General features: G+C 44.2%; 5 protein-coding genes, 2 non-coding genes and 1 pseudogene across 9 annotated transcripts; 3 read left to right on the top strand and 5 right to left on the bottom strand.

Moving 5' to 3' along the window:
* The first annotated feature begins 9887 nt into the window (after positions 1–9887).
* FRAT2 (FRAT regulator of WNT signaling pathway 2) lies at positions 9888–12273 on the top strand. The gene has a single exon (XM_054581707.1). It carries the CDS (start codon positions 10228–10230, stop codon positions 10909–10911), a length of 684 nt encoding a protein of 227 aa, XP_054437682.1. The 5' UTR covers positions 9888–10227; the 3' UTR covers positions 10912–12273.
* An 8815-nt stretch (positions 12274–21088) lies between these two features.
* On the bottom strand, positions 21089–23420 carry FRAT1 (FRAT regulator of WNT signaling pathway 1). The gene has a single exon (XM_054581706.1). It carries the CDS (start codon positions 23258–23260, stop codon positions 22427–22429), a length of 834 nt encoding a protein of 277 aa, XP_054437681.1. The 5' UTR covers positions 23261–23420; the 3' UTR covers positions 21089–22426.
* A 16205-nt stretch (positions 23421–39625) lies between these two features.
* Positions 39626–98444, top strand: ARHGAP19 (Rho GTPase activating protein 19). Its single transcript, XM_054581300.1, has 11 exons — positions 39626–39689; positions 63859–64124; positions 65125–65205; positions 66714–66923; positions 69466–69692; positions 71456–71542; positions 77361–77426; positions 80650–80841; positions 86081–86179; positions 90094–90204; positions 98034–98444. Exons 1-11 carry the CDS (start codon positions 39634–39636, stop codon positions 98148–98150), a joined length of 1512 nt encoding a protein of 503 aa, XP_054437275.1. The 5' UTR covers positions 39626–39633; the 3' UTR covers positions 98151–98444.
* On the bottom strand, positions 68046–68152 carry LOC129077375 (U6 spliceosomal RNA). The gene has a single exon (XR_008529833.1). It is a non-coding gene; the product is annotated as a U6 spliceosomal RNA (small nuclear RNA).
* A 32045-nt stretch (positions 98445–130489) lies between the features above and the next one.
* Positions 130490–283933, top strand: SLIT1 (slit guidance ligand 1). Its single transcript, XM_054581705.1, has 37 exons — positions 130490–130686; positions 148752–148823; positions 150963–151034; positions 155837–155908; positions 234627–234698; positions 235744–235815; positions 236391–236462; positions 236962–237125; positions 239932–240079; positions 240465–240536; positions 241097–241168; positions 243428–243499; positions 244170–244313; positions 249404–249567; positions 250256–250279; positions 250444–250588; positions 251438–251512; positions 251693–251836; positions 254260–254403; positions 254704–254870; positions 255747–255879; positions 258211–258279; positions 259651–259722; positions 261243–261314; positions 262083–262154; positions 269829–269992; positions 271686–271810; positions 272076–272173; positions 275074–275213; positions 275395–275488; positions 276835–276972; positions 278290–278527; positions 280147–280277; positions 280716–280870; positions 281985–282273; positions 282616–282827; positions 283695–283933. Exons 1-37 carry the CDS (start codon positions 130490–130492, stop codon positions 283931–283933), a joined length of 4605 nt encoding a protein of 1534 aa, XP_054437680.1.
* A 15542-nt stretch (positions 283934–299475) lies between these two features.
* Positions 299476–430595, bottom strand: LCOR (ligand dependent nuclear receptor corepressor). Of its 3 annotated transcripts, none has more exons than XM_054581297.1 (8): positions 430470–430595; positions 429400–429473; positions 363423–363488; positions 363009–363088; positions 337101–337227; positions 332121–332408; positions 329268–329361; positions 299476–304586 (listed from the first exon to the last, which is right to left on the bottom strand). In XM_054581297.1, exons 6-8 carry the CDS (start codon positions 332356–332358, stop codon positions 299669–299671), a joined length of 5250 nt encoding a protein of 1749 aa, XP_054437272.1. In that variant the 5' UTR covers positions 332359–332408; positions 337101–337227; positions 363009–363088; positions 363423–363488; positions 429400–429473; positions 430470–430595; the 3' UTR covers positions 299476–299668. The 3 variants fall into 3 exon arrangements, with proteins under 3 accessions (XP_054437272.1, XP_054437271.1, XP_054437273.1); XM_054581296.1 differs by having other exon boundaries at positions 430474–430588; XM_054581298.1 differs by lacking the exon at positions 337101–337227 and having other exon boundaries at positions 430474–430588.
* LOC129077077 (forkhead box protein H1-like) lies at positions 382216–383385 on the bottom strand (annotated as a pseudogene).
* A 34185-nt stretch (positions 430596–464780) lies between the features above and the next one.
* On the bottom strand, positions 464781–464888 carry LOC129077373 (U6 spliceosomal RNA). Its single transcript, XR_008529832.1, has one exon. It is a non-coding gene; the product is annotated as a U6 spliceosomal RNA (small nuclear RNA).
* Positions 464889–475930: the final 11042 nt, after the last annotated feature.

Genomic DNA, 475930 nt, shown 5'->3' with positions numbered 1-475930 from the left:
AAGGGAAACGTACGAGTGATGTATTTTAAATGTCATGGAGGCAGAATGGCTCTAGGGGGAAACACACCTGCCCACTGGGCCCCCCTTTATTCTGGTTAATGCCGCAGAACTGGCCAGATCCTCCCTCTCTGGTGCCTTCTAGTCTCTGGAGCCATTTACCTGCTGTTGAGAAGCTTTTCAGAGATTTCATTCGGCTCTTGCTTCCTTCACATGCAGGCATGCCTGGATTGAATTTCCAAGCCCTACTCTTGTGGCTTTCACCAGGGAGATGTCCTGTTCCCTCTGGGACCTTGTATAGATAACCGAGTCTACCATCACGTGTGGACTTGAAGGGTTTGGCTTCTAGAGGGCAGCTTGATTTTCAGATTCCAGGGATGTCACCCCCTAGACCCATAGGTACCAGTTAGAAAGCTGATAGTATTTTAGATCAGAATTTCAGGGAGGATCTGAGGCACTGATGACAGGGAGATGGACTTGTGAATGGTGCCAGGAATAGCCTGTACAGTCCCTATGGCTCCTCTGCAGGTTTTGCAGGCTCTTGAAAAGGCTTGCTTTGAACCAGGACAGTTGCTATGCAATAGATCTTGGACTTGAGGCCACTGAGCCTGAAGTACATACCAAGCCGATAACCTGGGACAAGCCCTTGGTTGTAAATATGCTCATAAACATAATGAGGTGCAGTACTCCTTGAGCCGATTTTACACGGCCACGTACAGTGATTGTATCGTTGTGAGGTAATACTTATCTAAAACTCTCTGCCTTAATCATTCCGGGAGTTATTTCAACTCCTTGCAAGTAGGTGGGGTACACCTCCAAAACAAATAATAATCAGCCAGCAAAGCTGACATCCAGTGTTTATTGTAACAAAATCCTTTCCTGCCCACAAAAGGACTATCACGTGGACCCCTCAGGACTTCACACGGGTACAGTCATACCTGATCCACACCTATCAGATTCAAATCCTCTGTGCAGGTACCAAAACAGTGACAACTTGGGCTGTACAGAGCCCTCCAATTTGCTAAACACAGTCACATGCATCATCTCTTGATCCCCGCGACTGTCACATTATGATTGTGGTTTTTAGGAACATGATCCCACTCGACAGCTGAGAACCGAAAGACAAAGTTAAGCAGGTGCTGTAAGGTGGCTCCCAGGCCTCCAGAGTTCAAGCCCATGTGGTTGTACCCTAAGCAACCAAGCCCCAGAGAACACGGTGTTGCAAAGAGGCTTGGCTGTGAATTTCAAAACACCTGGTTCAGTTGGGACACTGGAGGCTATTCCCCTTCCTGTTCATCCCCTTGCAGGCTCTTCATCCCTAAAACCCTGCAACAGGCACTAAAGACAATTACAGAACAGATTTCTTTCGTATTTGGTGAGAGGAGGGTGAGGAGTTCCAGGACTGACTTTCTTAAGCACTTTAAGGGGCTGGGCCGCAGGGTAGGGCAGGGCAGGGAAGGGTGGGGCTGCTTGCTGGGTATTGGTTTCTCTTTCCTTTCAAGGAGGAGTATGGAGCTGGCCTGCAAGTCTTTCCTTTCTTCCTTTATGTCATTTTCTCCCAAATGCTTTATCCACCCCTCCCCCCCAACACACACACATACTTGCATTTTGCATTTATTCTGAGCAAAGGACTCCTTTACAGAAAACATTTTGTGAAGTACGGGAAATACAGTAGTAAGCAAATCAGACAGGATCTTTGCTTTCATGAAGTTTCTGAGGAGAGGACAGATAAATAAAACACATGAGTGGAATGGTGCTGTGAAGTCCTAAGTGCAGGTGTCAGGAAGGGACCCGATCTGGACAAGGGGGTGTGGTGGGAGGGCCTCTAGACCGGAATGGTGAGCAGGCTTTAGGTTTGGCTGTCTGCCTCAACACCCAACACTCCGACATTTCCAGATCCGCAGGGCCTAAGGGCAGTGATCTGGTTGGAAAGTGGGCTCCAGCAGGGACCTATCCTGCCGCCCTGTTGCATACTGAGCTCACTGTTTTTACTTCAATTGTATGTTTGGGTGGGGCGAGGGCACTGCTAAAGCTCCTCTCACCCACTTTGGACTATGCTCCAAACTTAAGGAGTAGCAAGTACGGAGGCCCTGGAGCCAAAAAGAGTCTGTCCTCTCCGAGAACTGATGGGAGGCTCAGTACACGGCATGTTATAACTACAAATAAATGTTAGTCATCATTCCCTACATTCTTATCTAATGTAACAGTGCAGGGTTGGTTTGTTCTTTGGGGGAGGCAGCAGTTTTTATTTAAATACATAGTTGCATGGTCCATCTGTAGCCACAAGTTTATAAAATAAAAGCCAAATATATAGCAAGACTGCTGGAAAGGAGAATATTAAAACCACATAGCGGAAGAGAGAAAAGAGTGAGCCCCCAAACCGAGGCTAATTGGTTTCTACAAGAGTGCGTGCGTGCACACGACGGGCCTGGAGTCAGCGGGCCGGGCCACTGTGTGCAGGGTGTGCTGAGGGCAGCTCCTGAGCGAGGAGTTTCTGTCACGTCCATCTTACAGAGCTGGGAACAGAATCAGTCTCCCTGTCATCGTGTCAGCTTTTTCGGGACTGGCCATCCTAACTGTGTGATAGTAACATTAGGAAGGGCTAGAAATTACAGGCCTGGATGTAACAGCCAAGCCACTCTCCCAGCATCTTAGAGCCAGGGCAGCCTTCTGGACAACTTTGCAAACGGGGACACTGAGGCCCACGAGGGGGACTGCTGTTCCCAGCATCTGGGGACCAGAGGAACCAGAACTAAAACCGAGGTCCCCCAACTCCCAACCCAGTGGACCCTCTAAAGTTGGTCAGGAATCTACAGGAAGGCTGTGGGCCACAGGCAGCTTGCTAGGTCTAAGGTCAAAAGCCTGTGATGGGTAAGAATAATGTATTCAATGTCCTCAACTCTGCATTTCCAAATGGCTAGTTAGGTGGGAGGGTTTGCGCTTCCCCAAATGAGGTCATGTGGTTCTTCTCTGGCTGACACCGGCACTGTCTCCAAGGAGATCCCTGGTATCTGCCTGCAAGAGTCTGAAATGAGAAAGAGAGGCCTCAAGTGTACCTGCTGGTCAGAATCTACGGATTCGTGGACTCGCCTATCCATTCCCACCCCCAAGAAACCAGAAGCAACACTACTGGGGGAGGAAAACTCAGAATGATCTCCTGGAAGCCACCTGCCCTCTCTAGGGCAAACTCACTAAGGTTCCGAGAGGCAGAGGGCCTGTGAGGCTTGGGAAAGAGCTGTGGACAGCTGAGGAGGTAGGCAGCCGGCGGGGCAGCCAGCAATAACTGAACGCACCTGCGGCCTGTGGGAAGGGATGTGCGGGCTGCGCCCCATCAGACCGCGGAGCCCTTCTGTTTCAAGGAGGCCTCTATTTCACCACCAATATGAGCTGGCTTCTGGCCGCTGTGTTCACTTCTTTGGGGTTTGCCTCCTCTGGACCATGGTACCCCTGGGGTATGGCTCTTTTTAAAATGTAAGTCAGGTCCCCATGCCCACCCGTGCTCACACTCCAACCTAGTGTTTGGAATTACCGGTGCAGCTGACCCTTCACCCCTGTCCTTCATACACCCCCCTTCCTCTCCCCCCAGACGCTGTTACAGTCACACTGACTCTATCCATTGCTTTGGCATGCTACTCTCTCCACTTCTTTTTTTTTTTTTTTTTTAAGATTTTATTTATTTTTTTTTTTAGAGAGAGGGGAAGAGAGGGAGAGAAACATCAACTTGAGAAACATTGATCAGTTGCCTCCCACAACCGGGGACCCAGCCGGCAGCCCAGTCATGTGCCCTGACCAGGCATTGAACTGGCAACCTTTCGGTTTGCAGGCCGGCATTGAACCCACTGAGCCACCCCAGCCAGGGCTCTACTTCTTTTTCCCCTGTTAACCTTTCTCCATCCGTATTAGCGTTACGTTAGATGCTATAACATCTCAAAATTGCAGTGCTCAACTCAGCTATTTTCAGACTCTAAGACTCTGTACCGGTGTTCCTAGATGTTATGCAATGGTGGTGGGGGTGGGGATGCCATCTTCCACAGGAAGCTTCCAAGATCGCCCTGAGCGTTGACACCCCCGTGGCACAATAGGAAAGAGCACTGGATGATCATAGGAGGTTTTTATGGATCAGCATGCACCAGCTCTGCTCACATTTCACTGGCTAGAAGTCAGTCACTTGGCAGGACTTAACTGCAAGGGAGACTGGGAAACATTCCAGTTGTGTCCCCAGGGAAGAGGGAATAGGTTTTTGTGAAAACGTTTCCATACCATCCTTGAGGTGTCAGCCTGGGTCACTTTCACAAAAAGTATTTCCCAACTCATTATGACTGGATTGAGTTTGTTCTTTCTTGTTTGAACCATCACACTTGGTACCTAATCCTTTTATAACCCATGTTTAAGGTAGGGCCCAATAATTGCCTACTTTATACAATTTCTGTATTAGACTATGTATTCATTTACTATTGCAGCTGTGAAAAAAATCACCACAAACTTCGTGGCTGAAAACAACACAAATTTATTATCTTACAGTTTTGGTGTTCAGGGGCTTCAGGTGGATCTTGCTGGGTTCTAGTCAAGGTGGCTCAGCAGGGCTGTGCTCCTTCCTCGAGGCTCAAGGGGAAGATCAGTTTCTGTACCTTTTCCAGCATCCAGGGGCTTTCTACATTCCTTGGCTCGTGGCTCCTTCCATCTCCAAAGCCAGCAGCCGCAGCACCCTGGCCTCTGCTTCCATCATCACATCTTCTCTGACTCTGACTTGACTGCCTCCCTCTTATAAAGACCCTTGTGATTACATCGGGCCCACTTAGTAATCCAGGATCATCTCCCATCTTAAGATCTTTATCTTAATCATGCCTGTAAAGTCCCTTTTGCCATGTAAGGTAGCATTCACAGGCTCCCAAGATTATTAGACCGCAGACATCTTTGGAGGGCCATTCTTTTGCCCACCAGGGACTGTGAAGATCTGTGAGGACAGCCTCCATTGTTTGCTGTGGCCTTAGAAGCAGGCACAGATCCTGGGACAGTGCAGGTGCTCTTCAATGTGCTGGGTGATAGAATGAGTGGATTTACAGCCCCCCACGCTGGGTCCCTGACAGGAAGGACCTCTCTCCCCATGAGGCCTGGTCTGGCACGTAGCCAGCAGCCCATTTGTCATCTCTCCTACTTACCCAAATGATATGACTCATAGGGCATCTGTCTTTCATGTTTCAAGGCAAATTTTAAAAAATCAGCTTTATTGAGGTATAACTTACAAATAATTAATTCACCCATTATAGGTGTTCATTGAGTTTTTTCTTTTTCTTGTTTTATACATTCACTGAGTTTTGATAAATGTTACTCACCTATGCAACCACCACCATTATCAATATATGGTGTGTGTGTTTAGTTTGTTTTGTTGCGTCCATGTGTAGTTCTGAGTTTTAATGCCTCAGACTGAGTCCTTAAATCCATAGTCCTCATAGATAAGGCCTATAGATTGTGTGTCACCATCCCCACAATCAGATACTGAACAGTCCCATCACCTCCCCCAAATTCACCTGTGTCTCCCTTTGTGACCACAGCCTCCCCGACACCCTTAACCTTTGGCAACCACTAATCTGTTATCTGAACCTATAGTTTTCTCCAAGGCAAATTTTAATCATGATTACCTAGGTAGTAATTTCATTAAAAAGAATCCCTTTCCCTTTACACGTTACATTGCAGCCATTTACCTGACCTACATCCTTAGCACAAGGGAGACGGGCAGGTGACCAGAAGAAAACGTTGGGATGGGAAATATGACTGCAGGTCTTCCTCAGGCCCACTGAGCCCCTGGCTGCCTCAGGGCCAGCCTCCACTTCTATGTTGGGGGAAAGCAACGACCCCGTCCACCTCATCCAGAAAGCCATGTAATGGGAGTGAAGGAATCAGGTGACCTCAAAGTTGAGAAATCGGCGAGCTGCATTGGAAGCATGATGAAGACATGGTTCTTCACCTCAGCAAATAGGTGACAGTCGCAATTACAAAGAGAGAAAGAAAAAAACGAGATCAAGTAGTAGATCCAGCATGGAATATTTCTTACGGAGGTGAAATTCACATAACATGTATTAACCATTTTAAAGTGTACAATTCAGTGTCATTTAGTACACCCAGAATATGTGTCATTTCTAACAAGTTCCAAAACATTCCAACACTCCAAAAGAAACCTTATCTCCGTTAGCAGTCCCCTTCCCCCATTCAGGCCCCCAGACCTAAGCAAACACCAATCTGCTTTCTGTCTCTATGGATTTACCTATTCTGGATATTTCATATGAATGAAATCACAATACAGGGCCTTTTAGTGCCTGGCTTCTTTCACTGAGCATAATGTTGTAGCACATCAGCATTTTATTCTTTTTTTATGACTAATATTATAGTGCATGGGTATACCATAGTTTTCTTTTTTAAATCCATTCATCCACTGATGGAACACAGCATAGAATTTGCCTTTTTTGGGACTTGAACATCACTAAAACTACTTCTACTTCCCAGAACCTAACTCTACTATCATCCTCTGGGTCTGTGTGATAAACCTTCTCATACATGTTCTCATGTAATTGAAGAGTTTTGTAAAGAAGGGAATTTACACCTCCCCATTTTATAGATTTGGAATTTGAGGCATAGAAGTATGAAGTGACTGGATCCAGGTGGGATTCCAAGCCTAGTGTCCACCCCTCTTCACCCCAGCTGGTGTCTCTGAGTGCAGGTCATTGAAAAACAGCCCTGGCTAGTGTGGTTCAGTGGACTGAGTGCTGGCCTGCGAACCAAAGTGTCGCCGGTTCAATTCCCAGTCAGGCACATGCCTGTGTCGCGGGCCAGGTCCCCAGTGCGAGGTGTGAGAGAGGCAACCACACATTGATGTTTCTCTCCCTCTCTCTTTCTTCCTCCTTCCCCTTTCTCTAAAAATAAATAAAATCTTTAAAAAGAAAGAAAGAAAGAAAAACAAAGTGCTCACAGAAAGAAAACTCCTTGGGAAGGATTTCAGTGCAGTCTAAACAAATGCAGAAAATCTTTGAATTCTGTGTCCTTCCACCGGTGCTTCTGAACACGCTCTGTGTCTTTCCAGGGAGGCAGCCAGAACGCCAGGCACACAGCTCTTGTCGCTTCCCTTCCTGCTACCCTCTCATTGCTTTTAATTGCCTCTGAGCCTCTCTAGCATCTTATATTTTGATTCCTAATCCAGGCCATTTCTCTGCCTCCCACTGGTCCAACCCAGCACTTCTCTCTCTCTCTTAGAGCTCCCCAAAGAAGTGCCCCCATAAAATGGAGTTGGTCTTCTGTAATGAATTCATCTCTATAATGAATAGTATAATATCCAAGTTCCGGGCATATTTACATAGCAATCTCCACACACAAGCAACATAACAAAGGCAAGACTTTTAAAAGAATGCCATCTCAAAGCTCCATTTCCTATAGTACTAAGAACACTATGGGAATTACCCTGACAAGAAGACAAAAACGACTTCCAGGGATGCTGGGTTAGAGACAATAACACCAGCCCCATTAATGTTTAAAGTCAATGGAGCATAAAACTGCTTTTCTCTACTTACAGGCAGCATCATCTTACAGAGGGGAAGAAAAAAAATTACCATTTAACTCCGCTGAAATCCATAGACCTCCCCTAATTTTCATTCCCCTTGAAATTCTTCAGTAAGTACCATCAGAATGAAAATGAGAATCACTCTCTCTGGGGGGAATGACTTCCAGTGCTCATCAGTAAAGTGTGTGAAGAGCCCTCCACGGAGATGGAGGAGGAAGGCTGCCTGTCAGGAAGGGATCTGTCACCAAAACCTGCAGAACTGGTTGTAGTGACACCTTGGGACTTGGGAGCCCGTCGGCTGACTCCAAGAGGGCCTTCAGCAATCGCAGGGCAGGGTAGACAGGAGGCCGAATACAAGACAATGAGCAAGTTCAAGGAAGTAATGCCTTTAGGATGTGTTTTACGCAGTGGGCTGCAAGGGGGGACCGTCATAGTTACTGTATTAGCTGTTTCCCTGGGGGAATCCTTGGAGTTGGGCCAGGCCTCTGTTAGTAAACCATGGACCTAATCCCACATTACATTTGTGTAATGCCTGACAGAGCCTGTTCCCATTATCTCATTTGATCCTGAAAACAATCCTCAGGGGGAGGCAGGCCAGGGATTATTTTTTCCATTTTACAAGTGAAAACACTTGTAAACTGATTTGCCAGGAGCCACACACCCCAGACAAGGCAGGAATGAGACTTGAATCTAGGTCTTTGTACAACCTGTTCAGTGTTCTTTTGACTCCACATCACAGCCCGATCAAAATATTCCCAGCCCCACCCAGTCCTCACATTCATCAGCTTCACAGCAGCTGGGAGCTGGCCACCACAGAGCTTGTGTTTATACTGCCCACACACGCCTCTGTCCTAATGAAAAAATACAGCTCTGAGTGACAAGCTCTCCGTGGGGAAAAAAAAATTGTATCCTCTCCCTGCACCCAAGAGCAAAATTAATCCAGATGGATTTGAAAAAAATCAAGGCATTAGAAAAAAAATCTTTAAAAAAATTGAACCAAGTAATAACTTTCTGGAGGCAAGAAGACTCTAAATTTAGCACTGTGTTATAAGTCTCAAAGAAAGGGATTTTACAGATTTGACTACATCAAAGTTTGTTAAGTGTTCTTGAAAAAAAAACCTGTACAGGGGCAGCAGAAAGACCTGAAATGTTCATGCCAAAATATGAAAGAACAGAGTTAACTCATGGGACCTAGAGGAGTCATACAAATAGGAAAAACTTAGGAAACAATTCACAAAAAAGGGAAATGCAGTTGGTTAACATTTCGAAAGCCGCTGTACCTAAGTAAAAAACAAAACAAAACACACACACAAACACACAAAACCAACCCTGAAAGGAGCTATCAGTTTCATCTATGAAACCAGCAAAAAAATTTTTAATAGTACTCAAATACTAGTGAAGTTGCCATGAATAATGTGTGTGCCCACACATTAACGATGGGAGGGGAAATTTACCCAACTGGGTAGCAATTTGGCACATTTATCAGAAAGCTTAAAATATCCGTATTCTTTGACCTAAAATTCCATTCGTGGGAATATGTTCTTAGAAGAGTCATCGACACGGAAAGTTTTACATACAAAAAAGTGAGTCACAAACTCATTTACAACGGTGAAATCAGGTAAACAGCAAACGTTAAAGGAATTGTTTAATAATTTATGGTACAGCCACTTGATAGAACCTTACGTAATCATTATGTTCTCGAAGTGCATGCAATAACAAGAACACCGTTTATGGTGTAATACCAAGTGCAAAAGTGTACACCATTGTATATGTGGCTGTTGTGTAACTCTTCAATAGAAAAAACTAGAAAGGAAAAAAATGTTTTAATGTGAATCACATTTGAGTCCTAGGATTATGATTTTTTACATCGCCCTATATTTCTATTTGAATCTTTTCTTTTTTTAATGAACAAAGTAAACTCTTCAGCCATGCGGTGGCGCGTCCTTCTCGAAAAGAGCTTGAGGACTGGGCGTAAGGGAAAACCCCACCTCGGGTCGATTCCGCCCCCTTTTGCGATGGCTACTCAGCACCCCCAATTCTCTCCCCTTCCCCCGCCCCCACCTCTCGGAAGTCGGACCGGGCCCCGCCCCTCCCCCACCTCCCCTGGGTCTGTGTGACGGCGGGTGCGCGGGGGAGGAGCAGGCTGTCTCAAGCGTTGATGACACGTGGGGAGGGAGCTAGTGTCGGAGGAGGAGGAGGGGTTAGGCGTGTGGGTGGGTGTGTCTGCGAGTGGCAGAAACCAAACCAGGTCGCCTCAGAGTCTCCATTTTTTGTGTGTGGCTCATCCTCCCGGGGACCGACGAAGGTCTCTCCACACCCAGGATTCTCGTACAGGCGGATGCCGAGCGCAGACAAGTGAAGGCTCAGGCCACTGCCCTGCGCTGCCCCCGAGAGCCCGTGACGCGGTAGCTCCCCGCACGTCTCCTCCCGCCCCGGCGCGGTGGTTGGGCCCGGCCGCAACGTCACCCATTGTTTACAAATCAACTCGAGCCGGTAGGATTCCGGCTAACGCGGCTGCAGCGCGCGGCACGAGTGGCAGCCGGTCTCCGGCTTTCGCGTCATTCCCAGCCCCGGCCCCGGCCCCGGCCCCGGCTTCGGCCTCAGCACTGCACCCGGCCCCGCCGCGGCCCACAGGACTGCCAGCGACGCCCGCAGAGCTCCGGATTCCCGGGCTGGGGGCCATGCCGTGCCGGAGGGAGGAGGAAGAGGAAGCCGAGGGGGAGGAAGAGGAGGAGGAAGACAGTTTTCTCCTGCTGGAGCAGTCGGTGACCCTCGGCGGCTCTGGCGAGGTGGACCGGCTGGTAGCCCAGATCGGCGAGACGCTGCAGCTGGACGCGACGCAGGACAGCCCTGCCTCCCCGTGCGCGCCCCCCGGGCCGCTTCTGCGGCCCCCGGCGGCGGCGGTGCGGACGGATAAGGCCCGGCCCCCTGTTCTGCCGCTGCTTCTGCCGCCGGCGCCGGCCGAGGCGGTGGGCCCAGCGCCCCCGGGAGCGGTCCGCTGCGCTCTCGGGGACCGCGGCCGCGTGAGAGGCCGGGCTGCGCCCTACTTTGTGGCCGAGCTCGCCGCAGGTCACAGCGCCCTACCCGGGCCTTGCCGAAGAGGATGGTTACGGGACGCTGTAGCCTCCCGCCGCCTGCAGCAGCGACGATGGCCCCCAGCCGGGGCGCGCGCCCAGGACGACGACCCGCATCGGCTCCTGCAACAGCTCGTGCTCTCGGGGAACCTCATCAAGGAGGCCGTGCGGAGGCTTCAGCGAGCTGTCGCCGCGGTTGCAGCCACAGGCCCGGCCAGCGCCTCCGGAACTGGGGGTGGCCGCAGCGGACCTGACCCTGTCGCTCTGCAGCCCTCGGGCGCCTTGCACTGACCCGGGGCCCCTGAAGTAGGAAGAGAAGGCCGCTGCACAGACCCATCAGCGCCCTGCCCTCACCCACCCTGAGCTGAAGCCACCGTCGCCGTTGTGGGAGCGACTGCTTAGGCAGCAGGGAGGTTTTGGGGGAGACATCCAGCCGAGAAGTTACCGGCCCCAGCGAGGCTGTCCGAGAAAACTTGAACGTGGAGAAATACACGGGCCAGGACACGTCTGTGCCGCGTGAGAACTTCCCCGGCTACCTTGGGGCCAAGGACCTGGGATAAACTGGGAGAACTATGGCAGCTACTTTTATTGACTTGTACCTGGCTTAGCCCTTGGGGGCGTCGTGTTCTTGGATTGTTTAAAGATAGGGCCCCAAGGGGCGGGAATTCGTGAGGGCTTTAGAACAATACTTGAAAACTTAATGACACGAGTACATTTTATTTTCCGGTGGAGGAGCTTAGTGAAAATGGTGCTACAATTGCTGTGCAAAGAAGTTCCGGAGGGGGGAAGAATGTAAAAGCGTGGTGGTGGCTGGTTGGCCCCTTCCTCCCACCTAATTGGGGGCTGATCGAGGTGGGAGAAGTGAAGTCCAGTTAGGGGGTGGAAGGGAGGTGGAGAGTTTTGACGGTGGGTAGAACCGGAGTTGAATTCGGACTTTTAAATGACTGACCTTGCCACCTGTGGTTCAAGGTCACGGTTTGCTGTACGTGGAAGGCGGTGGGGTTCCTGGGAGAGCTAATTCATCCCCCTGTCCTTTCTTTCTCTTGCTCCAAGAAGAGCCAAGTCTGTGCTTTCCTACCTTTTGGGAGTCTCCCTGAGAGACAGGCAGAGTGGCTTTGGGGAGAGTGACTTGTTTTTTCCTGCGCTTTCCTCTTTCCAGAACTCCTCCTCTCATGAGGCCACTCTTGGCCATGCCATGAGCTTTCTCAGAAACGGTCATAAACAATCTCTTGTGTCTCTCCCGTTCTCCTAGTCCACCTTTATTAATCCTCCCGTTCTGATGTCTGCAAGGGACGATGAGACCCTGGTTGTTTTCCTGCCCTGTTCTGGCCCTCTGTGGATCTGTGGGCCTGAGCCTCCATGGGTCCTCACCATCAGTTTCCTCCTGCCACTAACTCTTCTTTGTAAGTGACTGAAACCGTTTTTAAAATGTGACTCTCTGAGAGGAGAAATCTCTGGCTTTACCCTTGTGAAACTTGATGGCACTTTAAGTGAAGTGCCACCCCCCACCCCAGACTTTAAGGTAGCTAAACCCGTTTTTTTAAAAAAGATTCAATGGCTTGTTCATCCTCCAGATGTAGCTATTGACGTACACTTCGCACCGGAGTGTCTGAAATTGTGGTGGTCCTGATTTCTAGGATTTCTTAATTAAAATGTCTGCTGAATAAATTCAGTTTGTTTGTTTGTTTGTTTTGGAGCATGGTTTGGCTTTTTGATGGGAGGCGGGGGAAAGAAAAGAACTTGGGGATACATTTAATAATGAAGAATGCACCTGGGGAGACTTGGGCTCAGCACAGAATACTGGTAACCCTGCAAGACTTTGGTGGTTCTGGAGTGATGGCCCACAGGATCAGAAAAGTAGGTCCAGGTTTTTAAAGCCGCTAGGTGGGCTTCCACTCCCTCTGTGAAATGAGAATATATTCCAGAAACACTTTCTAGGCTGGAGGGAAGAGGCCAAGAATTTGTATCTGGAGAGGTATTGAGGGAGTGTTCGCAACTGAATTTTTTGTGTAAAGAATGGGAAGGGCACAGGCAAAGCCAGCCTGTTTCCTGCTAGGAGACTGACCCACTCGTGAGCTGTGGTCTGTGGAAAGGAAAACGGTTTTACAGCGAAGTACTGGTATTTGGTAGGAAAATGGCTGGGTTTTATTGCAGGGGTTAGATTAATTGAAGGAGCACCTCCTCTTTCTCCTGCCCGCAGCCCCAACTTCCCCTCATAGAACTCTTGTGGAGCCCCCTCCTGTTTGCTCCCTTGCCCTTTTTAAGGAAGCTTTTCTTGGCACAGCCTGCTAGCCAGCCCCCTGAGGGACCTCTCCTGCCCAGCCCTTCCCACCCTGAAGCTGCAGGGGAAGGCTAGTGCTCAGTGACTCTGTTTGAGTCAGACCTGCTGCTCACCAGCTGTGTCATATGGGGCAAGTCACCGCTCTGTGCTTTTCCCTTTTCTCATTTATAAAACAATACATAATAAGGTAGTCGGGAGGGTCACATGAGAATCTGGGTTGTCCAGGATACTTAAGTGCCCCAAAAGTGAGAGCTGCTAATTCTTTTTTAAAAAAGATTTTATTTATTTTTAGAGAGAAGGGAAGGGAGAAAGAAACACTGATGTAAGAGAGAAACATCGATTGGTTTCTTGTGTGCGCCCAGTTGGCGCCTGAACGCACAACCAAGGCAGGTGCCCTGACTGGGGATGGAACTGGTGACATTTTGCTTTTTAGGATGACACCCAAGCAACTGAGCCACACCAGTCAGGTCTAACTGCCTCTTTTTTATTTTTTTGTTTTAAGATTTTATTTCTTTTTAGAGAGATGGGAAGGGAGGGAGAAGGAGAGGGAGACACATCAACTGGCTGTGAGAGAGACATCAACTGGTTCCCTTTTGTACACCCCCAACCAGGGACCTGGCCTGCAACCCAGGCATGTGCCCTGGGTGGGAATTGAACCCGTGACCCTTTGCTTCAGAGACTGATGCTCAGTCCGTTGAGTCACACTAGCCAGGGCATAGCTGCTGATTCCTGATACCACCATTGGTCCTTCCTCCTCCAGGGGACCCATATATGTCTCCTAAATGTGTCCTACTTGCCCTAACACTTCAGCCTCCCCTTCTCTTCCACCATAAGCACAAGCTGTTGCTTCCTTTTTTGCTTCTGTGCCCTTCAAGTCCCTTTTCCTGAGCTCCTTCCAGAAAGCCACCTCCATACACCTTCCAAACAGTCTGTCTCTCTGCTTTCAAAATACTAGGCAGATAGCATTTACTGAGCGCACATGTACCAGGTACTCTTCTAGGTGCTTTAAATTATTAGATCATCTCATTATGTCATGACTTTGCCATGAGGCAGGCACTATTGTTTTTTAGTTATTTACTTATTTAAAGTGACTTTAGATAGAGTGGACAGGAGAGAGAAACATTGATCTGTTAGTCCACTTACTTACGTATTCATTGTTTGATTCTTGTTTGTGCCCTGGCCTGGTATCCAACTGACAATTTGGTGTATCGGGATGATATTCTTACCAACTGAGCTACTCAGCCAGGGTATTAGAGAGTATGTTTATTAAAGCTGGGGACAGTGTAACAAGGAAGGGCTTAGGATAGGATAAGCAACAGGAGACAGCCTACATGGGGCTGCTTTGGCGCACTGGAAAGTCAGAGAAAAGAGGACCTTGGATACAGGTTCAGGGAGTTAGCCTGGGATGATCTGCTGCTGCCCATTGCTCCCCTGGTTGCAGGTCTTGTGGGGACCCTTGGAGTTTAGGAGATACACTTTTGTAGGGGAAGATGTGGGCGTGCTCCTGGGAGGGAGTGCATGCGTATTTTGTCCATTTTATAGATGAGGGCACTGAGGCCCAGAAAATTAAGTTGCCTGAAGTTACCACATTTTAAATGGTGAAGCTGGGCTTTGAACCCAGGCAGTCTGGCTCTAGGATCTCCTTCCCTCAACCAGATCTTCCAGTCATGCTGTACCATGTACATGAGATTTTCCTGACATTTTCTCCTATGTTGGATTTATTAAAGTTATTAAGTACATCCCACAAACGTTGACCCACTAAATACCTCAACACAATAGCCTAAGCATTCTCAAACTTTTCTTGTATACCAGGCACATAGGCAGAAGGTGCTGGGGATCCAGGAAGAGGCAGGGTTTCGCACATCCTGGAAAAACCCACAAGCAAGCTTGTGGCCAAAACCTTCACATAAGGTAATAGGAACTGCGTAAGAGAAGCACAGATAACAAATGGCATGTGGCTGCTGCTTTTAGACTCTCAAGTCCTGTAAGTTGAGGACATAGGACCAAGTTGGTAAGGTGTCACCCAGTGTGGATGACCTGTGGGTCTGCGGGATGGCCAGAACAGCACTCAGGATGAAGTTAGGATGGTGACTGTAGACAAGAAAGGGAAGGGAATGGAGCCCTGTTATAGGCAGGCACTCTGCAGGCACATTTCACAAGATGTTGCTCTTCAAAGTGGAGAGGTAGGAAATACTGGTAGTAGAGCAGGATCTGAACTCATGGCTCGTAAGGTAATCTTTTTGCCACCTGGCTGATTCTACATATACCTTTCTACCCCTATCCTAGCCCCTGGTACTGATCAGACATTTGCCAAGGCTGCAGAGAGCCTAGCTCTGGGCCTGGGCTTAGGGACGGATCTCTGTGTCAAGGAGGCAATGGTTCTTTCCTAGGTGTTGCAGCTTGGGATAGCAGATTCCTAGTACTTGGCCCAGGAATGACTGCGGCTGGGATATCTCTAACCCCTTGGAGCGGATAGGCACAGAACTAGGGGCTTGGGTGTGGGCAGAGTTGAGACAATTCCATCTTCTGAAGGAGCTGAGGCCTGGGTTTCCCTGGTAACATCTGCAAGTCCTGATCCCAGAAGGACTAAAGGAATAAGGAGGCGGTAAAGAGAGGCTGATTGTGTCGAGTGTGTGTATGCATGTGGCAGAGGCACAGTGGGGCCTGATTAGGAGTTTCAGTTGGAAGTTACTCGGACAGCAGCCTGCTGCCACATGAATGACTAGAAGCTGGAGAGAGATCGGGGTTGGAGATCAAAGGTTTGGCGTTTAGAGCTAAAGAGCGAAGAGGGGTGGAGTGAGCCTGGGAGATGCTGTCAGTTGGGAAGTAGTAACACCACCAGCTAATGTACAGAGCGCTTACCTTGTGCCAGGCTCTGGTCTAAGTACTTTACAAAGACTAGCTCATTCGATCTCTGTGGGAGGAAGAAGAAGAATAAACGAAAGGACTAGACATAAAGTGAGAGCAGAATCAAGAGAAACCAAGGGAGGGGCTAGAAGGTGAGCTGAGGGATGTTGGGTATGTGACTCTATCTATAAACATAGAGCTGTGTCTTTCTGTATTATCTCTGTATGTCCTCTGTGGTCAAGTCCAGGATATTTAAAATCAGATCTTGCTCACGGACTTTTTTTTTTTTTAAGTTTACACTTGATTATATTTTCCCCCCATTACCATTTAGTTCCCTTTTACCCCTTTCTCCCTCTCAGTAACTTTCATTCTCTCTTTTGAACACTGAAGTTATGCAAATTCCCTTTACTAGCACCATTAAGGGGTATGTTTTGAACATCTGCACCCTGAGTTCTTCCTCTCCTTAACCCACCTGAAGGAAAAGTACAATTTCTGGTGCATCCAGAGAAAGGTGATTATGAATCCTGTGTCTGGGGGAGATTTTCAGGAAAACCTAGGAAACCGTGTTTCACCCTGTTAGGCTATGGAATCTGATTTAGACAGGACAAAAGAAATGGGCAAAAGGCAGGGCAAAGGTAACAAGATGAGATAATGAGCTTGTGACTTTTTTAACCCACCCAGATCAATAAGTCAAATAAACTGCCTGAGTAGCTTATCAGTTGGGGGTTGTGAATTTTACCTCCTATGAGTCAGTTCATTGATAAGGGGGAGCATTTAAAAAATTCCTTGGTATCAGATTTAGTTTGTATTCTATTGTAGTATAAGGTACAGAGAAGGATTCCTTCACACAGGAACAACAGAAACAGCCATTCTGGGCATGAAGGGCTCTCTAGATTGTTTCACCAGTCAACCAACTACCAAGGTCCCAGGCTTTGCTGGAGTATCACAGTTTGTGACATAAGATGTTGCCACGTGAACATTTACCCTTACAACCTCTCTGAACCCTGTCCAGCTCAGGGAACCCCCTCCCTTCCCCACTCAAGGAACGTCATCCTTTATAGCATTTTCTCTTCAGTTTCTCATCTACCGTCGGACAAACACACGTCTCTCCTGGTTGAGCAAATCCTTCCTTCGGCCCTGTTTTCCCTTTTCAGCAGTTACCCTCCTTTTCTGTCTTCGTTGAACTTCTAGGCACCACAGCTCATCCCCTCTGCCCCGAGTACCCACACCCTTTGCTTCCACAAGTCTGTTTAAATTGCCCAATTTGTTTGCCCTGCAAATATTTACTAGATACCAATACCCAGGTGTTGTTACTAAACGAAGCTATGTTTCAGGCAGTATCCTAAGCATTTTTCCTAGTAGTAGCTCAATGAATCCTCACAGCCCTATGAGGCAGGGACTTTATTATCGAACTTTGTGGATGAGGAACGTGAGGTTAGACAGATGAAGTGACCTGCCCGAAGTCACAGGAAAGAGCTTTAAAGGAGAGAGCCAGGATTGTGACCCAGAGAGTTGGCTCCAGAGCCAGGATTTTGTACTGTACTGAGGCCTACCGTGTTTTCTTTTCAGAATGTGTATCTTGTTGTGTCCTCTCTCTTCCCACCCAGGCCCTTATCACCTGGTGCCTGGATGTTTTAACAGCTATCCCGCTGATCTGGCTGACCATGAATGTTTGCTCTCAACCTCCATCCATCCCCCAAGCTCTGTGGCCTGATAATCTGCCTAAAACATCCTCTTCATCTTGTTACCCCTCTGCCATGAGAGAATATATAATCTCTTTGGGAAAAGAAGACACATATGAGCTCCTGAGATAAACCTATAATGATAGTAAATAAAGAGAACAAAATAAAACAAATTTGAAAACCCCTTCCTGGGAAGAAATTGCACAATTTTCTCAGTACCGATTATAGAGGGGAATGGGCAGGGCAGGCACGCAGACTTCAGGTGAGCACTGAATCTCAGTAAGGAGGGGATGGGTTTTTCTGAGAGGAAATGGGGGAATAAAGAGCCAGGGCCCTGGGATCACCCTCACCCTACGCCCTCCCCTTCGCAATATGCCCTGCTGCCTCTCTGCCGGTTCCAGTGCTGAGCTGCTTCCAAGGCTTGGCCTGAAGGGACCTCCACCCTTTTCTGATTAAACCTTTTCTAGACTGATTACTCCCTTCCTGTGCACTTTCCTGAGAGCTTACCTCTAAAACAGGGATGTAATGCTCAAGAAAGTGGTCTGATCTTCAGAGGAAACAGATTGAAGACATCATTAAGAGGCAGGACTTAAAGTATTGGCCTTCATTCAAGAGCTTCCAGGAATGATGTTTTATTACTTGAATGTTTGTTTGTTATTTGCTTCCCACATGTTATCTAATTTAATCTTCACCCAATTCTTCAAGGTAGGCTCTATTCTTATTCTCTATTTTGCAGGTGAGTTCATTGAGATTATTGCAGAGAAGGACCCTGTGCCAAATCACGTGGCTAGCAAAGGAGGGCTGCCTGCCTGCGGAGCCCACACTCTTATCTATTATGCCTCCTGGGGAACACTGTTATGGGCAGGTCACTTGTTCTCCCTTCAGTTAGGGATGGAAATCCAGGAGGAAGTGCAGCTGCACAGGAGAGTTTTTGCCCCTTTGCCTGCACCAGCCCTCACGGTGTTCAAATGAAGTACCCCTCCGCCTAGAAACGTCTCTGGGGTTCCATCTCTAAATGAAGCGGTAGCGCTAGACCAACGAAGGCTGAGTTCTCCCAGGGCTGACATTCTGTGATTACTGAGCATTGGTGGAAGAAGGGGGAGCTAATTGAGTGAGTTAGTAATTTGGTTGCCAGGGTAACTCTTTCCTGATTGGAAGGAAGGGATCACAGGGTTCAACGCAGACCTTGCTGGATAGGGAAGTGGTGTCTGATCTTCGCTCCATGTTTCTGCTTCTGAGATGGAAAAGGAAAGAGCAAAAGAGGGTAAAATTTGAATCCAAACATTATAGCATTTATGCCTAATTTAGAATAAAATCCTTGGGTGGCTGACTCTGGAGTTCTCTGCGAAGTGTGGCGTTCTTTTGTTTAAATCATTTGTTATTTGACAATTTCTGTGCTTATGTTGTGTGTTTTATTGAGTGTATAGTCTTGGCCTCTTATCTCACCCAGGCCATCTTCTGTGGCCAACTGTCTTCATAGGATGCTGCACATTTTGAAAGAAAATGGTTACAGCTTTCACTAGCTCAGCCTGGGGGTCTGGAGCACTGTTTTCCAGAGTTCTAATGGCAGGGCCACCCCCTTGGACAACTGCAGGGGTGTTGTTCACATTGTAGTGTATGTGTGGAGTTGTGCAGTAAACAATATTGAACTATGTATATTGGTATCAGGCTATTGGAAAGAGGCTTGGGTTCTACACTCAAATGACTTCAGAACTGACATCGGTCGGTCATTCTGCCCTGACCCCTCCTGGACTATTTTTCCACCTATAAAATGGTCTAATAACTTTTAAAAAATCAGTTATGTAAACCTGTTTTCCAAAAAAGGATCTTGTGGTGATTAACAAGACCTTGTAGGACTTTTAAAAAGGTGGACAGCTACAGGGTTACAGTGCACTTAAAATGGCTGATGCCCTGGCCAGCAGCTCAGTTGGTTAGAGTGTTGTCCTGATACGCCAAGGTTGCAGGTTTGATCCCTGGCCCGGGCACACACAAGAATCAACCAATGAATGCATAAATAAGTGGAACAACAAATCTATGTTTCTTTCTCTCTCAGATCAATAAAACATAAAAAAGTAAGTGTCTGATAGTAGGCATGAGTTTTCTCCAGTCTTCCTTTTGTATAAGGGGTTGTACTGTGTGAGTCCCATGGTTTGGTCTAGCTTTTTAACCAATCATTACAAGAATCAGGAGAGCTGGTGCAGTGGTGTCGAATCATGACCCATGCCGCCCTGGATCGCTCCTAAACCACTGACCTCTGGGAAATCCCACCCTAGCTCAGAAGCAGGCCAAGGATGTCAGGGCTACTCCAACACCAGGGCAAATTAGCACCACTTTCCCCTGCTGCTCAGTGCCCAGGGACGACAGACCACCGCACTGTTGGAGGCTCTCTGCCTCAGTTTGTTAGAGCCTCCATAACCCCCCTTCCCTTGCTGAGCGGCACTGGGCTGAGCCTCCTTCAACATTTCCTGGGCAAGTAGTGGGGAATGGCTGGCTCGGTGCCTTCTGGAGGTACTTTTCCAAGACCCTTGGGGTCTGTGTATTTGAGAGAACGGGGAGGTACAAACAGGCATTGAATGCAAAAGGAAGTTAGAAAGGATCTTAATCCATCCAGAAGGGATTTAGGGAATCACGGCATGTCTTTGTTTCACGAGAAACGGGATCATTTAGCCACTCTGGAGTGTCCTGGGAAAAAGGGGTAGGGACTAAAGACGTTATCTCCAGAACGGGCCAGCCACCATGAACCCTTTCTCTCATCTCACTTCTCATCTGTTGTACAGGTGAGAAAATGGAAGCCCACAGTTGAGCAACTTGTCCAAGGTCCCCATTTATGAAGTGAACTTGAACCTGAATGAACACCTGTCCCCAGCCTGGCTCCTTCCTTTAGGAAACAGACCAAAGTAACTCAGTCTGAAGTAACTAGAGGGACAGAGATGGGCCATGTCACTTCTTAGGGAGAGAAGGGCAGCAAACAAGCCAAAGGGAGAGAGAGCAATCCTTTGATACACTCCCAGCCAGCTTTCCCACCACAGGCTTGCACCCTAAGCAACCCCTAAACAAGAGCTGCTCAGCCTTAGGGCCACCTTGTACAAGTACACATAATGAATGACCACAGCAGGAAGAAAAAAAAGATAAGCCTCCCTGTCTGCAGGGACTGATGTGATGTTCTTTGCTAAAACAGTCAGAAGCAGCTTCAAAAAAAAAACATCTCCATCACCGACTAGTCATCCAAAGGCTCCAGCAAGGGTGTCCAACCCACAGCCAGTGGGTCACATGCGGCCCAAGACGGCTATGAATGGAGCCCAACACAAAATCGTAAATTTACTTAAAACCTTTTTTTTACTCATCAGTTTCATTAGTGTTTGTGTGTTTAATGTGGGGTCCAAGACAACTCTTCTTCCAGTGTGGCCCAGAGATGCCAAAAGCTTGGACCCCTGGATTTTGGTGAAAGGGATTAGTCCAAAACCTGACCTCACTTTCATTTCATTTCATGCCAGCACCAATACACACCCAGGCATGCAGACCCTGTCTAACTAGTGAGCTGCTCAGACACAAAGGCACTCTAATTACCATCTGCAAGCTGGGCTGACAAAGATTTCAAGTGTTTTCATGTTTATGGAGATCAGAGAAATGTGTACTGTGCATCTTTCCCACCGACAGCAAGTTTAAAATAAAACCAAACAAGAAACGCCTCACATTTATTAAAAACAGACATTTCAGTTAAGTTAAAATCCTATAATCAGGATAGCCACAATTCCAGACACTCCGGTACGAAGTGCAGATATGTCAATAGCCACATCTGGATGATGAAGAAGCCATTGAATCTTATAAAACTAAAACACCAACTAAAAGGTCTTCAAACCCTTCGAGTGAGTGAACAGTGTGTTACAAACTTCACGATGGTTTACAATGGCAAAGCCTGCAGCTTCTCCATTTGGACGGTCACATTTTCTACTCGGTTTCCTTCACTTACAAAGGCGAGCTGGCATGGCTGGGGGAGGGGCAGAGGGAGGAAATCAACTCCGTCTACCCAGGGTATTGCAGCTGTTATTGCAAATGGCCCCGGAGAGCCCATTATGAGCTTCTGTGCGAGGCTGGTTGTCCCTGGAGTGCCCGTCACGTGGCGTCTCCCCAGCCCCCAGGAGCACCCGCACCACCCTCTTGAGTAAAACAGCAGAGCTGAGGGGGAGAGGAGGGACCCGAGGCCACGTCTCTGAACTATTTCCAGGGGAGCCCGGAGTGCAGCGGCCCGCGGGAGGTGCCGGCGCCCAGCACGTCCCCGCCTCCCTACACCGAGGTGGTAGCGGTGCGCTTGTCCTCAGGAGACTCCAGCATTTCACCACCCTCCTATCCCCACCCTGGGCGCACCGCGGCTTTCCCCTCCACTCGGGGAACCGCAGCCAGTTGCAAAGCAGGGACAGAGAAAAGGTCCTTTCATGGTACCGTGTGTTTTAAGAACCAGCACCCCTAGACACAAAATGGGTTAAAAAAAAGTGTTGTAAATTTTCAAGTCTAGCAGTTTGAGGTACTCCCTGAAATGATCGTCTACTCATGTTCCCCTCTCCCAAAAGTGAACCAGGAACCAATCCTGAAAAGGTGAAACAAGTAACTGGAATCACCCTCGTCCTTAGGGCGCACGGCGATCCTGAGAAGCATGAACTGCGGCCACATGGTCGCCGGGCTGGACGGCCCGGGGAGGCTGCGTGGAACTGGACGCGGTGCCTCCGAGAATGGTCGCGCCAAATAAGGAGCCCTATTGACTGTGAGCTTGGTGCGCCCTGTAATATGCCTTAAATAGGGCCAACCGAGTCCTGTTTTTCAACATCAGGGCTCTAGACCTCAGTTCCCCGCGAAAACATTGGCGATTTTCCGATTCCTCGTCATTAGCTTATTTTCCCGCTTCAAAAGCGTGAGTTCACCAGTTCCAGTAAAGATGCAGCCCTCAGGAGAACCCCTCGTCCTCCAGGCAAAGGCTGGCGCAGCGGCCACTCCCCGGGTATTAGCTGCCAGGCACAGGAACGCCGTCGCCCGTTCTGAGTAGCGCCCTCCTTCCTGTCGCGCCAGCGTTGCTGCAGGCCGTGCGCGGGCTGGGGGGCGACGGGGGCTTGTGCACTGCGGCCGTCAGAGGCCTCAGGACCGGGCGCTGGGGAAGCTTTGCGTGTAGCTGCAGCCGTCGCGAGTGAAGCCTCCGCACGGCCTCCTTGATGAGGTTCCCCGAGAGCACCAGCTGCTGCAGGAGCCGGTGCGGATCGTCGTCAACGGTGTGGACTTCCGGCTGGGGCCCGCGTCGCTGCTGCAGGCGCCGGGAGGCGGCGGCCCCCCGCAGCCATCCTCGCCGGCACGGGCCCGACAGCTGCTTTGGGACACGGCGCTTGTCGTCTCCCGATGGCCCATCTAGGCTGGACTGAGGGGGTCGTGGGGACAGGGCACTAGGGCCTGCAGGGAGCTCGGCGACAAAGTAGGGCGCAGCCCGGCCTCTCACGCGGCCGCGGTCCCCGAGGGCGCAGCGCAGGGCCCCCGGGGGCGCTGGGCCCACCGCCTCGGCCGGCGCCGGCGGCAGAAGCAGCGGCAGAACAGGAGGCCGGGCCTTCTCCGCCCGCACCGCCGCCTCCGGGGGCCGCAGAAGCGGCCCGGGGGGCGCGCACGGGGAGGCAGGGCTGTCCTGCGTCGCGTCCAGCTGCAGCGTCTCGCCGATCTGGGCCACCAGCCGGTCCACCTCGCCAGAGCCGCCCAGCTTCATCGACTGCTCCAGCAGGAGGAAGCTGTCCTCCTCCTCTTCCTCCCCCTCGGCTTCCTCGCCGGCTTCCTCTTCCTCCTCCCTTCGGCACGGCATGTCTCCCAGCCCGGGCACCCGGGGCTCTGCGGGCGTCGCTGGCAGTTCCGTGGGCCGCGGCGGAGCCGGGTGCGGTGCTGAGGCCGGGGCCGGGGCCGGGGCTGGGGCAGACGCGGAAGCCGGGGACCGTCTGGCACTCGTGCCGTGCGTTGCAGCAGCGGTAGCCGGAATCCTACCGGCTCGGGTTGATTTGTAAACAATGGGTGACGTCGTGGCTGGGCCCAACCACCGCGCCGGGGCGGGGGTGCACGGTACCGTTGCGGAGCTGGTCGTCCCTGGGCAGGCGTCCAGGGTGGAGCCTTGCTCCCTCTGAGCTTTGTAATCTTGAATACTGTCTGCGGGGGCGCAATGGGGAGCTGCTTCTCGCTCTTTTAGGCGGCCGTGATTGGACTTTATGGCAGATGGACACCGGCTTGGATTCTGTTGGTTTCTTCCACACACAACACCTACAACTTACACTCACACGCCCACACACTCCCCTCCTCTCAGCGCGTCAACTCGTTTGGTTTCGGCATGTGCGCTTTTGAGGTCCTCGATGCCAGTGTCTGGGCAGTCGCAACTCAGAGTGAGGCGAGGATGGAGTAGAGAAGGACTGCGGCCAGGGGTTTGGCATCTGACATGGACTACGGGGTGGGGATAGACTGTGGGAGCAGGGGGTGGGGCGGGGGCGGAGGAGGGCGAAGGGGGGAAAATTGGGACAACTGTAATGGAATAGACAAGAACAAAATGTAAAAATAAATAAATGAAAGAAAAAAGAAAATAAAAAAAAAGAACTAAACATACACGCATCCTATGATTCAATTGCAATCCTAGATATTTACCTACAAGAAATAACAGATTTGCATCTAGGCCTACGGGCAGATAATCATAGCAGCTTTATTAATAAAATCCATAAACTAGAAACAGCTCAAGTGTTTAGCGACCGGGGAATGAATAAACTATGACACATTCATAATCTGATAACAGAATACTGTCTAGCAACAAAATGGATGGAAATAGTGCTACATTCAATACCATGGATGAATCTCAAAAACAGCACCCTAAGAAAAGGAAGCCAGAGAAAACAGAGCACACACTACATGATTTGTTTATATGGAGTTCTGGAACAGGAAAAATTAATTTATGGTGGGGAAAAAAATCAGAAGACTGGTTGCCTTTGGAGAGGGTGGAGTCAGGGCAAGGGCCGAGTCAGAAGAGGCCTGAGGGAACTTTAAGGGCGGTGCCCATGTTCCGTAGTTTGGTAGCTCCATGTCGGTTTCACAGGTGGATGTGTGTGTTAAAATTCATTGTATTTATTGCTCGTAAATTTTACATGAAAAGAAAAACCTAAACAAATATTAAATTCTGGTTAATGGACAAGCTGATGAATTTAGGGGTGAGGTATATTAATGTTTGCCATTGATTCTCAAGTGCACAAAAATGAGATGGGTAGAAGAAAACATAAGACAGGTAGACCTATGATAAAGCATACATAATAAAATGTTAATGTTATTGTATGACCCAGCAATTCCACTCCTAGGTTCATACCTGAGAAAATTGAAAACATATGTTCACAGAGAAATTTGTATAGAAACATTCATAGCAGCATTATTCGTAATAGCCCAAAAATAGAACAACCCAAATGTTCATTAGCTAATAAATGGATGAATAAAATGTTGTCTATTCATGCAATGGAATATTATTCACCATACAAAGAAATGAAGTACCAGTGTAGCATGGGTGAATCTTGAAGACATTATGCTAATTTAAAAAAATACACAAAAAGCCACATATTGTAAGATTCCATTTAGTTGAAATTTCCAAAACAGACAAATCTGTAGAGACAGAAAGTAAATTAGTGATTGCCAGGGGATGGGAGGAGAGGGAAATCAGGACTAACGGTTAGTGGGTAGGGGGTTTCCTTTGGGGTGATGAAAATGTTTTGGAATTAGATAGTGGTCATGTTTATACAACAGAGCAAATATACTAAAAGCCACGGAAGTGTATGCTTTACAATTCACTTTATTTTTCATTTTTTGTTGGTATAATAGTTTTATTAGTTCAAATAAAGACATCACATGTTCTGGCCCATCACGATGATGCAACATTTAGCTCTTCTTTGTAGCTGGAACTCAGTTAATTCATTTCATTCCATTCCAGTGATTCCTGAGATGGCGTCATGGACTGCAGTCTCTCTGGGTGGTCATGTTCTGTTTGAGACTTGCTATAAATAATTTCAAACTCCTGCCTCCTCGTCAACACACTAATCATATTCAGCATACTTATTATTGTTGTTGATCTTATTGCCGCTGCGCCTGACACGCTGGGGAGAGAAAAGAGCTCCCCGACAGCCTCGTTGCCCTGCATGCCTCACAATAAAACCTTTCTTTAGATCTCGGACTACTAAGGTCTTCAAAGAACCATTCACCACACACGTTTCGTCTTCCAGCTCACAGTCGTCTGAATCGCTGGGAAGCACAATGTTCAAGGCAGCATTTTTGTTCAAATACATTGTCTTTTGATTTAAGAATATGCTTCTGGCCTGATTTAATTTCCTATTCCTGGACTTTTTCCTCGATCCCTTTGTTGTGCAGTCTGGTGATGACTCTTTATTTACCAAGGGCACTTGCTCAGGGTACCTGTCCAGCTCTGCATCCCGTCATCTGCTCATATCACACTGGATGGTTTCATCAACTTGGTTAAACCAGGCCAACCAGGCAGCAGAGGGAACAGGCCCCTGGCGGTAGCTGTCCCCCTCTCCCACTTCTCCATCCAGCTCCCTTACACAGCATTGACTCTTCCCGTTCCCTTTCTTCCTTCTGGTGATGACTCAGCAGGCCTCTTCAGCTCTGCATCCTGCCACCAGCTCATATCACACTGGATGGCTCCATTGACTTTCTTAGATTGGGCCAGCAAGGCAGCAGAGGAAACGTCTCCCCTCCCCCCGCCCCGGGGGAAGTGGTCCTAGTCTCCCACTTCCTCTTGGTACATTTTATCCGGGGAGGGGTCTTCACCCTCATGAGGGTTGCTGAGAACACCCCTACTTTCCTAGAAACTCTGTGAATTCCCACTGTGCTGCACCTGCTGAAGTTCAGCCTGAGTCCCTTTGGTTCTCATTTTCCTCCCACGGCCACCATAGTACTGGAATTGTGCTGGATTAGAAGACACAGGGAATGTAGGTCTTTGTTAAGTGTAGTGGGCAATGAGGGTTGGGGTACGAGGAAGCGCGGATACTCATTGGGCACCACGGACCATAGAAAATACAGATTTCCATTTCTGAATCCCGCCTCCGGAACAGAGAATGGATTATAGGCAGAATTCTGGTACCAGAACTTGGGGAAGGCTGCCGGCCATGCTACATATACAATAAAAGAGTCAGGGCTTATTTACTTTAGAACATGGGTTTTCTTCTGAAGAGTTCATTTTCTGGGTTGCTCTAGTTCAAAGTCTACTACCAGCAGAGTCTGAGGTGGCATGCCAACCTTCTTGTGGCCTACCTTTGCAACATGGAATGTTTATGGTCTTTAAAATTCACTTTAAAGTGAATTTAATGTTATGTGAAGTATATCTCAATTTTTAAATGCTCACACATAATGGTAGCATCTAGATGTTGGGTCATAGGGTAGTCCATTCTCAAATCCTTTCTTTTGCTGACTGTTTGAAAATGTTTAGAATAAAATGTTGGGGGGAAATGAGCAAGCTACCAAAAAGAAGTGATTCATTTTGTGACTTCTTTCAAAACTGCCCAGGGCATGGGGTGCTGAGGGCTGACTAGTGGGAAGGAAGGGAGGAAGTATACACCCTGCTGGCTGGTTGATGGGAATTCTGTGGACCCATTTGCTGGTTCTGAAAGGAGGTAGACAGTCTGCTGTGTGCTGACTTAATTCTTGCCCACCGTGCAGGATTTCAAACTGATGGCAGGAATGAGGCTTGACCTCTTTAGAGGTGAGCAGCCTCCCTGAGTGATGGGCCAAAGAAGCAGCAGGGTGGACACCAGCCGGCCCCTCCGCTAATCCTGGCCTTGCCCCCCAGCTCCCAGATAGGAAGGCTGCTGGAGCTGGGCTGGTTGAGGAGGAGGCCTTCGTACTGAGAGAACTGAAGAGATTAGGAGATTCACGCTGAGATGCAAAGAGGTGCTAATGAGGTATTAAACACCTCTCAGTAGAGAGGCAGGAGAAAGTTGGAAACCTGAAGGTGGAAGCTGAAAATGTCTTGAGGCTGTTGATAGGGTGGGAAAGACAACAGGCCCCTGGTTAAACAGGTTTTTAGGGACAGGTAGGTCTGTAACTGGGTAGTTAACTAACTGGCTTTGGGCTAACGTGGATGCAGCAATGTAGAATATTTTGCTACTTGTAAAAGTAGAAAGGTCTCAAGAGTGGGGCGGAGGTTCTGAGGAATGTAGCCCCAGAGGTGGAGACTTGAGTAGTGTACTGAGCTCAGCAGTGTTTCCTCTAAATTCCTGTCCACGGGGAACCTCTGCATGTGATCTTATTTGGAAATAGGGTCTCTGCAACTATAATGAAGTTACCTTGAGGTCAAACTGGATTAGGGTGGGCCCCAATGCAGTCTCTGGCATCCTTGTTTGAAAAGAAGGAAATTTGGGCACAGAGACAGAGAGGGAGAATGCCACGTGTCTGTCAGCGGCAGACATTGGAGTGGTGCTGCCACCAGCATGAAACCCCCAAAAGATGGCCGTCAGTCACCAGAAGCTGAGAGCATGGAGCATCTTTTCCCGCGGAGTCTCCAAGGAGCCAGCCCTGCTGAATGATATCTTGCTATCAGACTTCTGGCCTCCAACACTGTGAGAGACTACATTACTGTTGTTTTAAGGCACCAAGTCTGCAGTAATTTGCTACAGCAGCCCTGGAAAACTAGTGCTTATTTCGAGGAATGTTTTTGAACTGTGTTCTGGAGCAGTTCTGAGAATCATTGGAAATACTGAAGGGCTGAGAGCATCTTTGATTGCTGTGCTAGTCCCAGCGAGATCCACCGTTAGAACAGGAATAAAGAAGGAAGAGATGAAAGACAAGGGGCCAATAAAGCTTTGTTGCATGTCGATCACAGGTAAAAAAATGGCCACGTCAGTAAAGCATCTTCGCAGGGACATTTAGATAATCCCGTATAGGCTGATACAGTTAGTGTTCCCATTTCTGGGGCTGCAGAAATGACTGTCCTGCCCTTGCCAGGTGACAGCAGTGGAAATGGAAGAGTAGATGCTCAGACTTGCAGAATGATTGAGGTGTCAAGGAAGGCAGTCTCATATCTGTCTGTCTGGATGCCTGGGACCGTGGTGGTGTCAGCAGGAATGGAAACCAGGAGACATGTGGTCACGTAGCATAATTCAGTACTTTTAAAGATTTTCATTTTATTTATTTGAATAGACATATGGCTACATGGTTCAACATTCTAAAGGTCAAAATGAGTAATAAGAAAGGACTTCCCTCATCTCTGTCCCCCCCCACCCAGTTTCCCCTCCCTGAAAGCAAACTATACTACTATTTCCTGTGTATTCTTTTCAAAGATATTTTATGCATTTACATGCTATTTTGTATTCTGCCTTCCTTTTTAAAAAGTCGTTTTTTAGTCCTGGCTGGCTAAAAATGAGCATCAGCCTGCAAACAGAAAAGTCACCAGTTTGATTTCCAGTCCGGGTACATGCCTGGGTTGTAGGCCAGGTCCCTACATTTGGGGGCATGTGGGAGGCAACTGATCAATGTTTCTCTCCCTCTCTTTCTCCTTCCCTCCCCTCTCTAAAAATAAATACATAAAATCTTAAACAAATAAAATAATTTTTTAGTTTTCAATTACACTTGACATACAATATTACATTAGTTTCAGGTATTCTCCCCTGGTAGTCTGCCCCCTTTTGTTAAATAGTAACTAAAACAGAGGTTGCTGTTTGTCTCCCAATTACCACTCTCCCCTTCAATACACCCCAGCTGTAGCAGCACCAGAGCCACAGGACCACATTTCTCAGCTTTTCTTGCAGCTAGATGGGACCATGTGATTAAGTTCTGGCCAATGAGATGTAAGTATAAAGTGCTGAGTGGTACTCTTCGAAAGCAAGTTCTTCTCTTTTTCTTTAATCGTATTACCTGGAATGTGGATGTGATAGAGCTTTAGCAACCGTAATAAAATATGAAAGAGCAGTGGATTTGAAGGAATCTCAATATCTGAAGACTCAAATACAGTCCTAGACTGCCTGCCTCTCTCTTTTATGAGAGAAAGAAATAACATTCTTTCTTATCTTGTTTATGCCAACCAGGAACTTTTAAAAGACAATGCTAATATAATCAGAAAATCCACAAAAATAGTTTCGAGAGCGATGCCAGTTAGGCTTCTCAGGAGTACTCAGGTCAAGAAATGAAGCAGATGACAAGAGTCATACTGATTATTTTTAAAAACTTTTTGTTGAGACATAGTTTACATACAATAAAATTTACTCATGTATTTACAGTTCAACAGTTTTTATTTTATTTTTTAAAAAGATTTTTATTTATTTGTTTTCAGGGAAGGGGGAGGGAAGGAGAAAGAGAGGGAGAGAAACAGACTGGTTGCTTCTTGTACACCCCAAACCGGGGACCCAGCCTGCAACCCAGGCATGTTCCCGAACTGGAATCAAATCAGCAACCCTTTGGTCCACAGGCTGGAACTCAATCCACTGAGCCACACCCGCCAGGTCTTCAACAGTTTTTAGTATATTTACAGAATTGTGCAACCATGACCATAATCTAATTGCAGAACTTTTGCATAGTCCCAAAAACCCATGAACTGTATTGAGTATTTAACTCTATGAGTGGCACTCTGAAAAGGTCTTTATAGATATTACGTCCTTTAGTTTTCCAATGACCTCTGAACTAGGTGTTATCTCCTTTCACAGGTGAGAAAACCAAGGCACAGAGATGAGAAATTTTGCCTGACATTATACAAATGACCAGTGCCAGAGCCAAGATTCAACCTGGTTTTGGCTGCTGACAAAACTTGCCGTTTTCAAACCACGACCCAGATGCGATTACTCAGGCTTTGCAGTCTGGTCTTTGAACTCTGCCTAGTTCTTATTCCCCAAGGTCTGTTGATTCTTTCCTTCGGTGCCTCTGCCAGTAGTCATGCCCTATTTCTGGTCCCATTGCCAATGCCCTTCATGTTTCCTTGGCTGGGCTCATGCAGCTTGTGTCTGGGCCCTAGCCTCTTTCCTTTTAATCTACTCTTCTGGCAGATCAGCTTCCTAATGCCCAACCCTGCTCAGGTTACCTACCACCCCCACTCTGGGTAGGCCCACATTGCCTCCTGAGTAAAACCCTCAGCTCCTTAACACAGTATCCAGAACTCTCAGAGGCCTGGCCCCAGTCCACTCTTCCAACCCTATCTTGTCCTGCCACCCCACACAGAAGACCTTTGCTCCTGTGAGACGGGGCACTTGCCAGCTTTCAAACTCATCTTACATGTTCCGAGCTCCACATGTTTGGTCCTGTCCTTTGTGCAGAGAATGACTCCAACCATTGAAATCTTAATCCAGCTATAAACCTCCCCCATGGAGCTGTCTCTGCTCTCCCCAGTAGGCTGTGGTTTCTCTTCTCCTCTGCCCTCCCACCCCATTCAGTTGCCCCAGTGGGGTTCTTACTGCAAACTGTACTTACTATACTACAGTTATCTATACTTGGACCGGTTTAGACTGTAAGGTCCTTGCTTCCAGAAGGTCCTTTGATTAGCCGGGTCTGAGTTGTTTGCCCACCCCTATATCCAGAGATAGGGTCAGTCCCACCCAAAATGCAAGGACTGAGGGAAGGGGAGCAAAGGATCCCTAAAGCGATGCTGGATGAATTCAAACAAAAACCTAAGTCTAGTGGGGGACAGCGTGTAGTTTTTCTGCAGGGCCCAAGTAACCTCATTGTTTCACTTATTCTTTGACTCATTTTTTTTTATTCATTCAAAAAGTGGTTAAACAAAACCAAAAATAGTCCTTAACCCAGAGAGCCTGCAGTCTAGTGAGAGAAGCCAACAGTATAATCAATCATATCAACAAATCTAGACACGCAGCAAATGTGAAACAGTAACCTGAGACACAACTATTGAGTCCCCAGAAGGTTTTCAAGTTTCTCAATCCAAATGACTGTGTGAAATTATTTTAACTGGGTGACAAGCCTTTTATTTCACAACGAGAAATAGTCCTTTAAATTCATATTCCAGAAGAGGTAACCTTGGATTTAATTCACAGGGAAGTGTGAATAAATGAGCACAGCAGCTCTTACTTCCTACATTTTTTTTAAAATTTATTGATTTGAGAGAGAGAGAAACATTGATTTGTTGTTCTACTTATTTACGCATTCACTGGTTCCTTCTTGTATGTGCCCTGACCAGGGATCAACTCTGCAACCTTGATGCATGGGGACATTGCTCTAACCAACTGACCTGCCTGGCCAGGGCATTGCTTCCAACATTTTTGAAAGAAGATGGATCCTGTGGGTAGGGATGACTGGAGACCTACAAGGGGCCGAGGGACAATTTCCTTTACTTTCAGGGTTTGAGTAGGGGACTGAAACTGACTCTGAAGGCTCCCGTGTAGAGGATGGAGAGGTAGGGGAAGGCTTGGGGCCTTTCCTGACCTTTACCCTACTTCCTAATAGCTCTAGAGACTTCTGTGCAAAATTTCTCTCCATACCAAAACACCCTCTCTGAGGATGGGTCATAGTGGCAGAAAGAAAGAATCTATCCATTCCTCAGCTCATATGACCACGGAGATAATCCTCAACACAGTGAGCTCATTTTGTACCACTCATTCCTGAACATCACATGTACGTTACTGCTGTGAAACTTACCATCGGCCCTGGCCAGGTAGCTCAGTTAGTTAGAGTGTCATCCTAATATGCCAAGGTTTTGGGTTCAAGAATCAACCAAATGAATGCATGAATAAGTGGAACAACAATTCTCTCTCCCTCTCATCAATAAATTTAAAAATATTAAAAAAAGAAACATTGTCAGCACCTGATGCCTCCTCACCTGGGTGTTTCTGATTAGAAGGCCAGAGAGATTCCAATTCTAAATGATTTGGTGGGTTTGCAGGCCTTTCAATTCACCCCGTAAGACTCAGTTCTACCCTCTGCCTCTCTCAGGCCTGGCTGCTTCGAAAGAACTTGAGGTTTACAGAGAATTTCGTCCTTGCCTCTGTTGCGGCCCAGGCAGCCTGGTCCCCGTTCCCACCAGCTGTGCCTAAGCTTTCTGAGGGTAGTATTCAGGGCTCACTCAGCGCCCCAGACCCAACACTGAGCTCAGTGCCAGTGCCAGAGAGATGGTGAACCCCACCCACAATTGCTCCACGACTGCATGTGCTTCTAGTCCTCCCTTTTCTCTGCTAGCCCCTCGCCTGCTGACCTGGCTGCTGCCCCGCTTGTTCTCCTCGCTGGGGAAAACAACCTCCAGAGTTTTTACCTGAGGGATGCAGCCCCAAACTCGGTTGTTTTTAGCTGCACAGAATTGGTTCCCCTTCCCTTAGCCTCAGTGAGTCCTCTCGCCCAGTCTCTCACCCTGTGGCAGCCAGTCTTGAAGAGGGTTTCATAGCAAAGCTGAAGACAGTTTTCTTGTTTCAGCTAATGGAGTAAGGTAGATGTTAGTCTTTGGTGTATCTGAAGGAGACTGAAGGGTTAAGCTTTGCCCCGGCCCAGAATAAACAGGGGCTCCAGGAAGCAAAAAATTAGGAATAATTTGTAGCAGATTTGTCTTTTAATTTTTTCCCCTTTTGGGGCTAATTTCCCACTTTGGTGGGAGACAGGGCCTTTCTCCTGGCACAAGTGTGGAGGCACACGACCTGGGCCCAGCCCGATGTTCTCACTCATGACTCTGGCACAGAGACCCAAGGCCACATGGGAAATCAGCGAAGGGTTACTGTGCTGAAAGTCAAGTGGTAGTGAATGGTGTGACCTTGGCTGGGATTCTGGGTCCTTAACCCCCTTCCTTTCTGCCAGTTTTTCAACCCACTATCCTTCCAACAAATCCAGTTTCTGTTAGTTAGCCAAAGTCAGTTTTCAGTACTTGTAGCCCAGGCTGACATAAACCTAAATGTGCCACTGGAGGGGGTGGAATAAATAAACCAGGGCACATCTGTAATGTGGAATACTACGCAGCAGTTCAAAAGGATAATGGCTGTGTTCTGACGTAGAGCAATCACCAATACCTCCGTATAAGGATGTGTATAGTGTATCGCCATTTAATCTAAAAATAAAGGAACATAATGTGTTTATTTATGTGCATGTGCGTTATCAGTAGAACGTAATGTGGAATGTAATTTAATGTACCTGAACGAGCCCGTGCAAGTGGAGCAAGATACGGACATTTCCGGGGAGATCACACTGTTGCCTTCCCGGGACAACCCCCGGCTCCTGCGCGTGCAGCTGCGCTACAAAGTGGGCGACCAGGAGAAGACGGAAGACTTTGCCATGGAGGATGAGCGTTGCCTTTTCTCCCAGCGACCTCCGGAGGCGGCCAGACCTGCGTGCTAGAGGTGGAAGGGGGTCGCTGGAGACCGCAAGTAGGGGGCATTAGCATCTCTCTGCTGTTTCCCTCAGGGATCCTGGGGAGGGAAAGTCACTTCACTCTTCACTTGGAGGAGATTCTTCTGGCGACATTGATTTAAAAAGTGACCCCGATGCCCCCAATGATGGAAACAGCGTGTTTATTAATAGGCTTTTGAGCCTCAAAAGCATGTGGTACCAAGCACTTGTATTTTTGTTGTTGTTTCACGGAAGAAAGTGTCCGTTTATGAAAGTTCCATGCACACTCACCCCTGATACCTCACACCTTATCTAAGCCTGAAGCCAGGGAGGGGGGGTACAAGTTTGGAGTTAGACTCCGTACATTTCCAGTACGACTTGACTATCTCTCCAAAGCCATATTCTTTCATTCTCTGAACCCCCTCCCTTCCCAGTTGCCTTTAGGCTACAGCACTGTCTTCCTCGTTTTTCAAATAAACTTTACTACTGGCCATGAGAGGGAGAATGAGGAAGCAGTTTAAATAACCTTACTGTTCTCATTACTCTTACTGCTTCCATAGGGTGCTGAAGTTCGTTAAGTAAAATAAAGCATACATAAATGCCACAAGAGAGGGACTTTGTTTTGCTTATACCTCTATCTCTAGGCCTAGAACAGTGCCTGGCACATAGTAAGTATTCAATCAATATTTGCGGAATAAGCGTATTGTATAGAAAAGGATCTGGAAGGATGCATATCAAATGAAAATACTGGCTTGTAGAATTAGAATGTAGGGGTGGTAGACAAGAAAGATTTTACCGGTTTTTGAAATTGTTTTTAAAAGGTTGTATTTATCTATTTATTTTAGACAGAGAGGAAGGGAGCGAAACATCGATGTGGGAGAGAAACATCAATTGGCTGTCTCTCACGTGCCCCGAGCTGGGGACCTGGCCTTCAGTCCAGGCCTGTGTCCTGAACAGGAATCAGACTGGCAACCTTCCACTTTGCAGGAAGATGCTCAACCAACTGAGCTATGCTGGTCAATTAAAATTTTTTTTAACAAGGAAAATGCCTTCGTGTATTACTTGTGTAATTAAACAATACAAACATAAAAGAGCTAAATAATTTTTCTTCTTTTCCCTCTGTAATCATTTATTTTATTTTTTATATTTTTCCTCTTTTCATTGTCATCACTATTACGGATGTGCCCATTTTACCCCCCCTTTGCCCACTTCCACCCAGCTCCCTCCTCCCCGCCCCCCTTCCCTCTGGCCGTCACCACACTGTTGTCTGTGTCTATGGGTCATGCATATGTGTTCTTGGGCTAATCCCTTCACCTTCTTCCTTCTAGTCCCCCTCCCCCCAACACCTGTCTGTCTGTTCTATGTGTTCATGCCTCTGACTCTATTTTGTTCACTAAATTCTACATATAGGTGAGATCATATGGTATTTGTCTTTCATCTGGGCTTATTTCACTTAGCATAATAATCTCCGGGTCCATCCATGCTGTTGGAAAAAGCAAGATATCACTAATCTCAATATATGTGCTGCCGAAGTGAGCACAGACCTCAGTATTAACAGATGATGAGAAAGTCATTAAAATGATGATTTCAAAGACTTCAACATAACAAACACAAGTTAGCTGGCAAAGAAAGGGGAAGTGGATATTACATGTGAGGAAGTGATATTTTGGTGGGCCTATTGGCCATTTTGACAAGATAATGAACTATTAAGTTTTTAGTCTTTAAAAAAAAATGTTCAGTAGGCACCCTCGCCGCATTCCTAATCAGTCTCAGTGCAAGGTTCAGAAATGCTCATTGTGCACATGATAATTTTATATTTTGGTGCGGGCGTCAAACTATCCTGTTTTAATTTAAGCAGAGGAAACAGCAAGAAAAAAAGTGGAAAACAGAACGAGTCCTCCGACTGCAAGTCACTTGCATTGTTGGAGGCGTGGTCAGAGGGAGAGGTGGAGAGCATGATGTTGGGGTGGGGGTCATGGGCAGGTCCTCCTTTTCTGGCTTTCCTTCATTTTGTCCTTTCTTCTACTTCTCTCCCGATTTCTTCCCTTTTCCCCCCTCCATCGAGGATAGGGCCAAGAAACACAAAGATGATTAGAACACTACCTCTGTCCCCAAAGCTTGAAGTCTGTCTTGGTAGGTAGATGGACCTGCAGTGTGACCGGTGTGGCGGACTGAAATCCACGCCGTTGCTCTTAAACCATCCCTGAGAGCCCTGGCCCTTCTTCCCTTCTCCACCCTTCTGAATTCCTAGGAGCCTGCTCCCTACTTTGATATTTAGCCCTCCACAGTTTTAAACTGTCTTCCCTTGTATGTGACTTAGGTGTCCATTTTGTCTCCCAAGTCTATTAAAAAACTCCTTGAGGGCTGGGGCCACTTCTCTGTGACCTTTTGTTCAGCCAGGTAGTTACAAACAAGATGACTTTCTGAACTTTCATGAATTCCTTCTGTACAGCCATGCCTATCACCAGGCTGACAAATAGTGCCTAGTGGGAGTCAGGATGGTTTCAGGGGAGCTGAGACACCCTTGCAGAACCAGAGCGTGTGGTTTTGTCAGCTGGGGTGTGTGTAAATTTAGGGCACTCAGCAATGTTACTCCTTTTAATCAGAAGTCACAGGAGAACCGTTGGTTTTGAGGAGAAACACCCCCCTCTCCAGAGTAACTGATTAAACTGTAACTACAAGGGTAATGTAGGGTCCTTATCACATAGCAATGGACATAGAAGTCTAATGTAAGAAGGGAGTTTAGCACTCCTTATTTTTTTATTTTTAATTTTTTATCCTCACTTGAGGACTTTTTTTTTTCACAGCTTTTAGAAAGGAAGGGAAAGAGGAAGGGAAGAAGGGAGAGAGAGGAACATCAATGTAATGTGAGGGAGAAAAACATGGATCAGTTGCCTCCTGGATGTGCCTGGATCAGCGATTGACCCTGCAGCCTAAGATATGTGCCCTGACTGGAAAGCAAACTCACAACGTTTCCATTAGAGAATGTCACTCCAACCAAGTCACACTGGCCAGAGTGGGTGTTTAGCATTCTTAATATTCATCATATAACATGAACACTTATCTAGTCTTGGTATGTGTCAGACACTGCTGTTAAGCAGCTTTATAGAGATTATCTCATTTAATTTTCACAATACCCCTGTGAGAATTATTACTATCTTGATTTTGTAGAAAACAAAATGAAATCAGAAAGTTAAGTCACTTGCCTGGGGTCACATAGCTAGAAGTGATAGAGTTAGGATTTCAACCTAGGCTCTCGAGCTCCAGAGCCCTGCTCTTAACTACTGTGCTGTATTTCCCCAAACACTGTATACGAGGGGAGACCCCCAAAAAACTCTGGAATTATCTCCTAGAGGGTGGGCCCCTTATAGTACAGGCTTCCCCTGCTAGGCGAGTGCTCTAGGAACCTGTCTGTATCAGTGGTCCAGCTCGAGTTGTTGTGAGAGGCTGTGTTTGGCTTCAGTGAATTTTTTTTTGAAGACTCTTTCAAGGCATTTGCCCATTTCATGATGGATAATTTACCAGTGCACCTGCCCACGCCGCACTGAGTGTTCAGCAGTTTTTGACCAAAAGTCGCATAACCCCAGTGCTCCACCCTCCCTATTCACCCATCTCAGATCTCCACTGAAGTGACTTTCTTTTGTTTCCCCGATGGAAAAAGTCCTCAAAGGGAAAGGTTTTGCTGATGTGGAAAAGGTGAAACAAAAAATGACGTAAGCAGTAAAAGGCATCAGAATCGATGAGTTCAAAAACTGTTTTGAGCAGTGGAAAAAAAGTCTCGATATGTATATTGCATCAAATGGAGAGTGCTTTGAAGGTGGCTGAAATTTAAACATGAAAGAATTAATACATACTTTTTTTATAAATAGATTCTGTTTTTGGGAGGTCTCCTTTCATATGGCATCAGAACAGATGAACTAAAAATATAGTTGTGTGGTGGTCTTCCTAGTTGTGGTAATACTTTAAAGTTTTGAATATTTTCTTGAGTGAAAGCATCAATTTAATTCAATTAGTCAATCAATTGATGTGCTGGGCGTCATGGAGCAGGAAAAAAAAAAACAACAACTTTGTTTCTACTTTGAGGAAAGAGCAGAATTTGAGGCTTTGGTTCCCGGCATTGTGCGTGTGTGTATGTAAATTACATAGATATGTAAATTATGAGGCTGGGTTTTCCAAGGCTATTGGGGTTCAATGAAAAATTTCACTGGTACATGTTTGTTGAATTTAGTGTTTCTTTTCATGTATTTGTTCAATAAAAACAATTTGTTAAACATAAAACTAAATGCAATTTTATTTGATACTTTTATCAATTTTTTTTACTTTTTTAAAATTGAATTTATTGGGGTGACATTGGTTAATAAAATTATGTAGTTTTCAGCATTTGATACTTTTATCAAATTTTAATATGAATTCTCATCAATTGAAATAATCTATTAGAACATGTGAGTCAATTTTTGGCTTGGATAATATAGTCTAAGGACTTGTCTGTTAATTTGTTAAAAAGATCATGGGGATGTAAAGTACAATATAGGGAATATAGTAAAAAATATTATAATAAATATGTATGGTACCAGGTGGGTGCTAGAATTATCAGGGGGACTCACTTCATAAATTATATAATTATCTAACCATTTGTACACCAGAAACTAATATAAAATAATACTGAATGTCAACTGTAATTGAAAAATAAAAAAAGGCAAACCCTCCCCACCCCAAATTTGTTCAAAAGATATCTACGAAAGTCCACCATGTGCAAGAGGTCCTGGTGAACACAATAGATGTAGTCTCTGCTCACTTGTGGCAGGGAGTCCAGCTGGGAAACTTCACATGAAACAAATGATCACACAACAACTATAAAATTATAAATTGTGACAAGAACTATGAAGGATGAATACAGAGTGCTATGTGAAAGTTTAGCAGGGGAGCTGATTTATACATGGGGGGCCATGGAAGGCATTTGAACCAGTGACATTTAAGCTGAGAACTGAAAGATAATTGAGTAAAAATTGGGTTAGCCACTACAGGCAACATGGGGCAAAGGCTCTGAGGCAGGAAGAGTTTGTTGGGAAACTGAAACATGTGGGTAGAGCTTAGTGAAAGAGGGGAGGGCTGGGAGAACCTCAGGTCAAAGGATGTCAGAAGGAGCAATAGAAAAAAATATTCCTAGAAAAATCTAGCGTAAAAAGAGAATATAGAAAAAAAAATGCTTTAAGTTTACAAAGTTTCATATCTGTTGCTCCAGTTAATATTCAGCAGAAGCCCCTGAGGCAAGGAGGGCAAGCATAATTATGGTTATTTTGCCATGGAGGATTAAAGCTCAGTCAGGGACAAAGTTTTGCAGGTTTTCGTTCCATGATTCAGTCTTGGGATGCAAACTCTGTTGGATCTCTGGGAGGCCAGAAGGGAGCAGTTGGAACCTACTGCTACGCTGTGTGTGACTATCTGCAGAAAGAAGGATGTGAACTAAATTTAATAGTATACACTTCTTGGTTGCCACACTGTACCTACCCTTCTAGGTTGTTTTCTCCGTGTAAAGACAGAAAACGAAATCTTGCATTTTGGAGAATGACTTTTAAATTCGACAGTCTGGACGAAATTTGAGCATAGACTATCAATATCTGACTTGAACCTAAAAATCGGTACAGCCCCAAGGGTTAATCAAAACGAAAAACTGCAATTCCTGGCAGGCCTCCGGGCTGGCTCCTCCCCGCCCCAATTCATCTCTATTCCGCCAGGGCAGGAGGAGACCAATGACGGTTAGTGATTTGAATAGACCAATAATATAATGAAACTGTTCTGCTTTAGAAGGGGCGGTCAAGTTATCCAATCGTATGGAAGAGGGGGAATCACCTTAGCCAATCCAAAGGCGTGGGGGCGGGGCCGGGCGGTGAAAGAAGTTTGCTGACTAAGATGGCGACTGAGGCGCAGAGTGAAGGGGAGGTGCCAGCTCGCGAATCTGGCCGGAGGTGAGCCGAGTTTTTGGTCCAGCTGCCTAGGAAACGAGGCCGTGGGCTGGTCGCACTGACGCCTTTCCTTTGGGTCATGATGACCTAACAGAGCCGGACTCTGTGCAATCCTCCCACGATACTTCGCACTCTTGGCGTCTGCTGGGACTGAGGCGCGGTGGTCCCGCCTGGCGCTGGGCTTCAGTCGGGCCCCCTTGGCCGTGCTTGATGCCCGTTGGAGGTCCATCCGTGGCATTGGCTGCAAACCGACCAGTTGGTAGTGGCAGCGCTGCTTGCCTGGCTGCCTTTAAGCTGAGACTCATCCTGATGGCGAGGAATCTCAAGCCCAGAGCTGTTAGGCGAATTCCCCAACGTCACACAGCATTTGGGGAGAACTGTGTCGTTACTTTTTGCTGGGCTCAGAGTCAGTGTTTGTGGTTAAGTCAGAGCAAAGATTTGGGTGTCAGTGAGAAATGGGTTTGAATCTTTGGGCCAACTTATTTTTTTTAAAGAAAATCTTATTGTAAGAATACTGAAGAGATCTATGTGCTAAGCAAATTTTTAAGTGTACAATACAGTATTTTGACAGTAGCTACAATGTCGTATAGCAAATCTCAAGAGCTTATTCATCTTGTTTAACTGAAACTTTGTTAGTAATTCCCCATTTCCCAATCCTTCCAGCCCCTGGCAACCACCATCCCACTATTTTAATTTTATGACTTTGACTATTTTAGATACCTCATAAATAATATAATGTAATACTTGTCTTTCTGCAATAGGCTTTCTGTAATTAGCATGATGTCTTCACATATGCAGAATTTTCTTTTTAAAATTTGAGTAATATTCTATGTGTTTACTACATTTCACTTATCCATTCATCTGTCCATGGACATTTAGATTGTTTCTACATCTTGGCTAGTTTAAAAAAAAAATTCATTTATTTTAGAAAGAAGGGAAAGGAGGGAGAAAGAAGGAGTAAAACATCAGTGTGAGAGAGAAACATCATTGATTGCCTCTTGTACATACTCTGATTGGCAACCTGGCCTGCAACACAGGCACATGCGCTGGCCAGAATCAAACTGGTGACTTTTCACTTTGCAGGGCAATGCCCAACCAACTGAGCTGCACTTGTTAGGACCTTTTATTGCTTTTTTGTTTTTAAAGGTTTTATTTATTTATTTTTAGAGAGAGGGTAAGGGAGAACGAAAAAGAGGGAGAGAAATGTCGATGTGTGAAACGTAAATTGGCTAGCTGCCTCTCACCCTGACTGGCAATTGAACTGGTGACCTTTTGTTTTTCAGTTCATTGTCCAACCAACTGAGCCACGCTAGTCAGGGCTTGGCTCTTCTTAATTGTGCTCAGTGTACACGGGAATGCTAATAACTCTTCAAGAACCCAATTTTAATACTTTTGGGTAAATACCCAGAAGTGGGATTGCTGGATCATATGGTAGTTCTATTTTCAATTTTTTGAGGAAGCTCCATACTATTTCCCCTAGCAGCCACATCATTTCTTCATTCCCACCAACAGTGTACAAAAGTTCTAATTTCTCCACATCCTCACTAACACTTGTCTTTTTTTCCTTTTTTTGATAATACTATCTTGACAGGTGTGAAGTAATATCTAATTGTGATCAAGAACAAGACATGAAAGCCCACTCTTGCCACTTCTATTTAGCCTAGTACTAGAAATCGTAGCTAGAGCAATTAGGCAAGGAAAAAAAGGCATTTAAATAGAAAGGAATAAGTAAAATCATCTCTGCAGATATTTTTAAAAAAGATTTTATTTATTTTTAGGGGGGAAGGGAGGGAAAAGGAGAGGGAGAGAAACATCACTGTGCAGTTGCCTCTCACAGGCACCCTACTGGGGACCTGGCCCTGATTGGGAATCAAACTGGTGACCCTTTGGTTCGCAGGCTGGCACTCAATCCACTGAGCCACACTAGCCAGGGTGCAGACATGTTCTTATATATAGAAAACCCTAAAAATTTTAACATAAAACTTGTTAGAAATAGTAAATATAGTAAAGTTGCAGTATGCAAATCAACATAGAAAAATCAGTTGCATTTCTATATACAAACAATGAACTATATGAAAAAGAAATTAGGAAAACAATCCCATTTATAATAGCACCAAAAAGACTAGAATACTCGGGTCGATTTTTAAACCCCTCTTAGCTTCATTTTTTTTCATCTGTAAATGGATGTCTATTCCAGAAAATGTCAGGATTAAATTAGACAGTCTTTCAAAGCTCTTAGCACTGAGCCTTGCAGGTAACTACTCAACACTTGATAGATTTTCTATTTCCTAGAGCAACTAAAAGAACAGATTAGAGGGATCTGCAGTTTAGGAAATCATTACTTTATTTCTACAGAGTATTCTTTCCTAAGCAAGTGCACCAAAATTCAGCGTTTCTGAGAAAGATTTTTCAGCTGGCCTTGGCCCAGCCTTGAGATCTTAGCTGTCTTAATTGATTACATATACAGGGTCTGGCACAAATAATACCACTTTTTTATTACAAAATCATAAGCATGTAATTCTGTTACGTAACAATATCACACTCAAGCACACCGTATGACATTGTAGGTGAAATGTTCAAATTAAAACTAAATTTTTACACCCGTATTATTACCCTACCAACCATATTCAAGCAAGCTTGAATACTTGTGTACTTCTGCCGGACCCTGTATATTAGAATTCAGTAGAGCTGCGGTATTCAGCCTTTTTCATCTCATGGCACACATAAACTAATTACTAAAATTCTGTTGATCTGACAAGAAAAATTGGTGTAATTTTGATTGAATTACCAAAAAAAAATTAGTAATCACCTACCCTTTCTACTCCAAAGTGACTTTTTAATTTATTGATTTTTTTTTTTGTTAGAGGAAAGGAGGGGGATAGAAAGTGAGAGAGAAAGAGAAAAAAAATTGAATTACTTTTGACCTAAGTTATGCATTTATTGGTTAATTCTTGTATGTGGCCTGACCTGAGATCGAACCTGAAACCTTGGTTTATTAGGATGACACTTTAAACAACTGAGCTACCCAGCCAGGGCTCCAAAGTGACTTTTTAAAATTTAGATGCCTACATTTGTATATAAGCAATTCTGGTACCAAGAGTTAACTAATCAGATACAACCTTGTTATGTGACATGACCAATAAGATGCAACTCTTGTTATATGACGCATATATATTTGTGCTTCAAACAGGGCATTCATGCGGGACAGCTATTGCTGTGTTGGCTGTTGTCATTTTTTTATTTGACAGCCTAAGGGAAAAGAGATCAGTGACCCTGACTATGTAGTCAGGTACTGCATGTTTTAAAAATTCTTGCAGGCACTCCCGTTGAAAATCACTGCAGTACAGTGATCTTATTTACATTGTGTCAGTGTAAATCGGTTAACTCTTTAGTTTGGTGTCTCTTGGTGCTGGTTGTACTGAATAGGAGATTCCAAGTCTTGGGAGGCTAGAGTTATGAATGGGGACCAAGCTCCTTCTCTAGCGGAGATGGGAGTGGTTGAATGGGTTACTAACCATTTTATAGGGGCCCTGACTGGTGTGGCTCCATTGAATTGGGTATTGTCCCGACACTGGTTCTATTCCCCATCAGGGCACCTGCCTGGGCTGCAGGCCAGGCTCCAGTTGGGGGTGTGAGAGAGGCAATTGATCAGTTGATGTTTTTCTCGCACACCGATGTTTCTTTCCCTCTTTTCCCTCTCCCTTCCCCCTCTCTAAAAATAAATAAATAAAATCTTTGAAAAATAATTTTATAGAGAAGGGTTTTCCACTTTTGAAGCTATCTCTAAGTGGTTGACCATTTTTTACCCCAGAAACCATAGAGGGTATCAGTAAATTTCATTAGATCATCCAGTATCCTGTTGTAAAATCTTGAATTGTGATGAAAACCTGAAGACAAAATACTATTCTGTGGCAGAAATAGTTAGATTTCTGAAAAGATGTTAGCAACTGGATTAAATTTTGGTATTAGTATTAGTTACATGATCAGTAGGTATTCACAGAGTCTTTTCTGAACCTGAAACCGTTTTATTAATTCCATATTGTAAAAGAGAAGTTAGATTTCTGTAAGGCTTTTGGAGGGCAGGACACATGTATATTATTATTCATACTCCCAACTTAGCTTAGTTTTCTGTAGGTGGCCAATAATGAATGAATAATAGTCTTTATCATTTTTAAGATATAAAATATGACTTTGTGGTGATAAATACCCTATGAATTCTTGTTTGCCCTTCAGGTATTAACCTTTCTGATGTTCTGTTGATGGTATGGCCCCTTGTATTTCATAAAGAAGAGGAAAGCCTTGTCTGATTTGTGCAGATAATACATATTTGTATATTTTTAATTTTTAAATTATTTAGTTTTTATTGGTTATTTTTTATTTTTTCTCAAACAAGTAGTGTCTTTTATTTTTTATATTTTTAAAAATATATTTTATTGATTATGCTATTACAGTTGCCCATTTTTTTTCTCCCCTTTATTCCCCTCCACCCTGCACTGCCCCTCCCACCAGGATTCCTCCCCACCACCCCGACATCCCGCCTCCTTAGCTCATGTCCATAGGCTGTACATGTAACTTCTTTGGCTTCTCCGTTTCCTATACTATTGGTAATCTCCCCCTGCCTGTTTTGTACCTACTATTTATGCTGCTTATTCTCTATACCTTTTCTCCCATTCTTCCTCCTCCCCTCCCCTCTGTTTCACTATTGATAGTTTTTAATCTTTTTCTTAGATAAGTCCCTTTAACATTTCATATAATAATGGCTTGGCGATGAAGAACTCCTTTAACTTGACCTTATCTGGGAAGCACTTTATCTGCCCTTCCATTCTAAATGATAGCTTTGCTGGATAGAGTAATCTTGGATGTAGGTCCTTGCTTTGCATGACTTTGAATACTTCTTTCCAGCCCCTTCTTGCCTGCAAGGTTTCTTTTGAGAAATCAGCTGATAGTCTTATGGGAACTCCTTTGTAGGTAACTGTCTCCTTTCCTCTTGCTGCTTTTAAGATTCTCTCCTTATCTTTAATCTTGGGTAATGTAATTATGATGTACCTTGGTATGTGTTTCCTTGGGTCCAACTTCTTTGGGACTCTGAGCTTCCTGGATCTCCTGGAAGTCTGTTTCCTTGGCCAGAGTGGGGAAGTTCTCCTTCATTATTTTTTCAAATAAGTTTTCAGTTTCTTGCTCTTCCTCTTCTAATTCTGGCACCCATGTGATCAGATGTTGGAACGTTTAAGATTGTCCCAGACATTCCTAAGCCTCTCCTCATATTTTGGAATTGTTTCTTCATTCTTTTCTGGTTGAATGTTTATCTCTTCTTGCTGCTCCAAATCGTGGATTTGAGTTCCGATTTCCTTCCTTTTACAGGTGGTTCTCTGTATATTTTTCTTTATTTCACTTTGCATAACCTTCACTTCTTCCTCCATTTTGTGACCATACTCACCCAATTCTGCGAGCATCCAGATTACCAGTGTTTTGAACTGTGCATCTGATAGGTTGGATCTCTGTTCATCGCTTAGTTCTATTTTTGGAGCTTTGATCTGTTCTTTCATTTGGGCCATATTTCTTTGTCTCAGCGTGCCTTTTACATTGGAAGGGGCAGAGCCTTAGGTATTCCCCAGGGTGGGGCAACCCACGTCTTTGAGTTTGACCTTGTCTGTTGGGGAGGCGTCCGAGAAGGAACAGTGCCGCTTGCTCGGCTCTTGGCCCTTGTCTGGCTTTCAGTCACTTCCCGCACTGCCCACAAGCAAATTGGGCCCTTCTCGTGCTGATTCCCAGGTGGGTGGGTTTTGTCCATTCTAGGACCCCGTGGGTCTCCCCATCAGACTTCTCTGTGAGTCTGGGAGTTTCTCCTGCCACCGCAACCCCTACAGGTTTTTATCTCCAGAGGTTTTGAGGCTTTCTCTTCCTGCGCTAGAGCCCTGGATTGCTGGTCTGTATTGCTCCCCAGCTGTCCCTCTGTTTTATCCACACGCAGATGTGGGTACCACCTGGTCTGCCAGCCGCTGCCTTGGCCCATGCCCTCTCAGCTGGGCTGCCCGTCTCTGCCCATCCCACCAGTCTGGATGAATGTTTCTTCTTTAGCTCCTTGGTTATCGGACTTCTATTCAGTTTGATTTTTCTGGCAGTTCTGGTTGTTTTTTTGTTTTTAAATTTGTTGTTGTCCTTCTTTTGGTTGTGCAAGGAGGTAAAGTGTATCTACCTAAGCCTCCATCTTAGCCGGAAGCCCGTATTTGCATACTTTTTTTATTAAAATGTAGTCAACATACAATTTTATATTAGTTTTAGGTATATAACATAGTGATTCGACATTCATATTCCTTACCGTGTGATCACCACAATAAGTCTAGTAATCATCTGTTACCATACAAGTTATTATGATAATATTGACTATAACGATAATATTGAGTATGATGTGCATTAATATTTGCATGTCGAATATGTGATCATTGTTTAGAACCGTCTAGCTTTCTATTTCCTCATTATTATTTTAAGCCTGTTCCTAATACGTAGAAATGCTTTAAATTGTTTTAATGGAAGAATTAAGTAAGAAAAATTGCTCTATGAAGATTTCCAGGTTATATTTTGACCTGTTGATGATAAACATCCCCTTCCCTCTATTTCTGACCATTGTCAGCTAGAATGATGTTTTAAAAATTAACTCCATTTACTATACCTTCAAGTTACCCTTAAGTGGATTATACTTAAGGGAAATCTACAAATAGAAGCCATCCACGCTACCAGTAGTAGTATAAAAATAACGAAACTATTAATGGTCAAAGAGAGAAAAAGCTAAAGTAGGAAATATACCCACCTCCCCACAAAATTGGCAGTAGGAAAATACAGCTTCGTGTTTTTTGAATCTAAAAGAGGCATAAAAAGAAAGTGCTATTATTAGATGAAGAGAGGAAATTGATAACAAAGAGTCACAAACTTTTTAACCTCAATATTTACTGGGGAAAACCCCACGGTGAATTAGAAAAAGCAAACAGGAACATATAGGGGTGGAGGGAGGCAAACCAAGCTGTGGTAGTTATAGTATTTGCGAAAAGTTGGTGACGTTAATATGCCAGCGGTGTCCAAGTTTTGGGGCCCAAGCCTGCTCTTGGAGCTTAGGAGCAGCAGGAAGCTTAGATGAAGACTACAAGATGCTTGCATCCCTTTTTGGAAATGTTTTTGGAGGATAAGGAAGGTGCCTGAAGATGGGGAAAGGGTCGTGTATCTTGTATAATTTACATGCACTTTAGAATATGGAATATTGGTGACTAAACATATGACTTCCTGAAGACTTTTTAATTATATTGTTCTTCCTCTAATAAGACAGCAATGTGGTACTTTAAGAAAAGTGATAGATGGGACCTTTATTGATCTTAGGAAGGCCTTTCTGGTCTCACATAAACAAGTTAAGTGAGATAATGTGGTTTAAATATCTAAATCCAGTTTTGTATTTCTGCTGTCAAATTCTATCTGACAGCTAATTAGGAGTAGATATTTCAGGGGTCCTTCTTGAATCTGAATCTTATATTTTATTTTTTTATCAATTATCTGACTTAGAGAATTTGATCGTTATATTTGTAGATAAGGCTAGTCTTGGTGGAAAACAGGGTACGGGGAGAAGAAAATAGAATTATAAAATTAATCTGCAGAAACTGGTAAGTGGCTCGCCTTTCTTTGCCTCTAACTTTTGGTTGTAGAGCCAAAATCACCTGATAGGATGAGATTTTCTTGAAATTAATGATGCTCACATATCCTTTTTTCAGAGGGTTTAATGTATTTAGAACTAAATGAATCTGATACTGAACAAAGTGGGAAGAATAATGATTTTAAAACCTTCACAAGAGAAAACCAAAAAAAGAAAAAGGATAGATAAGGGAGGTTGCCAGTTGGTTGTGTGGAAGGTCCTCAGAGAGCGGCAATCTTTTCTTTTTTAATTTTTAAAATGATTTTATTTATTTATATTTAGAGAGAGGGGAAGGGAGGGAAAAAGAGAGGGAGAGAAACATCGATGTGAGAGAGAATCATTGATCGGTTGCCTCTCACATGCACGCTGACAGAGGACCGAACCCACAACCCAGATGTGTGCCCTGACTGGAATCAAACTGGCGACTTTTCACTTTGTGAGATGACTCCCGACCAACTGAGCCACACCAGTCAGGACTTTTCTTGTTTTAATTGGAAGCCCAGAACTATTGTGTCTGTTAGTTGGGTTTGGGGGGACTGACTCCATTCAGGCTCGTAGGAAGCCAACTGATATAGGTAAATTTGGTCATTTGCATGAAGACTAAGCCAGCAGTATATGCCACATTGCTAGCGCATTTTATCTTTGGGAGAGATACGTTACACTTGATTAGATTATTGGCTTTTTCTTTTAAATCAGCACTTTACCTTCTAATTTTTTTTTTTTTGTCATTTACACCTTAATAAACGGGGGTAAAAAGAATCAGCTATAATTCTTAGTGGTGAGATAGAATGGGCAAGAAAGAAGTCCCCTAGGGTAGAGATCTAGACCTTGTTAGAGAAGGCATGATGGTGACTCCCTGAATGGCAAAGAAGTTGCTGTGATGGAACTTGTTGGACATTTACATTATGGAACTTGCTAGAAATGTACCCTTTTAGGGACTGGGGAAAGCTGTTTATAGGGAGGAGCCTTGGGAAGCTACTGCCTTGTGTGTGCTGCTGATTGTTGTATACGCTGGAGTCCATCACTGGAGAAGCTGCCCGTGCTGCCCGGGCTGGGCGCCGGAGAAGCTGTGCAGGCTGCAGGAGCTTGCCTAGGGCAGCCCCCTGGGAGCAGACAGGAAAGGCCCTTCCTCCTGCAATGTCTTGTCAGTGGCCTTTATTATAATGCTTAATATTGTACCAGCTGGAAAAGGAAATCTATTTAAAGCCTCTGGTTCCATTTTTGCAGAGTAAGCAATGACACGTAAGAGGGAATAAATTGGTAACTGGAGCATATGAAGAATCATCTTATCTCCATGCTCAAAGCTTCCCTTTCTGTAGCACTTACTAAGTCTAATTATAGCAAAGTATGAGATGGTCTGTAAGATCTTAATGAACATGAGGGATAGAAACAAATCGGAGAGGACAAGAAAATAATTTGTGATTAAATTTGCACTGAGACACTTATTTACATGTAAGCTTGTAAAAGTCTGTATGCATCAACTACTCCCTACTCTGGTCCCAATAATCGGTAGAGCCCATGACCCCAACTCCTTTAGCCACCATGATTAATGATTTTTCCCTTATAACTCATTCTCCAGAAGCCACTGGGGAGCCAGGTCTTTGAGCACTAGCTTACCTATGACTCTGGGCTTGGTGCCATTTCCTCAACTAATAAACCCATACTTTCTTAGCTGCCAAAAAAAAAAAAAAAAAAAAAAAAGGCCAGCCCTGACTGGGCTGGGCATCATCCGCAAACTGAAAAAAACTGAAAGGTCTCTGGCTCTATTCCTGGTCAGAGCACGTGCCTGGGTTGTGGGTTCAGTTCCCAGTTGGGATGCATGCGAGAGGCAACCGATCAATGTTTATCTCTTTCTTTTTCTCCCTCCCTTCCCCTCTCTCTAAAAATAAATGAATGAAATCGTAAAAACAGAAACCCCTCTATATGCATTCCAAATGGAATGACAGTTTTCTAGAACATTAAACCTGAAACAAGACTATTAAATTATATTTAACTTAACAGCTATTTATATATATGTATGTTTTGTTTTTAATTTATTTATATTTTATTGATTATGCTATTACAGTTGTCCCAGTGTTTTTCTCCTCTTTATTCCCCTCTACCCTGTACCACCCCACACCCCAGCATTCCCCGCCCCCCTGTTCATGTCCATGGGTTGTACATATAAGTCCTTTTATTTATATATATTTTTTGAGGCATGCTGATGTTTAAGATACATAGTATTTACCTTATTGATCCCCACAGTTTCAAACTTGCAAAGATTCTGGAGGGTGTGTTTATTGATAATGTTCCTGCAACTGAAGCAGTATGTGTCTTTGAGCAAGCTACTTTGACATTTCATGTTTCCCTATTTTTTCACGTGGGGTTACTGGTATGTAGTTATATGAAGTTTTAGAAATCTGTGCTTGTAATGATCTTGAAATATATATATATAATTTTAGAAGAGTTACTACATTTGTGCCTAGGGCTGGGTATTTATTGCACATGAATCTTTTGAACAGGGTAGTTTTTAGTTATAATTATCAGTTAGAGTAATACTCTCTTATTCTTCATTTAGATTTAATAGCAGCATCAGTTATTTGGCATAACAAAGCATTAAGCTTGGAAGTTTTATTTTTATTTACTTTTTTATGAGAACCTTTGAATAATGTGAACAATGAAAATAGCTGAGATAAGTTGAGCTGAAGAACTAAACACTGCTTCTGTGTATGCTGTGAATGGGGTGGATTTGGCTGAACTGAAGTTCACATTTGTAAGAAAAACCAAGACTAGTTTATGAAAAGCTAAGAAGCATTTGAATAATGGTGTGGAAGGGGGAAGCCCAAGAGATAAGACACAAAATTAACAGGAAAATATAGAGAAGAGAAGGAGACTTTCTAGGAGAGGCTGCCAGCTACAGCCACAGAGTCAGGCTTCGGAGGCAGTGGCGATCTTGAGTCTAGCAGGAAGTGAGACTAGGCCAAGAAGGAGGTAGGGAGGAAGGATACCCAAGATGACTACTCTGCTCTGAAAGTGAAGATGAGGAAAGGAGGGCTCAGATTCCTATCAGAGGCAGTTTTCTTTTTAGAAAAGATGTTTGTTTATTTTTAGAGAGAGGGAAAGGGAGGGAGAATGAGGGAGAGAAACATTGATCTGTTGCCTCTTGCACATGCCTAACTGTTGACCTGGCCCACAATCTAGGCATGTGTCCTGACTGGGAATCAAACCACTGACCTTTCAGTTTGTGAGATGATGCCTAATCCACTGGAGCCACACCAGTCAGGGCAGGGGCAGTTTTATGTATTTATGTTTGTTAGGATTCTTTCAGTTGTATATGACACAGACTTAAACTCAAACTAGCTTAAGTAAAAAGAGACATTATTGATTGGCTCAAGAAACTATAGAGTCCAGAGGACAGATCAAGCATAGCTTAAACTGTATTGATAATCTCAAATGTCAGCGTCACCAGGCATCTGCTTCTGGCTCTCTTAGGTCTGATTTCCTCTGTTGTTGCTTCATAAGAAGGCAGGTTCTTCATGAAAGGTGGCAATAATGGACCACCAACAGCTTCATTCATACATTCCACTGGTTAAGAAATCAGCGGCATCTAGCAAGAGTTTTGGAATTGAGTCCTTTTGTCCTGATTTGGCTTGTGGGCCTTTGCTTCAATCAATGTGGAGGATAGAACATTTTGGTTAGTTACACCTGGGTCATATGCTCACACTTGGTTTCCAGGGGGGAAGCATCAATTCACCAAACCACATAGACTGAAAGACGGAGAGAGGTTAATGCTCAAAGGAGAATAGGGGTGCTGCTACCAGAGGAAGAGGGAAGTAGATGTTGGGGAGCACAAACAACAGCTGTCCACTGCTATCTCTTTAACCCTGCTATGCACTTCCCTTTGTTTAAGGTTCATGTCACGAAAAGGGCTTCCACTAATATGTGGAGAAAGCATTTTACGTTTCTTAAAAAAAAAAAACCCAAACAAAAAGTCCCTTATTTAGGCATTATTATTATTATTTTTCACTGTCCAAATTTTACTCATTTTTAAGACAGCTCAATCCTCAACTCTTGTATACGGGTGAAAGATACTTTCCTACTTCTGAATTCTTAGAGCTTTTATTGTCTGTACAATGCATTTGGCAGTTAACTCTTTTGTTATGGTCTTTACTGTTATTTAAATCTTGTGGGAAAACCATTGTTCTTTTTCAAATTTTCTTTATTAATAAAATAAATTATGATTTTTGAAGAAGGTTAAAAATGTTCAGCCTTCATATTAACATAGATTAGGCCATCCACCAATACTTTTTTTTGTAATTAAATATAACGCTGTCATGGGGAGGGTTAGAACAATTTTGTCAGATGCTGATAAGTTTTGTGATCTACCTTATAAATAATTATTCAAATATGGAGTGGGTTAATGACAGTTAATGACATTTTATCATGGGAAATGTGTTTGTATCAAATTCATAACTATAAGTCTGTATGAAGCCATAACTTTTTTAATTTTTAAATTAGTGTTTTAAAACAATTATTGATTAGAGAGAGAGAGAGAAACATCGATTTGTTGTTCCATTTATTTATGCATCCATTGGTTGCTTCTGTATGTACCCTCACTGGGGATCAAGCCTGCAACCTTGGCATATTGGGAGGGTGCTCTAACTGAGCTACTGGGCCAGGGTAGCCATAGCTTTAAGATAATCAAATGAAAACATAATAAATAATAATATCAGTTGCTAAATTAAGTATAGGTAATTTGTCAAGCTGAACTATTGCCTAAAAGCTAGATACCAACTTTTGTTACTGTGAGAATGAAACAGAACCACAGATAAAGAACAATTCAGACTCCTGCCAGCTGAGTTTAGTTATGCCGTAGTGTTAACCCTTGAGCTTTTAGAGAATTAATACCTAATTAAAATATTGTTTATATTCACAAGGATGAAAATTAGATGTTTTCCTTAAAGGCATATTGATCAGTTTCAAATAAAACTAATTAAGTTTAGGCTTTATTTTTTTTTTTGCTTACTGACCAGAGTGTATTACATAGCATAAAACTAATTTCTTGGCACTCAGTAAGATTTCAAAATACAACAATGAACGTAGCCAGTCTATCTATACCAGATAAACTTTCTCCCAGTTCAACAGAAAATGTTGTCTAACATAACGTATAAAGCTACATCCACTTCAGAAAGGTTCCTGATTATATGTTCCCAATTTTTTTGTTTTCATTTTTCATCAGAGGAAATTAAAATGATTTGGTTCATCTTTGTCCAATTTTCTGAAATGTGTTGTAATAAAAAAGTAAAACAGTATTTTGCATGATTTAAAATAGTATGTTATCTGATTAGAGATAAAGGGGTCTCATCCAGGTTCTATCAATACAATAAAAAAAGGGAAAAAATCATGAATGAAATATAGAAATCACATAGTTCTTAATATTAAATTTGTAATTGCATGTCACTATAATGACAACTACACTTGCTATAGTGTTTTAATTTTACCTTTGGGGAGGAGAGAACCTCATTATTTAGAAACTAACTAAAGGATGACATTGGGATTATATATATAATGAAAGTTGTTTTATTTTCATACTGAACATAATTACAGAAGTAAAACCAAGTAAGTAGTAACAATGAAGCTAAAGAAAAAAACTCACCAAATAACAGGAAACTAAGAAATAGGGGAAGATCAGAAACCAAGAAAGTGAACAATATAATTTAGTAACATTTTACTCAACATTATCATTATATACTTTTTACTCTCTAAAAAATCCTTTATACTTTAGTCAGAGATCACTACATGTACTGTATAATGAGCCCTTTGAAGTATGGCTAGCTTTTGTTTACTCAAGCCCATTTATCATTTTAAAGGTTTCTGAGTTGTAGAATCCCTCCTATTTCTCCCTTGGTTGCAATAATAGTTTCTTCATTCAAGTAACAAGGTCTACTTTTTTTTTCCTCTTGGTAAGGTCATTCTGTGGCAGCCATCCTTGTGACTAAGCTCTTTTCAATTAGATGGTGTTCAATCTGCTTTAATTGTTAGGATGACGCCAAGCGAGAAATCAGTTGTTTTTCAACCGGTGCTTTTCATTAAATAAACGTGGCTTTTAAATATTAAAAATAAATCCACTGATGGGAAACATACACTTACATCAATGTGTTAACAAATTTTTATTGAGAGCTTGAATCTGGGTTATGTGTTAAAATCGTACAGAGGCTAAAGTCTAAATTTTATTAAAGCATAATAAACGTTTTAACTGACAATAGAGTCTTTTTAGGTGTTAAGAAATAAAATGTTGAAAGAAATTGGAATATTTAAATTTTTAAAAACTTAGTTACAACATTATTATATAATTTATGTACCATAAAATCTTATATATTAGAACTTATCTTTTCAGTATTACATCATTTCAGCAGTTGGTGTCCTTCAGAGAGCTGAGTGGGAAAGTGTATGTATCGTGTTTACCCAAGGTGGCGGTTTCTTAAGATTTACTACAGGGAAGAAAGTCTCACAATACCTTCCAGTTTCAGAGGAGTTTGGCAAATGTCCAAAGATCTCTTTAAAATACTGATGCTTAAAAGGCTAATATATGCAAAGGCAAAAAACCAAAAATTGTTTGCAACATAATTTTCAAAGTCATCTTATTGGGCCTCCTAAATGCCATGTGCTAATGGCCATTTGTATTTTTGAAAATAGAGGTTGTGGAAAAAAACAAATAGATTCTTGTAGTGCTTAGTGGATTTTAACCTTTGGAGGCCAGAGACTTACTTTGGTCCCTTGTTCCTGTGCCTTATAATTTCTTAAAATTACAAGCATTCAATGGATCATGGTTAGTTTGATTTTAATGGCACATGAGTGACTGTGATTTCTTGTTTGGCTACCATGTGTCTCAGAAAAGCAATTAACCTTCTTATGCTAGTTGATGAAGAGACTTTTGATTATGTTGATAGAATATTGACTCAGAGAACTTCTTAAGAGTTTTCAGTATGTAAACTTGTGTAGATATGAACCAGTCATGTGTCAGAGCAAAAGTGTTTATAGTCTCTTGGATACTATCACGCTGAACTTTGGAACAAGTGGATTTAGTAATAGCCTTTTAGAACCTAATGTGATCATATACAGAAATACTTTGAGTTTTAATTGCCTGAGGCTCATGACATGTAAAGTCCGTAGAAAAGAGAGTTTCCTGAATCTTTGACTGCATTTTTGAGGGATAAATAGATTTTTTTTAACCCTCACCTGAGGATATGTTTATTGATTTTAGGGGGAGAGGAAGGGAGAGAGAGAAACATGGATATGAGATAGAAATGTCAATTGGTTGCCTCCTGTACACACCTCAGCCGGGCATTGAACCTGCAACTTAGGTATGTGCCCTGACCAAAACTGAACCTGCAGCTTTTTGGTGCGTGGGACGATGCTCCAACCAACTGAGCCGCTTGGCCAGAGCAAGGGGTAAATAGCTTTTATGCATAGATAACAAAGCACTGTACTGTCAGCAAAGCATCTAACAGAACTTTCTCTAAATAAATAGGATATTTGGTGTTACTTTTCTAATACAAGTAAACTACCTATTGCACACCACCTGTGGGCAGCAACAGAATCGTAGTCGCCCCTTGGTATCTGAGAGGGATTTGTTCCAGGACTCCCCCGCCTCATACCAAGATCCATGGATGTGCAAGTCCCTTATATAAAATGGTGTAGTATTTGAATATAACCTGCTCAGTCCTCCTCTATACTTTAAATCTTGTCTAGATTGCTTATAGTACCTAATGCAATGTAAATAGTTGTTACGCTGTATTGTTTGGGAAATAATGACAAGAATAGAGGTCTGTACATGTTCAGCACAGATGCAAACACCAGTAGGCCTAGCTGTTGATATATAGTACAGGTCAACAACAATGTAACATTTTTTAAAATGTTTTTTTTCCTGCAACAAGCAGACACGGAGGGGTGACTGTAATACCAATTCTTGTGACACCCAAAACGATAAAAATTGACAAGTAAATATATATCAATAAATTCGTGTTATTGATACTCTGAAGAAGAGTAATTAGCCTTTTTGACTGAGAACATTACATTGTTACTCCATAGGGCAAAATCTCAAGTCATGTTTCTAAAAAAGTTTAGGTTAAGAGATAAGCAATAAAGAATTCTTTTGTTCTTCCTGAAAGTGGCCTGAGGTGACCTCTGAAAATGGTTTGCTATTCCCTTGACCCAGAAAACTCCACGAAGTCATGCAAATCAAGAGGTTCAAATCTTCGTTTCATTTTAAGAACAATCCTGAAACTGCCCAGGCCAAGTCAAGGTTATGCGTATTTGAAAAGACACCAAGTATCTGAAGGATGATACTTTACAGAAGCAATGTGTGCTGTTCCATCATTACCATGGTGGCGTTGGTAGGTCTGCTCAGGCCAAACAGTAGGGCTGGACACAGGGTCGGTGGCCCACAAAATGCTGAATTTTTGCTACATGTGCTTAAAAATGCAGAGAGAAATGCTGAATTGAAGGGTTTAGATATAGGTTCTGTGGTCATTGAGCACATCCAAGTGAACAAAGCTCCCAAGATGTGGCACAGAACTTGCAGAGCTCATGGGCGAGTTAACCCATACGCGGCGGTCCCGGCCGTGTTGAGAGAGCCTACTGAAAAAGAGCAGATTGTTCCTAAACCAGAAGAGGAGGCTGCACAGAGGAAAGAGATAGCCCAGAAGAAACTGAAGACCCCAAAACTTATGGCCTAGGAGTAAATTCAGCATAAAATAAATACTAAAAATGTAAAAGCAAAATGTTGGTTGTCTTTAGTAAATATAGTTCAAGTGATGATACAAGTTTTCTTCTGATTAGAATTAAAAACAGATTACGACATTTTGCTGTGTGTAATACATGCTTTTTTGGCTAAATTTTTGAGGGAAAAAGATGTGCATTATACATGGGTACATTCACTTTGTTTCTAAATATAAATATATAAAAAGTTGAATTAAAAAATTAAAATGAAAGTTTTTTTCATGAAAGTTTCGGCCAAAAATGTGGGTGTGCATTATATATAGGAGTGCATTGTACGCAGCAAAATAGGGTGTTCTGTTTGCCCTCTGTCATTAATTTTGGTTCATAAAGATGCTGTTTTGAAAAGAACATTCTTTCCTCTCTACATAGTTTTCCAGTTTAATTCAGATCAAGTTACTCTAGTACTTTGAATTTATTGAATAGTTTAAGTCGAGACCAAATATAATGGTCAAATATATTTTTGCAGACTAATAAAGATAGGAAGTTCATAATACAAAACCTTGGACAGCTACTCATAAGGGCAGACCTTAGGATGTAAATATTTCAGAATTTTTGTCTCAGAAATTGGATATTGTTCCCTGAAATCTTACGGTACTACTTCTCAGTTTTGAACTGTTTTTGTTATTAAAAAACCAAAACAAAACCCTCCCAGTGTAGGCACGTGGGGTCTGTTTTATCCTTTCTCTTTATGCACAGTACTTATGATATCAGTTTAAATTTGATGTGTAGAAAGGAAAGAATAATATAGCCTCTTGCTTAATGCTTGTATGTGTTCCTGTCTCACAAAGGAACTGTTTAAAAGCCATGTTTTAAAGCCATGTTTCAGGGCCATGTGTCAGAGGGTTGAGAAGCAGTAAGAGAGTGCATACTTCTCTCAGGGCGGTAAGTTAGGTTTAGACAACTTTAAATATAGCTCATATTTTGATAGATGTTGCCAAGGCTGTGGTTCTTGGAGAACAAATCAAGTTAAGCAATTCACTAGGGAGGAAACATTTAGTTTTGTGTGTATGAAGTTTTACCAGTAGTCAGCCAAAAGATACATCTGCAGGTACAGATTTTTTTCCCTTGGATTTTGCAGATTCATGGTTTCAACATGCCTCAAAAGCACGTGCATTTCATTTTTTTGTAATTGATTTTTTAGCTGTGGGTTCTGTTTCTAGTGCTTTCACTAGGCATATCACCTTTCATGTAGGGTTCCATCTAGTGGTAAAAGTAATCATTGCAGACCATAAATAGGTTATAAAAATTATCCTTTTTGAGGGGTAGGTCTTGCCTTTATCACTCTTTAGGATAGTTGCCTGGTCTATGCATTTAAATACTGAAGCCATTTACTATCTCTGTGCCTACATACCTAACCTAATTCTCCTGGTTCTGGCTATCTAAAACTTTTATGATGAGGAAATTAACTTTTAGTATATACTTTGATTTTCCATGATATGTACATCAAGTTATAGCAAAATTTAGGTTGGAACTATTTGATTTCTTAAAATAATTTGTCATGAAAGATGTTGATTATACATATGAATATATAGAATAATATCAACACTCTTTTCCTATCACTCAGCTTCAACAAATCCTAACATTTGCCATATTTACTTCAAATGAACTCCTCCCTTTTTCACATTGCTCAGTGATTATCACAAGAACATTTCTAGCATCCTGGAAACTCCTCTTATGTTCTCATGCCTCCTCTTAAGCACTAATACCCAAATGTAATCATTACCCTAAAATTTATGGTAAATAAATCTTTGCTTCTCTTTACAATTTATCACTTAAGTATCTCTAAACACTATAGTTTTGTCTGTTTTTAAAATTTGATATAAATGGCATTGTATAGTAAATAGTTTCTGTGTATGTGTGACTTCTTTTGCTCATCATTATATGTGAGATTCATCCATACGGTGCACGTAACTGGAATTTGTCCATTTTCCTTCCTGTAAGATATGCCCATTATATATGCTACAGTCTTTATTTTTTTATTTTTAAAAGATTTTTATTTATTTATTTTTAGAGAGAGGGGAACAGAGGGAGAAAGAGAAGGAGAGAAATATCAATGTGTGTTTGCCTCTTTTGTGCCCCCTACTGGGGACCTGGTCTGCAACCCAGGCCTGTGCCCTGACTGGGAATTGAACCGGTGACCCTTTGGTTCGCAGGCTGGCACTCAGTCCACTGAGCCACACCAGCCAGGGCTATGCCACAATTCTTAAACCCTTCTGTTGAACATTTTGCTTCTAACTTTGGCTGTTTAGAAGTTAATGTTTCAGTGAACATTCTTGTTTGAGATTCTTGGCAAACATGTGGCTGCACACGCCAGGTATAGAATCGAGCTGTTGGACCATAGGTGTGCACTGTTGTGTAACTTAGCAGATAAGACCAGTTTCCCAAAATTTATAGCCCCACTATCAGTATAAAAGCCTTACTGTTACTTTCTTTAAACCTTGGTAATGTCAATATCTTCAATTTTAGCCATTTTGTTAAATAACAATATGTCATTGTTTTTTTTGATTTGCATTTCCCTGATGACTAATGATATTGAGTAGTTTTTTCCGTGAATATATTGGCCATTTGGCTATTCTTTTTATAAGATCTTATTGAAATCTCATGACAGTTTTTCTGTTAGGTCATTATTTTTTTCTTATTGATTAGTAGGGATTCTTAATATAGTCAAGATATGAGCCCCCCTTTTTTTGGCTATATATATTGCAGGTATACTTTCTCATTCTCTGTGGCTTATATTTTCACTTTTTTAATGGTATCTTTCGATGAAAGATAAATAAGTTTTAAAAAATAAGTTTTTATTTTAATGAAGTGAAATGTATTAATGTTTTTCTTTATAGTTAGTATTTTTTGTATTATTTAAAAATTATTTACCCACCTTAAGTTTTAGAATATATTCTTTTGTATTACCTTCTAGCAGGTTTATCATTTTGCTATTCATCTTTAGATTTACGATTCACTTGGAATTGATCTTTGTGTATAGTGTGAGATAGGTGTCAATTTTCATTTTTTTCCTTCCATCTGGTAAAAAGGTTATCCATTACCCACTCATTGGCAGTGCCATTTTTATCCTGAATCCAGTAAAGAAAGTAGATAAAAGGAAGTAAAAAAGAAAAGCAAAAGCTAATGAAATAAACAACAAATGTAATAGAGGGATTGAACAAAACTTTGACAAAGCTAATAAAATTGATAAACCTTTAATAACGTTCATACATTAAAAAAAGAGAAATCATAAATTTCCAACGTCAGAAACAAAAAGGAGGACATCACTGTGGAACATAAACACGTTACAAAGTTCCTAAGAGGATATTATAAATAAGCTTATGTCAGTAACAGTTGAAAATTTATGTGAAATAGACAAATTCCTAGAAATACACAATTTACCAAAATTAATGTGAGAAAGAGAAAATTAAAAACCTCACAAAGAAAACTCTAGGTCTACATGGTTTCATTAGAGAATTTGATCAAACATTTAAATAAAAACAACATAATAACAAGAAAAATTAATGATTTGGGAAAACATGTAATTGTTAGAGTTGACAAACACAATGTCTGAGAGGAAAAATTAACTGGATGGACTTAGCAGATTAGAGACTGGACAGTAAAAGATTAATGAAATTGAAGACCTAGCAATAGAAATGCAAACTAAAGTACTGAGGGGAAAAAGCTGAAAAATAAAGAGACCCTCAATTACCGGTGGCATAATTGGACTTCCTCCGAAAAAGAGGAAGACAAAAAGGAATGGTCAAAATTTCTCCAAATTATTATTATTTTTTAACTTTACTTTTATCATTTGACCCTATTATGTATCCCAATCCCCCAGCCCACCCCCCGGCTGCCGTTGCCCACTTCTGCCCTGCCCCTACCTTTTGACAGCTGTCAGTCTCTTCCATGGGTCCATGCCTCTGTTTCCGTTTTGTTCATCAGTTTATTTTGTTTGTCGGTTTATTTTGTTCATTAGATTCTGCATATAAATGAGATCATATGGTATTTGGCTTTCTCTGACTGGCTTATATCACCTAGCATAAAGCCAGTCAGAAAATTGAGTGTATTTTAAAAATAAATTTTAGGCATACTGATCAATTCTGAATGCTCATCCTTTTAAATGCATGGCAAATTATTTTTTCCAGTTTATGGCTATCTTTTATTATTACTTTTAAAGTTTGAAATTTATTTTTTATTTATTATGAGTGAATACGTTCACATGAATCAAAAATCCAGAAAGCACAAAAGAGCATGCAGTGAAGTTTCTCTCCCACTCCTTTATGCAGTTCCTCTCTCCAGAGGCATGTGACTTTATTTTTTAAGAACTTTGTTTATAATGGCATTTGCTATAGAAATTTTAAATTTTAATGTAGTTCAATGTATTAGTCTTTTATTTGTGGATTGTACTCTTTATCTTGTTTAAGAAACCTTTCCTCTGCATCATTAACTTGTTCTTCTGTACTCTTTTCTAAACTTTTTTAAGATTGGCCTTCCATATTTAGATCTTTTTTCTGTCTAGAATTTATTTTTTTGTGTGTGTATGATGCGAGGTAGGGATCACCTTTCCCCCCATTTTATAAAACTGCTTGTCCTTATATTCCTACATTATGTGATTGTTCCATCTAATATAACCTTCAAATGTGATGGGAGACTACTGTTGAATTTCGTCTATGTGTTGACAAGTACAATTAACTGGTCCAGTTTTTAATTTCTGTTTTGTTCCTTTTTGCAGATGAGCGCTTAGAGTCCTAATAAGTACTGCCTTTCAGGCCCCATAATGTGTCCTTGTGCCCTGTAACATGCCTGGAATTTGTGTAGGCTGTAATGGGGCAGGGAAAGGAGGGTTCCTTTGTCACAGCAAACAAGGAGAAAGCTTTTTCCTGTCTCTTCCATTTACCAATGCCTCATCAGAAGCTTTCAGCTCTTATGTAAGAAATTTATTTTTCTTGAACTTGAACAAACTTAGAATTTGTTTTAAAATAAGATACTACAGAGTAGGAAGTTGTATTTGCTTAAATGTAGTATTTTTTCTTTATTCTTAGAAATCTCTTAAATTCTTAGCCATGCTTTTGGATACTCTCTGCTTTATATGGTGGGATCATGTATTCTGTGGAAAGGGATTAGCAGGTTTTATGATATGGAGATAATTTAAGAACATAACCCACTCTACCGGTCTTTTCCATCTCTCACTTTCCATTTTACTTTTTTTTAAAAATTATTTCTCTCTTCCATCTTACCTTGCCAGATGCTCTACTAAGAAAAAGTGAGGGGGGGCGGAAATTCAGTTAAAGAAATCAAAGTGTGGCAAAACAAGAGTGAATGATCATGGGGAAGCAGGGGCAGAAAAAGCAGGAGGGGAAAGGAAATGGAGATTGCCTGTTACTTGTGTGTTAAGATTCCCAAGGTATCTTTTTCTTGTATTTTTTGTGACTAAGTCGGGGAAACCTTGAACTTATTTATTCTTTTACCTGTTCTACCTATTTAGGAAGGAGGGGATGTGGGGGTGATGGCCAGGCAGAAAGGATTCTTTTGAGAAACACTTAAGCTGGGACTTTAGTGCCATAGGGTCAAATGTAATGTAAGTTTTAGACTCTTAACTGACCCTTGCTCCAGATAGTAATAAAGATCTAGAGGTTATATGTGAGTATGTGCTTATATTTTAGGAATATAATGGATGCTATTTATATACATTTATATGGTAGAACTAATTTGATCTGAAATCTGTTTTTCAGAATTAAAAGGGAAGTGAAATCTGTAAAATGATAGTTTGAGTCGATGAATTGTAAGACTCTCTTCAGTGCTAGCACATTTCATGATTTTCTGGCTCTGTCAGTAGAGTAGTAGTTTATCATTGGCAGTGATTATAAACAGTAGTTTTATGTTGACTTTTGTATTTTGACTGAAATAAGCTGACATTAAAAAAAGGGGCATTGTGACCAATTTAGGATAAAGTTACTTTTGATTTTATTTGGCTTATATTATAATCATTGGCATCTTTAAATGTATACAGGAAAAATAACCTACCTTAGTGTGTAGAAAGGTTGAGGAGATAAGCATTTTAAGTTCTCTTTCTTTAATGACTTTTTGGCTTGAGAACACATTCATAATTTTTAATTTTTATGTCAATTCTTATTATATATTATCATTTTAGAGAAAAGAAGGAATTTAGTAGTTACCAACTGAAGATTTGGGCTGTTGATTAAAATTATGTAATAATTTTTCAAGGAAGTAGAGATGAACTTTGAAGTTTACCCATGCTTTGTTTTCATTATACCATTATTAAAAATTATCCATGAAATGTTGGCAAAGTGTTATAGATGAGTTATGTTTATTATTTAGAGGAGTCATCTTCCTGGAACAGTGCTTTGGTGCCTAGGTGTTGTGGAAGACTTTTAAGTTGTGGTTGTTTTTATTGTGGGAATGTTTGTATGAGTCAGGTGAATTTCGACCTTGTTTGACAGATGTGATTACTTGTCCTCTCTGGCTTGCGTTATAGCTACTCATCTGTTATATAATAGATTACTGTTTATATAATAAGGATTAGAACAAGCCATTAAAGATAATTGGTAATGGGTACAAACAAGCGGTAATGGGTCTGCTAAAAGAGATGGAATAACACAGTTCTTATATGTAACATATTAAAAGTAATACGTACAGTAGTTAGGCATTAGAAAACAAAGAACAGGGAAGGAATTATTTCTGAGAGTCAAAGGAGCTTTGCCAGGAGTGTAACCCAAGTGATGTAGGAGGGCAAAACCAGTGAAGATCAGGGGCCCACAGAGTGTACCTGCTGAGTATTACTCAGTGAAAGAAGAGTGAAATTAGAAGCAAAACACTACAAACTTTTTCAAGTACCTTAGGGAGAAGAATCTCTCTGAGAAAAGGGCGAACTGATGATGGGCCAGAGGCATGCAGGATTGAAGGATTTTCAAATAAAACCTATTTCTGGACCTGAGCAAGACTGAATTAATATCTATATTTTATGTACCTGTGTCTTGCATTTTAGTGAAGGTTTTTTGGTTATCAGAAACAGAATCCAAGAGGGCCCAGCTCAATTAAGGGGAGTTGATTATAAGGAGATACCTTCCTGTGTAGGGACCCAGGAGCCAAAGAACCCTATGGGTAGTCGTCCTTAAAATGTCTACTACACTATTTAGGTTTAGTTTTAGCTCTTAAATAGTATCATGCTTATTGTCACATGGTTCCTGTGGTGTTTGAGACTAGTCTGAACACAGTGCCAGCAGCAGTTGATCACTGCATGGGAAATACTGTCTAGTGTTGGCTGTGTTCCCAAGAAGGCCTTATTTAGATGCTTAGCCGTTGCTGTACTAGGGGGACATCTGCGGGTCTGCTGTTTTACAAGTAATAATTCAGTGTTTCACTGTCTTAATAAGGAGCTGTGGTCTGTGTGACTACCAACTCTAATATGTCATTAGATTTGGGAGGCTGTAAGGGTCTGTATCTTCCTATGTTATGTCCTTGAAATTAAGAGGCAAATTCAGATCATATAATAGAGGCTATTTGGTGTCTTTTTTTTTTTAAACTAAATTCCTGAGTATCTAGGTGGGTGTAAATTAAACAGCAATAAGTCCAAATTGCCTTCTTTGGTGCAGTGAACACATTAAGAATAAGGTTTTCCGGAAGACCAGTCTGTAGATTAACCCATAGAAAGAGCGAATACTTATGTGACTGAGAACGCATGAGAAACACATAAAAATGATCCCCCCAAAGATTCTTCTGTTTCTTTTTTTTCAGTGATGCCATCTGCAATTTTGTTATCTGCAATGACTCTTCCCTTCGAGGTCAGCCCATTATCTTCAATCCTGACTTTTTTGTGGAAAAACTCCGGCATGAGAAACCTGAGGTGTTCACTGAGTTGGTGGTCAGCAATATCACAAGACTCATTGATCTACCTGGAACTGAGTTGGCTCAGCTGATGGGAGAGATGGACCTTAAGTTGCCTGGTGGGGCTGGTGCAGCGACAGGATTTTTCCGGTCTCTGATGTCTCTCAAGCGAAAGGGTAGGAGATGTGTCTGGGAAGAGTGCACCTGCCTCAGTTGCTTCCTGGGCTTCACTCTTCACCTCTGCATATTCATTGAGGAGCTGCTAATACCTCCTTTTTTTTTTTTTTCATTTTCAGAAGGATTAAAACAATAAAAATTATAGAAACAGTCTAGATAAAGTAAAGCAAATATATATCTGTCCTTGAGGGATGACATATTAGTTTAGAAATTTATCAGGGGCACCTGGATTTTCATGCTCCATTAATACTGTACTAAAGTAATACTTAAGAAAACAAAGTTACACAGCTAGCGGTACAGTAAAGACAGTTTGAAATTCTTTATATTTCTTTTTTTTTCTTTTTGTAATGTAGTTGTTAGTTCCCAAATGTTTTCATTCCATGGAATGCTTTGAAAAGACAAATACCTATGAATCAGCCAATAAATAATTTGTAATGCTGCTTTAGATAAGATATTAAAGAGATACTATTTTATTTTATTAACTATAATGAAATCATTAAGGTAGCAAAGAGTTTAAACATTATAACAGATCAGACCCTGTACCGACTCTAGCAGATAATCTGTCATGCTTTGACAATTACTATTATGATTATTTTTTTTTATTGTTCAAATACATTTGTCTCCATTTTCCTGCCACCACTTTCCCCTGCCCCACCCTCCTCACCTCCCACCCTCATTCCATGCTTTGATAATTATGATCTAAGTTCTATTATTTGTTTTTAAATTAAATATCAACATTTAAGGTATTGTTACTTAAATGAGAAGATGGTCTTTGCCTTCAAGGAACCTAAAATCTAATATTAAACTTGCAGAGTTGATTGAGAGTTGTTTTGATTGCATTTTCTGGCACACTTTCAGCTCCAAGGGTTTTGTTTACTGACCTTGTGAAAGCATTTGCTGAACTGTAACATAGGATGCTTGAGCAGTTTTCAGTATGCTGATTTTGTGCTATTTCTGGAAAATATGGTCCTGTCCTATTGTTTTGTTTTGTTTTTTAAGAAAAAGGCGTAATATTTGGATCCCCACTGACAGAGGAAGGCATTGCCCAGATATACCAGCTAATTGAATATCTACACAAAAGTAAGACTACTTGAAATTTTGTTGTTTTTTAATAAAGAATTGTCAGTTTTCTACTGAGAGCTAATGTCCTTGAGTTAGTAGGTGCCAATTAACCATCAACAAAGACACTAATCAGTGATACTTTCAGGTGGCGTGTTTCTAAATATATTCTCTTTAAAATTTCATCTCATGTATTGATTTGCTTTTATTTTCAAAGATGTATATAAATTAGATAGTGTCTATGAAATCACATCTTCCCCTTGACTCAGAGAGACATTTTTTCTGGAAAAATAGACTGTCCCTAGAGAATTGTAACATTTATTCCAGGGAGCATGATTTATCACTAAAGATACTTTGGTTTTTAGAACTCCATGATTATAATGCACTCTTCACTTAATTCCCACTGTCTTTTTGTGGTCATGCTGGTTATGTCGTTGCTGTAATTGCTTGGCACAGTTGAGTGTATGTGAAATGCGTGGCATTATATGACCCTTCAGTGAGTCCAACACAAACACTTAGGGCTTGTTCTATGTGGGTTGCTGTGCTAGGAGCTGGGGCAGAGGTTGCAAACTGGCAGCCAGAGTGCTCGCTGTCCACACTCAGGCGTTGTTTGGCTGGCAAAGGATTAAATTGAAAATAAAATTAGTTATCAGTGCTTTAAAATGGGGAAAATCCAGGTTTTTAATTTCTTGGGATGATAGGAAGATCCAGCATCCTTGGGCCCGTTGCCACTTTGACACAATCAGCTAGAGCACAGGTGTGTGCTCTCCAGTTGGTTATAGTTCCTGCTCACTTGTTTACTGTTACCTGCCTGGCCTTGTGGGCGTTTGAACTTGGTCCCCTCAATTAAAGAGTTATATGACGATAAATACGTACCCAAACTGAAAACATGAACTCTCACGCTTCTTCCAGATCAAACCCAAACTATACGTTCCATCTTTTTTATCCCTTGAGATTAGTTTAGAACCTAGTTGGGAGGGAAACATAGTTCAGGTGGGATGATGTGAAGAATCCAGGAATCTTAGACTGAAAGGTGATCTGATAGGTTAGAGTTCCAATTCCAGTGGAAACACAGAGGCTCTAGATTTATTTTGGGCTGGGAAACTGTTTATAGGAGCAACAAACCTGCGCATATGAACTCAACCCCTTCAAGCAATGTCTGGGATGGCAAAGGAAAGGGGCCCTCTGGGAGATTTGTCTTTTCTTCCAACTTATTTTTCAGGCTCACTTCTGTTGTTCAGATTAAAGTCAGTCCCCAGATATGCCTCAGGACTTTGAGTGACTCCGGGGTGGACTTCGGTCTGGGAGATCTCCAGGTGCCCAGGGATGTTTAGAATGTCCCCTCAGGGCCTACTGGGTTCTAAACCACTCTGGAAAAATGGGAAAAAACATTCTTCAAGGACTTTCTAGTGTAAAGTAGCCTTTTAGATGACTTACTTTCTTTTTCTTTTTTTTAGATGACTTACTTTAATCATACTTTCTCTTTTTGCTTCCTTTTTGCATATCCCATTTTCTTTAATGCTAAACAGACTTGCGAGTCGAGGGTTTGTTTAGAGTACCAGGGAATAGTGTCCGACAGCAAATTTTAAGGGATGCTCTCAATAACGGCACTGATATTGACTTGGAATCAGGGGAGTTTCACTCAAATGACGTTGCCACCTTGCTGAAGATGTTTCTAGGAGAATTACCTGAGCCCTTGCTGACACATAAGCATTTCCACGCGCACCTCAAAATTGCTGGTGAGTAAAGGAGGTGAGCTGGAGATGTAAATACATTTCTTTCAATTTAGTAAAATCCTTTGGAATTTTCTTTTGTTTGTAACCCATAGCAATACTTCTGCTAGACGAAAAAGAAAGAAAAAAGAAAAAAAAAGAAAAAAAACCCAAAATACTTCTGCTAACATTGTTTAAAACTTCATGGTATTTCTGGGTTTTTCTGGGTACTTTTAAGTATTGGCCAGCTAAGTTTGATTTAATCAAATGTTTTTCTTGCTAAATTAGCTTCTTTGAAGATAAATTCTGAGTTTTAATTATTTTTTATTCCTCAGGAATCCTACTATAGTGCTTTGGATATTTAGCTGCTTAATAAATGTATGCTTTCATTGCATCAATTCACATTACCGAGATGGTTATAGGTTTGGTACATTTGCCTTAGTTTGAGGCTTTTGCTAAGTATAATTTTGCCTCAGTTGAGAACATCTGTACTCTTGGAAATTTTTTTTTTTCTTTTCCCTAGGATTTTTAAAATTAAATTTATTAGGGTGTCACTGGTGGATAAAATTATATAGGTTTCAGGTGTACAATTCTATAATACATCATCTGTATATTGTATTGTATGTTCACTACCCCAAGGAAGTATGTTTTTTATTTTATTTATTATTCAATTTTTTTATTGTATCTTTTTCCATTCCCATTTATCCTCCTTGAAGTTTGTTTTTTAAAAATAATTTTATTTGCTTTCTAAATAGTCAGTACATTCACATGGTTCAAATTCAAAGTGTCCAAAAGCGTATACAGTGAAAAGACTCTCTCCCACCCTGCTTCCCCAACACCTGCTTTTTCTTCCCAGAGGCAGACAGTGCTATGATTGCTAATGTATCCTTCCAGAGGTAGTTTATAGACTTACAAATACTTAGATATATTCCTTTCCTTCTTTTTATGTGATGGTAGGGCGTTAGATTTATGGTGTTTGGTTTGTTTTTTTTTAACTTAATGTATCTTGGAGAATGTTCCGTTTTCAGCTCCTAGTTTCCTCATTCTCCCGTCTGCCTATGTGGCAGAGAGTTCATTCTTCAGTTGCACAGCTGTTATGCTGCTGTGGTTTTCCCACCCACGAGCATTTTTCTCTTTCTTATAATTTTTTTTTTCATGGAACGCATCACGGATTTGTGTGTCACCCTTGTGCAGGGGCCGTGTTAATTTTCTCTGCATTGTTCCAATTTTAGGATAAGTGCTGCCGAAGCAAGCACTTCTTGCTTCTAATTTGAAGAAAAGTAAACATAAGATTTTTTTCTTTTCAATACGTTTTACTGTTTAAAAGAAAACCAAGTTTGAATTTCTAAAATTAAATAAGATTAGATCTTTTTAGCACTATCAGTAATAATCCAGATGATACAAATGAGGAAATACTACTAGAATATTATATAACTTTACAGTTATTTTGGAGAGAAATAAAATCGTTGAGTCTTTGAAAAAGGTATGGAAAATATTGATAAATTCTTTTTATAAGGGTAACATGAAGAATATCTTCTGTTTGCTTTCCCATTGAATTAATTTAGTACAGTGTTTGAAATCCTCCCCTCCAACATCCCATGATTCACTGTTCTTTGAGGTTATATTGAGGTGTGGCACAGTTGTAGTATTTGCTATGCCTTGCTGATAACTAGCGGGGATTTTTTTTTTTCCAATTTCATATTAACAGTGAACAGTTTCTAGAAGTATGATCTGTCTTTCCTAAACCTGGATTTATTATTGCAGTTCAACAGCTTAAACAACACAGTATGATCATTTTCAGGTCTATATGCATTATACCCAAATAGTTATCTGTGTCTTTTGAAAGTTCCGTTGTCCAGGGGACTGTTTTTATTGATAAGCTGTGCAGTCTGTTAGGGGAGAAACAATGATTCGGACCCCATGAGGGGCTGCCTGGATTTGGATTGTCCTGTTACCAGGGCATAATTCATTCTCATGTTTCTTTTAGCAACAAAATACCTGGGTGAGGAAAAGTGAAGGAGTGGAATTATGAAACGTATGTGTGGACAATATTTTTATTTCTCTTGGGTGTACGCCTAGGAGTAAGATTGCTGGGTCTTATAGTAATTCTATGTTTAACTTTTTGAGAAATTCTCAAGCGTGTTTTCAAAGTGGTTGTGCCATTTTACATTCTCACCAGCGATGTGTAGGAGGATTTAATTTTCTCAGCATTCTTGTTAAAATTTTTTATTGTCAGTATTTTTGATTATAGCCATACTAGTGGGTATGAAGCGTATCTCATTATGGTTTTGATTTACATTTCCCTGATCGTTAATGATACTGAGTATACTTATTGGCCATTTGTATATCTTCTTTGGTGTTTTTTGCCTATTTTTTTACTGGGTTTTTCTTTTGATTGGGTTTTTATTATTGAATTGTAGTGATGTTATTTTGTTATTATGCTATAATCTCTGTTTGTTCCTGATTCTTTTTTTAATTGGAGTTGAGGGGAGGATAATAGTAAGGACAATGATTTTTTTTCTTGCTTGTATTTTATCCCTCCTTTGCAATCATCTCTTTTGTTTTCAAGATTTGATGCAGTTTGATGATAAAGGAAACAAGACCAATATACCAGATAAGGCACGGCAAATTGAGGCTCTTCAATTGCTCTTCCTCATTCTCCCTCCACCCAATCGTAACTTGCTGAAGTTATTGCTTGATCTCCTGTACCAGACGGCAAAGAAACAAGACAAGAATAAGATGTCTGCCTATAACCTAGCCCTTATGTTTGCACCCCATGTCTTGTGGCCAAAAAATGTGAGTGCTGAGGGGAAGAACAAAGACTGCTAGGTGTTCTTGGGCTGGGCCTTATCCTGTGACTGTACCTTGGTGAAGTTATCTAGGGTCCAAGGTCTAGTCTTTTATTTAACTAGTTTAAGGACTAACTTTATTAGTTCGTTTAAGAGTTACCCAACCTGAGGGGGGCAATTCTTGTTAACCTCACTTATAAATTAATCTCTGATAAACCTGAATGGCACTTTATTAGTAGAAACTCAGTGAAAAATTATAGCTACTAAATAAACAAGAATACTCATTTTGACTGGTTAATGTAATTTCCTTCTTAACATGAAAGCTATCTTGGGGAATCAGATTGATTCCTGAAGATTGCGTGGTATAAATTTAGAATGGAGCTGTTAGACCTGGGCTGGGTAGCTCATTTGCTTAGAGTGTCGTCCTGATACACCAAAGTTGCGGGTTGAATCCTTGGTCAGGGCACATACAGAAATCAACCAATGAATGCATAAATAAATGGAAAAACAAATCAATGTTTCTCTCTTTCTCTTCCCTGTTCCTCTTCCCTCTTTCCTTTCTCTAAAAAATAAAAAAAGAAATAGAGCTGTTTGATCTTACAGGATAATGCCACTAAGCTTTTAGATGACGTACAGAGCCATCCTGGTTTGTCCTAACCTTCCTGAATGTGCTTCTTATTACTGAGAACATGGCCTTCTCAATGACTTACATGAAAAATAAATTATCTAAAATCTTTTGACTTGATTCTTGGTCTAGAGGTATATAGGTTCATGTTCCTGACCATTCATAATACAGATTTTACTGTATGATGGAATTGGGAGCCAGGATACTTGGGTTGGAAGCTGTAAGCCAACTGTGGTCTGTATTCTTTACCCTTTCTATGCTTAGCCTTCTCTGCAAACTGTGTATAATAGTATACTTTTCCCACTTACCTGACGAGGTAGTTGGAAAGATAATAGAAATAGAGGGATATAGTTGACTTATAAAATATTTGGGGGATATAAGAAATGAGACAAGGAAGGCAAAGAAGGGGTTATGTGTACATTTTACTTAACAAGTAACTAGTGAAAAAAATACTGCAAAGTCCTGGGCCAGGAGGATCCCCTCCCCAGAGAAAGGTTGGTAGGGGGTGAGGACGAGGGTGGGAGGGTGGTTGGGTGATGAGAAGAAAGCGCACGCCAACGTTTGTCCATATTAAGGATTTTAGAACCAGTTAACTGAAACTGTGAAAAGGAATGAGTGATCTGTGCCTATAAAGAAAAGTATGTAAGAAGTCTTGCCAAAAACAAAACTTAAGTAATAAAGATACATGTTGAGGATGAAGGCTTTGGCATAGCAGAGATGCTTAAGTGCTTAAAACATAGGCAGGAGAAACAGGAGAAGGGAATCAATGACCATTTGTGTTTTTAAGAAACAGATGTCACCTTTGGTGTCATTTAGTAGTGACAGTCTCTTGTCTTTGGAGAAGCTCCTGTTTGTCTGAAGAGGCAACCTCCTTGGTGGTTGGTACAGATTCTGTTCTTCCTGACCCTTTTCCCAGACTAGATCTTTAGCAACTCTGCTTGCATGTCTAATTCTCAAGCAGAATCAGAAAATGAAGATTGGTTCGTAAGGATTTCCTGGTCACTTCAGAGACACATGGTTCCTCCTAGATTATGTCATTCCAGTGGAAATCTCATACCTTTAAAAGAATAAGCTTATTGGTAAGTAAATGGAGTATCTGCCAGTTCTTAATCCCCCTTTTTTTGTTTTTGTATTTCTCTGAATAGGTCACTGCAAATGACCTCCAAGAGAATATCACAAAGTTAAACAATGGGATGGCTTTCATGATTAAACACTCCCAGAAACTTTTTAAGGTAGGTAAGGAATGGGGTTGGGTGGTAGCAGACGAGGAGGATGGAGCAAGGTGGGATCCTAAGGAGGGCTATAGAAATGAGCAGATAAGAAAGCCCCTGGTTCTGAAAAGCAGATTAGGCAGGGGCAAAACCTGGAGGGAACGACCGGGGTGGGGAGGATAGCAAGGTACCTCGAGGCTGAGCGGGGGCTCTGCCCCCTGGGTAATGGGCTTCCCTGTCTGACACATCCTTCCCTTTTCCTGAAGAGCAGCATATGTTAGCCAGAGGCGTTTTATCCTGCCTGCTTCCTGCCAGTAAAATATTGAGGGTCTGGCAGCCTCCTTTCATTTTGAACTCTGCCCCTTTTAGTTCAAACTAGCAGTGTTTCTGCCAACATAATTTTCTCAAGAACTTTGTGGGTCTTCTGGGAATTTTAGTGGGATTTACTTCATTAGTCCAAAGCCACATATACAAATCCTTTGAAGATAAACCATTCTCTACTTGATCTCTTGATGAGAAGGCTGAGGAACAATACCTTTAAGCCTCCTAGAGACTCTCTGGTTTGATTGAGAGGATCTGCCTGTGAGGCACACCTTTACTCTCTTGAAAGGGCCCTTTGTGTCACTGAATATCGGACCTTTCGATGTTCGTAAGAATTTATAAAGGTTGCACAGTCACATCCTTGGACTTGCCTTTAGTGCTCACTTTTCTGATAGTGAATTTCTTAATTTTAACATCTTTTGCCATCTGGAAAGGCTGAGAATTTTCCAGATAATCCAATTCTGGTTTCTTTAAATTTTTTTTATTGTGGTAAAATACCCATGACAAAATTTACCCTCTTAACTGTGTTCAGTGGCATTAATTTGTCCATGTAAGTAGCGTCCAAACCTGTAGAGAGTCTTTATGAGTTTATTTGAACCAAACTGATGACATATGCTGAGGAGCAAGATCTCAAACTGTTCCAGAGAATAACTGTTTTGTAGCTTCTTTTGTGCATTTGAAATTAAGGAAGGAAAGTAAGGAAGATTATATGGAGGTGGGGAGAAAGCAAGGCAGGGATTGGATCACAGGATAGTGAACAAGATTATGTGCTTTCTTGAGGGTTAATACCATTTCAAGGGGTGTTGCTTCTGCTATTTCAAAGATATATTAACCTAGACACAAGGACAATGGACAGGGCTTGCTTAAAAACCTTTTAGTAAAGAAGATATAGGCCTTGGTCGTGACTACCCACCTTGACTTTCCCAGTTAGAAATTTACAATCAGATCACCCAGTGAGGTTCCTGTCATAGAACCCCCGTTTTTTGTTCACAAATTACACACATATTGTTGTGCAATGATTACCACCCTCCATCTCTAGAACTCTTTTCATTTTGCAAAACTGAAATTATATACTTGGGCTAAAATCAAGGTGTTGGCAAGGTTGCATTTTTTTCTGGATGTTCCAAGAGAGACTCTGTTTATTTGCCTTTTTCCCCTTCTAGAGGTTGTCCACGTTCCTTGGCTCATGGTCCCCTTTCTCTGTCTTCAAGGTCATGAATGTTGCATCTCGCTGACTGTTCTTCCATAGTCACATTTCCTTCTGGCTACTGCTGGAAAAGGGTCCCTGCTTTTAAGGACCCCTGTGATTTATATATTGGACCCACCCTGATAACCTAGGATAATCTTCCCACTGCAAGGCCCTTAACTTAATCACACTAGCAAAGTATCCCCCCTCCTCCGCCCCCTGCCCCTGCCTTTTTTTTTTTTATCATGTAAGATAACAAATCACTGTAGAGGATTTTGAGAGTACAGTTCATACAAACTTTAGAGATAAAACTAGAGAGTAGTCTCCTAGATGTTCTTCAGCTTGGTACTAAATCGAATGATTAGAGTCTTTCAGGCTCTGTTTTTACTCTTTTTTTTTTTTCTTGTCTCCTGTGATTCCTCTTTCAGCTTCTCATCCTTGCAGTTTTGATTCTTGTTTGCTACTTTATCTTTGTTCCCAGTCTATTATGAGCACTGTTTGAGCCTTTGTTGATCACTAAAGGAGAGACAGTAAGTTTTTTTGAGATTTATGTTAGTCTTAGGTCTCTTCTCTTTCAATCTGGGTCAGAACTGGTATCCTTGTAGGCGCGTGCTCTACCACTTTGGCCGATTATGTCCTTCCCTGAGCTTTTCTCCTGGATGAAAAATGGTTGCTTGTTCTGTGTGCTCTGTCACTTATTCTGGGCTCCTGTTTTGCTCCAGATTTGTTCTTGTGCTCTGTTGCGTCTTCTTGTTCTCAGGCTTCTTTGTGTGGACTTTTTACCCCCTTGATCCTTCTATCCTGTTGCCTCATTCTGTGTTCTTTTTTTTTTTTCCTGCTCTACCATTTCCCTAAAATTCCGTTAGCTATTTGTAGTTCTGTCCTCTGTTGTGTGACGCAGTCTAATTTTATCACTCTCCAACATGAGCCACCACATCTTTTCCTAGGGGCCCTCATGTACGGGTAAGGCCAATTTTCATTTTATCTGGGAAGTCCTTTTGTTTCCTATGAATTATAAAATGCTTAAGACCCCCAAATTTTAATTGAAACCAATCCATTTCTGGCTCCCTTTCTGTATTTCCCTTCAGCTGTATTATCTTTTGGGGACAGTGTTTTTATTTGTTTTTTTATTTTATTTTTAAAAAAGATTTCATTTATTTATTTTTAGAGAGAAGGGAAGGGAGGGAGAAAGAAAGAAAGGGAGAGGAGCATTGATGTGCAAGAGATACATTAATTGGATGCCTCTTGCATCCCCCCAACTAGGGACCTGCCTCACAACCCGGGCATGTGCCCTGACTGGGAATCGAACTGGCTACCTTTATGGTTTATAGAAGTTTATAGAATAGGTGGTGTGGGTTCTGTCATATCCTTGTTTGGAGGAAGTTACTTTTAGTCTTTAGCTCTGTTTTATAGTTTTCAAGTTAAAGATTAAACTGTAGATATGTTAGTCACAAGACTTTTTTAAAAACAATTCAAATATAGAGAGAAATACAAAGAATAAAGCAGTGAACATTCATATAACTCTCCCTCAGATTCAGCAAATGTTCAGCTTTATCTCTATATTTTTATACATTTTTTTTTTGCAGTTGAACCACTGATAGTAAATTGCAGACATCATTGTACTTTAAATACTTAAGCATGCATCTCCTAAAGAATAAGAATATTCTCTTGTTAGTCACAATACCATTTTCACATGTAAGGTAATTAATAATAATTTCTTATCAGCTAATATTTAGTGCAAATTCAAATATCTTCATTTGTGTTCAGATTATATTTTGTAGCTGCTTTTTAAAAACATAATCTAATTGAGGTTTATGAATTACTTTTGATTATTGTGTCATTTTAAAAATCTGAAACAGTCATGCTTTTTCTTCATGTCATTGATTTGTTGAGGCATTCAGGCCAATTGTGTTTTAGAATATTCCACATTCTAAAGTAGTCTTATTGTTTTCTCAAGGTCACGTAGCTTGTTCCTCTGTCCTCTTCTATATATCTGTAGTCCCTGTAAACGGAAGTTAGATTCAAGTTAAGCAATTTTGGCAAAGATATTTGTATATATTGTATTGTATCATATTGCATCAGATTACAAAGCACAGAATGTCAAATTGCCTCACCCTTAGTGACACTAATTTTGCTAGCTGCCGCATATCTCAATGTAAAGATACGTATTTTTCCCCATTGGTACAGTAAGTAACCTGCAGGGAGATTGCCTAATATAATGATTTTAGAATCTATTGATAATCCTGCTGGACTCTATGATTACATTGTGTATTATAAAATAGTGATTTTCTAATTCTATTATTTGATCTTATTAGCTGACTTTCTTCTTTTGAGAAGAGTTTTCCTTTTTTCTGTCTAATTCTCTTTTATCAGTGTCACTATAGACTCACGTATTTTTAGTTATTCAAAGTGTTTGTCAATTTCGCACTAATTTGGAATATCAGATTGTCCCAAATTTGGCTAGTGATTGTCCTTGAAAGCTAGTTCCTGTTGTGTCTCTTTGACAGGACCCCGTTACTCTTCGAGTGTTTCCTTTTTGGCATAAAATGTCCCCAGCTGCCTTGGCTGGGTGGCTTAGTTGGTTAGAGCATTGTCCTGGTAAACCGAGGTTGTGGGCTCTATCTCCGGTCAGATCACATACAAGAAGCAGCCGATGAATGCATAAATAAGTGAACAATAAATCAGTTTCTCTCTCCCCCACCTTCTCTAAAAATCAATCAATAAAAAAAAAGTAAAAGGAAAGTATCCCCGGCTCTCTTTATTCTTGCCCTACCATGGGCCTGAAATCAATAATTTTCTGTAAGGAGCCTTGGTTTCTTCAACACTTCATTTTTTTCTGTTTGTTTGTTTCTGGGGGTGTTATTGGCTCTTTGAGGGCAAGGAAGTAGATTAAAATTTTAAGCAAAAATCAGTTCATTTTAATATTTCCAATTTATATTTAATATTACAGAGCTTTCTCTTGATTTGTTTACCTTATATTTGTATCTCTTTTATTACATCGTAAATTCCAGATTTTCATAGCATTTATGTGTATTATTTGTTTTATCCTGTGATGTACATAAATTAGTATCAAAGTAATACAACTGTTACTACTAACAGTAAACCTCCATAGACCTACTGATGGAAGTTTAAGATTTCTCTGCAGTTTCTTTTCCCTTGGAACTGTCTCACTAAGGATGTGTAGTTAAAATACAGTTTTCAAAATTTAGGTGAGCTCATCCTTTCTCCGTGCTTGTATTATCAATTTGATATACAAATATATTCATTTTTTTCTCTTTGTGTTCAGTTTTAGGGTTTACCTTTTTTCCTTTGGATTTAATTTTATTTTTTGAATATATAGTATATTGCATGGTTGAAAAGTCAAAAGTATATGAGAAGGTATACTCAGAGAAATCTTAATTCTTTTCTTTACTATTTGCATTGTTTTCTGGTTTATCCTTAGTGTTTCTTTTTGTAAAACCAAATAAATGTGTATATTCTTATTTCTTCTTCATTTTTTCCCCAAGTCCTTTATACACTGTCACAACAGTAGATCCTGGAAATCACTCCATGTCAGTTCACAAAGTATTTCTTCCCTTCCTCACTCCCTTCACACCTTCCCTTCCTTCTTTCATTTTTAATGACTGCATAGGACTGCATTGAATGGATGTATAAAAGTTCATTCAATCAGTCCCCTGTTAGTAGATATTTGAGGTGTGTCTACTCTTTTGATTCATCGTACCCAAATGTATTTGTGTTTCTGAAGTTCTATCTTCAGTATAGATTTGCAGAAGTGAGATTTCTGGGTAAGTGGTAAATGCAAATGTAATTTTCTTAGATGTTGCTAAAGTCTCTTCCATAGTGGTTATATTATTTTATAATTCTACTAGGACTGTATCAGGTTTCTTATTATAGAATTTTGAGCAATATATCGGTAAGCTAAGTTCTTCCATATCTGTTGTTGCCGCATAGGAATTCCAAATGGTATTTTCTATACAGTGATATTAAAATATGACCATTTATACTTTGTAAGAATTTTAGGAGTGGCTTTGGTTAAGTATAAGCATTACTACAAATATCTATATTTTTGTTTCTGGCTCATTTGAGAATGTTCACGCCATATTTGATTCTTAAAACAGAAACAACTATAGTGGTATCTTCTCACAGTTTCCCATCAGATTTGTTGAAATTACCTTTTTGGTGGAATCTATAGAATAGGGCATTTTGAAGACCTTTTGTTTTCCAAAGTACTCTGGCAGTCAAATTATTTTGAGAACCACTGTCCTTGAGTCTTAAAAGAATTTTAGACACTACTAATTATTTTGTCTTGGATTTCTTTTATAACCTGCCCAGGCCCCTGCTTACATTCGGGAGTGTGCCAGGTTGCACTATTTGGGCTCCAGAACTCAAGCATCAAAGGTAAGAATAGGAAATTGCTCTTAGACCAAACAAGGAGAATATTAATTAAAATTAATGGAATTTTAGTGTGCTCTCCCTCCTGGGAACATACCTACACCTTTCCCTTCCCCTTCTTCCCCCCTCTCAGGGGTGTATCTCCTAAACTCTAGGCATCTCTTAGCACCGCACCAGACTTGCAACCAGGGGAGCAATGGGCAACAGCAGCTTGTCCTGGGCTACCCCCTGAACCTATCTCCAAGACTCCTTTTCTCTGGCTTTTCAGTGAGCCAAAGAAGCCTCACCTAGGCTCACTTCTTTTCTTTTCTATTTTTAAGATATTTATTTTTTTAAATGATATTTTATTGACTATACTATTACAGTTGTCCCAATTTCTTCCCTTTAGTTCCCCTTCATCTAGCACTCCTCACTCCTTCAGGCAATTCCCACACCATTGTTCATGTCCATGGGTCATGCGTATATCTTGTTTGGTTACTCCATTTCCTGTACTGTACTTTACATCTCCATAGCTATTCTGTAACTACCAAATTGTATTTCTTAATCCCTTCACTTCTTCATCCATTTCTGTACAGCCCCCTCCCATCTGGCAACCATAAAAATGCTCTCAGTATCCATGATTCTGGGCCCAAATGAAAGAACATATCAAAGCTCTAGCAAAAGAACTAAACAAAATGGAGATAAACAGTCTATCAGATGCAGAATTCAAAACACTGGTTATAAGGATGCTCAAGGAACTCAGTCAACATAAAAAAGGATCCAGTCAGAAATGAAGGATGCACTAATTGAAATAAAGAACAACTTACAGGGAAACAACAGTAGAGTGGATGAAGCTGAGAGTCAAATCAACGATTTGGAACATAAGGAAGGAAAAAACAACCTATTAGAACAACAAGAAGGAAAAAAAACCCCCCAAAATGAGGAAAGTGTAAGTAGCCTCTGGGACAACTTCAGTAGTCCAACATTCACATCACGAGGGTGCCAGAAGGAGAAGAGAAAGAGCAAGAAACTGGAAATCTACTTGAAAAAATAATGGAAGATAACTTTCTTAATTTGGTGAAGGAAATAGACATGCAAGGTCAGGAAGCACAGAGAGTCCCAAACAAGATGGATGCAAAGAGGCTCACACCAAGAGATATCATAATTAAAATGCTAAAGGTTAAAGATAAAGAGAATCTTAAAAGCAGCAAGAGAAAAGCAGTTAGTTATCTGTAGGGGAGTTCCCATAAGACTGTCAGCTGATTTCTCAAAAGAAACTTTGCAGGCTAAAAGGGATTGGCAAGAAATATTTAGTTATGAAAAGCAGGGACCTACAGCCAAGGTTGCTCTACCCAGCAAAGATACCATTTAGAATTGAATAAAGGGCAGATAAAGGGCTTCCCAGGCTAGAAAAAACTAAAGGAGTTCATCATCACCAAACCATTATTATATGGGACATTAAAGGGACTTATTTAACAAAAAGGAGAAGACCCAAGCTATGAACAACAAAGTGTCAATAAATACATATGTATCAACAGCTGAATCTAGAAAACAAACTTCTTTTCTATAACATTTCTAGCGAGCCAAAGCTGCCCCGCCTGGACTCTCTCCTGTTGCCACTTCTCTCCTATGCCCTTCCTTGTTTCACTGCCCCCAGCTTTAATAAACATACCTGAAAATAGAAAAAACATTAATGGAGTTTTAAAGTATGAAATCAAATTAAAGCCATGGAAAATAAAATGTTTTTATTGGAGTTTAAAATTATCTAGTCAAGAACCTTGTCTGACATTAGAAATAGGAATGCTAGTGGCCAAGTTTGATTATTTTGAAGTCATGGGAGGGGCCTCATTTGCCATTTTGAGACTCAGGGTGTAGCTTAAGTAAATCCTGATGAATTGGTTGGTTTCTTTCTCAGGAGATTTAATTTGAGATAAGAAAAAAGACTGAGAATAAAGTTATATGTTGAAATAAAAATGCTCCTACACATGGTCTGCTTTCTGAGGAGCTCCACTGATGGCATATGCTGTATGTTTAAAGATTTTCATAAAGCCTGCATGCATCTTTATAGCATATGGTATAAATAGTCTGTAGATGGCAAATGTATTAAATATTTTATGGTAATAAAAGTACAATTTTATGTAATACGGTTTTATTTCAGGTTCACTGGTAAGGTAACAAACACTCTACCAAATAGCTAAAAGACTTGAGACCACATGAGCTTAGAAAGCAAATGTGTGGTGTTTATTAACAAGATTACATGTGATTATTGAACTTTAAAAGTGAGAAGTTAAAAAAATTTCACAATTACTTTTTGGTAATTTTTGTGTAGTCTGCCTGGTTTAGAAACTAAAGCTGTCATCTTACACTTTTTTCTGCTCCTGTTTGTTTCTGTGTCTCATTTAGCAAATAGTCAATGTGACCAGGAAAACAGTACTTGATTTCAACTTGTTTAACTGGGGTGTGACTTTTCTTAGAGAGTTGTTTTTGTTCCTCTGCTACTGCTGTGTAGTTGTTACATCATACTGTCATGTGTGGGAAAGCGCACCAGCCCACAGTCAGTTCACTTGGGCTCAACGATGGGTCCGTCACTTTAGTATCCAGCGGGGTTTAAACATATGGCTTAACTTCAGTTTTTTTCTTCCATCAGATGGGAATGATGACACTTGCCCTGTTTACTTCATAGGATAGCAGTGAAAATTACATGAGAGTAAAAGATGCTTTGAAAACTGAACTCTTGTATAACTTTTGGTTGTAATAATCCTGCATGAATTTAGGTTCTCTGGGCAGGTCATGGGATTGGCTATTAATATAGTCTATGATTATAGGTTTCTCTTTATCTGATAAGAGTTTTTATTTTTTAAAAAATAAAATTTATATAAACTCTGAAGAGATGTTTATTTCTCCCCCAAGAACATGCTTAGGGAGAATTAAAGGGAGGGAGGGAGAGAGAGAGGGAGAGAAACATTGATCAGTTGCCTCTTGCATGTGCCCTTCCTGGGGACCAGATCCTCAACCCAGGCCTGTGCCCTGACCAGGAATTGAACCTGTGACCTTTTGGTTTATGGGACGATGCTCCAACCAATTGAGCCACACTGGCCAGGGCCAATAATAGTTTTTACACTTTCCTTGTTCTTGGGTGTAAGAATATACCATGTTCCCCATACCCCTACCCTTCTTTTAGCTCCAGGGTTGTGGGAACCTGAAAACAAAGCTCGTAGGATATATTAATTTACTTTTAAATTTTATCTAGGATGACCTTGATCTGACAACTTCATGTCATTCTACACCCTTCCAACTGGCAAAATCTCAGAAACGGAACCGGACGGATTCCGGTTGTCATCAGGAAGAGACCCAGCAGCGCACGGAAGAGGCACTGAGAGAGCTGTTCCAACACGTTCACAATATGCCAGAGTCGGCAAAGAAGAAACAGCTTATCAGACAGGTGCCCGAAAGCAGGGAAACAGTGACAGGGCTTCAGGAATGTGATCATGGTTGTAGAATCACTGGGGAATATTGTTAAGAATCTCACTTTAGTTTTTGGCCTTTGCTGGCCCAAGTTTTGGCTCAGCAATGAAAGCAAACCTCTATGAAACCTCAATGTGATCTCTGTACTACTCCCCCATTAAAGAGAGGAGAGGAGGCTCTGGGATTTCTCCAGGTAAACAGAAGGCTCCAAGTGAGGTTAAAGTTTCTCCAATTTGGTCATGTACCAAGTTTGCTGAGAGAGAACCAGCAGTTAGAATACAAGTATATCATCCCAGAGTTTAAGCCCTTCATATTTTTTGGCAAATAACCTTTCTGAATTTCAGCTTGCTTCTTTGTAAAATGGTAATTGTAATGCCCATGTTGTAAAGATTAGAGGAAATCTATGTAAAGTGGTTGGCATAGCAGAGCAAAAGTGGAAGTTCTTAGTGAGTTGTTTGCAGTTAGAAAACACTGTTAGCCAAGGGTCTTGTCTGATATTAGAAATAGGAATTGTAATGACTAAGTTTGTTTATTTTGGAGCTATGGGAGGTCTCTCATTTGCCATTTTGAGACTCAACGTGTAACTTGAGTAAATCCTGATGACTTGGTTGGTTTCTTTCTCAGGAAATTTATTTTATCTCAGACCCTCTTGAATTGTAGCTGAACAGGCAAGGTTAGCCTCTTGACTTCTTTTTTTGAAATTTATTTTTATTTTTATTATTTAAAGATTCTATTTATTTATTTTTAGAGAGAGGAGAAGGGAGGGAGAAGGAGAGGGAGAGAAACATCAATATGCAAGAGAAACATCTATCGGTTGCCTGTTTCATGCCCCCAAATGGGAACCTGGCCTGCAACCCAGGCATGTGCCCTGACTGGGAATCGAACCAGCAACCTCTTGGTTCTCAAAACGATGCTAAACCCACTGAGCCATACAACCCAGGGCATTCTCTTGATTTCTTATTCAGCTGGGACCTTCTTGAGGGAAGAGTGTGTTTTTAATTTTTCCTTTAACCTAATCTCAAGCATAAGGGCAGACATAAACAAATGCTCAGAAAATGTTGAATTGAGCTCTTTTTAACAATTGACACAGCCCCTTAAGAGAAATTTTCTGTCATTCTCTTTGAAATTACTTTAATGTCTAGCAAATTGTGGTATGACTGAAATTTTAGAGGGTGTTGGATGAGTATTATTACAGATTCAAAGCATTGTAGTGATTTGGTTCTTGGTAGAGACTAAGATAGCAATTCAGGTAGGATGAGTAGGGAGGGTGTCTTATCAGGAGCACTGGGGCTTAAATATAATACAAGGGAAAAATCTTAACATTATTTTTGCTTGTTCTTTTTAATTTTTTTAAGAAAAATAGGAAATTATAGAGAAGGATAAGAAGAAAATAAAATCACTCACCCCACCAGTGTTTACATTTTGGCTATTTCTTTCAGTCTTTTTTGTATGGATATATTTTTATATAGTTTGATTTTACCATATGCTTTCTTTTATTGTTCCCTTTTCAGTTACTATTACAGCATAAGCATTTTCTTATACCTGCCTGCAAACTCCTGCCTGTATTAAAAAGACTGCTACTTGCTTTTTTAAAATATATTTTATTGATTATGCTATTACAGTTGTCCCAGTTTTTTCCTCTTTGCTCCCCTCCACCTGGTACCCCCATTCCCTCCAGCAGTCCCCCCACTTAATTCATGTCCATGGTTCATGTATGTAAGTTCTTTGGCTACTCTATTACCTATTCTGTTCTTAAGATCCGCCTGTCTATTTTGTACCTACCAGTTTCTCCTTCTTAATCCTTGCACCTTCCCCCGCATTTTCCCCCTTCCCCTTCCCCACTGATAACCCTCTAAATGAACTCCATATCTATGATTCTGTTCCTGTTCTGCTTGTTTGCTTAGTTTGTTATTTGCATTCAATTATTGATAGTTGTGAATTTATTGCCATTTTATGTTCATTGTTTTGATCTTCTTTTTCTTTTATAAATCCTTTGAGCGTTTCATATAATAATGGCTTGGTGATGATTAACTCCTTTAATTTTACCCTCTCTGCCTGTCAATTATAAATGATAGCTTTGCTGGATAGAGTAATCTAGGTTGTAGATCCTTGCTTTTCACAACTTTGAATACTTCTGGCCAGTCCCTTCTTGCCTGCAAGGTTTCTTTTGAGAAATCAGCTGACAGTCTTACGGGAACTCCTTTGTAGGCAACTCTCTGCTTTTCTCTTGCAGCTTTTAAGGTTCTCTCTTTATCTTTAACCTTTAGCATTTTAATTATGATGTGTCTTGGTGTGGGCCTCTTTGGGTCCTTCTTGTTTCAGACTCTCTGTGCTTCCTGGACTCTTACGTCTATTTCCTTTACCAAATTAAGGAAGTTTTCTTTCATTATTTTTTCAAATAACTTTTCAGTTTCTTGCTCTTCTTCTTCTCCTTTTGGCACCCATATGTTTCGGATTTTGTTGGTACGTTTAAAGATGTCTCAGAGGTTCCTAAGCCTATCCTTGTTTTTTTAAATTCTTTTTCTTCCTATTCTAATTGGATGTTTTTTCCTTCCTTGTGTTCCAGATCATTGATTTGATTCTCGGCTTCTTCACTCCACTGTTGATTCCCTGTAGATATTTTATTATTTCCCTTAATGAAACCTTTTTTCTGCCTGGGTCTTTTTTATGTCATTGAAGCACCCAGTGAGTTCCTGGAGCATCCTGATAACCAGTGTTTTCAACCATGCATCTGATAGGTTGCTTATCCCCATTTCATTTAGCTCATTTTCTGGAGTTTTGTTCTGTTCTTTCATTTGGGCCGTATTTCTCTGTCTTTCCATTTTGGCAGCCTCCCTGAGTTTGTTTCTCTGTATTAGGCGGACTACTTTGATTTGCTGTCTTAGTAGTGTGGTGTATTGTAGAAAAGTACTCTTGTTAAGTTGAATGGGGCAGAGTCTTTGGTAATTGCCAGGGTGGGGCAACCTGTGTCACTGCTCTGTTGCTGTGTGTTGGGGAGGGCTCGCAGCGGTGACAAATGTCACTTCCAGGCCTCTGGAATTTTGCCCAGGAGGAAGCTCTCTCCCAGCACTTATACCTCACTTTTTCCCCATATGCCACTGGTGCCCTACCAGGTGTTGTCCTGGTGCTGAGTCCCGGTGGGGTGGTCCGCATAAGTACTAAGTCTGTTGCGGGCCCATTAAGAGGAGTCTGCTGAGAATCCCACAGTTTCTTTTGCTGCCCCAATCCCCACTGGTTTTTACAGCTAGAAGTTATGGGGACTTATCTTCCTGGTCCTGGAACCCTGGGCTGGGGGGTCTGGACTGGGGCTGGCATCCCTCACTCCCGAGGTATCCCTTCCATTTTTTACCTACCACAGGTGGAAGTGCGACTGCCCATTCCTGTCTCCTGGCCTCTCCATGCCTCTCTGCGCCTCTTCATGCCTCTCCAAGTCTCTCCACGACTCTGCCTCTCCTACCTGTCTGGGTGAATGTGGCTTCTTTAAATCCTTGGTTGCTGAACTTCCACACAGCTTGATTTTCTGACACTCCTGGGTGATATTTGTTTTGTGGTCTAATTGTATTTTTTGCTCTAGTTGTGTACAGAGGTGAGGTGTATTTACCTATGCCTCCATCTTGACCGGAAGACCTCTAAAATACAGCCATTTCTTATAGAAGAAACTGTAATTTTACTGTTTCCTAACTTTTCCTCCATAATTATAAAAATAATAAATATTCACTATAGAAATATTGCCAACTCCAGAAGTCTATAAAGATGAAAATAAAAACTATTTATAATTCAGAGATAACCACTGATAATTTTAGAGTATTTTCTCCTAGTGTTTCTTGTGTATTTCAAATTTTTTCTGCTTAATTGAGATTATAATATATATTTAATTTTTGAATATCCTACCCTTTTCATTTAAAATTATATCATGGCCCTGGTCACTGTGTCTTAGTTGGTTGGAGCGTCATCCCATAAACTGAAAGGTTGAGGGTTCAATTCCCGGTCAGGGCATATGCCTTGGTTGTGGGTTTGGTCCCCTGTCTAGATGTGTAGAAAAAGGGAGAGAAATATCAATGTGAGGGAGAACTGGTTGATGGTCGATGGTTCTCCCTCACATTGATATTTCTCTCCCTTTTTCTTTTCTTCCTTTCCTCTCTCCCTAAAAAAAATCAATAAGTGAGTCCCTGGGTGAGGATTTAAAAAAAATGAATAAATAAAATTATATCACGAACATTTTCTATGTCATTAAAAGGCTGTACACCTTTTAATGGTTGCATAATATTTCATCATATATCACCTAATGTATATATAGTTTAACTTCTGTTGGGCATTTTGGGGAAATTAGGTCATTTTTTAGTTTATACATTTTTGTTATAAGTATTTCATTGCAGATTTTTTCCTAGAGATGGCCTGAGGGTATTCATTTTTTTGTTGTCGTTGATACATCTACTAGGTTTCTTTTAATATATACGTCCCTCCTTCTCTCTCATCCCTCTTGTTCCCCCCTAAAAAAATTGTCAAAGTTTCTTTATTTAAATAAACTCTTGAATTGGACATAGTTTACAATTAGAGAAAAAATGCAAAGATAGTACAGAGAATTCTCACATACCCTTCACCCAGCTTCTCCTAATGTTAACATTATCAAAACTAAGAATTCAACAATGGTACATTACAATTAACATTACAGACTTTATTCAGATTTTACCAGTTTTCCACTCATATCCTTTTTCTCTTCTGGGGTCCAATCCAGGATACTGCATTACCTTTAAATACGCACACACGTATTCTCTCTCTCCACCCCCTGCCCCCACACTTCATTTGCGAAAGAAATCAGATTGTTTATCTCCTTATCTTCCACAGTCTGGATTTTGCTGGTTGCATCTTTGTGGTGTTGTTTAAGATGTCCCTCTGTCCTCTGTCTTTGTCATAAACTGGTAGTTAGATCTAGTTCTAGAAACTTGATCTGATTCCAATTAGATTTTTTTTTTTTGGTGTGTACTATTTAATTTAATTAACCATCAGTTAATTTAATAAATTTGGACTTGTTTTTGGTAGCATCATTTCTGCCTTTCTGCTTTGCTCGTCACCCTATTTACTAATTGGCATATGCACAGACTCACTTATTCCTTGACTTTTCTTGGTATTTACACTTAGCTATTCATATGGTTGTCACAGAATGCTATCTCTTGATGGGAGAATATTAACAAAATGTTCCCTACGTTTTCTTTTAGTTTAATAAGCAACCTGTGACCCAAACGCCAGGGCGAGAGCCTTCTACTCCTCAGGTACAGAAGAGAGCCCGTTCACGGTCTTTCAGTGGCCTCATTAAGGTAGGTGTGTTTTCGGCTTCAGCCTTGACTGAGAAAACTGGACACTTGGAGCACTCTTATGCATAAACAGTTTTCTCCTATTCTCTGGAGTCCTGTCAAGGGCTCATTTGTAAGGGGATAAGGATAGAATTTGGAAAGACTTATTTTTCATAGCATTTGCTGTGCTTCAAGTCAGAGAAACTCTGTGACTGGAGAAGTGAGGAATAAAAGAAATAAAGCCTCATCCTTCTCTTTTGGGGTTGAGGACAGAGTCCTTATTCCTGAGCTGTGTAGAGAGTCTCTTTTGCTTCATGACCTGCTTCGTGCTACACACTTCATTATGCAATTTGCTGAAGTTACGGAGGAGTGAGAAGATTGAGAGAGACTAGGAAAACTGTTAGATAATGGATTTTGTGAGTTTTAGGTAACTCAAATTTTTGTGAGCTTAATATTTGATCAGTTGTTGTATACTCTTACTTTGTGTCAAATTCATTACAGATCTTGTTTTTAAAACAAATACAACATGTACTTCTGAGCTGTTGCTGCTATCACTGTTCGCAGATTCAATTTCCCGGTCTTTGTGGGCTACTGGACCCGCAGTTAAGGGATATTGTCATCAGGTGGCAGTAGATAACTTGGTGATGGGGTTCAAATTTCCAGACATAACTAAAATAAGGCAAGGTTCTGGTTAACTTGGAGCAAGATTAGCACTTTTCTGTATTCTACTGTTTTTCTTTTAAATATTGTTTTAGCATTATTAAAATCTATAAATCTAGCAACAATTAAGGAGCTCCTTGCTTAAAATTAAAAACTGTGCCCTAAAAATATGTATATACCCTGTAATATATATATTTTTTTCCAGTAAGCTGCAATTGTTAACAGTTGCAATTTCATCTAACTCTAATTTTGGTCCTAAGTAATATCATTACTAGAAGTTTAGAACTCACTCTCAGTCCTGATCCACTGGGGCCAATAGCCTCTGGAACATTAGGTTTGCTTGACATTAAAATTTCCTTTTCTATTAACAGAGTGAAAAGGCAACAAACAGAATGGGAGAAAATATTTGTAAAACATGTATCTGATAAGAGGCTAATATTATCCAGAATATAAAAGGACTCTTATAATAGCACCCCCTCCAGAACAAAAAACAAAACACCAATTACAAAATAGCCAAAGGACTTTAAATAGACATATCTAGAAAGAAGAGATACAAATGGCAGACAAACACATGAATATATGCTCAATATCACGTATCATTAGGGAAATGCAAATCAAAACCACAGTGAGATACCAACTGATAACCGCGAGGATGGCCGTTCTCAAAAAAGACAGAAAACAAGTGTTGGTATGATATAGATAAACTGGAATGCTTATGCACCATTGGTGGGAATGCAAAATGGTGCAACCACCATGGAAAACAGTATGGTGGTTTCTAAAAAAATTAAAAATAGAATTACAGTATGATCTAATAATTTCATGTCTGGGTATACAAGTATATTCCCTCCCCCCGACTCCCAAATTAAAAATAGGGATACTAACAGATATTTGTACACCTATATTTATAGTAGTGTATTTATAATAGCCAAAAGGTGGAAGCCACTTATATCCATCAACAAATAAGCAAAATGTGACATATACACACAGTGGGACATTATTCAGCCTTAAAAAGCATGCTGACACATGCGACAACATGGATGAAACTTGAAAACATTATGCTAAGTGTTATAAGCCAGCCACAAAAGAACAAATGTTGTATTATTACACTTACATGAGGTACCTAGAATAGTCAAATTCATTCAGGCAGAAAGTGGAAGGGTGGTTGTCAGGAGCAAGGAATGAGGGAGCTGGGAGTTACTGTTTAACGGGTACGGGTTTCCGTGTCGGGTGACGGGAAGGTTCTGGAGATGGATGGTGGTGAGTGTTGTACAACAGGGTGATTGTGCTTAATGCCACTGAACTGTACATTTGCAGGTAGTTAAAATGGCAGATTTTATGTTATATATATTTTACCATAATTAAACAAATTCCTTTTGCTAGAACCCTGGAAGTGCATTCACATGCTAGACGTGGCAGGTAAAGTGAACATCCTTGGTTCATTTTACTTGGAAGGCTATCATTCCCGCTGACTTCCCTGTCACGGAGATGATTGATAACCAGAAAAGCTAGAGTCAAAGAAAAGTTTCTGTCAGTCAAACCAATGTTTCTTTCACTGAAGTTAGGTGGGTCTAGTTTTCTTTTCATGGTGAGCGCTTCTGCAGTTGGTTTTACATGTGTTGCTAATTGTTTGAAATGTAAATATATAGTATCCTCTTGGCAGCTGTCCACTTTTTTATTGAGAGGGAATTTAGAACCTTAGAATTATAATAGTCTATATTTCTATCAAGATGAAACATTTTGGAAAAATTTTAAACACAAATGTTAGTCAGTTGGGTAAAAGGGAGGGTAAAGTGTTTTCATTATAAATGAAGAGGCTTTAGAGCCAATAATAGGTATAGGTTTCAGCTCAATGCCAATGGAATGAGTCTTTTAAAAAGTTCACTGGAGGCTTTACATCCAGTCCTTTGGCTCTTGGCATCCCTAATTCAGCTTGCCCTGAGGTGCTATCTGACTTCTGAAGAGTCAGTCAGCCAAACATTTCCATTTTAGCTGTTTTATTTCTGTCCTACTTTGATTCCTTTTTTTTTGGGGGGGGGGCAGACTTTTTTCCTCTAAAATTTCCCTCATGTAAATAATTTATCACATCAGAACATTCTGAATATTGCCGGTAATATTTTTTTTTAAAGATTTTATTTATTGCCCTGGCTGATGTGGCTCAATGGGTTGAGTACCAGCTTATGAACCAAAGGATCACTGGTTCAATTTTTAGTCAGGGCACATGCCTGGGTTGCGGGCCAGGTCCCCAGTCATGGGTGCGAGAGTGGCAACCACACATTGATGTTTCTGTCCCTCTCTCTCCCTCCCTTCCCATCTCTGTAAAAATAAATAAATGAAAAAAAACACAAACAATGATATTTCATTTATTTTTAGAGAGAGGGGAAGGGAGGGAGAAAGTGAGGGAGAGAAACGTTGATGTGAGAGAGAAACATCAACTGGTTGCCTCTCTCGCGGGCCCCCAACCAGGGACCTGGTCCAAACCCCAGGCATGTGCCCTGACTGGGAACTGAACTGGCGACCTTTCAGTTTGCAGGCCAGTGCTCAATCCACTGAGCCACATTGTTGGTAATATTTAAATTGCAGAGTTTAATGTTTAGTTTTCATAGGTTCTTTTTTGGGAATTCAAATTATTCTCTAAGAAGAAAAAAGGGAAGATTTCTCCAAAGATGATGGAATTGTCACTGTCAGCTGTTACATTAGGTTACATCAGCTTCTAAGCTGTTCAGAGATGAAAGGGCATTTAGTCTTCCTCTGTATGTCCCTATAGTCATGTGTCCCTCTTAAGAAAACCTGTACCCTCTGTGGCTCTATTCGAAACTTGTATAGAATTCCTCCAAATTTTCCATTACTGTGTGAGGACATGACAGGAAAGCAAAGACTTAGTGTGGACCCAATGTAAATACTCTAGTTGGGAGGGGAGGAGAGGACTCTTTCTCTTAACAAGTAAGTAACTGGTATTTCTTTTATGGTCTCAGAAGCATACTGTAATTGCCAGTATTAGTGAGTTTAAATCAACTGTAAAGTTGCTTCTAACACTACAGTCTTTTTAAACATAGAGGTAAAGTGATCACCTAAAGGAAGGCCATAATTTCAGGGTTTTCTTTTTCTTTTTTTCTTTTTTTGTAACGTAGTTTTACTCTCCTTTGTATGAGATGGCCTGGGAGAACTTATCAGAAAGCTGAGATTTTTTTAACCTAAGAAACTAGCGTTGATGGCCAGAATAGCTATAATATAGATGTAACAGATGTTTATAAATCAAATATTTTCTCTTCCTAAATCAGCGGAAGGTCCTGGGAAATCAAATGATGTCAGAAAAGAAAAACAAGACCCCTACTCCGGAATCTCTAGCCACTGGTGAATTGAAGAGAGCCAGCAAAGAAAATATCAGCTTAGTAAGATACAATTCTGTATACTTCCTCTTTGTATGTGTACATTTGTAGAAAGGAGGAAAATTGATATACTGTCATCTCTTTGTGTTTCTCAGTAAAGTATGCTTTTTTCCTCAATTAATCCTTTCATTTATGCTGTCATCTTTCTGTAGGTTTTTATTGATTCATTCAACAAACACATTTTGAGTTCGAGGAAGATAGGGCCAGTCATAAGCAGAGAAGACAAATACCATGAAAGAGCTCCATGGACATAGTGCTGGAGGGAGCGCTTTTTACTAGGAGATTCCACAGGATGGGTAGCATTTGAGCCAGGCTACCTGGCACTGCATTACCTGTGGAGGAATCCTCCAAAGTATCCCAGGCGTGTTTACTTCGTTAAGCCAGCAAGAAAACCAGTTAAGGTTAATGAGATATAAATATGTCAGTAAAACTCCTCACATTGAAATAGAACCAGTAAATAACTCCTCTGTTAGTAAAGTCTATCTATAGGAATGACATAGGATATTTAAGCCACTATAAAATTTTCCTGTTACAGCTCTTTTCTGGATCTCCAGCTGCCATGATGACTCCAACAATATTGAAATGGCCTGAGGGGAAGAAAGAGGGGAAAAAAGGTACTAATTGTATTTTTTCTGTGTTCTTACTGAATGTGGTTCCTTTCTGCATCTAGACAGTCAATAGCATTTTTAAAATTCCCAGTGTAGTGGTTGTAGTTAGAAGCAATGAAAAATTACAAGGCTGGGCCCTTGCCCTTGAGTTCATTTAGCAGATGGTTATTGAGCATCTACTCAGCACTGTCCCAGGTGCTGAGGGGCCAAGCTGGGAACATAGACCCACCTGGTGCCTGTATTCTTGGACAGATGGGACGCGTGTAAAGTATCTTCAGAGTACTTGTTAAGCAAATTAAAAACAAATGTTAACTCATTTGTGCCACCAAGTATAGATATGCTCCGTGAACATGGAATAGTTACACTCCTTTTGGTCGTAGACTTCAGCTTTGTTTATTCAGTGAAGCTTTCCAGATAGGTAGCTCATGTTGACAGACCCTGGCAATCATACACAGGATGTTTTTGAAGGTTTAGGACAAAGAGGATTAGTTAGTGCTGGGATTGCTGGTTGCCCAGGCTTTTCTGGTAAAAGGCAGTGGCTACTGAGCTTTCCTCTGAGGAAAGACCAGGGGATTTGTAGTTAGACCTGATTTGAGTCATCATTCCTCTGGCCGGGGAAAACCATCCATTCTCTCTGAGCCCAAGTTTCCTCTTCCGAAAATGAGGATAGTAGTTATGTGTACTTGAGATATTTCTTAAGAGGCTCAATTGAAATAACATTTTGGAAGCACATTGTGATTATTAAAGGATAAACAAGTGGTCCTAATTGTTAGTAAGGAAAATTCGATGAGACTTGGTCTGTTTTATTAGGCTTGCATGGCAGCTGAAGTGATCTTTGGTTTGACATGCTCATTTTTCTCTGAGACGGGAACATAATTACTATCGAGACATCAGCAATAGAAAGAGAACAAAAGCTCAGCCTTTATGGATAAATCTTTATAGTGCTCTAAAAGATTAGATTTCAGTACAATCTCCTTATCCTTGAATTACTTACCTGAACTTTTTTCCTTCCATCTTGCTTCTGATTTCTAGGCTGGGCTCTTTGGCTGAGGCATGATTGGTGTTTGAGTTATGTGTGTCTAAATAGTTTGACTTTAATCCATAAGTCAAAGTCACGTGTAAGGTATTTTTGAAGGATACATTATTTTGTACCAATTACACCTTTTGTTGCTTTCATTTTTTAAGATAATCAAGAAATAGTTAAGTCTTTATTATTGAGAGCTCTGCTTTTTGAAGAAATACATTTAAAAAATAAGCTATTTTAATGGACTAATTTACCAAGAAGTTTTAGAGCAGAGATGCTTGACCTGTTAACCGTGGACTTTATAAAGCTCCAATAAAGTTCCTGGTATTGTTGATGCAATTTTACATGTAGGCACATGTGTGCATTTTTCTGGAGGAGAGAATATTTTTTATTAGATTCTTAAAAATGTTAGTGATTCAGAAAAGTGGAGGCCCACTGATAACGAATGACCTTCCACTGGATCAGGCGATGGCATTTGCATTTTACCTTTGCCGTGGTCACTTCCTCTGTCTTGAAATGCTTTCCTTGGCTGCCATGATGTTACACAAGATGTTACACTATTGTTCTCCTCCTTCCTTTTTAATTCTCTTCCTTCTCTGCAGTAGCTTACTGTCATTTGCCTACCCTTCCACCTCTTCGTATTTTTCAGCACTCTATCTTAAGATCTCTGTTCATTTCTGCTCTTACTTTTCCCCCTCTTAGCAGCTTGGCCTACTCTAACAGCTCAGCTCTGCTCTCTGTGTGATAACTGCGTCCACACCTGCATCTCCAGATATAAACTTTCTTCAGTCACCAAGCTCACAGATTTAATTGTACCATCTTTTTTTTTTTTACACAATGAATACAACCCTCTATTTTATTGATGGCGATTTTAGAAAAGGAACAAATATTTTTGAAGATAATGCAACTTATCATCATTAATAGTACTCCAGAAGACATTTACATAGCACAGGGTTTCTCTAACTGGCACTCAATAATTCTGTGCTGTGGGGCTGTCCTGTGTATTCATTGTATGATATTTAGCAGCATCCCTGGTCTCTACCCACTAGGTGCCAGTAGCACCCTTCACCTAGTTGTGACACCAAAAATTCCTCCAGACATTGCCAAGTCTGCTGGGGGGAAGGGAGCAAAATCATCCCCAGATGAGAACCACTGAATTAGTACCTGCTTATTTATTTGAGCAGCGACGGGGAGTGTCCCTGTTTAAAGCAAATTGCTGATCTAGTGGGTCATGGAGTTGATTCTGGGTGACAGTTTAATTAAGAAAGAGGTAAAAGGTCTCTCTATACCTGGAGGCCAATGTGCTGGGTTCTTAAGCAATTCTTGCAAGTTACTACTGAAGACCTTTATATTTATTTATTGTGGATCTCTGGTATTTGAGGTATAAAGGTATGTGTGCGTGAGAGTGTATGTGTGAGTGCAGGTACCTACTTATTAATTTCAGTAGTCAGAGTCTTATCCATTCTACCCTTCTGGTCAAGACGGTGCATAGGTAAACACAGCTCACCTCCTCACACAACTGCATCAAAATTACAACTAAGTTGAGAAAACTATCACTCAGAACCATCAGAAATCGAGTTGAATGGAAGTCCAACAACTACAGAACTAAAGAAACTACATCTATCCAGACTGGTAGGAGGGATGGAGATGTGGAGATGTGGAATGGGCTGGTCCCACACCCACATGTGGTGGATAAAAAATCAGAAAGGATATCTCTGGAATGAGGGGTTTGAGTACTACCACAGACCCCCCAGCCCAGGGTTCCAGTGCCAGGAAGATAAGTCCCCATAACTTCTGGCTGCAAAAACCAGTGAATCAACAGAAGAAACTGTTGGACTCCCAAGCAGTTCCTCTTAAAGGACCCATACATGGACTTACTCAGAATCACTCCCTCTGAGCTCTAGCACCAGAGTAGCAGCTTGAAAGGCACCAGTGGCATACAGGGAGGAACTGCTGTGTCTGGCTTCAGAGCGAGAGCTAGGGGACACCTTTCTCCCAGATAGAATAGCAGTCAGAGGTCATTGTTCCTTTTCTGAACCCTCCCCCTGCAGAGCCACAGAACCATAGAGCTAGCAGGTGGGGGCTCTACCTGAGAAACCATCAACCTGGCTTACACTGTTTGCCCTGCCCTGGTGGTTCCCTAAGACTCTGTACCAAGCTATTTATGGGCCAACCCAAGCTGTTAACAGTGGTTTTTCCATGTGAATGGCTTGTCTTAGCTCATGCTTCACATCTTCCTAAATGAAGGGGCACCCTGTCCCACAGAGTCCCCCTGGCCGCCGTGGATGAAGAAATAAACTGTACCAGACATGAATCATCTGTCAGGTGAGGGGGTGGAGATTCCCTCCACTGGAGAATGCTCCAAGCCCTTCTCTTGAAGGGGCTTTTATTGAGAACAATATGCACAGGGGTTTCAGCAGCATGCAAAGCTTATTAATCAATTCCTAAAGGCTGTATTTACAGAAAACAGATAGAGATCATAGATAACAATTGAAGGAACACAGAGATTTGCCTCAGGTCAGGGTCTGGTAGACAGGATGAGGTATATTCAGCCCTAAAACCTGGGAAAATAAACTCATCCTATGCTCAGACCCCAAACACCAGTACTCATTAACTTGAGGGCATTCTTAGCAAAGAGGTTTCATAGGATTTAATGCATTCCTTTTCCAGGCCTAATTGCCCCCTGAAACTGCCTGATCCAGATCAGGACTGTATCTGCCTCTATTGTTGTATCATTGGCCCGGTTAGGCGGGTGGAGCAAAGTAGCCAAGAGATAAGAAGACTTCTTTCAGATAGAATGAGGACTCTGGCCATGATAAAGTCAAGAGGTGAGGGTCTTTTGCCCCTTCTCTGTGTACCCAAAGTCCTTCCCTGATGGCCCCTATGTGACTGTGCCTGTCTTAGAGTGCCCCTGCCATCGAGGGGTCTTACCTGTTATTGACTAACCAGCCATCCTCTGGAGCCAACCAGGGTGATGTGAAGGCGCAGCCCCTGCCAGAGGAACAGGTTTTGTCTCCTCAATGGTCTGTTTTCCCAAGGTCTCCTTGCTCAGCTCCAGCCTTTTGGCTCTCTTGCCTGTTGGTGAGGCTACAGTCTCTGAAACCAGGTGGGATGGTTCCCAACACCTAAATCTTCTTAAATAGGCAACAGCTAGCCTCAGCAAGCTCCCGGCCTCTGTACCTCTTGCTGAGTGGCCCCAGGCCTGGCACTAGCAGCAGCCAGCCTAGGTTCACAGCATGGCTTCACCTGGGAACCTCCAAGCCCAGCACAAGTAGCAGTCATCTGAAGATTGCAGCTCATGCTGGGTGACCCTGGGCAAAACAAAGGTGGTGGCTGACCTTGGCCTGCGCCACCTAGGGAACCCAGAGCCTACACACCCAGTGGACAGCTACAGATATTTCTTTTTCCTTTGGTCTCTTACTGACAAACTATATATAAACTAAAATGTGTACTTCACCTGTATTACCTGTAACCAGTTTGTCTTCTGGAAGACAGAGGCCAGACTTAAGGATATATTTGTGGCCTCCTGTTAATTTGTTTTTCTCTTCCTCTAAGTGATAGTGCCTTGTGTCTAGTAGATACCAGTACTGTTTTGTACTGGTCTCAGCCTATCAGTAACCAATGTTGTGGTTGGATTGGCCATCGTGGTTCTTATTATGATTGCAAGATGCCCTTCAGGTATTACCATCAGGAAATTTTTTTGGGAAAAAAAAGATGTATTACTTACAGGACTTGGAAATCACACAGCCCACCTCGGGCCACATAGCAAGGTCATGGGTAGAGAGAGAGTGCACTGGCCTAGGGTTCTGCTTTCATTGGGGCCTAGGGTTTTGTGGGTTCAGTCTTCATTGGTGAATTTAAAACATGTGAGTGGGAGTTTAAAGTGTGAGAAGAGAAAAAAACAAGTGACCCAAATGGTTACTTACTGAAATCAATATCTCTAAAGCATAGGAGCCTCATGGGGAAGGGGCCTAGCTCTTTATCTAGTCATTGTGGCTTGGCCACATGTTTATTGGAAATAGCTGTCTTTGAAGTGGATGTTTCTTTGAAATGGATGCCTCAGCAATCAAAGCTTAAGTCAGACACTTGCATTACCGAAAAGAAAAACAACTGTCAGGAATAACATTACAGTCCACTGTGATGCTGAGGCATCAGAGTTAATGGCAAGGACTTGAACAGCCTGGGTAGCTGGTATGTAAAAAGTCAAGGGTAGGAGGGCATATTGTAACCCACAAAGTATACATCTAAATAGGATTATAGTAGCAAATTCTGTAATAATTACACAGGCAAAAGTTTGAAGTCCAGTCTGTAGTCATTGCGCCAGACTTGAGGAATCTTGCATTGAAACTGAGTCAGTGATCTCAGGGGCCATAGGAGTCAGTTCAAAAATTTAGGTAATGTGAAATAATTTTAATATCTTGAGCTATCTGCTGGAAGCAGGTTTGAACCTGTCCTGAGTTGATAGATCACTTCAAATGTCATCTAAGTGGTCTCTTAGTTCTGAAAATAGGTCATTATAGTTCAATAATTGTGTTTCATGTTGGGAAGTGGTGTTGCAGGTGGGTTCTCTACGTTATGGTGTAGGCATTCAACAAGAGGCACATCTGTTGAGACAAAAAAAGAGAAAAGAACAAAAATTAATGATTAGAGCAGATTATAATCCCAGTTTCCGAGTTTTGAAGGCAGCCAGTCGGGAAGATTGCTAGATGTCCAGCTCAAAGCATCCTCAGACAGAGCGAGGGCAGGCAGTGGCAATCTGGTAGGTTTTCCTGGTTTGCAGTGTGAATGCCTCTGGTGATCTTTCTGAGTAGCCCATACAACAGGAGGCATGAAGGTTGTCCATACAGGAGCTGTTGTGGTCATGTCTCTGTAGTTCCCATCAAGTTGACCCACTTTCGCTTGCAGGGTTCCGGGGGGAGGGCTGTTTTGGTTCTCAGTGATGCCCAGTCAGAAGGGTAGGAGAAAAACTGGAAATGTTAGTTTGCAGAGTTGTAGTCAAATATTGCAGGAAATTAGAAAAATTGAGGCTATAATCCAGTTTACAAGTATAAACACCAAACCTCAAAAACAATTAATAGCAAAAAAGAAAGAAAGAAAGGAAGAAAAGAAACAATAGCACTAGAATCTTGTATCCCCAAAGGTGTTATACGGAAACATATTTAATGTTGATAACCCTGAAGGCATATCTATTTTAATTAAACCAAACGTCAGTTAGCTTTATTTACCAAAGGTTATCCCACGTCATGCAAATTTGAAAAACATTTGGGTTAGTGTTGATATTTGGGGCATATTAACCTGTGTAGGCTTCAGATTCTTCACCTGTAAAATGGCAAGTGCATCACCTCTTGCACAGGTTATTGTGAGGATAAGTGATATGTACATAAAGAGCTTAGAGTAGTGTTTGGCACAAAATCAGCACTTAGTAAAGTGGTAGCTGTTGTTGCTGTTAAGATGATGTATTCATTGCAGTGTTATTACAGTCGTCGACATTTGGAAGCAGCCCAAGTGCCCATCAGTAGATGAGTGGATAAAAAAGCTGTGGTGCATTTACACAACAGAATACTACTTGGCCATAAAAAGAAGGAAATCTTACTTTTTGTGACAGCAAGGATGGACCTAGAGGGTGTTACACTAAGTGAGATAAACCAGTCAGAGGAAGACAGATTCCATATGATTTCACTTATATGTAGAATCTCATGAACAAAATGAACAAAATAGGAACAGACTCATAGTACAGAAGACAGACTAACAGCCGCCAGAGGGGAAGGTTTTGGGGACTGGATGAAAAAGGTGAAGGATTAAGCAGTACGAGTTAGTAGTTGCAGAACAGCCACAGAGATGCAGATTGCAGCATGGTGATTATAGTGAATAATGTCGAGCTAACCGGGTCTGGGGCCAGGTGGGTGCTCGGGCAGCAGGGGAGCACTCTGCAGAGGGCATGGTTTCCTGGCCACTTTGCTGTACACCTGAAACTGGTGCAGAATGATACTGAGTGTAAACTGTGGTTGAAAAAAAAAAGATGATGTAATGAACTGAAATTAGAGCAAGTGGACAAATTGAGGTTTACTTGGTAGAGGTTCATCAATTCTCAAACTTTGCTAGAAAATACTAAGTATAGATCCTCTGGCTTTTAGGTGGGATGTTTGCAAAAAGAAATATTTCTGAACGTGCTTAATGCTCTTGTTTCTCTTTCAACCTAGGATTCCCCTGAAGGACCCAGAGTTCTGCCGTTTACCCAGGATTTTCTCTGCAGCGGGGCTGGTGTCATTCCTGCCTGCAGAGCAGCTCGGACTGGCAGCTTGCTTGCTGCGTTTTGAATTGTGACAGTTAATTAATGCTGTGACTTGACTGATGCCACTAACCCCACTCACTGGATGTCTTCTGCAGCCTCTGCCTCTGCACCAGTGCTAGCAGCTCGCTCTCTCTTTTTTAATATTGTGGGGAAACCACTAACCAGGCAGCCAGCTTACACAGCACACGGACAGTGGGCAGAACCAGGCAGACTCCAGTGCTCATCCCGTGTATTTGTGTAGGCATATTTTATTTTTTAAAAATACGAGGTTTGTGCTTAACTCTCAGTTTTTTTTTTTTTTTGTAAGTACTCTCAATCCTAGTGGATTGATGTTATTTTTTAACTGCTTTTTGGATTTTTCTGTTTTGATAGTGTTGGGTATTTTTGTTGTCATTTCTTGTTTATTTGTTGTTTGTTTATTTTTTAAAGCTATTTGTTTGTACCTGTAATCTAAATGGGCTCTAAGCCAGATGTCCTTTCCCTCTTTCTCACCTTTAGCTTTGGGAAAGCTCTTTCTCTCATGAGGCTGTGTTCTTCAATACCTTATTTGTGTGCAAGGAATTCATAGCTTTCCTGGAAGTTTCTCATTGTTTCTTGGGCCTGAGATTGCAAGGTTTTTGGAGAAAGGAGAATTCAGAATGATATAATATTTTAACAAGTTGTTGTTTTTGATCTTTTTTTCATTTTTTTATTGTTGTTCACATACAGTTGTCTCCATTTTCCCACTACCACTTTCCCTTGCTTAACAAATGTTAATTATTAAATTATGTCCCTCCATCCCTCTGTCCCGCCACTCTCTCTCCCTTCCCCGATCCTCTTTCCTCAGTGATGCCAAATAATTGTGTGATTCCTGGGCTTGTTTCCTTTGTTCAGTTTCCTCTTGAACCTAGAACGTCTCTGGTGCCCACGTGGGGCCAGTACCTCTGTGCCAGATCACTGTGCCTCAAGGAGAGTCTCTGGCTGCTGAGCAGAGGTTTGCTGAAATATCTGCATGTAGTGGAAGCTCAGAGTGTGACTAGGATGGGGCTGGCTGTGTGATGTCCAGGATGACTCCCTCGGGGCGGGATTATATTGTGCCCTCCTAAGGGATCAGGTGTGTGGGCTAGACTGTCTCCTGGGAGCCAGCCGCCGGAATCGGGGAGAAAGTGAGCGGCAGCCTCTGCAGCGCTGAGAGGGTTTAAAGGAGAGGACATTCTCCTTTGGAGGCAGCGGGGCTTATCACCCAAGTTCTAGGAAGGAGCAGCATAGCCCCTCTCCTTGTCATAATGGGCACGGGGAGGGCGTGGGGATGGGCCGCAGCTGGAGCTTTGACTGGGTTAGCTGTTCACCAGTGTTTGAGGTGAGCAAGGGCACGGCTTTGGCCTCGTGTAAATACTGCCCGGCGAGCAGCAGGTGCCAAGAGAGAATGTTCCTTTTGTGCCTGCTCAGTGGAGCTGTGGAGCTGTCCCCACCCCGTGTGCTGGAGCTGCCAGGCCTTCCATGGGGAAGCAGTTGTCCAGCAAAGTATGGTTGGCTGACCTGTTTTTAAACTATTGAAAATGCTGCGTTGTTGCTGAAAGGGAAGGGGACCCTGGGAGGAGAGTTGGGTTTTATGTCCAGTGTCAACCCTCTTTTCCATATGTACTGGAGTTTGGTTTTTTTTTTTTTTTTTTTTGCAGCTGTAACAGCAGTTGTGAAGAAGGAAAAAACATTTGGCCTTCCAATTTGATAGATTATGAACAATTGATGGTTAGGAATATAAACCTGCTTAGAAGCCCCTTTTCTCTAGAGCAGTTTTATGGCATTCTTAAAAGTCCTTATTACAAATTCATTTGTGCAGGTTTCTATTTGGCTTTTTTCCTTTTTTCCTTACTGAGAAAAAATAAAATTCCTTGCACCAGCTATCAGTGAATCCAGACAGAAACCCCTCTTGGTATGACCAGGCCGAAGGAGCGTTCTCCTCCACCCCTGCTTCGTCTGTGTCACCTGGAGCAGTGTGGGCTGTCAAACAGGGGCTGGCCTCGGGTGGAGGGAGCAGAGCCGCGACCCGATTCCTCCTTGTCAGCGAGGCTATTCTGTGGTTCTGTTTGCGGGAGGCACCTGAGAGTTAGGAGACGCTCTCTGGTTGTGTGGAATCGACAGTGTTCCGGGGCCGCAGTGCTGAGAGAGACGCCTGGCGTGCGCGCATGCTTTTCTGTAGCTCGCCCCTGGGGCAGTTTGTGTCCGTATTTGGGTATGTGTGTTTCATTTAAGTTATTTATTAAATATGCTTTCCCTTGCTTTAAGGGTATGATAGGTCATTTTTTAAATAGAAGCTGTGATCCAGTTGGAATTTGAGAAATAAATAGCGTAACCTTCTGCCTTGTAATATGTAACTGTTCTAATCCTGTGGAACCTTATGGGGAACTCAAAAACAAAAACCCTCTTCATTTGCCACAGAAGGGTACTGTCTCCCTTCTGACTTGATGGGCGGGTATTTTTGAACCAGTATTTAACAGTTTCTTAAATCTATCAGATTTTTAAAAATGTTGTATTTACTTTTCAAGTTGGAACAATCTCTTTGGAAACACCTCTTCTTCTGGCTTGTAAATTGCACTTCTTCCTGGGGGCAGCTGAGAAGGGCTTGGCTGTGGTGTCAGTACGAGGGCGCAAGTGCGAAAACGCAGACTGCCTCATCGACCCCCATCTGCGCCGGGGGAGCTGCACTGGTTCAATCAATGGAAACCAGTTTCTCACCTTTTACAAAGATGGACTTTTGCACTGGGGCCAGTGAATCTGGTTTGAAAAACTCCACTGCAGCATTGAAAGGATTAGGAGATACTGATTATGTCTGAACAGCCAACGTATTAAAGGAGCTGGTTCTTAATCCTAAGTGAAACCACAGTTGATCCACCACAAGCTCTTTACCTTGAATGCCCTCCCAGAGTCCGTCAGCCGTGGCAAGGGAGTGCCCTTGGGAAATGGAGTAGCGCAGGGCTGCTGGCTGCAGCGACCGACCGACCACTGGGTGTTCCGAGGTGGTGGATTTGTTGGCCTGTAGGGAAGCCCGCTGATCCCGGAGGGCCAGACCAGAGCCATTCTCTCCTCCTGAGTAGCTGTGTTTCTGTTCAGCTCCCCTCACAGGAGCCTCTGTTAGAACATGGTTTCAAATACAGCCTTCTAGGAGAGCCTGCGGTCCTGGGGCTGTGCCCCACAGCGACCATCTGTGCGGCCGTGCCTACCTGGGGAAGCCGTCTCTGGGATCAGACTTCCCTAGAGCTTACTTGTGCCCTTACTTCGTACAGGGCCTCACACAGATCCTTGAAGCTGATGGCTCCAGCTCTGGAGTCTTTTCTAAGTAGAACACCTTTCCCCAGGGGAAAGCCTCCTCCCTGCCCTCCTCCACCCCGAAGTCTCTGTGCTGAGGACAGTACCCAGTCCCAAACCTGGATGCCAGCATCTGGCAGGATTGCCCTAGATTCAGGGGAAGATTTGGGTTGCTAAGATGCACAGGCTTTTCAGACTGATGGTAATTAACCCAATCTAAAACTGCTATAAAAACCTGGCTTTCCTAGACAACTAATGCTGAGAGTTGATGGAGGGGCTAGCGAGGAGGTGGAGTACATAATAGCCTGAGTGCTTGGTTACCATGGAAACTGGAGTGTGCGAGGCCACAGCCGATGCTAAAGAGCCATTGAGCACTCCCCCAGACATATTTGGGACCAGCGGAACCTGTTGGGAAAAACTCTCCCGCCCCAGCGTCCTTTTTTCATAGCAAAGGCTGCTTTTGCGCGTATCCCTGAGCACTCATAACAAGAGAAACAAGGTTTTTTTAACTGTCCCCATTTTTTTCATTCTTGTTTGACTATATATCCTATATATATGTAACTGTAAAGAAATAATCATATGCATTGTCTTTCTTTTATATTCATGCAATATTCTGAAATTAAATTCTCTTTGTTACATACCCATAGGCTTGGACTGGTTTCTTAATTCACATTTTGACTGAGGGATTATTTTAAAGAGAGATTGCCTTAAAAAAAAAATTCCCCCCAGTATAACTGAGGTATTTTTGACAGAGAGGCTGCTTCTTGTTCTGAGGAGCATGAAACCTCTAAGAAAAGCTTCAGCTTGTTTTCCTGCTGGGTGGGTGGGTGCGGGGGGCGTGAGTCTTTTGGCTGAAAGGCTGTGAGATTGGAACCTCCCAAATTCAGAGCTTCCTGATTTTCCATGGCTGGGTTTAGAATGCTTTGCATAGATTTCAGTTTCTTCTATAATTCTTATTTCCTCATTGAAATATAAAGAGTGATATTTACAGTAATGGTAAAAACCAAGTGATATTTTCATGTAGGGCGGCAAGTTGCAGTGTTCAGACAACTCTGGTGGAAATGTTGTTTCTGCCACTTGGCATGTCTTCTTGTCCGCAAGGTGGGGACAATGGTGTCTAGTCGCAGTAATGCCACACTCTCAGATGGGACGGCTTAGCACAAAAGGTTTTAATTTGGGGTCTGTGGTTGTACTTCAGGATGTCGCCGGCCCCTGTGATTCCAGGTAAAATTTTGTGTCCATTTGCGTTTTTCTGAGAGAGATTTTACAGCTTCCACAAGAATCCCAGAGGAGCCCTCGACCACGGAAGCACTGAGAGCCGCCAGCCTTCTGCGGTGCCTGGCAGATGGCAAGTATTCACTGCTTGTTCTTTCTCTCCCCGCCGAGGGTAAATTTTATAATCAGCAGGCTATTGATGCTGACATCGTTATTTTTGATAACAAAAGAGTTACTTAAAAAAATCTGGCATAGGAAAGAAAAATAAAAAAATCAAAGCTCTGCAGCTGCTTCTACTCCATTGCCTACCCATCCTACCCCCTTCAGCACGTTGGCCCGCCAGGCGCTGCTCAAGACCGCTGGGCCTCTGTCTGCACCCCCACGGTCCGGCTTGCGTTACTTCCTGAAAAGAAAGGAGCCGGTCCGTTCCTCGAAAGTGAAGCACGGAGAGACTCTTAGAGATGGTACACGAGAAACGGCGTCATGCAGAAGAGAGAAATGGGTGGAGGGACAGGGCTAATTTTGAAAAATAGGAGGATTAAAATGTCTAGCACAGTGTTGACCACATAATCATTAATAACTGAATCACAGAAAGGAATCAAGAAGCAGACATGCATTAAACAGCAGAAAGAAAGGTGGGAAAACTGAGAACTGGGAAGAATTTTCCTTGGTCTCCCCTTCCTCCCAGGCCAGTTCTGTGGCCTTTGTCCCTCGTGGTGGGCTGCCCACTTTTGTTCTTACCTATATTCCTGCATTAGAAGCAGATGGGATAGAAATGGTGAAGAAGCCTGAATCCCATTCTAGGGGGTTATGGTGCACAGTATATGATGCTTCTGTAGATGCTTTTAAGTCCCAGCCTCTTGATTTCCCCATAACAAAAAAAAAAACTCCAAAAACAAAAATGGGTTGAGCCATGGCCAAGCGTTGGTCCCAGTGGATCATTAATACCTTATCCTTTATTAGCAGCATCCAGTGCTGAGATCCTGAGAGAGAGTCTTATGCCTTGGAACCAGGATGGAGGTTTGCAGGAGGGGCCATTGACTCATTGCCTGTTAAAATTTTCAGCACCTTAGTGATGAGTAATGCTTAATTCAGTTGAACCATATGTGTGGACAACAGAAAAAGGGAACAGGTTGTCTAAAAATTGTGAGTATGGAAGCCATGCCTCAATGCCAATCTATGGAAGTGGGGGTTACTTTATCATTTTTAATTTTTAGTTTTAAAAGATTTTATTTATTTACTTTTAGAGACAGGGAAGGGAGGGAGAAAAACATCGATATGACAAACATTGGTCAGTTGCCTCTTACACATCTCATCCAGGGACCGAACCTGCAACCCAGGCACGTGCCCCGACTGGGAATCAAACTGGTGACCTTTTACTTTGCAAGACGACGTCCAACCAACTGAGCCACACTGATTAGGGTGCGGGTTGGCTTTTAAGAGCTCCTTCTGTCTATGTGCTTCCCAATTTTTCAGTGTTGAAAGAGGAATTATGATAGGGCCTCTAACGAGTTCAAGTCTCCTGTGAATGAAAAATTCATACCATAGTTTACCGAGTACTTACTGTGTACTAAGCTTTGTGCTAGCCAATTAATTCCTGTGTCATTAAAGTGATACATCTCTGTGGAGAATTGTTATCTCCAATTTTATAGTAGAAGACACACATGAAGAGTTTAATGTATCCATTATCAGCTAAAAAGTGGCAGAGCCAAGATTAACGTCCAGGGCCGCCGGACCTGAGGAAACTGGTTTTACGCAGGAGTTACATGCCCCAGCGTCCTCAGGAGCCAGGAAGGGAAATGTAAGGTCATGAAAACAACAACCACTTGACGAGATTGAAAAGCACCATGGAGCCAAACATAACTCCCCCGCGGCCTGGATTTGGCTCATAAGCCCCACTTGGCATCCTCTGCACAGCGCTGTGCTGCTCGTCTCCTGGCTGGGTCCCCAGTCCGCACAGCGTGTTCTCCAGGGACGCTCCGTGCTGGCTCGGGGTGGCGGCCCCAGCGTGCCTCCCGGGATGGCGTTCCAACCCAGGAGGGCGGGTGACCCCCGGCTGCTGGGAACCACTGAGGGAGGATCTGTCCTCCCTTCTTCACTGTCCCCTGTGTGCTGCCCAGCCCGGCAGCCTCTGCCACACGTGGGTCTGGAAACATGGCCAGTCTGAACTGAGATGTGCGCTAAGTGTGAAGTACACCCCAGAATTCAGACCCAGTAAGAAAAAGAGGATGTAAAAAATGTGTCAATAATTTTTTATACTGATGATATATTTAAGGGATATTTTGGATATATCAGTAATTAAATTATGTCACTAAAATTAATTTTACCTGTTTGTACCTTAACATGACTGCTAGAAACTATTACATTACATGTATGGCCCATGTTCTGTTGCTCTGTTCCAGAGCCTCTGGGGCTCTAATCCCAGACGTTCTTTCTGTCCCCAGAAGCTACTCCTCCGCTCCTCCGGCACCTGTGGTCACATCTCTTCTTTTTCTTTAGTGCCCAGACCGCCCTGAAGAAGGGAGGGGAAGTCGAAAGAGAAGCAGCCAGCTAAAGCTTTACCCACGGGCTCCTCTGCACCGGGCCCGCCTGCCGCGCTGGCTGCGGGGGTGCTGGTGCGGCGCAGCTCACTGGGGCCCGCTGCGGGCCGCGGCCCTGGGGGCAGCAAGCCCCCGCAGGGGACTTGAAGTCAGGGTGTGTCAAGTGCTGGCTGCCCTCGGAGGGGGCACTGCCCTTCAGTATCTGTCCATGTTGTGATCTATCAAGGTATTTTCAAGTAATGGACTCATAATAGGTTGTGTTTGTGTATATGGCCTGTATTTCCCATAACGGATAAAAATGCAACTATAAAGTATGGAAATTGAAATTTGTGGGTGTTAAGAGGGGTCTTCATATTCCCAAATGCAGGGACCTATTGATACAGTTCTCTGAAAACAGAAGGGGAAGCCAGGCTGGTCAGAGGAGAGAAAAGAATAAAAATGTCACCTCCCTCCCCTGTGACCCACTGTCCGGGGCATGGAGGCCCAGGCCTGGGGCCTTCTGCGTCTCCCTGATGCGGAGTCACTGACATTCACTGGAAACCTCATGACTCGGAATCCAGGCTTTATTAAGTACTTTAAGGTTCTGGAAATTGGCCATTGGCGACAGGTCTCGTCTGAGCCACTTCTGGAACGCTCGCTGTGTGTTCAGTGTTGGATGGTCCGGGCAGAGGGAAAGAACAGAGGGGAGAGGCATGGCTCTGCTCCTCGTCTCTGCCTCTCCCTCCCGTGGGAGCACCGAAGCCTACTTTTTCCAGAGGAATCTAGAAACCATCTGGTGTGGAGGAAAAGGGGATATATTTAGCCCAAAGCAAATCCTCAGCAGAGACATAGGATCAGAGCCAGTCACAGCTCTTTGGGATTTAGAGCCGATGTGCAGAGAGGAAGGAGTGAGAAGGACACCCCCAGGCTCCCGGGGCCCACGTTAACCAGGGAGCCCCCTTAACTCTGGTTTAGAGTCAGATATGGTTTAAATAAGGGGACTGAAAACCATTGAACTAGCTCCCAGACGATGTTTTACGGACAGAAATGGAGATTGGAAAGACGGCGACTTAAGCCTGTGATGGAACGTCCCGAGTGGCAGCGCGGGAATCTGAATCCACCTCTCCTTTAAAGTCAGCTCTGCTAAGAGCACAGTTGGATGTGTTTTGACAGATGACTGCATCCCTGGAACCACACTCCAATTAAGACGTACAACCTTTCCGTCACTCCAGAAAGTTCCCTCATGCCACTTGACAGTGAATCCCCCTGTGCCTGCCCCAGGCCACCATCTCATTTCTGTCACTGGAGGTTCCTTTTGTCACCCATTCCATCTCCACCTTGCAGCCGGTGCGTTGACTCTGCCTCCTTCCACTCCCTGGCGGGTGCGTTCCGAGGTGCTGGAGGGAGGACCCTTGTTACACGTTTCTGTGTTTCTGGGACCAAAGGCAGGAAATGAGGAGAGTGATTGTGGCTCATGGAAACCTGAGCCCCTTGAAGGCAGGAGCTGTTCCTTCTATTCCGTTTCCACAACACCTAGAACAGTGCCTGGCACACAGGAGGCCCTGAGTAAAGTACTGAACTGCATCAGACCTGTCCAATGATGGAACGGTCACGTCTCAGAGAAGGCATTCCGTTCCTTCCTGGCCTGGGTGAAAATATACTGGGCGTGGTGGTCCCTGTCACTGACAAACACCGGTGCATTTGAGCTTTTTGGCCTTGAGTGATAGGGCCGGAACCATGTCCCGTCGTCTTGATTCTGTCCCAATGCAGTGGGACAGATGGGGGATTCTAATATGACATGACAGGTGGCACAGCAGCGCTGAGTGCTGTGGAAGCCAAGGGCGGGGCGCAGAGTCCAACCGAGAGACCTAGGGGACCTCTTTGGGGGGCACATGCCCTGAAAGATGTGGGAGAAGCCTGTGGAAAGGATTTTGGTGCAGGAACGGTAGCCTAATGAAAAGCACAGCGCCATGACAGACCAGTGTGCATGTGACAATAACTGCTCTGACTGGGACCCCGACGTTGCTGTCATTATAAGATTAAGTACTAAGATTGTTGAATGGCCACAGGTGCCCATGGGTATCCATACAAATTTGAGGTTCAGTCAGAAAATGGCCTGATTTTCTTCAACATTTTGCACCTGGGAACAGAAATGGACATGAATGGGTGGTTGGGGTGAAACATGGTTGGGTCCTGCAGACATGAAGAAGGGCAGAGTGGCAAGGAAGTCTCTGACGTCAGCAAGAGCCACAGGAAACGCCAACTGTTGCAACATGGAGCACAGCTGTAGTTCTTACGTGGCAGGTGCAAGTGTTCTATTGGTTCATTTGCTTTGGAAAAAAACTGGCCGCATCTACTAAAGCTGAACATTTAGGTTACAATCCAGATATTCCACTGATGTATCTATACCCAGCAGGAATATGCTCACCAACACACTCGTAATGGAACTACCCAAATGCTCATCAACAGCAGAGCAGCTACAAGCAGGGTAGGTGGGGTGGGCAGAATAGGGCCCTCTCCCCGGTGGACACATCCTATGAGTATGCTATGTTACCCAGCCAGGGGGAATTAACACTGCTAATGGGGGTTAGGGGTTAATCAGCTGACCTTGAAATAAAGAGATTATCCTGGATGATTAATTAGGGTGATCCAAGTGCATCACAAGTTCCCTTAAATGGGGAAGAGGGAGACTGGAGACAGACCAGAGAGATGGCAGCATTAGGAAGACTCAGTGCCCACTGCTGGCTTTGAAGAGAGCTGGGGGGCCGTGAGCCAAGAAAAATGGGCCGCCTCCAGAAACCGGAAAAGGCAAGGGAACACATTCTTCCCTAGAGCCTCTGCTCTGCTGACATGATGATTTTAGCCCAGTGAGACCCATTTCTGACCTCTGACCCCCCAGAATTGTAAGATGAAAATTTGTATTGTTTGAAGCCACTAAACGTGTGGTAATTTGTTACAGCAGGAATAGGAAGCTCCTAGTAGAATACTACACAACAATGAGAATAAACAATCTATGTCACATTGCCTATAAACAATATGGCTGAGAACCACACATAAAAGTACATACTGCATGATTTCATTTATATACTGTAAGTACAAAAATGGGCAAAACAAATCTCTACTATTAGAAAATCAGAGAGTGATTACTGCGGGTGGGAGTAGACAGTGGGTAGTAATTAGTTGCAAGTGGCCATGAGGAAGTCCTGAGGTGCTGGTTCCACAGGTATCCTCAGTTTGTGAAGATTCATTGAGCTGTCAACTTACAATGTGTGTACTTTCCTCTATGTGTAGTCTACCTCAATAGAGTGTTTGTGTGTTTTGTCCAGATCAACCTGATTTTTGAGGAGCAGGAAAGGGATTATTTTTTCAACTACGTGCCAGTTATTGAAGTATTTAGCTCCTGGTCTTTGCCAGCATGGAAAAGTAGGGTGAAAGGGTAGGTGGGTGGCTGGAGGGCTGGAGAGACGGTGGAAAGACCGGGGTGGGGGGCAGCAGTGGGCAACAAGGGTGCCCAGAGGCAGTCATTCCATACACGTTTGTTGAGCTGGTGGTGCTTTGTGGCGAGTCCTCAGGGAGACCTGAGTCATTTCATCAGGGTAGATGAAATGAGGGTGCTAAGTGGTCCAGGAAGGCAGTACTGACAAAAGCGTGGCGGCCAGGGGAAGCTGAGGCTCTGGGGGATGGACAGGGTGGGTGGAGTGTGTTCTGAGAAGCCAGGCCGCACTTAGAGCATGGCTTTTATGTGGTATGTTGGATGAACTGTTCAAATTTTAATAGTATTTGTTTTTAATGTGTAATGAAAACATGTAACTTGTATACTGAGGCTGAATTTATAGATTCTTTAGGACTAGGCTGACGTATATATTTAGGTTAGTGCCCAGTTTAAAAATGTTGAGCAAGAACTTGGGAAGTGGTCTACCTGTGTGACAAAAATACTGAAGGTTTGCGATGACCGAGGTTTACTTAGCATTAGAGTAGGTGAAAGGAGTGAAAGGGAAGAGTATAGGATAGTTTTAAGCCCTGGGAGAGTTTCTTTGCAATAGAATAGGGGTCCCTGGATTGAGGGGGTGGCAGGGGGGAGGCAGGAACTGACAGCAGGAAGTTGAGAGGGAAGGGCCAGGTGGCTGGTGGGGGCTTTATAGAATCAGCCAGAGGATGTCTTGCAACATTGTGGACCTTATCCTTGGAGTTGCTGATTTAGCTGGTCAGAGGCCCAGGAATTCACGTTTCTAACACCAGTTCCCAGGTGATGCTGAGGCTGCTGGTCCAGGGACCATGGTGAGAACCACTGATGAAGAGGTGGCGGTGGGTGAGCAGCTTGTGCCCAGTCATGGATGTGAGAGGCAGGGGACACCCCGACGGAAGGGCAGGGTGCAGAGAGCTGGTGCTGGGCGCTGGGCTCAGAGTTGGGGCCAAGAGAGGGGGCCCGGGAGGGTCCAGCTGGAGCTGGTCCTCCACAAGGAAGAAGGTGATTACCTGGGCAGGGCACCTGCAGCAATAACTTGAGAAAAGGGAAGTAAATCAAGACCCTAAGCCAGTGCAGGGGGAGGCCACGTGCTCTAGTTTTCCTGTCATTTTGATCATCTCAGAGGATGAAAACCAGCTTCTGCCGAGCGCCCACTGAGTCTCAGGAATTTTATATGCGTTATCCCATTGAGTCTTCATAATCCTGTGATGCAGATGTCATTAGTCCATCGTAAGGGTGAGGAAACTAAGGCTCAGGGAAGTGAAGGAACCTGCTCATTGTTATCCAGACAGATATGGTGTCCAATCAGCTCTGAGGCTGATATGTCTAATGAAATCTTTCTGTTTCCCCACCCTCTCCGCCCTGATATCATTTGAGCATGTAATCAATAGAAAATCAATATATAATCAGTATAAACAATTGTTGGTGAGATACTTCATTCTATTTTTTAGTATTAAGTCTTCAAGATATAGTATGTATTTTACAACTGCAGAACATCTCAATCGGACAAGCCACATTCAAGTGTTCAGTAACCGTGTGTCACTCTTACCTTTGTGGGCAGAGTTGCCTTCCCTGATGAGAAAGTCCAGGTCCCTGTACCTGTAATCACTGTTTCTGCCACTAGATGGCGCAGTTGACCTTTATTCTAGTTAAAGCATCAGGTGTTTGGGTGGGTGGGGACCTCTCTTACATCTCCCTGTTTTTAATTTGTTTAAATTTTAGCCAGAACTAAGCTTGAAAGATGCCAAACCATTGCAAACTTACTCCAGAAATAAACATATGTAGCTGGGCCTGTGTGTGTCTGGGGCTGATTACATAACCAGGATTTCTTCAAGTTTACATTCCTGTAAAATATAATGTTTGTTGAAAGACAAGTAGTAAAATGTGCTAATTTAAAACTTACCCATACAATGGTAAAACTTAGCTTACACATATATTATTAAAATAATAGTAATGGTATAAAGTTGTTTAGAATTTAGGCAAATAAGACTTGTTTGGTAAGGCGTATTCTGTCACTGACATTCTGTAGAATTGCAGGCATAGAGTGATGATAGAAAGCAGACTACTAGTTGATTACTTAAAAATTCTTCATAGACAACTGACTCCCTTGTTGCCTACACCTGGGGGAACCAGTCTGACCACTGTACCCTTGTCTACCCCTGGTACCTGCTGTCCTGGGACTTCTGTTCTCTTTCAAGGATGCGGAGACTGAACCTAGCAAGCAATGTGCCTCCTTTCACGTCACATGGGTGCTGTGCTGGGGGCCAACCTAGGACTAGAATCAGGTGCTTTGGACTCCCTGTCCAGTGCTCTTTTTGCCAGGCCACTCTGTTTGAGAACTAGTGGCGGTTGCAGCCATCTCATTTCTCATGTCTCTGCACAAAAACCCTGAGCCAGACACAGTGGCCAAGAGCCCAGCCCTTACTTGTGCCACTTACACGCTGGACACAGGGCTGGGCCCAAGGGCCTCAGAAAATTATTGAATGAATGAGGGAAGGAAGGAAAGAAATGCCCTCTGGATATTTTAGAGACTTAACATTCCTGTAGGTGGGTGGACCATTCAGCCGGCCATCTGGTGGCAGAGCGATCACACTGGACCCCTTCCATCATGAAGAAGCCTCAGTTTGGTCCTCATTGGCACAGACACTAATTCTGGATATGGACTTGCCATTCCTTCCTGAAATACTTCTGTCAGCCCGACCACTCGTGTGTTTGTGGACTATCTCATTCACTGTCCTAGTATTCTACACAATACTGCTTCTGACCAGGGAACTCATTTCAGAGCAATATAAGTGCAGCAATAAACCTGTGCTCCTGTGGGAATTCACCAGCCTTACTACATATCCTATACACCAGAGGCAGTTGGCTTGATGGAACTGTGGGATAGCCTACTGAATACTTGGTTACGGGGTCAGTTGGCCTGAAAGTTTGGGGTTCTGTCTATAGAGTCCAAAGAACAAAGCACTGTGTTCTTTAAATCTGTGACTGTTTCTCCCAGAAATCAATAGGTGGAAGTGGGAAGGGTTCCTCTCATTTTTACATCGAATAACTTATCTACAGAATTGTTTCCCCTGTCTGTGCAACTCTGAGCTCTGCTGGTTTGAAGGCTGGAGTTTTGATGGAGGACTGAGTGCCGCCATCGGGGAAGTTGCAATGATGCTGCTGAGTTGAGACCGCCACCCGGCCATGTTGGGCTCCACAGTCCTCTGAGCCAAAGGGAAATGGGTCGCTGCTACACAGTGTGGCAGAAGAGCTCTGTCTGCAACTGTGGGGCATCTCTTAGGACTTCATAAAAGTTAAAGGAAAACTTTAGCAACCAGCAAAAGGTAGGGCCAGTGAGGAATCAGACGATATAAAATAGAAGGTTTGGGTCACTCCTTCAGGTCAAGGACCCTGAGTAGCTGAGATACTTTAATTATACCAGCTATATACATTTTTAATATACATTGGAGTCCATTTTATGTTGGTACACAGGCAACTACCTCATCCTTTTTAATGTCTGCGTGATGTTTCATTGTGTGGACACACCACATGGTTGACTGAATAATGCCCCCTAAATGATGTCCACCACGTAATCCCTGGGACCTGCAAATGCTAAGTTTATGGCAAAAAAGGACTTTTCCGGCATGATTAAATTAAGGATCTTGAGATGGGGAGACTGATCCATGTGGGCCCTACATGCAATCGTTTTTGTCCTTACGAGGACAGAAGATTTGACACAGAAGAAGAGGAGAAGTACCACAGAGGCAGAGACGGCAGTAATGTGGTCACGAACCAAGGAACACCAGCAGCCACCAGAAGGTGGAAGAGGCAAAGCAAGGATTCTCTCTTAGAGCCTAGGTCCAGTCATACTGGCTGCAGACTTCTGGCTTCCAGAACTGTGAGAGAATAAATTTTGGCTTGTTAAGCCACCCAGATTGCAGTAATTTGTTACAGCAGCTGCAGGAGACTAATACAACTCTCTCATACCAATGGATATTTGGATTATTTCCAATCTTTTGCTTTGCAAACAGTACTGTAGTACGTTTCCTTGAACATATGTTATTTCACATACAAGTGAGTGAATCTATGAGTTAAATTGCAGGATCAAAGAAACACAAGGCACTCTTTTTCTGCTTCTGTTTGTAATTTAGTTCCACAGCTGTATCCAAAGAACATTAATTCATGTTGGATTCATGGGACTATTTTCCCTACCTTGACTTACCCCGGTGTCATCCAAGACCCAGCTCAAAAGACACCTACCCCTAGAAGCCTTCTGTCTCCTGGGCAGAGCCCCCTGCTATTGGCAGAATTCCCACAGCAATGTGAACGCATCTTTCCTGGAGCCCTGACCACATTGTGTTGTGTTTATACGACTGTCTCAGCGTGCTTACATGACTGTCTCGCTCGGAGACCGTTAGCTCCTTCAGCGTAGTGCCTGGGACTCGTTCACCTTTTCATCTCCTGGGAGAGGCACAGTGCCTGGAGCATAGCAAGGGCTCAGTAAGTGGAGGGAGGGCCTGGGAGAAGGCAAGCTGCCTCCTTTGGCGGCTGAGGATAGAAAGCTGTACTTAGAGGTCTAACCTGACTGGATAAAAGCCAGGGCTCAGAAAGATCAGGCAACTGAGCAGAGTTCTAGAACTGCAGATGCCGCCCTCTTACCACATAGGATGGAGATGCTCTCTGAACCTGGAAGCCCATCTACATGGTTTGTAAATTTTGTGTGTTCCTAGTATCTGAGTGAACATGAGGCCAGTGATTCACTGTGAACAGGGAGGACAGTTGCGAGGAGAGGCAAGGCAGTGAGTCCCCAGGTTTCAGCTCAAATAGGAAACCCTTGTAGGCCTGAGGGTGGTGTGTTGGCGGGGAGACCTGACCGTGGAAGGGAGTGCCTGGTGATCCTTCCCTGTCTGTTTCTATTGGGTTGTTTCCGGAATCTCTTCCATCCTAAGGAAACCCTTTTTCTCCCACAGAGCTCTGTACTTGTCCTTTATAAGACTTATCGGAGTTGTATCCAAGTGGAGATATACATCCACATGTTTATTTGTTTAATGCCTGCCTTTCCTGCTAGACTGTAAACTCCATCAGGGCAAGGACTGGGTCTGTCCTCTACTGTTGCTTCAGCATCGGACATATTTCCTGACGCATAGTTGGCAGGTACTATTTGCTGCGTAAGTGAATGACCTGACTCAGCAGCTGGTGAAGCAGGCACTATTATTTTCCTTGTTTCAGGAGAGTCAAACTAAGACATAGAGAGGGTAGGTTGCCTAAGCCACAGAGTCAGGAAGTGGCACCCAGGATCCAGTCTTAGGGTGAGCAGCCCAAGGAGTGAGCATGTGGCCCAAGCTTGGCCGATAAAACTCCAACTGGGGAAAGTAAGATCCCTGTCTTTTTGGGGCCTTGGCATTTGGCATGTGAGCCTAAGGCTGTTGGTGGCTGTGATTTTAGCACAGCGGGCAGCTGGTCTGAGGGCATGCTATCAGAGGGAAACAAAGATGGCGGGCGCTAGGAGAGGTGGAATTTGAGTTCCCAGACACAGCCATCCCTTTGCCTTCCCCACACTTGGAAGTGACTGCCAGTATGTGCCCTCTTGAGCTTGGACTGGCCTGGGTCACATCCCTTATCCTTGTAATGAGTGTTTCTATGAACACGGTGATCAAACCCACCTCCACTGTCAATAGAGTGGACAGAGGGCCAAAGACCTGCGTTCCAGTTTCAACTGCACCAGGCACCCAGTGTGTGACTGAGCCAGTTCCTCTCAACCACTAGGTCTCAGCTTCGTCTGTGTAAAATGGATGTAATGGTTTCCATCATTAAGATTTGTGACTCAGGGCCTGGGATCCAGCATTTGCTTAGGAAGTGTTAGCTGCCTGCCCTGCCCTTGTAGGTGGCTTTCAGCTACCAGTGACAGAAAACTCATCCAGGATCAGCTTAAATAATGGGGGCTCATTCATTGCACGCCACAGGAAGACCAGGGGCAGGGCAGTCCCAGGGTGGTGAGTTCAAACGCTCAGCAGTGTCATCGAGGATTTAGGTTGTTTCTATCTCTCAGCTGTGCCATTCTCAGTGTCATCTATTTCCCTCGAGGTCACAAGGTGCTGCCCCAGCTCCAGGCATCACCCAATGGAGGCCTGAGGAGGAAATGTTTCTTCTTTGTCTCTCTTTGTAAGAGTGAGAAACATCTTCCCATAGCTCCCCAGCAGATCCCCCCTCAAGTTTCATTGGCTAGAATTGTCCTATGCCCATCATCAAACTGAGCACTTAAAAGTGGAATGAAGTGCTGTGGTTGGTTTGGAGTGATTAAGAAAGACTCCAAGGGGGTCTGAACAAAATTGGTTTTGTTGGCAAGGAGGAAAGGGAGAATGGCTGTTGGGCTGTGCCTGCCATGTTTGTTCAGTGAGGTGCCCCAAGTGTCTCACACAGTGCCTGAGACATAGTAGGTGCTCAATAAATACTCACTGAACAAGTGACTATGTGTAGTGAGCCCCCAGCACTAGCCAGCAGGGCAGAGCGGGTGGCGGAGGTTCTTGGGTGGAGCAGTGGTCTTCAACTGCTGTGGCCAGGTCTCTTTCCCTGCTCTTACCCAAACTCACAGGCTTGAGAGGGACCGGGCAGGGACCTGCAGCAGGGGTGTTGCCTCAGAGGGGCCAGGGGGGCCAAGTTTTCATGGAAAACATCGTGATCCAGGTCCGCCCTGGTTGGCCTAGGGGTTCCGAGGAGTGGGCAGGAGGGTGAAGGGCAGGGGGGACAGGTGGAGAGAACTGATGTGGCATCTATAGAAAGGGCCCCCAAGGCCTATGGAAGGTGCAGGCTCCCTTGGGCGTAGGTACGTAAATGGAGGGACCCCGCTCCTTTGCAGTCTAACATTTAGTTCATTCTGTGTCTCTTCACTGAACACCTGCCCTGTGCCAGGCCAGGTGCATGCTAAGTGAAGCAGATTCAATGGTGAGTAACGTAGGCATGTCTCCTACCCTCTGGGAGCTTACAGTCTAGTGGAGGAGGCAGATAACAATCCAATAATCACAGAAGTACATTTTTAAAAAAGATTTTTAAAATTTTACTTTTAGAGAGAGGAGAAGAGAGAGAGAGGGAGAGAAACACCAATGTGTGGTTGCCTCTCATGCTCCCTCTACTGGGGACCTGGTCCGCAACCCAGGCATATGCCCAGGTTGGGAATTGAACCAGCGACCCTTTGGTTCACAGGCTGGCACTCAGTCCACTAAGCCACACCAGCCAGGGCTGCAGAAGTAAATTTAAATGGTGACTTGATGAGAACGGGAGGCTTGTGTAACCCCGGGGACCACCATTCCCATGGTGTCCAGGGGAAAGATGGGGAGATGGACACAAGCGACTGACTTTGTGATGTAATTAGAAGGTAAAGTAGGTCTGTCATGATGATAGGTCAGCAGTGAGGTGAGGAAGAGGAGGAGTAGAGGGTGCTGCTTAGGTTTCTGGCTCATTCAGAGACACAGAAAACACAAAAGGAGGTTCAGGGTTCGAGGGCGGGGAAAAGATGCTCACTAGTTGGGTTTTGGCCACGTTGCATTTGAGGTGTCACACAGGCAGCTGGAGAACATGTCTTGGAAGCCGCAAGACTTCTTAAGCTCTCCCATCTCCAAGACACAAAGAATCGTTGGTAGAGGCCTGCCCCTGCTCCCTGGTTTTTCTCTCTGGTCATTGTGGATCTGGGGCTGTGTCCTTAAATGACGTAATAGTAAGCACTGATTCCTTACTGAGTCAGGTTCTCTTTTAAAAGACTTGATATATTTCAGCTTACTGAGGCCCTGTAACAACCCTATGAAATAAATAGTGTACAAACCAAACCACACTTTGCAGGAGGCCCAGAAATCATAAGTAGCCTATTGTCCCGCTGGCCCAGGCCATGTAGCAGACAGAGCTAGATTTGAACCCAGGGAGCCTAAACCAGAAGCTGGGATATTTTTTAAAAAAATGTTCTTTAGTTCAATTTTTAAATTCTGATTTTAGAGACAGGGAAAAGGCCTGCCTCTAAGAGCACTCCTCCACAGCAGCCTCCTGTGTATGTGGGAGGCCGTGTTTGTATGAGCATGAGGGACGTGGTGTTGGGACCCTCATCGTCATAGGCTAACAGAAAGCTCTTGCAGTCCTGACCCAGCACATTATGGTGGCACAGGATTGTAGCAGAAATGACATTAGAGAATTCGGGGACCAGAAAATGAAATTTGACAGCTGACAACCAAGGTGTCTGAGCCTTATTTTCTGCACTCGTGTGTGTGAGACCCGGGTTGGTCATGCTGCGGAGTCCTGCTTCCCTCTGTGGCCCCAGCGGAGCTCAGCCGTGTTAGCTCTGTGAGGCTGTCCCTCGCGGAGAAGGCTGGCTGTGCGCAGGACTGGGGTTCACGTGCAGCGAGGAGGCACGGGGCGGCGTGGGGGGTACGAAAGCACTCAGCAAGCCCGAGGCGAGGTAGGCCCAGCTCCAGGCTACCTCGCTCTCCAATTCTCCTCTGTTAATTTTTAGGTGAAATGGATATGTTCACTCACAGTCAGGATTGCAGCAGCTTTCTTTCTTTTCAGCTTTTTTGTTACTTTTTAATAGTATTTAAAAAAGGAAACAGGAAACTGCAGAAGACAAACGCGTAGCATAAAGAATTCTTATAAGGTGACCACCTGGTAAATCAGCACTTGGATGGAGAAATGCAGCTCCAGGAGCCTGTATGTTCCCTGCCTCAAACTCAGCTCCTTTCCTCCCTGCAAAGTAGCTCCCATCCCGACTTTTATGGTAATTATTTTCTTGCATCTCTATGTGATTTTATTACCCAAGTTCCTTCTCAAACTTACCATTTAGTCTCACTCACATTTTAAAATTAAATAAAAAATTTTAGTTGTAGTAAAAAACACATAGTATAAAATTCAGTCTTAACTCATTTAAGTGTCCAGTATATTCACGTTCTTGTGCAACATATCTCTAGAACTTTTAAAAAAAATTTCAACTGAGGATATGAGAAAGAGAGGAAGTGGGGGCGGGTAGAGAGAAGCATCAATGTGGGAAAAAAACATCACTTGGTTTGCCTCCTGTATGTGCCCCGACTGGGGATTGAACCCACAACCTGGGTATGTGCTCTGACCTGGGATCAAACCCGCAGTCTTTTGGTGCATGGGATGACTCTCCAACCAACTGAACCACCAGGCCAGCGCTGGAACTTTTTCCTCTTGCAAAACTGAAATTCTATATCCACTAAACAACTGCAATTTTTAACTCCCACAGGCCCTGGAAATCACTGTTCTGCCTTCTATCTCTATGAATTTGACTACAGGTACCTCATATCATACAATATTTGTCTTTTCATGACTGGCTTATTTCACTTAGCTTTATATCCTTCATCCATGTTGTAGCATTTGTCAGAATTTCCTCCGTTTTAAGGCTGAAAAATATACCACATTGTGTTTGTCTACTCATCCATCAATGGACTTTTGAGTTGCTTCCACCTCTTGGCTGTTGTGAATAGTACTGCTGTGAACATGGGTGTACACTTACCAACTTTTTTATTTGTACGTCTTTTAAGTCTCTTTTAATCCAAAGATTTCCCTCGGTCCCTTTCCCCCTTTCTTCTCTTTTAATTTGTATGTTGAAGAACCCCTGGCATTCGACCAGGGACCTTCCCCAGCCTATGTTTGCCGACTGCATACTGATGGTGCAGTTCAGCATGTCCTCCGTCCTCTGTATTTCCAGTAGCTTGGTAGCTGGATCTGGAGGCTCGATCAATTCAGGGTTTGACTTTTTGGTAACAATAGAGGGTGTGTTCCTTCGTCGAAAGGCACACATGATGTTCTGTTATTGCTTTGTGTGTGTGCATGTAGGGGGTGATTTTATTTTATTTTATTTTATTATTTTTAATTTAATTTATTTATTTTTAGAGAGGGGAAGGGAGGGAGAGAAACATCAATGTGTGGTTGCATTTTGCGCACCCTGGGCTGGGGACCTGGCCTGCCACCCAGGCATGTGCCCTACACTGGGAATCAAACCCGTGGCCCTTTCGTTCGCAGGACGATGCTCAATTTGCTGAGCCACACCAGCCAGGGCGTAGGGGGTGATTTTAACAACTGCTGATACTGAATGTCTAGATCCATTCATTATTTTATGGGTACAAAGTGGTGCTGTTCTAATTTAATCATTCTCTTTTCCTTAATTAGCTGTGGCAACTTCCTCCATAGTTAGCCAGTGGAGAGAAGCCATACTAGAACCAGTGCAATGTTGCTTTTGTGGGCCTTAGCTATTTGTATTTTGCATAAGATTTTGTTTGAAAGGTCCATTTTTTACAAAAATGCATAAAATAACAGAGAATTTCTGGGTAATGATGATTGATTGAATCCACCTGCTTTCACTCTCTCAAAATCATAGTAAATTGACAGAAAAGGGATTTTTCTGAGGGTCCAATACTCTCCAGGGTAGGGAGAATAGACACAGGCCAACAGCAACACAATTTTAGGTAAATTGTAAAGGATTGACCATCCTCTAATGGTTTCTTGAGAGAGGATACGTGAGAGGTCACTGTTTTGAGACTTTTCATATCTGAAAATGTCTTTATTTCACCCTCACATTTGATGGACCATTTGGCTGTGTAGAGAATTTTAAGTTGGGGGTCATTCTCATTCCAAATTTTAAAGGTATTGCTCCACTGGCTTCTGGGCTCCAGAGTTGCTGTTGAGATGACCAAGACCGTTTTGTTTCCTAACTCTTTGAAGGTGACATTAATTTTGCTTTTCCGAAGCTTGTAGGATCTTTGTGCCCCCAGGATGCTGAAATTCCACAGTGATTCAAGTTGGTGTGGATCTCTTTTCATACATTGTGGAGATAAATTCTAATACAATCAGTTTAAAGAGGTGGGAGTTGTTGGCCTCAGTGAGGGAAAACGAGGTGGGCGACTGCTGTCTTCGTAACGAATCTTATAGAACGATTTGATCATTTTGTGCATGTATAGCTTTGATGTAAAGATAAAAACTAAAAGGAAAAGACAAAGTAGGAGCAAGGGCTTAGGAGTAAGGCAGACGTGGACTTTTGTTTGTTTGTTTGTTTGTGAGTCACACAACATCTCTGGACCTCATTTTTCTTATTTAAAATGGGGTGGGAGCCCTGGCCGGTGTGGCTCGCTTGGTTGGCGCTTTGTCCTGTACACTGGAAGGATGCGGGTGGACCCCGGCTAGGGGCAGGTACGGGGCGGGGCCGGGGGGCGGGCAACCGATTGCTGTTTCTCTCACATCAATGACTCTCTCTTTCTTTATTTCTTGCTCTGTCTCTTTCTCTCTCTCCAAAAAACATTGAAAAAAATGTTCTTGGGTGAGGATAAAAAATAAATACATACATGCATAAATAAAATGGGTTGGGGGTGTATTTCACTCTATCCGGATCTGTCTATGCCGAGGGATATAGAAGATTTTGTAAGCTGTGAAGAGTGAACCCACAGAAGTGTCAGCCTCCCTGAGGAGACGCAGAGGAGCCTGGGTGAAGGCTCAGGCAGAGACTGTTTCCAGCTGCCAGAGGACGCTGGGTAAATCAGGAGGGTGTCCTTCCTGCGGTCCCGCTTTGACTTCCGTCCTCTGCACCCTGCATTCCCTCCTGCTCGTAGAAAACTGTTCGGTGTGGTGGGATGTGGACCCCATCAAACTCTCGCCTTTGCTGGGCCGCGCTGCTACCCGTAGGTAACGCTGCATTAATCCCCCAGCCCTCAGCCAGGGGCTTCCCTCCCAATCGTGTGCTCCTCCTGCTCTCATTCTCCAGTTTCCCAGTCTGCTCTTCCGAGGCCACTTCCTCCAGGTCCCTAGTTGTGTGACAGAGGACGTAGATTCAGAAATCCAAGGAAGCTGCCACGAGTCAGACAGCTGAAGCCTCGTTTGCCCGAAGCATGGCTACACAAACTGAAGACAGTAACGCGTCTCCTCTTAGTTAAGCTCTTCATACACAGAAGGAAACACTGTTTTTGTCTCAAAGCAAACTGGCTGGAGTGCTGGATGGGGAATGATTCTGAAGCTGAGTTTCATGAAGGGAAGAAGGTGATTCATCAGCAATGTGTGCCATAAGCAAGAGGGCGGAAAGTGGTAGTATGCCCACCAGGCGCTTGTCATCCCTGACAGAAAGTTTTTTAAATGGGCTGTAACTATCATAAAATACCCTGATTTTAAGTGTACAACTTGGTGTATTTTTACGCAACACACACACACACACACACACACACACACACACACACACACTCCTACCACCACCTAGATCACGATACAGGATATTTCCAGCAGCCCAGGAAAATTCCCGTGTCCCTTTCCTGTCACTACTCTCTTTAACATGACCCTTATTTCGATTTCTATCACCATAGATTAGTTTTGCTTGTGTGTTACTTCATGTAAGTTGAATTAGACGATATGTACGCTGGTGTCTGGCTTCTTTCACTCAGCCTAATGCCGGCGTGATTCATTCGTACCGTCAGGGGTTGGTTCTCGCTCATTATTCTGCTGTACGGCAGCACCACAATTTGTTTGTTTATTCTCCTGTGGATGACTGTTGCCATTGTTTCCAAGTGTGGGCTATTGTGAATGAGGCGGCTAAATATTCGTGTACATGTGTTTTGGTGTTCTAAACTTGTCATTTCTTTTGGGTATTATTACAGACCAAATGTGTCCCTCCGAAGTTCCGATGTTGAAGCCCGAACCCCCAATGTGATAGTGTTAAGGAGTGGGGATCTTTGGGAGGTGATTGATTAGGTTAAGACAAAGTCATGAGGGCAGAGCCCCAAGAATGGGATTTGTTGTTATTCCCATTACTCTTTGTAAGAAGAGGAAGAGACACCAGACCTCCCTCTCTTTGCCATGGGAGGATAAGGCAAGAACGCAGACATCTGCTGGCCTGGAAGAGGGATCTCACCAAGAACCTGACAACGTGGCACCTTGATCTTAGGCGTCCCAGCCTCCAGGACTTGAGAAATAAATGTCAGTTGTTTAAGCCATCCATCTGTGGTAGTTTGTTATAGCAGTCAGAGCTAAGACAGTCTGCCTACCTGTCTGTCTGTCTATCTATCTATCTATCTATCTATCTATCTTCTGTCTATCTTTCTCTTGGCAGGGACTGGCTGGGTCATTGGGAAGGTGAACGTTTAGTTGGATTTCTACTCACGAAGCACTGAACTGCACTAAACGTGAACAGTCTCTATTCACCTCAAAGACAGTGCTGGGCTCCAGGTCCACCTGGAGCTGTTGGACTCGGACTCAGACTCGGACTCTGAGAGTCTACGTTATATCAATGTAGGGCAAGACTTTAATAAAAGCAAACACCTGTACAACCAGGCAGCTCATTCTCTAACCTTTCACTGTTTACATATTTTTGCAACATTTTATATTTTCAATTAATTGAACTTCGGTTTTCCTCAGACTTGAAGAAATCTGGAATTCCCTCTAACTCTTTCCCGACTTTTCAGGGGCTGGCCCTGGCTTGCTTTGCTGGCGTCAAGTCTCCAGCTTTCTTTAGTTATCCAAGAGCGCATCTTGTCTGTGTTTGCTGGAAAAAGTCTTTGGATGCCTCCCCAGCCACTCCTAAGTTCTCCAGGCTTGGAAATTGTTGTTTTTTCCATCAGGAAGGGAATAATTTATCCAAAAAGTGAACTCTTTTAAACATAGCCCCCTGCTTTTTGAAATAATAGCTGCCTTGAATGCTTTGTTTGCATTAAATGCTTATGTTTGCTTCCTAAATGCATCGGGCTGTAGTAAACTCCTAACTTAAAAACTTACTTCTAATTTTAACAAGGATCACACTTCTTGTTTCAGCAATATGCGGCCTTGCTCATGGTGGATGCGCAATAATATTTATTGAATGAGCTTAATGAAAATCATTTCAGAAAACATTACATAGACTGTCGCTAGAGGCTGTGGAAGTTTCCTTCCAGCCCTGAGATTGAAGGTACAGCCTAGGGTGATCCCTCACCCTTGCTTCTGGGGTGGGCAGTTGGAGGAGGGAGGGGTAGCTCATTCTTTCATAGCAGAAAGGGGTGGAGCATCCGCCTCTGGTCCCTGGGTTGGGTCTATTTATCCCGGCTCCAGCTGCTCTGGCTCTGAACAACCGTTACTATCTCTGGACTTCTAAATTTGTTTTTTTCCTCAAAGATTGGGAGTTTTCTGCTCCTATCCCAGTTCATTTTGGTTTCACACACATTTATTGAGCATCTGCTAGGTTCCTGACGGCGGGCTCGTCGCCGGACTGCCTACAGGAATGCCCCGGAAGCTGACAGCCAGCCAACCAGCTCTGTGATCCTGGGTCAGTTCTTTGTCCCCTAGGGGCTCCCTTCCCTCGTCTGTAAAGTGGTGGATTGAAAGGCTTATCTCTGGAAAAGCTTCCAGCTGTGCCCTGCAGGGGTGCTATGCGTCTGTCCTCTCGAGAAAAACTGAGGATGCTGTGTGTCTGGGCAACTGGATTGGTTACAGAGCCCGACCGACCGACTCTGTACTTCTTGGGGTGTAATTCTGCCCTCAGACCCTCGAAGGTGGCGCCTGAAGTCTCCATAGGGTCTCTGCGCCGTGCCCACCCCATTTGTCCAGTGGTGCTGTTTTGAGTCATCCAACAAAAGTGTGCGCTTCCTGTTTGCTAGGACACCCTCTTAGCATATGACCCCCTCCCCTGTCCCCCGTGGGGGTCCAGAGGGCCCCACCCAGCCCCAGAAAGTCCAATGCCCTGGCCTCCTCTCTGTCTCCTGGGACCCCCAGCAGCACTCCATACCTGTAGCGCCTGGCAGAGCCCGGTGGGCGAGTGTCTGTGAAACCATGCCCCCCTCTCTGCCTGCAGGGACCCTGGGTTTGAGCCCTTGCTCCTGCCAGTGGATGAATGTTTGCAGAAGAGGATGAGACACCTTCCAAACTGGCTTGGCCGAAGCCCAGAGCAGCCTAACAATAGATTTTCAATATTCTTCCTGCCCTCTGCAGTCAGTCGTTTGCACCTTATCTGACCTCTCCTGGCCGGCTGGCTGGGGTCTGAGAAAGCAACTCAGCCACCTTCCCCCGCCCCCGCTGCCCATGCCCCTGCCCCCCCAGATGGATAACCCGCAGGCAGCTCACTCTGAGCCTCAAATTTCTGCTCATTAATGGGGACAATAGCACTTCCTTGCAGAGTCACCTACAGATGACCCATGTCATAGAGGAAACCTACAGCAAACTGTTTTGTCATTGTGGAGTACCGTGACATGGTTAAAGGTGTGACATTTGGAGCCAGACTCCCTGGGTTCGAATCTCCTGTTCCTGTCCCGGGGGCAATGATGAGCAATTTATTAACCCCGGGGGGTGGGCAGTCACTTCTTGTGAGTGATCACTATTGTGTTCTTCACTTACGGGCCCAGCCTGGGTGGCTGGAGAGAAAGATCACATCTTCTCCCTTACGGAACCATCACTTACTATTACTATTTTTTTAATTGTATATTTTTAATTTATATTGCCATTTTAACAATTTTAAGTGTGCAATTCAGCGGTGTTAATTCCATTCACAGTGTTGTGCAACAATCACCCTTGTTTCCAAAACTTTTCATCACTCCAAACAGAAACTCCAAACAGAAAGGGCTGAATTAGAGGTTAGGTAGAGGAGAGAAAATCATCACATCTGCTCAGCTTAGAAGCCCCTGCGGCTGAGGCCCCGGCCTTGCTGGCCAGCGTCAGGGTGCCCGCCGGAGTCGCGTGACCGTCTGCTTGCCTGCCTCTCCCTAGCACACTCGGAGTGTTAAGACAGTAGAGTATTGCTAAAAATCTCTCACAAATTTGTGTTTCTGTCCAAGATGGAGTAATAGACCAAATTTATCATCCTCCCTTAAACAATAAATAGCCAGAAAAAAAAATATATAAAAAGACTGTTTTTAGACATTGGACAACTGGTAATGTGGGATGGCGATTCCTTCCAGAAGGAAAACAAGTGTGGTGAGCACTGTAACTGCCCTAGTTTACATACAGCCTGGAGAGAAGTTCCAGGCCAGTGAGGCCCCCACGGGAGCCCTGCGGGAAACTGAGTTGCAGGGCTGACGCTGAGGGTTGGGAGGCCAAGATGGCTGGAATCCTCCTGGAAGAGGAAATTGCTGCAGCCCAGGACTTGCAGGTGGCTCCTGACTGCGTGCCCCATCCCACCCCCTGTCTTCCATGGAGCACGCACCAGGACAGGCTCTCAAGTATGGGAAGCCCGGAAGTTCCACCCAGAAGGAGCTGGCAGAACAATCCTCAGCACTTGCACAGAGTTGGGAAGCCTTGGTGTTCCCCCCAGCCAGAGCAGAAAGCCTCCAAATTCACAGGGGATTAGTGAGAATATTCAGAAGCATATTGCCTCAGTAATGAGGAAACCAGCCCTAGACTAAAGGCTACTCTGGTCCTGCCTAAGAAAACTTAAAAGCAAGCCTCAGAAGGACCAACTTGTTTCCAAGTGACTCGACTCTGTTCCAGAACGAAGCCCCAAATTATTTTTTATAAATACAAGAATATCTAGCACCCAGCAAGGTGAAACCCACAATATCTGACATTCATTCTGCAATTACCAGGATATAAAGCGGTAGGAAAATATGACCCCTAATGAAGCAAAAAGAGCAATCAATCAAAACTGACCCAGAAGTGACACAGACAATAGAATTCATAGATCTAGTTATTACAACTATATTCGATATGTATGAGAAAATAAAAGGAAACATAGGCATTTAAGAAGATATATGGAAGATGAAAAAAAGACCTAAGTGGATCTTCTAGAGATGAAGAGACCACAGTGTCCGAGATAAAAATGGCTTTGGTGGGGGGGCAGGACAACAGATTAGTCACAGCGGAAGAAAAGATAAGGAATGTGAAAACACATCCGCAGTAACTCATCAAGATGAAACACAGAGAGAAACAAGACTGAAATCAATGAACTATGGGACAACTTCAAGTGGCCTAATACAGGTGTTAGTAGTGTCCCCCAAGGAGAGAAAAAAGAGAAGGGGACATAGACATTTTTGAAGAAATAATGGTTGAAAAATTTCCAAATTTGATGACAACTATAAATAAGGTATAAGAAGCCCAACAAAGCCCAAGCAAAAATCTCTTACTTTACTAATGCCTGGGGACAGTTGGCATGTAATCAATGTTTGATAAATGAACGAGCAAACTGCTACCTGCACAGACTCTCTTGCCCTGTTTTCTGCTTTTCGTTTTCCTTTTTTATTTCCTCTCTCCTCTTTGCTTCTCTCTTGCTCCCAGTGCTTCTGATCTGCCAGAATTGTCCTGGACACATATGGTGGAACTTTGTCATTGAGATTCTCAAGCAGTCCATCCTTCTCCAAATTTGAGGACATCATGGGGTTTAGAGATTAAACCTAAAATATCCCGAGTCTTGCTGGCACGACCTCCCAGCTATTCCTCGTTTCTCAGTCCTTATGGGGGTGGTAGGTCCTTGGTGGGTTAGATGCTGTGTTCTACCCAGGCATGTAGCCTAGGGGAGCAAGACCCAGACTCACTCATGGCTCACCTTGACAACTCCTTTGCCGAGTGGGCTGGTTGCTCCCCTTCTGTGGGCCACCGGCTGTATGGTGGTATTTGGATTTGTTCATTTCTTTATCCCCTTCCAGCCCTGACATCTTGTGATTGAAGTTACTGTGCACCAGTGTCACATGGCTCTGTCCCCTCCTCTTCATTCCCCGCCCCCTCCCCGTGGCTCTCTTTCTCTTTGATGCATCTCCTGCTTGCTAACAGTGTGTGGAAACTGGAGGAGAGGAAGGCAGGCAGGCCTTAGACCTCTGTCCCTGCCAGGCCTCTTCCTTCAAAGGCTCCCCAGAGTTTTCAGGTTCAAGTTGAAACTCATTAACTCAGCCTACCAGGCCTTGATTCTTAGAGCGTGGTCCCTGAAACCACCCCGCCTCCCTTCCAACTTGCTAACTGAAAATTCTGATTAAGAAGGTCTTGGTGTGTCCTGGGAATCGGCATTTACAATAAGCACTCCAGGGGATGTTTTCAAATGTATTGGTGGTTGTGGGGACTTAGGTCATACTATAGGTGTAAAGAAATCCAAACGACAGGGAAAAAGTGTATGCTGAAACGGTCCCCCTGCCACCACTCAGTCCCTTCCTTGGAAGCCACCACTGTCACTGGTTGTGGGGATACTGCTTTGTAAGTGCACACATATGCAGGCATGTGCTTGAGTGCGGGGACAGACCAGGGGATTCTACAAGTCTGGCAAAGGCAGAGAACGGTTGCACCAGACCTCTGGGATGTGCCCTCGTCACCTCTCTGACCTCAGCCCACTCCGTCCACCCGGACCCCTGCCTTGCTGACCTCGGCCTCTGAGGATGCTGCTGCTGTCCCTGTGCCTTACCTCCTGCAGTTCTCTTTGCCCAGAAAGCCTTTCTTCCTGTTCTGCTATCCATCCAATGCCTGCTTATCCTTCAAGACTCAGCTCAAGTGCTTCCTCTTCCCAGGAGCCTTCCAGCCCCACACAGAGCCCCACACGGAGCCCCACGTTCTGATTCTCTGCAAGCCTACACTCCCTGTTACCGAACTAATTGTGTTGAGTGGCTTTCTTTCTTCTGTTTCCCTGTGGGACTATGAGCTCACTGTGGGCCAGGTCTGTTTTTATTCCCTGTGCAATCCCAGCACAGTGTATGTGGTACATAAATACTCAATAAATGGTGTTGAACAAATGCTCAGGTGCAGGCGTTTTGTCTCATTCTTGCCTTTTGCAGTTTAGAAACTAAACCACATTACTCTGCAGCCTCGCTCAGGCCCTCTGTGTTCCTGGTGCTTCAGGAGGGCGGCGGAGATGGAGGAGAGGACCCAGAGCAGGAGGCTGGGAGGAGGGCAGCGGTTCCCGGAGTCGCCGGCAGCAGGCTGCCCACGGAGCCTGGCTGAGGGAACTCGGGGGAGGCTCGTACCCATGGATGGGGAGACCCAGCCCCAAGAATCCTTCTGGGGGGGTGGCCTGCTGGTGGCCAGTGGGCAGAGTGGGGCTCGGCGGAGCACTCCCGGCAGATGCAGTGTGACAGGCCCGCCTCTTCCCCACCCCTGCAGAGGGAGCAGGTGGCCCGGCTATAGGGAGGGGGCAGGGAGACCCCACAGAGGGAGGGGCATGGGAGAGCCAACTGAACATGCAGGGGCGGGGGTTGGGGGAAGGTTGGGGTGTGCGGCTGGCCAGGCCGTTGTTTATCGAGTATAATGTGCTGGGAACGCTAATGAGCTGCATCCATTCATGGCGAGCTGCCTCCCAAATTGGGGAGCTGGCCAGATTCTGGGGTGGAGGAACTGGAAATGGGAGCCAAGTTGAGAAGCTGCCCGGCTGCTGGGGCAGGGCCTCCCCGTGACGGGCTGGTGGGGGAGTCCTTGTTCTGGGTTTGAGGGGGACTTCCTTCCTTCCCTACTTTAAAGCAAAGGCCAGGCCTGGCTAGGCAGTGACGACTTGGCTTCAGGCCTGCTTGGGACTCACCGTCCAGGCTAGTCTGGAAGGTTCTAGGGCAGTGGCTGGCTCTCAGGAGCCACAGGCAGGGCCAAGGCTGATGATGCAGCCCCCTGCCCAGTCGACCCCCCCGCCCCCCGCCCCTTCACCCTGCCTCTCTGCACCCCCAGGGTGTATTGCCAGGTTAATCAACACTTTCCCTCTTCCCCACATGGGTCCTGGCTTCCAGGAGATTTCTGAGGTCATGGGGCGAGGGAAGCACCCACCACTGGAGCAAAAGGTTGGAGACCAGCCGTCTTCCACAGTCCAAGTGCCGTCTGTGACAGGCCTACTAAGTGCCAGGTGCTGGGTTAAGTGCCTCAGTGAGGAAGTGAGGAAGCCATGTGTTGGAGGCTTGGCCCCAGGAGGGGTGTCAGGGAAGGAGCCACGTGTGTAAACAGAGCCCCAGCTAAGAGGGGATAAACGAAGTGGCAGCCTCCGAGGAATGAGGATTTAACTTGGCCGAGGCAGCTGGGGGGGATGGCGGGGTGGGGGCTGAGTGCCCTGAGTAGGAATTTGTGAGGGACAGAGGAGAGCAGGCCCTGGCAGGCGGGAGCTCTGGCTGGATTTGTGGAAAGCTCCTCTAAGACCACACCCACAGAGACCCCTGGGGGAGTCCCTTCCTCCAACACCCCCAGTTGCCACTGAATTGATGCTTAAGAGCCGATGGCCCTGGATGGAGGCTAGGGACAGCAGTATGTGAAAACTTTCAGAAGGACTGTCCAAAGCCCACAAAGTCAGCCACAGTAGCTGCGACTTACTGGCCACACGGTATGTGCTGACAATAGAGATACTGCAAAATTTTCATCAGGATGGCAAAGAAAAACCCAGAGCCTCTACTGATTTTGCACAGCCCCATCAGCATCACACCACCCGCCTCAGGCAAGCTGTGCGGACCCCGGCACCTCTGGGACCAGCCGCCTTTCTTTCTGGTTTCTCCGAAGAAGAAACCCCGGGAAGCCAACTCCTGTGAGGGGAGGCGGTTCTTGAGCTGCTCAGCTGTTTCTTCTTGCCAGGCTGTAGGCGGCCTGGAATCGGGGTGCCAACCGACGGCCAAGAGACGCCTGGGTCCTGTGGACTACCAGGAAACCACAGCTGTCCTTGGTTTTGGGAGGTCCTTATCTTTTCTGACTTGAGGATGATTCTCTCCCCACCTGGATTTTCTGTTCACACCTGCTTTAGACTGATTAAGTCCCTGCCCAAAGGGAGTGTAGGGCCTAGGGTCTGACAGGGCGGCCCTGTGGTGCTTCTCTCCCAGGCAGGCCGTCCAGGCCCCTTCCATCCCTTCCTGCAGTCCTTTGCAGACAGGACTGAGTGTTTTTATCTGTTGGAAATGGGAGAACACTGGGGTGACCAGAGGAAGATAAATGGCAGATTTCTAACTCCCACTGATAACCTGCTCCCTACCACCTGGGAAGCCATCATAGCCCATTGGCCATTCTCATTGGGAGGTGGGGGTGGGGGCAACTAGCTGTGTGTTCCACCTTGGCAGAGAATGTGGATATGTTGAGGGAAGGGAGGAGACTGTACTTGGTCTAGGCCTTCTGAGTCCAACCACGCTCTGTCCCAGCCACCTGGCTCCCCGCCCCGCCCCCCCACCCCACTCTGCCCTCAGTAAGGTAGGTGGCTTGTAGATAACCACCTGGGTGTGCGGGGCTTCCTTTCACCGTGAACTGACAAAGCAAGTTCCATAGGGCCTAGGAGCAGTTTCTGCCGTCGAGGAAAGCTTGTGTCTTTGGCCCAGGGGAAGGGGGCCAGGCGGCAAAATAAAATTCCCGTCCCCCTCTGGACCAGCAGCAGGGGCCGCGGGTGCCCGGTGCTCGCGACTAAGTGTGCTCGCGTGTGCGTGTGTGTGTGTGTGTGTGTGTGTGTGTGTGTGTGTCCGGTGAGGTTCAGGACCGGCAGGTCGAACCGTGAGTCAACCCCCCCAAGACTCAGCCCCCTGCCCTCTCGCGGCGCCTTGTAGATTCCACCTTTGAAACTGTACGCTGCTGGCAGCAGCCGCGAGCGCAGCGGGGCGGGGGCGGGAGGGGGTGTGCGGGGGAGGGCGGGGAGGAGTCTGGCCCTGATGTGTGCTTTTCGATTGATGGATGACTGCTGGGTGGGAGCGAGCGTGCGGGTGTGAGACTGTGTGACTGTGTGTGTGTGACTGTGTGTGTGTGTGTGTGCGCGCGCGGGGTGCGTGAGCGCGCGGGGCCTGCCCATTTTCCTCCTCTCAGCGGTCTGCTGGGAGCCGGAGGGAGGGAGGGAGACGCAGCCAGCGAGAAACCGGAGAGCAGCCGAGAGCCCTCTGCACAGGCGCCGTCGCTTGGAGGAGCAAGGTGCCTCCCAGCCCGCAAGGGCGCAGCGCAGTAGCCGGCAGTCTCTTCGGTGGCTCTGCCCCGGGACTGCACCTGGAGGCCGCCCCAGACGGGGATGGTCAGCGGCTGCCGTCGTCTGGCACGCTGGAGGGACGCTGCGAAGGCACCATGGCGCTGATGCCCCGGGGGGTGTGCTCAGTAGGGCTCGTCCGGCCGGAGCTCTGGCTGCTGCTGTGGGCAGCCGCGTGGCGCCTGGGTGCCACAGCATGCCCTGCCCTCTGCACCTGCACCGGTACCACGGTGGATTGTCACGGCACGGGGCTGCAGGCCATCCCCAAGAACATCCCACGGAACACCGAGCGCCTGTGAGTATTGCACTCGGCCCTAGCCCGCAGGGAGCCCCGACGTTGCCCTCCCACCCAGACGCAATTCAGGGCTGCCGGTGGGGGCAGGACCGTTGGGTCCGGGCTCCGCAGCCAGTAGAAGGGTCAGTGCCTGCCAGGGTCCTTCTGGAGCCAGGAGCCAGGAGAGCCACTGTTTTTCTTTCCCGGGATTCAAAGGACCCTCTGCGGGGCTGTCAGCGCCCATCCTCACACCTGCACAGCGCGTTCAGCACTGGCAGTCCTCCCCGCTGTGCCCGCACTTTATTCCCCCAGGGTGCCTGCGAACTGGTGCCAGAAAGCCTTCCTGGCACCCAGGAGGGAAGCTCCTCACTCTGTCAGGGACCATGTCTCCTTTTGGGCACGTGTGGCTTGAGCTGTGTTCTGAGAAGGGTGCGTGGATGTGGGCTCTGAGAGCCTGCAGGCTGCTGATGGGTGGCAAGATGGGATGGAGCTGAAATTTTTCGTTTTTCCCTTTCTTCCCATTGTTTGCCCCGGAGCCTTAAGAATTCTTCCCTGGCAGGTGCCCAGCACTGGCCCCCCACCTCACATCCAGTGAGCCCCAACCCTGTCAGACAATGGGACCCAAGAGATTTGGGTTTGGGGCTCAGGGTGTGTTACGTTAAGCACCCAGAGAGCGGTAGGTACAACCTGGGCCAAGAGCCCCATGAATCATGCTGAGAGGTCAGGGGTTTGGAGAGGGAGACATGAGGTTGCAGACATTGACCATGACAAATCGCAAAACACCATTTCTCTTCCCGTCTCTCTTAGTTCTGAATTCTTTCTAGACCCTCTGAGATTTGTAAGGGGGTGTGTGTGTGTGTGTGTGTGTAGATGGTTAGCGTGTGTGTGTGTTTACAAACCTATATAATTTGTTTTCCTGGATTCCCTGCAGAATGTGTAATGTGTATCTGTGTGAATTCCTAGTGTAGTGGTGTCGCCTCAGTGCAAGAGTCCCTGTACATGGCCGTGTGTATAGATTTTGGTCACATGCAGGGCCTTTGTGCTGTTTGCAGAGGTGACAGACTGGGGAGATTTTTGAACTGGACTTTGGAGAAGGCTGCCTTTGGAACCTGCCTACTCCTCCTTCCCACATCCTGGGCAACTGCAGTGGCTCCCAGGAAAAGCATACATATTTCGCTAACTTTTGAGCACATTTTTCATGCCTCCCAGCTGGTCAGAGGCAGAAACCAGACCCTGGGGAGAGCTGTCTCCTGCATCAGAGTCTGTACCGAGGTCAGCAATTAGTGAGCACACTTTGCTCCAGACTCTTCCTGGCCGAGTCTGAAAGATTCCCATGGAGGCTTCAGAGAATTTGCAATCTAGATGCAATCTAAATGGAATCAATGTGTGTGTGAGGGCGTGTGTGGGGGCCTGGGAAAGATGCTGCTGTGGGGATAAGTTGGACCAAACTGTGTTTGCTTGGGGCACCTGTGCATTATTTTGTGTGGCCCTGGAGAGGGGCTGAGAGCCAAAATCTGCCCAGAAGACCCCTGAGGTTGCAGGGCCACCCTCCACACCTGTTCCCTCTGGGCCGACTCTGTTCCTTGGCTGTGTCCGTGGGGCATTTCTCCTGCAGCTGTTACCCTGGTAGCAGCTTAGGGCTGAGACACAGCAGCCCCTCTGCTTTGCTTTTGGATCTGAATCTTGAAGTCATCTCATTCCTTGCTCTCTCTTCATGTTTAGTTTTGAAGAGAGTGTTTTGACTTTCATGAACTCTTGAGCTCTTCTTCTGTGATTAAAAGAGATGTTAAATTTCCCAGTGCAGAGGAAGGTGTTGGGGCTGCAACTGCCTAGGCCGGCGCCCCAGCTCTGTCAGTTAGTTGCTTTGTGACCTCGCACAAGTTACTTAACTTCTCTGAGTTTCAGTTGCTTCCTATGAAGAAAATGCGGCTTCTGGTACATAAGGTCTCTGGATCTTGTGAGGACTGAAGGTAACGTGTGGGGAGTGCCTGGCTCACTAGGATGCTTACTCAGTGAGAGCCATCCTTGCAGTAGGATCCGGGGAAGAGTCTTGTAATTTAATTCAGCACATCTTTACAGAGCCAGAAACTGCCCTGGGTGCTAGAGCTCCAGCAGAGAGGGAGCAAGTCCCTGCCCTCAGGGAGGTACAGTTGAGGGGACCTGGCAGGAGACACCTCACTGTGAACCTTTGGGAGAGGGCCGGGCGCACGGCTCATGGGGCTGTAGGCAGCAGCATTGAGATGAGAAGCCCTTTATTGGGGTAAAGGACTTCTCAGAGGATAGGCCATTTTATCAGGGCACTTTGGTTCTCGGCAGTGGTTGGGTTGGATTCTGTCAAGCAGGAAGGGCAGGTGGCCAGACACAAGAAACGCACAAGCAAAAGGCCCGCGGGTGGGAGCGTGCCGGGCCTGCTGGGCCAGTGGACTGGCTGTGCCCTGGGGCTGAGACAGGCGGTGTCCGGTGGCATGTGATTGGACTTGAGGTTGGGAAGGCTGGGAAGGGTCAGAAAGGCCTTTCTCTACCTGGACTTTTTTCTTTGGGGACTTCAGTGTTGGAATACAGGGGTGAGTTATCTTAGGGGGAATCTGATCTTTGTGGGGCAAAACTTCTTGGACTGGGAAAGGATGTAGAAAGCAGAGAGAGCCTGCCTTGTCACCAGGCAGGCTGCAAAAGGGCCATTTAAGGAGGAGAAGAACACCCTAAGAACAGGCCTTGGGCCGAGCCCAGGTGGACACTAACTTTGGCAAATGCTCTGTAGTCAATGTGAGTATCGTACAGCATCAGAACGTTAACCGCCAGCTTCTTCTGAGGCTGCAAAATTTTAATAAATGGCAGCTGTGCATTTGCCTGTTGTCCTCTGGGCAGTTTCCACAGCAGCCCACGAGGCCAGCAACTTTATGATCATATAGTCCATACCTCTCCCCCAGGCCTGTCCCCCAAAGTGGGGAGAAATTGTCAAAGGTTTGCTGCAGGGACTTCTGCGAAGAGGCTGTGCGGGCAGGTCCCCAGGCTGCTGAGGACATTGCTTGAGCCAGCGGGGCTGCGGGGCTGCGGGGCTGGTGGGCTCGGTGGGGGAGAGTGCTGAACGGTTCACTGCCATGGAACAACTAAAATACCAAGCAAGGTTTGGGGGGTGGGGGCCGGAGGAGGCCTGGAAGCTTATCTCTTTGCAGAACTGAGGCTCAGAGAGACCCAGCCACGGCCACTATTGTCTTTCCTTCCGCTCGAGGACCTCGACTTTCACTTCTTTTGGCTTGGAGTGTTCAGGAGAGGGTGGTGAGAGAGCGTGCATGGACACAGCTTCTCCTTTGCTCCCTGGGCAATCGTATTTGAGGCTTGCCCCAGACCCCCCTTAAAGGTGCAGGGCGCAGAGAGGGGCGAGTCCCGCCTGCCGGCTCCCGTTCTGCCCCAGGCCCTGCATACTCTGTTGTTCCTCCGGCCAGGGGTGCCCACTCTACTGCCTTCTTCCATATGTCCCTTTGCCTCCCGGACAGTTTGTCCACTGCCCTAGCTCTCTGTCTGCTCTAGAGGCCTGGGGGCGCCGTGTCTTCCCAGCTCAGCCCCCTGAGTCTGGAGGCACCGTTCAACAAGGCTGGGTGGTCGTGCCCAAGGAAGACTGACCAGGACACCCAGGCTGATTGTCTGGGAGCCTGTTTGGAATTCCGGACAACGATCAGATGGTGTCTGTAGTGAGAGGAATCAAGGGGCCACATCGGGGCTTGATCTGGGATCTCTGAGCGGGACTCTGTGGTCTCCTACCTCAGAAATGCATGCTCTGCAGGGGGCTTGCTTCCTGGTGGGACACATGTCTCTGGTAGCAGGTAGCCTGGGCTTAGTGCTGAGCTCTCAATGGCCGGTAGTAGCGCCCCGGTGCTGCCCTTCATCCTTTCTGAGACCCAGTTCCCCATCTGTAAAAGGGGACGATGACAGTTTTGCAGGTTGACAGGCGAAGATTAAGTGCCTCGGCTGAGTGAAGAGTGCTGGACAGAAATCGAAACGGCCCCCCTCCCTCTCAGTTTTTGTCCAGCAGGGGAGATACAGATGAATGACACAGTATGAGAATAAATGGTAATTGCAAACTGTGGTGAGTGCTCTGGAGGCAAGTGACTTCCCAGGACCCCCACTTCCCTGCCCCGAGAGCGGGGATGATGACAGGGCCTCCTTCCAAGGGAGACTGAGGATTAAATGCGGCGATGCCGGGTAATGCACTTTGCACTGGGCCGGGCACCCAGCAAGTGCCCGATAAATGGTTTTATTATTGTTATTAAGGTGACAGAATTGCAGGGACGTAAAAGAAACTTGGGCACCCTCAATGCTGGGTCCCAGCAGGGCCCCGCTCTCCCGTCCCTCATCACACAGCCACCCAGTGCTCTGCAGCCCCTGGGAACCCTGGAGCACTTGGAGGTGGCGATGCCCCTTCCTCGGTGCCCCCTTTCCGAGGCAGGGGGCCGGCGGGGTGGCCCAGGCCGCAGAGGCTGCCAGCAGGGGCGGTCGTGCTCTTTTGGGGCCGGACGAGGGGCGGCAGGACAGGCCGCTCCTGCATTATTGGGAGCAGAGCGAAGCTTGGCGGAGTTGCCGCCTCCAGTTCTGTGCCGGCATTAGCAGCTCGGCAGGGCTCTTGCTTAATGGGATTTTCTTCCCAAATGCTGTAATTATCGCCATACAAATACTTATTACCCAGAGCAGATGACGGCCGGGGCTTTGGGCAGTCGCCAGGGAGCTGGGCTGTGCTGGGGGGTGGAGAGGTGGGGGTGGAGAATTGGCTCTTCCTTTTGGCGGAGCTCACAACCCCCTCCTCTCCTTTCTGGAACCCAGCCTGTGGCGTACAAACAGCTGTTGGGCACCTGCTGTGTGCAAAGTGTCTAGAGAGGTCAGGGTGTGGGCCCACTCTTTTGGGAGCTTGCGGCCTGGTGGGGGGAAAAGGTCTGTCTGCGAAAGAACAAATGTGTAAGGATGCCCTTCGGGAATAGAGCGCAGTGGCTACCAGCGCAGGCTTTGGTGCGAGAATGGCCCCGTTTGAATCTTGCCCCCTAAGTGATCTTGGGCAGCTCACTAGAGACTTGGTTTCCTCATCTGTAAAATGGGGCCAACGATAGCGCTTACCTCGTAGGCCTGTGCATTCAGATGCAATATTCTGTGTAAAGTGGTTAGAATAAGGTTGGCATGTAGAAAGGACTGTCATTGTTAGAAATGAGATGGGAGTGAGAGGGGAAGGAGGACTTGGATCCCTGAAGTGACGAGGAGGTGGGATTTGAAGGTTTGGGCAGGACTTAGGTAAGTGGAGAGGTGAGGCAAGGGCAAGGAAATCCGGGGGCCCTCAGAAGCTGTGCGCCGTGTATTTGGGAAGGAGAGGAACCGATCCAGCTGATGGGGTGAACATATGTGTTGCTGAGTTCTGAGGGAAGACAGGAAGGTAGTGGGTGGGCACTGGGCCATGGGGCTGGGAAATGGGCAGCCATCAGACAGGATGTGGGCGGAACTTTATTATAATGTTTTCTTTTTTAACTATCCAATGTTTTAATAACTCTACAGAGTTGTGTAAACATTACCACAATCCAATTTCAGAATATTTTTATCACTCCAGAAGACCCTTTGTTCTTATTTTAACCTTTTATTTTGTTATAACTTCAAACTTATGGAAAAGTTGCAATGGAAGTACAGGTATAAGGAACTCCTGTATATCTGTTTTCCAGATTCAGTTGTTTATATTTTGCCCCATTTGCTTTATCGTATATTTTACACACACACACACACACACACACACACGTGTGCGTGCGTGCACACACACATGTCTTTTTTCCTGAGACCATTTCAGAATAGTTTGGACACATTGTCACCTATTCTGAAGTATTCTTCTAAATACTTCTGTGTATATTTTCTAAAAACAATAAGGCTGTTAAAATTAGAACATTTAACATTGATATAATACCATTATCTACCCATGTATATTTATGACTAATTAATACACATAAGTTAATGTATGAATTTCATCGGTTGTCCCCCAAATGTCTTTCATGGCCATTATTTTTCCTAGGTCCAGAATTCTGTCCAGGACCAAACATGGCATTTTCTTGTCATGGGTCTTTAGTCTCCTTCAATTTGGACTAGTTTTTTAGCCTCTCTTTGTTTTTCTTGACCTTGACGTTTTTGAAGAATACAGGCCATTTATTTTATAGAATGTCCCTCAGTTTGGCTTCATCAGCTCTTTTTCTGTGATTGCACTACGTATTTTTGGCAGGAGTGCTAATTAAGTGAGGTTGTGCCCTTCTCAGTGGGTCATGTCAGGGGAAGACACATGATGTCAACTTGTCCCAATATTGGTGATTCTGGCTTTGAACACTGGGTAAGCTGAAAGCTACTATTTACTCTTAGTTATTAATAAGTCATTTGTGGAGAGATACTGTGAGGCTACGTAAAGATCCTATTCCTCATCAAATTCTTATTCACTAGTTTTAGCACGTACTGATGAGAAATTTTTAACTCCATCATTTCTTCTCTCTCAGGTGGCCAACTACTGTCAGAAAGAACTTCCCTTCTCCTCCATGTTTGTTTGCCCATTCATTTATAACAATATGGACCCGTGGATTATTATTTTGTTCTTTGGTTACAGTGTGTTACTATCTTTATTTATTTCGATATTCATAGAGTTCTGCATTTGGCCAGTGAGAGACATTTCAAGCTGCTCCTGTGTCCTTTTGACAAGATCCTTCGAGCACTTACCCCCAGGGGTTTTGAGTGGAGAGTAACAAGTGCAAACTGCTGTCTTAAGCCGTTCTGTTGCCCTGGCTTTGGTGTGAAGAATAAGCAGAGGGTGAGACCAACTGGTAGTGGGGGACCAGCCGGATATGACTGTGGTTTCTAGCTTTTCTGTGACAGTGGTTTCGCTATCATTGCTGTATTTTATTTTTTAAAAAAATTAAAACAACTTATTTTAAATAATTTTAGACTTAGAGAAAAGTTGTAAAAATAGTACAGGGAGAGCCCCACACATGTCATCCAGCTTTCTCTAATGTTGACATCTTTGTTAACCATAGCACGATTCTCGAAACTAAGAAATTAACATTGGTACCATACTCAGCTACAGACTTGATTCAGATTCTGCCAGTTTTTCCACTAATGTCTTTTTTATATTCCAGGATTACACATTGGATTTAATAGTCATTTTTCCTTAGTTCCCTTCGATCTGTGACAGATTTCTTAGTTTTTTTTTTCTTACTATTCATGACCTTGACCCTTTGGAAAAGTAGTGGTCAGTTATTTTGCAGAAGATTCCTCAGTTTGGGTCTGCCTGGTGTTTTTTCATGATGGGTTGAGGTTATACATTTTTGTCAAGAATGCCTCAGAGGAGGTGATGTGTCCTTCTCAGAACATCCTACCAGGGGGTGGCTGATATCAATATGTCCCGTTACTAGTGATGTCAACTTGGTCTCCTGGTTGAGATGTTGTCTGCCAGGTTGCTCCACTGTAATGTTACTATTTTTTCATTTGTAATTAATAAATATTTTGGGGATATACTTTGAGATTATATAAGATCCTTTTTTGCCCGCAAATTCTCACCTACTAATTTTAGCACTCATTAATGGATCTTGCCTGCAACCATCATTATCCAATTTTTATTTTCCTATTTCCCTTATTCCTTCTGCATTCATTAATTGGAATTTTTCTGTAGGGAAGAGAATTTTATTGCTTTTAAAGAAGGTGGTTTGTTAGATGGGTTCCTTGGGTTTTGAGTTTTCAGAGGGCAGGGACCATGTCTTATGCTTCTTTGTGTCACCTCACCTGGTACATAGTAGGTGTTCAAAAAAAAAAAGAGTATGTTGGGTGAGGTTTTTTTTTTTTTAATAAACTTTTGGTAAGAACCATGAAATCATGGTTCTGATCTTTGCTTTAAGAAATATGGTCCTTGCGGTGGGCTGAATAATGGTCCCCAAAGATGTTCATGTCCTAGTCCCTGGACCCTATGAATATGTGATTCTCAAGGGTAAAAGGGACTTTGCAGATATTATTAAGTTAAGGATCTTGAGATGGGAGATGATCCTGTATTATCCAGGCAGGACCAAAGTAATCACAAGGGTCCCTATAAGAGGGAGGCAGAATCAGTAAGTCAGCAGTAGGAAATGTGACGATGGAAGCCAGGGTTTGGAGGGATGAGAGAAAGAAGCCACGAGCCAGGGAATGCAGGTCACCTCTAGAAGTTGAAAAGGCAAGGAAACAGAGTCTTTCCTAGAGCCTTCAGAAAGGAATGCAGCCCGGCCAACACTGTGACCCAGTGAAATTGATGTTGGACTTCTGATCACTAAGCATGTCGTAATTTGTTATAGCAGCGGTAGGAAACTACTGTAGTCCTCACAGAATTAGGAGGCTGCGGCAGAGGCTGAGACAGGAGAGGAGCAGGCCTGGGCTGAGGAAGAGAGAACAAATGGGAAGGCCGCTTAGGGGGGACCCCAAGGCTTGAGCCTGAGAGGATGATCTTGCAAATAAAGTTGGGGAAGGTGGCTGATCCTGGAGAAGTCATGCATGCAGTTGGCTTCTGCCTCTTTTGCTTAAGTTGACAATAAATAACTACATGAAAAACATGACTCCAGATATTGGAGCATGGGAGGGTAACTCTGCACAGTGTTCAGGCTGGAGAGGCAGTTGGGAGGGCCTCCTGGGGAGGCGCTGGAACTCACGAGGGCAGTGGAACAAAACTTCAATGGGAATAGGAATCTCCTGGGCGCTGGCGTAAAACGCAGGCTCCCAGGCCCACCGCAGAGATGCTGATTTAGCGACCTTTGGCCACTGTGATTCAGGTGATTTGGATGCAGGAGATGCTCTTGGTGCTGGGGTTTCCTGGCAAGGAAGGTCTGTCTGTTGAAGGCTCATGAGGCCTGCCTTTGGCCTCCACCCACGTGAAGAGGGCTAGGGGAGCTGTGGGGAGGCAGGGAGGCCTGCCCTGTGTTTCACGTGGGGAGCATTGTCTGAACGTTTGTGGCTCCCAATCTGGGTAAAGAGTAGTTACTGCCAAACCAAGAAGGCATTTGGAAATGGGGAGGAGAGCCAGACGTGTGGACAGCAGCCGGTCTGTCTGAGGATGAAGGCCAAGGAACACTCTGGAACTGTGATGGGGTCACTGCAGAGCCAGGCAGAAGGGCTTCCTGGGAGAAGTGGAGGAAGGAAGGCAGATGGGATGGGAGTGAGTAGGTGGTGAGGAAGTTTGCAGGAGGAAGGAACAAGAGCAGGCGCTCCAAGGGGCAGCTGTTTGCAGCGTTAGGGGCGGGTGGCCTGGAGTCTGCTGGGGACAGAGGGCAGGCGAGGGGGGAGGTTGTGAAAGGAGGAGCCAGTGCCCTTGGGGAAGGGGATAGGGTGGGCTGGGGGGGAACCTAGGACAGGCCAGAGGAGAACTGAGGTGGAGAGGCATGCAGAGGGAGTGGCGCTGGTGCTGGTGGTCACCATTTAGAGCCCCGACCTGTGCCAGGCTCAGAGCGAGATGCTTTACCAAGCCTGCACACCTGTTCCTCATGGAGCTGTCCTGTCCTGTCCTGTGAGGAAGGTATTACTTACCCTTCTTTGCGAATGTGGAGAATTTCCGAGAGCTGGAGCTATCTGCCTGGGTCACCGGTGGCTGGGAAGTGGTGTGCCCAGGGACCCTGAGTCTTCAGGCTCTGAGAGGTGTTTGGGTTTTGTTTTTGAATTTGCTTCTGCTCCACGCAACTTTATAAGGCCTGGCTTCATGCATTCATTCATTTATCAGACTTTCATTCAGCCCCGACAAAACCCCTGTCAGGGCTTAACCCTGGGGCTAAAAGGCGACTTGGCCACGGCTGATTCCTGCTTGTGCCTCTTTACAGGGTGGAGCCGAGTTGCAGGCTGGTGGAAAGCGGGGGTGTCCAGCCTGGGGGCAGGGGGTGGTGAGCAGAGCCAGAGGACTCAGGGAGGGGGTTTTGCAACCAGAGGTCAGTGCCAGGGAGTTAGTTGGCATGTGGCCTCTCGGGGGCCTGGGCTGGGCAGTGAGTAGCTGCCTGTACCTGGAGGCCTGGTGGCTAACAGTGGGGCCCTGGCTGCAGGGCTGTGGTTTTGGGGTGAGCCCCAGCCTGGGAAGGGGATTGGCAAAAGTAAGACCAGGCCTCAGTGGCGAAGAGACTGGAGTGCTGTTGGGGCCTTAGAATAGAACACATCACTGAGTTGGGGTTAAGAGCTGGGATCGGACCACCTCACACCCATCAGGGTGGCTGACTACTATTAAGAAAACTGGAAATAATAAGTGGTGGTAAGGAAGTGGAGAAATGCAAACCTTTTGTGCACTGTTGGTGGGGGTATAAAATGGTGCAGCCACTGTGGAAAACAGTATGATGATTCCTCAGAAAATTAAACATAGAATTACCATATGATCCAACAAAGTCCACTTCTGGGTATATACCTAACAGAATTGAAAGCAAGGCCTCAAAGATATTTTGTACACCCATGTTCATAAGCGGCATTACTCACAATGGCTAAAAGGGTGGAAGCAACCCACGTGTCCACTGATGGATGAATGGGTGGACAAAGTGTAGTGTAGCATACAGTGGAATATCAGTTAGCCTCAAAAAAGAAGGACATTCTGACAAGTGCTACAACACGGGTGAACCTGTAGGACATTATGCTGAGCAAAATAAGCCAGTCACAAAAGGACAAAGATGGTATGATCGCACTGACACGCGCTACCTAGGGTAGTCTAATTCGTGGAGACAAAAGTAGAATGGTGGCCACCAGGGGCTGGAGGAGGGGAGGAATGAGAGTTAGTGTTTAATTGGCAGAGAGTTTCGGTTTTTCAAGATGACAAAGTTCCGGAGACCTGTTGTACCACAATGGGAAGGGTACATTTTACGGGTATTTTTCCGCAATTAAATACTAGAGGAAAAAAAAGACAGGGAGCTTAGCCCTGAAGTCAGATGTGTCAGAATTCAAGTTTTGCCTCCTTCACCTGCCTCTGTTTTGAGGCTTCAGTGAGCTGGCTTGGCTGTGATAGTACAGTTGTTGCTCGTATTCAAGCCAAGGGAACCAGACGGTCCCCAGGAGCCGGGGCAGAGCTGGACGAGTAGCAAGATCTGCTCTGGCGCGGTCCCCTGATAACTCAGCCCTGGGCCCTCTTGGCTATCACAGGGTTTAGGACTGTGCTAGCGCTGGAGTCGGTGTTGGGCCTGTGGGCTCTGCTGGGGAGTTGGAGGAGCCTCTGGACTGAGGCCTGAGGCTCATGGGGAAGGCCCAGCAGGCTGTCTGGAGCATGTGTTGGGCCTCAGGGGTGATGTGCCCGCAGGGGCCCGGCTCGGTGGGCAGAATTGCTCACTCAGCCTATTTTCACTGTATTTAGTGAACACCTACTGTGTGCCAAGGAGCCTCACAGGTGATGGGCATACAGCAGTGAGCAAAACAGATGTAGCCTCGCCCCTCACAGCCTGGCAGGGGAGACTGGCCCTTAACAAAGGGTCTCATATTGAACATATCTCCAAATCACAATTCCAGCAACTCTGGAAAAGGGGCTCAGGGGACACCCCCGGGGAGGCTGGTTTAGAGGAGGGGACATTTAAATTGAGGCCTGAAGGATGTTGCCTGTAACAGCGAGCCAGGTGTATGTGTGGCTGGGCAGGTGAGGGGGAGAGGGCTGTTCTGGGCTGAGGGAGCAGCATGGGCCAGGGTCCTGAGGCAGAAGCGCTGCCATGTTGAAGGAAGTAGAGGAGCAGAGCATTTTCCTATGAAGCGCACTCAGAAAAGAAAAAAAAATCCATTTTTTTTTTTAACCTGTGGGCCCTGGGAGGTTGTTAGTAATACAGCAGTGTCCTCTGTGTGTAGCTTTTCCTGGCGGATGTCTGTTTGGGGACAGCCTTTCTTAATTAGTGTGTTTTAGAGGGGGCGAGCAGAGAAACATGGAAAACATACTCGACGCCATGCTGTTTAGAATATGCCAGTTTCAATGCAAATGCATTCATGCATTCAAGAACCATCTAGCAGGTGCCATGTACAGTGTTAGGCCCTAGGGATACATAATGAGAAAAAACCGACAGTCTGTGTCCTCAGGGAGCTTATAATCTTATTCAGGGGCTGAGACGTCACTCAAGGAAGCCCTGAAATCCATGTAAAAATGCTCCAGATTCACGCTGCAGAGGGGAGGGTAGTGATGCTTTGCGGGCCTGGGCAGGAGGCCTGACCAACTGGAAGGAAAAGTAGGAGCGAGTTAGACAAAGAGGAAGGAGGGAGCATTCCAGGCAGAGGGAATGATGAGTTCAAAAGCTCTGCTCTGGGAGGGAGCGAATCAGAATGCAGTGCGGTGTGGGGCGGGCTCCTCGGCCTTGTTCACGTTAAGACTTTTGTCTTGATTCCAGGAGGAATGGGGATTCACTGAAGGGCTCAAGTGGGGAATGACATGATCACATTTGCATCTTGAAAAGATCACTCCGGCTGTGGCTTGGAGCACAGATTGGAGGGGAGCCAGCGGGAATGTGGGGAGCCTCAGTGGGGCTCTGCGGGGCTCCAGGTGCAATGACAGGCGTAGGCACGCAGCCGCTGGCCTGCAAGTCGGGGTGTTTGGCCTCGACTGTGGGCCTAGCCGTGTAGGGAAATTCTTCCTTCCCTCAGTTCTCTGGTCTGACTCTGCACACACTCAGCAGTGTGGAGTTGGCCAGGCTGGTTTCAAAGGACAGAGAGCCATGGTATACAGACCCCCAGCCCAAAGGCTTGGCTCAGTCACAGGCAGAGCGTGCATGTTAATTTTTTGGAGACTCCACAGGAAGCAATTTGGAGGGCAGCCCAAGATTCCCCGTTGCCACAGCAAGCCTGGGCTGCTGTGTGAGTGTTCTGGTCTGTCAGCCAAACAGCACCGGAACTGCTGGAGCCCCAGGGCAAGGAATGCTTGCGAGGCAGTGGGGCCCCCAGAACACCCTGCGAGGGGGCCAGGGTGTTTATTCCTGCAGCTCTAGGAAGTCCGAGGGTTTCTTCTGGTTTATGACGAATACCCAGATGCTGGGGATCAGATTCTTGTTTCCTGAGAGGACTCAAGAAATCCTGTGCTTTTTTGTTTTTTCCTCAGTCACATTGCTTCAGAGGATTTTCTCCAAAATCTTTTACTACTGAGGTTTCCCTCTCAGGTTTGTACCGCACAGGAGCTGATGGAAATCAGGGTCATTTGCCACCCTAGTGTATTTCCTCCTGGGAGACAAGAATGGCTGCAGACCCATCACTCTTGGAAGAGAGAGACTATCTTAGGGCGTCTTCCTGGGGCCTTGGCATCTGGGGGCCTGCAGGGCCTGAGTAGCCGGTCCCTCCTGCTCCGCACGCACGGCCCTGGCAGGCCAGCCCCAGCCCCAGCTGAGCCTGGGCACCGCCTCCTGGTGGGGCCATCATCCTTGAGGAAAACAACGACAACAACAACAGTAAACACAATCTCAGCAGGTTATACTGATTCAGAGAGCACTGCTCTTGGTGCTTTAAAAATCTAAACTCACTTAAACCTCACCTTACATCAAACAGGCAAGTAATACCATTACACTCATTTTATGAATGTAGAAACTGAGACACAGAGAAGTTAAGCTCCGTGCCTTAGGTCACACAGCCAGTAATGGTAGAGCAAGAATTGGAGGCTGGGCAGTTTAGTTCCCAAGCCCAAGCTCTTAGCTACTAAGAATGCACTTTACTCAGCCAGCTGGGAAGCTCCCCTGATCTTGCTCCTTAGGCAGAGCACACGGTCTCATGACAGGGCCCCAGTGTTTCCTACCCAAAGCATCCACGTGGTTTCTCAGCTCCCTCCAAGGCATGAGCACGTGGGGAGAGGGGTGGGCTTGACAGAGCCCATCGACATGAGGCATCAGGAGGTGGGGAACGAACATGGAATCACACCGGCCTGGTTTTGACCCTGGTCCTACCACTTCTTGGCTGTGTGGCACTGGGAAAATTACTTCATCAGTCTGTGCCTTAGTTTCCTTGCCAGCACAATGGAGAGACCATGACTCGCCTTGTAGGTTACTATGAGGGTGCAAGGAGATGAACCATGCTTGACATGAGGCTCGGAGCCTGCACACCGTAGGTGCCTAATAAGAAGTGCTGGGTGTGGGCTCTGGTGGCAAGAAGCTCAAGGTCCAGTGTTCTTCTTGAGGAATGAGGCTGGGAACTGCTCCATAGGGCTCCTCTGACTTGGCTGCTTGGCTGCAAAGGTCTTAAGGTCACAGCAGCTTCTCCCATTTTTCCTAGACGGATCTCCCCCGCCCGCTGGAGAGTGATCACCATGACAACACACAAACACCACCTGTTGGAGGAATTAGGTGCTGGAGAAAAACGACCTCTTTGCCTCATTCCTCAGGCTCTGCTGAGGGCTGAGAGGAAGTGGCTGGTGCAGGTTGGAAACTTGATCCTGGTGGGCCGCCCTGCAGAGGGGGAGAGGGCCCGCTACGCAGTGGAGGTCATTTTTTCAGCCTAAGTGCTGATAATGCCTCCCTAAGTGTGATAAAGCCTCCTTAAGCAGTCGCCCTCAGACGGGATGGCCTGATGAGCCTTGCAGCCTGCCTTCTCAAGGGCTGTCCCCTGAGAGGAGGCACTCAGCTCTGGGGTTAGAGAGCGAGGCTGACGGGGGCAGGCGTGGGGGGCTGGGGTGGCTTGGGCCTCCTTGGGCATTTTTGCTGAGAAGCCACCAGCAGGGGCTCCTGAGGGGCTATATTTGCTCTGCTGTCTGCATATTGTCCTCTTCTGCCAGCCTGTCCCAGGTCTTCCCTTGATTGGGAGTGGAGTGAGGTGTAGGAAGTGCGTGTGGCAGGGGAGGAGGCTGGAATCGACTGATGGTGGGCTAGGGAATTTGTCCCCATGTCTGCACAGTGGGGCCTGCACAGTGCAGAGGGGCCAGAAGAGAGGGGTGTCAATGGGAGCCCCCAACACTGCACCCCTGCCTGCCTGATGGAATCTCATCCTCAGAGTTTCCCGAGTGCCTGGTTGGGTCCTGCCTTGTTCAAACAAGAATTAGCCTCAGTGTTGCCATCTGTAAAATGAATAATTATTGTAGTCAAATGCGTCATGAATTGTGGTTGCCATGAAAAGGAATGGGAGAATGACTGTAAAGCTCATCAACTTGTTCATGACTTTTGACTGAGTAGTTCCGTGCCCACAAAACTTTATGCAATAATATTTGTAATAGAACAATATCAAAACAGCCCAGGTGTTCCAGTAACAGCGGATCACTGAACTACCTAGGAACTTGATTTATCCAAATGAAGGGACACTTCACAGCTAGTCAAAGCCACAAGTGGGGGACAAACGGTGTGACATTGTAGGAGTGCATACCACTTATGTCTCACGCATCCTCGTGTTTTCGGAACCTTGTAGAACCCTTATAAATAGTAAGTCTTCAGTACATATTTATTGAATTATTTCTACTATATAAAAATTGTGTCCAAAGGAAACAGGCATGGGAGAAAATATTTCAGAATGTTAACAGGTGTTACTTTTGGGCAATGAGTTTATGTGTGATTTTAGTTTTTTTCCCTTTATTCCTCAGGAAATCGAAAAAATTCAATAATGTGCATCTATTACTCTTATTTTAGAATTCAATAGCTTGAATGTTAATGTTGGCTTATACAAACATAGATTTTTTTAAAAAAATTCAAAGAGTGCAGAAAAGTATAAAAAAGAAATAAAGTCACCTCAAGTCCCACCGCGTGGCGGTAACTGGCGTTAATACGTGGCACACATTCCCCTGGGAGCTCACTCTGTGCATGTACCTGTATGGGTATGCGTGTGAGTCTTTACATAGGCGGGCTCAGAGAACACAAGCGTGTCAGAGCCCTTTTCCACGCACTGGGCCAGGGACGGCTTTCCTTGCCGATCCAACTGGTCTGTACCATGCCAAGTGGCTGCCTAGTATTTGGTCTCACAGACGCACTACAGTCAACTAAGCACCACCCTGTTGGTGTCCATGTAAGTGGAACATTTTGCTCTTAGAATCAGTGCTGATGTATCTTTATCACCGAAAAAAGTAAAACAGCTAACAATCCCTTGTGGTCTTGGGTTTGGACATGAAAGTTTCAGTAAGACAGCCCATTCATGTGGCAGAAGAAGATTGGGAACAACACAAGTGAAGCTCAGGATTGGTTGTTCCAGGGAAAAATATTTAATTCAATAAAATGAGGCCTTTACATTGAAAGGTGCCTGCCCCTCAGAGAGAGGCATCCTCTCGGCACTTAGGGCGGGAAGTGGCTCAGTCTGGGACTCTCACCAGCAGCCTCGTTACATTAGAGAGGCCTCAAGCCCCTCTGAGAGATCCTGTTAGAGGGGAGACTGGAGCAGGGAATGAGTTTTTCCAGCTGTTCCCAAGGATCAAGAGCCAGGTGCAGGAGGAAGGGCAGAGAGAGCGATGAGCTGAATGAATTATTGGCTTGTCAACTTGGGAAGGCAGCCTGGCCTGGTCGGAGAAGCCTGGGCTCACATCCCTGCTCAGTCATTTACCAGCTGCTGACTTGGGGAAGGCAGCTAATTTCTTTGAGCCACTCTTCTCTCATCTCTAAGATGGACACAGTAACTACTTCCCGGCCCAGGGTGAGGATGTGGGCAGAGCTCAGAGCTGAGAGTGTGTGGAAACTAATAACAGATGTTATTCTTAGTGGATGCAATTCTAGAATAGCATCTAGTCCAAACACACTTCCAAAACACTTTTAGGAAAGAAAGCTTGCTCTTCTTAAAAGTGGCTTGGGCTTGGGCTGACCAAAGTGGGTAAGGGATGAGACTGGGCTGCAGGGGAACATGGTGCGGGCACAGTGAGGTTGTTGCCAAGCACGTGGTGACGATGGCAGTGGTGAGAAAAGAGGAAGCATTGTGGCTGTGAACTTGGAGCTGCACAGACAGGTTAGATGCATAGGTGACCACTAGGTTTGGAGCGAGGCTTGGGGTGAGGTTCTGCTGCGTATGGCTCCGTGGAAGAACTTCGCAGAGGGTGGAGTGCCTGGCTCCTGGGAGGGCTGGTCTCTCTGAGGCGTGCTGGCTCCCTGTGAAGCAGACTGGCCCGGCAGGGGCTGAGCAAGCTTCCCTAGGAGGTCAGCTGGGGAGGTGGGACTGGACAACCTCAAAGGTGGGCTCTAGGTTCTAGGTGCCCAGGGCGGGACTGGGGAGGGCCGAGGGGAAACACAGGGGCCTCGGAAGGGAGGAAGGGCCAGAGGCTACGGTGTTGTGGGGGTGGGAGCCACTGCCATTGCAAGCCTGGCCCTAGGACCAGGACAATGGGCTCCCTCCCTTCTTTAGCCCTGCCCTCCAGTCGGCCCCCCTCCCCCTCGCCCCCCTTCGCCCCTTCCCTTGCTGAAGGACTGACCTCATGGCAGGCTCCTGCCCAGAGACCTCACTGGCTCCTTGCCTCTCCTCTACTTGCTCCCTCAGACCCTGTGTGATCTCGACCCACCTTCCCCCCACCCTGCTTCCCCTGGCTTCCCACTCTTAGTCTGTCCCCTCCCCCACCCCAGGGATTTGCTGGGTGTTCTCCTTCTCTGGACCGGCCCCCTCCAACCCTCCTGCTGTGCAGATCTCCCTTGTCCTTTAGGTCTCAGCTTGAGTCCCACTTCCTCAGTTTCTGTGAATGGCATGGCCCACTGTGCTCTCTCCTGTTCAGAGTATGGACAGCTGGGAGGAACCTGTGCCACCAGATGATAACAGCAGCGCCTGCAAGGGGGCCTTAACAACCGCAGGCCATGCCCTTTCCTTGTCTGTGCCTCCTGCGAACCCTGTGAGGTAGACATGGTTACTATCCCTATTTCATAGACGAGGAAACTGAAGCTCAGCAAGGATTTCACCTAAATAGCCTCTAATTGGCTGGTTTCCAAATTCTTTCCTGCATAAATGTCTCGCCTCTCCAACTAGACTGAGTTCACTCAGGGCCAACTATGTGAGCCCTGTGTCTTCTTGCTGGTGGGACATCTGCAAACAGGCCCCAGCGTGCTGCATCTCCACACAGACGCGGGGGTCCCGGGGACTGTGAGGGAAGCACTGAGCCCTGTTGGTCAGATGACAGGCTTGAGCCAGGTGGAGAGGGGGGCCGAGAGGTGAGCCCCTGGCCTGGGGCCCACCCTGCACATCTCACCATTTCCTTCTCTCCTTTCTTCCACCAGGGAGCTCAATGGCAACAACATCACTCGGATCCATAAGAATGACTTTGCGGGGCTCAAGCAGCTGCGGGTGCTGTGAGTATGGGATGCTGCTCCTGCTCATAACCTCCCTCCTGCTCCCACCCTTGGCGATGGCCTTGTGGGTCCTAGGCAGAGCTCTGGCTCTGGGTTGTAGGGCTGTAGGGCGGTAGACAGGTTGTGGAGTCAGTCTCGGGACGCCCTGGCTGGGGGGTGGGGTGTGGGGTGGGAACGATCGTGAGGCCTGACCCAGAGTGGCCACCGCCTCCAGCGTGGCTAAGAATTGGGGGAGGCGTAGGCACCCGTGGTGCTGCCTGGCAGGACCTGGGCTGGGCGCATGGGGCCGTCTTGTCCACTGGTTGTCTCCTGGTGTGACAGACGACCAAGTGACCATGAGGAATCTTTAGGTGTCTGTCTTAGTTTGCTCAGTCTGCTGTAACGGAATACTACAGAAATTTATCTTCTCACAGTCCCGGAGCCTAGAAGTCTAAGATCAAGGTGCCATTAGGGTTGGTTTGTGGTGGGGCCTCCCTTCCTGGCCACCTGCTTGCTGTGTCCGCATGTGGTCTTTTCTCTGTGAGTGCACAGGGAGAGATCTCTGGTCTCTTCTTATACGGACACCAGTTCTGTCAGATCAGGGCCCCATCCATATGACCTCATTTAACCTTAATTACCTCCCTAAGGGCCCTATTTCCAAATACAGTCACATTTGGGATTAGTGCTTCAGTGCATTAACATTTAGGGGGACACAATTCAGCCTATAACTGCCTCCATAGTTCTTTAGAACCTGTGGCCAGAAGACTCTCCAGCAAGGGGCTATCCTGGCTTGAAAGGGTAGGTGAGTGGGAGCAGCTGAGAACAGAGGTGACTTCCCTGGGCTGCCTGACAGTGGCAGATACTGAAGGTGGTGGGCGTGACCCTATGGGGAAAGGAGCCATCAGCTGCACCTCCTGTGTCATGCTGGGCAGGGCTGAGGAGCGAGGGGAGGCTGAATATTCACATGCCCTTCATCTTTCCTTCTCTGCTGATCTTGATGCAGAAGCAGCCTGCCATGCATGCATCTGATGCATTCAACATCAGGCAGCCGCGGGTCCCTCACCCCCTATTCCCAGGGTAGTGCAAGGGCTCTGGGGCCTCAGTCCTTTCAGAACTACTGGCTTTGCATTTCCAGGTCTTTGGGGAAGCTGGGGACCTTGTGGCCCCATCCTCTCTGGGGTCACAGCTATCAGTCGCTCTGCAGGGATCTCTGCTGCTCCAGAACCCACAGATCTTTGACCCCACTCCAGGCTCCAGGCATCTCTTCTGAGCCCGAGGAAGGCCTCCCTCCATCCCTCTTTGCATGCCCCCTCTTCCCACCCAGGTCTACAGTGCGAGCTCCTCAGTAGAACAGGCCTTTGGAAACAAAGTGGAGAAGTGCGTGGTGGCAGCTTCTGCCCCCTGGCCTGTCTCCAGCCTCGTCTGAGGTCCATGCGGGAGCACATAAGCCACCTGCTTGAGCGCGGAGAAGGAAAAGTATGGGGAGAAAACATGCTTGACAGTCTTAAAAATTACCATGCAACAGGCGATCAGTGGTGAAGGCTGCTGCCCGCCAGCTGGACGCCCGGGGTGTCAGGGCGCACTGGCGATGAGGAGGTACCCAGCCCCACGGAGCCAGGTGGTTCAGCTGGCGGCAGATGGGGCCAGGCGGACTGGGGGTACAGACGGAGGGGGCGTCGTCTGCCAACTGCAGGGTGTGCTGCATGTGTGGGCTCTGCCCAGCTGGCACAGGCTCCCCTCCCCCCTGCCACTGGCCCATTCTGTCTGCTTTGCCCCTTGGAAATTCGCCCTCTGGGCCAAAGAAGGACGCATGCGCCAGCAGCCCAAAGTCAGTCCCTGCTGCCTGGGTCCTGGCTTCCCAGAGCGTGCCTTGGAGCGATGACCTGGTGCTCTGGTGTCCTGTGGCCTTCTGCCATGCAGCTGGCTTCAGAGGGATAGGCATGGGGCTGGAGCCAGAAGCACATCTTGCTGTCAGGGCTGGGGGGCCGAGGAGCCCCTGTTGGAAATCTGCAATGTCGTGAGGAGATTTTGTGAGCTCGGGCCAGGACTCGGGTCTGTATGCGTCTCGGGCATGGCTCCCGTTTCACTCCCTTGTGCCAGCTGTTTCTAGGAGTCCTTGTCCAACAGCCTGTAGCTGTCTTTGTCTCTTTGCTTCCCCAGGCAGCTGATGGAGAACCAGATTGGAGTGGTCGAACGGGGGGCTTTTGATGACATGAAGGAGCTGGAGAGGCTGTAAGTACAGTGGTGCAGGCTCAGGAGGGTGGCGGGGGCTGGCCCTGTGGGGACACGAGCAGGCTCAGCCTGGCGGCAAGGGCGGGGGTGGGGGATGGTGGCTCAGGGACAGGTCGGAGCCAGGGGCAGCTGCAGCCGTGGAACTGATTGCGGCACCCTCATGAGGTCACGGCAGAGAGAAGGCTGGAGACTGTCCTCACCCCACGTTCTAAAGGCAGCTATTTTTAATTTTTTTGCCCTGAAAATTCATTACGGCAAAAAAATCCACACAGTACAGAGGAAGTGAGATTTCTTCCTATAATCTCACACTGCAGGCGTAACCATCATTTGTTGATTCATGTGGCCTTTAGGAAGTATTGGTGCATAGAGGGGGCCACCAGGGAAGCCCTCAGGGCCACCTGGGGAGCCATGTTGTGAGTGCTCAGGCCCGTAGCACAGAGCCTGGAAGGTGGAGGCGTCTCCGATTTGCGTGGTTTGTTCCTTACAGGGCTTTCTAGCTTGCAAATGTGTCTTGATCCACTTTTGCATTCCAGATGGGCAATAGTGGGGAAAAAAAGGCACGTGGTGTGGGTGAGGCGGGGGATGGGCACTCGCATCCAGAGTGGCCGCCGACCTCATTTTTCTGCAAAGCTTTGGATGTAAGTGTCAAGAATTCTAAATTTCATGCCTTTTGAACCAGAAATAATCAGTGACATGGCTAAAAAATGTATTTATCAGGATATTCATTGCACATTATTTAAATACAATAAAAATCGGGAACAGTCATTCTGGGGGAGACATAAGCAATAAAATCACACTTTGGAAGAACAATTAAGGCCATGGGAATATACACACAATATAATGTTAAGTGGAAGAGGCAGGGGGTGACATTTGTATAAATAAAATCAACTTAGTGTGTGTACAGAATACAGGAGGAGGAAAATAATTGGAAATATTAACTCTCATTGCATTGAATGGTGGAATAACATGTAACTTTAATTTTGTTCTGTGTGCTTTTATTTTTTTATGGATTTTCTTAAAATGAGTTTATAATTACAGCTGCTACTGATTGCCTTACTGTATGCCAAGCACTGAGATAAGCTCTTTACCCAACGCTCCCTTTCACCCCCAATATCTCATTTAATCCTTGAAACAACAGTGGGTCAGTGGTATCTTACAGATGGGAAAGAGGTGCCCAGAAGTTAAGGCACTTGCCTTATTAAGTGATTATTAAGTGATTATGTGCAGGAGAGGGGATTAGAACCCGGACCATTTTGCCTCCAAAGCCTGAGCTCTTAATGGCTATGTCCTAATACCACACTTTTCTCTTTTGCATCAAAGAAAATAAAGCATTAAATACAAGGGAAAGAATATGGTTGTCTCATTGCCTTCCTGTGGCCTGGAGGAAAGTCAAGGTGATCATTCTTTGACCTTCCTTATCTGGCCTAAAACTGAGTGATGAGAACGTTTAGTCCTGGGGTTGTGTTCTTTAAAAGGCTCGTGACAAAATATACTAGATTCGTGTCCTGGCTCTGAGGGGCTCGTTGGGCCTCCCCCAATTCCAGCTTCAGCTCTGGGACTGCTAAGCCCTGGAGGAGGAGAGAAGGTGGGGGTTGGGGTTCAGGTACGACCCGGTGGCCCACATCGCGCCTGCTTCTGCCACCCAAGGCTGGGCAGGGCCCTCCTTTTAGAGTTACGACTTACCATTGTAGACTTTGTCCCTTCTGTCCTCTTCCAGTTCCTTTCTTTGCGACTGCTCTGTCCCTGGGTCTGTCCTGCGCTGGCTGCCAATGACCGGCAGCTTCTCCTCTGACTTGTCAGAGGCCGGTGGTGAATCAGTTAATCGTAAGAGTTGGGTAACGTGGGGAGTCGCAAACACCATACATACTCTAAACGTTTTATTTTAAGGTAAAACACACAAGTGAACATTTATTGACCTCCCCTCCCCCCGCGCCCCTCAACCCCTGCCCCTTTTCTTTGCCAAGACCTTTCTTTTTATTGTGAGATGCTGATTGGAGTTCTGTATTGTTTTCCTCAGCTAAACCATACACGCATACTTTGTTTATGATTTTGGGTTTTGGCTTTGTTAAGATGGAGTGAGGTTTTTGAAGGGCCCTTGGAAGACATCTGAGTGGTTGCATTTCTTTTATGGTCCTCCTGCCTCCGTGCCCGCGCCTGCGCACACTCCGCCCCGTCTTTTACATAACCCCACAGCCCTTTAATTAGCAACTTTCCTTTTATTGCCCCTTCCCAAAGCATTCAGCCTAGTTTTCATGGAGACAACTCTCTCTTTTCACACTGGCATTTTGTTTGTTTATGTAACAGTTAATTAAATTATATAATTATAATTGTAAGTACCTCTGGCTAAACAGGTTTGGAACAGACGTAACTGGTTCTTGTAAGCAGTTACACACTTGAGCGCAGAGCGGCAGTGTGCAGGGTGGGTTCTGGGGCCGCAAGGATCGCCGTGCCTTTGGCGCCGGTCGGTCTGATGTTGGGGGGAGGTGGAGCGCTCAGTCGCCAGCTGACTGAGTGGGGTCGGGTGTGTAAGGCGGAGGCAGGCAGGATGGGGAGCTGGGGGAAGGCAGGCTTCAGAACCCCACCGCCCCCACTCAGAGGTCGCTTGAGGGAGTCGCTCACTTCAGGACGTCCTAATCCCCTCAGCTATCAAAGAGACGGTGCAATGTATCCTGAGCATCTAGTAAGAGCCAAGCTGTGTGGCGAGATGGTGGTGGTGAAGCCTCCCTGGGGGTTGCTGCCAGGAGCAGGTGGGAGGGTGTGTGCATGGGTAAGGCCTCCTCACACTCAAGAGAAAGGGACCCACTGATTTACCCTGCTTTCCCTCGACAGTGAGGTGATGCCTACAGAACATTCCTCCTGGTGCCTGGCGCATAGTGAGAGGCACCAGGGACTGGCAGCCTCCACTGCTGCAGTATCATCCTTAGCTACCTGCAGGCCCTCATCGTGCTGGGGCCCTTCTTCCGTGCCCTTCGATTTCCCACTTTAACTAGCTATTGGGTCCCTTTTCCTTTTAAGTGTTTTTCAGAAATCGGAGCCAGAAAAACAAAACCATCTTGGGGGAAAACAAAACAAAGGAAAAACCAATGATCACCAGGCAGTGTAAATACAGGATTAATTTATTGGACAAGGTTAAAGAGCTTGGAGCCATGTGATGTATCCTTCTGTTGCTTTAACGATTTTATTGGTGGTTCCTTTTTTTTTTTTTCCCCTAAGGCAGTGATGTGTTTCCCTAGGAGCTGGTCCTTTAGATAACGCTTCTTCCAGCTGACTAGTTGTACCGTGCAGGGAAGTGGTACCTTTCTTACACAGCAGATGAAGGGCGACCTCCTAGGAGGTAAAGTAACCACAGACAGTCACTGCCAGCCACATAGAATTACATTCCTTCCTCCCTCCCAGCAAAAGAAAGCTCTTGCCGAGCGGGTTGATCATTGCCTAGAACTGTTAAAGGAGAGGTTGTGTGAAGCTCAGACTCCACTGGTGCTTCTCCAACCTGGACTAGTACACGGGTCACCTGGGGATCTTGCTGAAATGCAGACCGACTCAACAGGCCTGGGCTAGAGCCTAGGATATGGAGGCTCTTACCAGTTCTTAGGTGATGCCCTGAAGGTGGTCCACGGACCACTGTGTGAGTACCAACATTTTATAGTTCATAGGAGTCACACCCCCTAATGCGCTGGAATCCTGCACTCTAGTGTCAGAGAATTAGTTACCTAGTATTCATGGGGATGTAAAGTACAGCATAGGGAATATAGTCGTTAATATTGTGATGAATATGTATGAATGTAATGACTAGACTTATTGGAGTAATCATCTTTGTAAGTTACATAAATGTCTAATCACTATGTTACATACCTGAAATGACTATAATATTGTATGTCAACTGCAATTGAAAAAAAATTAGGAAAAAAAATAGAGCATTGGTTGCCTAAGTCTGGGTAAACTTTGCTGCTTTCCTAGGATAAGTCCAGGCTCTTTCTGCATTATATCTTCTCATCAGGCCACATTCCAGCACCAGACTTCCCGCTTCTGCCTGTGTTTGTAACCCCGAAAGGTTGTCTGTCCACCAGCAGAGGAATTAAAAATGATGAACATGCTATTTGGTCATTAAAAATAAAGGGAGTTGTCTGTTATTTCACATGGAAAGACATCCACAAATTTTTGAGTCAGAAAAATGCAGGTGGCAGAATAGTTTTTCTTCTATTATTTGAGGCCTAAAAAAAAAATTAAGACTGCATTTCCATAAATAATTTAAAAAAATCAATAAATCTATTTTTGTTTTGACAAACAACCTAAAGCAAACAACAAAACTTGCCACTGAGCCAAATGTGGATGAAAGCAATAAAGAATCAAAAGCATGTGGCCAGTCCTACTCCATTAGGATAGATCTCACATTTCAAGTGTCGTCGGAGATCCAATTCACGAGCTGAGATAGCCTTTGAATCAGTGCCTTATAAGTCACACAGAGTCTTGTAAATGTAAGTGAAGATGATGACGAGTATGGAAGGAAATAATGGAAGGAAAGATGCTGTGCTCATCGATGGCCCAGTCCATGGTGGTCCTTGGGGAGGGACTTTCATAATTATTTTGCTCTTATCCTCCCCAAGTGTTGGGTGGCAGACCTCCTGTTTTATAGATGAAGAAACTGAGCCCCAAAGACGGTGATTTCCTTGGAGTTACACAATGACCCTGTTCGGATTTGAATCCTGAACTCTCAGACTCTGAATCCAGTGCTTTCTGAGGGTCCTTTGGATTTCCTGGATTTCCTAGGCAATTTCCAACTCTCCCTCTCTTCTCTTTTGTAGACGACTGAACCGGAACCAGCTGCACACGCTCCCAGAACTGCTGTTCCAGAACAACCAGGCTCTGTCGAGGCTGTGAGTGATGCCCGTGGCCAGAAAGCTCTCTGTGTGCTCTCATCCCTCACCCTGGGCGGGGGGGCTGTGCTTGGTCAGTGGGGCGTGAACTTTCCCGTGACCCCCATGTTCCTCACTGGGGAGGAATTGCTCAGGGTAACAAAGGTCAGGCCTTTTCTGCAGGAAGGTGCAGTGTAGGGCATTTCTCCATGGCAAGCACCTGACGGAATCTGAAGGTCAGTGATTTCTGCCTGCTGCTGCGGACCGTGCCGGGGTCTGGGGGTGGGCCCGACTTTGCAGGGAGGACCATTCCTCCGCGCCTCTCGCTGCCTTTGGTGATCTGCCCTTCTTGGGCCTGTTTCTACCTTCAGCTCAGAGTAATAAGGTCTATAAGCTTATTAACTGTGTGTAATGTGATACTCTTTATTATAAATATACTTCTTTCATGTTTTAAGGGCTGTGGCTAATTCTGCTGCTTTATGATTTGCCAAATGTGCCTGTAATTGTTCTACCGTATATTTCATCCTGTGGGTTGGACAGGATCATAGAGATTTTCTAAGAAATCTCTTCTGTAGCTCCTTAGCAAAGGGTCCTTTTGCCTTTGCTTGTCTACCTCTGGTGGTGGGAAGTTCACCACCTCCTGGAACAATCAGTTCCATGATTGGAAAGGTCTGCATTTAGAAACACTTTCTTAACTTTGAGCCCTGAATCTACTTTCTGATCATTTATGTTTTTTCCTAGCTTTGCTTTCTGTAAGTACCTAAAACAACCATAAACGCTTGTTAGATTTTTGAAGGGTCGGTCATTAGGTTTTTGAATTTTGAGTTGGGAGGTTTTTGAACCCTCTTAGTTTTGCCACTAAAAACCTGAAAAACGGCTGGTATGGCTCAGTGGCCTGAGTGCCGACCTGTGAACCAAAAGGTCGCCAGTTCAATTTTCAGACACATGCCCAGGTTGCAGGCTTGGCCCCTGGTTGTGGCCGATCAGTGTTTCTCTCCCTCTTTTTCTCTCTCCCTTCCCCACTCTCTGAAAATAAATACGTAAAACTTTTGTAAAAAAGTTAAATATAGAATATTTAGAAAATATGACAAACATTAAAAAAAACCCCACAGCCCTGACAAACCACGGTGAGCCCGGCCTGGGCCGCAGGGCTGCCGGCTCTTCCCTGAAGCACCTCGTGGAGGGAGAGGCAGCAAGTGGTGCTGGCGAGACTGGGGGGCAGGGGCTGGGGGGGAGGTGGCGCCGGGGGCCTCCTGCATGCTGAGGGGTCGGTCAGTTCTCGTCACCTCTGTCATGACTTCCAGACCTTTTGATAAGCCCAGTGGTCTCCAGGCAGCGCCACAAATTGTTGCCCGATCCTGCCTTCCTGTTTTTGTCTTTAAGATGAACTCTAATTTTTAGTTTAGATGAACTCTAATTTTTAATGTTTAAATGGTCTCTCTGGTCACTTCCCGTTTCTTCCTCCTCCTGGCCTGGAGGCCTCTCCACAGTGACCCAGTGATGGCCCCTTCTGCTGGTCTCCACCACACTGGGCTAGAGTTGGGCTGCCTAAAACGCGGTGTCAGGTGCACGCAGTGGGTGCTTTTCTTTTCTTTCTTTGACTGCTGAAGGTACAAGTGAAGTGCATCCACCCTGACCTCCCTGTACCCCGTGGTCTGTGCGCTGGCCCACGAGGCCCATGCTGCCACTGGTTACGAGCGGGAGGCTGGCCTTGCCTGACTTGGCCCCGGCAGCTCCCGGGCCTCCCGTCCTTTCTCTCAGCTGGCTGTGGCAGGGGTTGTCACAGAGCTCTTTCTCTCTGCGGAGTTCATCCTGAATGTCTCTTCTCTTGCTCTCCTTCTGCACTTGTCTTTCCCTTCTCCTGAGACCTCTTAGCCGTTCAAACTGTGGCCCTCACTCCTGGCATTGTTTGCCAGCTTGGGTTCCCTTTCCCTCTGTCACTTCCAGGGTTCAGACCATGTGTGTGGTGGATGGTTGCCAAACTCTGGACCCCAGCTTTGACCCTCTTCATTTATTTTATTTAAAATTTATTTATTTAAAAATTCTAGCTTTATGGACGTATAACTGACAAATTAAATTGTAAGCTATTTAAAGCATACTTTGTGGTGATTTGATATATATATATTGTGAAGGATCCCCCTATCTAGTTAATTAACACATTCATCACCTCACATGTTGTTTCCGCCCCTGCCACCCACCCCGCTACTCTTCTTCTTCCTCCTCCTCCTCTTCTCCTCCTCCTCCTCCTCCTCCTCCTCCTCCTCCTCCTCCTTCTTCTTCTTCTTCTTCTTCTTCTTCTTCTTCGGTGAGAACACAAAGTTCTGTCTTAGCAGACTTCAGTTACATAATACAATGTTACCAACCATAATCATCGTGTTATACATTAGAACCTCAGACCTTTAAAAGTTTGTACCCTTTGACCAACATTTCCTGTGTCCCTCTCCCCAGTCCTTAAGACTCCATATATAAGTGATACCGTGTAGTATTTGTCTTTCTCTATCTGGCTTATTTCACGTAGCATTACGCCCTCAGGGTTCAGCCATGTTGTCACAAATGGCAGGACTTCCTTCTTTCTCATGAATACTATTCCATTGTACAGTATATACAGTATATATGCCATATCTTCTTTTTATAAATTATATTTTATTGATTATGCTATAACAGTTGTCCCAATTTTTCCCCCTTTGCCTCCCTCCACCAGCACCTCCCACTCCCTCAGACAATCCCCCACCTTTATTCGTGTCCATGGGTCATGTGTGTAAGTTCTTTGGCTACTCCGTTTCCCATACTGTACTCTACGTCCTCATGGCTGTTCTGTAACTACCTATTTGTATTTCTTAATCCCCTCACCTCCTCACCCATTCCCCCACATCCCTCTCCTATTTGGCAACCATCAAAACACTCTTTGTATCCATGATTCTGCCTCTATTCTTCTTGTGTGCTTAGCTTGTGTTTTAGATACAATTGTTGATAGATATGTATTTTTTTGGCCATTTTATTGTTCATCGTTTTGATCTTTTTCTTAAATAAGTCCCTTTAACATCTCATATAATAATGGTTTGGTGATAATGAACTCCTTCATGTTTTTCTTGTCTGGGAAGCTCTTTATATGCCCTTCAGTAGAAATGATAACTTTGCAGGGTAGAGTAGTCTTGGCTGTAGGTCCCCATTTTTCATAACTTTGAATGTTTCTTGCCAATCCCTTCTAGTCAGTAAAGTTTCTTTTGAAAAAAATCAGCTGACAGTCTCAAGGGAATTCCCCTGTAGATAACTAGCTGTTTCCTCTTGCTGCTTTTAAGATTCTCTCTTTATCTTTAACCTTTAGCATTTTAATTATGATGTGTCCTGGATTGGACCTCTTTGCATCTATCTTGTTTGGGACTCTCTGTGTTTCCTGACCTTACATGTCTGTTTCCTTCACCAAATTAGGGAATTTTTTCTTTCATTATTTTTTAGAGATCCGATTTCTTGCTCTTTCTCTTCTTCTGGCACCCCTATGATGTGAATGTTGGGCCTCTTGAAGTTGTCCCAGAGGCTGCTTATACTTTCCTCATTTTGGGGGGTTCTTTTTTTCTTCTTGTTGTTCTGATTGGTTGTTTTTTGCTTCCTTATGTTCCAAATCATTGATTTCATTATTGGCTTCATCCACTCTACTGTTGTTTCCCTGTAAATTGTTCTTTATTTAAGTTAGTCCATCCTTCGTTTCTGACTGGGTCTTTTTTATGCTGTTGAAGTCCTCACTAAATTCCTTGAGCATCCTTATAACCAGTGTTTTGAACTCTGCATCTGATAGATTGTTTATCTCCATCTTGTTTAGTTCTTTTTCTGGAATTTTGACCTGTTCTTTCATTTGGGTCATGTTTCTTTGTCTCTTTATTTTGACATCCTCCCTGTGTTTGTTTTTATGTATTAGGTAGAACTGTTTTTACTCTGTGTCTTGGTAGAGTGGCCTAAAGTCGTAGGTGTCCTGTAGGACCCAGTGGCACAGCCTCTCCTGTCACCCAAGCTGGGTACTCAAGGTGCACCCTATGTGTGGGCTGAGTACACCCTCCTATTGTAGTTGAGCCTTGGTTGTCATTGGCAGGTCAGTGGGAGGGATTTACCCAGGCCAATCAGCTGCAAGGATTGGCTATGACCACTTACCACCAACCTCGCCCTCTGTGTAGGATCAGTCGTGCAGGGACAGGGTGGTGGTACTCTGACTTGGTGTGTCTGTCCACTAGGTGTGCTGACCCTGGGGTTTCCTGGGTGGTGCAGGCCAAGGTCAGCCCCCATCTATTTTTGCCTGTGGCCACCCTGCCTCAGGAATAAGAAATTTGAGATGGCTGCTACTTGTGCTGGGCTTGGAGATTTCCAGGTGAAGCCAAGCTGTGAATCTAGGCTGGCTGCTGCTACTGCCAGGCCTGGGGCTCACTGGGGCCAGCTATTGTTTGACAAAATAGGAAGATGTGAAGCATGAGCCAAGACCAGCCATTCATATGGAGATGCTGCTTGGGTGGGCTGTAAGTTGGGTGGCACAGAGTCTCTAGGGATTTTCCAGGTGGGTGAAATGGTGTTAGCCAGGTTGATGGAGTCTCAGATATGGCACCAGTTTGCCAGCTCTGTAGGGGGAGGGTTTAGAAAAGGGACAGTGGCCTCTGCTCACTTTGATGCCAGACACTTTAGCTCTTCCCTTTATGCCACTGGTGCCTTTCAAGCTGCTACCCCAGTGCTGGAACTCAGAGAGAGTGAATCTGAGAAGATGAATCCATGTGTGGGTTCTTTAAGAAGAACTGTTTGGGCCTCCAGAAGTTTCTTCCACTGACTCAATCCTCACTGGTGTTTGTAGCCAGAAGTTGTGGGGACTTATCTTCCTGGCACTGGTACCCTGTGCTGGGGCTGGGACACCTCACTCCAGAGGTACTCCTTCCAAATCTTTATCCACGACATGTGGGTGTGGGACCAGCCTGTTCCACATCTGTGCCCCTCCTACTAGTCTGGATAGATGTAGTTTCTTTAATTTTGTAGTTGTCAGACTTCCATTTAACTAGATTTCTGATGGTTCTGAGTGGTGGTTGTTTTATATTTTAGTTGTAAGTTTGATGTGGTTGTGCGAAGAGATGGCCCATGCCTGCCTATGCCGCCATCTTGACTGGAAGTCTGCCGTATCTTCTTTCTCTATTCATCTTTGCCTCACACCCTCCACCCTCATTTTATTGAATTGGGCATCAGGCATTCCAAAACATCACTGTTAACACTCCTAGTTGGTCTGGCTGAGGAGCAGTCAGTCCTTCTTGGTTCATGAAACAGAATCCCCCCCACCAGGAGGCTGGTGACAGTAAGGGTGGGGTTGTGTATTATTGTAAGGCACAACAAGCAGACTCACTAGCTCCCCAAGACAGGAAGTGAGATACACCTGGGACTGGGAGTGAGTGTGAAGGAAGTTTCAAGTTCTTTTAACATCTCTACCTTATTGTTTTACTCCTGCCTGCAAACCAATGTCCTGGGCTTATGGGCAACTTCCCAGTTCCACCATGCCTTTGGTTGGCCTCGGTGCTGACTACCTCCTACTTTCTGTGACCTCAGAGCTCAGATCCCACAATGTCTCAGGCCTAACTCCAGATTTCTGGGGAAAAGAATCTGCTTGGCTCACTTTAGGTGAGAAGATCACCCCGGGGCCCATGAGCTGTGTAGGAGCTTGTGGGATCACCTGAGGTCAAATTATGGAGCCTACCCTTCCCTTAGGGGGCAGGGTAAAGGGAAGGCAGTGCTTGGCCTTTCCAGTCTGTCACCTGTTGACCCCCCCTTTGCTTTGAGAGATCCATTACTAATTCTTTCCATCTGGAGCAAACCATGGACTTTCCTGCAGAGGCCATTATGCTAAATCAGCATGAAAACGCATTTGAGAGACCAATTGTGCAGGGTAAGGTGTGATCACAAAGTCTGTCAGGTGGTGAGATCCACATTTCAGTTGCTTTTGTCTATGTAGCTTCCAGAAGTTAAAATCCTGTAACTGGTTATTCTTCACTAATATTGCCCCTGGTATTGGGTTAGTCTGCTCATTTCTTTCCTTATGCAGGACCTGTGATCAAGAGAGGTGATTTGCTTTGGACCACAGAGCAGTTTTGTGAGAGGACAGGAATTAATCACCAGGCCTTCAAAGGCCCTTAAGGAGCCCGAAATGGACTTAAACCTTGACCTGGACATCTTGTTTGGGAATACATCCTGGGAAATATAAAACCTGGGTGCAAACTTGTTCTTTGCAGCATTATTTAGAATATTGAAACATAGAGTATTTCTATATTGAAATATGGAATATTGTAAAGAACATAGAAACAATCCAAATGTCTAACCTTGGGAGAGTGGCTAAGTAAACTATACTATATCTACTTGATGGAATCTTTATATCATCATAAAAATGGCCTTTATGAAAGATATAAAGTAATGCATATAAATGTTTGTGATATGAAAAACCAGGACGCAAAATTCTATTGACAATATGACCACTAAATAAATCACTCTAAAGAATGCACACATGCACACACACACGCACACACAATGACTGTAAATGCCAACAGGGGTTGTTGCTGGGTGACTTGTCTTTTCTATGCTTTCCAGATGTTCTGTAAGAAACATGCATTATTTTTATGACCGGAGACCTCCTTGTTTTTAAAAGCAATGAAAAGCCTCTGCAGTTTGAGTTCAAGTGAATGCTAGATTTGTGATATTGGTAGCCTTCCTTGAACCCCATTGGCTTTTTTATCAGATAAAGATAATGTCTACCTCACAGGCTGTTGTGGGGGTTAAAGAGGGGTACAACCTGTTCTTACATCAGGTGTAAACATTGTGGCATAGTAGGTGCTCAGAAAGTGTTAGGGGAATCCATATGGGAATTGCTTCAGAGGGCGGCACATCCGCTCACCGAGGCGGCCCACGGTGGCCCCGCACTGCCCCTCTGAGCATTTGTCCTCTGCCAGTGTCCTGTCCAGGCCTCCACTCCCTGTGAAGATTCAGCTTCACCTTTCTTAACCAGAGCCATCCCCTCCCTTTGCTGGGACCTCCCCCAACAGGTTTTTGGTTTTTTGTTCCATGAGAGGCTTAGGTGTACCTGCGGAGGCACCTGCTGCTGGTGTGCGGGCAGCAGCTGGAGTGTGGCTGGGCACAACCATTGCACAGACTCAGGAAGTTGACAAAGGACTCTGCCAAGCTCAGAGGGTTCAACCTGCTCAAGGGACTGAGCCAAATGTAAACTCTGGTCTGTCTGAGGCTAAAGCTCATGCTTCCATAGTGTCCATCCACCTCCTACTTACCACCCATTCACCTCCTGCACCCGCTCCCCACCCATCTACTTATCTACCCACCTGTCCCTCATCCCATCTACCTATCTACCATCTACACACCCCCCATCCAGACTCCCTCTCATCTGCACTCCGCTTATCTACCTACCAACTGCCAGTCAATCCACATATCCCTCCACCCTCCGTGTCCTCCCATCCTTCCCCGCACCTAACAACCCCCACCTACTCATCTGCCTACCCATCCACTTTTCCACTGATTTACCCACCAACCCCCATTTACCCATCAGCCCCCCACCCATTCACCCTTCCCTTACCTACCTACCAACTCACATATAAACCTACCCATAGACCCAGCTCTCCCCCCATTCCACAACCACCCTCCCACCCCCTCACCTAGCCCCTCCCCGCTTTCTGTTTGCATACCCACCACCTGCTTACCCATCCATCCATCCACTGGTTACCGGGGGCCTGCTATGGGCCAGGCGCAGTTCTAGGCGCTGAGAACTACTGGGGTGACCGCTGTGTGAGAGACTGGTGGGGCGCTGTCTTTCCAGGACGTGAGGGCTGTCTGCCATCCCCTGACCCACCAGCAGCTTGGAGAAGAACGAGTGGTCGGCTCCCCTGCTGGAGGCGGTCACAGCCCGTCGGCCGGCCACTTGGGTGTGGGGTCAGCCTCATCGCCTGAGGATGTGGAGATCCTTATGGATGCCCAAGGGGTCAGACATGTTGGAGCCTGACTGCTTCTCTTAGAGCAGCAAAACCCAGTCTTCACCCAGCTTCTGGTGCAGGGCACAGTCCCCCCCCCGCCCCGCCCCCCGCCTCCGCCCCAGACTCTGTCCTCCCAGGTGTGAGGAAAGGTCTCTCCTGCTGCCTTTCAATCTCTCTTCTTGCTGATTGTATTCCCTTCCTCATCCACAAGCCGCTTCTGGAAACCCAGTTCCTTTGGGCTTCTTTTTAGCCTTGAAACCAATATGTGTCCTGACAAGATCAAGCTTTTGTGTCTGTGCTGGGCCTGGAAGGGTTGGGGTGGCTGATGAAGGGCAGCCCAGGGCATTTATTTCCCCTTATTTATATCCCTGTTGGAGGGCCCGGGATAACTCATTAACAGGGCCCTGGTGGCTGGAGAGGCGCGGATGAGGTGTTCTGCAGGAGCCCTGTTGAAGAATGCCTGACCCCGCCGACCCTGTCTCGAGCTGGGTTTAATTAAACTGTCAGCACTGGTCAGAGGAACAAAGCCTCCCTTCCCATCCTGGTCCCCAGCCCCCACCAGAGGCAGGAGGGCGTTCTCTGCTGAAATGAAGGGCTGTTAAAAATGGATGTCTTGCCTCCAAGGGAAATTACCCGAGGCAGGAAGGTGACCTCGCTATTGTGACACGTCCACTCCAGGCAGCCGCTGTGCGGAACTGGACCCGCCGAGGACCCTGAGCATGAGGAATGGGGCGCCTGTGGCCTCCCCTCCCTCGGCTGGGGCCTCTTTCCTGCCAGAATTGCTGCCTTAAGAGGCTGCTGCTCACCCTCTAGACTTCTCTTTTCCCAGAAAAGTATTTTATGAGCTTTGTCTCACGAGACACTAAGTCTGCGGGATGTTTCTGGCGCTCGTAAGGAAGGAAGTCTCCTTGGTTCGCCAGTTTGGGAAGGTGCCAGGTCAAACAGGCTTCTTTGCCGGGGGAATTTTCAGCCCCTTTAACCCATCTACGTGCATTATAAATCCCATAGGGGACGTGGAGGGTGTTGCATCGCCCACACTGATTTGACCTGAAACTCTTGACAGTGTTTTTAGGGAACACCTAGATCTTGAGGGTAACTTGCCGAGGTCTCAGGCAGTAAGGGTCAGAGCTGAGACTTGAACCTAGGTCCCTGACCCAGACTCACACACCCACCTCTACACCCTCAGAGCTCAAATTAGTGTGCAGGAGAGTCAGCTGGGGGGAGTTTATTAAAATGCAGATTCCAGGGCACTAACATCTGAGCGCCTGAGTGAGTAGGTGTGAAGGGCCCAAGAATCTGCATTATTATCAGGGCCCTCTCTATCTGGGTCACGCTTCGAGGAGCCACGCCCCAGATGCCTGGTGAGTCCTCAGAGGGGCCCCTCTTGGGGCAGAGCCCATGTTTGCCTCCGCCCTGCCTGATTTGGTGTGAGTCACACTGACAAAGACCCTCCCGAGGGCAGAAGCTTCACCTCTCTCATGGATGCAGAGAACAATTTGGGGGTTATGAGTGGGCAATTATGGAGCACTCTGGATTCTCACAGTGCTTTCCAATCATTAAAGCTGTGCCTGCTGTCAAGGCTCAAGTGAAAAAGGCAAGCGTCCCACTGGGCCGGCCTCAGGACCGCTGCAGAAGAGGGTAGCCGGCCTCAGATTGACATTCGCCGCGCCAGAGCGGGCGGACGCCCGCAGTGTGGACTAATGTCCTGACCGCAGCCCCTGGCCCTTGGCTTCCCCCACCCCCACCTGCTGCCTCCGAACCGCAGAGGCCTTCACAAATACTGGGGCTGCGGGGTCCGGAGGCGCCCGGAGGGATGGGCAGTCGGTGGGTCACCCCCAGAGAGTCGGCCCTGCTGCGGGGACTTTACAGGAGCTCGAAGGGATGAAGAGCCGCCCGCCCTCTCCTACAGCATTGCAAAAACCAGCGTGGGACAAGGTGAGTTCCTAAGCATCCAGAAGATTCTGAACAGAGAGGCGTGCATGTGTCGGGGGTAGGGGTGGGGGGTGGAGGCAGGCTATTGTGAATAACTTTTAGGAGAGTGAGGGTGTCTTAAAAACTACTTCAAAAATCACATAAATAATTTCACTATGATATTGAACATTTGGCAAACAGAGACAGATAAGATCATTGCTGGCCCAGCACAGACCTGGAAAGCCCTGAGCCCAGAAACCAGAGGAGGGAGGCAGGGACTGGTGAGCCCGTCTGGGAGGGGAACAGGGAAACGATTCTTCTGTAATCACATCTGCAAAGCCCCTTTTGCCATGTAAGGTAATGTTCACAGGTTCCAGGGATTAGGACGCGGGCATCTTTGGGGGTCACTGCTCTGTCTACCACATTACGTCTTCCATTGGGGGACAGGTGTCCGGGAGCCCCGCCCGGCCCTTCCCTGCCTGGGACAATGGGGTGATGCACACACACACCACGGAGCCCCGGGAGCCTGCCCACCAAGAGTGCCTCTGGGCACGTCTCCCAGCTCTTTCGCTGGAGTCAGGGCCCTTGGCACTGAGTCCTCTCTTTTCTTCCAATGATCACAGTTACTGCTCAGCTGTGGGACTGCAGGCAAGGGATTTCACCTCTCTGTGTCCATTTCCTCATCTGTGAAATGGGGCGAGGGCTGTTGTGATGATTAGGTGGTTTGTATGGTGTACCCAGGATAGGTGCTTGGAACACACCCTCAGCACCCAAACCATCACCCTGGAAGCAGTGGAGGGGATGGGCGGGCATGCCCCGTCCAGCCATAAAGGACATAGAGGACAGTCTGCTGTCCTGGACATCTTCATGGGTCGACCCAGGCTGGTGAGCTTCTCTGGCTCCTTTTGGCTCACAGCCTCAGCAGGAGGTTCCAGGCTAAGCAAGGGGCGAGGGTCCTGATTGCCGCGGTCTCCCTGTCGCTGAGCAGGGCCTGCCTTCAGTTGCACCACCTGTCTTCTCTGCATGAGACAGGGTTTCTTACCTCATTTTGTTTTGCCTGAGCTCACTCTGAATTTGGCAGGCTGCTTAGCCTGTTGCCGGAGGGTTTTGCTCCTGCAGTCTCTTCTTTCTTTGGTTTTATAGACGGGAGATCAGATGATGACTTCATACAAGTGGAAGGAGAATTTCTACAGCCTCTTTCTCTGAATGCCTTCCTCAGGAGCTGACTGTAATGTAGAGTTCTTTGTTAGATTAATTTGGCAGGAATATTAATGTGAGTTATAACTCATTACATTTAGACTCATGAACTATAAAGAAATAAATGCTTGGAGATGGTGCATTAACTTCTTTATTAATTCTTTATCAGTCTCTACTTAATCTAATCTTAACTTTAATGTTGCGCTTCTTAGCATCAAAAGCCCTTCCTAGAACACACACGCATGGTCTTATTACTTTGGGACATCAGGCTGTCTTGGCATCAGAAGCTCGTAGGGGCAGCAGAGGATGCCAAATGTAAATAATGGTTGGTATTGTTATTTCTAAAGGCTCCTGAGCTTTTGTGGATATATCCCTAGCTTGGTTCTGCTTCATCGAAGTCCAGGTTCCCCTTTGTCCTTCCCAGTTTGGGGCTTCCCTGTCTCTTAACCATTTTTAAGTGTACAGTTGAGTAGTATTAAGTGTACTTACATTATTATGAAACAGAGCTCCAGAATTTTTTCATCTTGCAAATCTGAAGCTTTATGCCCATCAACTATTCCTCATTTCCTGCACCCCAGCCCCTGCTAAAGATCATTCTACTTTCTGTCTCTGAATCTGTGTATTCTAGGTACCTCATATAAGTGGAATCGTGTAGTATTTGTTTTTTTGTGACTGGCTGGTTTCACTTAGCATAAAGTCCTCAAGGCTCAGCCATGTTGCAGCATGTGACAGGATTTCTTCTCCTTTTTAAGGCTGAATAATATTCCATTATATGTATACACCACATTTTGTTTCTCCGTTCATCTGCCATAGACACTTGAATTGCTTCTACCTCTTGGCTATTGCGAATAATACTGCTGTGAACAAGAGGGTGCAACCTCTACAAGACCCTCTTTTTAACTCTTCTGTGTGTATTTCTAGAAGTGGAATTGCTGGATCATATGGTAGTTCCATTTTTAATTTTTGAGGGACTGCCATATTTTTTTCCCTAGTGGTTACACCATTTCATCAATACTTACTTTCTGTGTGTGTGTGTGTGTTTTATAGTAGCTATACTAATGTGTATGAGGTAATATGTCATTATGGTTTTGATTTTCATTTTTCTGTTGATTAGTGATGTTGACCATCTTTTTATATGCTTGTTGGCCATTTTTATGTAATGTTTGGAGAAATGTCCATTCAAGCTCTGACTGGTGTGGCTCATTTGGTTGTACATCCTACTGCAAAGTGAAAGGTCACTCGTTTGATTCCCGGTAAGGGCATATGCTTGCATTGTGAGTTCGGTCCCAGATTGGGGTACATACGAGAGGCAACCGATTGATGTTTCTCTCCCTCTCTTTCTCCCTCCCTTCTACTCTAAAAAATATATAAATAAAATCTTAAAAACGAAATGTCCATTCAAGTCCTTAGTCCATTTTGAAATCAGGTAATTTGATTTTTTTGTTGTTGAGACATGAGTTTTTAATATATTTTGGATATTTTCTTGCATATCATGGTTGCCTTTTCATTCTGTTGATTGTGTCCTTTGATGCACAGAAGTTTTAAAGTTTGATGTAGCCCCAAATGTCTATTTTTGCTTTTGGTGCCTGTGCCATATCCAAGAAATCATTGCCAAGTTCAATCTCACTAAGTTTTCCCCATATGTTTTCTCTTCGGAATTCTATAGTTTTGGGTCTTACATTTAAGTCTTTGATCTATTTTGAGTTAATTTTAAATATGGTGTAAGATAAGGGTCCAACTTCATTCTTTTGCATGTGGGTATCCAATTTTCTGAATACCAGTTGTTGAAGAAACTGTCCTTTCACCATTGGATGGTCTTGATATCCTTGTTAAAGATCATTTGACCATATAGGTGAGGATTTATTTCTGGGCTCTCTGTTCTATTCCATTAGTCTATTTGTCTGTCTTTATGCTGGTACACACTGTTTTGATTCCTGTATCTTTATAATATGTTTTTGAATCAGGAAGTGTGAGTCCTTCAACTTTTTTTTCTTTTTCAAAATTGTTTTGGCTCTTTGGAGTCCAGTGATGGCATTTTACTTGGAAGGACAAGGGACCTGTCACAGTAGAAAAGAGGGTATAGGACCTTATATTTTTTTTATTCAAATGGCACAAACCTGTGCATAAACACATTGGTGATGATGGGGAGTCTGCTACTTCCTAAGATAGGCGGTCTTGTTGGTGAGTAGCTTAGAATGTTGGGAATCCCCATACTAACCTTGACCTGTTTTCTTGGCCTGTTCACCCAGTGATCTCAGTGTGGCTCTCTAGAATTATGTTCAGAGCAAGGATGTGTGCTAAGGCCAGCCCTGTAACTGGTCGTTATGCATGTGTCTAAGACAGACCTGAGAGATTTGTTTCTAAGAAGCCATAAGGCTGAAACGGTCTGCCCACAGATTTTTCCTAAGGTTCAGAGCTATCCCCAGAATCTCTGTGGGCCCCCTTGTTCTCTCCCATTTCCCCCAGGCAGCTTGGTGAAGGAGTACCCCAGGACCTCCTTGTCCACTCAGTCCTGTTTGGCCTGGTTGGCTGGGTGGGCTACTCAAGAGACTCCCTTGAGAAGCACAGGGCCATAGCTGCAGGAAGCTGCTCCAGTTTAACAAACTGAGACCCTCCAGCTGGGTGGCAGTGTCCCCATCTGCTTTCCAGGAAGCCAGGCTTTCCTGTCTGTAATCAGGGCCTCTGGGGATGGACCAGTAGGAAGTGGGGGTAGGAGAGGGCTGGGGAGAAAGTGCTCTGAGGGGCTCTGGGGCTTTTTGGCACAGTGTGATGGAAATGAGGCTGAGAGCCAGGACACTTGTGTGCTAGATTTGGCTCTGTCCCCATCTGGCTGTGATGCCTTGGACAAGTCATTAGTGTCTCTAGACCTGTTCGCTCATTTTTATTAATGAATTGGATGCGCAGACAGAAGGGATGCTCAGCACATTTGCAGGTGGCACAAAACTGCAAAGGGGTGGCCACCGAGCCAAGGTGACAGAAGTAAGATTGAGAAAGAGCTCCATGAACTGGGCTGGAATCAATAAGGTGAAATTAAATGCTGATAAATATGAAGACGGCTTTGATAGTGCGGCAGCAGGGAGACCTGGTTTGGCAGCGCTGGCTACGACAAGGGCCTGTGACGTCAAGCAGAGGATGGGCCAAGTGTAGTCAGGTGGCTCCAGGAGTGAAGGTAGCCTTGGGCTGAATTAATAAAGGCTACGTATCCTCCCAGGGGAGGGGACAGGCCTGTTCTAATTTGTGGCGATGTGAGCACACCCAGAGAACAGTGTTTGGTACCGGGATCTGCGTCTTATTGTAGGTGGTTGTGGGGTGGTTGTAGCATGGACGAGGGCAGCTAACGTGAGGAGCCGTGTGGAAACCATTTTATATGAGATGCAGTCAAGGGGCCTGGGGCTGTTTGGTGTGACAAAAACAAATACAGATGGCCTCTGAGAGCAATTTTCAAATCTGTGTTTGTTCCAGAAGCAGAACTGGGTACTGTGGGTGGACGGTGTGGGGAAATGGATTTTGTTCTGAACACGGCAGGCTGCCTGAAGGGCTGGCTGCCAGGCGGTAGGCTGCTCTGCTCGTCACCTCACCCCTGGGATAGTTCAAGGAGGGGCTGGACCCCGTGTGGCAGGGCTGTGTGCCTGGGATGATGGGGGGGCCTGGCTTTGATGGGCTTGGGTGGTTTTAGATGCAGAGCTGTCTGTCTAATCAGGGATGCTAGGAGGGCTTGTGAGCGGGAAGAGGCCCGACCCAAATGGCGTTTGGGATGGATAATCTGCTCGCAGACACAAGGAACCCGGCAGATGGTGAGAGCCTGGAAGGCCCCAGCCCGAACCCCCGTGTTGGAAGCTATGCTCTACGGCAACGTGCTTCCAGCAAACTGTGTAACAAAATATTTACCAGACCCCAGATTCTGGCTCACATTTTTGAGTCAAATTTGGAACAATAAAAATCAATGAATAGCTTTGGAAATAACGTCTGATCTGTAAAAAGACGCAGAAGGTTTGTCCTTAGCCAGAGGTGCTTGGAGGAGTGGCTCTGCCCCGGAGCCCCCACCCCATCGATGAGCAATGACTCATTTCTCCTTTGAAGTCCAGGCGTCGTCTTCGGATCCCTGGTGTTTACACCCTCTGCTCCTTCAACAAAGGGCCTTCTGTCGGTAGATCTAGGAGGCCAAGCAGGGAAGGGTCAGAAAAGGAAGGTATTGACTGAATACCAATAAGGAGGGGAAGTGTGTTCACGGAGGATGAGGGGCGCCAGGCAACTGGGGGCCCACTCGTGCTGTGCAAACAGAGCGGGAATGCCCTTTGGTGGGTGCTTTTTACTAAAGGGCCTGGGGCCCTGGAAGAGGCAGGAAGGGGGGACAGGAGAGCGGGAGGAAATATTTCACAATTCGGGGTTTAAGCTCAGCCCCTTGTTGGGGAGGGGCGGGCCAGAACGTTCAGGGTAACAAAGAGGCAGTGTGGACGGGTGACAGTTAGGGGAAAACACATGGCAGCTAATGGGGCAGTAATGGGTGGGGAGGGAACCTGGGAAAAGCTGGTACAAGAAAGCGGGCACATAAATTCTGGTGGCGTGACATCCCCTTGGCAGGGGGACAGGGGCCACTCTTTCACCCTCCTCGTCGATGTCCCTGCTCCCAGGACTGAGGCCAGGGTGAGGGATGGATGGAAGGGGACATGCCCCTCAGGGCCCGGGAGAGGGGGCCATTCTTGGTGGAAGCCAGCGCCCCAAAGCAGAGGTTAGAGGCTCCCATGAGCAGTAGAGGCGCATGAGCAGTGGAGGGGTGATGCTAGCCCTGTGGGAACCTCCCATCCCTGCCTGCGTGGCTGGTGTCACCGCAGGGCACTCACCTGTGGGGGGCTTTGCACCCAGGCCAACTCTTGGGAGTCCCCAGCGGGCCGTTGCAGCCCGGGGACCAAGGCCACGTACGCACACAGAGACCGAACCCCGAGGTCCCCCGAGGCGCTCGATGGAGACTCCCAGACCCCAGGGTTTCCCGTTCACTGCCCCGGAGCTCTGCCCACCTGTTCTCGGAGACACCAAGGGCCATGTCAGCTCTCAAAGGGGACAGTATTCATTACCTGGGGGCTTCTGGGGGAAGCTGCTTAGCAGTTTGTAGTTGGACTTTTATGGCTTCTCTGAGATTCCTAAACAACCAGGGGCATCCTGGAACCCAGAATGGTGTTTTGTTGGTGGAAGTTTGAATTTTTTGTCACAGTCCAACCATTTTTGATCAAGTGAATACACTTTTCTTAGAAAACAAAACAGCCCTGGCCTGGTGGCTCAGTTGGTTGGAGTGTTATTCTATACACCCAAAGGTTGCAAGTTCAATCCCTGGTCAGGGCACGTACAGGAGACAAATGATTGATGTTTCTTTCCCGCCCCGTCTCTCCCTCTCTCTCTCTCCCCACCGTCCCCACTCAAATCAAGAAACATCTTCAGGTGAGGATTGAAAACAAAACAGAACAGCAAAATGACTTTTTATCTATTTCTTTGTGTGTGTGACCAGTTGTCCACTTTATAACCTTTAGGAAACATTTAGGAAAGGAGAGAAAAGCAGCACATCTGTTCCCAGTTGTGGATCTAGGGTGTTATTAAAAAGTAGCCACATTGGATGGGAGCACATCGGGAGCCTCTCTTTCTAGGCTTCTGCTGTGGGCGGAATTCTTAATCCGATTCATGGCTCATGTTTGCAAAGCAGCAGCTGCTTTTCGGCACCTGAGTACTTGCCGTTTCCCCAAGTGACCCCTGGAAGGGGGTGGGAATTCTGGAGGCTGTCCCAGGCTTGCTGCCTTGCTGAGAGGCAGCCCTCCCTGAGTGCCACTTTCCCCAGCTTGGCAGTGGGGACCAAGGACCTGGCGTCTTCCCCTGGGTGAGGGATTCATTCATTCACCCAACCAGCTTATCACAAGCCTGCTGCGTGCAGTCCTTTGTTGGGTGCGGGGATATCAGGACGAACTAGATATGGTGAAGGGCTTGGCTGGAGTGTTGAGTGCTGGTTCTGTGGTTGCTGATTTCTCAAGTGGGTGACAGGCATAAGCTGTGAGAATCCGATGGCTGGTTTGCAGCCTGGCTTTTTCCCTCCCAGTGCCCATGAAATGAAAGAAAGAAAACAGAATGTGAATAGAACTAACAGAAATGAAAAATCATATTTCATAGGGACAAATGCTCATATATCAATCACACAGATGTTCAAACATGAATGTCCCCATGCTATTCATCTTTGGTTTCAGATATGCTGAAATGGGGTCACTACACCTGTGAATCTCTAAAGGCAACTGGAAAACAAATCAGTTTCCTACAAATCATTAACTTCATTGATGGGAAACAAAGAACAAGAAATCGTTTTTGGCAGGTGCTTACAGTAAACTGTGCGAGCCAAGGCTGGAACTCATTTATCGATGATTTTTAATAGCATCTTTCACAGACAGCTGGACATGGTGTGAGACATCAGTGGTCCCTGTGGACAACGGGTTGCTTGAATGTTGACCACAGACTGCAAATGGGTCTCTTGCCTGGGCTCCCTGCAGGAACACGTCCCTTGCTGAGGTGCGCCATCTGTTGATGGTGGAGGTGCATGCAGGTGTCAGCGGTGCGTTTCTGAAGGTGCAGGTGACCCTGAGGCCTGTAGGGGACTGGGGGAGTCATTGTGCAGTTTCCATGTGGACTTTCCAAATGGATAAACGGAGTTGAGGATCAGACATATGACAGAAGTTAAGAGTTTGCACTCTGGAATCCAACAGCTCAGCTACTTACTGCCTGATTGACCTGGGCCAATTGTTTAATCTCTTGTAGAGAGACTCAGTTTTTTCTCATCTGGAAAAAGGGCACAATAGGAAACTATTTTAAATTGTTGAACCAGGAATAAATAAGAATTCTGCCCACACTTGGTGGGTAAACCATGAAGAAATGTTATGCTTATATTTTTCCCGATAGTTAAGTCCTAGTCCTCTAACAGTAGGGAATACTTGGAAGAAACGTGAAACACCCGCGTTTTCATTACCCGGTAACCAATGTCTTAACCTCAATCTGTTCTTGGAATATTTTAAATCAAAATTCGCAAAGATGGCTTTTTGATCATTTGTAGTGTGATTTTGTTGTTATTTCAAACAAAGATAAGCGGACAACCGAATGGGCCTGAGGTTCTGGAAATGGGGTCTAGGTAGCGAGCACGTTGGAGTTGTTCCCAGCGAGGGAAGTGAGGCGTGATGACCCAGCGCTTCAATTAATACTTAATGCTTCCTGACTGCAGGGCTCTGTGAAGAGTTCCTTTTATTATTTAGGAGGAGGAAAACATTATTTTTAAAGAACAAAATTAAAATGTGCTAGTTTTTAAGGCTGACCAAGGGGACTGGAGCTTAGTCAGCAAGAAGGCTCCTTTTCCTCCTGTTTGACGTCGCCGGGCATCCATTTGGTCCGGGTTGAAAGGATGCTGGTCTTTACAGCTCATTTAACTCGAGAGCATCAGGCTTTGTCGAGGCTTTGACAGTTATCCATTTTGACTCTAACAGGGAGGGCTTGGCCCTGTTCAATCTGTTCCAATCCCCGACCCCATTGTGAACATCAGCTCACCCGGCGGTGAGACACCTCTCTGAGCCACCGCCCCCGGGCATGTCACATTATACCCTGAGGGTGCGATGTTGCCTTTTATAGACCTAGAATATGCATCCCAATCTTGCAAGCTCAAAACTAGGGTCTTTGTTACTGTGGGAGCCTCAGTCCTTTCTGCTCCTTCTGCAGCTCTGGCAGCCCTCAAGGTGTGCGCGTTGTGCCTGCCACGCTCTGTCGAAGTCCAGCAGCATGGTTTGTTTTTAATTTTCACTTAAGGAGGAGATAGATGTTTTTCTTTTTCAGCATATGGTTTTATTAGTGTGTCCCCATGCCTATTCCTCACCAATCCCCAGTGCAGATGCTGACACCTCAGGCTGGACAGCCCTAGTATTCCATCCAACATTAAATCCCGTCACTCCAGGGACCGCAGAGATTCGGAACCCACCCAAGGGTCTCGAGTGTCTCTTCAGCCACCGCCGCCCCAGGGCACAGAGCATCAGTTCACAGGGGGTTTTTCTTAAGGGGAGGCAAAATAGGATTATACATTGAGATGCCTAAGGGAAACACTTTCAGCTGAAGACCCTCTCCCAACCGGGTCCCAGGCATTGTCATTTTCAGAAGGAGGAGGCAGGATGCATCCATCAATGGTGTTAAAAGTGCTTCTGCAGCCCTCTCTCCACTGGGCCAAACAGCCCCTCTGGGGACAGAGCCTGGCAGGGCGAGGCGGAGCACAGGGCCCAGCGACAGCTGCCGAGAAGCGGAAGGTGCTCTTGAGCTAAGGTACTGCCTGCATCCCACCTAGATTTACCTCTGCTCAGATTTCAGATTTGAGGCCTTTTGCCTCCCAAGGCTTCCCAGCTGCCCCCTAAGAAACCGCTGTGCCTCCTGGGCATCCTCATTGTTGCTCCCCTTCCCAAGGCATCAGACTCACCCCGGCCCCCTTTGCTGATTACTGTTTGTCGTGGGATATCTGCTTCTCATTCTCTACCTCCTAGGAAATCCTACATGTAAGCCCAGTGCATTGGGGTGTTGAGAGAGGGCTTCAAGTTCAAGTCCCGCTGCTGCCATTTCTAGCCATGTAACTGCAGACCTGCAATGCAACCCTTGAACCTATTTCATTTGTGGAATGGGGAAAAAGCAGACCTGTGTTGGGGGGTGGGAGCGAGGATTAGAGAAGGCAGTGCCTGGGTCTCTGTCAATGTGGGTTCTATCATGAGCAGTGGCTGCTCGGAGGCCCTGGCCCTTCAGGTCCACTGCTGTCTTTAAGGGGCTTCCCTTCTTGGGAGGAGGATGGGATCTGTGGTCCCTCTAGAATGTCCCAGGGAGAAGGTGATAGGGTCATACAGTGCATGGACATTGGCCTTCAGTATTTCAGAGACATGTTAACTGGCTGCCATGTTACCAGCAAATGAAGACATTGGCACTCAAGGGGTGGGGAAGGGAACAAAATCCCAAGCAAGTTATTTAGACAACGTGCTCCCCAGGCTGCTTTGCCATCCGCAGTGAGTGCCGTTCAAATGCACGCTGGTGAGTCTGCAGACACAGGGCTCTGTGGGCCAGCTGTTGGCCTCTGGCTTTTTTGGGTGTGATCTTTAATCTTTCATTGATAACGCACTCAACAAATATTTCTGTGCCTGCTTTGTTCCATTCCCGGGGGCGGGGGGTGGGGGACAGCGGTGTAAAAAATATAAGGATGTGGTCTCCACTTTCCAGAGCTGGTAAATCCTGTTGGCGGTGGGGGTCAACGCGCGCTAGAGAAAGAGTTCCAATCAAAACTTCAGATGGCCGATGGTGTATCACCGAGGTCAGAGATGCAGAGGATCAGTCAAATGCTTTAATCAGTAACAAAGCAGCCAGGCGCGCAGGGAAGGGAAGGACTGCAGCTTTCTGGGAGCTGTCGCAGAGGCGCTGGGGTGGGGCGGGGCTGCAGGGAGGAGCCAGGAGGTGGACGCTGGAGCCCAGCCCTCTACCCTCCTGTTCCCTGGAGCTGCTCTGTCTGACAGTGCGCCTGACTGTCCAGTATTGGGAGGTCACATCTGAGACACCTGGGGTTCTTCCCACCTTCACCAGCACCCAGGGAGCCCGCTGCCCTCCTGCTTCACTACATCCCTGGCCTTGGTGTCTTCTGACTGTAGCTCATTTGCTGCCCGTCCTATCCTTTGTCTGTGATTTGGAATTAGGCTTGTGCCTCTGGATCAGGTACCCGCGGCCCCCCTCACCTGGGCTCTGAGCTCCTGCCTCTGCTCCTGGCCCCCTCTGCCAATAGGACGGCCAAGCCGTGAGCGCACAGCCATCTCCCGGTCCTGGCTGTGACGTGACCTGTCTGTGATACTGCTGGCCTTGACTCTCCTATACTCCAATATGCCATCTGCAAAATTGGGGCCAAATCCCTTCCTCCCTCCCTGACCTCCCAGGAATGGGAGGCGATACAGCATTCCAAGAACTAAACCAAAACAGAGAAAAAGAACATGACTCAAAATTCAGTTAATTAACATTGCAGAAGTTGCCTTGGGGGTTTCAGGCAGAAGGGATTTTTCGGATCATCAGTACTCGAGCATATTAAAAAAAAAAAAAAGTGATTCCCTTTTCCTAGTATGTAGGCAAGAGTTATTTCACAAATAGCAGCCTTTGCTACATACAGGCTTTCACTAGAGAGTTCCCGGTTTTGAGGGGAAGTTCCTGAGGTCCTCTGCGAGGTTCCTTGGGCCTGAGGGGGCCTGGGGCCATGACTCCACACCACGAAGTTCAGCCCTCCTGGGTGTCTGCAGTTTGAAGGGCACGTGGTGAAGGGCCCAGGTCAGCCCTGGGGCCTCCTCAGTCTCTCTCGGGTCACTGTGCTTCTCCGCTTCCTCTGGGACACTCCAGAACCCAGAGAGCGGTCTGGAGAACAGCTGCTCTCTGTTGAGCACCTGCACACTTGTTAATCCTTACAACACCCTTTCTGGGTATTCAAAGGGGAAAGAGAATGGCACTTTTGCAGGCAAAAGGTGACACGGAACGGTCACCAGAACAGAGGTCAGAGCATCTGAGTCAGCCTGGGGAACGAAGGGCAAGTCAGGCTCCGGGTGGAGGGCCGTGGAGGGGCAGGGAGAGGCAGCGAGTCCTCTCAAAGGGGCTTTTGTCTCATTAAGAGGCCATTAATCAAGCCCCAGGTGGGTGAGCTCCAGCTCGCCTGGGAGACTTCCTGTGGCTCAGGGGTAGGCTGGGGAGGTGGGCATAGCCTCATGGCTCGGGTTTCCCTCCAGACTCGGCCTGTAGAAGTGCAGTACTCCCCATCCTACCCAGGGGTGCAGAGAAAAAAGGCTGCCCTTTCCCAAACTGTGTGTGCTTTTCCCAGGGGCCATTGTTCCCTGTTGCCAGGAAACTGGGGCCTTCAGGTGTCACCCGGGAGACTGGGGCCTGGGTATTTGGGTTTAGGTCAGGCACAATAATGCCTGCAGAATGAAATGGCGTCCCCAGGACCTCCTCTGTCATTTGTCACACAACTGTGGTTCCCAACGACAGTGGAGAGACACGGGGCCTTGGGGGAGGAGATGGATGGGGGCAGGGTGAGGCAAGAGGCAGGAGCTGGGGCAGGCTAATGATGCCCCCCACCAGGGCCGAGCAGACGCACCCCTTTGGGGAGAGGAAGCGGGGCCGCCCTGGCCTCTCGGAGACTTTGGAAGGCCTGTGAGGGGTCAGGCCACGGTGCAGGCCCACCCGCTGGGAGCTGGGGGCCTGCCAGGCCTCAGGCCTCATCGTGCTTCAGGAAATGCTCCAGGACTTGATGGGACAGACCGCTCCCTGGCCAGATGGCCCCAGGGCACAGCGAGAGCACAGCGGCTGTTCACATCTAATATAGCCGGGACACGGAGCTGTCCACATATGATGGCAAATCAGAGCGACTCAGGGCACCCCGCAGGGAGCAGGGGTCAGGAAGCCTGGGGGCAGGGTGGAGGTGTCACTTTTTAGCAGGTCCGTGACTTAACCAGTTGCTTCCCTCCCCAAACAGCTTCTCATGAACAGATGTAGAGTGAACCGAGAGAAGATAGATAACACGTAATCCTACCTGTAAATGGCTCTCTTCCACTCCTGTTCTCTTTTCTAGCTTTTTAATTGCAGTAAAACACACGTGAAAGTTACCATCTTAATCACTCTTAAGTGTACAGTTCAGCAGTGTTGAGCGCACAACGCCATTGAGCAACCAATCTCCAGAACTTTTTCATCTTGCAAAACTGAGACGCTACCCATTAAACAACAGCTTCCCACTTTTCACTGCCTCTGGCCCCTGGCAACCACCATGCTTTCAGGCTTCATGAATTAGACTGCTCTGGGTACCTCATGTGAGTGGAATCATACAGTATTTGCCCTTTTGTGACACACTTCTTTCACTTAGCATAGTACCTTCAGGGTGTATCCATGCTGTGGCATGTGTCAGAATTTTCTTCCCTTTTAAGGCGGAATAATATTCCATTCTATGAATTTACAACCTTTTGTTTATCCACTCATCGGTTGACGGGTGGCTTCAGTCTTCTGGCTGTTGGGAATAATGCTGTCGCGAACACTCCTCTCCCCACTTTTGAGGCTCACTCGGATTCCCTTTATGACCTGGGGACATGAGCTGGTGACATGACCGTTTTCCTCTCTTCTTGTCCGAGCACCCAAGGCCTCTGGAAGGGGGACTGCTGGCGATTCTGTTCCCGTCCACCAAAGAGGCTCATCTTTAGCTGTTTCCTTCTGTCTGACAATGTGGCCATAGTCTCTTGTGAAGACGGTCTTCGTTCAGGTAGGGCAGGGGTGGGCTGGGAATTCGGCGCCCTGCGCCGTAGGCAGGTTGACGAGGTGCAGCCTCTCAGCGGCACAGGGCTCCCCAGCGCAGTGTGCGGGGCACTGGCCAGCCCAGTGGTACTAGGCCCTCCATCAGGCAGGCGAGTACTCAGTGAAAAACTGCGTGTGTGGCCCTTGGAAGTACAGTAAGGGGGCACTTGGCATGTGAGGTTCTGTGCAGTCGTAGCGTGGAGTTTAAGGATAGGACCCAGGAGTCAGACGGGAGGAGGGAATGACCTGGTTACTGGGTCGGCAGCCTGGGCCGGGAGCCATGGTGAAGTGCAGATGGACAAGTCAGGTGCAAGGCTGTGGGAATGTGGCAAGGCCCCTCTTCTATGGGGGCAGCTCTGGAGGTGGCCTGAGGTTCAAGGGACCATAAGTGCTTTCCGAGGCCTGGGTTGGGAGGGCATCCTGGGGAATGTAGGGGTCAGCCTGGGGACCCCAAAGCGGGCAGCCAGCCAAGGCATGCTGCAATTCTAAGTTCTTCCACTGTGGAGGGAGGGGGGCTGAGATTGCAGGGGTCCCTCGAATCAGCTTTTGTGGGGGCTGGGGTTACTTGAGCCTGCAGAGGGGCCAGTCTGGCAGCTGCAGGGGGCAGGATCTGGGAAGACAGAGGAAGGAGATGTGGTTGGTGGAGGCAGAACTTAGGCCACAGTGCCTAGAGCCTGAACTCAGTGGAATTTGGTGCCCCTGGCATTCAGTCTGGGCATGCAGCCATGGAGTGAACTGGGGCAACCATCCTGGCATTTTAAGTTTCACTTAAAATGGGTGGGGGGGAGATGGGGAATGGGGAGTGAAGGGGTTAAAACAGTTTTGTGTGTTACACTTACATAGCAGTTGATGGTGTGCACTTGGGGGCCAGGTTGAGTTCCTGACTCCAGCCGTGCCATGGTGCTTAACCTCTCTGCCTCAGTTTCCTCATCTGTAACATGGGAGTACTAGTAAGACCTACCCCTTAGGCTTGTTATAGCAAATGAAGTGATTAATGAAGAGCTCAGAGGAACACCTGAAACAGGGCAAGGTCTCAGTGTGTATTAATTGCTGTTACTATCATGACTGTTGGTAATAGACTAGAATGTTTAAAATGAGAGACCTCCAAGAAGTTCTGTGTTTTGGGCCGTTGTTCTCTGCCTTTGAGGTACTTTGGTGGAGCCGTTCCGGAGACGTCACAGGCTGCAGAGGGCAGACTGGCATCTGTTGTCCACAGGGGTCCCCAGTGCCTGGCTCACGGTGGAGTCGCCGTAAATGCTCATTCAGCGCGGTGAGTGCGTGGTCGGTGCGCCCACCTGACTGGCAGAGGCGAGGCCGTGCTCCCCGAGCGCTGCTGCTCCCCCTCCCTCCAGCGCTGGGTGGGCGCAGCCTGGACAGAGGCCTTGCTTGCGTTTTCCTGTCCCCAGGGGCGGCCAGCGCCCAGGCAGCATTTGTTTGAATTAGCTGCTTGAATGGATCTGTTTGTGATGAGAGTGTGTGTGGTGAGAGATGCTGGCAGAATCTGAAAAGGGCGTTTGGAGGTCCCGCCTGGGCCCAGATGGACAGCTGTACGGGAGGGAAAGGCTGTTTCTGAATGGGCAGCCCCTTGGGTGGAAGGACGGGGAAGGTCGCGATCACCGACACGCCCTCACCTAGCCTGTCCATGCTATGGTCCCCGCCTGCCAGGACCTACCTGGGCTCCGCAGACTGCAGTCCACGTCCCGGCCACCTGCAGTCTGATGACCAAGACTGCGTTTGTCCACATGGCTAAGGCCCCGTCTATGCGGGAAAGTTGGGCTCCTTGGTTGCAGAGGGGGTTCCGGACCACAGGGTATATTTCCTGGGCAAATCCAGGTAAGAAGAAAGAAGGAAATGTCCTTAGGCACCCAGACTCTGGCAGAATGCCCATAACCTCAGCTTCGTCACCAGTCACAAGAGCCGTGCTGATGTGGGGTTTCCGTGTCTACATTGTCCTACGTTGTTCTAAATGCCTGACATATATCAACCCTCCGAAGTGAGGCAGTTATCCCTATTTTACATGTGGGGAGACCGAGGCGCAGGGAGGGGAAGTAACTTGCCCAAGGTCACACACTAGAAGTGGGAGAGCCAGGATTTGAACCCAGGCGGCTTGGCTCCACAGTCTGTGCTCTTTACTGCCACTTCATGTTTTCTCTCTTTATTTCTTTAAGCTTCTTAACACTTCCACAGAGCTGGGGCCGTTATCCCCAGGTTTCCGACTAAGAACCCAAAGTCCAGGGGTCACTGACCAGTGAGGTCGCATGGCTAGGGATGCAGGACGTTTGGGGCCCTGCCTGCGTGGAGTCTCCTGGTGGCACCCGTGCCCCAGCACCCACGGAGCTTGCTCAGCCAATGACCTGTCATCTCCCCTGCTTCCTTGTCTCACCCATCAGTGGCCGCTCAGGGTGACGTGGGACTTGGGGACAGGGCACCCGGTAAGCTTTATTCAAAGGATGTTTCTTGAAAGTTTCCATTTCACAGCTGACAGCTCACTCTCACGGATTTTTTTGTGCTGCTCCCAAATGTCCTGTTATTTTACTCTTTTCAAGGAGGGTACTGTGCTAAGTGTGCAGCTAACAGCGATTATGTTGAAAACGATTGCTAGGCTATTTTTTGCACGTGAGATAAAATATATGTAACATAAAATTTACCATTTTAAACATTTTAAGTGTACAGTTCAGTGGCATTAAGTTTATTCACGTTGTGCAACCATCACCACCACCCGCCTCTAGAACTTCTGTATCTTCCCTAGTTCTCTGCCCATTAAATAACAAAACTCCCATTTCCCGCCATACTCCTCGATCCTGGCAACCACCATTCTGCCTTCTGCCTCCACGAATTTCACTTCCTCTTATAAGAGGAATCCTACAATATCTGTCTTTTTGGATCTGGCTTATTTCACTTAGCATAATGTCCTCAAGGTTCATCTGTGTTGCAACATGTGACAGGGTTTTCTTCTTTTTTAAGGCTGAAGAGCATCCCTCAGTATGCACGGGCTGCGTTTTGTTTATCCCCTCATCTGTCAATGGATGCCTGGGCTCTTCCCATCTCTTGGCTACTGTGAATGATGCTGCTATGAACATGGGTGTCTAAGTGTCTGTTCGCACCCCCGCTTTCAGTTCTTTTGTCTGTGTATCCAGAAGTGGGATTGTTGGATAAAATGGCAATTCTATGTTTAATATTTTGAGGAACCACCATATTGTACCTGACTTTTTACATAAATATATCCACGCGCCATAAATGTATCGCTGCCTGATCCAGAATTTAGAAGGTTTGCTCATCTCCCTGCTTGAGGTGGTACCCAAACTGTCTCCCTTTCCCTATGACCTCTTCCCCAACCTGCCTCCTGCACTCCTGGGTCACTTTGTTTTCTCCTCTTTTTTAAAAAAGATTTTATATATTTACTTTTAGAGAGAGGGGAAGAGAGGGAGAAAAGGAGAGGAACATCAGTGTGCAAGAGATACATGATCAGTTGCCTCTGGTATACCTACCACCAACTGGGGACCTGGCTTGCAGCCCAGGCATGTGCCCTGAGTGGGAATTGAACCAGCAACCTTTCCGTTCGCAGGCCGGTGCTCAGCCCACTGAGTCACACCAGCCAGGGCTGTCTTCCCTCTTTTTATTGCCTTCATCGTCTTTGGACTTAGGTGCCAAGCCCCCCAGGCAAGCCTGTGCCTTGGCCACAGGGCCTGAGTGAGGAGAGGCGGTTCTGTAGTTTTGAGGAGACAGGTGGCGTTAGTCCTGGCGGAAGGTCTGACTGGCATTTGAGGGTCTGAGCCTGCCCCCAGCTGTGAAGGGACATGTTTGGGCATCATCAGTAGTCAGATTGGGGGTGGGGAGTAGGGCTGAGTCCCCGTGTTCCCGTGCCATGCCCGGGCCTGATGTGGTGCCGGCTGGGTGGGGCGTGCTCAGGGCCCTTGAGGGAATGAAGAGAGCAGAGAGGCTGAGGTGATGGTGGCTCAGGGTTACCTCCTTGCGAGCCTGCTGCCTCTCCCAGGGGACGGGGGAGAGAGATGGTGGGATGGCTCCCAATTTGAGTCAGCCATGGGACTCCTGGTTTGGACCATTCTCAGCTCAGATTCCTTGTCTTACAATAAGGAGCCCTGGAAAACCTCGCTCTGACAATCCCCAGTTAGTGAAAGTGAACACCTGTGGGTCCTAACCTAGAACCAGGTGCTGTGCTAAGTACCTTACATGGGTTACTGGGCTGAATCCTCGTCACACCCTATGAGGAATTTGTGTTAGCTCCATTTTATGTAAATTAAAACCGAGGCATAGACGGGTTAAGTGACTTGCTTAAAGACACAGAGCAGTAAGCTGAGAAGCTCGGACTGAAGGGCTATGGTGTGAGCCCCCGGGTTGGACTTGAACTGCCCCTCTACAACGCTGCCCCTTAGAAAATAGAATGGCTAACTTTTATTCTCTCTGAGGATATTTTGTGGCTTAGTTTTTCAGAGCATATATTTAAGGAATAGGAAAGGAGTGGGGCATGTAGCATTTTCTGCTCCAGAAGGCTGGAGAGAACATCGAACATCGTTGGCTATAATCCTAAGAGAGATCTTTCCTCCCTCTGGCAAGATCTGGTGGAGGCTGAAATTCATCACAGAAAACATGTCCTCTCTTCCCCTCTTCATCTTGCTCTTGCACAAACAAGAAACCTCAGTCACGATTCCAGCTGGGCATCCTCGGTCTCTTAGCAACTGCCATCAGCCATGGGCTCGGGGCTCTGGGCTGCGGGCAAGTCTTTCTTTGCTGTAATACTCTAGGTGGCTCCTGCACACACAATGCAGGCTGTGGGCTTCAGGGAGGAGGGAACATGCTGACTCCGAGTCGGAGAGGTTGGGGGGACCCACCCTGGGAAGTGAGGAGACAGAGCTTTGGGTGAAGCGAGCTGGAGGATGCACACTGTTTGCTGAAGAGGCATGTGCACATGTAGCCATCGTGGCTTGAGCTGCCCGAGGCAGGCATTGTGCCAGGTGAGAGAGAACACTGCTGGGCCCATCCTCACAATTACACATGCTTGTTCAAAAGGCTTGTTTCTCAAATGCGATGAAGAGCCCCGTGGGGCACTGGCTCAGACTCTGCGTAGCAAGGGAAGGACGGGGTCTTGGACTGTGGAGACCTGCTGGGAGAGGGCGGTATGGACTGAGGACTGAAAGAAATGACCAGGGCTGGGGCGGCGGGGCCTGACCTCACGGGGGGTGGGAAGGAGGAGTCCACTGGGGGGCTGACAGCAGGGTGGTCCAGAGCACATGGCTCTTCCAGACACAGCAGGGCGGGTCCCCAGGGGCTTTTTGTTTGGCGTGTTTGAGGCCCGTGTGGGAGTTGGTATGTTCGAACTGTTGCTTCTCAGTTCATCAGAAATCTTTGCCTTTGGGGTTCACCTCTGATGCCCGAGAAATCATGGTTTTAGTCTTATATGAACTAGAAAGAACCTGAGAGAGGTTCTAAGACTGGTCCTGACTTTACAGATGAGGAAGCGAGGCCTGAGGAGGTGACAGGGCTTACTCAGCGTCTCCCAGCTATGGGCGAGCCTGGTGGGGAGCTGCTCCCGGGACCCCGGTGTCCCCTGTATAAAGTGGGGCTTGCATCTACAGAAGTGGGCTGACGGAGCCCTGGGCCACCTTTGTACCCAGAGGACAGGGTTTCGGATGAGACCCTTGCAGGGCTGTGTCCACACAGGGGGAGTGATCTGACCCGTGGGGGAGGCCTTGAGTCCATCTCCTCAGCAGACAGTGAGCTGCCCCTCCTGGCTTCTGGAAGGGACTGGATAGATATCACCTAACGAATGGACAGTGGACAGCAGCAACGGGCCTTTCCTTTCTTTTTTTAAATTACAAGTGTGGGTTGAAGTCTCTGGTGGGTTGGGATGCTCTACAAAAATGTCAGACGGAGCCCTGACCAGTGTGGCTTGGTTGGGCATTGTCCCACAAAGCGAAAGGTCACCGGTCTAATTCCTGGCCAGGGCACACGCCTGGGATACAAGTTCGATCCCCAGTTTGGGGCATGTACAAGAGGCAACTGATCGATGTTTCTCTCACATTGATGTTTCTCACCTTCTCTGTCTCCTCCCTTCTCCTCTCGCCAAAAATAAATTTAAAAAAATGTCAGGCAGAGACAAACTTAAAAAAATCTTTAAAGCCTGAGATGGGTGGTGATGGAAGGAGCACTTGGCAGCATGTCGGATCTGGAACAACGTGACTTCTGCGTTTGCCCAGGGAGCGAGCAGGGGAGGGAGCACAAGGCGTCGGTCATAGGGGTTGGGTTGGAGTCTTGCCTCTTCATCCCTTCTTCCCGTGGGCCTTGAGCAAGTTGCATTTGTACATGGGGCTCAGGAGCTTTCAGAAAGTCCTTCCAGTCCTTCCAGAGCCAACAGTCTGAGAGCTCCTGGGCAGGTTCCCATCCACAGCCAATCACTCATCCATTGCACACATGTTGGCTGAGTGGGCCCTGAGATAGGTATCGGGGAGCCCAGGAACGAACGATGCCTGCTCCAGCTGTGTGGCATCGCAGACAGCCTGGTGTGGCATCTGTCAGTCAGCAAGACAAAACCCTGAGCTGTCTCTTCGCCCTGCTCTTTAAGTGCCAGCTTCTGTCCTAGAAGTGGGCTCATCAGATGAAAATATCTCTGAGGAGTTGTTGGTTCCCCACCTCCACCCTGGACCTCTTAGAGAAAGGCCAGTTTTAACGCTGCCATTTTCAGTGGCTCCCAAAACACCTCTGGGAAGACTGTGGTGCGAACACTGGTAAGCAGGGAGCTCTGCGTCCCGGTTCGTTGCTCACCCAGACCTTCAGGTGGCTTTCTGCTCTGAGAACTGCCCGTGTTGCAGGTGGGAATTTGCACTAAGAGCACTCTGCGCGGGCGTGATCCTACAGTTTACAAAACACTCTCACATCGCCTGCATTTGATTTTTACACAGGCAGGATGTTTCCCATCTAAGCAGAACAAAACCTAGTGTCTCAAAGTTATTGAAAATTTAATATCTGGTTTAAAAAATTGATTAGTCCAAAATCATATAAAATAAAAAGAAATCTCCAGATCTCTCTCTCTCCCCTGCAAAATGGGAGCCTGTCTTGCTCTTTTCATCCCATCTCAGCACGTTTAGAGTAGTTTCTTAACACCATAGGCCCTCATTGTATATTCCATTGAGGGTCATTAAATTGTTCTTAGTCCTTTTGCTCTTTCATTTTAAAGGAATTTATTTATCTTTAGAGAGAGGAGAAGGGAGGGATAAAAAGAGAGAGAGAAATATAAACATGAGAGAGAAACATTGATCCATTGCCTCTCACATGCACCCCAACCTGGGACCGAACCCACAACCCAGGCATGTGCCCTGACCAGGAATTGGACTGGTGACCTTTCGCTTTGCGAGATGACGCCCAACCAAATAAGCCACGCTGCCCAGGGCTCTTTTTGTTCTTTAAAAAGCCAAAACAACCCTGGCCTGGTGACTCAGTTGGTTGGAGAGTTGTCCTATAAACCAAAAGGTTGTGGGTTCAATTCCCTGGTCAGGGCCAATGCCTAGGTTGCAGGTTCAATCCCCAGTCAGGACACTTACAGGGCAGCTGATTGTTGTTTCCCTCTCATCTCTCTCTCTCTCTCTCTCTCCTTTTCTCTCTCTTGCTTTCTAAAATCAATAAACATATCCTTGGGCGAGGATTAAAAAAAAAGCAAAAACATTGCTACAAAGGAATATCCTGGTGAATCTGACTCTTGCACTTAATCATCTTTAGGTCTATATATAGGATCAACTCCTTGAGCTGGAAGCACTCAGTTAAAATGCATTTTATTTTAGGAGGCTATCACCAAATTGCTGTCCAGAAAGCCTGGACCATCTTCACAGTAAATGAAAATCCCTATTTTTTCACAGTATATGAAAATCACACATTTTTCATTATTGGGCATTATTAATAGTTTTATTTTTTGCCAATTTGATGGGCTAAAAAAAAATCATGTTTTAACTTGTATTTCTTTAATTATGAGTGTGGCTGAACATCCCTTTTTAATGTTTTTAAAGCTGTTTGTGTTCCTTTTTTGTGGACCAGACCACTTGAGTCTTTTTCCCATTTTCCTAGGTCATCTCCATTTTATATAGGAGTATGCTGCAGCTCAGAGAGGTTAAGCCACTGATATGAGGTCACACAGTGGGCACCTGGCAGCTCTGGGACTAGAACCCACTCTTCTGATTCTTGGTCTAGAAGTGATCCTTCTAGAGCCTATGGTGACTTCCTGTGCAAGGGTTGGAGTGATGTCTTTGTTCTACCCCTAGTGCTCTTGGGGAGTAAATGGACATCATGCCGGCTGTCCTTGGGAATCCCACTAACCCTGAGAGGAATGTGGGGCCTCTGAGAGTGTTTCCAAGACTAAGTCCTCTCAGGCTGGGACTTGATTCTTAAAGTGCTTCTAGGTCTTGTCTTTCCCAGGTAGGCTGGGTCGGGGCATGGGTGGAAGTTTGCTTCTAAATGATGAGAGGTCCCTCCCTGCCCACGGAGGGGATCCAGCTGGCCTTCTTGTTTGTACTCATGAATTATTGATAAGCATTAAGTGGCCTCAGCCTCAGACGAGCAGGACTTGAGGGAGGGCAGCACCACTGGGGCGGAGGGGGGCGGGTCACAGGGCTGCAAAGCCCCCACGTTCCCAAGGCCAGCGGTGCTCTTCGGATGTCAGAAGACTTCATGGACCTCCCCTGCACTGTCCGGCTACTCATAGATGCATCATTTCAGAAAACGTGCAAGGACAAAGCTACCATGAATTTAATACCATTTTATTTAGATTCCCAAAAATGTATGAAGGTTATACACATTTGTTACCAAAACTCCAAGATCTCAGAACTATACCATGTAGAAAGTGAAGCCTGTGTGGTCTCACCCCGAGAATTCCACTGCAGTTATGCTTTTAAGTGAGTTTGTTTTTGACTTTTCCCTCTGGGACTGTATACACATGAGAGGCACACTGTTTATTCAGGTGACAGTGTTTGAGGGACGCCTTGAAGTCTGTCTGATGCTGCCTAGGGTTGGGTTGGAGGACTGCTGGTTGGCTTGGCTTGGCTTTGGCACGTAAGTATTTCTTGTGTGCCTGTTGCTAGCTGTTAACTCCTCATGGACAGGGACCCCGTGCTAAGCTCCTTCTCTGCCTCCACACGTGCCTGGAACTGATTTTGGCACCTCGTAGGTGCTTGTTCTGGATTGTCTGGGTTGTTCAGATGTTCTGGAGAAAGCTAGTTCTTCAATATCCCCCCAGGGCACACCCGTCACCAATGGAAGGATAGCGCCTCCACTTCTCTGCTCGTGGCTCATGCTTTTGCACGGCACTGACCCTGGGAAGGAGCCTCGTCGTTGTGCTGAAGTGTGGCACACTGATAAAAGATGTCAGGTTTTTAGGGAGAAACTGCTTGACATTTGTGACTTTTCAGCTGTCCCTTCAGGGAGGACAGGATGTTGACTTCTGAGGATCATTTCTTTGGGAAAGAGGGAGCAGAGAATGCTGGGAGAATGACCAGCTCTGTGGCATGGGACAAATGTCACACAATTCCTTAGCCTCATTTCCTCATATGTAAAATGGGGATGATAACAGGACTTACAAGGATGTTGTGTGGGTTCACTGGAGGGTGTGAAGGCCCCTGGCACAGGGCTGGCTTCACAGACATCAGACCCACTCCTTTCCTGGAGTCAGTGGCTGTGGCATCTGTTGACAAGGACCAGAGCTGATGTGCCAGGAGGTGCTGGAGGGGGCAACCCTCGAGACAGAGACAGATGAAGCAGACTTCAGGGAGAGCGGGTGAGTGGGCAAGGCACAGACTCAAGAGATTGGCCGAGGAACCCTGAAAGTGAGGCCGCTCCAGAGCTGACTCCCAAAGCCAGCCAAGTTTGCTGGCCTAGCAAAGCAGCTCCCAGACGAGGGATCCCCAGGGAGCATCCTTAGCACTCGGTGAATGTCTGCTGAGCGAGTGAAGGACTCCTCCTCCACAGCTTTCCAGGTGGTGCGGCCTCCCTGAGCGCCTCCGACGCATGGTCTGCATGGTCCGCGTGCTCAGCCCCAAGCTTGCACCTGCTGCTCTCTCAGTCTGGGACAGACACTGCCCTGAAGACATGCACACAAGTGTGCCTGTGTGTACCACACACACATCATCGGGACAATTCTATCATCCTCAGGGTCTCAGCTGAGACAGTGCTTCCTCAGCGAAGCCGTCTCTCATCACCTCGTGGCCTGGGTGGGGCTCCTCTGCTCTGTGCCCCTCGATGCCCTGCCTCACTTTTTTGTGACACATATCAGGCCTAAGGCACTTGTGATGATCTGTTCAGAGTCTGGGCCCCTGGAGGACTAGATGGTCATCTATTATGTTCTCAGAACCCCCAGCCCCGGTGTGGCCCTTGCTCTTTAGTGGGTGTTCAGTAAATATTTGTTGAATGAATTTCCTGACCGGTATTGTTCACCTGAAAATAGGGTTTCATTTGTCTAAAATGGAGCTGTAGGAGTTGGTCTGCGCTCACCTTCTAACGTGTTAGACCTGTTTCCCTTATGGTCCGCATCCCTATGTGTGTAACAGCCCCTCTGAAACATAGTTGGCTCTTTCCTCTTGGAAGAGGATGTCATAGGAGTCTGTGAGGTCAAAGCCTGGCTTTACGTTTCAGCTCTGTAAGTCGCTAGCTGGGTGACTAAGGGCAGTGGCTCAATCTCTCTGTACCTCAGTCTTCCTTCTGTGAAATGGGTATAGTCACTCCCATAGTCACCTGCCTTCTTATAACACCTGTAGTGTTGTGTGGGTTAAATGAGATAATCCAGGCATTTAACAATTATCACATAGTGAGTGATCAATAAACATATCCATTCTTTACATTATTTCATGTGCGTCCACCCTCTCATGTATCCGGCATCTGTAAAGCAGTGGAGGCGGGACTGTAACTGTAGCTGACGAGGCAGGAACGGGTGGAGGCAAAGGGCTGCGTGTCTGAGAGCCGCTATAATGGAAAGCAGGAGGGAAACTGGATTTAACAAAAAGGCAGGGCATGGGCTTGCAGGATGTGCTACACTCAGCCTGAGGTTTTTCTGGAGTAGACTTAGGACTTGAGTTCAAATCTTGGTCCCACTACTTGAAAATTATGCATTCTTTTGGGCAATTTGCTACATCTGTCTGAGCCTCGGTTTCCTTATATACAAATAGGTTCATGATTGTAGCCTCACAGAATTACTGCAGGCCTATGTACGAGAAGGTATAAACAGCAGCCACACTACATCTGGCACATAGTATGGACTCAGTAAGTGTTTAAGGAGAGAGAGATGTTGGGCGCTCTATGTGTGTTTGAAAGGATGGCAGCACCAAGACCGGGGTGGACAAATCCACTTGTCCTGGTGAGAGAGCATGTGAGGCTGAGGAAAGGAGGGGTCAGCTGAGTGCACCGAGCGTGGCTTCACAGGGTGATGCCGCTTATTGTGTAATTATGGAACAACGCTCATAAGAGTGAAACCACGGGTCCAGATGGCGGGCCTTCCAGGCTGTTGAGAGGCAGAGCTAATGAACTTAACAAATCACTGATAATTAATTTTCAAAAGCCAAAGGGAAACGGGGGAGTGATGAATAGGTCTGCAGAAGGAGAGAATGCCAACTGTCAGCCGGGGGAGAGGCGTGAGATGCTGGCACTTCCAGGCCAGTGAGACGGAGCTCGACGTCTTCTAGCCATGGAAGGAAGGAAGGAAGGGAGAGAAGGTTTACAGCTGATACGAGAGTCCTGGCACCACTGGCCAACCTTGATCGAGCTATTCCCCACGCCAGGGACCATGTCAAGCGTTTTGTTTGGACCTGCTCTCATTTCAGATAGGCAGCTTCCCCACTGGGTGGGGATGGGAGGTGCAGAGGGAGGACCAGAGCCCAGGGGCAGATGGGGGCCTTTACCTGAGCCCTGTGGAGCAGTGAGGCGAACAGCGATGACAGGTACCGTTTACAGAGCACTTGCAGTGGGCCGAGCGCTTCAGTAGGTGCTCTTAGATCACCACCATCCCCGGGGGGAGGCGCTTGCCTCGTCTGCGCTCTTAGCAGGATGCGGAGCCTGCAGAAGCACGGTACCAGGGAAGGGCCGCACCTGTTCAGCACCACCCCCTGGGCTCATGCAGGGCTGGGGTCGGCAAACCTGGATTTCAGCTCCAGCCCTTCAAGATGAGTTACTGTACCTCCCTGGATTTTTGTTTCTGTTACTTGGATGTGAGTGCTGGATTTGAATCAGCAGGACACAGACTATGATATAAAACAGACACGAGTGGACAGGGGCCCTGTTCACTCGTTCACTGCCCCTCGGCCTCAGGCCGGCCTCCAAAGCCTGTGGGACACACTTGGATGCCACTGGTGATCCCTAGGGCTTCCTCAGCCCTAATCATCAGAGATTCTTTGACTCCAACACTCCTTCCTTACAATGGTCACATTGAAATGGCTGTAGCGAGGGGCGGGAGGAACAGGAGCTGTGGAGTGTGCAAACAGGGCACTGGTAAACCTTCCTCAACCCTAGACTGTAGTCTGGCCTGGCCTTTGCTAGCTGTGCAATGCTAGGCGACTAGCTTAGCCTCTCTGGGCCTTGTTTTGCTGAACTGTAAAAAGGAGGCAGCACTTCGTTGGGTCGGGGTGAAGACCAAACGTTGTAATGTATGTAAAGCCTGGTAAAGGATGAACTATAAAAATGACCTACTGATAACTGATTGTTAAATAAGTACTTGTGTGTACGTGTGCCCACGCGTGCGCGTATTTACTTTCAAATATATATATAATATACATATTTACTATGTGAGGCAGTTTCAAAGCCCAGAAGGGGTAACAATGTGCCAGCACTGGGCCGGGAGGGAAGGGAACAGCCAATCTGGCTGATGGGGCTGAAATGTCCGTGTCCCTTTGTCTCCCTAGCTGGCTGCTGACACTGAATGGGCATCAGCCGTGCCCCTCCCAGCTGCTGCGGGACCACCTCCCGCCTGTCCTCTGGGGGTCGGATGACAAAGCTGGGGAGGATGGGTGGACTCAAGGCGCCATCTCCCAGTCCTCTGGACACTCCCGGTGACCTCCGAGCACCGCCCGCCACACACCACCTTCTGTGCGCGTCAGCCGGCTTTATCCCTGACTGCGCTCGGATCTGAGCCTTTGTCAATTCATGTTTCCAGATTAATTAGCGAGGCCCCATGTCAGATGCTGACTGAAACCCAGATGTCGGCTCGGTTCCTCTCATCAAGTCATTTTGTACCAGTAATTGAAGAACACAGAGGCAGTGGTTAGGTTGGCCAGGACCAGCTCACTCTCCCCCTCCCCTTTCCATTAACAGATAAATAGACCCCCACCCCCCAGAGGATCATGGAAGGGGGATTTGCCTGCCATCTCGTGTAATAATAAAGATGGTGATGAGCTGACGCCCTGACCTTCGTGTTGAAGGTGGGGTTCCCCAGAGAAGTTTCCTGTGGGTTTACAAGAAGATGGGGAAGGGGAAACTCTTTCAAATTTTAACATCAGCCAGAAACCTGCTTCCCAGTCTAGAAACTGGTCCTGTGGGAGAACAGATGGAGCCTAGCACGGCCCCTGCCCATAACGGTCCTGAGAGCATCATTGGTGCGTATGCGGACGCTTCCAGCTTCTGGGTGAAATGGATCCATCAGAGCAGGGATTTCCACTTCTCTGTAAGCTATATCTGGTGAATCTGGGGTAAGGCTTTTTTTTTTTTTTTTTGAACTATTGCTCTTTGAGTACTTACCCCCAGCCATCAAGGTGAACACCTTACGTATGTTATCTCATTTAACCGTCACAGCAACTCTATGAGGTACAGACTTTTTTTAATCCCCACTTTTCCAAAGAGGCCACTCTGGCTCAGAGAGGGTAAGTAGCTTGCCCAAGGTTACACAGCTGGTGGGGGACAGAGCCAAGCATGCTGCTTCTGTCTGTCAGGTAGTTGTAGGAAAGACTAGCCACCTTTTCTTTCTCCTGAGGAAATGCCCACTCTCCTGGGCTGATGAGGTGCGCACAGCTTTTGGCTGTACCCTCACCTTTCTCAGTTGAATGTCAAAACCTACAATGATCATTTCTGAGCTAGAGATATGCTTTCTTAAAAAAGTTATTTATTTATTTTTAGAGAAAATGGAAGGGAGAACGAAAGAGAGGAGAGGCAGGGAAGCATCAGTGTGTGAAAGAAACATCAATGGGTTGCCCCTCAGCCCCCAGCCCTGACTGGGAATCGAACTGGTGATGCTTTGGTTCACAGCCTGACACTCAATCCACTAGGCCACACGAGCCATGGCTAGAGGTACGATTTGATGGGTGGCACAGATGCTCATCTTCTGCTAGTTTGGGCTAGAGTTTGAGGTTCATCCCTCAGGGATAGAGATAGCCTTTGGGAGTTGGGACTGGGCCCTGAACTCCATTGCTTCGTAGGGACTTCAGCCCCACTGCACTGGGAAGTAAATGAGTCAACAAGGCTCTGGGTTCCCTGGGAAGTGGAAGCGATTCCACAGATGAAGGTGTAGATAGGCCCAGCTGCTGCTACTCAGCCTTGTGACCTTGAGCTGCTCATGTTTCCTCTTTGAGCCTTAGTTTCCCCAACAGCGAAAGGGGCCTAAGACCATCTTACACCCTAGGGTCCTTATGAGGCTGTATTGGGTGTTGTGTGATATTTAGGCCTTCCTCAGGAAATGTTAAGGTCTGTGATAGACGCAGATATCTCACATTTTCTAGATTTAATAAAGCAATATCTTAAATATTATACACAAGGACTTGGGGCATAAAGTCTCAAACATTAGAGAAACGAGAAGCTGCTTGTTAACAATGTGGATTTCAGAGCCCTACCCAAGACCTTCTGGTCCAGAACCTGGGGCTGGCACCAGAAATCTGCATTTTGACAGACTCCCTTGGGGATTTTGAAATACATTTTTGGAACTTTCAAAGGTCAGAGCCAAGAGATCTTTTAGGCCCCTCCCTTCATTTTATAGAGAAAAAACTAAGGCTTACTTTGCAAATCAGAAATGAGTTGCCCTCAGGGGGCTGGGAATGCACCTTAGTTTGCTGATTTTTAAATGATTTGATTGACTTTTTCAAAAGAGTTGCTGGTAACTGAGGAGTGACTTGCATGTGGGTGATATGACCAAAGCCCCATTCCTTTTTCAGATTCAGCAACCCAAGAACTTCACATACATCTCATATTCTATCCCTTCAATTTAGGTACACTGTCACCAGGTGGCAGTAGTGTGCTATAGAGGCTCAAGGGTTAAATTCCTGGAAATCCACACCCTCGTGGATTTATTTATACATGGAATAATCACATCTGCTTTTTCTTCTTTATTTTTTCCACACAAAAATAAATATCTTTATTAAACTAGCTAAATGAAGCAAACATCAATCAAATATTGAAGTGGAGAGTATGTTTAGAGCAAATTTTATAAGCAAAGAGATTATTAAAAGTAAGAAGCTACCTTTCTTTATGATTTTTAAATAGATATTGTCCCTAGTCCTTCTCCCTGTATTTGATCCGCCCAGCCCCCCCTCCGCCTTCCCCTGACTCCCGACCGGCCACACACACACTTCATGTGCTTTCTTCTCAGAACTTCCAGGGTAGGATTCCTTGATGTTAGGGCCTTTTTAGCTTTTCTCCATGTCATGTGTTTTTCTTTCAAGTCTGTCTCTCAGAAGCCACAGAGATAAAATTGCTTTTTTCGTGTACCTTTCTGATTCCATCTTTTCTCTCTGTGAAGTAAGGCATCAGCATGTCTCCGCTGTCCACTCAAATAGTAAGGAGACAGGAAAGAGAAAAATCAGCACGTTATTGGGTACTGACTGTGGACCGAGTTCTAAGCCACATGCTTTCATGTTACCTTGTGACAATGTGGGGCTGAGTGTGTTGTCATTTTATAGACAGGTAGCAAGCTGGGGCCATCAGTGACTCCTGGGTCTTTCCAGCTCCAGAGCTCACCCACCCTCTTGTCTCCATGGTGTGCAGGTCACCGAGGGCTGCAGGGTGCTTCACCCCCTCGCCTCCCCCGACGCCCCCCACCCGGAAGCCAAGATGCCCTGGGGTGGGGGCTTGGCCTGGTGGCAGGCCCTCTGCAGGTGCCAGGCCACCCCCTACTCTGCAGCCCCCTCCCCCAGCCTGTACCGGAGAGGAGGCAGGAACACCTGGGCCCCGTTCCCTGGGGAGCCTGGCTGCCACCACAGCTGCTCCACTGGCATTCTTGAGAGTGTTAATTGGGCAGGGCGCCCAGCCCCCGGGCCCACTGTTCCCAGAAATGAGCTGGGCCGGGGAGAGAAGCCTCACTGTTTGCCACACATGAGGGAGCCAGGGCAGGCCGTGCCGGTCAGCAGCACCGAGAAGTCTGGGGTGCCAGGCCCCACCTGTACGCACAGTCCATGCCTTGTTAGCAGCTCCCACTCTTTCAGCCTTTGTGAGGTGGGAGAGGGACAGTGGCCCCAGGTGTCAGGACAGCTCATGGGGAAGTGGAACCTGAGATGCTTTCAAGGGACTTCCAACAGCTCAGAAGGGGGATTCTCTCTGGGTTGAGGGGATAGGGTGTAAGGGTGTGATGATGAATTATTATTTCTCTTCCTCCTCCTCCCCCTTCTTGTTCTTCATCATCATCCTCATCGAAGACTATTATTCAGCACCGGCCCTGGCTCAGGCCAGCTGATGACTTTCCATACAATATTTCATTGTATTCTTCCAACAGCCCTGTGAGTTATTTTTTATTGATTCTCCTTTCACATTCAAGCTCAGAGAGGTCAGGCAACTTGCCCAAGGTCACACAGCAGGCGAGCCGACACAGCCAAGGCTTGAACACAGGTTTGACTCCAGGGCCCGTACTCAGCCTGCTCGACCCATGCGTCCTACACCCTGCCTGGCGCGGACACAACCCTCTGATCTTAGTGAAGGCTCCCTTTACTCCAGCTGCTCCTCAGTCTTTGTGGGAAGAGTATATGTTTCCTTAGTTTTCAAAAGACTTGCAATCTGACACAGGCTTCTTCTCTGAGCCTTGAATCCTTGGAAGGAAGACAGAGAAATACTGTCTCCACGGCACCATCAGAGGTCAGGGCGGTTCATAGGTGGGGCTGGATTTCTAGGGGAGAAGGGCTCAGCACACTCAGGTGCCCAGTGATGGGGCTTGCTTATTGGCCCTCCCCTCAGCTATGACAGTAGACCTCCACCCTCACAGAAGGATGGGAGAGACTTAGGGATCTTAGAAGTCTCTTAAGGAGAGACTTCCCAGGGGTCTTCTGGCTCTGGGACTGGGGGTCAGAAAGGGCCAGCAGGGGAGCTGAGGGTTGCCCAGGACATTTCTTTGGAATGGGGTACCAGGCTCCACACTCCTGGACTAGAGAGAAAGTTTGTTAAACCCAGAATCAGCCCCTAGACCTGTGAGGAGTCAAAGAAGAAAGTGGAGATTTCAGCCAATGAAGAGAAGGTGGGGTGGTCCTCAGTGCTCTGAGAGCGTGGGAAGGTGCAGGAGGGAGGGGCTGACTCCCAGGTAGTAGGATGGCACCGATAGGCGGGCTTTAGGTCAAGTGTAAGGAAGAACAGCCAGGAAGTGTAAGGCTTACTGTGGCCGGAGGCCCTGGATGTGTGCAAACAGAGCCTCACAGGGAAGCCAGAAAACCCAGGAGGGACTCCTGGGCTGGGCCAAACCCCGTACCCTGTGATTGCATGTGTCCTCTCAGCCCAAATGGCCTCTGACACCCTGATGGTTCACTCTGTTAGCTGCTGTTTGCTGAGCACCTATTCTGTGGCCAGGCCTCCAGTGGCTCTAAGATAGACACAGCCCCTGTTTCATGCAGCATGCAGCAGAGTTTTGCATGCAACTGCAGAATCATCGAACAGTAGGAGATGCCATTTATCAGGTGCCTCCTGTGGGCTAAGGATGTGTCCTGGCCCTGCTCTATGTCCCTGTCTTGTTTAACACTTTCAGCAGCCTCATCAGGTTGGGATTATTATTCTGTCCATTTTATAGAGGAAAAAATTGTGTCTCGGAGGAGCCAAGCAAGGGTTTGCCTAAGATCCCACAGCTGGTGAGGCTCAAAGGAGGCCGGAAAGATGAGCCTCCCTGGGTCTGCTGCTGAGCTGAGGCGTGACTCCAGGTATCTGGGTAGTGTACTCCAGGGCCTTTGATGTCCTTCCTGGGAAGACTTGGGAGTGTGGAGTAATGATGAGCTCCCATGGGGCCCCCTTTAGGCTGGGTGGCTTCCCTTGGGCAGGCCCCAGAGTTGGTGCTTCTGAGGTGCACACCCCACTGCTTCCTTGTCCCTAGTGCACACTGTGCCCAGCCCCATTCGTTCTGTGGGGAACTCAGGGCCTCCTTGGCTGCCCCATGATGGCCCTGAGAATTGAGGTGAATTGTTTTCATCCATCCCGTTGGTCCCCTGCTTTATATTGTTGCTGCCATGGACAGTCACAGTGTGGAGAAGTGATCAGGACCTGGGCAGATGGTGCCCTTTTGCTGGGCCACGCATCTTCCCTGCCGCCTTACTAGGAAGCATTCTCTAGGAAGGTGTGGGAGAAGGGGTGCATGGCCTTAGGCTGAGGGCCTGACAGGCTGGGTGAAGCGGGTGCTGTCCTCCCCTCCTCTGTTCTGCCCGGGGTGCTTATGAGATTCTTCATGGGTTTGTAGGCAGGTCTATGTATATACTAGGTCAGATCACCCTTGGGACAACCCATAAAATCCACCATAAAAGTCTTCAAAGAGTCCTGGCTGGTGTGGCTCAGTTGGCTGGAGCATCATACCCTAGACCGTAGGGTTGCAGGTTTGATTCCTGGTCAGGAGACATGCCTAGGTTGTGGGTTTGGTCCCCAGTCAGGGTGTGTGAGAGGCAACTGATCGATGTTTCTCTCCCTCTCTCCCCCTCTCTTCTCCTCTCTCTAAAATCAGTTAGCATGTCCTCAAGTGAAGATTAAAAAAAAAAAAAAGTCCTCCAAGAAAAATTTTCAGAAATGCTGATTTACATGGAAAAATCCTTTGAAATTTCAAGGTGCTGTACAAAATCTGTGTTGTCATTAGTGCGTCTTTGCAAATGGTTTTAAAATAAAAATTCTCAGGGACCCAAAAATGACCACTAAACATTATTTCCTCCCATGATGCTCTCCAGGTCTTACCTCGTCTGATTTCTAGATTCTGAGAGTTTTCAATTGTTTATTCAAAAAATTAATCACAGATGATGGGCTTTGGAGTCTGACAGGCCCGGCTGACAAGCTGTGCGGTCTTGTTTCTGTCTCTGGGCCTTTCTAACACTCAGTTTCCTCATCTCTGAAATGAGGATAGTAGTTACTCATGGAATGGTTGTGAGAATTACTTCAGACAGTGCTGTTAGGGCTTAGTGTGGTCTGGTGCGGGACATTAATGTGAACTGTCTGTGCCAGCCCACCGCTGTCTTAAGTGGCCCAGGACATGCTCCTCAGGCAACAACCTGCATTTGTTCACAGCAAGCTCTGCATTCATGTCTACCCAGCCTACAGGCTGGAGATGCAGTAAGAGGAGCTCAGGGTCTGTGGGGAGAATGGTCAAGAAAATGCAGAGCTGGTGGGAAGGGATGAGTAGCAGGGGTCAGTTTGTGCGGGAGGGACAGGAGCCCAGCAGGGAGGCTCGGGAGGCTCAGGAAGCTCCCTGGAGGAGGAGGCACCACGGCTGGGCTCTGAGAGTGCAGTGGCATCAGCCTGGCCAGGAGAGACGCGAAGAAGGGAGGGCAGGGAGAACAGCCTGTGTAAAGGCAGGCAGCGAGAGCGAGAGCGAGCAGGATGCGTTTGCGATCCTGCCAGGGGGGCCGAGCCTTCCGGCCAGGCTGTGCGTGTGAATCGTGACTGGGGTGATGCGAGCCGGGAGAGTTGGGCCAGGATCCGTCAGTCTGCTGAGGGGTTTGGAGTTCATCTGGAAAGCAGTGGGGAGCCTCTGGCAGATTTTAGGCAGCTGAGAAGCACAAATTCCCTCACAAACATAGCACCCTTTGGTCCCCGAGCTCCCAGTCTTATTTTCATGGTGTGTTAAGTTAATGACGATGAGTAACGGGGCAGTGGGCCATCTGGGTACAGATGTGAGCGCCGGCAGACGTAAGTGTGCATTCATGGAGATGAGCGAATGTTCCCAGGTGAGCTGCAGCCTGTTCCTGCAGTAAAAGCCCTGTCTGTCTGACGCCAGGCACTTCAGAGAATAGGCCTTATCAAAGCAAAACATTTGGTTATAAATATTTATAAATATGTGTTGGATTGAATTGCGCTTTGGTTCATTCACCATTTATGTCTATAAATATTTGAGAGGCTGCTTGGCGTCGCGGAACGGCGCAGCCTTTGCAGGCACGGAGGGACGGGGTGCCTTCGGTCTCTCAGCAGCAGGACCAGCCTGGCAACTTTGGCCGTGCCACTTCACCTCTCAGAGCCACCTTTCCCGTGGTGATAATGACAACCCATCTTGTACAGGTACGAGCTAGAGTGACCTATGTAGAGAGCTTAGTGTGTGCTGATGACATGGTGGGCACTTAGTAAGTGCAGCTTTCATTCTTGTTCATTTGTCTCTGTGGTTTTTAATGACTTCAGTGGAAAGACACTAGAGGCTGTCCCCTCTGGCTTCCGCGTTCCTCAGGGTCCCAGCCCCCTTCTGCCTGCAGGTGTCTCTACCAATATTATGGTCAGCCCTCTTCCTGAAAATGAGTTTTTAAAATGAATTTTTGGTAATACAAAAGAATATTTACAGGGTACTATAAATAATGTATATTTATATGTGTTAGTGGCACAGCATAAGAATAAGATGAGTGTCCGTGAATACACTACCTACTCGAAGGGCCCTGCCCTGCCCTGGCCCCATCCACACCGCGCTGCACCCCGCCCCCGCCCCTGACCTCCGCAGCAGAGGGAACCCCTGTGCTGATTTTTGTTTGTAATGTCCTTGGTGTTCTTTGTAGTATTACTACATGTAGATGTATATGGAAGCATTAGTTGAAGTTTTGCTTATTCTCTAACTTTTTCTTAGAAAAAGAACCAAACTATGCCCATTCTTCTGCAACATGTTTTCTTTTTTAAACTCAGTATTACATTTCAGAAATTTGTCCGCGGTGATGTGGGTGGCTGCGGCTCATGATGCCACCATCCAACAGAATTCCCACAGTGTGTCCATGTTCTTGCAGGTGTATCTTTGGATTGTTTCCAGGTGTTTCAGCTGCAAGCGGTGCTGCTCAGAACACCCTCATGTGGGCTTCTGAGTGCACATTGAGGAGAGCTTCTTAGGTAAAGACGTGGGAGTGGGATCGTTAGCTAGGTCATGGGCATGTGCGTTGTTGACAGTGTGGCTGATGGCAAATCATTTTACAGAAGGGTTGTACCAGTCAGTTTGTCTGTCTCCTTTCCTCCTGTGTGGTTCTCAAGGCTCTCAGGAGTGTCTGTGTCACCCTGAGTGTTTTGACTACGTGCTGATCGAGGGGCTGACTGGCACTCAGTATGATTGCAAGCCATGGAGCTGCCCCGTGTCTTTTCCCTAGGCTTCATTTCGACAGGCAGAGAAAGAGCCAACAAGCAGTTCCCAAGTAAAATCTAATTCCCGTGGTTGTTGGATGGCCAGTGGATCAATGAACAAGCGAGGGATGCTTTTCTGTGCTTTGTTTGGGCTGGCCTGGCAGGTCAGTAGCTGTCTGACCTCATGGCTGCCTGGGTGGGTACCCTTATGAGTAAACTTGGTTGAATACAATGTTCTCTTCTTTCAAATCTGGCCCATCCAGTTTGAGGTCTGCAAGATGAGAGGAGGCCAAAGGTTTCTCCATCTCTTCCTGGGTCGGGCAGAAGGGGCTGTGTTTGAACGCTGGCTCAGCCTGGCTGGCTGGGTTTGTCGGCAATGTTTCTCTTTAATGTGCTGCAGAAGGAAAATGAGAGATGACCGAGCAGGCACGAAAGCTGGGGGGATCACACACGTCCGATCTGCCCCTGGGCCTCCTCTGCACTGGGGCTCCCGCACATGCCCGTCGGGAAGCTCCAGGCGGCAATCCTCCAGTATTGACTTTGAAATGTTAATTTCCAGGCTCCATCCTTTCATGCCTTCCTCTCTGGGTGATGAGGCTAACCTGTGAGGAGGGAAGGCAGCAGAGACAGAGAGAGAAGAGACGTGGAGAACAGCAGGGGCCCACAGCTTCTCCCCAGGAAGGGTCCCTGCCGGGAGGTTTCCAGAATCTTCTTCTGATCCAGGCCCTGAAGAGGAAGGCGCTTCTCCTCCCCTCACATCTCAGAGGCAGCCCTGCTCTGCTTTCTTCCTTTAAGTACCTTTTAAGAGAGCAGCTGTGGCTGCAAATGGCCTCCAGGCACTCACAGCGAGTTGTTGATGGGAATGACAGGACCCGGTACATTTTTTTGAGACTTGCCATGTGCCAGGTGCTACACACACCTCTAGAAACATCTTCTCATGTACTTCTTACAGCAACCCTGTGAGGGTGTCCTTTTTTACCACAGGTTCAAACCTGAGGCTCAGAGAAGTAAGAGGGTTTGTCTTTCTTTAGTCACTGTACCTTGACCCTGGACTCCCCTGGGATCCAAAACTGCTGAGTCCAGAGCAGGGTCTTAGCTGTCACCAGTATCCCTTACTCCATTTTGGATTTCTTTAAAAAAATATTTATTGATTTTTAGAGAGGGAGAGGAAAGAGTGGAGAGAGAGAGAGAAATTTCTTGTTCCACTTATGTCTGCACTCATTGGTTGCCTCTTGTCTGTGCCCTGACTGGGGACCGGACCCACAACCTTGGTGTGATAGGACGATGCTCCAACCATCTGAGCTACCTCGCCAGGGCTGGATTTCTCATGAAGAGCATGTGGAGTCATTGTCCCAGGTCGCCACTGGGGAGGTAGATTTGGGTGTGCTGGGGCATGGATGGGGTGACACAGAGCCTGGGCCCCTGAGGTGCTCTTGATTCGGTGGAGGGAAAGGACAAGTTGAGCCCTGGCTCGTGTGGCTCAGTGGATTGAGCACCGGCCTGCGAGCCAAAGAGTTGCCGGTTCACTTCCCAGTCAGGGCACATGCCTGGGTTGCAGGCCAGGCCCCCAGTGCAGGACACGTGGGAAGCAACCACACATTGATGTTTCTCTCCCTCTCTTTGTCCCTCCCTTCCCCTCTCTCTAAAAATAAATAAAATCTTTAAAAAAGAAAAAAGAAAAGGGTAAGTTGAAAACACGGGTGTTCACGTTTATTGTATGAGCCAGGTGCTTGCTTCCCATGAACGGTTTTATTTAATCCTTAGCATCATTTTTCTCCCTACTTTACAGGTGAGGAAACTGAGACGCAGGAAGGTTAAGTGACTTGGTTAAAGTGACAAAGTGGTGGCAGAGCCAAGATAGGAACCTAGGCAGCCAAGGAGAGAGCCCACTCTCTTACCCCTCCTTCCACAGCTTCTTATTTTCCAGAAGGTGCTTCACACAGGGTACCTGCAGGGTGCTGGTATGGTCCAGAAGGCATGTCCATCTCTACTTGTGGAGGGGGCCAGGGGTGCATGGAAGGAGGAGAAGGGGGGTGGTGTGGAGGACTTCCCAAAGGAGGTGTCTCCTGGGCAGAAGTGGGGAGGTGGGCACTGACCTGGGCGGGGAAGACCTGGCTTCAAGGATTCTTACTTCCTCCCAAAGCAGAGGCTCATCAATTGATGTGTCTTCACACAGTGGCCTCCTGCCAGCGACTCCTGTTCTGTGTGGGTGAAGGGGGCAGGGGTGTGGGTAGGGCACACAAAGCCCCCTCCCCACCCCAGCCTGGGTCCTGCTGTATCCCAAGTGCTGGCCCTGCCAGTGGGCTCCCCATCCTCTGCCGCCATCCTGCTCTTGGCTGGGATGGCAGCCTGCGGGGCGGGGCAGGGTGTCCCCGCATTCAGGGGCCCTCCGCAGGGCGGGGGCCTGGGCCTTCCCAGCTAGACCCTGGATGAGGCTGCTTGAGCGTTGCCTTACTCTTTCATTCATTCTTTCTTTTTTTCTTTTTTTTTTTTTTAAGTATTTTATTGCCTTCGAATATTTTTCTCTGGACAGTGAAGAGAGACGGAAACTAGTCCCTGACCAAATGGGCTTGAATAACAAGGGGCATCAGCGGACTTCGGGGGCCGTGTGCACAGCCGGGCCGTGCGGCAGTGAGAGAGAAGGGAGGCCTGGGCCAGAGGGCGTCCTGGGCAGGAGCCACGGCTTCCGGGGCCGGGGGTGCGGCACTAGGGCTTCATTTCAACAAAGGAGGCTGAGTTTTCACAAACTGAGCGTGGAGTTAAATACCACTGTGCTGTCGGGCAAACACGTGGCCATTGGCATTTCACTCCCGCTCACAGACTGAGCCCACAGGCAGGTGACGGGAAGGTGAGCGGGCCCTTCATCCCCAGTGTAACAGGCTTTGTCTGCTGTTTCTGACACCTTCCTGATGTTCTCACTGCTTTGCGGCTTTTCTGGCTTTGGGCCTCCGTCCCTGGCAGTCACCCTGGAGGACTCTCAGGGCTCCCGCTTGCACCCTAACTGATGGCTCAGAGTCACTGCTGTTCAAGAAGTTTAGATTGTCGTCCCCTCTGTACAGATTAGCCAGGGCAACTATGTGCGGTGACATTTATCAGCTGCTCCTCTGTGGGTTTCTGCAACTCTGAGAGACCGTTCTGAAGCCATCCCAGCAGACATGGCATTTCTCTCCCAAAAGAGCATTGTGCCCGTTAGTCCCTTGAGCAGACATTTCGCTGGCAGCCCCTTTGGGCTCAGTTATCAGAAAGCGAACTCCCCAGGCCCCCGCCCCTCAGGAGCTCCGGCCTGCGGGCAGGGAGAGCGCCCCGCACAGAGACCAGGGCCTTGGGGCGACTCCAGGTTGGTTTCTCCGGTCGTGAATCGGAGGACCTGCGCCAGTTACAAAACCTTTTTAACCTCAGTTTCCTTATTTACAAATAAAGATAAGGGGGAAATAAAGCCTGCTTCACAGGGTTATTGTAGGGATTAAATACAGTAACATTTGTTTTGAGCTCTGCAATAAGCACTCCGTACCCATTAACTTCCTACCTTCTTTTGGGATCAGGGAGACCTGAGCTCGAGTCAGATGAGGTCTGATCAGGGGCTCAAAAGATGATACCCGGGCCCAGGCTCAGCCACCCACCCACCCACACCCATCTCTCCCTGCCTGTCTTCCTCTCTCCCCTAATCTCCTCCGTGATGACTCAGTTCTCGGCACTTTCTCCATTCATGTTAGGAGGTGGCTGCAGTAGTTCTAGCCTAATACCCCCTTAGCTCCAAGTCCACCGGGAAAGAACGTTCCCTTCTGTACCAAAGTCTCACACCATCATATTGGCTTGGACGGGATTCTGTGGCCACCTTTAACCGCCACTGTGGCCAGAGGAACGGTGGGATGGCCCCGGAGCTGGGAGTGGACCCTCTGCCATTTGATCAGGAGAACAGAGTGGGGAGGGATGGCTCCCTAACCGAAAGTCGGGGTTATCACCGGGAAGAGGATGAGCAGAGGCTGCAGACAAAAGCAAAACAGAACACAACCACGGGCTGTTCACGATAGGCGCCGTTTATGGGACCTGGGCTCCAGCCCACCGTGCCCTTGGCAAAGACCTTTGATCAGGTTCTGGACGCTGGCTGCCTCTCTGGCTGGTTGCTCTGTTGGGTTCTTGGCCCTGGGAAGGGATAACCCGGTGAAATGGCTTGAGGAAGAGGAGCCGAGCCTCCCTGAGAGGCCTAAGTGACAGCAGGTCATGAATCCTGGCCCCGTTTTCACGTTGAGTTCCTTACTTCAGACCCTGCGGAGGCTGTTCTGTGGTCTGTGATTTATCTGCATCTGGTTAGGCGGTCATCTAGAAGATTCTGTCCCCCGTTTGATCTGTCATCTCCTCTGCCTGCTTCAGAAGACCAGGTAGGAGTTCAATGTTCTTTAATATGTTTTCTATAAAGACAGGGGCAGCAATTTACGTTCCCTGACCTCATTACGCCATGGTGGTTGGAGGTGTCTGTGAAGTGGCTGAAGTGCTCCCCACCCTGGCTTTGCAAGGACGGCTTCAAATTCCTTTTCATCTGCTTCCTCCTCCCTGGCTGCTCCAGGGCCTCCTGGATGTGTGAAAGATGCCCGTCCCCCAAACACAAGCCTGAACGTGGCCGCATGCCTGTGTGTGGTGCTGGGCAGAGGTTGTGAATATCCTTGTCTTCTTTGTCATGGCCTCATTTTTGTCTTGTGAAATACTCACCTGTACCTCTGGTCACAAAGCAACAAAAGTCTTGGGCTTCATTGGTGCACAGAACTGAGCAGGCATTCGATGGGTTTTTGTCGGTTGAGTTTTTTTTGTTGGGGAGGAAGAGCGCTCCCCACTCCTTTTTCACTTCTAATTGCACCAGTGCCCTGAATGGCCCGGGACAGGCGGACTCTGCCCCCTTCACGGCTGGGCTTTCGGGAGGATGGGGGAGGGGTGAGGATAGAGGTTGTGTGTTTATTGTGTTATTCTGCTGAATTTTATCATGGCTTATTCAGTGCCACAGCTAAGCCCTGTGAAGTGGCTCAGTAGGTCAGTATCCAGTGGGTGGTGGCAGGAGCCGGAGGCAGGATTGGTGGGGGGAAGGGACCAGCAGCGAGGATGAGGAGGTCTGGGAGTGGCCTGGTGTGCTCCACAAACGGTGGAGATCTGACATCTGTCTGGGGGTGCACGAGGGAGGGAAGCCTTCCTTCCGATGGGTGTGACATTGGGTGGGATGTTGGGAGGTGCTGAGGTGGGGGAGGCTTGGGGAGGAAGTGAAACGCACAGGGGAAGGCAAAGAAGAGGGAAGATGTGCAGACCTAGGGAGGACGAATCTGTAGCTGGCACAAGTGTAGGGTGGTGGCTGGAAGTGGGACTCGGGCCTTAGTATAGTGGGGCTTGAACCCCAGGTGTCAGGATCCAGACACCTCAGTAGGTGGAAGGGTTTTGAGTCGTGTGAGCATCTCCAGGTGGGGGTGACCAGACAGAAATTCGGGGGCGATGTATGATGATAGCTAACGTTAACTGAATACTTACTATGTGCAAGATATTTGTTCCTGGCACCTTAAGCGCATCATCTTCTAAATCTAAGTTGCTCTCTAGGCAGAACCCTCTGCTGGCTTCCTGTATCCTTCAGAGTGATAGTCCGTACTCTCCCCTTTCCCACGCCAGCCCACCGCCTTGCTTTTCCACGAACACCACACATACCCCTGCCTCAGGGCCTTTGCATCGGCCACTTCCTTTCTTCCAGGGAGTGGCATGGCTTGCTCGCTCCCTTCCTTGAGCAGCTAGGAATGGCTGAAGCCTGCCCGCCTCTGAGCTGCTCACGTAACCCCCACTGTACACACCCCCTCCTCGGTTGTGACCAGGTGACTAATGCTTTGAGCCACCATGAGGGCTTTTCTTCAGCTTTGTTTGTTAATGGTGTCTTTGTTAGCAGGAACTTCATTCCCAGAGGGTTCATTAATCGCGGGTGTCGTACCTTGTGAAGAAATCGCTGTCTAACTGGGTTTGGAAATCACACCATGTTCTGCCCAGATGTGTTAAAATGAATGTTTAGAGGAGAAAAAAGAGAGCATGATTGTTGTAAAAATTAAGCAGTCTGGGGAGAGAGCTGGGAGCTCGTTAAAATCATTACTGCGGAGCCTTGGAAGTGGTTACTAAGGAGACCACTGGTGCCTTCCTTTTTGGTTACCTGGTGGGTGTTGCTTGGAAGCTGCTGCTGGGAAAAGTGTGTTGGGGGCTTTCCCAAGGTTTGTGGCATCCACTCCACTGCAGCTTCATCCTTGCTTGTTTTGCTGAAAGGAAAGAGGAAGAAGGAGATACCTGTGTGGCTGTTGGGGAAGGCTGGCCCCCTGCGTTAGGGCAGCGGAAATGAGGAGAGGAAAGGACCTTATTCTCCATCTCACAGCCCCTCCCGCCAATGCCTCGCTCCCTCCCCTAAACTCTTACCATGTACTATGCTTGCACCCACCTTTGCTGAGCATTTGCTGTTGGAGAGCTCACTGCCCAAGGTTCTTCATGTGCTAAGCCTGTCGTCCGGGGACTTGCAACCAGTGGCTACCCATCCCAGGTCTACCCCCTTAGGATATTTGGAGCAGTGGTCAGTCTCCCTAACCCCCCAAACTATAATCATAGCTGTGACTACTCAAGGGCACCTATTGGGGACCAAGCCAGTGCCAGCTGTTCACATCCAGGATCTCCTCCCATCCTTACATTACAGTGGAGACATGGAAATGAGTCCTGGAGACCTGCTGGACTTGCAACAGGTCTCAGAGCTGGTGAACAAAGAGGAGGCATGCAGACCCAGGTCTGTGGGACCCCAGAGCCTGGACCCCCCAGACACTATGTAGAGCAGGTTTTCTAACTCGGTGGCTGGCTGCATCATGGTCTCTCACATTAAACTCAGACCCTCCCCAGACCTGAGCTGTAGCCAAGCCTGGCCAGTGCTCCGTCCTCCGCTGGGTGAGATCAAAGCAATGGTGGTATTGTGTTACAATCACTCTGTGATGGACAGTCCGTGATTGTCTCTGATGGCATGCAGAGCATTGGCCTTTCTCTAAGGGCATCACCTCCAACTGTCTCCACAGTGCCCTAGACCAGTGCTTCCCAAGCTTTAATGTGCATCTGAGTCACCTGCGGGGCTCGTGTCATGCAGATCCTGGTTCAGTAGGTACAAGAGGGGCTTGATTGTCTGTCCTTCCCGCAAGCTCCTAGGTGACATGAACCCTGCTCATCCCACGCTTTGAGGGACAACAGCTGAACCCAACAGAATGAGGGCGCCTTGAGGGCAGGCTCACAGGCATGTCAGGGGCAGGTAGTACTTTCCAAGCCCCTCGACACTCCTGAATTTAATGGTAGCTCAGGCCAGTTCCAACGGTCCTGACTGCATCCTAGGAAGCTACCTGGTCTTATTGGCTGTGATTCAAGGGGTGTTGACTGAAGCACTCCATAAACACACAGCCACATCCACCCCCAAGGCAGAGCTCCTGCTGCCCGGTGCTGGGGTGCTTCTTCGGCTGCTCATGGTCAGTACAGTTGCCAGTCCGGGCCACTATCTGAGGCCAGAAAACCTGTGTGGCGTGTCCCGTGCTGCCCAGCTGTAAGTGGGGAGCAGTGACTGAGCCCATAGCCTGCTGTGGTACCTGAATGTGGCCCAACAGCATGTGGGCAGGGGGTGGAGAAAAGCGCCAGCTGAGCAGCTGAATGACTCTGAAGTCTCTGGGCTTTTTATCCCTGGTGGGAGAGAGAGTTGAACTAGGCCATGTTTAAATTCCCTTCCAGGCCTGTTCCTTCAAACATACACTCCCTGTCTGGAGTTTCATTGGCTTCTTTAGATGGGGAGAGAAACTTCCAGGAGGGAAAATGGAAGTGCAGCCTTGTGTTCTCAAAGGCTGTCCTGGGTCACGAGGGAGAAGCAGTGTTGGGTTGTCAGAGGCTCCAAGCAAATGGCAGGAGGACCTGGACGCCTCCTCTGTTATTTTCTCCAGATGCTCCATCTGTGTCCCAAACTGGACCCTCCACGGCTCTCTCCCCGCTAAATCCGGTCTCCTTTTGGAGGCTTCTGTGTGTTTCTTTAGGGTTTGTCCCCCCACCAGCTCTGCACAACCCCCACAGCCTTCCCAGGGACACTGGCAACATTGCGGCCCTGCCACAGTGGGATGGGGTGCGGCCTCTTCGGACCACACAGAAGTCACCTGCCCATTGTGCCCTGCTCCTGCGGGGTGGACAGAGCGTACCCGTGGGGCCGAACCCGGCCTGTGCCTGTCTGTCTTGTAAATAGGCAGCTCACCTTTCCTTTCCTCCCTCCAAGGCGGTTTCTTTTCTGTGGCCCCCTCCTTCCTCGGGGACAGGCCGGGAGCCCTGAGCCTCCCAGGCAGTGGCTGGGAGATGGGCGCCCACAGGAGCCTCCTCCCCCTTAGAAGGAGCTGCGTTTGATCTGTGATTTTCTTTAGAATTGTCTGTGCATGGTGGGAATAATGAAAAATAGACCGACTTACTGTGACTTCTATTTTTATTTTATTTTTTAAGATTTTATTTATTTATTTTTAGAGAGAGGGGAAGGGAGGGAGAAAGAAAGGGAGAGAAACAACAATGTGTAGTTGCCTCTCGCACCCCCATCTGGGGACCTGGCCCGCAACCCAGGCATGTGCCCTGACGGAATCGAACCGGCGACCCTGTGGTTTGCAGGCCAGCTCTCAATCCACTGTGCCATACCAGCCAGGGCTACTTTTATTTTAATAAATGCTTTATTATTTATTTTATTATAATTTTAACTTTTTGCTCTACAGACAGTGCACCCCGTTTGGCTGCACTCAGGTGAGCCGCTCCCACTGCCCCACTAGGCTGAGGGTCCCGTTCACCCACTCCTTGCTCGCCCGGTCCCAGCTCAGTGGCTTGTGAAGGGACATATTCATGTCAAGCTGTTTCTGAGTCGGAGTGTCTGTGTGAATCAATCCAAGAGCCAGGAGGAAGAGTCCCGCTGATGCTGGAAGACTCCCAGTACAAATCGCGTGACATAATGTCACTTACTGTCAACGGGAGAGATGCCTAGATTCAAATATTGTGTCTTACAGGGTGACGGAAGTGAGAAAATTGGTTCTCTGGCCACACTCTAAGTATATGTTGTCAGAGAAATTTAAGTACAGATAAGACATTTAATTATTAAATGGCTCTTCAGCGTGAGGCTCCAATGGAGCTCTCTAATTAGCTGTCAGTCCTGTCATAGCCATGGCGGGGGTGCCCGGGGCCGCTTCTCACCTGACTTCCATGTACGGATTCCACTCCATAGCAGCAGCCGCTGCGGCAGGGCCACCGCCCCTGTCTACGGTCTCCCTGCCGGGCAAGAGTCCACGGTCTTGCTGCCAGGCAAGAAGTGGCCACAGTTTTCCTCTCCTGGGACTACCTTTCCCCACTCCTGGGTCAGGGCAGCCTCCCAAGAACTGTCAAACTGGATTGGCTTGAAAAGGAAAAGCCTGGGAATGCCACCTCCCTGCATGGCTAACACCCCTGTAGGTATGCGTGCAGATAGGGGCCAGGGCCAGGCCATGGGCAGAGGTGGGCAGAGGGTGAGCCAGAGGCAGGGGAGACAGATAGGCAGACACCTGCCGACATGCACAACGGATTCAGTAACTTCTGGCCTCTGCCCCTGGAGAGCCTCAATCCCTCCGTGCAGCTTTTGTGTTGGGGGCTCCCAGGTGGCAGCGGCCCCACGGAGCCGTTGTTGAACGTGCTGTCAGAGGTGGCGCATGTGCTGTGATCCTTCGGCAAGCTCTGTTGGGAGATCTCATGCCCTTCTCTGGCTTCAGCCTTCCCTTTCCCACCTCGGGGCTCCTCTCCGTAGCCCAGTGTCACGCTCCCAGTTGCCTGATGGAGGTGCGGTCTCGGCCCTCCTCTCCCCACACCGACTCTGTGTTTCTCTTAGTTATAACAGCTGACGATGACCCAGGGGTTCCGCGAGTGGGCCCTGGGCTAAGCCCTTCACCGGCTTATTCAGTCAGTGAATAGCTTAATCAGTCGATGAATAGCTTATTCAGTCCTTCCGCAGCCTGATGTGGGGATCTAGAATATTCCTGTTTCACTGCCCAGGAAACTGGGGATGAGGAGCCAAGTGTCCCGCGCGGGGCCACTCAGCTGGGCTGGCTCCAGAGCTGATGCTCACGGCCCCGCTGATCCTTCCTAGACTGTTCCCACACCTGGGAGGACTCAGGGCCTCTGAGTTGGGGGCCCCGCCCCTAGTGCTTTAAGGACTACTGTGGCTTCCCTGGCGTCCTGCCTCCCCTCTGCTGCCCTTTCCCCCTTCCGGTCATCCTTTGGGGTACCAGGTGTCATCTTCTCAAGGCGTCACTTGATCTGGTGGCTTCTGTTTTCAAAAATGTGCAAGGGTCCTCGCTGCTGTTGGCTCCAGTCCACCTTCCTCACACCGGCTTTCCGGGGCCCCGTGGCGCCAGGCCCTTCTGGGCTGGTGTCTGCCCGTACACCGCTCGGGGGCAGCCAGGCTCTTCAGCTCTGCCCCAGCGCACCCTCAGTGCTGTGGGCGTGGCTCCTCCCCTGCCTTTCCCAATCCTCACTCTGCCCACGGGAGCCCTCGCCTCGCACCGGGACGCCCTTTCAGGCCACTTCTGCCCGGGGGTTTCCTTCTCTCTGACTTGCCCTCCATCATCGGTCTGTTTGTGTCGCCATCTCTGTAGATCCGGTCTCTCTCAGGGTCCTGTCTCTCTGTGTTCAGGGTGGTAGACATGCATCATTGTTACAACTTCAGTTCTAGAGTTGGAATTTGAAAACCCAGCCTCTGCCTCCTTCCTGTGTGGCTTTTGTCCAAGTCACCACCCCTCTAAGCTTCTTCCCCCGCTGTGAAGTGGGGACAGTAATGGCACTGCACCAGAGGGCTTTTGAGGAGGTGAAATGTGATGGTTAGCTGTTGGAACCCTCACTGTGACTGCATCTCGGCACTCGGCAGTGAGCTCCGGGAGGGCAGGTCCGTGCCTGCGTTCCGGCTGCACCCCTGACACGAAGCAGCCACAGCTTTTCCTGTGGAAGGCACCTGGCCAGTACAGTTCCTGCTGTGATAGTTCAAGGCTGTTGGTTTGCCAGGCACTTGATAGCTGGCCGTGTGTCAGAGTTTTGCAAATTGAGCTATGGACGGGGCTTCCTGATTCACTTGGATGGTAGTATCGAAATGGTAATACGAACAAAATAATTGGGCTGGTGATCGCAGCTGTGTGTGGGGACGTGGAAGGCAGTGCTTTGAACAAGCCAAACACAGGGAATGGCAGAGAAGGACAAGGCCAATGGCTGCCCATGGACACTGTATGTCTGGGGAAGGTCTTCCAGATTTGATGTTTTGCCTGAGGTGCGGTGGATTGCAGGCCAGACCACACAGCCAAGTGCTGCAAGATTGCAAAGCAATCGTGAATGATCAGAGTGGGGTAAAACCGGGAAGGCTTCCTCGCGGGGGCCCCTTGAGATGGGTGGGGCTTTTTATTGTTTTTAAGATCTCCATTATCAAAAATTTTAGATTATTTACTTTTTATATCAGTCTCTATATAGCCAAGGCAAGACATCGTTGATAAACAAACAAGAAATCTAAATTGTGGGTATTTTGTCTCTGCTTTTCACGGAGAGTTTTTCCCGCTGCTGGAAAAGCATCCCCATAATGCTGCGTCTCACCCCCCGCCCCCCGCCCCCGGCTTAATGAGCTGACCTCTGAGTGCCTTGACTCAGAAACGCTTTCTCTGTGAAAGTTATTGCCTCTGTGACCCAGAAGTCAATTATTTAGTGGTCTTTGAGACCTTCTACAACTGGAGTTTCAAAATGAGTCAGATGCATTCCCGTGAACTCCGACCCTGCTGAGCAGACATTAAACACGACCATGAATTTCTTTCAGGGACAGCGAAGTGTCAAGGCGCGCCTTGCTGTCACGCCTCTTCTTTCCGAGGCTCAGTAGGTCAGTACCTGGAAGGACGAGATGCGGCTGTAGCACCTGAAGTCTGAGGTGCAGGATGAGGGGGTTCCACGGAGAAAGGCCCACCCATGGAGGGTGCGGTGCGGGCGCACACTCTGGCTGTAGGCCCCGGCCTCGTGCTGAGTGCCCGGTGCCGCCGCTCCTCATTTCACCCTCCCAGCTACCCTTGGAGGACGGGAATGACTAACCCCTTTTCAGAGATGAGAAAACTGGGCTTTGGGTATTCCAGAACTCCAGAGAGGCGCAGGAAGGCTCTCAGGTCGTCAGAGTGACGATTGGATGGTGTGCATTTGTCTAAATGAGGATAAAGCCGCCAAGGAAGGGCTTGGCTTGTTGGTGGCTCTCATTAAATACACAACTAAATGGGATTTAATTTTTCTGCCTCTATGAGTCTTTTCATATTCGTGCATTTATAAATGACACCACGTGTCCTGATTCTTGGGAGAGAGAATGTGGTCACTGGAACGAGAAACCACTGGCTGCTGGGCGGGGGGGGCGGGGGGGGCGGGGGGGCGGGGATGGTGTCCCTGCCTCCCCCATCATCTGGCCAAGCTGTGCTGTGGGGCAGGTGGTGAGGCAGCTCCGCAAGAGGCAGGAGTGCGGAGCCGCTGACATTTCATTCCTGGCCCCTCCTGCTCTACGAAGCCTTTTGAGCTTGGCTGCTGGAAGCTTCGAGCTGATAATGATGAGGGAGTGTAAATGTCAGCAGGGTCCTAGCTTCAATCAGAGCTGTTAAAATAATCCTGGCAAGCCAGCTCTGCCAGAGGTGAGCTCAGAGAGTGGCAGAGAGGGCAGGAGGAGTTGGGGGGACCTTGTCAGAGGAGGGGCGATGTGTGGGGGCCAGGGGAAGATGATAGGAAGATACCAAGGCTAGTTTCTGGCAACTGGTGAGTGGGGGTGGGAAGCAGAGATGGATAGGGAGGAAATGGTTGTTTTCTCAGCTGTTCTGTGATTTTTAAAAGTGACATCTCAAATTTTGTTTGGAAAGGGAAAAGCAGAAGGCAGCTGGCTGGGTCCCTGGGCTCTGTCGGCAGCTGGCTGTTTCGTCTGCTGGACTGAAATTCTAACAGGCGCCAGGAGAGGGGCCAGCTGCCAGCCCCGCTCAGGGCGAGGGCTTCTTTCTCTGCTTGGCTGCTGGGGAGGAGGCAACGCACCAGGCTTGTCAGAATGCAGATTCTCAGGCCCGTCCCACACCCTGAGCCAGAATCAGCCCGTGAACGAGACTCCGGAGGAGGGCCTGCCTGCGCACCACCGCTTGAGAAGCACTGCTTTAGAGATGAGTCATGGCCTTCACTTTGCAGGTGGGGACAATGAGGCCCAGAGTGGCAGGGGGACTCACCCAAGGTCAGACAGCAGGAAACAAAGGCCTCTGAATCAGGGTCCAGAGCATTCTTCCCTGTCAGCCTCATGCCCATTATGGTGCCCAGCACATATGCGGGTTCAATAAGAACAGCTGTTGCTTCTCTTCCGGACACAGTGCGTGGCTTGCCTTTGTTCCGGGGGCCTAGTCCCAGGAACCGATCAGCACTGACAGGTGAGCTCCAGTTCTTCTCACTAAGAATCTCTCTGGCACCTGATTCAGTCTCGCCTCTCCCGTCATCTGGTACATGCTCATTCCTCCTCTCGTCCCAGAGTTGGCACATGAAGGTGCAAGGGACTGCGGGGGTATGTACGCAGGGCCTGGGGAATGCCTCAGAGGGACCTTCCGTGGGAAACAGTGGAAGGTTTGCGAGAACAGCATTAATATGTGGTGAGGTCAATACCTAGACCCTGGCTGGAAGGCAGGGATGCAGTTTATTAGTGTTTTTTCTTTTTTTGGAGGGGGGAAGGGGGTGGGGCAGGTAACTAAGGTAGGAACAATTTGTTTATTGAGATATATTCATTTGTATTATTTTATGTTTAAAATAATTCCGTAAATTGTAAAAGTTCTTCCATCCCTCCAACAGAAAAGAAAGTAAACCAATAAAATGACATAAAGTAGTTTTAATTTATTATAATAAAATCCAAAGATATTCATGCTCCCATTTATTTTGTTGTGCATTGATGCAGTCCACAAATTTTTATTAGACTCTGATCTCTCCCTGGGCACTGTGCTTGGTGCTCATCACACAGTGGACAAGAGCTACAGTAACTCCTGGTCTGAATGTAGCTGTCACATGCTCCACACCTCTGCATTTTCCTTATGAATGACAGGTATTAAAGACAGGTGCTCAAACTTGGCATTGCATCTTTATTTAGGGTAAAATCCTTCCTGCCTTATTTTTTCCTTTTTGGAGCTATAGATCTATTTATTTATTAATATAAATTTTATTAAGTTTATTGTAGAAACTTTGGTTAATAAAATTATATAGGTTTTGCCCTGACTTGTGTGGCTCGGTTGGCTGGGCATCATCCCCCAGAGGGAAAGGTCGCTGGTTCGATTCCTGGTCAGGGCACAGGCCTGGATTGGGGGTTTGGTCCCTGGTCAGTGCATGTATGAAAAGCAACTGTTTGATGTTTCTCTCTCTCATGGATGTTTCTCGTCCTATCTTTCTCCCTCCCTTCCTTTCTTTCTAAAAATAAATAAATAAAACCTCTAAAATTACATAGGTTTTAAGTGTACAATTCTACAATACGTCATCCGTATATTGCATTGGGTGTTCACCATCCAAAAACAGATCTTCTTCCGTCACCGTGTGTTTGACTCCCTTTCCCCTTTACTCTCCCTCCCAACCCCCTTCCCTCTGATAACCGCCCTGCTGCTGTCTGTGTCTATGAGATTTTGTTTGTTCATTTGTTGCTTTCAGTTATATCCAACATATGAGTGAAATCATATGGCTCTTGACTTTTTCTGTCTGACATATCACTTAGCAGGTATTCTCAAGATCCACCCATGTTGCACATGTCTCCTGCCTTCTTAATGAGGGTCCACGTGGCCTCATGTAATTATCACTCAATAAGTCTGCGACACCCTTAGGAGCCCAGCTTCGCCAGTTTTGGAGCTGTGCCGTCAATGCCATTGTGGCGGGAGCAGGTAGATATGCAATGTCACCGTGTATAGAAGTGCAGGCTGTGCACCGTCCAAAGGTATCATTTTTAAGGGACACCATTCACACCATAGAGATGAATTTGTATATTTCCTTTGACAATTTCCAAGGCAATCAAAGTGCCTCGAAGAAGGGGCACCTTTTACTAATTCCCACAAGGGTCCCCTAGAGCCTAGCAGGGGTCCCAGACGTTCTAGCCCTGGAACTTGCTGCCTAAAATTATTCCTACAGCTCAACATGCATTGGGGGACTCGGCCTTTTTCTCAGATGGAATAAATGGGATCCTCTGGGGCGCTGTGACTCAGCTGCCTTTCTGTAATGGGAATGAGAGTTAGCCCTGGAAGGGTCTCCTCCCAGGTGGTTTTTGTCGCCTTCTGAACATCCTCATTTTCGCAGTCATCAGATTCCCTGGCATTCACTCTCATTTGAACATCACTTTTTGTCTGTGTCCCCTCACTGTCCTTTGTCACCTTCCCTAAGAGAGAGGGCGGGGCGTGAAGGAGGCATCGTCCCCTCATCTCAAGACTCTGCTTATCTGCTGTGGTCAGGCCCACAGTCAAAGCCCGCAGGTCCCCCATTGCCTTGGCAAGATGACGTTTCTGCAGACGCAGTGTGAGACGTTGCCCTGCTCTGCTGTTCTTCCTAAAGTTGGGAGCATTGGAATTGACTCTATGTAACAGAAAATTTAAAATAAAAATACACCTTAAACTAGATACTGGAGTTTCTCGCTCATGTAGAAGTATGGCAGCTCCAGAGTCACCCAGCTAGTAAGGGGCAGAGCCAGGATTCAAACCCAGACAACCTGGCTCCAGAGCCTCTGCTCTTAAGTCACATTTAAAGTATTTGTTGGGTTTGTGGAGTGCAAGAGAGAGCATGAAGCGTGCACCCAACACACTACTACTCCCCAGCGATCTCCAGCCCTCGTGATGACAGCTTGTCCCTATTGGCCTTGTCCCCTAGCCTACAGCCAGTGTACAGTTTCTTCTCATTGAGAAAGCCTTCCCTCCCCAGCCACAAGTGAGGACAAGACCTCCTCCTCCCTCCGACACACACAAACACGCACAGAGATTTGAGCCATCCAGGAAGAGGGTGCAGTGGCTGGAACTCCATTCCCACCTCTGCCTGGTGATTAGTCACACAGGACATGTCCCTGCGGGCAGATCGCCTGAAGACTTCACACTCATCATCAGCCTGACACCTCCAGCCAGTGGCAAATTATCCCCTGGCCACCAGGCCTGCCCAGCAGCGGAGGGGATGGCAGAGCACAGGGCCCAGTGCAGAGGGCCCCAGCAGGCTCGCATGCTACGTTCTTTTCATTTGCACCTTCGCTGGCCGTTAGGTGTGACACAGACTCACTGCTGTGAAAAGCCAAGTACGCCTGGTCTCTGCCTCAGAGTGTCATCCCCAGTCATGGGGGTCTTGGCCTTCTCTTTCTCAATCTCTTTTTGTCTGCCTCTTGTTGTCTTTTTCCTCTCATTTAGCTTCTGTTCTTCTTCATTCTCTCTTTCATTTTAATTGTTGACGCTATTCCAGAGGTCCCCCGTTTCCCCTCCTTTGCCCCGCTCCATCCAGCCCCCCCCGCCCCCGCTCCCACCACCATCTGGCCTTCACTGCATTGTTGTCTGTGTCCATGGGCTACACTTATATGCATATATGTTCTTTGGTTAATCTCTTCTATTCCCCCCAGCCCCTCCTTCTTCATTCTCTTTTGCCTGTTCCTCTTCATTGGTCTCTCATCTCCATTTCTGTCTCTGGGCTCCTTGTCTTTCCACCGGCTGGCTTTGCCACGGACCCCGAGCCTGTGGGGCAGCCGCTGCTCCCACAGAACTGCAGCCCGAAGCTCTCCTGCAGTGTCCTCCTCCAGGGTGCTGCCCAAGGGCACCCTTGTGGGCTCAATGTGGCTGGGATTCTGGCTTCCGTTAGGGGCCCCACTGCTGATCTGATAGATAAGCTGGGTCCTGCTTTCCCCCCGGCTTGGTCTCTGGGCCATCCCCATGGCAGCCTGTGGGGGTGAGGCGTGTATATTTGTGCAGGGCCATTGACACCAGAGTCATCATGAAGGTGTGGCAGATATAGCACTTTGTTCCTTTCATGGAAATCATCACCTTCTGATCCCTCCGCCTGCACCTTGGCCTCCAGCCTCTGCTCCTGGCTCCTAAGGCAGCCTCTTACTTTCCCCTTTCCTTCTTCCTCATTCCTACCAAAACTGGTCTGGATCAGCCCAACATCAGTATAGGTATGTTTGCCTAACCATCTGAATTTAGTGGCAAATTTTCACCCAGGCTATAAATAGCTCTTTTCCTGTATAGTAAGCTTGGCTGTATAGAAATGGCTCGTTCCAGGGCCACTAGAAAGGCCCTCTCTGCCCAAAGTGTTTTGTTTATATTCCTCAAACTGATCAGATGTTGCCAATGATGAGGGCTGTGTCAGGAATGCTCCTCCTTTTACAATGGCAATCAGGGCTGTCAGTCATTCACCATCTAGTATGAACTATCCTTCCAGATCCACTCTCCTTAACACCTGATTAGCATCGGTTACCCGGGAGACTAGACGGACTGAGAGAGACAGGGTTGGAGAAGGAAGCAGCACAGTAAGGGGGTGGGTACTGGGTGGGGTAGGACAAGGAGAGGGGTCTGAGGGGCAGAGATAACAGGGTTGAAGGCGACATGTGCAGAACAAGGATCCTCCATCCTGGCGGCACATTGGGATCCCTCGGGGAACTTTGAAAAACCCCAATGCCTGGCAGCCCCACCCTTAACCAACAAATCAGAATCTCAGAGGTGGTGCCAAAGCATCAGTATTTTTTAAAGCTCCATAGGTGGTTCCAATGTGTGGCCAAGTTTGAGAACTACTGCTCTATCCAGTGCGTCACAACTTGAATGTGCATATAAATCACCTTATTAAATGCGGACTCTGATCCCATAGGTCGGGGATGGGGCCTGAGACTCTGCATTTCTGTCGATGCTGTTACTGCACATCGTCGGATCCCACTTTGAGTAGCAAGGCTCTGGATCATCCTGCTTGTTCTCCAACTTGGCTTTGTTCTCAAACAGGGAAAGATGAGAAACGGGAAATGCCGGCCTGGCTGACTGACACGCCAGCCTCCCAGTGCAGAGCTCTGGTAAACCTGAGCCAGAGCACAGGTTGTAAATGAGGCTCGGGTTCCCCGCGCTGGAATCAGATCCGCATGTCATAGCCTCCTGGCTAGATGCTTGGCACAGGGACTGAAAGCCATGGCCAGCAGGCTCAAGCGGGGGTGGGGGCGGGAGTGTGGAGAGGGGTGTTTTTCGGGGTGTATTTGGGTGCGTTCTGCTGTGGAGTGGCTGTGCCCACTTGTAGACGTGGCCCAGGTGACAGAGAGCCTGCCTGTTTCCTTGTGTTGGTGTGTCTTTCCCCAGGAGGCAGGCAGAGGGCAGATGTATCCTTTTCAACAGCTGTGCTGTCATTGTTATCAGCAGGTGAGAGACTCGCAGACAGGCAATGTGACAGGCGCAGTGATGCAGAGAGTGGAAGGGATTGTGATACATGAGGAAGCGGGGAGGTAGGTGGTGGGAAGGATGGATCGGCGTGCTGGACCAGGGGAGCGTGGAGAGGGCTTTCAGCCCAGGGGCTGTGCCTTTCCGCTTGACACTGTCACCGAGGCAGCCTGGGCCCGGCTCAGGGCCTTTGCCCTTTGCTGGAGAACAGGCCCCTTGGAGGAACAGCTGTGTGTTAAGGGGTCACGGGCAGGGGGTCTCAGACCTCTATCCCATCTCTGAGGGGCACCTATTTTTAATATCAAAATGTCACCCCCTCCTAAATGCTCGTTTGACCTTTTGAGTAGCCAAAATAATCAAATATTTAATGAGTCTCACCTCTTTGCTAGGAGTGCAGTAAACAGACGGGATAGACAGTGATTAAATAATTCCACAAATAATTGATTGCCTGAAACCGTGGCCAGTACTAAGAAAAAAGCACAGCAACAGCTATGAGGTGACTGAAGAGAGTGACTGAGGAGACACACCAGGTTTTTGAAGAAGACCCTCAGCAGTGCTTTTAATTGACTATATCTCATGTATCAACAGCATCTCCTCTGACCAGGGAGGAATAAGAAAAAGAGCAGAAGCAACAGTCCCCATGTGTTGGGCCTTAAGCTGCCAACCCGCCTATCTAATCCTCAGGGTACCTTCCTGAGATAATGACATTTACAGTACCCATTTACAGGCAAGGAAAGCAAGGCTCAGAGAGGCGGGGCCCGGAGTCCTGCCACACTCATTCTGTCTGCAGACAATGCTAGGGATGAATAAACACACCCAAGTGTTTTCACGAGTGTATCGCCCTCCAGACTCTGCAGCCCAGTGGGGACCTCTAGTCTGGGTGTGGAGGGGATGGGGACGGACAGCAGGGAGCCTGGCAGCACCAGCCATTTGCTGGGGAAGGGCAGGGCTGGAGCTGGCCTCCTAGAAGCTGAGAGTGTTTCCCTCCCTCCTAAAGAGTCAGGAACTGGGCCAGCTTTGATGCTCAGATGAGAGCTTCTGTGCTGAACATCAGTTTCTAGTGTTCACACGGGCGGCCAGGGCCCCCGACCCCCTGCCTGTCTCTCCCGGGAGCTGGCCACGGCGGCCACAGCAGCAGGAGGTCTGAGCGCCCTCTGTGCTCCAGGTTTTGCAGAGGTAAACTCAGGTCCACACGAGGGGACGGCTGAGGGCAGGCATCCTGGGGGTCACTCATTATGCCGGGGGCTCATGTAGGGGAGGGGCAGGGGGTGTGCCGAGTCTCCCTGAGAAGCCAGTGGTTGAGGACCTGGGATCCTCCCCTCAGGTTTCCCCCACCAGGACCCCTTCATTCTCAGAGGTCCGGACGTGCTGCCTCTTTGTACTGGCGCAGGCGCAAAGCTCCTCAGCACAGGATTCCCAAACTCACTTCTTTGTCTTTCAAGCCTTGGGCGGCTTGGGTGGCGTGATGGTGTCTGAGGTACTTGTAGGAATCCAGGCATAGGGAGAAGTCCCCGGACAGGGCTCGCCTGGCTGGGGCCCCATCCCTCTCCCCCTGCAGCACGGGTGCTCAGAGAGAACATGCCAACCTCATGCTATTTTTGATGAGACTATGTCTAAAATTCATTATAACATTATCTAAATTCTAAAACAAAGGGTCCTGCATGTAATCTTTCTCTTGATGACTTAATGTCAACATTATGAATGTTCATTATCATTCTCTGCTTTTTAGGTTTTTATCTCCTCCCTCCAAGTTCGCCTATCAAATGTCACTGGTGACATGTGGATGCTTCTAGTTACCCGCCCCCCGACCTGCCCATCACCTTGATGATTCTAATGTGCTGAGCCCCTGTAGCAAGGTGGGTTAGTGGGGGCTCTGCAGTCAGACAGCCTGGGAAAGTTACTATGCCTCCATTACATTATCTGGAAAATTGGTATGGTGAGAGTATTTTTTAAAAACTAACTTTATTTGTTAGAGCAATTTTAAGTTCACAGCAAAATTGAGCGGAAAGCACAGAGAGTTCCTACACATGCCCAGCCTCCCCCACGGCCAGCACCTATACCAGTGTGAGAGGAATACTTATCTCAGAAGATGATTTTAAGGATTGACGAGTTAATATATATAAAACATATAAAATACCTAGCACAGTGCCAGGCACATAATACATCTCTATATAGCTGTCATCGTCATCATCGCTATCATGAATAAGAATGGCTGTGTCATTTGAGTCAGTAATGATCAGTAAGCTCCTATGGACGGCAGGGAGAGGCTTCTGTGTGCGGATCCGGGGGAAGCTACCTGGGGCAAGGCCAGGCGACTTCTCAGGGCCTCTCAGTGCCTGGGTCTGTGTCCAGCAGTGAGGAGCCTGGCTTTTGGAGAAGTGCGGCAAGATCCAGTTTTACCCTTCTCTAGAAGTAGCTTAGTAACACCGTACATGTCTCTCCTAAAGAGTCAGAGGGTGGGTACCTTGACGCTCATAATGGTGCTTTCCTAACCTTTTGTGTATATGCTATAATCCAGATTGCCTGTGAGCTTGTGAAGGAAAAGAAAGCTAAATAAACTAGGTGTGGTGTGTGAGCCAGATGGGCAACCTCGAAGGTGGCTAGGATCCAAGGCGTGCCGTCCGCCCTGACCAGAGGAAGAGCCCCGCGGGGTTCAGCACCACGGACAGCTCCGCAGACCGCCGCTCCGGCAGGCCTTTCCTTGCGGTTGCCGCCTGCAGATCTCATTCAGCCAACTAGAAACCTTCCTTGCCTGCTAGCATGGCAGAGCTCTTTCTCCTCACCTGGGAGGAAGTTAGGGGCCTTGTGCCCTTGGGAACCCCTGGGTGCACATGTGAGGGGACATGGGGGGCTTCAGATGTGCTGGAGCTGACCTTTTGCCATTCCAATCCCTTAAACTCCACTTCTCTTCTGAGAAACTCTGGAGACCAAATTTAGGCAGGGCCTGGATTGCTCTGCAGGACATCGGTGGACAATGGGCATGGTGTCTGGTAAAAGAAATGGGCCCCATTCCCCTCTTGGAGCTCAGGAATGAGGGGATTGAGGACGCCCCAGGGACCCCGTGATACTCTGCTGGCCCCCTTGGAGGACCATTCTTGCCGTGGACTTCAGTCAGATGTCTGTTCCAGCATTAGCGGTCCTGTGCGTTGGCCAGCGTCCCTGACTTTTCCCTGCAGATGCTCAGACTGGCAACTTGGTCACATGCCTTTGGTGGAGCCCCCTCCCCAAGCGCAGCCTGGATTCTACTTGCCCAGCCCTCCTCCTTGCCTCCTCCCTGGTTCTCTCTCTTCCCAAACCACATTGAATCCTGTCCATTTCCCTGCTGGTGTTTACCAGGCAGAAGCTAAAGATTCTTCCCTGAGTCTAGATGAGTTTAACTGAGAAAAATAACATGGATGAAGGACGGTTTGCATGTTGTGTAGCATATGCATTGCTCAAAATATTCTAAACTCCACCCAATTTTACGGCAGCCCAGTGAAGAGCAGTGTACTGGATGGGGCGGGGCGGACCCGTGTGCAGAACGGCCTCTTGAGCTCTGCCACCAGGCTGTGCCGGTGTAAGTAATTGCCCTGTGAAACACGTCGCCGTGTCAGAAGCAGACCAATTTACCAAATGTCATTTTGCTAAAAGCCATTTTGCCAAAAGTCAATTCACTGAATGGCCAATTTGTCAAATGACCAATTCATCAAATTGACTTACTTCCTTTAACTATTTGGTGTGAGTCGACTGGTTTGCATTTTATCTTTATTACAGCATTTGTCTCTGCCCCGCCCCCCTCCCCCACTCCCTGTGTGAACTACTGCAAAACCACCCCAGTCTCTTCCTGTGACTGCAGGGAGCTGGGGCTGGGACAACCCAACCAATCCTGAAAGGCTGTTGTGAAGACAAATGGGAAACCATCCAACTAAAACCAAATTGGTAAAGAAAATAAAGAAATCTAGCAAATTAATCCTTTGGAAAACTGGCTGGTCTGTGACTTGGCTTCTGGGGAAGAGTCTTGCGAGGGGTCCCTGGGCCCCCTTCAGGGATGCTGCTGAGGGTCTTGCTTTCCCATCCTATCGCCTCCTCTTCATGGGACCTGTGGGAGGCCACCTGTGCTTGGTTTTAGAACCAGGAAAAGCCACACCTCCCCCAAGCTTGTTCTCATCTCTGGACTTGGTAAATTGTAACACATCCCCCGGGGCCTGGAAGCGGCCCAGTGTCACTCAAGCAGATGCAAAGGCTTTCATAGGGTGTGTCTCTCTTGTTTGAGGTTTCTACCCACTTTTGTCTTTATTTATTTATTTTTTACTCTTCCTCTAGTTCCTGTTATCTTATTCCCTTCTTTAAAAAAGATTTTATTTATTTATTTTTGGAGAGGAGAAGGGAGGGAGAAAGAGAAGGAGAGAAACACTGATGTGTGGTTGCCTCTTGCACGCCCCTGGCTGGGGACCTGGCCCGCAACCCAGGCATGTGCCCTGACTGGGAATTGAACCAGTGACCCTTTGGTTCGCAGGCCATCACTCAATCTGCTGAGCCACACCAGGCAGGGCCTCTTTTGTAATGTACCCTTAAAACTGTCTAATTTCCTCTTGAAATAAGGCAGAAAAGGAATTCAGACCAGCTCTGAAGGCTGCTCCGTTTCTTTCACTCCTGTGTTCTCCTGCCTCCAGCACCAGCATCTCAGCCTACCCGCTTGATCCTGAGGCCTCGTCCTGGAGCAGGGCGGTGCCCCTGCTCTTCCAGGAGACGTGGAACCCAAACAGACACCCATGCGGGGGCAGAGAGCATGTTTACCCGCACAGTCAGAGTGCTCAGGGGCCCACAGCGTCTGCTTTCCCGCCTCCGCGTCTGTGTGTCGGTGGGTTCCCTCTCCTCGTCCTCACCACTTAGGGGTGGGCATTGTTTTCTCCACACTGCCCTCTGGGCAGTCTCCCCTCAGCCTGGCTACTTCCTCATGGCTTAAAAGTGTGAGCCCCATTCTTCTGGCATTTGTCACCTGGAGGATTTTTCCCCTATTTGTCTCCTCTTTGGTGGGGGCTCGGGGAGGGAGGGCACCGGCAAGTGTTGCTCGCCTACCAAGTGCCACACTGAAATCAGTGTTTCACCTTTTTGCTGTGGTATAACATATACGAAAAGCACAACTTTTCTGTATGTGTGTTATATATTTTCATATGTAGAACTTGCTGAACTTTCACAAAGTGAATGCCCTTGTGTAACCAGCCCCAGATCAAGAAGTAAAACATTACAAACACTCAGAAGTGAGAGTAACCAGGACCCTGACTTCTACTAGCACAGATTCGTTTTGCTTTGTATAAATGGTACATGTGGTATAATGTCATCACCTTAACTCAGCAGGAAGGAGCTGTGATTAGTCCTCCTTTACACATGAGCAAGCAGACTCAGAGAGGTTGAGTAACTTGCCCAAGGTCACACAGGCAGTAAAAGGTGGAGCATGGAGTCAAACCCAGGCTTGTCTGGCTCCAAAGCTCATGTTCTTTCCTCTGTATCTTGATTCTTTCTCCTGCTGCACCCCAACCCCTTGCCCCTACCACTATGTGTCTGGGCTGGGAATCTCTGCAGTAACTCATTGGTGTCTAGGATAAGAGCCTTGTTTCCCCCTGCTCAGCACCCAGCAGTATGCCTGGGCCTTTCTGGGGCCTCAGAACATGTGATCAAACACAGCAAAGGCTGTGCCTGGCACTCAAAGTAAGAGGGGCCTGCATCACAGCCCCCATCACCTGCTTCATCCACCCCATTGTTATCACAGTGCTCCTGCCATGGTGGCTGAGGCCAGCGCTTGCTGCTTTTGTTTCCTGTTTGTCCCCAAGTCACTCACTCTGCTCCTGGGCAGCTTTTCCTTGGCAGGGCCCTGTGGTTGCTTTGTGGGGTATGCACATCTCATCTGATATCACTGTCATGGGAATTGATCGTAGCGATGCTCGGTAGCTGCATACGAAACAGTCCGGTGAGGAAATGTTACCCATGGTGGCTTTATGGTGCTGCGATCCAGGGCTGCTTGATGTCTCTTCCTAATGAGGTTTCTGCAACATTAACTCTGCAGGGCTGGAGGGAGGGTTGGTCACAGGAGGATGCGTGGCTTCGGGCCATAGCGTGGGCAGGGGAGGGAGGGCATCTCTGCGGCCGACAGCACCTGGCATGCACTGGTGCTCAGACCAGCCCACTTCTCCTGAGGAGTTCAAATCCCGCCACCCATGGTGTCAGCCTCCAAACCCCCGAGAGGGGTTTGGACATCAGGAGTTCCCAGGGAAAATGGTGGATGTTCAACATTTTTAAAAATCTCAAGACCTCACAGAGCGTGTGCGAGCTCTAATTCCATGAATCTCATAACCAGCCTAGGAGCGGGAGAGGTGGTGGAGGAGAGGGACAGAGCTGGAGCGCTCGGCAGTCAGGCCAGGTAGTTTGAAGTCTTGCCAGAACTACAATTGATTGTCACCTAGTGTGTGCCAGACAGCCTTCTGGATAGTCTCACACACCTTCATTTATTTACTCCTTTTATAAGCTTATGCTACAAATGGGAAAATTAAAGCTCGAAGAGGCAGCCGGTTGGGCTGAACTCACTTATGAACCCAGGTCACCTGGCTTTTCTCCCAGGCTGCCTCCTGCCCGGCCCGCGCCCTGCCCCGATGGGGGCCCCCTTTGAGACGGGGGGCTTATCTGACGGCCTGCCACTTACTCCAGGTGGCCTGACTCTGGCTGTCAGAGAAGCAGAGGAGAGGGGTCAGGAGGGCACACAAGGATTAGCAAGGGGAACTGTCCCCTTAGGAGAACAGCCAGGCCCCAGGAGGAAGCAAAGGCAGCTCCCTGTCCTTCGTTCCTTTGTTGTGACAACAGCAGGGGGCGGTCCTCAGACCAAAGGAAACTGGGCCTGTGGCTGGTGGGACCAGTCCCCCTTCACCCCACCAGTGTGTCCCTTTGGTACTATTCCCTGATCTCTTCTGCACTCTCCCCCTCCCACTCCCCAAACTTCTGGAGATGATGAAACAAACACCATTCACAAGAGACTCACACCAAGAATCAGCCACTATAAGGTGTCAGTTTGTATATCCTGGGAGCCCCTGAGATTTGTGAGTGTACACATCCCAGTCCTTGCGTCGAGGTTGGAGCTCAAGGCTGCCCAGTTCTGGTCGTCATCACCAAAGAACCGGCTTAAAGTCGTCTAGAGGCGCGCACGCACCTGTAGTCTGCCCACACAAGGCGGACCTGGGGCACCTGAGGGTCGTCCTGTGGGCTGGGGAGAGCTGGGCAGGGAGGGGTAATTGTAGAACTACTTTCTCTCCTGGTGGGAGAGGGAGGATGTGAGGTGGGCTTGAAGGACAGGCAGAGGGAAGGGAGGGAGGGTCCCATCAGGCCCAGGAGCACCTCAGGGGGTGTGCACCCTGGCACCCCGCCTAAGAGGTGCAGCAGCCTCTCTCCTGAAAGTGCATCCTACAGCCCCTGGCCTGGGGCGGCGACCTCTGATTCCTCAAAAGAGCTGACTAGCACAGCCTGCTTCTCACCAGCGCCTTCTCAGGCATGTCCCGCTGCCCCCAACCCCAGAAGGAATCCAGGGAGGGTGCTGGTGCTAACATGGCGATCACCCCCTCCTGTGAGTGCTGCCTCTGTTCCCTATGCAGGTGGGCGGTGGCACGACACAGGTGACAGGTGAGAGGCTGCTCTTCCCCGCCTCCACCCACTGGGGTTGTCTGTGTCTGAGTCTCTCCCTAATGTTGTGCCCCCCCCACCAAGAACAGGAGTTGGGGCCTCAGCTCCCTGCTTTGACATTCTGGCCTGGAACAGGGGTTACAGCCCAGTTTGTTTTAGCCCTAGCCGGGGCTAAGAACACGTGTGTGAACTTCGCTCTGTTCGATGCAGCGCTTCTCAAACCTGAACATGCTCAAATGCAGAATCTGATTTGGTAGTAGGGCCAGGAAGTCATATTTCTGACCAAGCCCCAGGTGACTCAACTGCTGCTGGCCCAGGTGCCAGAGACGTGGGTGTTGAGTCACCTGCTCTGGGACCCTGGGCGGCACTCACTAGCAGCAGCAACGTCAGGCTGCTCGTGCTCGGTGCCCACGGTGATGCACATCGTGTGTAACTTAACCCTCCTGACTGACGTCCCAGGGATGTCAGTGTTGCTGAAAGGGGAGATGGAGGTGCAGGGAGCTAACTGCAGGCTGCGTCCAACATCACAAAGTAGCTGGTGTGAGAGCCGGCCTTGAGCTGCACCCTCCTGAGTCCCAGTCCTGGGTTCAACTCCCCTTCCCCCACCTTAGAGCCCCATAAAGATAATTAAGATATGGCAGCTGACTCTGTCACCCTGCTGGGAGTACCACACACAGCCTCGTTCAGCCCCATGACCCCATGATTATTCCCACTTTACAGAGGAGGAGACTGAGCTCCAGGGGTTGGGAAACTTGCATGGGGGCCCTGGGGAGGGGAACATGGCCAGCTTTGTCTGCTCCAGGTTGAGTCCTTTGTCCGACAGTCTCACGACAGGAAGTCCCAGGTGAGGTGGCCTGGAATGGTCAGGCCACAGATGTTCCCTCCTGGCCAGGCCCCATATTGGGCAGGCTCAGGGTAACCAGCCAGACAAGGGGACAGGACAGGCTGCCGTGTGGCTTGTGAGGCACACGGAACAGGCCCTGAGCTCTGTCTGCAGTGGGGTGGCCGAGCAGGCGGTGGGAACCCGAGTCCGGCCTTGGCTGGGGCCCAGCATCCCCGGCTGAGTCCCCCGCTGATCCCCTTAGAGGCCCATCTGCCAGCAGGGTCCAATCTGGTTAGAGCGTGAAGGGGGATTAGCAGTAAGAACATGGGGCCCCGACCTCAGCTTTCCAGCCGCTGCCTCCCCTAGCCCTGGCAGAGGCTGGAAAGATTGGCAGTGTTCGGGAAGAGGGGAGGTGGGAGTGGGGTGCCTGGGATGGTGCCCAAGTCAAGGGGTGGCTCTGCTGCCCCCTTCTCTTCAGGGGGAGGACCCTGGCCAGGGTCTCCCGAGTGTTCCCAGAACGGGGCGGGGCAGCGGGGGACTGCTATTGTCAGCAGCTTGCCTCTCAAGGTCCCTGGTCTTGGGTGGCAGGGTTCAGGCTGGGGATCTTTGCCTGCAGACCCTCTACCCTGAGCCCCCCAGAACGGACTTCTACTCCCTTTCCTCCCACGAGAGTCACTCGCCTTCCTCCAGGGCTGCCCACACTGTCCGGCTGATGCTTCTGGTGCCACCTTGGGACCACCCGAGGATGTTCAGTTATTAATGTTCCCTGAGGACACGTGAGGGGATGGGCAGGGTGGATTGTAACAACATGGGCAGCAGCAAGTGCTTCCCCAGCACCTCCCTTCCCGCTCAGAGCCCTCATCCCCAAGCCCCCGCCCACTCTTAGCCACACGGCCTGGGCTGACTCCTAGTTTGGGTCAGGAAAAGGCAGAGGGATTGGAGCAGGAGAATCGTGTAAGGATCCACTTGAGTTCAATTCAGCTAAAAATGACTGAGCCTGTGCAATGTGTCAGGACCAGAGAGACAGTGGGAAGCAAAAAAGACAGTGTCTGAGCTTGGGTGATTATGGTCTGGAGGGGGCAATGGATGTTAATTAACCCAAAATCAGAGTTTCATTAATTTCAATGCACCGGTATTCCATTACAACTCTGGATTAGTGCTAAGGAGGAAGAGCATGGGGTCCTAGAAGCCTGGGGCAGAGGGAGCTGCCAGGGCAGCGTTTGTAGACTGAGGTGTGAAAGAGGAATAGAAGTTTCCTGGGTGAAGAGTGGATGAATATTCCAGGCAGGGGAATGGCAAGTGCAAAGGTCCTGTGGCAGAAAGATTTGAGGAACTGAAGGGACATCAGCATCAGTGGAGGAGGAGGTAGGGGCAAGATGCACAGTGCCTCTCACATCAGATCCTGAAAAGTAGGTGCTACTCCTCACCCTCTTTTGTACGTGAGAAAACTGAGGCCAAAGAAGTTGATTCGCCTAAGACCATATGATTTAAGTGGGCAAGTCAGGGTTTACTGAACCCATACTTTTATTGTGACTCTCAGCTGCAGGCTTTCTCCTGCCCCGCCCCACCCGCGCCACCTGCCCGGCTTCTTAGTGTGTGCTTCCTGGGCCAGCCACGTCAGCATCCCCTGGGAACTTGTCAGCAATCCAGGACCTTGTCCTCACCCCAGAATCTGTCCCCAGGCCTGTGTTTCTCTCTCCAGTCCTGTCGCTTGTCTGGCAGCTGGGTCCTTGCTCTGCGGATCTGCTTTTTGCTGCCCTGCCTGGGACTTCCTTCTGAGCCTCTGTCTTCCCCATTACTCTGTGCCTTTTGCTTTCCCTGCCAGGACCAGGCCCCCAGCAGCTGTCCTTTGAGCTCCAGAACCTTCCCTCCTCCAGGATGGCCTCTCTCAGTGTATCTCCTTCTGCTCTGACACACCCTGGCCACACTCCTCACTTCCAGACCTGTGACAAGGTCATCCTGAGAAGAGGCTTGAGGACTGGTAAAATGTGATGGACAAAGATGTAGGTGGCGCCTTTTGGGTTTTCATGCCAACTGGGTGAAAATGGAGATGAGAAACTTTATTTCAAGTGGTTGTGGAAATACAAAACAATTGTTGACCAGGTAGGAAGTCAACTGGAGCAAAAAAAAGTAAATAAAAAGAAAGAATAGCTTTGTTCTGTGTTGCGGTGAGGCGAGAGGATATCCAAGTCCAGGGAAGGCATCTGGCGCCCCCTAGAGGAAATGCTGGAAACAATAGTCAGAACCTATGGAAAGCGTTGGACAGACTATTTGGGGCCGGACAACGGCCAGCATTTCTTAAATTTTGCCAGAGGTAAAAGGATAGAGGCTTAAATACATTAACTCAATCTTCTCCAAAGCCCAATGTGGTAGGTATTTTTATCCCCATTTTACAAATAGGGAAACTATAGCTCTCAGGTGCATAACTTCCTGGGTCCCACGGCTGATAAATGGTAGAAGCAGGAATAGAACTTAGAACCTTGTCATTGCAGAGTCAAGCCCTTTCCACCACCCGCTCTGCTGCCAGCGTGCTCCATTTTCCTCAGACTGCCAAGGCTCACCTGCTTCCTGGTCGAGAGGCCGGCCTCTTCCAGGGTCTCAAATTCCTTTTCCTTTCATTTAAACAATGTGAGCTGCTCATTGCTGTGGCTTGGCCCGGGGCTGGGCCTAAGGTCCCAGGTCAGCTCAGCTCCACTCCGTCTCTGGATGCTCACCTCTTGGACTGTCCCTTGGTGTTGTACCGCCTCTATGCCCAGGGCCAGCGTCCTTCCTCTGTAAGCTTTTGGGCCCCAGCACAATGTCTAAAAGATCGTCGGATACACCCTCTCTGGTCTAGTCTGTTGCTGTCCCTGGCCTGCAAGGCTTTTTTTCTGTCAACACCTCTCCCCGGCACCTTCCTCTCCAGGCAAATCCAACTGCTCCTGGATCGTTCAAGACTCTACCGTGTCGCCTTCCTTTGCAAAGAGTGTTCCTGCCCCTCCCTGCCCACATAGCTCCTGGTGTGAGTTTTTATAGAATTGCTTTTCCTGAACTGTACTTTGATGTGATGCTGTTGTAAGAAGCAGACACTTGAAACCCATTTATTATAAGGATCTAATGTTATTGATTAGACCACACTGTCATTTTTTTTTACAAAGACCCCTGGGGAAATTCTTGTCTCATCTTAGTGCCTCAAATAGCTATACTCTGGAGAATCTGGTCCTTTTAAGTTTATCTATATATTGGGGGCCATTAACTGGCCAGTATGCCCTTTTCACATGCTCTGCCTGGGCCTGGCAGGGGTGTGGGTCACCCGGGGCTGCATCCTTGGTATGTCCCATCGATTCTCTCCTTCTCTTTGTCCCACTTTTCACTCCTGCTCTCTTGCTGTTTTAAAAATCCCTATAAACTACCTCAAAGCCTTTCTGGAACAAGGTTGGCCTAAGTCAATAAAATAATCAATACAAATAGAAAAACCTCCCTTGCAGGGTTGTTGTGAGGATTAAACAGAATAATGGATGTGAGTTCCAGCCCAGAGTTCCCTCCCAGGCTTGGCCGAAGGGCCAACGGCCAGCTGGGGCCACGTCGCGGGTCCCACAGGAGGTCCTCGCCCCCTGGGCGGCCTCTGTCTTCCTGATTCTGTCGGTGGCTCTTGGACGCCGTCCTCCCTGCCCTTGTCTTGCCCTCACCACATGGGCTCTGTTCTCCGATTCCCTGTGGGCAGGAGCAGGAGGGTAGCTGTGTCTGTCCTCTCTCATCCCACTCCTCTCAGAAGCCATGCCGTCAGCAATGGGCCCCCCTGCCCCTCACCCCCTCCCTGGAGCCTCAACTGCCCCAGGAGCCGAGAGCCTCACTTGCCATGTCTGGGAGTATTCGGTGTGTAGTGCGCTCCCACTGGTGAGGAGAGTAACATCATCTGGTCCAGCCTCTGCATGTGACAAAACTGAGGCCCAAAGAGGGACGTGATGGAGCCAATCCTTAACATATTTCAGCCCAGTCATGCCGCGTCTAAGCGTTGCCCTGCCCTCCTCAGAAGCTCCCAGGGGTCCTCATGCCCTTATGCCAGGACCGTGCTCTCCAGCACAGTGTCTAAGCCTCTCCTCTCTTAGGTCGTTCCCGCAAAGCACCCCTGCTTTAGTCTTTGATTGTTGTAAAGCCAAGCATCTCAAAATATAGTGGCCTAAAGGAAAAATAAACGCGTATTATGTCACAGTTCCTGCAGGTGGCTGGGTGGCTCTGGCTTCATGAGATTGCAGTCAAGATGCAGGTGGGGGCTGCTGTGACAAGAATCCCAGAAACCAGGTAGTTTATATACAACAAATATTTATTGATCACAGTTCTGGAGGCTGGGAAGTGCAGGATCCAGGTGCCGGCAGATTTGGCCTTCGGCGAGGCTTCACTTCCTGGCTGCGCCCTCCCAGGGAGGAAGGGGCAATGGCTGTCTCTCAGAACTCTTTTACCAGGGCACTGACCCCATTCACGAGAGCCCAGCCTTCATGACCTGAGCTCCTCCCAAAGCCCCTGCTTCCCACTGCCATCACATGGGGCATTCGGATTTCAACATCTGAATTGGGCGGGGACACAAACAGAGAGAAGGGGCTGCCTCATCCTGAGACTCTCCTCCCATGATGACTCACTCACCTTGCTGGCCAGCCGGTGCTGGCTGCCGGCAGGAGACCTCGGGTCCGGGTCCGCTCCACGTGCGCCTCTCCAGGGAGCCGCTTGTATCCTGGTGACTTCGTGGCTGGCTTCTCCCAGAGGGAGCGAACTCCCAGAGAGTAAGGAGGAAGCTACATAGCAGGATCTTTTATGATATGATCTCAGAAGTTGTCCATCGCTTCCGTCATACTCTATTCTTCAGAAGTGAGTTGCTCAATCCCACCCACAATTTATGGGAGATTTAAGCTCCATCTTTTGAAGAGACGGATATCAAAGAATTTGTGGACAAATTTTAAAACCACTGCAAAATTCCCATAGACACATGCCAGTGTACCGAACTGTGTGATCTCCCCCACCCCCACCCCCACCCCAGCCCACCTGCCTTGATCCTTTGTGCCCTCGGGCTTTTGCAGTTGCTCTTCCCACTGCTCAGAGATGCTTCCCTCATTTCCCTTTTCTGTCTGGTAAGCTCTGACTTATTTTTCAGGATCCGCTTCAGAGTTCCTCTCCGCCCCCTTCAGATAGAGCGCGTTACGCGCTTCTCTGAGCTCGCACGTCTCTTTGGAAATACTGCTGTTCCAATGATTATTGTAAGCTGCAGTGTGAGTCTTTGTAGTATCCGCAGCAGGCAGCCGGCTCCCAGCACACACTTGCTGAATGACGGAATGGAGATTTCGTTCACTGGTTTCCTGTGTGCCCCCCTAAGGCTGTGGGTGTTTTAGGGTACTCAGTGCACCTGTGGCTGCCTGTGCACATGTGAACCCAGCTGTCACGGATGTGTAGAGATGCTCCATCAAGGCCGGTTTGGTTCTGTGTGAGGCTCCCACGTCTGCCTTGGTTCTTAATTACTGTGGCTGTGAGCCCCTGGGTGCGGGCCATCTTGTTTATCTCGGTGGCCTGCTCAGTCCTTGCTTCCAATTAAGTAATTTACCTGTCAAATGACCCCGCCCAGCATCCCGCTGAAGAAGAGAGAGAGAACAAGCCCACATACCAAGGGACCAATAGAGCTGGTATGGGCTGTGGGACAGTGGTACGGATTACTTGCATAACACAGAGGAACTGGGTTGGCCGTAGGCGCCCAGCCAGGAGGTGGGGGAGCTGGGGGAGCTGGGACTCCCACCGGCCTTTCTGCGCTCGGGGCCCTGTGCGCTCTCCCGCAGTCCTTCTGTTTCCTTGTCTCAGCAGAAAAACCCAGACAGAGCAATGAAAGTTCCCGCAGCTCAGGGGACAATGCTGGGGGCCCTGTGGGCGTGTTCTCAGGGCTCACAGCGAAGCCTGAGGCCCATGGGAGGGATGGGTGATGGGAAGAAGATGATCAAGCCCCGAGCGTCTGGCCCAGGAGAAGGGGCTGGGGTCTGCGGGATGGCCTGACATGGGGTCCCCTGTGAGGACAGTCAGCCCTGGTGGCCTGCAGTGTCAGGTGTTGGGCTCTCTGGCAGACTGCCTGGGTCCCCGTCCTGGTCAGCCTGGGGTAAAATACTTCAGTTCCCTCCTCTGCAGAGTGGGTGAGGTAACAGTGTCCACCCCCAGGGCTGCTCGGGGTCTGCCTGCCTGGGTTCAGATTCTGCAGCCACCTCCCCCCTGCCCCGCCGGCCTGCTGTGTTCTCGAGAAGAAGCTGCTTAACTCCTCTGAGCCTCCCTTTCCTCCTTGCGAAATGGGGATGGCAACAAATAGCATTTGCCCACAGACAGTGTGAGGGTCAGGTGCACTCACGCATGTGAAGTGCTGGCAGTGTGGCCTGGGCGACATCCTCAGAACCCATGGCAGCTGGTGCCACTGCTGTGGGAAGGAAAGGGACATTTGTTCATGTCTGCAGTGAAAAGGTCCCTCGCAGTCTTGAGAGGGAGGGATCTGGAGGCAGACCCAGCCTGGAGTTCAGACCTGGGTGGCCACCTACTGGCTGGGTTGCCTGAGGCACAGAGGTGCTTTTTTCCAGAAAGTGAGCTTTCGGAGGTGCACTCCCCACAGGCCCTGGGGTGCCTGTGGGCCCCTCGGGGAGCCCTCCCCCGCTTTGCTGTCTCCTTGCATCCCTGGGGCTGAGCTGACCTCTGTGGGGTCTGCCAGAGCTGGGCACCCATGCCCCACGCTTCTCCCTCCAGGTGCAACCCTTCTGCCCAGAGACTGGGAGATGGGTGGGCACCAAGCTCCAGCTCATTCATTCATTCATTCATTCAACAAACACGCAGAGCCTTTGTGCGCCAGGCACCGTCGCAGGTCCTGGGATGCAGCTGTGACCGGTCCCTCTGTCGGCCACCCCTGACCCCCCTGGCTCATCAGGGCCCTCTAGAGAGGTCTCTTCTGACCAGTGTTTCTCCCTTTGGCTCAATCCTCACAGGGACCTGAGTGAGAACGCCATCCAGGCTATCCCCAGGAAGGCTTTTCGTGGAGCTACAGACCTCAAAAACCTGTGAGTACGGGCCTGGGATGGAGAGGGGCTGGGGGCTGCAGGGCCACCCTGGCAGTGTCCTTGTGGGTGTCCCCGAGCCCCGGGGTCCAGGCAGCCAAGGAGCTGCTGGGCTCTGAGGTGGCTGGTGCCAGCATGGTCTTCTGGAACAATCTGGATTTGGAGGAAACAAGCAGCCTTTGAAGACTGGGCTGAAGGGAATGTCTTGAACAGCGGGGTCCTAAGGTGCTGTTCTTGGCCCACCTGAATGGGCTGTCTCCGTGCCCTCGCCCTTCAGTGCGTTCTCTTTCAGACACTTGTGGTATAAGCTGCCGCAAGTCAGCGATCTCCACGATCTCCACGGAGCCTCAGAATATTGTTCTGTAAAATGAGGATCTCACACTCACTCCCAGGCTTGTCCTGACGTTTAAATGAGATAAGGCCTGGCACATAATCAAATGTGATTTAAATGTAATGGCTTATTCTTATGCAAATTTATTCTGGTCCCAGTTTAGTACCTCCCTGAAGCCTGACTGCTGCAGGGATGGCAAATGCCTGGCTGCTGGTCGCTCCCTGACCCCGCCCCCAGGCCTGCGGCCGACACTGGTAATTGATCTCAGCATTCTTTCCCAAGGAGCCCAGATCCAAGCTTCAGTGTATTCAGAGCCGCGCTCCAGGTAGCCACAGCTAGTCTGCCTCACTTGGCACTCAGGCCGGAATCTGCCTGCCAGCTCTGGCTGCCATCGCTCCTGTGACAGACTCATTTTTCAGCTGCCAGCACCCTCTAGGTGGTCTCCAAAACGGGGCAGGGTGCCTGCTCCCCAGGAGATATGCAAGGTTATGTAAAGGAATATAATAAAGCTTTTATTTACATTTATTGTTTTAACTAAGAGTGAAGAATAATTTAAGCTATGACCATTCACTGTTTGGATTGACACATTTGGGCTGAACAAATGATGAGGGTCAGGACTCTGAAAAAACAAAGCGAATGGAGTGCTTGATAAAAACGTCTGAACATTCCTGCCCTCAACAACATGCCCCCTCTCTGCACCCTTCCTTTGCTTCACAGACAGCTGGACAAGAACCAGATCAGCTGCATCGAGGAGGGGGCCTTCCGGGCTCTTCGGGGGCTGGAGGTGCTGTAAGTAAAACCTGGGAAGGGAAGCAGAGGCTTGGAGAGTCCAGCCAAGGCAGGTGCCAGGGCCACGCAGCTGGAGTTGGGGCCCCGGAGCAGCACAGGTGGCAGGAGACCTGGAGGCAGGTAGCAGGCCCTCCTAGAGGCATGCTCACGGAGCCCTTGTGCCTGCAGGGGCGGGACCCGGGTTTATCTGGCCTGTGCTGGCCCCCAGCGTGAGGGCTGCGTCTTCCAGGAGTTCCTGACACAGGGCTATCTAAACCCCACCCCTTCTTTAAGCCTGCACTGGTCCTATTCCTCTCCTTGCTCCTTCTCCCATGTCCTGCCGGACTTGGAGCTGCCTCCTAAGCGCTGCCTCCACTCAGGGCTTTCCCTGAGGGTGGCTCTGAATCTCATGCTCTTTGGCATAGCCCCCCTGACCCCCGCCCCGGGGCCAGCCCAGCGCTGGTCCCCAGCACAGCCTGAATGCAGACCATGGGACACAATGGGAGAGTCTGCCTGTTTGTCAGAGAGAAGGTCTGCTCTCCCTCCACGTAAGTCCCTGCTGGACAGAGGCTAACTGACTCTGGTTTCCCCGTCAGGACGCTGAACAACAACAACATCACCACCATCCCCGTATCCAGCTTCAACCACATGCCCAAGCTACGCACCTTGTGAGTCAGCCGCGGGTGGCAGGGAGGGCAGCTCCAAGCGTGGCCGGTGCCACGGCAGTGGGGACAGGGGCTTGCGGCCTCCACAGGCAGAGGACTGGCCAGGCAGGGAGTGCTGATTGGAGCTGGAGTCAGGGGAGTTAATCTAAAATGAAAGGATGTTGGATGTCACTTACATTTGATTTTTCCTTGGAAAACAAGTCATTTCTTTTTGTTGAAAATGTGTTACGTGGTTTGGGGCAGTGGGTCTGTGTGAGTTCAGACTCACACAGCCAACATCCAGCCGCGGGGGCGCCCCGAGCAGGCCGGGAGGGGGCGGCAGCCGTTGGGGAGCTCCCTGCGGCTGTGGAGGGTCCCCGAGTTGGAGCTGCAGGTGACGGCGCATAGGCTGCGCTGGCGTGAGTGCAGCACAGGGCTTGGCCCCCCTAGGCAGAGGGGACCCTACTTTTTGGCCAGGGTCTTGGGGCTCAGGTGGGTTGTGAGCGGCCCTGTCCCCCTGCAGCCGCCTGCACTCCAACCACCTGTTCTGCGACTGCCACCTGGCCTGGCTCTCACAGTGGCTGAGGCAGCGGCCAACCATCGGGCTCTTCACCCAGTGCTCGGGCCCCACCGGTCTGCGCGGCCTCAACGTGGCCGAGGTCCAGAAGAGCGAGTTCAGCTGCTCAGGTGGGTGCAGGCCCGCCGGGGCTCTCGGCTGCCCATCACCTGCTTCCCTCGGCCCCTTCATCTTGTGCTCCCGCCGTTACTTCCTGTCACCACCTCACATTACCATGTGGCCCACCCAACCTCCTGCCCTTATTCAGCACCCCCTGTCCCTACGCACCACCTCCTTTCTTTACCCATCAGGTCCTGTCCTCGTCTGCATTTCCGGTGCCCACCTGCCTCCCCCCCCGCACCCCCCACCCCGTCCTTCTAGTCTCTCCCGTTCTCACCCACCCACTGCCTTGGTCTCCGCATGTCGCCTCTGGCCTGCACTCTTTTTTGCTCCTGCCCCAACCCATCCTCTCTTCCTGCCCGCCATTCCCTCCTCCCCTCGCTGCCCCCTTCTGTCCCACCTACTTTCCCTCCTCCCATTACCACGGCTTCCCTCCTGCAATCGCCTCACCCCCGCTCCCCTGGGAAGTCATTGACTTGGCCCATCTTGCCTAGGCTTGAGATGAGGTGGGCTCAGAGCCTGTGCCCCGCACCTTCTGCCTGGGCTCCCGTGAGAGCCTCCTGCCTGCCCACCCCATTCCTCTCTGGCCCCTTTGATCTCCATACTGCGGCCAGAAAGGCCTAAAAGGACCTCCGAGGCTGGGCCAGTCACTGCCGCCTTGTTCTCACTGGCCCCCTGGTGCTCCTGGGAGAGTCCAAACTGCGCTCAGCCTCCCCTGCCACCCCTAGGCCTTCCACTCAGTGTGTCCCGCCTGACCCCGCCGCCCCTTCCCGGAGCGAGTGCCTCCTCCCGCCCGGCCTCCCCGCAGGCTGCAGCCCTGTTGGCACAGCCTCTGCCCCATTGCCTGCTGACTCCCCCTCCCCTGCAGAGCTCAGGGAGCCTTCTCTGGGGTGTCCCTGACCAACTGTAAACTCCGCAAGCACATGGAATACACGTGTCATGGCTTCCGGCCATGTCCCCAGCGCTTTGTCTGTGCTTGGCAGAGAGATGCTCAAGAAATGTTTGCTGAGGGAGTGAACGGCTCTCAGGTTCACAACAGAGGGTTGGGGGCTGCCCAGTTCTCCCAACCCGGCGGCCTCTGAGCCTGCCAGCCGTGCAGAGCTCCGAGGGCAAAGTGCGTCCAGGGCCCGGCTTCCCTGCCCCCGTGTGAGGCTCACCTCCCACGGCCGGTGCGCAGCACCTGCGACTGCTCGGAACCCTGCTGTGCTCGGGGCTGCTGTGTGTGTGTGAGTGTGTGTGTGAGAATATGAGTGTGTGAGCGCGAGTGAGTGTGCACCTGTGACTGTGTGAGCGTATATGTGGAGGGAGTGTGTGAGTGTGTACACGTGACAGGGTGTGAGCATGTGTCTGTTCACCCTGGCAACCCCTCTTCTGAGAAGGCCACTTTCTCTGTGTGTCAGAAGTCCTCATAGTCTTGTCTTCTTTGATCTGAGCACCCACCATCTGGGGGAGCTAAGGAAAGAATTAGAGATTAAAATTCTGGTGGGGCCTGGCTGGGTGGTTCGGTTGGTTGGAGCATCGTCCTGTACACCAAAAAGCTGAGGGTTTGATCCCTGGTCAGGGCACATACCAAGGTTGTGGTTCAATCCCTGGTTGGAGTGTGTGCGAGAGGCAACAAATAGATGTTTCTCCTTCACATTGATGTCTCTCTCTCTCTCTCTCTCTCTCTCTCTGAAATCAATAAACATATCCTCAGCTGAGTAATTAAAAAAAAAAAACACTGGTGGGAGCGTAAATTGGCTCAGCCACTTCCCACAGCTGTTTAGCAGCATCCACAAAAGCCCAACATATGTCTCCCGTGACCCTGCAACTCCACTGCCAGGTACCTGCATATGCTCTGTGAACACGTGTGTCCAAGAATAGCCAAGGCAGCTTTCTCCGTAATAGCCTGGCGTCGGAGACAGCGCAGATGTCCACCAGCCAGTGAGGGGATTAACTCATTATGACTTATCTATACAATAGAATACTAGTCGGCGTTAAAAAAAGAACAAATAACACAACATGGGCGAATCTCAAAGATTTTATATTGAGCAAAAGAAGCCAGATACAAGAGAACCTGCTGTCTGATTTTGTTTATGGAAAGTCCACAAACAAGCAGAACACATCTTTGGTGCCAGATCTCAGAATAATGGTTACATTGGTGAAGGGGCAGATGAGCCCCCTTGGGTGATAGAAATGTTCCCTGTTTCGGGGAGAGCTCTGTGGGTGTATCCATAAGTTGGAGCCCAGCTGTACACTGAAGATGGTGCACTCTGTATAACTTAGACGTTAATTAAAGTGATTTATCAGACACTGGGCTTCATCCTGGTTTTAGTCTATCAGCTGTGTGTTTTCCACAAATTAATTAATAGCAAGGGCTCTGTTTTCTCACCTGTAAAATGGCCACAATAATACCATGCTTCTCCTAGGCTGAGCAGTAGGATTAAAGGAGAAACTGCAACTCTTATCACAGCATGTGGCACAGAGTAAGGGCTAAGCAAACGTAGTCGCTGTCATCCTTCGGTGATGGACGAGGAGACAGGTGTAACAGTGCTGTGTGGCTTGGACGAGAACCCAGAGCTTCAGAACTTAGGCTAGAGTTTCCTATGAATCACAGTTCAGTGTACCACAGTTAAGTTGAGATTCAAGTTCAGCAAACATCTAACAAGTACCCATCTGTGCCAGGTGCCCACAGAGTTCCATCGGAGTTCTTGGTGATCTCTGGTTCATCCTCACCCGAAGAAGCCCCATGCGCCCTGTCCCTACTCATCAGCATGTGTCTCAGGAGGGGGGTGCTGACAAGGGACACCCCGAGGTCACAGCCCACTGTTTCCACAGGCCAGGGGGAGGCAGGGCACGTGCCCTCTTGCACCCTCTCCTCCGGCTCCTGCCCGGCCATGTGCACCTGCAGCAATGGCATTGTGGACTGTCGTGGCAAAGGCCTCACCGCCATCCCTGCTAACCTGCCCGAGACCATGACAGAGATGTGAGTACAGGGCAGGACACGCTCGGGGACACAGGCCCTGGGACCGGGCCGGGCTCTGGTGGTCCAGTGAAGAGCTGGGCGGCCACTGCCCAAGGCTGGGCAACTCTGGAGGGCTGGGCAGGGGGCGCTCCTCTGTGGTCCATCTGTCCAGCCCATGAGTCTGCTAGAATTGGCTTCTTAGTATTAGCATCATTCATGGGCACCTTTCAGCCATGGCAGCCTGGGATAAAGGGGCTCACATCACAGCAGCCCCTTTTCTCTGCCAGCCCCCAACCCCATACAGTGGATGGGAACAGGGCAGGGGGACAAAGGGCCTGGTTCGAGCCCAGCAGACAACAGCCGGGATGGACTGATCTGACGAGCACCTCCTCTGGTCTCTCTGCAGCCGCCTGGAGCTCAACGGAATCAAGTCCATTCCCCCAGGAGCCTTCTCTCCATACAGAAAACTGCGGCGCATGTGAGTGCCTCCCACTGCCTCCCGAGAGCTGGCACGGGGCAGCAGGAGGACCCTGGACCTGACATACCACAGCCCTGGGCAGGTCCTGACCCTGCCTCTGATGGCTGAGAGGCCCTGGGCAAGGCCCTGCCTGGTGTTCCTGCCCCTTAGGTGGCTCGCCTGCGATGTGAGGATGACCTCCTTGCAGGGTTGTCCTGAAGCCTAAGTGCGGAGCCCGAGTCTGGCATATGACCAGAATTAACTGTCATCCTCCCATTTCAGCTTAGGCACCAATAGGAGCCACGGTGGACATTAGAGGGGATGTAGGAGACAGCTGGGAGGTGAGGGAAGCTTTGTCAAAAGCAGACCAAGCCTGGAGTGTCCCTCCCGTGCACGACCCTCAGACTGCACAGGGCGATAGTGGCCATGGGTTTTTCCGATGGATGGGAGAACAAACCCCTCACTTTTCTAATTTCAATGAAGCCCCTGCTCTCCAATAGCATCTGGGAAGTGGAGGGGACCAGGCAGGGCTTGGTGGCCGCTGACAGATTCAGCCACCCTCTCTCCTGTTCTCTGTGCAGAGACTTGAGCAACAACCAGATCGCAGAGATCGCTCCTGACGCCTTCCAGGGCCTCCGCTCCCTGAACTCGCTGTGAGTAGCAGCACCAAGGCTCCTGCAGGGGACCAGGTGTCCCCCAAGGAGGCCAGGAGAGTCTGAGCCCCTCGGCCAGGCGCTGGAGGGGGAGCACAGGCCCCGCTGACGCCGGCCTCAACGGGCTTCCCTTTGGCTGCGAAGCCCAGGGTTGCTGTGTGTCCAGCACCCGCTTCTTCACCAGTGGACCCTCTGCAGCTGGGAGGGGGCAGCGAGTCAGGGACCGAGTGCATGGAAAATCTAGGCAGAGCTGTTGCCCTGGCAGCTGGGATGCCCTCTCCACCACATGGAGATCTTTCCAGCATTCTTTGCAGCGGCCACCTGATCCGGCCCAGCTTTCGCTTGGCCCTGCCTCCCCACAGAGGCCAGCACCGCGTGCTCTGGGCCTTCCCCAGGGCACCTACAATGGCAGCAACCGCCCGCTCCAGCTGTGACATCTGTCACACCTGTATCTTTCATCCCAAACGTGCTCTGATCCCAAGTTGTGGTGGGTGATACAACGCAGCATTTCCTCCACCTCTCTCCAGTATTTCTCTCCCTCAAGGGTTTACTAGTTGGGGGGTGGTGGGGTCTGTCAATCCACAAAGCATCGTACAGCATCAACGATTTATCTCAGAAAAATAAAAATTAAATTTAGCAACACCAAAAAATTCATCTTGGAAATGTGACTTCATCTCTCTTTTTCCAAGAACCCTTCACTTGCCTCCTCCCCCCAACCCCTATTCTCCAAGCCCCTCACTCTTGGGGGTCCCACCGCACTTTGTCTATACAGAGAGTCACTCAGGGTGCCCTGATGTGAGGCAAGCTCCCCAGTGGCAGGGCCCTTTGCTACCCTTAGGAGTGGTGCTTTCACCTGTCCCTCGGCAGCACTGGCCACAGGCCTCGCGCAGATTAGGGTGCCGGGAAGCGGAACAGGATGGAACTCCCGTTGGTGAGAGCAGAGGCAGCCGGACCACGCCTTCTGCGCGCACCTTCTTCCCTTGGAGTCGAGTCCGAGGTAGTGGGCTCCTGTGAATGGCGCCACTCCCGGTGTGCAGTGTACGACCTCGACAGCAGTGCGCGGCTGCGCGGAGATGGGTCGCTGTCCTTGGCGGAGGAGGTCAGGCGCTGGAGGTGGCCTGCCGCAACGCAGGGCTCTTCCTCGGAGAAGTGAACGGGACTTCTTCTAAATTGGACAGGACAGTAACCCGTCTAAGTGGGTTTTGTTGCTCCTGGGCACCTTGTCACAGCCATCTCCCCATCATAGGGGAGTTTTCATGTGAGGTCGTGCAACCAGAGCTCATGGACAGTGTCCACTTGGGGCGACCCCAACCTTGTCTCCTTGCATCCACCCTTGTCCCCTCCACACCTTTCTCCACACGGCTGATGGAGGGAGCTTTCCAAATGGGGACCTTTTCATGTCTCAGAGGCTTCCTGGTGCTGGGGGGGCGAAATCCAAGCTTCTGTCCCATTTGTTTCCTCCACTTAAGCCACACGGGGGCTCCCGGCACTGCCAGCCTGGATCGCACAGCAGGGACTTTGCTCTCCTCCAGGAATGATCTGGAAGCCATGTTTGAAGAGAGAGCACACGCTGTTTTTGCTCAAACTGAATGTGCCGGTGGTGGGGGGAGGGGTGTCGTGGGGGCTGCTAGCGATATTAAGAATGAAATACCCCCCACTCCCCAACCCCCTTGATTCTTTCGTCGTCTGCATGAACTCACTCTGCCTGCATATCTTTTTTGAACCTCTGCTTTTTTTCCTTGTTATGCGGAATTCACACTCAATGTCTAGAATTGAAAATACAGAAGCATAAAAAGCCCACTTGCAAGCCCACCACCTAGATCCTAGCACAGCTAATGCCTTGGTCTGTTTCTTCCTGGTGGTGTATCTGTGCTGGACAGACTTGCTTGACATGCTAGAGCTCCTACGTTAACTATTCCTGCCCATGAGATTTTTCTCTTCTTTGAACGGCCTCCTTTTGGATCCCAGATCATGATAATTTCCCATGAGGTTCCCTGACGGGTCCCTTTTGCAGGCTTCTGTGGGACCCATGGGTGGGGGCAGAGAGTGAGGACCTTGCCTGCAGTCACGGGGGCGACAGCCGGCCACCGCTGGCCCATAGGGTGCTTTTGTGCAAACCAGGAACAGGCAACTTAACCACTGTACTGCCCTCTGCTGGCAACTTGTTACAACAAACCCACACCGCTAGGGTGGCTCCGTGGTGGTGCGCGGCCTGGCGGGCTGTCCTCTAACTCTCCCTTTCTGCTGTCTTTTCTCCAGGGTCCTCTATGGGAACAAGATCACAGACCTCCCACGGGGTGTGTTCGGGGGCCTGTACACCCTACAGCTCCTGTAAGGACCCAGCCGAGGGTGTGCTTGGGCAGGGCCCTGGGAGGGCGCCGGTATCCCTCGGGCCTTTCAGGCTGGCCTTGTCCACCTCTCTGGGGTGTGGGACTCACTTGCGAAAAGAGCCTGGAGGATGGCAGGCATAGTAGAGCTATGACAGGTTTGGGGGCTCTGCAGAGGCCAGAGGTGGGGGAGGTGATCAGAGCTGATCGCAGGATGCCTGAGCGGAGAGGCTCCTGTCCCCAGGAGGTCTGCCTGGCTGGGAGAGAGCTGCCTCCTGCCTGGGGACACCCAGCCCCGGCTCAGCCTCCTCAAGCCATCAGGGTTCAGGCACGGGTTCTCCCTCAGAGCCCAAGGGGCATGGAACCCAAGCTCCCCCTCAGCTGCCTGGGGAACCCAGCTGACCTGGGGGAAGGAGGCCTTGCCGCTGTGCCCTCTGATTCCCGAGAATGCCAGGGGGCACTGCAGGCAGTTCCTTGAGAGAGAAGAGGGGGTGGCTCGGTCAGTCCCTGTGCGTGGAGAAGGCAGGTGGAGTCCTCGGCCCCTCTGCGTGGAGTGGACGCCCGGGGGGCCGATCCCCTGCACCTGCTCGGCACCTAGGAAGGTGCCCAGGTCATGTTGGTGAGTCTGGTGCTGTGCGTGTCCCCTCACCACCTGGCGCTGGCTCTGCCTGCAGGCTCTTGAACGCCAACAAGATCAACTGCATCCGGCCTGATGCCTTCCAGGACCTGCAGAACCTCTCGCTTCTCTCCCTGTACGACAACAAGATCCAGAGTCTCGCCAAGGGGACCTTCACCTCCCTGCGGGCCATCCAGACCCTGTGAGTGCCCTCTGCCCCCTCCCCTCCGCCCCAGCGAGTGGACCTAGCAGGAGATAACAGCCTCCTGGTGCAGAAAACTGTCTTATCCTGTGCCTTTTGCTCACCGGGAATGGGTTCTTAAGGAGGAACGAGCACAGGCTCGGGGTTAGACAATCCTGGGTTCAAATCCCAACTATGCCTCATGGTGGCTGTGTGACCCTGGGCAAGTTAATTTGCTTCTCTGGGCCTCAGTTTACTCATTCATAAAATGAGGATATCACCTTCTTCATAAGATTGCTACGAGATTAAAGAGGATGTTTGCACAGAGCTTAGCTCATTGTAAGTCTTCTTAAATGCTGGCTACAGTTAATAATAATAATAATGACATAATAATAATAATGATAATAATAATAATAATGTTCATTGATTCTAAGACACAAGTTGTTTCCACATTAACACTTCTGACATTGGGATGCATTTGCTCATCAATGGCATATCACTTAATTGACAGCATGCAGTTCTTTTTTGATAATGCATAAAATAATAGTACTTCTTACAACTGAGAAGGTCTTAAACCAGATGAAATTTAGTAATGGCAATGATGATTATAAGTTAAAAACTAGAGAGCAACAGCTCTAGGAATTTGTTTTAGTTTTTTATTACAAAATATCGCAAGCATATTAAAAGTAGGACAGCGACCCTCCCAGTTCTCCTCACCCAGCTCTGACTCCTGGCCAGTCTTCCTTCACCTGCACTTCCCTGCTTCCATGCCCCCAACCCACAAGTGACCCGTCCATCCACTCTTTCCTTGCAATTTCTTTGTTGAAGGCACCGTGCCGTTGGCTGCATGGAGCCTCCCCGACTGTGGGCTCTCCTGGCTGTGCCCCGACGGTGCAGTCCCCTCACGCCTCTGTCCTGCCCACGCCCTGCAGATGGAAATTCCATCCAGGAGCTTCATCAGGTGCCAATTTCCTTCCTTTCTTTTCTTGGCAAGGTGACATCATTGGTAGGATCCTGTACTTCCGTCAGGAGGCCCATGATGTCTCACTGTCTCCCTTTTTGTAATCGACACAGCCATTGATCTTAATGCCTGGACCCATCCATTCATTCGGGATCCCGAAATGCTGATACTTGAATTCTAACCTCCCTTCTTCATTGGACAATGTGGTTGTGGTTATGCTTTTCTAAAAAAGCATATGTTTTAGCTGGAGTGCTTCTTTATAGGGAAATTTCCTGTCATCTACTACTCGGTTAAACCTAGGCACTTACGTAGTTTTCTTCATTCTACATTTTTAATTCTGGGCCCTGTAGTTTGACTTGATGTGTTGACCTGTGGGTCCAATGGTGTGTGCTTAACGGGCATTTATTATTAATATTGTCAAAGCCATTGTTGCCCTTGCCGCCCCTGCCGCAGTGGTCCTGCACCGGCAGCGCTTTCCCTCGGGTGCTCTCTGCCCGGAGTGCTGGGGTAGGTGCGGCTCCTGCTCCTTGGGGACGCTGCACGTCAGCCGGGGTGTCGGCCGCGAAGACAAACTCATTAAAGCCCCCGGACCCGCCTGCAGCCCACTCCTGCTAATTAACCTCCCTACAGCCAGAGAGAGGAAGGTGGCGCGCCAGGGGGAAATCTTGCCAAGTACGTGAAATCAGAGGTTACAGGCCGACGCGGCAAAGCGGACTACTTTACGCAGCGGGCAGAGTGTTTGAGAGAAACACACTAAGGGGGTTTCAAGGCTGGGCAACCCCCCCCACAGGAAACTTGGGGCGGGCAATGGCACCGACAGGCACATGAGGAGCTGCGTCCCGCTCGGGCAGGAGGAGAGTGACTCAATCAAACAGATGCGCTCGCTGTAGGTGGCCTCCGTCTGTGTCCTTTTCCCTGGCTGGCTCTCAGAGAGCACCTCCGCCCTCCAGACCCCGCGCCTGAGGTCTTGGCCGCTGCCACCAGGACAGAAGGGCACGAAGCTGGAGCAGAGTGTTAAAAGAAGAGAGCTTCCCGTAGGCGAGATACATTATATGCCACATAACAATATATCCTATATTATATGTAATAATGAATGTTAGTAATGCTGGTAACAATAATCGCTGCTCTTGCTGGTGCCAGACCACTGTTCCCTGTGTGTGTTACCTTACTAAGTGCTTTCAATGGCCCATGGAAGTAGGTGCTATCGCCCCTGGCTGTACCTATAAGGAAACTGAGGTGGGGGTAGGTTACATGACTTACCTGAGGTCACGCAAGGATGTTGTGTGACATCCCAACAAAAGCAGGGGTTTGGTCCCAGGCCTCTCTTCAGCATCACTAAGAAAGTAGTTACCTTCCCCCTCAATTGTGAGAATAGACCTCATTATTTAAGGCAGTAAAACAAAACTGAACTTTCATGAATAACTGTCGCCTATTCACAACTGCAGGACAGATTGAAACAAGGATAAAAGAAACACAAATCCAAGGCAGAGTCAGATATCCGTTTTCGGCCTCGGATGGCTAACCCCCCAGACTGAGTCTGAGGTCAGACCTGCGTAGTTTAAGCGCACCCGGCCTTGCCTGACCTGCCCGCCGCCCTGAGTCCGGGGCTGAGCCTTGTGCCACAGGGTCGATTTGGCTGCAGTTTTACTTGCTTCAGGAGATTAAAAAAGTTCTTTTAACAGCTTTCATAAGGTATAACTTGATTACTAGGTAATCACCTGTTTTACGTGTACAGCTCAATGATTTTTACTCAATTTGCAATGGTTCAACTGTCCTCACTATTCCAGTTGTAGAACACTTTCCTCAGCCCCCAAATCCCTTGCGCCCGCCCGTCAACAGCCTGTCCCTATTTCCAGCCCACCCCCAGGCAACCATTAATCTAATTTCTGTCTCCATAAATTTGCCTTTTTTGGACATTTCACACAAAGGGTATCATACAATATATCACATTTTGTGACTGATTCTTTTGCTTGATGTAATGTTTTTCAGGTTCATCCATATTGCAATATGTATCATTACTTTGTTTCTCTTTATTGCCACATAATTCTCCATTGTATGGGTGAGCCACATTTTGTTTATCCATTCTAGTTGATGGGTATTTGAATATCCATTATGAATAATGCTGTCATGAATATTCATGTACAAATCTTTGTGCGGACACGTTTTCATTTCTCTTGGAATTTCTAGGTCACATGGGGAATTTTAACACTTTAACAAACTGCTGCTGTAGGCCAAAGAGGCTGCACCAGTTTACATTCCCGCCAGCAAGGTATTAGGAGGGTGCAGTTTCTCTGCATCTTTGCTCACACATTTTTGTCTTTTTGATCATAGCCATCCTAGTGGATATGAGGTGGTATCTCATTGTGGGTTCAATTTGAGGAATGAGGTTGGGCCTCTGGCCCCAGAGATTTTTAGTTGTAAATTCTTAATGCGTATTTCAAGAAAGGCACTGAGAATCAGTCTTTCCGTCTGCCTTCCATTGTCAAAGTGTTCACGGAAATAGCCGCACGCCTGCACGGCGCCCCACACTTCCGGGTGTGCCTTTATTATGTTTCACTTTTCCCGAATGGATAGTTTTTCTTCCTCCTGAGCATTTTTCCTCCCCAGCTTCATGCCCTTTGCAAAATTGAGATTTTGTTTAGAAGTTTGTTTAAAATTTGAATTTGTGTCAAATACTTAAGTTTGTACAGAGGTCACTTGCCCCTGTGGGTGGTTCAAATGTTACAGCTGGTTTTAACACAAATAGCCTGTTCTTAAAAAGGATATAAACTACTCTGTACCCCTTCAACATGCCTAAGCAACATAATCGAGCTGACTTTAAACAAAACTTTCCATCCAGAGTGTGATAAAGGGCCGCAATCTGTTCAGGCGAAAGCCAGGCACAAAGGCACAGATAGAGGTGGGCGGGTGGCCGGAGGATCCTGGAACAGTCTCCGAATCCCAGTGCATTTTAAATAAGCTACCGACTCTGCCACAGGGACTCAGCAAACGCGTTTTCTCTGTGCAAACTGACCGTTTCAGTCAGGAAATTAACATTGAACTGGATGCAGAGGGGGTGGGAGGGGCCTGGCACACCTCAGGGAGCGGGGAAGGGGCCAGAACTCAGGCAGGAAAGCAGGGCCTCTGCAAAGGGGAGAGGCAGGGACAGCTGCGCAGGCACGGCTCTGACCAGGGGCCATGGGGCATATCCCAAGGAGAGGGCGGCCAAGGTCTGAGCTAAGCTGGCGCAGGTGCTGTGCAGGGCAGGGCCTCTGCTTTGAGAGCTCTGCAGCGCCAGCATGGGATGTGGCTGATGCCAATATGTCGCCCAAATGGACAGCAGTTGATGGAGAAAATGTGGCCACGGCACAGGGAGTCCTCTGAGCGGGCCCCGCCCTGTCTCCTGGTATTTTCACGTAGAGGCATTGGCTCTCAGGGATGGCCGTAAGGACAGGCACTGGAGTCCTCTGCCCTGGCTGTCTCGGCTTGGGCAGCAGGGCACACCCAGTGCTGTAGTGGCCCAGACACAGGGGGTCCAGCTGGCTGCCGGGGTGACTCAGGTGTGACTGCTCTGAGCGTGCCGGGGCGGTCAGCGCGAAGGGCCAAGGCAGCCGTGCGGTGGCTCTCCGCAGCCAGGCTCCCCCAGTCAGCATCCCCTCTCAGCTGCACCCCCCACTGACCCTGCTGGTGACACAGGTGGCCCGGCAGGAGAAGAGGAGAGCTCCCCCAGTATGTGTCTGTTCTGTGGTGCTTTCTGAGTTTCCTTTTTGTGTCAAGAGACGGCCTGTAAAGTGTCCAGAAAGAGGCAGCCTGGTTCTAGTGCCTGTTCTGTCCCCTCACCTGTGGGCGGGCAGGCTGCCCAGGCCCATATCCAGGCCCTCCCCACTTCCATTCGTGTTTGTGAACTGCCTCAGGGCAGAGGGAGGGGGCAGGGAGGCTTGAAGGGGGAGTGTGGCAGGGACAGCTGGAAGCTCCAGAGCCTGCGGAGGTCCTCCTCCCTGTGGTGCTGTGGTGACCTGCAAGGACAGGGGGTGCACCCGGGCGGTGCCAAGGGTGGTGTAGGCTCCCCAGGGCCAGCCCCAGGCTTCCAGCTGAGAGCCTCATCCAGCAGCGAGCCTCATCCAGGTGGAGGTCCGCGCAGACACAGCCCTGACCTGCCCCTTTTGGACAGGCATCTGGCCCAGAACCCTTTCATCTGCGACTGTAACCTCAAGTGGCTGGCGGACTTCCTGCGCACCAACCCCATTGAGACGAGCGGAGCCCGCTGCGCCAGTCCCGGGCGCCTCGCCAACAAGCGCATCGGGCAGATCAAGAGCAAGAAGTTCCGGTGCTCAGGTAGCTGCCTGCCCACCTGTCTGCCTGCAGTCTGCTCAGGGACAGTGGTGTTCCCTGGATGGCCCCAGCACAGATGTCCCCGGGGTGCCAGCCCCAAACTGTGGACTTGGACCTGAGTGATGTCCGGGTCCACCCTTCCTTTTACGGAGGCCTGGGGAAGGGAGGGGCTTGCTGAAGGTCCCGTGGGAGGACCCAGGACCTCCGCTCCCAGGCCAGTTCTCTATGGTGCTGCTGCTTTCAGCCCTTTTAAGACACCTGGGAGGCCTGGGACCCCTCCTCAGTGAGATAGTTGCCTCCTCCAGGCTCGGAGGCAGGAGAAACAGCATGTGGCTGGCGATGGTGCGGGTCAGCCTCTGAGCCTGGATCCTGTCGGAGGCCTGATGCCTCCCTGCGCCATCTGCATCTTGTGCCGGTGCACGTGAGAGTTCCTGTGGCTTGAAAACTCCCTGAGCGGTTTGATTGGGTGTGGTGCTGTCCCCAGCACTGGCCTGGGCCAGGAACAGCCATGTTCCCTAGAAGGCCTTCTCTGCACAGGGGCTGGGCCGATGGGCTCTGGGGCCCTGATCTGGGACCCCAGCCTTGTTCCTGGGGTGCCTTCAGCCGGGCAGCGGAGCTGGGGTCTGGGCTCTTCTTGCAAGGCCTGGACGATCCCACCAGCATCATGCTGTTTGTCTACTTCCCTTTGCAGCCAAAGAGCAGTACTTCATTCCAGGTAGGAGGAGAGGAGGGGAACCAAGGGCAGTCTGGGTGGGATGGTGGCAGTGGGTGGTAGGGGGCTGGGGCAGTAGGTTGAGGGCCCCCTGCGGGACCCTGGGCGGGCAAGCCTGCTTGGAGCCTGCCCCAGCCCCTCAGCCCCGGCCTCTGCCATCGGAGCAGGCACGGAGGATTACCAGCTGAACAGCGAGTGCAACAGCGACGTGGTCTGTCCCCACAAGTGCCGCTGCGAGGCCAGCATGGTGGAGTGCTCCAGCCTGAAGCTCACCAAGATCCCCGAGCGCATCCCCCAGTCCACGGCCGACCTGTGAGGCCCCAGCCCCTCCACACCCCTCCCTTGCCTCTGCTCCAGCTCCCCTCCCTGGGCCCGCTCAAGGTTTTCTTCTGGTCAGGCTCCTTGGGGGACCTCTGGAGATACCTGTGTGGCAGCTGCTGGCTTTGCAGGAAGCAGCCCCCTGTGGCCCCTTTGCTTCTGACTCACAGCCACACTGACTCTTGAAGCAGAATCTGGCATCCAGGGCAGGTTGCCAGCCTGAAAAGGGGTGCCTTTTCTCCATCATGTTTTTTCCATCTTGGGGGGACAGATTTCATTCGCTCAAGTTGGGGCTTAAGCTATCTTTTTTTTTTTTTCCGAGATTTTATTTATTTATTTTTAGAGACAGGGGAAGGGAGAAAGAGAGGGAGAGAAACATCAGTGTGTGAGTAATACATTAATTGGTTGCCTCTTGCACACCCCTAGCTGGGGAAGTGGCCTGCAACCCAGGCATGTGCCCTGCCATGGAACTGAACCAGCGACCTTCTTGTTCAGAGGCTGGTGCTCACTCCACTGAGCCACACCAGCCAGGGCTAAGTTACCTCTTAACTATTTCTTTTCTCTATCTAAAAATATAAATTGGTGTGGATACCTACACACACATCATTTATGCATGTAAATTTCCATAGCATTTTTAATGTTAAAAATATCCCCATTCATAGCTGCTCCTCCCCCCAGCTCCAGCACTCAGCCTAGACTGCCTTTGAAATAGGGTCAATCTGCCTTGCCACGTAAATTCTTCTGGGAGTCCCCTTTGTTTGAAACTCAAGTATTCCCAGTTTGGAAGATACTTCAATGTCTGTCACTTACGGATGTGTAAGTTCCCTTGATTGCCTCTTACAGACGATTAAACAACAATGAGATTTCCATCCTGGAGGCCACTGGCATGTTTAAAAAACTCACCCATCTGAAGAAAATGTGAGTTACCCATTAGCGGGAAGGGTGCAGTCAGGACGCTGGCCCAGGTGGGAGAAGGAAGATTCTGGGTGTGGGGGGGCTTCCAAGGGCAGGGGGTGGGCAGGGCTCCCGAGCATGGGCGTTGGGGGCAGGAAGGGGATGTCCTGAGCTCCATCATTTTCCCACCACCTCTTCTCCCAGCAACCTGAGCAACAACAAGGTGTCAGAAATCGAGGACGGGGCCTTCGAGGGCGCTGCCTCGGTGAGCGAGCTGCACCTGACGGCCAACCAGCTGGAGTCCATCCGCAGCGGCATGTTCCGTGGCCTGGACGGCTTGCGGACGCTGTGAGTGTGGGGGCCGGGGCACAGCAGGGATGGCAGGTGTGGGCACCTGCATGAAAGGGACAGGAAGAGGGGGTGGGGCGGAGGCCCGCTCTCCCTGGGCCCAGCTTTCCGGGGAAGGGGACAGCTGAGGCTCCTGACTGCTGTGGGCGATGGAATCCGATGCTGGCAACTCGGGGGGAGGCCTGTTTCCTTGTTCTCTGGGGTGTGGGGTCAATGCGCGGAGAAGGGGTGGAGGGAGGCAGGCCCGTCTGGAGGTGCCCTCTCGCTGTTCAGTTCAGGAGCGGCTGGCACCACGGCAGCCAGGAGGGGCAGGGGGCCCCAGGGTGGGGACCCTGCAGAGGCGATGCACATGGGTGTAGGTGCAGGGGGGCAGCAGCGGCCGGCCACTTCTGGGATTCTGGGTCCCATGACCCAGAGCCCAGCCAGAGCTAAGCAGACATCAGGACCCAGTGGGGTCCTGGGGTCACCTACCCCTCCTTGAACGGTGCAGTGAGCCACGCCGGTGGCCGGACAGCACGGGCTCCTCGGGGGTCCGGCTGACCTTGAGGGCGTCCAACGACCAGTCAGACTTCCCACGGTGACGGGAATGTCCCACATCTGTGCTGTCCAAACTGACGGCCACATGTGGCTATGGAGAGTGCTTGATGCCTGGCTAGTGCTGCTGAGGCACTAAATTTTGAATTTTCATTTCATTTTTGTTACTTTAAATCTAAACGCCTGCAAGTGGCTGGTAGCGTCTGTGTCGGGCAACACGGCTCCGGAAGCCCTGCCTGGCCGTCGGGCCCAGCCCTGCAGCAGGGCTCTGGGTTGGTTTGCGGAGCGCCCATCTGGGAGTTGGTGTAAGGTGCATGAATGTGTGCAGGGACTCTCTGGGGATTTTTGTTCATTTTACAGAAAGGGGATTTTATCGTTTGCTGTGTGTTGCGGCTTGCTTCTTCCCTTGTGAACATAGTGTGACCACTTTGCCAGGCTGTTCACACAGGGCTGCTTTGTTCTTGTTTATCCTTGCCTTGTCTTTCCGGAATGTGTGTGCCATGGGCTATTCAAGCAGCCTCTTGGGTTCTTTCCGAGGAAGACTTGGATGAGCACAGAGGACGGGGAGGACTGGTGCTGGGACAGAGCCCGCAGGAGTGGCGGTGCCGGCGCGGGGAAGGAAATGCCCGTAACCCCTCCTCTAGGCAGGAACAGTGTATGTGTGTGCACGCCTGCCTGCGCGTACCTACACGTGCAGACGTTCAGATTTTTAAAAACGGATCCTATGATACGTTTTATTTTGCAACCTGCTTTCTCCTGAAACACAATGCAAGCACCTTTACAAATGATTAAAATTTCTTTTACAACATCATTTCCAATGACTATGTATCACTGGACATTTAGACTATTTCTAATTTTTAAATTATGAACAATGTGATTAATGTATTTATCATGCAAATCTGTGCCATCCTAGACTACTACCTTGTGATGGATTCCTAAAAGCAGACTTGCTAGGGGACGCATAAAGCACCTTCTTAGGGACGTGGTGCATCTCACCGATGCCCTTCCGGGGAGGTCCCCAGGCACGGCCCGGCCAACAGGGTGTGACGTGCCCATTCGCCCCCACCCTTGCTGACCCTGGGTGGCGTTACTATTACTATTACTATTACTATTACTACTAGCATTAGTATTACTATTACTATGTTTTAAATTATTTTGTAGTTTGGCAGGTAAAGATATAATATTGCCCAAATGTCTTGAATTACTAGTAAGTTGAACATTTTTTATGACTGCTCATAAACCATTTTAATTTCTTTTGTGAATTGCCTATTCTGTGTCAGGTCTGGTTTTGGTTTTGGTTGGGGAGGGGAATTGAGCCAGGTTTTTGAGGTGAACAGAGACTTTTGCAGATGTAAATGAGAAAGGTCATGCGGGGAGGAAATGGTGGTGGGGAGGGGGCGTGGTGGTGCCGGCCTGGGAGGCATGTCCGCAGGGCGGGGTGTCCGGGGTGTGTTGCTCTCCAGGGGGAGGGCAGGTGCTGGTCTGGGGCTGGGTGGACAGGCTCCAGAAGGTCACAGTAAAGAGTTTAAACATGATTCTGGGGGCAGTTTGGAGGCCATTGTGGACTTCAGGCTGACTGCTGGGGTTAGGTTTTAGGCAACACTCTGGTGTTGACTGGGAGCCTGGCCCCGAGTGCGGGGAGGCACTGGGCATCCAGGGAGCGAAGGTGGTGGCCAGTGCGGGGAGCCCTGTGGGCAGGAGGCCAAGGAGGGCATCTCAGAGGCAGGGAGGCCTTGAGGGGAGCGCCGGGTGAAGGATTCAGGTGCTGCGTGTGGCTCAGTGCCTCCCGAGGAAAGTCTGTGAACTGGCTGGTGGTGGCCAAAGCGCCTCTCAGGCGGATGGCCACAGGGCGCAGCGTGGGCTTTCCCTTCCCCGTCCCCCACCCCCAGGATGCTGAGGAACAATCGTATCAGCTGTATCCACAACGACAGCTTCACGGGCCTGCGCAATGTCCGCCTCCTCTCGCTGTACGACAACCAGATCGCCACCATCTCCCCAGGAGCCTTCGACACCTTGCAGGCCCTGTCCACGCTGTGAGTCCAGCCACCGCAAAGCCTGGGCTCTGGGTCGACCTCTGTACCTCTGCAACACCCCCACCTGCCATCCCAAGACCGTGCGTGGTCTTCCTGTTGGTTTCTTTAAAGGACAAACTCTGGGGATGTTTGGGTCCCCACGGTTTGTTGAAACAGGGGTCCCGCCACGTTGGAATGGGTGGCTGGTTGTCTGGGTAGTGTGGGTGGCGGCGTGGACGGCACGCGCAGGCAGGAGAGGGCTTTGATGGGACAGCTGGGACCGGCAAGGTGTCTTCGTGTCACACAGATCTCCTCTTCCAGAAACCTTCTGGCCAATCCTTTCAACTGCAACTGCCAGCTGGCCTGGCTGGGCGACTGGCTGCGGAAGAGGAAGATCGTGACGGGGAACCCGCGGTGCCAGAACCCCGACTTCCTGCGGCAGATCCCCCTGCAGGACGTGGCCTTCCCTGACTTCCGGTGTGAGGAAGGTAACTCGTAGGCCCCTGGGTGGCAGGAGGGAGGGTGAGCTGGGCCAGGCCAGCGGGCAGGGGGTGGGCGGCCAGCACCCGGCACTTGCCCTTGAGAGGAAGGGTGGCGGGGGAGGGGCAGGGACACCAGCTCTTAGTCCTGCACCTACCCCTGCCTGGGGGTGCTTTTGTGTCACCATGAGAGCAATAATGGGCTTAGTGTTTAAAAATGGGAAAATATGGGTAAAAAAAGAAAATAAACATTACCGATGATTGTCACTGAGAAAAAATCGCAGTTCACATTTTAGTGGATTTTCTTTCTGTAAGTACGTGTAACCCAAAGATCTGCTTCCTGGCTGTCTCTCAGTGCTGCAGACTTCATGCTGTCCCAAATATGCAGTGGGGACAGACCCCATATTGCTTCTAACCTGTCTTCTGACCTGAGCAAGTCACTGAACCTCTCAGATCTCAGTAAAATAGAGATTCATTCATTTAGCTGATCTGTTTTGAGGGCGACTGTGTACCAGGCCCTGCTCTGGACACCAGACTTCTTCAGTGAACAAAGAGACACGTCTCTGTCCTCATTCTAGGGGTGGGAGTGGCACCCTCACGGCACTCACTGTTAAGGAGACTGTTTGATAGAGTGTCCAGCAATAGTAGGTGCTCAAGCGAAGGTGCAGCTGCTGTCTTCTGCGGTGCCCATCTTGGGTCTCAGGTGGAAGAGATCAATCCAAGACCTATTTTAACCTCAAAACAGGTCCAAGGGGCTTTGTCCCTGGTGGGGGAGGGGTACAACCAAGAGGACACTTATGGGAGCCTGATGGGGGGTGGTCGAAGAGGGGCTTCTGGCTACAGGAGGCCCTGAGAAGGCCTGTCGCTTCATGCCTTCCTCACCAGGCCAGGAGGAGGGGGGCTGCCTGCCCCGCCCCCAGTGCCCCCAGGAGTGTGCCTGCCTGGACACGGTGGTCCGATGCAGCAACAAACACCTGCAGGCCCTGCCCAAGGGCCTCCCCAAGAACGTCACAGAACTGTGAGTAGCCCGGGCCTGGTGTCAGAAGGAGGAGGTAGCCAGAGCTGACTTTAGCTCACCAGCAGCTGAGTGTTAGGGCTTTGCAGGAGACACTGGTCCAAGGAGTCTCTGTGCTCCGCTGTGATCCCCCTCTGCCGCTGCCGGATGGCATAAGTCACCCATGGTGAATGCTTCGTCTCTTTAAATTAAGCTCTGCCTTTAAAATAGGCAATAATATTGCCTTTTTTTTTTTGCTTCAATCATCTCATGAGCATTCCGCTCTGCAATGAAAAGTCTCACAAAAGTTACTTTTACTGGCTGCATAATATTCCATCACATGAATCTCCTATGAACTATGTAACACATTGCCCGTTGTTGGATATTTAAGTTGTTTCCAGTTTTTACTGTCATAAATAGCACGGAGGTGAACATCCCTTCATTGAAACTGCTAGTCAAGAAGCGGTGCCTTGTTAGGACCCTTGCTGCCTTGTGCCTGACGGCCTTTCAGCAAAGTTCTTTCCTTTGTCCTCCAACTAGCTGTATGTGGCGATGGCCTGCCTGCCCTCCTATCAGCCCTGGGTGCTGTGGTCTAAACGCTTTGTCGATGAGGGTTTGGTTTTGAACTCGTGTGGGGTGTGGATGTAAATGACAGACATAGGGACAGAAAGCGGGGCTCCTTCAACAGGCCCTTCCAAGGCAAAGGCTTTGGTCAGTCCCCAACTCTGCCTGTCCCCTGGGATTGGTCCCTCCAGCCTCCAGAGCCAAGCTTTGCTTTTCCCTGTGGGCAGTGGATGAAGTTCTCATTTTATTTCATTGCCGGCAAGGCTGGCTGTTTCTTCCCAAGCACATCAACCCCGCAGTCCCTGTCCAGTGACTCACCTGTCCCATTTTCTGTCACAGTGTTAGAGTCCCTGTTTTCTCCTTGGTGCCTCACAGCAACCCTGAGAACAATGAGACAGGCACGACAGCCTGCCTTCTTTGACTGGGATGCTGGGAAAGCCATCTGACTTGTCCAAGTCTCAGGTTCCTCAGCTGTAAAGTGAGGCTACAGGGGTGCCCTGAAGGGCTGCTGGGACAATCAAAAGAGATGGGGGAGAAGTCGCTTTGAATGACAACAGAGTGATGGGCCAGGGCCAGGGCAGCCCTGGTTTGCTGCTCCCTGGGTCTGTGCGTGAGGGGGGCATCCTGAAGGCTGCAGCTGGTGAGGGCGCTGTGCGGGAGCCCAGCTGGGGCTTCAGCCCTGGCCCTTGGGCCGCTGCTTAGCGAGGATGGCAGGCGGCGGTGGGCGAAGTGGGCAGGTTCACAGCTTCTTGAATCCCAAGCTCTACCCTGCAGGCATGGGGAACCTGAGGACGTTTGGGGAGCATTTTTGATGGGCTTGGCCTTAAGGACTGTGACTTGGGTGGCAGGGTAAAGAGTGGGTCCCAGAAGGGTGACCAAGGTTGGGAGGACAGAGGGCGGCTGCACGTGTCACATGGGTGACACGTGGTGTGCACTCAGGGGTGATGTGAGAACAGAACGAAAGTAGATGACGAATAGTCAAGAATAGTGTAGTAACTGTGTATGGCGCGTATGGTGCCAGATGGGTACTGGAATTATTGGGGGATCACTTTGTAAAGTATATAATTGTCTAATCAGCATGCTATACACCTGAAACAAATGTAAAATGATACTAAGTGTCACCTCTAATTGGAAAAGCAAATGATGAGAGACCAATGGGTAGGAGAAGCCACTGGTCACGGGACTGGCTGCAGGGGGCGCCGGAGAGTCGCCGTCGGGTCCAAGAGCCTAAAGGCTAGGCACAGGGAGCGCGGTGCTGAGGGAGCCAGGGCAGCCCGTTAGGTGTGAAAACACAGAGCTCGGGTGTGGACAAGTTTTGGTGTGGGGCTCCCGTGGTCCCACAAGACTGGCCTCACACACTTGCCAGCAGGCAGAGAAGGGGCCTCGGTAGCAGGTGGGAGGTTAGGGGAGCTGGCAGGTGGGCCCGAGAGGCGTCCTCATGCAGATCAGATCTATTTGGCCAGGAAAACTGCATAGCGAGAGGGAAGGACGGGGCGCAGGCTTGAGCCGCGGTAGTGCCCGCAGACAGGGCGGAGAGGCTGAGACAGCGGGCAGGAGGGCAGCCAAGGGAGCTTAGTGTCTCAGTGGCTCTTACCAAATTTTTGGGGTGGTGCCTACCCAAACAACCTAAGAAATATATGTATTTTCTTCCCCAGTTAGCAGTTCTGGGCTGTTGGGTGGTCTACAGGTAGGAGAAGAAATGAGCGACAAGCGCCCTGTGGCAGGGAAAGGTTCCCCCAGCTTGGGGCAGAGGCGGGGATGGGGCACTAAGTGTTGTGTTTTCTCCTGTAGCTACTTGGACGGGAATCAGTTCACGCTGGTTCCAGGGCAGCTGTCCACCTACAAGTTCCTGCAGCTTGTGTGAGTACCCAGGTGGCCTGAGAGTCCCAGACCTGCCGCAGAGGACAAGAGGGCCGTTGGCATATGACTCTTGTGGCTCCAGCTTTCCTGGGATTCCCTACAGACTCCACTTGTGGCTGATTCCTTTTTGTTGCTGTTTGTTTTTGTTTAATTTTCTCCTCTTCCCTCTGGAACATCTGTGCATAGAACTGCTTTGCCACCTAGTGGCCATGCTTAGAAGTTGCATTGTTCGGCCCCCTTGGGTTGGATCCTGTCTACTTCTGCCCGCAGCGTCTCCCCAAGCCTCCCTCTGGGCTGATCGTTATTGTTGTTGTTGTTTAAAGATTTTATTTATCTATTTTTAAAGAGGGGGAAGGGAGGGAGAAAGAAAGGAAGAGAAACATCAATGTGTGAGAGATACATCGATTGGTTGCCTCTCATGTGCCCCCTATTGGGGACCTGGCCTGCAACCCAGGCACATGTGCTGACGGGGAATTGAACTGCCGACCTTTTGGTTCACAGGCCGGCACTCAATCCACTGAGCCACACCAGCCAGGAAAGGCTGATAATTATTGTTAATGCAGGTCAGCCTTGCAAAGGTAGGAGCCAGGTCAGAAGTAGAGGGTGATGGGAAATTTCTCAGTCCAACCATAGCCCCCAAATCAAATATGAAATATGGCAGCTACAAATAAGTATCTGTAACAAAGTTTTTCTTTAGACTAATATCTGCTTTTCTGTTATTTCCACCTCATGGTAAAACAAAAAATAAGCCTCAGAATATGTTAGCTCCTCTTAGCCTTCCAGCCTAATTAACACCCCACTTCAATTGTCTCTATCTGCTCATTGGTCTGGACCAAAAAAGAAGTCCAGAGTGTGACTTGTCCAGTGCTGCTCGAAGCATGTTCTGTGGACCAATGGCAGCCTGAGAACTGGTTGTGATAGGTCTGCAGTTAGATAAGGAACTTGAACCAGGACCTAAATCCACATATTGCTTTCTTCCTTAAGGAAGTCTTGGCTATGAAAAAAAGTTAGCCACAGTAAGTTGTGTTTAGTATTATAGGTGATTACATTTTGGCACAAGGTCCTTGTTGTATGGGATGTTCAGTTCAAGGACTGGCTACTTTGAGTATCACTGGCTTCCAGAATTGTGAAGCTCCACTTTATCTGTCTTTGCTAATAATATAGCAAATGTGGGGTGGGAGTGGGGGTGTGTGCAATGATTTGGTGGCTGGTGACAGTACCAAAGAGAGAGACAATCTTTCTTTGGTCTAATGTGGAACAGCTCCAATAAGACCTGGCGCACTTGAGAAGGAAAGGGAGGAAAGAGGACTAATGTTGGGCCACCTCCTGCTATGAAACCGTCTGTCGGGGGGGGGGCTTTGTCTTTTCCAGGGACCTAAGTAACAACAAGATCAGTTCCTTAAGCAACTCCTCCTTCACCAACATGAGCCAGCTGACCACTCTGTGAGTCCCGTGGGGCGGGGGTGGGGGGTAGGGAGTAGGGGGGGCCCGCACTATGTCTAATGAGATTCCCCAAGGCCTGGTCGCTCGCAGGTATCACATGCAGATTCTCTCATCTGCCAGGGACTGTGCCAGGGCCTGCCAGCCAAAAACACTTTTAAAAAATATTTCTTAAGGTGAAATACAGCACATATACAGAAAAGTGCAACAATTACAGACGTGAAGCTTAACAAATAATCATAAAGCTAGCACGCATGTGTCAATATGTGAGGCAAAAAATTAGAACACAGGCAGTACCCCATAAGTCGCCCTGTCCCTTCCTGATTATTATTCCTCCCTTCTCCACTCAAGGCAGCCCAGGCCCTGGCTTTTGTGATGACCTTTGGTCTTTATAGTGCTGCCATCTACAAGTTCACTTCTATACAATGAAGTATAATTTTGCCCACATTTTAACTTTATATAAATTGCATTATATGGAATATATACTTTCATTTACCATGATGTTTGTGAGATCCACTTGTGTTCTGTGGAGCGGTGATCTGTTCCTTTTCAGTGCTGTATAGTATTCCTTGTAGAATATACCATACTTTCCTCATCTATTCTACTGTTGATGGATATTTGGGTTGTTTCCAGTTTGCTCCATTGTGAACAGTGACCCTCTGGACATTTTTGTGCCCATAATTTAATGATTGCTTTAATTATATTCCAAGAAAGCATTAACAAGTATCCCTTATTTTTGCCTGGAGCTTAAGACTGTATCTCATTCACCTTCCTAACGCCTCATTTTACATATAATATGCCAAAAACTTCTGAACTTTTCTTTACATTCTTCTGCAGTCAAACTGTAGAGGCAGGACAGGGTCTTGAACTTGCCAGGGCCCAGGAGCAGAGTGTGGGCCCGAGGCATTGAAGTGAGGTTCCACCCACCCGCACTGCTCCGCCCCAACCTCCGCTTACTAGTCAACGTGCTCCCTTTTCTAAGTCTTCATGAGCCTGTGTGTGAAGCTGCCATGGTCTAGGGTCGTGGTTCTCAACCAGGGGCGTGTCTGCCCTCCTGGGGGCATTTGGCAATGTCTGGAACATTTTCAGTTGTCACAGGGGGAGGTGGGCAGGGGGAGCTACTGGCATCTCATGGGTAGAGGCCAGGGATGCTGCTAAATACCCTACAGTGCACAGGACAGCCCCAAACAAAGAATTGTCAACAGTGTGGAGGCCAAGAGATCCCAGCCTGTGGCCTGGCTGCCGTCTCCTGTGATGGACAGGAGTGGCTCCTTTCTCTTGTTATTATTTCTAAACTAGCTTTATTGAGGTACGATTAATATACAGTAAACTTCACGTACTTAACATGTACAACCTGGTACATTGTGACTTATGCTCACACCCATGGAACCACCCCCACAACCAAGATAGTGTCGGGTACCCTCGCAAGTTTCCCTGTGACCCTTGATAATCCTCCCGCTTCGCCCAGCCCTGCAGCCCCAGGCAAACACCCATCTGCTTGCGTGCCTCCTTCCTTCCTGCAGGATCCTCAGCTACAACTCCCTCCAGTGCATCCCTCCACTGGCCTTCCAGGGGCTGCGCTCCCTGCGCCTGCTGTAAGTCTCCCACTCCCCATTCCTCCAGGGGAATCTGCCCCGCTGAGGGCCCTGCTGCCCACCCGGTGGGCAGAAACGTCCCCGCATCTGAGGCCCCCACAGGGCCAACTGTGTCCGGAGGTGGGAGGCCAGTCCGCTCCCATGTCAGTCCTAACAGAGTCCAGGGAATGACTGGGAAACCAGCTGAGAAATGGCGGTTGCTCTCTGCCCCACGTTGTGTTTGTGGTGTGTGTGTGTGGAGGCCATCCAGGAGAAGGTAACCCCTAGTTTGCATGTGAGCCTCCTGTTCAGATGGAGTATGTTGCAAGATTCTTGAACTTTTCCTAAGAATTCCCACCATGCGGTTGTTGTCCTGTGATCAAAGCCCCCTGCCATGCCTGTTAGGATGGCCCGTGGTGTATCTATGAACCCGAGTCCTCTGACAGCCCATCTAGGGCCAGGTGACATTGTTCACCCCTAATTTATGGCTTGTGTATTAACTTCCTTACCAAGAGAAGCCTGTGCCTCAGGTTCCTGATTGCACGCATCTCATTTGTCAGTAAACAGAAACGGCGCTTGAGTTATTGATGACGGAAAAAACAGAGTCCCAGGAGGGCTGAGGGGCAGAAAGGTCTACTGGCATGGTCAGGGGCTCCCTCTCCCGGCCCGTGGCCAGCAGGGCAGGTGCATCTCTGAGGTGGGGGTTGCCTCCCTCACAGCGCAGGCCCTTCTCCTCAGGGGGCCCCGCCCACCCTCCATCCGTTTCACCAGCAGCCTCTTCCTCCTCAGGTCCCTGCACGGCAATGACATCTCCACCCTCCCGGAGGGCATCTTCACAGACGTGACCTCCCTGTCTCACCTGTAAGTAACTCTGACCCCTTCTTGGGGCCTCTTTGGATTTAGACAGAATCGGGGTTCAGAGAAAGACCTTACCTCCTGAGACTCTCAGAACTTGTTGCTTTTACCCTGAAACAATTCAAAATTTAGTGTGTGACCTTCATGTGCTCCCCATCGCAGACTCTTACACATTTGGGGTTTCATCAGTCGCACCCATGGAATTTGAGAGCAATTCTTCACAAGCAATAACCAAAGCGGTAGGGACCATTGGTTGGTTGCGGAGCAATCTACCTGCATGAGCTGTTCTTAATAAGCAGTGTCCTTGATTCCTCAAAAAGCTAAACGTAGAATTACCATATGATTCAGCAATTCCATTCCTAAGTATATGCCCAAGAGCACAGAAAGCAGGGACTCAGACACTTTGACATCGATGTTCATAGCGTAATTCCCACAACTACCAAAAAGCAAAAACAACCCAAGAGGCTATCAACAGTTGAATGAATAAATAAAATGTGGCATGTACCTACAGTGGGATATTATTCGCCATAAAAAGGAAGTTCTGACACATGCTACCACGTGGATGAACCTTGACGGCACACAAAGTGAACTATCCCAGACATAAAAGGACAGATGTTGCATGAGCCCACCGATACGAGGTGCCCAGCATAGTCCAGGTCATAGCTGCAGAGAGGAAAATGGCAGCCGCCAGGTGCTGGGAGGAGGGGAAATGGGGCATTTTTGTTTAATGGGGCATTTTTGGAAACGGGACATTTTGTTTCTGTTTGGGGTGATGAAAATGTTTTGGAACCAGACAGTGGTGATAGTCGCCTAACACAGTGAATGTAATTGATACGACCACTGAATCGTACACTTAAAATGGTCCACGAGGTAAATTTTATGTTACATGTATTTCACCACAATAAAGAAAGTGGAGAAATGAAGAAGCAGGGGGCTGATTACGGCGGGGAGGCCGGACACAGCGCGTTCTCTCCTGGAGCCTTGGCTACGGCCCGGGCGGCGTTCAGACCCGATGGGCTGCGGCCGGGGTCCTGAGGGTCACTGCGCCCTGTTGCTCTCTGCCCGTGTCCGAGTGCCCAGGGCCAGCGGGGCGGGCACACCCAGGTCAGAGGGGCCTCTGGGGTCCCCAGCATCTCTACTTGAAGTTCATTAACTCAACAATCTCACTGGATTTTCTCAGTTCTAGGACTCACGTTTTCCACATTTTAATCTCTGAAATCCGAGTGTACCTTACAAGTGATCTGTATATCAAATATAGTAATACTTCTCCACCCCTCCCAAAGCATGGGAAATCAGTAGTGCATCTAACAATCTTAGACTTGAGGAAATAAAATGATAGCAAGTGCCATTCACTGAGGGTCTGCTTGGGACAAATACTGTCCTACGTGTGAATGCTTTATCTGCGGGGTATTGTTTACTTCATGACCAAAATGAGAAGTAGGTTTGATGCTGTATGTCAGCCATACTAATGTGACAGGGACACCCTGAGCCCACACCAAAGGTTCCAGCGCCTTTCTGGACGCAGTGGGAAGAGTGCAGTGACGGATCAGCGGTGGCCATCACGGGAGTGGGCTGGGTGAGGGGTTCTGTCCTAGTCGGTAGGATTTATTATTTCCATTTCACAGTCCCAGGTACTGAAAAGGTAGGCGGCTTCCTTAGGTCATAAAGCTAGGAAGTGGCAGAGACAGGAGTTGAACTTAGGTGTGTCTGATTCTGAAGCTCCTTGTTTAATCTTAATTGCATCAATAAAAATGTCCTGAGAAACCACAGTGAGTCAGGTGCTGAAGAATTTACTAACATAAGCTCCTGCCTTCGGCGGCCATCTGGGATATTATAAAATGAATTCAAAGGCAGCGGTGACTAACTCAGGGGACTCTGAGGCGTTTCACAGAGCAGGTGCCCTTTGTGTTGCCATTGGAAAGAGACGAGGAGCTTGCCATTGGGAGAAGGTGGGGAAGGACACCCCAGAAAGAGGGAACAGCACGTACAAAGGCATGGAGGTGCGAAAGTAAATGACACCTTCAAGGATGCTGTGTGTCCAGCAAAGGACAGACAAAGTTTGGTTGGGTGAGGAGTGTGGGGTGGGAAGAGAAGACTCTAGAAAAGGACATTGGGATTCCACTGTGAAGGGCGCGTGTGCCAGGCTAAGGAGTTTGGACTTTATTCTGTAGGTATAAGGGGATGGGAGAATTAAGTTACAGGAAATTCCTGGGAAGCCAGGGGGCACACGGAGGCTGGAGAGGACAGGGTGCGGCCGCAGGGAGCCTGGCTGGGGGTGGTGGCCCCAGACAAAGGCCGGGCGAGGGCGCTTGTTCCTTGCCCAATGACTCCCAGTCACAGTGGCCTGTTTCCTTCTGCAGTTGGTACATTTTGGTTGTGAGGTCATTTTGGGAGACGCTTCTCTCCAGAGAGAGCCTGCGCTTGCCTCCGCCGGGCGCCAGGGTCCACGGCCGCTCCGGGCCCACGCAGCCCCCTCTGCTTTCCCCGGGCGATGCCGAGTGTCCGCGTCCGTCCTCCGCCCCGCCGGGCAAGGCCTTTCCAACCATCTGGTCCACCTTTCTGGACACCTTTGGGTTCCCCCTATTGTGTAACTCTTATGCTTGGGGTTTAAATGTAAAGTTGGCTACCCTTCCTCTTTCCCCATGAAATAGGAATGATACCTCAATACATTCTGATCTTGTCTCCAGCTCAAAATCTGGAGGCTTTGTTCTTCAAATGGGAAGTGAAAAAAATGACATATTTTGCACAAACAAAAACCAAAGCTTCCAAAACAAAATTTGAACTCATACCTATCTATAAATTCAGGTTTTCTTTAGGAGAACAGTGACACTGGGTCAGATCCAATTAGTAAGAAATAAACAAATAAGTAAAGATCAATTTAGCAGTCATTGTAGAACAGCACACTGGCGTTACCGATTAGATGTGTTAATTGCTTCTAAGCCCCATTTCTCTACAAGACAGCATTTATGTGGAAGAAATCTTTCTTTTAAAAAAAAAATTTTTTTTATTTATTTATTTTTAGACAGAGGGGAAGGAAGGTAGAAAAAGAGGGAGAGAAAACATCAATGTGTGGTTGCCTCTCGCGTGCCCCCTCCTGGGGACCCGGCCTGCAACCCAGGCATGTGCCCTGACCAGGAATCGAACCCTTTGGTTCGCAGGTTGGCGCTCAGTCCACTGAGCCACACCAGCCAGGGCTGGAAGAAATCTTCCATTGTTATGAAGCAACCTCCTGAATGAACTCTGCCCTTTATACCCAAGGTTTTGAATGGAACTTGTTATAGCTTGGGAAATGGACACGTGCTTGTGTTCAGGCATGTGCACATGCAATATTGATGGAATATATGGGTAAGTGCATGTGTGTATCATTATCTCCTTTGTGTGGAAGAGTGGCAACTACTGCATAAGGATTTCTTGAATGCTTACAGGGAGTCAAGGAATGGCGAAAGGATGGCTTAGACTCACCACATTCAGCCTTGGCTTCTCAAAGGCCACGTGCTGCCTGAAGGGAGGAACATGCTCAGGGCTTCATGACAAGTGAGGGGTGCCCAAGAGTTAGCACCCAGTGGTCCTGTTGCCCGGAGGTGCCCTCTGTTCCTCCTGTGGCTCCGGCCTGGGCCTCGCCCCTTCACTGGCAGTGTGTGTGTGCGTGTGGGGGGGTCTAGGGTGTGGTGAGGATGAGGTTCACCATATTTAAACCCGTTGAACTCTAGGAATCAGGATGTGTGGCATTAGGTCCTTGTTCTGCCATCAACTTGCAGTAGGATCTCAGTTTATTCCTCTCTTCAGGCCTCTTTCCTGGCCTGTACACAGGTATTTCTAATGTCCACGGTGGTTCTAACATGCTGTAGGGTTGTGAGCACTCATCGCTGCCCTGGGCCTCCGCACCCTGCACCTCTCTCTGCTTCTGCTTGTTTTTGTATTTACTTTGCAGTTAGCTCACCTTTCGTCCACTTGTCTATCCATCCATCCATCCATCAGCAAATATTTACTATGTGTCAGGTCCTGTGCCAAGGTTCCCAAACACCATTCTTCGTTTCTATAACCTGAGATTTTGTTGCCTCTAATTTGCTGCACGCTGAAAAGTTAGATTTCTGAATTCATTAAGAATTTGGTATAAAAAGTAAATATGCAATGATTAAAGAATGCCCCTATGACAGAATAGCCAGTAGTTGATTATAATTATGACACTGTAATTTATTATTTGATGAAAATATCTAGAATAAAGAAGATGGTATACTCATTTCAAAGATGGACATACACACACAAGAACTGGAAGGGAATGGGTGAATATTAAATTAGTTACACATATGGGATGGTGGATGATTCTTTTCTCTTTGAATTTGCTTTCAGACTGAGGTTTGTGCATTTCTCATGCTTTTCAGCTGGCGTTCACTCAGCAAATGTTTACCGGTGCCCGCTGGTGTCGGGCGTGGCGGGGATTTGTGCTTCCTGCTCCCCTGAAGCTCTGGTCCAGTAGAAGGAGTCTGGGGTGCACACGGATGCATTGCGGGGAGGAGGACGGGCTCGGGTGGAGGAGAGCTTGTTGTTTTAGCGCTTGCTAAAGGCCACAGTGGCACCTGTACAAAACAGCCCTAGGAAAGCTGTTTTGGTCCCAGCCACATGAATAGGAGCCTGGCAGGGTCTTGGCATGAGCACACCCACTATCTACTGTTTCAACTCCTTCCAAGCTATGCCAAAGATAACAGCACAGGGTTATTTATATGTTGGTCGGGGACCGAATCCACAGTCCCTCCGGACTGACGAGTGGCCCAGCTGCCATCCCCAGGGCTGTGTCTCAGCTGGACCAGTGGCTCTTCACTCCCCACTAAGTTCACAGTAGTTTTTTGGGGGGGAAAGTGGTCCCTGGGTGAAAACGAGCTACCAGTACTACTGTATGAGCCACAAGAACCTGGCCATTGGATAAATTAAAGCTTGAAATATTGAAGTCAGCGGTGGCTCTGAGTCTGCTTCATATGGAACCATGGCAAGCACATGCCCATCAAACCATAATTTAGAATTTTGATTACCTTTATATTGACTTTGGTCGTTTTTATTCTTTACTATTTTTATATTAGGAGTTGAAAAGGGACACTTCCATTTGAGGTGCAGCTTTGTTGCCATTTATGGGGTAATAGATGTGGGAATTGGGACCTGGGCTGCTCCTACAACCTGTCCAAGATGCCCACGCCCACAGCAGCCTCAGAGGGTCTCTTTGCGTTTTCTGTAAGGGAGCTACAAGGCTGAAAGCAGCAGCCGTTCATAATGAACTTGGAGCTTCTGGCTCATTACCAGACCGCACTCCCACAGCAGACTACAAAAAAATATTTTAAAATAAATTCTGTCTTTATCTTAGGAATAACATAATTACATTTCTTTATACCTGTTATGTTAAACATATTAATCTGGTAAATGTAAACATCTTAATATACCACAATTTTTGTACTCCGGTTATTTAAAAGTCTTTTTTTTTTTTTAAACCACACTGGCACTTCAAAAACTCAGAGTCTGAGCTTCCTCTACCTCTGAGAAGCCCTAGTTCTGTTCAGCGGAAAGAGGAAAGTGTCTCCTGTCCCATTAGCCAGGATGGATGCTGTCAGCAAATCAGGAGAGAAAAAAATGAAATACATGTCGAGGTTGCACTGGCTTTCTTTTCCAGGCTGCATTATTCCCTGGGCGCCTGTTGTAGGTTATATGCGCTTGTCTTTCCCCCTCTCCAGACTGCAGGCTCTTTATCGAGACATAAAGTGAGCCCCAGAGATGGGAAGCAAGCCGCTCAAGGTCGCCGGGCCAATGAGCGACTGGGCCGGGGCCGGAGTCCAAGCCTTGTTCAGCCTGCTTGTTAAGACGCACCATCATCAGATGTGCTATTTGGGGGAATTCTGCTCAGAGTCGCTGCCGCTTTCCTCAGACCGCTCTCATCGGAAGGGGAACCGCTTCCTCTGCATTGCCCAAGCACGGGTGGAAGATGGCAGCGCGTAGCTACTGGTTACCTAACGTGGGCTTGTTCTCATCGACCTTATACAGCCTTACGTTCTCAAAATAATGGTGCTCTCAAAAACTGCAGGCGTGAAGCTCTGATTTTTTCCTCTTTGCTGGATCAAAGAACTCTGGCCCCTTCTTGTCCCCAAATCCCTGTCTTGTTCATCTTTCAGCCTCGCTGCCCACCAGCTTGGTAAAACATGAAGAGGCTGGGCATAGACAGTGTTGGGATGGGGATGTGAGGGGCGGACGTGGCCTTCCATTGCTGGTGTGTGTAGAAAGCCCTTACGACCTGTTTTGGAGGGCAACTGTTAACATTTTTTTTTTACGTTCACTTCCTCTGCAACCTGAACCCTCCTTCTAGGTATCTGTTCTAGAGAAATGCTCATTTCACAAAGAGGCATGTACAAGAGTGTTGGCCATTGTTGGAAATGACCAGAGTGCCTGGCTACAGGGAGGGGCTCAATAAGCGCAATGAGGCAACCCTTTCTCTGGGGTGCTGTCAAGCCATTTGACAAAATGAGATGGATTCATATACTCTGGCCTGGAAAGATCTCTTAAGACATGCTGTTTAGTGACAAGAAGCAAGCAGTTTGGGTGGATATAATGTGTGATATGATACTTGTAAATATAGGGAAGGACCGGAAGGCTACACGCTTGAGCATGGCAACCACGTGTCCTTCTGTGGCTGGCAGGGACTGTGGGTGTAGACTTTTTTGAAATGTGGATATATCACGGTTTATTCAAGCACTCCCCACACTGATGAGCACTGGGAATTTCTGGTCTATTACAAATAACACTGCGATTGATACCATTGCACAGATGTCTTTATGCACTTTGTGCAGGTAGATCTGTGAGATCGACTCCCAGAAACAGAATTGCTGGGTAAAAAGGCAACTGCACTGGTAATTTGATAGAGATCACAAAATTCCCCTTACCAATGTTATTCCATTTTGCATGCCCTCCATGACATGGGAATGTGCCTTTAAAAAAATTGAGGTAAAATTCATGTAATAGAAAATTAACCATATTAATGTGTATAATCCAGTGGCATTTAGTTCCTTCATGATGTTGTGTGAGGCAGAGACTTTGGGTCTGTGATGTTTGAAAGAGGTTTATAATGAGAATGCATTCGTGTGCTCCCTAAAGAGAATGGGCCTCGGAGTCCGACAGCTCTGCATCTGCAGCCCGGGTGGCCCTTCACTAGTTCTGTGACCTCAGGGAAGCGACCTATTCCACGGGAGGCTCAGTTCCCACATTTTTGAGAGGGAGGGGAAAAACCTACCTTGCGGGCCTGACGAGATGATCAGATGCGCTGCCGTGGGAAGAGCAGCTGGATTTCATCGCAGTAGTAGGTGTTGGTCCTTTTCTCACCGTGCCCCGGGAGGCGATGCATTCGTAGGCTTTGGCCTCAACAGCCCGAGTTCAAGCCCCGCCTCCCCCTTTCTTGGTGAAATCTCAGGCAAGGGCCTCCACCTTTTGGAGCCTCAGTCTCAACACGTCAAATGGGGATAGTAGGGTGTGATGAGGACCAAGCAAGGCAATGCATGCGAAGGACTTGAGACTGTGCTGGTGACACAGTACATGATCGTGAAATTAGGACTTTTGCCAGGCCCTGGTGTGGTACCCAGCACCCTAGGCACCCATTGGTGGAGGAGCTATGAAGCTGTAATGCCTGCTTCTCTCCATTCTCTGACCCAGGGCCATTGGTGCCAACCCCCTGTACTGTGACTGCCACCTCCGCTGGCTCTCCAGCTGGGTGAAGACAGGCTACAAGGAACCGGGCATTGCCCGTTGCGCTGGACCCCCAGACATGGAGGGCAAGCTGCTCCTCACCACGCCTGCCAAGAAGTTTGAATGCCAAGGTGAGCCAAGGAGCATGAGAAAGTGGGGGAGGGTTGCGGGTTGTACCCCCTCTCCCGCCGCTGGCGGCCCACGGGACCTGCTTCACCCTGGCGGGGCCTTCCAGATGTGCCTGTGCTGACCAGCTGGGCTGAGGGGCCAGGTGGCAGGATTGAGGCACCTGCAGCTTGTTAGCATGACTGCCTTCTAGTCCTGACATAACAATGAAGGGCGAAAAAAAACAGGCAGAAAATTCTCAGGCTGTAAGGGCTTTAATCTCTCCCTGGGGTTATGTAAGGAACGTAAAAATAGCAACCGCATTTCTGGAAGCTTCAAGCCTCTCAGCACTGCGAGCACTCAGGCCTCCCTTTGGTAGGAACTGTGCTCAGCAATTAGCTAAAAATCCCTGAGCCGCTGAACCCGGGGGCCACTCTCCTGACATTTGTAGAAAAACGGGGGCGGGCCGGAGGCTCCTCTGGGTTTGCTCTGAAGGCGCCTCACCCTGGGTGCCTGTAAACACTCCTTCAGGGACTGACTGACTGACAGCTCGAGCCCCGCGAACCCTGCTGAGCCGAGTGAGGCTGCGGAGTGGCTTCCCCCGGCTCGGCTTTGTGCGCTGGGGCTCCGCTGGGGGAGCGCACCAGAGCTCCTGGAGCACGGCCCCTGCCCTCTGCAAGCTCACGGACCACCATCGGAAATGAAACTGACAGCCGTAGGTTAATGGGGAGGCCCGGGGCCACCCTGCGTGCAGGACGCTGTCACGGGGGTAGCAGTGCCAAGGGCCCGATCTGGGGCTTAGCTCCCAGCTGCTGGGAGCAGGCCAATTTGTGTTGAAACATTTGCTCAGGATTTATTTACTCGGGTGTTGTTGGGACTAGTGAGAATTTTTTTTTTAACTTTTTATTGAAATACGACATGCATAACAGAACAGGACACAGGTCGTAAGTGAATGGCTCGCTGAGTTTTCTCAAACTGAGCACACGCAGGTGGCCAGCATGCGGATCAAGAAGCAGGATCCCACCTGTACCAGGGAAGGCCCCTCATGCTTCCTTCCAGTTATTATGGAAAATTGTTTCTGTTTCTGTGTGTGCGTGTGCCTTTGAGCAGAGGTGATGTTTCTCCGCTTCCAGGAGTCTAAGTGGAAAACTGAGTTAGCTGGCTGCTCTCACTGTTTATTCTTGTGGGGTCCTGCTGCCCCTCTTAGGCAGTGCCCAGGGAGCCTGGCTGCCAGCTCCCTGTCCACCTCCAAGTTCAGGGCAGGGCGGCCTGGGAGTCCTGCAGGGGCCGGAGAAGGCCATCCTCGTAGCTAGAGAGGTGATGGGAGAGGCTCCTTCCCCCTTTGGCCTTGAGAGAAACAACTTCAAGGCACGTGGCCCTTCTCCTAAGTGTGGCCTCCTCACAGCTGCGCCTCATTCCTGCCGAGGTGGCCACGCTTGTTATCTTCGTTGGCGGGTGGCAGGGCTGGGGGCAGTTGCCTCAGAAGGGTGTGCGCAGACTCACATAAGGCCATCTGGTCTCAGTGGTAGCGACTGGCGTTCTCACACTGACGGCCCTGCCCCGGCCACCACAAAGCGTGCAGCACTAGCCTATTAAGCGCTTTTGGCAGAGGAGCTCATTTAGCCCTTACAGCCCCATGGGGCAGGGGCTGGGATACGGCACGGGGTCGGAGCTGCTCACCCCTGTCCTCCCCGTTCTGACGCCCTCCCTTTGCCTCAGGCCCCCCCACTCTGGCTGTCCAGGCCAAGTGCAATCCCTGCTTGTCTAGCCCGTGCCGGAATCAAGGCAGCTGCCATAACGACCCCCTCGACGTGTACAGGTGTACCTGTCCCAGCGGCTACAAGGTGAGTGGAGGCTGAGACGGAGGAGGAGGGCTGCCCCCCCGCCCCGGTGCTGGTACCGTAGGTCAGGGCTGGGTCTGTCTTGTTCCTCACTGTGCCCCCGACGCCCCCAGAACAGTTCCTGGCCCAGAGCCGGTGCTGCAGCGAATGAATGGACAGGTGACAGCTGGGACAGGCAGGCTGATGTCCGGAGGGCGCTGGCTGTCTCTGCTGGCTCGCGCTAGCCCCTGGGTCTCCCTGGGGTCCCCATCGCTGCCTTTCTCCCCAGGGCCGGGACTGCGAGGTGTCCCTGGACAGCTGTGCCAGTGGCCCCTGTGAGAACGGCGGGACCTGCCACACACAGGAGGGCGAGGATGCCGGCTTCACGTGAGTGCCTGCAGGGGCTGGACCCTGGTGGGCAGGGTGCTGATGGGCCCGGCACCCAAGCTTCAGTGCCCCCTCCTCCAAATGGAGTGGCTAGCCCCCCGCCTGGCCCTGTGCTGTGGGAGGAGGCAGAAGGTGGGCTCGGAGGGAGCACACACCCACTGGAAGCCTCTCCACACCCGCCCTGGCCAGGCCCGCTGCACAGAGGCAGCGACAGCATGCGACGGAGTTGCAGCGGCAGACGGGCTGGCGCTGGGACCTGAGGTGCCCGCTCCTGCTCCAGGCCTCTCTCGGCCTTTGCCTGGTGCCAGACCGCTCTTTTGATGGCACTCAGCATCCGTGACCAAGGGCATACGCAGTGGCAGTGCCAAGGGGCAATCTGGGGCATTTTAAACCCCTATCATCTCTGCTAACTCAAGCCTCTAACAGATGGAGTCAAACATCTGCTTGTAGTACCAACGCTGCCTGAAGGCAGGGCCCTTAGGCACCTCCTTCCAATCAAGCCACCACCCCAAGGACCGGAGACAGGAGGCCTGTCCAGAGGTGGGAGCGAGTCCCGCTCCTGCCCTCCGCAGCTTCCCCCGCCCCCTCTCCTGGTTCCACATAGGCAGGCGGTTTCCCAGCCTCTCTCAGTGCTGACATCACACGCAAGCACCCACTTTACACTGACCTGCTTCCCCCAGGACCCCTCACCAAACACCCCAATTCCCAGAGCTCTCCTGGGCCCAGAGTTTTTCTGAAGAAAGCTGCATATTTAGTGGCTGAAAATAAGTTGCCGGCCGACCAAATTGGCTCTGCATCTACTGACAGAAATAGCCAAACCTGTCTCTGCAAACCCAAATTACCAGGTATACAAAGAAGAAAAATAAATGGCCTCTCAGCTCATTGTTGCCCTGGCAACGGCGTCCTTACAATAGGCTCCATCCTCCTTTGGGCTTGGGCGGCAGCTCCATCGAAGCCCCCTCCTCATTCCTTGGACTCCTGAGAGGGGATGCCTGTGGAGGGGCTGAGAGGACATCCCCAGAAACTCCCCTGCTGGGAATAGAGGGGTGCAGCTGGGGGTACATATTGAAGGCCACTCGGGGGGACCCTGTAGGCAGAAAAGAGCTGTCTCCCTGAGCTGCCCCTCAACCCTGAGGCTCACAGGGCCTTTTTAGAAATGCAGAGCTGAGCACCTCAGCCCTCTGTTTTATGTTCCCCCATCTTCACGGGGCAAAAATTAAACCCCGGGGCTTGGCCTGCAACAGTGGGCTTCAGGCCTTTTTGCTCACATGTCCCCGCTCCAAGTTTTAAAACTTCATACATCCTCACACATTCTTGGAGTGACAGCTAAAATTTTTCATTGTAAGTTTAATTTTTTTTGTTGCAAATGAGGCCGTTTTCAGGATATTGTAAATATTAACATTTAAAATAGAACTAACACTCTTTATCGTTCTCCAATGGAATCTGAGTCACATAGCAATTTGATACCATAAAAATTACACAAATAAGCTGCTCTTTTACAGTTTAAACATTTACCTCATTCTTTTTTCTTCTTGAAGTAGTATTTTTATGGCTCCCCACGCCGCCTTCCCACTTTCCTTCTAATGTAATCTGGTCTCACGCCGGAGAGTTTTCTTCAGCGGCCTGTTGCGTTCCTCCCCCACCAACACGGGCACACAGTGTGAATGCGAAGTTTCCTTTATTTCTTGTCACAATGAGCCTCTGATTAAAAGTTTCTTTTGCACTGACTTAGCATTACAATGATCAATAATAAACAATTGATCAAAACATTACTGTATAAAAATTGGATAGTTATTACACATAAAGTAGAATTTCCTTAGACACATCTCTTAATGAGATAAAACTATATGTATACACACACATACACACACAATTATATATATATATATGTAAGTGCTCAGAAAGTTTGTTCACCTAAATAAACAGATAAGATTAGAAGCAGTGTTACTGTAGCCACATCACTCAAGTCTATGAAATCCTTCAGAGTCTAAATGCCAAAAACCCCAGAGTGACCTGTCATCAAAAATTATTTTTAATGGTCTATCAGCTGACAATTCCATGAGGTCTTACTCCAATTATTTTTAACACATGGAACTGGAAACCTCAGGACTTGCAAAAGCCATTTGTTCATTCACTTTCGAAACATCAGTGTTCCTAGTTGTCCCTCTGTTTGGAGCCCTGGGATTTTAGGCCCCAGGCCGGGGGAGCTGTGTGTGCCTTTGTGGAGCTCTGGGGCAGGTCAGCCCAGGGAAGAGTTTCTGCAGAGCCTGAAGACCTGGAAATTAATTTCTCAGACCTCCCTGACCCACCCACCCCCTGGAAAACCCCAGGTGCCCCCGGGGAAGGCGTGCCTGTTTGGAAGGTCACTGACCTCCAGGGCTCCCCACAACCTGCTCCAGCCCCACTCTCCCACGTCCCTGAAGTCTGTGTTCCTGAAGACCTGAACTACTTGCCTGAGCAGGGCCTCCCCCAGAGGACCGAATGCAGGGTCTTCTCTGGGCTTTTACCCATGCCTCGGCCCCCACTGCCTCCCCTCCTATTCCTGCACTCTCCTGTCAGGGTCCCTAACTCATCGTCTCCTCCAGGAAGCCTGCCCTGACCACTCCCCCCACGGAGGAGCTAGGTGTCCTCTGCCCCTCTGTTCCCACCCCCCAGCCTCAGGGCTGCACTATCCAGATACCCTCCGTCTCTCTGGCTGCCTGTCTCCTCATCCTCTCCCTCACTAGACTGTAAGTCCCACGAGTGCAGGGCTGGTCTTGTTTACTTCTAACGCCCACGTCTAGCAAAGGCCTGGCCTGGAGTAGGGACAGAGACTCTGGGATGATGATACTGACCAGTGGCCCCAGGCTGCCGCTCTGGCCATGGGCCTACCCGCCTCTCCCTCCTCGCCCGCCCCGCAGGTGCTCGTGCCCGGCTGGCTTTGAAGGACCGACCTGCGGGGTGAACGCCGACGACTGTGTGGAGCACACATGTGCCAATGGGGGCACCTGTGTGGACGGCGTGGGCAACTACACCTGCCGGTGCCCCCGGCAGTATGTGGGTATGTGGGGTTTGAGTGTCTGTGGGCAGCTGAGGGCTACGATGCGTGGTCTGAATCCCATTCCCACGGGCGGAAGGGCTGGTGCCCTGCCTCAGCGTCTGCAGGAGGTTTCTGCTGGGCCACCTGCCTGGCAGAGCATGGGGGCAGCTCCTCTCCTGCCTCTCCCTCCTTCTTTCCCCAGGAAGGGCCTGTGAGCAGCTAGTGGACTTCTGCTCCCCAGATTTGAACCCGTGTCAGCATGAGGCCCAGTGTGTGGGCACCCCGGATGGGCCCAGGTCAGTGTTGCCCGTGTCCAGGGCCAGCGACGGGCAAGCGCTGCCGTGTCAGCTCCCCGTTACCTCACCTGTCAAGTGGGTCTGGTCTCAGCCACACAGGGTTCCTGTGAGTCAGAGCGGGGCGTGGCCAAGGGGACCGCTTTGCCACCAGCGTGACCCTGAATGGATGACTTCATCACTTCTTAGCCTCAGTTTTCTCATGTCAAGCTGGACATACCAGAAGCTTCTTCCTGGGGTGGTTGTAAGGCTCAGAATGCGTGGAAAGCGCTTAGCTCCATGTCCGACATCTGATAAATGCTCCACAAATAGCTATTATCCTTCCAGATTCACAATTTCTCATCCCGTTACAAAATCCACAAAACTGTGAAAGCCAAAAGTCAGTTTGATAGCAAAATCAGATCTGGCCTGAATGTATTTGGTAAGAAAAGCTGTCACGTGATATGAGGCCCCTTACAGTCCCCACCATCCAGTGTGAATGCATGTAGACTGTACCGCAGAACTTTGAACACATTTGACGGAGGGGCTGCCCTAGATCCCCTGGCATGTTAGATAACATACAGTTGTAAGCACTGTATTATCTTTCCCAAATCCAAGAATTCTCAATTCCGAAACCTACGCAGCCACAGGAGGTGTGGAAAAAGCGCCCTGGACTGCTGTCAGCATGTCTGTTGCCAGCACGTGTGGAGCACTCTGTCGCCTGCAGACCGTGTGCAGTAGGAAGGTCATGGGTTTTTAAGATGTTGCCCCCGTCTGCAGTTCTGCAAACACAGTGTGATGGAAAAGGGCGGGGAGGGGGTGGTGTCCTCCATTTGATTTGATAGGCAAATGGTTGGCTGAAACAGAGCCTCAGGCGAGCAGTGAGCTACTATTCAGGCAGGGAAAGCAGAGGTTGGCCTGGAGTCAGGCTCTCGCAGAGAGGTGGGTGCTAGCCCTGCTGGGGCCAGGAGTCTGGGCTGGTGGAGACGCTGGGGGCGCCGGGGAGGAGGGACAGGTGAGCCCCATGACTCAGAGCTGCGCTGGAGAGCAGCTGCGCAGGTCCGGGAGGGGCTGGAGTTTGGCCCTGGAGGTGCTGTTGGTGGTGGGTCTGCATCTGCCCTGACGAGATTCCCCTCTCCTCCTGCTGCTGGGTGTCCATGCTACCAGCCCAGAGCCCCCCAAACCCACACAGGCTCTCTTCTGTCCTATAAAAGGGTCCCAGGACAGGCTGGGGACATCTTTTATCCAGGGCTCTGATTGACCTCCTGGGGACCCCACAGACGCCCAGGGCCTGGAGGTTCTGTCCCACACACAGGCCCTGGGCCCGCGGGCTCCTGGCTGACCGCCCACCCCCCCTTGCCCACCTCCAGGTGTGAGTGTGCACCAGGCTATGCAGGTGACAACTGCAGTGAGAACCTGGATGACTGCAGAGGCCACCGCTGCCAGAACGGGGCCCAGTGCGTCGACGAGGTGAATGGCTACTCCTGCCGCTGTGCTGGGGGCTACAGGTGAGGCCCTGGGCACACCATGAGGGGCCGGCCCTCCCAGCCAGGAGCCCCGGGCTGCGGGAGCCCCCAGACATGGCTGAGGGAGAGAGTAAGGGTGGCGGTGAGGGTGCGGGGCCCTGGGGCTTGAACCCTGGCTATGCGCCTAAGGCCAGCCGTGTGGCCTTGGGGAAGGTACTTAACCACCCAGAGCATAGGCAGAGGGTCCTTGACCTCTTTGGCGGAGGGAGTGGGAGGTGGGCACAGATTAGTGGGCGGTGCCCCATCACGTAAGTGCTCAGGGAATCTCTGAAGACACATCCTGCCGTAAAGGCCACTGACCTTTGCGTCCTGGCTCCTCTGGGGGGCCAGGCGGGGAAGATGCTGCCCTCCTCTGGCCGCCCACCTCCCATCTTCTGCTTAGGTCCTCTTTTTTTCCCCCCCTATAGTTCTAATGAGTCTAATGAGTCTATGGTATAATTCACATACCATACAATCCACCTGATTACAATGTACAATTCAGTGGCTTTTGGTATATTCCCAGAGTTGTGCCTTCATTACCACAATCAATTTCAAAACATTTTCTTTACTCCAGAAAGAAACTCCGCACCTTTTATCTGTCACCCCAAACTCTCTCCATCCCAGCTCTAGGCAACCATTAATCTACAAGTACCTGTGTGCATACATTTGCTTATTGTGGATGTTTCATATAAATGGAAGCATACAATCTGTGCTCCTTTGTAACTGGCTTTCACTCAGCGTTATGTGCTTGCGTGTATCAGAACTCCGTTCCTTTTTATGGCTGAATAATATTCCATTGCATGAATATAACACATTGACTTATCCATTCATCTATTAATAGACATTTGGATTGTATCCACTTCTTGGCTATTGTGGATACTGACGCTACAGGTTGCTGTAGCGTGGATCAGAACTACCTGTTGGTGGTAATGTCCCCTCTTTATTTCTTTACTTCAGTCATTTGAGTCTTCTCTCTCTTGCTTGCGTTTTAAGCCTCAGTTTTCTTTTCTGTAAAATGAGACATGAACAGTGCGTGATTCTTAAACTTTAATGTGCACATGAGTCACCCAGCATATTGTCAAAAAGTAGATTCAGCAGGTTTCCCATTTCTGACAAGTGCCCAGGTAACATTGATGCTGCTGGTCCAGGGACCTTTCTGGCTCTTAGTTTTCCTGGGAAAAATGTTCATTAGGAGCATCTTCTGTCGCCTTAAGGATCTAGTTTCCCAAGATGTTTTGTCAGTTCCTCTCCAGGACCTGCGGGGAGGAAGGTGCCTCTTTGCCCCTGTGCCCTGTTTGACCTGTATCCTTTCCGTCTCAGTGGGAAACTCTGCGAGACCCCTCCCCGCCCACCTGCCCCCAAGAACCCCTGTGAGGGGACGGAGTGCCAGAACGGGGCCAACTGTGTGGACCAGGGCAACCGGGCCGTGTGCCAGTGCCTCCCGGGCTTTGGTGGCCCCGAGTGTGAGAAGTTGCTCAGCGTCAACTTCGTGGATCGGGACACCTACCTGCAGTTCACTGACCTGCAGAACTGGCCGCGGGCCAACATCACGCTGCAGGTGCGTGCCCAGGGCGCGGGTCACAGAGGGGAGCCAGGCAGCGGGGGGCCCTGGCCTAGGGTCAGAGCATCAGGATGCATCCATGCTCAGGACAACAGAGAGGCCCCCACATTGGTCAAAGGTCTTCGGATGGGGGGTCAGCCTCTCAGCTTGAACTAGTTTAAGCACAATTGGAAAGGATATTGGGTCACAAAACCAGTCTCACAGAAGAGTGGGGAGGAGGTGGTTCCATGGGTGACTGGATCCAGAAAACCAAACTCACCAGGGTCTTCTCCCACCATCTCATCCCATCTCCTTCGCTTCAGCCTCCAACGCTGCAAACAGGTTTTTTGCAGGTGGCAGGAGTATGGCCAGGGTTAACTCTTGCTTATATATTTAACCAAAAGTCCTTGCAGTCCATTATTTTGCCATTTTATGTCTTGAATTCCATCTTAGAACCTCATGTTGAGAAAAAAAGCAAGCCCCACTTCAACAAGCATCGAAAAATAATATAGGAATTTTGCAGAATATTTCTCAAGGAGGAAGTGGAGAGTAGATTATGTTGCACATCACATGATAAAATATTCAAAACTCTTCTTTAGTCATTTCTCTCTTGTCCCAAAATTCCATTCCCTATCCCAAATGCCACATCGTTCTCTCCTTTCTTCTGTCCTCTTCTGTTTTCTCTGAACCCGTCAGCCTCTCAAACATGCTCACTCTGCTCCCCTCCGCTTTATCACCTCTCCAAAATTCTGTTAGCCTAACTTGGTCCACAGCAAGACCACAGCTAGCCCAACTGCTCCCAAAAAGAAAACTCACCCAAACTCATCCATTGCTTCAGGCACATTCTTAGAGAGAGGTTTTGTTTATCCCACTATCCTCATCGGGGCTTTTTCTTGCCATCCCTAGTTGAACAACAATCAACAATCTTAGGGAAGACCTCTGATTGGTCTGCCTTTAGTCACACGCCCACCCCTGGACCAATCACTTAGTCCAAGGAGATTGGCTGCTGTGATTAGCCCAGCCTTGGCCATGTGCCAGCTCTGCAGACCACGGGGCAAGGTGTCACCAGAAGAAAGGAAGGGAGCGTGACTGGCAGGAAAAAGAGATCATAGCTCCAAGAGCATTATAGAGGGATCTCCTGCCTAAGGCACAGTGCCAGCTGCTTGTGCAGCTCCAACGACAGGCTCTACCTCCTGAGAGGCTCCTCCCAGGTTTGGGTGGCTCTGGCTGTTAGAGAGCCTTCTTGACTTTGTCTCTCTATAGTCCCACCCTGGCCCCAAGGCAGCCCCCTGAGGCCTGCTGGGCAGGCTGTCCACTGCGAGCCTGACTTTCCCTCTGGGCTGATGGTCTGCAGGGCTCTTACCTGCCCCCCAACCCCCCGCACAGTTTCAGGGCCTCCACTGGCCCATCTGCCCTCTGTTGTCTGGCCCTGGCCACACTGTCAGTGGACAGGATTTGAACCTGGGGCTGCCAGCCTCTGTCAGTGCCTCTTGGAGGACATGCCACCTGGGCAGGCAGAGGACAGTTTTGCACACAGCATCTCTCTCCCACTCAGGAGTCACCCCTCTGCTGTGCCCACCAGCCTGTGCTGCTGCTGCGTGGGAAGGGGTGGGAGAGAAAGTGTTGTTGCCCATCAGGTCTCCACGGCAGAGGACAATGGGATCCTGCTGTACAACGGGGACAACGACCACATCGCGGTGGAGCTGTATCAGGGCCATGTGCGTGTCAGCTACGACCCTGGGAGCTACCCCAGCTCTGCCATCTACAGGTAGGGCTCCCTCGTGCCCACCAGTTGCTCTCAGGGGTCTCCCGGGCCAAGAGCAGGTCATTACTGGGACCACCAGAACCTGGGCTGCCCAAGCGGAAAGGGCATTCGAACCATCGAGTATAGCCCAGCTTGGGCCTGACGCTGACTCCTGAGCAGTGGTCTCATCCTTCCGCATCCCACCTCTGGCTCACTGGGGCTCCTGAGTGGGGAGGGGGAGACGGATTAGGTTGGAAATCCTGCCCCAGGCTTCTCAGCTTTCCCCGGGGAGCAGCAGAGACTAGGCCACAGGCCACTGAGTTGCCATAGTCTCCTCCCTGAGAGGTGTGGTCCCTTGGGAAGCGGTTGCTGGACCAATGGCCTTTCTGGGGAGGTGTTCAGGTGGGCATGGGCCAAACTGAACCTCATTCTCTGGGGTACGGGCACCCCACCTTCTTCCAGTGCTGAGACGATCAACGATGGGCAGTTCCACACTGTTGAGCTGGTCACCTTTGACCAGATGGTGAATCTCTCCATCGATGGCGGAAGTCCCATGACCATGGACAACTTCGGCAAACACTACACACTGAACAGTGAGGCCCCCCTCTATGTGGGAGGTGAGGACCTGCCCTGCCCCAGGCCTTTCCATCCAGTGATGACAGAGCCTTTCCAGGTGGGGCCCATGTTGCTCTCTGGCCGGGAGAGCTGGTGCCTGGGGCTTGGACCCAGGGGGACATTCCAGGTGGTAGGGAAGGGTTCCAGTGAATGGACAAGCTGCTGGTGGATTGTGCTTCCCTGCTGAGAGCCAGGCTGTTGCCTGCTCAGCCCAAGTTTCCGAGTTGGGACCGAGGCCTGGCCTGGGAGGGGAGCTGAGTGGCCCATTAGCTGGGATTTTCCCAGTGTTGGCACTGCGGGCATCTTTCCTGCCAGCTTGGGGCCAGACAGGGCTTGTCAGTTGTTCAGGGTCCATTCCCCATCTCGGGGCCCCCAGAGACCCAGATCTGCTGCAAGAGGCCCCGGTACTGAGACCCTGCATTAGCTGGGGACTGCCCAGCTGGCCTTACCGGCTTCGCGGCTAAGTGGCCCCGTCCACCGCCTGTGGACATTCCCAGGTCCAGGTGAGCAGGTTCCCAGGTGCAGTGGGGCCGTCTCAGCGCTGTGGAGGGCCGGGCCTGGGCACTGGGCAGGCACGAGGGGTAGGGAACCTGGGCTTTCCCCTCAGTTCCACAGTTTACTAGTTGTGCAGCTTCGGGCAAGTCACTGAGTACTGAGCATCCAATGGCGTTTAGCAACTCCTACCTCAGAGGGTGCTGTGAAGTGGTGACCACAAAAGCAGGTGATGAACTGCCATACACCTGAGCTCTAGGCCCCAGTCCTTTGCTGCTCCCGGGGTCAGTGGCAGGTGAAAACAGGTGTTCCAGAGGGAAGGAAGGAGCCCAGGGCGACGGTAGCCAGACTCAGGCACCGGAGTCTTACTTGTCAGCTGGCTGCCGCCAGGCCTGGCACCCCAGGCTCTGATCACAGGGAAGGCAGCTTCTGCATTTCCCCGGGGGAAGGAGTCTAGACCCTCTGAGGTGGCAGAGGACCTTGGCCCAGGGTGGCAGACACAGGACAGAGGCCAAGGGCCAGAGGGAACACTGTAGAGATGCCCAACAGACCTCAGAGGCAGGTGCCAGGCACCGTCCAAGCCTGACTCAGCGCAGCTCTGCCCCCGTGCCCCCCGCCCCCCAGGGATGCCGGTGGACGTGAACTCGGCCGCCTTCCGCCTGTGGCAGATACTCAATGGCACCAGCTTCCACGGGTGCATCCGAAACCTGTACATCAACAATGAGCTGCAGGACTTCACCAAGACGCGGATGAAGCCGGGCGTGGTGCCAGGCTGTGAGCCCTGCCGGAAGCTCTACTGCTTGCATGGCATCTGCCAGCCCAACGCCAGCCCGGGGCCCGTGTGCCACTGTGAGGCCGGCTGGGGGGGCCTGCACTGCGACCAGCCAGCTGATGGCCCCTGTCATGGCCACAAGTGAGCCCTCAACCCCTGCCTCCCTGTGGGTTCCTTCTTTTCTTCCTTGGAAATTCCCATTCCCTGTGGCGGGGAAAGGCAGTGCTTTTAAATCTCAGAATCGGAACATGTGGCCTAACACAGAGTTTTATTATTCTGGTTTTCCATTTTCACTAATGGGAAAGGTCCCTAAGAGACAACCACAGACACACATATACACACACACTTCGTCTTTCGATCTTGGAATCAGGATAACACTGCATGACGCCAAGGATGGGGGTGGGGTACGCTCGGGGCGGGGGGGGGGGGGCCTTGGATTGGCTCTGGCCGATCCTCACAGTGTTTTTTCTCTGCCCCCTCCAGGTGTGTCCACGGGACGTGCGTGCCCCTTGACGCTCTTTCCTACAGCTGCCAGTGCCAGGATGGGTACTCGGGGGCCCTGTGCAACCAGGCCGGGGCGCCCGCAGACCCGTGTGGGGGCCTGCAGTGCCTGCACGGCCACTGCCAGGCCCTGGCCACCAAGGGGGCACACTGTGTGTGTGACCCCGGCTTTTCGGGCGAGCTTTGTGAGCAAGGTCAGGGGCCCCCCTCCTGATGTGCCCTCTCCAGGGTCCCTCCCCACAACTGGCTTTAGCAACTTGATCTTTTCTTCCTCCCAACCTCAGCAACCCCTCTGTGCCCCTGCCCCCTCCTACACCTTAGGCTGCTATTGGGCTTTAGTGCCCCCCACCCTTTGGGCTCCGAGTCCCACCCCAGACAGGGCCCCCGTCGCGCCCGGGCCCAGTTTTTCCTGCAGACCCCTTATCTGGGGTCAGCGCCCCTTTGGGCGGCAGTCTCTCCTTACAGAAGAGATCGTCGGGGTAACAGCTCCTGCCCAAACCTCTGCATCTTGGTCTCATTACTTTGGGACTGGGGACAGCAGGAAGTCTGAGGGTTGGGGAGTCCCTCCCAGACCCTCCCTGGTCCACGTGACCAAGGTGCTTCAGCTGGAATGGTGAGCGCTGCAGGGGGCAGGAGGAGTCTTGAGAAATCCAGAACTTAGGCACCTTAGGGCTCCCTAGGCCACGCCCCCCCCCCCCCAGCACAAATCCCTTCTGTAACGTCACTGCCTCCCAGACCTCCAGCCTTCTTGCACTCCTCTAGCAACAGGGGGCCCGCCTGGGCCTGGCAGTCCCGTCGGTGCTGGAGGACCCTGGCAGCTAGAAAGGGCTTCCTTCCCGCTGACCGCACTGTGGGCCCAGCAGGAAGCTGTGCATGTGCACACTGGGCAGGGGGGGGGTGCTAAGGACAAGGTGGGCTCTGAGAGGTAGAGGACCCCCAGGGTTCTTCCCTTCCCCTCCCCTCCCCCTCTCCTCTCTCCTCCTCCTCCTTCTGCCTCCCAGGGGGCAGCGCTGGCCCGTAGTTGTGCCCTGAGGCTTTCTCTTGGTGTCTGTCCCATCCAGGGTCTGAGTGCCGGGGGGACCCTGTCCGGGACTTTCACCAGGTCCAGAGGGGCTATGCCATCTGCCAGACCACGCGCCCGCTGTCGTGGGTGGAGTGCCGGGGCTCGTGCCCAGGCCAGGGCTGCTGCCAGGGCCTGCGGCTGAAGCGGAGGAAGTTCACCTTTGAGTGCAGCGATGGGACCTCCTTTGCTGAGGAGGTGGAGAAGCCCACCAAGTGTGGCTGTGCCCTCTGTGCATAGCGCCCAGCGCCGATGGGGAGAGGGGAGGGCTGGCAACCGGCGTGGCCACCAGGAGACCTCGGCTGGGGCCAGGCCATGACCAGGGTGGCTCCTGGGCAGCTGGCCCCTCTTGGGTGGGCTGGGGCCCACCTCTCAGGGGCCAGGCAGCTTTTCTCAGGCTGACCTCAAGCAGCTGGGGGCTGAGTGGGTGGGTGAGGCCTGGCTGCAGACGGCCCTCTCCGGAAGTGCCTTGCACAAAGAGGCGCTTAATAGATTTTTGTTAAATGGCTATGTGCATGAGGTCAGGCTGAGAAGTGCAGAATGGTAACACTCCCTCCTTGTCTGCTACCTGGGTCTGAAAAAGCGACTGGCTCCTTCCCAAACCAGCCTTTCCCTCAAGTCTGCGGCCCATGCTGGTCCCAGAGTCCCTTAACCCCTGCAGATAACCTCGAAGGACTCTCAGCCTCCCAGCCTGGCCCTGTGCTCCTTCTGCTACACAGCGTCTGCGGGCAGTAGGCCAGGCTGCAGGGGGGAAGGGCCCCTCCTGCTGGCCAGAGAGGGAGTGACCCTTGCCTCTGGGCTGATTGGCAGGCAGAGCCTCCTCAGGACCAAGGCTGGGGGTGGAGGTGGGTCTTAGGACCAAACCTCTGAATCCTAACATTATGGGATGACCATTGTAGCTTCAAGGAGGAGGCTCATGCAGAAGAAACGGTCACTGGGACTTCTTGGGATGGGGAACCCACTTCACCAAAAAGCACAGGGGGTTCTTGATCTCAGCTGAATAAACACCGCCACCTCCAGACACTAGCCACCAAAGGGGCACTGGTCCTGGGCTTCCCCAGCCATCAGCCTGCTGCTGCTGAGCCAATGCCAATGGGCAGGGTGTAGGGGGCTTGGGCTAGGATGCTTGGCCAGGAGGGGTCGGCTCCGAGGAGGTTGGGTTCAGAGCCCCTCATGCTGCAGACCAGTAGGGAACAGCGATCCAGGCATCGGGAAACCTCTACTGGCTCTGCTGCTGTGCGCGAAGTTCTTCCCTGTGGACCTGAAACTCCTCAGCTCTCAAATGGGGAGGTGGGATGACTAGAGCAATGGAGGCCCTCCCACTGTGGCTCCGGGGTGGTGAGGGGTGGCTGCAGGAGTTAGAAATCCATCTTCATTAATCACATCAACAAGTATTTCTGTGCCTGCCCGGGGCGCAGTACTGTGGGTGTTCTGCCCTCGTGGACACAGGCCAACCAATCACAGTGCAGCACAGGGCAGCCAGGGTGCCCCGGAAAGAGCTGGGCCGGGTGAGGGCTCCGACCACAGACGTGGCCACGGCCCCCATGGGCTTTTTTTGCAAGGACAGGTAGATGCTTCCCTTCTGTGCAGAATGAAAACGCAGAAAGATTACCTTTGAGCCTAAATAGCAAGTTGGCTGGAAGGAAGACAGGTCACACCCTCCGGTTTCAGGTGTCTTGCCAAGACAGAGTACTCCGGGGGAATCCTGGTGGGCCAGGGCAGTGGGCACATCCTTTTCCAGGCTCCTTCCATCTGCAGTCAGAAAGCAGGGTGGGGGAGTGTACAGGCGGGGCTGGAGTGGTGTGTGCCTGTGTCCTCAGCTACCACGGCAGCGGTGGCGGGCGGCGGGGAGGGCGGGCCTGGCTGCTGAGTAGTAGAGGGCAAGAGCCTCCTGTGTCTATGGGCACTTGGCCATTCCACTACCCCAGGACTCGGGCCAAAGGGTTTGAGTCCCAGACCCCCTGTAATGGAAAGAGGACCCTGTCCTGCCCAAGTGGGGAGGTGCCATCATGGCTGGATCTGTCCCTCACCAGGTACTGGGCTCTATTTCCTTGTAGCCTTGAGCAAGGCCACAGTGCCCCTGGCCCCTATGGACAGCAGTGTGGGCCTTGCTGCAGAGCACCCCTCTCCCCTAGAGTTTCTGAGCCACTGAGAGACTCTGGAGAACAGCTAGCACTAGGCTAGACAGGCAGGAAGGTTCAAGTGCAGCTAGTTTGTTCCTTCCATGGAGCAGGGGTGTTCTCGAACCCACCGATCCCGACGAAGGGACCTCCCCTAGCCACTGCCACCCCCTACTGCCTTGGAGAAACAGTTTGCCAGGTTTGAGGGGACCCTGATTGGCAGGGGCTTCTTTGCTTTGCAGAAAGTAGAAAGGACACCTGCAGATAGGCGAGGGCTGCCAAGAGCCCGGCGGCCGCAGTACAACAGGCGGGGGAGGGTGGGGGAGGGAGCACCCGGTGGGCTTGCTGCGGCCCCCCTGGCCCCTCCGCAGTGCCCATGCCCCCGGCCATCTCCACACCCACCTCTGGCCCAGTCACGAGGTTGAGAGCCACCACAAGGGTGAGGGAAACAAGGGGCTAGAGAACTGTGTGCCCCAGGACCAAGGTTTCCTCAACTCTGCCACCAACCTGCAGGTTGTTAGGGACCTGGATCACCACTCACCTTGCCTGTTCACGGGCTGGGGCCCGTGGAGCCCCAGGGGGCTACCATGAGATCGTCTGTCTCACAAGTCATCTCCGCACCTTGCCATCCCCTCGGTGAATGCCTTTAGTTCACTTTGACGTCGCCATGGGCTGTTCCATTCATCACGCGCTGAAGAGACACAAGCAGGCAAGTCCCAAGGACGCTGCTGCTCTGGCAGCTCTGCCGACGACAGTGGCCCGGGCTCCCTGTGGAGGTGTCTGGAGATGGAAAAGGCCGGACGGACTTTGTCTCCTCTTTGCCTGCTGTTAGCCTAACCACGAAAGTATCTCTTTATACAGAATACTTAACAGATTCTAATATATATTTGTATTTCATTTTGTTATAGTATTTTTATATGTTAAAGTCAACATCCAGTGTCTCGTTTGATTTTCAGATGCTCCGTAGTTGTGACATTCTGTTTGGGGGTTTCTGTAGCCTTGTTTGGGTCACTCTTTTATAGAGACTGGTTTAGAACAGGCCCGTGAGGGAGCCACACCTGCCCTTTGCCTAGAAGTGTTGTTTTAGAACATGTTGAATATTGTCTGTTGTCTTCCACGTGAACATGACATTGATTCACTCAGGTTTGGCCTTGTTGATCTCTTTTTCCACACGGAGGGTAAGCGGGGGCTGCTGACACCCACCCTGCCAGGTCTGAGGGCTTCTGGGCTGCCCACACACCAGTCTACGGTGGCTTCCAGATGCAGCACTTGTAGGATGTCTGCCCTTGGAACTCTCTGGTCTTCTTGAAGTGGCAAAGGAGGTCCGTTCCTCCCACAAAAGGAAGGGGAAGTCTGGGCCGTCAGCGTGTGGGCAGAGCCTGACACTGCATGGCATGCACAGAGATCGCTTCATTTCCTTTCAAGGGTCTGCTGTTACACCCACATTTTGTAAGTCTGTGTACAGAGCCACACCCATATTTAACCAGCTCTGAAGGTTTCAGCGCATCGGGGCAACTGGGGAGAAAGCAGCGTGCTTCTCAGGCCATCTTGTAAGGCTAGCCTGCCTGTTGCTAGGACAGTGGTTCTTCAGAATCAGTGGAGAAAGGAGGCAACCATGCTGTTTTAATGGTTCTGCTACGATTTCTTAACTACATACAAAATTGCACGCAGGAGTTTCTTAAGATGCCATCTGAGTGAGGCCAGGCCCTAGGCCCCTGACACTAAGGGGACACAGCTGTCCCTCCTCTGATGCCAGGACGTAGACTAATTTTTAATCAGAAGACCAGATGTGGTGATGGTCACACAAGCCTCACCTAAACACACGGTCACCTTGAAAGTGGGCATAGTAACTATGGTGCCTTTAAAGCAATTAAGGATTTTAGAGGAAATGTAATGAACAGATACATGAGAGAAAGTGGGTTAAAACCGGGTTATAAACTCAAGTGTCTGCGGTGGCCAGCAGGTTACCTAAGTCAGTCAAGTGGGCACACGCTCTCCTGGGCCATCCTTTATATTGTCGTTTCTGACAAAGCACAGGGACAGGGAGCTACTTCCCTGTTATAAAATAGAGGGACCAATGGTGCCTGACAGAGACAGCGGGAACCTGAAGGGCACATTTCCCAACTGACTGGGCTCCAGTGGATTCTTCCCATGCACTAATTTCATCAGCTCTTCATTATTGTTTTTTAAAAAGAGAAGCCAGAAATCAATTTTTATGTAAACACGTTTAAAATCTTAGGGGAAAAAAATACACCAATGGGCTAAAAACTAAAACACTTGTGAGCCACCAGCGAGCAACTGCTGCGTTAAAGCAGGCGCTGAGTTTCGCAGTCGCGAGGATATCCCCATCCAAGGGAACATGCGCCACCAGGCATGGTGGGGCTGGGGAGAGTGGCCAGGGCTCCTCGACCTGGTGATAACACATCGCTAGTATCCCCGCGCCCCAAGTCGTCGGGGCTAGCCAGTCCGAGCCTCTTGATTGGTTCAGAGTCTAGTTGTTCTACCACAGAATAAATGTGGGAGGAGAAGAGGTTTATTTTAACAGTAAAAAGTCCTCACTGGGAACAAGATAACTCTCTAGATTTAAACTGAGAGTGGCCGGCCCAGCTGCCAGCTGCAGGGTCATTTTCACTGGGTGTGGCTGGGCATGACAATGGCCACTGTCAGATAAACTTGGTAACAAAACGGGTTGATTCCACAGGAATCCCTGGCCCACTGGACCTTAAACAGACCCATCTTTAAGAGACTTGAAAAAATATGAAACAGTTTTGGCTGGTGTGGATTGAGTGCTGGCCTGTGAACTGAAAGGTCACTGGTTCGATTGTCAGTCAGGACAACCCATGCCTGGGTTGTGGGCCAGGTCCCCAGTTGGGGGCGTGTGAGAGGCAACTAATCAATGGCTCTCTCACACATTGACATTTCTCTCCCTTTCCTTCTCCCTCCCTTCCCCTCTCTTTTAAAGTAAGTAAATAAAATCTTTTTAAAAATGTTTTTTAAAAAGAATATAATGAAACAGGTCATGAGGCAAGTAAATGGAAAGATTTCCTGCCACCTTTCGGCCATACCCCAACGTGGGCCACAGAGAGCAAGGGCAGCCCTTCCTGGTGGGTGCATGTATCACCCCCTTATTTAAGAGCCGCTTACCTGAAGCCAGAAGCCAGGAGAAGGCCATTGCTCCCTCCCCTGAAGCTGAGGCACTGCTACCTGTCCAACTCTGCCATGGGAATCCCCAAGGGTCTGCCCTCTGTGTTTTCTTTACCTCGAAGTCAGGCACGACTCACAAAATGGCCATAGATCCAGCCAACCTTGTTCTTTTAAGCCCAGCTGGTGGGCAGGGGGGCCTAGGGTGAGGCAGGAGTATTAGGAAGTATTGCTTTTTGGTTCCTTTTGGCAACTTGTCCACTTCCCTCTAGCTTACGGGTTGGATGCTGGGCTTCAATGCATTGTATACCCTTTCCAGTGACTACACAAACACACTTTAATATCAAAGAAGTTTAATACGCTGCAGTAAAATAAGCGCCTAGAAAAAGCTGATGGGATAGATCCCTCCCACACATCCTCTAGCTCCACACCCCACCCCTCAAAACCAAACAAGAAAAGTCTGAAACAACAAAGGAAATCCTTCCAAGCTTGGATTTCAGTGAGGGCCCCTTCACCAACAACAAGACATAGTTTCCTATGCAGCCTAATAGAAAAGTAAAACACAGAAGCACAAAAAAATCCACAAGATTTCATTATTTAGGAGACTTGGTACATATTCAAAGTTAAAATAACTTCAACTTTTATAGCTATACATATCGTTTTAAAGCAACTTAATATATTTTAAAATTTCATATATACACTCTCAAAGGTTCTTCAGGTGAGGTATGTAAACATTGTCTAATGAAAATTTTTCAATGTTTCAAACCAACAAATTCACAGCATACATTGAATTTTCATCCATTAACAACACAGTATTTTCCTACACTCTCTAACACAGTGGGAATCCAGGCCCAAGAGATGCACGCTGACATCTGCTAACCAGCTGCAGAGTTTCTCACTTCATTGTTTTTGGAAAGGCCACACGCACACAGGTCAGGAGGACACACTGGTACCGGGAAGGGGCGGGCCCTCCGGAGACTCTCCTTGGGCATCTGGATCACTGCCTAAGACTCACATGACAGCAAAAAGGAGCACATCGGACAACTACGAGATTGACCTCGGCAATGACAACACTGGGAGGGACCAGAAAGACCTTTAAAGGAACGGTAGAGATTCATCTTGGAGCTCCCTGGGTCCACAGCCGGATCTGCAGCCCTTGCCCTAAACTCATCTGATAGGTCCTAAAAAGAATAAAAAACCGACACGGCACCTGAGCTTCAGTTAAACTGCATGGGCCTCCTAGGACCCACGGGCCCCCAACAGGCATTACCTCCGGCCTAAAGTAGGGCCCTGGGCTGTGCTTGTCATTCACGTCGGGGTTGAATGTCTTAATATCATAATGCATATGGGGAAATAATGCCATGAGTTCACAAAGATGACCAATGCCTGCACACAGGCATCAGCCAATGACCTTGGAGGAGCTCAATTTTGAAAACTACTTGTTCCCTGAGGGTAAACAGCAGGCTTCTGTTGAGATTAAGGGAGGCTAATAAGGGGATTATTTATTACAAAGTAATGAGACTTGGGGCACCTCAGGCCAGAATTCTATTTTACTCCCACATAATCTACAGTGTCCCCTCCCCGCCCTCCCACCACAAGTAGTCACCTTCCCAATGACGACATAGGTCAGTTTCTTTCCTCTTGCTTGCTTTCAGGCTCAGCAATGGAAAGTTTTATCCTAATGCACCCACTTCAATCTAAAAATAACACTAGTGAAAAATTCCAAACACCACCATAAATACAAAAGAGAAGACATATTCCAAAAGCCTAAAAAACTACATTATTCTATGAATGGTTATTTGGGTGTGGGGTATTTTTTGTAAAGTTTATTACGGTCACAAGGAGAGGCTGCGAAACAGCTTAGAAACCTGTTGAACTGGACACGCTGGGAGGCTTGGAGGAGCCACCGCCCTCTCTGTAGTCACCTGAAAGGATTAAGCCCAGCCCTGAAGGGGCTTCAGACACTTCCAGCCCAGGCACAGCACAGGACTCCAGGAGATGGTCCAGCTTTGCGGGGTGGGTCAGATAGAGTCAAAGGACTTTAAATTGGCCATTTAAATTTCTAATGTAAACAGTTCTTACATTTACTCTATAGCCAAATGAGCTCTGTCTCAATTAGATGCTGGAAGCCCTTACAAATTCATGGAAAACAGATAATTTTTCAATCTCTATGCCCAATTTTTGATGTGTCTGGTGCTGGCAGATTTCCCACCCATTGCTAGAGTTCTATGACAGGAAGGAGCGTGCAGACAAACAGAAGCAAAAATTCAAGTACAGCAACCTCTCAGGCAAAGGCAAGAGGTCTTAGCAAGAGCTGTTCTCCCCCCCACCCTATCCTCTGAGACAAGGGCCCACGCGGAACCCGGAATAAATGTTATTACCTAGGATCTTATTGCTTATAGGCAACACATCAGAAAGAACACCTGGAAATCTGCTCTGCAGTTCGGGGACTGACCACTAACCAATTCATCACACACACGCACACACACACCCCCACACACCCACATACATATAATATATAACATAACCAGATGAGAAGAGGGGGCAATTAAAGCTTGGATTTGATGTAGCATTATGATCAAATGCCCCAAACAGCTCTCAACCTGCTGGTTTTGTTCTTTCTCCATGTGTGAACTGTGTTCTGAAAGGAAATCCACTGCTTAAAATATATTCTACAACACTACAATGCAAACCATCATCACTCAGAACATGAATCTGTATCCAGCACATATAATAAATATTTTTTAAAAAACTATTTACAACATTACTTCTTGTGAACATTTAGATGCGAGCAAAATTTAATTATTCCTGCAAAGCTTAAAAAAGTTCTGACTGTCTAGTTCAGTGCTAAATTCCCTGGCACCTAGTTACCCATTCACATTTCATCTTAAAAGCAGATTTGCTTACAAATAGTATCATAGAAAAAAAAGAAAAGAAAACATTCTCCAGCATTACTGTTCAAGTGTCCTTCTCATTTGTTTGGAAAAGACAAAGGGAAGCTATAAGTAAATACACAATGTATGATTCAAATGGATGACAAAATCCCCTGTGGCCGTGTCCCAAGCTCTCTGCAGTCCTGGAGCTGCAGCCCTCAGCCCTGCCAGCCCCACAGAAGGAGGCCCAGGCAGGAGTGCCCAGGAGGGGGGCGCAGGGAAGGGGAACATGGTCAGAAAGCCTCGGTTCCGAGACATCTAGGGCTGCTCTGAATTGCAGACCAGGACTCCTGAGAAGTAAAGCTGCACACATCTTAGAACAGATGGTCTTGTCCTGTAACCACTGGTTACAGTGGGGCAGGCCCACATCTGCGCACATGCTCGCTGAGATGCAGAGGGGGAGGCGGGGAAGGAGAACGAGAGCCATTTGCTCCTGACTACTATCAAGGTGTGAAAGAAAACATGCTTATCTCCCATGGTTAAAGAGAGTGGGCATAGGTGTCTTTTGCAAACATGAGAGAATAAAATACAACTTAATGCTTTCTTTAGGCAACCAGTGGTTTCTCCATATCCCACAGGCATGGGTTTGGATTTCCTTGGGGTTACAACTAAGGCTCATTTCCCTGCACAGGTTGCTGAAGCACATAAGTGAACGTACCAACTGTGTATGCAAAGAGGGCGCTGCGTGAGGCCAGCCATGGTGCCACACCTGGCACAGCCATACCGATAGTGGGAGACACACTGTGTTCTAGGATGGGGTGACAGTGGGGGACACACTCAGGTTCGGAATCCCCCGAACAGTGAGGGTTTCAGGGCCTCACCCTTCTGCCTTCACTGTGCTGTTGGAAGGTTCAGTGGACGAGCAGGGCAGCTGGGGGCGGGGGGATGGGTGGCTAGGGAGACCCCGGTTTTGGAAAGCCCTTTTGACAGTTCATTTCTTTTGTTAAAAATAAATACTTTCTATAGAAGCATTTGAACAGGAAAATATCACTATTTACACAATGAAATAAATTCCACAGTGGCATGTATAAATATGTATTAAATATGTATTTGAAACCACAGTCACTAACAGTCTCCTAGAACTATTAAGAATGCAGAAACCACTGGTGAAACTAATAGCCTTGAACTATAGTGGTTCTAAAACTAATCTCTACCTGTGGTATAAATATACAAAATTATGCAAATCTTGCCTGTATAGCATCCTTTCCACAAACTAGCTCCCCAATCCTACAAGATTTACCTACAAGACAGGAGGCGTAGATTATAGAAAACAATGGGGGGTGAAAAAGTTGATAAATTTAATAGCGTTTGGGCCCAATGGCTAATATTAGAAGAAAAGCAAGAGTTATAGAAGGCAGAATGCTTCAGTGAAGTACACGGAGGTGCGAGACTTTCCAGAGAAGACGCCTCCAGGAAGGGGGCTGGTGGCAGAAGCAAAAGAAGACAAGACGGCTCCTCAAAATGACAAGAGTCAGGCCAGACTGGGTCAGCTTTGCTGGCTAGGCCAGCGCTTTCTGAATTTCGGTCTAAAGCTGCTGGTGTGCTAAGAAGGTGCCACTGACATGCTGGTATTTTAAAGAGCTGAGGATGGGTGGTCTGGGTTCAAGAAGGTTCCATCAGGCAAAGACCAGCCATTTATGTTCACAATGACCAAAGCCTGGGGAAGGAGAAACGTGTAAATGTGCTGCACAAGGAGAAGAGGGGCTCCGGGGGGTAAAACTAACACGCCCTGTGCTTGCTGGGAGAGGGCTCCCTTTGTGGAGCACTGCCATAGAGGAAGGCTTCTCCGGAGTCAAGTTCATCCTGATTCATAAACATGACAAAGCCTGCAGTAGTTTAAAACTTTGTCCTTTGAGTTTAACTACTTATCCTAGTAGGTAAGGTTGTATGTCTTCAATTCAATGAATATTCAATCAACAATAGAAGGGGTTATTTTCTTGTTAACGCACAAACATTACTCAGGGACAATTACTCAGACCTGCGGTGAGATGAACACAAAATACCCTAAAAATCCAAAAGGAAAGAAATGCTGCAATGCTGAAAAAAATAAGTTTGTACCTAACTGTCCACAAAATTTGATCTTGAGTGACATATTGCAAGGGTCAGTCAACCTTTTCTGTAAAGGGCCAGGTAGTAAATATTTTATATGCTAGACTGCAAAGGCGACATATGGCCTGTTATTATTTTTATAAATAACCCTTTGAAAAAAAGATACAATGCATTCCTCCAATCTCTAGCATATTATAAAACCTGTTGTTTTGTTTTGTTTTTTAAATAGGAAGTCTACACTTTCATGTGGCTGGCCTACTGAGTACCTTGTGTTAAATGGAATGGTCCCAGGTAGGTGAGAAAGCCTGTCTGTCACTGTGCTCACCAGGCGAGTATGACTGCTCAATGTCCCCTCTGAAGGACAGAGCAAAGGATGGCTCCAAAGTACTGAGCAGCTCTATGAAAAGGAAGATCAGGCGGATGGGTGGTAATGGGAGGAACTGACCAGCTCTGGCTCAGTTCCAAGGACAAAAGCATGAGCAAGGATCCCCTTCGCCAAGCGCTCAAGGTGGTCCCCCAGGCCCCCAGCATAGCCTGACAGGGCCCGGAGCCGGGAGCAGCATGAGTTCTGGGTTTTGACCTGAAGGTTGGGCCGTCAAAGTTTCCCAATCCATGTACTGTAGAATTTAGCAGTTTGTTTTGATGTTTCACGGGATGATTATATTGATGGCTGCCTCAAAGTCTTCCCATAATTCTGCTTGTTTTAGATACAATAACCTTTTTATTTTTTCCCTGAAGACAGTTTGGGGAACGGTGCTTACTGCTGAGATGTGAGGATGGCCTTGCCAATGTGATGATATATATAAACGTGATTTCATACTTACAGAAAAAGCTTGTATTTCAGGGGGCATCAGGTCATAAGAAGATAAAAATTTATAGCTAAGAATTCAAAATGATAATTATGTTTCAAAACAACTGAAACAGTTCCCTTCTTTTGGGGATACAAAAATTTTTCACCACCTTGACAGTCAACTTCATTTTAAAAAACAGCATAGAAACTTATCCTTGAGTTTTGGGGAAGGCAGAAGACTAACAGCTCGGAAGTTGACTGGATTTATCTAAAGATTACTAACCATGACTCTCAGTCACACTCAGGTTAGAATATGTTCAAAATTTCTATTACTCTTTTCTAAAGCATTCCAAGCCTCTACTTTTTTATTTGTTGGCTTGCCCTTAATAGAATTATTTTGAAAAAAGAGCATGCGGCTGAAAAAAATATCAGTGCCAATTGTTTATTTTCCTAGAAGCTGGCCCCAAATATAACATAGCATACAAGGCTTTGGGTTTGTGATTAGACTTTGTTTCCCCCTGTGGAGTCTTTTTCCATATCTAAATGTGAGGTTCAGAAAATAACATCCAACTAATTTTGAAAGAGACAAAATCTTGGCTTACTTTAGCAATAAACAAGAAGTGAGGCTGGCATCGGGTCTATGACAAAAATAGTGAAATGAGAGGCCTCGGTCTCATTGTTTTAGAATTCTGAATTCCTATTTGCTCATGGGTTCTGACTCTTGGCTAAAGGGGACCTCATTTTGGTTATTGAGATGGGTGATTCTGAAGGGAAGAGATGAGGCTAAGGTAGCTCAAGTTTCAGGAGACGGTTAGCATTGAATGTGCTAAAGCAATGATGTAACCTGTCTCTTTTGCAGCGAGAAGAAATAAAGAAATGTAAAAGGGTGAACAAAATTGAGGTAAGAGGGCAAAGAAAAGAAGAGGACAAAGAGGCAAAGAGGCAGCAGAAAGGAGAAGATACATCAGGGAATGTTTGTTTCTGAAAAGGTAATTTTCTCAAGCAAGATCAGCAAACTTTTTCTTAAAGGGCCAGATAGTAAATATCTGGCTTTGTGGGCCACACTGTCTCTGTGGCAGCTCAGCAGGAAAGCAGCCACAGGCAATGCACACACAAATGGGTATAGCTTTGTTCCAACACTTTTATTTGCAAAAGATTGACCACCACACAGACTGCAGACTCTTGATAGAGCATCTCTAAGCCAAAAGGGAGCTCTAAAACCAAAAGGACTCGGTGTGGTCCCTGGGCCAGCATCTTGGGAAATTCCATCCCAGTCCCAGGTGTGATGACAAGCCCCCAGACTGGTTGCTGGTGACACTAGAGCCTCTCTCGCTTGCATCACATAGTACGTTGCCCTTTCCTATCGGCTCTTAGGTCCACTGAGCAATAGGCATGCTGCCCATAAATGAGTGACAGCTCTTGCCCTCACCACAGAATCCATCACAAGGCAGTAAAGAGACCAAACTTCAGGTCTATGTAACTAGAAGTGTTTTATTGATGACCTGCCTGAACAGTGAGAAATTCACCTGCCCAGTATGTGATCTGTTGAGGGCTCAATCAAAAGCCCTGCACGTGTGAAGGGATGACTAACTGCACACCTCTACCCATATGCTACAGCAACAGTGAGGCACGAAAGCCACAGCCTCAGATTATTTTTTAGGTAAGGCTTGTGTAGAAGTCTTTAATAAAACACAGACACAATAGAACTGGCCTACCTAAGGGACTGAAGGAACCAGCAATTGCAGATGAACAGACACCAAGAACATTCCTATGCAGGAAGCCTCAAGAGCAGAACAAAGGTTCGTGGCCTTCTTGCTGTGCTGCAAGACTGCTGCTACATGTAGCAGTGCCGGGGTGAGCCCAGACCCGACTGGGGCAGCAGTCTCCATGGTGTCCTCCCAGACCCAGGAAGCCTCATGGGATAGAAAGTGGGTCTCCAGAAGAAGGCCCGGCTCTGGGGAGCTACGGGGGAGCTTCAGCGATGGGTGCCCAGGCAGCTCCCAGCTCCTCCAAAAGCTGAGAGGTCATGCCAGTGGTCTCTAGTCATCCACTTCAGCTCTAGCATTGGGACAGCGACTTCACTGAGCACAGGCCGAGGAGCAGAATTCCCTTCTGATTTGGGATCCAGAATGTGGGACAGACTGCCCTTGCACCTGGTGGCAAGCCATACTGTGAAGATGGCGATGAGAAGGAGGTCTTTGCAAGAGAGGGGAGACAAGGGGAGACTTGAGTCAGTGTCAAGCCTGGGGCTTGCAGGTGTCTGGGGGACAGGGTTTGCTGTAAGTGTACAAGGGCCTTCCAGAGTCAGCCCTTGAGTTTGTTTTTTCTTTCTTCCTTCTATTAGCAAAATTAACTGAATCAGGAAAAACAAGATTCAACAAATACAAAAATAATTCTAAACTTTTAATCTCATAATTAGGTAGAATCCCAGTCTATTTAAATGTAGTCACTACTATAAAGTGTAAATTGATTTTAAAGATGATCCATTGCATTGTTAGGTGTATAAATAAATACATACATATTGATAACTTTTTTCAAATGCTTTTTAGAATGAGAGAGAAGGCTATTATCTTGAAGTAAGCTTTTACAAGAGAAAGAACTCAGCACAGTAATGGAATGAATTATAAACCTGGAACTGGAACAGTTCCACCCACTTACTGCCTCACACCTCTCTCTAACCTAATACAAGCATCCTTCCAAGGTAGTCTATATGCAGCTAAGGGGGCACCTTGAACGTATGTACAGGAATCAGCATACCTGACATCGGCAATCCTCAGCTGTAAGTCACCACAAAAACAATATCCAGTGACAACTCTACAAAAAGACACTTTAAACTTTAAAACCATTTTTTAAAGATTAAATGAACTTACTGAAAACATATTAATGCTTCTGTGCAACTTAATGCTGAGAAAGGGTTGCCAACATACACACTCAGCAGTTTCATTAATATAGGTAGCTCTTGAATGGCCATAGTCAAAGATATTAAAAAGATTAAAAAAAAAAAAAAAAGAGGCTTGTGGGAAAGAGGAGACATTAGGGAAAAAAAAAAAAATCAAGGCTCTACTGAAGATAACAAGCTTCACTATCTATGAAATTCAACACAGTTCTTAATTTCCCATGAATCAAATGCTTTTCTCCAGTACTAACCAATCATCAGAAGTTTTCATTGTACATATATAGCAAGCCTTTTACAGCTTGGGTAGAAGGCCTGCTTTATCATGATCTAAATGAAGTAAAGCACGAACAAAAGTCATTCTGATTTATCTAAACTGACCTCAACAATCTAAATGGAACAATTTTCAATAGAAAAGACAGAGTAGCAACTATCCATACAAGCCTATTTTGGTGACAGAGCATGTTAGAGAAGCTGGTTGAGGCTTTAACAACCAAGCTTTTTTTGTAGAGTGGCCCAATGGAAATGTTGAGTACACACTGTTAAGATGGAGCAATATTATAGGCACCAAGGTAAAGCCAATGTACCCATTTCAGGCTTCACTTGGGAAAGGCAAACATTATCAGTTACAAATAGTGCAGCTCTCACTTTTGAGCCTGACATGGCAGAGGCAGGAGTGATACTACAAGCGTGAACTATGAGTATGGTGCTAACCAATCAGAACGGATACCCACTCTAACCATGTACATCCACACGAACATCAGCTCCAGGCGCAGGGCCTGTAGGCCCACTATGAGAGATGGAAGCCGCTTCCTCCAACTGCAAGTTTGCTGTGACCTTTACATAACTCTGTGCTCTTTTGACCTTTCTGAGTCCAATGCCAAAGTAGTTTGCGGGATACTCATAGAAACCCCGGGCCACATTTGACTACGTGGCCTGTGTTGATTACCCAGCTCATGAACTCCCTAGCATTGCACACAGGGAAGAGAAAATTTTTACTGTGGAACTAGGCTTGGGAGACATTTGTGGCTGAGAGCCAGAGGCAAATGCACCTAAATGCACAAGCACACGCACACTCCTAAACTTTTCTATTACCGGAAATAACATTTTGGCTTTCTTTGAATATAAAAGTACTTAGGATAAAAAAGAAAATTAGAATTGTTACTCTTATCCTAATTGGCAAATTATAGCTACAGCGGGGTGGGGGTGGGGGAAACAAAAACAAAACCCTGCTGAAATGCTAGCAAGCTTAAAAGGCCAAAAATGCAAAAATGAAAAGGATGATAAGAACAAGTAATGCAAATACTTTTTAGAGGTCATGAACCAAAATTCACACCTGATAACACACGTTTTGTCTCATGGGCACATAATTTAGAATCCATCTTTTTCAAGTGAGAAAAATCAAAAGTAAGAGGAGTGACCAACAATGAATACGAGTTTTTAAAAAGGGTAACAGAAATATTAGCCTTTTACAACAATTATAAATGCCCTCTGCATTCTCCACATACCATAAAAATGATTTGGTTTAGCTTTCAAATATCATTTAAACAAACAAGACAGAGAGGGAAGTTCACTGCTGGGGTTTGCAAAGAGGAGCATCTGTTCATGTACAGACATGGCAGGGAGCGGCTGGAAAGCTACTTTTATGTGCATGATGGTGGTCTTCTCGGCTACAGTACAAGTGCTTGTGCATCAAGTATAAAATACAAGCCTTTAATCACATAGATCAGCTTTTTAGCTTTTGTAAATTTTAAACACAAAAAGGATAAATAAGGCACTGTACTTTTAAAAACTAAAACTGCTTGGTTCCAAGTTTAAAACCCAAGGAACAACCAGAATATAATATATAACTTCCCTTACTCAGCCTCAGAGAAAGACTCTGCAAGTTCCCTTCTCCATCTGAGATGCATTTTCTGACATCTAAAGTGTGGTGGTCTTCATTAACTGCAGATTTGAAAGGCTTGATAAGCTTATAAAAGCGAATTTAGTTAATGCAAAATAAAGGGTTACTTCTATAGAACAGTTTTACTCTTGGCTACCACCCTTCGATCACTTTGCATCCAGCCGCCTCCGCTTGCTGTGGGAAGAGTCCAGCTTTGCCTTCAGCTTTCGCTTCCTCTGGGCTGCACTGTTCTCTGGGGTTTTCGTCGAGGGTCTGGCCCGAGCCTTTCCACTGCTCGGCTTCCTGTTTGCGGTTTTCTGTGGCCTTGAAGAGGATTCACCTGCCCCTTTTTGCTTTGCAGGTTTTGTCACTGTCTCCAAGGCAGTGGGCTGGGTAGGTCTTTTGTTTGTATTCTCTTTTTCTCTCCTGGAGGGAGGGCGGTTCTTCCCAGAGGACTTTTTAGGATTCTTCACTTTATTCTCTTTCAAAGATATCTTTTTGGACATTTGGCTGACCCTGTCCCTTGCAGCTGGTTTCTTGGCAGCAGGGGTTTTGGTGGCTCCATCAATATTCTTTTCTTTGCTGGCTTTCATCACAGGTCCCCTGTCCTTCCTGTCCTGAGTGCTGCCACCTTCGGTCCTCTTGCGTTTATTCTGAACTTCTGTTTTCGGCAAGATTTCAGGCGTCTGCTTCCCTTTCTTCCCTTTCATTCCTTCAGTTCTCTTGGGCTTAATGGGAAACCCATTTGCATCCACTTGCAGGGCAAACTTGGGGGACATCAGAGGGTTGATGCACACACTTTTACAAGTCTGTTTACCTTCCACAGCCAGACCGACTGGGCTTTCCTTTCTTTCATTCTTGATCAAGCGTTGCTGGGCTCTGAGCTTCCCTCGAATATTGGAATATTTTCTAAGGATCCGGGTACTGGCTGGAGTAGGTGAGCTTGTGGGAGGATGGCTATTTCTACCTTCCTTGACTTCCTCTTTGTTGTCTTCAGAACCGGGGCCAATGCTGAGGTCACTGCCATTCTCTGGCTCTGCTTGGTCAGGATTCTCTCGAAATTTAGCCCAAAGCTTCTGTGTTTTCCAGTTGTTCTTAGCAGGAGTAGCTCCGGGAAATTTCTTCAAGTGTTTTTTCAGGCGTTCAGCCTGTACTGAACTGGGGTACAGGCTGGAAGGTGAGTATTTCTGAAGAGGATGCTTGACAGGGGGAGTGTCTCCTGGAAGACGAGTATTGAGCTTCTTCACGATTACCAGAGACCGGGTTTCAGTTGTCTCTAAGAACCATTTACAAACATTAGATAGTTTAAAGTTTGTCATAAACAGCATCTGAACAGGAGAAAGCTTCTGAGCCTCCAACGAACCCCTGCATTTCCGTGACCTTTTCTTGCTCTTCCAAATCTCCTTCAGTTTGTCTGACTTGTTCCTTGCTCTTGGTGTTGGCTGGCCTTCTTTCTCCAACTGGATCCAGCCCTTCTGAACTTTTACATATTGGGCGTTGAAGTTGGCGATCAGCTCCTGGTTTTCCTCCTCAGCACACCATTCCACAAACTTTGGCTGGTCATCAACCACTGCTTCCACATCATCCTCTTCTAAGGAATCTCTGCTCTCTGAAGCTTCATCGTCCTTTGGTGCTGGGTTTTCTTGTGCTGCTTCCTTTTCTGAAGTCACTTTTGTAGTATCCAAGGGGTCCAGAGAATGAGCATGTCTTAGGTTGTAGGTCAAAGAGGTCTGTCTTGTGAGCCTTGGTGCCCATTTTGGGGGTCCAGCAGTGTCACCACCTCCACTAACTGACAATCCAAGTGCACTGGCTGGCACATTGCTATGCTCACCTTTATGCTGGGTGTCTGCACTGTCCACCTCATTTACAACCTCCTCCACATCTTGTGCAGGAGGAGGTCCTCGGTTCTCTTCTGATTGCTCTGGTAAAGTACACGGGACACTTTCTAAGGGGTCATGAGCATTTTTCTCACCTAACTTAGACTGGACATAGATTTCCAGTCTCTCTCCAGGCAGGGGCTGGCCAACTATAGTTGCAGGATCGCTGCTGGGGAAAATACCTCCTTCTTCCCCTTGCACCTCTTTCGCCAGCATGTTTTTAAAAGTCTGCCTGGTGATGATCCCACCTCCTTCATTCTCCCACTCAGCATCCTTCTCAGAGGGATTTTCATTAGCATCCAGGTTCTCGGTGTCCTCCACAGCTTTTGGATGGAGACCCTCGGTCAGGAAGCTCTCAGGGGTTGTCCCACCAGGGTACCCTTCTTTTTTAGAACGTTTTGCACCAGGATTTTTAGAAACCTTGACTTCAGGACAAACAGAGGAAGAACCTGAACTTTGATTCCTTAGGCCCTTGTCAACAGAGGAAGAATCTGAAAGTTGACTTCTTAGGCACCTGTCAGAGGCCTCGGGGAATTTTTTACTTTTCTTCTTCTTGTCGGAGTTCTCCTCAGGTGAGTCAATGTTTTGTTCACACAGATCTTTTTCTGAAGGATGTTTTATATCACTGCCCTCTTCCTCTGATTTTCCTGTATCACCTGCTGTCTCACTTTCCTCACTTTGACTGGGGTTTTCCTTAGTAAAAGTGCTGCTCTCAGTATATAGCTCCTGAACATCCTCAGTTTCGGCCTCAGTACTGATGCTTTGTTCATCCTCAGCCTTTCCCAGGCTCGCGGGAGGCTCCAAGTGCATTGGGGGACTTTGATTTTCTGAGCACAGAGGACTTTCCACTCTACAGACTGTTTCAGGAGAAGAACAAGGCCTAGAAACAACATCTTCACTGCCTTCCTCAGAAATGCTCTCAGTAGAGGGAACCAGGTGACAGTCTTCAGGTTCATTCATCTCCTTTGTATCCAGCAGTTCAACTGGTTGTTGGTCTTGCTCAGGGGAAGATATCCCACTTGCCATAGGAACTGAGACCATGGAGTTGCCTTCGAGCATGTCCTCTTTAGGAAGGCAAGCAGGGATAGGCCACAGCAGGCCGGAGGCTGTCATTTCCTCTGACCTTGGCGAGCTGCTTGGATTGGGTTTATTCACTGTGGGGCAAACCTCGGGCTCTTGAGATTCCTTTCCAGATGAATCATTTCTGTCTCCTTCCTTGAGGGAGGTTATTTCTTTACTAGGCTCTTCAGTGTTGTCTTCTCTGGGAAGCTGCACATCTACAATAGGTCTCGGGGCTGAAATTACAAGGGTCTGCTTGGGAGTGTCCACCGCCTCCGACGTCTGCTTGGGAGTGACCACGGCCTCCGACGTCTGCTTGGGTGTAACCACGGCCTCCGACGTCTGCTTGGGTGTGACCACCGCCTCCGACGTCTGCTTGGGAGTGACCACGGCCTCCGACGTCGGCTTGGGAGTGACCACCGCCTCCGACGTCGGCTTGGGAGTGACCACGGCCTCCGACGTCTGCTTGGGAGTGACCACCGCCTCCGACGTCTGCTTGGGAGTGACCACGGCCTCCGACGTCTGCTTGGGAGTGACCTCGGCCTCCGACGTCTGCTTGGGAGTGACCACCGCCTCCGACGTCGGCTTGGGAGTGACCACCGCCTCCGACGTCTGCTTGGGTGTGACCACGGCCTCCGACGTCTGCTTGGGAGTGACCACCGCCTCCGACGTCTGCTTGGGAGTGACCACGGCCTCCGACGTCTGCTTGGGTGTGACCATGGCCTCCGACGTCTGCTTGGGAGTGACCTCTGCCTCCGACGTCTGCTTGGGAGTGACCACCGCCACCGACGTCGGCTTGGGAGTGACCACAGCCTCTGACGTCGGCTTGGGAGTGACCACGGCCTCCGACGTCTGCTTGGTAGTGACCACTGCCTCTGACACCAGGGTGGAGCAGCTTTCTTTCTCCTGGGAGTGTAAATTTCTGGCCAGCGTGCGAACAGTTGGCAGCTCACAACAATCCCCATTGAAAAAGTATCCTCGAGTACTCTTTCTAGCTGTTTTCCGAGAAGACAATATTGATCTTTGATTCTCAAAGTGGCATTCTGTTATTGGCTGACTGATATAAACGACATCACACTGGTTATCATAATCATTTATCCTCAGTCCTGATGCCCTTTTACCCTTCCGAGCTGTCTTGATGGAAGCTGGTAGCATCTTGGTTCGTGAATGTCCATTAGATGCTTTGTGCACAGCTGGCATGGGGCTGGGAGCTAACCGACCATCTTTGGAATGATCAAACTGGCCCTTATCACTGGGATGCAAATGGTACCCCACCTTATTTCTTCCTAGTGAGTGAAGATGGTTCTCTTGCTTTGGCCTTGAATCTTGTTCACTTGCCTCTAAGTCCTGGCGCAAAAGTGTTTTTGAACTACACTGTAAAGTATTCTCTTTGTCAGCAGTTCTAGATGAATTCCCCATAAACCCTGAGTCCCAAGCCTCTTCTGATAAAGCTTTGAATGAATTTCTTTGAGAAACAACACAGCTGCTGTTCTCCTCATTATTCTCAGCTGCCATTTTTCCTGCAATTAGACTTTCTACTAAAGCTGAACTCTGCACATGGTCTTTGCCATCCTCACGCATTTTCACACTTGTGTCTTGCTCCTGTCCAGTGGTTTGCCCCTCCAAGCTCTTGGAGATGTGATGGAAGTTGAACAAGGAAGAGTTAGATGTACTGAGGTATCCCGGAGTGACACTATCCACTGAACTCCCAGAATTAGGTTTAGTGGTTGGAAGTTCAGAGGAATCTTTCTGGACAACAGTCAAGGCATTCTCTCTTCCATCTACAGAGTTTGTCTCGGGAGGAGACTCCTTCATGGCCTTTTCTGCCAAGCACAGAGGGCTGTGAGAGCCTGATGAGCCTAGTGTCAAGTCTGCAGAAGGAGGAGACTTCATATCGAGACACAAAGCATCATTTTCCTTATGTTTGGTGCCTAGCTGGGCGCAACCAGCATTGCAAGTGGATGCATCCATTGCTCCAGAGTCGGAAGGTCGCAGGTCCTCGGTGCCCGGCTGAGATTCAGTGTACAGATCGTTCAGAACACGAATGAACTGCTTCTGATGATGAGTGCACAGTTTGACCATAAACTTCTCCAGGGGGGACTTCGACTGATTGTTAGAATCTACTGCTATTGCCTCTGTTGAGTTCTCACTAGACAGACAAAGAGAAAGAAGGCAATGAGTATGGTCATTTTCCAAAGAATAATTTTTACATGAAATTCACTTTATGTTACTCATGTTGTAAAGAGAGTGAACACTTTGGCCAACACTGCTTCTAAATGCCCATATACTTTTGACTCAATAAATGAGTATTTACCTAATTAAAATATAAAGCTGTTCTATTCTTAATTTTAGTGACAACATCCTTCATATTTTTTAAGTGATCATTCACAAATAATTTTTATCTTCTAAAGAAGAAATATTGAAAATAAAAAAATTCTTTTCAAAAAATAAAATTTTGGCCACATTATTAACTCCAGTTGCTCAACATATACTTTTGTTTTAGGCCTGGTTAAGTAATTATTGGTTTATAAGTCTGTAACACTGACAAAAATTCAGACACATTGTTTTAAAAATACTTAGAGAAATGATAGCTTTAATATGGTTTCTCAATACGACCAACTGGCTAGACTTAATTCTGCATGTAACAATGCCAGAATCCTTCTACCCTTTCCCTAGGGCGTGGAGGAAGACAGATCAATAATTTCACATTTCAAACACTGAAAAATGGAATGACAAGCAGTTTACAGGCTAGCCACCTAGCCTGTAAGTGAGGAAACAGATATGAAATGACATTCTAAGCTGTAAGGTTCTGTCAGTACGAAGCAGTATTATGTCTCGGTCAAGCCCCACTGTGTCATTCTCTTAGACCTTGAATAAACATTTTATAATAATCCATAGGAAGTCTTTCGATTATACATTAAGGAACCCCTTTCAACCATTTCTATAAGTTATCCAGGACAACTCTTATGAGTTTAAGCTAGACAGTGGGGGCAGTAGGAAAGGGTGACACAAGATACAAAACAAGCTAAAGACAATTCCTGGGTAGACAGTCTAGTGTTTTTAAGAGCTGCTTTGTGTTTCTGGATGTCTGTTCTTACTAAACCCATGCAGCTGGAGTGCCCCAATGTTCTGGAGTTTTATACAATTTCTCAGTCTCTCTCTGGATTGTATTTCCTCAGGAGCCTATTATCTGACTCTTCATGTAACAGGGCAGAGCACTGAGAGCAGCTTAATAAATGTGCTGAACAGATGGTGCTTGATAATATCTTCTAGCTAATTCTTCTTTTCTTCAATCTGTGACTTTATCTCCCAGCCATGAGGTGCCTTATAGGAAGGTTAGCCTAGGTACCCTACATCAGCCTCCTACCCCCACTCCAACCCTGCTTTGGCCTCTGGAGCAGTTGGATTTTAGTGGAAAGAGCAATATTGTGGAATCTAAAAAAACTATATTCTACTTCTGGGTCTGACATTTACTATCTACAAAATCTGAGACAAATTATTTAAACTTTCTGAACCTTGGTTTTCTCACCTGTAAGCTGGAACCAAATATCAATATTTCAAAGGATTATCGTGAGATATTACATAATGTACATAAAGCACAAAGCACAAAAAGCAGGCACTCAATTTTATTTCTCTGTTCCTGGCTCAGGGAGGTTTTAAGACCAAGTGTGAATAAAGTGCTGAAACACATCTAAATACAAAACATAATAAAATCAAGAAACTATTACTGAAATCCGTTGTTAAAACTGCTTTACAAGAAAAAAGCTTATACTGTGTGAGCATGGTAATCACCGCCTTCCCTCAGAACAAGGGAGTCACCAGTGACACCATTAGGTGAGGGACTGTTAAGTCATTCCAACTGTAGGACTCAACGAGATGTACGCAGGAGCGTTAACAAACTCCTCAGGCAGCTGTAGACTTTGTAGTTCAAGGAGAAAATCAGGAGGCCCCTGCTGAAGGACCCCACCCAGAAGGGTCCTTGTGGCTGTGTCTATCAGGTGGTACCAACAGTATAATACAGGAGTACCTCAGAAATACTGCAGGTTCAGGCCACTGCAATAAAGCCAGTGTTGCAACATAGCAAGTCCTAATCTTTGTGTTGAAGGGTCTTGCCTTCAACTGGTAGAAGACAAAAAAGAAAACAAACAAAAACCAAAAACCAAAAACCAAACCAAAACAAAAAAAACATAACATCTGTGAAGCACAATCAAATGAAGTATGCCTGTATCTGTAACAGGATATAGACAGTACTGCGAGGTGGTGGAGAGTAGTCGTTACTTATACTTGTGTGACCTTGGCCAAAACCTTAACCATTTTGGGTCTCAGTAGAGCCCATTTCCCATCTATCACATAGAATTACTGCAACGAAAAACCTACAAAGTTTATACAAATACAAGTCATCATCACTGTCAGCCAATTACATTAAATATGCTTCAATAAAACTTAACTTAGAAATCAGGAATGTAAGTAAATTTGTCTTACAACCTAAAAAAATGAATTTTCTAAGTTTCCCCTTCAAGCACCAAACATTTAAAATTTTTTAAATATTTTTGACGGATTTAAAAAATTCTATCCTTCTCTGAATACAATTTATTCTATCTTAATGACTCAGGATCATTATCATGCGCATTATTATTACAGTTAGGATGATTTTTATTACACTAAACTGAAACATATTGATAGTTTGGGGGCTACTGAATTAAGTGAGTTTGTCTGCTTAGATACATTAAAGCCACAGTGGCAGTCTGTACTTTATGAAACTCTTCTTATTGGCTTCCAAATAGAACCTATATTTAGGAGCCCCACTTTTACCTTCTGTAGCTTCTGCTCACTGTAAGCAAAAATCAATAGGCTCTGAATGAAGGCTTGAGGAATAGTTTTGTAAGTAAAGTACACGGATTTTCTAACAACTTCAACTGCTCAGAGGCCTTTATTCCTCAGTTTTTGGTTCTTGGATATGTTTCTGATGTTTCTGAGATAGGTGACTACAAATGAGTGGAACATTACTACTCTTTCTTTTTTTACATTACTACCTTTTCAATGTGTCAAAAATTTATTCTAAATGCATTTTAGCAATACACAAAAAAAAGACAAAAAGATAGTAATGGGCTATGAGAAAGATTAAGAAATATCCTGGAACCTTATTGTCCAAAAAACTGGAGAGTAAATGGTTCTCCCCAACTCAAGAAGCACAGTCATCACCAGTGGAAATCTTCGGGACGCTGCTTCATGCCTGAGGCTGTGCTCTGGAAGCAGGCTTTAGCTCTTAGGATTAACAGTATGCCTGGAAATTAAGGAAATCAAGGCATGTGCCCAGTAAGAGGATAGAGTGCTCTGAAGGAAACTGAGGAAGCACTTCCTTTTATTTATTTATTTTTAGAGAGAGGGGAAGGGAGGGAGAAAGAGAAGGAGAGAAACATCAATGTGTGGTTACCTCTCATATGCCCCTTACTGGGGACCTGGCCTGCAACCCAGGCATGTGCCCTGACTGGAAACTGAACTGGCGACCCTTTGGTTCACAGGCCGGCACTCAATGCACTGAGACACAGCAGCCAGAGCATAAGGAGACACTTTCTACTAAAGTGATGCTCACATAGAATTAAAAACTGAGTAGTAATCAATCCACAGCTGATATCTAACTTCCTTTATGGTTTAACACTTGGATCTGCTGCTGTCCCACATTTCAATAATTTAATAGTGCTTCAATATTTTAGTTATTTTCAACTAAATGGCAGGTCTTCCAAAAGGCCATGCAACCAGTCCTGAAGCAATGACTGTGGCTCAGGTAGGCCCCAAGGACAGGCCAGACGTTGGGGATCAGGGTGAGAGGAGGAGGTGTCTTCACAACCAAGGCACACTAAAGAAACATTATCAGTATCCACTGAACTCTAGCCTGGAACATTGTAGTACAGCACTTGGATGCTGAAAAACAGCACCAGAGGGGCAGGCACACAGGCTCGCCAACCTTACAAGGCATTTATAGCAGTGGTTTGGGGAAGCTCAGGAGATGAAAAGATTAAAACTGCAAGGGACACCTTGCTTGAGAGAAAGAGCCATCAACAAAGGGTTGTTTGTGTGTGTATTTTCCTGGTTAAAAGGATCAGGGCAGATGTACGGTAAACCACAGGTCATCAGAGCAAGCACGACACCCTTGGCTACCTCTCAACGACCTGTACCTGGAGTGACTGAATGCTTTCCTGAAACCCTATGCCACAGTGGTTTCATAAAATTCACTAGCAAGTATAAGGGGTCTTGTATATTTATTCCTTAATTTGTATCTTTACTGGCTCAACTTGTCTTGTATTTGTCTTGTCTTCGTCTTAGCTTTCCAAGCAGATGTAAGTTATTTGTGGGTATGTAGGGACCATATTTCACGTTTTTCTGTTTTCTCTTAGCAAGTAAGAGGGGAAGGAAAGGAAGCATCAGGGATGCCTCTGGGTGTTCTTCCTGGGCAGCACCGTTAATTAGATAGGAACACAGGCAATGAAGCTGGAGGCTGGTGACTGCTAGGGTGTGTCTGTCTGATGTTTCTGTACACACTGAGCTGAGATGTTTCTAAGATTCTGAATCTGAGATGTCTGGTTGGCAACCAGACACACAGGCATGAGCCCACCAGCAGGTTTACTTGGGTCTGAGAACATTTACATTAATACTAACCTTTGTCCAGGTATCATTAAATGGCCCTGTTATAATAGCTAACTTTATAACTATAGTAATAAAATCACTTTTGACTGTGCCTCTAAAATTACCCAGTTTTCTACCTTGTTTGATTTTCTCAATAGGACCTAGGTTTAGGTAAATTTTAATTTCACATCAATTGAATAATTTAAAAAATTAACCTCAACTTCCTGAAGCTTAATTCTATTACAATTTTTCTCATGTTTTAAAAAGAAGTAGGTGCTAGCCAGTTTCGTCTGAGTTTTAAACTGCTGGTCTTTACATTTGCTTCTAGTTATTCAATTTTTCCAATAGCATTAGGCCATTAATAGAGCCTACACATATAATTTATCGCAATTTAGACTCCTCTCAATAAGCAGGGTAACCAGAGAGGGGTGAGTTTCTGTCCTGCAGACCATTCCCTCCACTCAGCCGAAGGGGGAGCACTCGCTATCTTTTAGTTCAGTCATTATAATCAGTACCACAGTACGTCCCTCACATCTGACTATGCAAAATCTTTGTAAGAACAATAATTTATCACAGATTTTGAAATTGCTTAATTTTATGTGTCCTCCACTCAGAACAGGACTCACTGTAATAGTTAAGTGAATTATTTATCAATCAGAACTCCTTTATCACTACCACTGATGAGCAGCAAGATTCTAGGGAGTGGTAAATGAAAGAAAGGGCTGTAGGAGGAAGGAAACTTGATTTCTAACTACCTGGATTAGTTCTGAGTTTCTTTCCCTGATGAGTAATTGCCTATGTGACCTTAAATGCCTAATTCTTAAGGGCGAGGTAAAAGGATAAGATAATATTCATAAACACTTTGAAAAACAGTTTAAGGATGACGTATTTCACAATCCTATCTTTAATGATTTACTCAATGATTTTTTTTTCTAGAGCAGAGGTTAGACACAGCAGAACTCAGCTACTCTGTAAATACCACAATACTTAAATACCCTGAGGAAAGCATTCCTGTGGTTAATATAAATGGCGGAGGGTCAATGCTTATGTTATTTTAGGGCAAAAGGCAGATCAGATAGAGATGTGGTAGAGAGCTGAAACAACAATTTTAAGAGTCTAGAATTTAGGATTGATAGATTCGGGCAGTCTATCTGTTCTCTACCAGTAAAACTGCTTGATGGCAAATTCAACATCACTAATAACCAAAATATATTCTTCTTGACTGAAAAAGATCATTAGAGACAGTGAATGATGTTTGTATGGGAGCCAACTAAGTAACAGAAAAATATAGTTGCAGGAAAACAGAAGGGGAGAAAAAGCTAGAGAACACATTAGAGTAGACCCAATAGTCAAGAACTGTAAATTAATTTGGCTTCATTTTTCTCTTTACATGCAAGAAAATACAAAAATGTATCATTAGCCCCCCCTTCAAGGCAGTAAGAGGGTTTTTCTGTGTGTGTTGTTTTGCCAAACAGTAATCTGAAATTACGTTCTCTAAATCCTTACTTCTAATCCTTTTAAATAAGCACCAAATATGTAAGTGTATTCAAGGGCCTGGATAGATCTGTTGACAAGTCTTTGCTTTACACTGGGAAATGCATCCACCTTTGCCTATTTCACATCTGTGTATATTCCACATCTGGATTCAGGAATATTCCAAGAGTTCTGACAAAATTTTGTCTCTGTGTATATACACTTCCATGTGTACAGATGTGTAGCAGACAAGGTGGGCATGGGGTGTGAAGATTTCTTTTTTTACTCTCTAAAAACCCATGTATAGTTGTTCCTCTAAACTACTGAACAGCCAAGTTTTCTTTCCATGAAACTGAACTAGAAGAGACAGTAAAAGGGTAGGCAAAGGTAACAGAGAAATAAAGTTCATAAGATCACAATAGAAAGTGACCTCTTAAAATCAGGCAGTCAATACCCAATTTCTAGATGGTTGGTGTCCAAATTATGTAAATTTGAATTTGGAAGGGGTTAAAGAGAATTACTGCTCCCCAGAGATCAGAATCATGGAGGATGGTGTGTGTGTATGTCGGGGGCAGCGGTGTCAAATCCAGGATATACATGTATCTCTTCACCCTAAGAGTCCTAGCCTCCGGGAGCCACCATTGCTGCTGGCAATATGGCCTCTTGTTGGTGTGGAGTAACAGATAAGATCTACTGACCTCAAACAGAAGACATGGAATCTCTTTGTAATGCTTTCAAAGTTTACTGTGTTCTTAACCCAGTTCACTCAAAGCAGGGCAAAATAAAGCCTCAAAAATTATTAACGGTCTAGAACGAGGAAAAGGAGAGGTGCCTCCGAGGGCGCTGACCAGGCATGCAGACACAGCTTGCTCGCTTGCCTGTATCTCAGGGCTTAACATCCCTGATAAAAGGCTGGTATTATTCACAGCAGATCAAAATATGACGGAAGCGGTTTAAGGCCAGCTTCTCTTCAATTTAACCAGATTGCCAAATTTATTAAACTACAATAAAATCATAACCATCAAGATTCTCATGTCCACTCTTTAATGTATTTTTATCCTATAGGCAAATATGCCCAGAGTAAAAATATGGAAGCCAAACTATAATCAGTTACTTGGTGAGCAGGAAATCAGAACATCTCCTCTCTAGCAATGTAATGAGCTCACAAAATAGACACTCTGTCAAACTCTACTTCTGAAAGTTTTTCCCCCACCAAATTAACTTTTCTTTCTATCATCCCACATAGGAATATACACACAAGACCAAATACATTACATTTGTAATTAATTTAAACATATGGGGAGGAGGTTAAGAGGCTGTGAAAGACATGGAATTTTGGACTAGATGGTATAAATTCTAAAAATGATAGTTCTTGGAAGTGGGGGAAAATATACCCAAGTGATGTAACTAAGTACTGATTTGGAGAGCACAAACCTAAACCATTAATCTAATGAGTATTATAACAAAGAATTCTTAGAAAACAGACTTTAAGGAATAATTCAAGAAAAGGAGGGACAGCCCCCTGCCTGGGGCTGATTTGAACTGAAAAATGGTGTCTTTCACTACTAGCCTCCTGAGTTAGTGGAACCAGATTAAAGAGGGATCTGGATGTTAAAGGCATAAAACTGACATTTTATAAGGTCAGGCTTACATGAAAGCTTTGTGATAAGCCAGTGAGACTGAGTTTTCTTTTTTTTTTTTGAAATGGAAACTTGTTTTATTTGTGGCCTGTCAGCTTCCCTCCTGCCCCATGGAGGAGGGTGGGGGGGGGCGGGTATGAGCTGGGTAGAGGAGGGAAGAGGGGCTAGGAGGGGGCAGACTGCAGCCAGGTAGGGGATTAAAATCTACATCGTTTTCAGGGGGAATCTCCCTTTAATTACCAACTTAAATGATGAGGACCATGATGGACTTAAAATAGCACTGCTGCTTAAGCAGAATACAGGGGTGCTCATTCCCGAAGTGAGAGGAAAAAGCACTGTATCACGACGCTCTTTTAAAGGGGGTGCAGGGAAAGAAATGTTTGTCAAGGCCCAAGAGAGGCCAAGGGACTGCACAGTTTCCCTGGAGTGGGACTGAGCAAAGTCAGAGGCCAGACAAGATTTTCATTACACTGGGAATGCACTGTTTGTACTAATGATGATGATGATGATGATAAAAATAAACAAAAACTCAACACTGTTGCCTTGCAGGGCAGTTTGTATGCAGAAGGGGGATCTAAAGCAGGCATGGGGAGCTGATATAAACCAACAAGACTACATTTAATATTCAAATATTCCTGGTTTCTTTTTGGGTGAAAGGAGCGGGAAGCTAATGATAGTTTCCTGAGTTTTTCATGACTTTATGGGATCTTCTTAAGGGTCTTGAGCTCCATCTTTGAAATCATACAAATCTGTGGTATGATCCTTGAAAGTGGCAAGTTCCACCTGTGTTGCTATATAGTAGTAAATCACTAACAACTGACACAATGACAGCGCTCCTAAGAAATAACTGTAATTAAAGGACCTAGACCACTTTGTAAAATGTAAAATATTAAAAAAGGATTCCTAAGATACCTTATACAAGATTTAATGTTATTTCTCACTTGTTTGCCTCATGAATATTAAAGGAGGCAATTATATTTAACAATTTAAAACAGGGATAAAGCGAAGTACTTTTATTTTTAAAAATGCTTTTTTAAAAAAGTTATTTTTTAGAGAGACGAGGAGGGAGAGAGGGAGAGAAACATCAATATGCGAGAGATAAATTGATAGTTTGCCCCTGGTATGCCCCCAATTGGGGACCTGGCCCACAACCCAGGCATGTGCCCTGACTGGGAATTGAACTGGGGATATTTAGGTTCACTGGCTGGCACTCAATCCACTGACCAAAAACGAGCCAGGGCTAAGCAAAGTACTTTTATATCTACCATTCTCTCTGGGGTGCTTTAGTAATTAACAGTCCTTTATTACCATCCCACCCATCTCCCTCTGAAAACACTCAAGACCACTGCTGGAGATGTACTGGAATGGGGTGAACCAAGCAGAATCATCCACATATTCAAGTTTTTACTCAGGAATGTTAGAAGACAAAGTGTAACTAAGTATATATACACACACATCACTCTCACATTCATACACCCATATATACTCAACTGAGGTATTTATTCTACCTCAATCTTATCCCTAGTTCCATGACTTCTGCTCCCAATATGCTACCCAGTTCAGCCCCACTGATTCACCTTCCCTTGGAGAATGTCTAAGCTCCCTGCCACTAGTTTTCCCTCATTTTAAACTGTTTCATATTACCTAGAAACGTTATCTTCTCAAAGATTAAAATCTCATCTTGTCACTTTTTTTGCATAAAATTTGTCAACTTCTACTGCTTACTCTCTTATCCTCCTCAGCACTTTCCCCCTGGAGGCTGTTGGAGGTATCTTACTCTACTCTCATGATTTCTGTCTTTCATTAAACAGCATGTATGCTGCACAGTAACGGCTGACTTGGCTATCTCCTCCATGGGCTGTGAACCATCTCTAGGTCCAGGACTTTGTCCTTTTTAACCTGGTAGCTTCATTGCCTAAAACTTGAGGCCTAGCTCATCTTAGGCATAAGTAAATAATGAATAAACTAACCCAATAAATTACTACATAATGAAAGTAATTTTCCCAAGACATCGTCAAAGGAATTGAAAATGGCAGAGGAAACATTCTGATGTATAATCAGAAGGGAACAAAATAAACTTTCAGTGTAAATGAGTTCAAATCAATGAGGCAGGGAAAGGAAGAGGGAATTCTGAAGGTTCGACAGTCCTAACTATAAGAACACAGGAGGTTGCTAGTATGTTCTCCAAGGTACCAGAAAAAACTGGGATGAAAGGTATGGTTTACATAATGGCTTTCAAAAGCCAATTGATTTTGACTGCAATCCAGAACAATATTTCTTACAAAGTGATCCAGTACATATATCCCAGTTTCTATGTGAATGATGACAACTTTCAATGAAATAGTATTTACCCTTCTTATATGCTATGTACTCTTATTCTTTTTTCTTTTTAAAATGTTGGTTAGGATCCACTAAATTGATCTTATAACTGACTAAATAGGTCCCAACTGGTTGATCCAGTTTGAAAAACATAGACTCACCAAATCCTTGCATCTCAAAAGAATCTGCTATGCTGATTATTTTTTAAATCCATCTCTATCTAGCTCGTTACAGTGTCAGGTTTTCCAGGCAAACTGTCTCAAGTCAATTTAATAGACACTAGAGTGAACACCTTAAGCTGTGCTACATAGGATCTAAATTATCTGTTTGAAATGTGCAGCACTCCCATTTGATAAGAGTTCAACTAAAATCACATTAAAGATCCCCCAAATTCTTTCACTGGAAAACTAAAGTTTTGATGATTAAACACTATGCACACACAATTCCCCACACTGTTACACTTAGCCAAATGATCTTTCTAGTATGTACCAAGTTAAAAGAAATTTCAAGTACCAAATAACCCCTTATTATTCCATACTGCTGATCAAATAAAGGTGGCAAGAAGAAATTAACATTTTAAACTACTAATCAGGAAACCATAATGAAGTATTCTTACATGCCTATAAAAAGCTCCATACTCAAGAAGGTTTAATACTTAGGAATTTTGATATATTTTTGCTTACTTTCCGATTAACTCTAACAAAAATCATGGCTTAAATTATTAATTATATACTGATAAACCTTTTTAAAAAATGTCTTAAGAACTTCTTTTCCAAATGTCTGAAAACAAGCCTGTCTACTTGTTATAAATAAGTCTGATACTCATTACCACTTCTCCCCAAAACAACCAAGTCCAAAAACTTATAAATTGAATATATAATTCTGTGTTAAAATATGGTTACCATTTGGAAGCTATTAACGATAAAATGGACACTCAATACAAGAAATGCTATCTATGTTACTTAATAGTTTGTTTTTTAAAATCCTCACCCAAGGGTATGTTTTTTTAATTGACTTTAAAGAGAGGAGGGGGTAGAGGGACAAACATCAAAGTGATAAGAGAAACATTGATCAGTTGCTTCTGTACATACCCTTACTGGGCATCGAACCCGCAACCCAGGTATGTGCCCTTACTGGGAATCAAACCCGCAATCTTTTGGTATATGGGACGGCGCTCCAACCAACTGAACCGCCCAGCCAAGCCAATAAAGAAATACTTTCTATTAAAGAAAGAATTTTTCGCTTATTTCAGCTATAAAATCTAACATCACATGACTTGGGTATATGTTTTTACATTTGAATACAAGTGTGTGGTGAGTTAAATTCAGTCCATGGGGGAGAAACAACTCCACAACTCAGAAAATGGCAGAGGGCAATACCATTTTCCATTTTTTCCACTCGTTTTCCCTTATGCAATTCCCGATTCCTACACCTGAAGACGTAAGGGTTCATGAATTACTTCCAAAGTATCAGGAGAATTAGAGAAGAAAATTCTGCATTAGAAGAAATAACTCCTTTTTAAAAATAAGGTCATAACAATTTAAGAGCTAAATATCAACTTGAAGATAGGATGACTAAAATAAATTCATTTATGAGATGTTATTCAATAGATTATAGTCCCACTCTGCACTGATTGGGCCACTGATCATTATCAGTTTAGAATAGATAATGACAAGAAACAAGTAGTTAAAGCTTTAAAATTTACTAAGAAATAATTAGTTTTCCAGAAAAATGCACTATAAACATGTGGCATAACTAATTTTCCAATTTCATAACCACTGGATTAAAGGCAGAAATAGCTACATAGCAAAAGAAATAAGAAAAAAAATTAAAAGATAATCTAGATCAACTACTAACAATAGCATTATTTTTAAATGTCATTAGAAATGATCAGAAATCACCTTGAATTGCATGTATATTATGATCTTGAAGCAGTAGCTTTCCAAAATATGTTGATCATTTCTAATCTTTGTAATTTTAATCCATTTGTTCCCCTATTCACTTTACAACAGCAATCAATTATTATAATACAAAACTTCTTTATACACCTAGTTCTAAAAACCACAATTTAAATGTTGAGCAACATACAGGGTGAGGCAAAAAACAGATTCAGTTGTTTGTATGGAAAATAAAATAATAAATAATAATATAAAAATAGAACCCTTTGTTTCCCATACTTTCAACTGTAAACCTACTTTTGTCCCACCCTGTATCTGCTTTTTGTACTCCTGGTTAAAGGACATACTAGCATCCTCCTAAGAATCAAAACTACTATAATAGCCTCCATGAACTGACATGTTGTTTTCATACTTCTGTCTCAAGAAAAGAGCAAACTACTGGCAAATCGTTATTCTTTTTAGCAAGCAATCTCAACATGAAGTTTTACTCTAAAAATATTATGAAAAACTGAGTCCAGCAAACAGGTATGAAAATATCAACATATCTTGTTTAGCTGAAAATATTTTTTAAGTGAATAATCCAATGAGGAAAACTGAGGCAGGGGAGTATCAAATTAATAAAGGCCCAAGTTACAGGGCAGTACTGCATCCAAATACTGAAAGCACAATTTTGAAGCAACTTTTAGTTACCTAAGAGATTTCATTTTGAAATAATTTATCATAAGAAATTACCAACTTTGATTACCATGTTCATTTATAGTACACTTCGAATTTTACCCCTTTTGAGGATTTTTAAAAAGCATTGAAATCTTAAGAAGTAGATACCAAACTTTTAAAACAGTTTTTCACAACAAATTTATTAGAAGAATAGTGGTTTTGAAAAGTCTAGCATCCAGTGAGAACTACCATACACAACATTACAGCTGGGAATGTTTCTCCAAAATGTCATGGTCAAATAATACAATGGAACCATTAAATCTTACACATGCACGAAAGAACTAGCGCTTTTGACATACAATGCAAAAAAAAGGGGACCACATGGATTAAAGTTTTAAGTACTCATCACATACATTAAGACACAGCTTATTTTTTAGTCCAGTCATAAATCAGAACTGCATTAAAAAATTTAATGTAGTGCAATCAAACCAAAAAACTTAATTTGTGATCATAAGTGCTCTACTACATAAACATTGATCATAGCAAGGAACAAAAAGTTCAAATCACACAGTACAAAAAAATCTGTAAATAAATATATACTACAGTACAAGAGAAATATTAAATTATACAATTCCGTCAAACTGTAAACAGTATATTGAAATGAGGTCCATAAGAGTAAAGGGGGTTCCTGTTTTGTTGCATGACACTTGAACTTCTAGATATCTGAAAGATGCCATTTTCCATATCATCAAAGGCTATGGGTTTTATATATGGAGAATTTCTTTTAGATGTAAGATATCAAATATTAAAGCAGAGGAATAACTTGTTTTGTTAACCACAGACAGTTCTGCAGAAAACAAAAGGACTATTAATGAAGACTTCTAGTTGACAAGTTTTAGCATTCAAGATGCAAAGGGCTAAAACACTGGAATTAGAACTTTGCATCAGAATAAACTTGTCACTGAGGACTTCAATGCTACAAAATATGTTGACAAAATCATCTGCTGATATGCAGACCCAGACCTCTGCTAAGTTTTTGACATTTACATACTCATGTTACAACACCACCTTTGGCAGAATCACTACTAATAAACTCAGAGCACTCCTGGCCCAATGGTTCCATCACAGTGGCCAGTGCACAGAATTCTCTAAAGACATTGCATAAACTAGAATGTAGAGGTCAGATACCCAAGGACCAGTGCTTGAATTTAGTAGTAGTATGGTGAAGAAGCAAGAGCCACATCAAGGAGGAACTGCATCTGTTATAGTTTTCAGAAGCAGCAAGGAATGTTGTTTAATTGTGCTGGCTATTTAGTGGCATTTAAAAATATATAGTTTAACTATGTGTGTGTTCCATGTGCTGGCTATACATTTATGCACATTTTGTTTTGTTTTTTTTTAAATACACTGTTAACAGGAACCCCCATATTATCTGCTCAGTAGTAATAACTGAATATATAGAATGCCACTATAAGAGTGTGAGGCACCGTGTGCTGGAGAGTTATATGCAGCTTTAAAATGTTTGGCTGAGTTATACCTGGATACCTGAACTGAGTTTTTAAGTTGACATTCATCAAGGATGTGCTACCAGCACGTCAAAACAAAAGCAAAACAGAAAAATACAAGTCACTGTTAGGTTTAAGAATAGCATCAAAGTACCTGAATTGAGTGAGAATAGTGTGTAAACTGTCCCTGAGGGTTTTTAAACAGTGTGTACAAGTTGGATTCCTAAGAACATTAGTTTTATTCAACAGTGTGGACTGATAAAATACCAATGTCTGACAGTTTAAAGTGGAGGCTATAAAGAATTATATGCAAACACTCCAAATGTAGTTTATACATTTCTTCGCAAAGCAGCAGTAAGCTGCTGTAAAGTATACATCCCATCAGAACAAGCAACATGTGGGAGTCAGATAAAGGTTTCTATCTCAGTCTGGTTTTCTGACAGCACAGCATATCAATACCCAATGACTATATCTTTCCTAGATCAGAATGTAACTAATTTTGACTAGCAATATAGGATTAGACTTTTAATCAAACACTTTGCTATTACATACTAAAATTCCTTAAACTTACTAATGCTGGTATACTAACCTAGTTAATCATCCCCCCCATTTTAGAAATATACCCTTCCACAACTTAAAAACATTAAGATCCATTTTCAGTCCTCTGATGTAAAAAGCATGTCAGTGAATTAATATTAAAAATTTACACAGTAAAAAGGCTTGAATTTCAGCCAAAGATTCTAAATACTGCTCATTCCCTGAAGACTTAAAGGGAGAGAGAATCCCTACCCATTTTCCTAGTGATTTATTTTTTCTAAAATGATCTGACACAATTTTTCATTTTGGGGAATTTTCCCCTCACCTCCTCTCAAATTCCAATTTCTTAAGCCTGAAATGCTTAATAAAATGGGGAAAATGAGGCAATCACTTATATTCACTTGAAAGGTATAAAATGTTATTGTCTTTTTTAAATAAGACAAGAATTATTTCTATAAATGTGACCTGACCCCATATTATGTAGTATGTTATATTTTTAAGCAATCACCATAAAACTTACAGTACCTAAGACTGAAGATAAATTAAGACTTTAGTGTTGTAACAGAAAAAGTGCTAAATTATCCCTTTTCTAGTATTTTAAACATTTCATACAAGTGCTTTCCTAGTGACAGTAAAGTTTACTATATGCCCTTCCACCAGGGAGAAAAAAAATGCCACCTGGATGAAAGAAAAGATTTTTAGGAGTGTAGCACCAGTTATTTACCAAGTAATAGATGTTAACAGATGTTGTTTCTCTCATTCTGAGGGGGTAAAAATATTCTAGATTGAAGACCTATTTGGCTATTGAATGTTACTGTAAAAATCCCTGCTCTACTGTGTCAGTGTTCTGTGTCCAACCCCCCTCCCGGCTCCCTCCCCCAGTCCCCTTACACACTATCCACTGAGAATCTAATCTCTAAAGAGATTATTTTAAAATTTATGTTTTCAGGACATACCTGAGAAAGGGTGCAATTATGCAGAACAAGGGACCCAAGACTGTACTAATACTGGTTACAGGTTCATAAATTCTTTCCCAAGACAAGTCTAAAGTCTAAGAGGTATGTATGGATCTTCAAATATGTTTTACTGCTCTAGATTTTTTTGGTATGTGTGTAGGGTCATTTCCAGTGTTGAAAAGATCATCTTGAGCCTGTTCAGTAACAGTTCAAGATGGGGTAAAGAGTTCATTTCCACATTAAAACAATAAAGATTAAATATTATAATTATAATATTTGCTATATCCAATAAATCTATGATTAACTAAAAGTGCTTGCTTTTCAGCTTTTATTGATACAGATCTAAATGAACTGGAAACCTTAAAATTATCCCCCAAATAGTTGCAGAATTAACTTGTTTTGTTTGTCAAATCAACATTAGCCTTGATTCTCATTTTCAAACAATCTAAAAAGATTTTTCTGTCAAATGAAGATGGCCCAATTTTACCACATTATCTATCCTGCGACTCATTTTTAGTATGGTAGGACAAAATCTTTAGTCTTTTCTCAAGTTTATATACTTTTCCATCCTACTTTCCTTCCACCCCTTTCCCCCATTCGCCTTCATAATACTGAGGGCACACAGCTACAGGGCTAATATCTGCTACTTTAAAAGGCAACTGAGAATTTACTTGGGAATAAGAGACAAAGGATACGCAAAGAATTTTCTCTATTTTCCCTTCAGTCACCATTTTCACAAATCCTACTCAAGTCTCAAGGACAGAATGAACCCAAAAACAAAGAGAAAAAGGGAGGAGGAGAGAGAAAACTAAGACAACTTTGGAGGTCTGCATTCCTTGTATCACAATTATAATTTTTTTCTTTTTCAGTAGCATCTCAAAGTTTATACAATTTTTTTAAAAAAATCTCCATATACATTAACAGTTTCTTAAATGGGCTGTTTGGCTGAAGCCATTGCATTTTTAATAACACTGGCCTGACTGTTGTATTAATGAAGACCTAATTATAATGAAACAGTAACAAGGAAAACAGTCTTTCATATCTATCTTTATGAAGGTCAAAATTTAACCTATAATTTTCAATGTCTCCTATAAAAGATTAAGTGGAGCAATTCAGTCTATTGCCATATTCCATTACCAATGACAGCAACCTGAATGTACAGAAAATGGTGGTTCATATGAAAACCACCTCTGGAATTTAAAGAATAATTACAAAAGCAAAACATGTGGTTTCAAAATTAAATCTATAGGGATAATACTTGTTAAAGAAGATAACAACGAACTGGCATACATATCTGTTAAAACTAAAATTAATTTCAAGTTCTGACATTGACTTGTTTTATATTACTAACTGAATCCAAGCTTCACTATTCTGGGTCAATGAATGTAAGAGAATCACAAAGGCTTAGAACCAGGCCTTGCACCATGTGCTTACTTGGGGCAGGGGGAGAACACAGCTCACTAGCAGCTCCAGGGTTGCTATATACTGCCTAATGAGAGAAGGTAGTTATGTATGATATGGGCCTTTGCAGGTAGTCATTTTTAGTCAAATTTAGAGTTCTCTCCAGAAAATTGGGAACTAAACTTCTCATTGTGCCTTATTGTTTTACTATCTGATCCCATATAGCTCATCTTATAGCTCAGGTAAAATGTTAGAGAATGAAAATGCCAATTGGTTGAGGTAACGGTTTTTATAAGATAACCAGAGTTCTAAAAGCACTTCAATATTGTAAAGTAAAGGTGTACCAAATAAAGCTAATACACACATCACACTGGTTAAGCTTGCTCACCAGAACTGAACAGTAATTAACTTCACATAGGACCCCTATTATCACACAAAGCCTTACTCATATTCATGATCTGCTGCAGTAAAGGTTTATCAAGCAACATCTAAACTTCAGAGTAACAACAAACTTAATATTAAAAAGTATTATACACAAATATAAATTATTTTTCCTGAAAGAGACCTTGTCCTTCATGGTATTTGGGGAACAGAAATAAGTGTATAGTTCATCACATAGTTCAGAGTCACTTGTAAGCCTACTGAACAAAGTACTATAATATTACTTTATTGTCAAGTTTGATGACTGTGTCTCAGAAATGAGAATGCTAATTAATGATAAAAATGCCAACTAGGTATCATTTCACAGAATTAGTGTTTTTGATTTTATAGTGTGATAGCTTATCTACCCTGCAATAATAATGTTCTCTCATAAAAATGCAAGAACTGATCTTAAATACATTATCTCCTAACGTTAATTTGAATAACGTCATAAGTCTGAGTAATGTCATCATCTGCCTACTGGAAAATATGGGGTTTAGAAAAGGCTTTTGTGACAAAGACAGCTGTGAACTATACTTTCCCATACCATAAAAATGGTCAACTGTTATTTTGGGCCATGCAAAACTCTGATTGGCAGAAATTAAGCATGCGAATCGACCAATCTCTGTTACACATTTATGAGGACATCCCCAAACTAGAATATCTACACTGAAAGTGCCAATACCGAATAGTGGCAAATTAAGAGAGAAATCAAATATTAAGGGATCACTGCGGCACCAAGACTGACAGCCAGCCATGTGATGAGCCACCTCCAGGAAATACATGGTATAATGGAACTCTCAACACAAAATTTAACATTAAAAGTGCACCTGAATATTACAAACTAACTTTACAAAACCTACAATAAGGTAAAATATATATCTTTTGAAATATTCAGCAGCTTTCTGTATTTTTTTATAAGATTTTTTTTGAGAGGCTCATGAAATTTAAAAGGGACCACTATCTAATTTCAACCATGCTTCACAAAACAATAATGGCTATTTTATATTGCAGTTACCACTGTAATGCAATTAGTGCTTTAAAATAATCTACAAAAAAGAAAAAGAGAGAGAGACCGACCGACCTTTGGAGGAAATATGCTTATTCAAAAGCTTCTTGGAAAAGAAAATTTACCTGAATATCAAGTCATGACTGATCTCAAGTGTAATGTTTAAAAGCTTCACAGACATGAATATTACAATCTTCAGGTCTCAGGACTTTTAATCTGAGAAAGTTTAGAGTTTGGTTTGTTTTTAAAATTCACTTTCTAACCAAAACAAATAATAGAAGTACTCAAATTTTCACTATTTACAACTCTCAGCCTACAATCTGAAATGACATAATACAAGTTCTCTTATTTAAACTGCAGCATTAAAGGGTAGGCACACCATTCTTCTGCTGCTCGATTGTCATCCACTGAAACACACATAGAAAATATTTATGTTAGTAAAATGATCACTCCATGTACACTGCAATGACAAAATTTACATAACTCAACTCATACATCACTTCATAGACTACCACATAGGATTAAACCTCTCTGAACAGTAAAACTCTACAAAAGTTGAACTTTTAGGGCCAAATTTTTAAATGGGCCTTTTATGATGCCTTTCTGAGAGGGGATAAAAGCAAGCACAAATTAATTGTTCAAAGTACCTTTCTGCAGCAATCTTGGGTTACTGAATACTCCAAACATCATGCAAAAAGGCACATGGCTACAATTAATTGTGTGAACAAATTATTGACTGTGGAACAAAGGAGGCATTCCTTCATAAGCTTAGCCCTTTGCTTTCAGCAAACTTTCAACAACTTCCTTCAACTGCAGGTGAAAACCATACACTTCAGAGTATTTTAATCGCAATTTCCAGCTAGGCTAGAGAATACTGCAGAGTCATATACTGCTCTGAATCTGAACTTTTTCTGTTGAGAACACTAGAAAGCTAAGAGGAAACAGGCTTAGTCATCCACCGATTAAAAACTGCTATACAAAATAACCAAACCTAAAGAGGAATCCAAGCCCAGGCTACGTCAAGAATGAGCAGTGCATGTATTTTAATAACAGCAATGGTGTGCCTAACCTTTGAACACATAGGCTGCTGAGGGAAAACTATCCTTAACCTAGTTAACTGCTCTGATGTTTCCAGGCAAGAATTTATGCCTTGGGAATATCTGGACCTACTTCTCCTCAAACTGTTATTATCCACCTGAAATCTTCAGCCTCAATTTTAATGCTCCAAGTTTGATCTCATTTTCTACAAAAGCTCCAATCACTTTTTATAAAATTTTTGGTTAAGCATTTAGAAGGGCCTGACCACCTTTCTCAGCAGATTAGAATACAGGGTGGATGTGGTATGATTTTGTTTTGCACAACTAGCAAGTTTAATTTGGTCACAATGCAAAATGAAATTTCATGGGCTTTATCAATCATTCTTGCAAAAACAAAACAAAACAAAACTAAACAAAAACTGTAGAAAACAAACGTTCCCAACTTAATTAGTGTGATTTTAAAAGCCCATCTCAAAAAAAAAAGGCTTAGATGTTCTTTAAGGAGTGCTTGTACAAACATGATCTGAAAGGTCCTGAACTGTGTGCTAAACAACCATAAAAATAAGCAAATATCAGAAAGAGTTACAAAGGAGATGTTATGTAGGATGCCAAAAGAAAAAAGAAAAAGATTTAAAGCAACAAATTAAATAAAAACTAAAAAAGAAAACACTCCCCTCCTTATACTATTATCTGGATTAGTTAAAAAAGAAATTCTAATGAGCCTGATTTTTGATTAAATTAGAAGAATTGAAATGCAACCTAAATCATTTAGGTTACCTTGGGGTTGTGTTTTTTTCTCTCACCACAAACATGGATCCTTTATTCATGTGGATATTTGGGCAGACTACTGAGGCTGTAAAACCTAGATACCACTTTTACAATATTATAATTAATTATACACATTTCTTTTCCTATTTCTCCCATTCCCCAATAAACAGATCTTGAATATTTTAAACTACTTGCTGCAACGACATTCAGTCGTTAGTTAGCACATGATCAAATCCGTTAAAAGGATTTAAGAATACAAAGAAACTGAGTTCGCTAAAATGAGGCATCCTCTATTGTTTTATGTAATGTACCCTGACTGCTCCTGAGTAAGAACGGAGCTCGTCCTCCATGAGATAAGGCTATATCCTCACTTGTTGGTGAGACCAAATCCTACCCTTAGAAAATCCCAAATGAAATTACAGCAAAGGTAGTGTTACAAAGTAATTAACCGAAGCATTTTTTGAAGGTAGTGTGTGCACATTTTCCACCTCCTTCCCCTCTGGGTGAGCACTAAACAGACTGTTAATTTGCAAGTAAATTTAACCGGGAGAAGAAAATCATAAAATATAAAATGACCCAGTTATTTATCATCGAATAAACACATTTCTTAAATTCAAAGATTCATTGTTCTTAAGAGATTTTTTTTTTTAGTTTAACCCTTCAATTAGCTAAATTGTAGAAGAAAAAAATGTGAATAATTTTATAAGATGGCTTTCCAATTTGCAGTGATAAAGCTCCCAGTGTACAGAGGTGGTTTCTAAAAGGGGGCTTTCTTTTTTTTCTTTTTAAAATAAAGGCAAATATAACTTAAAAGAAAGAAAGAAAAGCATGCAGGCTCTACAGGCAAGGAGTCCACTTCCATGTATCTGTTCTCTGTGAGGTAACTCAATTCTCTTGTAGAGAAACATGCAAAAGGCCAAACAATATCCCGAGCCATACTGCACATGAAAATTTTTAAATATGCAACATTCAGAATGCACCCTTCACCTCTGTACACACAAGTCAATGCAAAATCTGCAGAGACAAGTGCCACAGTAAATGAAGTTAGGTGCAAGCAGTGATAGCAATAGTGCTCACCCAGTTTGTACAGTAATTGGCACTCTACAGTATTCCTACTCGGTTTTTGATTCATTTGCACTTTGTGCTGCCTCTCCCTGGGGATCTAATTCAATCTTTACAGAAACATCTGGCCCCTCCGACCTCATTAATTTCATCTTTTTCTTTGGAGGGTTTTTCAAAGTGCCCAGCCTCTCCTTTACTTTGTACTCCAGTGTACTGTGGGGAATCCCATAAATACTCTGAGCTTTGGAAACACTCATTTTTCCACTCATAACCACTGAGATTGCTTCCTCCAGTATCTCACTGTTGTACTGTCTGTAACGCCCTCTTTTCTTCCGAGGCTGCTTGGAGCCAGGGTCTCCTTCTTGATCCGATGTGGGATATGGCTGTCCAGAGGTAGACTGCTCAGCATCTGAGCCCCAAGAATCGGGTCCAGCATCTAACATGCTTTTTCTATTTTGTTTTGGAAGAATAGCCCTCAACTTTTTACTAAGCGCGCTCTCCGTTTGTGAACCCATTACCAAAGAGCTATAGCTGTACTGATCACCAGTGCGAGATTCCCAAGAAAGATCCATTCCTCGAACTTGTGGTATCTTTAAATCTACAGGAGATGAATGGCTCACATCCTTTTTTCCATCTTGTTTTGCTTGAAGTGCCATTTTTGGAAAGGCAGAGTTTTCTGCAAGAAAAGGAAGGTCACTGATGTTGCTGAGTGCACCATTTCCCCTGAACTTCATACGGCTGAGGTTGAACTCATAATGTGGTTTTGCCCAAGAGGCTTCCCTGGATAATATTAAGTGCTGTCCATGATTCTGTAATCCAGATGGCCCAAGGCTGGCAGCTGTGGACAATTGGTTTCTGCTCAGTAGTTCTTCACTAATCTGCAGGGATCGAGCCAATGGAACTTTGAGTGATGTGGAGTGTCCAAAACCTTCCCTGGTTCCATCCTGTAAGCTTCTTGGAGGTACCCCATCACCACTCCGAAGTCCGTCTGGGCGGTACTGGCTGGGTCTCCCAGGTCGCCTAATTGGATGGAAGGAAACTGATGTGAGCAGGACTTGCACAGGTAGGGAGGGGTGGGTGAGGGGACCACTCCTTTATTAGAAGGCCTTGCTTGGGTAACATCACTTTGTGTTATTTATTTATTTTTCTCTAAAATTAAAAAAAAAAAAGGTCTCAGCAGTTAGTTTTAAAACGTGTTCACAAAAAAAGAAAAAGGAAAAAAGAAAAAAAAAAAAACCCAGGAGCTTTTTGGGCAAAGAAAAATTAAACCTGTCAGCTGGTCTCTGGTTGGGTTCACAAATTTTCGGAGAAAAAGTTTCGCGCAACTGTCTGAAAATAGCACCTTAATTATTAATTACAAAGTAATCATCAAGTCTCCATAAATCTACACAGAATTGTGATACCAATGTGACGTTACCACTAAACAAGTACAGTAATAAAAGAGTAAGCCAAATCACTTATTTTAATGCAACATATCCAACATTCATGACAACCAGTTCTAAAAATGGAACCATTTACATTGGTGGAACCCACAGATAATTGCTCACTTATCCCACAAACAAGTTAATGTTCATTATCAAAAATCAAACAACTCCAAATAACATTTCTTATTTTGCTTGGGAAAAAAATACGGCTACCAGCCCCCAAGAGGGGGAAAAACCCCCAAACCAAAATACCCAGCGCATGATAACTTACCACACTTCTCCATTTAAAAACACTATTAGTTGCAGATACATGAGTACCACTGATTCTCCATTTAAAATAATCCAGGCTTTAAGGAAACTATACGTTATTTTCCCCAAAACTCTGTTCCTTAAGTTCTAGTCAAAGTAATTATTGTCACAAGTATATAAATAATTTTGTAGTTTTCTTTATAAAAAACTTCTTAAAATACCAAACATCAAATTTGAAATTTTAAGTGAATAGCTTTCGAATAATGTTTAAAAGTCAACTATTTATACAAATTCATAGGATTTTCATTGTCACAATAAAGATTATCAGTGATAAAACTGGCAACTGGTAAAGCATGCCCAAGGAGAATTACATTAAGTAGGCAAAGAAGTGTAACTTTGCAGAAATAACAATAAACCAGCTATGTTCTCCAAAAGTCTACAGGGACTCTGTGGTGTTATCACTAAATAACATAAGCATAACAATGAATATTCAACTAAAAGATGGGCAGTACTGTTCACGCTTCTGTCTTCCAGAAAACAGTATCATGTAGGGAAAAAAAAACCCCTTTCCATTCAGAGCAATTTCACCATATAATAATACATGAACCTGGTGGCCAAGTTTAAAGTGAATCTTAAGCAAGGGATTCATTTATGCAAACCACACTCAGGCTTCTCTTACATGTGTTCTTAATTACACCACTCAAATTTTTTGATATAAATGGAACCCAAGGATTTGGATATTCCATTAGGATAACTTCTACCTAGTATAAACTATAGTGAAGAGAAGGGCTTAAGAAAAAAGATAAACTATGCAAAATAAATTAAATTAATGCTATTTTTAGACTGAATAAAGAAGAGAAAAAGGAAAATAATGGAATTTTAGAGAAAATAAAGGGCGCATTTTAGAAGTCAGAAAAGAAATCCTTCAATCCGAAGGTAGTTAAGTGTTAAGTTGAAACAGTCCATTTGGTATCTTATTCCTTTACCATTTAAACAGCTCCCCATTTTGATAGTCTAAAAGTTAAACAAACCTATATATTAACTAATTTAACTCACTGAAGTTATTTTACATTATCCAGATGCAATTAATTTTTGGTCACAACACATTTTGATGGAAATGCCTTCCTAATGTGGCATCTAACTAACTTTATTAATACCTGACTTTTCTCTAAATGGTTAATATGTAGGCACAGGGGGGAATTAGACAATTCTTACACTGTAAAATTAGGTGGTCAGAAAATTCACTTTCATCTGATAAACGATTATCAAAACTGTGCATGCAATGTCTTGGCAGCATAAGAGTTACTTGTCAACATTTACAACCAGTCTTATCTACTTAAAAAACAAAAACACAATTAGATTTTCTGAACTGCCACACAGAGTTAAAACTGCAGTTCAAATCAACAAACAAAACAAAACCAACAAGAAAAAAATGAACAGCCGACACACACTCACACGCTACATTAGAGATACTAACTTATATTGGAGCCCAATTTTTATTCAACATCTTCAGCACATAATACTGCCTTTACATCTGAATTCTGGAATTATTTAAGTTGGTGTCCACACTCCTAAATATTCAACAACAAAAAGTCCAAAGACGTTCTTGCCATATGCCTGATTATATACTATTTGTACTAAACTGGCACAGTTGATCTATACCAATCAGTTTTAGATTTCAGAGAACGTGCTTTTACCTGATTGATGGACTCAAGTAATTTTATTAAAGGTATACCTAGAAGGGTATTACCCTCAAGGATTAATTTTTAAAACATACAAAAGAAATTAGCATCAATCTTTGATAAACTGTCCCCTATAAAACTGTGGAAGGCTACAAGTATTTTCCCTTACCCGTTCCCTTGTGTACTGGAGCAGCCTGGAGAATGGCTCAGGGAAGTGCTGCCAGCACATGGACTTTTCTTAGTGGACAGATCAAGTACACCGTCTGTAGAGACACAAAGAAACACCTGAGGATATTAAAAACTAGGAGGAAATGTGCTAAATGTGAATGGGCTAAAAATGACAAAGCAGTAAGTCAAGTCAACTAAGCAGATATAATAATCATATATTTGAGTTATGAAATCAATTCATTAATAGAATCAGGATATTTTTCTTCCTGAAATAACATAAATTTAGCAAAACTTGTTATATCTAATATCTCCAAGGGTTAAATATTTTATTAATAGGGCATATCTATTAACAAGGTAAAGCATATCACTGCAGATGTGAAGATGAAATATTAGAAAGAGCAGTTCCATAGTATCAGGTTCAGCAACAGAACTATTAAACTTCATATTCTAAATTTACCTTATGAAAGCACTAAAAGCACATATTTGGATTTAGGGATTTTAACTAATTCAAATGTTATCTTAAAATACAAGTTTATATGGTTAAATTACACATAAACTCTGTAAGAGAAAAGTCTGTTAAGATTAATCAGTTGTCAACTGTTCATAATGTGCATGCATCTTAATTATTCTTTGGACACATCTGTAAAAAACTGCGTATTTGTTGTCAATCTTTTGGGGAAAATCTGCAGAGATTCAAAATTCACTTGTTGATATTTATAAAAGCAGCTTTTTGTTGTTGTTGTTAATAAACTATTATCAATTGATGGGCAAAGTTTAAGAAAAGGAAAAATAATAAAACAGTCTTGATAATGATTGGCCCACAGAGGTTCAATGTCTTAGAAGCTAGACCAAATCCCAAATTCATGTTACTAGAACATAAAATTAGACAACCCTTTTCCCACAAAGATTTTTATTCCCCTCACAGACATGTCTAGAGAAGAAACTCACAGTTTGGACAACCTTTAAAGCTGTCATCCTGTCCAAAATTAACAGAGCAAGATAATACTCAATGCACCTCTGATTTTCAGTTGACGAGTGGAGATGCTTTGCTATCTAGTTACGTTAAAAACTGCCCCAATACTTGCATTAAACCCACTTAGTGCTTGTGTCTGAAGACACTGCATCTCCCTATTTCAGGCTGTTAAAAATAAATATGTGATTGGGTTTATAAACCAGAAAAGCCCACACTCATACAGAGTAAGTGTTGTCCCTTGAGAGTCACCGGTATTTCTAAATATATAATTGCTTGTTAGATATCTAATAAGCAAATATACTAATTAAAATATTTCCAACCAAAGACAGTATTATTTAAAGACCTCTAAGTCTGTCTAATCAAATAGCAACATATTGTAACTCTACCACTAAAAGTATTATAATAAGTTGAAAACACTAAATTCACTTAGAAAATATAATTTAAAAATTTTTTTCATTTGAAGACCGCATACTATAATCCTATCATCTGGTTTAAATTTCTTTTCCTGAGTGCGTGCTGTCAAAACAACACATCTCTTAAGCATAACCAGTTGTAAGAAGTTAGGCTAAGTGGTATCTTTGTATGTTAATCTCCATTATTAATACTTTAAATACAATCTGTCATTCTCCTACTGTAAACCTGAAGCTTTTAGTGTAATATTTTGAGCAAAGAGATTTTAATAAAAGCCACCAATTTGGTAAAGGAAACAATCCTCAATAAAACAGAAAAAGAACAACCTTGCAAAGGTGGTAACCAAAGGTAGACTAATGTGAAGATAGAGCAACTAGGAGGTCTTGTGCTAGGAAATCTTAAAACTTAAGAGATTCTGATTGTTATTCACTATAGGGAAACAGAAAAAAGGCAAAGGAACACTAATTAAAGCCAATCCATTAAGTGCAAACCATTCATAAATTACTTACAATAAGCAAAAGAAAGTCCTTTAAAACAGGCTTTAATAAGAATTAAATTTATTTACTTTGCAAAATAAACATGTATTTCTCACCAATCAATTCACATATCTCATAACTTTTCTGGATACTCTTTATGAGATTTCTATGACAAAATCTCATTAGTACAGGCATCACCAATTTAAAATTTTTAGTTGTTTAAAGGCAGAGATGAAATGCTCATCTTTGTGAAATTAAAGGTAAAATAAGGTCGCAAAGCAACAGAAATGTTTAATTTATTTAAGAAAGTAAACTTTTCAAAGACTCAAGAAATATTTGCTAAACGAAATTGATAACCTCTTAACCTACTACTTAATTAGAATCCTTACCAACAAATTATTTGGAAATACTTGTGAGTTAGCTCATAATACAGTGCATGTATAAGTGTATGCTTTTGGGTATCTATAAAATACTGAATACATCTAACAATCTGAAGTGTGTCTACTGTCTTCTCATTAATTCTAACCTTAAGGGTTTCTTTTCAAACTGCAAATACTTATTTTTGTGTTATGATCTCATTTGCAGAGTATAACTTCTTTCTTCCTAGTAAGACATGTTTATTTTTCTGATAGGTGCTAATCCTAGAACATTAATGGAGAAGCAAAAAAAAATTTTCATAGGGCTTTTTAAAAACAATAGACATGACAATGTTTTGGAAAGTATAAAATGCTTATATAAATATCACGTAACTTAAAGATCAATAACAACTGTAACCACCTAACTTTCCTGGGTAGTACGTAAATCGTAACTATCAACTACTGATGGGCAAGGTAGCCACTTTATATGAATTTCTCTATCACTGTATAGTCAGCAATAATTTAAGAATTGCATTAGTTTTTATCCTATTATTTCTACTGGTGCCCTACTTGCCAACACTTTTTCTCTCCCTGAATTATAGTATTGATTGGACAGAGACCTTGACATCAAACCATACCTTGTTCGCTAGGTTCTGACTGAGACTTTCTGACAGTAAGGTCCAGAGGTGAGTCTTGGTCAGCCATGAGAAGTTTGCTGAGCACAGGGTTCTGAGTAGTTGCAGCCGTGGGAGAGGTGGTGACTGGAGATGCTTTCGGCAGGCTTTGGTTCTTTGTGCTATTGGGCTGGCTGGGGTCCTGAGTAGAGCTATTTTTTGAGGTATATTCAGCAGCAAATTGTTGGATCATTCGCTGCATGATCTCACGGGCCACTAGGGGAATATTGGGGTCGGAGACCCAGGGACTGTCTGTAAACAAAGATTTATTTACTTTTAAAGTGGGACAATGTACTAAAAAAAAAGATAACTTTCAAGCAAACATAAAATTTCATTTTTTTCTAAAAATGCAATATCCTAAAATAGCATTTCCTCATCGTTTTATTTTTCATCTCTAAGCTTATAAGCTGCAGATTTTAAAAAAATAAAATTTTCATAAAATTAGTTCTAAGCATTCCCCCAGGATTATGAAAGCAAATAGAAGAACAACAAATAGCTTATCTTTTGGGCAAGAATCACTTACCTGATAGAGAAATCCCCAAACATTTCTTTTATTAAATAATTACTTCCCTATTTACCACCTATTTGATCAGCTGTCACCTAAATTTCTCCTCAGTAATTTCTTCCTAAATTGCTCAAGTACGGATTACTCAGTTCATGAGTACTGATTTTACTTTCTGTTTTTAAAACTGAAGGTATACCGAGATTATAAAAGGAGACACTTAATATTAAGACCCATGATAGGCTAGGCCAGTAATTCTCACACTTTTTAATGTTCACTAGAATCACTCTGAGGGCTTGTAGAAGCAGAATGCCAGGTCCTGATCCCGCAGTTCTAGGGTGAGTCAAGGCATTTCTAACATGTTTCTCGATACTGCTGGTGGAGGGACCACAACTTTCAAATCCTTGAGCTAGAAGTTTAAATGACAAATCTTGAAAGCCTAAGACCCTGTATTTTCTATGAGTTAAGTACACTCTGCCAACCACTGAAAATAACAGCTAGGGAAGTGATAAAATAAACATCTAAATTACCAATTTGTAATTAATTTTAAAATAAAAATTAACTCTGAATTTTCAGCACTGGAAAAAGACCCTGAAGGTCAAACGGGGTACAACCAAAGAGAAAATGTTTTGTGTAAATATACTGTCATCACCTCTTTAACCTTATCACATTATCAGGGAGTCTGAGCTTCCCCAGAGATTATGTTTGTGTACCACTATAGATTCAGTACCTATTCTTGCCTGCTGTAAAGTATGCATTCACAGTAGTTAAGAAATGAATGGAACAATCAAATCAATTACCATCAAATAGTTTTAACAAATGAAGGAAATGGAATCTAAAGAGCAAGTGGCCTCTTCAAATCTGTATTGATGGTTAGTGGCAGACCCCTGATTAAAACTCTCCCCCTGCGACGGTAATGCTCCACCTGTGATCTTTACTTCCCCACCACGCTTGTGAGGCTTAAAAGATAAGTTCTCAGAAAACCTGTTTCCTTGGTCTTTCAAAGACTAACTACAGAAGGTGGAGCTGTAAGGAACTTAGGTTGATTTATAAATTTAGAAAAAGCTAACTCATTACTAAAATTTAGTATCGTCACAAAAAAAACCCAACAACAACAAAACACGTGCACACAAGTCACACCTCAAAACCTTACTGGACTCCTAAAAACAATTTTTTTCTGAGGGACAATATTCAATAATACCAGAAGATGATTATAAAGTCAGGGTATTTATTTAATTCTCTGCAGTTTAACAGGGTTTGTTCTACCCATAACAACCTTTTTGTTCTACTAAGAAGTATTTTCCACTCTAAGTTTCAACTCTGTAAATAGAGACTGAGAGTATGCTAGAGGGTATGGAAATAAAGGTACTCAATTAGTTAAGATTCAGAGGTTAATACAATCACTAACAATGGTTCCTTAAATGTTTTAATAAACATTTTAGCCATACATTGCTTTCTAAACCTTTCTACCGAAAGTTTTCTTATTAATATTCATTTAACTTTCCACTAAGATCCATTTTTTTAAATAGCACACAACCCGCCAAATGAAAGACTATCTATAAAGTTTTGATTTATTTAGTGTTATCTTTTTCCCCCTCAAAAGCTGAAGAATATGTAATATATAGTTTCCAAATAGGAAGCAAAATGAGGTAACTTATGAGATGTCTCTGTATTTAACTAGACTTAGATTAATAATAATAATTAGAGATTCCCAAGAGTCAAAGATTTTAGGATAAACACCACAAACTGCTACCTTTGAGCTTTAAATGGCTGTAGGATATTTTGCCCTTCGTTAAATGAATTACAATTATGAAACACAATTTGTGTTTATTAATTGATGACATTTCTGCTATTTGAATTTCTGTATCTTTTGAAAGCTGCTTGCTCTTGCCAGGTAGCCGACTTGATTGGAGTGTCATTCCAATACACTAAGGTTGAGGGTTCGATCACCAGTCAGGGCACATATACGAATCAACCAATGAAGGCATAAATAAGTGGAACATAAATCTCTCTTCTTAAATCAATTTTAAAAAAGTTTCTTGAACATTTTTCATTTCTGACTTAAAACACTATACCTATAAGCCATGTCTTGGGGAACATGTATAATTAGAGTCAAATAAAAAATAAAAAATCAGATCAAAATTAAAACTACATAAAAACATGTAAATGCTGTTTCACAGCCACCTCTATGTTTTAATAATGGAACGCTAACTTTTAGAAAAGTGTCAAATTACCTGAACACAATGACAAAACAAGGTGAAAAGAAATGTGATCATGACAGTGGTAGAAGGTATAGTGTCCTTAAATAAACTCTGTACCACAAAAGTCTACTTTTATGGCATTAATGTTTCTATCTAGTGATATATAACCTTTTCATACTCAGTTACTTATAACATACAATTTGCAATACTTGGAAAAAAAGGACTAAATCCAAATATTTGAATTTATTTTTTTAATGAAAAAAAAATACTCTGACTATAAATTGTAATATCTCTGGAGAATAAACATTTTAGGCATTAATTTCAAGAGTATTAATGCTCATGTTTGATATATTTTGAAGAGGATTAATAAAACATCTAAAAATAACAATATTAATACATAAAGCAAGGCAGAATGCAAAACAATAGTTCTTTTTCTGAGCATCAGATGCCAGTATACAAATACAGAACGTGACATACAAATTCAATGAATTCTCATCTCTTGAACTTTATTCTAAGATTGATGCTAAGGTAACAATTTTTCCTGTTATGTTCCCAAAAGTTCAACTGCTAAATGAAATTATAAGAACTTCAATGTAAGTTATCCCTATATGACAAAGGGATGAGACCAGTGGAAAAGTAGGCTGGCTCCCTGTAAGCAAGCAGTGGATGAAAGTGGTTCCTCCATGCACATTAGGGAGAGGAGTTCCCCTTTTCAGATAATGACATTTCTGAGACAGGAGACCATGAATCAATACACAGCAAAGGAGTTTTAAAGCTACTTTATTAGTTAATAAACTGACAGAATTGATCTATCAGTCATTTATACTTTAAATGTGAATTACTTTAATAAAACAATCAAATGTTCACAAAACAACTAAGAATATTACTATTTTGAACGTAATTTTGGAATTCAGGATACTTTATTGAGACAATAGGTGAGTACCTAAGCCTCGGTTGGGAGCTTTAGGTCAGAGGGTGCAAGGGGGTGTTATTAAAAGAGAAGACAGGATGCACTAAAGATTTAATTTAGTGATAGTAGAAGTTGTTTTAAAATTCCACTGAAAACAATAATCTTGTGCAATCCTTAATTTTATATTACATTTTACCTTGTACTCCCTTTTGAAAATATCGATTACATTACACAGAAGCCCAGCTGGTCTCCAATTTTAATCAACCCATTAGAATCAGTCCTTATGAGGCAAAATATCAGCTTTCAAACTTCAGAGGGAAGAAGTGAATTTCCAGAGGAATAAGAGGTGGAAACTAGAACACTGAAGAAATATTAAAGAAAACAGAATCACTGAGTCTGCTAAAGATTAAAAATCTGTTTATTATTACTTTTATCCTCACTTGAGGACTCCCCCCCACCATTGCTTTTAGAGCAGAAGGGAGAGAGAGAAAGGATGGTAACAGAGAGAAGCACTGGTTGCCTCCTGTACATGCTGGACCTGGGATCCTATGTAATCAGACCGGGGACCAAATTCACAACCTAGGTATGTTCCCTGATGGGAATCGAACGTGTATTTCAACTGGGATGACGCTCCAACCAACTGAGCAACACCAACCAGGGCTAAAAAAAATCTATTTAGAAAGAATATCTTGAAGGTAAAGACTCTTTGCTGAAATGGATCATAAATGGAAGTTTCAAAAAGGTCTAGGTTGGTAAAAATTATGCTTTGAGGATAGAGAAATGTAAAACAAGCCTACAGAAGTTTCAAGGAGAAAGAGAAATTGAAAAATACAAGAGATCCACCTCAAATATGTGGGGGAAAACTTTATTTTATGATAATAATGGATTTTCTCCTCCAGTTTTAATAAGCACAAATATTTAGTGAAATAAGATTATATCAAGAGAAAATGCTTGCAAATCTAATTTTCAGATATAACTTTACAATGTCTTTCCAAGTGATATTTCAGTGAAAAGTGACTAAAATTTTATAGTTAGTTTTATGGTTATCAGTGATAAAACAGGACTGTTTATGTTAAGAAAATCTAACAAAACACAGAACTGAAACCTTACAATTTTCAGACTTTCATAATAACTTTAACTCAGAGTAAAAGGGAGGGAGCAGGATCGCCTTAGCCTATTTGAAATTTAGCTTGACCAAAGAAATATAGAGAATTATAAAGTGTATTATCAATAAAGAAAAACTTTTAAAAGTAACTTTTTAAAAATGACATGGAAATTAAGATTAATACAAGACAAGCAGATACTAAATGTCATTCTTTACTGGAACCAACCTTTTCTATAAAAGACTGCATTGAGGAACTCTTCTGCTTGTCTCTCGAATCGAATGATTTTTGCTTGCTTAAGCACAGCTTCCTGCCCAGCTCCCGAAGCTGGTTCATCCAGACCGACTAAGTGTCCCTGCAAAAATATTTGGTGAAATATTTGCACAAGTATCTTTCTCCATTCAATATCAAAAGCATAGATGAGAAAAAGACAAATATTAACAACAGATAAGACAAATCAGTTTCATATAATTAAAATACTGTTAAATTTCAAATCAGGATAAAATTTATCTCCACAAAAGTCTAAAAGAAAAATGAATATAAAAACATACTTTGGGTGGTTTTATCCATGTTTTCTGATTATGACTTTTGTTTAAAATTCATAGGTAAACTCTAGTTAAACTATAATTATTAAATGGAAAATTTCCTTGAACATTGAAGTATATTGGTTCTTACTATACTATAGCAGTTCACAGACACTTCAACTCAGCCAAAAGAAAAAGAAAAAAGAAAAAAGAAAAAAGAAAGCAAGATAAAAAGAAAAGAAAAGAAAAAAAAGATACCTTAAACCCCAAGTCTTATTTGCAAATCTTATCGGCCTTCCTAGTACAAGATCTATATTCTCCAGACACAAAACAAATATTTTAAAAGGGCCATTAAGAGGGAAAACTCAAAAAGAATGTATTTGAATTCACAATTCTGTTCCTGTAGTACTATACTGTAGCTTTCAAATCTTCATAATTTTATGAAATTAATAATTTTGTGAAATAGGTCAAAAGTAGCATTAGGAAAAAGAACTGAATAGTAGAATGTATCACATGTTTTAACTGTAAACATTTCAATATTGTATATATGCTTGATACATGTTTGCAATATAAAAATGTGGGGCCTGATCAAAAGTTTCAAAACACTGCACTAAACTCAGGAGACAGACAGAACTTGCTCTCACACTGCAGGAGCACAGGACTAGCTTAACAATGCTTTGCACTAACTTCATTCTTATAGCTAATGAATAAAGAGGAAACTATGATAATAGAAAAAAGAGTATAAAGAAAAGCAAAGTACATCTTTTAGTTCTTAAGTTCCAGTTCATGTAATTTACTTCAAATTACTGCAATATATCAACACATGCATTTAGTTATACGCATGTAATGGAAAACTTAAAAGTGCTCTAAATAAAAAAATGGGAAAATAGCTTGGCATAATGTCAAACAAGATACTGAAGGCATGTTATAATTCACAAATGATTTCCTCGAAGATTTTAAATACACCCAGTGATATTTGCAATCAGCTTTCTCTGATTTCCCCACCATTCAAATTGTGTTAACAGCACAACTACAATCTGTATTTTGTAAAGACACATTTAGCCTCAATGATATATTGTAACCAATACTCTAATATGAAGAACTCTCTTGCATACTCAACGATCCCTTAATATTTCCATAAAAGACAAGCTAAGTTTGTCACATTGTTTGAAACTTTTTAAACAAAATATTTTGTGTTATATTACCAAAACCTTTATTATAGCTGCATTTCCCAACATTGTCTCTCATGGACTAAAAAAATTAAGGAAATGACTTTTAAAAGTCAATCACAAATCATTTAATTGTGATATAAATTTTAACATCTAGACGGTATTAGAACAATACAGACATATCTTGGAGATATCTCATGTTTGGTTCCACACCACCACAATAAAGTGTCATAATCTTTTTGTTGGTGGAGGGCCTTGCCTTCAATTTGTAAAAAAAATACAACATCCATACACTACAATAAGACAAAGTGCAATAAAACGAGGTATGCCTGTATTAAACAGTCCAATAAAATCCTCAACTGTTAATGCCATTTCATTGATCAGTGATTTTTAAAAAACAGACATTACATGGCATAAACTGTAATTACCTCAGTTCTACATTCAGCCAATTTAGACTTTGAACAAAATATTTATACTTGAACTATGTTTCATGTAGCAAACTACTTTCTAATCTAAATCAACAAAGAGTAACTAACTGAATATTCATTAAGGCAGGTGGTACATGTTCTTTCTTGAATCAAACAATTAACAATTTTATCAATCTGGATTCTGAAACAGACTATCTTTAGTTGGTGCATAGCAATTATGATCATATCTGTTTGTTTTTAAACAGTTTTATTGAGATAGAATACACATACCATACAATTTGCCCATTTAAAGTATAAAATTAAATATTATTATTTTTTAGTCTATTCACAGGTGTGAAACTACTGCCATGATCTAATTTTGGAACACTTCTGTACCCCCTCCCCTCAAAAAACACCCTGAGCCCATTAAACAGCCACTTCCCATTCTCCCACTTGCCCCAGCCTTATGCAACCACTGTATTACTTTTCGTCTCTACAGATTTTCCTACTCTGGACATTTCATATGAATAAAATCATACAATATTTGGTTTTTTGATGGCTGACATCTGTCTCCTAGAAGAATGTTTTAAATGCCATCCAAGTTGTGGCATGTAGTACTTCCTTCCTTTTTATTCCCAAATAATACTCCATTGTGTAACTATACCACATTTTATCCATTCACCAGTTGATGACTACTTGGATTGTTTCTGCTTTTTGGCTATCATATGAATAATGCTGCTTTTAATATCTGTGTGTAAGTTTTTGTGTGGATGAATACTTTCATTTCTCTTGGATATATATACTTAGAAGTGGGATTTCTGGATCATATGTTAACTATGTTTGCCATTTTGAGGAAGTGTCAAACCATTTTTCCAAAGGAGCTGCTCTATTTTGTATTCCCCACAGCAATAATAAGGGTTCCATTTCTCCACATACTCATGAACGCTTGTTATCTTTTTGATCACACCATCCTAGTACATGAGAAATTGTGTCTTGTGGTTTAGATTTGCATTCCCTTAATGGCTAATGATGTTGAGCATCTTTTCATGTGCTTATTGGCCATTTAAATATACCTTCTTCAGAGAAATGTCTATTCATATGCTTGCCCAGTTTCTAATTGGGCTATTTACCTTTTTATTGTTGAGTTTTAAGAATTCTTGACATATTCTGGATACAACTCTATTATCAGATATATGACTTAAAAATATTTTCTCCCATCTTTGAGCTTTCTATCATGTCACTGATACTACTGCTGGCAGTACAAAAGTTTTGATTTTTAATGAATTACAATTTATCTGTGTTTGTCATTTGTGCTTTTGGTATTGTATCTGAAAAACTAATGGCTAAACTGAGATCATGAAGATTTACTCTTATGTTTTCTTCTAAGTTTTAGTCTTAGGACTTACTTTTAGGTCTATGATTCATGAGTAAATTTTTGTATAGGGTATAAAAAAAAATGGTCCAACTTCCTTTGTGAAAAATCACTGGCCATAAGTTTAGCTTTGGACATCTAATTCTGTTCCACTGATCTATATACCTTATGCCAATAACACATCATGTTGATCACTGTACTTTTATAGTAACTTTTGAAATTGCCAAGTGTAAGTCCTTCCAATTTATTCTTTTATAAGACTATTTTGGCTATTCAGGGACCCTTGAATTTCAGGATCAAACTTGTCAATTTCTCCTAAGAGGCCAGCTGGGGAATTTTGATGGGAATTCATTGACTCTGTATATCATTTTGGGGAGTAGTGTCATCTTTATAATATTAAGTCTTCCAATCCACAAACAGATGCTTTTCCATTTATTTAGCGCTTCTTTAGTTTCTTTCAACAATGTGTTATAATTTACAGTGTACAAGTCTCACATTGTTAAATTTATTCCTAAGTATTTCATTTCTTTTTATGCTATTGTGAACTAAACTGTTTTCTTAATTTCATGTTCAAATTGTTGACTGCTAGTTTATAGAAATAAAACTTTTTTAAAGAATACTGTGTTCAGCAACTTTGCTCTTGTTGGGTGAAGTGCTCCACAGATGTTTGTTAATCCAGTTGTTGCCCGGGATTGTTCAAGTCTTCCATCTTTGTTAGTCTTCTGCTCAGATGCTCTATCCATTATTGAAAGTGGAGTGATGATGTGTCTGGCTATTAATGTTAAAATATCCACTTCCTCCTTCAATTGTCACATTTTGCTTCATGTGTTTTGGGGCTCTGTTGTTAAGGATTTAATTATGTCTTCCTGATAAACTGACCCCTTTATCATTAGAAAATGTCCCTCTTCATCTCTGGTTCATTGAAGTCTATTTACTCAGCAGTGTGCAGACTCTGACATTTCTCAGAGGATGCTGTCTTGAGCATGCACAGTCTCCCTGTCCTCCAGGAATGACTGTGGGTTCAGGTGGACTCTGGCTGTTTCTTTCTTGGGTTTTCCTTTTATAAGCTTCTGGCTGATTTGTCTGTAGTGGTATCACACACCCAGCTGTTAGCCTCTACTAATTGTTCTAGTGTTCCTGCCACACCCTAGGGCATAAACTGCACCACAGTCTGACTCAATACAAGCAGGGCCTCTTTGCAGGCGCAGGGTGTTGCCAGTCTTTGAGGCTTGCTCCAGCTCCAGGAGGGTTCTTCTTAGTTGTCTTTCCCGCCACCCCCCAACCCCCCGATTCTTTTAAACTTCTAACTTGTCTGCTATTTCATTTGTTGCTCTAGCATCCTCTTGATTGTTCACCACAAAGACTTTCACCATTTTCAACATCTTTTTCCCAGCTCTATTCCAAATAAAGTCAGTTCCCTTGGGAGAGCTACAGAGTTTTCTGTCCTTAGGGCCTATCTCCCCCTTCAGAACCTTCGTGCCACAGTACAAGAAATGAGGGCTGGCACAGTGTCTCACATATCTGAGTAAGATCTGTGCTCTATAAGTGGGGGTGCTTCTGGTATGGAGCTTTTGCTTCATGAATGAGGCATGGTCCAGGGCAACTGGGACCCAGTATTTTCAGCCTGCTGCACCTGGAATTAACTTGCACTCGGAGTAAGGGCTGAGTGCTAAAAGGGAGCCCAAGGCCTTTTGACCTTACCTCCCTAGAAGAAAGCTAGATGTATGAAAAATGCCCCTAGTCTGATCCTCCTGCTCAGAGAAAAGCATCCCTCAAACTGAGCTCAGGGGGGTGAATGGGAGTGAATCATGATTCAGATACCTCAGATTCTTGTTGTTCTGAGATTAAGTAGATTTTTTTTTAATAAATGATTTTCCATTTGCTATATGCCCTTATGAGTAACTACTTTCAAAGTTTAAATGGTTGTTTTGTAATTATTTTCACCAAATTATTGCTTAGCTTGTTTTTAAAATCCAGATTAAACAAAGATGAAAAGTGTAACGCAAAATCATATACTTTTTTCAACTACATCTGTTCACCATGTTAAAAATTTATAGCAATGATGTGTGATAAAACAGCTCATTCTCCTTCACTACACATACACATACCAAAATTAAATGAATCAAAAAAGAACAAAACAGTTCCTATGATAAAGAACTATAGAGCTACAACAATTACTAGGAGATAGAAAGTTAAAGAAAACAATTCAATGCCCTTTCCCCTCCTCCACATCTAAATCCCAGGAGTCATTATATTTGGTAATATGGTATGGCAAAAAAAAATTATATATACATACTTATGTGTATATATGTCTATATATATAAACAAAATGAAGTGACAATCAAAATCAATTGTTCTGCTTTTCATTTATTATCCAGAACTTAATAGGAATAAAGTTGGAGAGTTGAACTGAAATTTCCTGGGAGTTGTTTCCTCTGGGATTCAGGAGTTGGTCCACCTAAACTGGCTGCCAGAGGTAATTTCTGTCATATAAGAAATCTATTACGAGCCTGGAAGCATATATACCTGGAACATACTTCCAGAGATTTGATTCTGTAGCTCTGGGGTAGGGAATAGTCATTACATTTTTTAAAAGCTCTTTCCTTAATAAAGAACTGGGAAAAAAAAATCAGTATCATACTTTAAAAATTACTTTATATTTACAATAAGTCTTAGTATTTGGGAAGGCAAATCCCCACTTGTTATTTATATTTTCCAAAATGTCCCAGTCACCGTAGCTTTATTCTTTCAGATTGTACTTAAAATGACTTAGTCAATTCTGTTCCTACCACCACCAGCTCTCCAAAAAGATGGTGGCCTCTTTAAAAAAAAAAAAATCTAGAGTTAAACTTAGAAACAAATTCAAAAAAAAATAATATCCTTTAAAATATTCAGTCTTCTCTTGTAGGAACTGGTTTATATTTATCCAAGTGGGTTTTAATAAATCTCAATTAAAATTCTGTTTTATATATATATATTTCCCATACATTTATTTTATATTTGTCATTATGTCCTTTATTTTCTAATCACTAGTGTTAGCATAAATGAGGAGAGAGTGTGTGTAAGACTTAATTTTGTATACAGCTTTCTGGGGAGAGTGTAGGTCATTTTTCTTCACTTGCTATATTCTCTGGTAGCCTCAACAGTTTGTGTCAATTTTCCAATATCCTTTTAAGGTAATATCTTTTAAGGGAACTGTGAGGGTGGTAGAAAGAGGCAGAGATAAAGAGAAGTAATGATCCATCACCCAAAGCAGGGAAGGAGATATAATACTGAATGGACTGGGATAATCGTCAGTAGAAAAGACCTCAAATTCTTTACTTAGCTTTTGGTTATCTCTAACTATATAACCCATGCAATATACTCTTTTATCATTCTTTATTACCATTTTGGGATTGACAACAACACAAACATCCAAAAAGTGTTTTCAAATAGAGTTTATATTTTTCTCTACAAAATAGCTCTCTCTCTGCAGTACTAGAAATGCTAAAGAAATTATTCGGACTGCAGGGAAATGACACTACAAAACACTGCTGAGAAAACTTAAAAAAAAAATAAAGATGAGATAAACCATATTCAGAAATCAGAAGACTCAATATTGTTAATATAGCAATTCTCTTTAATCGATTCGAGCAATGATAATCAAAATTCTGTCTTTTTGAGAGCTGATAAGTTAAAAAAATCTTTGAAGATTTTTTAAAATTTATTTTTAGACAGAGGGGGAGGGAGGTAGAAAGAGAGGGAAAGAAACATCAGTGTGTGGTTGCTTCTCACACGCCCCTTCCTGGGTACCTGGCCTGCAACCCAGGCATGTGTCCTGACTGGGAATCAAATTGGCAACCCTTTGGTTTGCATGCTGGCAGTCAATACACTGAGCCACACCAGCCAGGGCTGATTTTAAAATTTTATATAAAGGTCAAGGACCTAAGTTAGCAAAACAAGTTTGAAGATTCATACTAATTGATTTCCAGATATAAATATACAATGATCAAGACACTGACTGTGGTATTGGTATAAGGACAGGCACATAGTTCAATGGCATAGAACATGGTCCAAAATTATACCCACATGTGTACATTCAACTGACTTAACAAAGATGCCAAGGTAATGAAATGGAGGAAAGGAAAGCCCTTTCAACAAATGGTGCTAGAACAACTGGTTTATTTTATGGATTAAAATGCACATTACCACTTAACTCACACCATATAGGAAAATTAACTAGAAATGAATCAGATATCAAAATATGAGTAAACACTACTAAACTAGGAGAAAGTATGAGAGCTTCTTGTGTGTCTGACATTGGATCAGGTAAAGATTTCTTAAACAGGATATAAAAAGCATAAATTTTAAGAGATAAAATTAGCAAAGGGTTTTATATAGATTTTTATAAAAATTGTTAATAGTTTAGTAAGTTTTTAAAATGGGCAAAAGATTCCAACAAGTATTTCATACAGAGTATGTATATAGAAAGATGCTCAACATCACTAGTCATCGGGGAAATAAAAATAAAAATCACAGTAAGATACCACTACAGGTCCACCAGAATGGCTAAAGTTATAAAAGACCAACACCAAATATTGGCGAGATGTGGAACAATGGAACTCTCATACATTGCTGATGGAAACAAAATCATTCAGTCACTTTGGCGAACCAGATGGTAGTATCTTATATCGTTAAATATGCAATTATAATACTGCCCACTAATTCCAACTCTAGGTATTATCCCAGAGAAATGAAACTTAAAAAGTGAATGAGTAATCAAACTATGGCATATCCATGATATGGAGACCTACTGAGCAATAAAAAGAAAGAAAAGATTATATACAAAAACAGGAATGCTAAGTGACAGAGGTCAAATATAAAAGACTACATATTATATGATTCCTAATATGTAAAATTCCTAATATGTAGAAAAGGTAAAACTACAGTGAATACTTGGGGGTCTGGGAAAGGGACTGACTAAAAAAGGGGCATGAGAAAACTTTTTAGGGTAGGGGAACTTTCCCACACTTTGTTCTGGTGGTTATAAATTTTATATATTTATCAAAATCCATTAACCTGTACTCTTAAATGGATGAATTTTACTGTACACAAATAAATACTATCTTAATAAAGAAATCATTAAAAAAATAGTCTAAGGGTATTGAAGATACTAGATGCTGAATGTTATCACTGAATTTTGACCCTTGAATTAACCATTTGAAATCAAAGAAATAATCTTTACTCACATTTTAGAGCCACAAGAACTGTGACACTTATTTTTCAAAACCTCGTGTCTATCTTTTTCCTCAAGCAAGCATACTTTTGGGCTGAAAGAAACAGTATCTTTTGTTGCTATGCATTCTTTGCATAGTATTCTGAATAGATATACTGTCAATGGCCATAAATTGATTGCATTTCAATTTTTGCTATATCCTTAGATATAAATCAAGATAAGGAGGTTGATGGTTGTGCAACAGTTAATATCACCTACTGAACTGATACTGGGTGCTTCATGATGTGATGTACCGACAAGGATACAAATCACTTATTTAATATTCCTGCTAAAACATCATGGTCTAAATTTAACCACAAAGAAAACATCACAAAGCTTAAACTGAAGAGGCATTCTACAAAATAAATGGCCTGTATTCCTCCAAAACGTCAATGTTATTAAAAATAAGTAAATAAAATTTAAAAGGCTGAGGAACCATTTTAGATTAAAGGATACTAAAGTGCTGTAAAAAATCAAATTCAATGAATAATCCTAAATTGGATTTTGAACTAAAGGAGAGTGTAAAAATACAAGTCTTTGGGACAGCTGGTAAAATCTGAATGATATTTATAGATTAGATATTAAGTTAACTTTCCTGATTTTTGGTAACTGTACTGTGTAGTTAAGAACATGGATATCCTTATTCTTAGGATAGGAAAATACACATGGAAATATTTAAGAATAAAGAGGTACGAGGGGTACAATGTCTATAACTTACTCTCCAGTGGTTCAGGAAAATGTGCGTGCTATATGAAAGACCTATGAGAGAGAATGAATAAGGCAAATTTGGTAAAAGGTTAACAATTGGTGAATCTAGGTGAAGGGTACATGGAAGTTTTTGTACTGTTCTTATAACTTCTATAAATGTGAAATTATTTCAAAGTAAAATACTTTTAAAAAGTATGGTGGATAAATGCTGAACCCTACTTTTCTCCCACAGGCCAGATCTCCCTCTTTTCCAACATCTCCTCCATAATCCCAGCTGTCTTGCCATTGAATTATATTTGCTTGTGTTGTGGGTTGCTCTGATACACAGTATGAAAAAGAGCAAAGAGAATAAGTAGTATATGGAAGTTAATATCTCAATGACCTGATGAAGGTAACCAGAACAGAGTAAGAACTTTTCTGTTCAGGGCAAGACAGTAAATATTTTAGGCTTTGTAGCCCATATTCTTAGAGAGTCTCTGCTGTATCTCTCTCCTTTTCTTAAAAAAGAGGGCTTTTTTTGTTTGTTTCTGTTTTTGTTTTTTAGCTTGCAGGCATTAGAAAAACATGCTGTGAGCTGGATCAGGGGGAAAGGCCATAGTTTGTTGAGCCCTGAGAGACAGAATTGTTAAAGTTCTCCAGGAACTCTAACAAAAGTAGCTTTAGTGGTTCCAGAAATAGCAAGGGCATTATTGAATAAAGCAACAAAATTATGGCAGCATGGAAGTTAGTCCTTAGGACAATAAACAGTTAATCAAGTTAAACTTTAAAAAAAATAAAAATTAACATTTCTTAAAGTTTCTTTTGTAACTCAAATATTAGTCACCTTATGAGTGACCAATATTAGGAAAGAAATGGAAGGAGGATGCTTATATAGTTGATTATTTTCTTTTTGAAAGGTACACCTCAGAGAAAGGAAGTGGAAGAGATAGTGGCAAGTTTCACTCAGGAAAAATAAAGATGGCCCAGATTTTCAGGAGTGTGATACAAAACTTAAGGAGTGAAATTTTAGAGTCATTCCTGTCTAAATTCAAGACCATGCCTACCCTGTGCCTGGATTTATTTAAATGTATTTATTTATTTATTTGTTTTCAAAATATTTTATTTATTTATTTTTAGAGAGAGAGGAAGGGAAGGACAAAGAGAGGGAATGAAACATCAATGTGTGGTTGCCTCTCGCGCGCCCCCCACTGGGGACTGGGGACCTGCTCTGCAACCCAGGCATATGCCCTGATTGGGAATTGAAACGGTGATCCTTTAGTTCACAGGCCTGCACTCAATCCACTGAGCTACACCAGCCAGGGCAAAATGATATTTAAAAATTCATATATCATCCCTAGCTGGTGTGGCTCAGTGGATTGAGTGCTGGCCTGTGAACCAAAGGGTCACCAGTTTGATTCCCAGTCAGGGCACATGCCTGGGTTGTGGGCCAAGTCCCCAGTGTGGGGGTGCATGAGAGGCAACCACACACTGATGTTTCTCTCCCTCTCTCCCTTCATTTCCCTCTCTAAAAATAAATAAATAAGCAAACCTTTAAAAAAATTCATATCATATGGTATAGAAAAATCTGGGAATCAGGAGCGTGTGTATGTATGCAGGTTTTATTGTATAACTCTGTTAGAAAGGCCTACCTGAATAGATCATGGACCTACAACTATAGCCAAGTCCACTACCCATGGCTTAGGGACATTTCAAGCAAGGAACTAAATAAAACAGACAAGATCCAACTCACTGATTTAAATGCCACTCTCCTACATCTTTTTATTTAAATGTCAGCAAGTCTTAGGAAAAACGGCTCCACCATTTTAACTGGTTATACTCTTAAAGGTGAGTAAACTAAAAAGAAACCTCCTTACTCCACGTAAATTACTGCTTTTTACAGGAACAAAATATAAATTGTGTTTAATGCAATTTTTACTGTATATCAATATTACCTTCAATTTTGTGAAGCAAAACATTGAGTTAAAGAATAAGAAAATAACAAAGGCTAAAGCATGAATACACATCAAGAATTAAATATGGTATTCAAAATGTACAAACCTACCCCGAATAACTCTTATCAGTGTATCTAGTTGCTATCACTATTCATGGCAATAAAGCCTAAAGTGTAAGTGGCAAGTTGCTATTACTATCATACTTAATTCATCAGTATCCATATAACAGCATTTGCTGTTAAGTTTTTTTTCCATTGTACAAGTTATTATAAACATTAAAAGATAAATGCAAACCACCCCCACATGCAATAGCAATTGTATCTTACATCCTTCCAGTGGTTGAAAATTAAAAGTTTTATACAATCTCGATTCTCACCTACAACCCAATCTCGATCAGAAGACTTCCTGAATTTCTTCTACTCGCTCTCTATAATGACTATGGATGTCCGTAGATGCCCAAGACCATTATAAACACAAGGATACCCAACTCTATACTTGAAGCAACAGTATTTTAAAGCCTCGCTAAGGGTAATCTTGCTTTTTTCTATACTCGTAAAGCACTTTATACCGCTCTAACAGCAATGGTTTTATAACCCTTATTATATTTACTTATATATGTATGCATTTTTTATTGCCTCCATTAGATTATAAATCTCTTGAAAATAGCATCTGTGGCTCAAAATTCTTTTTAATCCCTCACAGTATTTCAACCACAGTGGCTGGTGCATCACATATACTAAGAGTGAAATACATAGTTGTTGATTTTAACTTTAGAAATAAGAAACTGAAGAAATGTTTTAAAAGAAAAAAAATAAAGGAAAGAACAAACAAAAGGACTACACACATTTAAAAAGTTCCCGCATGGCTAAAGAAAACATCAGCAAAATAAAAAGAACCAACTGTATGGGAAAACATCTTTGCCAATGACACGTAAGACAAGTGTTTGATCTCCAAAATATATAAAGAACTCACATGACTCCACACCAGGAAGACAGACAATCTAATTAAAAAATCAGGGACTTATAGCCAAGATGGAAGCTACTTTGCCTCCTCACACAACCAAAAGGACAGTAATAAATTTAAAAACAAAAAATAACTGGAACTGACAGAAAATTGAACTGTATGGAAATCTGACAACTATGGAGTTAAAGAAGACACATTCATTCAGACCAGTAGGAGGGGTGGAGATGGGCAGCTGAGGCTGAGAGAACCCATGGCAAGGCGATAGCTGGAGGACCAGGCAGGCGAGGTCAAAGCTGGCGGTCTGGGCAGCCCCACATTTGAGTGTGGATAAACTGGGAGGAGCAGCTAGGGAGCAAGACAGACTGTCCAATCCAGGGCTCCAGTGCAGGAAAAGAAAGCCTCAAAACCTCTGGCTGTAAACTCCTGTGGGGGTTGCAGCAGCAGGAGAAACTCCCAGCCTCACAGGGGAATTCGTTGGAGAGACCCACAGGGTCCTAGAACGTACACAAACCTGCCCACATGGGAATCAGCACTAGAAGGGCCCAATTTACTTGTAGGTAGCAGGGGAAGTAACTGAAAGATGGGTGAGAGCCGATCAAGTGGCACTGTTCCCTCTCAGACACCTCCCCCACAGAGAGCATCACAACTCAGTGATATGGGTTGCCCTGCCCTGGTGAACACCTAAGGCTCTGCCCCTTACAAAGTAACAGGAGCACTAAGACAAAGAAATATGGCCCAAATGAAAGAACAGATCAAAACTCCAAAAATAGAACTAAGCGATGAAGCCAATCTATCAGATGCACAGTTCAAAACACTGGTAATCAGCATGCTCACAGAAATGATTGAGTATGGTCGCAAAAATAGAGGAAAAAATGAAGGCTATGCAAAGTGAAATAAAGAAAAATATATAGGAAGCCAACAGTAAAGGGAAGGAAACCAGGACTCAAATCAACAATTTGAATCAGAAGGAAGAGATAAACATTCAACAAGAACAGAATGAAGAAACAAGAATTCAAAAAAATGAGGAGAGGCTTAGGAACCTCTGGGACAACTTGAAATGATCCAACATCCGAATCATAGGGATGACAGAAGGAGAAGAGGAAGAGTAGGAAATTGAAAACTTATTTGAAAAAACAGTGAAAGAAAACTTCCCCAATCTGGCAAAGGAAACAGACATATAAGTCCAGGAAGCTCAGAGAGTCCCAAAGAAGGTGGATCCGAGGAAGCACACACCAAGGCACGTCATAATTATATTACCCACGATTAAAGATAAGGAGAGAATCTTAAAAGCAGTAAGAGAAGAGGAGACAGTTACCTACAAAGGAATGCCCATTAAACTATCAGCTGATTTCTCAAAAGAAACCTTGCAGGCAAGAAAGGGTTGGAAAGAAGTATTCAAAGTCATAATAGGCAAAGACCTATATTCAAGATTCTTCTATCCAGCAAAGCTATCGTTTAGAATGGAAGGGAAGATAAAGTGCTTCCCAGTTAAGGTCAAGTTATAGGAGTTCATCACCAAACCCTTACTATATGAAATGTTAAAGGGACTTATCTCAGAAAAAGAAGAGAATTGAAAACTATGAACAGTAAAATGACAACAAACTCACAACTATCAACAACTGAACCTAAAGAAAACAAAGACGAAAACAAACTAAGCAAACAACTAGAACAGGAACAGAATCACAGAAATGGAGATAAGAGTGGAGGGGGAGGAGGGAGAATGGGGGAAAAGGTACAGGAAATAGGAAGCATAAATAGTAGGTACAAAATAGACAGGCAGAGGTTAAGAATAGTATAGGAAATGGAGAAGCCAAAGAACTTGTATGTATGACTCATGGACATGAACTAAAGGCGGGGGGGGGGGGGATGTTGGTGGAAGGGGAGATGCAGAGTGGAGGGGAATAAAGGGGAGAAAAAAATGGGACAACTGTAATAACATGATCAATAACATGATATACATATAACAATAACATGTATATTTAAAAAAAAATTGGGCAAGGACCTGAACAGACACTTCTCCAAGGAGGGCACACAGAGGGCCCACAGACATGCAAAAGGATGCTCAGCATCACTAGCCACCAGAGAGATGTAAATTAAAACCAAAATGAGTTACTACTCCACACCAGTCAGAATGGCCATCATTAACATATCAACAAACTACAAGGGCTGGCAAGGTTGTGGAGAAAAGGGAATCCTAGTGCAATGTTGTTGGGAACACAGACTAGTGCAGCCACTGTGGAAAACAATATGGAATTTCTTCAAAAAACTAAAAATGGACCTGCCTTTTGATCCAGCAATTCCACTGCTGGGATTATACCCTAAGAATCCTGAGTCACCAATTTAATTTAAAAGAACTTATGCACCCCAGTTTTCATAGCAGCATTATTTACCATGGCCAAGTGCTGGAAACAGCCTAAGTGTCCATCAGTAAATGAGAGGATTTAAAACCTGAGAAAATTTACACAATGGAATACTGCACAGCAGAGAGAAGAAGCTCTTATCCTTTGCGACAGTATGGATGGACCTGGAGTGCATTATGCTAAGCGAAATAAGCCAGGCAGTGAAAGACAAATACCATATGATCTCACCTATAAGTGGGACCTAATGAGCAAAACAAACAATGAGCAAAAAGGAACCAGAGACATGGAAATAAAGAACAAACTGACAGTGACCAGAGGTGAGGGGGAAAGGAGGTAACAGGGTAAAGAAGGAGAAGGGTGAGTCAAGGAACATGTACAAAGAACACATCGTGAAGGACAATGAGATGGTGATTGTCTTTGGGAGCAGGGGTTGGACAGGGCAGGGGAGAGTAACAGGGAGGAAAATGGATACAATTATAACTGAACAACAATAAAAAAAAATAATCTTCTAAACTCTAAAAAAAGGAAAAGAAAAAAATAAACAACAAATAAGCAAAAACTTAATGTCGTTAAGATGTCCTACACAAAATAATCTACAGTTTTAATGTAACCTCTATCAAAATCTCAATGGTGCTTTTTTCAGAAATTAAAAAAAAATCCATCCTAAAAATTTTTTATGAAATTTCAAGGGACCCCAAAGAGCCAAAACAATCTTGAAAAAGAAAACAAAGTTAGAGATACCACACCTCCTAATTTCAAAACTAATTACAAAACTGCAGTAATCAAAACAATACAGTACTGACATAAAGACAGACACAAAGAAAAATGGAATAGAACAGAGAACCTAGAAATAGCCCCCACATATTAATGTACACATGCATAAACATGAGGTTGAATCCTTACTTTGTACCACATATAAAAAACAACTCAAAAGGTATCAAAGGCATAAAACTAAAAAACCCTTGGAAGAAAACATAGCGGGGAAAATTACACTAGTTTTGACACCAAAAGAACATGCAAAAAATTAAAAATAGATAAACTGGACTACATAAACAAAATTTTTTAAAGGTTTTATTTATTTTTAGAGAGATGGGAAGGGAGGGAGAAAGAATGGGAGAGAAACATGGATGTGTGAGAGATACATCGACTGGGTTGCCTTTCACATGCTCTCAACCGGGGACCTGGCCCACAACCCAGGCATGTGCCTTGACTGGGAATTGAACTGGCAACCCTTTGGTTTACAGGATGGCACTCAATCCCCTGAGCCACACCAGCCAGGGCAGACTACATAAAAATTTTAAAAACTTCCGTGCATAAACGGGCACAACAGTGTGAAAAGGCAACCTACAAAATCGAAAAAAATTTGCAAATCATATAAGGGGTTAATATTAAGAAAGAACACTTAGAATTCAACAACATTTAAAAATGGACAAAAGCCACTTACTAATTAAACTTTAAAAAATGACTTACCAATGTATACATATATAAATAGGAAACAAATGACTTAAGTGATTGTACCTTAACCAAAGTGTGGTCCTCCAATTACAGTAAAGCTTTATTAATTTGGGATTTATAATACTTCAAGTATAGAACAAAGTAGAATTAATTTTTTCTGAGGAGAGTGGGTAATAAAAATGAGATTAAAAACTGCACATTCAGGGTATGTTAATACAATGATTATGCTATTTATAAAACATTCGGGTCTGTGCAAATAGTCTCATTTAGCATGTCTACACATGGCTAATGTAGTCTTGATTGTGTAAAGTTTTAGTTTAGTATGTTTAAAATTATCAATTTCCAAATAAATGGTTTAGTAAATGTTTTTTTAAAAATGGGCAAAGGACAGACACATTTCTCCAAAGAACATATACAAATGGCCAACAAGCACATGAGAAGATGCTTGGCATCACTAATCAGTAAAGAATACACATGAAAACCACTGTGATATACTACCTCACACCTATTAGGTTGGCTATAAAAACAACAAAAAAGTAAAAAGTGTTCAAATGTTGGGAGAGATGTGGACAAATTATGCACTTTTGGTAGGAATGTAAAATGGTGCAGCCGATGTGAAGTTTGGTGGTCCCTCAAAAAATTGAAAATAGAACTGTTTTTATGATTCAGCAATTCCCCTTGTTCCACCCAGAACAACTGAAAGCATGGTCTTGAAGAAATATTTGTACACCAGTGTTCATAACAGCGTTATTTACAAAAGGTGGAAGCAACACCATGCGTCCATTGTTGGATGAAAATAAAATGTGCTATATACAGTGAAATATTATTCTTCCTTTAAAAAAAGGAAATGCATGCTACAACATGACTAAATCTTGAGGACATTATGCTAAGTGAATTAAGCCTCAGAATAACAAATATGTTATTTGTTATATGTTGTATGACTCTATCTATATGAGGTACACTGAGTAGTCAACTCATAGGCATAAAAAAGCAAAATGGCGGTTGTTACAGCCTAGATGAAGGGGTACTGGGGAGTTGTTTAGAGTTTCAATTTTATAAGATAAAAGGAGTTCTGGAGATTGGTTGCACAGCATTATGAATGTACTTAACACTACTTAAAAATGGTTAAGATTTAAATTTTGTGTTTTGTGTATTTTACAATATAAAACAACAAGCACAATCTATGGATAAATGCAAACAATTTCAAAAAGGGCAGAAACCTAATAAAAGATCAGGGGAAGAAAGAGAAGCAAAACAAATATTCTCTAGAAGTGAAATAACAGAGAGAATGACCGCCTAACATGCAAATAGTTCATAAGAAATGAAAGAAAAAAGGGAGACCTATATATGGCCAGGATGAAATCAAAGGCTGAGTTAATACAAGATATTCAAATAAAACACTGAATGGTTCATTGTATTATGATTAATTCTAACAAATTTTAGCATAATGAGGCATTTCTAAACTTTTTCAGGATTTTAATTATAAGACTCTCCTCAATATAGCTGGAAAAAATCTCAAGCAAAATTCCAAAAACATTTTGTAGGAAATCAAAGCATTGAAAAGTAGCTCAATGTCTACCTGTTCAAAATGGCAAGAACAAAATACAAACAAACAAACAAACAAAACCCATAAACACATTTGTGTTTTACATGGACAAAAATAAGATCTTTTTAAAAATCTAGACTTTATTTAATAATTTTTTCCCTACTTAAAAACACATTTTGAGAAAGAAGAACAAAGCTGGAGGCATCACACTTCCTGATTACAAACTATGTTACAATGCCACAGTAATCAAAACACTATGGAAACAGCATTAAAACAGACACATAGATCAATGGAACAGAATAGAGAGCCCAGAAAAAGACCCAAGCATATATGGTCAATTAATTTAAGACAAAGGAGCCAAGACAGTCTCTTCAGTGAATAATGTTAAAAAATAACTGGAAAGTCACATACAAAAGAATGAAACTGAGCCACTGTCTTACATCACACATGAAAATTAACTCAAAAAGGACTTAAGACTTGAATGTAAGGAAAACTAGTAGAAAACATAGATGGTAAGCCCCTTGACATTGGTCTTTGGTGATGATTTTTTGGACTTGATACCCAGAGCAAAGGCAACAGAGAACACTGCAAGAGAACATTGTTGGTTCTCTTACAATCCTGCCATTTTCTACTGCTCCCTCCTCTTAAAAGCTATCATTTCTTCTTCTCCAGCTTCTTTTCTTCCAAAAGTATAAATATTAGGTAAGTTTTCCCCTCGTTCCCCCAAGTCTTTACTTAGACCAAGTGCCTACTCTTTCTGTGGTTTTGTTTTCTTCAGTCCTGTCACTGACAACTTTTCAAATGAGTAGTCTATGTATATCCCTGTCTTAACTCCCACAATACCCTCTTATTCCTTAACTCTGTCAGAATTAAAAGTGTGGCTCCCATAACTGTACTCCTGAAAAGTTTTTTCTCAAAGCCTGTCAAGTATGCCTGGGCTACTTGCTCAACTCAAGCAAGGCCCATATTGGAAAAAGGCATAGGAGTCCAGATTAGTGCAGCAAACATGAAAACTCATCCCACTACTCACTGCATGGTATGCGCCCAGGAAGACATCTGATCCAAGATGTGCAATTCCATTTATTCTCATCCTACTTCCTAAAACGAAGGGTCTTTTGACTCTCAGTATTCTGTGCTTTTCCACTCACCAAAGACTTCATCTGCTTGAATATTCCAATCCCCACATGTATTCAGAAGTCCTCCAAATATGTCCTCAACTTAGAGATCTCTTATTTCAACTCAATTTCCACAACCTGAAATGTCTATTGGACACTTCCAATTAAATGTTCACTTCCACCACAAACAGCTACCAGCTAATAACCTCATTATCCTCACCCTAAAAACTGGTCACTATACCTCTCTCCTTCTTACCTTCTATTCACCATTGTTAAGTTTTCCTGTCTTGGAAAGCCTAATGTCATTACTTTTTCCCTCTCCCTTACTTATATAGTCACATAATCACTAAGTTTTGACAAGTCTTGATTCTAGGTTCTCTAATATACCCTCCTTATCCATCTTCACAGCCATGGCTCTAGCTCAGGCTCCTCTTCTGGATTACTATAAAAACTTCATATAATTTTCTCACCATAAATTTCTCTCCATTACCTCTTAAAAATGAGTACCAAACTGATCTTTCTAAAACACAGTACCTTTTAAGGTGCAGGTTGGGTTTCATCTCCTAGATTAAGCAACTCCAGTGTCATCTACTGTACCTCCCAATCACTATAGTACTTTTAATTTCTTGCATTACCTTCTAAAATAATATGTATGAGAATAAGGGAATGGATTTTATTCTCAGTGTTTCCTACCTACACCAGAGAGTTGGTTCTGGACAGTTAGAATGGATGAGTTAATCCTCCCTAATTTAAATCCGCCTTCATTACATTAGCCACCATAGTCTCACCAGCATTCCATAAGCAAGGAGGGATCTGTGTTTTACTTTTGTGTATTCCTGGCCATCACAGAACCAGACATTTAATAAATGTTACAGTCATTAGTTTTTTGGTTAACTCTGACCACATAATATTGAACAGAGTTAATCATCCATTTATCCAGGTCTGTGGGTTTTTTTTTTTTAAGAGAAAAATCCACAGATTGGGGGTGATAAACAAACAAACCAAAAAACCCCCTCCTATTTAGTGAGAACTTAGACTGAGCACTGATTCATTGTGTCAAGTGGTTTTCCTTCATACCTTAAAATATTACATATAAAAAGGCCCCTGGAGATATAACAAGGTTATGTCTAGTGATTTAGATTTGCACAATTAACTGAGATATTAGTTAAAATTAGTTAATCATGGACGAACTTGTGGTATCCATTCTATTCTGTCCTGTTATCTATTTACTTCTCATAAATAAATACCCTTAAACATCTTATACTTGTTTCTCCTTTTTCATTCCTAATAGACAAAAACTATATTGATGTATTTTTCTTCCACAGTTCCTTTTATATAGTAGGTACTGTGAATACATATTGATTTGTGGTACTCTGAGGCATATGTCAGACAAGTCTTATCAAGCAGCATTAGATATGCCCAAACTAATATATTCAATATAAATACCTACTGTAGAATACACTAAGAAAATAATAATTAGATTTAGCATCCGGTCTTACTATAAACTTTCAGTGTACAAAAATAGTAATGAAAATGTTAAAAAGATAGCTCTAAACTTCTAGTTAATGTACACTCACAAAACAGAAATTATGAAACATTCACAGTAAAAGATAACAAAACAGACTAATGATAAAAATAAAAAGGATCTAGATATAACTATTAATATATAAATTCATATAACTATGATTCCTGAGCTAGCTGGGCATTGAAGAATTTCTATAATCCGGCTCCAGTTTTATCACTGGTTACTTCTAAAAATAAATGCTCTGCTCCACCCAGGATGTGTCCTCCTCAATCTCTGCCTTTCTAGACCTATGTATTCTTCAAAAAATGCAGCCCAGGCCCTAACTTCTTAAAACATTCTCCTAATTCTAGTCAAATACAGAACTTACTAAGTCTTATACTAAACTTTATAAGAGCACAAACATTATATATTTTGATATAACATCCTATTTACCATTATCATTAATTACTAGACTGTACTAGCTCTTCACGACAGCTATCTCTACTCTCTACCAGCCAATCACAAGAAGAGCCATACCACAGATCAATGCATCATTCAGAATTAGTCCATTTTTAGGAATATTAATACTGACAGTAATTTTTTATTCTTACTATCCCTCCACCAACCTCTCAACCTACTACTGGATCAACTTTTTATATTATCAACACAATACTGCAGTTAATAAAAGCCTTATGAGATGGTTTTTAATATAGAAAGAAATATAGATGCATATGTATGTATATTTCAGTGAACATATTTCCTAGCTCAGATCAGGCAACTGAGCAGGCTTAGAAGCAATGATGATCTAGTACCAATGAATAAACCTAGAGCTCAAACTTTGCTTCTTATACAATTCTTCAAATAAAGAAACTAAGTAAGCTTCCTTGAAAAAATCCAGGGTCAGGACAGGAAAACCAAACAAGGAAAATGGGGAGAGACTCATAGATAGAGAGCAGGATGCAGCTAGTAGGAAGGTAGAGGTTAGAGGGTGGAGGGATTGAGCAAAATGGAAATAGAACTCATGGACATGGACAACAATGTGGTGATTGCTGGGAGGAGGGTGTATAAGGGGACTAAATGGTAATGGAAAAAAAATACAATTAAAGATTAAATTTTTTTAAAAAGCCGCAAACACTTTTTGCTGGCAAAACATGAAGTGCTAAAAAAAATTATAGAAACGTGAAAAAAAGATAAGGAGCCAACTTGAAAAGACTTTGAATAGCCAAATCTAGGACAATTTCAACTAAAAAATAAACAATGATTATACTGAACAGAATGAAATATAAAACCATGATTCTATACTGGTAGGTAAACAAATAAATACATAAATGGTGGAGACGAGAAAGCTTTTCCTTACAGAAGAACTGAAACTAACACATGTAGAAGAAATTACATAAATAGAAAATCAGATGAAAAAATATTTTAAAAAAAGAAAACCAAAGAGAAAAAAAAAATCATCATTAATCGTTATTACCACAGTAAGCGAAAAAGCAAGATTCATCAATGGATGCTAAAATTATTGTATGATGGATGAGAAACTAGTATGATAACAAAGATATTTACAAAATTTCAAAGTTCCTCTTCACAAGATACGTATTAAATAAAAGAGGGAGAAAAAAACGGAAACCTTACACCAGAAAAAACTGGCAGATACTACTTTAACTAAGTGATTAAAGTAAACATCACTATGGGCTTCCTGATACGATGCACTAAGGATGGTATGACATCAGTTCTGTGGAATTCTTGCCAAAAATGCATAACTTGAATTTAACAATGAGGAATCATCAGACAAGTGTAAACTGAGGGACATTCTAGAAATCATTTTGCCAGTATTCAGAAGTGTCAACACTGAAAGGCAAAGAAAAAGAGAACCATTCTAGACTAAAGGAGATTAAGGAGACATGACAACTAAATACAAAGTGTGAGCTAGACAGGGTCCTGAACCAGAAAAATGACATTACTGGGACAAACGGTGAGTTTTGAAAAGCTGAGAAATTAGATGACAGTATTGCATCAATGCTAATTTCCTTATTTTTATAATTGTACTGTGGTTACATAATCTGGGGAATCTGGGTAGAGGAGTATACAGGAATTATTGTTACAACTGCTTTATAAGTCTAAAATTATTTTTAAAAAAGCTAAAGAAAGTATAAAAGCCCCATGAGTAAATATGCTTGGCACATGTAAGCACTCAAAACAGCTATTCATATTATAATTCTCCAGTATATTAAGCCTCCTAACTTCTTTGTTATTCATTTAGTAAATATTTTACTGAGTGTCTACTATGTGCTCAACAAAGAGAAAAGGAAGGAAAAAAGAAGAAAGCAAGCAAGCCAGGCAGGGAGGCAGACAGGCAGATAATCTTACTAAGGGATTCCTAGAACAGCTGAGAGTGTCCACTTCAAATACACTCATGTCCATTTACAGTCTTATTCTCTCTCTTTCAAGCTGAGTAATTCCAAGTCCTACTTAATTCTTGCTCTCCACTTTCCAAATTCCTGTCCCCAGCTTTGTTATCAAAATGCATATATTCTAAAAACACGGATCAAATCCCAGGTATTTGACTTTGTCACAACTTAAGTTTCTCTGACCCCCTCCTACTCATTTATAAAACTGAAATGTCTTCAACCAACTTTATAGGATTTTTGTGAGATTTTAAACGGGAATAAATACAAGTAACTGGCACATAGTAGATGCTCAAAAAAATGTAAATTGCCTTTCCCTTACAAGTCATACAGGCGACCCTTGAACAACACAGGGTTTAAGGGTGCCAACCCACTGGCACAGTCAAAAATCCATCTATAACTTCTGACTCACCCAAAACTTAAGTTGTCCTTTGGTGTCTGAGGGAGTATTGGTTCCAGGACTCCCCACCTCCCCAGATGAATACCAAAATCTGCATATGCTTAAATCCTCTATATAAAATGGTATAGATCAAATGCATATAGTCAGTAGACTCCCAACCACAAATTGAAAACAGTACAGGTATTTACTGAAAAAAACACACATATAGATAGGCACATGAAATTCAAACTTGTGTTGTTCAAGGGCCAACTGTACTTTCTAACTATTGTAGGACCCTGAAGTATAGGTCAACAATTGCTTTACTAATCTCTAAGTGAGCCCCTGTTCTATTTTCCAAAGAAGCTATTTTGTACTTTCACGTACATATTTTAAAAAGTAAATATAAGTAATATATTTATTTTATCCATTTTAACAGCTTCAGTATCCACTAAAAATTCAAATAACTGAAAAATATGCATAACTTCCTCCTTCTCAAACATCAACTATTTCTAGCAGCCTCTCAAAACATTTAGATTTTCTCTCTCGGCCAACCTAAAACTTGAGATTCCAACATCATGCTCTGCTGCCACCTATTGGCTGTTACCATACTCTCCAGATATTTCCTTTGTTTTTGGAGTCCTAAGCCACCCTTAAAATGCAAGTCTCATTCTACTCAGATGAGATGTTCCTAGTGCCTGTAAAGAGTTCAAGCACAATCAATTTAAATCTAACACAACCAAAGATGTATACCTGACAATTTACATTTTCTAGGCTCTTTTCCTATTTTATTTTACATTATAGATGTTATAGTTGTCTGTGAAAAAAATAAACTCCAAAGTATAGGTAGTGAAGTGTCTGATGGACAAAAACAGCTTTCCTAAAGCTAGATGTGTTGTCATATGGAAATACTCTTAATTAGAAAACCAACTAAAAATTGTAGAACTACAAACAGTAAAAACAGCTACAGTTTCAAACACTACATGATTCCACCATGCCTTCTATTTCTGTATTTTCTTCTAAAAATATTCATACAATATTTTACCCTCATATAGCAATGGTAAACTCAATCATATTAGAAGAATGTACTGTACTGAACTGCTGAACATGGAAAAGCTTTCTTGCCCAATCCTACCCTGAAAAAAGAGAATTAATAGTTGTTTATTCTATTCCACCCAAACACTTAAATGATTTGCTCGCCCTGGCTGAGTGGCTCAGATGGTTGAAGCACTGTCCCCATACACCAAAAGGCTGCGGGTTCTCTTGCAGATCAGGGCACATACCTAGGTTGCAGGTTCGATACCTGGTCAGGGTATGAACAGGAGGCAACCCGATTGCTGTTTCTCTCTCATATCAATGCTTCCTTCTCTTTCTCTCCCTTCCTCTCTCTCTAAAGTCAATAAATATATCCTCAAGGTGAGGATTAAAGCAAGTGATTTGCTCAATAAAAAGTCATGACACGCCAACACCAATGCAAACACACACAGAGTTTAAAATGATGAACTTCAACTTTATTGGCAGTTGCTTAATTTGCGGGTCTCTCTTTTCAAACCACATTAAATTTCAAAACACTTTCCTCATTAATTCAAAGAAAACAGACCATGAATAGTCACAACAACTTTTTCATGCAGTAAGCAAGAAAAAGATGCCACGAAAGAAGAAGAGTAAGAAACTCTTTAACTTGCTTTAATGCAACTTGCCAACAATAGTAAATGGTGACCTAGTGGTTACATGCAAGGGTACAAAGAAGCATACAACATGGTTCAGTCTTCAGAGGTTGACAGTGTAGTCAGGAATACAAAATTCAAACACAGAAAAGGAACAAAATAAAGCAGAGTATTAATTGACAAATAATTGGTATAGATAATATTTATGACAAGTATGAAGGGTTGAAACAGTAATAAGAGCAAAGGTGTACCTTTATAGGAAAGGAGGGGCTCACGCTAAGAGTTAACAGCAAGGGAATTTCAAGCCATTGAGAATAATGAGTATGCAATGCTGTAGTCCAAACAGTAAAGCATGTTGTTTAATACAAATGACTGAACCAGTTTAGCTGAAAGAAAAATATACAGAAAACCAGTGGGACAGCATTAGAAAAAGAAATGGACTGAATGGTGGAAGGTACTGAGTCATTAGGCTTATGAATCCAGAAGACAATGAGAAAGTCACTGGAAACACAGTATAGGGTAACATTTCTACATTATTTGAGGGGTGAGGGCCTGGGGGAGGAGTTTAACCTTGTAGCAGTGTTTAACAGACTGAAGGAAGCTGAGAGACCAAACCTTGTTATTTCAGTAGTTCAGAATAATGCTAAAGGTGTGAACTAGATGAATGTGGGGGGGGAAAAAAAGAATGAAATTTGGTATGAGGGGACAACTGATAGAACCTGGTCAATGATATGAAGTTAGACATGTACAAGGCACAGGAAGGTATTCAAAATGTTTCCAAAGCTTTAAAACTGGAAACAGAAGTATCATGAAAAGAAACATAAGACAGAAACCCATTATTAATAAATTTTCCAACTGAAATGTTTCTAAACAAAAATTCTATTTGTTTAACATGATAAAACACAAACCCAAAGGTCAGCCAATTTCAGAATGATATCTGAATGTTGTTGTTAACAACATTCATGCTCAAATATAACAAAGAAACATCCTATAACACTAAAGCATAAACCACATATCATAAATATATGTGAATTAGTAACTATTTTATCCAGATCCACACTGCTGTTCGTTTTATACAAATGACTCCCATTACTTGAATTACCATACATTTCATATTTAAAATAAACAGTTTGAGACCCAGTTATTCTGCCTAGTGAATTATATAAATAAAAGGAATGTATGCTGGGATAGAGATTCTCAATAGGCTAATCTAAACAGACTAGAAACACTAAATTGCAAACTGACTTACTATCAAATCCTTTATAAATAAATAGATTCATACCTTCCGTGTTCTAAGTCTCCAAAAAAAGTAATCAGATTTTGAAAAAATAAAAACTACAATATATCACACTAGACAAGTTTCATGAGTTTCTTGGTTACCTTTACTTTATCTCTTCTCAAGCAACAGAACAGACAATTTTCATCGAAAGTCCAATCAGAAATGCTTTCAGGTTCACAGTCTGCAAAAATAGTAGGAATAACAAATAAATAGTCACAAATGAAGATTTTTTTAGGAAACAAATTGTCAAAAATATTATTTTAACAAAATACCCTCACTAAGAAGTAGACAGGTTCCCATTTGTGTTAAAAATCTTAACATTAACTGCTCACTAATGAATATACCATATTCATATATATATTTGCATCATCAACTAAACACAAAAAGATGCTCACATGGATGTAACTTTAACTAAAATAAACTATGACTAAAAAGGAGGAGACTGAGGCTTAAATCACCAAGGTATCGAATGTCACCAGGATGATTTTTAAATACCAAAAAAAGATTTAGAATACCTTTAAATAAACTGAGATCTTTTAATAATGCAGGTCCAAACAGCCCTTCAAGAATACTTTCAAACCCTGAAAGGATGAAAAAATCCATTATTACAATATTCCCTATTGTAATTTGATATTAATCTGTTACATGAAAAAAATGATGGGGTTTTCTTCCAGTTCTCAAGGATCCCCAGATTATTACTGAAGAGATGCTAAGGAAAGAGTGTCAATGACATAGCTAAAAGGAGAATCTGCATTTTTGTCAATGATTAACATTCAATACAAATTCAGAGCACGTTCAAGAACAATACAAAACAGACAATGCTAGAAATAACCAATGAAGGATGGAAACTCACGGGTTCTCTTACCATCTTACAAAATCCCGAGTAAGCTCTTTATATAAACATTCAAACTCCATTTTAAGAGATGCCTTTCCCAATGAAAGAGTCAAATTGCTTCAAAATTGCTACAACATTCTAGATTAATCAAAAATAGTATGTTTCTAAATATCAACAGAGACAATAAATTTTCAAGCTAATAGTTTTTTGAAGGAAAATTCTCACTGAAAACAAGATCTAATCACTATGGGAAAAAAATTATATAATATTTTAACAGAAAAACACCTTTGTGATTATTTCACACTGTCACAATAACTACTTACTGGTTCCTTTATGACGCCAGAAACCACTAATTACACATACAAAACACAGAAGAAAAAATTTAAATATACCTGTACATAAATGTTTAAACTATTATCATCTCGTACCAGTATAAAGTAGAAAAACAAACATACACTAAACAGTTTCTGATTTATTTCATCAAATATTGCCAATGAACACAATAAAAACCAATTTAAAAATATCTTTATTTTCTTGTTGTTTTCTATGGGTTATTTAAGAGGAAAAAGAAAGGAATTAGACTGTACCTTTATACATGACAGAAATAATGGGTTAGAGCAGTGGTTCCCAAACTATATGTTGTGTACCTCAATGAGTCTCAAGGGGTTACAAGGGGTATGTGAACCCATATGTACTGTATGCATGACCTTTACAAAGAGTCAGTGTCTTGTGCGTTTAGTGTATATACTTTCCAAATGCAAAGAAATGTTATTGTAATGAAGAAAATATAAAAAGTTACCGAATTTCCAGTAGTTAAGGGCATTATGAATTTTGTGACATAATTATCACTTAAGGATTTGTAATTTTTAATTATTAAAAAGTATTTTTATGTTCAAAAGGGAGTGAGCACTAATTTAAAATAGTATAGGGAGGGGGATATATAAGGTCCATGCACAGGTATCATTTCCTTATCACAAATCCAATCACTGTAAAACCTCTGGAAGGTCAGGGGTCAGATAAGATGGTCCCTGGAAACAGTATTCTATATGGTTATAAGGATACACTATGCCCTGGCCAGGCAGGTCAGGTGGTTAGAATGTCAACCCAACACGCCAATGTTGAGGGCTCAATCCCAGTCAGGGGACATACAAGAATCAACCAATGAATGCATAACAAGTGGAACAACAAATCAATGTCTCTCTCTCCCCCCCACCCCACTCCTTCCTCTCTCTCTAAAATCAATAAATAAAAATTGTATCTTTCGATTTCCAGTCAAGATGGAGGTGTAGGTAGACATGCTTTGCCTCCTCATGCAACCACAGAGAGAATTACAACTATATCTCAAAACAAAAAACAACCAGAACTGTCAGAAATCGAGCTGTATGGAACTCCGACAACCAGGGCTTTAAAGAAGCCACATTCATCCAGACAGGTAGGAGAGGTGGAATTCAAAGAAACAGATGGAGAGACATGGAGATGCAGTGTGGCATGGAGAGGTGGCAGTAGCAGTGGTGGAATAGGCAGTCCCACACTCACATGTGGTGGATAAAAAATGGGAGGGGTACCTTGGGAGCAAGCAACCAACCCCAGCCCCAGGCCAACCACACCACCCAGGGTTCCAGCACTGAGAAGATGAATCCCATAACTTCTAGTTGTAAAAACCAGTGAGGGTTGGAGTGGGGGAAGAAACTGCCAGATTTTCAGGAGAATCTGTTTAAAAGGCCTGCACAGACTTACCCACATGGGATTCACCACCAGGACAACAGCTGGAAGGGTGGCGGTCACATATGGGAAGTAGGTGAAGTGACTGGAAATGAGGTGAGTGCTGGGCAAACTTCCAGAAGCCAGGCAGCAGCATCGTCCCCCCACACAGAGCCACAAAGCAGTGAAGTGGGTTGTCCTGCCCTGGCAATTACCAAAGGCTCTGACACACACAGTTTATAGGTGCCTCTTCTAAGACAGGCAGTCAAAGCAGCTCTACCTCATACACAGAAACAAACACAGGGAGGCTGTCAAATTGAGGAGACAAAGAAACATAGTCCAAATGAAAGAACAGAACAAAACCCCACAAAAAGAACTAAACAAAATGGAGATAATCAACCTCTCAGATGCAGAGTTCAAAACACTGGTGATCGGGGATGCTCAAAAAACTCACTAAGTAAGGCAAAACATAAGAAAGAAATGAAGGTTACACTAAGTGAAATTAAGAAAAATTGACAGAGAACCAAGAGTGGAAAGGATGAAGCTGAGAATCAAATCGATGATTTGGAACATAAGGAAGGTAAAAGCATTCAATCACAACAGCAGGAAGAAAAAAAAGAATTCAAAAAAAATGAGGAGAGGCTTAGGAACCTCTAGGAGAACTTTAAATGTTCCAACATCCGAATCATAAGGGTGCCAGGAGAAGAAGAGCAAGAAACTGAAAACTTAACTGAAACAATAATGAAAGAAAACTTCCCCAATGTGGCAAAGGAAATAGACACGCAAATCCAGGAAGCACAGAGAGTCCCAAACAAGTTGGTCCCAAAGAGGACCACATCAAGACACATTATAATTAAAATGCAAAGGTTAAAGATAGAGAGGATCTTAAAAACAGAAAGAAATTAGTTGCCTACAGGGGAGTTCCCATAAAACTGTCAGATGATTTCTCAAAAGAAACAATGCAGGCAAGAAGGGACTGGCAAGAAGTATTCAAAATCATGAAAAGCAAGGACCCACAACTTAGATTACTCTACCCAGCCAAGCTATCATTCAGAATAGAAGGGCCGATAAAGTTAAAGGAGTTCATCATCACCAAGCCATTATTACATGAAATATTAAAGGGACTTATTTAGGGGAAAAAAAAAAAGATGATTAAAAGTATGAGCATTAAAAGGGCAACAAATTCACAACTATCAACAACTGAAACTAAAAAAAACAAACTAAGCAAACAACCACAACAGGAACAGAATCACAGATATGGAGATCATTTGGAGGCTTATAAGGTGGGAGGGAGGAGGAGAAGAATGAAGGAAAAGGTGCTTGGATGAAGCATAATTGGTAGGTACAAAATAGACAGGGTGATGTAAAGAACAGTATAGGAAATGGAGAAGCCAGAAAATTATATGCATTACCCATGGACATGAACTAAAGGGAAGGGTTCAGGTTCCTGGCAGAGAAGGACAAAAGGGGAAAGTCAGGACAACTCTAATAACATAATCAATAAAAAATATTTTTAAAAATTTGTATTTTAAAAAAAGAATAACATTGTAATTTTAGGGATTTCTTTCTACTTAGAATTAAGCCATAATTTTCAATAGAGTAATCCCTAGAATTTGTGTTATCTGCATTACAGACAGTTGATTTTTCTACACTATTTTCTAGATTCTCTATTTCTCATTTATGATCAAGGAGCAACTGTTTTTCAATTCCCCTTAGTTCTTCACATCAAAATTATACCAAGAACATTAGCAAGCTCAAACTACCCAGTTAAGAAAATGGGAGGTATCTATGCCTGTTTATTATTTCCCTACTATAATTAAAACATTTCCAACTTAATTACTATGGCATTTCTTACCTACACTAAGGAGAAGAAGGGGTTGCACTGGGGGTTTTGAGGGTGGGGAGATGGTGGTAGGTAAGAGAATAAGACAGAATTGCCAGATACTGTTTATCTCTGCAAACTAGAGAGTCTCAATACTAGTCTTTAAAAAAACGAAACAAAACAAAACAAATCCCACAGGCTGCCTCCAACTCTAAAGCCCTCATACGCCACAAAAGGAACTGATTTTATTTCAATATCTTGGAAGTACCAAGTACACACTGCAAATAGCTAAAGGAGATTACAGGTGGCTCTTATCCTGAAGAGCAAAGTTAATATGCTTTCACCTGGGTTTATAAGGAATTATAACAAATCCCAAACTTGCATGCTATGCATAAATTCCTGAAAAGGAAAAATGTAAATACAATGAGAAATAATACTGGGAAACAACACCACCACCACCACCACCACCACCACCACCACCACACAAGCTTTGAAAGATAGGATTTTAACAATTACAAAGGACAACAGAACCTGAAACAATATAAAAACAATAAAAACTTCATCAACAGCACACAGACACAGTAAAAAAACCAAATCACAGATCAAAAAGCAGTGAAAGACCAAAAGGAAACAAGACAAATCTGATCATAAATACACAACTAATTTTGATCAAAATATTAACTGTAAACAAGTCACTCTTCTTTTACTCATCTCTGCAATAATAAATTAACCCTCACAAATATTATTGATTTGACACTGTAAAGCCATATTTTGCTATCCTCTGTTAACTGAATTTAATGCTACTCAGTTTTATTAATATTAAATATTGAATTTAGCAGTTGCGTAGCAACAAGGAATGTCTCATGTGCCATGCTTGACATTAACAAAAGGCAAATAAGGAAAGAACAAATGTACTCAAAATTTATATCATGACCTCACAGAAAAGCCATGAAGATCAATAACAAAATGTCATGAAAAATTAAATAAATACTGAAAAAGACAGCCATGTCATTATATTCAATCACTAGGGCTTAAAAAGCACATTCATGTAATATATTACATATAAAGAAATATTAATAATTTTACTGGACATGACTACTTTCCAAGAATTCCTACATTACAAATCATCTCAAAGCCAGTCTCCAGACTCTTCCTCACTGCAACCTGCATTGTCTCTTCAGACTACATTCCTAAAACACTGCTTTAGCAATGCTACCATCTGTTCAGAAAAATTCTACTTTGCTTAAAAAACAAAACCCAAATTCCTAAATCCAGCAATCAAAATGGCTTATAAATTGATCCCAACCTACTGTTAGCAAGCAGCTTTATTTCACACAGAACATTCCTGCTCTTTCTCACAGTTTCAGGCAGGCTGGTGTTGTAATGTATTCAGTTATCATTTCTACCTCCTATTTTTTCAAACCTTTGCACCTCACCTCTGCCCAAGAAAGTTATCTTCTTCAAGGAACTCTTCAATTTGTTCAAAAATACACATTCACTTATTCAGCATACATTAACTGAGACCCTGCCTTCCAACCAGGCACAGTGGCTGGCACTGAGCGGGCTATGGCAAACAGACATAGTGCCTGCCCTAATGGAGCTTTGTTTTACAGTTTTCTTATCCTCAGAATTCACACATCACTCCCTGTCTTTTAAATAAATGCTGGTTGCCTTATGTTCCTTGTCATATGCAAAGCACTGTCTATGAATGTTCAAGGGGATACCCATAAAAACACAGAATTATCTTCTGGAGGGCAGGCCCCTTGTAGTACAGGTTTTCTCAGCTAGGTGAGTGTTGTCGGAACACATCTGTATCTGTGTACCAGCAAGTGCTGTTGTGAGAGGCAGCGTTCAGCTTCAGTGAATTTTTTTGGAAGACCCTTTGAATGCATTTGCCCATTTCATGATGGGTGATTTGCAAACGCCTGCCCACGTTGAGTGTTCAGCAGTTTTTGACCAAAAATGGCATGACCCCTGTGCCCCACCCTCTCTATTCAGCAGATCTCACCCCAAGTGATTTTTTTTTTTGTTTCTCCAGATGAAAAAAAGTCTTCAAAGGAAAATATTTTGCCGATGTGGAAGAGGTGAAACAAAAAAATAGCAGAAGCATTAAAAGGCAACAAAATCAACAAGTTGAAACTGTTCTGAGCAGTGGAAAAGAACAACTTGATAGGTGTATTGTATCAAATGGGGAGTGCTTTGAAAGTGACTTAAATTTAAACATGTTAAGTATAAATACACATTTTTTTTAAAAATAAAAGGGAGGTTTTTAATAATTCTCCCTTGTATTTTGTTAAATAAAATTCGTTACAGGCTTTCTAAACCCTATTTTATTTTTCTTTTCATAAGTTTATGCCCTCTCTCTTCAAGAATATTTAATGTTCCAGAAAGGATGGGAAGTTCTTCCTGTTTCCCACAATGTTTCTCTTATACTAGGGCTCTACATGCCTGATTTTGAGTTTCTGATTTAATCAGAAAGCTCTCAAACACAAAAAGATAGAAGATTAAAATTCCTCACATATTTCCCTCTTCAATCTAAATCAGAATCTCTTCACCATTTCTAACTAAAGGGGGAAATGCAGGTCATGATAAGCAACAGGACAGAAACATATCAAATATAGTACTAAGTATTACGGAATGAAAAAATAGTTCCTGGGCCCTGGGAATCTCTCTTCTGAGATATCCAGTACAGAGATTAGCAATCTGACAGACAAAGAGGTGCTGAAGAAATACTAGGAGCATATCAGAAAATAAGCAATTTTTACATCAAGGTCCTTTGGGTGTCTTGTAAAACTGAGTGCTTAATCTAAAAGAATTCAATCTTCAATAGATTATTATTTTATAAAATATCAGTTCAAAGGTGCTTGCTGATAACAATCACCAAATAATGTCCTAATAAACAAAGAAGGCACTGACAGTACCTGGAATTCTTTGCTTAAAACTCAAGGGTATATTACTTTATAACATCACACTGAACTCTGAGTGAGCCCCCAAATGAAAACAATCAATTAAATGAAAGCACCAGATTTTATAATTTTATATTCTATCCAAGATAATATAAGGTAATTAATCACCCTTCAATGATGTTCCAGCTATCTCAGTGTGTCATATAACTAAAGAAATCCGGATGAACTTCTATAGGTCATGAACAAAAACTAGGCTCCTCGTCTCATTTCTCTAGGCAATCCATCCCACTATTAGACAAATACATTCCCTGAGAGTCCTTCCTCTCTGAGTATCTGCTCCTGGCCCACGTATTTTGAGGAACCCATTTGCTGGCCCACTTAATCACCCTCAGAAAAACCCAGACCAGATATACTGAAGAGAAACAATAATTTAATTATAACTAATGACCCAAACTGAAATGGAATTAGTGAAGAAAAATACTAGAACTTAAAGAAAAATTACAAATAGTACTTCTACTGAGACCAAGGAGAAATGGCATTTCCCCCCACAGAGGAAGCTGCTGGGGAGGGCGGGGGATTATGTGTTCGGGAGAGGTAAAAAACAAACAAACAAACAAACAAACAAACACGAAACTACCAAAATAACCAAATATAGATATTGAGTAGGAAAATATACAATCAACTAGTGATTTGGAAAACCAACTTAAGCGCTTGCTGGTGTGGTCAGTGGACTGAGAGCCAGCCTGTGAACCAAAGGGTCGCTGATTCAATTCCCAGTCAGGGCACATGCCTGGGTTGCAGGTCTGGTCCTCAGCAGGGGGCGCATGAGAGGCAACCACACATTGATGTTTTTCTCCCTCTCCTCCATCCCTTCCCCTCTGTCTAAAAATAACTAAAAATCTTAAAAAAAAAAAAAAGAAAAGAAAAGAAAACCAACTTAAAAAATGTCTTCATAATGTAGAGTGAATCTTAAGACACATAAATCATGAGAAAAAGATTAGAGCTGAGGAAGTGTCCAGGACACTCAATGACTACAACACATGATTTCCAGAACAATAAAAGGCGAAGAACATAAATGAAAGAAATTTAAATTAAAAAAAAAATAGGTGGGAGGAAAAGGAAAAGAAAATAACTTCCTAATGTTGTATCTTCATTCTTCATTATCTAATGGGGCTCTGAGAAGTACTGAGGCAGGACTCAAGGTGAAAAACCACATATACATAGAACTCTTCTGGGAACATAGTTGAATTTCAAGAATAAAAGTTTAGAAGCTCCAAATAAGGGGAAGTTTCACTTAATTCTACTTAAGAGAAAAGAAATTTAGATTGCCAGTCATCATCAGTAAAAGTAAATGCCAAAAGGCAATAGAGCGATGTTTACAAAATTCTGATTAAAAAACTTTTTGTAGCCAATCTATTATTCACACATGTGGGTAAAAGAAAGAAATTACTTGGTATGCTCTGATTTGGAAAGTAAGATAGCCATCCACTCTAGGGTAAGTTACATAAAGTAGTTCAGCTAAATAAAAAATGCCTCAGAACAAAGACCCCTCAAAAGAAGGAACTACTTACATTAAAAATAATAATAGTAATGATGATAATAATAATAATAATAATAATAATAATGGTAAGCAATGAACCAGTAAAACTACAATGAGGCAGATCCTAGGTTTAAAATCAGGCCTGTGGTTCTAAAGCCCAGGCTTTTTTCACTTCACTGCACTACCTACAGAGATCTCTCACCCTTTCAACCCATCTTACTATTCCAACATCCCCCTATACTACCATCTTCACCAGAATCCATCCTTCTTCACACTGCTGCCAAACTTCTTTCATCTTTTCTTGGTTTTAAAACCTTTGATGGCTTTCCAGTGACAAAACTGAAGACTTCAAATCCTGAATGTCGTGCAAGATCATTGCGGGTCTGCCTAGTCCCAAACTATCTTTAAAGTCTCCCCACCACCATTTTCTGTCACATAAACTATGCTCTTGCCAGACTGATCACTCATCACATACATGACAATGCTTCCATGTCTTTTAAGCACAGCATGCCCTCTGCCTGGAATGTTCTCCAGCAACCCTCAATCTAGTTCATTCTAAGGCAGGGGTCCCCAGCCCTTGAGCCACAGACCAGGACCAGCCAGTGGCTTCTTAGAAACTGTGCTACATAACAGGAAGTGAGCAGTGGGCAAGCGCGCAAAGCTTCATCTCCATATGTTATAGATTAAAGTCGAGGTGGAATATCCTGAGATTGCCACAAAAGTACTGAAAAGTCTGCTTCCATTTCCAATATCTTATCATTGTGACGAAAGGTTTTTGTACAGTGACAGCAGCCAAAACAAGAGTAGACTGGACATAAGCAACACACTTTGAGTGTCACTGGTCTCCCACCATCCCCAGATAGGGACCACCTAGTTGCAGGAAAACAACCTCAGGGTTCCTACTGATTCTGCATTATGTTGAATTGTAGAATTATTTCATTATGTATTACAATGTAATAATAATAGAAATAAAGTGCACAATAAATGTAATGTGTGTGAATAATACCAAAACCATCCCCCAACCCCTGGTCCATGGAAAAACTCCACGAGACCAGTCCCTGGTGCCAAAAAGGTTGGGGACGACTATTCTTAGGCACCCCTTATCTCATCCCACAAGCCCCAGGCAAAGTCAGGAACACTGTCATCACTGCTGAAGTTGTTACACTGCTTATAAACTATAATTCTGGGGGGCATTTTATTCACTAGATTTTGAACAAAGAAACGGAGACTATTCATCTTTTTCTTAATATCAGCCTGTTCCTTAAACTGCAGTCAAAAACGCTGGATGAATGCAAACACAACTTTCTTAATCCCTGTATCTTTATATTTATCTGAGTGGTCTGAAAGATCGTAATGATTCCATTTTGTGTGTCTGGTATGTTAAAGGCCTAAAGAAATAGAAATAAAGTAAATAAAACAGAAGGGCAATTTATATCTGATAGGAAAGGGATGATTTTCTCCAGCTCAATGAAATTCCCTGTATGTATGAACTAAAATAGCCTTGCTAGCCCATGAAAGAGATGACAGGACATTTTTGTGTGTATGTGCAAAGCTTTAACTACAGCAAGGACAGAAATAAATTAAGAAAGATGAGGTCCTAAAAAACAGTGGTATCACTATATTAAAGAGAAAAAAGGGGTATGTATTGAGTAGCAGGAACATTACCAAAATATTTCATATAATTATATCTACATACATAACATGAGGTTCTAAGACATTAAGTAACCAAAATCATAAAAATAGTAAGTAGCTAGGTCAGATGATTTTAGTTCTTTGGAAATCCAAGGGCAGTTTTGGTTTATTTTTTCGGTTACATCAAACTGTCTGTGGTACAGTAATTATGCTAAAAAGAAGCTATTTAAATGCAAATCTCAAGCTTATTAGGAATGAGTCAATTACACCAGTTTACAATCCATGGGCCATAATTCCTTAGAGGAATTCAGTCATTACGAGGTCAGTAAATCCATATGAAAACTGTTTGTAAATTAAATAAAAATGTGCTTGCCTATACAGTCACTACTCTGCTGAACGCATTTTACTGTGAACAAAGTACACATTTCTTTTAAAAGCATTACTGAATTCATAATAGCCTTTTGTCATTACATATTTTCTCAAAGACACTAAAAATGCAATACAATGTGTGTTTTAGATTAATGAAGTAAAAAGAATTTCTATTATTTCTGAGACTCTTTTCCTTGGTAAACTATAGATATTTATTTAGAGTCAGGCACTAGTGATGCAGCTACGAACAACACAGACGAAAAGTCCCTATCCTAGAACTTTATGGCAGGGGTCACAAATAATACAAATAATAATGATGATGATAAATGTGTGATAAGAATAAGCAGAAATAGTTATGGTCACAGAATATAGCAAAGTAGGTGGATAACAACCAAACCCTGATAAACTTGGACTGGTAACTCAGAACTGCTGGGGAGAGAATAAGGAGGAGAATTTTTAGAGAGGTCAGAAAAAGATACCAGGAGGCAACATTTTGGGGTATTGAATGAAGTGAGGAATGTAAACAGGAACATTCTAGGCAGAGGGAACAACACAAAAGCAATATATAGTATGAACTATGGCATATTTGAGAAACAGCAAGAAAACGGGTATGGTCTGAGCAAAGTAAGATGAAAAGTAGATGAGGGCAGAGAATTAAAGGCAAGATCATGCTGAGGAGACTGGATTTTGAATTTAATAGAAATCCACTAGGTTTACATTTAGGTAGTAGGAGGTAACATGATCAGATTTATACTGTTGAAGATTTCCAGGTGGCTGCATGAGTAACTAATGATGAGGAAGTCAATATTAGGAAACTATCATACTACAACAGCTCTAGCAAGAGATAATGGTTCTTTGACCTGGAATGGTAGTAATGGAGGTAGGGAGTGGTAGCTGGATGTAGAGTATAATTTGAAGATAAAACCAACTTGTTTTGGTGATGCTCTAAATGTGGAATGTGAGCGAAAGAAGCCGAAAGCAATACTTAGGCTTCTGGTCTGAGAAGTGTGTAATGTAACTTTCTAAGACAGAAAAAACTGGAGGAGAAACAGGTGTGGCAGATATATAGTCCAGTTTTGAACATGTTAAGTCTGACATGCTGCTTGGAAAATCCAAGTGAATATATGTAGAATATGTGTAAGAGGCAATTAGATGGGTGAGTTTGAAGTTAAAAGGAGATACTGTGATCAGTGATATAAAACTGGAAATTATCAAAGTAGAGATTAAAATAAAGCCTTAGAACTAGATGAGATCATATTCTGTTAATGAAAGCGGTAAAAAGGAGAGAAGGGTGGAAGACTCAATACTGGAGCATTCCAGTGTTTACCAATTAGGAAGAAAAAGAGACTGAAAATATGACCAGGCCTTATTTTGCATCTGGCAAACAACTTGGTTGTAAGCACTCAAAAATTACCAGCTGATCTGAACTACTGTATATGGCAAATAATTAAAATAAATGTCCATCATATCCACAAACTCTCATACAAAAGATGATTTTAAAAGGAAACACATCATTTTGGATATAATCAAACACATTTCTTTAAACATCTAACTTGTTTACTTAAAATCATTATATTTTATAACATGCCTCCAACATACCTGAATATATGGCAGTACAAAAGAACAAACTTCATTCTGGCCCCCAGCAGAATAAGCTTCAGCATGTTTTAGAAAAATATAAATTACATCAAAATTTGAGTTAGCCTTCAGATATGAGGTCTGTCTGGAAAAAGTCCAGCCATTGTTAATACAACAAGAACGGTTTGGGCGACACTGATGTAACCTGGCAGCCAAGGAGAGTGGACTAGAATGAACAATAACAACTTCACTGTACTAGTCAGTGGGGTCGCCAATGAGTCAGCATGTGTACTGTGAGACTGCTGCGTTCAAACTGACTGGGCAAGTAGAGCAACGAATCTGCATGAAATTTTGCATTATGCTTGAACATTCCTTAGTGGAAACTATTCAGATGATTCAGAAGGCCACAGCTATCCACTAGTGATTGGCCGCTTCATCACAACAGCACGCCCACTCGTGCATCACGTCTCATGCAGAGTTTTTTGACAAAACATCAAATCACCCAGGTGACTCAGGCCACCTACAGCCCAGATTTGGTGCCCTGTGACTTCTGGCTTTTCCCCAAACTAAAATCATCTTTGAAAGGGAAGAGATTTCAGACTGTCAATGGGATTCAGGAAAACAACGAGGCAGCTGATGACAACTGGGAGAACTGTGTGAAGTCCCAATGTGCCTACTTTGATGGGGACTAGGGCATCATTGTCTTAGATACAATGTTTCTGGTATCTTCTTTAATAAATGTCTCTACTTTCCACACTACATGGCCAGATACCTTCGGGACAGACCTGCACATACATTCTTATATATAACGTAAATTCTTATTAGATCCCCCTGCTCCAAAACCATTTAATGATTACCTACTCCCTGCAGAATAAAATTGAAGCTATGAAGTCTAGCTTTTAAATCCTCCCAAAAGTGAACCTTTTCACAACACTCTCTTCCAATTTTCTGCAAGTACACTCAAGTGAAACTATTCTGTTTCTTGAATTTAACTTGCTTTTACTTTTCTTGAACTTTTCCTCACCCAGTTACTTCTGCCTAAAATGTCTTTCTCACAAATCTCAAGAGTCTTGATCCTCCTTGGTCTTCAAGACCACAAACAAAAGTCTCTTCTATTTTTTCCTCTCAATTGACTTCCAATATCCTTTATTTGTCCTGAATTTTAAACATGAATGCATGTTTTATGTACCCAACTGAATTTTACACTCAATGTTGTAATGTAAATAGAAGGAACACTGGTACTCTAGGAAGTAACAGACTAGTGGTTAAGAGCATTGATTTTGGACCCAGATTATTTGGGTTCAAATTTCTGACTTTGCATTTTAATAGTTCTATGGCTTTGAGCGAGTTATTTCCTCTTCTTTAGTCACCTTTCTTGGCTATAAAATTGTTTTGATATAAAAAATTTAAGATAATTAAATAAGTATTTGCAAACTATGTAGACTAGTATCTGGAAGCATAATAGGAGGACTATATTACAAAGTGTTTGAGAAAAGAAAAAAGGGAAGGAGGTTGTATTTTGGTTTGTAACTCCTTTTTTTCCCTATGTGACTTAAAAGACAAATACAACAATAATAAATCTATGCTGATGGGCATATAATGTATAGAGATGTAATTTGTAACAATAACAACGTAAAGTGGGGGAGAGACATATAAGAGCAAAGAACTCTGTATATTATTGAAACTATGCTATTAATTTGAAATAGATTCTTATAAGTTAAGATGTTAATTATAGCCCTGGTTGGTGTGGCTCAGTGGATTGAGCACTGGCCTGCAAACCAAAGGGGTGCAGGTTCAAGTCCCAGTCAGGGAACATGCCTGGGTTGCAGGCCCAGTCCCCAGTAGAGGGCGCATGAGAGGCAACCACACACTGAGGTATCTCTCCCTCTAATTCTCTCTCCCTTCCCCTCCCTCTAAAAATAAGTAAATAAATCTTTTAAAAAATGTTAATTATCCCCTGGGCAAACACTAAAAAAATAAAAATTGTATAGTAAGAAAATCAAAATGATACTCTAGAAAATATTTATGTAACACAAAAGGCTGTAATGGAGGACTTAAAAGAACAAAGATGACATAAGACATGTAAGTAACAAATAGCAAAATGGCAAAAATCCTTTCTTTTCAGTAATTACATTAAATGTAAATGGATTAAACTTTCCAATTAAAAGGCAGAGATGAAGAATACGGATAAAAGAAACATGATCCAACTATATCCTGTCTACAATAGACTTACTTCTGATTCAAGGACACAAAGAAGTTGAAAGTGAAAAGATAGTCCACAAAAACAGCAACTGAAAGAAAAATGGAATGTATATACTAAATATTAAATAAAACAGGTGTTAACATAAACTTGTTACAATAGACAAAGGAACATTAAAGAAAGTTAATTTTTAAGATTTAACAATTAAAAATATATATGCACCTCACAACAGACCCCCGAAATACATGAAGCACAAAAAATGACAGAATTAAAGGGAGAAATGTTCAACAATTATAGTTGTAGACTCCAACAATCCACTTTCAATAATGGATGAAACAACTATGTAAAATATAAAAAGGAAATAGATGACTTGAACAACATTATAAATCAATTAGACTTAACAGCCACACACAGAATACTCTACTCAACAAGTGCAGAATATAATACATTCTTATCAAAACCACATGAAACATTCTCCAGGGTATATATACCATATGTTAGGTCACAAAAAAAAGTCTCAGTAATTTTAAAACATTTTTTATTGTATTTTTTGGCCTCAATAAATTTAAACAGAAACCATACTAAGTATCTTCTCCAACAATAATGTAATGAAAACTACAGACCAATATAAATATCCCTTATGAATATAGATATGCAAGGGTGGTCCAACATACAAAAATCAATCAATTGTAAAGAATTAATCACCATGTTAACAGAATGAACAGGGAAAAATAACATGATAATGTCAATTGACAGAATAAGCATTTGACAAATTCCAACACCTTTTCATGATAAAAACACTCAACAATTTAGAAAGAGAAAGGGGCTTTCACAACCTTATAAAGGGCATCTATGAAAAATATGCAACATACTGAATGGCAAAAGACAAAACTTGCTACTAAAGGAACAAGATGAAGCTGAAGTCAAGTCAGAGCAATTAGGTAAGAAAAAAAAAAAAAGAAATAAAAGGCATCTAGATTGAAGAAGAAGAAATAAATCTCTCTTTTTGCAAATGTCAATTATCTTATATATAAAAAATCCTAGAGAATCCACAGAAAAACTAATAAACCTAGTATGTTCAGTGAGATGGCAGAATACAAGAACATACAAAAATCAGTTGTATTTCTATACATTAACAATGAATAATTTGAAATTAAGGAAACAATTCCACTTACAATCGCAGGAAAAAGAATAAAATACGTAAGAATAAATTTAACCAAGGACATGAAAGACTTACACCTTAAACACTGCAGAACAATTTTTTTTCTTTTTTAAGAAATCGGTGCTCTCCCTCTCAGGAGAACACCTGAGGCCTTTCCCTCTTCTCCCCAGGATCCTTACCTTTCCCCTTCTCTCTCCTAAGCTCCAAGGGCCCTTTCTTCTGCCTCTATAACTTGTTTCCTGAACCCATTTCTTCTATATCTCACTTCCTCTACTTCTGTGACTTTTTAAATAAACCTTCTCTTATAGTTTGGGGGAAAAAAATTAATGAAGTCCTAACTAAATAATTGAAAGACATCTGACATTACTAAATTGTAAGACAATATTGTTCAGGTGACAATACTCCTCAAATTTGTCTATGGAGTCAATGCAATTCTTATCAAAATTCCAACTATCTTGACCATGGCCTGGTAGCTCAGTTGGTAAGAGCATCACATCCCAACATGCCAAGGTTGTGGGTTCAATCTCTGCTCAAGGCACGTACAGAAATCAACCAATGAATGCAAAAATAAAGTGGAACAACAAATCGATGTTTTTTCTCTCTCTCCCCCGCCTTCCTCTCTTTTTAAATTCAATTTTAAAAAATTCCAGCTATCTTTTTTGCAAAAATTGATAAACTGATCCTAAAATCCATATAGAATAAAAGGGAGCTCAAATAGTCTTATTTTGAAGAAAGCTGAACAGAAAGAACAGTGTTGGAAGATTCACCTATCCCAATTCCAAAAATTATTACACAGCAATCAAAATAATGTAGTGCTCACACAAGGACAGACGCATTGACCGAAAGAACATAACTAAGAGTCCAAAAATAAACCTACTGATTTTCAACAAGGATGTCAAGACTATTCAATGAAAAAAGAATTATCTTTTTAACAAATGTTGCTGGGACTACTAGATAACCACAAACAAAAGAATCAAGTTGGACTCCTACCTCACCCATACATAAAAATCAACTCAAAATGTATTAAAGACCTAACTATAAAAGAGAAAAGTATAAAAATCTCAGAAGGAAACATAGAGGTAAATCGGTGACTCTGAATGTTGCAATGGATTCTTAAATAGACACTAAAAGCAAAAGCAACAAAAAATTAAAAAAATACTGAACTTCATAAAAATTTAAAACTTATGCAAATCAAATTATTATAAAGTGAAAAAGCCCACAAAATAAAAATTTTTGCAAATCATCTACCTGATCAAAGAGTCTAGTATTCAGAATATATACACAGAACACTTAAAAACTCAACAACAAAAAACCCAGATAACCCAATTTAAAAATGGTCAAAGAACTCAATTTCTTGCCCTGACTGTGTAGCTCCGTTGGTTAGAATGTTATCCCTATAGGCCAAGGTTGTGGGTTCGATCCCCAGAGAGGGTACAGACAAGGATCAACTCTCTCATCAGTAAGTAAAAAAAAAATATTAAAAAAATTAAACATTAAAAAAAAAAAACACTTCAGTTTCTACAAAGATTTACAAATAGCAAACAAGCCCATAAAAAGATGCTCAATATCGCCCTGGCTGGTGTGGCTCAGTGGATTGAGTCCCAGCCTGTGAATCAAATGGCCGCTGGTTCAATACCCAGTTTAGGGCACACGCCTGAATTGCACACCAGGCCCCTAGTAAGGGACACGTGAGAGGCAACTACACAGTGATGTTCCTCTTTCTCCCTTACTTCCCCTCTCTCTAAAAATAAATAGTCTTTTTAAAAAAATGCAAAATATCATAGACACAAGGGAAACACAAATGAAAATCACGAGATTCCTCTTCATATTCACTAGGCTATAAACAAAAATAAGTGTTGGTCAGAATGTGGAGAAACTGGAACCTCACACATGGCTGATGTAAATGTAAAATGGTGCAGACTCTGTCAGCGGTTCCTCAAAAAGTTAAACACAGAATTACCATGTGACCCAACATTTCCACGCCCAAGTATATACTTAAAAGAAATGAAAAGAGGTGTTCAAACAAAAATTTGTACATGTGTTCACAGAGGAATTATTCGTAACAGCCAAAAGTAGAAATACCCAAATGTCCATTAACTGATGAATGGATAAACAAAATGGGATATAAGCATCGATGGAATAATATTCAGCCATTGAAAGGATCTGTTATGGACTGACAGTTTGTGTCCCTATTCCTAATAGGTTGAAGGCTTTACCCCAAAGTAACTGTATTTTAATTAGTGTAAAGTGAGATCAAAACAGGGAGAACAGAGTGGCTGATCCAACACAATTAATGAACTTATAAGAAGAGACACTAGAAAGATCTCTCCCCCCTAACCAGAGAAGAAAGACCATGTGAAGACATAGTGAAAAGGTGGACATCTACAAGCAAGGAAAGGAAGTAACCTCACCAGAAGCCAACCATGTTAAACCTTTATCTGGGGCTTCCAGCCTCCAGAACTGTGAGAAAAGAAATACCTGTTGTTTAAGCCATCCAGCAGCCTGAGCTGACTCATACAGGAACGAAATTCTGGTAGGTACTATAACATAGATGAATCTCAAAAATACTACATGCTAAAGGAAAGAATCCAGATACAAAAGGCCACACAGTGAATGACTGTTTATGTAAAATGTACAGAATCCATAAAAACAGAAAGGATATTAGTGGATGGGAGAGGGAAAAGAGGGAGTATCTATGCCCAGAAATATCTCACTTTATTGTGCTTTGCTTAGCTGTGCTTCACAGATGCTGCATTTTTACAAATTGAAGGGTTTTTTGCAGGCTTGCATTGAGCCAGTCATTTTTCCAACAGTCTCAGGTGATAATTAACATTTTTTAGAAATAAGATATTTTTAAATAAAGGTATTTTATTAGAAATTTATTAGAATTTTTTAAAGAAATAATGCTACTGTGTACTTAACAGACTATAGTATAGAATAAGTTTTTAACTTTTATATGCATTGGGAAATCAAAAACTTGTTTGGCTCACTTTCACTTTATTGCTGCAGTGTGGAACCAAAGCTGCAGCATCTTCAAGGTACACCTGTAATGGGTACAGGATATCTTTTCGGTGTAATAATGAACTGCCATGAAATTTGATAGTGGTGGTGACTGTACAATATTGTGAATGTTCTAAAAGCTACTAAATTACACTTTAAAACGGTTAAAATAGTAAATTTTACTTCAATTTTTTGAAAAATGTGGTCCATTCCTTTACTGTTACCTTCCCCACTACACCACCAAACCCAGGTAGAGCCCCTGTTCCCTATGCCCTTTCTCCAAAAAGGTGCTACCTCCTTCCTTGACAGTTAAGGGAGAACAGGACTTCATGCTAGAGCCACCATGAAGTTCTCACTCCCCCAACACTGGAGCCCAGAGAGGGGGAGAGGGGACGTGACAGATAGTGACAGATAGAGGGATGGATGGACAGAGGGCCAGAGGAGGTTTCCTGGAAGGGGACAGGAAAGACTTCTCCAAGCGGCTCCACTCCTCCCAGCCTTGGTTCTGGGGGTAGGAGAGGGCTGACTGACCATCAGGGTCAGGGTGGTGCCCAAGTGGACACAACCTTTGTGGGGAGCCCAATAATGTAGACTCTCGGCATGGCTGGTGTCTGGTGTTTCAAGGCCACTGTGACCACACCTCTTGGTCCTCTTGGCCTTGGTTCCCCTCATCAAGTCAATGGCAGCAGGGGTGGGCTTTGGAGGGGAAAGCAGCCCTGGAGCCTCAAAGGCTGTATCAAGTCAGCAGCTAGCCTGGGGTGGGAGCAGCCAGTTCCCGAAGGTGGCTAACCCACACATCATAGATGCTCTTGTTGGGTGACACCCTGGAAGAGAACATCTAGATCCCAGAGCAGCCCTGGTGGGCAATGGGACCAGGAGGTAGGTGGTAGTGGGTCCAAGGGAATTACTATGTTGTGGGTGTAGATGGGCAAGTAGGAGGTGAGTAGCTGCCCCAAAGTTAGGCTCTGTGATCCCCATCAGACAGTCCCCCAGGGTCAGAGTTACCCTGCAGTAAGTGGAGAAGCCAGGCTATGGGCTCAGGGGAGAAGGGCAAGGGCCTGCTTGCACCCCGCTGGAAAGTCTCCCCTTCCACTCTCATGGTCCCAGGGAGGGGGCAGAGGGGCCACAGAGGCCTCTTGGAGGGCAGAGGTAGCATGGCGACCACATCCTCCTTATTTGGAAGGGAACCTGCTCGACTGGGGCTGCTCTGAAGCACTCCCTCTCCAAGGTCCCCCAAAAGAGGCTTTGTGCTGACGGCAGCTGGGGAGTAGACCGACTAGGTAGCTTGGGCGGCCGGTAGGGTCGGCCATGAAGCGTGTAGCGGCCCAAGTCCCTGCTCTTCCAGTGCTGGCACAGGGCCTGTTCTGCAGCCAGAGTGCCTCAGGCAGGATCAGGCTCACATCAACAGCCCAGAAGTTGCCCTTGGACTTGGGCTTCGCAGGATCCCTGGGCACCTTGCAGAAGCATCGGTTGGAGGAGAGATTGTGGTGAATGGAGTCCTTTTTGCCCTCATAGTCATCTCTGAAGAAGGGAAACAGGGCCTGGACCTGAGGGATGGTCTGGGCCAGCTTCAGCATGCGGGAGGGTGTGGCCTGGATCACCAGCATGATCATGGCCAAGTAGGTGTAGGGGAGCTTGTCATGCTGCAGGTATCTCTTCTTCCTCCTCTTATGGGGCTGGGAGGGTGACTCTGCCCCAGGGAGCCCCGGACATGGGTTGCTGCAGGGCCCCATGTAGAGGAGGTCGGCAATGTAGGCAGGGGCCTGGCCCGGCAGAGGACACAGGGCAATGGGGCATTGTGTCTTACTTTAATTAAAAAAAAAAATATATATATATATATATATATATATTGACAGATACAGCTTAGATGATTCTCAAAGGCATTACACTGAGTGAAAGAAGTCAGTCTCAAATGGTTACATTCTATATGATTCCATTTATAGACATTCTCAAAAAGACAAAACTATACTGATGATGAAAAGATCAGAGATTGCCAGAGGCTTGGAGAGGATTACAAAGGAGAGCACAAGGGAGTTGTTGGGGATAGTGAACTACTCTGTATGTCGACTGTAGTGGTGGGTACACAAATATATACATGTAATAAAATTCATAGAACTGTATACAAAATGGTCATTTTTTTTCCTATGTTAATTTTTAAGTAAAATTTCTGCTACAAAAAAAAAAAAATCCACTGGTCTGTCTAGTGCTTGGAAAGGAGCCCTGATCAATGCTTGATTTGTAACACCAGATACTGGCCATTTGGAAAGTTCACTGAGCTACAGGAATCTGCCAAAGGTTGGCATTTTTCATTGTACAATATCCCACACAAACAAAAAGAAAAAAAATCACATTTGTTAATAATCACCACCAGTCTCATCAGAAGGTGAAGGAAAGTTGTCACACGCATAGTGGTAGATAATGTTTTTTGATACATTGATTTTTCTTGAAAGCTGGAATGTTATCACTGACAACAAATACTGTTATTTTCCCCCTTGACATGGCACACTCATTTCATTTGTTTTTTAGAAAATGTTTGTCAAATACTGAAATCTGAATAATCATACTTTGGCAAACATTTTTCTAAATAAAATGGTGTTCCATGAAAAAAGCATCTAGTTTAGGTCACAAAACATTCCTATTAGTGCTTAATACATACTTTCCACTTCATCACATAGAATGCTAAGATGTGTACTCAATAGCCAAGGTTTAGTAAAAACAGTATTTCTTACTGCCTCATCAAGGGCATTCTTAGGTGAAGCTAGCACTCTTTACTGTGTGTGGCAGTGGAAGACTGTAGTGAATACTCTAGTAGCTTGGTGTCACTGCCTTGATTTGTGCACCAGCTATTTGTGCACTGGCAGTGTGAGCCACCACTTTCTTGCAACATTAAGTACAAATGTCAACACAGTGCAAAGGATAAATAACACCTAAAATAGCACCTTGAAAATAGTTTTGACCTTGCAGGTCTCTGAAAGGGTCTCAGGAACCACCAGTAGGGTCCGTGAACCACATTGTGAACTGGAATGATCAAGTCAGTCCATCTTTGCAAGAGTTTACTTGCTCCATTATAGTTGGGATAGTTATATTTTCAGAATACTGTTGCATTTCTTTAGTTCTCAGTTTGCTTTTGCTGAGGAAAAGAATATAAGGTCATATGGCTACAGCACTGGTTTAAAACAGGAGACAAATGGGTCCTTTTGATTGGAGAAGTGTAAGCAGTAGGATACTTCAGCATTTAGCCTAATTATTAAGAGTGCTCAGAAAGAGATATAGAGAGTTTAAAGATGGCACAAGACTAGAAAAACAGTCCAGTTAAATATCTTAAAGTTGTGCAAGATAGATGCTAGTATATGTAAGCACCAGTTAATATGTTTAAGGAAAAAAAATTATATCTATACAATGACTTACTCTAAGTAATCAGTAAGTACTAGCTGTGATTGCAGTCTTCTCTGACTCTACAATTACTAAAAAAAAAAATGTGTTATTACAGCTAAAAGAACATCCAAACTATTGAATGTCTTTGGGAAGAACATCATACACTAAATAGTATCCCTACTATATAGTAATCAATTGACCCTTGAAATTCTGTGTCAGTCAAAAACAACAAACATAAAGAACTACAATGATATGTGACCAAGTCTTTAAAATCACTAAGGGGAATATACCATACCAAGAAATATTAGAGCACGTCATTCCTTTTGAAAAAGATGTAAATAAATTTTAAAACTTCACATAACTTTAAGTAGGACTTAACCAACCCAAATTTATGACTAAAATCCCTTTTAAGAAATATTTTGTCAACTTCCTGTAACGATGGAGGAGTACATAGACATGCTTCACCTCTCTGCATAACCACAGAGAGAATTACAACCATTTCTCAAAATCGTCAGAAAATCGAGCTGAATGGAAGTCTGACAACCAAGTGTTTAAGGAAGCCACATTCATCCAGATGGATGGCTTTTACAGGGAGTCAAAGCAGCTCTACCTTATACACAGAGAGGCTGCCAAGTTGAGCAAACAAAGAAATATGGCCCAAATGAAAGAACAGAACAAACCCCCACAAAAAAAGCTAAATGAAACAGAGATAACCAACCTATCAATGCAGAGTTCAAACACTGGTGATCAGCATGCTCAAAAAACTCACTAAATAAGGCAAAAACATAAGGGAAGAAATGAAGCTTACACTAAGTGAAATCAAGAAAAATCTACAGGGAACCAACAGTGGAGAAGGTGAAGCCAAGAATCAAACGAACAATTTGGAACACCAGGAAGAAAAAGGCATTTAATCAGAACAGCAGGAAGAAAAAAGAATTAAAAAAACAAAAACAAAAACAAAAACTGAGGACAGGCTTAGGAACCTCTGGGACAACTTTAAATGTTTCAACATCCAAATAGTAGGGGTGCCAGAAGGAGAAGAAGAGGAAAAAACTGAAAACTTATTTGAAAAAATAACTAAAGAAAACTTCCCCAATCTGGCAAAGGAAACAGACATACAAGTCCAAGAAGCTCAGAGAGTCCCAAACAAGTTGGACCTAAAGAGGACCACATCAAGACACATCATAATTAAAATGCGAAAGGTTAAGGATAAAGAGAGGATCTTAAAAGCAGCAAGAGAAAAACAGAGAGTTACCTACAAAGGAGTTCCCATGAGACTATCAGCTGATTTCTCAAAAGAAACCTTGCAGGCAAGAAGGGACTGGCAAGGAGTATTCAAAGTCATGAAAAGCAAGAACCTACATCCAAGATGACTCTATCCAGCAAAGCTATCATTTAGAATGGAAGGGCAGATAAAGTGCTTGCCAGACAAAATAAAGCTAAAGGACTTTATCATCACCAAGCCATTATTACATAAAATGTTAAAGGGACTTGTTTAAGGAAAAGATCAAAACTATGAATATTAAAAGGGCAATTAACAGCTATCAACAACTGAATCTAAACAAACAACCTAAGCAAACAATCACAACAGGAACAGAATCACAAATATGGAGATCATTTGGAGGGTTAGCAGCTGGGAGGGGGCAGGAGAATGACAAAAAGCTGCATGGATGAAGCAGCATAATTGGTAGATACAAAATAGACAAGGATGTCAAGAACATGTACAAGAAGGATGTAAAGGAGATGGAGAAGCCAAAGAACTTATATGTACAGAACTTATAGAGTCCGTGGACATGAACTAAGGGGGAAATTGCTGGAGGAAAGGGGGGTACCGGGCAGAGGAGGACAAAAGGGGAAAAACTGGGACAACTGTAATAGCATAATCAATAAAATATATATATATTTTTAGAAGAAACATTTAGTCAATAAATCAACAAAGCATTGCTGAGGATGTGGAGAAAAGGGAACTCTTGTGAACTGCTGGTGGGAATGCAGATTGGTGCAGCCACTGTGGAAAGAAGTATGGAAATAACTCAAAAAATTAAAAATGGCCTTTTGACCCAGCCATTCTACTTCTGGAATAAATCCTAAGAATCTAAAACACCAATTCAAAAGAATATAGGCACCCCTATTTCACTGCAGTGTTATTTACAATAGCCAAGATATGGAAGCAGCCCAAGTGCCCATCAGTAGATAAGTAGATAAAAAAGCCATGGTACATTCACACAGTGGAGTGCTACTAGGCTTTAAAAAAGAAGGAGATCTTATTCTTTGCAATAACATGGGTGCACCTGGAGAGTAGTATACTAAGTGAAATAAGCCAGTAAGAAAAAGACAAGTACCACACGATTTCACTTATATATGAAATCTAATGAACAAAATAAACTAACAAAATACTTATAGATACAGAGAACAGACTGACAGCCATCATAGGGGAGGAAGATTGTAGGCGGGGTTGGGTGAAAAAGGTGAAGAGATTAGGGAAAAAAAAATCCCCCCAGACACAGACTACAGTATGGTGATCACCAGAGGGAAAGGGGGGCATGGAGAAGTATAAGAAAGGAAAGGGGTGATAAATGGTAATGGAAGGAAGTTTGACTTGGGGTGGTGAACATACAATATACTGCTATAGTACACTGTACACCTGAAAACTATATAAATTTGTTAACCAACATCATCCCAATAAATTCAGTTAGAAAAAAACATTTAGCACTCTAATGCTAGGGAAAAAAATGTCAAGTCAACAAACTGTGAAGAATGTTATTCTAGAGATTGCCATGATGAAGTAACTGCTTGAACTAAAGCCGACCCTAGAACGTTACTCTAAAAAGGAGATTTTTTGTTGTCTGCTAAGTTCAAAACACATTTAGTCTAACTTTGAGAGTTTATGTAACTGTACAGATATTCAAATAAACAGTGATATTCTAAATAACTGTAAAGCATTGCACTTACTTAAATTAAGTGATGAAACTACAATAATATAGTATTTGAAGTTTCCCCCAAATGCCTATAAAGATTTACAGGAAACTTCTAGTTGCTCAGTGATACAAATGAGACCAAACTACTCAGGAAAATATTGTAAAGATAACTTCAACCCTTGTTACTGTAAAGTGCTATAAAATACATGGGTATTTTATCTATAGAATGAATAAAATTGGTATAAGTGGTACATACCTCCCCCAATATGCAGTGCATAGCTAAGCAGAAAAGGTTGGTAGGAAAGGCCTCGAGAGGTAGAAATGAAGGAGAATCTGGAAGACAGCTGAGAGTGTGCTGACACACAAAATGAACGATGACTAGGATAGGTAACCTAGGAACTTGGGTTTTAACACTCATGCATAGACAAAAGAAGAGAGGCCTTAAAGAGGCTGAAAATGAGACTCCTGCATAAAAGTTAGGACACATGAACATCTGGCAACCTGTACCCTTCAGATTTACATTCTTGAATCCCAGCCCAGACCTACTGAATCAGAATCTCTGGAAATGGGGCCCATGGATCTTAATTTTAACAAGCTTTTCAGGTGATACTTATGCTTACTAACTTTTGAGAACCACTGTCCAGAGCAACTGCACCTCAAGTGCAGAAAGACTGACTGGAGAAAAACCCAACCACGGATTAGCAAAGCAAGTTTTTTTCTCCTCCTAGGTACAGCATAAGGGAGGCTCCCTGCAGAAAGTGAATCCCTTGCTTATGCCTTGTATGGCACTGCAATCCAAATATATATACTTCAGCAGTTTTCAGACATTTAGTTCCAGGATGGCTTTATACTCTTAAAAATTATTAAGAGCTCTTTTGTTTATGTGGGTATATATACTGGTGTTTGCTGTATTTAAAATTAAAATAGGAAAATTTAAAAACCCAAGAACACACAAGTTTCCCATTAATTATCAGAGTGAAAACTCTACTAGTGAGAAAATGAAGAGTAAAATGGCAAATAACATCTTAGTTTTATTATGAAAATAGTTTTGACCCTGGGCCACACTTAAAACCACCACACTATCAAAATTATCTAGGAATCTCCTGACTATAAAATTAACTTAAAAATCGTCCTCTAAATTACGTTGTGGGAGTGCCTATCAGAAGCAAAGGCAAACCTTCTCAAGAGAAAGGCTCTCATGATCCAACCACACGAGATTCCTATAGGAAAAAAAGAAGCCACATCAAATAAGAGTCCATCCACAATTTTTTGAAAACCACAGAACTTGCAGAAAATAATTCTCAAAAGCAAGAATAGGCAGACAATGAACAGAAGGATTAAAGCCCCCAAAACTTAAAATAATGTTAATTATCATTGTGTAAGTATTTTATAATTAAAAATGAGAAATTATTATATATTTAATATAACCTATGTAAACATTTAAATTATCCTACATACTATAATCATAGTATATATGTTATACTATTTTGTATGTGAGCTGTGTATACTACTGTTTAAAAGATTACACATTGTGCCCTGGCCAGGTGATTCAGTAGGTTGAGTATTGTCCCGTGACCAAGAGGTTGCAGGTTCAATCCCAGATCAGCTCATGCCAAGAGGCAACCAATCGATATTTCTTTCTTTCTCTTCCTCCCCACACCATGCCACTGCTTCCCATTCTCCCTCTCTCTCAAAAAAAAAATAAAAAATAAAAAATAAATCAATACACATGTCCTTCGGTAAGGATTTAAAAAATAAATAAACGATTACATATAACAATTTATTTTTAAGAAGCTACAACTCAAGAAAATAAGAGGACAAATAGAGACTAATAGAAACCATTTGTAAAAGACACGGCTGATAAAAAAATGTTATTCAAAATATACAAAGGACTCCTAAAACTCAATAATAAGAAAATGAACAACCCAACTAAAAAATCGGCAAGGCTTAAACCCACACCTCACGAAAGATTAAAAACAGATGGCAAGTAAGCATATGAAAAGATGTTTAACATCTTATGTCAATTGCAAATTAAAATGAAATACCACTACATACCAATGAAATGGTCAAAAGCCAAAATACTGAGAACATCAAATGCTGAAGAGGCTAAGAAGCAACAGGAAATATCTTTCACTGCAGACAGGAATGCAAAAAGAAAAAAAAAAGGTACAGCTATTTTGGCAGTTTCTTACAAAACTAAACATACTTTTACAATACAAATCCAGCAACTGCATTCCTTGGTATTTACTCAAATGAACTTAAAATGTATGTCCACACAAAAACCTGCACACAAACGTTTATAGCATCTTCATTTTTAACTGTTAAAACTCGGAAGCAAATAGAATGTCCTTAAGGGGTGAATGGATAAATAAACTGCGAAACTTCCAGACAAAAGAACATTATGCGCTGCTAAAAAGAAATGAGCTATAAAGTGATTGAAGATATGGAAGAAACTTAAATGCATACTGCTAAGTGAAACAAGTCAATCTGAAAAGGCTACATACTATATGATTCCAACTATATAACATCCAGAAAAAGACAAAACTATGGAAACAGTAAAGAGATCAGTGTTTGCCAGAGATTAAAAGGGGGAACAAGCCCTAGCTAGGTGGCTTGGTTGTTTGGAGCGTCCTCCTGTACAACAAATGGTTCAAGGCTCAATCCCCTGTCAGGGTACATACTTAGGTTTCAGGACTGATCCCCAGTCGGGGCACGAACAAGAGGCAACTGATCAATGTTTCTCTCTCACATCAATGTTTCTCTCTCTCTCCTTTCTTCTCTAAAATCAGTAAACATATCCTCAGGTGAGAATTAAAGAAAAGGGGAGGTGGGGGTCAGGAGTGATGAAAAGACAGAGCAGAGGATTTGGGGGATCAGTTTAACTATTTTGTATATTACAATGATGGACACGTGTCAAAATCTAAAGAATATAAAATACCAAGAGTCAACCCTAATATCAACTATGGCCTTTTGGGTGATAGTAACGGGTCAATGTACGTTCATGGATAACATACTACTGTTTCCAGATGTGGAGTGGGGAGATTCTGCATATATGGGAATTCTCTTTGCTCTTTCTGCTCAATTTTATTTTTTATCCTCACTTGAGGACATTTTTTTTTCATTGCTTTTAGAGTGAGAAAAAGGGAGAGAGAGAGAGAAATATCGAGTAGTTGCCTCCCATACACGCCCAGACTGGAAATCGGACCTACAATTTAGACATGTACCCTGACTGGGAATCAAACCTGCAACCCTTCAGTTATAGGATGATGTTCTAACCAACTGACGTTATGCTGACCAGGGCTCTCTATGCTCAATTTTTCAGAGAACCTAAAACTGCTCTAAAAAATAAGTTTATTAATTAAAAACAAACAAACAAACAAATTTCTTAACTTTTGGTGTTATACCCCCACAAAAATATTCACAATTATTTGAAAAATCTATTAAAATATTTCTCCCTTTCCAACAACATTTCTGAATCAGGCTGAATTTTCTTTGTGTTCTTCAACAAAAATAAAATTATGTAACAGCTGAATGAAAAACAGATATAACAATCCAGTTACTTTCCATTAATCCAAACACTGAAGAAACTTGTAAAACATAAAAATGTTACTTTCTCACTTAATTTATTTGTTTTGGGAAATCAATCATTTTCACTAAAATGTTGCTTAATATGAATAGGTTAGAGAACAAACTGATGATTGCCAGATGAGGGGGGAGTTGGGAGGCCGGGTGAACAAGGTACTGAATTAGGAAGTACAAATTGGCAGTTACAAAATCACCACAGAGATATAAAGTACAGAATAAGAAATATTGTCAATAATATTGTAATAACTATACATGGTGCCAACTGAGTATGAGACTTATTGGGGAATCACTTTGTAAATTATATAAATGTCTAACCACTATGCTATACAGCTGAAACTAGTAATGTTGAATGTCCACTTAATTGAAAAATAATACACACAAAATATTTAATAGGTTGATTATTGCTATTTTCAAGTAAATTATTAATACAGTAGCTGTTCAGAGAGAGTTCCAGTCAAGATGGAGGCACAGGTAGATAAACTTTGTCTCCTCGCACACCAAAAGAAGAAAACAACCACTTTAAAAAAAAAAACCAAAAAGCAAAAAAAACCCCAGAAAACAGAAGTGCCAGAAAATCAAACTGTATGGAAGTCCAACTACCAAGGAGTTAAAGAAGAAACATTCATCCAGATTGGTAGGAGGGGAGAGGACGTGTAGCAAGGTGGTGGCTGGCAGCCTGGGTGGTCCTACATTTATGTGTGAATAAACAGGGAGGAACAACAGGGGAGTGAGACAGCACAACCCAGGATTCCAATGCCAGCAAATTAAAGCCTCAGAACCTCTAGCTGTAAAAACCTGTGGGGGTTGTGCTGGTGAGAGAAATTGCCAGTCTCTTGAAAACTGGGCAAGAGCCAAGCAAGCAGCATTGTTCACTCTCTGACCCCTCCCCCACAGACAGCGCCACAATGCCATGAAGTGGGTTGCCCTGTCCTGGCGAATGCCTAACGCTCCACCCTTTATAACATAACAGGTGCACCGAGACAAAGAAATATGGCCCAAATGAAAGAACAGATAGAAACTCCACAGAAATAACTAAGTGACAAGGAGATATTCCACCTATCAGATGTCGAGTTCAAAACACTGGTAATCAGGATGCTCAAATGAATGGTTGAGTATGTCCTCAAAATAAAAAGTGAAGGCTATGCAAAGTGAAATAAAGAAAAATATACAGGGAACCAACAATGAAGGGAAGGAAACTGGGACTCAAATTAACGATCTGGAACAGAAGGAAGAAATAAACATTCAACCAGAATAGAAGGAAGAAACAAGAATTCAAAAAAATGAGGAGAGGCTTAGGAATCTCTGGGACAACTTTAAACATTTCAACATTCGAATAACAGGGGTGCCAGAAGGAGAAGAGGAAGAGTAGGAAATTGAAAATTTATTTGAAAAAATAGTGAAAGAAAACTCCCCCAATCTGGCAAAGGAAATAGACATACAAGTCCAGGAAGCTCAGAGAGTCCCAAACAAGTTGGATCTGAGGAAGCACACACCAAGGCACATCATAATTACATTACCCAAGATTAAAGATAAGGAGAGAATCTTAAAAGCAGCAAGAGAAAAGGAGACAGTTACCTACAAAGGAATGCCCATTAGACTATCAGCTGATTTCTCAAAAGAAACCTTGCAGGCAAGAAGGGGCTGGAAAGAAGTATCCAAAGTCATGAAAAGCAAAAACTTACATCCAAGATTCCTCTACCCAGCAAAGCTATCATTTACAATAGAAGGGCAGATAAAGTGCTTCCCAGCTAAGGCCAAGTTAAAGGAGATCATCATCACCAAGCCCTTATTATATGAAATGTTAAAGGGACTTATCTAAGAAAAAGAATAATATCAAAACTATGAACAATAAAATGACAACAAACTCACAAGTATCAACAACTGAACCTAAAAAAACAAAAACAAAAACAATATAAGCAAGAACAGAATCACAGAAATGGAGACCACATGGAGGGTTATCAGTGGGGGGCAGGAAGGGAGAGAATGGGGGAAAGGGTACAGGGAATAAGAAGCATACTTAGTAGGCACAAAATAGGCATGGGGAGGTTAAGTATAGGAAATGGAGAAGTCAAAGAACATATATGCATGACCCATGGACATGACCTAAGGGGTGGGGAATGTCTGGAGGCAATGGGGGTACCAGAGCGAGTGGGATAAAGGGGAAAAAAATGAATGGGACAAAAAAAATACAGCAGCTCTTCAAAGAGTTCTCAAAGACCAAAAGTTTGAGAAAAGCTTCTCCAGGTGATCAAAACTCAGTTAGGTAAAGCTCTACGGGAAGACAGAAGTCAGCACATTGAACAAAAATAAATTAAATTAGCGCTATCCAAAGAGAGAGACCGCCTTGAGAAATGATTTACAAAATACTGAAATTAGGTTAACATTTAATGAGCAACAGATTAAGATGGTTTTTAAGAGAACAGTCCCACCATAGGAATCTAAAAAATACCATGGTACTACAAATACTGGCTAGTATTCTCAATGGAAATACCACTGCTTCACAGCACAACAGAAGAGCAGGACTGACATTTGGTTTGTCATATTCATAAACATCATACCGCTATCATAAATACCATTATCATTTATTTTGCATATTAAATATACAATAACATTCATTAAGATGTATTCTGAAACTACACATTATTATAGGTTAATCTTCACAACTCTTCTGATAGGTACTATTACTATGCCCCATTTACAGAGTCAGCGACTGAGCTCAAATAACCACAAAAAAAAGGAGCTGGGGTTCAAATTTGAGTATTCTCCTCTTAGAGAGTTAGACAATCCATTTCTGTAAAAGGTCAGGCAGTAAATATTTCAGTAAATATGGTTGCAGGCCATATACAGACTCTGCCCCTGTATATTTTTTTAAAATAAGCTTTTACATATATATAATCTTTAGCTCTCAGAACTTACAAAACAGAACCACAGCCCAGCCTTTCTCAACCAGGTTCCCTGAGAGAATTAGGCCCAAATGCCCTAAGGCATCCTTGTATGTCCTAAATTTATTTCTCCCCTATACATCTAGAATGGTATTTGTTATATATGAGATATGGGACAACTTAAAGTCACTCAAATAATCATCTGCGTTCAGTGGTTTACCTGTCATTCAACTGGTTCACCTATATTCAGTAAAACAAATACCAAGTGTCGCATCTTTTTTTAAAAAAATATTTTTTAAATTTATTTTCAGAGAGAGGGGGAGGGTGGAAAGAGGGAGAGGAACACTGATTGATTGCTCTCACACGCTCCTAACTGGAGACCTGACTTGCAAACCAGGCATGCGCCCTGACTGGGAATCAACTGACCCACTGAGCTGTACAGCGATCAGGACTGTTGCATGTTATCTGCCTGCCAAAATTAAGAGCTGCAGGTTTCTTGAAAATTGTATTGATGGCTTACTAATGCCAACAGAGAACCAGAAAAAAATCATAAAATGTTGTTCTACACTTATGTGGCCATTGTCAAGAATATTGAAAACCTAAAAAAGTGTAATCTTAAAATATATTTTTTCAATGCCTGAAGGCCAGCACCATCATAATCACCTTGTAGAGTCTAATTATACCCTCAGGGAAAAACAAATGATAAAAACACTTTACAAAAGTGTATTATTTCAAACTTCAAAAGGTTACTGAGATTATTAAAGAGGAATCTGAACTAAAAGGCTACACTGTCTTTTGGGGAAATGACAGTTTAAGCCAAATAGAGCAAAACTGATACCTGAATGCAAAAAGGTGAGCCAAGTCCTTAAGGAGTTTCAACATAACAGTCAAGCAACTGAAGCAACATTCAGTAGAATATATGGAGCACCTCGAATATCATCCTACACAAATGCCAAACCAATATTTCTTACAACATGGTAGACATGTAAACAGAATCATAAAGATAAATATTTTCCAACTTCAACAAGCATTACATTCCAGAAGGTCTTACATAAAACCTTGCCTAAATTAAGAGCACCTCAAGATATAATTTCTAGGTCTTTCGTGTCAACATCTACAGCCTGATAGGTCACAGTATTTTATTTTTCTCACTTTATCTTATATTTTGAAAATAACCGTAATTTTAAAGCTACAGAAAATACTCAGTGGCCACAAATTCTAAGTCTTGAAACAAGCTTCTGGACCTTTGCTTGAATCCTTTCTCTCCATTCATAACTACAATAAATCCATGGGGAATTAATAAAAAGGGAGACGCAATTGCATAGTAGTTTAGAACACAGATTCTGAAACCAAACTTTGTGGATATGAGTCCTAATTCTACCTTTTCTACCTATGTGACTTCAGTCAAGTTCCTTAATTTATCTGTACCTTGTCTGTAAAACATGCACCATAATAATATACTTAACCTCGTAACATTTTTATGACTATAAATTAGTATTTGAAAAATTAGAACAGTTACCTGGCATAAAGTAAGTACTATATACATGTATCTTAAGTGGAAATACAAAACAAAACACACAAAGGACACAGAAGCAACATTAAGTTGATTAAGTGAGAACTCACACAATTAATGAACAATGTGAGACCAACGATGAAAGGTCTTCTTATGGTAGCTGTCTCATATCCTTGGTTCTTAACATTCAGCAGTACCTCTGACACAGTGAGTACCTACTATGTGGGAAATGTTCAAAACTTAATTCTTTATCTTCTCCAAAGTAGATCCACCCAGTCTCTCACATCTTGGTTAAAGGTAACTAACTCCGAACTTTGAATTGCTTGAACCAAAAACTTTACAGAGTTCTCATCTCCTTTCTCTCACTCCCTCCATTATCCATCAGAAAATTACATTGGATCTACCAATTCCTATATGGTCTTCTACCAACCTAATATATTCACCATCTTAACCATTTCCCCCTTCTTCTACTTACTGGTACCCAGTACAAGCAACCTTCCCCTCTTACGTGGACTAATGCAATAGCTTCCAATTTGATGTTTGTGTTAATACTTCTAAGGCTCTCCCTACTCCCAGCCTATTCTTGATATAGCAGCCATTTAGTTAAAACTAAGCCAAATCATCATATCATTCTCCTGCTCAAAAGCCTACTATGCTCCTGATTTTCTTGTAAGAAAAGCTAAAGTCCTACCTTCCCTTCCTCTTTGTTGTGAACCTTAACTTTCCTAAAAAAAAAAAAGTCTTAATTTTAAAAAGAAGCAGGTTTATCTGCCTAAAATGCAGCTGAGCTTTCCTCAAAGGATTAAGTAAACTACAGGGGAAATGGATCACTGGAAATATATCCCACACCCACAAACCACCCACACCCTCACCCACACCAAAAAGCCCAAGTCCCCACGATATAGCCTATATATATGCTCTATCTACCCTGTCAGTTTTCTTGATTAGACGGTAAATTTTTTTTAGGGTAAAATACATCCCAGTAATGTCGCGTCCTCCCTATTTCATAAAATTAAGAGACATGGTGTCTGCCTGTCTACTTTTAGTAATGCTAAGACTGATTAGTGAATTCAGGATATTAATTTGATCCTACCATTATAAAGTCATTTGCCACCTTTCACCTAATAATTTTAGCCAACATTAACAATCTGCCTGGATGCATCATAATCCATTGAATTATGGGTGCAAAATGATGACTTTTCTAATACTTGAATTCCTTCTTAATTTATTAACCACAATTCTTTAATGAAGAGCTTTCCACTCTCAACTATTTGGTTACTTTGGAATACATTTTGCAACAAAAGGCAGCCTACCTGCTCCATTCTTCTACTATCAATTTTCAGACTAGTGAGGTGACACCCTTGAAACCTCTGAAGGTGATCAATAGTTATTTTGTTCTTTTTATTTTTAAAGTATCACTATGGACTCCTGGATTTTTATTTATTTGATAGGGTTAGATCCACTGTAGTCGTTCCTTTTTTTATATTCAAGTTTTCCAACCTTAAGCCAGTGGGAGCACCTTTGAGGTGGTCGCTGTGAAGTTTTGACAATTCAGTTTCATCTTAGCCAACATGATAGGCAAAAGATTTTACCCTGCAGTTTAAACGTGCAATTCCTCGATTATAGTTAAGATTAAACAACTTATGTTTATTTCAGATCTCTGAATTATTTGTGGACTGCCTATCCATTTTGATACCCATTCTTCTAGCAGGCTGTCAATCCTTTCTGCTTTGAGTTTAAGACTTCATTTTAATAGATGGCAGAGGTTATATGTTAACAAAAACTGCAATCTTTTGCCCTGACTGGTGGGGCTCAGTGGGTCGGGCCTCGTCCTGAAAAGTGAAAGGTCGCTGGTTCAATTCCCAGTCCAGGCATTAGCAGACCATGATCAAGGTCTGTGCAGGTAGGCAATGGATCAATGTTTCTTTCACATCGATGTTCTTTCCCTCTTTCTCTCCTCATCCCTTCCCCTCTAAGCATAACCTCAGGTGAGGATAGGAAAAAAAAACATTAAAAAATGATGTCTGAATAGAGTCTCACAGAACAAGTAGGGTATTAAAAAAATAGACTGATAGAGTATGCCAGTCCCAGAAGAAAAGGGCTGGGGGGAGAGAAACTCCAGTCAGAGCACAGAATATGCAAAGGTATGAGTGTGGGAGTACATGATCTATTTGCAGAATTACAAGAAGTTTATTATGACTGCATAGACCAGTACTTGGCATATAGAGTAAGTACTTACATGTTAGCTATCATTACGGTCATTATTGGGAAACAAAAATAAATTAGGTAAAATTATAAGCATAAGATGCCCTTAAAAGCCATGTTAAAATCTAGATTTCATCCAAAGGTGATGGGGAGCCACTAAAGGATTTTCAACAGGATAATGGCATGTTTTAGAAAAATTTTTACACTGGCAGTGTGGATTAAAGATTGGATGGAATACAGATAGGCAAGAATCAGAATCTTTAATGATAAAGTATACAGAAGTAAAAAAGGCTTTTATAAAATGAGGGAAACTTGCAAACCTCTTGCAAAACCTAAAATGTCAGCATACTGCTAAAAGGTACCAAGGGTCTAACGGCTTCATAGCATGTAAGATATACAGGGTCCGGCACAATAACACCCCTTTTTTATTACAAAATCATACGAATGTAATTCTCTAAAATCACACTCAAGTACACCATATGTCATTTTAGGTGAAATGTTCAAATTAAAACTATAAATTTTTGCACCCATATTATTACTCTACCAATCACACTCAAGCAGTCATTATTCCTGCCAAACCCTGTATATGCTTGAAAGTAACTATTCCTGGACTACCGCTTACACTTTCCATTTTAGCAAATATCACATCTAGTAAAATAAAGTCTTTTTCAACAAAATTAATTTAGGGTCATGGATTGTCCCATGTTCTTTTCCGCAGGCAAGAGGGGTTGGTGAAAGCTCACAAATGTCTCTCCATTAACCAAAAGGCTGGTTTTTGGAAGGCTCCATGATATAAAGAAAGCTAAATTATGGCTGCTGATTCTAATGGCATCCTGGCCCAGCCTTTCTGAATTTCTGCAGGCTCAGCAATACCTTTTCCTGACACTGTGGGAATGGTGTGAGCCATATGTGCCCTAACAGAGTTCATACCTAACTTCAGCTCTGTGGACTATCAGACACTGGATGTGAATTAGCTACAGACTTTGGCACAACTTCTGGAGGGCAAGCTGCAGAGCTAGGTTAGGGGCAGTACTCATCTCAGGTGTCCGAACTGTCAGGACTGCTTCTATGTGACATGGACTACATGCATCCATGTAATCCATGGACTCTACCAAAAGCTCCTAGGAATAAGGAAGTTGAAGACCATGATGCTACCTTGAATTCTATGGAGTGGCAGGTAATGTGACTTCTGAAAGTTAGTGAGTTGGTTTGTTTGTTGTTGTTTAGAAGGCATACATCCCCAAAGCTGTTCTTCTTCCCTGACTGCAGGGAACCACTCACTTCATAATTCAATAATGACCTTAGAAAAGGTCTAAATGAAATGAACTTTTGCTATTCTGAATCTTTAAAAACATATTTTGGAGACTGAAAAACCACCATGTAATAATAGTTTGCCTACAGATACCTATCTTTTCATTTGTTAAAGAGTGAATGGGGTTCCGAGACTCAATTTCAATGTGGGGCTACCCACCACCACCACCACCACGCGCTCTCTCTCTCTCTCTTCAGATGCTAGCCACAAACCCAGGCTCACACCTGCGCTTCTGACCAACCAGCTAGAGAATGAAGGTTCCAAAGACCCCCTCTACCTCAGAATGCCAATTGCCATTCCAGGTTATTTGACCTACTGGTTATAAATCAGAGGTTCCCACAACTCCTTCCTTGGGTTCAATTAATTCTCTAGAATGGCTCACAGAACTCAGAGAAACATACTACTTAAGAGTACCAATTTATTACAAAGGACACTAAAGGACATGAATTAACAGTCAGATGAAGAGATACAGATAAACAGGACAACGTCCCAAACAAAGGAGCTTCTGTCCTTGTGGAGCTCAGGGCCGGCACAGTGGCAACTGGAAGAGTTCTGATTCCATAACACAGAAGCTCTCCAAAAACAACAACAAAACAACAACCACCACCCCACCCAACAAGCTGTCCTCCCAGGTTTTTATGGAGGCTTCATTACATGGTCATGATTGACCAAGTCACTGGCCATTAGCAAATGAAAATCTCTAGCACCTCTCCCGGCAGAAGTTGGGGTAGAAAATGGGGCCAAAAGTTCCAAGCCTCTGATCACAAGGTTGGTTCTCCTAACAACCAGACCCACCCTTGATTGGGATCCAAATGTTACCGCATTAACATACAGAAAACACTTAGGTCCTCACTCTCAACACTTAGGAAATTCAAAGGGTTTGGAATCTGTGGGCCAGAAACTGTGGATGTAAACCAAATATCTTCTAAATTACAATATCACAAAGAGTCAATGATATGTAAAATTACATATTAAATAAAGAACACTCACAAATCAACGAAAAAAAGATAAATTCAAATTTTCAATGGGCAAAAGATTTAGACATTTCAAAAAAACCCCATATATTGAAGTCCAGTGAGCACATGAAAAGGTGTTGAACATTATTAGTCATCAGGAAAATTAAAACAGTAAAACAAAGAGATACCCCTTGACAACCAGTAGAATAGTCAAAAAAGAAACTCACAAACACCAAATATGTGAGAAGGTGGAGTAACTGACCTCTCCACATAGTTGCAAAAAAAGGAAAATGAAGTTATAACCTCTTTGGAGAATTGATTGGAGGTTTCTTATGAAGTTAAACACATTATCTCTACACTATGACCCAGTAACTCCATTCCTAGGTATTTACATAAGATAAATGAAAAAGGACATACAAAAATATCTATGGGGTAGTCTTATTTATAACATCAAACTGGAAACAACCCAAATGTCAATCATCAATAAAATGGATAAATTGTGGTATACCCATACACTGGATTACTACTCAGCAATTAAAAAAAACAAACTTACGCCCAGAATAGAAAATTCTATATAGACAAAGTAAACAGCAACTGTCTATGACTGGGGAGTGAAAAAAAGAGGAAAAAAGAGGGAGACAGAATAAGGAGGGGCTGCTAATGAAATGGGTTCTCATCTGTAAACTGAATATGACACCCATTGGGAGTGATAAAAATGTTCTGAAATCTGAATCATAATGGTTGCATAACTCAGTGACTATAGTAAAAGTGACTGAATTGCTTGCTTTACATGGGTTAACTGTTATATGAATTATATCTCAGTAAGTCCACTTAAAAAAGGAATGAACTATTAATGTAACAACCCACAAAAACACTGTGTGTAAGTAAAAGAAACACGACACAAAAGAGTACAAACTGTGTGACTCCTTTCACATGAAGTCCAGACGTAGGCAAGACTAATGTATGGTGATAAAAATTAGTTATTGCGGTGGTGGGCAATTGCTTGGAAAAGGACATGAATGAACTTTCCAGAAGTTGGAAGTGTTCTATATTTTGTTTTGGGTAGAGATCCTAGGGGTGTATACAGTTGTTAAAACTTAAGAACAGTATATTTTAATTATATCACAATAAAAAAGGCAGGAAAAAACCCACCCACTCCTATTTTAACTTAGAAAAGAGGGCAAGACCTAAGTGTGCCTGTGAAAGAATTCCTTCATGTTTCCCCAATGGAAGTGATTGCTCAGCTGTCCATTTATAGAGCTCTCTGGTGCCTGAGTATACTCGGTCTTTTTTCCCCATAACATCTTAATAATTAACTCATTCAGTGTTCCCCTTGCCTCAAATTTTCACATATTATTCAGTTTCCTTAATTTAAAAAAAGCACAAGAATGTTCCACAGCCACAACTGGGCCTAGTTAAGCATGTTTAAGTGCCACCAACTGGTGAAAGGGAAATAGAAATATTTACAAAAGCCAGAATACTGAAAGTGAAAGCAAGGCCTAATTTTTTTTGTCTTCTGTATTCTGATACCCTGCCTGGAAGAATCCTCTCCATCCTAACACTCTCCTCTGCCTTCCCGTGGTTAATTAATTCCTATTCATCTTGCACCTCTCAGATGAAAATTCCTTTTCTTAGAAATTCTTCTGAATTTCTATTACTTCAATCTTCTCCTACCACAAACACAATTACACACACAGAGAACAATGTCTCCTTTCAGAGTTTGTATTTCATTGTGTAGTTATAGGTTCCTCATGTGATTAATGTCCCTATTTCTCCCATTAGACTCTGTCATGCAAGCAGGAACAGTCTGCTATGCATACATATCGCTGTAACCCTGCATCTAGCATAGTGCTAGGTAGCTAGCCTAAATGCTCACAGAACATTTGGCTCAATGAACAAAATGGAATTCAGCCAAACCATCTAAACAACCGACTGTCCCTAAAGCAAAGAGGTTGTACTTACTTGATAAATCCACTATAAGTTAATATGCCTTTATTTGACAGAGAACATTTTCAGTCCGTATTTATGACTCACTGAGTACTTCCTTGTCAACTTGGTTTTCAGAATACAGGACTGTCCTCTGAGTCATTAGATTCTACCCTCATTCTACCTATTGCTCCTTTAACTGGGCACTTTTATTTTTATCTTTAATCCCTGGTGAGTATTTTGCTATATGATTCTCCTGTAGTTTGCAACGTATCATATTTTGTGATCACAAACTACTGCTGACACAATATTTAATAGCATTAATAGCTGTATAAACATAACTGCTTAAGGAAGGTGGTTTAGTTCAGAATGCAAAGTAACATTACCACCAAAAAGTTCAAAACAGTTCTCCCAACATTCAGTAAAAAGAATGCTACTGACACAGAAAGTGTGAAAAAGAACCAATGCAACAGGCAAGCTGGAGGCAAAAAATAGCAATTAAAGAAGTCATCTAGCATTTTATAGAACATGCTAAATGAAAGGGAAAACATTGTAAAAATTATAAAGATTAATTTAGCAAACTCTTACAGTAAATATAAAACCAGGTCTTTGGGCAAAATTTGAAAAATTTTCCACAATCTTTTGACATGGTGTAAAGAGACTGCATAACAACCACCTATAATTTCTTTAAAAAGGTAGAAAAGGTGTAAGGGTAGGAAAACCTAATGCCTATGCTATGCCAATCACACAATGCAGACCTCCTAAAACAGTAACAAAACTGAACTTTGAAAACTGGTTCTGTAAGAATCAATTCTGAATCTGCAAATTCATGAGCTGGAGGAAGAAAATCCAGAAGTCTTTTTTCTATTAACAATCATCTGTCTTTCCGCTCTTATTTTCAGCACTGGCAATGTATCATATCATCACGGTAGCAAGTCAACTCAAAAGCAAATAGAAATGGGAATGGCCTTAAAAATAAGAGGCTCAACCTCTCTCATACAGAAAATGCTAATAAAAACTATACTGAGAATGCCCTGACTAGTGTGGCTCAGTGGGTTTAGCAAAGTCCTGTGAACTGAAGGGTTGAGCGTTCGATTCCTGGTCAGGGCACATGCCTTGGTTGTGGACCAGGCCCCGGGCTGGGGGCATGAGGGAGGCAACCAGTTGATGTTTCTCTGGCACATCAATGTTTCTCTCCCTCTTTCTCCTTCCCTTCCCTTTGAAAAATAAATAAATAAATTTTTTTAAAAAACTATACTAAGAATATTTTTTAACTATCGAGTTTGCAAAAATCTGCAGTCAGACATACTACTATATTGGTAAAGCTATGGGGATACAAACATTCTCCTAATGGACACTCTTCTACAATGATGGAAGGATTACAAAACTGTACTGCCCATGTAGAAGGCAATTTGGCAATATCTCACGAAATTACAAATACAAATAACATTCCTGGGAATGTATCCTACAGACAGATACCAGGACACATACAAAATAACTTATGTACAATACTATTCATTGCAGCATAGTCAGTGATAGTGAAAAGCGAAAACAACTCAAATGTTCAATAACCATGTAATTAAATATATTATGGCCCACCCAAACAATGGAATGAAATGCAGCTGTGAAAAAGAATGAGCATGCTCTCTATACAATGATATGGAAAGATAGCTTAAGATATAGTAAGTGAAAAGTGCAAGGTACAGAACAAGGTAACTTATGTAAGAAGTGGGAGAAACCAAGAAAAATATTAATGCTTGCTTTTATTTTACAAAGAAACACTGAAAGAATATGTAATAAAAATGGTTACAGGAGGAAAGTAAAACTGAGAATAGATGGAGCATGGGTGGAAAAAGACTTCTCATTGCATAAACATAATTTTGAGTTTTAAACTGAAAAAAAAATTTTACTGGATTTTTTTAAAGGGATTACTCTCAAAAATATAGTGAAAATTAACTGTATTGCTCTTATCATTACTAATTCAAGATATCACATTTACTTCTCATTCCTATTTCACTTTAGTGAATACGGCGGGGGGGAGTATATATATATATTTAAAAGTGTTGCACAGGTACCCTTAATTATTTTTCCAATAAATTCTTAAGTTCCTTAAAAATAAATTTTCCTTTACCACAATGGTTTTGAGGAAGAATTATAGTACCTATGGAAAATACCCACTTCTTATAAATTAGAAGCTAAAAAAAATACTCATAAGATCATATTTTTTTCAAAGTTTAACCAAACCTTGAAAATGTTAACTGATCTAGTCTGCAGAAAATGAACATAAACCCCAAGATAATGTTCAAGCTACTCTGGCTTTTGGTTAGTCTCACCAAAACACTAATTGTTCCTACCTCAATAGCCAGCTGCCCTAGACACACTCTTTCTCTTATATGCAGGCTGCTGGAATATATTTACTCTAGGTGTTTCACTTTAATTATTTTAGTACTGGTTCTCACATGGCATTGTGCTATCTGGGAGTCAAACACATTGAGAATTAATGTTCAGCAGTTCATCAATAAGGACCATGGTTTCAGCTAAACTAAGACTACAGACTCTGAAATGTTGAATGCAATAAATACAATCAATCATAAAATATCGTATCACAGTATTATGGGTAGGAGAAAATTTTAACCAAAAAAGTAGGTTTCCAGTTGTTTGTATGAATACCATGCAAAAATTACTAAATAATAATACAAGAATAAACTGTTTCACATACTTACAACTGGAAATGTACTTCTGCCCCACCCTGTATTTTTAAATGCCAAAACCATGAATTCCAAAGTCATCCTAAGTCCCCACAAAATCCATTTAAAATGTAAAAGATATTCGTTGGGAAAAACTATGGTGTGCACTTGAAATGGATGGACTGAATAAAAAATTTTGTGTGTCCCCAGCCAACGTGGCTCACTTGGTTGGAGCATCATCCCATAAACCAAAAGGCAGTGGTTGCGATTCCCACTGAGGGCACCTGCTTAAGTTGCAGGTTCAGTCGTTGGGATGTGTGAGTCAGGGCGCATGCAAGAGGCAACAGATTGATGTTTCTCCCTCCCATTGATGTTTCTCTCTCTCTCTCCCCCCCCCAACCCTTTCCCCTCTCTCTAAAATCAATAAGCATGTCCTCAGGTGAAAAAAAATTAAAATAAATTTTATATCTACCATATATGGTCTATATTAGTTTTCTAGAGCTGTTGTAACATCTTACCACTAGCTAAGTGACTTAAAACAACAGAAATATATTTGCTTGCAGTTGGGAGACTAGAAGGCAGAAATCAAGGCATAGGCAAGGCCATGCTCCCTCTAAAGACTCTAAGGAAGAATCCTTCCTGCTTCTTTGCAGCTTCTAACGGTTTTCAGCAATCCTTGGCTTGTGGCAGTATTACTCCAATCTCTGCCTCCATCTTCTCATAGCTATCTTCCCTGTCTGTATTCAAATTCCCTCTTCCTATTAGGATGCCAATTATTGGATTAGGCCCTTAATCTATCGACAGTATAGATGTCATCTTAACTTCATTACAACTGCAAAGACCCTATTTCCAAATAGTTACCACAGATACGGGGGGTTAGGACTTCAGCACATCTTTTGGAAGTTCATAATACAACTCATAAAGTGGCCCGAATTAGTCAATTTCTTCAAAAATAGACCTAGATTCACACATGGAATATTTATAGATTTTTGCCTAACCAGCATCCATATTCTTTTCTTAGACAACATCACCAATTTCTTTTCAAGAATCAATCTGTCTCTCCTTAATGCCTCTCTCCCAAACCAAGCACCTGCGCCTGGTCAGGCCAGAAAATCACACTCCACTGGCCTTAGTGACTGGTTCAGGGACAGACACATGACTCAAGCATGGCCAGTTGAGTCTTTCAATCCACCCAATTTGGCTGATTCCCTGACAAGAAAGAGTCACATGTGGACTTTAAGACTTATATAAATTTAGAACTGCCACTGATCATCTTTACCTTCATTTCTGCTGAAGAAGGAAACCAAAAGAGAAAAGGAATGCTTAGAGATGAAACATTCCTAATAACATCAAACTTCTAAATCCAGTCATGTCAGAACCTGGCTTCAGCTTTTTACTCTGTGAACTTTCCAGTTCATAAACCTACAAAATGGCCTTTTTGACTGAAATTAATTTGAACTGGATTTCTGAAGAGTCTTGACAAATAAACACAGAATACTGCAACATGCCATATGATTGAAAACAGGGCCTCATTTTCTTTTCAGCTATGTTCTCAAACTTGGCAAAGAGACATGAAGAGCCAGTAGAAAAAGAACAGTCGGTCCATGTCCATACTCTATCCATCCGGCCATCTGCCATGAAGGGTTTTAGAATCTAAAATCATTCGTGCTTGTTAAAGTATGGATCTGTGAGCTCCTGATACCAAAATATAAACAATATAAGGAACTCTCAAGAGTTATAAAAACCTAAGTATCAACACCTAAAAACAAAGCATCCATAAAATCTTTTCTCCTCACTAACATGCCAAATCACTACCATCCCTAAAGCAATGACAGTCCTAGGTCAACATTACTACATAGTGGCTAGAGTGGTAACAAAGTCATACTGAAATTTCTTTCATACTGAGAACATTTACGACAGTTTTGTCCTTTAATATGGCTATCATTGTTCATGGTTTATTTGTTACTAGTTCAAGCAAATTGTGTCACACATACTGTATGTCAATAAATGTCCCTGGACTTCTGGAAAGAACATTAACATTTTATACTCACAAAAATCTAAACACTCTTCCTTCACCTGCTGCCCACTTTCAACTTTTACCTGTTTATCTCTGGAAAATTCCCAGCCCTTTCCTATTCCTTTTACTGGTATGTTAGAAACCTCAAATTAATACTCACTTTCTAGCTAAAAAGGAAAATATTTTATTTTGAGGTAAAATAAGACAAAATAAATAATGATTTGCCTGTTAAAGGTTAAGTTTCACTTGTGTCTCCATACAATTCATATGCACAGAAAAGCAGTTCTTAGTATCTCTAATACAGTGGTTCTCAGAGAAGCAACTCATCCCACCAACTTCTCTTAAAAATCACTACAGTAAAGCCACTAAGGGTACCACAAATTGTGTCCAAAATATCTACACTACCTCTTTCTCATACTAATTTTGTTTTTACTTAACTTGAGTGACTATAAACAGAACACTATTCCTCAATTTCAGTCATGTGTTTGGTCTGTAATATTTCAAAAGTACTGTTTTCTACCTTTCCACAAATATTTACTGAGAATCCACTGTGTGCCACTACTTTGTCAGTGACATGACATGGTCACTGACTTCAATGGTCTTGCAAACAAGAAGAGGTAGAATTAGAGAAACAAAAGAAAGGAGGTAAATAAAGTTGTACATTTTGTGGTTAGAGGACTTTAGGGATTACGGATTGGGAACTGGGCAGGATATAGAGAGCTGAGACTTAAGAAGTAGGCTGGGATTAAGGCCTTGCATGCTGATTAAGGTAACTTTATTCCATATGTCTGAGGTTTCAAATTTCGGTGTATACAAGAATCACCTGAGGTAACTTTAAAATACAGATTCCCAAGCCCTACTTACAAAAATTCTAATTCAGCAGATCTGGGGTTGGACCCCAAATTTTGAATTTTTACAGATATCTCAGTGTTTTTGTTCAGGTGTTCAATATATGAAACAGTATTTTAGAGATAAGTATTATTCTGAAGTTTTCCAAGTAGTCCTAGGGATGAAAAGGAAAATGTTAGGAAAATATTCCCTTTATTTTAAAAGATTTCATTCATATATTTATCTTCAGAGAGAGGGGAGGGGAGGAAGAAAAACATCGACTGGTTGCCTCTTGCCTGCCCGAAATGGGGACCCAACCATGGCACAACCCAGCCATGTGCCCTGACAGGGAATCAAACCTGTGACCTTTCAGTTCGCAGGCCAGTGATCAATCCACTGAGCCACACCAGTCAGGGCGGAAAACATTCCCTTTAAACAGTCTCAATTTTCACTGTTCTGTTGGTGACAAGATCATCAGCTGAGAGGGAAGTAGAAGTACACAGGAGCCAAAAAAAGGGCCATTGTAAACTGCAGGAACTAACCAAGAATACACAAAAGAATTCCCAGTGCCCAGAGTCCAGTTGAGGCTGGGGACCATACATTTGCAGTAGCGTCAGTTATTTTTGTACCTATAAAATACCCACTTGATACAGTTATTATAAAGATTTAATTACATGTTTAATACAAAAAGTGAAATGAATAATATACCAGAAGGGTTCAACAACAGACTAGACGAAGCAAAAGAAAGGATAAGTCAGTAAAGTATATGATTGTCTAATCGCCTTGCTGATCACCTGAAACTAATAGAAAATAATATTGAATGTAAGATGTAATTAAAAAAATAAATTTTTTAGAAAAGGAGAAGTCAGCTCAAAGAATGGAGTGGAACTAACCCAGAGCAGCAGAAAGAAATAAGAATGAAAGAAAGTGAAGACAGCTTAAGGGACTTATGGCATAACATCAAACAGACTAATGTTCACATAATAGGGCTCCCAGAGGAGATGAGGGCAGAAATCTTATTTGAAGAAAAAGTAGACAAAAATTTCCCTAACCTGGGGAAGGAAACAGATCCAGAAAGCCCAGGGAATTCCAAATGAAAGGAACCCAAGGAGACTAACACCAAGACACATTATAATTAAAATGTCAAAAGTTAAAACAAGGAGTCCTGACCAGTGTGGCTCAATTGGTTGGGCACTGTCCCACAGAACGAAAGGTTGCTGGTTCAACTCTTGGTCAGGGCACATGTCTGGATTGTGGGTTCAGTTCCTATTCAGGGGGCACGGAAAAGGCAACTCATCGATGTTTCTCCCTCACATCAATATTTCTCTCTTCTCTTCCCTCTAAAAATAAATAAATAAAATCTTTTTTTTAATTAAAAGACTATTAAAAGCAGCAAGAGAAAAACAACTTATTAGATACAAGTGAACCCCTATAAGGTTATGAGAAGATTTATCACCAGAGATTTTACAAGCCAGAAGTGGCAAAACATAGTCAAAGTTTACTTCCCCAACTTCCAAAAAAGTATACACTACCCAGTAAAGTTATTATTCAGAGGTGGAGAGATAAAGGGTTTTCTAGACAAACAAAAGTTAAAGGGAGTTCACCACCACTAAATCAGCCATACCAAAAATGATAAAGGTACTTCTTTAAGCTAGAGTGCTAAATAGTAACAAGAACACATATGAAAGAATAAATCTCACTGGGACGGTAAATATATAGTAAATGTGGTGGATTGATCATTGATAAAGCTAGTAAGAAAATTAAAAGACAAAAATAGTAAAAATAACTATGATTACATTAAAGAATACATACAATAAAAAGATATAAAATTTAACATCAAAAACATAAAATGGGGGGAGTAATAATGTTGGTCTTTACAATGGAATCAAACTTAAAGTTGTTATCAACTCAAAAAAGATTACTATAGTTATGTTATATGTAAGCCTCATGGTAACCACAAAGCAAAAACCTATAGCAAATACAGAAAAGATAAAGAGAAAGGAGTGTAAACACTAAAGTCATCAAACCACAATGAAAAAAAGAGATGGAACAGAGAGAACTACAAAAACAGCCAGAAAACAATTAACAAAATAGTGATAAGCACACACCTACCAATAATTACTTTAAATGTAAATGGACTAAATTTCCCAATCAAAACACATACAGTAGTTGAATGGCCAAAAATAAAAAGAACCATCTACATGCTTCCTACAGGAGACTCACCTTAGATGTTAGGATACACACACAGACTGAAAATAAAACAATGGAAAAATATATTCCATGGACATGAAAACCAAAAGAAAACTACAGTAACTAATATCAGATAAAATAGACTTTAAAACAAAGACTATAATAAAAGAAAAAGGATATTCTATAATGATAAAAAGATCAATCCAACAAGAATGTGTAACATTTGTAAGTTTTTATATACCCAACATAGAGTACCTAACTATATAAAGCAAGTATTAAAAGGCCTAAAGAGAAAAACACAGCAACATAATAGTACAAGACTAATATCTGACTTACATCAATGGATAGATCACCCAGACAGAAAATCAGTAAGTAAACATTGGCCTTAAAAGACCCATTAGATCAGACTGACTTAACAGATATTTACAGAATACTCCATAGAAGAACAACAAAATACACATTCTTCTCAAGTTCACATAAAACATTTTCCAAGGCAGATCGTATCTCAGGCCACAAAACAACTCTTAATAAATTTAAGAGGAATGAAATTGTATCAAGCATCTTTTTTGATCAAAATGGTATCAAACTAGAAATTAATTACAATAAGAAAACTGAATGGGACAAAGGGGGAAAAATTGGGACAACTGTAACAGCATAATCAAAATATAATTTAAAAAAATAAGAAAACTGGAAAATGCAAAAATATGTGGAGACTAAACAACATATTACTGAACTAATGAATTAAAGAATAAAAAAAGAAATAAAAAAATACTTTGAGATAAATGAAAATGGAAATGTAACATACCAGAATTTATGGGATACAGTGAAAGCAGTTCTAAGAAAATTCATAGTGATAAATGCCTATACCTCAATAAACAAGAAAAGTCTCAAACAAGCTAATTATATACCTCAAGGAACTAGAAAAAACAAAGCAAGCCCTGAATTAGAAAGGATACAACAAAGAGCAAAAATTAATGAAATAGAGACTAAAAAGTCAATAGAAAAGATCAATGAAATGAAGAGCTGGTTCTTTGAAAACAGAAAGAAAACGGAAAATTTTTTATCTAGATCCACTTAGAACTCAAAGAGAGGACTCAAATAAATATAATCAGAAATATTATATGCCAACAAATTGGACAACCTCAAAGAAATTGATAAATTCCTAGAAACATACTACCTACCAACCAAGACTGGATCATGATAAAACCAAGTCTGAACAGACCAATTACTATTAAGGAGAATGAATCTGTAATAAAAAACTCCCAATAAACAAGAGTCGAGGACCACAACACAGCTTCCCTGATAAATTCTACCAAACGTTCAAAGAATTAATACCAATTGTTCTCAAACTCTTTCAAAAAATGAGAGAAAGGAATTCTTCCAAATTCATCTCACAAGGCTAACATTATGCTGGTATCAAAATGAGATGAGGATGCCACAAGAAAAGAAAATTATAGGCCAATATCCCTTATGAACAAATTCAAAAACCCTCAACAAAATACAGATGACCCTTAGCTTCATGTGGAGCTGACACCCATGAAGTTGAAAATCAACACACAACTTGTCATTCCCCCAAAACTTAACTATTGATAGACTATTGTTGACCACAAGCCATACTGGTAACATACCCAATTAACACATACTTTTGTACCTATGTGTTATATACTGTATTGTTACAATAAAATTAAGCTTCAGAAAACAAAATTTAAGAAAATCATAAGGAAAACATGTTAAAAAATTTTTTGTGTAAGTGGACCTGCACAGTTCAAAACCATGTTGGTCAAGGGTCAGCCGTATTAGCAAACAGACTTCAATATATTAAAAGGATCATACATCATACTCAGTTGGTTGGAGCATTGTCCTGTACACCAAAAGGTTGCGGGTTCAATTTCCAGCCAGGGCACATAACCTAGGTTGTGGGTTTGATCCCCAGTCAGTATAGGGAACAATCGATCAAAGTTTCTCTATCATATCAAAGTTTTTTCTGTCTCTCTCACTCTTCCTCTCTGGTGAGAATTTAAAAAAAAACAAAACTACAAAAAGAAAAAAGGATCATACATCATGATCACAAGCAGGGTTTAATCCAAGGATGTGAAGATGGTTCAAAATTAGCAAGTCAGTCAATGTGATATACCACATTAACAAAATAAAGGGTAACAGTCATGATCATCTCAACAGATACAGAAAAAGCATTTGACAAAATTCAACGATTTATGATAAAAACTCTTAACAAAGCAGGTATAGACGGAATGTATCTCACCATGATAAAGGCCATATATGAAATGCACACAGCTAATATACTTGATAGTAAAAACCTAAAAGCTTTTCCTTCAGGATCAGGAACAAGACTCACCATTTTTATTTAACATGGTACAGTCATGCACCATTTAATGATGGGGCTGTGCTCTGAGAAATGAATCACTAGGCAAATTTGTCACTGTGCAAACATCACAGAGTACACTTACAAAGACCTAGATGGTACAGCCTACTCCCCTCCAGGCAATATGGAATAGTTATTGTTTCTTGGGTAAAAGCCTGTACAACATGTTAGTGGATGAAAGAACAGGCAATTAATCAAACAGAAGAGAAAATAATGCAGTCATGAATGAGGTAAACACAAGATGCATGAGGGTGTATGAGGATGCTGCCAGTATAACACAGCACACTGTTTTAGAGCAAACTTCTTTTTATAAGTAGGAAGAATACACTCTAAAGTAACAATATAAAGTGCAACATAGTAAATACATACATCAGAACAGTTGTTTATTAGGTATTGTGCACTGTACATTATTGTATGTGCTGTTCTTTTATACAACTGGCAGTGAAGTAGGTTTGTTTACATCAGCATCACCACAAATACAAATAATGCATTTCATTACAACATTATGACAGGTAGGACATCACTAGGCAACAGAAATTTTTCAGCTCCATTTTAATATTATAAGTCCACCGTTGTATACGCTGGTCCTTCATTGACTGAAACATCATTTTGTGACATGCAACTGTATTGTTAGTCCCACCCAGAGCAAAAAGAAGCATCCAAATTGGAAAGAAGTGAAACTGTCACTGTTTACAGATAACATACTACATAGGACACCCTAAAGAGTCCACCCAAAAAATGTTAAAATAAACTAACTCAGTAAAGTTGCAGAATACAAAACCAATACACAAAAATCTGCTGCATTCCTACACACTAATAACGAACTATTTCTGAGAAATTAAGAAACAATCCTATTTATAATTGCATCAAAAAGAATAAAAAGTCTGGCCAGCATGGTTCAGTTGGTTGGAGCGTCGTCCCACAGACAGAACGGTCGCAGGTTTCATTCAAGATTGGGGCTCATACGAGAAGGCAACCAATTGATGTCTCTGTCTCTCTGTCTCTGTCTCTCTCTCTCCCCCTCTGTCTCACTTCCTCTTGCTCTAAAAGCAATGGGGAAAAAAAATGTCCTCAAGTGAGGATTAAGAAAAAGAATAAAATACCTGAAAATTAACCAATGAGGTCAAAGACCCATATATTGAAAACTGTAAGACATTAATGAAAAAAAAAACTAAAGACACAAACAGAAAGATATTCTGTACTCATAGATTGGGAGAATATTGTTAAAATGTTCATAACTACCCAAAGCAGTATACAAATTCAATGCAATCCCTATCAAAATTCCAGTGAGCATTTTTCACAAGAAATAGAACAAAAAATCCTCAATATTTTATGGAATGATAAAAGACCCTGAATAGCCAAAGCAATCTTGTAAAAGAACAACAAACTGGGGGCTTTATGCTTCCTGATTTAAAACCATATTACAAAGCTTTACTAATTCAAACAGTATAGTATTGGCATAAAAAGATACATAGGTCAATGGAACAGAGAGCCCAGAAATAAACTTAAGGGGGTGCTGGTTGGGTAGCTCAGGTGGTTAGAGTATCCTCCCAATACACCAAGGTTGCGGGTTCAATCCCCAGCCAAAACACATACAAAAATCAACGAATGAATGCATAAATAAGTGGAACAACGTATCGATGTTTGTCTCTGTCTCTCTCTTCACCTTCCTCTCGCTAAAATCAATAAACAAAAAAATAAACTTACACATATACATCTAATTAACTTATAACAAAGGAGCCAAGAATATACAATCTGGAAAGGACAGTCTCTTCAATAAATGAAGTTAGAAACTGGACAGCCGCGTGCAAAAGAATGAAACTGAACCACTGCCTTAAACAATACACAAAAATTATTTCAAAATTAATTAAAAACTTAAAGCATAACACCTGAAATTATAAAACTCCTAGAAGAAAACATGGATGGTAGTGCCTTGGATAAGGGTCTTGGTCATGATTTTTTAAATTTAACACCAAAAACAAAGGCAATAAAAGCAAAAAATAAGTGGGACTACATATCAAACTAAAAAGCTTCCATACAGCAAAGGTAACCATCAACAAAATGAAAAGGCAACCTACTACATGGAAGAAAATACTTCCAAATCATATATCTGGTAAGAGGTTAATACCCAAAATATATAAAGAACTCATATAACTCAACAGCAAAAGGCAAACAATCTGATTTTTAAAATTGGCAGAATATCTGAATAGACTTTTCTTTCCCCAAAAAAGACATACACATTGCCAACAGGTACATGAAAAGATGCTCTACATCATTAATCATCAGGGAAACGCAAATCAAAACCACAATGAAATATCATCTCCTACCTGTTAGAATAGCTATTATTAAAAGGACAAGAAATAGTTTTTGACATGGATATGAAGAAAAAGGGATCCTGTGCAGTTTTGGTGGGAATGTCAATTAGTACAGCCACTATGGAAGACAGTATGAAGTTCCTCAAAAAATTAAAAATAGAACTTCTCAACAGAGAAAAATTTCTCAAGTTATAATTAGAAGGCTTTCCAAGATCTTATTTTACAGGTAGGAAAACCAAAATGCAGAGAGATTAAGTAATGTACTTGCTCAAACCACACAGCCATAGTCACACTTATACCAGAACCTAGCGCTCCTGACTCAGGGGTTTTCCCACCCCACTCCTTGCCTAAGACAGAAGGGTTTTTTCTACCTAGGAAAAAACCTAACGCTTTTTACCTAAGGAAAAAAACATGCAGTATTCATTGGTTCGCAAATAAAACAAAGCCCTGATCCGTGTGGCTCAGTTGGTTGGGCATCATCTAACGAAGAGAATGGTCACGGGGTCAATTCCCAGTCAGGGCATATGCCTGGGTTGACGTTTCAGTCCCCAGTTGGTATGCATATAAGAGGCAACCAACTGATGTTCTCTCTCACGCAGATGTGTCATTCCCTTTCTTTCTCCCTCCCTTCCCCCTCTTCAAAAATGAAAAACAAACAAACATTTCTTGACACTCTATCCTATAGAATATCCTAATGTAATGTTAATGATATATAAGTGGTCATCACCTAAACCATTCATTATACAGAGAAGCTGTAAATATGTTTGAAATAGACCACAGAACAATTTAAATTCCAGAGAAAACAATCATTGTTCTGTATTACAAAAATATTGAAAGAATTGTTGTTATTTTAGAAGTATATACAGAGAACATATCTCATGAATCAGCTTCAACATTTTTTTATGTGACCTATTACTTATTAAGCAAACATCAAGTTCTTAGCCCCTTAGTCAATTCTTACAACTCGCCTACATAATATTTACTATTAACACAAGAACATTACACAAGAGTATTATAATAGTGCGATACTACACTGTTACACAACAATAAGCTAAAGTCAGTTCTCTCTAAGATAACATTATCAATAGCTGGTATAACATTAAGATAAAATTTGTAGCCAGGTCTGCCTAAATCAAAGCCATCTTTTACTGTTGTTGTTATATGCAAGTGTTTCCAAAATGGGCCTCGGAATTTCTCAAATTGTTGGAGAAATGATAAAGAGGAATTAAACTTCTGAATGCAGAGTACTTTAACAACCTCTTCCATCCTATCAAGATACCATCTTTCCCCAAATATAAACCTTGGAAACTGGGTCTCTAATCAGTTTTCCTGGTAGAGAACATTTCACATGTGTTTTCGTAACATTTTCGGGGGGACATTCAGTGTGACTTGATGAGTCTACCAGGAGAGTACTCTTGGAAGCTTGTGCTTGGTTTCCTTTGGACTTTACCCATGTGCCTTTTTCCTCTGCTTATTTTGCTCTGTACTCTTTCACTGTAATAAATAACAGCCATGACTGTAATTTTTTTAGAAAAAGATACAGTCTTTACAGAGTTCACTAGTTAGGTTAATATTTGAAAAATATGCAAATTCAGTTCTAAAATTATTTTTTTGCATTATGTGTTCTCTCTAGAAGTTCATCAGATGATCTTCATGTAACTTGATTTAAAAAAAAAAAGAAAAAACAAATGCAAATGGAAGAGCCAATGCTTAACTTCAAGAAAGACTGCATCTCAGGTTTTCATAAAACTCAAATAGACAAAAGCCAGAAGAGACAAAACTGCTTGCAACACAAAAACAAAGTTATTTTATGAACTTAGTTACTCTTATCTCCATGAGCTTCTAAAGGTATCTGTCTCCCCAGACTAAAATAAGTATCTACACTTACTTTAAAAATTCAGCTTATTTCTTAATTTGATTTATTTTCCATCAAATCAATTTATTTTACATGCACAAAAAGAAAAAGATGAAGTATATATATAAGAGTACAGAAGAATGATGAATGTAAAGCTGTACCATGCAAAAGCAAGTTACTCATTCCTTAAAGAACATTCTTGGCAGAATCCTACACTGCATTATTGGACCAAACATCTGAAGATCCTGTATGTTCTGCCATCTGAGAGCAAGCATCCGTTCAGTATCAAGTGTTAAAGGGTGCTGCTGATTTCATAATACAGTCAAATGTAATAGCAACAATATCATTATCACTGCTTACACTTCTGTTCTTGAGTCACAGGAACAAGACATTGGCAGCAGCATAATTTGACAACTGATCCTTCCTGTTTCTTCTTTTTTAAAAAAGATTTTATTTATTTTTAGAGAGAAGAGAAGGGAGAGAGAAGGAGAGAAACATCAATGTGCGGTTGCCTCTCGCATGCCCCCTACTGAAGACCTGGCCCGCAACCCAGGCACGTGCCCTGGCTGGGAATCAAACCAGCAACCCTTTGGTTCACAGGCCAGCACTCAATTCACTGAGCCACACCAGACAGGGCAGATCCTTCCTGCCTCTTAATACAGTCTTTCTTCTTTACCTTCCTTTTTACTTGCAGCTGGATATATTAATGTATTCATACACCCCAAAATAACTGGTTTCATCTGGATTACTTGATAAAGAATATCTGACAAAATATGGCCAGGCTGACTTAGGTACAGCAATTACTAAAAATATTTTTACATGAACATCTTTATGTAGTTTTAAATCATTTCTAAGATGTACTATATTTATTAATCATTTAACAAGAACTTTCCACTTTTTCCAAAATAAAGTGTAAGTCCTCAGGAAAAGAAACAAAAGGCACAAAACTGAGTATCAATATCTCTAGTCCCTTGTCCTTGTCTACAATATCAGTGTATTTATTATCAGCATAACTATGTTATAACACTCTTCCCCATTAATTTATATTCTCTTGTTTTTACAAGATCAAAACCTGTGAATAATTCAATTTTCTTAAATAGTTTAACAGTCTTGACTAAACTCACTCAGGCTGGACTGTCACCTACGTGGCCTACTTTTTTTAAGAAAAAAGTCCTACAAAAATTTGCAACTCCTGATGACACCTACCTAAAATCTCACTAATGTAGAAAATCTAGTTTCTCTTCCCTATCTTTCCCCCATTTATGAATTTACCCTTGCCTTTCCCCAATAAAATCTTTGATTTTGGACATGTTATATAAAATTAAATGGAAGTTCTTTGCCTAAGGAGAAAGGGGCCAAAGGAAATGTTATTTTTGGATAAGATTGTACATTGGTAACCATAAACCATGAGTCTGGAAACTGTTTTCAGGAGATATAAGGGAATTTCTGGGTCTCTGTATATGTCCATATTTTAACATGAGAAAATCTATCTTAATAAATATCCTACAGTGAAAGCTCTGTATAGTATATATACACACAAATAAAACTTGGTTGTACAAGTCTCACATGGAAAATAGCTTTATCACTTTAACATACCTGTGTTTTGTTTTGTTTTTTAAGTCAATACAGGGGAGAGGAGGGTATAAGGAGACTGAATGGTAATGGAAAAAATGTAATAAAAGATTATACTTTTTAAAAAAGTCAATACAGCAAAATTCCAATACTCTCAAAAAACTATTAGAAATTAGCCTTGGCCTGTGTGGCTCAGTGGATTGAGTGCTGGCCTGCGAACCAAAGAGTTGCTGGTTCAATTCCCAGTCAGGGCACATGCCTATGCTGCGGGCCAGTCCACCAGTAGGGGATATGTGAGAGGCAACCACACATTGATATTTCTCACTCTCTCTCTCCCTTTCTTCCCCTTTCTCTAAAAAATAAATAAAATCTTTAAAAAAAAAGTAGTAATACTAGTTAAAAGAAAAAACTCATAAAAAACTGTTAGAAATTAATCCACATTATTACTTTTTAAAAGATTTTATTTATTTTTAGAGAGGGGGGAACGGAGGGAGAAAGAGAGGGAAAGAAATTTGATGTGCAAGAAATACACTGATGAGTTGCCTCTTGCACACTCCCAACTGGGGACGTGGCCCACAACCCAGGCATGTGTCCTGACAGGGAATAGAACCAGTAATCTTTCATTTTGCAGGCTGGCGCTCAATCTGCTGAACCACAGCAGCCAGGGCTATTTCATTATTTTTATCTGGATGTATCCTCTTTCCAGCACAAAAACTAGATCTAGATGCAGACTCTAACATAGTATCATAAAAATATTATTGCTAAAGATAATTGTGAGGTTTCCAATAGGTAAACAACAAGTAAAATTTTAGTTCACTGACCAATGAATATAGGTGATGTATTAACTAAACCATTTTTAAAAGACATATTAGTTTTATTAAACATTCATAGAAAAATGACCAGATTAAGTTCTTTCAAGACCTATTCCCAAAGATTTATAGACTTCTTAATGCCCTTTCATAACTAAAGTTTCATTTTATTGTGATCAGATAAGCTAATCAATGCCCAGTTACAGAAGTTAAACTTTATCAGCTTCCTTTCTAGTGCAATGAAAACTCACACAGCCTAACATAGATAAGTATTTATATCATTAATCATTCGATAAAAAAGCCACATTTCAACACAGGGACATTAGTCATAAACACTTGTGTTTCTCTTTTTATTCTTAGGTAAGAAGTTTCTCATTTTATTTTAATGGGAATTTCTCCGTATTACCTTTGGCACAACATCTTCCTGTATCTACTAATGAAGCACTTTGTCTAAGACCAGTAATGTTTGAAATTACCAAAACAGTATGTCATTTTCAAAATTTGCCAAATTGCTCCTTCCACTTCTCAGCAATTATACACTGCTTAGTAACTTCCTTTTCCATCACACATTTTAAAATATTTATTGCCGGCTATACCAAATCTAAGTCACAGTTAGAAGGTTAGACTTGAGAAGGCACTTGGCAAAAATCCAGGAGTCCTGAATCCTGACTTCAATCTGCTTTACCGTGGTCGCTTCTTCACCCCTACTTGATGTCTCTGGGAAGGATATGAATAGAAGAAAAGGCCAGGCACCCACACACAGTTACTATAAAGCTTTTGTTACTAACTTCAAAGTCCCATTAACTAGGCTGGTCCGCATGGAAGGCTCCCCAACCTTAAGGCCTAGAATCACTTGGATATTCCTTGCTGTGTTTCCTCTTCTAAGTCTATACTCAAATCCCAGCCAATGGTGAAGAAAGGTCAGTCTAGCAACATATGAAGGAAAACTAAGTCAGTGGAAACATTGAGCTCAGAAACCCATTTACCTCTGAATACCACAGACAAAACTTTAAAAATCAAAAAGAGAAAGACAAAACAGGACCACAACGATGAAGAGAAGGGGGCAAGACATTCTAGGTAAAGGAATTTAAAGGGTAATTATGCTACCATTAATGGTAAGATTATAGGTAGAGAAACAGAATTCTTTAATGTAACATAAATCAAATTGGAAACAAAAGAGGAGGGGGCAACTTGGTAAAACCAAGTAGTAAAGTCTAAAAGAAGGGTGTTGCTTTAATGTTTAAGATTAAAGAGCACAGGTTTTTGAATTTCAATCCCAGGTGTACCACTCTTTAGCTGAGTGACCAGGAATGAAATCCTTAATCTTTCCAAATCTGTTTCTCCACCTGTAAAACAGACATTAACATCAAAGGGCTCTTTTCTGGCACATAGTAAATGCGGAATATGTGGTAGCTTTTAATAAACATTAGTAAAACAAAACAAAAACATAATCTTCATTTTGCTTTAGATATCTCATTTCTTTAAATTTATGAATCCCTTGATGAAGATGGGAGGTAGACAGTACTATACCAAAAAATTGTGGGAAAAAACCTAATACTAAATATTATGTCTGAGATTTGCTTCAAAATAATTCAGTGGGAATGAAACAAAGGCCATTATTGATGGAGCAGGGTATTAACTGTACTACTGTATTTTTGTATATGTTTGAAGTTTTCCTAAATGGAAGATTTTTAAAAACTTTTCCCTTTAATAAATATGGTTGGAAAAGAAAACAAGTTCTAGTGTCACTTCTACCTCTGATAGATCAAGAATCTGAAAGATGGAAAGAAAGTTAAAGAGAACACAAGAACATTCAGTGGGTAGGTATAGGGAAAAATACCTACAAATGACCTAATAAACATACCTACATTGATTGGGAGGAAGAGGAGTATTCAGGTAAAAGCTGACAAATACCCACGCATTGGGGACAATTAAAAAAAAAGGTGAAGCCCTGGCAGGTGTAGTTCAATGGATTCAGTGCCAGCCTATGAACCAAAGGGTTGCGGGTTCGATTCCCAGCCAGGGCACATGCCTAGGTTGCAGGCCAGGTCCTCAGCAAGGGGCACACAAGATGCAACCACACACTGATGTTTCTTTCCCTCTCTTTCTCCCTCCCTTCCCTAAAAATTAAATAATAATTTTAAAATATTTTAAATTTTTAAAAATGTGAAAAACAAGAAAGCATCAGTGTATAAGCATGTCTTAATTTAAAAAATTCAATAATTCTTTCCCTTACACATTCTACGCTTATTTTTTAAAGACTTTCATTTATTCATTTTTAGAGAGAGGAGAAAGGAGGGAGAAAGAGGAAGACAAACATCAATCCAAAAGAGAAACATTCATCGGTTACCTATCACACATGCGCCCCACGTCCCCAACTGGGAACTGAACCCACAACCCAGACATGTGCCCTGATCAGGAATCTAACTTGTGACCTCTTGCCTTGCTGGATAACACCCAGCCAACTAAGCCACACCAATTAGGGCTACACTTATTTTTTAAGTTTGTATAAACCAATAATTCTAAACTACTCTATAGCATGTACTTATATTAAATCAGATGTGAATTTTGTTGTAAAATGAAGTGTATTTCTTTGTGGTAAATTCATATTTTCACATGTGGAATTTTCTTTTACCAAGCAAGACACACCCTGGAGATCCTTTGTAAATGTTTTTCTTCCCCTTTATTTTGTGAACATAGGAAAGGGAGAACACATCTCCACCCTCTGGAAACCTCTAAAAAGTCAACTAGTAAGAGAAATGTACACAACAATCATTTATTAATAAAATAAATGATTCAGACTTTGATAAAATAAAATGAATCAGACTTTGTGAAAAGTAAGTTAATCCTGAGACAGCATAACAGTCACAGACTACTGAGTACAACCAATGAGAATGAAAATGTTCTTCATACAAGTTTTTCCAATAAAAATTCCCATGGGAAAAAATACTGATGTTCACATCTTCTAACCCAAAAAGTCTTGATGTAAATCATCTTTAACAGAGAGAAAAAACTATTAATAGTATGTAATTACATACAGCAATTGGAGCAAGTTAAATTAAGTTTGCTTCTGGAAGAGTCCAGTTGTGTTCTACTTTTACCTGAAAAGTTAGGAAAATGTTTCAAACATTAAAATACCACACAATTATTTCTGTGGACAAGAGGAAAACATTTATGCTAAGGAAAATACTGATTGCTTTAACAAGAATTATTACTCAATGTTTCCCAACTGGCTGATTTTTAAAAATTTTTATTTATTGATTGACTTTTATAGAAAGGGGAAGGGGCATTGGAGAGCGAGGAGAGAGCGAGAGCAGGAGAGAAAGAAACACTGATTTGTTGTTCCACTTATTTATGCATTCGTTGGTTGATTCTTGTATGTGCCCTGACTGGGGATCGAACACACAACCCTGGCATATCAGGACAAAACTCTAACCAACTACCTGAGCTACCTGGTCAGAGATGCTATGTATTACTTTTTCCTGTAAATTCTTCATCAGAAAGTACACAAATTAAATTGTGAGGCCTTCTAAGATTGTCAGATTATTTTTTTCTCCTGGCTAAATGTAATGGTCTAACGAAATTCAAAGGTGATGAACACTTTGCCAGAGAAGAAATTCAAATAAACCTAAGTAATGTATGTGAAAGGTTTCTAAAAAGTATAAAATGTGCAGTTATAAAACGGTGACACACCCTGGCTGGTGTGGCTCAGTGGATTGAGTGCTGGCCTGTGAACCAGAGGGTTGCCAGCTCAATTCCAAGTCAGGGCGCATGCCGTGATTGCAGACCGGGTCCTCAGATGGGGCTGTGTGACAGGCAACTGAGAAGCAACTGGTATCTCTTGCACATTGATGTTTCTCTCCCTCTCTTTTTCCCTCCCTTCCCTTCATTCTAAAAGTAACATAATATTTAAAATGGTGACACAATACATTTTCTTTTGATACCTCCTGCTTTCTGTATGTCCAGTTTTGGAGTTTATTTAGTTTCCAATTACATGTATGTCCTGAGACAATTTTGTTTCTAAATAATCCCATTCAAACTTTGAAAACAATGTAATGGACAAACAATGACTTAAAAATTATAAGAAATACTCCTTTACTTCAAATGGTAAAGTTCAGTTACAGCAGTTTTTAATACAACTGTAAAATATTCATTAAACTGAGAATTTTTTTCTCTTTAGTATGAAATGTCTCAAATATATTAATTTCTAGTTTCTCAATACCAAATTTTGAAATAGAAGTCTAAATCACGGATGAAATCACTTTTTTTCTCTTAGCTACTCCCTTTGGAAAAAAATATACATTACACAAAACTGGATTATAAAAACTTCATTATAATAAGGGCACTCAACAAAAACTGGCTTCATACATGTAACTTCCTTGGGCTTAATAATGAATTCAGAAAATTGATTAAGTGATATACCAAAAGAACCCATAATTTTCTTTAGTAACATATACATAAATACATAGAACAAAGGAATAAAAACAAGGCTAAAGTCATTAAGTGTCAGCCGTCACTATATAGCTTTCCTAACTTGCCCCTCAGAGACAATCCATTAAGGCTTCTTTGACTAATTTTGCTACCTACCTCATTAATATTCTCAGTTTCATCCTTAAGACATCACAGTACCTGATATTATGTAACAGACCAAATCTAACCAACTCAAAAATCAGAGAAACTAAGATTTATAACAAAATTCAAGTCTTTTCCAAAAAACATATATGCATGACGCGTGGAAAAAGATATGGGGAATGTCTAGGGAGAGGGGCTGGGTGGAGGAGGGCAAAGGGGGAAAACTGGGGACAACTGTAATAGCATAAACAATGAAATATAATAAAAAAATTAAAACTATTCATTACATGTGTGTACTCATTGAAAACAAAATTCAAGTATTTTGAAACAAGTATATTTAGTTTAGCACCAGAAAATAAAATCGTATAATAACCTGCCATAAGTATAATCTGTCAAGTATCTGTTTTATAAAATGCAAACAAAAATGTCATCTTAAATTTTTAAAATGCTGCTGTTGTATAGATTTCTCTCCTATTCAAACTTAGAAACAGAAGATTCAGACACAATGTCTTTATAGCATAAAGATATCCTTCTCTACTCAAACCTTTCTTTCCTATCCAAAATTCAGGAATAGAACACATTAGAATAACATGGTTTGTACCACACTATGAACTTGATGTATGAACCCTAACTATGGAAAAGCAGGAATTTAGAAGATTTGGATAGCAAAGTTGTTCTACAACTCCATCAAATAACTAGCCATTTTAATCACAGAAAAGGATGTTTAAGAAAGCCTTTCCAAGTCATTCCAGTTCATTCCAATCACTCCACTACTATACTTATTATTCCCTTCACAAGACACAGCAGATCCTTGAATAACGTTTCATTCAACATCATTTCATCAGAATGCTGATGGGATGCCGTAGGGACTTAACTTTTTTTCTATTAATTAGCCTATGGTAAAACTAGTGTCATTATACATCATTTCACTTAACGTCGAAAAACTTACTGACTTAAGTGAAGACTGACTGTATACTGCAGTTTATCTCCTGATCAGTAATTATTCTCAAATTGAGGGCATGATGAGAAAAAAAAAGTATGCCAATCATATACGTACTGATATGGGTCTAATATCAAAAAGAAACTAAAAAAAAAAATAAACCCTTAAACTCAACACTAAAAAGACAACTAAGTCCATTTAAAAATGGGCTAGGAATCTGAATAGACATTTTTCCCAAGATATACAAATGGTCAACAAGCATATGAAAAGATGCTCAACATCACCTCTCATGGATATGAAAACCAAAACCATAATGAGATATCACACCTACCTACTTGGATAGCTATAGTCAAAAAGAAAGACAATTAACAAGTATTAGCAAGAGGACGGAGAAACTGAATCACACTGCTGGTTGGAATGTGAAATACTGCAACCACTTTGGAAAAGTTTGGCAGTTCTTCAAAAAGTTAAACCATAGTTATTTTATGACCCAGCAATTCCACTCCTATGCACATATCCAAGAGAAATCCAATGTCCACATAAACAATGCTGCTAATGTTCATAGTAGCATTATTCATGATAAGCAAAAAGTAGAGATAACTCAAATGTCTGTCAACAGATGAATGGATAAACAAAATGCAGTCTGTTCCTAAAATGCATATTATTTAGCCATCAAAAGCAATAAAGTGCTGCAACATGCTACAACATGGATGCATTTTGAAAACAAGCTAAGAAGCCAGACACAAAAGGCCATATATTGTATGGTTATATATGAAACGTCCAAAATAGGCAAATCCATAGGAACAGAAAGATTAGGGGTTGCCAAGGGTTGGGTCACAGGGAGAATGGGAAATGAATGCTAACAGGTATGAGTTTTTGGGGGGTAGATAATGCACATGTTCCGGAATTAGAGAGTGATGTTTGCACAACCTTGTGGATAAATTTAAAACCACTGCATTGCATACTTTAAAAAGGTGAATTTTATGGTTTGTAAATTATATCATAATTTTTTGTAAAATTCAGAGAACGGATCACTGTTCTTAGATACTTTCCATATACAAGAAATAGTAAATACAATGAGCTAATAGTTCACAATTGAATTATCCCAAAAGCAATGGGAATGTGTATGTACTAGTTTAAAAATACTTGCAAATAGTGTACAAAATAACTTGAGAATAGAGATGCTAATTTTTTAACTTGAAACCACAAAAAAAAAAAATCTTTCTTTATTCATATCTACCCAATATCCAGACTCCATACAGCAGATAAGTAGATAAAATAAAATAAGAATCAATAGAAAAGTTCAGTGGCACATCAAAAGAAATCAAGCCCTATTTGCTGGGCTTTTAGGGCCAGTTTGCAAACCAGGAAAAAAAACACCAATCTCATTATTTTATATATACCTTTATTTGCCACAGAAAATACTTTACAACTGTTTCTAAATACCAAATCCAACCTCTAGGATGAAAATTTGTCAATACAAAGGGTATTCAAAGAATTAACATGTCCCCAAAATAGGTTTTGTAAAATGGAATAAAGTACAGCCTCCAAAAGAGCTTACTTAGAAGAGACACTGCTGTGGATAACAATATTGTCCCTGTAAAAGTGATTTTAAAAAACAATCCATGTCACTGTGGTAGAGTTCCACAATAGAACTCTTAAATAAAGGAAACATTCCTCCCCTGAGCTAAGGAGCAAGATGTACTGTAAACTGCAAGTTGCCTAACAAAGAGACTCCATTTTTTAACCTGCATTAGAAAGCTCTACAACCTACTTTTACAAACATATTACCTATATATATCCCCTACATGAATCATGGATTGCAGTTTAAATAGACATTCTTGTCCTTTTCTACTTGTGCTTATTTGTTTTTCATGACAGGAATGCCTTTTCCAAATTCATCAAAATGAAGCAAAAACCTGCCATATTCTTCTTCATGAAGCTTTCCTTCATTATCTAAAGAGATTTCTTTCATTTCTAAACACCCCTAGCACTTGCCTGCGCCAAGGTAAGGCACATTTTGTCTTGTACTGTAACTGAATACACTACATTTTCTCTAAAGACTAAAAAGTTCCTAAAGGTTAGGACAACTTCCCAAATATCTTTGCTTGCCCACAGTACCTGGTACAAAGCAGATGCTTAATAAATATTTAACTGAAGTACTTACCTAACTGCTTTTCCTTCCTAAAAATAGCACTACTAAACAACTAAGTGATTAGGCAAGTGCTCAGAAATGGCAAATCCCCGTAGACACTGAACACTTAATTCTCGCTTCGTAAAAAAAAAAAAAAATTCAGGTCATCCTGTGTAGTCCCCTAAGACTAAAAAAGGGAGGAAAAAGCATTATTCAAATGCTTCCTAGAACTGCTCCAGCTACAAGCACATTGGAGGGAATTAGGTCAATTTGAAATAATAACTCTGTATAAGTCAAAGAGATTCTTCCTGCTATCCTTCAGCTAAGCGAGGTCTAAGCTGAAATCACTTTTCCCTACATTGGGAAGAGCTTCTTGAGAACACAGCAAGAATGAGCAGCCAAGCAATAAGGTTACATCACACCAGGCAGCAGAGAGAACCTCATTCTGAACTGATCATCCTTGTTCCAGGGGACACCTCAATAATCAATCACCTGGAGACTAAATATTCATCTTGATCGTAATCACTGTCTGGACCTGTTACTAACTCCAATTCAAATAAAACCTAATAATGGAAACACCAACACTTCCACCTCCGCAACCCAAACCTGTCCTCCTCCCTCTTAAAAAAAGCAGAAGGGAGAATTAAATTTTGGAAATGAGAATTCATTTTTAATCCTAAAACTGCTGTAAGTTAAATACAGAAACCAAATGCCCCCAAGTGTTAAGATAATCAATCAGTCAACAGAATCAAATAGAAAGTTGTGTTCAAAACTAATCCCATTAAAGCAAAAGAGAAATTATTACATCATCTGTTAGTGACAACATGCATAGTGGTCTTTTGGACTGTATATTAGGATCATTGCCAGCCCTTTTAAATACATAAAGTTAACATACAGTTGATTTTCTCATAACTTTCCTCTTAAATTACATACAGGGTCGGGCAATAGTGGGTTTACAGTTGTTCATATGGAAAATAATATAATATCTAGTAAATAAGCCCTGGCTGGTGTGGCTAAGTGGATTGAGTGCTGGCCTGCGAATAACTAGTAAATAAGAATAAACTGTTTCACATACAACTGTAAACCTACTTTTGCCACACCCTGTATAATAAAGAGAAAATATAAGACCCAAATGATTTTAGTTGGGAGACTATCAACTATATATTACTGTTCAGATTAAAATACTGCTCTGCACTCTGGACTCTCGACTCTTAATATCTCCTGAACTTTACTACCTTGAAAATGGAAATTTGGAGTTAAAAGTACACTTTAAAAAAAAAACTGATCACCAGATTAATAAATTAATTAGTAAGAGCCCTCCTTCAAAAAAAAATAATCTAAAATCTGATACTGAACTCAGATATTTACATAAGGATTTATTAGTCATTTTTTTTAAAGGCAGTAACTAACCACTAACATTAGCAATTACTGATAAAAAGGGGGCCTGAGGCAGAAGGCTAAGATTCAAAGCAAACAATTAAAATAAGATAAACAACTCATTAAAATCATCAAAATTAAAAGCAACAGTAACAAGAAATGTACAGAATTATGGTCATCAATTTCAAAAATCATTTAAAAACAAAACAGCCCTACTGAAAGAACCGAATCACTAAAAAGTGAAGCAAATATAAAAACTAAAAATTCTTCAAAATGATTTCAGGATTTTGTATTAACTCACAATTCTGAAAAGTCATTAATTTCATGCTTCCTCTAAATGCCTTTTATAAGCTCTCTTATATGATGGTTACAAATAACACAATTCACAAAGTGCCTAAGCAGATATAACATTTCAGAAAGTGTATGATAGGTTTGAAAGAATAAAACAAGCAGAGACAGAGCAGAGCAAATGATAACTGAGAAACCGAAGGCTGACTCCTGGAGGGCAGAGCTGGGCTTGGATTGGCAGGAGGGAAATTTTAAAATACATCCACAAGACAAATTATAACAAAAACCTGATTCATGCCTTTAGTATTTACACAAGCATATGTTTTGAAATGTACTATTAACCTTTGGACAACCAAAGTGATATCAGATACCTTAGAGCATTGTTGCTTATGTATTAATTTTCATGTTACAGTCCAGATCTTTAACAAAATTCACATACGTTTTCATAATGGAACTGCAGAAATGGAAAGGCTTATATCCTCTAAGTAAAGGTTACCCTATTTTTGACTTGTTTAAAGTTTCAGTTTTGCTTTATAACCTATTATAGAAAACATCCCTTGTGGGACATTGTAAAGGGCATACCCTCCTGTCAAGCCAGAAAGCTCAAACACAAAGACACTGAGCGAACCAAGTGCTGTAATTCTTCCAAACTGAGCCTCTCCAACACCCCCTCACCCTTCCCCCCAACAGATATGTCTATTAAATCAGTGTCTGTTCTCCCCCTCGCACAACAAAGAGAACTTCTCACCGCATGAAATTGCCGCTGAATGGACACCAGAAAGCAGGATTTGCATAATTCCTCCAACGAAACCCTGTCGGGAAGGAGGGGATGAGGGGCCCAAGCGAACGGAAAGAATCTCCTGGATTCTGTCGGGGAAGACCTGGTTCCTAAGAGTACGCCCCACGGGTGGGGTGGGGACTGGAATTCTGGGCCTCCCCGAGGACTGGGCGTGGGGGACGAAGGACGACGAGAGAGCATTTCCCCACACATGAGCAGCACCGAAGCAAAGAGGGGGAAATAACAATACTGGAGGACAGGAGAGTCAGACACAAGGATGGACTGGGGCTAGGGAGCGGCGGGCGGAGCGGAGACACCACACGGGCCACTTACTTTTTGGAGGGGGGTTAAATATATGAGTTAAGCCCTTATGGTCCCGCCGGCCGCCGCACAGAGGGAAACGGGACCTTGGGAGAGAAAAACAGACAAAACACACAGTGTGAGAGGCGCAGCTCGGTCGCCCGGCCCCTCCCGGGGCGCCCCGGTCCACACTCCCTCCTGCCCGCGGGGAAAAGGCCAACCCGGGGCTGCCCAAGGTCTGGGAGGCGGGGGGAGAACGAGGCTCTCGGCGAGGCGGCGGCTCCGGCAAATCCCCCGGGAGGGACAAGAGCGACTAGTCTTCTTGGTCGGACCCGGTCCCACCCCCCTTCCTCCCCGCCGCGCACACACCGAACACAAATACACACACACCGACCCGAGCGTCGAGGATTAACTCCCCGGCCGCCGCCGCCGCCGCCCGCTGAGGAAGTGCAGCCGCTGCCCCCCGCGGCCATGACACCCCACTTGGCTCGGTCAGGCGGACCCCGGGCCTGTGACAGCTCCGGCTCCCTCCGCCCCCATCTCCACCTCACGCCTCGCACGCGCCCGAGCGCCCGCCTGCCCTCCGCGCGTGCACGTGGGATCGGGGGCGCGCGCCGCTGCCGCGCGTGGGGGAGGGGCGGCGCGGGATGGGGAAGGCGCCCGAGAGCGGAGGATGGGACCCAGTGGCTGCCCAGCACACCCGGCCCCGCGCTAGGCTCTGCGGGACCCGCGGCGGCGCCCACCCTTCAAGTGCCAGCGCTGCGGGGCTAGTCTCCACAATAAGCCGGCGGCGGCGCCAAGCAGCCGGGGGATGAGATGAGGGAAAAAGGTTGGGGAGACAAGCTCTCCCGCCCGAGAGCCCGCCCCGGGGAGGGTGCGTGGAGGGGAGGGGCTGGCGCGCGCGCTCAGGCCCGAGCCCAGGAGAGCCCGCCCGGAGGTCGCGCGCGCCCGCACTCCGGGGGGTGGGGGAGGGGGTACGCCCGAGCCAAAGAGGGCGGGCGGGCCGGAGCAGCAATTGCCTCTGTCCCGGCTCCCTCCCCACGTCCGGGGCGGCCGGCGGCGGGGCGACCCGAGGGCCTGAGGTGGCCGGGAGAGGATCTCACCTACACAGTGAATGAGCTTGTGGCGCCACGAGTCCAGTTCTTGCCGAAAGCCGCGTCTCTCAGCGGAGCATTGCTGCCGCCTACACACCCTCGCCATCTTCTGCCGCCCTCCCGGCCCTGCCTCCGCCGCGGCCCCGCGCACGCCCAGACGCGTTGCCCGGGGCCGCGCACGCACCCGCGGCCTGGGCGTCGCACCTCCCGCCGGGGGCGAGGCGGGGGCAGGGCCGGTCTCACCTCGTCGTGGCCCCGTCGCGGCCCAGGGGGCGACTGGGATACACAGAATCCCAGCTCATAGCGCCGTGCAGCCGGCCAGATTGTGGTCCCCTCAGTCCTTGGCCGTGGCTGCCGCCTCCTCTGCCCTCCCAGGAAGGTTCCTTCCCACGGCGGGAGCTTAGCCCCTCCGACCCCGGGCTGCCGCCGTCGCACTGTCCCCCAAGGCCACGGCTGCCCCTTCCTTTCGCTTACCGAGGCTTTTTGTTTCTTAAACCAGTCCCATTTATCATTTCCAACCTGCCTATCGCCAGGCACCAACTGTTGAAAGTTCCGTGGAAACTGTTCCTCTGGACTCCGTCAAAACTGCTCCTCCCAAGAGCCTGCTTAAGAAACAGAATTAAGAATAAATACCCGATGACCGTGGAGGCACGGAGCCGTAAAGTTTTAAAAGGTGAAAGGATAGATTTTATTAAGTCATTGGAAGACTTAGACAACATTCGTAAATCCAGTAAAAGTTGAACCCGCGACTTTTAACTTAAATAAACAAAAAAACAGGTTTCTACTAGCAAGACTGACCATAGGTGAAATTCTCAAGTTGACAGATTCCGAACCCCTTCTGTGTTGTGTGGAAGGGGGCTTAAGAAAACTGCTAAAATGAGAATGACATTTCAAAAGAAGGCTTAAATAGCAATACTTAAAGCCGAGTACTGGAAATGGCTTAATTCCGTATTTCAGGAATGACTGAAAGAAAATATTTTCGTAGGAGGTTATCAGGTGGAAGCCTAGAATAATTAAATTGCCCTGCATACTGGACTATCTGTACTATTCAAACATGCTGATCTTAATTACTTGACTATTACTTGAAAGTGGAAAGAGAAGAACGAATGCGGAAAGGAGAAAAGGGTGGGGCAGGAGGGTGGAATACAAAACCAAAAGAAAAACAAGGGAAAAGAAATAACTCTTTACCAAATATGCCCAGTAACCTGGAATGCTAGCCTCTTCACCGCCTTCGGGGTTTACGATTAAGGACGGTGCATTCCTGCTTTAACATATGTAAATTTAAATTTGAAGACTTAATTACTGTAGTAGGTAAAACAAATTCATTAAGTATTTGGCATGAGAGATCCCACTGGTGTATTGATTTATGCCTTTTCAAAGGTGGCGGTCTTGGTTTTGGGAACCAGTCACTTGTGCAATGGTGTATTTTTCCATAAAGAGATGGACTGATCACTTGCTGGTACGGCTCACTTGTTTGGAGCATCATCCTGTACAACAAAAGGCTGGGAGTTTGATTCCCATTCAGGGAACATACCTAGGTTGCAGGTTCACTCCCAGGTCAGGCCTTGTATGGGTGGCAGGGTGGCAACCAATCGATGTTTCTCTCTCTCTCTCTCTCCCCACCCTTCCTCCCTCCCTCCCTTCCTACCCCGTTCTCTCTCCCTCTCTCTATAAAACCAACAAACGTATTTTTAAAAATTTTAAAACAAAAAAAAAGACATTGACTGAGTGGGCCTCTTTGGTAGGAGTTGTTTGAGATGTATGAATAGAAAAGTACCTTCTGCTCCCCAAATCTTAAAAACCAATGATTTTTCCACAATTCTCAAAAGTCCATGATATTTCATTGGCTCAAGAGTACTGCCAAATGAACAAGCTATTAAGTCATGAAGTATTGAATGTCTATGTACATAAAACTATCTTGAGTGGTTAGGGGAAAGGACAAATACGAGATAAAAGATTGCTGTGGACAGCCATCCTGCAAATGTGATAGCAGGACATCTATCATCTGAACCTGAAACTTCCTCTCTTCACCGCTAGGTGGTAGGCTTGAGTCTGTGTAGATTTTATTCAAGTTTCCATGGTAGTTGAAGGAAATGTTTCAAGAAGTTTGAAACAGATGAATAACAGGTAACTGTAAAATGAGTTAAGAATGAATGTATTTTCCAATGACCACATATATTTTGTTTAAAAAACATCAAACCAAAGGTAGTAATTCCTCAACGCAATCTCTTAGTCTCACAGAAATTAAGAGAACCTGGCGACTTGAGAGATCAACTCTAAAATGAGGTATGGATTCCTGAATCTGAGGTATAGAATTCCCCAAACAAAGTGACTTGACCAAGGTTACATAGCTGCTAGTAGAGGTAACACAACAAAAGCCAGAAGACAGGCTCCCAATTCCCAATTCACTGCCATTTCCACTCCTCCACTTTGAATTACAGTTACTGCTTTGCTTATTTTTAAGTTGGGAACAAACATATAGTTGACCTCTTACAAAGGCCTGTTTGGGAGAAAGGATAAAGGGACAATAGTGATAATTGTTAAGAATATCTACTATACCTTGTATATTCAGCATTGCAACTTTATTTCATTCCATTTGAGTAATGATGCCAGAGTAGGTTTTATTTTAACTTACATTTTACAGATTAGAGATTCAAAACTCAGAAAGGTTAACTACCTCTATCCAAGGTCACAAAGCTACCAAATGGCAGAACCAGAATTCATACTAAGGTCTCTCTGACTCCCAAATTCTCTGAGTTGTCCTGAAAGTAGAAGCAGAACTTTGCATGCAGAGGATTTATTCTCACATTTAATTCCATGTGAGAAGTGATGTTCCATTGCAAGCTGAGCAATGTGACAAATGTTTTGTTTCTGTAATACGTCAGGCAGTGACCTATTATGTGCACTGTGGGCACATAAATAGAAGATAAAATGAAACAATCATGTACAGTGGCTGGCTCATTGTTAGTATGAAATGAGTATCAGTCCTTGTGATTAGGCCTTCCTAAGCTTTCTTCTGCTTGAGCAGTCTGCAGGAAACCAAGATGCTTATGTAGTTTGGAGTCAATCCATGACAGTATAAAGGAATGACAGCAATGACCATGACCTGTGAAAATATTGTCTGAGTCATATGCTACAGTCCTCACAATGGTCAACTGATGGGAAGGAATGTACACAGAAAAGGATTATTGGAGAAAGGGGGTAGACTCTAGCTGTGGACCGTAGGGTTGGCCAGTATTACATCAATCTTGTATCCGATTAGTTGAGGTTGGCATATAATAGGGAAATGACCACAGATAAATGGGAAGATGAAATGGATTGGGTCATTCTAAGGAAGAAAAAGCATGCTGATAGAAGATTTTTTAAAAAATATTAGAAGGCTTGACCAGGGTGGCTCAGTTGGTTGGGCATCGTCCCACAAAGCAAACGGTCACAGGTTCGATTCCTGGTCAGGGCACATAGCTGGGTTGCAGGTTTGGTCCCCTGTCAAGGCACAGACAAGAGGCAACTGATCGATGTTTCTCACATCGATGTTTCCCTCTCTTTCTCCCTCCCTTCCCCTCTCTCTAAAAATAAATATTAAAAGTCTTTAAAAAATATAACCAACTTATAACAAATATCAATAAGTGACACATACTTTTTAGAGTACTTTTCATGAATTATGCAATTTATTCCTCACAATAACCCAATCAAGTATCTCCACTACATAACAGGTGCTGGACAAGTTAAGTAATTTGACCAAGGTCACATGGGTTATAGTAGATTTGCATTCAAACCCAGCCAATCTGGGAGCAGACCCAGATCTTTAACCTTCATCCTAGTTTGCCTCCTATACTACTAGACGAAATGGGACCTAGAATTAGGGACAAGACCTAGGCAAACAGAAAGGAAGCCTTTGTCGCTTGGTCAAACTACTCATGTAGTGGCTCTCCTTGCTGAGTGGAAGACTTTCAGAGCTCTTCTCTTATTGTCTGTCTGCATGTGTGCTACTGACATAGAAAGCTTATAGCTTTATGTTGTGTGTGAAATTTATTTTTATTTTAAAGTTTTATCGAAATATGTTTCAGATACTATAAAATTCACTGAAGTGTACCCTTTAATGGTCTTTAGTATATTCACAGAGTGGTGCAAGTATTACCACAATCACTTTGAGAACATTTTTATCACCTGAAAAGAAACTCCATATTCATTAGCAATCAACCCCCTCTCTTCAGCCCTTAGAAACAACTGATCTACTTTCTATCTGTACGAATTTCCTTATTCTGGACACTTTATATAAGTGAAATCATACAATTTGTGGTCTTTTGTGACTGATTGCTTTCACTGAGCACAGTATTTTCAAGGTTTATCTATGTCGTAGCATGTATCAATACTTCCTTTTTTATTGCTAGATAGTATCTCACCATATGGATATACAAAATTTTGTTTATTCCAGTTGGTGGATATTTTTATTGTTTTCACTCTTTGGCTATTATAAATAATACTGTTATTAATATTTGTGTATAACATTTTGTGTGAACATATATTTTCATGTTTTTGAAAAATATGTATATGAATGTGTATTGTATCTATTTTGAAATAATTTCAAATTACAGAAAAGTTGCAAAAACTCCCATATTCCCTTCACTCATTCCCCAGTTGTTAAAATTTTACCACATCTGCTTTCACTCTCTTTCCGTATATATTTATATATGGTTGTTTTTGTTGTTGAGTCTTTTTATGAACAATGTAATAGAAGTCTACAGACTCAATACCCTATTACCCCTAAATATTCAGTGTGTATGTCCACAAAACAGAGATACTCTCCTTCATAACCATGATATAGCCCTCCAGCTCAGGAAATCAACATCGATACAACACAGACCCCCATTAAAATTTCACTACTTGTCTTAACAATGTCTCTGTTCCTTTTCTGGTCCAAAACCTTACCCAAGAACTTATATTGAATTTAATTGTCATGTATTTGTCTCTTTGAATCTGGAACAATTCCTCAGTCTTCTCTCATTGTTTATGGCCTTGACTGTTTTTAAAAGAACAGGCCTTTTATTCTGTAGGATTATCCTAACCGGGCCGATCCAGTGTTCCTCATGACTAGACTCGGGCCATATATTTAGACACAAAAACCACAGAAATGAAGCTTGGCTCTTAGTGCATCTCACTGAGGGTTCATGGTCTCAACTCTTCACACCACTGTGATGAAAACTTTGCTCATTTGGTCAAGTGGTTTTCTCCACCATAAAATCACCACTGTTTCCTTTGTACTTGATAAATGTTTTGTAGGGAGATATTCTGAGAGTGTGCTAGTATCCTGTCCCTCCCTTTGCCCACCAGCCTTGACATCCATTAATGACTCCTGCCCAAATCACTCATCATAGAAATGGTGGTCATACAGTGTTTTTTCTTACTCTATCATTTTCTTCTGTACTTAGTAGTTAACATTCTAATGTAGGGAACAGTTTTCCCTTCTCCCCTTTTATTTCTTCACCTATTTATCTCAGTATGAATTTGTAGACTTCTAATTCATTCAATGATTTGTATTGCTGTGGTTATTTATTTTCATGCTCAAATTATCTTAGATTTGGCCATTGGGGGTCCCTTCAAGCTGACTTCTTTGCCCTGTTGGCATGTTTTCATCATTCTATAAGCATTTCCCCACTTTCCGGTATAACTATACATTTTAGCCTCATTTTGTATTTTTAACAGACACTTGACAGACTGAGGAAAAAATATTTGCAACATCTAAAACCAACAAGAAATTAATATCTCAACTATATAGGGATATATTTCAAATGAAGAAAAACTATGGGTGACCCACTTTAAAAAATGGAAAAAAAACATAATCAGGAAATGCAAAGGTGAGAAAACCATATGGCCCACATGTGTATGAAGTGTATTTCAGGTTCATACACCTGAAATGCTAGTTTCACTAGCAATCAGAGAAACACAAAATAAAACTATGAAATGAATCCCAAAAGTGGCAAGGCTATTTGACATGCAGGAAGCCTTTGTGAGGTTGTGAATGATGGTAGACACCCTGAGAGCAAACTGGCTGCACAGGTCTGTATACATCCCATGACCCAGGGGCTTAGAATCTGAAACAAGAATTTAAGTTGAAGCGGTCTCTTTGGGAGATGATTCCAAGAAATGTCCGTAGAGAGTGGGGAAGTGAGACAGAAGAGAAGGAAGATAATTAAGGGTGCATTATTAAGCAAATTACTACTGTGGGCAACTGGCATTAATCTCTGGGGAAATCTATTGTGCCTCAGATTAGTCCACCTGAAAGAGGGAGCTGGGTCCTCCCAGTCATTGGTTGAGAGCTAATTTGAATCCAGGGAAAGAATTAATTTCCCAGATTTTGGGAAAAAAAAACCCAAACTTCCCAGACTTTGACCCACTCTGTTCGTAAGCAGAGCAGGCTCCAGGAGTCAGAGAAAGCCCTCGGGTAGAGGGGTACAGGTACTGCCAGTGGAAGCCTTGGTCAGCTCTATATCAGAATGGTAAGGTCCGAAGTCATGTGAGTAGGGCGTTAAAACAGAATCTGTTCTGCCAGGTAATCCTACTCCATTCTGGCCATCAGATGTGGGCATGAGTGATATGTGCATGCCATTGCAATTAAGTAGAATTTTAAGTTTTTAAGATATTTTCCTCAAAACATACACACATATATACATACATACGCATACATACATAATTTTTCCAAATGGTAATGCAATTAATTGACTAATTAAAATATTAGCAATTTCAAGAGGATATATGGATAAAATTTACAGATATTCAGCATTATTTTTGATTTCTTGAAAGTATTTTTCTCTAAGCCCTCTGTATCATGTTTTGTGATGATCTATATCTACCTGCATACATGGTATTTTGTTCATCTCATTTTTAGGGAAAAACAAATAGTTCACTATTATCTTTGTTAGGTGATTGTAAGGGGGAAAAAAATTGCCAGAAAGGAGTTATTTATAACTAAGTAGCAAATGAAGGTTGTTTCCATGGAAAATATGTTTCCATTTTGAAGCCCGAAAAGGTATAAAATGCATCTGAGTTAGGGACAATGAAAGTGTTTAAAACCAAAGGAAGTCCTCAGGAAAAGTTTAAATGAGTAAAAGAAAGTTTGGCAAAATCACAGAAAGTATTACATATCCTTGCTGAGCTTTAGCAAAATAGGCATTTCAAAGCTTATGTGTATTTGATAATTTTCCCACCTAACAAAAAGGACTGAGCAACTGCTCTGATTTGTTTTTATTTAATCTTTTAAAAGACTGGTTATTCAGGCCCTGGCTGGTGCAGCTCAGTGTATTGAGCATTGGATTGCAAACAGAAAGATTGGTTACTCAGAGCCCAATATGTGCCAGCTACACAAACAACTGGATGACTGGTCAGTGTACTAATCATGAGCAGAAGTGATACGTAGGACTCTAAGGCCAAGTCCTCTTTATGGTTCTGAAGATGCAAGTGCAGAGTAACTGGAGATTTAGCTCAATGTCAAGGATGGAAGCAGAACAGATAGAACTGGGCGTAGAATTCACGTCATCTCCTTCCTTATACAATGGTTTTCCAATGGTGGCCTCTAGGAGTATTAAATATGATATGATACTAGGCTATTATAAAGAGCAGTTTCATCATTGTGGGTAAATCTGATGTTCCATGTAGATAATACAGTAATTATTATTGTAAAAAAACATAATACAGACATCTTAACTACCTATCAGTTTAGGAAAAAAAATAGAGTAACATGAATTTGTGTGATGATGATAGGAATTACTATTTATTGAGTGAGAACTTTAAGCTGAGTCCTGAGCTAGGCAATTTACTGTCTTTATTTTATTTAATACTTAAAACAATTCTATTAAGATAGGTACTATTTTAAATCTCATTTTAGAGATGGGGAAAATAAAGCACATAGAATTTATATTTTTTATAAAGACAAGTGTCAATTTATTTATTTATTCAATCTTAAATAACAAATTTTAAATTGTTATTCTATTACAGTTGTCCCCATTTTTCCCCTGTTGCCCTCCTCTACCCGTCCCACCACCACCTCCCCTCCACCCCAGCCGCAGCCCCGGCTCCCACAGTCAATTCCCACACTGTTGTCCATGTCCGTGGGTCATTCATACGTATTCTTTGTCTAGTCTCTTCCCCTTCTTTCCACCATTGTCCTCCTCTCCCCTCCCCTCTGGTCACTTCCTGTCTGTCCTGTGTTTCCTACCTTACTCACATTCATACAACAAGTAGGTGGAAGAATGTGAACGCAAGAGATTCTGGTAATTTGTTTTTTTTTTTATTTTTTTATGTAGTGCCTCACAGATCAAGGTAAATGCCTTTCCAAAAGTTCAAGCACTGTTATTTGTCACTAAAGCTGTGTTATGCTGAATGTCTTATATAATTATATATGCTTATGACTCATTATTTTGCCAGCAGCACAGGCCTATAATTTCCTCTCAAGCACTGTCTTATTGATCCAAAAGCAGTTCTTCCCAAATCAATTGAAATGCAGAAGTAACCAATTCCAAGGCACACACTGTGGAGTACTTGAAATACGATAGATACAGTACAACATAAAAACAAAGAACAGTTCACCTATTCATGGAACAGGTGACATCTCATATTCAGGAGAAGGAGAATAAGTACACTAAAGTGATGAATGACATCTCAATCTTTTTCTCACATTCAGTGAAAAAAAAAGAAACACAATCTCCACATGTTGCTTGCAATTGATGCCACCTTAACATAAAAAAAAAAAATCCCCCAGAGAAGTCTTCTTGAAAATTACTCTGCACATCTCTCAGAAAGCTTTTATTCTCTCAGTCAGATTCTTCTTGACAGAAGCCCTCCTAGATGTATAGTGTTCATGATGTCAATAAACTCTAGGTGTCCCAAACAGATGATGTTGCTGCACAAGTGCTCTTTCATACTGACACTATTAATTCTGGAAAAGTCTATTGGTCAGTCCTTTGATCTATCACCCTTTCAGAAAGTTGAGGATCACAGTCATCATTAAACCTTTGAAATCTATTGAACTTCTTTGGTAATCAATTTGCTTTATGACCTTCAACAAATCACTCAATTCCCTGACCCTCATTTTCTACTTCTATAAAAGAAAAAGGCTGGACTAGGTATTCTGAAATTTCCTTAGAGGCTGCTGTCTAAGTTGTTAGGATTCATCAATGTCCAATGTTTCAAACAAATAATTTTACATGAACATGATCTATTCTTCTATTTATTTAGGCCTTTAAAAATTGATCACTATAATATTCAGTAGTTTCCAATGTAGAGTTTCACTAGATTTGTTCCTAGGTATTCTATTTCTTATGATAAGTGGGATATTTTAAACAATTTCATTTTGTATGTGTTTAATGCTGGTACATAAATGCAATTTTTTCAAAAATAACTTTTTGTTTTAGAATAAGTTTATATTTACAGAAAAGTTGCAAAGATAATAGTACCTTTCATTGAGCTTACCTTAATGTTAATGTAATCATGATACATTTGTCAAAACTAAAAAATTAACATTAAAGCAAGACTATTAACTAAACTATAGACTTTACTTAGCTTTCAGAAGTTTTTCCATTAATGTCCTTTTTCTGTTCCAGGCTTCAGTCATTTGGTCACTCTCTCCTCCAGTCTGTGACAGTCTTTTCTTGCTTTTCATGACTTTTAAACATTTGGAGAGTACTAGTCAGGTATTTTTTAGAATGTTCCTCAGTTTGGATTTGTCTGATGTGGTGTCATGATTAGACTGGGGTTACGGTGTTACCGGTGATGTTGGCAGCAAAATGACAGCAGTTGTTACAGGCAAAGTCAGACCTCAGTTCTTAAGTTTGATGTTCAGCAAAGAAAGAATTCAGAGCCAAAAACTCAAATTATAAGAGAAAGTTTATTTACAAAGTTACAGAGGTAGTAGAATTGAGCTAGCTAGGCTGCATAGGCTCAGGAGACAAGTTACAGAAGCACGAGAAGGGCCCTTGGAGCTTAGGAGAAGGAAAAGCAAAGGTAACACCCCTGGGAAGGAGCGGGGCAGGGGAAGGTGCTGGTGAGAGGGAGAGCCGGGAGCTGGTTCATTAGTCCTGAGGGTTTTAAATGCTGGGAGTTAAGGAGAGGTCTTAGGGAGGATCTCAATAGAATATTCATTAACTTTATGCTGATGCTCCAAAATGAGATTAAAAAAAAAAAAGATTTTTAATTATTCATTTCCAGTGAGAGGAGAAGGGAGGGAGAGAGGGAGAGAAACATCAGTTGGTTGCCTCTTATTTGCCCCCAAATGGGGACCAGGCCCCCACCTCAGGCTTGTGCCCTGATAGGGAATCAAACTAGCAACCTTTCAGTTTTGCAGGCTGGTGCTCAATCCCCTGAGTCACACCAGCCAGGGCCAAAATGAGATTTAGTCCCTTAACTTCATCTGTCCTTTGGTGTAGTTGGTGCAAATGGCACTAATTGGATTTTTGTTATCTGTTTCCCTGCATTTGGTGATTTAAGCTATTTACCCTCTGGTTTGGGAGATGTAAAACCATTTACTTTTTTTTTTTTTTTTAATTTATTGATTTGAGAGAAAGAGAGAAACACTGATTTGATGTTCTGTTTATTTATGCATTCATTTGTTGATTCTTGTATGTGTCCTGACCGAGGATCAAACCCACAGACTTGGGGGGTCAGCTATAACAATCCTACAACAAACGTAGTTACCAGGCCAGGGCCTAAATCATTTACTCTTTAACTATCCTTGGTTAGGGAAGATAGGATTTTGCAATTTACTAGATGGCAGTCCACTGCTTGGCTGTTTCACTGTCTCAGTTTCCCTATTCCACTTGACCTGGTTTACTAACTTGTGTCATGGGGACTTGGGAAGGAAGACCACCGATGAGATGTTTTTTCTCCATGCATCATGTCAGGAGATACATGATGTCAATATGACCTATCATGAAGTGATGCTAAATTTGATCACTCCATTAGGATGACATCTGCCAAGTTTGTTTATTCATTTATCTGTTGATAGGCATTTAGGTTATTTCCAGTGTGGGGCTTACATTCATTTGCTAGGACTACCATAACAAAATACCACATACAGACTGGGTGGCTTAAACTACAGAAATTCATTTTCTCACAGTTCTGGAGGCTTGTCACAAATTTTGATATCTTGTGTTTTTAGCTTGATTAAGTTCAAAGTGTTTTCTAACTTGCCTTTTGATTTCTTTTTTGACCCGTGGTTATTTAAATGTGTGATTTAAGTGTGTTATTTTGTTTCAAAAATTAGTTTTCCTGTAGATATTTCTGTTATTGATTCCCAGTTTTATTCCATAGTGGTCAGAGAATATAAGGTATGATTTTAACCCTTAAATTTATTGAAATTTGTTTTGTAGACCAGAATATGGTCAGTCTTGGCAATATTAAAAGTTCTTGTGAGAAGAATGTATATTCTTCTATTGTTGGATGGAGTCAAATAGGTTGATAGTTTTGCTGAAATCTAATATATATATATAGTAAAGATCTGGACTCTCTCAACCTTTTTGGTGTTTTGCTGTTTTGATATAAAAGAACCCAACTGCTACTGCTCACTGCAGCCTGCCTAATCTCTGGGTAGGGTGAGGAGGGAACAGGAGGTGGAGGGGGAGAGTAAGGGGAGGGGCTCAAAAGAGCCTAGTGCCTCTGGAAGTCCTGTGGCTGGTGGTGGCCAATCAGGAAGGTGAGTGGGGGAGACCAGTGGTGGATTTGCTGTGCTGGCTGTCTGGCTTCTCCCTATGGCTTCTCTAGCCAGGTCACAGGTGACCGTGTTGCTGCAGGCCTGAGGAGACTCCGGGCGCTCTGGGGACTCCAACTCCATGGCCACAAACAGGAGGGTAGACTTCCCGAAAAAGAAGCTTGCCCACCAGTGACCCATTTCAACTGAGACCAGAATGACTTCCCCAGGACACGCCACACTCCCACAGGAGATATTACAGGAGTGGGACGGACAGGGTGGTAGTATCCGCAGGTGGCAGGAGAGACCCACTGTAGGCCTCTCCATGGCCCAGACATGGGGAGATCTTATTTTCTTAATTATTGAATCTACTTAATTACTGAATCAAGAGTAACTCACCCTAGAAGACTATTGAAATATTTGTGGTCTTTGTCTTTACATGGCCAGAAATTTTGTATATAGAACCATAGAGCCCTGGCTGGTGTGGTTCATTGGACTGAGCACTGGATTGTGAACCAAAAGGTCACTGGCTCGATTCCCAGTTATGGCACATGCCTGGGTTGCAGGCCAGATCCCCAGTTGGGGGCATGGTAGAGGCAACCAATCTGTGTTTCCCTTGTGCATTGATGTTTCTCCCACCCTTTCTTCCTCCCTTCCCCTCTCTTGAAAAAAATAAGAAAATCATTTAAAAAAAAAGAACCATAGGAGAAAAAAAACAAAAAATCACCATCGATGTTTCCATGTTAGGGTGATCAGTGACAGAGCCGTGAAAGAATTCACAAAGAGAAGAAAGTGCAGAGAGTAAAGTTTTTATTCACTCTCCAAGAAAGAAGAGGGGCATGGTGTGAAGAGACACACCAGCATTGAGGGGTGGGGCCGTCAGTTTTTATTGGAGTATAATCGGATTAAAGGGGGTGGAGGGGTTATTGTTGTGTGGCTCCTGGGCTGTGGGGGCGTGCAACCAAGGCTGTTCGAACAGAATATTCATTAACTTGATGCTGATGCTCCAAAATGAGATTTTTTTTTTTTTTTTAATGTTCTAATGTTCCAATGTTCTCTTCTGCCTCTGGCTGTAGGAAGCAGTTATTTGGGTTGTGTTCTTGCTTTCCAGTAATTTCCAGTCCTGGGGACATAAGCTCCGAAGAGTAAAATGAGTCATGTTTAACAAGGTCATAGGCCTGCTAGGCAAATGATGTCACAATAGCAAATGGCGCTGGCTTTATCCTTTCTCTCCAGATGATGTTATTTTGCATCATAGAGAATTCATCCTTTCATTTTTTGGACTAATAGAGGGGGATGTTTATCTCATTTCAATATCAAACTATTGAGAGTAGGGCGGGTACAGTGGAAGCGGATTATACTTTTGTTTTAGATTCAGCCTACCTCTGATTTGTTCTCTTTCCTAGGGAATGATCTTCTAGGGCTTTTTCTAAAAGATTTTATTTATTTTTAGAGAGAGGGGAAGGGAGGAAGAAAGAGGGAGAGAAACATCAATGTGTGAGAGAAACATCGATTGGTTGCCCCTCATATGCCCCCAATCAGGGACCTGGCCGGCAACCCAGGCATGTGGCCTGACATTGAATCAACCCAGCACCCCTTCTGTTTGCAAGACGTCCATCCCAACCCACAGAGCCACACCAGTCAGGGTTTAGGATTTTTAACGGCAACACAGGAGTTTCATTTTCTGGAGATTAAGTTCTGCCTTTAGGAAGGTTTCCAGTTTGACTGTTCAGTCTCCCATCCCAAGCAGCTTCCAAATTTGTCACACATCTCTTCTCTTCTTTTAAAAAAATTGATGGGGGACTCAAATGTTGGAAACATTTTAGTTTCAGGTAGTAGCTACTAAGCTTAGTCATCAATGTATGTAAAAAGATATTGTTTCAGGAACTGAAGGTGTGACCCACCTTGACTCCAGGGGACCGTGAGAAGTTCCACCTTTGTGCCTCAGGAGGACTCAAGCAATCAAGGTGGTGTCTGAGCCGTTGAACTCCGGGGTGAGACGCTCACCGCCCAGGATGCAGATGAAAGAATGCTGCAGCTTTTACCTGACTAACTTTTTCACTGAATTCCAAACCCCTTCTTCTCCTTATAAAAAGGGTCCGTTTAAAATGGAATTTAAGATGGTCAGTTAGGGCACAAACCCACCATGTTCTCAGATCACTGACCATGTGAATAAAATGCCCATGAAGATTCAATCTCTGTCTGTGCTTGTTGGGTTTGGTAGGTGACTAGCAGCATAAATGCCAGCCTTTTCGGTTTCATATCCTGGTGACCCCACTCTGGGATAGGCTTTGGGACTCTCCAGTAAGTCTGGGTATTCGATGAGGAGTCCCACTAACTGCCTGGACTGAGGGGCCTGGGGGTGTGGATTTGGAGACTCCCTGGCAACTGCCAGGTGATTTCACTTGGAGTAATTCCTTCTCTGACTCTCCTGACTCTGAGCACCTCCCGTCATCTTTACTTTTTGATTGACTAGCTGCTCTTTCTGGTTCAGGTTACAACCCCGGGTCAGGACTCAGACTGTCAGAAATTAAGGTGCCTTCTGGTTTACAGAGCTCTGCCTGTAAATTTTAAAATGATGTCTGCTGGTTTAATTAATGTGCCTTCTTGTTTCTGTGACATTACAGAGCTCTGTCTGATAGAATGTGGGGGAAGCCTCTATTCCAGGAAACATCCCTTTGGAGCAAGTTTTGGCTGACTGGTCTTTTTAGTCCTGAGTTTAGTCAGGACTAAAAAGAAAGTGGTTTTTATTGTAATACTGTTTGGCTTATGTACTGAATAATCTAGACTTAGGAGAGTGCTGGCCACTGAATGAGTCTTTAAATTACTGTATTATACTGTCAGTAGAGGGTTTTTTTTTTAAAGATTTTATTTATTTTTAGAGAGAGGAGAAGGGAGGGAGAAAGACAGGGAGAGAAATGTCAATATGTGGTTGCCTGTTGCATGCCCCCTGCTGGGACCTGGCCTGAAACCCAGGCATGTGCCTGACTGGGAATCAAACTGATGACCCTTTGGTTTGCAGGCCAGCACTCAATCCACTGAGCCACACCAGCCAGGGCACACCCCTGGCTTTTGAGTCCCTGAAATGCACCTGGTTTCTGCACCAGCTTTGGGGCTTCCAAACCTAGTAATGTCCTCTCAGTTATACATTCTTGAAAGGCAGGGCATTGCCCTAGGGGTCCTCACCCAAATGCTTAGTGACATTCCACAACCCATCGCATACTTGTCAAGGAAACTAGATCACACTGTCCAAGGGTGGCCAGCCTGCTTGAGAGCTGTGACAGCCACCTGCGAGCTCTTACAGGAAGCTGAAAAATTTTCTTGGGACAGCCTATCACCATTTATGCACATCACCAAGTGTTGAGCCTGCTGGGGCAAAAGGGAAATTCGTGGCTCACTGCTGGAAGGATTGGCAGGTACCAAGCCATTCTTTTTGACAATCCCAACGTCTCCTCTAAAACTGTAAGTAAGTGAAATCCTACCTCTCTTCTGCTGAAGCCTGCGTCAGCTGTGCAAATACAAGACTGTGCTGAGATAATTGATGAAGTTTATTCTAGCAGAATTGACTTGCAGGGCCATCCTCTAGAAGAGACAGACTGGACTCTATATGCAGATAGAAGCAGTTATATGGACAAAGGAAACAGAAAGGCTGGGTATGGAGTTGTGATTCTTGAAGGGATAGTAGAGGTCAGGGCCTCGCTGCCAGGAACATCTGCTCAGAAAGCTGAACTGATTGCATTAATGAGGGCACTGGAATTGTCACATAAGAAGGGAGCGAATGTATATACTGACTCAAGGTAAACTTTCCTACTTTTGCAATCACATGGTTCCATCTGGAAGGAAAAAAAATCATTAACCTCCAATAAAAAAGAGATTAAACATGCAGCAAAAATTTTAAAATTATTAGAGGCTGTTCAGGTACCTTTACAGGTGGCAGTTATGCACTGCCCAAGGCATCAGAAAGAGGACACTTATGTGGCTAGAGGAAACAATCTGGCTGAGCCAGCAGCAAAAGAGGCTGCTAAAGCAACATTTATAATGCCTTTGATACCTTTTCTAGACTTGTCACACTTTTACCCGGAATATTCAACTGCAAACTTAGAGAAACTGAGAGTTGGGGTTTTGATGGAAAAGGTCCTGATAGTGGATGGAGAAAGAATAAGAAAGGAGTCATACTGCTTCCTGGACATTTAGGAGAGCCAGTCATGAAGCATTTGCATGAGGCCACTTGCTATGTAAAGAACACATTAACCACATACATTAAACTGTGGTTCACAAGTCTTGGAATTTTTAAAGCTATACAAAAAGTAATGGTAGATGTGTTGTGTGCCAGAGGAACAATCCCAAGACAGAAATCCCCATCAAAAGAAAGAAGAGAAACAATACCAAGGACAGAACCCATTTGAGGACTGGCAAATAGACTTTACCCAGATGGCAAGGGCCCAAGGATAGCAATCCGTTCCAGTCTTTGTTGACACCTTTTCAGGATGGGTAGAAGCCTATCTTACTAGAACGGAGAAGTCCTTCGGGTAGTGAAAGACTCACTGAAGGAAATAATTCTTCACTTTGGTCTACCCAGCAGCATCCAGAGTGATTATGACCTGCTTTCATTTCAGAAATTACACAGGTTAGTAAATTTCTAGGAATCAAGTGGCTACTCCACACAGCATGGAGGCCTCATGCTTCTGGGAAGGTAATGAAGATGAATTACTCCTTGGAGAAAAATATAGCCAAGCTGTGCCAGCGAACTCATCTCCACTGGGATCAAGCTTTACCTATTGCCCTGTTCAGGATAAGTGTAACTCCTCAAAGTGGGATTCAATGGAGTCCTTATGAAATTGTGTACAGGCAACCATTTCAGGCTATGATTGTGGTGGGAGATACATATTATAGATTAAGAAGTGAAGGTAAAGAACTATGTGCAATATTTAAGTCAGACCTTAGGTGTAATTAATGACCTTGCTTGTATTAGAGACCTCTCCCCTACGGGTTCACTACATTCCTTTGATCCTGGAGATAAGGTGCTACCCAAGACTTGGACGACAGCACCTCCAGAAAGCCAACTGGAAGAAAAGTAGACTGAACTTTGGGACATACGTCCCCCTACCCCCCACCATGGTGAAGTTGGCAGGAATATAACCTTTGATTCATCACACCGGAGTAAAGAAACCAGTGGGGGAACAAAGGACCTCCGAACCTCAAGAAGACTTGAAAGTCATCCTTCGGAAACAATGACTTGTATTCTTTTCAATACTTTTTATTTAACCCTATGTTATGGAGAACTTGTTCCTTTCAAATGAGATGAAAATATTTGGGTATATTTAGCAAAATTGTTCTAAATGTTCTGAATTTTGTCTTGCAGGAGGAATTTACGTTAAACAGATTTCCACTGCATGTCTTATATACTCCCAGAAAGGCTTTGTAATTATACTTTGTTTAAGCATATCAATAAGAAAACCTGCTCTGATATTTATAATGGGGGACATGTGGTAACTGCAAATGACAGGGAAATGTTAAAAGCCAGCTGGAGAGTACAACTTTTTTCAACTGCGCTAAAAACTGTTTTGTGCTTTATCATACCTTGTTGTTACATAGAATGTGCCCCTTATATGGATCTGCAATTAAATGTATTCCTAAGCCCCCTACCAGATGGTCTAATGCTAAGATATGTGCTCAACAACAAAATGAGTACTTCCATATGAAAATGATTTTATAGAAATAAGATAGTTTAAACCAGGAATGTCCAATCCGTGGACTGCGGGCCGTGTGCAGCCCAGGATGACTATGAATGTGGCCCAACACAAAATCGTAAATTCACTTAAAACCTTTTTATTTTGTTCATCAGTTTTCGTTAGTGTTTGTGTATTTAATGTGTGGCCCAAGACAACTCTTCTTCCAGTGTGGCCCACAGACACCAAAAGTTTGGACACCCCTGGTTTAAACTACCAGTGGGGTAACAAAGGGGGACTCAAATGTTGGAAACATTTTAGTTTCAGGTAACAGCTAATAAGCTTAGTAATCAATGTATGTAAAAGTCTATTGTGCCCAGGACACAAATAAAGACCACCACCCAGGACACAGATGAGAGAATGCTGCAGCTTTCATCTGATTAACTTTTTCCCTGAATTCCAAACCTACACTTTGTGAATTCTTACCTACACTTTTCTTCTCCTTATGAAAAGGGTCGATCTAAAATGGAATTTAAGATGATCCATTAGGGTACAAACCCACCATCTTCTCAGATAGCCAACAATCTGAATAAAGTGTTCTTTAAGATTCAGTCCCTTGCCCCGGCTGGTGTGGCTCAGTGGATTGAGCACGAGTTTATGACTCATGAGATTGCATGTTCAATTCCCGGTCAAGGCACATGCCTGGGTTGTGGGCCAGGTCCCCAGTTGGTGGTGTGTGAGAGGCAACTGATCAATGTTTCCCTGGCATATGCTTCTCTCCTTCTCTTTCTCCCTCCCTTCCCCCTCTCTAAAAATACATAAATAAAATATTTTTTTAAAAACCAGAAAGAAAAAGATTCAATCCTTGTCTCTACTTATTGGGTCTGGTAAGTGACAGGCAGCATGAACGCTGGCTTTTCCAGTTTCAAAATTAGCCATGTTAGCCCTTTATTATTATTTTTCTATCCTCACAGGAGGACATTTTTTCATTGCTTTTAGAGAGAGAGGAAGGGAGAGAAACATCAATTGGTTGCCTTTTCGTACTGCTCCAAACAGGATCAAACCCACAACTTTGGTATGTGCCCTGACCAGAAATCAAACCGGAGTCCTTTGGGCCTACAGGAAGAACCTCCAGCTCCAAGCAATTGAGCCACACTGGCCAAGGCTTGCAGTTTTTTGGTTTTTGTTTTTGTTTTTTAAATTTGGCCTATATCTTAAGGGTATATGAAGACTCGATGCCTCCATTTGACCCCCATATATCCAATTTATCTCCCTACAGCCCCACATATATGTCAAAATCTCTGCTGGTTTCCCTGTTCCCTACCCCGGGACCTTCTGCCCCCAGGCCAACACTGGACTCTCAGCCTCCACCTCTAGTCAATAAGTGTCTCCAGGGCAAAAGCATCTGTAAGTCCTCGTTGTCATTCAGCTGTCCCTCTAAGGTCATCAATCTTAGGTCATCGACTCGTATTTATTTTATTTTTTGTCTCCTGCTACTGGTAAATACTGTGTTATGCTTTCTTTTCAAATTTATATCTGAATCTTTACTCAGATGTATACTACACCTTGGTTACTATGATTTCACTGTTTTTAGAATATGTATCTGAATCAATTTTCAAATGCATATTTTACCTTATTAACTGTTACTATCCTGAAATACACGAGTCAATTTTCAAAGAAATGAAAATAGAAGCATTCTTCAGATATTTGACTAATGTCACTATGAGAAGCTAGAGACTATAAAGCATCCCTTACTCCAAAACAAGGCAATTCTGGAAGAGGTTAATTTTTTAACAATCATGGGAGTTTCAATAAATAAAGAAAAAAATCTCCTAGGGTCCCTAAAAATAAGTACTGAAACAGGGATGGGAGCATGAGTAGCAAGAAACCTGGAGGTTGGTATTGCCCTGAGGGTTAATATGGATAGGTCACTGTGTTAACTGAGTTCCAAATAGGCTTTTTGAACCTGAGATTCCTAAATAAGGAAAGATATTTGAAAAAAATCTATAGTCCCAGGATGGTAGCTCCTGTTGGTGCCTACAGAAGAATTAAAAAAGACCCCAATTTAGGCTGTGGGATTCCCAAAGATAAGTTGTGCATATGGTTTATATATGGAAAATAAAATAATACTTAATAAATAATACAAGAATAAACTCATGTACTTACAACTGTAAACCTACTTTTGCCCACCCCTGTGCACATGATTTTACAGAGATCAGCAAATATAAAAGAAAACAAGCCACTATGACTAAGAGTCAGAACAACAACTAGGTTTAGACTTCCATGGTCTTCAGATATTGAAATTATAAAATCAAAATATAAAATAACTTTATATTAAATACTGGAAGAAATTTTAAAATGGAATTACAAAACTAATCAAGCAACAAGTGACTATCATCAGTAACAGGGAATTTTTTATAAAATAGTGTAATTCAAAATTAAAAATATAATCATTGACATCTTAAAACATCATATAGTTATGGATTAAACAGCAGATTAAATATGGAAGATAAGACTACAATGGATGAGCCCTGGCTGATGTGGCTCAGTGGATTGAGCACCAGCCTGTAAACCGAAGGGTACCCATTCTGATGCCCAGTCAGGGTACATGCCTGAGTTGTGGGCCAGGTCCCTGGTGGGGGTTCGGGGGGGGCACATTAGAGGCAACCACATGTTGATGTTTCTTTCCCTCTCTTTCTCCCTCCCTTCCCCTCTGTATAAAGTTAAATAAATAAAATCTTTTTTTAAAAAGGAATACAATGGATGAAACAAATTAAAGTCAAACTGAACTTCACAAAATGTTGAAGAGGTAGCCACAAATAAACTAGATGTGAAATATGAAAAAGAGAGAGAGAGAGAGAGAATATACCCTGGCTTGTGTGGTTCAGTGGTTTGAGAGCTGGCCTGTGAACTAAAGGATCACAGGTTCACTTCCCAGCCAGGGCACATGCCTGGGGTGTGGGGCCAGTTCCCCAGCTGGGGGCATGCGAGAGGCAACTGATTGAATTGATGTATCTCTCACACATTGATGTTTCTCTCTCTCTCTTTCTCCCTCCCTTCCCCTCTCTCTAAGAAGTAAATAAGTAAAATCTTCAAAAATATATAATGAAAATTAGATGTAAATAAATTATGTAGAACATAGTACAAGAAAACAGGGAGATGGAAATTATGAAAGTGGACTTAAGAGACATGGAAAGTAGAATAATAAATCTAATTTATACATTTCTGGGGGATAAATTATGAGAATAGAGAAGACATATTTGATGAGTTAATGGATGAAAATTTTTTAATACTGATAAAGGATATAAATTGATAAATACCTCCAAATATCATTTATAAAAAACTTGATAAATAAAAAGAACTCTAGACCTAGATACATTATAGTAAAACTCCAGAACACTAAGATAATATTTGAAATGCAGCTGAAGAGAAAAAAATTATCTATAAATGGATGACAATCTGACTGATTGCAACTTTACAACTCAGGTTAAAAATATATATTTATTGATAGTATCTTCAAAATGCTGAAAGAACCAAACAGTCAGCCTGGAAGTAACAAACAACTGTCAACTTCAAATTATGTGTTAGCCAATTACCTTTCAAGAATAAGGGCCAGAATAAAGCTATTTTAAGATTAATATCTGAGAGAATCTGCCATAGCAGAACTTCATCAAAAGATCTTCTAAAAAAAATGATTTATTGTAGAAGAAAAATCATCTCAGAATTAAGACTTGAGATCCCATGAGTAATATTGAACAAAGAAATTAGTAAGCCTATAAATAACATTAAATAAGCATTATTTATATGAAATAATTGTTATAATGCTTAATTTGTGTGTTTTAAAGGACTAAATGAAAATACTGGATAACAATTTATTAGTTAGGAATGGAGGATTCAGGGATATTCTAAAGACTTTGTATTACTTAGCAGAGAAGCAGATATGAACTATAGAATTGTTGATATAAGTATGCATGTTAAACTATTCAAGAATAATGAGTAAGAGAATGGAAATAGAATGTAGAATGCAGAACTTAAAAATTTATAGTGAGATCCTGGCCAGGTGGCTCAGTTTTTTTGAGAGTTGTCCCAACACCAAAATGTCGTGGGTTTGATCCCTGGTCAGGATATATACCTAGGTTGTGGGTTCATTCCTCTGTCAGGCATGTACTGAGGACAACCAATTGATGTTTCTCACATCTATGTTTCTCAATATCTCTGTGTCTCTTTTTTCCCCTCTCTCCCTTCCTCTCTCTCTAAAGTCAATAAAAACAAATAAACAAACATATCTTTGGGTAAGTATTAAAAAATAATTGTAGAGGGGCAAAGTGAAATAAAACAAAAGAACAAACAAAAACAACTTCAATGCTTTTATTTTTTATTTATTTATTTATTTATTTATTTTTAGAGAGATGGGGAGGGAAGGAGAAAGAGAGGGAGAGAAACATCAATGTGTGAGAGATACATCAGTTGGTTGCCTCTCCCACACCCCCAACTGGGGACCTGACCCACAACACAGGTATGTGCCCTGACTGGGAATTGAACCGATGACCCTTTGGTTCACAGGCCAGCTCTCAATCTACCGAGCCACACCAGCCAGGACAACTTTAATATTTTTTAAAGGAAAAAATAAGAAAAAAAATCACGTGTAAGCAAAACATACAGCAAAAAAATTATACAATAGAAACAAATTCAGATATACCAATGATCACAATAATTGTAATTAGACTAAAATTCCAGTGAAATTCAGAGACTGGCAGATTGTTATTAAAAAAAAAAATGTCCAGCCTTTCCAGGTCTGTCCATAATGGAATAATTTGTACTAGACTTACTCTCCCACCTTATACAACTATAAAATTGGCAAAATATATGAAGCAACTCTTTTAGGTATTGAACAACAGACAGTGCTTATCTGTGACATTTGACAAAATAATAATACACGAGGTGAGTTCCATGTTCAACACAACTTTTGGCCTGGGCACCTGTCCAAACCATGGTGCAGAGAGGTGGAGCCTAAGCAGAGCATTACATCTTGCGGAGCCCAGGAGGCAGGGGGCAGAGTTCCAGACTACTCCAATGGCTGTAATTTGCAAGGCAGGGTAGAAGAGAAGAGAGATATGCACAAAAAAAGGAGCTCAAAAAAAATGTACAAAGGGATTCTGTTAATGGAACTCCAGTCTTTGGCTGAGTGCTAAGCTGTATGTGCACAGGAGAACACCTAACCAACAAGGCCTGGGAAAAAACAGGTACTTGTGGGTTGTAAGAGCAGAGATCCCTGGAGTCCCAGAGTTCTGACCTGAAATAGTGGTGAGACCTTGATGTTTACTCGGGGGTTTGAGTTTGGGTTTCCAAAGTTTCATGCCTTGAGAACAGGGCTATTTGAGTTGCTGAATGAGGGAATTCTAGACTAGGCCAAAAAAAGAAAAAAAAAAAAAAAAAAAGTAAGAAACAAAGCTCTGACAAGATCAGGCTAATCCAAATTAAATTAAATGACTTCCAAGAAAAGAAAATAGCCTTAACCTTTTTTAAAGGAAGACAACAAAATACAGATGCTTTACAATGAAGCACCCATAAAATACAACATTCAATACAAATTACTAAGTGTGAGAAGGAGGGGAATGTGATAAATTATCAGGAGGGAAAGACAAAAAATAGAAACATATCCAGAGATTTTTAGACCTCAAAATAGCTAATATAAATATGTGAACTCCCTGAGGGTGAAAACCACATCCCTTTCCAAGGAGGCAACATAGGGTAATGGCCATGAGTATGGGCTCTTGTGTTATGTATACACCTGGGTTTAAATCTCAGATCTGACAGTTTTTATGTAAAGTTTGGAAAGGTATTTGATTTGTTTGAGCCATGGTTTACTTAACCTTAAAATGATAAAAAGAATATCTTCCTAAAAAAAAGAAAAAGAAAAAGAAAAAAGAAAGAATATCTTCCTCAAAGAGTTGTCGTAGGACTGAGATGATGTACGAAGAGTGCTTAGCACATGAGTGAGAGTCTGTACTATTATTCGTAGCACAGCACAAACTGCCTTCCTCTAGGTGTCCAGTATGTTGAATGATGAAAGGAATGAATGGCTCCAGGGGCCATTATCAAGCCCAGTGGTGCCCGCGTCTGGTCTGAATGTTGGAAAACAGCAGGGGTAGGATTAGTGAGCATTATGTTGTCTAATCCACTCAAGGCATTAAGCAACTGGCCCAGTGGAGAAGAGGAGACTGACACCTGTCGTCTAGTTTTTTGGGATGAGAAGACAGCCAAGAGCATAAATTGAATCAAGTACTCACATTTCAGGGTCCATTTTGGGGAAGGCTGAGAGCCAAACAGTGCCCAGAGCAGCTGGAAGCACCTTGTTTATCTGTAGCTCTATTACTGATTAACGGTAGGCACTTCTCTTGCCACACCCTCTTGTTCAAACACAATTAAATTTTAAAATAACATAACTTCAGGAAGAACTGTACAAAGTGCAGGTGCCTGGTATGTGGGTGGGAGTTGATGAAGTGTAGGCAGCAATAATAGCTAGGCATCAGAAAATACTTTGTACCTATTTACTTTGACAAAGAATCAGGTCCAAGTTCTCCTCCTGAAGGGAGAGAAGACAGGGAGCCATGAAAACTGGGTATGGGAATATGTTTAAAATCTAAAATGTGCGATCAAAACATGATCACATGGAGCTTCTTTCAGCCATGCCCAGGGAAATGTCTGAAAGTTAGAGGCTTAGCAGGGTTGTTGAAAGAACGCGAGAGGGAGGTAGGGGTCTTTCACTTTAGTTTGGGCTTTACCATTAGTTTCCTGAGTACATTTCCTAATCCTCTGGGTCTCAGAGGTGGATCAACTAGATCAGCATTTCCCAGCATCTCGCCAGGATGTTAACAGGTGTTATGGAGAAGGGCTCTATTAAACCATATTTCCCACACTGGCATTGGCTGGTGTTTGATGAGGTGATTTTAGGAAGTTCTTGGTTGAAATTAACATTTTAAAATTCTAATTAATTTTGGCAAGTGATTCTAATATTCCATGGATATCAAAGGTACTGGCTTAGTTGATTAGAGCATTGCCCCGATACACCAAAGTTTTGGGTTTTTTAAAAAGATTTTATTTATTTATTTTTAGAGAGAGGGGAAGGGAGGGAGAAAAAGAGGGAGAGAAACAGTGATGTGTGAGAGATACATCCATTGGTTGGGTCTCACAACCCCTCAACTGGGGATCTGGCCCACAACTCAGGCATGTGCCCTGGCTGGGAATCGAACCAACAACTTTTTGGTTTGCAGGCCGGTACTCAATCCACTGAGCCACACCAGCCAGGGCCAGTACTCCAAAGTTTTAGATTTAATCCCTGGTCAGAGCACATACAAGAATCAACCAATAAATGCATAAATAACTGGAACAACAAAGAGATGTTTCTCTCTCTTCCTCTATCTAAAATTTAAAAAAAAAAGTTCCCTTTAAAAGATGAGCGGATTTAAAGGAAAAGATTAAGTAAATAATAGTAGAGGTCATCGGCAGATATGGCAAAAGGCACAAAGGTGATACACAAATGACTGAAAATTGAGAAAAGTTATGTTAAATAAAATTAAACTGGTTTATTTGTTGCAGAACTTCTCACGTTGATGGATATTTTGTCTCTTTAAGAAGGGATTTGGCCTGTAGTATTTTCTTAACTCATGTGACTATAGAACCACTCTTTTCTTTAAATAAGAGTATTTTATTAGACTCCTGCTCTGGAAATTTTACTTCAGGAAATACTGAGGAGAAATACAGAGGTGGCTTTTAGAGTTGACATTCTTAGGATCCTGGTTCCTTCCTCTCCCTTAATGTTTAATGGAAAGTCTTAGAAGAAACCGAGGGATGGAGTTGGAAATGGCCACTTAAGGTGGCTTATATAATGGTTAAAGCACAATTGTCCCTAAATGCATTGTAGTATAGTGGATTGGGTACTGAAACAGAAAAAAGACATAAGTTGGAAAAAAACTAGTGAAATATAATTTGGAGTTTAGTTAATACTAGTTAAAACTAATGACTTCATAGTCTGGAGTTTAGTTAGTAATAGTACACCAAGGTTGGTTTCTCAGTTTTTGTGATGTACGATGTTAACAATAAGGGAAACGTAGGTGCTGGGGTCAGGAGCTGTGCCAGCAGGCAGTATGTGGAGCTATAAGGTCCAGTAGGCAAACCCACCAAGCCTGGTAACATTTCCTACTCACTCTTCTACCTGGTCTTGAAGTGCTCAACATGAAAGGACAAGGACTTTGCTGCCCTAAAGAGCAAGAAGAATCACATTCCCTCACCAATCACCCTGCTTAGGCCCTTCCTTATACCTTTGTGGGTATTGAATTTGGCCCAGGAAGAAGGCCTTGATAACAGTGAAAGGGAGGGGGCACTTTTCAACCTCATCTCCCACATTGTGTTCTGGCTACCCAGCTCCCTGTCACAGCTTAGTCCCTACAACGCTCCTTGACTTCTAACTAAATTTAGGGCCAAAGTCCCTTTGGGGCCAGAGAAGGTAAAATTTCCCATATCAGAGACCTGAGCATGCTCACCCATCTGATGTGCAGAAAGCTGCAGGCAGTCGGGTTGTGGCCATAAAACCCTCAGCAGGTGTTGGTGAACATGGCAGACAGATTGAGAGGAGGAATGTTCCAGCTGAGAGGCTGTGGTGCTATGACTCTGATAACCTTCCTCAGAGCCTATGTCTGGGTGATAAATGGGTGGAGAAGAAAAAGAAGTAACTATTTACTTCCATGTACAGACAGACTGGCATTTATGGCAAGCATATCACAAAAGTCTACAAGTTATTACATTTCACAACAAGTGGTTATTGGAGGGATGGAAGGAAAGTAAGATCAAAAAGAAACTGAAAGGGAGATAAGCATCAACAAATCAACGAAAAACATTTTATAATAGTCTTTTTTTTTTAAATTGATTTGAGAGAGAGGAAGGAAGAGGGAGAGAGAGAGAGAAACATTGCTTTGTTGTTCCACTTATTTATGCATCCATTGGTTGATTCTTGTATGTGCCTTGATTGGGGATCGAACCCACAACCTTGGACTATCATGATGGCACTTTAACCAAATCAGCTAGCTGACCAGGGCCAAAAAACACCCCAAAAACAAACAAACAAAAAACCCTCTATTTTACAAAGGAGCTTTAAAAAAAAAAGATTTTATTTATTTATAGAGAGACAGGAAGGGAGGGAGAAGGAGAGGGAGAGAAACATCCATGTGTGAGAGATACATTGATCAGTGGCCTCTTGCATGCCCCCAACCAGGGCCTTGGCCTGCAACCCAGGCATGTGTCCTGACTGGGAATCAAACCAGTGACCTTCCACTTTGCAAGCTGACATTCAATCCACTGAGCCATACCAGCCAGGGCAAAAAAGGGGTTCTCTTAAGCACACTTCTCAGAGAATTCTGATCCACCCAAAGTCTTAACTCAAAATCTTTAAGAGAAAATTTCTTCTCATTAATACTAATTAACATGAATTTATGTAATGCCTGAGATTACCATGGGGAGATCTGGTTTGGACAATGCACTTGACTGAGAGGTATAAGCTACATTTATTTAGAATGACATGTAGGCAAGACTTCACTCTTGTCCTATTGGTTAGAGAAATGTTTTTGCTTCTTTATAGCAGTATGTTTCTGGCTTCTTTACCAAATCTGACAATACTTGTAACCAGTTCTTTTTAGTTTCAATACTTGCAACCAGTTCTTTTTAGTTTTCTAGTACTAAAAGGACATCATTTACAAATAATAATTTTTGTTTCTTTCTTTTGATATTCATTCCTTTCATTTCTATTTCATATCTTACTGTATTGGAAGAATTTTCAAAACAGTAGATAACAATAACTAATGGTGGCATCATTCTTTTAAAAGGAATGCCTCTCATGTTTTTTTTTTTAATTGTATTTAGTTGAGATTAATTGCTTTTTACCATTTTTCCCACATAGTGACTCCCATTCTCTTCTTTATCAATTTAATCCTACCCATTCTACAAAGGTCAACTTGAAATCCCATTATTCTCAAAAGGCACGTGTAAATAAACACTCAGCTAACCTTAGTGTAGGGTTCTTTTTTTACAGTTTACAAGAAAACCTTTTTTCAAATAATTTTTATATGCAGATTCTCATTTGATGCCCTTAACACATTATGGAATAGATATTGTTAGGATTTTCACTTTAGATATAAAAAAAAATACAGTCTTTGTGTGGCTGAGCAACTAGCCATAAGACAGGCAGTTAAAGAGACTACAGGTTTGCACTTTAGGGAAAATATTTTAAATCCCAAGGAATTCCAAGAGTTAAGACAGTCCAAATTGGCACATCTGACTTGTAAAATAAGGTGTTACATTTGTGTTTAAAGCAGGAACAAAGCAGAGAGTCCCTGATCTTTTCATTAGGAAAGCAAAATTTTCCAACAAGTTCTTTGGGAGACTTTCCTTTGTGTTTCTTTAGCTAAAATTGGATACCCAACTCCCAGCATCACATACAGCTGCAAGGGTAGCTGAGAGAGTGGGAAACAAAAACAAGATAGTTACAATTAGCTCAAAGCAGGGCAAGCTATGGTCCCTGAACTAAGAATGAGTTTTACATTTTTGAGGGGTTGTTAAAAAACAAAGACGAATGCTCAACAAAGGCTATGTGGCCCACAAAATATAAAGTATTTATTATCTGATTCTTTACAGGAAAATTTGCCAACCCTTGGATTAAATCAAATATAATTTCCTAAAATGTAGACCTCATCTTATCCTTTCCCCAGTTTAAAATCCTTCAGGGCCACCCAACGATAAAGTGGACTTGAGCATTACCTTTCAGAAGCCCTAGGAAGTTCTGCCTGGTTTTGCTGACCTTCCCAATTTCGTTTCCATTTTACACTCAATGGTTCAGCCATACTGGACTATTTTCTTATATGTTCCTGTAGTAGTTTTTTATTGTTTTTATTAAGTAAAAAAATGTCTACAAATTTAGAGGCTTAAAACAAAGCAAAATGTACTATTTTACAGTCCCAGAGGTTGGAAGTTCAAAAAAAGTTTTCTTTGGACTACAGTCAGGGTGTTAGCAAGGCTGTTCTTTCTGGAGATTCTAAAGGGGAATCCCAAGAAATGATCCCTTGCCTTTCCCGGCTTCTAGGGGCTGCCTGCATTCCTTGGTCCGTGGCCCCGTGTTTAATTTGCAAAGCCAGCCTAGAAGCACTTTCCAGTCTCTCTCTGGCTCTGATCCATCACCACCTCCCTTTTTCATGTAAAAGGACCCTGTGATTACATTGGGCCACCTGGATAACCCAAGGTAATAACCTTTTAATTTTGAGTATTAATTTAATCATATCTGCAACGTCCCTTTTGCCATGCTAGATAACATTCACAGATTCTGGGTGTTAGGATATAAATAACTTTTGGCGGCATTATTCCACCTCACCGTGCTTCACTCTGTCCAGTGGAGGTCTTTACTATTTATTGAACCCTGAGCGAGTGTGCCTTGGGCCAGCCGGTAGTGTGTGGGTTCTTGACTTCATGTAGGAATGATTTCACAGCACAAACCCAGGTGGTTTTGAGAATATGTTTATTCAAGCTAGGACAGTGAAACCAAGGAAGGGCTTTAGGGTAGAAGAAGCAATGAGAAAGCCTAGGCAGTGCTTGCTTTTGGCTCTAGAAACGTTATGGGAAAGAAGCAAGCCAGGGTGGGACTGCTGTCAGCTCTCTGAAAAGTCAGAGAAAACGAGGCCTTGGGGACATGTTCAGGGGGTTAGCCTGGGGCAAGCTGTCACTCCCATTGCTCCCCTGGTTGCAAGTCTTGTGAGGACCCTTAGAGTTTAGGAGAGAGTTTAGGAGAGAAAAGTAAAGATGCACACCTGAGAGGGGAGAAAGGCGTGGGGGTGCTCCAGAGAGAGCCCCCGGCGGGTCTATGTCTTGAGGGTTTTTATCTGTTTTCTTTTTAATTTTTATTTATTGATTTTTAAAGAGAGAGAGAGAAGGAGGGAGGAGAGAAACTTCGATTTGTTGTTCTTTTTATTCATGCATTCATTGGTTGATTCTTGTATGTGCCCTGACCGAGACAGAGCCCACCATCTTGGAGCATCACTGAAACCGAAAAGCCAGCGCTGCCTGTCATCTAACAGACCATTTAAGCAGAGACAAGGATTGGATCTTTACGGGTGCTTTACTCAGATGGCCAGGGATATTAGAAGATGGCAGGTTTGTACACTAACAAGACCGCCTTAAGTTCCATTTTAAAATGGCCCTTTTTCTAAGAACGAAGTGTAGGAAAGGGGTTTGGAATTCAGGGAAAAGTTAATTGGATTAAAAAAAACCCTGCAGCATTCTGGCTCTGAGTGGCTGCCTTTAAGCTGTGCCCCAGGCGGTGGCCATCTCACCCCGGAGTACAATGGCTCAGCCACCACCTTGATTGCTTGAGTCCTCCTGAGGCACAAAGGTGGAACTTCTCACGGTCCCCTGGAGTCAAGGTGGGTCATACCTTCAGTTCCTGAAACAGTATCTTTTTACATACATTGATGACTAAGCTTAGTAGCTACTACCTAAAACTAACGTGTTTCTGACATTCGAGCCCCCATTATCAGCATGATGCTCTAACCAGCTGAGCTACCCAGTCAGGACTTCTTATCTGTTTCCTAAAGGCAGGATTTTAGGGGGGAAGGTTTAGGGGAGGATCTCAATATTCATAAGTCTTATGCTGATTTGCCAAAATGAGATTTATTTCCCTGATTTCATGACTCCTTGGGTGTGGTTGGCACAAATGGCACTAATTGGATTTCTGTTATCTATCACTCTGAGTAGGGCAATTTAAGCTATTTACCCTCTGGTTGGGGAGGAGAAATGTAAACCATTTACTATTAAGTGTCCTTGCTTAAGGAAGATAGGATATTTCGATTTACTAGACGGCTGTAAACTGCTCGGCCATTTCAGTTTCCCTATTCCATTTGTCCTGGCTTACTAACTTATCTCAGTATTCTGTTTTATACCTATTTACTTCTGCGAGGTTAAATTATTTTAGTATTTGTACCAGAGTCATATTTTACACAAATATTGTGTTCTAAAAGTTAAGTACTAAGGCAAAAGACAATACTTTGTTCTATTCCATACCATTCTTTTTTTTTTTAAATGCTGATTACCCTGTAAATTGATCTCACAATCCACTAATGGATCATAACCCATAGTTTGAAAACATTGTCTTAAATCATTCATAAAATATTAATAGTATTTTCTGTAGCTGATATTGTCAGTTCCTCTAACTCTCTATCAGTGTTTCTCTGTGGATCATAATTAATTCTGCAGTTTATTTCTTGAAGGCAAAGCCATTCCAACCCACTTTGTAAGACCTTCTGAACAACGTTTTGCCTTGCCTGGGATATATAGGGCATAGTAGAGTTGAATCACCTTTCTCTTTTTCCTTGAGCATTTGCAATCAGATTTGCATAAATTCAACCTAACTATAATTTCAATCTACTGAACTAGCTTCTTCTAATTCCAAATCTAGAAATAGTATGTTTATATCCTTTGTATAATCTGTTGCGTACATCTAAGTTTTTCTTATACATTTTGTATAAGCTTCACATATTATATACCATCACTATGAAGAGATCGAATACATAAAAACAGACAATAGCCAGACCATGTATGATGATAGAATTCTGTTCCACACACAACTCCTGAACCAACTGGCCCAGAATGGTCAGGACTTGACCAGTGACTGTCAGTTTCTCTATTTCTTTGCTCCTTCTCCCCAATATCCAACTCAGGACCAACCAGAAAAAGCCAAATATGCTCTCCAAACTTATCACACAAGCTGCCCTGTTTCTAGTTAGCCCGCCTCCAGCTTCTCTGTGCTAAAGATCTTGAATCAGAGCAAATCTAAAAGCTATTTTTTCCACCACAAGGTTTTCCCACCCCTGACAGTCTTTTGAATCACTGCCAAAAGCATGTGATGGTGGTGCCTCCCTTGCTCAGCAAGCTCTGAATTCTTATTCGGGCAGGTGTGCATTTCCACAGTACATTTGTTACAAATTCTTTTCACATTTGGTTGTTTATCTCCAATTTTTTTTATGATGTTATGATTTTGTTTATGATGCTTTTTAACATGTATTCTAAAATTTTATGTAATCAGATCTACTTAACCTTTTGGTTTTTGAGACTTTCCATTGCTCTTTTGCTTGGCACAACTTTCTAAAAAGATGGTGGGATGAACTTGTCACAGGTGGGCACAGGTAACCAGGTTCTTGGTGATCGTGGACAAAAAATTGAACAGAACACAGAGTTTACAGCAGAAAGCGAGAGAAAGCAGATTTATTATGCTACACAGAACATGGGAGCAGACCAGTTGCAAACAGACTAGAGAACTGAGCAGAGCCTAAGAGACCCTGGCCTCAGGGGCTAGAAGGCTTTTATTCTTTTTGGGTGGGCTTTTACTGCGCAAGTGGTCTCCCATGATTTCCTTGACTGGCCACCGGGAAGGGAGTTCCACAATGCTAATTTATTATAATGATATTGTTACGGAAAGCCAGACTCAAGACACGATTCAGGGAACGGAGTAAGCCTTTATTCACACGCGCGGGCTCAGAGGAGGCAGTCTCCAAATTCTGAGGCCCGAATCGGGGTTAGATAGGGGTTTATAAGCCCTAGCATTCTGGCGGGAAACGGATGGGCTTCCCAGGTGGGGGAAGGGATTAGCATTCAGGTGGGAGATTGATGAGATTGATGTGCTACCCAGGCGAGGGAAGGGATGTGAAAACGGGCTACAGGAACAGATAAGCAATGATTAACAGTTAACCTGGGAGGGGTCTCTGGCTAGGCTGCTCCTCTTAAGTCATCTTGCCCTTATCAATATTATAATTAAGCTGGGGCCAGGTAACATCTGCTCAGGTGCGTTCCTGACTCACTAGGATTCAGTGCTTTTCCAGAAAGCAGGAACTACTAGTCTTAGAACAGACTCTTCGCCCTTTATCCATGTTCTTTATCTTAGCCCTGGGGCACCTCTGGAGTTTCCTCCTTCCTTACTATCTCCTGCCTCAAATTCATACACTAGTTAATGCTCCTCCCTCAACCCCAATAAGAGACAACAAGTCGCGGGGTGGGGGGGGGGGCGGGGGGGGGGAATTAACCTCCAAGAAAAGGGCAAAGAGAACAAGTGAAAACCCTTTTCCCATCCATTTAATTCTTTTTCCTTGCTTTCCCCTATAGAATAGGGACAGCCTGGATTATATTTTCAGGTCAGGAGATTGGCTGTATCTTGCCCGAATAATAATAATAGCAACAATAGCTAATATTTATTTAGTACTTACTATGTACCAGATATTGTCTTATATACATTCACTCATTTAATTCTCATATTAACTCTATGAGGTAGACATTAGTATTATCAGCATTTTACAAATAAAGAAACTAAGACCCAGAGAGGTTAAAATATTAGTAAATGAGTGGTAGACCCTGCATTTAATAGTCAGGCCTCAGTCTCTACTCTTAATAATTGCCTTACTGTCTCTTTTTTAGGAAAGACCTAAAGATACTGACACAAAGAGTTTCCCACAAAACAGCCCCTCCAGATCATCCTACAATGAAGCCCCCAGTTGAAAAGCTCCCCTCACACAGAGTTTACAACTTCTTTCATAATTTAAATATTTTATTGTTTATACTATTACAGTTGTCCCAATTTTTACCCCTTTGCCCCCTTCCACCCCGCCCAACCCAAATTCCACCGTCAATCCCCACACCATTGTCCATGGGTCATGCATATATGTTCTTTGACTTAACCCTTCACCTTTTTTCAACCAGTCCTCACCTTCCCCCTTCCCTCTTACAGCTGTCAGTCTGTCCTATGTTTCTATGCCTCTGGTTCTGTTTTGCTCGTTAGTTTATTTTATTCATCAGATTCCTCTTATAAGTGAGATCATATGTTATTTGACTTTTCCCTACTGACTTATTTTACTTAGCGTAATAGTCTCCAGTTCCATCCATGCTGTCGCAAAAAGTAAGAATTCCTTCTTTTTTCACTGCTGCTTAGTATTCCACTGTGTAAATGTACCACAGTGTTTTATCCACTCATCTACTGATGGGCACTTAGGCTGTTTCCAAATCTTGGCTATTGTAAATATCGCTGCTATGAACATAGGGGTGCATACATTCTTTTGAATTTGTGTTTCGGGATTCTTTGGATATATTCTCAGCAGTGGAATTGCTGGGTCAAAAGGTAGTTCCAGTTTTAATTTTCTGAGGAAATTCCATACTGTTTTCCACAGTGGCTGCACCAGTCTACATTCCCACCAACAGTGCACTACGGTTCCTTTTTCTCCACATTCTTGCCAGCACTTGTTTGTTGATTTATTAATGACAGCCATTTTGGTATGTATGAGGTGATATCTCACTGTGGTTTTAATTTACATCTCTCTGATGGCTAGTGATGTTGAGCATCCTTTCATATGTCTATGGGCTTCTGTATGTGTTTCTTGGAGAAGTGTCTGTTCAGGTCCTTCGCCAATTTTTGAATTGGATTGTTTGTTTCCCTGGTGTTGAGTTGTATAAGTTCTTTATATATTTTGGAGATTAAACCCTTTTTCAGTGTATCATTGGCAAATATGTTCTCCTATACAGTGAGCTCCCTTTTCATTTTGATAATGGTTTCTTTAGCTGTGCAAAAGCTTTTTAATTTGATGTAGTCCTGTTCGGTTTTTTTCCCTTCGTTTCTTTTAAATTTATTTTTTTAAGGTTTTATTTATTTATTTTTAGAGAGAGGATATGGGAGGGAGAATGAGAGGAAAAGAAACATCGATGCGAGAGAGAAATACCTATCAGTTGCCTCCCGTACGCTCCTGGGCCAGGGATTGTTTGCGTTCAGACCTGAAATCAAACCTGCAACCTAGGTATATGCCCTTATCAGGAATCAAACCTGCCACCTTTTGGTTACAGGACAATGCTCCAACCAACTAAACCACACCAGCCAGGGCCTAGTTTCTTTTTTTTTTGTTTTTAAATATGGAATTTTTCATGAATTTGTGTGTCATCCTTGTGCAGGGGCCATGCTAATCTTTTCTGTATGGTTCCGGTTTTTAGTGTATGTGCTGCCAAAGAGAGCACTTAAATGTTAGTTCTGTTCCATTGCTTTGTTTTCTTCTTCAGGGACTCCAATTATATAAATGAACTGCTTTTTACATGTATTTTATTTTCCCCTTCCCCTTTTTTCTTCTTTCTTTATTTTCATTTTTATAGTTGTTTTCCTGCCTTCCATTCCAGCTAAGCTCTCACCTTGAGTTTACTTTTTTCTCTGTCTTTTTAAAAATAGGTTTTTATAAATAATACATTCAAAGGTTTTGACCCACTACATAAAGAAACCCACATTAAAGAAAAATATACAGCCCTGGCCAGGTAGCTCAGTTGGTTAGGGTGCCCTCCCCATGTGCCGGGGTTGTGGGTTGGGTTCCCTGTCAGGTCACATAGAATAAACCAAAGAATATATCCATAAGTGTATATCAATTAATCAATATATCAATTGCTGTTTCTCACTTTCACTCGCTCTAAAAATCAATAAATTTAAAAAGAGAAAACTATACAAATTTTGGCAAGAGTTTAAATTCTGAGAAATTCAAGCCTGATGCCAACCCTTTGCATTTCTATACCTTCAGTTCCAAACGACCATTGGGTAACAGTTTTAGGGCACAAAACTCCACTATCCTGTACAGTTCCTTTTCTCCTGGATCAAACAGCGTTATGCTGCTTAATAAACCCTTTCTTTGCCCCTTGATGGGTCTTAGAATCCAGTTTCTAGGTTTTTGGATTTCCTTTAGTAGGAAGCTTCAAAATCATTTCCTGGGGTCCGTGCAGGTGAAAAGAAATGGTGAGTCAGATTCTTGACTCATGTCTGGAATTTTTTTTTTTTTTTGAAGCTTCCTTAACCCCTCCCCCCACACCTCTAGCCAAGCTGAGTTGGGAGTTAGGTCCCTTTCTTTGTGTATCCTTCTGTTTATATGATAATAATTATGGTTGGATTTTCTTTTTTTTCCTCTTTTTTTTGTTCTTTTTTTGCTTCATTTTATTTTCTTTATTAAGCTGGGTTTTCTTTTCTCAGCCTCTTCTAGTAGACTTCAGGATCTTTCCATTTTTGTTTGCTGCTTGCTCCTCTTTTCTCAATAAACTGGTTTGCTATTACTCTCTGTATAAGCCCATAATTTCCCATCTCATATTACTCCCTCTCCTTGGAATATTCTTTTCAACCATCTAAGTAGGAAGACTTCCTTTTTCTCTCTTTTCTTAAGCATAGCATCTAATGACGTTTAAAAAGACCTATGCACCCGTGTGACCGCCCCCCAGGTCCTGTTCCAGCATCGCAGATGCCCCTTCAGACCTCTGTTAGTCAATACTTCCTCCCCTCAGTCAGTACTGCCCCATCAAAGGTAGCTGCTTTTCTGACAGCTATCCTTGTTAGTATTGCCCTTTCTTGGTATTCATATCTATGAAATCACAGAGTATATAATCTTTTGTGTATGGCTTTTTTTTTTAATTATTTTATTTATTTTATTTATTTATTTTTACAGAGAAAGGGAGGGAGGAAGAGAGGGAGAGAAACATAGATGTGTAAGAGATATATCAATCTGATCAGTTTCACAAGCCCCCAGCTGGGGACCTGGCCCACAACCCAAGCATGTGCCTTGACTGGGAATCGAACTGGTGGCCTTCCAGTTCACAGGCCAGCGCTCAATCCACTGAGCAACACCAGCCAGGATGTGTCTGGCTTCTTTCATTCAATATTATGTACAAGATTCAACAAGTATAGCACTGTATAGATTTCATGTTTTATTTTATTGCTGACAACAAGTATTGCCTAAGCAACTGTTACGTGCTGTGCTTTAATGACAACAATCTTGAACAACAAGGACTGTGGCTAATTGTGTGTTCTTTTGATGCCCAACATGGTCAGCATTCTATACACAGGAAAAATATAAAACTAGACAATGGGAATGCTTCTAATCATCCCCTTCAGAGGCTTGCAGGAGTTATGCATTATAGCCATTAGGATGGTGCCCAGGACGGAGGCGAGACTGTCTTTAATGTAAAGCAGTGTTTGAAAACTTTTGCAACAGAATCACCGGAAAGACTTTATAAAACACAGTTTGGGGAGGGAGCCCAATCCCAAAAATTTCTCGTTCAGGAGGCCTTAGGTCTTGCATTTCTAATAAGTTCCCAGGGTTTGCTGATGCTGAAGGTCTAGGGACCACAACTGGAAAACCACTGCTTCAAGGTGCCAGGTTTACAGAACTTGATGCCGTTCTCTCACAGACCCCTCACTACCACCCTCATCATTCGCAGCCCATAGCTCCTGCATCTCCTCCAGGAAAGACTGAGGCCAGCTCAGGTCACTTCTTCTTGTGCCAGGCACCTGTGTTCAAGATCTCTCAGTAGATGTTTCTGGGTGCTGAACCGGCATAGAGGAAGCCAGGCTCAGGAGAGCAATGTAGTCACTTATGTTGCTTTTTCATGTTGTCAACCACACAGTCATCTTCAAAATTGTTCAGGAAGAACATTTGGTTCAGGTCAACATTTAGCTTGAGAAATCCTTGGTGACCACACCTGGCTGGACATCCAGGATGCCCTTGCAGTTAGGGCTAGAGGGCAGCAGAACCTTCCAGTGACTTTACATTCTGGAATTTACCAGACAAATGGGACAAAAGGCTGCTGAAGGACAAACCAGAGAATTCAGTGACTTCAGCGACCTGGGAGTGTGTGCCAAGTGACATGATGTTCTTTGTGGCATCACAGTCCAGTTCACCCTTCTCTTCCCGGTCCTCTGTCTACCTTTGCTGCTCCTGCCCAAAGACTCTCCTCTCCAAGAGTTGATTCTCCTGGTGAAAAGACAGCCTCCTCAGTGTGGTTTCCAGGTCTTGGGATCCAGATGTGCCTGGGATTCGCTGCTTCTTTTTCCCCCCTCTTTCTGTTTGTATTAGATTCTCTGCTTCACCCTGACGGGTATGGCTCAGTTGCTTGGGCATCATCCTGCGAGTCAGAAGGTCACCAGTTTGATTCCCAGTCAGGGCACATGCTTGGGTTGCAGGTTTGGTCTGCAGTCAGGTTGTGTACACATTGATGTTTCTCTCCCTCTCTAAAAATAAATAAATGAAATCTTCAAAAATTAAAAAAGCAAAAGACTTTCTGCTTCATTTTTTTTGGTATTCACTAACCAGATGGGAAGACTTGTTTTTAGGGTGCTCCTCTTGTCAATGATGACAACATTGTCAATGCCACTCCCGTGGAAGCTGGATGGGAGGTACTGATGCTGCCGCTCTGGACATGAGGGGACTCCCAGCCGAGGGCTGCGTGGAGCCTGGGAGGTTCAGGATGAAGGGGACAGCGCCTGCCGCTTGCTGACTTAGCTGATGTTCCTCACAGTCTCGTAGAGGTGCCTCTGGTGGGTTTTGTCTGGAGATTCTACTTCTTCCAACTGCAGTTACTTGTTTTGTTGCCACATTGCTCATAAGCAACAGGTCCAGCAAAGGCTGAGATGTTTAACATGGTCTGTTTGGGAGGTTTTCATTTTTTCTTGGGTCACATGAAAAATCTCCATACACTCTACACTTTACACACTTGTCCTCGAGCTACATAGCTTGCCTGTCACTGGGCACCTCGAAGACGCCCTTAGAGCTGGATGAATTGTACTGTAACAAATTAGGAAGGAGCTAATTCCAGAAAATACTTAAAGTGGAGGACTCTTTCAATCCACAAACCAAAATTCTTTTGTTTTTTAATAAAAATGAGATGGCTCTTAAAGTTGGCTGAGTGTCTGGATTTTGGAGAATTATGATTTCACAGGCCTGAAAAAGATTTGTGCAAACTAAGCCCTGCAGCTGGACTATTAGACTGGGGAAACTAGCCCGGCAGTGCACAGTGCCACCCAGTGGTTAGCTTGCATCAGAAAAGTCTTCAGAAAAGTGTGTGACAGCAGAGAGGGGCTGGACCACAACAAGCAGGCAGATAAAAACCTGCGGAATGGTCTGTAACAGCGATTTTCAACCTTTTTTCATTTCATGGCACACATAAACTAATTACTAAAATTCTGAGGCACACCAAAAAATATATTGTGGTGTTTTGGGTTTTTTTGCTGATCCGACAAAAAATAGGTATGAACGTATAAATTCGATTGATTTACCTCCCCCCAAAATATATATGTATATATGTATTGCCTACCCCTTTTGCTCCGAAGTGACTTTAAAAAAAAATCTTGTGCCCATAGTTGTATATAAGGATTTCTAGTATCAAGAAAAACTAACCAGATGCAACCTTAGTATGAGACGTGACCAATGAGATGCAACTCCATTATATGACCTATAGATTTATGGTTCAAGACAGGACATTCACATTGGACAGCTATTGTTGTGTTGACTGTTGTTAGGTTTTTATTTGACAATCTAAGGGAAAAGAGGTCAGTGCCTCTGACTAAGCAGTCAGGTATTGTATGTTTTAAAAATTCTTGAGGCACACCAGTGTTTCATGGCACACCAGTTAAAAACTGCTGATCTATAATAAAGTCCAGTGGCAACTGCTACACATTTACATCCCCTCTCTCTCTCTCTCTTTTTTTTTTTTTTTTTTTTTTTGAGAACTTGCCTCTCTTAGCTTACAGTTTCCTCTTCTGAACAATAGAGTAACCAAATGAACCTGAGGTTCCCTTTCTGGATTGTGTTTCTTTGTATGGACCGAAATCCCCTCCTAAAGCTTTCCTGACACTTCCTCTTTCTGTAAATGCAAGTAAAGAAGAAAATAAAACAAAAAGCTTTATTTGAAAATGAAAATTCTGTTCTTAGTTAATTCATGCTTTTGGAGAGTGCATTTGGCAGAAGAGTAAGTTGCACAGGGACTGCATAATGAGGCTCTAAAACAAGCAGTGTGCTTAGGAAACAATATGAGAACATTTTTTTTTTTCCTGCTTCTCCCCCTGAGTTGGGAAACCCACAGTACAGAATGTTGGGAAACTGGAAGGAGAAGCATGGCTCTGTCACCCAGCACTGGGAGCGGACTACCACGCGCTACAGCTCCTAGTTTGTGCTGTCTCACACCTCACTCAGGGGTTATCTTCTGCAGCTGGTGATGAAATATTATTTGCTTGGAAATACAGTCAATCAAGCAAAAGAAGTAAGGTATGAAAGTACAAGTGACTAATTGATTACTTAAAATGATTCCTTTATTAGAGTGACCAAAAGTGCCCATTATTCCACAGCATTAGATTCTACATTCTTGCCTATTTCATGGGCAGTAATGATAACTAGTTGTCTGAGTGTGCATTTCTTGTACTACCTCTAAGAATGACCATTTCATAAGTTTATTGGCTCTTTTTACTGTAGTTCTCGTTCTGCGAGTTTTTGTTCCTATCCTTTGCCCATTTTTCTATTAGATGTTTATACATTTCTTGTGTATTAATTTGAAGGAATTATATAAATACTAGTAATATTACACTTTGTCATAGCTTGTCAATTTGTCCCTAAGTATACTCATTTGTTTTTTAGCTTTATGGTAATTTAAATGTTTATGTGGTAGAAAATCCATCAATTTTCCCTTTATGGCTTCTAAGTTTCCAGTCTTTCTTAAAAGGGCCAACCCCATCCTGAGATTAAACACATTATCTTTTATTTTCTCCTATTTCAATAGTTCTTTGTTTTTGTGTTTGTGTTTTTAATCTTTGTGAAATTTATTGTTGTTTATAGTATGAGGCAAGAGGTCTATAACTGGTATGGTTATTGAATCAGTAATCAAAATCCTCCCAACAAAGAAACAGCCAGTATCATATGGCTTCATTGGTGAGTTGTACCAAAGATATAAGAAAAATTAATGCAAATTTTTCTCAAACTCTTCCAAAAAAGTAGGAGAGGAGGGAACACTTCTAAACTCATTTCAGGAAGCCAGCATTACCCTGATACCAAAGCCAGACAAAGACACTGCAAGAAAAGAAAATGATAGGCCAATACTCCTGAGAAATATAGAGGTAAAAATTCTCAACCAAATACTAGCAGACTGAATCCAACAGCACATTAAAAGGATCATACACCATAACCAAGTGGGGTTTATCTCTGAGATGCAAGGATAGTTCAACATATGAAAATCAGTTCATGTGATATAGCATAATTAATAGGATAAAAGATAAAAATCACATGTTCATATCAATAGATGCAGAAAAAGCATTTTGACAAAGTTCAAAATCCTTTCACGATAAAAATTCTCAACAAACCAGGAAAAGAAGTCAAATACTTCAACATAATACAGGCCATATGTGAAAAGGCCCTCTCAATTACAGAAACATTAATGCTCCCTTAACTATAATTTTTGAAACATTTGTAGTTAAGGTTTGAAATCAGGAAGTATGAGTCCTCCCAATTTGCTCTTTTTTATTTCAAGATTGGAAATTTCATATGGATTTTAACATCAGCTTACCAATTTCTGCAAAGAAGCACTTTGGGACTTGGAGGGACTCTGTTGGTTCTGCAGGTGAATTTAGAGGTTGTTGCATCTTCACAGTATTAGGTGTTCTTTTTTAAAAAATATTTAACATTTTTTTAAAATTACAGTTGGTGTACAGTATTATACTAGTTTCAGGTATATGTTTACATATATATTTTTTAGATTTTATTTATTATTTATTTATTTTTTAGAAAGGAGAAAGGAGGGAGATAGAAACATCAATGTGTGGTTGCCTCTCGCACGCCCTCTACTGGGGACCTGACCCACAACCCAGGCATGTGCCCTGACTGAGACCTGAACCAGAGACCCTTTGGTTCCCAGGCCAACACTCAGTCCACTGAGCCACACCAAGCAGGGTTCAGGTATACATTTATATAACTTAAGAAGTGATAAGTCTGATTAAACTAGTACCCAACTGACACCGTACATAATTATTATGATATTATTGACTATATTTCCAAAGCGGTGCTTTACATCCCCATGGCTATTCTGTAACTACCAATATGTACTTCTTATCCCTTCACCTTTTTTACTCGTCCCCCTCACATCTGACAACAGTCAACGAATTCTCGTTATCTATGAGTATGTTTCAATTCTGCTTGTTCATTTTTTTTTGTTTTTTAGATCCACATATAAATGAAATCATATGACATTTTCCTTTTGCTGTCTGACTTACTTCATTCAGCACAATACCTCGTAGGTCCATCCATGCTGTTGCAGATGGCATGATTTCATTCCTTTTTTATGGCTGAGTCATACCCCATTGTATATAAGTACCACTTGTTTTTGTCTATTCATCTATTGATGACACTTAAGTTGCTGCCATATCTTGGCTATTGTAAATAATGCTGCAGTGAATGTATGATGCATATGTCTTTTTGATTTAGTGTTTTGGGTTTCTTTAGATAAATACCCAGAATTGGAATTGCTAGGTCCTTCTTTCTCTCTTGTTACATGCTTTATTTTAAAGTTTATTTTGTCTGGGGTAAGTATTGCTACTATAGTTTTTCTTGTTTCCATTTTCATGAAATATCTTATTTTATCCCTTTACTTTCAGTCTGTGTGTGTCTTTCAATCTGAAGTGACTCTTTGGTAGACAGCATATGTAAAGGTCTTGTTTTCTTATGCATTCAACCATCCTGTATGTCTTTTGATTGGAGCATTTAATCCATTTGCATATAAAGTTATTATTGATAGATAATAACTTTATTGCCATTTTATTGTTCATATTTTTGGTCTTTTTCTTCTTCTTCTGAAAGAAGACCCTTTAACATTTCTCCTATTATTGGTTTGTCTGGGAAGCTTTTTATCTGTCCTTCAATTCTAAGTGATGGTTTTGCTGGGTAGAGTAATGTTGGTACTCTAATGCTGGTAGAGGTAATCCTTGCTTTTCAACACTTTGAACATTTCATGTTAATCCTTTCTGGCAAAGTTTTTGTTGAGAAATCAGCTGACAGGCTTAGGAGAGATCCCTTGTAGGTAAGCAATTGCTTTTCTTTTGCTGCTTTTAAGATTCTCTCTTTGTTTTTAACCTTTGCCATTTTAATTATAGTGTGTCTTGGAGTGGGCCTCTTTGCATCCTTCTTGTTTGGGACTCTCTGTGCATGTCTACTTCTTTCACCAAAGCTGGGAGGTTTTCTTTTATTATTTATTCAAATAGATTTCCAATTTCTTGCTCTTTCTCTTCTCCTACTGACACCCCATGAAGTAAATTTTGGACTGTTTAAAGGTATCCCACAGGCTGCTTACATGATCCTCATTTTTTTGGGTTCTCTTTTCTTCTTGCTATGATTGGCTTTTCGCTTCCTTTATTTCCAAATCATTAATTGGATTCCCTGTTTCTCTGTAAATTGTTCTTTATTTCAGTTAGTGTATCCTTTGTTTCCGTCTGGATCTTTTTTATGCTGCTGAGGTCCTCACTGAGTTCCTTCAGAACCCTTATAACCAGTGTTTTGAACTCTGCCTCCATGGATTGCTTATGTCCATTTCGTTTAGTTCTTTTTCTGGAGTTTTGTTCTGTTCTTTCATTCGGGCCATGTCTCTTTGTCTCCTGTTTTGGCAGCCTCCCTGTGTTTGTTTCCATGTATTAGGTCGAGCTGTTTTCACTCCAGGTCTTGGCAGTGTGGCCTAACGTAGTAGGTGTCCTGTAGGGGCCAGTGGGACAGCCTCCCCTATCACCCAAGCTGGGTACTCAAGGCGCACCCTCTGTGTGGGCTGAGTACTCCCTCCTCTTGTAGCTGAGCCTTGGTTGCTGTTGGCAGATCAATGGGAGCGATTTACTCAGGGCAGTCAGCTGCAAGGCTTGGCTGTGACCACTGACCACCAACCCCTGTCCTCTGTGAGGATCAGCTGTGCAGGGGCAGGGTGGTGGTGCCCTGACATGGTCTGTCGCTGCCCACTGGGTACGCTGGCCGTGGGGTTTCCTGGGTGGTGCAGGCCAAGGTCAGCCCCCACCTGTGTTTTAACTGGGGCCACCCTTCCTGGGTTATAAAGCTATCTGAGAAGGCTGCTACTTGTGCTCAGCTTGGAGATCCCCAGGCAAAACCAAGCTGTGAATCTCACCTGCTGGTTCCAGGCCTGGAGTTCACTGAGGCCAGCTGTTGCTTGTTTGAGAGGATTTAGGAAGTTGTGAAGCCTGAGCTGACCAGCCATTCATATGGAAAAAGGAGCTTGAGTTGGTCCATAATTTGTGTGGGGCGGAGTCTCCAGGGAACTCCAAGGCCAAACAGTGTTAGCCAAATTGATAGAATCTTAGATACCACACCAGCCTGCTGGCTCTGTCAGGGGAGGGCACAGAAAACGCACAATGGCCTCTGCTTGCCTTTATGCCAGACACCTCAGTCCCCCCCCACATCATTGGTGCCCCACAAGCCGCCACCTTGGCATTAGAGCCCAGAGGGAGTGAGACTGAGTAGTAGAGTCTATGTGTGGGTTCTTTAAGAGAACTGCTTGGCGCTCCAGAAGTTTCTTCCACCAACTCAATACCTGCTGGTTTTTGCAGCCGGAAGTTGTGGGGACTTTTCTTCCTAGCACTGGAACCCTGGGCTAGAGGGTGTGGTATGGGGCTGGGCCTGCTCACCCCTGAGATATCCCTCCTGAGTTTTTATTAACCACCTGTGGATGTGGGACCAGTCTATTCTGTGTCTGTGCCCCTCCTAAGGGTCTGGATGGATGTGGTTTCTTTAATTCCGTAGTTGTCAGACTTCCATTCAACTTGATTTCTGTTGGTTCTGAGTGATGGTTGCTCTATATTTTAGTTGTAACTTTGTTGTGGTTTTGCAGAGAGGCAAGGCATGTCTGCTTACCCACCATCTTGACTGGAAGAGAGGGTCCAAGACTATTACACTCAAGAGTGTTTTACATCCTGTTGATGGCAAATAACATGTAAAGTTGTTTGGGTTTTTTTTTCTGGTTTTTATTACATGTAAAATGTTTATAAGGTTAATTGACCTAGTTCACACCTTGGGCCTTGAGGGAATAGATCAGAGTGAAGATAATTTTTTTTCATTTTTTTAAGGTTGCAGGGAAGCCAGGGCCCAGATGCTAGAATGAGGTGAGATTTTAATGCCTATGATAACCCACCACACTCATAAACTGGTAGTTCCAGCAACTTAGTTTCACGTATTTAAATATGACACCAACATACTCTTAACTTCTGCTGGAATCTGCTCCCACCCCAGTATCACCGACAACTACAAACCCTAAAGAAAAACCCCATAGATAACCTTGGTTTGTTTTCTAGGCCAGAGGTGCATTTTGAGCCCCTTTTGTCCCTGGATAAAACAAAACTTATGTCCACTTAATAGTTAGTCTAATGGCCAGTATTTCCACATCTCTGTAATGCAATCTGTGTTTCAGCATCAGCTGAGAGCTTGTTAGAAATGCAGAGCCTCATATCCCATTCTAGACCTACTGAATCCCAAAGTCTGAGGATAGGGGCCGTCAGTTTGTCATTTAATGATCTTTCCAAGTAATTCTGATACAGGCTAAAGTTTGAGAACCACTGCTATAATATATACTGTCAAATTGTATCCATCGACTGCCAGTTTACCAGTTAGTGGAAAATTAAACAGCTTTTATTAAAATTTTTTTATTTTTAAAAAATTAATTTATTTTCTAATTACAGTTGACATGTGATATTATATTAGTTTCAGGTGTACAACACAGTGATTAGACATTTATTTACCTTACCAAGTGATCTTATAAGTCTAATATCCTTCTGACACCATACACAGTTGTAACAACATTATTGACTATATACCCTATGCTGTACTTTATATTCCTGTGACTATTTTTATAAATAACTCTTAACTGATATCCTTTTCTGGAGACATTTCCAGAAATATTGTCTAGTTTGCAAGAAGATTGAGTTACTTTCTAATTCTAACTATGGAGTGAGTTATGAGTTACTGGACACACCTGGCATAGAATTTTGCCATCAAGTTATGCAGGTATTTGAGGAATTACTTTGACTTTATTATAGCGCAGTGCAATTTGGGCAGGCAAAGTGGTAATTTACAAAATAATATCCTATTCTTAGAAACTTGGACAACTTTTAAAAAAGATTTTATTTATGTATTTTTGGAGAGAGGGGAAGGGAGGGAGAGAAACATCAACGTGTGGTTGCCTCTTGCACACCCCCTGCTGGGAACCTAGCGTGCAACCCAGGCATATGCCCA

The sequence above is a fragment of the Pteronotus mesoamericanus genome, unplaced genomic scaffold, assembly GCF_021234165.1.
Source record: "Pteronotus mesoamericanus isolate MK-2021 breed Mesoamerican mustached bat unplaced genomic scaffold, CSHL_Meso_final contig_657, whole genome shotgun sequence".
Lineage (NCBI taxonomy): Eukaryota > Metazoa > Chordata > Mammalia > Chiroptera > Mormoopidae > Pteronotus > Pteronotus mesoamericanus.
The sequence above is the reverse complement of the archived record's forward strand: the minus strand, read 5'-3'. Positions and strand labels throughout refer to the sequence as shown.

Bases quoted from the DNA above. Each gene is read 5' to 3' on its own strand.
- LCOR (XM_054581297.1), bottom strand. From the start codon at position 332,358: ATGCAGCGAATGATCCAACAATTTGCTGCTGAATATACCTCAAAAAAT. The intron at 329,362-332,120 runs GTATGGTTTGAT...GTGTCTCTACAG, and splicing joins GTCAGAACCTAGCGAACAAG to ACGGTGTACTTGATCTGTCC. The intron at 304,587-329,267 runs GTAAGGGAAAAT...TTGTCTGTCTAG, and splicing joins TCCAGTACACAAGGGAACGG to TGAGAACTCAACAGAGGCAA.
- FRAT2 (XM_054581707.1), top strand. From the start codon at position 10,228: ATGCCGTGCCGGAGGGAGGAGGAAGAGGAAGCCGAGGGGGAGGAAGAG.
- FRAT1 (XM_054581706.1), bottom strand. From the start codon at position 23,260: ATGCCGTGCCGAAGGGAGGAGGAAGAGGAAGCCGGCGAGGAAGCCGAG.
- SLIT1 (XM_054581705.1), top strand. From the start codon at position 130,490: ATGGCGCTGATGCCCCGGGGGGTGTGCTCAGTAGGGCTCGTCCGGCCG. The intron at 254,871-255,746 runs GTAACTCGTAGG...CTTCCTCACCAG, and splicing joins TGACTTCCGGTGTGAGGAAG to GCCAGGAGGAGGGGGGCTGC. The intron at 275,489-276,834 runs GTCAGTGTTGCC...GCCCACCTCCAG, and splicing joins GGCACCCCGGATGGGCCCAG to GTGTGAGTGTGCACCAGGCT.
- ARHGAP19 (XM_054581300.1), top strand. From the start codon at position 39,634: ATGGCGACTGAGGCGCAGAGTGAAGGGGAGGTGCCAGCTCGCGAATCT. The intron at 77,427-80,649 runs GTAAGAATAGGA...AATTTTATCTAG, and splicing joins CCAGAACTCAAGCATCAAAG to GATGACCTTGATCTGACAAC. The intron at 80,842-86,080 runs GTGCCCGAAAGC...GTTTTCTTTTAG, and splicing joins AGAAACAGCTTATCAGACAG to TTTAATAAGCAACCTGTGAC.